The 509,809-nt window shown below is 37.5% G+C and overlaps 1 protein-coding gene and 1 long non-coding RNA gene across 9 annotated transcripts; one reads left to right on the forward strand and one right to left on the reverse strand.

Annotated features, from left to right (window-relative positions):
- The first annotated feature begins 29,770 nt into the window (after positions 1–29,770).
- Positions 29,771–403,447, forward strand: SOX6 (SRY-box transcription factor 6). 8 transcript variants are annotated; one of them, XM_048307281.1, is made up of 17 exons: positions 29,771–29,890; positions 30,382–30,561; positions 85,506–85,561; positions 171,828–172,071; positions 186,158–186,368; positions 229,758–229,847; positions 256,364–256,536; positions 260,035–260,103; positions 303,510–303,633; positions 311,895–311,974; positions 335,867–336,016; positions 339,899–340,079; positions 342,622–342,812; positions 369,409–369,517; positions 386,302–386,535; positions 389,097–389,313; positions 396,488–403,447. In XM_048307281.1, the coding sequence occupies exons 4-17, from the start codon at positions 171,832–171,834 to the stop codon at positions 396,789–396,791; spliced, it is 2,373 nt and encodes a 790-aa protein (XP_048163238.1). In that variant the 5' UTR covers positions 29,771–29,890; positions 30,382–30,561; positions 85,506–85,561; positions 171,828–171,831; the 3' UTR covers positions 396,792–403,447. The 8 variants fall into 8 exon arrangements, with proteins under 8 accessions (XP_048163238.1, XP_048163239.1, XP_048163237.1 ...); XM_048307282.1 differs by lacking the exons at positions 29,771–29,890; positions 30,382–30,561 and adding an exon at positions 34,974–35,068; XM_048307280.1 differs by lacking the exons at positions 29,771–29,890; positions 30,382–30,561; positions 85,506–85,561 and adding exons at positions 139,903–140,041; positions 140,357–140,425.
- Positions 32,655–34,527, reverse strand: LOC125327601. The gene is made up of 2 exons (XR_007204328.1): positions 34,317–34,527; positions 32,655–33,057 (listed from the first exon to the last, which is right to left on the reverse strand). It is a non-coding gene; the product is annotated as an uncharacterized LOC125327601 (long non-coding RNA).
- Positions 403,448–509,809: the final 106,362 nt, after the last annotated feature.

Consider the following 509,809-nt stretch of genomic DNA (forward strand, 5'->3'; position numbering starts at 1 on the left):
GGAACTATCTGGTCTAGTGAAAGGTGTCTCTGCCCATGGCAGGGGGCTGGAATGAGATGGTCTTTAAGGTCCATTCCAACACAAACTGTGGTGTGATATGATAAATGGTATGGAATGATATAATGTTATATGTAGAATATAATTATTTTCAGCTGCTGTTTATACAGAATAGCACTAGGATAGTGATGTTTTCTTTCATGTTTGCATATATTGCACTGCTCAAGTGTGCAAAACCAAACAGAAAGATACAGTTGTTACATCTGCTTTCTACAGCTTCTGTGGTTCTTGTTTCTTGTTTAACAATGACAAAAGAGCAGAAATGATAATTAATCTGAGACAATCTTATGTTTGCATCTTTAGTCTCATTTCAAGTATTTAAATGTACAGACTATTATATAGAGAATGTAGTAATGGATTAATTTAAATTTTAGCATTTAAAATTATTTCTAACAAAAGGAGGGACTTGCAAAAAAACCCTGAAAATGATGTTGCTTTATAAATTAAAACACTCGATTTTCTTAGTAGTATCTATCAGCATTTTTAGTCTGTTAACTTAATAGGAATTGGGGTAATCTAATACCAGTGAAACTGTACTTTTTCAATTTTTTTCAGTTAAGCTGTTATTAGAGTTTCTGCACTATTATGCTTAAAGACCTGTATGTCAATAAAAACAAGTGTGAAATTTTAACTTCATGGCTACATTTCCCTTATGGGACAAACAGAGAAGGTTTGTCTTTGGGAAAAAAGGTCCAAAAAATAAGGCTGTTTAAATCTGCTATTATAATTTTGTCTTAGATGTGGCTTGTTGTTAAGTTCAGGTCTTTTTCAGGACAACTGAAATTAACTAATGTTTATGTGTCTGACTAATGGTTTGTTAATTTTGTTTTTGTTTACATTTTGAATAATGGTGTGGTGCTGATATTTTAGTGAGTGGCTTTGACAAATTTTTTTCCCCTTAGTTTATTGATCCCTTGTTTAAAATGCTCTGTTTTTGCAGAGAAGAGGTAACTTTACTAAATAAAGACATACTAAACATTAAGTGGCAGCCATCAACCTATGGGATAACTTAAAAATGGAGTGATCTGACTGCTAACAAAAATGTGGATTCTCTCAGTAGCAGAATGGTTATGTAAAGGTTTTGCTTATCTTTATGGAGACATTACAGATAAGTCTGAGGATGTGTGACTCATGAGCTTTATATAATTCCAGTAACAGTGATAAATGGTAAGGGAGTTCTGAAAATCCTGTCATGCTGGGATTCAATGTTATATTTGCTGTATTCTTTTGAGCAACAGAGAAATGTCATTATTCACAGGAGAATAAGAGGCACCGAGTTACTAAAAAGAAACCTGTCTTCTCCAATCTCTGAGGCTGTTTTAGAATACAAACAAAACAATAGGTATGGATTCTGGGCAATACTTGAGTGAGTTTTCCACATTTTTTTGACATGGTCTCTCTGAAGACACTGTCTTGGAGTTAACATCCAATTCACAGGAGCTGAGATTTTGTCATGAAGCACAACTGGCTACAATGCAGAAACAGAACCTCAAGTAAGTGGCTGCCAGCGTAGCAAAAACACAAGAGGGAGGAAGGCTGAGCTTTCTTGTTGGACATTAACAGAGGCAATGAGGTAAGAGTGAGATGATTCTTTTAAATTTTTCAATATATTGCTGCTCCTGTAGTGAGCTGCAGTCCGTGGATGGTTCCTGTCTCTGTGGGTGCAGGGTAGGTGTTCAGCAGCTCTGTTACAGGACATGTCAGAAGAACCACTTGAATGAGGATTTTCCCAGGCCAGTTCCAAGTTTTGAAGCTCGACAGTCTGCATTATAAAAACTTTCAGGCAGACAAAAGTTTGTCAAGGCAACAAAAGAAAATTCTGAAATGAAGTGAAAACAATTAAATGGAATGGCATGAGGTGAAGTGCAGTGAAATGAATGGAATCTCTCTGAAATGATACTCATTGAAATAATGAGATTTCATTTCCTTTTGTGGAAAGGAATGGGAGTGTGAAAGTTCAGGCCTATCTTGTGGAAGCAGTTTCATGAGTGAAGATCTTGACATAAATCTTCACAGTTATTTTTTGCTTGATATTTTTTTTTGCTTTTTTTTGTAGAGCTAGAGTAGATTAAAGTAGAACCAGATCTGACAGCCAGTATAATTTCTCATACTATAATTTGATAAGGATGTCTTTGCCGTGCAGTGATTGACTAAGCTGTAATAAAACTGTCACATAGTGACCAAGATAGTGGTCAGCCCTGGCTTGGAAGGCATGGATACAGGGTTGAATCTTCCCCTGTTTAGTCCTGGCTGCACTCAAGACTAAGTGGCTTTTGGCAAATGATCTCACTTTTCTGCTTTATCTGTGAAATTAGGATAATATATCTACATGCCAGCGTTAAGAATTAATTATCAGTTGCAGAGTGTGTGTTCAAAGCAAAGTATAAGTGCTAAATATTAGCTGTAGAGTAATTGGACTACTGTAATTTATAATATGCTCACTGACATTGGCTTATAAAACAGGATCAACCTCTTCTCAAGTGCTGTAGAATGTTTAATTGTTACTAATGAACTTCTGATACTCCAAGTAGCTATCACCATGAGGCAGGGAATGCTGCCAGTACCTGTCTGTAAGAAAGCTTAACAAGGAAACTAATGCCTTTTTTTTCAGCCTGAAGCAAAAAAAATGTGTATGTACACATACACCTACTTTATGTGCACAGTTTAAATTACATCTGGTTTAGGCAAAAAGCTTTATTTCATATCAAATAAGAAACATGACTTTACCCTACCTTTTCATCTCTTTCAACCTATTTAAGCTGAAAATGCTTCCTGTTTTCTGAGCAGCTTTGCTCAGTAGTTGTCACTGCAATATATGCGGGGTGCTGCAGAGAAGAGTGGAAAATATTCTGTATATCACTGAAAGAGAGGAAAGAAACTCTTTTACTGAAATCTGACTTGCCCAACAAACTTATTCAATGTGTTTTAGTGGCCCCATGTCTGCTGAAAGTTCAATTCCAAGCTCTTGCTAAGTTTTCTTTTAAGAGGTTGGGAAGAAGGAGAGACAAGCTAAGAGCAAACAAAGAGATGTCAACAGAAGGATTGCTGAGAAGAGAGCATCAGTTGAGAGAAGGCAGTCGTAGCTGTTAACATTTAAAAAGCCCTTTCAAGGACTAACAAAATAAAGGATAGAGAGGCCCTCATCCTGAAATGGCTTTTATATTTCTGAACCTGTTGTAAAAGCTTTTTTAGAACACTTCCCATCTAAAACCAAAATAGTTTCTATCATAAACAAGACAGCACATCAATACAAAGACTATTTTCACTTACTTTTATTTCTGGACTAGCAGAAAAGGCCATTATTCAATACCACAGAAAAAAACAATTGTTGCCCCAGTTTAACAAAGAAGGAAAGCAAAGAATGGAGAGATTATGTCCTTGAACCTAGCTCTGTGCAGGCTTCTAGGAACACTGCATGTATTAGGCTTCTACAAAGATTTTTTTTAAATTCCCATTTTTTAACGTCATAAAAGGTATTTTAAGAATCTTTGTTTTGGTACAGTCCCAGTGCAGGCAGGCTCCAGGTAGTTTTTATATCAGTGTAGCCAGTCAAGGCCAACAATGTATCTCCTACTTGGAGCTGATGTGAATCAGCTACCCCAAAATAAGGAAATACAGTGTTTTGCTTTCTTAAGATTTTACATCATATTAAACTGACTAGGCCTCTTCACTTACCACAGCACAGGGAGCAGTGCTAGAATATTGTACCTGAGTAAAAATCATTTTTATTGCAATGAAGATACAGCTTTATGTATCTCACTTTTTTCCCTTCTTTTTCTTTTGTGCTTGCTAGCACATAAAAGCCCCAATAAAGACAAGACATTTCACAGAAAGTATCTGCCAAGTTCAATTATTCTACTGTGAGTCTGAATGAGGAGAAAAAGTCTTCAGTATTATCAAAATGAATTGTGTTTGTTTAGAGTGAAAACTCTGTAGATCCTTCCTTGGGTGTATCTTCTGTTTCCTTTGGTATACTGTTTCATCCATCTGTAGTAAATCAGAATGCTTTAGGGAAAAGAGACTCTTAACATTTCCATCTGTCTCTCTTGGTGAATTTAACTTATGAGTTATTTGAAATTGGTGTGGACAAATCACTGCTTAACATACTCTACTGAGTAACCACTGGGAAAGGTTGAACAAAATTAATATAACCCTTTTTTTGAGTCACACAGTGCTGTGAAAGCCAGAGTCTTTGAAGTCTGCTGAAAATTGTCTGTAAACAGAATTTGTCTCTTCATATAACTGTTTCTGTTCCTAACACCTTTGAATCTTTTATTGGATGAACAAAGAGAAATTAGAAGGAAATGTAAATGATATGGGAAAAACTGTGACTCTCTCTGTTCTCCTTCCTAACCTGTATGATTGTAGTAGTTTCTTCTCCCCAGGGACTTCTGTAACATTTGTGGAAGTGGTCAGTGGAAAGGAATAAGAAATAGCACCAGGTATCTTTATCCTGCTGGTTTCACTTGATCCTTAGAGAAATATTCTGAAGGTGTGAAAAAAATGGGTGTGCTAAAGCTCTGATATATCTGCACACCTCCCAAGCCAGGGTCCTTTTTGAAAAGACATGTTTCTCCTCAACTTTCATCATAAGTAGAGCACATAGACTTTTCATATGTACCCAATGTCCTAATAACCTTTGAAGACTACAGAAGATTCTTTTCCTGTCAGTATCTGCACCTCCCTGATAGAGCCATATCACAATACTGTCTGCTGCCACTGCATCAGAAAGACTTTTCCTGCTGCAAAAACGGTTTCATTAATTTGTGTCCTGATAGTATATGTTTAAAATGTGAGATCACTCATTTCCCCTCTTATTTAGCCAGTTTGGATGTGTTCTGTGACTTGTGTTCCTTAAAACGCAGGCAGAGTGTCACCTTGGCAGTGCTGATTTTTACTCCTCTTAGCTACTGGAAAATCTCTACAAAGGACATACAAATACATATTTTCTTTGTCCCTGTACTGGGCTCATGGGTTATTAATTGTGTTTCAGTCACAGCCTATTGGCTTTGAGTGACTGCAAGAAGCACAAAAATAAAAGGGAAATTCATTATCATCTTTACCTGTTTTACACCAACATCTTATTTCTTACATCAAGTCTTTAAAATTAATGCAGTGATCTTTTCAAGATCTACACTCTATTAATAAACTGTAAACTATCTGGCAGCATTGCCAACAGCCTGCTGTACACTCTGCCTGTACTAAAGTAGAGTTTACCATTTTGGTATTCATACTCTTATAATAAATGACAGTAAATTGCAGGGGCAATACTGCAGCAATTTATGTACATTTTGACTTTGAGCACGGAAATTTGCAGCCCAAGCATCAGGATATTTTTAATAATCTGAAATAATACATTTTAAATAAATTAACCTAGGCATGAAAGAGCATGTCCACTTAATATGGTGATATTTATGATAGGCCCAAGACTGTAATGAAACTGTGGGCAGGACAATCTCCTTTACATTAGGACAGTGGTTGTGACATACAGGCACAGTGTGCCAGGAAAAAAAATATGCTGTTCTACTGACTTTATGTTACCTTCCTTGTTTTGCTGGGGGCATAACAGGAGCCTGTTTCTATGTTAAGTAGTGCATCATTTCCAAAGCATTCGGGATCTAAAGTGGGAAGGCATAGTATAAATGCCTTGTCCAATGCTGTTAATTTACTAGAAATAAGTTCTGTACAAAAGACCAAAGACTTTGTTTGAAAGAAAAGACAAGAAAAGCAAATGTAAGGCTGGCTGCTGTCCCTGAATAGTTTAGTGACTGCCTGGAGTGTGATACACTGAAATGTTCCTGTACATTGTTAAAACTGGGATGTACATCATACAGAGTGCTAGCAGATATTTCACAGAAATATGTAGATGGGAAAGCACCACCCGGGGGCCATCCAGGCCTACCTCTTGCTCAGTGCAGGTCCAATTAGAGCAGGTTACACGGGGCCCTGTCCAGTCAAGCTGGACTATTTCCAAGGATGCTGATGCCACAGTGTTTCTTGGCAACCCAGCCCAGTGTTTGACTGCCCTCAAGGTAATTTTTTTTTCCTGTATTGAATTGGAATAGTTCAGCTTGTGTCCATTGCCTTTTGTCGTGTCCCTGTGCACCTCTGCAAGGAGCCTTTTCCCATCTTCCCTACACCCTCTTATTAGGCTGTTGCAAGCAGCAATAAGCTCTCACCTTCAGCTGCTCTGCAAGCCCAGCTTTCTCAACTTCTTGTCTATCTTGTATATCACACTGCAGCTTCCCAGTTGTCTTGCTTCATTGTTTCAGTATCTGTCTTGTCCTGGGAAGACCAGAGCTGGACCATTGCTCCTGATGCAGTCTCTCAAATGCCAGGAAGAGGGAAATTACCAGGTCCCTCAAGCTGCCGGCAGTGCTTCTCTTAAAACAGCCCGGGATGCTGTTGGCTGCCCTTGCTGCCAGGGCGCACTGCTGGCTCATGATCAGTTTGTCCACAGGGACCTCCAGTTTTTTTCCCTGCAAATAGGCTTTCTAGCCAGTTGGCCCCCAGCCTGTACTGTTTCATGGGGTTATTCCATCTCAGATGCAGGACTTTGCATCTTAGTGTATTGAATTGTAATTACAGAATTCAATGTATTGAGTTATAATTTTGTGCTTGTAAGAATTAATAGCTTTGGGTTTGTCATTTGGGAATAGCAGTGACGTGCCTTCTGAATAGTCTAAATAATGAAGAATTATGCATAATATGACTCATTTTTGGATAGCCAGTTAAACAAAACCACCTAAAGCTGATGATATATCAGGGGCATCCTGGGATAAATAAATTACAGGAATCATAGTAAATTACCAAAGAAAGGATGGAGAATTGTTTCCTGAAAGCTGGTAATTTTTTCAGACTAGCAATGCTTCATTTTTCTTTTGTACATTTATAAATGAAGTAGGCTGTTCTAATTTGGAGGCAAAACCAACACTACTTTGTGGCTATTCTGTTTATTGATCAACTGAATGTTTAACTTTTCTTGTTAGGTTACTACAGCGTGGAATATTTTTATTAATGAAAGGGTTCAAACTATACTTCATTCTCTGGATATTGAAATACCATTTAATATTATCCAGTGTTGTCATTGCATGTTGAATGATTTTTGTATAATGGCTGTTCATGACTTTCATGTTTACATAAATTCTCAAACTAGAAACGAATGACTTTTTATGTTGTATGTCAATCTTTATAAAAGAATATTTCATAGACTTTAAGAATTTTAGAATTATACAAGCAATTTGGTTGATAACAGTTAATTTTAGGTTAGTTTTTTTGACAGTCATAATGAAGGTGGTTTTCTTTGTGGTGTTAGAAACCCCCTTAGAGGAAACACAAATCTTTATTTATGCTTTCCCCCCACTGTTAATTCATTTGCCTGTTTTAAGAACCTTGGAATTTGTCAAAAATGAGTCTGGGAGGACAAATTCAACAGATCTCTGTCCATGGTCTGCTGCATCTTGCTCCAAAGGGCTGTATGGCTGCAATGTTAGGAAAATTTGGCGTATTGTGAATTAAACCTCAGTGCTGCAGGCTCTCAGCTAGGAGACGTTATCCAGAAAGCCAGCATTTCTGGTTCTGCCTGTGATTTTCAGCTGATGACCCCCTTTGCTAATGAAGCATGCCATCCTAATTTGGCATGGGCCACAGGTAGGATGGTCCTCTTGCAGGTGAAATGTCATTTGCCACATTTTGCAGAGTATTAGTCCAAACCTATATTTGGTTGGCACCTGTGCTCCAGAACTGGCATCCCACCTTGTGAAAAGGCAGCATGCCACTCTGACAGATGGGGAGGAATGTGAGCATGCCAGCAAACCAGTGTATGCATCAAGGGGTCACATTTCTCTCCAGGAATGTTGAAATACCGGTACACGCAGAGCTTCTGTATCTGAGGCACACGTGTTTCTTGGCAACGACCAAAGTTCCTGCTGAATATCTTGGCACGAGACGTAAGGAAGCTTAGTGAATTTTCATGGCTTTCATAGAGTTTCTACACCATGGGAGCCTACATATAATTTCTGCTAAGAATGGCCCTGTGAATGTAAACAGAAGAGGGAATATATTTTGCAAATTATTCTTTCTTATTAATAGATTAAGAACTGTTAAAATGCCATCATAGCTTTCATGGATAATGATTCTTTTGATTAGTTAATGGTTGGTTTATCCTGGTCTGAGAGCAATAGAACGTGTGGTTTGGCAATCAACCCAAAATGCGAATGTCATGGCTTAAACTTCTACCATTTCTTTCTTGTACTTTATTTTAGTTTTAACTTAAAAGTAAATCCTGGAATCCCATCACACTTTTGTGTTCATCAAGAAATTAGCTTTTTTCTGTGTTCCCCCAAATGACATAATGTATTAAAATTAACTCTGGGATGCTCCTTTCTTTTCCTGAAGGTAATTCTGAATGGTTTATTTCAGTGTTTGTACTTTTTTCCTCCAGAATTACTGTAAAGCTTTTCTATTTCATCCATTACGGCACAGTGTTTTTCACATTTGAATAGCTGCATCAACATGAATCCTTTATAAGGACCTTAAAAACAAACTTTGCCAAGTCCCAGAATACAGAAGCTGATTCACATCCCAATACTCAGCTGCCACATGAATAAAGGAGAGTCTGTGCCTGACACTTTGAAGCTGTAGCTGTTAAACCATACAGACTATTTACCTCAATAAATCATTATAAGAAACTAAGGTACAATTATACCCACAGAGAAATAGAATTCAAAACACTGATTTATGTGGTTCAGTGCCTGTTCCTTTTTCCATCATGTTTTGAATTTTATGCATGTTTGTCATCTTTGGCTGCTTCCATGTATCTTTAAACTAATGGGTCTTGCTTTTTTAACATTCCTCATTAGGTTTGTTATTTTACTTTGACATACAGACATGATTTGCACGCTGTACAAAGTTTTGCATTCAAAATTAACTATCTAATTTCTTATGCTATAGACCAAAAATGGAAAATGTGAGTAATTTGTTTAAAATAACACACACCCTTCTCTGGTTAATTTGTGACCATCTAAGCTGAAATTCCATATTAGCTGAGAATTTTTTTGTTGCTTATTTGTGAGATCTGCAGAGAAATCACTATACAAAGGAATCTATCATTGTGCCTTTCAGAAAGTGCCTGCTAATCACAAAGAGATGGAAGCATAGAGAGTTACATTTGGAATCATTTCTTCAATCTGTTTACCCCTTGAAGAAGCAAAAGGAATCTAAAAGATAAAAATTCAGTAAGATGAAAGTGCAGCCTCAGAGGAAGGAATGGCACAGAAACCAACAAATAATTCCATATGAAATGGTGGGAGTAAGGTAAATATATCTAGGAAGGGAAGTCCGAGAGCAGCCACAGACTGTTGGGCCACCCAAGCCTTCAAGAGAGTTCAGTGTTGTTCTATAGAGCAACGGAGTGGGGGAGCAATTTAATAACCAACAAATGTTCCTCAATAAAACTTCAGAAAGTCACCAAATATTTAAAGCAACATTTCAAACATGAACAATAGTAAATATGCTACAGTTCCAAATGCTTTATGCCTTGCTGGTAACTTTCAGTGCTGATGCTTGGGTGGATCCAAACGGTCTGGAGTGAGGGTGTATCAGGCCACCTGCCTGATCCCAAGGGTTTGGATCAGACTAGTGCTTGTCTGCACTTTTGAGAGGGAGCTATAAATCCATCGTTATTTCTGGAGTGATTTATAACATGAAAGTTTTTGGGCCATGTGTATCTTTCATTTATCCAGTTTAAAAAGCTGTGTCTGTTGTAGACAGGTTTGGCCATTTCAGACAATTTTTGCTTTATGGACGATAACAAGAATTGAGAGAGAAGCCTAAATGCTCCATCTGTATTTTCACTATCTTATACCGAATTTCATAAGATATTCAATTTGTAAGGGAATATGCATCTATAATCTTTATATAATACATGAGTAAGAGAACATAGTCTTTTTCATGCACGCTGTGATTTGTGTATATATGTGTGTGTATATGTATATATATGTACAAAAATCTTACTTTTTGTTGTGTTTTTGTCTCTGAATCTACAGGAATGTTGTGAGGAAATAATATTATACCTAAAAATTCCCACATGCAAATGATGTTATTTATCCAGCACTGAAAACTCACATAGGATATTCCATAACCTTGTCCCCAGGTAATCCAAGAGTCTATAACATACTGCTTTTACAGTCTGCTAGCATGTAAATGTTTCTGTCATTATGTCCATGGAGTTAATAATGTTTTTATACTATTAAAGTAGAGGATTGCTTTGCAGAAAATCACATGGTAGCCACACTATGAACATTTCCACTGCTTACAGAGCAATCTGTTTATTAAAACATTTTCTACCTGTTGAAGTTCCATTAATGAAGCTACGTATTCCAGGGCTTTATAATAGCTGACCACCACAATACTTAAATGCTATTTTTCCTCAGTTCCTAGTGCCCTAGAATAGAGATTCTGTTTAATTACAAAAATAACAATGTTGTCAATGATTAAGTATTCTGATTAGGTATTTCCATTAATAAGATTTAAAATTATTAATGTTTCACATTGGTTTATAGTTCAGTGTTACCATGAAACAAAGAGCCATTGCATTTTGCAATCTGCTGAAAAGAATATCATCCTAAATTGAAAAAAATTCTGAAATATTTTCAGCACTTTTTAAAATTTCAAATATTTACTACGTTATGTTGACTCAGGTGACTTTGCAACTTCAGTTTTTCAGTTTTCTAAGCAACAAATAGAAATGCATCCTGAGTGCTATTTAAAAGCATCCAAAGTTAGGGATTGTTCACAGTGGAAACTGCAACACCTTCTCAGCTATCTGGATGCTACAGAAGCTCAGGAAGTTGGTTCTGCCAGAATTCAGACTAGGGACTGACTATTATATCTGAAACTTTCCATCAGCTCTCAAATAATGCACATCAAAAAAGAGTATTTCAATTCCTAGTAAAATTCCTCTTACCAAAATTTCTAAGGGCCGTGCACTCTTTCAGAAATGTGTTGTGTTCAAAATACAGGTTCTAGAGCAGTGTAAATACTTTGGCTGTAAATGTTTTATTGAAGTACTGTGCAGGTGTAGCCAGCATGTGGATGCAACTTTAGTAGTGTAGAAGGGTCGTGTCCGTCTTCCCCACTGAGGAACTTCACATGTAGAAAGCAACCTTATGATCTCATCACAGTACAGGGCTTGAGCTGATTAAATTAAATCAGTGTAATTAGGCATAACTTTTGTATGTAGACAAATCTTCAGCATTACATGAACACAGACCAAGCATAAACTTGCTCAGTTTACAAAACAGCCTGTTAGCTGCAGCCTACCACACAAATAGGGAGTTGGGTTTTTAAATAAACTTAATGAGTTAATGATGCAGCACTGGATGTGTTAAGGAGGGCAAGATATGTCCCAGGAAAACACTGCGAATATTAACCTTAGGCACCTGAACCAATTTGTTGAGGTTACCTAGGATGATATTTTTGTGGCTAGTTTGCAAAAATAGTAGCAGTAAGGAAATACAGTTTTCTCCAGGTTTTTCCCAAGCTTGTCTTCTATTAGCAGATACCTTTCACTCACCAAAACTTTAAGTTCAAACAAAGGTTCTATAATTCTAGCAATGATTCTTCAGAATATCCGGGGATTACATATAATAGATTGTGAGAATAGCATGAGCAAACAAGGCATCAATAATAACCTTCTAGCATGGTTTTATCTGGATGTACTGAATTACAAGAAAAACAGTTTAGGATTTTTTCCTAAGTCTCGTGGATCACAGGTTGCGTGTTTAAAAGTGGAAAGGGAGTAGCCAGACAAAGGAAAAGAAACAACATAAAAAGCCTTAAGTTTGCATGAGTTTCATTATGCTGAAATCCTGACCTCAAATCAATAAGAAATCCTTTATCTGACACATATTGAGGGATTATAGACTCAACATTTTAGAGGATGTGTTTGAACAGCATTGACATCAAAACCTTCTGAAAACTGCAGGTGGATTATGAGCTGTGTACTGTTTATATCTGTAAGTACAAGCAGCTGAAGAATTATTTCAGTCTATCTATGCTACAGTTTTGCAACTGAGCTACGTTTATTTCTTAGGAAATAATTACTAAGGAGGGTATGTGGGTGGCTGTGTTGGTCAAGTGGTTAAGGCATAGGGACTAGAGAGGTCAGAGTTTTCCTTGCAGTTATGTGAAAGATGGTTTTTGTGTGTGGGGTAAATCAAGACCTCGTTTTGTATCTCTGTTTCTCTGTAGGTACAGCACATGTAGATACAGCAAGGGCATATTGGCAGCACTCGGTGGGCTGCTACAAGATGTGTTTTAATATCTTTGAAAGGTGCATGTAGTTACCTTTAAAGGTACAGTATGGCTCCACTAAGTGTTGAGATTTGAAAGACATTTCATAGTGGGCAATGCTGCTCTTCCAAAAAAGTGGTGTCTCCCAGGAATCTCTGCTTAGTGAATCTGGAAACCACAGTGAAGACATGCTGCTTAAGCAGTTGTGTTTGAGATGGACCAATATAGGCTGCTCTCTGCATTTTCAACTATTCAAACAACTTTGGTTTGCTGTGGACAGTGTTAAAGATGCTGAGTGCTTCAATGCAATAACCATTTATTTGGGTGCTTTGTGATCTGTGTAACTTATCTTAGGACATTTTAAAAAGTGTTTATTGGATCATCTCTTACCATGAAGTGTTTCTTGGATAAGCTCTTACCATATATTCTGTGTTATAAGAACAGGAATAGACACAAATGTGTACCAAATAGAAAAAAGGAACTTGAAAACAGAAGAGAAGGGAAATTACTGCAATGAACAAGCCATTGGGCTATACTGCATGTTATAAACTCAGGGAAATGCTCTAATATTTGATTTAGGAGACACCCATTCCAGAAAGCCTTTTAACAATTTCATTTTAATTTTAACAATTTCAATTTAATTTTAAGAATTTCAGCCCTCTGTTCAGTATTGATGGCCAGCTGTCCCAAAACCGAGAAATGTGGGGGAATTAGACTTTTAAAGAGGAACTTAGAAAATGAATGAATATTTATATGCATGAAGGTTTTCTCCTTGGTATTCAGGAGGAAAAGGTTTTGCATATTGAAAAAACCCTGTGATATACTTCTAGAAGTATGTTTATAATATTCCTAAAATTAGTCTTCTGTTAATTTTCATGTCAAATGCAAAGAGACTTACCAGTGGCAGCAGTCTTGTTAATGCAAATCAGGAGAACTGTGGACTAGTGAAAGTAAAAAAGGAACAGGCCTGGATCTGCTGTTATAATATTCCTTCTGTTTGACAAGTCTATGCATTATATTTCATGTATATATTTCATATATACTTTCTGTTTTAAATGAGCATTCAGAGTGTTCTCCTTGACTGCCACTGAGAAATACATTTAATTCTGTGTTTAAGTGATGTGTCTTATTTTTCTTTTTTTTAATAAATTTTTCAATCTATATTTTCTCGTGTTTCTGTCAGGAAAAATGAAAACTTTCTGCTTTAAGGACTGACAAAGTTCAAACACAATTCATGTGTGATCAGACTTTAAGAGGTAAGTTTTTAGCATGTCCAAGGCTGTGTAAGGGGAACTTATTTGGAGCTGTTTATTGTTCTGGCAACAATAAGAATGACAAAATCTCTACCGGACAGAACAACAAAACGTATAATTTGGTGATAGTTAAAGTAAAATGGTGGGCAAGTATGCTTGCAGAAATACAGCAGAAGAAAAAAGATAGATTACACCTAAAATAAAATCTTACCTTTTGTTGGAAGATTTTTCTGAATTTAGGCAGGTGCAGAATTCTTTCAGGATGTTCGTGGCTCTAGTACATCTCTGTGGAGCTCAGCAGAATAAATCATTTATCTCATCTAGCATCCCTGCTAAACAGTATTGCCTTTATTTAAAACTATCACTTTGTGGTCTCTGCAGCAGCTTGGTGACTCTAATGGTGATACCTGTGCGAGTTTGAAATGGGACAGAGATGTTGGTCAAAGATTACAACACTGAGGTAAGCAGGGGAACTTTGTCTGAAGTCATGTTGAAGGGTGGTGCTAGATCTTGGAAATCTTTGATTTTCCTTTTTCCATGAGTGTTTTGCCCTTCTCTGAGCATACATCTTGTACTAGTGATCAGTTTTGCTTTGACTGCCACAAAACTCGTGTCTTCTTGCATGGAGGCAAGGATTAGGATTAGACAAACAGCCAATGAAAGAGAGCGTTGCACAGACTGGCATAGCAAGAGGTGTGTGAGAAAGACCATGAAGAAACCCAGTTGTATTTTTTTTCTGTGCTGGCCCCTATTAGCTTCTCTTTTAATAGGCACTAATTTCACTTGTGTTAGAAAGCTGAGCATTGTTTTTGCTTTCTGGTTATAAATGTTAAGACACTTACACAAAAAGATATATCTATTATTCAGATAGAACAAAAATATTTAGTTTGTATGATAGGAAATCTGAACAAAGGTTTTGCTTGGGAAAAAAGTTTATAGTAAAATTTATGACCATGCATTATGAGTGTGGTTGAGCAAGGTGTTTTTCTTTTTTTCCAAAGTGTTTGGATTTCTTCAGGAAGTAAAATCATCAGTGTGTATATTCTATGTATGTATTTGTCTTCTTGTGTCTTCATGCATATAAATATACATATATCTATATATCTCTGTAGGAATGCAAATGTATGTGTGTGTAATGTAATGGCTGTGACCATATAGCCATTTTCTTACCTTCTCTTTTCCCCACATTCCACACCTTTATTTAGACATTACATCCTTTCCTCATGCCTTCTGTTTCTCTTGTCTGTTAAACTTTGGACTTTTCAGGATAGAATCTGTCTTTTATTGTGTATCTTTTGTCTATGAGTAGTGCCTGGTAGAATGGGATGCAGTTGTGAGTTGGGCTTGTCTAGTCTTTGGTCATTTTGTATCACAGCTAAAAGGGACTGAATTTATTTTGTTGGGCTGATAAAAATGAATTCTGACTGTTGAACAGTTGAGCAAATGAACAGAGACAACAATCTTTTACATATGTAATGAAATTAACATGCAGACAATGGCTATTTTTTTCTTTGATGGTGGTTTTGTTGTTCTGGGAAAACAATATAATTAATTTTTATCAATAAAATTAATATTTATCATATTAAAAGAACAATGACTTTTAAAGTTATTTATATTTTTTTTGTTGGTGAAAAAAAGTAATGAATTCTAAATTTAAGATTACTTATTTTGAAGCGTGTGATAACATACTGAAGTAAATTAAGTTGCAACATGAAAGGCAAATATGTTGCACAATTTTTTTTTTTTTTTGCAAGCTGCTTTAATGAAGTCTCTGTGTGCAATAGATCCTTGGAAGCAAGGGAGAAATTCATTGATAGTGAAATTGTTTACTTGGCTTATAGAACCACCTTTCCAACTTTAGTTCATAAACTTCTGGTCAGAAAAACCTGCCTGAAAATGTTTTTCTTGGTAAAGGCTAAAATATTAAATTACAGTGCCTACTGGAATTATGTATATCTGTTATTTTTGTATGTTGTGAGTAGCAGATTGGAACCATAACTGTTTCCATTTTAAAGTACAACTTTTCAATGTGTAAATAGGTAAGTACTGTGTTTTAAAATAACTTTGAAATTTTAAGAAAGACACCAAAAGATAGTATGTAACTATATATAATTTAATTGAGAATTCTTAACTTCAAATGCTCATATCTGTAATTCCGGAGAAACATGCAGAGTGTATGTACACTTGCAGGACTTCTAACAGTTGTGCAGGAAAAGAGGTTCTAGTCCAGGACAGTGTGAATAAAAAAATAACCTTCACTGTAGAGCAGTTCTAAATTTGCACATTGCCTATAAACAACTCAGTTCATATTCTTGCATTGTAATTATTTGATTTGTAATCCTGGTGACAATTTAGGATGAAAGAATTTGTTTGGATTACTCTTTGTTTCTCTAATGATTTAACCTTTTATCTGTCTTTCCGCTGGAGAGCTAGGATTTTGGATGAGTTGAAGATGGCTCCAGTCTGTTTAAAAAAAAAAGGCAACCTTGATTTCCAGGGCCCTTTAACTACTTTAAAGTTTTTATAATACTAAAATAAGGCAATTAATACAGTAAGGCAATTTATATTTGCTGTACTGATATGCATTTGCAGATCTTTAATTCACTGTGTTTTGGGGGGGTTTATTGCTTCCTTTTTATGGTACAAAAGCATCTACTCAGGCAAGGACATATTTCTTAAGGTATTACAGGAGATGAGTGACAAGCCAGCAGATTTTAAAAGACTCCTGATCACCCATGAATTTTCCCAGTAACTAACATTCAATAAAGAGGACATTTGATATCATGAACTCATTACAAAAGGAGACCAGTGATTTCTGCCCACTTGTAACAACATTTTAAGGTAAGAAATGTGTTCCTGTTTTGTGATACTATATGTGCTCCATTAAATTAAAGTGGTTGGTTCATAACTGTATTATAGTAAAGTTTCCTGTATGTATATCATAATTTGTTGTGATGGCAGGACTGTGAGGAAGCATGCTGGATTGAACAGCCCTGTGGCACACAGCATGGGATAATTGACGAACATTGCCTGGATCATCTGCTCTGACGACAGCAGTTCCAGGCTGCCCTCAAAGGTACACAGTTGTCTTACCTACACCTACTGATTAAAGAAAGTATTGGTTAAAATCCCCACTCTGTGGAGACTGGCTTAGGCAAGAGTTGTAGTTTCTAGGTTAAACTAATGTACATGGGAAAGACATTCTGTGGTCCTTATATTCTTATTCATGTATCTACTGTTAAGAAAAAACTTGTGCCTCATTGCTTTTTGTTTTGTTTCTTGGGTTTTGTTTTTTTTGTTTTTATAACAATTAAAAAATGCCTTGTTTCTGACAAATTCCCTAAGGATATATATAGAATCTAATGAATCAGATGTTGATTCTAATTAAGTCCATCCACTAAGAGCGGTTGAATCCTTCAGCTGTGCTCCTACAGTTTGAGTTCAATGGACTTGATCTGCTTGACTAACAAAAATCCACTTTTGAGGACTTCTACCAAATATGTATAAACAAAGCTGAGTGGAAAGACATGGGATTTACAGGTGTTTTTGTAGCTGTATCATCAAAGCCCATTTTCCCATCCTCAGGGATGCCATCCTATTCTTCTTCCCCATGCCATGCATTTCTCCCTTCCCAGGTTTCTTTCTGCTTGCTCAAGAAGGCAGAAAGTACAGCAGAGCAATGCTGCTAACAACAACAACAAATCAATATACATCCAAATTGGATTAACCAAACTTTGCTTTTATTATCTCAGCCAGGGCAGGCCAGTAATCAAAGCTTTAAAAGTTGAGTTCCTTACCTTCCCTCTCCTCAATAACTGTACATAGGACCAGAGGACATAACACATGAAACTTTTATTTTTGAGAAACTTTTATTTCTAAAAATCTGTTATCCAATAATTCTCCGAATCTGAAAGTGTATTGATTGCGTGTGAATGACTTTTGCTCTTTTTTCTCTTCTTTGAATTCATCTGATAGCTGATTTCCAGCGTTTTCTCCTTGAAGTATCCTTTACACTGCTCTCCAGTGCTGTCCTCCAGAATGTGGTTGTGTTAACCTTTAACATACCTTGAGTACACTACTTACCTTTAGGACATCTCTTTTTGTGTCTGCAAATAATTTATACTGATTTCCTAAGTTATCAGCAGAAGACAGGGAGTGGGAGCACAAAAGTATGTGTAAATACTGATTTATCCTAGTTAGATTCAAAGACCTGCCTGCTAGTCAATGTATATCTGGGAACAATCCATGTGTCACCTTGTTGTCTGCTAGAATTCTTCATTCTGGGCCTTTTTGGCAAGTATATGGTCAATATAAACTTCTCTAAAGTTTTTTAGGTATTTTCTCCTAAATCAGTGATAGATTTTATCTTTCCTTCCAACTAGTACAATCTTCAATAGGAAAGCTAAACCTACTGACTAATACCTGTTTATTTATGTACTTCCAAATAGCCTATTCTCTTTTAGGAATTAACACACCAATCATTTGTAGCTTCCCTGCAGCTTTTGTCTGCAATTACCAAATTTAGCTTTTACAGAGATTTTTTTCTTAATAATGTTACTGTAGTGAACATATTAGACTTTGTCTGTTTTATTTATAGTGTGAGTGTAATATTAGAAATCTTGTTCTTGACTTTATATTTCCTAAGTATTCTTCTCCTTTCTTTTAAATTTGGTTTTCCAACACTTCATCATGTGTATGTACTTACCCTTACAAAGTTAGTTAGCCAGATAAATCTGTTTGTTCTAAAAACTTACATACCCTCAAGCAAGAAAATATTCATATTTTGTGGGTGTGGAATGGCAGAATTTAGATATTTGCACAGAGAAAAAACGTGCTGTCTTCCACACTATTAATTTTCCAAATGCTAGCTCCTACTATTTTTGGTTTCAGTCTTTTTTCAATCCTTCTCAAACGGTCTCTACCTTGTCTTCTCATCGTCGCAATGAAGGCTTAGAAAGGAGAAATTTGCTCACATGTATGATCTGTGTAGCTCAGGAAGGATTTTTCCTGGCCTGTCACACCCTACAGAAACTCTGCTAGATATCTTTAAGACCATGGGGGCTTTTTCTTGCTTCTTGACCTGTTCAGTGTTTAAGTAAGAATCCTGATTTTATTTCTCTGGTATCTTGGTAATTTAAACTCCATGTACTTACTCATTCTATCTCGGTGTTTTTAGGGGAAGTGCAGAGGTTTTAGGAAGCTTCTAAGCGGTCAGGCTGGCTCCGGCTCTGGGTCCATCACAGCTGGAGTTGATCTAAGTTTGGGCTGCCTTGTCCTCTTCTCTATTGGCTGTGGCTCTGTGTTTCCACCTTCTGCACTGTGCTGGCACTGGCTCTTGTCTGATCCTTCTGTGAGTTGCGCCTTGGAGCAGATCTGGCTGAAAAGTTTTTTTGTTTCTTAGTTATTTTCTTTTTTTTTTTTTTTTTTCCCTTTGTGGAGTTAGCTTACAGACGAGCAGCCTCCCTGGGCTGGCTCCTGCAAACTTACGTGGGTGTTAGTGCTGAGGCAAGGGAAAGAATAGAAAGCCTTGGTTGCTAGACGAAGCTCTGACGACCTGAACTCTTTGTAGATTTAAGGTGCCATCGGATGCCACCCGCAGGTTGCAGTTCCACCTTTTCTCTGGGTTGATCTCCACACCAGCACCCATTCCCTACCGCTGTTCCCCCTGGGGCCAGCACTAGTATTTGTGTGGCTGCACTACTCCAAATCACACCAGACTCCCCTCTCCCTGCCTCCCAAACCCACAGCAGTTGCTTCAGCTGACAGAACATGGAGCCATGTTATGTTACTGCTGGCAGTGAGGATGGAGCAAGAAAAGTAAATATTTTTTTAAAAAAGTAAAAAGTAAAAAAAATAAATGCCAGCCATTAAGCCATGTAAAGTAACCGTGGAATTGCAGCTTGTGAAGTACATATGTAGCGTATAACATTTTACCAATGAACCAACCTGTTTAGCCTTGACATGGCTTTTAAGAAGACTCTTCTTGATTGGAAGATTGTTCTCCCCCACCTCCTCCTCCCACACATAGCTCCCAGTTTGAGTCTTTTTGTAGCCACCTGTAAGCCCTTGTCAATATAAAGTCCAGGTCTGGCATCTTTCATATTCCAGAAATCTGTTACGTGTTTTTACTCATATATGCATGTAATTCCATTTGTATTTACAGAGAAAATCAATAAAGCAATAGGGTTATGAAAAAAAATTACAACTTTAACAGATTTTCATTGAAAAATAATTTCATATGGTTCCCTTAAGTGTGCTGCTAAATTCATAGGGAAGGAATAGGCTGATCTTATTGGCATATGGTGTAAATGATGACTGTCCCTTTAGCCTTTTACACAGGTGATGATCTGCCCCGAGACACCCATTCTGGAGTAGCACACAGCAGGGAATGACTAAAGGTAAACAGTAAGACTAGACAAGAGTCGCAATTATTGTGCAAGTTGGAAGGCATCTCACTTGCCTCAGTCTTTAAAATACTGATATCTAGCCTAAGTGAATTGTTTCTACATCCTTTTTAAGGTGGGAAAAAGGGACAGACTTTTCCAGTGCCAGTTTCTCTTCTCCTTCATGGGCAAACCAGGCAATATTGAAATCTGCTATGGTGATACCTCTCTGTGTGTATGTATTCGATTATAAAGGAATTCTTTATTGAGCACAATTAGCTTAAACTAGACAGCTACTTTTAATTTCCTGAACTTTTATGAGCTATAAACTAAGATTGAGGCTCAATTATCATATGCACAAATTTTTATTCCCTTCAAGTGTGGAAAATCTTTATATGACTGTCAGCTTTTTTGTATTAGCTAACTGCAAATATTTCACCAACTTATTACTTACTCTTTACATAGACAGAACTACACCCATTTTTAAGAAGTTCTGAATTTCTAAGAAATGTAGTGATTTGAACCAGAATGAAATTTTAAGCAAACATCTGACAAAATATATAATCTTTTGGTTTTACATTAAAGAAAAGTCTAAAATAAAATAATGATGGAAACTCTACTGTGTTTTGGCAATAGCTTGCTTATTGAACATAGAGCTATTTATTTAGTCCACTGAATATGTTCATGAAACCTCAGTAAATTTTTGAAGTAAAATTTGCAAGTAGCATAAAACTCTAGCTGGCTAGTAACAGGATATTCTCTGCATAAGTGTGTTTAAAAATAATAATTTAAAAAAAAATCCAGATTTTAAGGAGTAGTATCTCTGCATCAAAAGGGCAGGAGTCGAAATCTAACTGTAAGTGTAAAAGCTGGAAAAGATTGAACATATGTTATTTCCCACCAGCACAATATTAAATGCAATTATTTTCTTTCTGCTAAAGTCTTGAATATATCTTGCAACACAACCTCAAAGAGTCCCCTGCTGCTGTTGATTATAGTGAATCCCACTTCCTGCCACCCAGTAAGTCTTTGCAATTTTCTCTTTTTCGCCACCCTGTGGAGATAAATAATGTATATTAATGTGGAAATATCAACAGTAAAATCTCTTAATATTCTCCAAAAAAAAAAAGCTTCTCTGTAAATCAAAGGATTTGTATCGTTCATTAATTTTTTGAATAAAAAGAAGCAAGTTCCTTATGTAAGGGCTTTGAAAAGTTTGAATCTCACTCTTGGAAAACAAGTGTGCCAAATACTGTTTTAGGAGAGGGATGAATTTTTTCGAATTGAAAAAAGGATTTGGTATAGTTTATTACATTTAAACCACAGATTTTAGTGTTTTCCTTCCTCAGACTCATTAAATAGGCCTCGACAAATCCCTCTTTCACTTCCTTTGACCCAGAACTTTAGGAAGTGTGTCAGAATTTTGTGTCATTTTTCAGGAACTGCTCCCTGTGCTGAACACGACTGTGGAGGATGTTCTATAAAAGGTTTGTCATGTGTGAATGTGATAAAGGTGTGCATTCAAATCTAATACGCTGCTACACCGCACTCAGCTCTCCCCACTTTTGTACATTAAAAAAACCATAAGATAACAAATTTCCTTTGCAACTCTAAGCTCTAGAAAGGACAAGAAAAGCAAAGGCAGAAGCTATGACCCCCTGAATACTGCTTTACAATCGAGGTTGAGGTTTCAGTGCTTAAGTGGAAAATTGCCATACTAAAGAAATGATTGCTTGCTGACTATACAAGTTGGGGATCTGGGGTGTGTGTGACCATACTGATTATAAAGTGCTCTCTTTTTGCTTAACATGTTTTTCCTTTTAATTCCAACTTCCAGGAACATGAGCTCCTTTGATGAACACCGTAAACATTTCCTAAGTTAATTGAAAAAAAACCCCAACCCTATAATGCTAACTTTGGGCATACCTTTCTATTGCTTAAATGAGAAAGCTAATTGAAAGAAATGTTCAAACCAGAAGAGAAGAAAAATTTTTGAAAAAAGGAAAGAAAGAACCTCCCCAGAACAGAATTCTTAGTCACCAACATTTCAGATGGCTGTCTGAGGAGTCTAACCGCTCCATATTATTAAAATACCATCAAATTAAAATAACGGCAAAATACTGAGACAGAGTCAGATTGTATCCCCTCCTCTGTGGTTGTGGCAGGCCAGCAGTCAAGGATCCAGCCAGGAGTGTGATTTCTGTGGGAAGGAGGGGAGGGAGAAGGGAGGATACCTTTTGTGTTTTCTGGGCTGGGGTATGTGGTACTAGAAAAAGTGGGCAGTTGTGAGCTGTGTTTTATTAGCCAGTTTGGTACTTGGCAGTAGTGCAGCACCAGCACAGGCTGTTACTGACTGAGGGAGAAGCTGTTTCCTTCTTTTGTCCCATTCTGCCTTACCAATAACAGCTGCTGGGAAGGTATTTTCCTCATGGTGTTTTGTTGAAAGGTAGACAAAATATTTTCAATTACCCCTTACTGTTAGATTTCTGTGTAAATAATTTGTGTTACGGTAAAAAACCTTCCAAGGCGGGAAGACTGTTTGCTACTTTCAGCCCCAATTCTGTAAACATTTCTATGCATGTTTAGTTTTCACCATGTGAGCAGTATCCATTTGGGTGAAGTTAAGGAGGGCTGTAGCTGCACATTGGAAACTTGACCTACTTTGCATATCATTATGCATGTAGCACAATTTTAGTCCAAGAGAGTGTCCCGGAGTGGGGAAGTCTGAGTTGCGGAAGAGTCCATCGAGGAAATGAAATCTGGCCAACTAATATGAATTAAATATTTTTGTACTTTAGTGTAATATATTCATTCACAACTGGAGAAGTAGTAGGAATAACATAAGCATTAACAAAAATTAGAATTTATTCAGTAGCTGAGGCAGACACCAAAAGCAGCTTGGATGGTGGCAAAACACAGGTGATTTATGAGGGCCTTTTATGATTAGAACTGCAGATTTTGGAATTATTTGACACTTTGCAAAGACAGCTTTGTTTGTTTTGAGAATGTAAATATGATAATAATTCAAAAATTTAAAATGTCAAGTCAGCTATGCATTGTCTTACTTGTACCTGAACATTGTAATAGTAATATTTAAAAATCCTTCTATCAAATGTGATGCAGGATTGTAAGTGTGAAGGCTGAAGCACATTACTAACTTTGAGTATTTCTACACGTTATCTGTTCCATTAACTTAGTTCCTGATACTGCAGAAGTTTAGACGCCCAGAATTATAGAGAGTGAATAATCCTATTAGAGTAAACAGGACTCCTACAAATGTGTGAAGTGAAATGTATGCGTGAAGCAAGTGGGGCTGGGGCTTTTAGTGGGAATCTTGTTATGCATAAATATAATTGGTGTGTGAGGAGTCTCTCATGAATTAAGTCCCCCAACAGGCTCCCTCCATGCAGAGAAACAGGCTAAGATGCAAAGTCCAAAAAGGGTAGGCCCCAGGTTTTTAGGGAAATATGCCCACATTCGCACGCATCTGATAGAAGCAGATATGGATCTGTCTAAATTGAGCTCGACGCAGGCATTCTTAGCATTTTTTCTACTCAAGTGACTTGGTGTAAGTGACTTGTTCAGAAACACTCTGTAGGTTTGTAGCACAGCCAGGAATAGAGCCCACATCTCCTGACTCACAGTTATAGACCAGACTTCTGCTCAAATTTGCGTGAAAACTTAATTGGCCATGTCTCTGTATGAGGAGGAATTTATTAATCTTGCTGCTACCTTACGTTGTTTTGTAATTTTCTTGATATGATCCCATTCAATAAAGGTGTAGAACTGAACGTGAGCTTTCTCTGAGTAGATGCAGAGCATCTGGTTTATACAAATGGTTTCCCACCAAAAAGGAAAACTTGGAACTGTAGATTTTTAATGCACAGATCTTGTGCTGTTGCAATGTTAAGAAGTCCTTGTTGTTATGAATGTGCATTATGAGTATATTGTACACAGTCCTGGTATGCAAATGTGTAGCATTCAGAGAAGTGAAATAATTCTGTGTTATTATTATCTTTGTAAATTGCATCTTAAGAGTTTGTTGAGGACTTTACGACGGCAGTTTTCTATAGTCACAGCTATACAGCACAAAGTGTTTCTTTCATTATTAACAATAACTGAGCCAATGAAAATGCTTTTAAATATACACCAGACAAGCAGTTATCCAGCTCTTCCTTCTTACCATCCACAAACCATCTTTTAGCATCTTATAAACGAGCATGTAAAATAGCTTTGTAAACATCTGCTTTTCATTGTTAATTGTCAGGGAAAACTAGAGATTTAAATGCTTCTTTTGTAGCATTCCTTAATCCTATCAGAAAGGAGGGCTCTAGATGCTTCTCCTTTCTCACTGCAGATAGCTTCCGTAGGCTAGGGGCTTTCTTCTTTTTTCTTTTTAATTTTTTTTTTTTAATATGGGTAGTTTTTATTTACTTACAAACAGCTTGTTTCACATCTCGGTTTGAAAGGTCTTGCACATTCTAGTCTCTGTGGCAACTCAGTAAATTTAAACAAAATATACTATGTAATTATTGATTGCTGTATAAAATGTGTTGAAAATCTAATTTTTTTTTCTCATTACGGTCTGCTCAGTGTTTTCTTTCATATATCAACTATCAGGTTAGGTATTGTATCATACAAATGCAATAAGAAAACAGGAGTATATGTTTCTGCTGCCCTATAACATAAAAAATAATAAGTAAAAAATTCACACTACTACAATACAATTATTATTTTTTTAGAAACACTGCCTTTATTTTGGTTAGCTTTTCTGTTCTAGTAATCAAGTCATTAATGTTGAGTGTGTCTGGCAATGATTTACTTAAGGTAGCATTCATAACACACAGTAGCTGCATTATACAGGAAAAATAAATCTATTCATGTTACATTTCCTACCTTTAAAGCTTTTTTTAAAATCTTGTATTATGGTCCTGAATTTGTAACATTTGACTTTTTGGTTCTCACACACACAAAAGGAACATTGATGATTTAAAACTATTTCATGTTTTATATTTCTTGATCAGGAATAAATCTTTTTTTACATTTTTTTTTCCAAATCTGCTTCATTTGGGAAAAGATACATTTTCACTTAAAGTTTGGATGTTTCCATAGCTTTTGTCTTTAATTTTGGTGTTTTGAAGTCAAAGTCTGCTTAACTAATTCCCCCAGCGCCGTCATTATTTTAGAATAATTTAGATTTCTCCCTGTTTTGTTAATTAAGTAATAATTGAAGAGTACAATTACCTATTAATGTTTTTATTCCTGCTATTCAATATTTACTTCTAGAACTTCCTAAAAGAATTGTTACACGGACCTCAGCATCACTGCATGTAAAATTAATTGAAATGACATATTGTTGCAGTTTCTATGACAACCATATCATGATGCTGATGCTCTCAAAAATTTATAAACTACTATTTCAACTATGCTAATAGCACTGAGTAGAGTTAACATTTATTTACTTAATATTCTTATTAGAATGAAGCTTTCAATACTTCATTTAAAAAAATCAGAAAAAGGTGTATGTCAGTATTTTTCGTTTGTCTGATGTTGGTTTTTTGTGAAGGAATTCTGGTTTTCTATGAGAACCTTTTTAAAATCTAACTCTGCTATGTAACGTTGATGATGAGCTTATTCACTCAAAACAGATAGAATGTATAACACCACTCACAAACTTTTAAATACAACATTCCAAAATAACTCCTACAGTGCAATCCACTGCAAAAACCAGTCTTGGTTTGCTAGTGGAATATTTAAAGGCAATTTATTCCTATTTCTATTGTCCTAGATGTTAAACCTCAAATGCTTGTGACATGAGAGCACTTATTCACTGGCATGACTTACATAAATAAAGTCACAAGCTTAAGTGTCTTCAGGACCAGGCACAGAGTTATAAACCCCTTAAAAATATTTACTTATATTACTGCCTTGTTTTATTGTAAATGTGAAATGTAACTTGAATATTTTTTTCCGTATTAAATACATACCTTTAGTATAATCACGTTATTCCATCAATCTGCAGGCTTTTAGAAGTTAGCTGATTTTAACAGTTTGACAGGGAACTCTATTACTCAGGCAACACTCACGTTGGAATCAATGAGTGTTTTACTTGAGTAAAAAATTTAGGACCAATGTAAGATGCCTTGTTCAAGTTACTTCATAATTATATAGATTGCAACGACTTAAAAAACAGTGAGCTTTGCTCTCCAAACATAGTCATTTTATTCAGTCTAACTTGCACTTATTAAAAAAGTGTGTTTTCTATTCAAAATGCGTGATTCTCATGTATAAGACTTATTGATCATTGATCCAAATAGGAAATAAAACACCTTGATGTTTCAGTCATTTGTCTTAGGAAGATTCCAAAACAGTCGAATCGCATTTACTTCACTTCAGTCTTAAATCTGATATTACACTGGAAAAACGTTTCATATAATCGAATGTTGGAGTACGTTGAGATCATGTCACATTTCAGTTTTACCGGTATGAATGCTTTCAGCAGTTTCTGCCCAACCTTCCTGGTTTACTAAGCTATATTTAAACATGTTTTGAAAGATTTATACAGTGATCTGCTTCTTAGTCAATTTTGTTGCAAGAAGTTACTACTGCATATTTGGGTAAGAAAATGTGAAGTGCCTGAAGAGGAGAGGAGGGAGGACATGGCCATACTACCCATGTGGGATATGCCATGATACTTATAAGCTCCAAATGAAATTGGACAGCTTGAAACAACTCTGTACCCCAACATTTCTTTGCAGACATTTTAACCTCTTGTTATTTTCTAAACTGTTAATCCTTTCTGGCATCATCATTCAGATTCTAAGAAGCATGCACTTTACATGCACAGGACTTGAGCTTCTGGATGAAAAAACTGGCAGTGACATGAGCTTACAGGATAAGGCCATATTGTCACAAACCCAAAGGAACATCTTAAATGCAATTTATGGGTGCACAGTGGTAGTAATATAAAATACAAAATCATTGGCCTATCTTGAGGATTCTTTTATTTCTGTTCATGTGGCATGTATATGTGGCTAAGTGGTAATACATTTATTTGCAGTGTGGGCCAGCCTTCAGGTCAAAGACAGCTTTGTTTATTTATTCTATCCTTCATGGTTGTTTTTCGATATTTTTGTTTGGTTTTATTTGGGTCTTTTTGTTTGTTTGTTTTTATTTTTTTTACTCAGTATTTTGTTTGTAGTGCAATAGCTCAGTCAGGGACTTTGAAAATTGTGCTTTGCTGTGGGGTTATTTTTTATTTGAGGGGGGTGGGTGTATGAAACAAAAATAAACTGATGGAATAATTGCAGTGTTACAATAGAAAATCTGTCCATGCTCTGTTGAATTCCAGCATGTGCTGTCAGAATGGGACGTTGCCAGTGAGAAAATAAAAGCACCGTGGTGTGCTGATAGGGGATTGCAGTCATCATGTTTTAGCAAGGGCTTTTCTGCCCTTGCATCTGTCACTGAGATCCTCAGCAACCTTCATGTTCACCACTGGCCTAGAGCTTACTCTGGGCTGGAATATAAAATAGGGCTGCTGTGGGCTGTAAGGGGGTCCTGTAGCACGAGTCCCCTCCCAGCCCCTCAAACGTGCGTGTGGGTATAGCTCTACCTGACATAGATCTTCCTGTCCTTCCATTCACAAGACAAGTTCTGCTATTCCCAGCTGAAGCTGGGAAAATTGGTATAATATGTGAGGCTACGCAGGTGCACGCTCAAGGAAGAGATGCCTTAGTATGAGTGATGATTGCTTTAAACATCTCTTGCTTGGCTTTGGGTTGCTCCTGAAAGAGTACATTTAAAATCACTGTTAATCTCGAGCTGCTTTTTTTTGTATGTTAGCGGTGTTTTATGGTCATTCTGTTGTACAGAGATGGGAGTAGAAAAATGATTAAGATGACAAACAGGCAAATCCAGCTGTTAGGTGAAATTCCCAGATTAGGAGCAGCAGATGCATTTCAGTGGAAATGTTTGCACCATCCACAGTCATACTACTGTTTTTCTACTCTTAAGCTATACATGAAAAGCATGTATAGCTTAAGAGCAGGTATCCAATCTTGAGGTGATTCCTAATCATAGCTGAATATAATTGCCATTTTTTGGAGCCTGTTATTAGTGTTCTCATGGTTCATCTGCAGAGCTTACTCCGCCAGTGCAACTAGTAGCTAGGAGTTAAGTGACTTCAACCTTGCCGGTGCAGTCAGTGCTTTTCTGGGTGCCAGGATGCCCTGACATGATGGATGCTTTCCAGTAGCTAGGATGCTTTCCACCAGCTGCTAAAAGCCTCCTGAGAGGAACCCCCTTCTGGGTTAAATCTTTTTGTGAGAGGTAAGTGATGTGTTGTGCCCCTATATAAATGGATCTGTCTCCTACAGTAGATCCATTCCCATAGCGTTTGCATGCCTGGAGCGTGCGTAAGAAACACATTGTGCTGAGCCTTGTCCACAACTTTTAGCAGTGTCACCCCAGGTGCTGTCCGTGGGTGGTGACAGCCTAGTCTTCTTTTCTTTTTTCCCATTCCCCTTCCATTAATATAAAACTAACCAAAACCCCAGCCTCAAACTTGAAATCAACCAAAAGACTGGAGAAGGAAAATCTTCCAGGAAAACCCGGGCAGTGCAACTGGCCTGATTTTGGCCGGGGAAGGAGGCTGGGCAGAGGAGCCAGCAGTGCTCCCTGGCACACGCTCCGAGGGGACACTGCCTTCCAGCAGGGGGGTCGGAGGGGTTTTACTGGAGTGGTGCCGGCGGGACGAGCGGGCCGAGATACACTCTGCCCTACTCACCCCGCTCCCCTGGGGAGCGTCCAGCGACGCCGAGACAGGCGAAGGAGGGAGAAAGTCTCGGGGCAGGGGGTTAAAGAAAACACCAGTGCGGGCTTTCTTTTTGTGTATTCCCATCTCCCTCAATTCTCCTTAAATTCTCTCCGTCTTTCTCCGGCCCGTGAGAGCGGGCGGGAGGCAGCGGCGTACCCTGACCCGGAGCCCCGGGGGCTGCGGGCTGCCCGCCCCCCGTCCGCCCTCGGCGGGGTCCCCGCGGCCGCGGCGCGTTCGGCTGCCCCGGGAGCGCAGCGGGCGCTCGGTGCGGGGCCCGCGCCCGCCTCACGGTGGCGCGGTAAGCACATGGACAGGCCCGGGCGCGGGCAGCCGAGAGCGCGCTCCGCTCTGCCTTCATCGGAATCACAGTCCCGCTGATGTTTCGGATAAATCAAACCGCTGCTACAGCGGCGCAGGGACGGGAGGTGCGCGATGCTCCGCGCCGGCGGAAGGTGTTTCAGCCTCCCCGGTCGGCGCAGAGCCCAGCGGCATCGGAGCGAGGGTCTGCGGCATCTGAAGAGCACGGTCTCACCTGGGGTTAGTGTTCCCCTCCCCCTCTCAGTCTCACTCCTCCCCCAGCCCCCCAGGAGAAGTTTGCAAAGAATGTGATGGAGAGTGTAAAGCAGCAGATGACGACGTTAAGCTCCGGCTCGGTTCGGGCACAAGGAGCTGAGCCATAGCCCCGAGCCACCGCCCTCGTTCGCAGAGCAGCGCACCCCTGTCACCCGGGGGTACCCGTGGGGGGACAAACACAATGTAGAGTCATCTTACCTCTGAGCCGAGGGAGCAGCCTGCGAGGCAGGAGCAGGAGCGGCGCGGCTCCTGCCTCCCGCCCCGGCCGGTCCGTCACCGCGCTCCGGCAGCGCCGCCTCGCCCGCCCCGCCGGGCTCCGCTCTCGCCGGGCTCCCCCCGCCCCCGGCGGGCAGTCCCCCGCCTCAGCCCCGCACACATCCGCGACTCAGGGGCAGCGTTTCGAGGCAATCCTTGCCGGTGCAAATCCCCCGAGGCTTCTCTTCGCCAGAGCGTGGAACAAAATTGCCGGTTCCCCTGAGTTTTTGTCAGGCTGTGCTGGCGCTCGGGAGCAGGTAAGGCGGCTGCTGGCTGCCAGCGATCCCCGCTGCACTTGCAGCGAGCAGCAGGAGCCGGTGGAAGTGGGAGTGTGGTCTGCTCTTCATTAGGGAGGGGGGAACGGACCCTGGAGGTGATGCAGTGAAACACTTCTACTCCCTTGCATTGTGTTTGTCACAGATCACGGGCGCTCTGCTTTTATAACATTCACTTCAAGCATTCTCAAACCCAACCGGAATAAGTTCTGATCCTCCCCTTTAGTTTACATTGGGGTTGTCAAAGGATTAAATAAATGAAACTTTATTTGACCGTGGAGTTTACAGACCCTGGGATCCCTGCGCGCTCTGGCCTTATTCTAATTCTATAGCGGTAATTACCCTTCGTTTCTTTAAGTGCAATAGATTTATTGCCTTAGAGACTATGCACAGTTTGATTGAATTATTCATTTTTTTTCTTTGGTGTAGACTGCATCTGGGGACTGATGTGACGTGTAGATTTTTTTTTTCAGGAACAAAGGGAATGTGGAAATGAAAGAGAGAGGGAGAGAGAGGCTGGCAGATGTGATGAGATGCGGTGAAGGTGTATCCAGCTTGGCACTCCCACTCCTCTCTTCTCCTCTCATTGCAGCCCTGGGTGACTCTCAGGCTAACACAAACAGCTTTTCTTCTGCAGCCTGCCCTCTGTCACTGTAAGTACAACAGCCTTCTCTTATCAGCATGCAAATTCCAGCCACTCACTACCTTAGCCTGGTGTTTGCACTTTAGATTTACAGAGGGGACCTTTAAAATGAACTTTCCGAGACAGGAAGGGGTTTTCATGTCGAACTTGCTTTTATTTTCTTTGTAAAAGTTTATGTGGTTTTTCCAGTTCTCTCTTCACCCCCCCCCCCTTTTTTTTTTTTTTAATTTTTTTTTTTTTTTAAACGGCGGGGGCGTGGAGAGGGGAGATTGTTGCTGCGGCATTTCCCTTCACTATCAAGATGATACACAGTTTAAAATGAAATTAAAATCTCCTTGATCCTCTTTCTGCCAAGACAATACATTCTTGTTGGCAGATGACGCTGTAAGGAATTCAGAGTTTTTGTTTTCAGGCAGATCTTTAGCTTTGAGTGTTACAAAATGCAAACGTCCCCTAAATTTGGAGGAGTTCGCCAGAGGTTCTTGTTCTAGGGGAACTCATATCAGGTGATGGGTTTGCTTTTGAAGAAACGTGCAGTCATATGATTCTATCCAGTCTAACAAAACTTTTTCCCAATCGGACGATCAGGCTTTAACTTCTTTTCCTTTAGCTTTCTCTCAGATGCTGTTGATTATTTTGCAAAAGTTTATCCGAACATCTTTAGCAAGCCTATAACAAGCCTTCATTGTCGGACAGTGTCCGCAGAGGGAATTTATAAACGTGCCTTTTAATTGTCCGGCATTAACTGGGGAGAGAGGGCCGTTTAGAAGTGGCTGAATGACTTTTAAAGTGAAATTCCTTGCCCTTTGAATCCAAAACTTCTGAGGCTGTTCCGCCAACTCTCCAGGAGTTGCAGGTTTGCTGCTCAGGTTAAAGATGCGGTACGTACAACTTAGCACACAGACAGGTTGCCTCGCTTGTTGAATATTGCTTTACTTCCACACATTTAATGAGACACACGGCGCAAAATGCCATGACAGCTGTGCACAGGTAAGTGCCCCGACGTGATGTGAGCGCCTGCGGTCCCTTCCCTGTGCAGGGACCCCCAGCAGGTCAGCATCCCTCCTCAACATCTGCCTGCGCTGCCTGCCTTTAGCCTTCATGAAGCCAAAGCAAGGACAGTAATTCCAAACGCGGTTTCTAAACGTGGGGTGACACTACAAGTGAAAGCGTTTTCTTGTTTCTCGGCACGTGTATACGGATCCTCACGGCGGGTGTTCACTTACGCAAACAAAGAGGGAAGCACAATTGTCCCCGTGCAGCGCACACACGCACATTTGCATACAATGCCCAAGGAATCCTCTTCTCCTGCCGCCGAGAAGTTGCCGCTCCCCGGCACTGTGAGTTACATCTGTAACTTAATTGATCACACAGGGGAAGCAACAAGCTGGAGAGCGTTCCTTGCGCTCCGCGTGGGAGCGTGGCCGCATCCCTGCCGTGTCCTGCCCCAACCCAGTGTCATTCCCTGCACTGGAATTTCGGGAGTGCAGCGGGATGCTCCCCCGATTTGGAGCTAGGTGGGCGGTTGGATTTATCTGCTGCCTTAATTATCTCTTGTCCCATTCCCGCTTCGTATTTAATAAGGAAGATGCTACATTTGAGGAGTGGTTGGGATTTTTTTCCCCCTTTCTGTTTCTTGGAAGAAAAAAACTTTCAGTAACAAATTACTGGAGTTGCAGACTGAGGCAGACTATTCGTCCTTGTATTCTGATTTACATCTCTTTTCTTACATAGCTCATTTTAATTTTTTTTCTTTTTGCGCGCCAAAGCTACACTAGTTGCGCAAAAAGTCAAGGTGTTTGCTTTACTTGCAGCAGGTTTAAATGTGTTACAAGGAAAGCGTTAGTGGTCAATCACGGGAATTCTTATAATTAAAGATTAAAAAGGACAGAGAAATATCTCGAAAGACAGCTATATACTGCTGTTAATTCCATACACCGGGTAGCTGCAGCAAGGTGAATACTTTGAATTAGCCGAACGCAGGTGAATGCAAACTCAGTATTTACAATCATACAGTTCCCCCCGTCTCTGAATTTCACTTTTCAGTGTCTTTATTAAAAATGAAAGAGTGCATGGAAATTAGCTACTATACTCTCATCTAGCTAATTTGATTATAAAGCTTTATTAGATGATTATAAAGTTCTATTTCAAGGTGTTTGCTGCTTGCCGAATACGACTTGGTTACTCCTTTTATTGTAGTGGGATTGCCAAAAATATTGTCTAAAACAGGTCCACTATTCCAAGAGGTTCTGACTTACAACTCATTTTCTCTGAACTCGCCTCGAGCGGGGCGATAGCACCTCGGATAGCAAAGGCAGAGGATGCAACGTGCACGACTCCAGCAGTGTGTCGAGTTTTACAGCTTGTTAACAAAATGAAACAGAGCCAGGTCAGATCTGTCCTGTGCCATCGCGTTAATGCTCAATTTTCATCACGTCCTGCTGAAGCCAGGTTCATTCGCAGTGGGGCTGAGTGTGCTTCTGGGTCTAACCTAGTCTGCAAATTTCTACTTGAGAGAGAAGGAAAGCGAAATCAGGCTCTCTCCTCGTCTTTTTGGCCTCTATAAGTTATGAAGCTATTTTAAAATTAAAAAGTTTGTCTGTTACTAACTGTTCCAGGCGCCTTCTGGAAAATGGGGAGAAAGTGCCAAAAATACAGAGATGAATCAACAACTTCTCTCTCTCTCTCATTTTGTGGGCTTGAGGTTGCTTTCCGCACTCCCATCTTAACAACAGTTTAGCCTAGGTGTGAATAATATCAAAAGAGGGAGACGTTCGCTCTGCAGCGCTGTTTGCCCACCTGATCTGTGGGCCCCTGACAGTTTGAAAGACTCTTTTATGTTTACCTTTGGAATGCAAAAATACAGCAGGGAGACTTTCTTAGGTTTGCAGTATTCTGCCACTGGTTGATTTTCTCCTTAGCTCCTTATAGTTTTCCCTTCTTTCTCCCAGATTTTTCTTCCCCCCCCCCCCCCCCCCCGCCCCCAATTAGCACTTCCAAGAGAGCGTGAGTTCCTAAATTGGTATTCAAGCTGATATTCCAATCCTTATCTGTTGCCTTTTGGTAGGCAGAGAGAGGGATATTTATATATTGCCGCTGCTAAAATTTCTCGTCGTCGCCACGAGAATCCCAACTTCAGCTCGAGTCCGTCCTAAATCAGTTTTTCCTCTCCGGCCATACCTGTCTTTCCCCTTTCACTGCACTCACTCGTCACCTTTGTGTTGAATCCATCACTAAATAGTTTGTGGACTCTGAGTGCATTCTCTCCCCTTCCTCTTCCCCGGGTCCCTGTAGCTGGACTCCCATCTCTGGTGTAATTTATACTTCCCATTTCATCTCCCTTTTATTCCCCTCCCCCGGCCGTGCTGTGGGATCGGGCTCTTCAGAGACCCATTTATCAGCTGTCAGTAAGCGCTTGCTGAGTGCTTCCCTCTCGTAGTCCCCGCTCCCTCCCCACGCCGCCAGCCCTTCCCTCCTCCTGCACATCGTCTTTCTCCAGATTTTTTTTTTTTTTTTTTTTTTTTTGTAATTTTATTTTCCTGGTGTGTCCCGTGAGCCGGCGGGACTCTCCGGCGTGTGTGTCCCCACGCAGCGCGGCGGGCGGAGGGAGGGCGGAGGGCGGGCCGGCCCCGTGTGACTCGGCCCCCCCGGCCCCGCGCCGCCCCGGCCCCGCGAACCGGCTCCCCCGGGACCCCCCCGCTCCCCCTCCTCCTTTTCCGGCCCCCGCCCCGCCCTCGCACCCCCTCCCCGGTAACTTTCTAGTACCTTTCCTCACCACTCCGGGCAATCAGTGGTCATTAGCGAGAGCAAGCGGTGTAGGGTTTCATGTGTCTAATGGCCCTGTGAGTGGTGATAGCTGCGCGGGGATGCGGCTGGCAGCCCGCGCCGATTTCACTTTCTGTTTTGTGCTCACTTTCTCCGCAGTTGTTGCTTTCCCCGCTCGCTCCCAGCCTCTCTCTCTCTCTCTCTCTCTCTCTCTCCCTCTCTCTCCCTCCCTTCCCTTCTCCCTCCTCTCTCTCCCTGTGTTGTCTCATCTTGCCTGTGCTGTCTGGGCGGGGGAGCCCTGCCTCCTTTTGCCTTCCTCAGATCAATGCCCTGGCCACTCACTTTCTGATGTTGCACGACGGGAAATGCTTTGAATACTTACGACATGGCCGCTCACATTGATTGCCAAGATTGACAGCAGTAACCATCGCCTTCACTTGTTTCAGGAGGAAAAAAAAAAAAATGAACCTGATTGTAACCAAATCTCCAGGCAACCCATCCGCAAACTTCTAACGATCGGGATCCTGCACATCCATGGCCCGGAGAAACACCAGCAGACTCTAGTTCATTTATTTTATTTTATTTTATTTTACCGAATTACTACCCATTTATTCCTCTCCCCTCCCTCCTCCCCCCCCCTCCCCACCTCCTTCCCTCTATTTTTTTTTTAATGAAAATTACCGAAGCGCGTTGCAAAAAAAAAAAAAAAGGAGGCTCTCCCAGTGCTTTGTGCCACACTGGATCCCGAGGAGGTAACCAGGAAAACCAGCCCTATTGTGTTGTATACCTGTTGTTTGCTGTGGTGTGTAGTGCTGCGTGGCTTGGTGGCGGTGGCGGTGGTTTAATGGGTTTTCGCTGGATTTATGTCGCTTTGCAGGAGAGAATCCGGTTCCCCCTGCGCTGTCTTTAATGGGTTATTAGTTGCAATTGAGTGAAGCAGCAGCGTCCGGAGATAGATCTGTTGTTTAGCTTTTAACATTGCTGAATTCACCCCTTCCCCCCGCCTCCCCCTGCACGATTATTTACTTTTATATCACGAGGGTGTTGTGTTTCTTTTTTCTTCTTCTTCTTCTTTTTTTTTTTTTTTTTCCTTTTCTTTAGGGAAAAGTAGTTATAGTCTCGTCCCCGTGCGAGTTTCCGGGGCTGTTTGAATCCCGAGGTTTCCGAGACGTTAAGGGACCCCAGTACCTTGAAATCACAACACTTTCTCATCCTTCCCGAGTAGAGTTTATTTTAAAATGTAGTGACAGATCAGCGTTGTATTTTAAGATCACCCACGGCAGGCGAACACATGGTGCGGGAAGATATTGTACGTAAGGAACTAACACGAGAGGGAGAAAGAGAGAAAGAGAGGAAAAATAAAATCCGAAATAAATCTTTGAGAGCGGAGCGCTGCTGTCATTGCTCCGAAGTGCTCGCGTGGGTTTCTCCTGGCGGATAACCCCGAGAGACGCGGGATGGAGAAAGGCGAAGGGAGTTTAGTGGTGCTTGTGGGTTCTGCGCTAAGTTTGAGGTGGGTGAGTGCTTTGAAGTTGGCCGGGGACGGCTGCGGGGAGCACACAAAGCTGCGGGAGCGGCGGCGGCCGTGCCGCGCTCGGCCACGGCGCGGCGCTGTCCCGAGGAGCCGCCGCGCTGCGCCGCCGCCTTATCCCTCCCAGCAGAGCCTTTGGATAAAGTTATACAGAAAACTTTAAAATTGATACCGCACCCTAATTTGTGATACACAAGGAGGGGGGAAGAAGGCAGTCCATCATCAGAGAGCTCTGTTTACACCCGGGGAAGGGGAAATGCGTGCCGCTTTGTGGCAACAGTCGACTTGGGATTTCTTGCTGCCTTAGCTCTTTGCCGGAGGTCATGCAAATCGACCTTAAAAGAATGCATAAGCCATAAATTAAAATAAACCCTTAGCCAGAGGCTGATCCATAAGTAGACAATACCTAACCTGGACAAAACGGCTTCCTTTGCGAGCTGAAAAAAAGAATAGTGCCTAAACTAAATGCAAAGTAAGTTTTCAGGAAGTATTTCACTTACTATTATTACTGTTATTCTTCTTTTAAAATAAAATAGTGGCAGTTGCAACAAGCTAGAGCAGCTGTTTACAGGCGGTGCTGCAGGATACGAATGAGGCAAGGTGTGTCTGGTGGAGAGCTTATTCTTTTCCTGGGTTCCACTACCTTCGAAGCTGTTTATTTTTTTGGATTGGGGATAAGAAGCCTCTTTTACCGTACAAGCAATTTGATGTTTTATCTCGGATAATGCTGAAGAGTTTATGGCCAAATCTGGGTTGCCTGCAACTGTCACATGCGCGCACACAAGCTGTGTCTGTATATAATAGTCTCGGGGCTTGTTTTTTTTCCCGCAGTTTTTGACAATTGTTCCATTCATGATCCTGAAAGGAATCATCAGTGGGAGCTAATGAGTGTGCCTCTGCGGCTTGCCCTGCTCCGGGGAGGAGCGGGCACCGGCGCTGCCCGCTCGTGTAATGCATGCACGCGTGTACTGGCGGCGGGGTCGCGGCTGGGTGTAGATACGGGAGAGGGAGAGCAGATAGGCGTGATGCGAGCAGGTACTTCCACGCGTGCAGCGCCAGCCGGGCCGCCAGAGCGTGTCCCCGGGCCGGCACCCCCGGCCGCGGCCCGAGCCGTGCGGGGCGGCGAGCCCGGCCAGGGCCCGGAGGTCACTCGCAGGCACCGCTCCTGTCCAGCCGAGCGCTGTCTCCGCTTCCTGCGGGCCGTCTCACCGTGGGGTTTGCTGCGGTTTTGTTATTTGTGAAAGGACGGGAAGGAGTGAAAGTGGCACCGTGAAAGGACAATTAGTGTTGTGTCTGAGTGGCCGGGGTGGGGGGAAGGGGGGCCGCAGGGAAAGGCAGCCCGGTGGGAGCCTGAGGACGGCAGATTAGTGCTGTCCTAGGGGTGTTTCCCAAAAACAGAGAGGTGAAACTTTTTGTGATAAAGTGATATATCTTCGCCTGCTGTTTGTAGATAAGGTATATGTTTATTAAGCAAATTTAAATAGCCTTCGGCACACGAGCGGCACTTTGTTCCTACTGCTTTCTTTTACCATCACTTTAACATTTTTTGCCATTTCCATACTCAGTGCTGATCCTGAGGACTGGAGAACAGTTCTATCCAGTTCTCAAACAGAGTTTGAAGTCCAAAAATTAACGAATTTCCCTTTCTGTATTCGTGTAATGGAGCAATTTTGAAACCTGTTTTGAGACTTCGACTTGACTTGACTTGACTTGTTTTATTGACGTGCTTGTGCCCACTCATTTAATTAAGCCATTATAATACCATAAAGTAAATAATAAGAATGAATGTGAGATATGTGCATGTAGCCTGCCATTATATACAAATATTTCCCTGGAAAAGACCCTTTAAAAAACTTTTTTTCAGCACCCCATGGTTCTTTGGCAAGATCTTATTGCAGGTTTTTGTTTTGAGCCAGGATATTTCGTGGGTTTCTGTGCTCATGACGTTACATGCACACTACGCTTGGAATATAAACAGCAAGCGTACCTAGCAGCTCATTCTAGTAAAACTAAGGAATAATTATTTATAGTGAGTACATTTAAAAGAAAATAATGAGGTCATTTGGAGTATGCTGCAGTTTGAAGTAGCTCGACACCTGGCAGAAACTACATACGCATTTTCTTCAGACTCTGCACTATCCATAACTTTTCTTATAATACATTCTTGTGTTAAGTGAGAAAAGCTGTTTGTAAAACAATCCCCTGGCTGGTTCCAGTATTGGGTGAAGCTGATCCTGTAATGGCATTTTGTTTTGAACAGTTGCTGTAGTTGAAGTTCCCTCATAAGGTAAGGTGGCACTGGGTCTGAAAGGAGGTCCAAATGCCACATTTATAATTAGACTGCCAATTCAGCACATTGTATCTATTGCTATACAGGGATATACTGCTGTGTCTGGTCTCTCAATAGACTGTATTCAGAATTAGCCAATTCAACTGCTTAAACTTTGGAGTCAAATTTAGAATAGGCAATGAGAGAAGGAAAGAAAGAAAACAATAATGCTTTCTTTTTTTCCCTCAGCTAGCTATTAAAAGCCAAAGAATATAGGGAAACCAACCCAGGCACTGCTCTTGGAAGCCCTGCACTGAGCGCAGCCTGGCCAGCCTCGCCTGCAAAACCATTTTGAAGCGCGCTTCTCCGGGGGGAGGGGAAGGTGAGCCCTGGGCATCGCTCCCAGCGCCGCTCTCCAGGCCGCTTCCCGGGCCGCGCCGGGCGCCCGCAGCCGGCGGAGGGGGCGCGGGGCCGGGCCCGGAGGGGCAGCTCGGCCCGGCCCGGCCCTGCCCCGGCCGGGGACCCCGGGCTGCAGCGCCCGGCCCCGCAGAGACCCCCGGGGCGGGCCGGCCCCCGGAGCCTCCGAGCCCCGCGGGGCGGGAGCGGCCGCGCCGGGGACCCCGCGCCCCCTTAGGGCCGGGCCGGGCTCCGGCCGCCGGCGTGTGCCCGCCTTGGCCCCGGCTGGCGGCTCCCGGCCCCTTGCCTCCTTTCACACTTCTCGTGTCGCTCGCCCCAGCTCCCCCGGCCTCCTCCCCGCGAACTTTAATTCATTCAGCGATGAGCGCGTAAGAGGCCCTTTGGTCGGCAGCCTCTCATCCTCTGCTAAACGCATTATTTTGTCCCTCCTCCCTGCAGCGCAGTGCTCCGTCTCGGTACTGCTGGGAGGCTGAGCTGGGCTGCCTCAGCGCTCCCTCGGTTTCCTTCTCTGCTAGATCGCAGGGTGCAAGCCAGTGCCATGTGTATAACACAGCATAAAGGGAGCGAGACAGATGGCTGTCTCTCCCTGCACGTTCCCGACTCTCCGCTCAACTTATGTAACTGCTGCGTTTTTTCCTTTTTGCGTTTACACACCGGGGAAAGCGACAAGAGAAACAAAGTGGAGCCCATCAGTTTCACTGGTAAGGCCACAAGTGCCTGACTTGTAGAAAATAATAGCTGATGTCCAAAGTTAGTTGCCTTCACTTGTCAGCTTGATTTTGTTCACAAGTGGGAACTGCCAGTGCTTGTTCCCTCGCCAGTGGTTTTTAATATGTGGCCAACAACTGTTTGTGGTCACTTCCCGCTGAACTTCTTCTGCTCAACAGGAAAAAAAAATCTCTTTGGACATGTTTTTTGCATCTTTGATTGTATTTTTAGTCCAAAATATCCACATATCCCTGCAGTTCTTGGAGGCCTTGAAATATCTTGTGGCAATAAAGGCCAAAGCTTTGCATGATGACAGCAATAACAAAGACTTTTTTTTCCTCAGTTGGCATTAGAAAGTTTCTTTAGTCCTCTTTTATCTGCTAAACACTGTGATCACCTTGGGAGATACCACTTCAGGAAGCATATCCATTAATCTTTTACACTTGGGTTGATTTCCCCCTTGGACGTGTATAGATCACACTCCAAAGGCTTCAGTGTATTTATTTATTAATTTATTTATTTTCCAGAACAAAAATTACTTCGGTAAGAGAAGCCAGGATGCACTTTCCTTTCCACCCCATACAATGGGATGTTGTATATTTCCTTTTTTCCACAGCGTCACCTTAGAAATCAGTGGGCTGGTTTGGCAGGCCTTGCGTGTCGTGGCTAAAGTTTTCAGAAGTTATGCAAATAGGGGTGTTTGTGTACATGTGAACTATGTCAACTGCAGTGATACAGTGACATATTTTTAAAACATTTCAGTTCATACAGTAAATCACAGAGGCAGAGCCTTGGAACATTTCTGCATGGTGTCAGAACCTGGGAGAGAAGTGCTGCTGTGTGATGTGTTCGGTAGTTCACATAGAACTAACTCGTCAAGTAGCAGCAAGAAACACAGAGGTGCATGTTTCAGGTTTGTACTGTAGCAAGCTGATTTCTGTTCATCCCTTTCAGTGTCTTCTTGTGTAATTTTTATTTACACAATTTTCTCAGTTTTTCCTCAGGTAGAACAGCAAGAATGGGAAATTTTAGGGGACTTATTACCAAATCACAGAAACTGAATTTTCTTTTCTTTTCTATGAGCCATTTGGAATTTTTTAGACACGTGATTCTCTCACAGTATGTATCTGTACATGTGTCATTGCAGGCCATTACATCATATTATGAAAACAACAAAATACCCCAAATCCTGTCATTAGTAAGGTTGTGGACTGGACTGGTGTGATGCCTGTGTGAAATACGCGCCTATTTATTTAGATGTAGTTCTGCACAGAAGAGGGAGATCTGATAGATGTATTTGCTGGAAAGCAGCCGATTTCTACAGTGATAAAACTGGATAATTACATGTTCCCAAAGCCTTTTCAGCACAGAAGTAGGTGTTCTTTTAAAACATTATTCTGTGGCAACAACAAATATTTGTGACATCATTGTAAGAGATTTCCTGCCAATTTTTAGTTTACTGTCTTTCACAAAGTCTAGAGTTCTTTGGAACTCGTGAAACTGCTACAGATAGCCATTGTATATTCAAGTATTCGGTGAAGTTTTAAATAATTCTCTTTCAATTAGTAGAACAGGAACCTGAAAAATGAATTTTCTCTTAAAGAAACAAGAATCAGTACACAGACATTTCTCTCCGCCTCTTGTATATTTTAAAACACCCATATCAGTTTTGTGTTTACTGTTTTGTCTTCTTAAATTAAGAAGAAAAAAACCAGTGTCCCAAGTCTGAAAATCATCGCTTGGAAATTAGTTCAATCAAATATTTCTTGAACCTTGTGAATTGGAAAGAGTAAGATAAAATTAGGTATATTGTTAAACTAGGTTAATCAGAGTAATTCATTTATAGTGCAGAATGAATCAATCGATATCTTTTTGAAGTCCGGCAAAACATTCCATCAAGTTAATGTGTTTAAGGGTATCATATCAGGGACAGACAGGTACTAGCAGTGATAAAAAACAGATAACCCGCAGCAAAATGATTTACAGATGGGTCATTATCATCTATAGAGAGCTCACGCAGATCATATTCTTTAGAAAAAGAGAATGCAATTCTACAGAGCTAGGAGAATTACCTAAATAGGTCTGAATATTTAATGTTTTTTTCTGAATGACTAGTAGAATTTGCAAAGCAAAATTTTTAGCCTTCTTACGGGCAGGATATTAATATAAGACACAGGAAAGTACTGGGTATTTTAAGTATTTTTGTGTTTATTTTACCTGTTCGTTGAAGTAAAGCTTGGGAAATATTTTGCTTCTTCTTGTGTGAACTTTGTAGTGCTTATCTTTAAAATATGTTCAAGAATGTAACATCCAAATTAAAAAAAAAAAAAAGGTGAAAAGTTTGATGTTAGTGATTTATTAGATTTCAGAACCTATTCCGTACAGCAAGTGGCGGAGTTGCATCTCTTCCATCCGTGGTAAGACAGGATGTCATTTAAATATTTTTTCTTTCTTCTTGAGCTAGACAGAAAGGTGTAGTCAATTGTGTCTCCAGTCACTGGTAGACTGACATAAGGCAATAGGAAACTCTAAAACCTCAGAGGTGCAGTATTGATTTGATTCCTAACTGCAAATCCTTCATATCATTGCTCCAAATATCTAACTTTACATCAATATTACCCATTCTTTTTATAGTGACACCATGCTTAGTAAAAAACTTCTAAGCACTGAGGTCAGGTGTTGAGATTGGATTCTAGTTTATTTTTTATGAATCAGATAAAGATTTCTGTGCATGAGACCGTATGTGAAGATGAGAGAACAAGAACATTTCCATATCAAAGGCAATATATCTGAGGCTGCATAGTAATTAAAATGCAGTGGTTTGGACTCTGTGCACTAGCACTTACACAGAGCGTTGTTGGGACCTTGTGCAGCATGCAGGCGGTTGTCTCTCGCATACTTCTAGAAATATACTTATAATTTTGTACAAACATTTATGCCAGTCCACACTTTTCTGTGGATAATTTGTATTTCATCCAAACCATTCAAAGTAGAAGTTATTTTTTGAGCAACCCCCTCATTATGGCTTTTGTGCATCAACTATTTTTATTCTGGTTGTTTGTATTTCCTCTTACCAGAATGATGGCTTGTTTATAGTCATATTTTTTTGTGTATTTCTCCAAGACCCCTTCCATATACCACTGAAATTTTATGACTTGCATAAAATATCTTGTATTAGAAACAAAAATGCTAATATCTTTTCAGATTTATTGAAAATGGTGTGATTTCTTACATACCATACTTTATGGCAAATTAAATGCATGTGCTGGAACATAATATTTTTAATGGAACAATATGTGTTTACTAATTCCAACTAACTGTTACACAGCATAAGGAGAATTTATATATTACTCCAAGGACCTGCCATTGTGGAAAAATTGACATAAAATACTGCATGGTGCTCCCAATCTGGAAACTCTGTTCTGGAATAAATGTAACTGTAGTTCCTGAGTGGATCACCCTGAGCTGTTCCGGAAGGGCTGCTGTTGAATTGTTTACTTCATAAACTGTGTTGGTCAGTGTCCCAGTGCGGAGGAGGCAGAGAGTTCTGCGAGTTTCCTCATTACTCAGAGATGCTCGTTCCACAGAGGCTCTATCCATTAATGCTCCAGAACTACTGAGGTGAAGCTTTTAGGAAGACTTTGTGCTCAAACAGATGTTTGCACTGTGATTGCATTGCAGCGGTCTTGCAGCCTCGCTTAGTTCTGTCCAGTTTTAGGTGATGATTGATGGATGTATCCATGGGTACTTTGAGCTGGAATATCACCCTTTCAGAGACTGTTCTGCTTTTTACATCTGTGATGTTGCTGTGCATGGGCTCGTTCCACTGAGCTCCTGACCATTTGTGGTTAGTGAAAACCCGTGGTATTTTTGCACAAGTAGGGGGGGTTAACCTCAGTGTCGTGGTGTAATTCCAGCTACGATAGGATGGAGTTGCTCATCCACATTCTTGTAGTTTTAACTGGCTCAGTGAATCCTCACTTCCTTTCCTCAGTGCCGTGGTTGTGCTAAGGACACTCACAGCGTTCTACCTCAGAAGGACCAAATCCACCTGTTGAAGTAATAGGTAGAACTAGATGAGGACTCAGATTTTGGGAGCTTTCTGAATAAGAGGGGTGCCATATGTCTGACTGGCTTATTGTTATTAGAATGAGCATTTTGAAGGATTTGATATATATTGAATTTGAATGTTGAGCTATTTCAGAGGAATATTTCAGAGGAATATTTTGATATAATTTGGTATTTGACAGATTCTCAGCTGGTATAAGCCAGTGTAACTCTGTTTACTTAAGCAGAAGGGTGCCTTTTTACTCTCGCCACAATCACATTCCTTAGACCAGGATGCAGTTCTTTTAGGGTTCAATGGAAAGGACTTTTTGTGACTGTGTGGGGAGGAGGCTTGCAAGTCAAGGTAACGTTTGCATTGGATTAACTGTAGAGAATAATTTGGTATCAATCAGGGTGGAATCAGGTTTGCCTACATGATGTTTCTTATGGCTTTGGGATGATATTAACAGGAATTCATCTCATATAAACTACATGTTAGACCAACTGTCCCTCCATATCTATCTTCCAGCAGGTCTTCTGGTACAGTATATTATGCAACATGTGGGGATTCTGACTGCTGGCTTGCTGGCTTCCTGCAATTGTGGGGACTGTGGCTGTGTGTTTTTCTTTTTTCTGTTTTTCTTTCATTCATACCTGATCTGCTGAGGGCAGATTATCTTCTTGCAGGTCCTTTCATATTTTTCTTCTGCTAAGGGATTCGTGTAGGCCACCGCAGTGGGAATATACTTTATTTAACCTTTAGTGCAAACATATGTAGATATGCAATGAAATTTTTTTTAATGTCCCTAAGTAGTTGTGTTTCAGCATATTTTTAGTAGTGATTTTGTTGTGGTAGTCCCTATGAGTGAAATTTAGTATTGACCTCTGGTTTACATGCACATATTCTTACATTCTGCTGTCTGTATCTACTCTCCTTGCTTAACCAAAAGGTCAAAGATGAATTCCAGGAAAACGCTTTCATGCTTTCTGGTTGCCTTCTATAGGCCCTAGCTCCCATTACGCTACTCGTTCTTTCCACGTGGAAATTATGGTGCCCACGGTGTTTCTCTTTGGAAGTAACAATGGAATCTTAATTTACTTCAAACCAAGTTAGATATGATCAGCTTTTCAGCTTGATTTCATGAGCTAGAAGATAGTAGACTGGTGTTGGGATGAGATGATAGCTACACAGATTGTGGGGAGTCAGTTTAGAGAAGAGTAGTGATATGGAAAAATGTGAAACAGAAGAGACCAAGAAAGAAAGATATTGCCACCTAATGCTCTAGAAAAAGAAGTAAGACAAAGCATATTCTCATTCTCATGTGTCTCTGTGCTTACCCTCAACACTCAGCCTGGACTTTAAGAAGCCAGGTCTGCTGCGTATTCAAGCAGTTCAGTGAGCCCCTGTTCCCTGCTTCAAAGATCTTCCCTCAACCTTTCGTGAAAGCCAGAAGCCTTTTCTCTCCTTGCTGGTCTACACAGTCTTTCCTCCTGGTTTGTGTTGTTCTTCAGTCAGTGAAAATTCTCATTATTTTTAACTTTGCTGCCTCCACTACACAAGAATGGTTCTATCTGTGATGTTTAAGACTGTAACAAAAGCTCTGACTAGCAGGGGCAGTGCAGCTACACCGGTGTGTATTTTAGTGCCATGTGTTTTATGGGCTGCATGGGTGTGCCCACTAACAGTTGATTTGAAAACATCATTGCACAACTCTCTGTGATGGAATGGGATCAAATTACGAACACAGAGTCATCACAATGGTGTAAAAATGAAAGACTTTGAATGCTGTGTTACGTAGTCTTTTCAGGGAAAGATAAAATGTGGATGAGAGAGTTAAAATGTACCTAAAGAGTGATTACGGAGGATTAGCTGGAGTGTTTCTAAATATGAAGTCTTCCCTTGGACAGACTGAATTAAATTTTTCACAGTATGAGTGTAACATAACCAAACCCAAAAGGAACAGAAGGAGACTGTTTTGCTGAATTGTTTGTATGGGTGATTTCCATTAGAAGTGCAAACGTCAAGGTTTAAGCTGTAGCTGTTCCTGCTTCTGATGAATCCTCCTCTCCATCCCAGTCAAAGTGGCACAGAAATCCCTAGGATAACCTATAAACCAGTAAGAGTCAAATGCATCCCCAAACTGGTTTTGATTGCTGTGTTTCTGTTGTGGAAGAGTTTTCTATTTCAGTAATTCAGCTTGGGATGATTAGATAAAGAAGGTGAAGGCTTGTTTCCCCTCACACTGGTGAAGTGTGGCTCCCACATGATACTTCCTGTCTTTCACATATTGTCCCTTTAGTATCAATAGCAACTGGATGCAAATCAGGGTGGCATCTGCTAGTTTGTTTTCAGCTGACCGGGCTAAGCAGCACATACGGAATTTACCGCCAGGAGGCTGTGACCTCATCACAGACAAGTGACATTCCCACAAGTAGGTAATGAAACACCCCTATTGAGTGTAGCTAAAGTCCAAATCCTCCATAGAGTTATTACATATTCAGTTTAAACAGCTCTCCCAAACTTTAAAGCTGTCCCTCAATTTTTTTAAAATCCACTCACTGTTGTAGCTGGAACGGCAGCTGTCGCTGGTCTCTGCTGATGCCACTCTGTGCTGAATTGGGCCTTCTTGAAAGTGTGTGGGAGAAAAGAAGGGATGAAAAAACAAAGGGAGAGGAAGAGGAGGGGAAGGGATATGAAAGGACAAAGATGGGAGGGAAGAGTGAGTGAATGCATAGTATGATTGAACTGAATAGCCACTGTAATGCTTGTGTTGCTGTTGAACATGCACAGAGAATTTCTGTAGTCACATAGTATTTGGATATAGCTTGATGTATGTCAACTTTTAAAACTTCTCTATATAGATGGTGTGATGATGTCTCCTAAGAAGATAACATGCAGTGGTTGAAGAAGTCCCTTTAGGGCTCACTGCATTCAAGACTCAACTATGTACTCCTTTTCTGTTGCTCATCAAGTTATTCACAGCAAATTCTTTGGGACACAAGTTATCTGCCCTTGCTGTCTGAGAAAATGTAGGTTTCTAGGAAAGGTTTGAGTGGACCACTTCGGTCATTTTGGTCTTTTTTAGCAAGCATACATAAATATTATTTATATGATCAGCCCATGAATGGTTAGCACGAATCATAAACATTTTTGTGTTTTACTGATCATTCTAACAGCTGATTGTTAACAAACATTTTTGAGAGGATTAGCAGATTCTAGATGATCAGTGTAAATTAGTAATCCCAATATACATACACACCAGCTTATGATCTGAATTTTGGATGTGAAATGAGATTTTATTTTATGTCCTTTTGATCTTGTAGGTGATGAAGTTTTGAGACTAGCTACAGCAAAGCAGAAACGAAATAGGTACTTTAGAATCTGAAGTAGTTTCTGGGAATGTGGAGGGAGGGAGACGACTTGAATGAGAGGAAACAAGGGGAAAAAGGAAGAAAGGGGATAGGATGAGAAGCAGACAGACAGGAAAAAACCCTAGGATGTGTGGGGGCAAATCAGCATTAGTGGTTGCAGCCTTTCAAGGCATACCTAATTACTTTATTCTCCTCCTTCACTTAGGCTCTTCCACTTTCCAAGAACTGAGGATGAGATATCAAAATCAGCACTTTTGTCACTCACAATCAAATGGGATATTAATTGAGGTTAGAGGGGGAGTAATGATTGAACAGCTGTTGATAACTGGGATGTACAACCTCCAGAACTGCAAATATTTTGTTATGTAAAAGGGAAAAGTAGTTTTTCTATCTTTGCAGCTTTCTGGAAAATAGTGCCGTTCTTGTACTTTTAGCAAGAAGGTTTTTTGGACTTCCTGTGACAGTTCTTTTAGAAGAACTGGACCATGGCCTGCAGCCTTCCAGCTGTGCGTGGTAGGCTGGGCTGGGCTCATGTTTCAATAACTGAGATGCAGAGGTAACAAATGTGGAGCCACTCCAAAAACACAAGAAATGTGAAGCTTTATCATAAAATACATTGAGCCACTGAAACTTCCAGAGAAGGATCTGTAGATCCTCAATGTTTCTTCTGAGAGTGCCCAGGGTTAGTGGGATCATTCATTACTGTGGCTTCATCAGAATTCTTAAGCATGTAAAAAAAAAAAGCCAAGGAGCATATTAATGCTTTTTCTTGGTGAATGCTGTGGACCAGCAAATGGATCCCCACAGCAATGTTCCATCTAGTTAAAGCTGCTAGATTGTGGCAGCCAACTGTCTGATTATTTTAGGATCACTGTATGACTGGTTATGCATGTTCACTATTTCATTTCTATGCCACAGTGTAATACAGTAGTCCAAATGAGGCACAGCAGCCACTGCACAAAATAGCCTTCCACAATTTATTTCAAATCTTGTTTCTGACATAAAGGTGCATGTGGTTCATTCTATTCCCTCTAAGTTTCTCTGTGCAAGTATTCACTTGATTAATGTGTCAAGATCTTATGAAGCTTTTTAAAAGTTCAGATTCTAATGAAATGACTTTACTTGTGTTTAAAAATACTTAGTATTTCAGAGCTTTTTTTTTTTTTTTTGCAATGAATAGGGCCCTGAAATTAAAAAAAAAGGCAGAACATTAAACAAACAACCCCTTTTGCATGCAGATAAAAGGCTGTTTAATATTAGCCATGATTTGTTTGATGTGCAAAATGAATTTATTTGCATTTTGCTCTTCTGCTATTTTGCTTGTCCGAAAGCATAATCAGTGTGACACTCGGGCCTCCCTCTCCTCCTGGTGAATTCCAGAGCTGTGGTAAAGGCAATTGCTGGGTAAAGAGATTCTCATTTGCCAGAAGCCATTGACAGCCACAGGCTGCCTGTTCTCTGGTGTTGGAGCCATAACGACTATGATCAGAGGTATGAAGAGCAGTTTGCCTCTTCTCACCATTTTTGTATATAAAATAAATAGCAATGATGAATTAGAGAGCTGGCATTTATTCCCAATATTGATTCTTACAACTGAACTCAGCAGCACGTGTGTTTTCTCAGCCAGAGGAGTTGATGGGTTTTGGTTCTTTGTCTAGATGTAGTGGAAAATATTTATTTATTTATTTATTTATTTGGGTGTCAAAAATTTGAACATGTAATTTATGTGTGGTTCATATCCTTAGAATGAAATTCAGAGTTATTGACTAGGACAGGTAGAAAATTCATATGCTTGAGCTCTTCCAGGTCCAGCCCCTAACACTCAAGGTTCAAGTCCTCGAAGATACCAAGTTCTCTGGTCCTAGTTCAAAAGACTATATAAGCACATGGTGAGCTTTAAAGCCCAGGAATAATCTCAGTGGGAATGAGACTATGTATGTGCTTAAAATTCAGCATGTAGTTAAGTACTTCATTGGATTGGGGCCAACATGCTTAGCACTTTGGAGGGCTGAATCCTTATTCACTGGTGGTGGTTTATATATTTTTTTGGCTTATGAATTTCCTCACTGACCTGCTCCTTTGTTTAATGATCAGCCCACAACATGGTCAGGATTAAAAACTTCTGGGGCTTGTTTTGTCTAGAAGGCTATGGATAATCTCCAGAGGGAATGGCTCATTTTACATAATTACTGATGCTAAATAAATATGTTCTTTATAATCAACTTATGTTTAATGTGAAATTGCTAAGATTTTTGATCAGGAGACCGACATTTGACCCAGATTTTATTTCTTCCTTGTTTGAACTATGTTGTTTATCTGCAGAAATTAATAATGGCTGTCTACAGCTAGTATATAAAATCCTGAAAATAAATTATATTTTTTTATATTGACTTTTCTGTTTCCAAGGTCTCTCTGCTTCCTACCACCTTCTTTGTATTTTTTTTTTAACTTGTTCCAAATGATCATTCTTCAGACAATTATTAGCAGTGATCTTTATCTAAACTGAAATCTCTAGGCAGTACTGTCAGATATTTGGTCTTGACTCAAAATGTCTTTGCCATGTAAGGTAATGGTTCTAATTGTTTTCCTTCTCCTCCTCTCACCTGTTCTGTTAAGAAGCAAAATCCTGGCACTACGTCAGTAGTGTTTCAGAAACCAGAGAATCTTTTTCTGCTACTGTGTGGTTGCTGTCAATTATATAGGAATTTTAAATAAATATTTGTCCATTAATCTCTAAATTCTTGACGAAGCATCACAACTGAATAAACTGAATTAAAAAAAAAAAAAAAAAAAAAGGAAGCTGGGGGAAAAATCCTAGATGTCTCCAGGAAAGGTAATGGATGCCATTTCTCCTCAGCAGGAACAAACCTTGAGCTTTTCAAACCTCTGAGGGAAGAGACTTTCACTGTCTGTGTAAGAGTTTTTGCTTGCTCCCACCAGGATGGAATAGGGGTACAGTTAAGTGCTAGCTTAAATCTTGACTGTTTGTCTTTCTTTTTATGCTCTGTCTTTAAAATAGCTGAGGTAAAGTATTTATATAGCCTAGATTAGAGTGTAGACAGGCATGTTGTTGCACGTCTAGCTGGAGGGACAGAAGAAATCATACGTTTAGCTCCTCTTTCCTGCCTCTCGGCTGAGGTGCAGTAAATGACTGTGTGATTGCTTCGAATGCAATGTCACTGCGTGGTGAAGGGAGGTAGCTGAAACCACAGCTCAGACCATGCAGTGTCTGAGTGGAGGGACAGCCAGTTCTAGCAGGGAGAGCAGTTCTGTTGCGCTCCTACGAGGAGGAGCAGCACACGCCTCTGATGCAGCCCGGGGAGCAGTGGGCGCCAGCACTCAGGGCGAGGGAGGAGAACTTGGCGTTATCGATTGTTTTGATGCTGCCACAGACCGTGATTACGGACACGTTACTTTACTCACAGTACCCTTCTTTCCTCTTGTGCAATCTGCTGAGACTACAAGGTATAAAGAATGTCTCTAACTCAGTGTTTGCGCTGTGGTTAGTGTGTTTAAGTGTGTTCTGGGTGCAAATGCTAAGAGTTGCAAATGTATGAGCAGATAAATTTAATGCTGCTGTATGGACATGTGCTCTGAATCCACCACAAGAATCTAATTTCCAATTCAGTGTCAGTAAGGTCCTACATGCTTAAACCACTATGACTTTTTTTTTGCCAGTTACCAGAGATTCATTGAAGGAGGAGGGTTTAAAAACATTTATCACCTTAAGACGTTTAAAATCAGATAGCTCAAGAATGCTTTTAAGAAATTTAAATGGTAAAAGTGTTCCCAGTTCTATGAGTAGTGCCAAATGTGTCAAAAACTTGTGCCACTGACATTTTTATCTCAATCTGAGTTCAATTTTCTGTTAGTGATGACTATTTTTTTTAATATTTTTACTATTAGTCTAAAGGTTTATTCAGCTTGACAGTTGTAGGATTAGGCTTTACAAACAAAAGGGTAATATATCCTATGTTTACAAGTTAGCCAGAGGCCAGGTTTTATAAACTTTAAAAATACAGCTATTGCTAGTTTATAAAATAGACTAGTCAGCTTTCCAAGAGAGAAAATAAATCCAGCAATGGAACTGATTTCCATAGGAGTCCGGTACTCTCATGTATAGAAATACATTTTGACCTAAAGCAATGTTACATGTGAATCTTAAAAATGTTTTAAAAGAGGTAAAAATATGGAGCACAAAGCAGAGACATATGGGACTCAATTCTGTGAGTATCTCATCCCCCCTCTGGGACCCTTTAGCTCTGTGGAAAGGGGAACTGAGCACGAGACATTCAGTGCCATTCAGAACAGGGGGCATGCAAGATTTTGGAACCTGATCTTTCCACTGCTTTCTGACAAGGGGTGCAATGGTTTTCATTAGTCAAAATCTGATAATAAGTTCATAGGTGGACCTGTAAGCACCTGTGTTATTGACAGACGAAAGTATCTTATGTTTTCTGCTGAAGGCCAGCTAGCAATATTTTTATTCTTAGAACTTCTACTCCAAACCTAAAGAGCTCCAATGGTCATAGCAAGCAAAATAAAAAATTCTAGAAAATAATTTAAGATACATAGGGCAGCACGAGGATCTTTATTTACAAGCATGAAATATAAAGAAATTCCACATAAACACAGATTCCTGTTTTATTATTTGCAGCATGGAAATAATTAATCTTTGCATCAACTGTATTTACAAGAGATGAAGAGAACATCTCTGGCTGCAGTGCTGGACATTTTTATTTAGAGTGTTCTTCTGTTTGTTTGTTATTTAGTAATGTTGCTCTGTGGGATTTGCCAGTGACTCTGGTGCACGGGTCTCCTGTAGCACCGAGGAGGTGCTGCCCTGTTCTCAATCTTGTCACTTCTGGGGAACAGCAGTGAAACTGTTTGTTCCTGACAGCAGACAGCCCCACTGCAGGGCCCTGGTTTCATGTTACATTAAGTATTAGTGCTGTTCTTTCAGGAGCTATTATGCTGTGACATCAAAGATTTTCTGACAGGGCAGTTGTAGGTTAGCACTGAAGTTGTCTACTGAAATTTTTAAGAATGGAATTAAATATATATGATCAGATTTAATATGAGAGATCGGAAACTGCATATAAAATGGAGTTAGTGGTTAAAGAAAGCTGCAAGAATAATTATTTGGTTTGGCCTATTTGTCCTTTCTTGTCCAAGGCAATTTTTATTGCCTTTAATTTCTACAGCAGTTCCAAAAATACTGCCATATGTTAACATTTTTGTGTAACTGCTTATTTTCTGAAAAATGTTGTGTGAAGCAGGAGGAAAAGGTCTTTTATAAAATAAGTGTTCAGTACAGCCCCTGCAGTGCTTATATGAATTAACCCTTGAACAATAATTGTAATAGCCCAAATTCTTTTTTTTACTGATTGCCTAATTACTTAAAAGGATCGAGATATACACTTTAAATAGTAAGAAAGTGATTTAAATGGTGAGCAAATGCTCAATAGTTATCACTTAGACTTGCATCTTTTCGTAAGAGAGAAGCTGTAGCTGTGCATAGATTGCAATTTAAACTATTGCCCTTTGGAAATTCTGAATCCAGTTTCTGTGTGACTTACTGGGGAGATGATAGGAATTTGAAACTTACTGTCTGTGTAGCTGTTCAGGACAAAAAATAAATTCTTTTACATGCGCAACTTCAAATGTTCCTGTAGATTCTTATGTGGTGAAATCAGCGTTGCTACAACTATAAAATTACTATTATGCTCTGATGAGGCAAGTTCAGTGACAGGAAATATCAAAATTAATTTTGGAAACACATGCCTGCATATTTCTGATTACGTTACTAAGGCATTTGTTCCATTTAGTATCAAGCAAGTGAATCATCCATTAAAAATGAAAATGTGTACAATAGAGTAGTACTTTCCCAGTCAAAAAAAAAAATCACTACAACTAAGAAGTAGAACAATAGTGTTTAGTCATAAGACACAAGACACCAGTGTAATTTTTGCTATATATTTAATACTTTCAGGCATGAGAAAAATTACATCAAGAATGTACCTTTTTTTTGCACTGGGATCTTTCTTTCTTTCTTTCTGATTCTGAGGTCTTTGTGTATGATTATGAAGTCCTTGCTCAGGTAATTTAATTATTTTGGGACTGTTCTGTTCACTGAAAGCTTGCAGGGTGAATCCTGAAGTTTATCTTGCAGTAGAATATGCTATTTGTGCTATGCTGATTGAACAAAACTGGCTGTATGGTAGCTTAGATCAGGCATAATGATTTTAGTTTATTTAGATAACATTGCTTGACTTCTCCTTTGGTTTTGCTGCATTGCAACACTCTTATCAGCAAATCAAAATCTTTATGGCTGAACATTCAGAGCCAGATAGTTTAGAATGAAAACTCAACCCTTTATATGGAGGTTTATATGGAGGTGTGAAGCTCTGGGAATAGTGGCACTACCCTTAGGAAATACTCACTGACAGGTGGCAACAGTGGAATACAAAATTGTCCTTTAGCTCTATAATCTCGAATCACAAAATTTAAAGTATATATATATATATATATATATATATGTAAAGAAAATGTGGATAGTAGAGCTGGGTCTTGCAGAGAATTTTTTAAGTGATTATAAAGGTACATGACAAAAACTGGTTAGCTACTGTGGCTAAAGTATTTGTTGAGTAGTTCTAATGCCCTCCAAGAGTGTGAGATTGTAGGTAGAAGTCTTTATGATATAAAGCTGTGTTTTAAAACAAATTTTTAGTGAACAGTGTGTGCTATCAGGAATCCATTTGGCTTTTACGATTTTGGATAGAGTATCCTTTCACTTAGGCTGTAATTGCAGAGCCTAAGGACTGTTACCCTGGCAAGCATCATTACGTGAATGTGTCTGCACTGTGTCTGCCCTGGCTACATTTTTCTTCTTTCAGCTTTGTTATGTTGTTTTTTTTCCCCCCCCTTGACTATTAGAGATGTTACTGTACTTCAGAATAGGAAACTGTTTAGGGAAGGCTTGTCAAAAATTCTCTCTCTATAGCAAGGTCTAGAGTCCTCTCAATTTCCTGCACAGAATGCCTGGAGTTTGTTGAACAGCTAATATTTCAATTTCTATTTAAATAAACAGCAGTAGAACTGACTTGATAAGTGTGCCACTAAATAGATCATGTTACCACTTAACTTGGAGCTAATGCTTAACAGTCTGTTTTGCTCCATTTTGGTGGCAATAGTCATGTAATTCCAGGCAGCTCTAGGAAAGAAACAAACAGTAGTATTTTATTGTGTTACAGCAGTAATTATGTTTGGTTATCTGCATGTGAAAAGTTGAAAAAATGTCTAGTGTGTGAATGGACATTAAGCAATTTTTAAATTATCTAGAGGAAACAAAGGCTAATTCTGTTCTAAATCTGAAAGATATTTTAAAATCTGTGGCTGTACAGAGCCCATATAACAAAACCTAGGAAATCTGACCTTCTGATAGGTCACTCTAGCAGTAGCTTTTTTTGTTATAGAATGAAAGACAATTGCCAAGTCATTAAAGGTATAGGATGTGCACACACAGACAAGACAGTATCCCTTGGCAGCTTCAGATAGATAGCTCTAGATTTCCCTGGCTTTTGTTAGACTCCAGAGCACTTAAAACACTTCTGAGAAGTTGTCTTTGTCTCTTCTTGCATGTTTAAAATGTATAAATACTATCAGGGGAGTATCAGTAGAAGGTGATAAAGTTTCTTCTCTCAGCCATTCAGTTTTGCTTTGGTAAATAGATAATGAATCAGGATGTTAAACCTGTATTATATTTTCAGGGGTCACTTGGGCTTTGAGTGTAAACAGAATCAAATTCCTTGAGCCCGATTCTGTAGCTGCAAAGTGTTTGAATGTCTGTCGTGCATGAGCTGGACCTGTGTGCTTGGACAGTTCAGAAGGTGGCTTTTGGAGGACAAATAAATCTCATGAGTTACAATTAAAATACCAATGGGGAGGTATTTTTATCCTTCAAATGAAAGATAACAGCTTTTTTCCCTTTTCCTCTTTTTTTTAGTGTCACAATGGTCATTTAGATGCAACAGAAGTCTTAGATGTCTTTGCTTCTCATTCTTTTTGAGCATCTTACCTGTGTTCACAAAGTCAGGACTCACTTCCTTTCTCACAGTTCTGTTTCAGAGCTGTTTGCCAGAAATAAAAAGTCAGTAGAGAACAGCCCATTTTGCAGATGCCAGCAGAGCTGGAGATACTATAGGCAGGTCCTGGAAGGAAGTTGTGAAAGCCTGTGCACACCATCCTTCATTACTGAGGCTGAACAGAACCTTTCTCTGTGTCCTGGTATGGGAGAAACTGTGGGTGATTCAGGTCTTAGACTTTGAATGGCTGCTGAGTGAACCTGAATAGTTCAGCACTGATGGAATCATGATAGGTCAAAAGTTGGCATCTGATAGTATATTATTTTTATAATGGAGCAGAACTTTGCCTCTTCCAGCTGATTTAAAAGCCCAAAGAACTGGGGAAAGTTTTTTTAAAAGTCCAAAGCCCTGCTTACTATATATGTTAGACAAGAAGGCACCACTGTCACCTTTGGGCTAGCATGGCTTGCCTTGCAATCTACAAGAACAAAAAGCAGAGACAGTAAAAACGTGGCTTATGTCACTGTGTTGGGAGAGAAACAAACTGTTTCATGCTCCCTTGGTATCCAGTTCCAGGTTACTTGTCTTTTGCTGGCTTTGGTGAGACAAACCTGAGGGTTTCTGATGACAGGCATTTTCCTCCAGGTTTAGAAGAAGATTAGCGCTATTATAAGAGTAAGACTCAAAGGAAAGTAAATATGGACCTTGGAGGAGCTTTACTTTTGATTCTGCATGCCTTTTTCATGCAGTTTTCTTTCAGTCTGTCTTTTCCTCTGAGCAGCCTAAATAACCTACGTAACCATGATTAAGCTCTCTTGCATGTTAGAAAGTGAATGTATGCAGGAGGGAAGATGCACAATTGCAATCTGTCTTTTACATTTGTTTAGAGGTGATAAGGCACGTTGGAGCTTCCAAATAGACAAGATACTAGCGCCCTGTGTTTAATTATTCCTCCACTCTTGAGAGAGAAATACCGTAGGCAAGTATGTTTATTCTCACTTTTCCAGTTGGGAAACTGAAGCAGGAAGGTTTCAAGATGGTTTGGGTCCTAGCCAAAATTCGAACTTGGAAGATATGGCTCATTTCCAGGCCCATGCTTAAATTGCAGACCATCTCTCCTTCTTATGCCAAATTTTTTAATAAAGATAAGACTTTATGTACCCTTACATATGTGGCTAGAAGTGGTTCTTTAATGTACTTGGAGATGCCTTTTCTCCATGGCTTTTAGATGGACCACAAGTCTGCTTGATCTGTGCTCTAGCGAGGATGCAGACTGTTCATGACAAATCTGTCATTTATTCCTGTTTTCTTCCTGCCTGAAGGGGTCTGTTCCCTTACGCAGTGGACCATTCAACTTTAGGGTCTCAGTAGTTCTGTTACAGTGAATTCAAGGTTGCAGCAGGCTCTGGCAGGCCGTGGAGCTCACTCATCTTGCTCTTAGTTAAGCAGCCATGAGCTCCCACCCTAGGTATGACTGAACATCTGTATCTCTCCTATTTGTGGCTATGCAAGTGGGGCCTGAAACACCAACCTGCTCCTTCAGAGCACGCTGAAGAAAGAAGCTAAGTTAAATCTCCAGCAACTTCCTTTCAATTAATTTTGTCCTTGCATTCTCTTCTCGCATGTGTTTCATCCCGTCTTTCTGTTTTACAACTCAGCAATATATTCCTTCTTGAAAACAACATTAAGTGTAGTTACATGCACACACACTGAGAGGAGAATATCCCCCCACAGTGTTTACAGCAACACCTCTAGGTGACGGCAGGCAGTAAGCTTTCTTTTTATAGAGCTCCAGACTACAGATCATTAGCTTGATATGGTAGCTCAGTGGTGCAAAGTCATTTGAATATTTATTACCCTTCTTAAGACTTTCGCTTTTCAAGTGGGAAATAAATGTGATAAGACCCCCTTTCTGTCCTCTTGCCTGACATGCTAAAGCACAAATATGTGAAATGGATTTTAATTGTATTTCCTTGAACTTCTGTATTAGAGAGCAGCAACTTGGATGCTTTTGAGCAAAAACATGTGTTGAACAACTGCAAAGTTTGTTAGGTCTTTTTACAACCTTCCCTCAAAGTTAGATAGGAAGTTCAGCTCCAAAAATGAGTTGAATTTTCAAAATTTAATATATAAATATTCATGTATAATATACAAAAAGGCAGCTTTATAAACTTATATTTGAATGGGGCACTGTGTCTTAAGTGAAGCACAAATTTAAAGGCCCCTTAAAAATGGACTTTGCCAACAGTCATAGATTTTTGAGAAATAGTAACAAACCAGACATTGTGTAAAGGAACGCTTGTGGGGGGAAAAAAGCCAACCCTATTACAATACGATCAGCAAAACATGAAAGCCAGCAGCAGGCAACAGAAAGGCAGAGGCAGGCTCCTGAATATATTTTAAAGGTAGAATGTTGTCAGTGTGTTTTCATTTAGCTATTTTAAGATGTCTATGTTTCACTTGCTGCAGTCACAAATTTTAACTGTGAATAATAGGAATCATTATATGGGTGTAAATGGTATATTGACTACATTTTTCAGGCTCAAACACACCTTCCTTGTTGGCACTGGAAGGCAATGAATGAGGCATTTTATTAAAACTGGTGCTTGTGGTTCTAATCAAAGGTCACTGGTTAGCTCTCACTTTTCAGTCTCAGATTTGTCTAGGTGTTTGATCAGGGGGCTGCAATGAAATTATTATGACAAAGACTTTGTACTAGGCGGTATCTGTCTGCTGAAACTTGAAAGTCTTTGCCACAGTGATGCTGACAGCATGTGAATGCTGAAAGAATGTGCAAGAAATGTTATGTCTTAAAGAAACCTTTACTAAGTATCATCTTCCCTTTGTGTTACGTTTGAAATCATTTCAGTTGCTATTAAGGTACGAATGAAAAGGTGTTTCATTGATTAAAGGTGGCGTTTTTTTTTAAAGTGTACTGTATGCTTTAAGACAGTCTTCCCATTACTTACTGTTCAGTCCCTGCTGCACACAGCAAGTTCATTAACATGCAGATATGCAGTGATTGAAGTCGGTTTGCCTTTTACATTGGAGTTGTCTTGATATAATGAGTTTCTCTTTAATGTTCAAAAATCTGTTGTTACTTTCTAAATGGGGTTTGTTTGTGAATTTCATTTAATGTAATTCTGCCTTCAAACAATTTCAGCATTGTTCATTTTACCGCCATTAACACGCTTGCTGATATTAAAAACTAATTTTTTCTTTTTTTTAAAGAGATTCATTTTAACTTTCAGGCTATGTGTGGTGTGGGGTTGTCATTGATGTTGAATGAGACACCTCCTGTTTAACTCACGGATTCAATATTTTAATTGGTGCCCATGTGCAAAAGTAGTAGAGAAAAGTAGGTTAGGGTTACTCCAACTGCTTTTTCTCTGGGACTGGGATAGACAGCATTCAGTCAAGGAGCGTGAAAAAACACTCACTGTGCCAACTTTATTTTCTTTGTTAGAATAGGCTGGACAAATGGAGAAGGAAACTTGTCAGTCAGGTATTCTGTGTTTGGTAAAGAGAGCAGATTCCAGGGTGCGAACTTGATAAGGATGGTTGTAATTTTCTGCTCAGTATTTCTAATCTGAAAAGATTTGTTCACTCAGGAAGCTTAAGGTAGAATCTTCCTCGCTGTGAGGTCAGCAGACAGCGAACATCCTGTTGCTGAGATGTTGAGTCTGAGTCCTCAGTGTGGTTTCACAGCTCATTCGATGCCAGGGACTCTTGGAAACTGCCTGGAAAAGAGAATGAGGCATAGCATTTAAGAAGTGTTTGTCTGAAAGAACAAATGAAGGTGATATCAGACTGAAGGTGGGGTGGGAAGCAAAATTATGCTGGAAATACTTTTTTTTTCAATAAATGCAAGTCCAGCTCTGTAAGATGCACTACTGCTGCCCTGGAAGTGTCTCATGGGTTAGAAAACTTGTGATATTATGTATTATAAGGAGGGATTATGGTAGGGAACAGAAGCAAAGTCTTTAACTTGAACAAATATATCAGGGGAAAAAGGGAGTAAGTTTACATTTTGCCACATTAACATCTTTTTATTATAAACTGTACAATTCCTAAGGCTGTGATTCTGAGACGGTTTTGAGTGAATGGTGTCCACTTATAAAGGTGGTAGCATTGACAATTGGCCTTGATATGAAGGTAGTATTACCACCTTAATTTTAATATTCACAACTACATAAAGATGGATTATTTACAGATATCCCAGGTTACTGTGGGGTGGTTTTGTGGTCCTGAGAAGAATGCAGAGATATAGGTGTCAAATGGCTCCAATACTCCCTTCAGTGCTACCAGCTCTGAAATTTTAGATTAATTTCTAGACATAGCTAGCAGAAAGTCTGGTACAGATTAAAAATGATGGCGTTTTGTATGCGTATGAAATTAAAAGTAGCTTGTATGTCCAATAAGAGAGAATACTGCTTTGTTACTTCTTGGATACTATTACGATACTATTGTTAAAGAAACATATTTTTCCTGTTTATAGTACCATAGCAAATGGAAGCTAGTAAAACACTCTACAGCTAATAGTATAAATATTTCTTCATTGTTGCCACCCCTATATATTTTTTTTTAATCACATTTAGTATATTATTAAATGATTCACAGTCTTAGACTTTTACTGCTATCTCTGGGAAAACATTCCTTGCGTTGATGGTTTTATTATCAGAATCTGTTTAATCAGTATTGAATTAATTTCCTTTACCTAACTTTTTTCTCCAGTGATGAATCTTCAGTATTAATCAGAACATCCTGTGATGAAAATCTGCATTTAAAACTTACTGAAACTGCCAAGTCTAACTTCTCTCGAAGTGTAATTCCTAGACACCTCCTGAATTCTGTTCATTTGTTGGATTTTGTTTTTGTATAAATATTCCATTCATTTAACCTGAGATAATTTTTTTCCTGGAGAAGCTTTGTTGTCTTCCAAATGAAAATGTTCTCTGTGTAGTATGCAGAGTTTATCTAACTTCTCTTTTATGCAGAGTAGAGAAAGGCCTCTTATTCATGTTGCTTTTATGGTTCTGGGAACATTGGTAGTTGTATGGAAAGCCTTAGTTTCTCATTTAGGCATTTTCACTAGATATCTGAAGTGATGTGGTGTGAATATTCCCTGAGAAGATTTATCATTTTATCTGATTTATCAGTTTCTTGGTAATGATAGAGTGTGAGAGTAGATTTTTACTGCTGCCAATGAAGTTGATGCTAGTGAAAATTTCTAGGCAAGTAGGAGTAGCAAATTTGGCATCTTGGTCATAGAAATTTAATTCCAATGAAGACATCTGTTGCAAATGAAGAATTCAATCATAATGAATGTCCTGCTCATAGTTACAGTCTCAGGCACATGATGAAGTCCCATTAAAGTCAAATAATAACACTTTTTTGCGGGCTCAATTGTAATATAGCTCCAGTTGTAAAATCAGACTGTTAATTGACCTTACCCCCCACCGATTTCTGGTTTTCTGTCTTTATTTTCTTCCCCATCCCTCTTTTTCTTTCTTTTTTCTCTCTTTTCATCCCTTGAAAACAGTTGTTAATACATTTCTCAGATCAGTTTTGTTTTGCCTTTCTAGATTATCAGCTTACTGTTTAAGTATTCTTTTTTTAAGTAATAAAAATGTTTAAATGTTTTAATGCTTGCATATGAAAATTTTGTAGAAATAAACTAGAGACTCCAAGTAGACCGGTAGCAGCAAGGATATACAGTGTCTGCCTGAAATGACTTTAGAGTTTGTTAAAATCAAATGACATTCAGTACGGATACTATGAAGAGAAAAATCAAAATAGACACCTAATTATAATTACTTTTTTTCCTGTCATTATATCCGTACGTGCAGAACAACTGATTTGAAATCACAACAGCTCAATTCGGTAGGTACAAAGGTTTTTCCTTCCTTTTTTTCATCATCCACAGGATGTAGTATAATTTCTTATACTGACCAAAGTCTGAAATTTCCTCAAGTCGATGGGTATGCTACCTGAATTAGAGGAATTAATTAATAGCATATGACTGCTATCAAGGTTATAGACACTACATGTTAATCAAACAAGTAAAATTAAAAGGTTAAGCTGCTGATTTGGTCTCGTAGGTGGCTTTTCCAGCTGGACAAGGTTGTTGTGTTAGCATACACTTTCACTGCTTTTGAAGAAATGTATTGGAGACCTAAGAACAACTCTTAAGTGAGAGGGAGGAGGATACATTTGTTAGACAGGCTTTTCAATTTTGGAGTGTGGAATGTGTTGGCTTTCTTCCAGACTTTCATGACCCTTTGGAAATTTTAGTCTAAACTGCCAGTTCCCTTTGTTAGGTGAAAAATAATGTTTATTTCTGAAACTAACCATTCATGCCTGTAGCTTTCAGAGTGATGTGGGCAGACAAATACGAGCAATACAGAAGCACTTCAGTCTGTATCTTATATGCTACAGAAGGACTGAATGCAACAGGTGCCTGTCATCTGTTTTCATATATTTTTGGAGGGAGCTTGCCTTTCTCCCTACAAAGGGGTATATATACATCAAAAATATCTGCATGGGTGCATGCATGTTTGCTTGATCCTGAAGGAAGGAAGTGCTAGGTTTTTTGTTAGGCAATAGTTTGATTCAAAGCTGAGCCAAAAAAGTCAATTAGTGTCAGACCAGAAACATGCTAAATACAGGGATGTGTAAACTCCTGTATGAAATTAGGGGAGGTTGGAATGCTGGCAGAAATGAGACTGCCATGATATGTATTGATCAGGGATGGTCTTGTGGGTGGGGGGGAGAACAATCATATGCTGCAAATTCTGGTTAGGAAAGTCTTACTGAAATCATAGAATCGCTAAAGTTGGAAAAGACCTGCAAGATCAAGTCCAACCTTTGACCAAATGCATGATCCCATGGACACTGGGATAATGTTTTCAGAGTGGGAATGTCTAAAGTTAGAGTTATGATTCACTCCAACACTTCAAAGTGTAGGTGTGACAGTCTTCTGAAAGTTGCCTGCTGCTGGAATCAGAGATGTTTGCCAAGCGCCTCCAAAATCAGGCCACCTTTGACTTGGTGGCTACAATATGAATTTAGGATTAGGAATCTTGCTTTAGGTTCTCCTGTTTCAGCTGCTTCACGGGTTATGTTTTAGATATGTCTCCCACGGGTGTCAGTCTTACCATAGCAGAATCTTTAATTCTCGGTACACTTGTAACAAAGCTGGTCACTCATGGATTCCCAGAGGAATGCTCCATGTGCAGGTGGGACAATCCCTGATTATAAATTAATCCCCATTTTAGCTATAATGTAGATGATGCTTTGATATGAGCCCTGATTAAGCTAAATTTTCGATTTAGTGTGCAGATACCATGAAAGATGTAGGAATAACTGAATTATAAATATTGTAAATCTTTCAATAGACTGTCAAGAAATGATTGACTTTTTGTAAATTATATAAATCATGTTATTGACGTGGAAAAATTTCCTCCAATATTTATTTTTTACAGTAAACTTTTGTTATGTAAAGTCAGCTACATAGAAGATTTTAGATTAGGTTCCTTTAGCTTCACAACTTTCTCGGATATGGGAGGCAGAAAGTCTTTTTACCACTTTATCAGTTTTGGCTTTAGATGACTTGTCAAAAAGTAGTAATTTTTTCTAAAATTCAGAGATACAATCAGAGGAATTTTTTTGTTTTATTTTGAATTATATTTCTTTTTGAAAACTGCTTTCAGTACACTGTACACAGAAATGCAAGCAAAAAATTAAATAAAAATTTGGCTATCTAAATAAATTGGAAAAATTCCAATAACTCCTTGGAATTTTCAGCTTGAGCAGAAAGATAATAAAACACATTCTGTTTGGACAAACTATGCTTTCAAGATGCATTTTTTTCACCTCTAAATTATTTACCTACCACTACTTTTAAAAGATAAAGATTTTGGCATAGCCTGTACACTGGAGAATACCACACAGCGTGTGTCTGTATCAGATAGACTGTAACTGAGGAGACTTTTTTCCCCTGACCTAAAATGCTTGAGATGCTCTGCACCCTTGCCTCACCCGACATGGAAATATACTTACTGATTTATGTTCTAGGATTTTTAATATTAGCACATCAAGCTGTGAGGGGGGAGGAGGAAAGGCATGAAATAGCGTGAAGTTGCGACTCCGTATTTTCGAATCGTGAGAAAGATTTTGAAAACCTCTTAAGGAAGCACGTGACGGAATAGTTGGTCAGAAGTGGCAGCAGGTGTGGCTCTGAAAAGAAAGGCATTGTTCTCCAACTGGTAGGACTGGGGGCTGCGGGGAGGGAGGCCCTGTGCTGCTGGAATGCTGGGCACTCTGCAGACACAACATGCCCCAGGATGAGCTTTGTACAGTTGGGTGACAGACTGATAAGCTTTTTTGGAACCGGACTCTAAAGTCATTCTCCCAGGGGTATTTTGTGTGTGCAGATATCCATACATTGTTCCATACATTTGCTGTTTCCGATAACACGTGTTGCTCTCTGATAACAAGTTGCTGCTTTCAGGAGCAGGACATCTCTTTGTTGCTGCATTATCAGCAGGGAGGCACTGGACTGTTAATATTGATGCCTATATCCTATTTTATTTTGGGAAATAATGTTTTAGGCAAATACAAGTGTTTCGTTTTTTTTTTTTTTTGTTTCAATTCTACGTAATATCCAGGTATATTTGTCATGAGGTGGGGATGCACAGCAGCAAAAGAGGGCATCGGAGAATAGTCTAATTAGAAAAAAGCAGGAGAGAAAAGCCAGTGTACTGATTATTGTTCAGCCTAGAAATATTTAGTCATCATTTAGAAAGACATAAAAGTAAAATTTAAATAAAAAAAAATATATAAACAGAAAACATAAACCATTTTCTCTGATATAGATGCTAAATGTGACTAACTGCTGTTGTTTTAAACACAGGCCTTCTAGAATTTGAACCAAAATATATTTAAGATGGATGATATCCATATGAGATACCTAAGTGACAAAAATAAAATATGCTTTCAGTAGGTGCAGCAATATGTTACATTGATTTTGAGCTGTAAACCTTTGCTGTCCATGCTGGTGCACTGATGTGTTTTTGTACATCAATGTGTGTCACAAGCAGAACAGAGCTGTTAAATCCATTTGTCCTGAAGACTGTTGTGAAAGGATCTAATATGTTCTGACTTTTTTACACCATGTCTGAGTTATGAGTCTACCATAACTTACCATCAGGGTTTAAACAAGGTGCCTGACTACCTCTAGGAGCCATGATTTGCTATTACACTAATGACAGGAATTACTAAAAATCTTTGCTGCCTTATTGACTGTTTAGGCTACTTAATATTTCTAAGCAAGCTCATGCTTTGAGGAGTTTTGTCCAGAAAAACATTTCAAAAAGCAGTTCAAAAGAACAGTGTGGAAATTTGCAAGTCAAACTATGATTTATAATATTATTTTTCTGAGTAGCAACCGCAAAAATAATCATGCTGCTGGAGCCAACAACAGTATTTTGAAATGGTAGGACCCAGTGTATGAGGTTATTGCATATGAATGGAGAGATATGTTATTGCAATGATATATTTTATTACTTGCTTCTGTTTTTATTAAGGATAATGAAAACCTTCTGTTTGGCCCTGTGAACAAAACTAATGTGACCTTTCATGTGACCCACCTGTTGTGCTTTCATAATCGATAATAGTTACCTCATGTTAGGGCGATCTGGAAAATAGCAGTGTGCCAGCACCACAGAAAACAACATTTGTATTTCTCTGCTTTGAATTTGCATTTGCCTCAGAACTGAAATTAAGGAAAATATAGGTTATCTAACAAAATGCTTAAAAGGGAAAATATTATTGTAAGAGCATTGTCTGTGTTACTAGCAGATATATTTTCAAAGGCATTCAGCTGCTGAATTATAGCTGTAAATCTGCAGAATTGGCTTAAAATCTGTGATTTTTAATAGTATCAAAGATGGTGAGAAAGTCCAATTAGCTCTTTTGAAAGTTAGGAGAGTATATAAATTTTAAAAAGTCAGTATATACAGATGCATGTTTTCCCACTTTTTGAATTTAAAAAAATGACATTTTTTTCCTGTTTCATGTAGTATGTAGTATTTATTTATTTGGAGTGGAAAACCTTAAAAGGCTGAGTTATTCTAGAAATTTTTTTTCTGATTGTATTTGGTTCTCGATTCTGGATACAAACATTAAAGGTGTAGCACAGTGTTCTTTTTCTAGGGGTGCATGACAAATGTATCAGAGTCTCATTGGGATGACTTCTAGGTTATGGGATAAGGGTGTGCAGGATCAGGACCCTAATTTCAAAGGGGTTTTCACATGTGGGGTTTGAAGTACTTGTGCTACTGCTGAATTTGCTCGACAGACCAGAAAGGCTCTTTCCCTTTGGAGCCCTTATGGTTTATCTGGTCAATGGCTTGCAAGCTAAGAAGGATTTACACATTGGATCAATGATCCATGAAATAAGGGGGATTTCCACAATGTATGTCACTGACAAGTTACAGTGTGGCCACGCAGTATGCATTTTCAGAATTAATATGTATGTAGAAATATGGAACTGTATAAATGATTATTATGTGATACTGCCTAATGGTCAGGGAAGGATATAAATAATGTATTATGTGTATTAGAGGGAACTTGGTGATTCCTCCATTCCTTTTGTTTGGATTGAGAGATGTGTGTTTACATTCTGTGGCAATAGTCTCTGTGGCTGTACATTCTGTGGCAATATTCTTGTGGCTGTACATCAAGAAAAATTAGACCCAGTGAACACAGGAGGTCTCTCAGTGCTACCCCTTCCCTCAAGCCAATGATTTTTTCTGTTCTTACCCTGTAAATGTCCCAGGTACTGAAGATCAGCAGTTGGATGAAGTTACAAAATGGGCTCAAATGTCTTTAAATGAAAGTGTCCTCTCAGCAGCACCTCTGTGTTGCACCATGAGCCTGTCAGTTTGAGTTCTCCCTGATGGCAACTGCTAAGTTGTGACATAGGGAGAGAGGTATCCTACTAAGTAGGCAGGGCTTGATCAAAAGCCTCTTTGAAGTCAATAGAAAGATTCCTATTGACTTAAACAGGCTTTGGAACAAGCCCTTGATTATGAAGGCACGTAATAAGCTGCTTATTGCCTAATTATGTACAATGGTAACTTTAGACCTGTGACCCTTATGTAGGTTGGACTCCTTATCTTCCAAAATCTCCATATCTCAAAGTGACCCACTTGTAAGAGCAACATCCCAGGTCCTTTTCCTCAGTTCCTTCTCTTAAGGGTCTAAAAGCTTAAGCTGCAGCTCAGCTCTTCTGCTCTGAATCTGCCAGCAGGCTCATGTCCTGCATTCCCCATTATCCTACTGCAATGAAGATGACACTGTGTATTAAACCTCAAATCTTGTCCATAAACCTGGCAAAGTCCTTGGGATCAGCAGCAGATTGAGCATGGCCGTGCAGAAACTGTGTGTGTGTGGATCTGATCTCTCAGTGTGCCTGTTGCAACTCCAATAGCAGGAACGGTTTGGTTTCAGTGAGACTTCTTCATTTCAGAGGAGGCTAAAAGTTCAAATGGTGCAGCCTGGAGCTGCATTGGCTTTTGTAAAGAGTCGCCATGGAAACATCCTCCATGGAGGTGAAATGAGCCTCTCTTGGCCTTCTCCTTCTTCTTCAGTCCATTTGTTGACTGCTTGGTGTGTACAAGAAGCCTCCAGGAGGTACATTGCTACAGAAGGCAAATGTCCTTAAGGAAGACAAATGATTCTTGCAGTAGACACTTGACAAACAGAGCTTTACTACAGTTCATCTTGAGCAATATGTAAAGGATCACTGGGTATTTCTTGGAAATAAGTGTTAGCAGCAGGATGATTAAGTTATAATCTTATAATCTTATCATTATTAAAAATAATGATTAAGATTATAGGGTATCTTTTAAGATAAGCTTTTAAATTACCTGGATTTCAGTATTCCTGGTTATTCTTTTGAGATTTCTCTTATAAAAACATTTGGTGTTGAGATAATTAAAGTCATGAACTGGCAAGCATGTCATATACTACAAAAAAGCCCTCAAATATGTAGTAGGATGTCTTTCACCTGTGTTTCAGTAATGGTGTAGTTTTGTGACTTCGTATTAGAATTTTCCATGTCTGCTGGCAGTACTGTTCTTAATCATACTGTTAAACATGTATGAGTGTAGAGACAGCCTGGAAGAGAGGAGTATATGAAACAATTCTTTCCACAAGTGTTTTTCAGTATCTACTTGGTTATGTTTCCTCTGTCTGTGAGGTTTGAGGTTAGGGTCAGAATAAACAGAGAATGCCGTATATTGTGTTTTTAACATCTTTCTTTGCTTTTTGTCACTACTTGTCTTATCAAAATCTAATTTAGATTCTGAATTGCATAAATTCTAAGCAGTCTGTAGCAGGACTTATGTCTTAGATTGTTAACAAACAAGTCATTTTTGGTCTGCCCTATGTCTGGTTACTTAAGGTCAAAACAACCAAAAAGGCCTCATTTTTACACGGTGAATGGCCAGGGTTTTCTGAGACTGGTATCTGGAAGGTGTCTTTGTATCACTGGTGGGATTTTTTGAATGCTGAAAAGACCTGTATATTTAATTTTTCTTTGATATGCTCACTACAATTTGAAGAAAATTGAAGAGGAGAGTGCAAATTGGCATTTTTATTTAGGACAGATAAACAGGATTACTTTTTGTGCTTTGAAAAAATAATACTGTTATTTGGTTAAAAAAACACCAGTGGTTTTCATATACCAGAAATATTTCTGTCAGCCATTCATCTAACACGTGTTATTCTCTTCCCAGATCTTTTCCCTGTTGTGTCCTTATTGCAGCAATCATCAAAACCATTTGAAGAGTTTAATTTAGACTGAAATGATTCTCCATAGAATAAACAGAATATCTCACCTGTGAAGGATGATTACATTTTCTAAATTTGTTTAAAAAGGAAGGACCTTCATAATTCACAAGTGTTCTACTTGCAGTTTTTATGGTAGAGAAGTCTTGCATACTTTAAGTCTGAAAATAAAGCACTTCTGTGTTTGACTGCTATCAGCAATTTTATCTTTCATTTTATTGGCACTGAAAGAGTGAGGATCAGTGTTTTGATTTGAGACATCACCTGGCTTGATATCACTGGTCTTTTATTGTGAAAATACTTTTTTTCCTGCTTAATTGAGTAGTCATGATGTGCTGTGTAAATTAAGGATGTTTCAGATGTCTTTCAAATTAGGCATTAAAAGACAGTTGTGGAACAGCTTTAGGTAACGCCAGACAAAACCAGAGGTGCCTTGTGAAAGTATTAGGTTAGAGTTCTGATGCATCTTCCACATGTGTGGGTACCACTCATCTGTTTTTATAGGGGTGAGGTGACTGACTTGCTCTCTAAGCTTGGTTTGGTGAGTAATTTGTTCAGGCACCTCACTGGCACGAGTCATAGTCGAATGCATTTTAGGATGGAAAGTCAAATTCTTCACCTGCGCATAATTCCGACTCTTCCCAGCAGCAACGCTGGGACAGATTTGTTTTGCAAATAATAGTAGGCTTGCCAGGAACTGCATAAATGAAGTTCTGTGGCATTCCTGGCAAGAACAGAACCAGAGGATGGACTGTGGTGTGTCTCTGTCTCTTGCAGCCTATACAGAAGCTTTGCTAGCTACCAAAGCTGCAGGTCCTCAGCGGTGGCCTCTCATCAGGTCTGTGGCCCTACCAGCCCTGATACTCTGCCAGACCATCCCCAACGTGTAGCATACACAAACAGCTAATCCATTTATGCAGCAGCATCTGGCTAGTCCAGATTTCCACTAAGAACAGGGTCTTTCAATAAGATTTCGATCTCTGATTTGTTAAGTACCCTTTGCTCTCTCCTCCATAATTAAACAGATATTTAGATACTGTATTCCATATTTCTGCATCTGTGAAAGCATATATAGAGTAGATTTTATCTGTGCCTGAATTTGTGAATTTCCATTCATTTTTCAGAGGTGAAAACTTTTGCTGTGGGCCTAAAGCAGGCCAAATATGCTACTATACGTTGTTATTTCTTAGGCTTATTACACAACCCAGCTTTTCAGTGTCAGTTATATGTGGGTTTTTTTCTCCCTTTGTAAGAGGTTACACTTTCTCTCTTTAAAGCTGTGTTAAAATTACTTGAATTCATTTGATAATGGTTGACTGTTCCTTATACCTATTACCTGGCTTACAAGTTCAAGGAATTTGTTCAATATATTTCCAGTAGCTCGCAAGATATGGAATGTCAACATTTTCAATGCAAAAGCAGCTGTGTGTGCTTTTGTTTTTAGAGTTGAACTTGAGACTCTGTTGAACCATTTTTTGGCATCATCTTTAGAAAAATCAGGGTCATCTCAAGATGGAGTCTTACAAAATTAGTAACTACTTTAAGAACAGATTCATTTTAAGTACCCTTAAATAGCTGCTGCAGTTTGGTTAAGTTATGTATAATTTGATTTCAGCTTTCTCTTCCTTGAAAGACTTGGCTATCTTTTCCTTTTGCATATTCAGGATTCCCTATGTCCCTGTTTCTCTACATTGTCTTCTACTGTTTCACAGGAAGAGACTTCTGTTCATCTGGTCATATTTGTTCTGTATTAGAAACAGTATCTCAAAGCCAAAGGGGAATTTCGAATGCAGTAGAATGGCTAAAAACATATTGGTATGGCAGGATTTCTGCAAATAAAAAGGAGGGGGGAAAAAAAAGAAGGAGACAATCCCCCTTTAAAGACACCTTCCTCCCCCCCAAGTTTATAGATCCTGTAGGATTTTAAATGTTGAAGAAAGGTAAACAGTAATGTTCTCATTTTTCTTGAATATCTCTCAATTCAGGAGTATTCTGTGTGCATCTGGCTAGCTGTGAATGTAAATATATGTATATAAACATGTTTTATAATTTGAAGTTATACTGTCTGTTAACTAAAATAATAGCCCCAAAAGCAGTTGGCCTGTCATAGATGATATAGCTCAGCTTTTATATCTGCTGTTCATCAAAAGAACCAATGAAAATTTCATTCCAACTGACAGCCAAGTAGCTAGAAAAATAAAGTAAAGACTGCTGATGCCAGAGGATGAGCAACACAATAATTTGCTAAGACTAATATGCCTGGCTGTAACCTGATCATATATGGATCAATTGATGATATTTTAAATTAATTTGTCATGTGACTGACTCACAGTTCTAAATTCCAGGAAAATATCACCACTGAGCTCAGTGAAAAATAGCATTGTTTGTTCAATACAGACGTTTTTCAGCCAGACAGTGATGAAAGTGCTTGCTAATAAGTACACAGGAAGTTGAGAAACACATATTAGAATTGGATAAATATATTTTTTGCTGGCAGACTTCTGCTTTTTTTTTTTTTTTTGATCTAGAAAAGGTATTATTTTGCCCCACACAATTTTGTATTATAATTAATTATTAGACAAGGAGGAACTTAAAATGCTTTCAGAATTAAACAAGATGGAATAATTTTTGACCTGACTGAAAAAAAAAATCATTGCAGGTTATACTGTTAAGGATTTATTTCCTTACCCTTCATTCCTTATTTCCTCTATGCTCCTTCCCTGTTCCTTGCCATTAAATGGAAGGATTGTTTTAATTGTTTAAAGGAGAGGGGATTGTGGAGGCTGCTGGAGTGTCAGCTTCTCTACCTAAGCCTTGCTGGCTTACTGATCTTTTCCAGTTCACTGGTGCAAGTGCAAGCATCGAATGGTTCATATACAGCTCTAATTCCAACTTACTTGGCAGTTATTTCTTGAATGGCCCAATTTTACATGTGATTAGTTTTTAATTCTTAAATCACAACATAAACTGTGTGTATTGTATTACTATAAAAATGTGTTAATACATAGGAGACGATTAACTGGAAGTGCAAGTTCTGTTTTTCCTGGTACATCGGTGTGCAACCACTGTGGCTTCTGTGGGGACTCCTGGTTTGCAGATGAAGGCAGAATTCATCCTGAAGCGAAAAAAAAAGTGATGCAGATTTTTAGGATGTGACAAGAATAAGATATTACAAGATAGATAACTATAGCAAGGCATAACAAGAAAACTGTGTTTCTGTGAAAAGCAGACTGCAGTTATTTCTGGTCTGATCCCGGTTTCTGATTCACAGTTTTGAAGGCCAAAACATATAGAAATGAATATATTTGTGCATGGGAAGGACTTGGGAAATCTCTGCTGCTCTTGTTCCTATTTGGGTAGGCAAGAATAGGGCCAGATGAAATATCTTGCTCTGTTTATATCTTCCAGCTTCTCAGTTGCATTAGAACATAATTGTAGGAAAAACCATGCACTGGGCTCATGATGAGCTCATCTGCTTAGCAAAAAATGTCCATTTTTCAAAGCTGGCAACTCAGTCTTGATATGTTCAATGGAATTAGGTCTACTACTATCTCATGTCACTGCTTGTACAGAATTTGCATCAAAAAATATGCCAGAACATGTCACTTTTATGAATGGTAAACTCCTAGTTTTATTAGAATAAGTAAAGTAAGGACCTATCACATATATATATATATATATATATATATATTTAAAATGAGATGGAGATATTAGGTTGTCTCTTTTTTAATGTAGACTTTATATCTAATTACTGTGTATCAAAGCAAATGAGGCTCCACTGTTTCTGAGAAGTAATAAAACTGAAATAACACATTAGTGAATCTGATCCATTGGGTTTGGCCTTTTTGAGATGCTGTGAAATTTAAACCAAAATATTAATTCCACTGGCCTGAAAGCACCAACATCTTTCCCCTCCAAAGCTTTTCTGGTGGTGTAGAGGTTGCTCAAGATTCTAAGGTATAAGTTGAATTATTTCTGTCTTAATTCTTATGCATTTTGATTTATCCCTTTGGGTTTGGCGCTTTATCAACACATTGTGGTTGTTACATGTCACTGTGATGAAATAGTTGAAATAACAAGGACGCCCTGTAATGCTTTTGTAAGGTGACAGTAATCTGATTAGTCTTCCTGAAAGTAAATACTTTTGATCTTTTCACTTGTTGGTAGAGACTTAAGAAATCATGCTGGCACTCAAAAAATAAGGGCCTATGACTTGATGGCAATTTGCTACTTTTTACAATACTGTTGGCTGTGATAAAATTAAAAGAGAAAAAGCTGTGAGAATAAGTAAGCTGTATTTGTTTTTTTAAATCTCTGATGTTAGGAAATCTGCTCCGAGATCCCCTATAAAAATAAGGATGTAATGTGCAGTTTGTTTTTGCCAACAAGGAGATACAGACTCTTTGGATTGTCACCCAATGAAGATGACACTCTATGTAGTCAAATGTTTATTTACTTGCTCATATATTACATTTGCCTGTCTGATGGCTTGTCTAATAGGGATGAATGTGATTGTGATGCCTCAGATTGCCATGTGCACCCATAGATCTCTTCACCAAATTGACTGTTTCTAATTTCTCACTTTCGTTAGTTCCATGCCTTATACTCTTGTGCAGAAATATTTTTATGTGATTACATATTTTATACATCCCTTTGTTGCACTTTGCTATTATAATTTCATGAAACTTGTTTCTTCAGAATGTTGTTTGTTGAGGGACTATCCCCTCTATGTTACTTGCAATAATAGCTTCTTTAATTTCCATCCAAATTTCTTATGTAACTTTCTTACTAACTTTTTCATAAATTTTTGTTCAGTTGTCTGTGTGTACAATTATTCGATCTTTTATTATTTTACCTGTCAATTATCCATCTTTTGTCTGTTATTTCTAATGTTTTAGTGATCCATTTTATATATATGAAAATTTTGATGGGGGCAAATCCATGTTCTGGTATGACCATTGGGTTTGAAAACCTGTGTTTTTTGGTCTATATATTTTTGTGGCTTCCATGCTGTATACAGTGCAACAATTATTTATTTGCTCTGGAACTTGCAGTTGTCATTTGGAATGTATTTCTATGCTTCACTATTTAAAAAAATTTTTTTGCTTGTTTCTTTTTTTCATATATTTTCACTAATTGGGGAGCAGTTGGCCCATTTTGATGCCAACCAGGTTAATAATTTGTATGTTCAATAAACAGAAGCCTTTGTGAGAAACATTATTTCCACCAGGGATAATATATAAAGTAAATTCCTTAGAGTATATGTTCCAAAATGTTTGCATCATTTTGTGTCCTTGCTTACGGGGTGCTTATAGGTGAGGGACATTAAATGTAGACCTATCCTCAGAATTCCTAAAAGTAACTCAAATGTCTTGATTTGAGAAATCACTTCAACTGAGTTCTCTTATTTTTGTTTTTTCCTGTTCTTGATACTGTCCTGAGAAAGCTGAGAATAACATCCTTACTGCATAGGAATTTTCAACTTCTGATACAAATTTTTCTGGCAGAGATGACTAAAACAAGTGAATTAAAGGCAATCTGGAAATGACTCCTATTAATGCTTTTGGAAGTATGTTCCATGTTCTCATCATGTTTTCTTTTTTGTAGAAAATCTTGGAAACTAAGAGCCAAAAAAGAAGTCAAGTATCATTCAAGATTAGTCCATATTCCCTACTTCTCCCATTGTTTTTCAGGCTTTCCTACATTTGGGGCTGTGCTCACACTATTGCACTATGTGCAGACACTGAAAAAAAATGTGGTGGGAGAGTCCAAGGTGAAATATTCTCCATATTCATCTTCAGAGTAGCATTGTGAAATGCCTTTGGTTCCTTTTACTGCTAATAATTTGATTTCTGGCGGATCATTAGCTTGATTTCAGAGGCAGGCTTCTTCAAAGAAAATGATTTTCAGAATTGAGGCTCTTCACTTTACCCCTAATATGCTAGATAATGCTTTGAATAATCAACATATAGAGGTAACACAGAGAAATGAATTTGGTAAGAGGTATCTTGTATGTGAAGGTGAGCACATTACCGAAGGCGAAGACATTCCTTCTTTCTACCCTGGTAGAACTTCCTGGGATAGAAGTCAGATTCTGGTGTGTTGAAATTTCCTTTTGAGGCCGTGCTTTGGCAAGATGCTGCCTTGTTGCTTATAAAATGACTAAAGTGTCTACCAAATGCAAGTGCCAAGTCAAAATATGTTCTGTATTTTGGTAATTGTGCAGAAAGAGCACCAGATGGTTCTGATGATGAAGCGCTTTGGGTGGGATCATCAAGTTTTAATGGATGGCAAACTCCAAAAGCTTAATTATCAACCTCTCTAGCAGCAGACTTTCTATTGGAGTGGACAAGTTATTTTCAGACACAGAAAAGAAATAACTATATTTCTTTGCATGTAGCTGAATAAAACCCACTTTGCTGCTCTGTAGGAGTATCTGAAGCTCAGAATACTTGGGCCTAATAGAGAGTGTGCCAAGTTATGTTTCCAAAGTGGAAAAACTACGTTATGAATAATACTGTTTTTGTTCAAATAGCTTGATATTTTCCCAGCATGCCCAGTTTTCATAGTGTGCTGCTAATGTGTAACTCTCCCACAGTATGAATATATCCTACATTTTGGGTTCAGGTGTATAGCAGTGTTGTTTATTTTCCACATCTAGACTGAAATGGCTCAAAAGTGGTCTGTTCTTTTAGAAAATTTTCCTATTGGAGGAATTTGGACAGGCCACATTTAGAGCAAAGAAATGAAAAGATTAAATAGCAGATCACATAGCACACTTTTTAACTCCTGCAATGTTGCTTGATTTCATAAAGTGAGTCCATTCAAGCTGAAAGTGTTGATTGATTTGTTTCTGCAGTGTTAAAATTTGGCTTTTAATTTTAATACCTTCCAGTCAAGGCTGGTAACAGCATAGCAGTAATTTGTGTGCTGTAATCACAGAGGGCTTTGTATGTATTTGAATGAAAAGTTCTGCGTGTGACTTTTTTTTCTTTTTGCATTTCTACATGTTTGCTAAATCCTAGTGATGGTAGTATTTGCTTCCAGTTTTTACACAGGAATACTATTACCCTTGCCTGAAACTCTGGTTGTTATTGTCACTGAAATAATGAAAAGCATCACCATTGACTGCCGCGTGATTGCAGGGTTGGCTTGTTGAAATACATCTTGGATGAGGCATATTTGAGCTAATGAGGCCAAATACAGCCATCACTCACACCATGCAAGTACTTTGGCTTCTGTAGGATTGGACTGGATCTTTGAAATGGTGTGAAATTTGAGTTCACTAAAATGTGAGAATCCTGCAACTTGTGTTGCCACATAAGAACAAGTAAAACCAGAAGGGTCTAACTGGTTTTGTTTTCAGACCATCTTATTTTGTCTCCAGGAGTCAGGTTTTAAAAATTGTTGGGACTTGCTACACAGCACAGCTGCTTCTCTGCATAGGGAGAGATATCAAGAAAAGTATAATATGTGATTGATGGGAGACTCTTGTTGGCATTGAGCCATCTTGCAAATTTTTTTATATAATTATCTGTTAATTTTTGTACATGCACTTAAGCAACTTGTGATGAGTTCATCTCAGAATCCAAGTCAGCATGCCTACACAGAGGATTCATCTGACTTATGAGAGTAATGTAATTTTTTTAAAGTTAAAAGTTTAAAAATGTTTTAATAGTATTTTTACTGAGTTTTGTGGCACTCTACATGGCTTAGACTGGGATTCTGCTCTTTCTGATCTCATTAAGTAGAATCTTATTCTCTGATTTTCAAGGAGGTGACTTCTTATTTCACCCAGTATAGGGCACCGGTATTTGAAATGTGTGTTCCTAGATCTTCAAATTATGGCTTGAAAGTTCCAAAAACTTTATGTTGGCACTCTGTGCAGAGGAAAATGTCATCCAACTCTAGTATTTTCAAATATTTGTCTTCTTGTAAGGTAATTTAAAATTACTTTAGGAAGTGTTGTATAGGTGCAAAATATATTCTTGTGGTGATTAACAATAGTAATTTCTGACTTTGCAGTGAATTGTCAGGTTATTATAATTCAGTCAAGTTCTGGAAATATCTGAAAGGTTCGTTACATCTTTGGGATGACAGAACAAAGGGCAAAATCCTAGATCCATTAAACTATTCATTGTTCTGTGATAAAACAAGTACAGGAACGTTTTAACCCTGTGTCCCCAAAATAGCCATGCTTTCCTGTGGATTCAGAGGAATCCCTAGGGTTTGCTATATTTCTTTGAAGGACCATATTTATCCACACTGAATACTCTGTCTGCTGATATTTTGAAAATTCCTGTCCTCTGAGAACTGTAGACTTTTCAGTCTCTCTGTGACAATTTACACAGCAATGAGAACAATGGGATTTTGGAAAGAACCGTGACCTGCAGCACCACCCTGACACCCTTAGTTGCAAAGAAAGTGGATTAAGTTATTTGGAATCAAGGAGTAGTTTGCAATAAAATAATTGAAAGTATAAATGTTACCATTGGAACTATAACTAACATTTCACAGTTTCTTAAATGAAGGAAAGGGAGAATAAGGAAGAATAAGAAAAGTCAGAGAGATTTTCTAAGAACATGATCTTGGTTTTTGAAAGTGGAATATCAACATTTTCTCTTTTCTTAATTTCCCAGAAATTCTTCTTATAAGTTTACTTATACATAAGTAGTTAACTTTGCACTGCATTCCAAAGGGTTCATATGCCAGAAAAAGAGGGCAGGGTCACCTGGAAAAAGGGAAATTTCTAGCTCAAAGAAGCAAAGTGTGTTGAGTTAAAGTAAAATAGAGGAATTGGAAAATTTTGCAATAATAATAAAAAATAAAAAAGAAGAAAACCTACATATTTTATGGGTACCAGGGAATAGTTATAACTTGTGCTCTAATGATTTCTGATGGATGTTGCTGTGATGTTCACTCTGGTGTTCATTAAAAAGAAAACGGGTAAAACACCACCCTAAAATTCCACAGCAGGACCTGCTTCATTTAGCACAAGACAGAAACACATTTGAAGTACTTCCTATAGAACTTTCTTTTTAGAGAAATAGAAGTTATTCTCTGCATATTTTTCTTTTCTTCCTTCCTTTCTTTTGTTCAGTTAAAGCAGTGATAAGATCTTGTAAAGAGACGTCAGGCTGATGAGTTAATTTGGTGAAACTTTTAGGTTTGCCAACTTCTTGAGTGTGATTTAAAAAATTTTTTTTTCTTTAGTAAGATCAGTATTCCACTTACATTTTTGAAATATTGCATGCAAAGCGCCTAGTAACCACCCCTCTAGCCATCAGCTTTTCATTGCAGCCTGTCAGTACCTTGCTGAGGGCAGGTGCAGATAGCCTGGGGCTCATAGATGTCAAGCAATGCTGGTAAGTGCCTGGAGATATGGTTTTATATGACTGTCTAAAGAGGCTGTGACTATCTAAATAATTTTCAGCACATGAGAAACTGAACACTTCCCCCAAACTCGCCTTTAAATTTGTAGCTTGGGACATTCTGTCCTAAAGTGTAGGGTAACTGACTCTGAGTTTACTGATATGTGATTCCTACAACCAGTATAAAAACCAGGCTATGAACATAAAACTGATTTTTTTTGGCTGATACAAAGTAGTGCTTTAGCATTTTAACCTGCTTGACTTTAGTACCCAGGACTGTGCTTAACATAAATTGGAGTAAAGGGTCATCATATCATTTTTTTGATGGGCAGTATTGCCTGAAAGAATTTCTGTCTTTGATGAACATATTTCAGTTCTGGTTTCAAAATATCTGGCAGAGGCGAATGTCACAGAAAAAATAGGAGGTCCAAACCTTTAGATGATAGGCAACAAGTATTTGTCAAAATCTCAGTTCAGATTTTGACAGAGATGTCATAGGTGAAAAATCCAAAAAAACTAGGGCTACACTTGATAAAGTCTCCAAAGGGTAAAACCTTATCAAACTGATAGCTTTGCCATTGAAGGCAAATTTCTGTTTCAAGGTGCACTCTTTCCTTAATTAACACAATTTTTTTCTTCCTTTTTTAACTAATGAAGTAGCCATGCTTTAGGAGACACTGAAAGAAGGCCAAAAGGTTTTTATTTTGAGGGCTTGATGAGATAATGTGGTTATTTATTTTTTTTTTTTTTGACTGATTTATTTGTCCAGCAGGTGAGAGTTAATTATCTTTAGGACTGATAATTGTAGATAATCACAAATAGAGGGGTCCTTTGGGCAGAATATAAAGCAATATCCTTTCTGGGGCACTCTGTGCCATGTACTTGGAAACAGTTCTCACCGAGGATCCACATGTAAGGTGGGATCCTAATTGAATGGGTCTTGGAAGAAAGAAATTTTACTGACTTATTTTTCTAAAGTGAAATGAAAAATAGAGCACCTGGACCTCCTTTTCTCTGATTATAGTGTCAGGATAAATGAATTACAAAAATGGGAGCTGAGAGGGGATGTTAGTACACGACTAACGGAAAAAAAAAGGATTTTAGCTGTAATTATTATGTTTCAGGGTTTCAGGGAAAGAAAACTCCAAGATATGGAGTAAGGAGGTTTTGTCCCTCAGGGAATCCAGGGAAGTAGACCTGAAGGCAGACATTCTTAAGGCCTTCTAATTGATTTTTATGTCCTACTTAACTAGCTTTGAAAAATCTTAGCTTCTGTTACATGGGACTCTCCAATACAGAATCCCAATATTTTGTCTGGATTAATACTAATTTCAATGGGAACAAATGGCACACTTATAATATTACAAAATAGATGGGTCAGAAAAATTGTTAGTTTGTGTGCAGCTGACTTAGCTTCTTTTCCCCTTTTCCCTTTTTCTCTTTTTCTATTCTTTTTTGTTTTTCTCCTCCTTGTTTTTTTGAATTTAATCAAAACCATCAATCTCTATGGTTTTTTTGTTGTTTAAGTGCATTGCAGTTGTGTCAGGTTGAATCTCCAGTTGTCAGGGAACCATCAAATCCACATGCTATATGGGATAATTATGCTGGAATTTTAAATATGGTGATGTGTTACCATGCACTAGTATCATTGTTGATATCTCTAAAATATCAGCTAAACATTTCAGCTGTCTTACCATTTTTAACTCTTGGAAATAGTGGTAGAATGGTAAAACTGGGCTTTCAGAATTACCACTCCCCCTGCCCCCCATATATATAGATATATATAATATATCTTTGCTCAAGGGCTTTAGCTTTCTGTTACTATTCCAAGCCTTGTCTATGCATATGTAGGTGTTACACTATAAAAAAAAATGTACCAAGGAGTTTGCATCTGGTAAATGTAGCACAAGTACAGTTGAGTAGGTGTTTAAGTCAAAGTGCAGTGAAAGAACCTGATGAAGATGTATCCTAAACCCTTTCTGTGGCCTGAGTGTGACAGCATCAGGCACTGAGGGATGTTCAGTGACTCAAAGCCTCCCAAGTTATCTAAGTGTTCTCAACTCTACATAATTCTTGATGCTTTGTCAGGCCAGGAAATTACAGACATGTAATTTGTTTTCATTTTTCTTTCCAGAAAGACCTTTTTTTTTTGCTCAGAGCAGGTCATCACTTATATCTAAATATAAAAATATATATAGGTAATAGATATTAAAAAATTGAGGATAAATAGGCACCCATAGATATAGATAGTTGATTTGAATAAAAAATCAATGCAATTCCATTCTGTCGTGTAAGAGAATTTCAGTTTGGTCCAATCCAGACCTCAAGAAGTTCATTAAAGAGACTTAACTGCATGGTGAATTCCAGTTCGAATAATATTTTATATTTTTTATACTGTTGTTTTCAGTCATATGACTGAGCTGAAAGAATATACCCTCTTTTAAACACAGTAAGACAATTCTTCAGCAAAATTATTTTAAACATTGGTCTGCATATGAAAGGCAAGGGAACCTGACACATTATGTATTCAAAAGATAAAGGGAGCCAAAAACGACTGAAAGTATTGTTAATTTTAGTACAATTTGGCAAGAAAAATTACATCCAAGTGGTAAGCTAACAGCTCCTGGTATGTGTATTGTTGCATAAAGATAGTATTATATAATGAACAAAAATGTTATTATTTTGTGTTAAAGTTGCATGTGGAGAACCCTTATGAGACTGTATTACAGTCATGCCAGGAGACTCTGCTATAGTTGCAAGTACACCCATAGGAAGAGATTAAAAAGCTATCATTCCACATGGTGAGAGTATAGTTGAGACCCAGAGAGAGAGAAGAGAAAAAAAATGGCCAAGTATTATAATGCAGGTCAATGCCAACGCCGCCCTTTCGGTCTTTGTGTGGTTGATTTCCACAGGGGCCTGACAAAAGTGAGTCTCTGCAGAGTGACCCTGGATGTCACTTCCAAGCCACATCCTCTGCAGCCCCCACAGCTTCTCCAGGTGTAGAGAGTAACTCTGGAGCGCAGTTTGGATTAGCTGTAAAGCTCTCTCTGTACTTGCTACATCCTTCCAACAGCACAGTACTGCAAGGGTTTCTTGTGTTTGAAATCCCGGCCATACTTCTTGGGGCTTGTAATGCTGTAAATTTTCATTCAGGGCTTAATTTACCTTGTAGTGCCTTCAGCACACGGATCTGCACATGTAAATGCTACAGAAACAGCCCTGTTGTGAAAGCTTTCTCTGTTTTCTTTAATTCAGTCGTTTTGATCAGGAACGCCCGAGCCTGTGGCTGTGAAAATGCCGTGTAGCTCACCAGAAGTTCAGAGGTGTTTTTTGTGTCCCAGCACACCATGTGAGTGACAGTGGGCTGGTGCAGGAACTCCAGGGAAATTTGAGTCCCTTGATGTGGGAGCAAGGAGCCAGCAGCATTTACCACCTTTCCCCGGGCAACAGAGGAGGCTTTTGCTGTCTGCAGCCGATGAGTTATAACTGGAGCTCCTCCTCTCCCTTCAGCCTTCCAAGCAGCGTGGTGTATGTCTTGTGGTTCTTATCTGCTCAAAAGTATGCACACAAAGCTTATCAGATCTGGAATGCTAGCACCCTGCCTTTTAAATGAAGGAATAAATGCATATTTAGGTATTTCTTTCATCTGCACAGTGAATTAGATGTTTTTGGTGTTTTCAAGTGTAATTTTAGTGGTAGATGTAGTAATATATTTAAATTAGTTGTTGGAGATATGCAATACTTTTTTTCATCAAAATCCTTTTTAGACTTAAGTTGATGCTACGCTATGAAGTGATACTACATACATTTTTTATTCTATGCTCACGTCCTGTAATGATTGGATGCTTTACAGATCTGCAAGCAGACAGCAGAGGAACCTTCCTGAATTGCCTGTTGGAGACCTTTACACAATAACACAATTATTTGTTAGAGAGGAGATGATAAGGAGCTTTTACAGCCAGTTATATAATGTAACACTGCCAGGTAATGTGCCACTACCGAGTGACACCCTTTTGGGAAAGACGGGGAACCACTGTCTGTGGAGCTTGGCAAAAGTGGTGATGTTTATGGGGCTCCTTTTCTTTAAGAGGTAGTTTACAGAAACACCATCATTGTATGTGTATGTTGACATGTTTTTTGTAGGCAGATGTGAGGTTGCTCTAAACTGGAAGTCATGTAGTTTACGTAAGTGCTAACCAGAGCTAAACTGGATTAGAGTGGGTTTGTGGCCAGTCATCTCCAAGTGTGGGCAGAGTGAGCTCATATCTCCCTGCAAAACTGTGGAGATGTAGCCTATTTTAGGTACTTCTTTTGAGCCTCGTTTCTGTAATAACGACATCACAGCTTCTGGGGTGTAGAATTGTAAAGCATCACTGCTACAGAGGGAAGAAATAGTAGCTCCTTTTTGTGTATGAGGAACTAAGAAGCACAAAGCAACTTCTGCTAAAGGTTGAGCAGAAAATCTGTAACAAAAGCAGCAACTGAGTACAGAGCTTTGGAGACCAATTTTACACTCTATGCACTGTGGTGTGGTTCTTAACTCACTGTGATGCAATGTGTTTTAAAATTACCACTTGTGGAACAGGTGGCATGCCCTGATTCCTTCTTTGATGGATCACTTGACTGCAATCTCTGTTAAGGAGTACAAAAATCCAAATGAAGATTACTGCAGAAGGACTATTCTAAAATGAAAAGCGAGAGGGAAACAATGTGGTAGTTAATTTGGATTGATTGGATTTTTTGTTTGTTTATTTGTTTGGGGATTTTGGGTTTTTTTTGGCTATGCTTAGAACCAAGAATAATAAAGATTTCAAGAAACAAGCCAGCAAAGGTGGTAAAATACAATCCTTGAGTGTTTGAGCAGGAGTGAAACAAAGGGAAGATACCAGAAATTTGCTCATAGTGGTTAACTACTGCGTTTGCTTTCCTGTTTTAAAATGATCATGTATGAAGAATTTTCTGCGTGTAAGTAAAACATTTTTCATTAACCATCTTGAAACTGTGCCCTTTATCTGAATTAAGGAAGATTTTTAGAAATCTGGTTCAAAGGTTCTCCTTACAATCAGCCTACTCCTTCTTTAATTTTTGTGATTCTGTCTAGACATTTACAGGCCATTAATGATGCTTTAATTGTGAAATGTTGCACGTTTAAGGGTGTGAAATTGCTATGTGATTCAGGCCCTAAATGTGTAGTTTCATTTCTGTATTATTCCTTTTTCTCATTTCACATCATGCTATAATTCTGAAAATAGTTTTTTAACAGTTTTTAAATGATACATATTTTAGTCCCAGCAGCCCACAATGATAGGCCACATTCTCAAATGATATAACATGATGCCATGCTTTTTACTAAATAGCTGCTTCCATTTTTTGCTTCCAGGCTTCCTTCATGCTCACTGGTGACTGTGCACAGAAAATACAGGCTACCTGTAGAGGCTCTATCTTAGAAACATCAGGATATTTTAATTAAGGATTTTTTAAAATTAGTAAATATTTTTTCTGCTTTCCAAAACCATTTAAATTTTTTTTTCTGAAAACTGATACCTATTGGAATTATTAAGAGCTGACTGGGTGAAAAGATGGCTATTTGATAACTGACATTTGGCTTTTCATGGAATTTTCTTTTGTTCATAACACATATGGTAAACAAGGTCCTACCATCATTTAGTGATGTCCATAATCTGTTTTATGTCCAGTGTTCTCTTGGTGTCAATATGTGCTCGCAAGGCAAGCAAAAGCTTAGCTTTTTGAAAATTGAGTTATTTTGAGGGATTCTGTTAAATTGTTGGATGACTGTGTAATATTCTTAGGTCAATGAGGAGTGCTTACCTTTACTAACTCTTTAGCAAAGGTACCTGAAATCAGAGCGTAAGCTGCTCTAACAGATTTATTTCCCCCCTTTCATAGTGGCACTGGGAGAGCAAATCTTTGATAAGGATGGTAGCAACCTTCCAAACATGCAGAAATTGCAGGTATTCAGAATGGTTTGAGAGCACTTAAACTGCAAAATATCGGAGTGAAATTTCTGGTGGGATTTGTACCAATTAAAACAACAGAATACTTTAAAGACAGCTTTGTTCTTTTATATATTTATGCAACAGCTGGTCACCTGTGTGGTCACCTGGAGTTCAACTCTAGACATCTAAAGTGAAAATGTAGATGGTTTGAGCTAACAGAATAATTTGTTATTAATGTTGTGATGTCAGTGTTTGATGGATGGAAAGTTTTCTATGTAGGTAAGAAACTAGGGTTTATTTTCAGTTTAAGGAAAAGTACTTGGGCATCTAAAAATAATAAAAGTGATGGAGGCTATAGAATATAGGACTACAGGTGTAAGAGAAGAAAAAATAGATAACAACTACTCCATCTAATCAGGTCATGTGGCTTACTTTTGTGTGTCTATGTGTTAGCTATGTTGTCTTTCTTTTGGGCAGAGAACCGTGCAAAGTAAGATGAGTCCAGGCAGTAAGACAAAGGTATTTTCTTCCATGTAAAGTCTAGATACCTCATACTTGAATTGTCACTATGAATAGCTGTTTCTGGTCGATTAGACTGTTTTCAGCATTTTCCTTGCACTCTGCTTGTGTTGGTAGACTATGGGTATTACTGAACCCTTCCTTGATTGCACTATTTTATTAAATTTGCTAAGGGAAAGTGGTTGAAAGAAAGGCCAGTTTTGTACAGTCTGCTGAATGCAACAGCCACCCCCACACTGATGAGTCCATTTTGAATAGATCAGGCTCTTTAGGGTTGGGATTTTTTCCCCCACACTGACCAGCTCCATAATGGATAAGCTTGCAGCTGATTCACAGTTCTGAGGTGTTATCTGGGCAACAAGCTCGGGATCACTGGGTACAGTTACCCTTGTTCTTCTCCCTCACTTGCACTGTTGCTGTAAGAATCAAGGCTTCACGTACCTATTGTTCTGCAGGATTTTTTACCAAACGGAACTTTTCCCCTGGTAGATCTCCAGAGTGCTAAAGCTAAGTTTAAAATTTTGTATATTTAACCTTTCCCCCTAATTGCTTGGCCAGAATAAAGGTTTGGTGCTTTGTTCCTAAATTCTCTACATGAGGTGGTGTGCATTAAAGTGTATTTATACTTTCAGATTAATTAACTGTGACCTCATGAACCACTGTCCTTGTTTAATTGGTGGCTCCAAAGCACACTAATGGCATAAATCAGCTGATAACGAGATTCAGACTTGCTTTTAAAATATATAATAATAACACTGCATTGATAGAGCAAATGAGATTTGTTGACTCTCTGTTGGTATTACAGGAGAGAAGACAATTAAATGTGTACTTTCAGGATGGGGGAGGGCTTGGTTGGAATGAATAATATGCACTTCAGGGTGGGTGTATGAAATAAGGAGGATATTCTGCATCAAGATAAGTTTGGTATTCTCTCCTTGTCTCTAGGCACTGTGCAGTACTGGCTGGTGCACTTTAGGATACAGAAATGTTGTGGGAAGGTGTTTCTTAAAGATTACTGGGGGCTAACAAAAATGACGATTTCATCTTTAAATATAGTTACATGTTTTTAAACTGAGCTTACACCCACTGTTTTATGAACTGCAAATTAATCAGATAGCTCACAGAGAACAAAAAGGTTTTGACCTAAACTAGTTGCCCAGGCTCTGTTACTATTTTCAGTTTAATGTTACCCATATCCATCCTCACATTTTGGAAAGAAAACAAGGGCTGTGCAACAAAGTTTCTTTGTTTTCCTAAGAACTAAAAATGTGCTGTATGTAGACCAAACAATAAAAATAAACTACTGAACTACCTTCTAATGCATGGGGGTTCTGGAGAGAGGAAACCATGGATATTTAGAGGCATAAAGTGAGTCATTGTGCTAGTTAAAGAATTTTATAAGGCGAGCTCTGTGGGTTTGAGTTGCATCTGTTACCTTTCCAACTAGAACTGAGGGGTATGCAGGAAAAAGAATGTTGGATTTAATCATGCCTTATAGTGACTGCATTGTACTTAGGCTAAGCTTCTAACTGGGATCTAGACCATAAGAGAACAAAATCGTTAGTCTTTCTTCTTTGTATAAATTTTGCCTTAGATAGGTTCCAATTAAACGACCTAAACGATAATTTTACACCAGGTAAGCGGCAAAATGCTGTTAACAAACTACTTAAATAAAAAAAAGTAATAAATGTTCTGTAACACTTGAGAACATAAAAAAAAAAAAAGCAAAAACTCCAAGCCAAAACCCCCCTCACAGCTATTTTCCTTATTAAAAGATAACCATGCTTGCATTTATGACAGTTCTTAGAAGCCATAATGGACTGGGTTGCTATGGTGTGAGATGCAGAACAACGAAATAATTGTTTCTCTTGGTATTGGCTTCCTGGAAACAAATTCTGTGTAAATTACTTGGCTGAAAGCATGACAACAGTCTTGTATTCTGTTTTATTCAGTTCATGGTAAAAACTTGTAACTATTTTATAATAATAAAAAAGTAACTTTTATCAGTTCTGGGCTTTCTTTTGTTTCAACTTTTTTTTTTCTTTTATATTTTCAGGTCAGTTTCATGAATTCATGATTTCTGGGAGCTGGGGCTGATTTTCTTGTGTATTTGTAAGTATTTATTATTTTCTCTGTTATGTGCATCTTTCTACTGCTCTTTTGACATGGGGAATAGAAGAAATTTTAAAATGTCACTGTTGTATCACAGTTTTAACATGTTCATTTAGCAAGAATTTGACCTCACTACTTTTAAACTTTTGGTAGGTTTTTTGCTACCAACTTATGCTTCTGCTATTCAGAGGAGCTACAAATTCTGAATTAACAGTAAATATTATTATTCCAAGCTTTATTTTTGTTTTTATAATAATAACAATGATGGGAGAACAGCTCACAGTAACACATCAATGGTGGCACTTGCTAATGACACCACTGCATCATGTTTTTGCAATGAAAATAATTTCTAGAAAAGAACTGGGGCTGTGACTCAAGATAGCACTTTTAGAGGAAGTGCTGTATGGTGTTATTGAGGAAACACTAGGATGATCAACATCTGCTGAACTAGAAATACATTTTTGTATCCCTTGGAGGAAGCTGACCTCTATGGTTGCAGAAAAACCTTGGTCATTCAGGCCACAGCTCAAGAACATGTTTCAGAGTATGCCCAAGTTCAAACACATCAAATGGACTACACTTAAAGAGAAATGCTTTGAGAAAGGGAAAGCCAGAGGAGAGCACCTGGGAGGAAGATAGTTATTCATGCAACAAATAGAAAGCTTTCGGAATTGCTGTTTAGCTTTAGTCAAGTATAATAAGGAAAATCTAATGGGCCTTAGACTTGGCATGATATAAATTATTGCAACACCTCTTGTATGATGTAGTATAAATGAAACCAATCTATGCAGCTTGTTCTCTTAAGTCACAAATACAGTTTATGAAAAAATATTTATTCAATCATTTGTGGAAAAGGATGTTCACAAAACTGCATTCATCAGGGAAAAAATATGGCTGGTTCTCCTCTCAATATGGAAATATGTTCAATTTGTACTAACTCTTCCTCTTTACAAATGTTCATTTTCACATATGGTTTTGCTATGCTATTTGCACTTTCCTTCACTTACAGGTCAGCATTTTTTTAATGAGCATTGTCAGTCAGAGATAAGAAAAATATTATCAAATAAGATAAACAGTTTAAAACCAAGTATTACCATTGAAAAATAGTTCTGAGAAGGAAATATAAAGTGATTACTGAATTGAGAGTGAGGAATTTGTTATATTCTTTCTGGCTTTGTTACTGCATTTTTTTTTTAAGCCATCATTTTCTTTTCATCATTTTTCTCTTCTAAAAATGGAAATTGTAACATAAGTCTATACAAAGAGCACCTCTTTATACCTCAATATGGAGCACACTTTCCAAGGAAAGCAATGCAGTAAATTCAATGGTAGTTTCATGGTGAACTTTTTGTGTACCAAGCTAGTTGGGTGAGAAGTTGTAAGTATTGTTTAGTTCATGTTCATCTAGTATTACAAACATAAAAAGGGCTTTAGTAATTATATTGTGGACTGCTGATCTGAGTGCTGCTCTTCTTGGCTGACATCAACAAAGAGCTGTGGTAAACAAAAGTGGCATAAAAAAGTACTTGGACAACAATTCTTGTATTTAGATCAATCAAGTAAGTATTTAAACTCCCATGAGAAGTATGGACTGTTAATATCACACAACTGCACACTGGCTGTTGCAGGGCAAGTTGTTAGTACAGCTGAGACACCTGACATATTGTGGCCATGAGAGCTGGGATGTGGTTCAGCAGCCTGAGCAATGAAGCTGAGTAAATGACTGTATGAAATGATGAGCCACAGCCTGGCTTGTGATAGGTGTCCTCTGCAACCCAGACTTCAATTACAGTGACATGAATATCTGGGGAAGCCAACACTATGCTGACTGTTCTTCTCTGCTTAAAGGACTTATTTTAGTGTTTAGCACTATATGTCTAGAAACATATGCAAACCTTAAGTTCACATAAACTGAAAATAAAATAAAATGTAGGAGGTACAACCGATGGATTCAGCCCTGTGTTTCCTCACATACTGAGAACAGCACTAAAGTATAGCTTCTACAGTAATATAGGATTAGATCTTCTTAAATCATCTCTATTTTACCTCTCCAAACTTACAAATATTCTGTACATGAGTCAGGCAGATACAGACTCTTACTATGCACTAACAGGACTAGGTACAGTATCATAAATGGAGACAAATAAAATAGACCAACAGGACAGCTTGTGACCTGAGATACCTTTCCATTTAAAGACTTGATTTCTGCAAATACTTATGCATGTGAGCTGACCATTGAAGCTGATGGACTGAGGATCAGGGCCTGAGGCTGAACAAATAGGCCCTAAGCAAAGGAGAAGATGGGAGCTTTGGGGGTCGGTGTGGAAGTCAAAAAGTTTGCACGTATCAGGACTTTTGAGAAGATTCAATTCGAAGCAGTATTTAAAAAATGCTAATGAGACGTGTATACCTTTTTCATGTTATGCTATAATATTTGGGCATGTTTTTATAGCGTGTTTGTTTGATCTGTACTCCAAAGGGAAGCAGTGCAGATCAGTGCTAGGAAGATTGATCTTTGAAACTGTGCATATTTTTATATCGGAATACAGCAAGATCAGCTAAATACTGCTATAGGTCTATACCAAAGCTATTTCAACCAGGGGCTATAATAACTTTTTCCTCAAATTTTTGAAAGTTTTGTCATAGATGCATTCTGCTGTAACATGTAATTACTTGGATCATCCAGTTCAGGCAACTTTGGGATTTTTTTGTCATATTTGGCTAGTCTAGTTCAGGAGAAAACAGGATTGATGATTCATACAAAAGTAAATTTCATGGAAAATATGACATTTGTGCTTTTGTTTTACGCCCACAGAGTAATTGTCCTAACTAAAGGTTACTTTTTTTTTTCAAGAATGTGGTTTTAACATGGTTTAATTTATTTAATTGTTCTTTCAAGTAGGTTTGTCCAGTAGTAAACTGCAATAGTTATTTAAAGATATGGATGACAAAATAAGCGTCCTCTAATAACAGAGCATTTAGACCAAATTTTGCTTGTACATCAGCAATTAGATATATCTATTTACTAGCAGTTCAGTTTCTGTGTAAACATTTTATTGTGACTTGGCTACCATGTGAAAACACTGACAGACAGAGAAAAATAAAACCTGAAATGAGAGGTGTTGAAGCCCATGAAACTTCAGTGTCTTGAAACACCTGTATTGAAAACATGGTGAAAATAATATAATTGTATTTGGGAATAAAATAAAATTTCTTTAAAAATGAACACTAGTATTTTTTTCCAAAGAAGGTTTGAGAACAAAGCCAGAAAACTTAGGGAGCACACACATGCACACACATTATGACACAACAAAACTGACATAGTGGGTAGGTAAATTTTGTCTTTTCAAACACTCTAATCAGCATATCAACAGAATCATGCTTTGCTTAAAATTCAATATTTAATATTTTTTCCCAATCTTATTTTTAAGGCAACTTTTATACTCTTTTTGTTTTTCTGTTTTGGACTGTTTCTATTTACACCACAGAGCATCTGGCCAAACAGATTTTTTTCTTTGTATTTCTACCAGCTTATTTAAAAGGAGAAAATTATTTAATTTTGAATATTTGTATAACAAAGTCAAAGAAAGCCCAGCTTATTTGGAGCAAAGGAAGGCATATATGTCTTTGGTGCTATTTACCTTATGGGTTTAATTGATAACATGTGATGTTCTACTGAATTACTGAATTGAGTTCATACATTTGGGAAAATATACAGTCTCTACTTTCTAGAAAAGCAATATACTGAACCGAAGTCTTAAAAAGTTGATCTCCATTTTTCTCTTCGTAAGACAGGATTGTTAATCACCATTTTGATCAAGGAGATGTTTGCTAGCTTATCACATACCTCTTTCTATAAAGAGATGAGTCTTTAAAAGCTCCTATAAATAAAGCAAAGTGATGCCTAACTAGAATCTCTGTTTGCTGCAACACCCATACCTTTTTTGGCGTGTATGTGCTGCAGGTATCCGAGGCCTTTATCCTCTTATGCCTCCCCTCCTGCTAGCATTGTGACATGCTAATGTAAAATGATCTGGTTGAACCATCATTTAACTAGACCCTCAGCAATTTGAAGCTCTGTTTTCCTGGGTTTATTTTATAAATTGTGGCTATAAAATCAATTTCTAGTGGAACCCTATCTTGCTGTTTTTGTGTAAGGCTTGTAACACACAAATTTTCTGGTAAGAAACAAATTTCCAATATATAACATGGGGGACAAATAAATAGAAAAGAAGACACCTGCCTTGAAGAGTTTTTTTGTCTGAGAAAACTTTCCTAAATATGCGTATTTTAGATGTTTTTAAGAGAGAGTAGGTTGAGTAGAAAGATAATGAAAGCGGGAAAAGCATTTCTTTACACTCAGCTAAAATCTGATGCCCAAACACATTTGCTGGTGAGGATCTGATAGCTGCATAGCTGCATTCATCCAGAGCTTTATACTTGTACCTGAAGAGAGGAAGGTGTGGGAAAAGGACTCAAGGGGAGGGAAAGGTTGCTGGGCCACCCCTCTGCTAAGAACAGGACAGAACTCGAATACGAAAAATTCCGCTTGTTTTTCAGCATCCGATTCTCTCTCTAGCCCGTGCTTCCAGCTGGGATGTCTGATGGACTCCCCTGTGTGATTTTATCTAAAGCTGTGTCGTTGTGGGAGGTCACCTGGGGACTTCTAGTTCTAATAGAAGGAAAGTCTGTTGCCTGATGCTGGCCCAGAAACCTACTCCTATCTGAGTTCCCATTTACCTTCTGGGTGCAGCAGACATTTTTTGGCTGCTTCTCTATCAACTATACAGTCTGTGTCTTGGTAATAAGTAAAAAAATTAATAGGTACACAGAATGCTTGCATTGTGAAAGCGTTGTATTCATTTTAGACAGTTTTTCTTATAATAAACAAATAGTGCATTTAAACTACATTTGGGATTTTGATATTTAGCATAGCACAGCAGTCTCCTTCAATTCTTTGTGAAGAATGAAATGTATGGCACAAGAGAAAATACACAAAATAACAGTCTTAATTCACATAAACCCAAGGGGTTTCAGGCTGTAGACTCTTTAGCAGTTACTGGAACGAGGACACCAGTGTGGGCAAGAGCACCATCCAACCAGCTCCTGGCACATTGCACAAAGACAGGGGCCACACATGTGGTCTCTGCTTACTTTCTGATGAAGTTGAATCATTTAGTGAAACTGCTGCTAGAAATGCTTTTTCTTTTTCAAAGGACTGCCATGCTCTGTATATAAGCAAGGGCTTCCTTGCTCTGCTGCTGCTCCATATGTGTGCTGGATGAGATCTGTGCAATGCACTAGATCCATCTGCTGTCTAAAAACTCCTTTGAAAAAGTGCTAAGAAATAAATTGCAAATCCTCATCCAAACAATTCTATATGTTATTGCAGTTGTGTGCAATGCTTGGGAGAGAGGAATAGGAAATACTTGTGTTAAGAAGCCCAATTAAGAATGTAGAAGCAAAGTACTTGCACAAGTCCGTACCTGGACAGGTTTTCAGCGAGGGATTGACATTTGCAGAGCCCAGGTACTTGTAGAAGAAATGGTTGTTTATCACAAACCCAAAGCTTCAGGTAATTTAATAACTACAATGCAGTATCTTAGGAAAGCTGTAAAGAGAATTTTCTTTAAGCTATGCTGTGAGTAATAAATAAAGTAGGGTATTTCTCATTTTATGTAAATAACACAAAGAATGTCATATTCTATAGTATGGATGAGCAATACCAGCATTTGATGTCAGCATTAACTTTTTAAATCATATTACTTAAAAGGGTGAGGGTTATAGAGTGTCTACAGACAGCTTCATTTTCTCTCTGCCTTCCTAATGCCCATATACCAACGACTGTTTGATTAATTTATTGACATAAACCAGAATTGCTTAGAACTAACCACTCATTCATCATAATCAGAGTTACAAGAGAGAGCAGACTAAGAGGTTAACTGCTTTCTAGATGGATCAAGATCTTTGCTATATACCAAAGCCTGACTCAATAGAAATCTGATAATGCTCTGCTGAAGGTAAAACATAAGTGTTAATAGCTAAATAAAAAAATTGATAAAGACTGTGCTGTAAAACACTCCCATTTTTAAAGTTAATTAAAAAGAGCTGATCAAAGTGAAGCCTGCATTAAAAGTGTTACTTTAAGATATTAAAGATAAGATAAAGGTCAGCTTTAAAAATAAGTGCATTTAAAAAAAAATTAATTTTCTATCAATTTTTTTTTCTTCTTGGCAATGTTTTCATTAATAATTAAAATACAAATAATGTGGAAATGTTAATTTTTAACTTTTAATAATTTAAGTTATGCACAGTGATGAGGAATCGATATTTTTGTGTGTCTACATTAAGAAGACATTGAAAAAAATCAATTTGAAGTAAGTGGGAGCAGCTTCTGTTCTTAATACATGCGTGTGATGGATTCAGTAGTGTGCATCATAAAATATTCAAAGACTACACTTAATTGTGTAAATATAATCCTGGCCCTGAAACTTGGTCTCAAAGATGCTCCCTGCAGGATCCAAAAAGCCCCAGGGAGTAATTAATCCAATTCTCCAAAGCTAAAACAAAACAAGTTACATGAGTTTAATCACTCACTTCAGCCTTTCCCAATGAAACCGTTCACAAAGTGTAAAACTTCACTCAAAGTTCTTGTTTTCAGGAGCTGAGACACATGGTCTTGCAGAAAATCTAAAGTCTTGTATGGCAGCAGAGTGAAGAGGAATGAGTAGCTAGCAAACTGGCTGTGTATATGAAATTCCTTCTTTAGTGTATCTTTTCTACTCAAATGCTTTACTAGTTTGGAATATAACATGTTCTAAAAAAGAATTGGTGACTTGTACAACACAACTACAGTTAGATCTGCTGAATTGATCAGAGTAAAGCTCAGGAATCTGAAGCCAAGCTTGGGAAGATGAAAGCGAAGTAAAAAATTTCCCGCCTCAACCCTCATAATTAACAACCTAAAACTTGAGTGCTGGTTCTACAGCAGGCATAAGGGATCAGAAGTGTGGTTAACTTCAGAGTCTATGTTATTAATTCTTGATTCTATTTCAGCCACAGTTTTATGAACACCACATCAGGCAGCACTTTGCCTTTTAGAGACAAGTAAAAATGTTCCAGAATTTACCTGATTTACTAAAAATTTGTGATGTCCATTATTTCATTCTTACTTCTCCTGTATTTCTGAGATATACCCTACCTTAATGGAACACACCCTGTCAATTTATTTGAAATAGGACATTTTCTCTTTTCTTTGTATGTCTTTAGGGTTTGTTTGTACTCTTGACATTGTACTTCTTTGTTCCATCTTTACCAAGTGATTATAGTTTGTGTAAAATCCAGCAGTGACATTAAATAGCTGAAATTATTCTTTCTAAGATGCAAGTTCTCACTTGTCAACACAAGTTTTATGTCACTTTGCATCTTCTTAACCCAGTATTTTTAAAGTATGGTTAGAAAGTCTTAATTTTCTTAATTTGGAAGAGGAACATTTCCTCCTCCAAATCAGGATAGTGATTTTAATATAAATTTTTGAATAGCTGTTTACCCTACAACCATATTATATCTTCCCCACAAAAGAAAAGTCATTAGAAATCTCTTATCCTATCTTGCTTGGACAACTTTTTATCACTGCCAGGTTATTGGCCGCTTCAATTGATTATACTTTAAGGTAGCATCCCATCCTAGTAAATGGTCCATATATTTCCTTACTGTGTTCACTAAAGCCTGACTATATATCTGTGTTGGTAAGAAGTGGGAATAGGTTTGAAAGGAATCTTCTGCCCAAAGATTTGCTTGATTCAAACTCTAGTATATTCGCTCACCTCTGAAATATCAGATATCGGCGGCTGTCCACTCCAAGATTTTTTTGATCCATTATGGGAACCTAATATGTTCTTGAATTTTTGGGTCTTGAAATGTGATAAAGAAACAAACCAGCTGCATTTCTGATCCTTGGCAGCCCCATTCCTAGATAATCCCATCTGGGAGGTGGCTATTACCGTCATGCCTGTGTATAATTTCTCTGTTAGTCACTTGCTTTTTGATCTCTTGCTATTAAAGATGCTTTTCTAGGGACATAATTGTAACTTTTAGAGGACAATGAGGGAAGCATAACCGTACACATTCAGTTATCTTTTTTTGCTGGATTCATCAAAACAGTTGCAAGACCTGTATGCTCTTACTCCAGATTCCAGATTTGTACATCAGGTAACATATATGCATCCTGCTTGCAGGTCAACTTGAATAATTATGTAATTCTGGAAAAAGAAAACTTTCTCTTCATGTAATTATTTTAACTGAATTTATACATTCTGATTGTCACAGTTTGCATTATGGTTTTGTTTCATATTGTGCAACATTGAGTAGTAAGTTATAACAATAATCAATGTTATGTCCTGTCTAAAGCATTTAGGCAGAGTTCATGCATTCAAAGAGAGTTGATTTTTCAAGACCTCATAGATTCTTGTACTTTACCCCAGAAACATGCTAACCTAGCTTTTTATAATATATTTTCCTCCCTTCTCTTTTTAATTCTGGTGTTTTGTTTCTGCGTGTGAATAAATTCCTTCATTTCTCCAAAACAGCCATCCCTTTGAGATGCCTGTTGTTCATGGGTTTTCCCCACCCACCCACCTGCCATTAACTATTTGGTTACCACTTGAAATACTTCATCATCGAGATTCAAACTCATTGTCCCATGGCCATTGTTGCTTAGCAGAACACCCATGCTTGCTTTCTACACAAACACACACACAAATTATTAACTGAGTGGAACTCCTCCTCCTCTGTGCTCCAGAAGGAGCTGCTCCAAAAAGAAGCCATTTATAGTATCAATAAGCTGCTTCTCCAAACCATGTACAGATGTGTTATTCAACCAGTTAATATTGGGGTAGTTAAAATCACCCATTATTATTTTTCTGGCAGATTTTGCCACTTCATTAATATCTTTCAACATACTGAGTTGCTTGGCTGTTCCTTCTTTTACATGGCTTATATCATATCATGCCATCACAGCATATTCTGTAGTTTCGAGTTAATTGCCCAATTAACAGTGGTATTCATGAAGTGCTAGGAAAATTCCACAACTAATGATTTGGACAATTTCAAAATAGGTTGGTATTTCATAGTTTAAAATGTCAAACATGCCAATAGCTGCAAGCTTAAGACTGTGCAGGCTTAGAACCCAATAGCTTGAAAATTCTGTATCTCAAAAATCATAATCCAGCCCTCAGAATCATGTATTTCACTGTAGGGAAGTTCTGCACTACATTAATTTCTTCCTAGACCAGTTAGGTGGAAGCTTGAAATGGGACCTCCTTGGCTTCTCCGGATTTTGTGAAAATATGGGATAAATACTTGTGGCAGCAGTGAATGCACTCTAACCCCCAACCTGGCCCCAGATGAGGTTTATGGCAGCACTGGGGACGCTGCTATTACAGTAGTTGTTTATATGCTTATCAGATTCAGGAAAATGAAGATGAGTGAGTTGGAAGGTTGTAGGATTTGCTGGGGCATTTTGTACTTTTCTTTCCCGTTGCCTGGATTAGGTAGGGATATTAACAATGCGTAGTTAGCTCTGATGGGTCATTGTTCCCAGATGCAACTGAGAGTTGCCAATAGACTCTCTAGGCAGTGATCTGATTTTTTTTGTTTTGTCTCACCAGCTGCCATGCAGAGATGCCAGGGGATACAGTGCCTCTCCTTTCTGCCTTTTCTGCGTACCTCCTGTGCCATTTGTGAGTTGTAGGACTGAGGTTATGCCATGGAATTAGTTTACAGAGTCTGGGGAAGGGCTGGGGCTGTAAAATAATTTCATTATCACCACTGAAGAAAGACAGTATTCATTCTCAGTCTTGAAATTCAGGGTCAGAGACATGGGTGTGATAAAGGAGACAAGCCACTGCCTCAAAGCTAAAGGATCACAGGCTCAGGGGGCATCTCTAACTTTTCACATAGAATCATAGAATATCCTGAGTTGGAAGGGACCCACAAAGGTCATTGAGTCTTACTCCTGGCCCTGCACAGAACAAATCACCCCATGTGCCTGAGAACATTGTCCAAATGCTTGTTGAGCTCTGTCAGGCTTGGTGCTGTGACCATTGCCCTGAGGAGCCTGTTCCAGTGCCCAGCCACCCTCTGGGTGAAGAACCCTTTCCTGATATCCAGCCTAATCCTCCCCTGACACTATTAGAGCATTTTAAATTTCCCTACTTATCCAGTCTATTGAGACTGTATTGGTGATCTAATGCAAACTGCTCAGAGGTACATACATATGTGATTAAAGCCTTAATTCAGCAAGGTGCCTTCAGTACTTTGAGGTACTTCATTGCAATAGACAGGACTTTGCAGGAGTTAAAATCCTGTGAATACTGAGGTCTTTGCTGTGATTTTACTGATTATGTAAGTATGGCTGCTGGATAGCTCTTTTTAAAAATTAAATTACTGAAATACTGTGATGTTTAGATCTTCCTTTTAGTCCTTCTTGGAGTTGTGGCAGATTCTTTAGGATGTTATAATTTACATTTTATAACAAAAATATAGTGAATTGTCTTGTCTCATTTCTCTTGGCAACTCAGCAAACTATCATTAACATTTTTCATCAGTATTCTGTTTAGAGTTTTCTAAACTGAACAGTATAGTGGCAACAGCTCATTTTTAGATGCTGTTACAGTTCTTTCACATCTTTATAGTACTGTAGTAAAGCTGAATTTACTGGCTACCTTGAAAGCGGAGTAAGGCAGCATTAGAATCTACATTAAAGTGATTCAATACTCTTTAGAGAAAAGCCTTCTTAACATGAGATCAGATACAGTATGTGTTTTGGGGGTAGTTTTATAAGGATTGCCAATAAACTTGAACGCTACCAACAACAGCTGCTTTTTGAAATATTGCTCTGTCCAGCCCAATGAAATTTAGGGGAATTTTCTTTGCTTTGTAAGCACATGTGATCGACATTAGCATTCAGGGGAGCTGCACCTGCAAATGGAAGGAAGGCTATATCCTGGAGACTAATTTGGTGGTTTAACTTGGTAAAGATGGGAGGGATGAGCTTCCATGCACTTGTTTCTCCTTGAGAGTTAGTGCCAATCTCCTGTTTCTGGGGTAAGTACCATGCTCTGATATATTTTTCCTAAACATTCTTCTTGGTGGCCATTTAGATTTTTTTCCGGTTTGGGTGTAGAGAGAGGATATTTGTTTTCATAAGTTTTCATGAGCTAAGGAAATGCAAACCCTTCAAGGTCATTCAGTGTTTGTGTCCAGGCAGGTTCACCTGTGGTTATTGTTCCTGGTTTTATGGCTCTGAGCATCTCACTTCATCTTTATTTCCTTTCTTAATCTTTGATAATTTTATTTATTTATTTATTTTTAAAGCTATAGTAGAAGGGATGGCAAAGTCTGGTGCCCAAAAGAGGGATTAGCCACAGATGGCTAACACTGCTTTCCATTATTACAATTATAAATACAGTAGTAGTAGTAACAACTGCTACTACTTGTATTACCATTCAGAAGGGACAGTTTTAAACTACTGGCATATTGATAACTCTAAAGCTACCCATGCTCACTAGGAAATATCTTACTGCTTTTAAATGGTACATGGTTCTCCATGTTCTAGTTAATACAGAAGCTATACACGTTTCTTCCCTTTTTACCATTTTTCAATAAATATGCACCAGGGATTATTTTCAGATTAAGCTTCAGTTGTAGAAATAACCTCTTCAGCCAATCATATTTCAGAGAACTTTGCATCTATATAGCTATGGAAAAAATTTGGGTTTTTTTTTTGTGTAAGATATGTTCATACGTTTCCCATGTAGCACAATAGAGCATTTACTGTTCATCGAAGAAATGCTTTTACTACCTTGAATGCAGTAGTTTGGTGTTATTTCTTTCAAAATGTGACAGGTTTTATATTTTTTTTTTTAGGTCAGATTCATCAAGGTAATTACATTGGAGCCTTAATAAATTTTGAGAATATGACCAATGAATGTCATCATCAAACAGAAAAATATTAAAAAGAAGATTAAGATATATTTTTTAAATGGTTGTCTCTGATTCAATTGAAGTTTTTGTTTTACTCCAAAGTAGAAACTATAAAATTAAGTGAACACCAAAAGAATTTCCTTCTGCTATTAATTAGTTGCACTTATTCTACAAACTGAAAAACAGCAGGGATGTAAAAAGTGATTGACCATTCATTGTTAATATAATCACAATATTACCATTAATTACTATAGTGAAAAATGCAGTATTACAGACTGAACAGAATGAAAGAGAATTATTTTTGCAGTTAAAAAATAGAAATGGCAATTAAGAGTTAACTTATTAACTTAAAATGCAATGGTGACAGAACATAGATATAATTAGTATAATGTAAATTCCAAGATCTAGAAATATTTTGTGTTTACTCCAGCTGCAAACTAAAACTTTATTTTGTGGAAAATGGTATTTCTAATAAATATAATAAACTTTGTCTTTACAATTTAATATTCATTGTTGGTAACACTCAAAAATTTTGAGAACTGGTGTTCAACCTTCAGGTTAGGAGTTCCCAAATAATTGGCTACAGCTATTAAAACAGGTATTTTTTACCCTTCTAGTAATGCATATGAAAAGTCACTGAAATGTGTTATAAATATGTAATTCTGTCCAGGGAAGGTATAAGTGATATTACTAAAGGGAACAGTTTTAGCCTTTAGCTCTTTGCACTGAAAACTAGATTACTTAACTGAGTCAAACTTGCTTTCTAATTTCTCTGCCAAATTTGACCAAGGATCTCCTTGGTGGTGTTGCAAAAGTCTGTTTGCAGAACCACTTTCTAAGCCTGAAAAATCTGAAAGAATGTTGAATTCTACTGTCCTAAAGTGTTCTTTCTCTCTTCAAAGATGTAGAATTACAATTTTTGGTATTTTTGTGAGTAGAAGGGAGAAGTTATGTGGTGTTAGGAAAAGTAGCATATTTTTTGAGACCTTTTTTTTAAGAAAGCAAATACTTGTCTCACCAGAACAATCTCATGGAATAGCCCCTTATGCAGTGTTTAAGGCCAGTACATTTGAAACAACAGTCCTACAAACAGGGAGAAAAGAAAGAAAAGGATGATTCCTAATTACAGATATGTCCTGGACTGTTTCTCTGTTTTGCTGTCAAGATTCTAAAAAACCTGAGTTTACAAACTTTAAAGGTGATCCCAGACACATCCTGTTCTTGGTTAAAGGTTCTGCTATATCACTGCTAGGACAAAAAAGTGAAGTGCCTCTCCACCAGCTGCAGAGAAAGAAGGTGATTTGAATGTTAATGAAGGACAGAAGTTTCATAGTAACAGAAAAACAGAGGCTCTATAGATAAGAGAATATTTTCCCAGGACGTCTCAGTCTGCAGTTGTTGTAACCGGAGGAAGTAATATTACTAAGGAAGTATTTAAATGTCTTTAACAGATATTAGATGATGAAGTGGAGTAGTCATTATATTCCTATCCAAGCTCCAGTGCATGAGAGGTCTATTGAAACACAGTCTTTTGAGAATATCCACTTAGTCCTGTTTCTAGACTCCCAGATTAGTTTGGGCATCCTATTAATCTACGGAATTCTAACACAAAAGATTTCTCAGAGAAGTTATTGAAGTTCCCATTTAATATGGCAATACAGATCATAAGCCTCAATGTTTTTATAAATTTAAATACCCACACTCTGCTCTTGCCCTTCTGTCTTGTCTGGAAAAAAATCCCTGATCCAACAGCATTGAAATTCTTTCCTGATATTTCCACATGAGTTCTTTTAACATGTATTGTACCGGACAATGCACTTAAATTGTTCATAGCTCTTGCTGCAAACATAAGAATTCCTTATTACTCCTGCTTTCTCTTTAGTTCTGGTCATTCATTGTTTCAGGAGCCCCATGACACAATCCATTCTTTTTAACTCTCTGATCCATTCATGTCCTACAAACACAAACTGGCATTCAGGGCCTTCTGTGCCATTCGCTTTTTAGCATTTGAGTCAACCTACTTATGCTTTAAGGTATTCAAATCACAGAAGGGCTTGGAAGGGACCTTAAAGATCATTTCATTCCAACCCCCTGCCATGGGCAGGGACACCTTCCATGAAACCAGGTTGCTCAGAGCCCCATCCAACCTGGCCATGACCACTTCCAGGATGGGGCATCCACAACTTCTCTGGGCAACCTCTGCCAGTGCCTCACCAGCCTCATGGTAGAATTTCTTCCTAACATTTAATCTACACCTCACCTACTTCAGTTTAACGCCATTCCCCTTTGTCCTATCACTACATGCCCCTGCAAAAAGTCCCCATCAGCTTTCTTGTAGCCCCCATTTAGATACTGGAAAGCTGCTCTAAGGTGCATAATGTTTGGCTATTATTGAAAGCATTATTATTGTCGGTGTCCTCAGCAGTTGTTGGGGTTTTTTTTAAAGCAGATTAACAGGAAAGCAGCAGTGAGCTCAAAACAGCACCAATGAATTGCTCAGAGAATGGCTGTGAGCCTATAAAGGTACTGCATTTGTCATTCTGATGGATGACTTTTCCTGCCCATGAAATAAGGGAAGTAATCCGTCCTCATTCTGTTTGGTTCCCTCTAAGCAGAGGCATATATTTGGTTGCCAAACTCTCCTTTCCATTCTTCAACTAATCCCAGGGAAAGATGGAAATATGTTGAAAAGCCCATGACACATGGTGGATGAGTAGTTCTTTGCTCCCAGAACACTCATCTGTAGTGCTTGACAACCCTATGCTTTTCCTTGCTCTTATTTAGTATCTTGATGGAATTGCTGTGGGATCCATTAAGATTAAATTTCTGCCATACATAGGAGATGTGTGGCTTTCTGGAATAATAAAGCCGAATTCTGGCTCTCCGAATACCCAGTAGAGAGCAGAATGAAGATCAACTGGCTTAAGCTAAAACCAAGGAACATACAACAAGTGGTGTCCCTCCAAAATGTCTTTCTCTGTTGAATGTATCTCACATTGACCTGATAGATTTCAGATAAATATGAATAATACTCACTTTGCAGGAGAAAAAATGGGAGCTCTATACCCAAGTGTTATTTCAAAATGTTGATTTGTGAGGACAATGGAACAATGAGCTCTCTTTTCCCCTTAGATTCTGGTTTTTTTGCTTTTTTTCCCACATCCCCACCCTGTAATTTCTTCTGTGTGAGATGACAGACTCTGAAAAGCACTTATGTAATAGTCCACAAGCCTACTTAACTTTCTTGCTAACTATCCTTGAGTACTTAGTGTTGCCATCATTACCATGATATCTGAGTATTTTCCAATTTTTTTTTTTTTTTTTTTAAATAATGCTAACTTTAAATGATTTAAAAAGTGGGGAAGTGATAGCTTTGCTCACAGTTCCCATTCAGGAATTGAAACTCATATACAGAGTTTTGAGAATCCTCTCTTGCATCTTATATTGACACTGGTCAAAGATATAGAAATTATAAGTTAGGTTGCTTTGTTTTTCCTTTTTTTCTTTTATTTCATCAGCATACATCTGCATTCAACAAACAGGGTGAATTAGCCACTGCTGAGGAGGTTCAGTGTCACCAGTACAAGTTCAATAGAATTATTTTGATTCGCCTAATCTAAGTTTAGCTTTATACCTCTAAACTATATCAAAGTGACTTTTGTGAATCACCCTTTTCATTTATTCATCTCATAAAATTGGTAAAATGTCAGTGGTGTCATGGGATTAAATATGCAGATGCTCCTTCTTTTCCCTATTTTTACACTTGTACAGGGAGATGCTTAAGGTTAATTCCAGATGGATATTAGAAGCTAAGTGAGAAAGTAACATGAAGAGCTCTGGAAGCTTAGACATGTCATCCTAGTTCTTTAAATATAATGCAGTCTGTTGTCATGTGCTGGTAACGTCAAATATCATCTGAGCATTCTTTGGACTATTTGTCTCCACGTGCTACTGGCACATGCACATACTTCTGTCTGTTTTTTAACAGTCCATGCTGGACTTTTCCTGTGTTAACGTTGCTTCCTGAATGCAAACCTACTCTGCCAGCAGGAGAAATTTGTATCTGCTCCATGCATTAGTACAATCATGACTTAAAAGGCTACTCCTTAATTCCCTCCAGCTAAAGTTCCTTCTTATTCTATATTACAGTGTGAGGGTGTCTTCTTTTGAGGCAATGAGTTTCAAGCTGTTTTACATCTTTAATTTGTTCTATCAAGAAGTGCTGGACGCACGAAAGTCAGAATGTTCCCTGGTACAGCCTTTAGCAGTGCTTCTGTACAATTACCAAGGTAGGGGAAAAAAAGGGAAAGGGTAATAATTCTCAATGCTTGTTTTCTTACAATAGAAGGTAGGTGTGTAAATCAGATATGGAATATAAATCAGACTTATTTTCATTAATTTTCTGGTTAATGTTTTGTTCATATTTACATCTTGGAAAGATGATTCTGGAGAACAGCTGAGTAGGAGGATTCTTCTCTGTAGTCAGCCCTGACTGATAGCTTTGAAGCGATCTCCTTTCCTGTCTGTGAGAACATATCATTCTACAGTAGATGGGATCTGCTGGGCATGCTCTTGAAGAAACAGACAAGTTAGCAACATTTTCCACTGGCAAATCTCCAGGGAAAAATATTTCTTATAGTTCTTGTATATCTTTATGCTTCATCTGCATGCTTTAATTTTTGTGTCTCAGTAATCTGCTTACAGGGTAGAAGTAGCTGCAGAGTTAAAAGTGGTCTCAGCTTTTGACCACAGAAGTATATTATTCCAGAGCACTTCTAAAGTATCTGAAGACTTAATAACCACAGTATCAGTTACAAAATGCCAGTTTCACTGTGCATATCTAGGGAATGCTTCAGATATCTGCCTCAGACAAACTTGACAATAGACTCTACCAGGACCTCTGTGACCAGTCATTTCTGCCAGAAATCCCAGCAGATTTCTGTCAGAGTTTTGCTTTAGGTTTGGCAAAAGTTTGAAGCCAGCATGGTAGTTGTAAGGAGGTTTATAGAATGCTGGAATATGTGAAAAATTCCTCTCAGTTCAATTCAGGAGTCTAAATCATTCTGCAAGTTTATAGTAGCAATGTGTAATAAATGTCCAAGTCACTTGTTTTAAAACCCGAGTGAGAATTCTCATTTGTTGCTGAATCTAAATTTTCTTCTTCAGGATCCTTTAAAATACATTACAAGAGGTTTTCTGTTGAAAACAGGATGAACAGAGCTGTGCTGACCGACTAATTAAAAGTTTAATCAGCTAACTGTACGTTTTGTGTAGTATTCCTGAAGCCTAAAGCTTCAGTGAAGATCAGATTGCTCTTTAAAAACCCGTTTGTGCAATGATTCCGTTTCCTCCTTTTAACTGTTTTGAGTACAGCTTCAGTGTGCTATGGTGACAGGGTGAGGAGTGGAGCTGCCTCACCCTCTGAGCAAATAGCTGAATCCAGGAAATGTAGTCCTTAGTGGTAAACTTATGGAAAGGGATCAAAAGTGTTCTGTCAGGTAAAAAAGTTAGAGAAAGCTAATACATTCTTTCATTTTTGAGTTTTTTGAGAGTTACCTTTTCAATGCTTGTTCCTTTGCACTCTGAGCTGGATGGCAAGTTGCCACTTGTTTGTTTGTCCCATCCTTTGGTGTGATCTTAAAACCTTTGGGATATTAGTTTCTGAAAATTTTATGTGCTATTCTGTATTATTGCATCTAAACACTAAGTTTCTTTCAGTAGAGTACATTAAATGCATATGACAGAGAAGCACAAAAAACACATGGAAAAAGTGAACTGGATAATGAAATTCATTGTGGTTAGACAACTTTCTAATAAGTAAGAACATGTGTTTGCTATCTGCTATCAAATTTTAACCTACTGTGAGATTTTTTTTTTTACTGAATATCAAAGATAGAAAAACACCCACAACCTACCTTGTGCCACTACCACGGATTTGCCATTGACTTGCATTTATCGGCTCCAGCAAAGCCATTTTATTTGACTGTAAACTTATTTTTTCACTTGAAGAAAATGAAACTTTTTATCGTGACTACTTCCAGCATGTCATGAACTCAATTTTTTTCAGTTCATACTTTGTTGCTTCTTGTTTGTTCTGCAGTATGGTGAGATTTTTATATCAGGAGTGTGTTCAGAGTGTGATGTAATTGACCCAGACTGGAACAGGAGAGCACAGATGTTTCAGCACTTTGGAAGTTGAATGTAAAACAGACCAATTCATTAACTTACAAGTAAAATTCGCTACATTTTAGTAATTTCATGCCTTTAATTGACTGCTACTTGCTACATTACAAAGCCAGGCCATGGTTAATAAAATAAGCAGTGTCTTCTGAAGGAAAGCCAGAGAGCCTGGCAGACAGCACTAAATGCATAGGTGAGGTAGAGTTGGTTAGCAAACGACAGGAATCTGTTCTAAGAATTAATTATCACATTGCATGCACAATAAGGATTATTATTTATTTTTTAATAAAGATACTTTCAATTATATTACCCCAGTAGTTGTATATGAAAAGCTTAAACTTAATTAGAAGACAGAACAGAAAGACTGATTCTATGGTTGCAGGACAGCCCTGACCCTAAATGACACAATCAGTATCCATCTTTAATAAATCAGATGAGGCTTGTAGTCCTAGAGCAGCAAATAGGATCTTGGAGCATCACTCTGCACAGAATAAGTAGGAACTGGCAGTCTTGGTGTTCTGAATGATATACTGATGTGCATCAGTCCAGCTGAAGGTTGATAATTAACTTTTGCTGAAGTGTTATAGTGAATCAGTAAGAAGTCAAAGTATTCAAAGTATGTGCTCTGCTGTAGAACTCTAAATAAAGGCATTGTACTTCTGTTGGTACACATGCTCAGGTAAAAATGAGCAGACATTAGTGATCTGAAGTTAATATTTTTCGTGAGCAATTTGTGCTGTATGGACCTTTTTGGCTCTTGTTTTCTCTGAATTTTTTTGCTAGACCTTTGATATTTTGAAGTTATGATGTAGATTGAAAGGACACAGCTAGGACAACGAAATGGGTTCTTATACAAATTTTAAAAATAAGAATGGGATGGTTTAAAAGTAGCCAGCCACCTCAGGTGAGCCTGCAGGAATCATTTGATGCAGTAGACGAGGAAAGTTTTACAAATGACATAAACATACAGATAGGTCAGTAGTTTCAGTTTCAGCATCCTGTACAGAGCAAAGCACATCTGGATGAGTGATCTGATTTGCTTTCGCCTTGCAAAGCCATAAGGTTCAACTTGGCTTTCTGATGCAGACTAAGACGGGTGGATTAGGTATAGATGTTCTTAAAAGTGGAAAAATGGGCACTTGGCAAACCTAGCAGATATTTTGACATGCTCTTGGAGCTGATAAGAATAATCATAAATTTAAATTTTACCTTGCCTTGCACAGAAACCAGACTTAATAAATGGCTTTGAATTTTTCATGAATCATGGAGCACCCTGTTTTACTAGTAAGACCAAAGTTTTTTGGCAGGGGAATTGGGAGGAACAGGACTATGAAAGATGTTATAAGGCTACTGATGGAGTGTCGTATAATTTTACTAGTTGCATAACTGCTTTTAACTACTAAATTCTCTCTGATTAAAATAACAATCGAGCTTGTAATTTTTCTGAACAGCTGCTGCTACAGGGGGTCATTACCTTGGAGAGCTTTGAAATAATCGTACTCCTAATACATGAGTTATGTAGTCTCATGTTTTACAGCAATGCACAAAGTTTAAAGTCTATAGTAGAATGTTATTTGAAAGCTGTCAAACCATGTTAAAAAAGACTGCATCGTCAAAGGCCCTTGTGGCCAGGATTCAACATGTAGCCTTGTCTTACTCATTATAAAATGCATGTTTATAAAGTTCCACAGAGCATCCAATTCCCAATTCACTTATATCAGCAAGACTTAACTTGCTCATTAATCTAAATTCTTTTGCAACTTTAATCTACATGTTTAATTAATCATAAAATGAGGCGGTAAGTAATTTCAGCAATGTGTGGCTTGTTATCAGATGCATTTAATCACTCTTCTGTGAGCTCATTTGGAAACACCTGAAGATGTCGAGAGCAGTTTGAATAAGCATAAATTATTCTTTGTCAGTGTACTTCACTCAACTAATAAGACATTAATTTAAAAGGCACTGTTCGTCATTTTTAGATCTTCACCAATATTTTTAGCTTAGCAGTATAAATCTAATTGTACATACTGTATGATTCCCAACATAGTGCCCAACATTGAAAAGGGTAAGAGTTATATTGAATTCATTTTTCTTATTTACATGTAATTATATCATGTAATCGTAATTTTAATGAGGATTAACCATAGGTATCAAATCTGTTAACTGTTCAAATGTTTTTGGAATAAGCTGCTAATTACTTGAAATGCTAAAGAATATTAGATGGTACAAAGAGTTGTAGATTTGTTTTTTTTCTTTACAGTTAATAGCTCTTGTCATATTTGGAACAGTTGTCACATAGTAACTTGCTGTAGATATGTCTAAGTAGCTCAAATGTAGGTAGGATTAGCTTTTGAAAATACAGAAACAAAGACTGCAATATTGCTGGGCCCATTACATGAATAGCTGCTCTTTCATATGCTTATGCAGGATTATAGTGAATGGAAAATAATATTCCCATTTTTCCTAGTCACTTAACTATTATGTAGTTGGTGATGGCATTCTGAAAAATAAAAGACATGACCTCAGAGCATGTATTTCAAGGGAACTGAGTAAGTCATACATCTTTTCATGTCAAGAAAATGGGAATAAAAATCACATTTTACTGAATGTCATCACCTGTCTCTCTCTGCTGTAAGAGAGGATGACATTCTATAAGAATAATTATTCCACTGGAAACAAATTTATTTGCTTGCCATGGAGCATCTCAGTTAATCTTGCGTTTGAACAGTGGACTACATTCAATAGTTGACTGGTATGTTCCAGTACGGATCAAAACAGGAAAGGGGAGGATATACCATTTTGCCATGAAGCACAAATCACTTCCCCACATTTTTTTTCTGCTGTGTTTAATGTCTGTGAATGAACTCTTGTTTTCTCTGACAGAGCAGTGCTCTAACAAGAATAATATTGCTGTAAGTGCCCTGCCATGTTAAAGTTGCCGCACCATTTATACTATAGCAATAAATTGTGGCAGTTGATCCTTTTCCCCTGCTGTCTACGTGTTCCTTTCTACTACAATTTAGGTTTTATTTTTATTCAGCTGCCTTTTGCAGATGGAACTGATTGTTTGTTTCGAGAGCGCTAAGAGTTTGAGAACAGTAAACCTTTTGCAGCATCATATAGTACCTATCACCAGGCTGGACAGTTTAACAACGTTTTATGAAACCACAAAAAACTGTGTACAGATTACATTTAGGGTCTGACTAAAACACATACAAACAAGGAAATATGAGCTCCTTCTAGGTCTTGCTCCATGTAAACGTTTATTCCAACTTATTTACTCTATAGACCATAATGAATCCTTCACACGTGTTACTTGGCCTTTTTTTGTCTGCAAAATGTTTCTCGAAACATCTGTGGTTGAGTTCCAAGATAAAAAAGAAAAGGTCTTAGTTCAGTAAACTGGAAAATAACCAGTTCAATTTTTCTGTAGTTGCTCCTAAGTTAGACAGTGTTATCAATGCCTAACTGTAAATATTTCAGTGTGTGTGTAGATGGAAGATTTTTAGGAGCCTCTCTGCCTGTTGCTGTGGTTGAACCAGAATTTGAACCATTCTTACCTATATTCAAGTAGTTAATTTTTTTCTGTGGGTAGCCCAAGATGAAGACTTATTCTTGTTTGTTTCCCTCTTTTAAAAATTTTTTTAAAATTTTCCTGGATCATAGATAACCAGAGCTAAAACGTGAGAATGTTGTAAGAGATCCTAGAACAAAAGTCATCATTACAATCACTGCTTTAGATTAGATAGCTAACATCCAACTTGTGATAACTCTAGGGAAAAAAAGTATGTACTTCACAAATTCACCTACTGCCTAATGAAGTTTTTCTGCTAATCACATTGGCCTTTGAAGGGAACCTTCTAATCACTTGTTTATATAGAAATTGCAGAGAGTTCACGCTAAATACATCCAATTTGCATAATATATTTTGGTCTTTTCTAATTGTCTGGATGTATCTGTTATCTGCTTCAAGCCAAAAATATTTATTGACTTTATGGACTCACATGGGATGTTGTAAATGGAAATTCTTCATAAAGATGTAGCTTTTAAATTTGCAAAAGCCCATATTTTTCTTTTGCATGTAAGAATCCTGTCTTTGACAAGAAAAACTTGCATTAAATTCTAGGGTTAAAAACTTGAATGAACAGTCCTCCCTCAAAGAAGTAAAACAAAGCAAGGGAATAATTTTTGCCTTGTTAAATTTGTGCCTTTAACATTTGTGTTTCCAAATGTTTCTGTTTCTATGACTCTTAGATGTAAGACTCTTTGAAAATGTACAGAAGGTGATATTCTTCTGCTTACATTACTCTGTCATGGCTTGAGCAAAAAATCCCACCCCAAACCCCAAAAATCCTACGTTTGTAAGAGGTCTGTAAGAGGTGGCATCATGGTGTTTTGCCATAAAGCTAAACTTCTAGAAATAGTGAGACACTGTAACAGTAGAGGTGCTTATATTAGAGCACCTGGTTAATTGTACTTCAATATTCCAAGGTAGAGAACAAAGTTCTTGCAGAAAAAGATAAAATTGCTCAGCCCTGGTTACTTAATATCATTTTAGCTCATTGTACAAATTCAAGTAGCTACGTGGAAGAATCCTGTCTGAAAGCCATATATGCCAGCAAACAAGTGAAGTAGCGAAATTTTTCCCAGAAATGTGGAAATAGTCAGTAGGTGCCATAGAAATTAGACTGAACCTGTGGAATGGTATGCTACAACACCACACCTACAATGGACAAAGAATTGAAAAGCTAGCAATGGCTTGAAAAAACAAGTATGTTTATTAGCTGAACACTTTCCTAAAAGGGAGGAAACACAGTAACAATTCTCTCAAAACTTTATTTGCTCTTATAAACATGACTTTGAAATATTTCATTTTGAAAATGTCCAGCTGGAGGGAAGTGCTAATCTATGGTTTCCAGAAAGGTACTTGCAGTTTTTTAGCTACCTTTGAGTGGCTCGGCCTCATCACTGTTAGAAAGCAAAGGATCTGACAGCCAAGCACAGCCTCAGTTTTGAAACAAAATTTCCAAAGGTAAATCTCTTAGCTGGGGGCTGTGAATTTTACACTTTTTTACTAGTTATGTGTGTTTGAGAGACTGCTCCCTATTTTACGAAAAAGTGAATCTGACTCTTCTGCTTGCGTGAAAATATTGATTTGAATTAATGACCTTTTCCTGTTTCTACAGAAAGTGCCCCACTTCGTGCTTCAACTTCATTCTTTGTGGGGTGTGAAACTTCTGCCTGTTGGATGAAAAACAGATCTTGTGCTAATTCAATTTTATGCGAATTTATGAGATCTTAATGCTTGAAATTGGTCACTTGTGCCAAAATGCAAGTGCAGTAATGGTGGTGTGCTACATCTTGTCCTGGTCTCTTATTTAGTGTACATATATCTATTAATTTACACTTGTTGAAGATTCTCATGTTGCAAAGGATCCACATAAATGAGAAATACAGTAAGACACAAGGAGAGCCCTGAGTTACTTGAGACTTGAATTCGGCCAGTAGTTGCTCTTTCTTGGCAAGAAATTAGTTTAGTGTAAGATTAATTTTTGCATCACAAAATGCAGCTTGTGAACACTGCATTTTGCAGGATGTCCCGAGAAGGGAAATACAGCAGATGATCAAAGGAAATTATAAACTTCCTGCAATTTCCTAGACATTAAACAGGAGAATTCTTAGTACTATCACACCAGGCTTTATTACATTTAGGTGATTGAAAAGCTCAAAGTTTGCACAGAGAAAGTAAAAAAACAAAAAAAGAAAAGATATTTAATTATTTTTAGATGCATAAAGGAAACTCCAGAGACATTTATTTAGCTGTGGGAGTTCTGAAACTGGCAGTATCTTTCTAAAAAACATGTGACAGCCCTCGAGTTTGCTTCAGAGACTATGTCTGACAAAAAGAAATCATTGAGAGTAGTAAACTTTTAAAATACTTACTATTTACCCTTGAGGGCATAATTAGTCACCAGCAATGTGGCTACTTTGGAAAGAAAGAAATCTTGAAAAGCCCAGGGAAATATTTTTGTGAATTTTGGACCAGCCTCTTTGGAGTAGTGCAGCACTTTAAAGTTGATTTACATGCTTCCCCATAAATAAACTCTATACAAGACCCATTGCTTTATTCAGTCAGGCCTGTGTTTTGGAGAAACTTGACATGATAAGTAAAAACCTCCCGTTGTACCAAAGAACATTTTGATCCCATGAAAAATTAAAAGATTAATAGAATTCTTTTTATTATAGGTGTAATTAATTTTAGAAGTGCCTATAAAATATAAGAACAAAATATTAAAAACACCCCCACAAATATCACAAGCCCCAAAACACAATATGGAATGGTAAAAAAAGGAGGGAGAAATCCGTTTTTGGAAGAAATAGCCTGCACTTGTATTATGAATTGCAGGTCAATTTTGTAACGATAGTAAACTTTTTAATATAATTACTTTTTTGAAAGCAGACTCTTCCCTGAAGTAAAAGAAATCTTTTCACTTCATGGCTTATTTTTCCACTTAAAACTCAGTTTGGCAAACTTTTCAATAAGCCTATGGTAGAACACATTTAAAAGCCTCTCAAAGAGAAGGTGGGTGTTATTTTACATCTTTATAAGTAGCCTGCTGAGTAGTGGGACCCTAATACCTCATATACCAGTGAATGATCTATTAATGATTTAGTTGTGCTGTAGTTATTAACAAGCTTTTAATAGTAGGTATGACCTGTCAAATGCAGACTTTGGGAGGTCTGAAACCCACTGGTAAGGGTACAGGGTTTGTTTTTCATGGGCCACAGGTATCTGTAGTGGAACCCTGGCACAACAAGGAGTTTGCTGCTGGAGGACAGATCAGCAGGGCTGGAGGGCCCTCCCATGCTGGTGTTCTTGACCAGCTGGATGAATGCCTTGGCAGTTTTCCCTGGTTATTTTTCTTAGGAGTTGAAAATGAATGCAAATTTTCATCTCTGTTTTGCTGATGTGTTCTATATTGCTGATATTCTTACTGCTTGGACAACTGGCTACTCACCATTACATTCTGTGAATAAAAGAGCCATGGAGAAGTAGGTATTTTTTTTCTGAGCAGTCTTTGTTAAAGTTGTCCTTTCATCTCCATGCTATCAAAAGGGCACTTTGTAACAAATAAGAAAGGCATCACCTTTAAAATTATCTTGACTTTTAATTAACCAAATGTATCCATTGTGGCATTTATGCCTTTATTTCTGAGTTCTGCGGTGACCAAGAGCCTTTTTTCTGTGACACAGATTTTTTTTTTGCTGTTGTGCCTTAATGAAACGTGCCAGATGATAATGTGTCTTATTTGAAGTGGAAATTGCATTCTGAGTTTCATCATGTCCTTCATATCATCCGCATTTTGTAAGGAAGAGAGCCTGCTTGGCCTAAGACTTTCCCATAGGGTAAACTTCAGACCCAAAGGCTGAGAGTGGTTCATAGAACTGCCTATATGTTAATTTACATAATGCTGAGAGAAAGCAAAGTCTATTTAAGAATAAGATTGTGAAGATCCATTGGTGCTGTGAGTATTAAATGTAAAACCATATGAGATGTAAGAAAAATGGAGAATATAAAGAAGACATGAGAACTTGTGGGAGGAACTTTGTTTTACTGAATAAGATTAAGGTCCAGCAGTAATTTCTGGATTTTTTATTAAATATTGCTATATTTTTGCTATAAAATATATTCTAAAATTGTCACCCGTTGTAGGAAAGATACTAAACACTGCTCTAAAGTAATAAACCCAACAAAATTGGTGAGGTCTATTTAAAATCAAAGCAAAGCCATGACAGAAAGCTCCCTTCCCCTCATTTCTCTAAACTTTCATGGAGTAGAGTACAATTTTGATCCTCAGGAGAGATTCAAAAGACCTTGATGGGAGTAAGGAAGATAAGTTTCTGAACTAGCTTTGCTGTATAGGCGCTCATTTAGAGCTGAGCATAGGGAATGGGAAACAGTAATCCTTGAAGCTTGATGACAACACCCAAACCTGTAGGAGACTGTATGTGAAAGGCATGTAAGTTTGTTCTAATGGTAGAATGTTTGAGGGTAGTGTGCTGACTGAATAAGATATACGTTAAATGCCTTTGGAAAATTGCTATCGGTTTCTCAAGAAAGAAAATTGGCAAACATTTGTGATCCATACTGGAATGGGAAGTGTCATCTCCCAGTCCCTTAAGGCTGTTGCAATTCAGCTGAATTTCTCATCTGTCAAGAGGGAAGATGCACGAGCGAAGATCTGTGGTAGGGGCTCCAACCAGCAAAGAGAGAGGGCGGGTGGTAAGTGAGAGATTCCTCTTCAGCTTTGCCAGCACTAGGCCTTCCCAATATCTCTGGCAGTTCAGCTATTTAATTTGGAGCCGTGCTCATACTTACAGGAGCTGGAACATCTGGACACTTACACAGCCAATCAGTGAGTCAATTGTAAAGCACAGTGAACCATTTCTTCATGTTGTTTTTCCTCGTCTGCTATGGACTTCCAGCTAAGGAGGGAGCCAGAATTTGAGTTCAAATACTGAAATACCTGCCCTTTTGTCCCTGAAGGCTGTAGTTTGAAACTGTACTTGCACTTTAGATTTTAAGAGAGTCATCTGAGTTGGCAGGAATTCTGGTTGAATAGCACATTACTTTCCAAGATGGTTGAGATCCCCACCAATGCCTGCTTATCTTTAGGCTTCAAGTTCCTTAATTCTCTCCAGGGATGATTAGGAAAGCAGCAGTGCTCACTGTTGTTTCAGGAAAGAGCAATCTAGGTTTTTGGAAAACAGTAAGTATAAGAACTGCTCACTTCTGCTTGGATTTAAAACTGTCATAAGGCTGCATAGATATGGATTTGAGTCAGACCAAAATAGAGTTACTCATGTTCAAATATATTCAAAATAGAATAACTCATGTTCAAATATATACTCAATGTTTTTAATAGGGCCCTGAGAGATGATCTGATGAGTACTTAGCAATGGATTCACAACATTACCATTCCATATGAATCAACAAAAGGGTATCTGATTCACATAATATTTTCTACTCCCTATTCTCCTTCGAGCCTGTTAGGTAGTATGTTTAGAAAGTGATTTCTTGATAAAAGGAAAAGGAAGAAGGGGATGTAGGTTAAATAACTTAATAATTGCTCTAAAGTTATTGATACCCTATGGTCTGCTGAAAATTTTGAAAACGTGTCCAATAAAAACAAAAGATATAAATGTATACACATGATTTAATGTGTTAAATCGGGTTCCAGATCCTAAACATGAAAACTTAAAAATAAGTTCTTAATGATGGTAGCTTAAGCTGAAGGCAAGTACAAAACTTATTTTTAAAAATTTTAGTTATAATTCTCAGCATTAAAAGAAATTATATTTATTAATATCTAATTATTCCTTACTCTTCTGAAAATACTTCATTTTTGTTTAGTGTGTTTAGGATAAATTAAGTTCCTACGATGATTGAAGAAATGGGTTTTATTTTGTGTATAGGATCATGAATTAGAAACTAATCAATCTAAATTCTGAAACATAATTTGTGGCATTTGTCAAACTTATAGGAGGCGAAGCAATATTTTGGAAAATTGGTTTCACCTGCTACAAAGAATATTTATTTTCTTTTAAAAATGCTACTTACTATATTGTTTAAAATCACATATCCTCTTCCTGTTGTTGGAAAATATGTAAATGATGATATTGAAATGAAAGATGGGCTGAACTGGTTTAGCAAACTTGGAAGCAGGACTTCGAAATTAGCCCTGTGTTGCCATTTGTATGTCGTTGGGTGAGCTGTTCAGTACATCTTGTCTTAGTTTCCAGATCAGTAAACGTGCATGAAGTGTCCATTTTGCTGTTATAATATAGGAGTGAAGACCTTTCCCCAAAGGAGCCAGAGATTACTGAAATGGGCATTATTGGATTCCTATTCTTCCTATTTTATTTGTATCGCTGTATGTAAAGCCCTCAACTGAAAATAGAGCTCCCTTGAACTGAAGGTTTCGCTGCTGCTAAGTTTACTTTCTAAATAGATAATGCAGGTAAACGTTAGAGGACGGAAAATATTTCATCCTTGTGCACTGATAGTAAATTTAGATCATAACCATCCAAACTGATTCCTAAGTTGAATGAGTCTCTGCAGTTATTCCAAACTGTGGGCTTTTAAAGGTTTAGATGTCTGTCCTTCAGGACAAACTAATCAAAGGAGCTTTGAGCATCTGAATATGGGCCAGAGATTAGTTGCGGTGTTTCCCTGAGTGCTTGCATGAAAGTCTAGTGGTGAAAGTCCACATGCATGTTTGAAAAACTCCAGCTTTAAGAGGTTGATAACTTTTAAGACTATAGGTCCATAGTAATTATTTAGTGTGACTTGCATAATGCAGGCATAGAACTGTCCCTGAAGTTCCCTAGCTATGGCTAGAGGGATGTAGCCTGACTGGAAAAATTTACAGTGACAGCAGATGTACCAGAATCTTTTGTTAATTTGTTTCAGTGTTTAATTTATCTCACTTATTAAGCTGTGTGCCATAATTCTAGTTTGAATTGGTTTAATCTATGTTTACAGCCATGCTTGTCTGTATGGTTGAAAAATCTTCTGTTATCATGTTTTCTTTCCCCTGTGCATACTGCTAGTTTCTGATCTAAAGATTTTTTTTTTTTCCTTCAACAAATCTGATGGAGTAAGCCACTTGGCTGTCTCACTGCAGAATGTGTTTTCCATTATTTTAATCTTTCTCATGATTCTGTATTAGTCTTTCATAATTGTAAGGGAATTCTGTGGAGAGGTAGTAGTACTTCTGCTGTCACCAAGTTGATTTTACTGAAAACTTCCCCTCTTTGCAAATGCTTCTCTTCCTGTAAAGTTGATGTATTTCACATGTAAGTGCTTCTGCTTTCTTTTGTATTGCTTATTAGCAAAGTTAGAAGTAAGAAAATTCAATAATATGAGTCAATCATTTGAGGTCCTGGTTGTGTCTGTTTTTCTGTAAAACATATTTGATCCTCTTTTAAATATAATTATCTTTATTTTCTGTTAAGTCCAAAGAAATATAGGTTACTACATGATACCTGGTGTTGCAAAGTTTATTCTTCCTCACAGTATCTGAGTTTTTCTTCTTGCATTAAAATTGTATCTAATAATATTGAGCATTTTGAGTTTAAAATAGTTATAAAAGGTTGTGAAAGTAATATGCTTCACAAACTGAAAGTTTTCCACCAAGTAGAGAAAATTGTCAGAGAAACAACTAATTGATCTCTGCTCCTTTACAGCTGTGTAATGCTATGCATTACTAAAAGCTCCTGTTAAATTAATTAATGATTTCAATTATGAACTTTTCTCCAAAATGTTATGATTCATATCAAGCTGATAATGCAGTGACCTGGGAGTGTGAAATCTGTGTTATGTAGAGAGTCGCCAGTTAATTGATTCACAAATTATTTAAAGTTTGTTACACCCAGGGGAGTGCTCAGATCCATGACAGCTATTTCTTAAAGTGTGCAAACTCTCTTTTCTTTTAAGATTGTGTTGAGCTAACAAGCATGATAAAATGGTTGCAAGCTGGATATTGGCAGCTTGTAGTGCACCAGTTAATGTATTCAAAGGATTTCTCTAGGGTTTTTTCCTGTATCACAGCAAGTACCTATATGAAAAAGAAACTTTGCAGGTATCAACAAGAAAAGGTTAATGTCTTGTCCAGAAATTAACTTTTGTCTATCTTTTAATACCAATTCCTTTTGTCATCTGTAATGTTTTTGTTAACTTTCTTTATCACCTGTTATCACACCTGTAATTTCTGATAATTACAGAGTAACTAGTTTCCTGTTAAGGGAAATACTATGAGTGCTCCTACAAAATCTTCTGAGGTTTAAATATAGATTATTTCATACAATATTGTGGTAGGCTTCAGTTTCATAATACAGATGAGTAAGAATTACACCAACCAGGATTCCAGAATTTAATGACATCAAGTCCTGTATTTCACTGACTTTTTCATGTCTTTGTATGTACAGAAGCTTGAAGAGAAATCTTCTTACTCCCTGCAGATGCATAGAGACAGGAGGGGATGTTCAGTGTAATTCTGTCTGATTTTAACATCCTAGTTCGTGAGTTTCACAACAATTAAAAATTGAAATGTACAAAGAATAATATAGACGGAGGTATTGAAATAAGTTAAAGTAGTGTTAATATTTTATAAACCTTTATTAAATTTTTATAAATGTTAAAGCGCAGTTGGGTTGACTTCAGCGCTGTATAAAATGACCGGTTTCACAAATCCTTCTGTGAGTGCCAGTTCTTTGCTGAAGGGACAAAAGGACTTCGTAGGACTCCCTGGGTCCAAGGAGAGACCTAGGAGTTTGGGGTGGGTTAGGAGGGGTATGTCTTGCTCTGGAGTTCATGTGAATGGAATATTAACAAACATAATTTTGCTCTGATTTTCTTTTCTTTTGTACTATCAAAACTTTTGGGCTTATGTGAAAATAGAAAATTATTTTAGATACTGGCAGTTAAACAGCAAAAAATTTCATGGTGGTAACTGGCTATTCTCATTATCTTTCTCACTCTTGGAATATTCTGTTGGCCCAAAGATTTAGTTCTCTCAATTACCAGTCACTTCTTTTTTTCTTGTGTTGTTTCTCCATTACTAAGACCAAATAAAACAATTCTAAATGAAAGTGCATCTTGTGTTATGAAGTTGCACATTGCTGCAGGGCCATAAGAAGCTGCCTTGAAAGGGAGCAACTTAAAACTAATATCTGTATTGTAGGAAAAAACTACCATTTCAAATACTGAGTGACTGCTTCTGTTTCCTAAAATTAAGGAGCCTATAATCTCAGCACCATTAACAAGTGCTGTCATTCAGATACACAGTGTCTGCCTGATTTAAATAAAATGAAATGAAGATAGTTGTTTCTGGTCCCTTGGCTTCACTCATTGCCATAAACATATGCTCTGCGTCCCGCTTCTTTCCATCTTATTTATGACTTTAATTTGTTGTGTGGGCTGCGCTAGAAATTAAATTTAATACAATTCTCCAAGGGACCCTGTCATATAATAACATGGTAATTTCTGTGTATCCTTTTGAAAAATGAGGAAATTAATTCTTCCTGACATGTTCTAATTATTCCAGTGTGAACGGCAAATCCGTTTTTCCCAGCCCCTGAAGTGTTATAGGCAAATGGCTGCTGTTCAAAGCTGAGGTGCTAATGCTGACCAGCAGTGCGTTTAATTTGAAACATGAGCAGACACCTTTCAACACACCTTTGTAATATTGGAGTACTTTACAGAAATTAATTCACTACTTATTTGGCAGCTTAGCCTGGGGGTTATAGTTTTTATTCATCAATACTATAGTCATGTTAGCACAATGTTTCCTGCTTCCTCCGGTGCTCTGTGGCTGTGAAGCAAAATGCAGGCTGAGAAAGGAGCAATGGTTCGTTTTAATGTACGTGTTTTTAATGTGGGGACACGGGTACCATGGAAGTGACAATTCTGTGTTGCGGTGTATTTACAGTTTGGAGAGAGGTACTATGAGGTCTTCAGCGGTTAACACTTTCAACTGAAATTGCAGGGAAGAAATGATTTTAACCAACTTCCTGTGATAGAGTTCTTCCACTCAAATGCTGGCCTCTGTTGTGACAATCCAGTGCCTGCTTCCATTTCTACTACATTATTGAGATCTAACTCAAACCAGAATGCATATGCTGTAAATTTAGGATTCCATAATATACTTGGCATAGGTAGATTTTTGCCAAGGAGAAGGCAACAAATTATCAGTATAGGCGCTGAAACTCGCACAAGTGATTCTGGGCATTTATGACTTTTGATATATTGCCTTTGGGAATTTCTATTTTAGAGTGTTCATTTTGTGCAGGACTGCCAAGTGAAGTCCTTCAAGAGTCCCAGATTTGTAATACACAGATGTTGTCTTTGTTAAGTGTTCTTTCAGAATTCAGATGCGTGGAAGTATAAAAGAAATATCAACTATTCCAAGAAACAGAATTTGACAGAAGGCACCAAGTGGAAGAGTCTGGAATAGTTAAGACTTCATTTACAGCTTTTCAGCCATAGATGTAAAGAAGAAAGGATAGTTTTCAGACATGTTGTTGAAGAATAGGAATGAGGAATTGTCTTAAAAACTTTGCTGACTGCAAAGTGTGGAGGGTTCAGTTAAGGCAGTAAGGACATGAGATCCATGAGGCTCAGCCAAATCTGAAATCTGAGTTTCTCACAAAAGAGGGGAGTGGATAGAAATAGTAGGTCTACGAGAGGTGAAAGGGAGCAGTGGTTGCCTGAAATGGGGTGGAGGGCTGTGAGCAAAGGGTGTTAGCTAAGGCCAGAGAAGATCAGATCAGGCTGAAGGTCATTACTTGTTTGAGTGGAGCCATTGCGGTAAATGAAAAGGGCAGAGATGACACTTGAGGGGATCTTAGAATATAGAAGAGAGACCAAAGTTGGAGTTATTGAGAAACCTTGTAAGTATGAAGAAGATTGAGTTAATTGGTTATTGAGTCAGAGGAAACATACAGGAACAAGGGAGATTTATTTTATGACAATGCAACCAAATGCTAAAGTAAAAAATTAATCTTTTCACACATGGGAGTAGTTTTTGCTAACAAGACAAGGAGTCAGTGTTAGAGCAATGATTAGAATTACTAGACCACACCTCAGTATGAAATTCTTCGTATAAAGTTCTTTCTGTAATAAGTAATTAACTGAAAAATATGTTCTCACTGAGTAGTTATTTACATTAAAATATTTGAATACAGAATGAGAAGAAGGAAATTTGGATACTACTTTCATAAAGAGAGGTTTTAAAGCATAGTTGAGATTTCCTTCTGACCAATTCATAAGAAGTTTGAATTTCTTGAGGAGATCTGTAAGTGATATACTGTCATAAATACTCCATGTGTTCTTGCTCAACAGACTTTATTCAAGGTGGTTCAGAATGCAATCTAAATAGTTTGACTACTGGATCTAGTTTTAATTTGAAAAAGTAAATTTTGGCATTAGGGCTTTCCCTGTAAAGGCTAAGTTCTCCCTGTGGAACTCTGCAGTGGAAGGAGAAATTACTTCCAAAAGGCTGGCAATCTTGTGAATAACTCCAGTGGTAAAATAGTAAAATATGTAAGATGGTGGTCTGAGTGCCTGAATTACAAAATGTCAGGAGGGTATGGCCCCACCAAAAAAAAAAAAAAAAAAAAGAATGAGTACATAAATTTGGGTGTTGTTTCTGGTCACTCAGCACTCAGTCAAGCCTGTGACTCACTGAGATTTATTCTGTTACCTAAAAATTAGTAGGTAAAGGGCAGAAAACATAAGGTGAAACAAACTACGGATGTAAAAGCATCAGAGGAGTGTTCCTGACTCAGCAGAGCCAGTGTGTGCACAGCCGCCACAGGTACCGGCAGGGACACTGGCTGAGTTTCCAGGATTGTCGCTGCTTTGTCCTTTCTGTGTGCCTAAAGGAGCTGAACGTGAAGGTGCCTTCTTTTTCCCAGAACTGGAGAGATCTCCTGGATACTTGGAGATCTTGAAATGCCACCTAGATCTGCTCTTTCCCCAGCCTGCCTGTGTCTAGCTGCTGCAAGCACGGCAGTGGAAGCTGTGGCCAGCTGTCTGAGATCTAACATCTGCTGCTGCCTGAAAGCCTAGTTCAGATTCCAGTCTATACACCAGGATTAGCCACATTACTCATCATTCACTGTACTCTCCTGTGTTATTCTCTACATCTTCACTGAGGCTTCAAGGCTTTATACACTAATGGTTCTGCAATAGTAGGTTTACTAGAGACTAGAGAGCATGGTAAGAGGAATAATATAAACAAATTTATTTTTTCTTTGTCCACTGTCCCAGCAGTAATATCCATCAATGTGCAGAACTTCAGAATAAAAAGCTTCATAATTAAGGTAGCATTTAGTGCCTTGTCTGCTCTGTGTTTATATCCATCACTCAGTCATAATGTTTTTCAGTCACGTTTTTCTGATATTTCCCTTAAGATGAAGTTCATAGGACAAATCAGATTGAAAGGGATCTCTGGAAGTCTCTTGTCCAACCTCCTGCTCACAGCAGGGTTGGATGTGAGGTCTGACAGGTTACTCAGGGCTTTATCCAGATGGGTTTGCCAAACCTCCAAAGGTAGAGTCAGCACATCTGTGGGCATCCTGTCCCACTGCTCATCTCCCCTAAGGTTTTCTCGTCTGCTTTGAAGAGGCACAAAACCGGTTATCTAGGTGGTAATGTATAATAGGTCTTTTAAAAATGGGTTGCCTTAGTGACCAACAATATGCAGCAACTTCTCTGCTGTCCTTTCTGCCTTAGGTTTTTTGTTTGATACCTGTAGGCAAAATTGATACCCGTAGGTAAAATCTCTCTCTCTTTAACTGAGATCTCTTTTCAGGGGGGAAACCCCTCAGCTTGAATTCTGCAGTAACCATTTTGGCTCCACTTAAAGTTCATGCTACTAAATGACAAACTAAGTTCCAACAGTGGGCAACAGATATTTAGCAACAAAACTAAGCTTGTGAGTGTGGTGCAGTTGAAAGTTAGCCCCTGAAGGGTGATTTTCTTCCTACTACACTTAATGATAAGGCTTTCAGCATTGGATTACAAACAAAAATAAGTGTTTGTCTTTGGCCGGGGCTCATGACCTTCGGTTTTTGAGCCCTCTTCTCTCCCTGTACTAGTAAATGTTGATTTCACAATTTGTTAGGGTTTTGGTCTTCCCCCCCCCGCCCCACCCCACTCCTGGGATTGGATTACAAAAGAAAGATTTAATTAGAAATACAACCTGTCATCCCAAAGGTCTCTGATTTGAACCCAGCCAAGTAAATAATAGCATATATTTGTTACAGTTTTGCAATTAGATTCTCTGTGTTGTGCTAACTGATGGTTCAGGTCCACAAAGGTGTCCACAGGACCCTTGGACACCAGCACTGTCTGATGTCTTTTTGGCAGCTTCAGGGATCGTATGAGGCTTGGAATGGAAATGGACCTTGATCTGTCTGCCCACTGCTGACACTGGCTCCTTCTGGGTCAGGGTCAATGCAGACTGGTGGGGCAATGTGAAGAGGCCAGTGTGGCCAGTGGAGTGTCTGTTCTCAGGATAAATGGAGCCTTTCAGTTTCGGAGGCTGTCAACCTGGCGTGAACAATAAATTTACTTGTGGGCAGAAAACTGAAAAGAAAGCAAGACTACCACATCTGTGTTGAAAGGTCTCTTGTTCATCAGAAGAAGGAAGCAATGTAGGAAATAGAGGAGGCAAGGTCTGAATAATTGCTTTTTCTGGGCTAGAAATGCAGTAACTTCTCTAGCAGATGAATGAAGAGTTGTTTGTCGCTTTTTCCCCCCTAATTATCTTGAGTTCATTGTAGATATTTTCTGTGGCAAACCTTTTTTCTGTTTATCCAAGAGACATCACTGACTGAATAATCAGTAAGCCTTTTTCTCCTTCATCTATTCAAGCATAAGACTGGGAGTATTGAGTGAAAGAAGAGGGGGTTACCATCACAAATACTTTAAAACAATTTACAGTCTTTCCCTACTAGGTAGTTGAGGGGAAAAATTCTGGAAGATTTTCTGATTTTCTCTTAATGATTAATACTTTTGATGATATAGGTTTATAAAAATGTATGCTTTATAGAATTAAGGCACCCAAAACATAAGTACTGAAGTACCAGCATTAAAACTCAAGTATGCACTTACCTCTTGCTTTTTTCCTCTGTTCCTTAATTATGTCCCTTTTTCTTTATTCTACCATGGTCTAGATTCCTCCTGTCTTCTTACTTGATTTGTTTCATCCCTGAAATGGATACAAGGGATTTATAAAAAAAAAATGGACAAAAAAGTCCAATAGCACTTTGAATCCATGAGTCTTCTTTTCCTTAAAAATAAATTGACAAACTGTAACAATGTTAAAATTCTATATCTGCTCTTATTCCTAAGTCCGACCTTACATTATGTTGGCAGATATTACAAGAAGAGAAACTAAAATGTAGAAAACTTAAACAGAAAATTTTTTGGGTTTTTTGAGAGACCATTGAGACCATTTTTAAGCAGCTATCATTTTTCCTATCACTTCAGTCATTGCAGCTTTTTTTTTTAAAGCATTATTTAAAGTAATACTGACATTTTATTCCGTGAAAAACTATGCATGTTTTGCACATTTTCTGTATAAAAGTGTCTTACATACAAAATTAAAAAAATCAGATGGAAGTTGAAACATTACTTGGTACTTGGCAAGCTGCTTTTTCTCTTGCAGCAAGATGCAGAAGTGGATGCACTGGAATTTATGATGGATTGCTCTTACCAACTTCTGTCTTGGTTCTGAGAGCTTCAGTTACCCCATTTTCATGGCCCCTGTGATGCCCAGTCTGACACTGCTATTAACAGGCTTGTGCTGTACTTGCTGGAACACTTTATTGCCCAGTCCCCTGCCTCTGGATGCCCAAGTGCCCTTTCTCACCATGTAGGCTTGATGTCCCCAACTCACCTGTCACTAAATTTATACTGCTTTTGCATTATTTCACTTTGGTCACTGAGCCATACTTTCCCGAGTCTGAATGGGCATGGCCTTTCTCTTAATTCTGTATCATAACATTGTGTTATTTCTCTGCAACCCTGGCCTCACTGATGATTGAATATGCTGAAGATGTTTTTCAAACCCTCTGAAATAGGACAAACAGAAAAAAACCTCTCTGAAATTATGCAGTAGAAATATGAGCTGCAGAATACATTACTTTTGGATCATATTTATTTGCTGAATGGATAGTGCAGAAGTGACTTCACATTTTGCATTGTTGATTTAAAAGCACAGTCCTCTTGCAAATACCTAAATAGTCACATGGAGTTCATTTAGTTACTGTGGCAAGAGATATAAAGTAGGCAGAATAGATGTAAAACTGTTAGGCAAGGGTTCATAATATTATGGCAAAGCCCTGTGGATATTAATCTTCCACATACCTTGTTCTTAGAGAATAGCTCCTTCCACCATTTCTGAGAGAATTTTATCTTGCTGAAATAATTTTATGGTGTACTAAAATTATCCTAACAGAAATGATTGTCAGAATACATTGGACGAATGCTTATGGTTATTAGTGTTTATTGTTACTGATAAAAAAGAAGTTAATATAGAAACTGGTAGAATACCATGAGAAATTCAGGGAAAATCAGCTTGGTCCTGACCCAAGCTAGGATTGGATAAGGCTGGAGCTAGGGAAGGCCCTGCAGTGTGTGTTTATTGGCCTCTGCCTGGTCAGTCTGCCCTTGAGGAACATGGCACAAAGGGAAAGTCAGGGAGAGAAAACCGTCCTTGTCTCTTTTTGCCACAAGCTGCTCCAGCCTGAGTGCCCTTTCTGCCTGTCAGCTACAGTGTGGGATATAAATGGTGCTGATCCCACATGAGTTAGAGCCTGAGATCACATTTTAAATCAATAATCTACAGGAAATTGGATGCTCTTTAAAATCTAATGGAGACATAGATAGCAATGCTTTTGATAAACATTACTGAATTGTGGCCAATTTACATTTGTGTGCACATATGCACACACACCCAAGAATGTGCCTTGAATCAAATTGTGAGCTCTTGGAAATGTGTTAGTAGTACCAAGGTCACAGTAAAACAATTTGCTTTGTTAGTAACAACAAGGTCATGGTAAAGCAAGTTGCTTAAACAACCCAACAGTGAGATATGAGGATGTGAGTAGTATACACCTGTAGTGAGACTGCTCACACAGATGTGGGAACTTGAATTAAACATCGTGTACATAAAGAAGGAGTAACTCTAGGGAGAGTATATGTGACACTGTTACAGTATTTGTTTAGCTATGGAAACGTCTATATTTGAATTGGCAGAAATTGTGCAGAAATCTCCCAAACAAGTAACCTAGTCAAGAGCAACAACCTAAAAGTAAGTAGGAGGACTGTAGAATAACATGATTGTTTAGTTAATGTAGTTTTTAGTATAAATAGAGTTTCAAGTCAGCATGACTTTAATGCTGACCCTCCCAGCACATGAAAAAAAAAAATTAACACTTGAAACTAACAGCATGTTAGCAGCTAATTCGTGCATTATTTCAGTATCATTCATAAATTGCTTTTGAATCCTTTGACTTAAGAAAAAGAAAATCCTGCAAATCCTACTTTTGGTCAAAGCATAAGATCATAATTAACTCGGCATGTGCTTTTGAATTAAGAACACAGTGTTCTGAGCTTTCTTAAAAAGCTTTTAAAAATGTTGGGGGAATACTTTCATAGAGCCTTATTGACTGAGCAGTGTTTAAAATTTGTCACATATGAAGTGATGTTAATTAAATATTGTTATTCCTTTCTGTCAATCAAGGAAGGTTAAGCTTTTTTTTGTTACTTGAACAAAAAGGGAAGTGAAACAGGTGAAAATATATAAAACAGCTGTGAGGAAAACAGGAGGAATAACATAGTAGGAATTTAATTAGAATTTATGGGGGATGCAGGAGGTTTAGGTGCTAATTTCAAAGCATTGCATTTTTTGCAGTACTAATAACATTTGAATATTTTTGGACTTTGACTTTTTGGCTATCATTTACTTAATGAATGTAGAAAATAAATACAGCAGCAGAAGGCCAGTTTTTGACACAATCATATGCTTTACTTAAAGTCATATTTGCGAACTGATGTTTAATATGGTTGTCACTGAAACCTTCTTTTTATTAAACCAGAATGTTGTTAATCAGAATCCCATTCAATGATACCTCAGCTCTTTCAGATGCTCTAGGCATATTTTTAAGCCCTTGTTTTTATTAGGTATTTAAATATTGCTGATAATGTCTCCCCGCACCCTGAATTTTAAAAAGATTTTTGTTTATATCCTTTAATTTCTGTTAATGTGCCTAAGCCTAGGAGTGTGTAATATATGGAAGAAATCTTCAGGACAAAGCTTTCTAGAACTTTCCTCTCTGGAAAAAATGAAAATTGAAGCCTAATTACACAACTTGAAATGCTGGCAATTAAAATCCATCAAACGTCATATGTTCTTCTATATAACTATTGCAATTGACAGTTTTAAGGACAAAATTAAGCAGCAGCTATGGGCCTATATAATAATATATAAGTTATATTGTTTCATCAATGTATTAGGCTTGGACAGTGTATTATTGCTGTCAGTGTTCAAACCTTTGAAGGCATGAAAAGCACACAGGAAGAAATGTGGAGCTTGTTCTTCTTGTTTTCTGATTAATGGGGGAGAAACTTCTGTGTGAACAGAGTTAAATTAATGTGGGAAATTCTGCCTCTAAGTCTTTTGTTTCAAGGCTCGTCATGTTTTCTTGTGGGCCTTTGGAAACTGTGTGGCTCATGATAACCTAGAATCATGAAAGGCTGCTTCAAGAATTTTAGTGCTTTTGAAATTGTGTAGGTACTGTTTCATGAAATTAATCTCTTCTTTGGACTATTGGGAAGTCTGTGGCAAAATCATGCTTGTAGTTAGTTTTTTAACTTCATTCTGGATAACTGAGGAAATAAAGGTGCTTTGAACTAGAATTCCAGTTACTAAAAAAAAAAAACCCAAACAAGTATAAAATCCCCCCCAGTTTTAATATTATGTGTTTTAAAGCAGCTTAATTTGCACTAGACGTGGCATGCTTTAAATATTCAGTATGGGTTTTTTTATTATTTAGGTATAATTTTTTTTTCCTAGTACAGTGTTTAAGTTTTCTTTACCTGAGCAATGTGAGCTGCTGTGAGCTGGAGGCCTCCAGAGGCCTCTGCCAACTTACCTTATTCTGTGGAGCTTTATCTCCCTACCAAACCTTGTAGGCTGAACTGTTGGGCATAACTGAACAAATGTCTACAGGTTGAATAAAAGAGCCAGGCTTTTCAGGTGAAGAGTTCTGATGGACTGGGTAGAAAGGGACATATAGTATGTACTGAGCATTGGCACTTCACTTTGACTTGATTTTCCTTCAAATCAGGTTTTTTTTGTTTATAGTAAGCTTCACTTTCTGCATCTTGTACACATATAAAATTGTGAGGTATTCTAGCTTCATTATTTTATTAAAGAAACATAACCAAAATTTCACTATCCTTGAGTCACTTTTAAGGGCTCTGAGTTTTTGAACAAGGATTTCTGCATGTCCCTTTTGGATTGGAAATATCACAGTGTTAAGTGCAGCATCTCTAGCGCTTCAGAAAATCTGGGAGAGGAGAAAGCTACTCAAACCTGAAGCTGTTTTTTTTATCACAGTACAAGATATCACCAATTAGCAACTAAATTAATTGATTTGCCCTGTATTAGCTATTAGTCTTGATACTGACTGGTAAGTAATGTATTACGCATCTTTGAAAAAGTCTGTTATACTTTGATCTGCAAATATTTTATTAACAGAGGCTATAAACCACAATGAGTGGCTCAGTTGTGGGTGGTTTTTTCATGCTTATTTTGATGATATAGCAGTATCTTGGGATGACATACTGTAGTGAGTGAGGATAAATATGTGTTGCCAAGGTCTAAACAGCAGCAATATGGAAGTAATTCAGCAGTCAGTTTCACTCAGAGTTTGAAATCTGTGCTGTATTAGAGGTATGCATAGAAGCTGTGTTAATTGCTAGCTTGTTTTCCATATGGTTCTGTTTTAATGGAGCACATTTGTTGCAGATGGTTGGAAAGTGGGTTGGACAGTGCCTAAACTGGCTATGACTAATTCACACAGTGATTATACTATACTTTAATGTTTAACAGTCCCCTTTGTGAACTTCTTTCATTCACAGTTCCCTTGCCATTGAAATGTGGTCCAAGATAACTGAAAAGTATTCTTCTTTATTTAAACTTGGCCTTAGATAAGAGCAAGAACATGGAGTGTGTAGTCATCTTTTCCCTGATTCAAATTCAAAACCACACCCCAAACTGGATTCTTCAGATGGGTTATCTCCATTATTATTATGGTTTGGTGTGCATATTTAGCTGAGGTAATGGTCTCTAAGAAGAGCCACTTGAGGAACTGAAGTGACCTTAACAAATGCTAAAACTGGCTTTGTTCACACCACAGTGCTTTTACCTCTTCACTGGTTTGCAAGTAGGTGTAGACATTTTGGATACCAACAGCTATTTCTTGTTTGAAAGTTTTAAAATTGCTAACTTGGACTTGAGGACACAGAAAATTTGCATTTTGTTCAGGTGAAACTGAAGGAACAACTGCAGCAATAGGATCATGGAATCATTAAGGATGATGTTGTGGATCAGCTTAGTGATGACACGTGTGACAGGAATCTTTCATAAACCAACCTGGCGTTTTAATGGCTCTTCTAAGAAGACATGCTACATCCAGAGAGGAAATTAAAATACAGAAAGCTGCCCAGCATTGTTGGAGTTGATTCTTACAATAGGTAATTTGGATCTCTTGTGACAAAGGTTGTACAACTGACTTTCCCTTTGCTGAGGACTACAGTGAATGTCACAGTCAAACTCCAGTCAACAGTTCTTTGTAAAGAAAAAAAGAGCTCTACGGTTCAGTGGATTTCTCTACCATTTTTACTGTTGTTTTCTCACATTGTCACTAAAATATTCTCTTTGTTATCTGAATGGGACATCTGCTGACTGGCTTAGCTCTCTTTACCTGATTGTGTGAAAAGTCTTGGTTAAATCTGTGAGGCCTTGGAGGCCCAGTAACCTGCTAAGTGCTATAGAGCCTGAAAGACATTATGTCCTTGGACTAACTTGTCTCTTCTACTTACAGCTGTATGTGATAGATAAAAACAAACTAACATATAAAAGACTGGGGTGAATGTAATTTTAATGCACTTGTGGACATGTTAATGAGTAGCTGGTTTTTCTTACCTGAAAGTATATAAAATCCATACAAATAAGGTGTATTTTACAGTAGGGCAGAAAAATAGAGCAGGCAAGCTTTAAAAGAAAGCTTTTTTCTCTGGCTCTATCACAAACCTGCTCAATTGGAATTGATAATTTGTTTGAAGTGGTTGGAAATCCACTTAGTATGGCTAACAACATAGAATAATGCAACCAGTTTGGCAGTTAGCACTAGGATGTCTAAACCACAGCTTTGATGCAGTAATACTATAACTTGAAGATTTACCTAATTTATAGTTTTTCCCAAAGCTCTCACCCACTCTGCGCCGCTGCTTGGCACGGTGATTTGTCTGCGCTATCCGGAGTTTAGTTTGAAACACGTTTGCATTTGATTGGTGTTTTTAGGTTTTGATAGCTGCTAGTTCCTCTCCACAGAAGTAACCTTTTAAAATGTCAGTTTTAATGTACAAATTTTATGAGAATAAAAAGACTTTTAAAAATACTAATTTTAGGCTTCTCACTGCTGAGCTTGTAGTCAGCTGCTGTTGTCTCAGGCTGAGTCTTGGAAAATTAAGTCAGTGCTCACTATAATTAAATGTGTACTCTGGACTTCATGGGAGAAAAAAACCACTTTTCTTTTAAATTCTTTTTCTGTAACTGTTGCACAACAGCCAAAGTAATCTGTCCTCTTACTTGTTGATATTTACCCTCTTTCCATCCGTCCTTCTGTCTGGCTGTGTCTACCATGTGCTGGATTTCCTGCAAGTGGGAATTCCTTTCCTCTTAGCCAATAGTCTTTCCTGAGAGGAGAAACATCAGGTGCACAGAATTTCATCTTGTGGTCTGTAACACAAAAGCCTTAGAAATTAGGGTGTCTGGCTTACCAAGTATGTTGTGTAAAATGTGATTTAAAGCATTTTCCCTCTGAAGATGACACAATATTTAATTGCCACTAAAAGATCTGATAATTTCTGTAATCTTAATTGCTGCAGCTATTCTTGTAATTTGTCATATTGCCTATGTTGCTGTGTCATATGCTCCATTGGAGAGGTGACACTGAAATACAAAAGGAAGGGAAGCTTAAGCTTTTCCCCCCTACTTCCAATGTCCCTTGCTCTAAATCAGAAAAGCAGCATTTGCTCTGGCTTCAGGGAGCTGTCTGTTCAAGCTCACAGCTGGAGGTGTGGTGCTGCAGTGATGGTCACCAGTGATGGGAAGGGAGAGTATAATGATTTAAAAAAACCCAACAAAAACAACCCCATCTAAAACCCCCTTGGGATTAAAGGAGAACATTTCATTCTTTCCCTTCTCAAAGCTCCTGTATAAATTGTGCACACAGATGAAAGAATTACAGAAGGGAATATGTTCAGATTTTAAATATCAACAAGATATATTTGGTTGTGATATTGCCTCATATGGAAATAGTGAGATTTTCTTTATCATCTTCCAGGTACGTGTCCTAAAATTGTCTTTTTTGGTCATGATTCTTTTCAAAGAAGTACCAGAGCAAAGCCTTTCCATTTAATTGTACCAAATGCCCTGCAGTGGAATAAAATATGATTTTTTTACTAGTTGATAAAGAAAAACACATAAACATGAGAATATTTTAACCATAGATCTGGCCCATTTAAACACTATGAAAATCTTCCCCACTGCAGGGCAGACAACTGCGAGATTGTAATGTGTTGTGTAACAGGCATGCACCATAAATTTGATAATCATACTTGTGAGTCCTTCATATTTTATATAAAGAATCGAGGAGAATAAAAATAGAAGAAAAAGAGCACTGAATGGAGTTATGGATATCCATGTGTAAAAGAAATAAAGAAAGATTACCTTGGTCTTCTGTACCTGCCTGTGCTAAAACTGTGATGCTGAATGCTGATCAGATGCTGTGGGTTATAGTGGAATGTGGGAATATTAAGAAATCAGGATTCCTTTCAGACGTACTCCATTATTTTTGAAGTCCTATTGGTTCCCCATGTGTTCTGGCTAATGAAATAATGAAAGAACCCTTTTAATGGGGGCAAGAGGAGACTTAACTGCTCAGCTTGTACATGTTATGCAGCTGGACTGATGGACCACTGTTTAGAGAATCATGGGTGGGAGGTTATTTTAAAAGAAAATGAAAAAACATTTGTTTAACTGCATGGCAACACAAATATTTTACCAAGTGAAGGCTGACTGTGCATTTCATTATGACAAAAGGTGCTGGCTTGAACAGAAAAAAATAAAGCAAAATGCTATATTTCTAGGATTTAAGATATTTGCTCTATATGGGAGTTATTTTACACCTTGCAATAAATTTATGCATCTAACTCTTTAAATTCTCACATCCCTTTTCTAATCTGAAGAAGTCTGTTGGAAGGAAGTGCTTGCTAATGTTTCCCATCAAATACAGATGCTAGGCAGAAGTTCCTGAAGTTTTGTAGGGAGTTCCTGGGCTCACCCAAGCTGTTGCCATTCTCATTCTCCTCTCCTTATTTCTGCTCCTTCCTCTTTTGCTGAAGCATCTGTTCTCTGAGGCTGCTCACCTGCAGCCCTTGCTCTGTCCTGCACCTTGTGGTGTCCTCTTTTAGGTATCAGAGCAGAGAAATGCCTCTGCATTTCCATCTGCTCTAAGTGGTGAGTTTTGAAAAAAAGGCTGAAAACACGACCTAATGATTTTGTTTAAATGTAACTGTACATGTGGGTGTATATACCTACATATATATGTTTGCACACACATGCAAGGTGTGCATACATATATATAAATATAAAAATCATAGAAACTCAGTCGGGATAATAATTTCAAAACTCATTTGGGATAATCATATTTTTCACAAATGTTGGAGAAACCAGGTAGTTGTACAGTTCATTCTCTCTGGTTACCAGCAAAACTTTTATAGATATGTTAAATTATCTTGGTGGAATTTGAAATTGATTACAGTAATTAAAAATGTAGGTGGTTTTACTTATTTGCATTACTTTGCTTACTGAATTACTTTAGTTTCCATGAGTATGATAGTTTTCAGCTGTGTTGCAATAGACATTTCATAAAAATTTAGATATACCCCAAAATATTAATATGTACCAAAACCGACACTTTTTCAAAACCTATTACCCTAAGCTCTTTGAGAGTGAGCTATAAATGAGTCTCTGTGCTGTGGTTTACAGTATCCTCTTTCTAGATAGGTTATATTTTAGTTGCCACTCTTTAGAAAGGAAAGATTTTAAATCCTGATAATTATATGGGCAGAAAAAAAAGAGTTCTCAAAGACTGGAAGGTGCATATCATTAAACTGCAACAGGTGTACCTTTTGAGGGATGTTAATGTGTGAAACTTTGATATATGGGGCTTTGAGAAGTGTAGTGAAAGTGCCTGTTTGCAGCACTTTCCAGGTCTGAAACACTGTGTGGCACAGCTTCAGAAAGATTTGTCAGCCTGAAAGCTGATGCAGCTGGAGCAGGACTTTGGTCTGAATCTAAGACAGATATGGACAGGATATATTGTGTAAACAAAGTGCAGTCACTGTCCTGGCTTGATTAAATTGTCTGTTCAGATCCACTTTTTAATAAAACAATGCAGAGGTATGACTGGCTGATTGGGTATTGAAAATGCCAACATTAGAGAAAGAAAATTAAAACCAAGCGACTCCCCAAACTTTTCTCTCTCTTTGTTTGGTTTCATTTTGAAGTGATCCCTGTTTCATACTGCTTAGAGATTCAGATTCTCTCATTCCTCCTTTTTAGCAGGAGATCTCAAAGCAGTCTAGAAAGGTGATTTATAGAGATGTTGTTTCCCTTGTTTTACACAGAGGTAAACCCAGGCATAAAGAGGTAAATAGCATGTCAGATGCTGAGTCAAAACTAGGCCTTGCACTTTTGTGTGCTTCCTTCACTAGAGAATACTGATTGAAAAATTTTGACTAGTGGGAAAATTGTAGGTCAAATGCTAAATGTTACCTAGTGAATCATTTTATGAGGAGATATCGAAGTTCACCACATGGTTATCTTGTGGGTGTAAGTCTGACACTGTAATTGTATATGCATGGTGGTTTCTCTCTCTGAGTTATGGTGGCTTCAACAGCAAACTGAAATCCCTTAACAGGTTCTTTTTGCATTATATATATGTGTGTGTGTGTGTATATATATATATATGTAAATATGAAATAGTTTATCAAATTAATTTCTGACACTCATTATAAAAGAAGTGATAAATTGCATAGATCAGTATTCTCTTGCAAAAGAGAGTTTGGAATATAATAACCTTATCATTTATTGACATCAAGTGATAATAACCAGAAGGTTGGAGTTGACTGTGTGATATTTTTTCTTCCATAATTTATCTAGTTTATCCTCAGGACTTAAAAAATTAGCAGGTATAAAAATATGAAGGTTCTAATTGTGAGGAGAGTTTAACATGTTGGGTGAGAAGTTAAATGGTAATTCATAGGGGTAAAAAAACCAATTCGTAGGGTACCAAAACCAAATAAGAAATTTATAAAGGATTTGAGCACCATTTTGTACATTGTCTCACAAATTAGATGGGAATGGAGTTCTGGAGTGAGATGGGATATCTAGGACTGCAAAAGAGTTAAATAGTTAAAAGAATTTCTAGGGGTGAATGTGGCAATCTGACTTGAATTCAAATATCTAAGTTGCTTGGTCCTGTAGTTCTTAGGGCTGAGAGAGAGTTTGTATGGCCCAAATGCAGTATTTTGGAAACCCAAGGAGCAGACAGTTCTGCTTTCTCTCAGCTGACAGACATACAAAGCTGTGCATACAGTGATGCCAATATGGACTGACCAGGTATGCAGAGAACCTGTAGAGAAGGAAACAAGGAAAAAACTGAGAGAGGTTGTGCATAATGGGGCAAACCCAGAGAGCAGCTGCTGGTGCTCAGAGATAAGAACCATTCTTCATGGTATATGAAGATAGAGAAAATTGCTGTTCTGTGCAAGCTGTTAATTTGGACAAGAGAATTTGGTTCCATTGTATGACTGTTGTGTGGGTTCTATTATGTATATGTATTCCCATACTATACAGGTTCAATTATATAGATACATATACATACATATAACCACACACTGATCCAGGGGGCTACTTGAGTAAAGAAACATAGCAGGAACTCACTTCCCTTTTCTTCATGTCTTTGGGTCAAATCTCCTTACTTATTATGCATGAAATTTCAACAACTTGATGATGTTTTTTTTCCTGGAAATACATTTTATTCTGCTGTCCATCAGTGCAGAGCATGTTGTGACTTTTGCTCCACTGTATGAAAGTGAGGAAGCAGATTGTCTTTGCTCAGTGTTGGCCACCAGAGCTCCCAGGGTCAATGTGACAGAGCACTGTAGTCCCTCAGAGGTATAGCTTAATGGACCCAGTTGAATTTGTGATGTGTCCAAGGCCAATCAGTGCCTTGCTCTGCAGACCACAGCAGCAGGATTGTGTAGTATTTGAGTGCTTTACCAGTATATCTACCGTGCCATGCCACTAGCTGCTGCTCTGACAGCCTGGCTCTTGTCAGGCTTCTGCACCGAATTCTTAGATTACTGCTGTTCTTTTACATGTTTTTCTACATAATACATGGATACTCAGCAATAACCACAGGACATGAAGTACCATATTCATGGAGGCACAGACTGTACCTGGACAGCTCTCTAGCTGCTAAATGGGAAATGATGCAGATAATTTGCTATCTAAGCAGCTCTGATCTTAAAGCATGAATTCATATTCTGTGTAGGATACTAATGCAGATTTTATTACTTGTTCACTAAAAGAGCATTGGCATACTTAATATATTTTAAGGAATAAATAGATCTTTTGGGAAACAGTGTATTTGCATTGTGCATATCAATGCAGTAGCCATACCAAGATGCCTCTAAAGCACACTGTTAGGATGAATTCTACAAAGGAACATAATGAAAATTTCCTGACTCTGAGTTGTAAAGGACAGAGCCACCTATCACTATGCACAAAGTCTGTTTTTCATTAGATGCTAGCTCTTTTTTTGTCCTTTATAAATAAACTTAGCAGTGTGTTTTCTGTCTCACAGAGGTGGTTTTATTCAAGAAAAAATAACAACTAATAGGCAGCCAAAGAATACTGGTCGATGATACATGTGTCTGTGAAAACAGGTTCATGTATCTTAAGATGTGATTATCTTGGCTGAACAGAAGTTTAAAAAAATAAATAAATGGTACTACTGGCTGATGACAGTGATATCTTAAAGTTGTAGAAGACTACTGTGAAGTTCAGACTATTTCTAACCAGACTGAATACTACTATATGGTTTTATTATTATTTTATTAATGCTTTGTTTGCTACTTTTTAAGCAGCTCAGGTATTTGAGTGTTAAGTGAATTGAATTTGCTATCTTTGCAAATAAGAGTAGTTTCCTTTTCTGTGTAGGTCATTTAAGTGGCATACATGTAATCATGTCAATATTTTCAAAGGCAGGTTGTCGATTTGTTCTTCAGGATTGGGACTATATGGTGAGGGAATATGGTGGCAGCAATGTGGCAGAATCTGTGTATAAAGGAGACAAACAATACAGAGCGTGGACGTATGGGTTTGAGATTATGATATATAAAGGACCATGCATATGGTTTAATTTGCTTAACCTGGCCACTCTAATTTATCTGGAGAGCAACTGGATCACGTTTTTCATTGAGCAGCAGTTTTGGGGACACTGGGAATTGAATTCCCACAGTACCTTCCCTCCAGACTGATGAACTTGTATGTAAAATATAATGCTACAAAGGATTAAAAGTGACTGAAAAGACACTTTGCAGTCATTTTTGTCCCTTAACGATCAATTAGGGATCACATGAGAAAGGCAGGAGACCTCTGGGAATGAGCAGACACCAAGGCCAGCATAGCTGTTCAACATCTTATCCGACTTCCTACTACTGTGACCTCTGAGGAGCGCTGTCAACGCTGTGCTGGTATGTCTGGAAGGCTGCGATCTTTGTGGTGAAGATGTCAAGTTACAGAGAAAGTAGTTTTTCCCTCAACTGTTGGTAAAAAACAAGTCAAGTGGGGTTAATCTTGACTACTAATGATTTTGGCCTTTTTAGGATGGTATTATTTGCGGTGCTGAACAGCTGCCTCTACTGCTGCTGTTTGGACCCAGTGTTGGCACTGATGGCAAAGCTTTGCTTCTTTGTTGGTATCAGGTTGTGTCCCTCTGGGTGCTGGGTGACATTTCAGCCTGCCAGAGATGTGGACTGTGTGGCAGGAGGAGGATTGGGTCTGTGTACAATTTTGGTGGTGCAGAAGACTGATGAATGTTTCTACAGTTTCAAAAAAGGAAGTTACTGAAAGCTTCTTTTTGTCACCGGAACGTGAGAGTTCTTTTCTTTTGAAATTTTGTGTGAAGCAAGTTTGCTAAAAATCCAATATTCAAAAACCTAGAGCCTCAAGTACCATGAGGTTTAAGGAAATGTTTTCTATTTGGTTTGAGTTTTTGAAGACGCATTACCAGACTTTCTCCTATTGCATATTTTAAGGAAATATCATGATTTAACTTAATTTTGTGTGTTCAATGACCTTGCTGCGATGAATGGTAAACTGGGAGAGGGCAAAAATATACCTGTATTTGGGGTGTTTTTGTGCATTGCTGCCCTTTTGTGAACAAAGAACAGAAGCAGAATTTATCACAGCAATTTGGGGCTGTCTCCTTTGAGATATACAGAAGTGTATCTGTAGCTTCTGCCCAAAAGGGGAAGAATTTTCCATCCTGTGCTTTTCTCTGTGCCTGGCCCAAGTATCACCTGGCCCATGGTGATTTCAAATGTTTTTCTCATGCCTTACAGTGTCTGAATGGACACAGATTTCTTCCCAGTTAAAATACAACAATCTCTTGTGCTGACTACTGAACTCTGATCTTTGGCTGGATGCACGCTTGTTTCTTTAAGCACATGTGGTGCAGAGCTGACCTGGAGCTGGGTAATTCATAAGAGCTGGGTGTTATTGGTATTACTACTACTTGAATGAGTCTGTATTATTTTGCACAGCAGTGTGGTCACCTGGCAGCAGGTCATTAGCATTTTAGGTTTCTTTCCCTCACAACAACGCACAACATGCTAATTAGAGGGTTTTGAAAGCTAAGCAACCTGGTTTAAAATCAGACATTTTAATTTGCAGCTTTAATGGCTGTATTATAATAACTGGCTTGGCTCGGGGGAGAAGGGGAGAGAAGCACTTCTCATGTTCCAGTAGAAAGGTCCAATATAACAGAGGCTGAAAAAATTAAAAACCTCATAATTTGACCTTTGCCTGGGATAAAAGGCTGTTTCATAACAATTTCCTTTTGTTCTTTGTTTAAGCCATTACTCCAAAAGGAGCCTCCGATTAATCTAAGTAAATGCATCATTACAGTCCTAATCCATGTCCTTCTGTCAGTGTCTGTTTTAATTAAATAAGAAACACTAGCAGAAAGATATCACGCACAAAGCTGTGATTGGAGAAAGAGGGTTGTTTGATCAGGGTGAGATTAAAAAAGGCTTTACTGTTTTGTCCTTTTACTCTAGATGCCATAATGTAGGTTAAAGGAAGAAAACTTGCCTAATAGTTTAGCACATTGCTCCCCATTACAATATCTAAATAACCAGATTTACCAATGAAACTGTCCCAGACACTCAATTAATTATATACAGAACATTCACAAACAGATGATATGGCAGCTTGGTTTGAGTAATTTGACACAATAATATTTGAGACTGTATACACAGTTGGCCAGTAATTGTATTCAAGTTGCAGGTTTTTTATATTAAATAAAACATTGATTAAAGCTATTTATGTAGTTTCTTTCTTTTTAGTACTTGTGGCTCCCAAATTGTAAACGTGTTCTATTGCAAGCCCCTGATTTTTTGAAAAATATTTTTGTTTCTCATAAAATCAGAACAGTTATTTTACAGCGGTGAAGGGTTGAAGAATCCATTTAATAAATGTCATAACATCCAGGTAGTTAATATTGCTAAAGCAATGCATATATAAGAGACTCTTCCTCAAGCTAGCATTTCAAGATCCCTGTGGTGAGGGTTTTCTCCCATATCCAGGCCATTATTTGATGTAATGAAAAGAGAAAGTGTGCAACACAGAGATTGTTAATTAATTTAGCCTAACAAGATGAAGATAAATGAAGCAAAGCATGGATTGAATGAAGCAAGAGGTCTTATTTACAATTTAATACTACTTTATATTAGGCATTTTTCAATTTACAAAAGAAAGGAATTTAAAGAAAAGGTATTCTGCAAATGCATGCAAGAAAACTTTACATTTTATGAGTGGTTCCTAGAACTGCTGAAAATAACTTTTGGGTTAATCTTTAAGTTTTCCTCTCTCTTTTTTTTTTTTTTTTTTTGTTTCCCTGTTCACAATTATTTTTCTCAATTTGATTTACAATATGTTGATAGGAATGAGAAAAATTAAACCCTAAACTTTTTCCCCATTGAAATCAATAGAATACTACCAGTGGAAACTCTTGCAAGGCCAAATAGTACAGTTTTTCATTGTTTATATTAATCTAGAGTCATAGCTTATTTTTTGAGCAATTTGTGTGTAGAAAGACACATTAAGAGGCGTAACTACAAAAATACAATAAGATGTGATTTTAGTTTCCATTCCAAAGTGTAAATCTATTGTCGCTTATGTGTTTTCAACTGTCCTATTGAAGTGAAAGCTAAGAGAGGAATCCAGGATAGGTTTAATTAACAGCGATTTTATGTAATAAAACTATGATTTTTGATTTCGGAAAATATTTTTTCTCAAGACCATGTTTGTTTTAAACATTTTGTGAGAAGTTGTAGTTTCTAATTTCTTAACAACTAAAAAAATCCCAAGATTAAAAGGCATGTCAGAGATTTTAGATGTCTCTTCTTCCCAGTCCCAAATTTAAATAAAGACTATACAAAGCTAACAGTAAGCTACAATTTGCATCAGTTCAGTCACTGCATATCAAGGTGTACATTATTCAGTTTCCCAATGACAAAATTTATGGTATAATTCTTTAGATGTGAAGAAAAAAAGTCTGTCATTTTTAACATCCAACAAACTAATCAACAAAAAAAAGTCTTGTGCTGTGACTGATTAAAGATGCCTTTATCAGTTTGTCCTAAACCCTGAATTGTAAATGATGACCAAACATACTAGGCCATTTTTTTTTTTTTTGATAAAACATCCTCATTTTACAGATGAATTGGGTCTGTCCACTATTTGACCTTCTGCCATGGTTTCTGTCTGCAAAGGAAATGCCTTCCTTCCTTTTACAGTAGCTAGACAGGACAGCGTTATCTACAAGCAGTGTCACTACAAGCAGTGGTCGCCACAAATAGCATTATTATGGTCTCTATGTTTTTATCTTGGGGGTCATGAACAAATCCATGCAACTGCTTCTAAAGATTTCAATAAATAGGACTTTTTATGCAGACAATTGGCTTTTATATTACTTTTAAACAAAACTACTAGTCCATCAAGAGTTTCAAAAGGAAAACAATTCTACAGAGTGCTGGTATGGCAGCACAGACCAATCATTATGGCACCCATTCTCCAGTCCTTTATTTTTCAAGTCCACAACAATAGGTTGTTGATTCAATGGACAAGACTAGAACAATTAAGTTCTCTGTTTAGCAGCAGTGCAGCATTTTAATGCCCTCCTCTAATAATGGTCTCATTATTGTTATTCTAAGACTGGGCCTCAGGAGGAGGAATATTTGCTGGAGGTACGTCATTATTTTGCAAATTTCGATTAGCTCATCATGTTGTCTGTACTGTGAAAATCGTAGCTAATTAGGGCAGTCAGTTAGACTACCAGCTTTTGAGCTTATGAGTTAAAAGGTAGCACACTTGATAGGCCAATGATGTGAAAAAGGTGGTAAAAAGAGGGATTAGAGCTGTTGCCTTAGTAACTCTAACTTCCATCTGTGCGGGAACAATGGACCTGTGTTTCTCCTCCACCTTGGTGTAAAAATTGGTTTTGTTTCGAAAGGAAGGGGCTTTTTATGACAATCTGGAATTCAGCCTAACGGGGTGTAGTTTTAGTTGTTAGAAGAGACCATTGGAGGATAGGAAAGATGAAAGGTCATGGTGAGCTCCAAGGACATGAAAGGTCATTGTCTCTTGTAACAATAGTGGATTGTTTGGTCCCATTATTTCCAGCCAACTACTCAGTCAGGTGATAGAAAAGATACTACCAGTTTAGTCAGGTGGAACAGGAGAGAAAGATAATGCACCTACTAAAGAACAAAAGATAACTATAATTCGCCTTTATTAAACAAAGTTGCACTTACTTGTGGCCATCCTCTGAAAAGGGTTGTTTACTGACTTACTATTCCAGCCTGCTTTGTTCAGCACTGCCTCTGTAGGCCATCACATCTCTGGGAAGCAATCCAATGTGTTAGAAAATGTTGTTTAAGCTTTCTTCCTATGAAGAGGAGCCCCCAGGAGTACCACTGATGTGATACTTAACAATAAATGTAGTTGTTGTAGCTTTCTCACATTATTGGCATTCTTAAAAGGTTTTCCTTCAAACACAGAATAAAATTAGCTATAAATATGAAATAAATTTGCTTCAAAACTTTCTAGCATTTTATCATAAATTCTACAGCACATACTGCAGAAAGTTTACAGCAAACTGTATTAGGCACTACTGAATAGAGAGCAGAGACCTATAGTTGTGTAAAAAGAGATTAGCTATAGGACTACTCTTATGCAAAGGGAAATAGATAAAGTCTATCAGTGCTTTGCAGAAGCTTTAGGAGACTCTGTGCCTTTGTTTTAAGGAAAAATCCAGAACTACTGTCGTATTATTTAATAAAACAGCTATAGTGGAGTTCATGAGGAAAGCATTTCTGTTAGTGAATAGAGCTGTCACCTCTTATATTTTTCCAAGAGCATCCAAAAACCCCAATTCACTGTTTTTCAGAAAGACTTTTTCCCCCCTTTATTATTTCCCTATTTTTATAGCATTATGCCTTAGTCATCCATGCAACAAGTGTATTTTTCCTTTTCCTCTTACCTCTGTCCACAATCAAAGCACATCCTGAGGTCTATCACATATCCCCCAAAGATTAGTTTCTTTAGGTGAACATTTCCAGAATGTTCCACATTCTTATATGAGCTCTCTGAACCCTTTTAACAGGTTTGTTTTATAATCTTTTTACTCATATCACAACAGAGCTGCCAGAGCTGTATTGAATTTTTATGAAATTGATAACATATATGTAATTTACTACTATTACACTTGAAAAATAAAATTACATATAATTTTTAGGTATCCCATCCTAAACTGTTCTGACCTCATTTGAACTCCCCTTTTTTAGCTTTTCTGGGCCTCTCTTATCTCATTTTTACTCCTGGCCACTCTTGCTTTCTGACAACACAGATGGGTGGCCTTGCACAAACTGATAACTGTGGCAATTTCTCAGCACACTAGTCACTAATAAAAGATGTTATTTTCAGAATTAGGCAGGCATGTGTCATACTTACTCGCTGGCTGAAGATGAGAGGTCGAACTGTGGCTTCCTGGGAGTGCACGATCGTATGAGCCATTGGACTTTACAGCTCCCAGGTTGTTGATGCATTGTTTTACCAGCAACTAGGTTTAGTAATTAGAGTCTTTCAGAAAAAGAAAGTCTTGCTTTAAGTATTTGTAAGCTTTTAGTTTTTTAAGATAACCTATTCTTAATTTTCTCTTTAGCTTGTTGTTTAGTTTTCATTTATGTGATAGCCTATGTTTTGTTATTTTTGTATTACAATGAGCCGAACAGTGTAGACTGCTTAGTTCAAAATGGGAGCCCTGCAAAGGGTTAACCAGCAGAGAATTGCAAATGAACTATCAGGAAAGTTGATTATTAATCCAGCAAGAGAGAAAATATCCTTCCAGTTAGCAAGAATTAGTACCTGAAGAGCTGATAATATTGTTCGGGCTGTCGGTGTGGAATGGCAAAACCAGGTAAGCTAATCATCTTAAAAGAGCAAAATCTTTTCTTTCTGTTTTTCATTATAAGAGAGTTTAGTTTTTAAAAGAATCCTTGTTGTTTTACTTAAAGTATCAGCATGTGAAACAGTGTATGTTGATCCTCAGTTTCCTCAAATGAATGAAAGAAATTAAACTTGTGTTTAACTTTGGTAAGAAGATACGTTTCTAAGCCATATTTCTAAGCTACACTATGCATGTAACTGTGAAATATCATAACAATTCTTTCCTGGCTTGCGGTTAAGTGTGAGAACTGATTACAAAACCTGGAGAGTCCTTTGCAATTGCAAGCTAATATATTACATAAGTCTGTCTTTAGTTGTGCTTGGACATATTGTGGAGGTTTAAAGGAACTTTTATGTTGCAGAGCACTTTCATCCAGATTTATTAGATTTTAGTTTTCACACTGTAAGAATAATTTATTTAAATTTGTTTGGATATTGTGAACACATTTCTGTTCATTAAGAAACTTTTGTTTTTGGGGGGGTTTTCAAAAATCTATGATCTGGGGTTAGAAGGAAATGAATGTTTGGTAAATATACCGCTGTGTTTATACAGAGAAATGCAAATGAAACCACTAGATCAGTTGAATATAATCTCATAGTTTGGTAATTTTTAAAAACTAAAAGTCCTATCTTGGGAAAACTTTCAAATCTGTGCCCCTGACATTAAGAAGTAGGTATGATAAACGTTTCTTTTTTTCAATGTAGTCTTTACTATTTAGCTTATTATAAGAGTTGTGCAAAATCTTTTAAATGATAGTTTAGTACTGTGGAAACTAGAAAGTCTGTATTCAGCATTTAATAACTTTTGCTAGGTTGTGTGCTGTTACTTAAATTGGTAGTACTTAAAAAAATTCTGATTTGCTTGTAGAATGGAATTCAGTATTCACATGATGTGACTACAGTATCTGTCTCGATGAAAGAGTTTACCAAGTCCAGATTTTAGCCTGTTGTGCATGAAATAGCCTGAAAGCTATATGAAAGGATTTGTGGTGATACAAGAATGAAAATACAGATAAAATCTGCAAGTATTCCAAATTTAAAGGCTGAGCCCCTGTAGCAATGTAGTTCTATGGGGTAACATTTAATGAGCCATAGAGAAAGGAAGAAACCTTTTAATTTTGGGAATGGGATTAGGATATGGCCTCAGGCAAAGGAGAAAGAGAAAGGAAGAAGAGGAAGTGGGGAAAGTGAAAGGGAGAAGTGGTGTTTATCTGACAGCGTCATTGTTTTGCGTGTGACTTTGGCCTCCCCGAGCAGAGGAACAGCTGGTGGCCAAGTTCTCTGAAGGGCGTCTCACCATGTTAGAGTAAATTAAAAACCCCGAATTTGCTTTGGATGGATCTATCAGGGCAACAAATGGTGGCATTTTGGAAGCTATGCTAAATATTCTGATATACATAGAGGCAAATAACTTCTTGAGGCACATTTTAGCTGAGTATTTTGAGGAGAACAGGGACAATGTAAATAAGCTGCATTTTCTGAGTTTGAACACCAGCATCTAGGAAATATATAAAGAGCAAGAAACCCAATGATGAAAAAATTATCACACAGGAAATGATATATGTAGAAAAAACAAGATTGTAATTAGTGGAGGAAAGTAAGAAACTGATTAGAGAAATGAAGTTTCCCAGATGTTTAAGGGAAAAATGAAAGTTACATTAGATAAGCTCTTTTAACTAGTATTGGAGAAGAATGCTTGCTTCAGAATGGGAAAGCTAGACTTAAAATTAGAAAAGAGCTGGCAACTTGAGTTTAGCTCAACTGCTTTCCTGCACGAGTGACTCTTTGGAATGCTCTGCTTGGAACATCATTGGGAACAACTAGTGTAGTGCTGTTGGGGAAAAAGTAAAACACAAAATGAAACTCGCTGTATGCTTATTTGGAATGATTCAGGTGCTTATTTACTTATGTGTGTACTAACCCACAAATTAGACAAATTGGTTGGATTTTGAAGTAATACTTCAGGATTTATTGTATTTCACGTATATATGTAGTTGACACTTGAGCTCTAGCACAGTACTGGTTCAACTGGTTCATTTTAAAATTAATTGTAAGCATTATCTTATTGACAGAATCCTAAATCATCAAACACTACCTGCAAATGAACAGAAATAGTCTTGATCCCCCACAGCTATAAAACCATGTAAATAAGCTGTTATTTAATTATTATTATTTATATCAACTGGGATAAAAGTAATATTCTCAAGTAAAAGATAGAAACAAAAGATATCAAGCAGAAACTGTGGGGTTTTTGTGGCCATTCCAGTGACTTGTTTCAAATTCAACAACATGATAGTGTAACCTTTGAAAAATGTCCCCCTACAATTCAGTTTAGCTGGCACCACTGCTTTTGTGCCAGTTCCTGTTCTCAGTTGTGTATTACAGGAAAAAAAATGCAGAAAAAAATTCCAACCAAAAAAGTTAGACGTGTCTGGAATAGGTTGATAAGAACATCATCTGATTTACTGGAACTAGCTTGACTGAGCAGGGTGTTCATGTTAAGTAAAACTGTATTTTCTTCAACGCAGATTATGTAGATCCCAACTTGTTTAAAGGCTTAATGTCTAGGAAAGATGAAGTTCCAGAGGTCTCTGACTGACTAGACACACATCTGGAAACACAGCTGCACTCAGGGGAGGCTGCTGAAGCAGTTAGCCTGCAGCAAGCAAGCCATTCTTGTCACTACATGGTCAGGGCAGTAAGATGAGATGATGTGGAGGGTGGAGCATAAATATCTATATGTTGCTTGATCCTCTACTTTATAAAAACCTGTTAGTAGCCAGAAAGAAGCTTGTCTACAGAAACAGATGGCCAAAGCAAAGTTTGGGCCAGGTTATTTTTGTTTCTTGGACCACACCTTGTCTGTGGTGACAGTACTGGAGAGAGAATGTGTTTCAGTTCATTAGGAGCTCGGTGAAGCTGTATGGATAACACTGAAGTGTTTTATAAGATTCAGTGTAAAGCTGCATAGTTCAAGGAAGGTCATGTCTTATTAGCTATGGCTAAGGTCAGTTATCCACACAATGAGGGGGAAACTCTTTCATAAACAAGTAGATAAATATGGGGCAGGTGGTGCTTAGCCTGGCTTCAGGCTGTAGTATTACCAAAAGAGCTCACAAACAACTCCAGCTTTACTGAGTCCTTATGGAGCCTCAGCAGCATAGAGTGGTCAGATATAAAATTACAAGGTTATTTCATGAAAAAAGGACAAATTCAGGGCAATTTCTACAAGATACTAAAGAGAGAATATAAAATCATTTGAACACTTCTTCTGGAAGAAAATAAATTATAAAATGCTAGAGCTGAAAAAAACCAAATTAAACTTACCTCATCTAAATACAATAATAAAATAGACCTAGTGTCTTGTGTGTTTTGCTTTCTGCAAACTCTGTAGTGTTCCATGTGTTTCAAAAAAGCTGGTTAGATACATAGGTGTTTATTAGCACTTGATCCGTGTCTGACAACAGAGAGAAATTGTATGAGATTTCATTTTGCCTTTGGGGCTAGCTTTTTTACTGTCTTATAGAAAATAATTATATCTTAAACAGCTGCAAAAAGAGAAGAGCTTGAAGAGTTAATTGAATCACATGCTGCTAAAGGAAAACATTTTTTCATTCCTTTTTTTTTTCCTCATCTGAAGTAGGAGTTACATGTGTTCCTTATTACACCCAACATGTTCCAGTAGTTTTTTTAAAAGACATACCCATGAAGCAGCATATTCTCAAAGACACATTATTTTCAGCTATTAAATCCTGGAACAATCAAATGTGTCGTTTTTCACCTTCTGAATACAGTTCTGCGGCTGTAGTGGATGATAGCACATAACATCCATAGAACTGTAAAATGTATTCCCCTGCCTGTCTTTACTATACAGGTTTTGGGTGTATTTTTGTAGCTGCCAGAGGAAAATCTGCTGGCATTCTTTCAAAGATAGTACAAATCAGTGTTGGTGTAGTTATTAATTATTCTGTGGTTTTTAGACCAAATGTTTTAATTGTAGTAAAAACACACACAAAAACAACCACCCGAGACAAAACCCACAGCAAATTTACTTAAACTGTAATCACCCAAGTTTGTGAGAGCCAAAGGACAGCAGACTGAGTGTTTTCCTACAAATGGGTCTCTTGTACAGACTGCACTGATGAGGTTGTGATGTGCAGGTGTTCAGTATCGTAGGCAAACAGGGGTGTTCAGAACAAAGTGGAGATTTTTCAGGGCACTTTCTGCTTCAGTAGGTCAAACAACTGAACTCCATGGTGCTGGGAGAAGGCCAAAGCTGGGCACTTCAGCAGCAGCTATCATGCACATCCTTTTGGCCTTTCTACCTCTGAACAGGAATGGATGAAGTAAAAATATATACAACAGTTTGTCTGCTGTCTAATATTTTATGTTTGTGTGCAAGTTTCCTGGCATTTTACAGTAGGAGAATCACGTGTTTAAACCTCAGTGAGAATTGCAGTAGCCAGATCCTAATTATTTATGCTGTTTATTTGGATTTTTTTTTTTTTTCCAAAGCAAAGTTTTCATCAGGACTGTGCTTGTTTAGTTCCAATTTAAAGAATTGTTCTACCTCCCTATGAATTTGGATTTTAAGAGCCACGTGTATAAGCATGCATCCCAATTTTTGCATGAAAAATATGAGCTAAATCACAAATGCCCTTGTTCTTGCTTTACCAGAGTAGGCTTTTAGCATTTACTGAGGTAATATATGTGGTTTACTAGTGTTTATAATAATCTTATCTGTGATTTTTCAAAAAGACTGCTTTTCCTTTGAGAAAAGTATTTTTAGGACGTTGTTGATTCATCTTTCTACTTTTCCCATCAGTTGTATTCCGTTTAACACTATCACCACCTTAGAGAGCACAGTGTTGAGGGAAAACAGAGTAGCTGCTGGTGACCTTGTGACAACTGTCTGGTAAACCTGATTACTAACCTAGAGTGTTGTTTAATCTATAGGCCAAATAAAACCCTGCAGGAGAGAAACATTGTTTTGTTCTAAATGCCTATTAGGAAGGGAGCTGCTGTGTTATAAGCAGCAGAATAATAAGCCTCCCTGGCTTGTTGGGGTTCAGATCTGGGCATTCAGTGCATACTTGCCTAGACTTCCTATTGCAAAGAAAGAGCTAAGTTTTGGAACTGATGTCGAAGTCAACTAAAACAATAATCAGTAATAGCAGCTTTGTGTTTCAGGGAGGATCAGAGTCTGCTTTTTAACTGTACTGATATAGTTCTAAAGGTAGTATGTGGACTTCATTAAGGTTATTCTCTTCTGCACCCTACAGCTGTGACATGGGATCCAGAGTTAACTGGGTCCTCTGTCTCCTGCTATCTGCTTTTAGCTGTTTTGTCTCTGCAAGCAAAGAAAGAAACAAATAAAAGTGACTACTTCATCTACTAGTATCAATAATAATTTCTGCATTGTATGAGAAATGTCCCTTTCCTGTTTTCCTTAAACTGATGTTTTCAGGGAATAAATTAGAAAGAAAGCTTGGTGCCAGCAAATAAATTTTTCAGCCTTCTTATAAATGTTTTTTTCCCTATCATACCATTCATTATCCTTCAAGGGTACAATCAGCATGCCTTAGGTCATAGAAGTTGTAGAAATTTTAATTCATCAGTGGTGATCTGATTTTACTTCCACAGCTCCAGCAGTGAAGCAACAATTTCAGTATAAAAAATATACCAGTATGTTAAAATACCTCTTCAAAAGTACTAGAACTACACAAAATGGGTTGACTGATATCATCCAAATCTATAGAGACTCAATAATACAGTAGGCAATTGAAAGAAAAAATATTTTAAAAATATATTGCTTTGTGACCCTGTAATGTGGTTCTCAGAACCAGAGTGGGAAGAGATCTGCACTTTAGAAAATTTGTGAGCAAGCAATATATCAATTACTGTAGTTCTCACTGGTAACAATTAGCATAGTGAATTCCACCTATATTATGTATAGGTGTGTCAGTCTAAACAACATATAATTATATGCAGGTTAGAGAACTTTGATCTACATATTTGTGTATCTGTGTATACAAGCATGCACACACATACATACACATATGGATACGAGTCCATTTTGTCCACTACTTACATGTATTTATACATATGCAAATATATAGGTGAACATATATATGCATCTAGTGGTCATGTGCACAGTAATATTAGTATGTAATTTTCATACTAATATTTGGCACAAAGCTTCACACTTCCTTAGAAGTACTGTCTGTCTTCCATATAATCCTACTTTCTGAGGAGACAATCTATAATTTAGAGGACAAATACAGGAAAAATTATTGAGAATTACTTGATAAAATCAGGAGTAGATGAGAGTGCTTATGATTCTTCCAGGCCATTGGTAGCAGTTTTATTTGTGTAATGCATGTGTCAGTTCTAGCATAGCAGTGGGCCTGTGGCCATCCCTGTGTTCTACCTTGCACTTGAAGGATTTCTATTATTAAACAAATAGAGACTTGGACATTGTATGTGTTTAATTATTAGCTAAGATATTATTAAAATTGTGGTTAGAGATTATAGAGATATTATCAATATTTTTGCCATTTTTAAAAAAAATATTTTTTGTCTTTTTTTTAGAAAGATTTCAGAGGAAAAATCTTTAAAAAAATAACTTCCTGGCAATATCTGTAGTAGTCCATGAAGGGCTGGTGTCTTCTAATTTATGTAGTAGTCTGGACCATAATTCCTTTTCTCATTGTTTCTGTTACTGTCTTCTGTAGAATATCATCATCTTCTAATGTGATATTATGTTGTGAAAACTGAAGATTAACCTAATCAAAATAGCTTTGAGATGCTTAATTAGATTTTTTGTGTTTGCTAGAAAATAGATTTTTTTTTAATAGCTTTTATCTGTAAATGTTTCTTACAACAATAAGTGAGTCTTTCTAGTATTCATCCTACTTTGCTGATCAGACTTAATTATAAGAAGTGTCTATCCCTTTTCTGTCCAATAAAAGATAATAAAGTACACATACTTTTCAGCTTGAACACATAGGAAATGTCTTCTTACATCCTTGAAGTCAGTGGACAAGTAATTAACCCCAAAAGTTACAATATTTTTAATAACATTACCACTGATGGCTTTATTTTAGTGATAATTCAGGGATTTTTAACCTACAATTTAAGAAAGCACTGCTTCTCATTATATGATGTTACAGAATTTTTGTGGAACTACTGGGATTCGTGTGTGATTGGTAGAGATTTGCTATTGGCCTGAGAGTATCAAATTTGAACTACTCAACACTTGTACATTTGTGTTCAATGGTGACCTGAGAATCACGGACTAGTAATAAGGGGGCAAAAAAAGAGGGCTTGTGTTACATTTTGGTTTCAACAGCTTAATTCCCACCTAAAACAGTTTTGAAAACTGTTCCCTATACTCAGTCATTTACTCTTCCTGCCAGGTAATTGTGGACTCACTGGTAATGCTTTGCTGGCTTTAACATTTCAGCTTGCAGATAATACTTTTTTCTTCTCTTCAGTGTTATTTGATACCATTGTCATAGCTGAAGACCCAAGTCTCTCTCTCTAGTCCTCGGAGTGGTATTACTCTAATTTCATGAAACCCCATAAAGACCATTAAGCTCCATACAGGCACCTGCACTTTGCTTATAAATTACAGATATCAGACTAAGAGGTCAGGCATGTAATTTTCATAATTTAGAAATAATACTGGATCAAGATTTTTAATACATTGGTCTGTTGCCTTACAGCTTTTGATAGTGCCAATTTTTCTCTGTGTAGCAAACATGGCATAGTTACCTGACCTTTGTTATCCCATTGTGTTGGTTTATAGGTTGATAACCATTCTGTGAGCTATGAGGTGTGGACCTGCCCCTGCTGCATTCTCTGAACTAAAGAGAAAAAGTAAAACAAGAAAGAGAGGAAAAAAGAAACCCCTCTCCACTAACCATTAAATTGTAGGGTGATCTGGAGATAAAAGCAGAATCTCTTTTTTGCTTTTCAAATATTTGCTTGGCCTTCAAAAGGTATTTGCCTTTTGTGTTTACATTGGATTTATTTTTTTGGCCTACATGCAGAAAGAGAATGATACATTAAAGAATAATGGACAATAGTGAGGAAAATGCTCTCAGTTTCCACATCTAGCCTGCATTTTCTACTTTAGGTTTATTTTTTTAATCTTGTCTACTTTTATTTAAATAGAAACTGCTGAGTATTGTAAAGGGCTGTAAATGTGAAAGTATCAGATGAAGTACAGTACAAGAAGATTATCTACAGGTTGGCAGGCAGTAATGAGAGTTGGCAAAGTGCCATTTTCCTCTATGAGCCTTTGGGACCTCAAGTTATTTCTGTGTGTGGCAGAACAATGTAAGGCTTTAAAAGCCAGTGTTCTGTCACTTGCAGGAGTGCTTCTGCTGTTCCTGAGAGAGGCAGGTGAGGTTTGTCTCTGTAAAGTTGTATAAATCTTCACCAAGGCAAAAGGAAAGATGTTTTGGCTGAGAGTTGACATCTGCACCATACCATCTTCGATTCTTTCCTTATGGATGGCACTGGAGCTTCCTTGGAACCTGCATTGTTCCTTGTGGATTTGCTTTCATTGAAAGAGCAGGGTTTAAGCAAGTTTATATAAAATATAATTTAATTTAAAACCCCATATTTAAAGGAAGTACCCCTTTATGAAAATTGCCTGTCCCAAGGTTATCTTTTCTGTTGCTCAGGTCAGTCCTTTTGTTGTGTTACACACAACTACTGCATCATCAAAAGCTTGTGATTTTGTTAGAGTGGAGTCATGAGACGGAGATATTTCCCAATTCTTACTGTAATGTTTAATATTTTTGATGCTACTAACTTAAAAACAAACGTGGCCTAAAAATGATTTATTTGAAGCATCTTGATTAACGTGCTTTCAAAACATGGACATTTATATTAGATAAAAATATATTTCACCACATGTACATCATAAAGGTCTTAGTATGTTACAGTTTGTGAAAATTACAGTCAGTTAATAATGTGTCAGCTCCCCACTGTGTGCTTTGTAGGGTACTGAATGGGTGTTACAAGATTTATTTGCTGGATTTTGCAGGTTTTCTGTAGCGTGTCAGATGCCTTGCTGATTGCTTGGTGAAGCCTAGAGCATGAGCTCCCTCCTGCAATGTTTACTTTAAGTCAATCTACATTTGCTTAAAAGTATGACAGGATTAAATTCAGATCACCTCCTTGGAATTCTCTTAAAAGCCTGGATACTCCTTAGTGAGACTATTGTGCATAATTTAGACAAACACTTACGTGGGAATCACAATTTACTTCATAGTTCTTACAATTACAGAGAATGGATTGTTAATAAAATGTGTATTGTAGTGTTGCTAAAGTGAAAATAATATTGCAAATAATTTATATTTTACTCTGGAATTTGGAAGGGGGATAGGAGGCTATTTAATGTTTATTGACTTTTTTCATAATGTAATTAGAAGGAATCTCTCTCCTTTTAAGGCTTTCATTCTTATGTATTTCCTTGACCTGCTTATGTCTTCTAATTCTTTCATTCATAGAGAGAATTATTTGGCCTTGTTGATATAATGTTATTTTCCAACTAAAGTCTTAGAAAGTGGGAATGCTCAGTTAAGTTTTGAGTTCTTTTTAGTCATTATCTTGCTGGCAATTTTTTTTCTTGCTGGGATTACATTGGAGCATTTCTGTTTAAATGTTTCCATCCACGTCCTGCAGTGCAGGCAGACTTGAAGTTTAGTTAGAAGGTGCAGAAACACCTGTTTTCAAAAAGTATAAAATCCTGAAGACAATTGATGACTGGGATTAAAACTGTAGGAGTGTCAAGATGGCAGGCAATTTGGGCAATGCAGAGGTGGTCTCTGTGGTGTTCCATCGAACTGCCATATGGAATGTTATATCAGGATAATATGGTTTAAACTGGATGGGTAAATTTCTGTGTGACTTCAGGAGCATCTAGCACCAACTTGTATAGCAATTGGATTTAATAGGCAAAAAAATCAAAGGGAGTTTAGAAAAAGAGAAATTGTGTGAGTTGATTTAGGATTTGAGGCTCTTGTCTGATGCTAATAAAGGTTTCTGATGTCATTCTTTTTGTAGCTATAATGTACACTACAGAAATAATTTGTATAATGTGTGCTTGCGTGTACTATCTTGAATGAGGTATATGTTTATAATTTCTGGCTTTCAGATTTAAATCTGTGAACATAACAAGAGCTCAATGAGTTCTGATAATAATAGTCCTATAATGCAGAGATCCTGAGAACTTCCTTGCAAATGGAAGGAGTCATTCATCTCACAAAAGTGGTAGAGAAAGAAACTTGCCAGAGCTGCAAAGAATCATTTCTGCAAGGGTCACATAGAACAGATTAGACCATAATCAAAATATTTTTGGGACATTTTAGGATTTTGAGCGAGGTAGTTAAAAAGAAGCTTTGAGAATGGGTGTTTTGAGATGTATATTTCAGATCTACTGCTTTGTCCACGTTTCTATCTCATGTGCCCTAAACCCATGCATACTATGAATTATAGGCTTTAATTCCCTGTCTGGTTTCTATTGAGACCAAATATCAGGAGAGTAAGGCTCTTTTCCAGGTAATTATTGGGGGAATTATAGCCCTGGTTGCCTTTCTGCTTCTTTTTCCCATTTTGTGTGTAACTATGTATGCAAAGTAGGAGTGGTAGAAATTTCTAGAATCAATATGGAACAAAAATTTATTTTTTAAACTTTTTCTTCTAATTTGCAACTTCTCCAAGCTTTCTTCTTCATTTAAAAATTGCCTTTCTTCCCTGCCTTGTAAAAACACATTCATTTTGTGTTGGTTTATTTAGAAATATTAGAGCACTGTGGGCAGAGGTTATGGAGATATCTTATTGAATGTTTCTTGCAAGCAGAATGAAATGGTAATTTTCTTTCTGTCTTGTATTTTCCCATTTTTTTATATATTTGGTTGTAATTGTGTTTCATTGTGGAAGGTGCTTTCCACAAACAGGCTGGACTGGCACACTGCTGGGGCACCTTCGGGGAGCCCTGTGGCTCTGCAGACAGTGATACAAGCTGATAACATATTTCTATCTTTCTAGCTCAAGACTTGGAGTGTTTAAAATACTAAGTTTCCGTCTGGTCATTTTCATAAGGTTTCTGGCAAGTCTAACGGAGGTGTTCCTAAAATCTTCTCAGAGTATAGCACCATGCTGGAACAATTCCTCTGCAACCTTTCAGTTGGTGTCAGGTGACAACTTTCTGGTTGGTGCTGGACGGAAATTTGGTCCATCAGGCATGCTAATCACTGGTTTAAGCTTAACCTGGTCTCTGGGCTTGTTTTAAAGTACCTCCATCTCTGCTTTCCTCCCCATGCCCCAAAACCCAGTGCCTGGTAAAGCTGCCTAGGAGAGCCCCAGGCTTCTCTTGACCCTGTTATTAACCGTTCAGAAGGAGGATGAGTGGGAAGCACCCCATAGCCTCAGGTCCCCTTTAGAAAAGTCTGGTGCAAGGGCTGTTAGAGCTGGTGGTGATTGCAGTGGGAACTAGGGGGAAGTGTGTACCCCTTCCCACTGGTGATCCACGAGGTCTGCCTAGTAAAGCTGCACCTTAAAATATCTTGAGTGAAATCCTGATTCTGCTGAAGTCGCTGGGTACTTAGGCATTAATTTTATGTCAGCAAGGATTTCACCAGTATTTTTATTTTGCAGCTGTGGAGGGGGGGAAGCCTGAACCAAGATGAATGTGACTTCACGTTGTGAAATAGATTCTCTGCTAGTTTCATCCTTGCCTTCCTCCCATCTGAATAACTGTAAATGATGTTCTCTGTTAATAAGTGTGTACTTTGTCTAAATTGCATTTATTTTTCTTTTGACATATATACCATTTTACTATTAATCATCCCCTTCTGCTCTTTACTATACAAAGACTCTGTTGTGCTGATGGAACATATTTAATCTTTGCTATGTTGTATTTTATTTCTATTGTTGCTTTCCCATTTCTTTATAGAAAATCTTTCTTTATTGGCTCTTAAATCATGGGTTAAGCTCTTATTGAAAACATGTTCTGTATGTACTTCTTGCGAGTGAAACGAGTTCTTTTGAGGTTATAGGCTAGGCTTATACAAATACTTCGCTATACAGTAAAAATTCAGAGGTCTCCTATATGTTATCTAAAGCTAGAAACATACCCATTTACTCAGCAGCACATCATAAAAGAGTTGCATACTATGTTCATGTCTGTCAGTGCCTTAAGTCATCACTCTACAGCCTTTTTTAAATTCTCTTTTTATTGAAACCAAGAAACAAAACAAAGACAAAAAAAAAGCAAAACCAACATCAATTACATGTCAACATGACATCAAACAGCATAATATATCAGAAAAATAAATGTATGATCTGGTGACTCAATGATTTCTGTCCCTATGGCATTTATGGAGAGGTAAAGAAAAGGCAAATAGCTACACATCTGTGTTGGGAAAAATGTCCAATATAAAATTGGCCATCATGACAGCATTAGAAAGCTCTCAGCTGAGATTACCTGGAAATAAATAACACACGGAAGGGAAAGTGAGGTTCCAACAGTCTTGCTCTTATATGTGTTTAGAGTTTTGTGCCATGAGCATTGTGCATGTATAAATCTTCTTATACAAAGATTACTTTAAGGATGGAGATATTCTACTTGCTGATGCTAGGTCCAGGTTTATAGATGGATGTGAAGTACAGCTGCATGCAGAGCGATGCAAAAGTGCAATGAGAAAAAAAATAAATCTCTGAAAATAAATGTGACTATCTGGTGGAACTATTAAAATGAATACTGACTCCAAGCCTATTTGTATATTTGCTGAAAGACATATGAAAAAGCCTCTTTGTATAAGTGCTAAACACATGAAAACCACTGAGAATCAGTTAAGCCCCTAAAATAATAATCTGGGAATTCCATTCATTATTATAGCAAAGGGCATCATAACTTTATGGTAAGTAGGGAAGGGTAGGAGAGAGGTGAGACTGTGGGGGTGGGAACTAGAGAAAGAAAACCCAGAAAGATCCAGAATCAAACACAGCCTCTGTTATTTGAATTTGTTGTTCGTTTTCAATGGAGTGATAACTGGAACGGCTCAGCCTGAACTGCCTGGCTCGACACTCCCCGTTCTAAGGAACTTGGATGTGTTTCACAGCTTACATCTGGACAACAGGGCACAGGGAAAAAAGCCACCAGGATGGATCACGTTCTCTTTGCACAGTTAGGACTTGAACCTAACATATAATAAACGTATGACCAAGAAACCTATGTACACATAGACACATACATTTATGTATCTACACACACACGTTCACGTGTGTATAAATCCAGATTCACATGGAATTTCTCCTCATTTTGCTGTTAGGTTCAGTTCACAGATCTATGTTCTGTCTCTCCAGAGTCACAAGAAATTACCTTCTGGAATTTATTTCTTTTTTCTTACCCAAGCTGGCTATTTATTCAGCGCTATCTGAGATGTCTTTTTGTTAATCTTATTACAAGTACCTCTATAGGCCTCAAAGGAGGTGATAAGTGACCCACTGGACCAGGAAACGGTGCTTTCTGTGAGAGCAGGGGATACATAATGAACTCCTTATCTTATCTTTTAGATCAGCGATAACTGCAGTGAGATCACTTGGTCAATATTGTGCATCTCACTCTACGGCCACGTCTCCCCAAAGCAGTGACAAAATACCTAGTACCCAGTACATGCAACTGGCTGCTATGCATGGCAGAGCAGAGCCTTAGCCCAGCACAGAGCCTGGGGGAGAAGCAGCTCCTGAGGGGGGAAAAGAGCAGTACATGGAAACCTCAAAGGAAATTTAAGAAGGGACGGTGTGAGTGTGTGCGCGTGTGTGCGTTGAAGTCTGAAGGTAGAGAACTATGAGGGCTATGTGGAACATTTCCTGGGGCTTACCGCTCATAAACGTGGCAGGATCGTCAGCCCTGCAGTGTCCATACCTTCCTGCGGGGCCCCTGCCAGCGCCCCTGCGCCCAGCAGGCGCTGCATCCCAGCCCCAGGGTGGGAGCTCCTCACTGCATCCTCCTGCTTGTGTGTTAGCACTCTCCCACCCCACGCTCTCTCCAGGCAAGGAAGGACTTTTCAGTATCCCTGTACATTGCTCCCAGATGCTTGGATGTCAAAGTGCAGAGGATGAGGGGAATTCCATTTCTGTTCCATTTTGTCCTTGTTGCTTCAAATTGTGAAATGTAGGGAGTGGAAATTAACTTAATCTTTTATTTGTACACTCGTTTGTTTTGGGTGAGCTAACAGTAAACCACCAACTGTCATATCCCACAATCTATTAAAATGGCATATATAGAATACAACTGCAAATAACAACCAATTCCTTTGTTTCCCTGCTCTATCATGACTTCATTGTAAAATATTTCTTATTTTTCACAACTGCGCTCACCCCATTCTCCTACACAGAAAATCCCTGCTGCCACCAAAACACTTTGGCACAGTATATGTCATGTTTTAAAACCTTTGCTATCAGCTGGTAACATTTGCTTCATCTAGACATAGATCAGTTCCTCTCTGTAGCCAGCACAAGTGAAATGCAGCCTTTTCTGGAGCAGATTGGCAGCACTGATGTATAGAAATTATTCCAGTGGAATATATAGAAGCAGCACCGCAACCTGTAAAGATGGACTTGTCCTGGAGGACTGACAGGACATCAAACTTTAACATTTCTTTCTGAACTCCTCCAAAATCTCTTTAGCGTGAAAATGTCTCTCTTGGAAGCATAAAAGATTTAGGTCTTTTGCTCCAGGCAGGACTTTTAAGCCTAATACTTATATAAGTAAACTGTCCCCTCTAGTTCTCACATTAACTTAAAATGGCACACTGGCAAGCTTATTGGTTATATTCTGGGTGTGTGAAACCGGCAGCTGCTAGAGATGGGCTGGCAGGCTAACATGGGCTGAGGCAACATCAGCGACAAGATGGATTTTGGTTTTGACTGCTGCCTTAAGGGAAATTCCTGAAAATGTTTCTTTTATATATTTACTGCAATTAGTCTGTTTTTTATGTGTTTGGGTATCAGCATGATGTTTCTGCATTTCATTGTGTTTCATGTTTTCGTACAATGAGACGAAGTAACATGTTGCTGACAATATTTAAATAAATGCCTGGGTGGCATCTTGCAATGAAAATGAGAAGGTTTTTTTTTTCAGTTTAAGTTAGCCTGAGACAATAACACAAGTCTCTACTCTTTCAAGGAATTTATAAAGTTGGCAGTGATGTGGTTGTAGTACTATGCCACAGTTACCTTTTGACAGCTTCCTTAGCATTATGCAAATATTTCTGTCAATTTTTGAACAAGCTGCATTTGAGATGAAAAACCTTACAGTGTGGACAGGAAAACTTTATACAAGGTGTAGATTTAACACCCTCCTGACTACAAACTTTTAAAAATAATTGTCTTTTTATTTTGCTTTGTAAACATACACATTTCAACATAAAATCTATAATAAGAGGAAACTTGTAATAAGGGAGAACTTGTGGCAAATACTGTGACCTTCAGTAAACTGAGGAAAGATACCACTTCTAATCAAAGGCAAAAGCCATGATCTTCCTTGTTGTAGCTGACTGTTGACACAAGAAAGGCCAGGCAGATTGACATCCATCTCTATAGAAACCATTAACCAGTGCTGGGTAAATCCAGAGCATTGAATCCATATGCATGCTTGCTTTTATTATTCCCGACCTATTGGCAAACTTCTGCACTTTGTGGGCTTTGTTTTAAAGGACGCTTTAAATTGCAGATAGTTATTATGTGATTTCATTGGTGAAATAAATAGTTTTGGTTGTCTAAATAAAGAAATCAGTATTATTTTGCATCTACTAAGCAATATTTGCTTAGGTGTGGCTTGGTTTGGGTCCAGATTAGCACACAATGAAGACTGTTACTTTAGCTGGGTGTAGCAAAACCAAGTAGTTTTGTTCATGTTTTCCAAATGATGTGCAAGTAATGTGTCATTTGAGTCTAACCGGGCTTTTACTGGTCTACGGTCCCTTTCTACTCTGCAAAGCATTAACAATTACTTTGTTGGCTGCAAAAACATGTGCTTTTAAGAGTCCCAACGATGCTTGAAACTCACGTCAGTCATAACTTTGGAACAATTGCCAGTCCTGTAGCAAGACCAGGCGCTGTTAATCAAAGCTGTGGTGTATTGGACACCGTTGCCTTAACTTTCCCTTGCTGAAATCTTATTAGTAGTTGTGGAGTGCAAGGAAACAAAAATGCTTTTCATTTCACTCTCTGCTGTACATTTTCCAGTTTGGGTGACTAAAGCTGGCGAGGATGCCTATTTTTGGAAAGAGGAATTAAGATACTTTGGAGAAAGTAGTGCACTGTGTGCTGACATTCCAGATGTCCAAACTATAGTAGTACCAGCCCAAGTTTTTGAGCCTTTTATGCCAATGATGACCTCATGAGGTCCAGCCTGGAGAAATAGAGACATAGTTCTTCAACAATGTTCAAGAATGGCTCCTTCCTTTCATATTTCTATTCACTGATCTCCAGTGTCCTTCTCTTTTCCTGTCTCTGACAAAATTAGCTCTTTATAATTAACAATTGTTAGTTTTTTGGCTTGTCTTTTAGACTTTTCTTAGAGTCTCTTTCACCCAATCTATGCATTGTATCCTTGCTCCCAAACAGAAAAACTTGTGATATTTTTCTCTTTGGCATTCCTGTCCTTTCCTAGCTGGCTGTTTTAATGTGGACTGTGGGAGATTTTACACTTGATTTGTTGAATCTGAACTCTTTGCTGTAAACTCTCACCACACAGAAGAAACTATCTTTATAAATGACAGAATGGACCTGGCCTGAATGGTGCTTTGTTTACTGTTTTCCTAAAAGGGGCCCCTCTATATTTCATCTGTCAAAGTTGCTTTTCTTTCTTTCAACAATGCTTGATTGTTTTCACAAAAATTCAGGTTCCATAGACAGGAGAATTCTGTATTATATTTTCCTGCCAAATTCCGATCTCTGTTTTCCTTCCCCTGTGCTCACAAAGGGCTCATAACTTACTGTCAACTGTGAGGCAAACCACAAAGCTCCACTGTTGCTCAGCAAATAGGCTCTGTTGGATGATGGCTTGACTGGCTGTAAAGTTTGCTTAACTGTAGCAGCAGTGGCAGAAGGCATGTGGGGCACTGGATCTCCCAACAGGCCCAAATGCCCTCACTCCTCGCGGTTGCTTTTATGTTTTTAATGACTTTAATTGTTGAACAAAGTTGACAGTGCTTTGTACAACAAATTAGACGTTGCTTATACGTATGGATGGATGTGTCTGCCAGCCTGGGAGCTGGCAGAGATAGCTCGGTGTGATTTCCTGACAGTGGCAGTGGTTCCTTGTGATTTGGGAAGGTGTCAGAGGTGTTATGCCATCAAACTCTGAAGTGCTGCCTGGTGTGGTAGGAGAAAGCAGGACAGAAGAGTGGAAGAGCAGCTATTATATGTGAGTGATATGTGCAACTAGTAGTTGTGCTTTTTTTTTTTTTTTTTTGTCCTATCACTTTAGATTTTCTAACTACAATTTTAAAATGAATTATAGACTTTGAGCTAAGAATAACCTTATCTGTTATGTTTATAGTCATGTATACTTTTAGATGACGATGCAGAAATTTTATTTAGGGCATTGGTTTAATTTTCAAAAGTCAGTGATATCACTTACTATCCAAACCATGTAATTTCTCCTTCCATGCAGCCTAAGACATTTGCAATAGGTACTGAATAAATGATTGCTTTAATTGAATCTAAGCAAGCTGTGAAGGGAATTTTTCTTCATCGGTTTATAAATGAAAAATAAAAGTCTTCAGTTAGATGTATCTCTTGGGTTGATTTTCTACAACAGATGCAGAATGTTTTGTGTTTTTCAAGTGAAAAACATTTCACTGCTTAACATATGTGTAATGTTAGCAAATACTCCATGGAGGTTGTATTGATAAGCTGTTCGCTGGGTTTATCTTTTCACTGTATTTACAGAAAGGTCCTTGAAAATACTAAAATGAATCATTTTGCTGCCTTGAGATTTATTAATTTAGTATTTTAATTGGGATTTGAAGTGATGACATGCATTAAAACTGCAGTAAATTTAAGTGCTTTTTGGAAGGATTAAATGTAGTACTAGTGATAATATATTTTGTTTGATGTTTTGCCCCTTGTTTGAGAAAAATCAAAAGCGATGTATAGAGCACACAAGTGAGTTGACAGTTTCCATCCCAGAAGTTGTGCCTATTGGTTAAAAATATATGTTCCTTTTTTATTTTATTATCCAGTTTGTATTTTTTGAACTGGCTTTTCATCCCCAGCCTCTTTCTGAACTTGTACTTAATGTGGTGTTCATCCTGGTGTGGGAGCTTTCAGTTTCATATCACTTTGATCAGCACTTGCCAGTGCAGAAGTGCAGTCAGGTTTTGTAGGAATTCACTACTCAGTGTCAACAAACATTTCTCCCAGCATTTACTGGCTGATTTAAGTAAACTGTAACTTGTGACATGGTATAGTAAATTGATAATGACAAAGCCACAGAAATAAATACAACTCTACACTTCTATTCATTGAAATAAATGATTGTAAGGAAAGATTTCTTTGTCTGCTAGTGAGAGGAGACTTCTTTGGTTGTGAACATGTTACGAACCTGATTTGAGATTCGTCTTTTGCTGCAAGTTATGCCTTTCATTGGGAGCTGGGAAGGGCTGTTAGTTCAGTCCTGTGTCCTTTTGATTTTCTTTTTTTTTCCTTGGGTTAATTCATTAAACTCTCCATGTCTCAGTTTCTTCTGTAAAAGGGAGAGTGCTGAGAGAGTTGCATAGTAAAGGTGGAGATATTTTGAGATTTCTGGAACATGAGAAGCCGTGCTGATTGCCAAATATTAGACTGCTTCATTACCTTCTATGAAGAAACAACCAGGGTACAGTCTCAGAGTAAGAGAACCTGTTTGTAGAGGTGCCTTCTCTTGGAGATTGACCCTCTGCTGAAAAGATGAGAGGGCTCACCCCAAACCTGCCTCCTTCTAGGGTGGCTCTGTGCCTCCCTGTGAGCTCCAGTTTCTGCTCAGGTAGGGCTTTTCCCTGCCTGAATCAGCTTCCAAAACCTCAATGACCAAAAATGACTCAGCAAAAAGAAACTGAAAGGGTCTTTGCTGTCTCCCTTTTCACACTTTATTTTTGTCCGCCCAAATGTGTGCCTCCTGATGGGCTGATGGGCACCTGCCCTGGTCCTGTCACCTCAGCCCTGTTCTGCATGATGCCAATGCCACGTGGAGGCTGCCAGAGTGGTTGTGTGCTGGGGACTGAAGTGACCTCAAATAATTAGTGCAGAGTTTGTGCCTGCTGTGCTGGGGGTCTTACATATTTGGATGACCCCCCTGTCTCTTTTGTGACCTTGCTCCACAGGAGCTGCTGAACTGCAGTGCTTTGCCAAGCAGCAGCCTAAGAATTCATGTTCAAATTAAAACATAAATTATTTTTGTTTTAGTAGTTTGTGTTTGATTCCTCCCCAAATTATGATCTGCTATAAGCTCTTATGCCAGTTAGAGAAGTAATTTTTGGGTTTTTTTTTGAAAGTGCTTGTCTGTGTGAGTGAAGAGATCTTGTTATTTTGAATCAGTTCAAGAGCAATACACTTTAAAACTCCTGAGAGCAATGGGTACAGTCCGCTACTATTCCTAACCTACCTTGCTATTTTTTGCATTTCTCTGCGATGAGTGTTTGGAGGAATATTATCGTGTCACATGATTCCTGCCAATATTGTAATGGGAGTCAGTTTTTCACGGAAAACACAGAAATTCCACACTGCAAAAAGACCCAATGTAAATTTTCAATGCCAAGAAGTTGTTAAGGATATATCTTTAGATTAATGAATGGGATTGTGTTAACCTCAATACAACTACTCTGATTTAGAGCGTCTGAGGATCCGACCCATTCTCAAAAGTCCGTAACGATTCTATGTCTGTGTCATAATTCCTGGATTAAAAGATTTCTTTTCAGTTCTATTCATATTTGGATTGGAACCACAGGCAATGGACTGTCTTGTTTTTGGTTTGTGGTAGTGAGGATAACTGTACCAGCTAAACCTGCCTGCAAAGCTGTGTGTATGCAGTGTATGTGTTATGTTCTGTAGACAATGCTTTTGAAATTGTTAACAGAGCCCTCAACAAATGTCCATGAGAAAACGAAACTGTTCAAATCTGGGTTTAGAAGCAATAGGCTGCACATATTATGCACTGTTTACTTGTCTATTATAAATTACTATCAATAAACATAAGTGGGAAACTGTTATAAAATATAGCTCTGAGCAAAAATTGATATTGTTTGAGAAGACAAGACTTCCTTACAAAGGCAGATCGTATGTTTTATCCTTAATATATAGGAAAAAATAGGTCAGAAATCAAAACCACAATAAGGCCCTGTATATTTCAATGGTACACATACTGTACCGCAAGTTATAAAAGAATATCTCAATATTTTAGTTAAAATCATTTGCAGGGGATCTAACTGGATGTGCAGATTAGTGGTAAAAATATTTAAAATCACTGTCAACATTTTAAGTCTGCATTTTAGACCTTCGGTCTTTTTACTTTCTGATTATTTGGAAACAACTTCATCTGAGCTTTTGGTTCGTGTGCCTGCTTGTGTTTTCTTTTGTATTCTTATAGTTGTTCTTCATTATGTTCTTTGACACATTTAAAATTACTAACACTGAACTTTGAGCACTCAGAAATGTGGAGCAATTCCGAGCTTGGCACTCTTCACCTTTACTCTTATGATTGATTTTGATATGCATGCTTCCTTCTCCTTGTTAGAGAGCAGATGCTGTATTCTGTAACCTTCCATGGAAGCGGGATAGCCGAGGGTCCTCAGTTATTGCAGATTATTTCTTTTCAACAATTTTGTGGTGCTTTAGAGAACTGAAACCAAAAGATGGAGAGTCTGTAGTTTGCTTTGCAACTGATGCAGTTTCAGAGTTCTGCATGCAGGGACTGCTGCTGCTTGATCTCTCCAAGCTGAGTGATGAAGTGGTGTAAGTTTCACCTGTGACAATGACTTTTTAATGTTCTCTGATTCTTTTTAGTGCCCAGTCCAGATACCTTAGTGAATTTCTTAAAAAATACAAAACTTTATCTGGGAAACTGGTTAGTATTAAACAATTTATTCTTGTAACTAAATAACAGTTAAAATGCTTGATGTTAAATATGTCATACTAAGAATTTGAATAACAACGTCTTATTATTTCAGGCTTTTTTAAAGGAAGTTAAAATTGGTAGATATTTCACCTGTGGAGCTTGTGAAAGGATAGGAGGTTCAAAGTCTCAAGAAATTGAACTTTAAATTGTTTGCACTTAATAGCACCTGATTAATTAATAGAGGAGAAAATATTTTGTTTTACTTTATTTGAATTCTTAGAGTGTTGTAATTATTTATCTTCTTTCTTCATATTTTCATAGTGATGATAATTAAAATAAAAAGAAAAGGGTCCCATGCTGTTGCCCAGCCCAAGCAGTGGAGAGTTTAGGGGGAGAAAAAAAGATGTTACCACACTTGTTCTTGGCCACATTGCCCATCTAATAGGGGTATTTCTCAAATGTTTCATGGGTAGGCATGTAATCTTTTTCTGAACAGAGTGCTGCTTCAGACTGCCCTCTCCTTTCTCCCAGTAGTAGCTACAACTCACTGGTGAATGAGGTGATTCCTGTAGGGGTCTGTAAACACATTTTAGGGTTCCCATTGTGCGCACAGGTAATGATGATATTGTGTAGATGTTAGTTCAAAACAAATAAATATTGTACACAATGCTGCCTTCTAAAAGCCTTTTTGTAAGGACCCTGAACAAAAATCAGAACTTCCCAAAGTTGTAGAAAAATGGGCATTGTGTCTAGTTATGTTTTATCTGACCAAAATACTTGAGCTTTTAAAATTGTTTTGGGTTTTTGCTACCTCCCTTTCTTCCTCTGTTCCCACTGGTGCTGTGTTGTGTGAGTCAGTGCAGTGCACAAGAGCAGCCATCAAAGGCCAAAGCCTGGGAGCAGGTTGCAGTTGGAAATCCAGCCTTTCTGTGTTGCACTTGAGCTCCTGTGGATGCGGCACCTGAGACAAGGCACAGCAGGAATTCCCAGTTGGATACGTGGAGCTGCATCTTATCCTCTTCTGCAAGGCTAACAACACATAAGTAGCCCTTGTGTCTGCTTTATCCAAAGGGTTAGGATTATATCTGACTCTGGTGCAGCTGTGCAGGGTGGAAAAAAGCTCCTTGACCATTACTGCCATTCTTTAATAGTTCTTCAGAGAAAAGCTGATGTCAAAGACTGATTCTTGGCTTTGCATAGTTTGCTCTTTTCTCTTCTTTTCTAACTTGCCCGTAGCTGGTGAAACCTTAAAGAATATGTGAAGGTGATGTGTTTACATCAATAAATGTACAGGGACTTTATGTGTGTGTTAGTAGTGAATGGAATATCAACACAGAAAAGATAATCCATGATATCACTCTACAGTGCAAATTTTTCAAGAAGGGTTTCAGTTTAGTTTCATTTCTGTGAACCAGATGAAAATAGTTTTCCGTGTATATATCCTACCTAGGACACTCTTTTGTAGTTTATAGGATGCCCAGAGCTACTGTAGATATAAAACAATTTCTGGTTATTAGATCTCTGCATCACCAAAATGCAAATTTCACTCCTGAATATGTAGGCCACTTGCTGAATAACCTCAAGAAATATATGGTGAAAATGCTGTTTTTCATGTATTCAGATTACCTCCTTCAAAGGTTTTCCTCAGGTTTTTAATATCCTGAAAGTCCCAGTTCTGAGGCAGACTGCAGTTCAAACTTCATTTTCACTTCTCAGAGTGAAGTCATTTAAATAAACAAATAAAAGTGGCACGTCATGTGTAGCTTGTGCCAAAGTACGCCGTGTGCCAGTTAGAATTAATTTTTATGAAACCTCACATATATGAGTTTATAATAACAACAGTACAGATACATATACTCGTCCCTAGCAACATTGTTGACCCTTGCAGTACTTTAAATGTGCACACGTAAAATCCCAGCACAGTTCTGACCTGTGTTTATTTTTAGTGTTTCGTGAATCACCTCCTCTAGCTGTTTTTTCTGTTTTTTCTATTTTTTCTATTTTACAAATAAATCTTATTGCTAAATAACACTAGGATATTTGATAGTGAGAATAAAATCTCTCATCTAAATATCTTTTTCTTTTTTTTTTTTTTTTTTTGGTGTGTGTGTGTGTGAGTAGCCAGATGGAAATGTTTACCCTTTAGAGAATTTTAGATCTGATGTTTTTGTTACGTTTTGTTTCTCCCTGGTAATTGTGTTGGCACTTTGCTGATCTCAAATTGTGTATTATTACAATGGAGGGTGACAATTTGATTGTCTTCAGTTGGAGAAACAAGCAATTTTATATTCACTGAACTGTCAGGTAGCAGTACCTCACAATACTAAGAGCTCCTGGCAATGTGGTTTGGCACCTATATTTAAGTGCTTCGATGCTTGCATAACCTCTACTGAATCAGAAATGTTTTGCCTGCTAGAAATATTTTTAGGCTTATAGTGTAAGGTTTTTATTAAAAAGACAAATCTGTAACTAAGCTGCAGAGCTATTGTTTTGTGTTACATGGAGGTGCTAATTAGGTGCTTTACTGCAACAGGCTACAGGTGACCCTGCAACTAATGCTTCATTTCTCTGTCTATTGAGGTGCTTGGTTTGACTTAGAGATGAGAACCAAAAGTATGGAAAGGTGGGAGTAGAAGGCAGGAGAAGGGGAGAGAAGTCTGACTGTATCGATATTTTTGTTCTGAAATGCAGAGAGATGGCATGTGACCCCTCACACCTGTAGGATTGAAAATGAATTGTTTCGCTCATTACATGGAATCTTAAGCAACTTCTGAAAATGTAGGAGGGAAAAAATGTAAGAATGCTGTATCTTGCCATTGTTTCTCATGGAGCATTGAAAGGATTTAATGAACCTTTCAGGAACTTATGCTCACCAGGTTTAAGTGTGGTCAGGAAGATTTTTTGTTATTAAAACAGCTTCTTAACTGGCTTTTTAAGGGGAAAAAAAAAAGTATTGTCTTCTGTGTAAAGTCTCAAAGTCTAAACTTGTTAAAATAAATTTTTCTTAGTATTTTTAGGCATCCTTTATCAAAACCATTTGTATAATCATCCAGATAAACAATTAAATCATTCTGATCCATAAAAAAATGTGGATTAATGCTTATTTATAGCAAGCATTGTTTTAAAATTTTATCTTTAAGAATTGCTTTTATTTATATTGTGTATTCTCTTACTTGCTGCCTAGAGAAACAAATCCTAATAAGTTGCTGATGGATAAATTCTTGGCACGCTCACTCTTGTTCCCATAATTATTGGTAAAGATAGCTGGGAGTCAGTACTGCTTTTTTTTTTTTTTTTTTTTCTTTTTCTTTTTCCAACAGTAAGAAATTGGATATCCAGAGACACATGGCCCAGTCACAGGACTTTAAAGGCAGCCATCACTGAGAAGCTAATACCAACCAATTAAACAGAGGTGGTTACGTGATGTAACATTATCAGGAGAAACAATTCATGAGTCAAAGCATTCCAGGGCATATGAGCTCCAGTCCAAAGAACAGTCTCAAGCTGTTTAAATAAAGTGACAGCAATATTGTCAGCTAAATATAAACTATAGAAAATATTAACTACAGTGACCGAAGATGAGCACATCCCAGGTGCTAAATGACTATTCTTTCCCTGCCCTTTACTGCATTCAACGTGGGTTCATTCACCCTAGGCGTTTTCAGAGAGAGCTTCTGTTAGTGGATAAAGAGGATGGAGTATTTAGCCTGCTGAAAAGATAGGTTGTAATTTTGGCATTTTATGAATCCAAACAGACAGTTTTGGATTTTCACTGAAAAGTTCTGAGGGGCTGTGAGGCTGTTTTGCTACATCCATTTTGATGTTTTCAACAACTAGGTGAATAGACAAGAGCTCATTCCCTAACCCTAACTGTTCACTGTGGCTGCATGGTTGGGAAGGTCACTCTAATGGCAGAACATAAGAAAAAGACTTTCCAAAAAGTTCCAAGGAGCTGGGGTTTTTTTCCTCACTTTTTTTTTTTTTTTTTCAAATGAGAATAAATTCCATAAAAGTTGCTCCCAACTCTCTGAACTCTGAGGAAGTCTGAATCTGAAGTCAAACTTTGTGATTTGGATTAATATCTATTAGCAGAAATGTAATTTGCCTGGATTGGAAAAACAAATGCAAGAATAGCTGAGTGTGTATCTTGGGAGCCGTGGGTGTATTGCTTAGTTCGATGCTTATTTCAGCCAGAGATTTGGGTGCTCAGTTAACATTATAGCTGTCATTTCTTGGATCACATTTGCTTCCACTCCCCCTCCCGCCCTTTTATTTCCAAGGTGGTTCCTGCGATTACCATAAACTCTCTAATCTTGCAATGCTGTTTATGATCTACATGTAACTAATTCTTGTAGAATTCCTGCAGAATGAAGCCGAGGAAGAGCTTGAGGGAGTAGATTTGATTGGCCTGAGGGCTTGCTGTGACTCAGAGCCAGGAACAGAAACCGAGAAATTCTCTCCCATTGCTGCCTTCTCAAGCTATTTGGGCTTTATGCACAGGGATTTATGTTGGGGTGTGGAGCCCCAGGAGAACAAAATCTTTTACTAACTGTTCTATTGTGTTCCTCACTCTCCTTGAAAAGAGAGATGAGATTTCATAATTTTAGAAAATAGCTGTTTATTCTAAACTGGCAGAAAAATTACAGCATTAGCTTTACAGTGAGTTACGTTACTGGGTTCTGCCTAGAAAACATTGTTTTACAGGGGCCGAGCTGCAAAATATTTTGTCTATTGCCAAAGCACATTCATTTTTCTTTAAGTCTATCTGAACTGTAATGCATCTAGTGTACCCCAGAGCTGAGCGCTGATTTGTGAGGGAGGGTCCTGCAATGATGTTTAATGTTATGAGAGGAGTATGCACATTTTAAAAGGTGGGAAGGGATAAGATGCTGTGGCTGATTTTTTTTTTACTTATGAACACCAGGTCAGCATAAAAGTTTAGAAGGAAATGCTTAAAAGATTATGAGTACTTTTAAAAATGCTTGCTTTTAATTTATTTAGTTCTGGAGTCACCAAAGCACTTAGACATGTGCTTTTTGAAACTGAGTAGTCCAATTTGAAATTAGTGGACTGCTTGCATACTTACAGTTAATCATGCACTTAAGTACTTTAATCTGGCACTTTGGGGGAAAGGAATGGAGACTGTTCATAAAAGCTCTGTAAGCGAATATATTTCTAATCTAATCTGATTCCAATCTACTGTTGGAGCTGTAGACCTGGGTTATGTCTCTGCTGCAGTCACTAAAGCAGGATGAATTAGTCCATCTGAGCACCATGCTACTGTAGTTGGAGAGCTATCAGAAGCAAGCTTGTTTAAAATTAGTTTGGATATCTGAGCATTACAAAGCAGTCATTTATGTGGCTGCAGTGTAGACATGCCTTTAGGTTTATGAATGCTTTTTGAGGGTGGAGCAGAGCAGAAGAGAGAGTCCCTGGCCAACTACAAGTCTGCTTTGTCATATATCTCGTTGTATTGCTCAGTTTATATGTTTTTGAAACAGTGTCTGGGCCATTGCATTGTTGTTATCTGTTGTTATACCTCATGGCTTGATTCTGAAATGTCTGGCAGCTGAAACTCCTGGTCTCGCCTTAATTTCTACTGTAACATTTAATCATTTGAACAGTCAACAGGGATGGAAGACTTTTCAGGCTTTGGAGACTTCTCATGTCAGGACTATCAGCTAATTGTTTTGAAAAAGAGGGTATGAATTTTTTGAAGAGTTTGAGACTGTGGAAAAACCTTAGACAAAAAAGTATTAATATTTCTATTTAGAAAGGTATAACACATGCTGGCTGTAGGAAATAAGGAAAATCAATGTTTTGTGAATCTGACTGGCAGTCTTCATTAGGGCAGAGAGAATTTCTTCTCTGGTTTAAAATAAAAAATCAGGTCATATCTATGGCAAATGAAGCCATAGATACTGTGTTTAGTTTTTTGTAGGTAAAAAAACCCTTAGCAGTTTGATTTTAGCTTTACTACCTCGGTATTGAGGCTGATTGAGGTTGAGGTCCAATCCCTCAGCTTTACTGACCTTTTGATAAATCATCACATTTTGTTTATGTCTCAAGTTCAAAATGAGATAGAATTTATTCTAGTGTGGGAAAATACGAATCAAGATTTTTTTAAAATCTCAAATTTGAGTAGGTGATAGGACTTCAGTTAATTAGGGCCTTTTCCAACCTTTTCTCATCCCCATTAGATGTATTTTCCACCTTTAGTGATTGCTGTGTTCAGCTAATCTGTCAATTTAACCAAAGCAACAATTTCACAATGTAGTTTTCTTTCTGATTGTGTGCTGTGTAATCAATATACTGATATAATGTGAGTGTAATTTCCTCTCTTATTTTATCTCCACTGCACAGTATTATAAATAAACAGCTAAAAAAGAAAAAAGAAAGAAAAGCACCAAACAAATCTGTTGCATCTTCTTTTAAGATTGTACCACTGTAGACACTTGTTCTAGTAAAGTAGAATTGGACCCACTTGATTGCATTTAAATTTTTCATGCTTCAGCAGTTTGTCTGGGAGCACAGTAAAGAAAACCCCCCGAGCGAGGATAGTTTAGAATAATAGAACTTGATTTTGTGTATTATAGCGGCACCATTTGCGCTGCTGTAGTTAGGGTTGTGTCAGCACTTCCATTATAAACCCCTGTTTGCAGGGGTTATAACTAGGGAGATATTTTTTATCAGAAACTTTTTTTTTTAAAATCATTCCAGTGAGTTTAATTGATAATAGCAGAAAAAAAAAAAGTAAAATAAATCATAATAGAAATTAGTAAATTTCTGATACCTTTTACAAGCCTTATTTATTATGAATATTGATTTTTTTTTCCCCTCTCAGCAGGGATTTTAGCAAATGCATTTTGAATATTTTAAACATAAAATTGGGAAGTTGTTATGGCTTAAAATTTAACTGCTATTCATGCTCATATTTTAACATTGAAATATTTTAACACAACACGCTGTTCTATGGCTTAATTTTATCATAAACATAAACTACTCAAATGGGCCAGAGTCTTCTCCACTGGAATTGAACAAGGCCTTGGAGTTATTGGCTGAACTCTGCCTTTTGACCTTGATGGAATCATGTGTTCAGAATTCTCCCAAATTGCTGGATAACACCCATCAGCAGAGTTTAAATTGCTCTACTTTACTGATTGCAAACCCAGGCATAAGTGGACACCCTCAGAAGCCATGTACAAATGAAGTATATTCATCGAAGTATATTCATGTGCTGGGAAAAGAAGGTGGAGGGCTTAACCTAACAGGCCTCTACACCTCTGTCCCTTTAAACCCAATGTTTTAAAACTAACAGCCAAAAAGTTACCATTCAATCTAGTTATTTTAACAAGGCTTTGGAGAAAATAGAAGCCAAACACACACCTAAAAATTATGCCACGAGGAGAACAAGTGTCTGGGAGGCCTGCCTGAGCCTGTCTTCCCAGCTCCAAGACTATAGGTGACTGACTAAAGTGCATCATGGAAGGTGTCTGTCCATAATGCAGCAGTGAGGAAAAGGGGTAGGTGGAGCTAGGAAGCATTTGAACCCTGCTCTTGGTCTGTCCTCTTACTCCAGTACAGAAGAAAGTTGCTGGCCTTGGCTTGAGATTATTAGTCAATGAGAATTTGTTGATATAATTTTATTTTTGGTGTTAACAAAATCCCTCTTCTCTATGTAATAAGCTTAACAGAACTTGAATGGAGATTTTTATTGAATTTTGTTTAAAACATCATGAATAAGAGGAAAGTATATTAGTGTACATGTCAAGGAAAAAATGTTTCCCCTGTAGTGCATTACCAGTAGATAGCTTTGCTGAATGGTCACTTGAGGAAACACCAAAAGCCTGTTTATGAAATAGAGGTGAAGCCTTTCTAGACTAATTATATTCAGCATGTAATTTCTAAACTTCAGTCTGAATTTTGATTTTCAATTAACATTCCCAATTTGAAGATAATTTTCTATTTAATGTAATTGCAGGAAATAATTTATTGGCTGATTAAGACTGAGGGCCCAGCCTTCCTTAAGAAAACAGTCCCTAACAAACCAGCCTTTAAAGCCAACTCGTAGCTTTGGACAGATTCAGCCTATTTTTGCAGCTGCAGAGTTGTGTTTAATTAGGATTGTGCAGTATTATTCATTGGTGCAGTTTGTAGTTGAAATTATTCTTAAGAGACATTTTCATTTCTAGTTTTGTGTCATGATTAATTTATGGTGAAGAAACAGCCATAGCTCTTGCTTTACACAGAAGCTTGTTCAGTATGAAACAGGAATGAGATCTGTTGAGAAGGTGAAAGAAAGGAAAAACCTTTACTGTGACTTCCGGTTTTCATGTCGGGTTTTCAAATTACATAAAGCATGACTTATATTTTTACGCGAGTGATTACATTAACGTTTCTCATTTTAATGAGAAAAGGGAAAGCAGCCCTTTTATTTTATCTTGGATCATAGCAATTATGAGCCAGAACCTTTTGAAGTACACACGATAATGCCGGGTGCTGAACTCTTGGCATGTTGTCTGTAGCATCAAGACAAATTCTTTAGCATAAGAAGAATGTAATGCACGGTTTAAATTCCTCAGTTCTGCTTATTGGCAACACTCATGTTAGACTCCCACTTACACTTAGGCTTCCCTAAAGAAAACACAAACCTTTTTTCCCCCACCAGTATCGAGTTTAAGAGGCAGGATTATCTCTATTTACAGAATAGTTATTCTAAATAGGTATCAGTGTTTTAATATGTTTCAAAGCACTTCAAAGCTTGTAATACTTTCATATTGAACTGTACATAATTAGATTAGTTGATCCTATATTAATTTTTTTTTCCACTGTAGGATACTAAATCTGAACTCCCTCATTAATTGTGAGAAATTTAGCATTAGCTGTTAAATCCTATGTGAAACACAGGCTGCTACATAAAAACTACTGTTTAAATTGGAATTAACTTAATTATTTTTCTTTGCACTTGATATTTCCTTCACTGTAATATTCATGAAAGCATGTGACAGATTTGTAAATTTAACTGTTAGTCTCAGATTTCCAGACCCTTTAATCAGTATTTATTTGTCTGTAGAAACAGTACTAGCAAGTTAATGATTTGCTAATTTGAAAAATGCTCATGTGGTTTCCTATGTTAACTGATTTGTGCATTTTTAAAGAAATGGTATGAAATCAATTATTGTTAAAAAGTAATTAAAGTGAAGATCTTATTCCTTAGTTTCTCAGCAATTTCAGTGTCAAGGATATTCTAAAGTTACTAAAACCTGGGAAAATAGCTAATATATTTTAGCTGTCCCTTTTCAGGTTTATTAATGATTGTTTTAACAGTTGCAGTTAATCTTACTAGAAATTTTAAATGACAGCGTTTTCAGATTTTGAGTTGAAGTCAGTAATATTTTCATCTAAGTGCAGAAACTGTGGCGAAAGCTGTGTTTGCATATGAGATGGTAGTAAGAGGCCATTATTAGGAAAAGGCATTTAACATAAATCAATGCATTTATTCATTGCACTTTTAAGTAATTTAAAGTATTTTGTTGAGCTATATCCCGTACTTCATGCCCAATATGAAAGGAAACATAATTATTTTAGATATTTAGTTTGAACTGTAAAATGTTTCTAAGGTATTATCCATCCATTCAATAAACCTTTCAGGTTCAGAACACTTCTCATGTGAGCTCCTCGAAACACTTTCTGAAAGGTAAATCCAGGCAAAATTTTAAACAGTTTAAAAGCAATACAGCTTTAAACAAACAGCAAAAGTAATTAGTAAGCAGAATTTAAATGGATTTAAAAATTATTCTCATCTGAGTAGAAAACATCTTCTGCTTGCAAGGAATGAGGTCAGGTGAGCATTATGAACTCTCTCCTTTAAACGTTTGCTTACAAGCTTCAGGTTGCTCATGGGAGTAAGAGTTTAAAAAATTGAACTCTTATAGAAAATCAACATGAAAATACCAATAAAATCACTATTTTCTTATGGCTGGAGAAAATGATATTGTTTGACAAGTCTAAATTAATAGAATGATGTCATACAACTTAACCCTAACCTTGTCTTGATGTCAAGGAATACTTTTCCTCAGAGTTTGGGATCCAGATCCCCAAACCTGTGCTTTTTCGGGTACTTGTGTTGACTGCACATGATTAATTTGTGACTGTTCTAGGCAGGTGTGATGCACTTAGAGGATTGTTTTGAGCTTGACTGTTTTCACTGAGCACCAATGTTTCCTTTTTGTCTCGTTTTCTTGTTTCGTAGAAGAATGTCTTCCAAGCAGGCTACCTCTCCATTTGCATGTGCAGCTGATGGAGAGGAAACAATGACCCAGGACTTAGCATCACGAGACAAGGAAGAGGGCAACAGTGATCAGCATGCAGCCTCTCATCTGCCTCTACATAATGTAATGCACAACAAACCTCACTCTGAGGAGCTACCGACTCTGGTCACGACCATCCAACAGGATCCCGAGTGGGATGGAGTAATCTCAGCCCAACACAGAATGGTGAGTTTCCCAGTCCTCACAGGGGCTTTCTAAATTTACTGTTGTAAGAGACTGTTCACTCGTGTTTGGAAAGACGTGTTCAGGTGTGAAGCTTTTTAAATGTTAAAGTGTTAGCAGTAGATCAACATCATACGGTGTAACTGTAAATTACAATTGTATAATCTACTTAAGTATACAGGTCTCTTTGAATGAGGTCATTTGATGGGTTCACCTTCTGAAAGGAAATGCATCTATTTATCATGTTTTCATTCATACCTTGATTTATGTCGTAACCTTTCTAGCTCGTATATTCAAGCATTAATTTCTGACAGGAGGATGTAGCTCACAACTGTTTGTCATCTGCAAAGTGTTGTGCTGAAGGAAGAAACTTTAATGTATTTTTTTTACTTGTCTCTCAGAAACAGGACCTACCAAACCTAGAATATTATATCTTTACACAGCAACAAAGAATCTGGCATTTTAGGTGACACAAACATCCTACTGTGTCTATAGGAAATTGCAACTTTTTGTGGAGGGGAAAGGTGTTTGTGAGTAGCTAGATCACCACTTTGTATACAGGTGATGTTAGAAATGATCAGAATTATTATCCCTATGCTCTTCAGTAGCCTAGATATAATTACTTAGTGGTTGGAATGGGCAGGCTGAATGAAGGCTGAATGGGCATAGCATCTCAGTCAATTTATTTTCCTTGCATGTGTTCCTCAGAAACAGACTTAAGGTATGTGAAGCAGCCAGGTGTTCTGTAAATTTAGAACATTGTAATCCCAGACTCTTTAGAAAGTGACTTTCAAAAATCTTAAATTTAAACAGCTTAAAAAGAATAATCTGCCTTTTCAAAAAAATTATTCCCTATTTCTATTAAATATATATGAGCAGATTTTTTTCAGCAAATCTTTTTTTTTCCCAGTACAAATCAGCAGATTTCAATATTGTTAAGCACAATTGAAGAATTTTTTTAATACCACCAGTTAAATAATAGCACTACAATAAGATTATTTTATTAATATAGTGTTGAATTTTTTTTCCTAAAATCCAGTTGATTCGAAAGATCAAGCCAAACCAGAAAAATGCTGTATAATCTGTAATGCACAGTTTAACCCAGTGCAGAACTTTCTGTCAGGCAGGTATTTGGGTGATTTTTATGAAGATGGCAAAATTTTAACTGCAAAATTGCTTTAAAGAAAAATGATTACAGTTTAGCAATTTGGCAAGGTAGGTTGTAAGTTGTATTGATGGCTTATATTCAGAATTTTGGACAGAGAGTCACTCTTTTGTCCAAGTTACGCAATAAGCACATTAGAATAATTTTAACTTCTGTGTAATCGGGAGGACAATCTGCATGCAAACTAGAAAGGACTGATCCTGTTTGTTGATGGAAAAAGTTAATCTGTGAATTCATCAGCTACTTCTCCATTCATTCAGAGAGGCAGGGGCACTCTTGGAATTTCAGTATTAGGACACCAATATCACTGACAAAATTACTCCATGTCCTAGGGAGAAAGGAACTCTTAGCTTCCAGCAGTCCCTCAATGCATTTTTTTTTGGTTCAGCCTGTTCCTTGGAACTGGAGTGAGCTGAAATGGCCCTTGTGCAGTGTGATCAGTTGTGCTCATATTGCTCTGAAGGGGTTTGCAGTCCCAGTGACAGAGAGCAATGTCTGTTTGCTTTCCTAATGCTGCACTGTCATGTCAACACTCGCTGTACCTCTGGACAGGCACGAATCAGTGAACAGCTTATCATGTTTCAGAACAGGTGCATAAACTTTGCTTGAGAGACTTAGCACTCTGGTTTTCCTATCTCCTTTTTCCAGTAAATATTCCATTATATATGTAGATGAATGTCCTGAAAATCATTAGCAGTTTCCACAAGTCCCTTGGCTTAAATCTGGTGGTGGATATATGTCAACCTTATTTCAGGACCTCTCAGCTAAACCAAATGATTTTTTTTTTTTTTCCCAGCTTGAAGCTGGGTATGGTTTACAAGGCTTGGCTACCAGTGCAGGCTGAAATTCTAAGACATGTTTTTTGGTTGCACTTAAAAGAGCTCTAAAACTTACAGAGCAAGATCCAAGTGTATTTACAGTTAGGTGACTTAGATGGCTAGTGAGGTCACAACAGTGAAGTGGGGAAAAAAATGTTTTTCTCCTTGGGGGACTGTAATTTAAGTACCTTGTTCGATTTTTAATGATTTTTTTTTTTTTCCTCACCTAAATATGTTCTTCATGAGCAAACATTTAAGCCTCTATTAATTGCATAAAGTTTCTCTGAAGTATCTCAGTCAAGCAGGCGTTTGTATTGTTAAGAAAGAATTCAGAGGTGCCTGCAACTATCCTGATGAAAACATGTTCATACTCCTCAGAGGGAGGATAGATGTTTCTTTCCAGAAAGTCAGATTCCAGAAGGTGGGTTGGGCAATTCTGAGATAGGTGCTGTGGCAGTGGGCACTTTTTTACTTAATAAACCCGAATTCCCAGAAAGTAAGCACCTTTCTGACCTTTCCCAGACGGATCCTTTAGAAGCAGATTTGAAAAAGCACCTGTTCATAGCATTTACTCTGAAAGTAAAGACAGTAGCGCTTTCATTAAAATGCATCAATAATGTGTGTTGTCTGGTTAAAAGATAGTAAATTCAAAGAATGCTGTGTCGACATATGGGAAGGAAAAATTTCTCTTTTATCTGGTATCTAATTAAGGGCACAATCCTGCATCCTTTCTGTCCTTAAAACTAAGGAGTTCACTGGAATTTGAGAGAGCACACAGTATGCATCATAATTTGCTACGAGGGCTGTACAGATCTTAAGCTTAGAAAAGATACTGTAGGAGGGCAAGTTTAGTGAAAAAAATTTGCATTTTTACCCAACATTTATGGTATGCAGCACTTTCTGTAATGTAAGATACCTTTAAACTACAATGTGCATTATCAGAAAAAAACCACACTGGCTAGAAATGTTTTCAAACTTTCACTCCCTTTTGATATCAGGCATTGCTTTCCACTGAGTCCTTTGTGTATTCTGAATGTCTGGAAGCCAAAATATTTTGTTTTAACTCCCACTCTATAGTATTTCCCAGCTGTGTACTTATATGGTGTAATAAAAGGATTTAACAAATGGGAAATAGCAGCTGCATTTGGAAATTCCCTTTGTGCTCCCTTTTCATTTGACAGATTCAGCAATGTGTAACAACTGTAACGTCAGACCTGTAATGACTTATACTGCCAGTATCATTTCACCAGCCAGTTTGATGTTACAGTGGGGAGAAGATAAAGCAACCCAAAGATTTCTGTAAACTCATATTATGGAGCTGAAAAGATTATACTTATGTTTCTAACTGTTACTTAGTATAAAAATACCTGTACATATGGGTATTTATTGCTGACTGTAGCCCTACTAGAAAATAAAATCTGTTTTAGGCTAAGGCCATATCTATTTGTTGTGGTAAACTGTAGGGAAGAGGGCAAAGTGGTACCAAGATAATGGTGAAAGTATTGTGCCTTCTCCAATGGACAGTTAGAAGCAGGCAAGAAAAATTTTTAGATTGCATACAAAATCTGTCTCTGTTAAGGTAACAGAGAGAACGAGTGGGAAAGGCCAAAACCACTTAATTTTGCTAAATTTAATAATAATTGAATTGTTGTATCCTAATAATATATTTATTGGTCAGTATGTAAAGAAATGGAAAATATTAATGTGTTTGTTCACTGGGGAACCAGGAATGGTCCCCATCTTCATATAGAGTTCTGCACAGCCTGTGAGATAAATTACAAAGATCTTTTATTTTTGCTCTGAAAGTATCAGGAGAAAGCAGGGCCAACAAGAAAATGCAGATTTAGATGGAAAAGTGACTTTACCTTCTTTGAGGAATGGGGTGACATATTCCCATACTATTAAGGCTGGACTTGGGACTTGTGAATAATAAATTTTAGCAACTTTAATCTAAAGAAATCTGGACTCTCTCCAAAATGTACAATTTCTCATCTGTTCCCAAAAGCAAATAAGCTACAGAGAGGTAAGTTCTCTTCCCATCCTCAATCCTGATGTAGCAGTCCTGTAACAAACAGGGCTTGTAAGGAATGTGCAAGGGACTGTGGCAATCACTGTAGGTGGTGATGTGTCATTGACACGGTCACTGGACTCTTCTCTTCCCACTGCTGTTCCCTGCTGCCCACAACCCCAGGGCAGTGAGTTAGCAGCGTGTTAGTGAGAGTGTGTGCATGCACTGAATGAGAGCAGGCACATCTTTTTTGCTCTGCTGTTATTTGGATGTGAGTGACTCTCACAGGGAACCCCTGCAGCAAATCCAGTCTAAAGGATGGGTGTTATTTCCCTGTGACAGAGGGAAACCAAACATAGATACATACACAAATAAAATTAATTGTCTCCAAATTTATGCTGGGTTTCCCTATATATTTTGTAACATCATTCAGAGGCCCCTTGGATTTAGAAACTAATTGTATCTGGTTGGATTTTATCTCAAATGGCAGCATTGACATATATGTCATAATTACGTCAAGACTCTGTCTTTTGTTGACTTCTTGCCAAAGGAGTGAAAGGCTTCCTACCTTTCCACCGTGGCTGTGTGTACATCTCTGCAGGACTGAGAACAGATTTATATATGCAGCAGAAAAATTGAAGATCTCTTCATACCACATATATTTGTTCCTTTTAAATTAATTTTGAATTGCCAAGTATCAAATTTAACTTTATATAGCTTTAGCAAAGCTACTGGCATCAGAAAGACAGAAATAGGTGGCATCCCAAAGGTCTTAATATTTTGGTGCTTCTGTCTCTACATAAAACAGGCACAATCCTGTTGCTCCCCCCCACCTCCTGCTCCTTGTTATTAACTTCTCATGTTGAAGGTTCTTCCCTTTAAGGAAAATAAACTCAGGTGTTTAGGGAAGATCACTGAAAAACATTTACACATGCTAAACACTGTGAGTTTGTTGTTATATAAATTCATGGCTTCAAATTCTGGAAAGTTATAGATACAATTACATGTTTTGAGATTTTATTTTTGGTTCCTTTACGGACTGAATATGAACATATAAAATGCATCAAACATAAATGCCCTAAACTCTGGCAATTCTGTTTCTGCTAAATTGCTCATGCAGCTGTTATTTACATGTACAAATCTGAGTTTTGTGATGATGGAAAGCAATTCTACTCTGCTTGTGATATTATTTCTGCATGTCAGGTAGTGCATTAGAATTTTTATCTAACTAAAGAGGTAAATACCTACATACATAATTGCATGGGTATGAAGTTTTGGCTGAAATTAAAGGGTGTGAAAAAGCAGAGGATATGCTATTTTATATTTCCATAAAAACAAATTCCTTTGAGAAATATATTGCAGAAAAGATAGAATTAATTTTTTTTCAAGCATGTTGTTTTGATTCAGAAGGCATTCAGGTATGTGCTTAACTTGACTTTATTAGGACTACCAGCAACTATAATGTTAAGCAGATGTCTAAAGGTTTGAAATATCAAGGACTTAGTTTTACTAGCTTTAGCATAAAAAGATGTTAACATTTCATATTAAAAACAATAAAACAATTCCCTAGAAGTGTGCAGGATAATGTGCTTAATGGAGGTGGTGAAATACAAAATTGAACTTTATTTGAAGAAGAATTAAATAATTGTTCCTGTTGGCATGCTTGTTATATTTGTTTTATTTTCCTTTTGACATTGTATAATTTTTCTTTTCCAAATACACGGTCTGTTTTAAACCTTTCCCTATATTCTAGGGTGAACTGTGTTTAAACAGAATTAATCATCACCTGAGTTCTTCGCAAAAGACCTGTGGTTTATGTTCATCTAAATCTGTAGCAATTTTATTCCTTTCTCCTATTTTAACATTTCCTATTTTTATGAAGCAATTTTTGAAAACTTTTTAATTCACTTCTGTATATTGACATGAATTTTTTCAAAAGTAGGAGCATTAACACATTCTAAATTGTTAATTTTTTTTTTTCCTTGGGCAAGAAGGAATCAGGTATGCATGCTGATTAACACACTCCAGTCATTAACATGTGATTATGTGGGCTGCATATTGAGCACCTGCCAAAAGATAAAATCCAGCACTTTACTACATCTGTGCAAGGACTTTTTGCATTTCTTTTGTACTTTGACAGCTCAAGAAAAAACAGACTTTGGTATCTTTGTTCAGCATAATAAAACTGTGTACATAAAATATCTTCATGGAGGAAGGAAAGATACTACATATATTTATTTTAATCTTTGAGCCCATGAAAAACCCAGGGACTGAGACTTACACAGCACCAAGTGTAATATGAATCTCCTAATGTACTGTATCACTGACATTCATATACAGTTTACAACATTCCTGCATGTTTATAAGGATTATCTGTTCTGGGATTCAGCCAATGTTATTGTAATTCACGGCAATTTTATGTGATACCTTTATGTCTCATAAACGTCTTGTTTTTATTTCAATCCTCCAAATGTTTCATCAGTGTTTACCTTAAAGAAATACAAGTACTCTATGCAGCAGGCTGGTTTCCTGCATGCATTCCTCTGCAAATACTAAAAGGGGCACATAAAGCATGTTATACATGTCATGAAACTATATACAGAGGAGGATTTTCATGTGCATTTGATATTGCTAAAAACATAAAGACAAATTTTATTTTTATATTTACAACAGACATACTTATAAGTTGGACAATTAAGATGACCTAATAGGGGGAAGTTGGATATATACAAAGTGGTCTGGAATATCCAAGCCACACAATCCTTGTTTTATTTGGCAGCTTCTGACAAGCATGCATCACAAAATATGTGTCTTTATTTACCCAAGAGGTAAACAGTGCTGATCAGCTGGGACTGATCACAATGCTTCCTCAGTTTCAGTTTAGATGAAAATGTAAGTCTAAATACTCATTTTGTAAATGGCTGTCCATTACTTTTTCCTTAATATGAGCATTTAACCAAAGTACAGGGCATAAAGTCTCAATATTGTTGTGATTTATTACCAAACCTAAACATTGGGAGTTTGGACATATGGTATCTGGATAATTAAGGAAATCCTTAGCATCTAACTCTTACAAAAGCCCACATGAGTTTATGCATATCTTTTGTGGGTGAGTTGATTGCCGTATAGAAGTGATTTGTCATTGTATTTTAAAATTTTGGGGTGATTTTCCATTGTGGAAAGGAGCAAAGTGCCTGTCAAGGTGTTTCAAATCGCTGCTCATTTGTAAAGAGGAGGGTTTAAATCACAAGGCCTAAAAATTGTAACCTTCTGAAATCTCTGTACCCAAAGTTGGTTTACCTGGTTTGCTCCAACGCCTGAGTAGGAAGGGATTGCTGCAATTAAGTGGTCGTATTTTACATGAGACAAAAAGCCCCTGCCTATTCCTTCCAAACAGACAGCTGGTTTTGCAGTGGCCTCTTCATAATACCATACTTGGATTATATATGCCAGATTATTATGACATCTCGTTTTTAAACCTTTCATCTAAAGTTATTTTCTTTTTTTTTTAATTCTAAATTCAGCATATTATTTCTTGGCTTGGACCTTACTGTTGTGTTGTTCCTTCTTGAGGTTTTTAAATGTGTATAAAAGATGAAATACAAACCCTTTACAGATTGTATTCAGCCTATACTTTGGCAGTGAAATCAGTATAAGTTTTATCGGAGTAAATGCTGAGTTAGAGACTTGAGGCTTTATTCCACTACTTGCCATTTGCCCTCCCACTAGCATAATTTGCTGAGACTTAACAAATTATGTTCTCTCAATAGCTCATAGCAGTCATTCTCAAGGCTTGGATTTAAATAAATCTTTCTTAATAAAACTTTTGTGTTTCTTTCTTAATCAGATGAGAATTGGAAATGATCACTTAGATTTTTAATTTATTTTAATTCTGTTTAATTAAATTCCTCAAAAAGGGAAACCATATTTAATGTAGTGATTGGAAATGATTTTGTAAACATTTGCTTTCATTATATGTTAACTCCAGACTAGTTCCAAGTGCCAGCATGCCTCTAGTACTTGGAATCAAAACCACTCTGGATATCCAACTTTCCTGGGGTGTTTACATGTGTCCCATTCAATGCAGAGACAGATAAATATCCCTTTATAACAGAAAAGCCTCATCCACATGGAAATAAGCAATTCAGCTAACACATTTTATGTTAGTAATATTTGCTTTCTACTTCTTGGCCATTCATGCTGTGATTTCAGTTGAACTCTTACAGAAACAGTTTTCTCTCTGGCTATTAAGTGGGATTGCAGTCGTCAACTTTCAATCAAAGTTGATCATAGTTATTATTAAATTGCTAACTAACACTGTGACCCCGATTTTGTACAGCCCTCAGTTTCATTTCCCAAGGTTTCCTATTTTCTTACCTTCAGAGAGCTCCAGAGGATCCATCCTCCCTATGTGAAACACAAATAGTGCCATTAAAATCCGCAGCCCTGTGCACTTCCCCCCGTTTAAGACTGCTGAGCAGAGAATCTGGTTCACCCAAGCTGTTGGTCTGTCCCTAACCCTTATGAGGATACCAAAGAGAGGTCTGTCCCAAGGCAGATCTCCACTCGTCGTTGTGGTGTCCCCAAACCAAGATGTTGCACCTCAACCCTCAAATACAGACCTCCATATTTTGTGCTTTGGCCGTTTGGAGGAAGGAGCAAGAATATTGAATTTTCTTTTTAGCCTGTAATCTTTCACCAACAAAACTCTAATTTTGTGTCTGTTTGCTCTATTTTGGAAGTGAAAAGACTTCATAAAAGGTGACCAAGTTGGCTCATGATTCAGCTTGCAGGTGTTGCTATAAATATTACCTTCCCAGTATGAGAAGTACTGGGGTCAACTACCAATACCTTTATTTTCATCACTTCCGGCAGTACTTCCTCATTTATCCTGTTAAAACCAGTGGGAGTTCTGATGGAAAATGAGTTAATTAAGCTGTTAGAATCTAAATGCACAAGAAAATTTTTTTTTACACTAACAGGAAAATTATTATTATTTGCTCAATCCCTTTTCAGTAGAAACATTTAAGAAACTATAAGGATTTTCCTTTCTTTGTACAGAAACCATTAGCTATCTTTTTGAAGAATGTAACTTGTGAAATTTAATGAATGTACTTGCTAAAAAATAATTTTCTCAGAGCAAGAGGCCTCATGAACTACCTTTACATATTATCTTAGTGTAGCAGTTTTAAAGGAATTGTGTGAAGAAAATACCATGTGTGTAGTCGCAGAGTCCCTGTCTTTATTTTTACCAAGCTGTTTGTAATTGTCAGAATTGTTCCTGCCATTACCAAAGCTTTACTTGAGCCATTCGAAACAACTCTGAAAGAAATGGCCAACAGGTCACTTGTTTACACCAGGCAGCCTGGAAAGCTGATAAGACTAAGGAAACTGTTGTCAGACCACATATATTCCAAGAAAATTTGAGGTTGGTTCAAGTATAATTTCCCTCCAACATGAAAAATGCCAAGGATAGACTTAGGAAAGCTTTTCCCATATTGTGCTGGAACTCTTCATGTTGTTTTACAATTGACATATGAGTAAGGTGGAAGTTTTAGTGAAAGTCAAGTATGATTTCATGCATGGGCTATCTATCCCTGAATGAGTCATCCATAGTGTTTTAGTGTCCATGCCCCACTAATTTCTGGTTTTTGGTCTTTTGTGCATTTATTTATTTTTCTCTGTTTTTTTCAGCTTGGAACTTAATCCTTAAATTTTAGTGTCTGTATATAGGTATTTAAGCTGTTATAATAATAGCATTTTGTCAAAACACTAACTGCTGTGGGTTGAATGATCAGTAATAAAATTTGGTCTGTGCTAATGGGCTGGCAAGAAAATGTAGACAGGAAAAATGCCATTTATTTACCTTGATATGAAACCCCAGCATTTCAAAAATAGACTCAGTTTTGCCCCTGCTGAATAGTAAGCAGCTTTAATAGTGGTTCTAGACTGAGTTTCTCTCTTCAGGTGTTGGGCAGTAAGAGTTTCTGGCTTAGTCATCTCTGCAAATAGATACCTTTACAACTTAAAGCATTTTTTTCTGACACAGGAAAAGAGGAAAAATTAAGAGACAAAATCATTGTACATGTTGTTTAAACATTCAGATTTGTTCTCTTTTTCTTTAATGTGCTGTCTTCAAATTTTATGGTTTGCCAAATGTTGGAAGCCTATCTGGAAATGCCTCCATTGTGGTGGACAGATATCCCCTTGAGCATTTTGGTGCAGACATAAACAGTTCTATGTTTATCCAGTACTAGTGTGTAAGTGGGAGGATAGTTTTATAAATCCAGCAAAGACAGAGTGGGATCCTGAAGAAGCATGCCCTGTGTTAAATCTTTTATCCATAGGCTAAATGTTTGCTATTTATCTGCTTATATTTTCCGTATTTTCCCCCTCCTTACCTGGAAATCACTGAAATTGGTAAGAATAGCACACCTTGAAAAATGCGCCTTTCAAAGGGAAATGTCACGTGTTGAAGACATTATTTCAAGTTTAGACTTAAATACTTTACAGAAATATATCAATTTTAAACCTGAGAATTCAGGGATGTGTCACTTGTCTAGTGTATTATGGAGCTACTGGGTGAATTTGGGGACCAGATTGTGTCCACATACATGAAGTGGATACTCATATCAGTCATACTCTATTATTCGTTTTCTTTTTTTTAATCAGAGATGCTGAGAAATTTGACTTTCATGGAGAATTTTCATCAGTGCTGATGGACTTCTCATTTGGATTTTGCGAAATGAAAACATTTGAATTGATCTTGGCTAGGCACTTGTCTCTACCTCCTCTTCCATGGTCTTGGAAAATACATGAGAAAAACCCTTAATAGCATCCTTTCTTTTCTCTCTTCAGGTCAAACAAAGTGGGAATTTCTCATTCTGTAAAAGGTGGCTTCAAAAACTTATTAAGGATAAGAGATGTCTTTATTGAATTGTTCCATATTCAAAAGGACCAGCTTCTCCTTTCCTAACCATGAATTCAGAGGCTTGTACTAGTTTAGTGGTGGTCCTTTTCCCTCTGAACTCCAGACTTTCTAGGGAGAGTACTTTATGCATTAGAGCAAGAGGACTAACAAACAACTTGCAGAGGTGATATCCCTAGTTTCAGACAACACACAAGATCCACTAGACTATTTTCAGAGGATGCCTGGGCCACAAGGATGTATTAGGAGGGTCTTTGTGTGCTGCTTGTGCATGTCAATGCAAACTAATTTTTGATAGCCAGGTCTGCATCAGATGTATGTGATAATTGCACTTTTGGTCTTGCAGGGGGTGAGGCGCTGGGACAAACCTGACATGCCATGACAAATGGTCTGCAAAAGGTTATAGGGTCCATCATGAAAATTAAAATCCTTCATAAATGTGCTGCACCATTTATTTCATTTTCAACAAGCTGAATGCTGCAGTAGCAACTTCTCTTCAAATAAAGTTGAATCAACATTCTAGAGAAAAAAATAACAGGAATACTCCACTTGTGTTTTGGTCTATCTAGTTAGCCATTACTGTGAGGTCAATAAAACCTGCTCTACCTGCTGTAGGCCTTAACAAAACTAGAAATATTGCAAATGCATTTTTTATTTTATTTTTTTTCTAGATTTTAATTGTCCACAAAACTGGCAATATAAAATAGTTTATTAATTGGAAAAACCTGCAAAGGCAGTCATTCTGCCTCCATTCTTTAAATCTGCATCATTTTTGTGGAGTTTAAACTTGTCTCATCTCCGTTGTGGCTATTGCAGTCTTTTGGGCAAGAAAAGGAAGGGTGAATGTGCTGCATGATGGAGGCAGGACTAGGGGAGTCTTTCATTACAGCAAGGGAACATTGTGCTGGACCATGTAGATGTCCAGACGAGGAACAGGAGAGGTTATCAGGAGGAAGAACATTCCGTTATTCCTACTTGCTCCACAGATTTGCCTTATCTTCTTGTTTCCGGCCTAAACAATAGATTTAGTGTTCCTTGCTGGGAGCATGAAAACCCCTGCATTGAGCCTGATGGGTGTGCTTCATGTACCGTAAGAGGATATTGCTCTCTGGAGAAAAAACTCCTTTAAAATTACTAAGTTGCTCTTATACTGTCACCCTCAAGGGTGAAAGTGCCGAAGTATGTAGTATTAATTCTTCACTGGGAAAGGGATTATAGAAATTCAGGCTTTACATTTGAAAAATATTAGAAGATGCTCTTTTAATCGCAATTGTAAGACCTAGTTTTAAGAAAAATACAAAGTAGTTTTCAGAAACAATAAAATACATGAAAGCTTTCCATTTTAAAGGCAGCTAAATAAGTTCATCCCTATACCTGGTCTAAGATATTGTTCTCTGTGATGTTTGATTCTTCAGTGAATACAAATGGATGGAATGAAAAATTCGTTAACGTTTGTTTGCTGAAAAAACAAAGATAAAATTTTTATTCCACGTCACCTCTCTTTCTGTTTGTGCCTGCAAAGCCTCTGTCGCTCCTTCTGTGTTGATGATGGTCTGCTGGCACTGGGATGAGATAGTGTCTCCTAATTTCCTGTCTTAGTGAATAAATACATTTGCAACATCCCTAGCAAGTGTTGCCTCCTTCTCCAGTGACTGTAACAGTGCTGTGCTGATCACAGACTGCTGTGCTTGAAGATGTGTCACCTCCTCCTCCTGCACTGTCCCCAGCCCCAAGTCACCCGGCTTGCTCACTGTTGGTATTGCTCCTCCTGCTACATTGCACAGATACTTCTTAATCTCTTCCAGTGTTGTTGCTGATGGCTAATGCTTCCTAGCCTTTCTTCAGAACACAAGTTTCTTCAGTGCTCTGAAAATGGGTATTTTCAGTTCATAAAGTAGCAGGAATACCATTGTTATGGGGAACACTGCATTGTGAGAATAGTTTTTGAAAAGACTATTAATTCATCTCTTAATTTTTAAATGTATTGTCACTATTATTGCTTTTTAATTTTAAACAGAGTATGTTTCATGAAATCTAATATACACACTAACATTTCTAGGCAAACTGTAAAGAAACAAACAAAAAAATCAGTACTTTTTAACCCCAAATGTTCAGCAGTCCTAGCCTGGCATTATTAAAAATTAAAATAAAAGAGTAATTTTGGAAAGGGAAGTGTGCGAGAAATTCTTGTGGTTGAGTTTTTGAGGACAAATCCAAGACCTTCTTCTCTTTTTAGCTGAAATTGTGAAAGCAGAGATGCCGTGAATGTTGCAAGTATGACTGGGGGAATGACAAGTCTGAGCCAGAGAAGTTCAGGAAAGGCTCCACTGTTGGGTGATATCACAAAATTGAGGAGAATCGTCATTACTCATTGCTTTGTGATGCCTTTTTTTTTTTTTTAATTTTTGCTCAAATAAGCTCTATCAATTGACAGAGGAGAATGAACCCTTTTTTATTTCTATGTTTTTGACTGTATAACACCTCTGATACATGTCTTCCTACATATGTGTTGGCACATGACTTGTTCTGTCATAACCCCATTTCCTTGCTCATTCTTGCCTATGTTGGCCTGAAAATAACATTTCATTTTCTTTATTAGAGGCATTGTAACCTTCATTCCTTAAGAAAAATTTAAATTTAATTTACAGGGCAGTATGGATAGACTGGATAAAGAGCATGGATAGACACATACCATAAGCCTTATTTAACTGTGAAGTAGATTCCTTGCTCCTCAGTCATTGTTGGCCTAACGCTTTCTCTGGTTTTAAAGTTATGTTGTTTTCCATTAGCTGAGGCTTTATCCAGGAATAATTTGTCCTTGCCTGTACTTTCTTCCTGAGTGCTACATGTATTGTCCTTAGTTAAGGAGCTAAAGAGAACTGTAAAAGCTTAACACATTATTAGTTAAAAATTGTTGAAGTGGCTTGTTCCTGACAAGGGAAATCCTTGATGAAGATTATCTCAGGCATGAAGTATGAATGTTAGAAACATGGAGAGAACTGGACTTAAGGACAAAAGTGCCCATGTAAAACACTGGCATGAAGAAATTCAAATCATGATTCTCATTTTAGAAACTGGAGGATACATGTAGGGTTGTTAGTATTACAGACTAAGAAATAATGCTTTCAGCTTTTACCTGCCTGTTTTGACATTGTTTTGTTTCTTTGCAGGAGTCAGAGAGTAATAAGTTATGTTCCCTATATTCCTTCCGAAATACCTCTACCTCACCAAACAAGCCCGACGAAGGAGGTCGTGACCGCAGCGAGCTAATGACCAGTGTTAATTTTGGAACGCCGGAGCGCCGCAAAGGAAGCCTAGCAGATGTGGTGGACACACTGAAGCAGAAGAAACTAGAAGAAATGACCAGGACTGAGCAAGAAGGTATGCATTGGATAAGAGTGATACAGTTACCCCTACCCCTCAATCCTGTAATTTTTATGGCATAAAGGATGTGTGGGGTATCAAGAGCCATAAAACTGAGTAACTGGCAAAGGCTAGGATAAAGTTTCCATGGCAATGGTAGTTTGAGATCCATTAGGGATTTTTGACAAATATGCCAGTTTTTAAAACTTTTAAAATTGTCTTGGTTGTGAGTCAAAGCAAGAATGTTGGATTTGGTGAAAACTCAACTCTTACATCTTAGGTTATGATGAATTCTTAACTGGCTTTAGAGTTGTGAGGGATATTCTTCAATTGTATTTGTTTTTCTTTTAAAAGATAAATGTTTATTTTTAACAATAAGAATGGATAAAACATGAGCTGGTTTGTTTTGCCTTAGAAATTCTCATCTTGAATGACCCAGCATCTGTAACTAGGAGAATGGGAAACAGTTTTAAGTGTAAAAGTACATAGTTCTGACCTATTTAGATAGAATTACAGAGGAAGAAATGCCTTTTGTTTTTTCAACAGTCTCCTCAGATATTGTTACAAGTATTAAAACAGAGATAAAAATGAGGACAAATCTTTGAGTGCTGAGGCAGTTTATGTGGCTAGTCCTTACTCAGATACTTTCATCGATTTTGCTAAGATTTTGGCCATGGTAGGAAACAAAAAGTATTGGAGAGTGAGTTTGTCGGTGTATGTGTGCACACAGTCAGGGCCCACCATGAAAATTTCTCCCCATGCTAAGTAGAATGAAGTCTCACTTGGTTCTGCAACAATACCTTCTAGTCTGTGAGCTCATACATGAGTTTGAATCAGGGAAGTTGTGAGAGCAGGAGGCTCTGAAATAGAAAAACAGGTGTGGAGGCATCTGTGTAGATTCTCTTAGATATTTTACCAGTTCTGTTTTGTGGCATTAAAAATAACCCAGGAAGAATATTTATAATGTAGCAGACCCACAAGGCAGTAGAACTTTGTGATTCATTTTTTTCTTTGAAATATGAATGAGTTCAGAATTATTTTGACTCCTCTATTTCATGGTGTGGTCACAGTGCACTTCAAACAGTGCACTTTAAGTTCCTTTGGCTCCATGTAGCAATGCAGATTCCAATTAAAATTGAAGCTGATACAATAATATGTTTAAATATGGGATAAAATCATGTTGTAATGGAAGTAGGCTTCCAAATTTCTTGGCATAATTGTTAAATGCCAGTATGTTCTATAGGTGTCCTTTCTGAAGCTGGTGAAACATCTCTAAAGAGAGAATGTCCCAGATTCTTTACTACCATCTGTCTGTTTTCAGCTGTAAAGATCACTCTTTTAAAAATTGCTTTCTTAGATTTGGTGGTTAGGCTAGGAAAACTATTTTAAATATTACTTTGGCAAAGTTGTTTTCTGCAGTCAGTAGCAGTCGTTCGACACCCCATACTAATCAAAGGTCTTGGCTCGTACTTTGCTGCGGGAGTGCACAAGTTGCTGTTGATTATATTGACACCACAGCAAAGGCTTTTCCATGAGTGTCCTGGATGGTGAGCTAATAAAAATGTGCATCAAAAAGTTTAAATATTGTATCTATCTGTAGGGATTCAAGCATTTCATAGCTTATTTTTGTATGGATTCTCAAGAATTTTCTGCACTTCCCCTGTGTTAGTATACACTGGTTGTTTTAAGAGTGCAGAGCAGAGAGATCCCTCTCTCTGAGTCAGAGCCTTCCACACCATGTGTTCTCACCAGCTGTGAAATAAAGGTCATTTTTGATCTATAAAATAATCTTGCCTTTTATGGACCACATTATACTGGAAAGCTATTCTAAAGTCTGCGTGTAAGTTCAAAGGTATTTGACTGTATCTTCGTGTTTAGGTTAGGTTTAGATTAGATACTAGGAGACAATTCTTTGCTGTGAGGGTGGTGAGGCTCTGGCACAGGTTGCCCAGAGAAGTTGTGGACACGCCTCCCTGGAAGTGTTTAAGGTCAGGTTGGATGGAGATCTGAGCAACGTGGTCTGAAGAAAAGTGTCTCTTCCTGCAGCAGTGGGGTGGGAATTAGATGATCTTTAAGGTCTCTTCCAACCCAGGCCATTCTGTGATGATTTTAACAGTTCTGTGTTCTTTTCAATTCATCCAGCAGGTTCTGTAGGAAAAAAAACTACTTAAGTTTAACAGAAAATAATTAATGGATATCTGGCTGATACAATATAAACTAACATAGAAAAATTATTAATAGAAGGATTGGAAATGCTTCAGGATGTTACATTTAGGAATGTCAATCTTTCTAAACTTCTGTGTAGACCAGGAATATCAAAATTCTTAGAAGAGATTAGAATACTTATTTTAGTATTCAGAGGTTTCTCTGAATTAAAAAAAAAAAGTAAACTCTCCATGCTTGTTTGATTAAAATAAAATGTTTTAAAAATAATTACTATTTTAAGACTGTTTTAACAGTGTGCAGTCAGTTGGAGAAATGAGGTCGGAGATTATGAAATTGTATTGCCCTCTTAAAATGTCTTTTAAACAACCTAATTAAAAGCCTGATCACACACATACTATACATGATGCTCTTTAATATAAATCCTTTAAAATATATTTCTCTGCAGTTCTTTTCTTAAAATGATATGCAACCAATACAATTGAGGAGCTCATTGTGTACTAAGTCCTGCCCTGCCACAAAATTGCTTACCCAAATTGAAAAATACCTGCTATGTTTTTAAGAAATAGAGAGAATAATATAATTGGTTTAATGAATGACGTGGGGAAAAGACCTGTGTTTCTACTGTATACTGTGGTGTGGGGCTTTAAGTCTTGAATGCCTCCTTTAAAAGAATGTAATAGTTCATGTTAGCCTCTTTTATAGGGATGACCTCCATGACCATTGATGTAGCTGTGGGATTTGGGCTAACACACTGTCATATGTCAAGTTAATTGTAGAGTTAAAAGTGGAGTAAAGAGCTCAAGAATTCCAGTCATCAGATCTAACCCCCACACCAGCACAGTGAAAAGTCTCTCTTAATTTTGTTACATAGTAACTTTCTGGTCCATCTATAGCATCTGAATTTGAGAAATACGGGCTGTTGGGGTCAAATACTTAAATACTTTGTGCTGTATACTCAGATATCAGGTGTCATGCTTGTATATACTGCTTGTGGTCTCTGTTGTACCTCATGGCATTGGAAAAGAAATATATACTGGAAGACTTTATCGTGTCTAAATAGATATATTTAATCAGAGTCCTTTGGCTCCTGAAAATAAGTTGTCTAATGAGAATTTCATCTGAGCAGCTGTGGCTGAGGAGGTCAACAGGCATTGCCTAAGAGAATATGGCCCAGCTGGTTAAATCTGGTTGTTGTAGTGATTTAAATGGTCAAGTGCTGCTTGTAATCCAGGACCGTCTGTTTGTAAAGGGAAGAGTGAGTGCTTCAGCATAATGTACAGCTGTTTTAATCTCTCTTTAATAATAGTGCTTCAGCCAGTGTCATGTCTTGTGTATGATGTGGGAACACGGCTGCCTCACACAGGAATATACCTTAGGTATATTTTTAGCTTTATTTGTAGTCTGAACAAAGATTACCAACATTACAGGATAAACAACATTTTTTTTATTGACTTCGTGGTCCAGTATTTGCATTTTTTGTACATTACAGCACTCCTGTGTCTTAATTTGTAATGATTTGGAAATGAGAAAACTGATGAGAAAATTGTAATTGAAAAAGAAAAGAATGCTAGAAATATTTAGAGTTAATTTGAGTATGTAAAGACTTTGCTGACATGTGTTCTCATAAGACAGAGGAGGTCAGAAATGAACAGGTGTCTAATTTAATCAACAACATTATACTCTAGGGCCTCTTGGATGACTTCAGTATATTCATCTTAGTTATTCTATGAGCCAAAGGATTGTTTTACTGGCTTTTTTCTTTGGAAGTATCCTCCAGTAAAATCAAGTATTAAAGCTCTTCAAAGCTCAAAACGAAGAGTTTATATTAGACAGTATGGTCCAACTGCTTCTTTCCTTTTCTATCCCCTTTAAGTAAAAGACTTTTCTTTCTGAATATTGCTTATGTTACTTTTGCGAGACAGATTTACAGCCTGGGCTGCCTGAATTCTATGCTGAGAATTGGCTTCCAGACAACTATCCTACTGTACTTCATCATAAGCCTCTAGGAGCAATAATTAGTAGTACACATCTTGTCTGTAGCGAGGAGAGCAGATTTCCCCCTTTCAGATCTGGAATGCTAGGTTGGCAGGTCAGCTGGCACTTCTGAGCTGGAAACTGGGCATGTCATTTCTGCTGAGTGCTAAGCCCTCATTACTCAGGGCCTGGATTCCTAATTCACTTTTGACCTTGATTCTGAGCAATGTATACAGTATCATTTTTCAACCAAGCTTGGTTCACAATTCTAGCACAAGCTTTTTATAAAGTGCTTCCCATTCTTGTTTCCTCCTTGAAGACCATAGTTGAACATTCAGAGATCAAAGATTTCTGTGTATGCATGGTGGATTATAATGAACATCTATATAAAGGGTAGTATATTCACAAATTTCCATCTATTCTCTGTCATGTGCACCTGTTTGTACTCTCTGTCTATGGGTGGATATGTGGGTGGATATCTAAATTAAAAATGAAGGGTTCACATGTATTATTAATTCTATATGCAGTAGGGAAAAATCTTACTACATTAGTCAGTAGTGGTGGTTTTTCTGATTTTGTGTTTTGTTATTTTTTTCTCCAGCTTCATGTGTTAATAATAATTGAACACTTTCTGTTATTTTGACTTAAAATAGATTAACACTTCCCTAATAAAATTTGCTATCATTCCAGTAAGGACAGTCTACTGAAATATTTCACACACAAATCTACAAATTTCCTCCTAATTTCATTGGGAAGTAAAAAAACTTAAACTTTCACATACTGTGTTTTAGAAGTCCACATTGGCAAAACCATTTTGGTTGCAATTTTTTCTTTTTCAGGTTTTGTTTGGGTTTTTTTTGTTATGGTTGTTTTGGGTTCTTTTTTTGAGAGTCTGTCTGTATTATATTGTATTAAATGAATGGAGAGCTTCCATTTTGTATTCTTTGTTTTAAGCCTGCCACAGCTGAGAACGGAGAGATTTCAGACGTGTATACTTGTTTTTTAGTATAGTTTTAAGCATAACCTTTGAGGCCATTACATGTCAGGAGCTCTCTTTGGTGGATGAGTCCTAGAAGTGAGCTGCTGACCATTTGTGGTCAGTGAATATTTTTAAATGCTTTTCAGATTTTTTGCAGAGATTTAATTCAAGTTATCTGTCTTGTGGTGTGCTGGATACCCACATTTTCCACTGCTGAAGGCATGATCCCTGGCTATCCTCATACACTCGGTATTTACAGACCCTTGTTCTTCTTTTTCTTTTATGGATCCAGATATTTTGTCCTGTTTCAAGGCTTCAAAAATGTTACTGGGTTTTGGTATTAAGATTACCCAAAGCAATCAATAAAAATGACTTATTACTGCTGTTCTATTCTTTGTGATATCTATGAAATTTTCAAATGGTCACTGGCTTTTCTTTTTGGATATGAAAAAGCCCATCTTCCTCAAAATCCTTTCATCACCTTTGAAAAACCCTATCATATCTGCTTGGTACCACCCTCATTGTATTTCCCTTTTTTTTCTTAGAAATCACTTTTGCTAAGAAAATTCAGAATCAGTTATACATATTGTTATTTGAATACTTATCTTTTATTTGCTTTTTGTAGGAAGCCGTATATAGTGGCATCTAAGAAAGAGAATTTCTGTTCTAAACTCTACACTTGCTTCCAAAATAAAAACACAAAATCCCAAATGTCCAGAAAATAAATAGATGACTCAGACCAAGTTAAAGGAGAGATATGAAGCACATTTTCCTAAATTGCTGCTTTCTTCAATTATTTACCTCCCTACCATGTAATTAAATGCAACTTATTAGCAACTTATTATTTCTCTCTTTTTGACTGTGGTTTTTCTTTTTTTTGTTTTGTGTTTGTTTTTTAAATTCCAATTATCTTGGTAAAATAATTTTGGTCACTCTTTTCCATTGCAATATATTCTTTTCCATTGCAATATATTTTGGAAAAAACATTCTTCTATTTATGGAAGTTTCATAGATCATAAAATTTCAAAGGATTCATTTGTTGAAGTCTACAGTGAATTCCTATGTCTTAATGTGTTAAAGTAATTTTGGACCTTTTTTTTGGAACATTACTACAAAGGAAGTGTTTTCTAGGATAATTTTCCAGGTAACTAAAAGAAGATGCAACCCATTTTCCTTCTCTCTGTTGTATTTGATTTTTCTTTTAGAAATTCATTCCATTCATATACTTTCATTTAATGAAATTTATATTTTTGCAAGAGAGACTCAGTCTGTGTAACTGTACTGTGTCTTGCCATTAATATTTTGTTTTGTGTTTTTATTTATCATTCTGAGTCAGAATTTAGGCATTTTTGATTATTCACTTTCTTGTATACTTTGAATCTTTCAGAGTAGTATTTTGTGATTAAATTCTATCTCAATTTTTTTTTTAGAAAACTGGCACAAATCATCATCTTTCCACATCATCTTTGTATTTATCTGGCTGCCTACACTACAGTCTTACCCAGTGTTGTAGCATTTGAGAATCTAATCATTACTCACAGGTTCTGTGTGGATATAGGAATTTTTCAGCACTTTTCAGTATGTCTCATGCTACATTTGAAAGCTTCTCTTCACTTTTCTTGGTTCTGGAATTAATTCATGGCACACAAATGGAGAATAGTCCAGACTTTTACATAGGTATCATGGAGAATGAGATCTACATGAATAACTTGATAGATTAGTTAGACCATCTCTTTTGCTAAGAGGTTTTCATGTCCCCTCTTAGTTCTTATTCAGGATCATCAACAAGAAACTGGTGAGTCTGATGGTAGTCACTTGAGAACCTGTCAGGAAAAAATACACTTTGGTTGCTATCAGACAGTTCCCTAGGTGTAGGATCCATGGGATTTTATGGAGCTTCTATTTTTCTGAAGGTTCAGTTTCCCAGTGCAGGTTGTTCTCTTTTCGAAGCTTTGTACCTGTGCACCTCTACAAGATTGTTGCTTTTGCTGACACAAACAGAGTTGATCCTGATAGGGGAAGAGTCTGAAATTCAGGATTCAATTCTGAAGGCTGGAAAATCCATTCTAGCCGTGACAATTTTTTTATTTTTGAGCCAGTATTTTCTTTCATCATTTTGAGATTCTTATATTATGTTGAAGAAACTTCTTTATTCAATCTAAAATATGTGAGATGAGTAAAATCCTTTTCATTGGAACAAACGTGCCTTGAACCTGTTCTCATTATCTCTGAACTTAAGCTGTAGACCAGGACAGATTGTAATGATAAAGGCTGAAATCTTCTCTTTGCCATCATCTGACCATTCCAGTCAGTTCCTCCCCAGAGATGTGTTTTCCAATGTCTCACCTTCAGGGATAATCTCATTTTTACTTTTTCGTTCGTCCCACTGTGCCCCTCAATTCTAAAGTTCTCCATTGTTAGAAACAATTTATCTCTTATTGTGTGATAAATTGTCCCAGTGCTTCCATCCTATATAATTTTCTGCACTATGTTCCTCTACACTTTTATCTCCTTTTAAGACATGGTTAAACACCTGCTATCTTTACACTATTTTTATGTTATTAGTATTGTGAAAGCATGATTAAAAAAACACATCTTAAAAGCCAGCTTTTTTCTAGGGGCAGTAAAAAAGGCAAGATCAGTACGAATAGGTACAACTGACAGTGAGCTCTGGTGTAGGGAGTATAAGTGAGTAAATAGCTGTAAAAATATGGAGAGTTGCTTCAGTTGCACAATCTTGGCAACAGAAAAATAAATTCAAACTCCAGTAGTTTCTGATGTTCTGTGACACAAACAACGTTATGATCAGATCATGCTTTGAAATGGCAATTGAAATGCCTTTTGTAGTCATCAGGTTAATAGTAGGGACTAGACTGGGATACTTCCCTTCCTAAAATTGCTAATGTAAATGTAAGGTTACAAGCGAAAAGTAGGGCTCAAACATGGCAGATCTCATACGCCATTGTATTTTCCAAGATCTGGAGGGTGAATGGCCTCAGATTTCTTTGGTGATGGACTTTAGTTTTAGTTGGTCTTACTATCTTTTCCATTCCTGCTGGTTTGCAACAGGGCCTAAAAGTGCTTTAAGTGCTTGTGACTGGGGTAATGAATGAAAATATCTTCCCAGCACTGAGAATATTGCATTAGACTGAATAGTCACCTTACTTGTAAAAGCACTATTAGAGAGGGGCAGCTGTAAGTAAGGATAACGATTTGTGTCCAGTGCTTATTTACTGAAAATTGTAAATGTATTATTTATTGAGAGCTCTCCAGACAGTCCTTGTCAGAATAAAAATGTCAACTCTAAGCAAAATGTTATAATACATAATAAAAATGCTAGGTACACACTTTGGAGATACAGCTAATTAGATCTGCTTTTCTTAAAGAAATGACAGTAAAAATGCTCAGCAGCATATACATTTTAAATGCTGATATATTCCTTATTTTTCTATACAGTATTTGGTTTAGATACTTTGTCATTATTTAAAAATAATTTTGACAACTTTATTTGGTTGCCACAGGAGAGACAGAGGCACTTGCTGCCTGGCTGCACGAGGCAGCTGCATGCTCAGGCTGTCTTGTTCATCCAGTGGAGAGAGTAGCTACTCTCACCTCTGTGTTTCAGTCTGAAACTCCAAGATGCCACTTCGTTTGTGAGGGAAACCTGCCTCCAGTGGAAGCAACAAACAATTATTAAGATTAGTCTTCAGCCATGCTAATTAACCCCAAACAAATATTCTTAACAGGGAGCCTAAATCCATTCAATGTCAGTGTTGCTTTTGCGTGTTATTAAATATAAGTAGGAATTAGAGAGGAAAAAAAAAACTAGCTAATTTTTTTTCTATTTAAAATATTGCTTCATTTAAGTTTTTTCTTTTACAATTTTATTTTCACTGAAATTTGCAATGGGAAGAATTGGAGCTTAAAAAATTTGGAAATCTTTCTAGAGTGTAAGGGTCTAAGTGTAAAATCTTTTTGCAGTGTAAGGGAGGAAATTGGCTTTTGAATTTATTGTTTTTTACAAAGACCTGCTCAGTTCAGCATCATAAAATTTAGGATGTCATCATTAAAAGCAGCTTTCTTGTTTTGAGTGTATCAGCCAATCTGAGAAAGAGCCTTACTGTGTTTATTTTAGTGGCAGTCGATCTGTGCTCTCGTGCACTCGGTTTGCTGTTGGTTCCATGGGATCATGGAGTGGCTGATGAGGGTAGGTTTCTCCATACAGGGCAGGATCACCTACAACAGATTGTTCAGAACCATGTCCTGTCAATTTCTGAGTATCTCCAAGGCTGTAAAATCCTCGGCCTGTTCAGTGTTTGGTCATCTTTACAATAAGCAAGGATTTTCTTACGTTTCAAGGGACTTTTCTGTTTTCCCTTTTGTTCCCTTTGCCTCTGGGTCTGTCACTGGGCACCACTGAGAAGAGCATGAATCTGTCTTGTTTACTCCTGCCATAAGATATTTATGTATTATCCCCTGGAAGCTGCTCTTTTCCAGCCTAAACACTCACAGTGCTCTCAGCCCCTCTTCATGTGCAAGATGCTCCAGTCACTTGGTTGCCGTGTGACCCATTCCTGGACTTCCTCCAGTCCCACATCTTTCTTGTACTGGGGAGCCCAGAACTGGGCACAGAACCCTAAGTGTCGTCTCAAACATGTTTTATTTTAAGGCCAGTAGCTCTGCACTGTAGGACTGAGCTGGTACCTTTAAAGCCAAGAGGGAATTAATTTTGATAAAGTCTGATACTTCCTGAACTTCTGCTCAGGCCCTGGCTGAGCCCTGTTCATCGCCATAATTTGAATTTTAGCCCTGTGCCTGTGCTCTCACTTCCTCGTGCATAGCTGATGAGCACAAAGCAAAAACCAAGAATAAAAGCACAATTCAGTGTTCTGGACTACATATTTCTGTGCTTCACAAGTGTATTTTGGACTGTGAGGAATCCTTCTAATTCGTATTTCTAGCCAGGCTTCTTCCTTATTTGCTCATTGGCACACTGATCTCCAAAACGAAGCAGTTGTTAATGTGTCAAAATCCACCCTCTTCTGTCCTGCTTTAATAACATAAAGAAGTGCTGGTGTTTTTGTAAAGTTCAGATTGTGATATTCCTCAAAAAAAAGCCAATAGTCCTTGTTAAATATAGTCTTGAGGGCAAGTACTATGTAAACATCTGCAGAGAGCTCCTGTTAGCATTGCTCTGTCCTGACTAGCAGCGCTCACTCTGTTGCAGTCTTGGGTTGGTCTTTAACATGGGCTGCCAATCAGTAAAGCTGTGCCAAAATGTCTTGTTCTACAGCCTAGCATTTTGGAATGTATCTAATAGCTGTTTTCTTTTATTAATCATAATATATTTTTAGTTTTACTTACATAGGTGCCCAGAGTTCCTGGGCACAGTGCCCTATGTATGAATGGCTGTTTATTTTCATCTTCCTTTTTGTTAACTGCTTTACTTAATGCTTTACATAACCATTTGCCATATTTTGACATGAAGCTGTAATGCAGTGCTGCCTGCTCACATTTCTTAAAGAACTTGATGTGACATCACCCTCTATGGTAAATCATGATCTTCACTGAACCTAAAAAACCCCATCTTGAATACTCTTCTGTCTTTTATTTGTTTGAAAATGTTGAAGCAAGCAGGCTCTTTCACCCATCTGGAAGAAGTCTGAACACTACAGCTTAGAGAGCCTGCAGTGGCACCAAAACCATTACGGGCTCTGTACTGAATTTCTTAGTGTAACACCACCTTAAGAATGAATTCTGCTTGCATTTATAGCTATGCTGTGTGTGTGTTACAGGATATGCATGAGGACAGGATTCGCCTCTTTCTACTCTATCTTAAAATTTACCTGCATATTCAATATTTAAAACAGCTCTGCTTCTCAGGGCAGGTCTTAGCAGTCCTTATCGTATCTTAAATATGTAACAAGCAGATTACTTTTAAATATTTACAGTGAAACAAAAACTAACACATCGGGCAGAGGTTTGTTAAAATGTCAGAAGAACTTGCCGTAGTGAAAAATAAATATTGAACCAAGTTTATTCCTGAGGTGACTCTATTAATTTCAATAGAATTACTGCAGGAGTAGTTCTGGAAAAAATCTGTCAAGATTTTGTATCATAATTTAAATATTTTTTACAGAATTTTGAATAGCCCAGAAATAATTTTGTATGTTTGGCATATGCACATGCATCACTAAGTAAGATAAGCTTCTTTTGCCTCAGCCTCTGTTCCCTCTGTAGTCTGTTTGTGTTTTTAGCTGTTTAAATGGGCTTGTTGCAGCTTTGTTAATAGGTTTTGTTACATCTGCAGCTATACTTGTAATTAAAAATTTAGTTGGAGCATTGGTTCCACTAGGTTTCAGCGTATCTGGTGTTTCTGTGATATAATAACTAGACAAAGAATCATGCCTGTTGCCCTTTTGTGTCTGTGTATCAGGTAACACAACAGACAGTGGCCAGACATATGACCTCAAAAATCAAACCAATTTGTTAATGAACTAACAAGGCAATGTAATAAGCATCTCTATTCAGTCATTTTCCCCAGCTTTCGGTTGTTCCTTAGAGCAAGGGTAGCCAGTGCTGTATCAACAAATTATTTGATGACAATAATTTGGCTGATGAGAATACAAGGAAAAAAGCCACAATCTAATTAGAAAACACTGTATATTAGGTGGCAAAATGTGGCTAATGTTATATATCCAATTGTAAAACTGCAATTTGCAACTTTCACTAGTGAACGATTTTTACACCCCCCTTCCACCTCTCCGCACAGAAAATCATTAAAAAAAAGGCCAAAAAGAGACTACAGGATTTGAAACACAGTGGCCCTGAAGTGATGGGAAAATGGCCAAGGTGTCACAGCTAATTTCTGACCCTGCTTTATGAGTTCTGCTGTTCCTTATTCCCCTTGTCAGTCTGTGAATCCCTGAGGCTGTACACACTGGCCTAACATCACTCAACTCCAGTTTTATATCCTCTTTTAATAATGTTGAGTCTATTCTGTCCAACTTTGATTCAGACAACCTGCTTGTCTTGAAAAAGTGATATATTTAATCAGTGGCTCTGACTCCAGCATAGCTCCCACTGCGTGAGACTAGAGCCAAAGAGTAGTGCAGTGGCCTGTCACTTCTGTTTGAATAGGTAATGTGGAGCCGCTCAGCCGAAGAGACAGGAGCTGGAACTGCTTGTTAGGACACATGATCAAAAGCCACTCTCTGCTTGCTGCCAATCAAGCCTCATGTCGCCTTGTGGGGCAGACATTAAATAGATTTTTCTGCCGTACACTGTGGGCACTTTGCCAGTCTGACATGTGAACTGTTACAAAAGATACCAGAGTTTCCACTTCTTGCTGACTGCTTTTAAATATTACCAAGCCCTTGCTGTCCAAAGTAGAATATTTTAAATAATGGATTATGATAAATTTCCACTACAGTTAGGCAGCCTCATTCCTGCTCCCAACTCTTCAAAGATATTTTGAAAAGCAAAACTGTGACTTGGTTTCTGAAAACAAACAAGCAAACAAAAAAACTGTTGAACAACCCTATGGCACATAGATTTGAAAATGATTATTGTCTGAGCATTATGGTGAGTTGTTGGTTTCGCTTGTATGATTTTGAATATTGTTTCTGTTTTTGGTCTTTTTACATTATTTAATTAGATTTTCCTAGTTGAGATCATAGCACTATTTTATTACTATGTTTATGGGGAGGGATATTAAAATTGGCTTTTTTTTTTGTAAATGAGGTTGAATTTATTTATTGTGTTTATTGGCTGCTGTTGCAAATATAAATGTCTTAAAATGGCTCTGTAGTTGGTTTTAGTTACACTTTCCCTTGGTTTTTTCCTCTTTGTCTATTACCCTCCATAACCACCTCAGCTCTTGTGCCCATGGCAACAACGCTCAGTGGTTGAGGCTAACAAAGATGACATTTAAGCTTTGCCTAAGTAATGAATATTCTTTTGTAACTTCCAGGGCCACTGAATTTATGTCATTTTTTGGAGGTCCCCAGTACCTAGAGAACTACTTCTATTTATGTACTTGTGGTCGTGATACACAGATATTTACTCCCTTGTATTTGCCCTTCCTGATATATCTTTTCCTTTTCTTTTTTTTTCTTTTTTGAGTAAAACTTTTTTTTCTTAACCAAAACATACCATGGCAATCTAGTGGAATTCATTTAAACAGTGAGCTACACATAAACAGCTGCTCCTTCAATAAGCCATTCTTTATAATACCCTTATTACCTTCTAGTGTCTCAAATTCTGATTAGTCAACAGTGCTGATTACTGTATGGCATTCCACTGCCCATCTTCCTTCTGCTCAGCTGCTCATGTCTTAGCTGTTCTGTGATTACAACACAACTTGTGCATTGTTTCTCCAAGTTGTTCTTCATATTGTATATCTTTTATAAAAACTCTAAACCCTCTTGAGGAGATGGAAAAAAAATATTTTGAGTCACCATGAATTCCCTGGAACTCTGTGAATCGTTTTTGTACCACTGTGATCTTCACAGTCTGTGTGCTCTGCAACTTTCTAGTGGGATGAATAAGTTCTTTAGATTTACAAGGGTAATTGATAAATAATGTCCAGTTAAAAGAACTTTGGAGAAATGATGGTTACTTATTGCAGTATTTGTAATAGAGCAGGAGAGACCAAGGACTGTGGGTTTTTTTAAAAAAATCCACCAAACCCAAAAACCACACAGTGCTTTGGCCTGGTTATGCTTTCACAAAAACCAGTGGGTTCAAAAGTCTTTAAGAGCAGAGCTTTGTCATGAGAAAGCAGTTTGGAAAACATCCCCCCAGTAATACATGCTGAGTTTCAGAAAGGTGTGTGGTGGCAGAAGGAATGCACAGAGTGAAAATGGGAGGGGAAGGAATTGTATCCCTGGTGCTCTGGATCTCCAATTTCTGGTCAAAGCAGCAGATGCAGGGGTTTGTTAAGGACATAAAACTTTGCCAGCTGGTTTGTAGGTAAATAGCACGGTAGTGAGAAGAACACCCTTTCTGTGGCTCCATAAACCCCCGCAGCTTCTTTTGGTGCAGCCCCTTAGAATCAAGTCCTGGTGAGTCTGAAACGCTGACACACTCAAAACGCAACCCCATTAAAGGCCTTAAATCTGTCATTGTGCTCTGGAGCCTGTTCTGAAAATAGCAAAGCTCTTTTTGTAAATTAAAATCGGTGTGAATGGGAACAGATGTTGACATGCTTTACTTTATCTGCAGGGATCCCCGTCAGGGGGGAGAGGGTCACTGAGGTTAGATGGCAGGAATTACTGCAAATGTGCAAAGGACAGGAGAGCCTGATGCAGACATTGTCTCTTATTTTACTAGAGCAGGAATAGCATCCAGTGGGTGCTTGCTGAGAAGTCTGTATGCAAGGAAAGATGGTTGTGTAACAACCTTCTTTAATTCCTTGGAGAATGCTGTCCCCTTGTATGTCTGTTTACAAGATAAAGGGGAGGGATGCTTGGCTTGTTTTACAGAGTTGGTGAGTTCAGTCAAATCTGGATTCCAAGGGACTCTGGGTGATCCCAAAATTCCCAATTCCCATTTACTTCCATGTTACTTGAGCTCACTCAGGACCTTGTGGAAGATGCTTGGCATACCCTCGGCTCAAACTACAAAAAATTTGCATTCAGTCTGACATTGGGTAGCTCGTTTGGTATTTCAGCATTACTTTTTAAGGTTTTGGGTGAACTCTCATGTCGCATTAGAGTCATCATCAACTTTTAATAGTTTTTGAAATAAAAAAGCAGTTCTGTTCTGAAATGTGCAATTTATTAAATAGCTTTGCTAGTCAATCTCAATAAATTCTTGCTGAAGATTTTTCCTGATTTAAAAAAAGATAGCAAAGGATGAATTTATTTATAAGAACTGTAATAGTTTCCCTCAATTCCTTTTATATTTTAGATTACCTTATAATTTTCTAAATCTACATGAACAATAATGATCAATTTTGTCAGTATTATTCACACCTTTTATTAATTTAGCATAGATGAATAAATGTGAATGTTGTGAAGAGTTGATTGGGAATAGATTTTAAATCTGACAGTTAGATTACAGGGTACCTAAGAAAAAATGGCTCTTTCACTAGGTACCTAGTAATTTAATTCTTGTTTGAAATTATTATAATTTATTACAGTGTGTGGGTCCTAATGAATGTCTACTATTAAATGAAAAGGAGAAATTGAAATTATGAAATTCTTTTAACTTGTATCTTAAAAATCCTCTTAAACAATTCAGTAGATATTAATAAGCAATGTGCTTTTCTTTCCCTTTTATATGAATGTAAACAAAAACATTTTCCCCACTACATAATGATATCAGATCAGTGCTGCTGGAGATTCTTACTTGGAATCAAGACGACCTTAAAATAGAGTGGAATAATTTTATGTGATGAAAAATATCCAAGATTTGCTATCTTAATTAGACATATAGACCTTCACATAAGAGTCCTTCTTCAAGGAGAGCTCAGAATCATTCCTAGAAGTTTTGCTGTTGTTAAAAATGCACGCGTGTGTGTCTGAGAAATTAAAATTTCTCAGCTTTTTTCCTAGTGAAGGAGTCAGTCATCAGGACATTAGAATATACCACACATTATACTTTCACTCTCATTATATAAAATTATTTTTCCACTTGGCTTATTGGTGTTCGTTTGAGCAGTGGTTAGGAAAAATTGGTAAAAATGGGCAGGTATTTCCAAATAAATGGAAAATGGGTAGGCAATGACAAATGTAATGAATAGGTTATAGTGACGTTCGAAATAAATGATGGAACACAAATTGTGAATTATCTTTGTTAAGAGGATGAAAACACATTAGAAATTTCTTAAATACAAGCTATATCCATTCATACCACTGCAGGTCACTTAAAATTAGGCCACCAATGGACTTAGAATGAAATATGTTTAAAGAATAGAAGGCCTCTAGTTTTTTCTGTAACATATCATGGTATCTAATATTATGTGACTATCATAGCAGCACCTGATAAATAAAAAAAGGTTAGAGGTTTTAGTGGAAATTTAATTTGTAATTCCACTGTTCACAAGTAACAATTGTGGCCTTTGACACTCACTGGTTTTAAACTGGCTCAAGTTTCTCACCTGTACTGGAGGTTCTTTTGTAGCTCTTCTGTATCTCTTACAGTAAAGGATTTCCATTATTATTAAAATATGAACAAACATCCTTCTACAAGTCAGAAAAATGTAGTTCTAACCCAAACAAGTCAGTAGGTTTGCTTGCCGTTTCTTGATTCTTTTCTTCAAGAAGAAAGCTGTACATTTATCCTCCTAAGTGAAGTCAACTTAGTATGAGTAATAAAATATTGCCTCTGGTTACCTGTTGCTGTCTTGCAGCTGACAGATGGAACACCAGTTGGATATTCCATTTTAAGGTACCAAGGTAGCATTGCATGCTTGCATCCTTTGAGATGCATGTGTCTTTTCCTCTGGGAAGAGAGTGTGGGATATTATTCCACTGCATGTTTCCTGATATGCTGCCAGAAAGAAAGGAAAAAGAACAGAAAAAGAGAAAAGGAAAGATAACAGTAGTAAAAGGAAAATAAAAAAGTGAAAAGGTGACAAGACTGTTTTGGGGTGTGGTTGTGATTTTTCACTTCAATAATTTTTGCATTTTCATCAGGGAAATATTTTAAGTTCGAGTGAACAGAGCTGAAGCCAGTATTTTAGAAAGTGACCTGGATTTGGGACTGTATTTTTTTCCCTTATATTCCCTAAGCAAAGTAAAAGGCACCCAAAATCACCATTTTTGAAAATGACATTAGGCACAGGACAAAATGGGTTATGTTAACCCTTTGTTCTCTCTCTCTCTCCAGAGTTGTGGTGTAGTTTGGTTTCGCATGAACTTTGCCATTTAGCTGATAGGATTTGCTCGAAGCTACTAGTAGAAAAATGGAAATGGAACAGAATTTGTTCTTTTCAAACTTCTAAAAATACTCAGACCTTTCTCATGAGTTAGGAATTTTTATATGTTTACTGTTCTTCACTATAACCAATTCCAACAACTGCCCTGTTACAGAAAAAAATAGGAGTATGCTAAGACGTGAGCTGAAAAACCCTTAAGAACTAACATTTCAAAATATAAACATGAATTAATGCTAGTGTCAAATTTTCCCCCATTTTCCAAATTTCTTTGGCATATTCTAGCTATGCATGCTGTTTATTAAAATTAGTTTTCAGTAAAATATGAAAGTCCTATGAAATCAAATTATTTTATTAAACTCGCAGTTTTGGTATTATTTGAACCTTGAATGTGGAAATCTGAATGAGATGAGATTAAAAGGTTTAAATAGCTTTAAAATTATATGTACATTAGTGCAATCTGTCCTTTTTAATACTAATCTGCTTTTTTAGTTGAGATTGTATTATAAAAAACCCACCCAGAGAGCATTAAAATAATCCAAAATATTTACATTATGAAGCTTGTTTCTTCGTTTCTTAAGCAGCCAGAGTTCTCAAGAAAAAGTTCAGTTCAGATATTAGCTATACTTCTTAGAAATGACCTTGTGGGGTAGAGAAGCATGGCACAGTGGCACTTTCCAGCTGTACACATGGTATCCGTCGGGGTACAATCATGCTCAGTCCCAGCACCGCAGGCTTGGACATATGTTGAGTTTTATTTCTTTCTTCTGACATTAATCCTATTCACCAGCTGTTCTGCCAGCTGCCATTCTTCAGCTTGGAGATTACATTTTGGGGGATACCAACAATCGCCTAGTTGACCGGTGTTCTCCCCACTTACTTTAAAAATGATTCGAGTTTTGGGTTAGCATGGCTCAGTCTTTTTTACTGCCTATGTCCTTAATTGTCTTTGAATTCTAGACTTGATTTATGATCACTTTGAATACACTGCAGAAAAAAACCTCAAAAGAGCTCTGATTTCTACCATACTGGTAAATCTGTGCTCACAGAAGGGAAAAAAAAAAAAAAAAAAAGGTTTGCAGTTAACATTCTGAAAGCTGTAATTAATGTTACATGCACTATTATGTAAACAGCATTAATTAGTGACAAATTCTTCTGATAAAAATCATTTTTAATCAAAAGAATATCTTAATTTTTCATTTTTACATGAGTCTATTTTAAGAAGTTGCAGTTTTGTAAGAAACTGTTTCACTAATCTAGTTTGAACAGGCTATTAAATCTCTGCTCCACTCATAACATATACTAATAAGTCGTATAGATTTCTTAGTTCATATTCCAGATGATCTGTCCATAAGCAGGATGTTAAACATCTGTAGTTTAAGCCTTCTGGGACTAACAAATGCATTAATGCTGGAAAGAAATGTGGCCTGAACAATAAGGTTACAGACCATGTGGTAAAGAAACAACCCCGATATCATCAACTCAGCACATACGGTGCACTGTGCCCGAGTTCTAATACAGCAGTGAAAGAACAATGTCAGTTTGAAACTGTATCCATTTATAGCGTGTATTTATCACATCATATCAGTAAAGACAGAGAATCCCATGTTCAACATAATTATTTCGTGTAGCAATTTAAAGATCTTTGTTGCACATTCTTCACAATTGAGCAAAATTGGCTATTAGCTGGATAAGGTTAAGCTAGATTAAAACGGTAAATATTTATTACAGGAATATTCAATTAATAACACATATTCTGCATTTCTTTGCACAGCCAGTGATTACATTCTGGTCACATAAAGCAGACATTTGAATTGTCCAACTCAGATCCCACTTTAAGGAAACAGGAGCTCCATTAATGAAACCCACCCACCTTGATTCTTTTTGTCCCCTGTTCCCTTTCGCATATTTCACACAATGTTCCTTTAATACAGTCAGATAATCAAGCTTTCGAGAGTTAACACAGATTAAATATTTTTTGAATCGGAGTTACTCTTGACTTCCATCATAGTCAAGAAAAGTTCTTGGGAGAAATGGGGGTGGGGGAGCATCCTAAGAAATATTCCCAATGAGATGATATTCCAGACTCACCAGTAGTGAACCCCCTTTACTAAATATGGCCATTCTATTTATAGAAATATTCATATTTTCATTGGTGGCCAAAGCACTGCTTATAGGAAAACCTACAGGTGACTAATAGGAGTTGCTCACTAAGTGGAATAATGAATAGTATTAGGTGTCAATTAAATCAAGCTTCCCCGAGGTGCAGGTGCTCCACAATGTACTGACACATTTCAAGTAGCAGCGCCACTTCACCCATGCATATGAACAAGCACATTTGCATATTAAAAAGCTGAAAATTATTTAACTGAAGCAAAAGTCTTTTAGAGATGATGGAGGTTATTAAAACTGTTGACAAGAAAGAAGGTAATTGCCTGAAAATGAGAGATGACATTCTGCTATACACAGGGAACGTTGTTTTTGTTGTATTGTGCAGCAGTGCCTGGGTGTATAACCTATTACATTGAGATTGCTCCTATGCAATTAGACCCTTTTTGTCCTCACTTCAATAAGGCTATGATTATGAAGGATTGAAGAACACTTGGCATATTGAATGTCTGTTGTTTTTATAACTTCGTCAGAAATGACAAAACACGTTTTGTGTCCTGTTTTTTCTTTGTAGGCTTATTGATTCTGTGATTATAATATTCATAAAAGACAATGTGTTCATGGTTGAACACTGTCATTTATACAGGTTTTATTTTTTTTATTTTTGAGCATAGTACTTGTTTGAATGCCAAGGTGTTAGTCAGAAAGATGGGCATATAGAAAGTAAAAGATGAATAGGTGAGAAATTTAGCACTCTAATAATGCCAAATATTTCTATTAAAAGTCAAATAAAAAGCCCGTATATTTCGGAAGTGTCTGCTCAGAAACACTCACCAACTTGCGGTTAATTTACTTTTTATCTCTCAGCAGTGATTGTTTTCCTATGTGTTTTCTTTGTCCTGTCTCTCCCAGTGATAGCCTAAAGAAACCGGTTGAATTACACCTTGCAAGGGGCAGGAAAAAAATGTTTCTGTGTAAACCATGAGTGAGAAACTTCATTTAGCTCTCACACTATTCTGCAAGGAGGAAAACAATGAAGCTTCACTTTACGAAGCTCTCTTAAGATAAAGGTGCCTGGCAGGCAATACCATTTAATGCTTACCACCTAAATGGTCATTTGTGGTGGGATTTGCAAAACTTCCTAAGAGATTTAGATGCCCAGTTCCCATTAAAGTTAATGAGAATTGGCGGCATCCAAATTCCCTTTGCAGCTTTGAAAATGTCAACCAGCCTTTCAGGGTTTGTGATCATGCTGTATGTTGAGAGAATGTTTCCTACAAGCTCTGTTTTTGTTAGGATTTCTATTATGTTCCAGGAGTTGGCTCAGAATCTGGTGAGAAGCACAACTACTGCAATGACTTGCTTTGAGTTTGGGCAAAGATGTTAACCTTTCTGCTTCACATACCCTGTCTGGAAATTAGACACCCCAGCACTTGATTTTGCATTATTCTTTGGCATATTTTGAATTTGTACAGAAAAGTACTAAGACTTATTAATAAGGTTTTCAGTCTTCGTGTCCTGGTTAGTTGAGGTGTGTGAGACATGTAGACCCTCATCTGTCTGAAACAGTTTTAAATGCATTAAACCACAGAACATTGTAATGATATAAATTATTTATGATATAATTGATGTACTCAAACACATAATGAGTCATGAGGATAGATGATCCAAACTCAAGTAAAAGTATGTCATCTATTAGTATTAAGTATCTTTTCAAGAATGCATGATTTCTTTCACGTTGTGGCTTTTTTGTATGTGATTGCATTTTAATCTTTTGTCAACCACTGCATGCTATACACTTTCAGCTGACCCTTTCATGAAAACATTTATTTACTTTGATCTCTGTGATGCTGAAATTAGCTGGTTTCTTAAAATTGCATTGGTCACAAATTGAAAAGTAAAATTTACATTTTATGGGACCAATCTTGCGGTTCTTGCTTAGATAATACAGTGTAATGCTCCATATGTAAAGAATTGTTATATCAAAGATGCTAGTTAGACGTTCTCTCATTGTGAGATGCCCCTGCTGGACCAGATTTTTCAAATGGTCATAGTGTTCAACAGCTCTTATTTAGTCACAAAAAAAAAAGTTTCATTCATTAAAACTTTCAGTGCTGAGGACAGTGGGAACACTTCAGAGAAATTCTTCACATTTTTTGAGTGCTTGAAAGAGAGTTGAACTTTCTGGAAAACCTAACTTCTTGGTTCTTGGTGTAAATGTATGAGAAAAATGGAAGCTCAGCAGCTGTCACAGGGTTCTGGTATCCTGTTTGGTGTGATACACAGAATGTGTGTGTGTATTTCAGCAGTTATATATTGAATATTTGATATTTTGTTGCCTTAGCATCTAGTATTCTTTTCAAACAAAGGAAACACAAAATCCAAGAAAACACTGATCTATTTGTTTCAAGGGAGAGCGCCATTTACCAGCTGTAGAGAACACCATGGGCTTGATAAAATAAGCTGTAACTTCAAACACAGTAGCTCTCATATTGTACTATAATATACTGTGGGAAGGTTTCTTAGCCAGGAGAAATGATAGATGACTGTTAGGGGCCAAGAAATAGAATTTGATAGGTCTTGTGTAGAAACCATTATGGAAGTCTTTTAAAACTAAAAGTAATCTCAGAGATTTTAGTGGAAAATGAATCAGTTTGCATGCTATAGAAAATTAATGTTTCTAAAATAAATCTTGTTTTAGCCAACAAATATTTGGCTCCAACCGAAAGGCAATCAGGGAATGTTCTTTATGCCATTAGTGAAGCAGAGCATATGTTTCTGCTTTATTGGCTGCTGACATTAAGCACACTGATTTACTGGTTTGAAACTGATAGTTGGGCCGCTAGGATTCATTTAATTTGTATTAAGAATTAAGTTTAAATTTTCTGATGCACTTCTAAATTTTAGAAAGTTTTGTAATTTTAAAAATTTTATTACAGAGAGAGTGAGGAATATTCTCAATACAGGATCTTTTATGAAGCCAGGCAATCTCCCGTGCTTTGAGCCATGGAAAAGACAAGAGTTGTAGCTGTTGTTTTGCAGGACTGTCAGTCAGTGGGCAAGAAGGGAAAGAAAAATGAAAGTCTGCTGAATCCCTGTGCTTATAACCACTCTGAAAGCAGAACCATGTTCATTTTGAAGTGAGTAGCCACATGGAGCTTGGTGAGCTCTGCAGACTTTGCTGCTGATTATTGTATGGTTGCCTGCACTTACCAAGGACAGGACTCATGGGCCCAAGAGGTCCCTTCTTGGCTGGGGTTCCTAATGTATGGAGTGACTACTGACGCTTCTGACAACTCCTTATTAGCTTTTATTGTGTCCCAGGCTTCCAAGATAGGAGGTACAGCATAGGTTTTGTGAGTTGTGGTAGAAGGACCTGCAAAAGGGCTGTCAGGGGTACAATGAGAAAGGGTTATGGTCTCCAATAGAAGCAGCTGACTCCCCCCAGGGAGGCTGTGAATTCTCAAAACATATTTGCAGCTGGTGGCTCCTGTATTGCTTTGTCTGAAAAGTATTATATAACATCCCTTTTTCCGTTGGGAGTGATATTCAGCTCACAGAGCCTTGCCTGTATAGCTGTGTACACTGTGACCATACTTTCCAGTGACCCAGTGATCAGTTGTGGTTACTGACTTCAGATGCCCAACTCATAACGCAGGGGCAAATATGCATAACATATTTGAGATATGTTCAGCACTTAAAACTTCAACCTACTGGTCCCACCAGCTTTGAAAATGAGATGCAATTTGATTCAACCACCATTCCTAAAACTGCTGTCCATTTTTTAATGCTGCAGTTGTGTACGTATCTGTTTCTAGCTGTAAGCACACAGATGTATAAATAAGTTACATAAGCATTCAATGTACATAAAATACTTGGGTTCTACATATTCCAAATCATTTGGACAGTAAAACCCAGCTGTCATTAAACATTATTTTTCCTTTTTTTCAAATGACAGTTATGAAATAGCAGATTAGTCATTCTTCCAAAGACCCAGACCTTGGTTATTGAGATGCTCAGAAGCATCTGTTGATTTTGCTGTGTCTCTATTATTCCAGCCTGAAGGTGCTGTTGATAAAGCCTTCTGAAAAACCTTCCCTTTTAACAGGGATCAAATTCTCTTTATTAGCATGAAAAAAGAGAAATATATATCATTCGAACTAGATTACAGCTTCTCCAATTCTTGCTAAATGTTTCTGGAATCACAGTGGGTCAATAAACTCTTCGTTTTTTTTCTGATTTTTGGAGGTACTTGTCTTGTCTGTTAACAGCTAACCTGACGACTAAAAATCGATATGTATTTCAGTGAAAATTACATATTTTTTTCTGCCTATATTTATGCAGGCAGAATCTTTTTTCCCCTTTTAATTCTTTTGTCTTTAACTTAAGAATGGAATGGTTGAGGACTCTTCAACTATTTTTTTTTAGCAATAATGCTGGGACTTTCATTAACAGAAAAGCTTACATCTCAGTGGAATACAGACACCCAAATTATTGTTTAGCTACCTAACTCCCAATTACCCAATGACAATTAGGCACTTAAATCGCATTTAGATATCTGAATAACTTCAGGTATTTGAACTAATAGATCTTTCTATATGACACATTTCTTATGTGGAAAGGAGAATGAGGGAGGGCAGTATGAAGACAAAAGTACAAAATCTGATGAACTGATTCCTGGGTGACTTGCCTAGCTGACTATACACAGCATTTATAAGCACCTCAATGAAATGTTTAGGAAATTAGCCTCAGTCCTGCTTATCAAATTTTGGTATTTCAGAGATCCACTTGACTCTTTTGATTTCTCAAAACAATAAATTAAAAAGACAGCAAGCTCTTTTGTGCTGTCAGATTCTTATTTGGTTTCTAAACACAATATTTTTTTGCATCTTTTTCACTATATGGCTTAAAAGAATGTAATTTTTTTATGACGTGGGCAAATTTGACCTCTGATGGATAAACCTAATTGAAGTTTGAATAACTGCTTGAAGAAATGTTGAGATCCAGATTGCACTAGGTTTTTTTTTTTTTTTTTCAGCTGCAGATTGCACAAAAGCTAGGACGGAACTTGGTGAACAAGATCTTTTGGCTACTTTTGGGTGATGATAATAACTGAAAGGGAATTCTGAGCCCCACTTGGAATAATTATTTATAACTTTTTCCATGAGTATTTGGGACAGCTCTTTTCTGTCACATGTGATCATTTAATACTCATTTTGAAATGATGGTCAGAATGAGCTTAACAACTTTGCATTGTTATGTTTTCAATTCAGTTGCCTCTATTACGCAATGTTATTTTTCAAGTAGATTTTTTTTAAATTGTGCTTTGCCAAATTTTCCTGTTTATGAACTATTCAAAGATAATTGAAATTGCCTGTTTCTCACATGTATCCTATTCATGCCATCTGCTACCTGAAATTTAGTTTGGATGCTTGCCATGCTGTTGTAAAGTGTTTTCAGTTTTATTTATTTCTAGTTGACCATATGTTGTACTTATAGTTGTGTGTGTTTATATCATATACATATAAAGGGAAAGCATTCATTTATCTTGACTTAGCCAGTTTACAGCAGATATTATTGCCTCATCATGTCTCAAGTTCAAAATTAATTTCTTTCAGAGTTAGTGACATTTGGTCTTCATTCATGACAAAAACTAAGAATTACTGAGTACGGCATAATTCTGACAAAATGTCAAGTAAACTTTGAAAATACGTAAAAGTTAAGATAGTGTAATTGAAAAAAGGTACTATTGTGCTTAAAACTGCTTATATTACCATTTTGCAAAAGAATTAAATTCTTCAGTACTTGCATGAGATAGAAAAATCATCTTTCTATCTGAGAAATTGAGTCATGAAAGAATCGAAGGGTTGATTTTTATTCAACCAGCAGTGTTTTTGAAACCAGCATGTTTTGCAGGAGTGTGATGATCATTTTCCTTATTCCTACATTCCAGCTTCACCCCAATGGGGTGAACCAGCTAGATTAGTCTGTGTGGCCATCCATCAGAGCAGCTCCTGCACCCTCTTCATGCTTGCATAGCAGTTTTACGGTGCAGAGGGATTTTTTGGATATAGCAGGAGAATTGTTGTATTTTCCTTAATACTAGTTTGAGCAACAGCACTATGTGAATATAGGTGTGCAGCACAGCTGAGAGTTGATTTTTTACAATATTTGTCTCCTTTGTGCAGTGAGATGGTATCATTTACTCCTGGCTGTATCACTCAGGAGTAATTCTTTCTCTATTTGCTCTTGGAAATAAATTTTGTGGCAGGTCTGCCATCATATATCTTTTGAATAATTTCAGAAATGCATGTTTATATATATATATATCTGTGTATATAATATGCATTGTGCCTGTGTCAAGGGCTGATAAAAATGCCCTGCAGCAGTGCAGCCTGCACAGGCCTTCACCAGCACCATCACTGTACCTAGTCATGCATGCTGGCTGTCTGCTTCTGCTCCTTTAAAGTTCCTGGAGTAAAGGATTTGAAGTAGGCTCAGAGAAGTCTCGTAGCTTCACTTCTGCATCTGAGCATGTATAAAGATCTGGCTGGTTAGAGGGAAGTGTTAGTCTGTCTGCAGCCTTGCTGAGGCAGAGCTACTCTGAAGGTCCTGCTGGGCTGATGTGGCTGTACTGTTGTCCTGAAGGGCGTGGCATGTGTTTCACTCCGTGCTGGTGAACATTGCTGCCAGACTTCTCCACAGAGAGAGAATGCAAAAGAGTTCGTGAAGGTACAGAGGTAAATCTTAGTACTCCATTCTCCTAAGTATTTGTGGCTCTCATGTGCATATACTCTGCAAATAAGCTTTTGAAGCCCTATGTAAAACAGTATTTAATTCACCGAAAGCTGTTTAATTCTCCATGAGAGTCTTTAACATCATTTCTGAGAAGAGAGTCTTGCCTGCTGTGTACTCATTGGCCCAAGTCCTCATGTTCACCAAATCCAGACTGGCCCCGAGGTGTTACCTGTGGAGCCTGTCTGAACATCTTTCAAGAGATACAGGAAGAAAGAATATGTGTTAACATAAAGAGTAGATGATTCTAGGCAAAGGAAAAAGAAAACACAAGAAGCCAAAGAAGAGAATGGAAACATTAAAGAAGGAGGATAGATTTGTCCTAGTAGAGTCCAGAGTGCAATAAGTGAGTGTTTGCAGGTGGGGTACAATGATTTAACTGAACAGCCTGTTTCACTGTTAGAGACAACTTTGTTGTATGCACGGGATCCAGTTTTCCTCTTTCATGAAGAACTCAGTTCCCTAAAACTTTTGTCTTAGATGGAGAGATTAGAATTATTTTAACTTTGCTCACTGGTATTTAGCTTGTGGTCACCTGACAAGTGCAGCATTTTTAGGGTAAGTGCTATTATTTTTCCAGGCTCAGGGTTTAGAGTTGTCATCTGATTTGGAAAATGTGGACAGGATGAATGGGTTTGTTCCTTTTGTAGGGGATTACAATAATACACGGAAGCTTGTGAGTGCTTCTGACAGATGTGCTGGCGGCCTGCCACTGCGTGAAGGGTGCGGCTCTGACTGACAACTTGCAATTATGTGATGATGAATGGTTCTGATGTGTGTTCAAGAGAAAACCACTTTCTAGAAAGTGAAAGTTGTACATACGGTTCCTATAAAGTAAGTCTTAAGAAAGGCCCTAACTTCTATTTTTTGTTGGGATAACCAACTTGGATCCCCTTTTCTGTCAAACTTTTTCTGGTTTTGATAAATAAGGGCCAAACCAAAGTTTATATGGGGAAAATTAGCTTTGGCCCATTTTGGCTTGAGAAATGCTTTATCTGCGTTTTTATTCAAACTGACATCATCACTGCAGAGATGTACAAATGCCTACACACAGAGAAATACTTAAATATATACACATGACTGTTCAGTAGCCAACAAGTTCATCAAAGTAAATCCGTCGAGCAAAAAACCACTTTTCTGTTAGGGGTATAATTCACCCATCAGTAGGGCTGTGTAGCTCATGTTAGTGTTAATGGGAGTTTCAGCCACACACCAAAGACAAAATGTACCCACAGAGGACTTATAAACGATCACTTTCTTTGCTAGATTTGATCCAGATTTTTTGCAATATGGTTCTGTCAAAGTCACAGCCTCTGAGCAACAAGACATAGAGAAGGTCAAGTATAGGACCTTGCACTTGGTTCCTTGGCCCTGGAAAGTAGTTACAGAATCTAATAGATGTTGGTTTGCTCAGTGCTGTTTTCTGATGTATGTGCTACATCTAGTAGCCGATATGAATTGAGTGATTTTGGCGAGATTTTATGGGTAACTTTGCCAGTGATACTCTGAATTGAAACCAGAACACCATCCAAAAAAAGAGGAATTGGGCTTTAAGATTAGGATGACCCCCATCTGGAATATTGTAAAGTGTTCTGTTGTCCGCAACATAAGAAGGACATGGACCTGTTGGAGCAAGTCCAGCAGAGGGTCATGAAGTTGGTAAGAGGACTGGAGCACTCTCCCTACAAAGATGGGCTGAGGAAGTCAAGGCTCTTCAGCCTGGAGGAGAAAAGCTTGTGTAGAGACCTCATAGCAACCTTCCAGTATCTGAAGGAGCTACAGGGAAGCTGGAGAAGGGCTCTCTTTCAGGGACTCTAGTGATAGGACAAAGAGGAATGGGTACAAACTGAAAGAGGCGAATTTAGATTAGTTATTAGGAAGAAATGCTTAATTGTGAGGGTGGTTAATCACTGGCACGCGTTGCCCAGGGAGGTTGTGGGTGCCCCAGTCCTGGCAGTGTTCAAAGCCAGTTTGGATAAGGCCTTGACAAGCCTGGTCTAGTGGGAGATGTCTCTGCCCGTGGCAGGGGGGTTGGGACTAGATGAACTTTAAGATCCATTGCAACCCCTTAACATTCTGTTAGTCTATGATTCTATGTGCTGTCTAAGCAAGGTCGTAAAAGCAGTGCTTAAAAAATAAAGAATTGAGCAAACATAAGAAAGTGTGTATCTGTCCAGGTAGAAAACATATCCTTTTGGGTGCAAAATTAGTGGCTTAAGAGTAATTTTTTGTTGTTTTCTGTTTGGCCAAACTACTGACCCTTTTTTTGGACTACTGGTCCTTCTTGTTTCTGGTATAAAGGTATGGAAGCTTCTTCAAAGGAAAAAAAGCAGTCTTGAGTACAGGTGAAACATGCTCATGGTATTCAAATTTTTAATCTAGTCTTTGCAAAAGTTGCCATTGTTACAGAAGAGTTGTTGAGCAGCCTGATTCAACATGGTGACTCCTGCATGGCTTTGCAGCACACTATTATCCTGGTTTTCCAATACATTTGTTGGCAATATTTGTTCTTATTCTCTGATCGGCTATTTAATACAGCATAAGGTTCCACTATTAGGGCCTGCATCTTGGTCAGTATCCATATTTTGAAATTATTTCACTAGTGTAAAAAGAGAAAAAAAAAGTAATGAAAACAAATGAGCAAATTTAATACTAATTTTGTAAATAACTGAAAAAAGTAACAGAATGTGGCAATTTAATTTCTTTAACATATGTTCTAGGGCTAATTTCCAGTAGTCTTAGGTATTGAGGAGGTCCTGTTAAGAGTTTACAGAAGAAAGGAGATGTTTTTGTCTTCGTATCAAAGTTCACATTTACACCATAGTTTATAGGCTAATAAACTCATTAGGGAGTTTCATTTTGCTGAAGTAGGAAACAGTTTATTTCCCGTCAGCTAAAAGGCTTTTGGACAATTCTGGAAAATATCTGGATGTGGCGTAATTCACAGAAAGGAATTGTTGTCCCTAAATGCAAGATGATGTCCCTAAATGTAAGATCACAATTCTTACGTGCCTAGAATTGGAAAATCTCTTGAGTTTCTTGAGAAACTTGAGCAATATCACTGTAGAATTAAAAAAAAAAAATCAGTGTGACTTTCAGCATTCATGGACTGTACCAGCAGCTCTGGGACCTGCAGTACCCACTTCGCCTTGGGAAAGCCTATGCCTGTGCACAAAGCCTTCATGTCTTTGTGCAGGCCAAGGTTCAGGGTTCATTGACCTCTAGCTTAGGCTGAGCAGTTGTTCCTTTCACACAATAAGTTATATAACATATATAGCTTTGAAAGGAAAAAAAGAACAAAAAAGCCTGATTTTTTTTCATGCAGCTTAGGCCACTAAGTTGTGAAGAGTCCCTGAGTTTACTAGAAGCAATTAAGATGTTTCCTTATAATTTTTTTCCAGGGCCTTCTCTGAGTAAGTCCACTAGGTGCTGTACATGTAGCAGTAGTAAAACCAAACAACAGCTCTTGCCCCAGAGAGATCTCAGTCAAATCTTGTAATAAGAGAGAACAGGTGAAAATCTGATCGGTGTGGAAAAGTGGGCACCACTGACATTGATGTTAATATTGATATAAGGAGCAGCAGTCACTGTGTGCCACCTGCCCAGCCATACATAAGGTGCTGTAAATTATACCTTGCCCATAAATAAGTGTTTAAAAAAAGCTTAAGGAACCAGAGACGTGTAACTTGCAATGTTTGAGATTCTGCCTTCCTAGTGCTCATGATTATATTAATAGTGTGAGGGCAAATGCAGGAGGAGAGTTCAGGCAGGTTTGCAGCCTGGAGATTAGAGAAGTGTTTAGTTGACAAAAAAGACTGTTGAGTTGTGTAAATACAGTTAAGTTTTGTGGGTAATGTCAAGATAAAAGCCACAGTCAGATAATTTTCACGTGGAGTAAAGACAGTGAAAATGCAACCAAAGAGTAAGAGATTGATCTCAATTTTAATGTATGTAAACATAAATTAGGTGGACCAAACAGTTACCACGCAGAGAACCTGGCAGCAGCCCAAACTTCTGCCTTTGGCTTGATAGTAACAAGCCTTCGCATTGCACGTTCAAACATTTGCAGCTACGTTACTTTTTCTCTACGAAGTCCACACATCCATCCTTTGTACTTAAAAGACTTAGGAATCATGTAGTGTCCTTGCTAAAGATGCTTTAAGAGGAAGTATGATATAAATATAGTGTAAGGATTCTTTTTACAATTAAGAAACATATGGTTGCTATTGTGAATTCTGTTATTCCTAGAGCACAAGTGCATGAAGTGCATTAGTCTGTGATTATAGAATGCAAAAGGGATCAGATCTTTGCCTGTTACTCATGCACTGAATTTGGTAATATATTTAAATGAATAAGGACATATTAGACCTCATCACAGTCTGCAGCTTTCTCATGAGGGGAACAGGAGAGGCATGCACTGATCTTCTCTCTGTGGTGACCAGTGGCAAGACCCAAGGGAATGGCCTGAAGCTGTGTCAGGGGAGGTTTATGTTCGATATTAGGAAGAGGTTCTTCACCCAGAGGGTGATTGGCACTGGAAGAGGCTCCCCAGGGCAGTGGTCACAGCACCAGCCTGACAGAGCTCAAGAAGTGTTTGGACAATGCTCTCAGGCACATGGTGTGACTCTTGGGGTGTCTTGTGCAAGGCCAGGAGTTGGACTCTATGAGTCCTTTCCTACTCTGAAGATTTTTTGAATATAATGATTTTTCAATATATGATGTCATTCAGCATTCAAAGAAAGACATTTCCTGCCTGTCCCATTCCTTGGAATAAATATATCTAAGATCCTAAACCAGAACTTATAACTGAGTAATCTTTTGGTCTGATAATCTGGAATTTTCTACTGGTCCTAAAATATGAAGAAAACCCAACAAAACAACTAAACAACTAAGTCTGTGTTAGATTCTTTTGCATTTGTGTAAAGGGTATATCATAAACCAACATTAATCTATGATTTCAAAATGGGTGTGTAGAATTTCACGCATGCTTAAATTTTTCTGGGGAGTTATGCAGCTAAAATTCACCTCATAAATTTAAACTGTTTGTAACTATGGAGTCTGGATTAAATCAACAAAAGCAAGAAGACTAAATGTTTAACACAGAAATTGTGTAAATTATCTTTTTTATCTGCTATATAACTTTTAGTGAAGGTTGTGGCATAACTGAGCTCCATTGACTGTTTCTAGTTTTCTAGTCAGGAGGATTCTGGAAAAGAAAGAATGTTTAGTAACAAATAGCTTGAAATAGGTAGTGTGAACTTAACTGTACTTTCCCTTCTATGTAGTTGTAAAGATTTAATTGTACTGAATAAGTTTTTGCCTTTTGGGTAGCAGATTATTTAAGTATTATTAAATCTCTCAGATGTTTACAAGTGACCCCCATTTTGTCAGCTTTGATATTTATTGTATTACTATGTGACAAATTTGGGGAAGATGTTTAGGCTGATTAATTTTTGCACCAGCGTTGGGGGCAAAAATTATTTTCTGCTGTGGAATATAGGGTCAGTTAGTGCACAGAAGTGTGACAGCACTTGCTCTAAGAAAGGAGGGGGCCTTGTAGAAATCTGTCAGGCTGTACATGGGGATGTCAAAATTTACTCTGTTGGGAGAGCAAGAGGGGGTTATTCTGTTTTGCTGCTCTAGGACAAGGTGCAGCATGCACTGCTTTGTTATCATTAGAGCTTTTAGTTGCCGAAGTCCAGTGTGCAGGAACTATTTTATGTTCACTCTGTCTTTAATTTGACATGATCAGTACCCTTCAAATTGGTGTTGTTTCCAAATCTGGCTACTAAACCTAATTTATAAAACCTTTTTCTATACCTGTATATATAGCCACAGGTTTAAACAGGTTTCAAGTCTTTAATTTTACACTACGTCTGCACAACTGGTGAAAGCTTTCTTCAGCTGCCCAACAGAACTTAAAACATATTAAAATGAAACCAATTTTTGTTTCCATGTAGAGAAGTATAATATTCTTACACGAAAAAGCAATAGTTTTTCCCGAAGAAGAATTCTGATTCGTCCAGTTCACTAACAGGGTGATCCTCCATGAATATGAAACTATCCAATAGCTTATGTCCTTACTGGTCAGCCTGAAACTGTAGTGTCTATTAATTGCTTATTATTCAAGCTGTGCTCAGAAAGCATAGATATTACACAATTGGCTAGGATTTTTTTTTTCCCAGAATATTCAGTAAATGTACTACAAACAAATTATCTTCTCAAAACCTTTGTTAAGAGGAAAAAAATGTAGTCAGAATGCCAACTTCACAGGTGTGAAACTAAGAATACAACTTGAAAAATATCATTGATTTCTTGGTTGTTCAGCTTGAGGTGCTTAGGCCCTGATTCTTTTCCAGGGGACCTAACTTTGTGCAGCAGTTTATATATAGTTATATATATTATAGCCTCAATCTTTACACTGACTTTACATTGACACAGCTGCAGCTGTGAATGTTCAGCAGTTCCTCAAATAAAGCCCCAAGTTTTTTTAAATTGAGCTCCCAGAAAATGAAACTGCGACCCATCATTTCTCCTTTTGCAGTTCTCTCCCTCATTCATTTAGCTTCTTTGAACTTTTGCAATGAAACGTAGCCAATGACTGCATGGGCAGCAGCCTCATTTGCTCTGCAGTTCCAGTTTCTGCTTTCATCTGGGATTATCCCCTATGCTGAATATAGCAAGAATACCATACAGAAATTGTGTACCTTTAAAAAAAAATTTAAAGAATATACCATAATGTACACAGGGGCTGAATTAGGATTTCCTGGGGAACGTTAATTCTAAGATTTCCACGTTTCCATTACTTGACTTTAAAAAATTAATAATGTTCTTTTATAGGAATAAAAATGATGGTTAATTTTATCCTCTATGTATATAGGGAAATGAAAATGCGAGAGCATTATTCTTGAAGTTATTAGTGCCATCTTTTCTAAAATCTTTTCATAGCTATTATTCCAGAAATATATATCCATACTAAGTACTAAGTTAATGCTTGGACTCCATGATCTTAGAATTCTTTTCCAACCTAAATGATTCTTTCAATCTATGGCATGTAGACTGCTGCATGTAAAATTTGTAAACCTTTTAAAGCTCTGTTTGCTGGAATTAGGAATCAGGAAATTCTTGCTTGATCTGTATTTATGTTTATATAGGATATGATAATTTGTTTAAGTCAAAATTTTAGTAATAAAAAAGGGGCTAGAGAACAGATTTTGTCAGTGTATTTTAGCGTCCTGATAAAGACTGCATCATGTGCCATAGAGACCTTCAGAAATGGTAAATAGAGAGGAGATTCTAGCTATTGTTTTCACTCCTTTACATCCTTGTTTGAAGTAATTTCAAATCAAGAGCATATTATTTTGCTTTCTTTGTATTATACTTTTACGTACAAAAACGCTTAAGGATTTCTCATGAAAAATTTTTTGTTATACAATTGTTTTAATTTCAGAATATTTTATGTACGAGCTGAGTTAAGATTTTTATACACAATATTAAGAAGCCTTCAAATTATTAAACAGATGTTTATTACTGCATTATTAGGGTAATGAGTAGAACACAATTTGGGGGAACAAAATAGAGGTCCTTTGAATCATTCAGGTTTTGTTCATAAGTCATCTGGTGTCACAAATCTTGCAAGGAACATTAATCAGTTTAATAGAAACGGATTTTTCTTGCTTTTCGGGAAGTCCCCTCACTCCCATTCCCCCAATTCCCTGAAACTAACCTGGTGTGAAGGAGCCTCCACCCTTTTGTGTTTTTTTGTACTAGCTTTTGTTTAAGATATTTTTAGTCCTCAAAACTTTGCCTAATATTTTCATATTAATTTTTCAGAACTTCTACCTTGTTAAAAGATACAATAATTGGCATGGCACTTGATAGGAGAAGGAGCAATAACATAAATGTCTATTTGTGCTACCAGAGAATTTCTTGAGTTGAGTTGATCCTTTGCTTGCTTCAGCTTGGTACAAGAAGGGTTGTGCAATATTAAGAGAAAATAAAATCTGCCCCCACGTCTTTAAAAAGTGAGTCCAGTGGCTGGGTTTAGTACATAGCTGGACACAGGCTGACATTCCATCTGCAACTTCTTGAGCTACTAGGGAAATTAATTTTTAAAAGAAAGATGGTCCGTGTCCAGGAACCATATGATACACAATATGTTCTGGAGCAGTTTAACAAAGAAACATTTAAAGATTACATTCTTAAAATTTGTTTGGGTAATAAGGAGAAGAATGTCACTTCAGCTCGGAAGTGTTTGAGAAGAGTGGATGCCAAAGATGAGAGTGAATTGTTTAGGGTTATAAAAAGGCTGTAACAAGGTACAGAGGTATGAGAATATGACAAAGAATAATTGGGCCAAATATTGGGAGAAATTTCAAATCTGTTGAAGACTAAGCAGGCTGTGATGGAGCTATGCTGAGGAGTTCTAGCTAAGATCTTGGCTCAGTCTGTTCTTTCCCACTCAGAGAAAAAAATCAGAGAGAAAACTCAGAGCTGTTCAGTAAAGAAAGGTGTGAGGATGTGGAGGCAAAGAAAATAACGAAAATGGAGATCTGCTTCCATTAGCACAACTTTCTCCTTTCACAAAATAACAAATGATGAAAATCCTATTGATTTTTTTACTTTGCTAATATGTACATAGCAAGAGACAGGAAAATAAGTGTATCATTCTCCTTTTTTATATCAGCTTATACAATCTTTTTGCCATGGATTGCAAGCAAATTGTGCTCTGCTTTTCCTGTCTATCCCTGATTGCTGTTGTTTAAAGCCTAAAGAGACTTTCTCTTGCCAATATTATACGTTCACTTGGGAAGTAAATAGAGGTGCTGATACTTAGAGAATAGGTGAATACATATAATATACTGTATACTATCATTGTAATGCAAATAAGGCAATAACTTCAATGAATACAGCCAATCTAACAGTAAAATATAGCTTATCATAGAGTGGAAACTTTAAGTGGAGGAATGAAATGTACATGTAATTTTGATAGACTTAAAAGATATTTCTCTTGTACTGATATGCCAAAACATTGCATCCAAGCAATTACACTGACACTTAAGAAAGCTCCTTTTGACATACAAAGTGTATTGTCTAGTGCAGTGTTCATGAAATTAACATTTTCCTGAAGTAATCATATACAATTAAGTGACCAAATAGTTCTGAGGCAATACAACTGTATTTCACAGGAACTAAATATATTTCTTCACACTGATCCTGCATGTTTTAGTTGAGCAGTCATTAGCATGTTTATAATGGTTCTAATTTAGCACAACATTTTCTGAATTTTATCCTTGAGTCATTTACAAATTGTTCATATTGAGTAAACAAAGGAAACAGATTGCATTTTATACTTAGTAATTTATCTGAAAGAAGAGGGGAGGGTTAATTGTCTGAAAGTTTTGCTCTGTTTGGGGAAGTGATTCTAGTCTTGCCTTGCTTGGCACACAATGCATTTTTCCCTCTGTTCTAGGGGGAAAAGAAAAAAAAAAAGAATGGAGGAGTGAGTAAAATGAAAAATTAGGAGCAGGACAAGATTTGCCACTCCCAAAGGGGAGTGTAGAGCAGAATTGGAGCTGGCATGAGATTATCTAAAACAGTTGGTGCATTTCTTAATGATCAAGTGCTTGAGAAGTCCAGCTCTCTCTCACAGAGCATCTGTGTTGATGTTTATATCAGTGCCCTGCTGTATGGGAAAAGCATGCTTTCTCTTGTTGCTTTTCTAAAAATAGTGTGGCATATAGCATTGTATGAGTTATTTTAAGAGAACAAAAACATTTGCGAGGTTAAAGGTCCTGCTTTTTAATAAATAAATAAAAATAAAGGTCAGGACTGTATCTTGGGTTGTTCTTTCCATGAAATACAAACTCCTTTTTATCTAGAGTTTTGCACTGAGCAGAATTTCACTCTTTGCACTAGAGAATTCCTGCTGAAGCAAACCATTTTAGGCAGAATTGGTAGAAGTTCAGACTCTACAGTTTTTCCCACTAGCCACATCATAAAAAGCAGGTCTGGAAATCACCCCCAGCTAAATTCCAGTGTTTCTGTTTAGAATGTCTGTTGTTTCATGCAAGATCTAGACCATTCAAGTAGTGCAAATGAATTCAGAGGAAAACCAGAACATTTTAATGCCTAATTATTTTTAGTGATCTTGGAGAGTTTTAATTAAAAGTTAAGAGAGCTCTCCAAGCTCTTACAGTTCTAATTTTATCATATTGTGGAAATCTTGTCACTATGAAAAAATGTACAGCAATTGGCAGATCTGCCTGGTTCCCTGTCCTAAACAAAACTGTGTTTGGTAGTCAGATCTCAGTTGCATTTCCATCATTGCTCTTGCAAGAAAACATCTACTCTGAGCTGACTGCCTTTTGCATGTAATTAGAAAGGTTTTTTTGCCTTTTTTTTTTTTTGGTTGGTTGGGTTTTGTTTGTTTGTTGTTCTGTTTTTTTCTCTCTCTCCCCTTTTTTTTTTTTTTTTTTTTTTAAAGTTTTACAGACTTGGATAGAAAAGAATCAATATGAGAGGAGGAATTAAGAGACTGGCCAGGACTATTTGCCTCCTTAACATCCCAAGCAAGATATAGAATTTAGGAAATATTTTATTTTATTTTATTTTATTTGTATTTTACGATAAATCAAGCAAAAGGAATTAGCAGCTTTTCCTGTTCTAAATGTCATGTTGCTCATTTTTGTGTTGTGACTGCAGTTCTTGCTTTTCAAGAACTTGAATTTGGAGAGCTTATTAAATTGAGAAATTCTTGAGAAGTTGGCCAAAGAGATCAGTTCACTGGCTAACAACGTGTCGAAATGCGTTATATTTTAATTTTCTGTTAGACCATGACAATTAATTATGGTACAAGAACAGTATGGAAATTGAGAAGGATGAGATGAGATTCCCCTGACCTGCTGCTCCACTGACAGCAAGATTGAAGCCAAGCTGCTTATGAGCAAGAGGCAGTGGCAGTATATTGCAAATATGGATGTTAAGCCTTCAGGCTGATTTTTGATTAGTTTTGCATTGTTGCTTTCTCTTTTTCTTTTGTATAAAGTTTATTGAAACTGAGAAGGATAATTTGTGTTTGAAAGAAGAAAAAAAGGAACTATCACAACAAAAAATCTATTTTAGCAACGTTACACAAACTTTGCATCTTTGGATTAAAACAGACTATATATACAACCCAGCAGTTTAGTTTCTAATAGTCGTGGTTAAATTATATTTTATTTTTTGAATAGTGAATGAAAACATGAAGTCCTTAATTTAATTTTGAATTGTTAGAAGATTATAAAATTGTCTTCTTTCAAAGTGAATTAAATTAACCTTATGCCTTTCTCTTTGATACTCAAATGTTAGAGTTTGCATCTAATTTTAAAACACATGACATGAAGTGTGAAAATTAGGAAATATTTTTATGATTTCTTCCTATACTAGATTGTTCTTTACCTCAAGGAAATCTGATTGGCAGTGAACTCACAAAAGACACATAAGCAAGCTGTTGTCATGTACTCAGAGAGGGATCTGTTAAACAAAGCTCCTAATGCAGGTGTATTAAAACTCATCACAGGATTTAAAAAAAAAATACTCAGTTTTCTGTATTTTCATATTTCACAATTTTAATGACTGGATCTAATAACAGCAACAATGGACTTGCTGTTTTAGTTTAATTGTAAGTAACAAAGATTGACTAGAGTAAATCTAAATTCTGCTTGCCTATTATTCAGAAATATTTGTACTGATTTAATTAAAATTTTTCTACTCAGAAGAGGATTTATTATTCTGTGAAAAATACTGAAACAAATCTTCCTCTTTCAGATCTGTGGTGTATTGCATTGTTATTATTTTAGGTGTCATGTCCTTAGCTTCACCTACTTGAAAAAAACACATTTGCAATTGAAGCGTGGGTTGAGATGTGCAAAGGTACAACAGGAAGCAGGCCAAAAAATGGAAGTCACTGTAATGTTTATTTGCAGCTCAGTTGGTTTGGGGGGGGAAAAGCAGCTCTTCTGTAGAAGGAATCCAGTGCAATAGGCCTAGTAAGCATACAAATGTCTGTCATAAGGAGTTCGTAAGCTTGTTTAACATTCTTTCAAAGAAAAAAACCCACACAATACTTTTTCTCAAACAGATATTTCATAGATGCTGACAGGCTAATTCCACTTGTGCTGTTTTTCTTATATAGACTTGAATGAGGCATGTGAACTCATTTGACAAAGGCTGATCTGAGGGACACCTTTTCTCCCATGGAGCTGAAGGCAAATAAATGGAATGAGAGTAGTTTGGGTAATATAGAACATTAGAGATGAAGGAACTTGCAAATTGATATGTAGTCCCAAACCCTGCTCAAATGTGATATTTTTATGTTTAACAATATCTACTAAATTATAATAAGATATAACTCTAGACTGAGTCCTGAAATAGAGACAATGATGCCTTTAGTTCTGTTGTATCATTCTTCCAAAATGCAGAAAAGAACTTTATCCTTCTCTGCTGTGGATCTGAACATGGTTTAGAACAATTTCTCTTGCAGCATTCCTGATTTCTCTTCTAAATCCACTACCTTGTCTTCCCCAGTGCCTCTTTCCTTGAGATGTAACAATTCTGATGCACGTAGAAATATGTCACCTATACCTTTATACCTTTGATTGAATTATATTTCTGTATTGTTTATGAACCTGCTGTGCATTTGCAATCATTATTAATAAATCAATGTGCTTTTGTCTTCTGTCACAAAGTAATGTGTGTATTCAAGAAGAATTGTATGCAAAACAAGTCATGTTTTAGAACTCATATCATTAATAATTATCAGTTTGCAGTATTGTTACAACATGTTTTGAGGGAAGCTTATTATAAAAGAAATAACAAGGCACTGCACAGTAGAAAGAATAAGACAGTTCAGTTGATCACTGGTATAGGTGTTATAAATATGCCAGTCTGTACTATAGTGTTTTATTAAATCTCAAAAAGTCAAAGCTGATTTGAAATAATAATGTCTGACAGTCAGTGCTTTGAAGTTTTGCTGCTGCACTCTCACATTTAGGTTTTCTTTTATGTATGACTTTACCATAAAAAAACAAAAATTCACACATGGCATGAACGTCTTTTTTTTTTTTTTTTATCTGTATTTCAAAGAAAGTAATAGGAGGCTACTTCAGTGAATTAAGAGGGGAAAAAAAAAAAGGAACCCCCCCAAATCAATGAGGATAGGTGCAGGCCACTGTAAGGTCATACAGTATTCGTGTAAGCTATAGCTGGGGTGAGTAACTTGTTGAAGAATGTAAAAGTGAAATTAAAAGGAAAAAAAAACCCTGAAAAAAGGGGAGAATAAGGATGAGACAAGAGGCAAAAGCTAGTCCTGATTCAAGCAAGATGACTTTCATTCAGTCAGAAGAACTTGAGAGCTTGGCTGTGATAGCTAACACGCTCGTTCTTCATCACTGGCTGTGCAACAAAGAGCTGGATTCCATCCATTCCGTGACTGATTAATTACCCAACGGACAAATGTTAATTCTTTTCATCGATGCTTTGTCATTGTGAAGAGATCCTTTTCATCTAACACCTAGGCTTTTTTTCCTTCAGCTGTTTTTTATCCTGATTATATATCTTTTAACATCCTCTTCTCACTCACCTTTGCAAAACTGTCATGTCTAACAAGATTCTCAGAGTACTTTAAGCTCCTTTAGTTTACAATTAAAATTGCTAACTAAGTATGTAACAAACCGTGATATTAAATAATACTCAATGATTTAATTTAGTCATCATAATTATACTTAACCTGTTTGCTGTCCTTGAAGGAAATTTTTTCCTAGTTCACAAGAGAAGAATATAAAGGAAGAGAAGCTGTGTGTTTTTTAATAGAATAAATTGCTCCAGCGCAACTTCACGAGTTTGATCTTACATGTGCCAGTAGAAAATATGCTACTTTGCGGCATAAGCCTAACTGTGGTTTATAAAGTCAGTGAGAAGAGCTAAAAATGTATAAATGCTAATTTCTTTCATTGCTTCTTTTATAATTGTCTTTAGCAAGAATACCCCTGAATTTTGAAAATGTCGGGATCCACAAGGTTTGGAATGGTGCTGAGGCAGTGCAGGGAGAGTGATGCAGTGCAGATGTGAATTCGGGCTCCTTTCTTCGGTGTTCAGTGCTGGATTCCAAGTCGATGTTTTGTTTCTATAATGAATCAAATCAGAAAATGTATCAGTATGGATGAAGATGTTTTACTGATGTCAGAAGATCTCTCTGTAGAATTTATGTGTCTGTAAAAATTAATTTTCAGTACAGAAAGAAGAAAAATCCCTTTCTGATTCACAAACCTTTCAAGACGTGTGTTTGTGAACACAGAATACAGAACTTGAAGGGAGATGTGCCTTTCAAGTATAAGCCTTTATATTTAGTTTTGGGTCTAATGTGGAGAACCTCCAGAGGGCTTTAATCACATATCATTATTTTAAATTTGAAAAATTATGCAGAATAAACATTGTAATTGAAAATTTACAGGAATTCTAGAGAGCTACTTTTACAATGTTATAAAAAAAATTATTAAAATGCTCATTGTGTAATCATTTTTGTAATCCTCCCAATAGCAAAATACAGTAGCTATAAATTGTGTGGTCAGATCTAGAACACAGAATTTGAATGAGATAGGGGTGTTAAAACAACTCTTTCTTACGGAATTTTTCAGTCATTTGTAGAGCAAAATTCTAACTAGCAATGTGATTATATCAAAAAGGCACACAAATAGACCTGTTTTCCAATCTAGTTCTTTCCAAGTCTGTCTTTAGAAATACATTTTTTGCCCTTACATAATATAAGAACACTACAGATAAGCATGGGTGTTCTTAGGAACAGTGAGAAAAGAAATAAAACAAGCGCTTTTGAGGAAAGTATTTTATCAACTCCAGTAATATGCTAGTTATTTCTTTTTTGTCCTTTTTTAATTGAAATCTTTTTTTTTCTTTGTGTGAATTGAGGAAAATATCTTCGTTAAAAGCAGTGGAATACATAACTTATAGCAAAACAAAATTCTAAAGCCTTTTTTCAGGGATGAGGGGTCTGAAATTTTGGCAGGGGAGAAACACAGAAACCTCTTTTTAAACTAATCATGATATCACAAAAAAGAACAAATTATAATGTTCTATTGATAATTGATGGTTATTTCATGATTCTCCTATTATCAGGCCAGAACTCATAAAAGTAATAAGTGCTTGTTATTGTTAAAAGTAAATTGTTATTATATAACTAGTATTTTAACACTGCCTATTGCAACTTACAGCTCCTTAATTTTGCCTCTTTCATAGAAAGATATAATTAGTAAATAAATTAGCTTTTTTGCCGAAATATTACTTCAAAAATATTTATGAGCTGTGTTGTCTTTCCATGGAGGCTTGCACGGTGAAAATGTGTTGCAATTAAAACCTGATCTTTGATCTCTTGGTAGTTACAGTTTGGTTTGCTTTCAACTGGTTTTTGTTTTGTTTGGGGTTTTTGTTTGTTTGTTTATGTCAAATGAGTCATGCTAATGAATTTTTAGGCTGAAATGACTTGTACCCTAACGTATGATTGGCCATATGACCATTTTCTTCCTTAAACTTCTCCATAAATCTTTAACTCCTCCTTTTGCGACCCCTTTGAATGCCTCTCCTCCCTCTGAGTATTTTTGGAATTCTCTGAAGTGGAACAAACTGTTACTCGTTGCAATGATATGATCTCTGTTGCCATTCTTAAATCTGGGCTTTTTGCTTTTGCTTTTGCTTTCACATGTGTGAGTGCTTCTGCTGGGACTGCTGAAATGAGAATTTCAGCTGCGATTTGACCTTAATCTGCCAGTAATTTAGTGGAATTTAAGTTAAGACTGAATGCTGCGTTCTCATACAATCCACTGTTAATTCGTGACTGGAGTAGGACCGGTATAAAAATAATCAAAATTTGGAGTATTATTAGCTACTTAGAAATCATTGTGTAAATTGATCTTCTAAAACAAGTGGCCCCTTGCTACGAGAGCTTCTAGGAAGAGAAGGTGTGTGGTTGTTCCCAGTGTGTGCACTAAGGACCAGCAACGCCCAGAGTGATGTGTGGTCTTACAACGAAGGCCGTTTGCAAAGATTTGTTTTGGGAGCAGAGTTACGTGTAGGTAATGGTTTTGATATCTCGCAAACTCAGCTTAAGGGTTTCCAAGGAGTTTAGCACAGACATTGTAGGTGAGTCTGCCTAGAGGTGAAAGTAAATACATGTAGTTTAACAGAGATTCTATTATTACTAACTGGGAAGGAATAGTGTTCAGTTGTTTGTAAAGTTTTCTTGGTAATTGTTTAGAAATCCGAATTGTGCTTCTTAAAAGTCATAAAAACCCATATCACATCCACGACAGGGTCATGGAATGGCCATGGGCAAGGACACTTCCACTAGACCAGCTTGCTCAGAGCCCCGTCCAACCTGGCCTTGAACACTTCCAGGATGGGGCATCCACAGCTTTTCTGGGCAACCTGTACCAGTGCCTCATTGCCCTCAAAGTAAATAATTTTCTCCTAATATCTACTCTAAACCTACTCTTTTTCAGTTTGAAGCCATTCTCCCTTGACATGTCACTACATTCTTTTGTAAATAGTCTCTTTCCATCTTTCTTGTAGGCTCCCTCCAGGAGAATTTGTAGTCTTGCAGGCTCTCCTCATAATAATTTCTATCTTAAAAATCACCTTTTGTATGTATCTGCAAGGTTATCTATAATTTAGACTTCAGAGCCAATTAGTTTAATTCAGAAACTGAAAAAAACCGTTAGAATTTATTGAAGTCTGTTATGCTCAATATAAAATTTTGTAGTGGAATGGGGGTCTGATCATAGGAAACTTACTGGGCCCAATCTTTTACTTTCTCCAAAGTGTAATGACTTCAGTGACAGTTTTGCCTACAGAAGGCCTCCCAGACTGGGGCAAAGACTTGAAATGTATTCTGAAGTTCATATGACGAAAGCCTATCTTCTAATCATTACATGTTGTTTATGGTGTACTGAGAAAATTTCTGATACTGTGAACATCGAATATGTAGAGTGCTTTCATGAATTCCATGGAGACATTATATGAATAACTTTTGCATTGACATGGGTATAAAAATGGGTTTCAGATGTCACTGTGTGCCAAATTTCCAAAAAAAGCTACTAAATCTTCATGTATAATTTCGAGTGTACAATCATTCTCAAATGAAAAAGACAGAATTCGTATATACATTGGCAATCTATGCATGTAAATTGGCAGTTAGCATGCATAAATCCTCAACGAAGTTTTTCTTTCAATTAGACCCTTGTTAAATCCATAGTAAGTCCATTAACCTCAGGGGAATTACTTTGGATTTAAAATGCAGTTAAATAAGAACTCTCTTTGGCTGCAAGTTCATTTCCTTTCTAAACTATGATTCGACTGGTACAGGGAGAACAGTTTTAAAATGAAGGTGGCACCTGTTTTCCTGTAAGAATATGTTTGATAATTCCTTTTTTTTTTTTTTTTTTTTTTTAAATAGATTCATCCTGTATGGAAAAGCTTCTTTCTAAAGACTGGAAGGAGAAGATGGAAAAATTAAACACAAGTGATCTCCTTGGAGAAATTAAAGGTATCTCACTAGATCAAATTTTAAATGTTTGCATATATTTTAGGAAGGGGATTGAGGATTTTTGAAAGTTCAGAAAAAATAATAGAAATAGCTGTAGAGGGTGGCGTTCTTTCCAGTCAACTCACCCTGCTTTTTAAGGTTTATCTTGACATGATGGATGAGTGTGCCAAAAAAATGGAGTATGTCACAATCAGTTATAGGCACTATCAGGGATGTTATCACAAAACACCAGGTTACTTACATTAGTTCACTGACATCAGCTATATATCTCTGAGCAGAGGAAGAGGAAGAAATGTGGAGTTACCAGTACTTGGTACCGCTTCTTCCCAGTTGCACAAACTGTGTGTAGAAACAGCTTTCAGATCATAAAAGGGGGTAATTGTGTCATTGCTGTTCTAAATCTTTGATTCAAAATGGGAAAATATATTAAAAAATAGTATTTCTATTAATCCTATTATGTAGAGAAAGAGCAGGTCTGGATAAAATTTGGGACTTACCAAAATCAGTGCAAGATTTGTTGTATATGTGGACAATAATTTCCAGTATTTTCATGATTTCTTTAGCCAGCATCCTAGGAAAAGGGGAATTCTCTTGACAATCAAGTACTATGTAAAAAACTTTGAGTGGTTTTTCCCCCCCCATCAATTCTTCCATGCGTTTTCTTAGTGAGAAGAAATTCAGTGTTATTGATTAAGAAACAAATTTAAAATGTGCTTTTATTTTGTGCTGTGAGAAGGGGTCATAAGGCAGGTTTAAGGAGTACACAAAGTACCCAAGATTTATTTCTCTTCATTTGTATAATTTTATTAAACTGCAACTACAAAGCTGTGGAAACAAAGAGTCATGTTCATCCTATTAATAAATATTTTCTGTAAAATTCTTTAATGTAAAAAAAATATATATTCTATTTGATGAAAATTGATGCTTAGGGATTTAAATTTCCACTGAGGAAATTCAAGATAGTGCAATTTTTTTTTTTTTTTTTTATTATACAAGTAGATGAAAGATTGGGTCTTTTTAATAAGTAAGTTATAATTGGTTCCTTCAGGACCAAAAATCTGTTGGATTCTCCTGATTTTTCTGGTAGAATTATGACAATGCATATATGTTAGGCAGGAAAGAAATCCCATAGTAATATCAGTGACAGAAACATAGCATACAATTTTGCAGGAACATGTTAAAATTGACTGAAATAAAATCCAAAAAAATTATGTCTTGAAATCACAATCTATTTAAAGCTATATTGTCTCTTAATAGTGTGGAAAACATTGAATGCTAGTTGAATTATTATTGTCCATTAATTGCAAAATATAGCTACTTAGTCTTTAAATGGAAACTACTTGAATGCTATTAGCGAATCAAATGTAAAAGAGGTGGCATCTCTAACAATGCAGAATAATGTTCTTTCTTATTTTATATGGGAAAAAATGCTTTCTAATGGCATCTCATTTATTGAAAAAGAAAGGTTTGTTTTTTCTGGATTTACGTTGTTCCTCCTATTTTCTTAGCATATCTGTTTATCTGCAGAGTGAGTGGGTAGAGCTCTTGCCTCTCATCTTTTTCTCATCTACCTACAAAGCTCTCTCACTCCGATTTGGAAGAATTTTCAGCTACCTTTTCCAGGGGAATAGCCTATTAGCTGTATAAAAAGGATCATCAGATTAGGCTCAGCAGATTTATATGTTGCTAGTCCCTCAGTCAGTTTCCACAGCCCATTTCCTGTATAACTGGTCCGTAAATGGTTATAATAGCTGCAGTATTCATCCATGCTGCTAGTTGGCTTCCAGCAAGACTAGATGCTGAATCTTTGCTACTGCAGCTGCATTTAATTTTTTTTAAAATAGAACCAGCATGGAAGACAAATAATGGTTGCTGTTATGTTGTGCTTTACACTTCAAACCTCTTGACAAAGACATTAGTGTTGTTTTATAGAAGAAGAAAACTAGGTGCAGAGTTACATAGCTTGAGTAAGGGCAGGTCTGAAGTTGGAATCCTTTCCTTTGGGCTCCCAAAACCATGGCCCAACCATTGTCTCCAGGCTGGTTACCTCTGAGCCAATAAAACCACTATTAACACAATAGTCTGGTATTAACTCCTATTAGCATTTTTTTACCTTAAATCAGCTCTGAAAGGAAAAAGAAAACCACAAACAAATAACAACCTAATCCATGGCAGCATGAAAACCTGATTACATGAAGGAAACAAAACCAAGTAGGGGAAGCATACTTTAAAATAAATCCTTTCATTGTTCAAGGTGGTAAATTTCATAACCATGAAGGTCATTTTCATAGTGCTGGTTGAATTTCCAGCAAGGTAACTGGCAGGGCATTCTGAGATCTGAAAGAACTACATTTGAAAATGTGTTGTCTTTGTGAGGTCAAATATATTTTTCCTTAATTTCCATTAGATCCTAAATAATTTTATTTAATTGCCCTTGTGCAGAATTTTTGTTCATATTACTGAGAGCCTAACATAAAGACATCAAGGGATGCAGTAAAAATAAATAAATGTGTTCATTAGGGGAAAAAAGTCCTGATTATAAGGAAGCAAGGTGTTGTCCTGTGAGGAACCACAGCTACTGCTTTTTGCACTGACTGTTTCTGGGAGTTGTTTATTTTAGAGAGAAGGCGTTGTTCTCACTAAGGATAACCTGAGCACATATTCTTCCTCTGTGTCTGCACAACCACAGCCCTCCCCCTTCAGTGAAAGACTAGCATCTTGGTTGTGGGAAGGCAGTTCACTAAGAATCAGTGCCAGAAAAAAGGATGAAAGCAGGAAAAAAAAAATGTACCACTGACACAAACTGTTTCTATTCATGTTTGGGAAGCACACAGACAAGAAGAAAAGATAATTGGCTGAGAGAAACAAATAAAAACGGTATTTTCTTGCTTTACCTTCTATATTTAGAACACAATAGTGTTAATCAAGATATAATTATAAACTATATCTATTAATTCAAACAATAGAGGCCAATACAAAAGTAACAAACAGTGAATAATTCATTTTTTCTCAGTGTGGGATTGTTCCTGCTCACAATTACTCTTGCACAGTGTGCTTCACTTGTAAAATTGCTTTTTCTGAGTTTCTTTATTAGGATTTCAGTTATTGATAATGGTCCAGATTCTTCCTTGAATTCCAGCCAAACAAGCCATTGACTTCAGGGAGGTTGCATGGAACTGAGGAGAATCTGGCAGAATGCTTTGTAGCCAAATTCCAGTGGTTAAATAAGTCTGCTTGTTCATTTGATATGTTTATAAATGAAACACATAGGTCAAATTTTCAAAGGTCTCTGAAGCAGTTGACCTGAGTTAAATGCCTTGCTCACCTGGAGAAAAAACCCCAGAGCACTCTGTGCAAATCATTTGATTGTACGCTGTTTGCCAGGGGGTGCATGCAAATAGATTTATCTAAGGTATACAAGCAATTTGTTAGGCTTACATCTGGCTTTTTCAGCATTTGGTTTCTTTCGTATATAAATTAAGATCAGGAAATACTTTTCATCCTGATTTTTCTTATTACGTATTTGAATAAACAAAGTGAGGCAGGGTTCTTTTCTTTATTTCCAGATATTTGGGTGCACAGAGTTCTGTCCTCACTCTCCCTCACTGCATGTATTTCTGTTGCTTGGTTATCTAGTTTTTCTTCAGCAGCCACAGCTAGGCAGAGTAGCATCATTTATCACTATACAGAGTCTGTTTTAAGTTTTCTGTTTCTGTTCCAAATATAAATCTCTGGAATAGCACGGTCTTGCATGCATCAGGCAGTTGTCCTACTGAAATAGCCAGCAATGGTCTTTCTCAGCATGCAGAGTCTTTGAAGATCAAATAAGAAAGGTCAGTCTTTAAGTAACTTAAGCAATGATGTTATTGTGAAAGGGTCAGAATTGGTCTAGCAACCTCAGAGGAGAGTGACTCCTGGGTCACCAGCTACTGTGCTGCAGGTTAGTCCTCTGCCTTCCATTGGTGGTGGTTGCAACTGGAACTCTCTATATTTATAGGCATTGTGACTTGAATGTCACATGCTGTCTTTTTGTACAGTAGACTCTATTTTGGGGAGGTGAGTGATTGATGTCCATGGCTTTATCCAACACAGAAGGCTGCTTCCATTATGCTTCCCATGCTTATCCCTTCTCCTTTTGTATTTGCTGCTTTATTAATAAGACTCTAAACTCCCTGTTTTGTGTGATGTGCACATTTAATAGCCTCATATTATTTGGGTAGGTGGGAGGCAGCATTCCTGTTTCCCAGGAAATGTTGAATTTAGTAAAATGAAGCAACTTCACCCATTTGATAGTCTACTTGCAAGATATCCACAGACAATTTTGGAAAGGATATTTTTCCCTGGTATAAGAACAGGAGAGATGCGAGAAAGTGTTTTCTAGGAGCATTTTTTTGTGTGTATTAATGACTGGAAGAGGACAGTGAGGCACAACTGTTTGAATCTAGTAATTTAACACCCTCCATTTCTGGAATAGTCTTGGAAAGAGTTGTGCATGAATGAATCCTCGAGAAAGTTGTGGTTTTTACAGTGAATTAATTTTTTTAAAACATGCATGATTTACAAAACATTTTAAAATGTTATTTTTGCTTCTATTTTATAAAATTTGTCTTCACAGATAAGCTTTCAGGTGTTTCTTGCTGCACTATATCAAATGTGAAGTCCATTTTGAGGAAAATAAATCTGTTTTCCTTTAGCCCTGATCAACACCGTAGTCTGAATTTGCAGTAATTATTTTTCAGTATAATTGCTGAAAATTCTTTCTCATGAAGTCTAAGGGTATATAACAGTCTGCCTCATAAATATGTATAAATAAATATATATAAGTCTTATATCACAGAGGCACTCAGAGGTTTTTAATTATATCACTTTGTATGGCTGTAGACATTTCAAAGCTCTCCTTTGTGCTCTCTGTTAAAAACATATTTTATTTCTTTTGAAGTCTGTGTGATATACATACTAGCAATTAAAAACTCAGCTCAGGCTTTGAGACACAAGGTCTTCTTAATTAAAACTCAAACAAAAGCTACAAGCAGAAGCCCCACTATATGATTAAGGTCTAAAGTGTTATGATACATTAGAATCATTGTTAACTGCTAGGATTTAAAAAATCAATACACAGGAAAAAGAATCAACTGGTTCCAATTAGTGAAACCAATGAAAACATCCAACAAAACAGCACAGCCCAGAACCCCTACACCCAAATCCTCAAGAAATTGGTCCTGATTAGGAATATACCACAGGCTATAAAGGTTTCTCGTAGTGAATTTATTGCCATGATCCAATGAAGTGATATATTTAGCTTTGTGTTGCAGCTCTCCAGATCAGAGCAATACTTTTGTTTTGCCATTACTTCAGCATTTTGTGTAACATGGTGCAAGGGCTATGCTTCCAGGTCTAACCTGACCTTCTAAATTAAAACATTTGAATGCCTGAATATTTCATAAGCACTTCCAACAGTTAATGTTTGCACGCCCTTTAGTTGTATTTGCTTGAAGAAAGTAATGGATTCCAAAACCGAAAATATTTTGGTTAAGCTTACCAAGCCCCATAGTATCTATTTGTTATGGTCAAGATACCAACACTCTTAGACTAACCAGCAGTGTGAAATAGACTAAACTATATTTTCTTATGTCTTTTTTTTTTTGATATGAAGTATGTTCCTTCAGATTCTGGATTTAGACATATCCCCAGCTGTATAGACAGAGGGTAGCTCTGTGGAAGAGATTGGACTGCTCACGGTACATAGTGCTAGTATTTAAATTATGTACATGTAAGTCTTGGCAGGATTGAAATTGTGTTTATCACATTAAAAAAAGCCAAATATTTTTTGTTGCTATAGTCTTTTGGTGAGAGGGTTGTATTTCAGTAGCACCTCTCACAATCATGCCTGCTTCTTATATTGACAGTGAATGGCAATTGCCATTTCTAGTTCTTAAAACTCCAGAACTATAAATTACACTGTAATCAACCTTTCACGTAAATCAAGTTTTCCATATTGTTGAATATATTTTATAAAAATCATCAAGCAGGATGCATGTCCTTTAGTTCCAGGCACACAATGAATTTTTTACTTACCACAATCACAGATATCTGTGTTTTTTACCTTATCAGTGTATATTTCCAAGCTTAGAAAGATTCAGAGGTCAATGTATGAACTCTGTACTACACTGAAATCAATATGACAGCTCACTTGAATTCTGGGTTCTGTGAAATGTGTCCCAAATAATGTAGTAAGAAATAGTATCAACTGTTCATGAGAAAAAGCAACAAGATGGATAATGATGCTAATGATAAGGAACTGAAACGGCAATACATTTCTTTTGCACATCAGAACAGACTGCCTTCTGGAATATGATCTATTCTTTATTTTTACAATTAGTGACAAGAAAATGTATCATATTAAAATGTGCTTATTTTCAACTGCCATCTAATTTTTTTTTCTGCAGAAAAGAGGTTGCCTATAAACTAAAAATTACTGGCTGGTTTTCTCCACTTATTCCTCAAAAATTTACCATTTTCCTCTGTTGGGAGGTTGTTTTGGTGGCATATACATATATATATGTATTGATTTTCAGTATAACAGTCATTGCTTTCTGCACTAAATACAGAGCCTTTAACTGCAGTAGAAAGGCTTCTATACTGAAGAATGTATCACTACTAGGAACTTAGCACCTTCTCTTCTGAAAGTGGATGTCAGTGGCAAATTTCCATTTGACTCCAGTCCCAGCTTAGTCGCCAATGAAGTTTCTTACCTTTAGCAAAATAAAACTCCTGCTGAAGACACATATACAATCTCTTATGGAAAAGAAAATGCATATGTAGGAGTTTGCACTGCTAAAACAAAAGTGGAATCTCCATTTCTTGCTTCATCACGCTTCAGTGCTTTCGGCTTTTTGTCGCTGTAGACTTACAAAGTCAAATTCTAACAAATAGATGAATGTTAGCATTTATCTAGAAAAATACATATAGGCACTGTACTGAAAGGACTGAATTTGGTCAATTTGGATTATGTGGAAACCTCTACATGTACTTTTATCAGTCCTTTGTTATGGATGTTTTGTATTCAGGGAACTTTAAGTGTCAGATATAAAGAACACACTGTTCTGCAGCATCCTGTCCCTGGACACTGTTCAACCTGTGGAAGGGTGTAAGGAAAGGGCAAACATACACTAATATTTCCTCAGTATACTCTTCCAATTTCCCATGAAATATGATTAATGGGCTGCTTGATTCAGAGGTGGTAATTCGGGTTTAATGACCCTTGATAGAATTATCATCTATGAACATGTCCAATCACTTTTGAACCCTTTAACAGCCAGCTGCAGGGTCTATGGGGATAAGCTCAGCAGTTAGCAATATGCTGTATATTTGCACCTAGTAGCTTGTAGGTGTCCCCTAGATCTTAGAATGGACATTTTTAGAATGAACTGTTCCGTGTTCATGTTCTCTGTTACTCTGTCTCTTTTCCAGGTTGAAAAGTGAAAATATATTTATTTATTCTTTGTGTGAAAGCTGTTCTGCACTTTGACCACTCTTCTCAGCCTTCTCTGCAGTTAAATTGGAAAGAAACCTCTTGCATAAAATATGACTTTCTGAGCAGCATCAAACTTTGGCACTGATTAATGAGAACCTTTGTGGTAATTCTTTTCACTTCAGTTGGTTTTAAACTCCATTTCTGAATAGGGAGTTTTGTCTTGAAGTGGGATCTTGATGTGTAGATACTGTGTAGTAGTGAGGATATCCAGATGATATCAAAGATATCAGATTTTTTTTTCCTGAAGAGATACGTAAAAATACCTTACTGGGAACTCAACAAACTGTGGACCCTGAGGCAAGTCAGAAATGTAATCTGTAAAACTCAAGGCACATAGATAGAATTAGTACTAAGAAAAAAATGAAGTAGGAGCACGTTTAGTAACTCCCCTGCAACTGAGAATAGCAAGAACATAATATGCAACCTGACACAGCCACTGCCTCAAAAGCCTAAGCTCAATGAGGAATAGAAGAAGAAATACAAGAAGGGTTGTCCCTGTCCCCTCTAAACAAGTTGACCTTTCAGAAGAGGTTAATTATCAGTGTTTCTTTCAAGATATCTTGATTTGTTTAACTGTGTCACCTCACTTTGGATCTCACCAATGACATCTGACAGTTTTCTGCCAAAGGGCAAATCTAGCAAAACTGGGCTCATTTTCCTCGTTTTCACCTCCTCCTGCTAACATTAAAGTGATTTCAGGTTAATGATGATCTCCTTGCTCTAATCAGGTCATTGACAATAGGGTCCCCTTTCTTGGTGTGTGAATTGATATCAATTCACTATGTCTCTTCTGTTTCTCCCTCAAATATTTATGTTGGATTAAAGTAAATAACCAATTTTGTTTGTTTGTTTTCCTTTGTTCTTGCATGATTTGTGAATAGAGAAAGCTTTCAAACAGTATAAATGTGAAGTCCCATCAATCAATATCAACATATGAATTTTAAAGGAAATAGGTGTATTGAAATATTTTCCATAAAAATTTGTCTGAACAGAGGAAACAGAAACCTATTAAGGATGTAGCCTGCCCTGGTCCCATGAATTCATCATATGTATTACCCTCTGTGATAATAATATTAATAGATTTATAGCCAGGCAGCTTGATCAGATCTGGTTCTTTGTCATTAGCTCTCACCCTAGAACCATGTTATTATGGACATATCTTTCTTATCCTTTTTTCTTTAAATTGCTGTTAGCTTAACCCACATATCCTAATATTTACCTTAGCCTGTACTGATGTAATTTAACAAAGTTTAATATTAGACATATTATCATAAATGTTGAAGAGTTATCCAAGATTAAGCTGAGACCTGTTCAATAGCTGCTTAAAATTTGTTGCCCCATAGATGGTAATGAGAGGCTAACACACTCATGTTGGGAATGAATCCTCATGTCTATTAAGATTTGTTTGAACAGGTTTCCATCACAACAGGTGCACAATTACTTTATGAGTAAAATATTATCAGCCTTCCAAATTAGCCAGGGCAAAATGCAAGTTGTCTGATTAAATAATCAAACCCAATACTTAAAATGCACTTGATTTCCACAGGAATTTTAAGATGCTAAGTCCCAGTCTATCAGTGAAACTGTGATTGTTTGCAGCATGCAAGTAGCAGCTTGTAGAGTATCCTGTTTGGTATGTTTTACATAATTCACCCTACATTATACAACACAAAACCACGAAAAAAGCATATAATAATGGGTTTTACTTCTAGTAAAACAATTTTAGTCTTCCAATGAAGATATTATATTGTGCATTAAAATCAGAAAAAAAAGTGGGCCTCTAATGGAAAATAGTTTGAAAGTGTTCTGCATTCAATTAGGAGGCACACCAGTTTGGAAATACAAACCCCAATGTTCTTTTAAAATAATTTAGTTTATGAAGAGGGAGGAACTAGAGGAAAATCCTCTGAGTCTTAAGTGCGGCTTACAGTATAGACATCACATATGTCACCAGATACTGAATAGCTTAGCAAACACAGTAACTCAGAGACCCAAGAAATGCGTCAAATCTGAAACAGTAGGTTCACCAGGAAGGGAAAACTTAGCATTGCAGCTGTCAGGCACAGATTATGTACAGGTAACTGTTTGTTTTCGTATCTGAACCTGTTTGTCAGTCAAAGAATGCTATGAATCAGGAGATGGGATCTCAAATACAAAACCACAAAGTCAGAGACAGCATCTGGAGGAACTCCAAGCCACAAAAATTAGGGAAGAAACACAGAGGGAACAAAAACTGTAAATGCTTGCATGGATTCTGCCTCTATATACATTGAATTTAAATAATTGTGTTGATACATCAGTAATAATAATTGCTGATAAAAATTATAGTCCTTATTTTGGGCAGCAATATGTTTTACTAAATGTGAAATTAAATGCAATTTGTATTAATTAGGGATAATATGAAAGTATGTAAGCGGTTGACATTTCCGATATTTTTAAACACACTACTATGTGTGAAGATAGATCTTTTGCATTTGTTTTGACTTGGAAATACTGTAGATTGATATATGCCCCCAAAGTGTTCTGTTGACATAAGATCCCCATTCTAAACCCTGAGATCAGAAAATTATTTATGGTTCACTGTAGTTTGAAATTTAATTATGGGATTTGATCTTTGATGTAACTGTTTAGTAGACAATTGTAGTTCTCCCTAAGAGATGGAATACACCCTTAGTATAGACACTAAACCAAAATCTGATGTTAAATTGCAGGTGGCATGCTCAGGTTGCAAGATTTAAGAAGTCAGTATAGTGTATACAGATATTTTATGCAGGCTTATACAAATAAGTTGTTCCAAATGTCGGGAAATTTACAGATGTCAAATCTTGATTGATAACACCAAAAGAACAGATTTATTAAGGAAGGTAAAGAAAACGAAATGGGCATAGCTGTTCTGTGGATTTGTTTTTCCAGATTCCTTAAGAATCATAAAGTGTCTTTTAACTTGTAATTGAAAGTTTTACCTTCACTGCCTTCCTCTGGTGCCAGGACACATTTGCTTATGGATTGTTGGAATTCTGCAAGAGTTGCAGGATGACTGTGGATGTTCTTTTAGGGGCTGTATAGAACAGAGGTTTTCTACTTCAGGATACATTAATAAATTAATTGACCCTCTTATCTGTCTTTATTTTGTTGTTGTTGTTTTCTTCCCTTCCCAGGGGTTCTATAGTGTAATTTTGGGTCTCTTTGGCTCAACGGCCAAACACAGGGTGCCCATTTCTGAAGGATAAGGGTTTCTCTAAAAAGAAATACTTAATCCTATCAGGTTAAGGTCTGCCATTTTTCAAGATAGCAATGATTGACAAAGGCACTTTGTGTCTCTGCATACTCTCAGGAAACATATCCCACCATCAGACAGATATCAGCCCTGGGTGCTGAGTGGGACATAGTGAAAATTTTCCCTCTGCTGACCTGGAAAAAACCATAGTCATCTCCACACATAGCTAAAGTTCAGTTAACTTAATAGATAGGTGAGGTTCTTCTCCCACTTTGCCTTTTCCTGTTCCCTTCCATGTGTATTGTGCTCAAAACCACTGAGAAAAAACTCTTTTCTGAATTATAGTTGCAAATACTGAAAACAGCTATGGTGATCAGCAGCAAATAACCCATGACAGAATACATGTGTTAATTGCTCATCAGCTGAATCTGCCATAAAAAATTCACATGATGATATCTATGTCTGTGTAAAATATTCAAATATATTAAAAACATAGAAATTAATACAAAGTTCAAGTTTGGAAGTGAGGGAAAAACTGAAGATTGATGTATTGAAAGTGAGTGGTTTTAACTAGTTTTTATGGAATAGTTTTCGCTAAGGACAAAAGTGTTCCTTCCAATAGGCTCACTCCAACACCTACAGAATGATTGGATGAGGCCCTGAGCAACCTGGTCTAGTGGAAGTTGTCCCTGCCCACGGCAGAGGTGCTGGAATGGGATGATCTTTGAGGTCCCTTCCAACCCAAGCCATTCCATGTTTCTATGGTCTCTTAAAGGAGAGCACTGCTCTTATCAAAGTCAGATCATGCAGATCAGCTGGCATCACCACTTCCAAGGCTGAGACGGTGGCTCCTGTTCAAAATGATAACATTCACAGACTCAGTTTTGAAAGAGTTCATTTTCTGCAGTTCAAGAACTCAAGGTGTGTTATATTTGTTTAATGATGATCTTGACTGACCGCTAAAAGAAGGGAAATGGTTAAAAGATACTGTGAGAATTAGAAGGTTAGCTGGTAAACTAGGTAATGCTTTTGCCATCTGTACCTATTCAGGCTTTTAGAGGCTTAGTAATGCTATTTTTTGTCAGTGTTAGCTATGTCATAGCAGGTGTAGAGTTGTCGAGTTGGTTAAGCAACTGAGGGTTACTCCTTCCTAAGCTAAATTAATAACTAAAGCAATAATGAGTTCTTGACCTTTTTTTTCGCAAAGGGAAAGAAATGTGAAAGAGTGTGTATGAGTGTTGCCTTTTAAATGCATTTAAATGTGTTGTCTTGTATTCATTCATCCACTTATGCAAGCTGGCTGTCTTATGCAGACTTCTGTCTATATATGTTGAGTCCATGATAGAGCTGAAGCTGTGGGTTTAGCTTTACTGCAGGCTGCTGATGTCTCCTAAATGCAGGACATTTAGGGTACACAAGAGCAGGGAAACCTCATCTTTCCTATGGCATATCCAGCCAAGGCTCCAAGGAGGAATTTGAAAATTTCCACGTGAATGAACTCCATGCCACTTGGAAGTTCCTAAAGTGCTACTGAGTTCTAGAAAGTGATATCTAAATATCCCAAGTCCTCCAGCAGTCTTTCAACAATATTTCTATTTATTTTTCTGTTTATTTTAATACCCTGAAACAGCACAATGTATTGATGGTTATACTTTAGAAGTTACTTTACGGATGCGGTTGAAAACATTTGCTGTCCTAAGTTTATTACCTGTGTGAAACTCAAAGTGAGCAACTTTAGGTTTTCACCAAAACCTGTCAGCCCTAAGCCTAAGGTATAGACTATCACACAGATCCAGGTTCTCATGTCCACTAGTTGGTGTTGCACATCAGAAAAGTAAATGAAACTACTTCTGTGTTAAGGAAAGACAGTTGGCTGACCCATAGGTATGAATTTCCATACAGGAAAAACAAGTCTTAAAAAAAAATCATCAAGTACTGTATTTGAAGGGCTAAAGTTGCTACAAAAGAACTCAGAGAAAAAATAGAAGGGAGGTCTGTGGCATAAAGGGGAAAAACCAGCATAATAGCCATTTGACTTCAGGAGTAATCTTAAATTCAGACACAGGAATGAGGAAGAACGGGGAAAAGTTGTACCTTCGCACTAATAGTATCTCTCCCTCTGATTATTTTCTGTTCTGGGGCTTTCCAGATCCTGGTGGGGTTTGTGTATTTTGAAATAGTCAAATAGATTCCTCTTCCCTTTTCCAAGTACCTGTCCAGTCTGCCCTTGAACCTATATAAAACTCTGAGCCAGCATCATTTAGAAAGACATTCCACAGTGCTAGTGTCCATTGTGTGAAGAACATCAGGATCAAATTATCTGAAAACTTTAAAGGTGATGTTATGTGATTCACACACATTTATCTCATTTTTAAAAAATAGTTTAAAATGTCATCTGAGTCAATGGGTCTTATGGCTTCAAATGTTTTTGAAAACATGACCGTAGGGATATTTGCAATAGTAAGAAGCCCAAATCTCTTAAAAGACCTGGCCCAGAGACACCTAAATCTGAGAAACCCCTGGGAAAAATAACTGAGATTTTTGTGAGTGCAAAGAGATTGAAATTTTGATTTAAAATTTCTTTAAAATTCATAGGTAGAAGATAACCACAAAATACACTGCTTGAGTTCAAAATGTTTTTGCAGTCACAATTAGCCCTCATCTAAGACATTATTTCAGCATCACAGTTACTCTGAAGTAACTTCTAAGAAACACTTCAGAAACATTGTGTCGAAGTGCAATAGGTGTGTTCTTCCAGGCAAAACTCTTTTTTTTTTTTTAATAGGACACTTAAAGGGAAGATGATTAACTTTCAAAAGCAACTGAGAGTAGCCTCAGTAGAAATGTGTTTTCCCTGCTTCTGCTTGTTCTTTGTGTTTTTAGTTTGAGTGCCTTGTTAGGAAGGAAAAATAGTGCTGCAATTGTGGCTGCTGTAGAAATAAAATAATGAAAATGTAACCTGGACAGTATTAAGTTGTCTTAAGGAGAGAGAAACAATTAGAGGATCCTGATTTCTTAAATATACCCCAGATCTATTTATAATATATTGAATTAGAATGCTGTTATAGCAGAATTTAAAACTTCTTGGTATGTTTTCTGCATATTCCCAGTGCTTCAAGTTTTATTGTGAATTGTTGTAACACTGTGCTTAAGGTTCTGCTAAATTTATGCCTTTGAGTATTGGATTATATCAAGACTTTTGAGCAGGCAGTGTTTACATTTTCTTTCTGCGTGATCCTATTTGAGTGGTAGAATACCTATGAAAGCACAAAAAATAACCTGATACCACTCTGGGTTGGGACTGTGAAGAACTTAATTAGCAAAGACTGTAGCAAAGGGCTGTGCTAAATATTTTGGTTTGTGATCAACTAGGTATGCAAATAAATTGAATTAAGAAAAGTTCTAACTGCCCTTTAGTTGCTTCTGAGAACCATCTGGCTAAACACACTCATGCTTGTGGTTAGAGTATAATTATTTCAGAACACTCTTGGAATATGTGTGGAACTTCAGCCTGCACATGTAGACCACCCCCTTTATGCTCTGGTTAATGTGATTTAGGAGGTTTTTCTCTAGGTAGAAAACTTGTCTGATAATTTTGTATTGTATTTACAGGAGCACAACAAGGTGGTCATAGAATTCTAATTTGCTCTGGATTGCATTATTTTCATTTAATTATTTATTTATAAAATAAACCTGGAGCGTACAAGAGCATAGTTTAATTGTTTGGTTTTTGTTTCTCATACCCAAGCAGTGCGCTTGTGGTTATTTCAAAAGACACAAGACCACTCTTATTTGTAGAATAAACAGGCTCTGCTGAATTGGTTTTACAGATTGTTAGGTTGCATGCAGCAGATAAGTAGCACTTTCAATTTATAACTCTTTGATTATGAACTAAATTTAAAATAATATTCACATTCACGAGCCTGAAGCTGCCAATTTTGACCACCTAATGCCATTATTAATGAACATATCAATGGACCTCTTTCAAAGCCCACTGAAATGAGAGTAAATCCTTCAACTCACTTCTCTGGGCACATTCTAAATGTATAAAATGTTGCTGCTTTTCCATACATATCAAAGGCTTTCAACTAAATTGTCTCTTCTCAGATGAGGTAGGAAGTTTCTTCTTTACAGCTTCTATGATAGACAGGCTATGCTAATGTCCTTGTTTTGCAATAAACTTTGCTTCTTCATTACTTATCACCAGAGGCAATAAAAATCTTCAGAGGCAAATATAAGTTTTTCATTGATATACTTGTTTGTATTTGTAAGACATGAAAGATGAACATGTAATTAAGATCAAAATTAAAATTTATATTTTAAGTATATAAATCTTGCAGTACTAATACTCCTCATATTTATATTTAGACATTTCTGAGTTGTGTAGCTAATAATTACTAACTAAAAACTCATGGAAGTAACTTATTTAACAAGATATAAAAAGTAACTGCAAGACATCAGAAGTCAGGGTACATTTCACAGGGGCACATCTCCTCTCTTGTGTATATTGTGCATTCTGGATGCAGCAGAAGAAATGCATTTGGGTTACAATTTTCAGTATAGGAAAAGAGGCAAGATTGCTGGAGTGTTCTGGAGTGTGATCCTCAGTGTCAGCTTTAAGGCAAATGAGCCCAAATAATTGAATCCTGATATGTAAATCAATTAGCCTTTTGATAGAAAAGCTGCAGTGGCACCTATGGAAAGGATCTCTACCCTTCTTGCACCCACAGAGAAAAATTCTAATTCCTATCCTTGTTCTCGTAGCCCTCCCTGGCACACAGGTGGGTCAGCTTCACTGCTCCTTAAAACTAGATTAGGCCCACAGGAAGGCATAGTGATGAGATGTGGATTTTTCACCTGATTTGCATGTGTCCAGCTGCAGAATTACACACAAAAGCTGCCTGAAGTTCAACTGTCCCCTTTTCTTTCCATCACCCCATGGATGTATTTGTAGACATTAAAGTAAAGTGCTCCTCACTATTTAAAGAGAAGAATCACATTATTTCTTCAATACTGTGACAAAGAACAGAAAAAAATTTTAAACTCTCCTTTTCTGTAGCTTGCTCTTTAAAATTGAAAACTCAATTAAAACATATAATTTTTTTTACCTTTCATTATTAATCCATAGTTTAGACAATGGAGAAGAGTGAAAAAATCCAAACAAAAGCTTCTTTTACATCATGGGCCTTTTTAATGAAAGATAAATAATCAGCTAAAGAAATCACAAGTAACTAGCTCCTGTTAGGTAAGGAAATTAATGTCATCTAATTCATATGAGCTGTACTCATCAAATGAGACATTAAGCAAACTTCCTCTAAACTCAGCTTCCTTCCAGCTACTTTTATACATGTACATATACAATTCTCTTTCCAGAATAAGATTAGATAGCACAGATATTCACTTTATCCCTGTGATTGAAAATACAAGTTTTAATTGGGGGGCTCTTCCTTCTAAATAAGTGCTTTTTTGCACTTGCATGGGAAGAAATACTAGTATTAAAAGAATGAAAAATCGTGTATTTCTTGAAATTCTATCATGTTTACAAAATGTAAAAATAAGATTAATAGCACCCAGAAATCACTTGTTAAAGTTTAAATTGAATATGGAAACAAAATTACTTTTATCCAGCTCCGTGCTGTTAGGAAAGAACAATCAATGAAATGGGGCAATTTCAAAATCAGTATTGAATTCTCCATTTAAATTTCTTTCTTCAGCAGACTCCCAATCTTTTTGTGTTACTTGATAAGGTCCTACTTATTCCAGACTGTCATCCATTATGACTCTCAACACTGTAATTCCAAAGAAGACACTACCTATGATTGTATATAAGCAAAAGAAAATCTCATTTCACATCTAAAAGAGGATGTCACAAAAATTGTCTTACCATACATTTTACTGCAATGTTTTATATGAATATTAGAGACGGGTTAGCAGTCATATATCCAATCCTCCCCATCAAGGCACAGGGGCAAATATTAGAAATAAAATATTTTTTCTTCTTTTCTGGAAATGAAATTTAGGGATTTTCTATTGAATTCAAACATCTAAAACATTGCTTAATTTAATTACGATGCAGTGAGACTACTAGTGCAGCAGAACTTCATTCAGCAAATATTAGGAATCAGAAGAGAAAAATAAAAATTGAAAAAATTATCCATAAAACAAAATAATGTTTAGGAAAAAATGCCATTGTGTTGGAATTTCTCGGAAGCTGGTGTAAAAGGTTGGGCAGTATTTCTCTGTGTAAGCACTTCACTCTCAGTTTTACATTTGTAGTTTCACATTAAGCTGTAAACAACTCACGGAGAGAGTTTGATAAGAAAGTGCATTTAAAATGTCTAATACTAAGTACACAGTTTTTTATGCCAAATGATGTTGTCAGGAAAAAGCAGTTTCAGACCTAAACCCGGGATTTTAGTAAGGTTTCTACATGGCCAATATAGTGAGTTTTCTAGAACCTGAGGTGAGGTTTTTTTGACATCTCTTTGACAAGTCTGCTATTGGTTCTTCTATAATTACAAAATTCAGCCAAAGCTGTTGAAAGTATTCCTGTGTTTTGGGCCAGGTTCAGAGATAAAATAATAGGAAAGGTGAACAACTGGCTTCCCTTAGTGTTTATGGGAACATGGGGATCAGCTCTCATGCCATTGTAAATACTGGGTGTTTCTATTGAAGTTTTTGATCTACATGTATGTGTAGATAATCTGAAGGGAGAGTTACACCTGCTGAGTTTTTAATCCCAGTGTAATGAAGAAGCAACAGGCATTGTGAACATAATTACTGAGGGACTTGATTTTTCTGCTATTTAGTATTTGTGTCCCATTATCAGAAGGAAAACTTTTGGATATCTCCATTTCCCCATGAGACTTCCCCTCTTTTGCTACATGACAACTTAAATCCTTGTAGAACTATTGGGTTGAAGTTAGTTTTACATCCCTTGCAAATGGGAAAAGTTAAAGCATTTAACTTTCAAACCATGTTTATGAAGTTCATCTTCTTAAGGAAGACATTATTTTGACCTGCTATTTTTGCTTGTGCTTAATGTGTGTTCTCTGATAGGGAAAACAAAACCAATCTTGTGCTTTTTTCACTCACAATATTAATGTCCACAAGAAAAGATGGCAAACATCATCTGTGTGGGGATGTTTTCACAGAGAAGGTTCTGATCCTGAAAATTTATTCCTACTATGACATTTGAGTATTTTTGCTATCCTTATTAGCACAGTTCCTGAAATCTCAGTGTGGATTCTTCTCCAGAAGAGGAACTGTTCTATCAGTAAATGATGTTTAGATTTTGTTTGTTGGTTTTTTTTTTTGTCATTTCACTTTCAATACCTCTTTTATCTTGATTTTTTTTCTAATATGCTATTTCTGTCTATTATATGGCCCAAAAATGTGGTTTGTAGTCTCTACTGTTATCGTCAGCATAGCATCCTCCTCCCCTTCCCCTCCATGATCCAGGGAAGTACTGTCATCTGTATTTAAATGGGAAAATCTGAAACTGAAGGTCAGGATATTTTTTCAGCTCCCAAGTCCTGAGTGAGTGCCTTAAATAGGGACTGTCTTTATTTTAATTTGTACTTTTTTTTCTTTAAAAACATTGGAATTGAGCATTAGAGTCAATAACAATATTAATAATGTGAATTTTCTCTCTATATAATGCCACTGTGTTATTTTGATGTGCTATGCCCTGGGCTACAGTCTACTCAGTTAAGAAAACAAAACTACTCATTTTTCTCTTTATCTCATATTTTAGTGTTTGTATTGCTGTACAGATTACTCACAGCCTGTGGCCTCTGCTATATCATTATATTCTAACTCAACAAGAACAGGTTGGCTATGAGATGTAGTTGAAATGTATAATATGCATTTCTCTGTTTATATCCAGCAATATCACATTTTTGCTACATAGACTCTGAACAGCTTGTTTTGATTACGTATGAAGCTTTACTAAACCTAATGAAAACACTAAAGTATTCACAACCAAATCTCTACTTGCTGCTGAAAAACCCTACAAATAATTTATTCAAAAAATCATTGTCTTCCTTCCATGTGCACATGTATGAATTAACACTTAGTGTGTACTTTTAATATCATTTAGAGTGTAAATCTGCAAGTTCTTCTGGATTTAAGAGAAATTCTAAGAAATGAGCTGAAGTGAGTTTTATTTTTTTTTTAATTTATTTTTTAAAATAGAAGACAATAGTAAAATAGAATGGTATCTGTGAGATAGTAACAAAATCACTAAACATATTTAAAGTCCTCCAAGGCTTATAGATAGAGTTCTTCTTTTCATGTGTGTGAAAGGAAGTAAGGAGTCCAAGAGATTTGCTGGAATTCTGCTTTTTGCTGGGCACTGGTTTGGAGGAGGGGGAGGTTGAAGCTCTGGCTAACATCACATTCTTTCCTGCATTCCTGACGTGGATTACATTTTAGGACTCAACTGCAGATTCATCACATTGCTAAAATCGGTGCAACGTTTCACTGTGCTGCTCCATGAGCTGACCAGGCACTTCTCAATCCAAACCTTTGCCTAGCACCTTGCTTTGACAGCTATGGAGCTGTTTGGGAGTAACTTGGGAGCAGTTTCTGTTGGTTCAGTCACTGCAATATTTTTATTTTGAATGTATTGGTTCACTTTGATTGGAACTGTTGTGAAAAGCAGTCAAGGAAGAAAACCTCTGAATATAAGGCATCACTCAGGAAACACTTGAGAATTGCTAAGAAACAATGCAAGAGCAAGAAGTCCAATGAACATGTGAGAAAAAAAATTGTTATTTGGAGGAGCAAAGCTAAGGTACGAGCATTTGCTGGACATACTGATGCCTCAGTTGCCAGCAGGTGATGGCAAATCTTTAGGGGAAATGTTCAACTGGATTACTATAGACATTCTTGTGACTTGTTCTTAATGCAGTGTAAATGTTTTGGCGATTCATGATGTCTGAAGAAAGGGATAAATCCATCAAATTCTTTTTAGAAGGGAAAAAACATCAGAGCAGGACACTTTAGGTGGTCAGATAGGGCTCAGTTGAACCTGAACACTCAGAGGTGCCTGTGAGGGCACTTCTGGGCAGGGCCTGCTGACTCTATTCCAGCTCAGTGTCAGGCAGAGATCTGGGTGTGTGGACGGGATGAAAGCCTTGGGAGGAGCCAAACTGAAAGGCAATGGGTGCAGGATCCCAGAGCCTGGGAGATGTATGTGGGTATGGAGGGTCCCTGTCCTCGCCTGTCTGTGGCCACAGCAACATGGGACAATGAAGGGTTGGTATGTTCTCACTGAGCTGATTTCATATTCACTCAGCTATTCAGATGTTTTCTGACTAAACAAAGACAGGACCATGATAAGTATAGAATTGTTTTAAAAGTCTGCTGTTTTGCAAATGATACATGTTTCAAATTGCTCCCACCTAAGAACTTGCTGCAACGTTTGAGGTTTAGTATGTATGGAATTAGGAGAAAACTTGTGGACTATCAGTAAAGCATTTTCATCCTTCTCATAAAGTATAACTAATTTAAACTCTTTTTTGTTTTTAAAATCTGACATTTTTCTCTACAGAAAATTTTCAGTAGTTCTTAATATTAATTCCCATTACTGTCTGTGGACATATGGTAATAAAATTTCTTGCTCAAAGCTGAAAATGCAGAATCATTTTGAGACATAAAGGGAGAGGAGGGATCTTACACCTTCCCAAGAGAAGCTATCTGGTGTGTTTTGCATGCTGGACATGTTTGCTGTGCTGCTTTCTGCACTGGGATGCTACAAAGCACAATGGGAGCATTTATAAAACTTTTTATTGACTAAGAACAGGACAGTAGCATATGGGAACACCAACAATTGCTAACTGATCATGAAATAAAGAAATTCCAGTATTCTAGTGTTATAAAAAGAAGGGGGGGGGGGGGGAAAGTCATTCAGAACTTAGTCATATTGGTTCAGCTGTTGTAACCAAAGACTGATAAGATAATAGGGGTCTTTGTGGCTGTTTTCTACTGAAATGCTTTATCTTTATGATACACTTGGGGCCCTTTAGAGTGGAAGCTTTTTAAACTGCTGCTGGAGTTAGAACTCAAATTAGATGCTGTTGCAATGGCAAGGGGGCTCCTTAGTCAGGCAGCCCTCACAAAGTGACTTTTATCTCTGAAGCCCTTCCATTAGATTGTTACTTTCTTCTGTTTTTTCTGTTTATTTTTGTTGACTTTTGCTGCCCTATTTTGTGGCATTTAGAAGGTGACCCAATCAAAAAAGGGTAAATGCTAAATGCTGGACAGAGCCTGTGAAGTGGAAACATCACAGCCCATCTGATGTGTGCTGCAGACTTCAGTGTTAGACAGAATGGTTTAACCAGGTTATCTCTGGGAAGCTAAGATCAAATACACTTTCTTTTATGTCTAGCATTGTGTTTTTGCTTTCTTTTCAAACAATGTCCATAAAGTAATAAAATCCCCTCCAATCTAACAGAGGAATTGAGTCACAAAGGCTTTTTTTTTAAGAAAAAAAAAAGCTGAAATTTCTTAACTCAATTCAAAATAATTTTTGATCGTTGGTTGAACTGCTTTGGCTGATGATACTTTGGAACTGCAGTTATGTGATTTAAAGCCCTACTTTAGCGTTTGGCAAAGTCCACACTTCTTTCTTGCATTACCGTCTCCTGATTTCATAAAAGTCACACTATGTGTTTGTTCTAGAAACATAACAGGAGTAATAATTTGTGATTTATTAATTTGTATTTCCTGTAAGCGTATGGAGCAAAAGTTAGTTTAGATGCAGTGCATAAACAAGGATGTTATTTGTCATGCTTTACACTAATCACAGAATTCAAGAGAACCAATAATACTTTGCAGCTGTGTAGAGATTCCATGCAAAGGTCTCAAAGCACTTCAGAAACATTAACTAACCAGGCATAAAAACCTCTGATTGGTAGTGTTTTACTTCGTGTACATGTTGGGAAACTAAGGCAAGCACATTCAAGAACCCACAGTAATTTAATGTCACAGCTAAGAACCCTGCTTTAGCAAGCTATGGATCATGCCTATAAAATTTTTGGTTTATTTATGACTCCAGTATTTTGTCTTTTATTCACTTGATAGAATATGTGGTTTTATCTAGTTTTCTTTTCCTGAGTGTCAGAGAGATTAGTTTAAATTACGCTGTGTAAGCCTAGAAGTCTATTTTTTGTTATGCCTGTTTCTTTTTTTCCCCCTTACCAGCAGCTATTGCTCTGCCTCCACCTCATGACAGCTTGCCACAAGGACAGTAAAAAATTTAACATTGAAAAGCCTCCAGTGTTTTCTGACATGCAGTTACATTGGTATATAGACTGAATAGGTAGTAAAAGGTAACAGGAGTGTTGTAAGGTAGCAAACCAGTGGTTGATACAGGAACTATCATTGTATTGTATATCTAAGCTTACAGGATACTTGTTTTTTTTTTTTTTTTTTTTTTTTTTTGCACTACTTAAAGAAATCTAGGTAGATAAAATGAAGGATGAGGTTTATGATTTTTATAAAATGCACTGTAAGATACATGATGCTCTTTCTATTACTTTATGTAACAGAAATCACGTAGCATTGTAATTGGCTTTAAAAGATAGAGTTTTGCCACAAGCAGAATTTTTTCTAAATGTAATTTTAGACCACAAGTTGAACTCTTCTCTCTTTTTCAGCAGATTTATAGCTACTTTTTATTTTCCCTCTCCTGGTTAGATTGACCTATGACCAGAATTTCTCAAAAGTTCTCTTTGATGCCTTAGTTCTCTTCAATCTGAGTATTTTATCTCAATTTGTGCTGAAATGCAAAATAAAGAGTAAAATAATAAGCACACAAGGAAAAATTAAAATATTACTATGACCAGATTATCATCACAAAGGTGAGGATATACAACTGAAGTACTATCAAAAATAATAACAATTTTTTTCTGAACTTTTGATGAGACTGTCACATTTTCATTTTAAAAAGAAGTCCTTAAACACTATCAGCTTCCCACCAACACTCAAAATTTTAAATACTGCTGGTAAAGGGAGTCAATGGATCAAATTCAGTATATCTGTCGTCACTGAAATAAAGGCCCCTAAGAAAAATGTGTCAATTTTAAAGGTCTTTCCTAACTGAAGACCATTTTGTGATAGAGCCAAAGGTTAATAAAATCAGTAGTGAATGTAGCAATTTTACAGATAAGCTATTCACAACAAGTGTAGTTACTTGAATAAAAAGCTAATTCAGTTCTAAAATGCCACATGCAGTAGCAGTGAATAGCTGCTTTTAGGTGCTTTCTGGAGGAGGATAAAATACAGAATCACAGCACTCTTCTTTTCCAGCATCCCTAGCTGCCTGTAAATTGCTGTGAATGAGACTGTGGGCTGACAGGCTCTATTAAGACAAACTGCCTTTCTCATCGGAGAGATAAAATAAATCAGGTGTTTAGTCAAATTAAAATACTTCAGATGGAGCAGGCCCTGGGGAGCACTGATCCACCTGACAAATCTGAGAGAAACTCAAGACAGATGTGTTTTGGGGATAAGGAAGACCCCATGGAAAAAAATGCACTGCTGTCTTTGGAGTAAGAGAATAGGATTAGAACAGAGAGAGCTGTGGTATATAATATTTTATGGAAGCTGGCATATTTACTGTTTATTTTTTACTAAGTTTTTTGTTTTATCTGTTTTTATGGCAAATACATTTTACAGATAGCTGTATTTTTGTTTTATTTATAGATATTTTCAGTCAGCAGCAGAAGTTTATTTACTGGTAATGAGTTTAGGAATCTCATTGCTTGCTGCAGTAAGTGGATGCAAAACAGATGATGATGGCACACAGCTACTGATGACCTCTCTTGTCCCAGCCAGATCAGCTCAATCTGGTCTGCATTCTAAGCAAGTTGGTTTTTATTGGTATTTAAACTGTAAAATAGTGGTTGGGATTTTCCACTCTAAAATTAAATTATACCTCCTCCCCCTCCACACACACACACACTGTTCATACAACACCATTCTCATCTTATGCTTGTTCTCGTCTCGAGCATTGCTTGGTTAGGTGTCCTGCAGCTTCATGGAGGTCTCGTGATTTTCCAGGAGCACAGTGTACATTTTGTGGTCATCAGTTCTATTCTGTTGTTGGATTACATAGCAGGGTACAAATTAAAGAGCAGAGTACTTTAAATGGAGTCATTTATTTCAGATGTGTTTCTTGGGGGGGAAAAAAGGAAAGAAAAACAATTGCTGTGAATTCCTGAATAAGAGCAGTAACTTCTGCCTGCTATTGTAAAAAAATCAGGGAAAGAAAAAAAGAAGAAGAAAAAAAAAAGATTATAAATTTGTGGCAACTTTATAAAATGGTTCTAAGAAACCCTAACAATTATATTTTGTAGCCTTAGCAGGCAGTCTTTGTGGTGGTTTTCTACTCATGTTATGAAGCAAGTACAACTACACAGGACAATATGGAAGTGGAGTGAGAGATTAATATCTGCTTTGGGCATGTAAAATATTTTATGACTGTAAGCTCAGGGGCTTGCATTATGACGCCAAAGCTGCTTGATGGATGTGAAAGTCTCAAGCTCCTCTCTCCTGGGTGGCAGTGGAGGACAATAAGTATCATTTGAGACAGCAGGTTGTTTCCCATTGGCTTTTAAAATAGGTGGGTGGAGTGGTTGATCTCTTCAAGTCACAATGGGCAACGGAGTTTTTCTTTGGCAGAAGAATCTTTTATCCATGGAAATGGATTCAAAACCACCTAAATAACCTTTGAACCATAGTGAAAAATTTTCAGTTTAGGAGAGTTAAGGTGGGTCTATACTGAAGTTGCAGGTAATTGAACAGATGTCAGCATGGAGCTTGGTACATGCTAAAGGCTCCTGGCTAGGCAGTACTTTCAGTGCAGGCACTTTCCTGGCCACATGCCTGCCTAAGCTTACTTTCAAAAATTAATTTGTTGTTGTTTTTGTCTTGAAACAGGTTTTTGCACAGAGCTCTTTTATTGCTTCAGTCACGCATAGCACACTAAGGATTTGCAATAGCTCGGTCTGGGTAGTAGAGTGTCCTTCAGCTTCATGCATCCATCATACCTCTTGTGACTAAAGAAATCACTAAAAACCCTTTCTAGAATTTCTACTACAACAGAAGTTACACAATTTTCCTCTTCTGGAGACCTGTGTCACATGTACACTGAATGAAGATTAGGCATTGGAGGGTAGGGAAATGTCATGTTGTTGGAAACTCTTTTAAAACTAAGATACTTAATAACAAATAAGAAATTGAATATTTTTAGTGCTTCATGTTGCTAAATGCAACATGAAAATCAGGTACCCTTTGCTTCTGGGTGTTTGCTTTGTTTAGAGTGAATGACTTAAGCCATGCAGTTTCTTTTTTTCCATATAAAGCAATCACAGACTGAGGTTTTCTTGTATGCTGCATTTGCAAATGAAATTCTGTGTTAAGAATCATACTGGTCCTATCATAGCACAATGTAAGTAGTAGAGAATTTTGGCTTTGTCACCTTCTTGGCAGATGCCTGTTTTGTCTCCCTTCTCCTTATGAAACCTGTCAGCCTCTTTCTTCTCTTCCCTAGGAGGTATCCATCTTACTCCTGGGAAGAAGGTGAAGTCATAATTTTGTGACAGTTTCTCCACTCTCTCCCAGGTCCTGTTCCTCACACATTTTCTTCCTCTTGGAAAGTGCTGTAACTTCGTTATCACAGTCCTCCATTGTGAGCAGAGGAAAGGAAGTTTGTGAATACCCTCTTTTGTACCGCTTCTCTTATCATTGTGGCAGACTACAGACCTGAATAATTCTTGATTTGGTTTTCTTCTTTAATTTTCAGTTCTGCTGTACAACATACAGTTGTTTAATTTATCCCACTTCCAACTCTAAACATCTTTCAGATCCTCTTCCAATATTCCTGAGCTTCTACCTTGCTGTACTTATACAATCTCTCACAGAACTGTGGGTCTGAAGTGCTCACACAAGGAAATGTATTGTATGGTTCAAATACAGGAACTGACATTGCTGTTTCTGACAGAGTAATGTATTCCTACATAAAATGGGATATTTTCAGATTGATTTGGAAAAGGACCCTGTACTCTCCACTTATGAGACCCATGCAATTTACCCATAAACAGTCCATTAAGCATCATTAGTGCAAAGAATAAATGTACCGTAGTTTCATATTAATTAAGTGCTCTCTGTAGAGTAAACTTTGAAAGTTAAATGAAAATTCTTAAGCTATTTTCTCAGGTTAGCCATTTCTCTTGGGGACAAGTAAAGCTCATTTTTAGTACACGTTCCACAACCAAAACTTGCATTTACCTAAATGACCTAGCAGGTATGTGGGTATTTTGGAGAAATGATAAAAAAATTCTTAAACTGCTTCTTGCACCAAACAGCATCTTTTCAATTCTTTTTTATCATTTGTACATACTTGGGGTGAAAAAACAACAAAATATATAAAGTGAGGGAAAATAATAAACTCTGAATGTATTTATCACAGTGGGTAGATTTAGATGGAGAGGATACAGGGATTCATCCAGAAAAAATCCCTGTCAGAAAAAAGGAAATGTTCTACACCTTTTTTACTCCCATTTCTGCTCCTCCCCTGCTTAGAGCACAGCAAATCTATGTGTTACATTCTTTTGAGATTTGTTAGTAGAAAACATATCCAAGCTGCTGTTTGACAAAAAGCACATTGGTGATGCAGCCATTTTTTGGGGGGAGTAAATATTGCTTTGTAACTCTTGTCTACCTCATATTTACAGTACATCTTTCCTGCACGTTTAGGTACACCAGAAAGCCTGGCAGAAAAAGAGCGACAGCTCTCTACTATGATCACCCAGCTGATCAGCTTACGGGAGCAGCTCCTGGCTGCCCATGATGAGCAGAAAAAGCTGGCAGCCTCACAAATTGAAAAACAACGGCAGCAAATGGACCTTGCTCGCCAACAGCAAGAACAGGTGAGGCTCCAAGAAAGAAACCTGTGAAAATGGTTCACACAGAATGCTTAGCACAAACACTGTTCTGCCTGGTGTTGCTTCCTTTCATGTTTTTTGTTAAAAGAGCTTAAATATCCACAGAAGTTACATATTTTTTCCAGAAAGAGGAAATATTATAGGACCCTGAAAAAAAAAAAAAAAAAACCAAGGGAGGAGTGGATGACAGATTTGACAGTTGTTTCATGCACTGAGATGCAATTTTGAGAGTTATGAACAAGCCAGACTGTAACCACTATTTAACTCTTTCTCTTTTCGACAAGAAAATAACTAAACAAAAACCGCTTAAGCGTACTCAAACCTTCAAATATCTTGTACAAGTAGGGTTTGATTTGTTTGTTCAGGCTGTGGAGGGTTTTTCTTGTATTGTTTTTTTTTGTTGTTGTTGTTGCTTTTTTCTTGATTATTTGTTTGTTTTAAAGATGCAGTTGTCCAAAGAGTTGTCCTCTTCTCATTGAACAAAAGTGCAACAACAATGATCCCATGCACTAGTCCCCCAGGCATTAGATCAGACAGATCCAAATTAATGTGTGGTTTTTAGGAATCTGACATTATTACTTGAATTATCTTTTCAGTTAAATATATTTTATAGGATATATACAGCAATGTATGCTCTGTTGATTTTAATGAGTTGTGACGTCTGGTATTTTATGTGCTTGGGTATTTGCCCACATGTAGGAATATGGACTCATCCCCTAATGGAAAATAACATAAAGGAACACTGTAAAAAATCAGAAGTTAGAATGTCATTTAGCCATCTAGAGATGACACAGTAATTAACTATTGACACTTGTGAATAAGCTAGCACAAATTAATCTTGACACATTTGCAGACGAGTGATATCTTACAGTGAACACTTTGTAATTATATTTCAAAATGAAAATTAAATGACACTTAAAACTAGGTTGTCATGCTCAATGAAGCGAGCATGTAGCTCAACCGATAGGCAAATAAAATTCAGAATTTGAGCCACATGGTGCTTGTGTACCCTACTTTACTGTGTCAAGCCTATACATCAAGACAGTGCTATGGTAATTGCATTGCAGGGTCTTGGGTACATTTCCTATCACAGTGCTGCTCCAGCTAAGAGGAAGCTTTGAGATTAGATGCTCCCTGGTATATTTCTTGTTTTCATCAGGAAATGCCTATTCAAATGGTGCTGTGTTGTACAGGCAGGTACAAAAAGCTGTTCACAAGCAGTCAGAACCCTGGCAGATCAGTTACTTTGCACATGTAAACAAAAATCTCCTCTTTGTCTTGGCTATAGTTTACCATGTTAAGCTGCAGCCAGGTCACCAGCAGCTCCAAACAATACTGGTTGCAGAGTACTGTGTACCTGTGAAAGAATGATAGAGCACTGATACAGAATGGCCCATGATGTAGCTCCATGATCTGCCTCATTTCACTGTGAAGCTGCAAATCGGGATCATCTTTTACCTTTGCTGAGACTTTAGCAGTAGGGGAAATGTGGACATAAACCTAACAGACCTCATCTTTAGTTACAAACACTGCACTTCTAGGATGGAGTCACACAATTGGTGTGTTACTCATTAAAAATGGTAACTCCAGCTCTCATACAGGTTTTAAATATTCCATATAACACTGTCCCCATCAGGGCTGTTTCACCAAGCACAAACACCACATCTGGCCACTGTGCTGACAACAGATACCTGAGGCCCTAGGACCTGCCCCTGGGCTACCTGGGCACATGCACTGCCAACTCTCTTTGAATTCCCCTTTTCACTCACACACAAGGGTCTGCTCTTTCAGTCTTCACTCACTGTATTTTATTGACTTGCTTGGGAGGTTCATCCAGAAATATTTGAACACCAGGCTCCTAAAAGGAGTTTGAGCTCTGTTACAGGCATTGGTTTGCTTGACTCCATTTTCTTGTAGCCCTTTGCCTTCATCCAGCCCCAGAATCTTGTGGACCTTAATTTGTCTCCTTGAGGCCTTGTACAAGACTTAAAATATGTATGAATTTTGTGTTGATTTCTCTTACAAAAGTGAATTTTAACTGAAAAAAATTACAGAGTTATTTCCATGTGACAGTGAGAGAGAAAAGAAATGACAGCCTTAGTCTCTGTGTGTGCACAATTACAAGCTGTTAATATGTGACTGCAAATTCCTTATGAGTTAATCTGGACAGTTTTCACTAAAACGATGTGATTGTTTATTTCCAAACCAACCTTGATACATTCCTACCATTTTTTTATCATAAAAATATTTTACTTAACTTTCTCTGTTTATAACTGAGTAAGTGTGCTCAGAAGATGTTGGGGAAGGACACCAGGAGGGTTTTTGCTAAAACCAAAACAGTGGATTTGAGTGACCAAAATACCTTTGTCACCAACTCCTTGCTGTTTTATGTGATTCCTCTGCTCTAGATAAATATTTATAGGAGGGGAAATTACACTTAAGAAATGAAGGTAGCAGAAGTGCTGAGGCTGGGATTTCCAGGAAACACAAATCTTGTCCTCATTTTAGTCTGCTGCACAGTTACCCTTCCAAAGCAGAAGTCCAGTTGTTCCCCCAGCTCACTGTGGCTTCTTCCCTGTGGCTGCCATCCACATCACTCATTGCAAGAAGCAACTCTGTGGTCTGAGGGCTAGAGCCTATTTCCCTTCTGCTCTAGCATGCTGATTTTGTTGGAATCAGGGAGGTAGATAGGGTATCTGTAGCAAATTCTCAACAGCGTCTTTGTGTTCCCTACCCTGAATATTTGCTTTTCTCCATCTATGTTAGAGAAGGGATAGAGTGAATTTTACCCTTCAGATCCCTTAATGAATCTACCAAATGAGGGTGAGAATACCTACATATTTCATAGGGCTGTGTGGAGGATCAGTTACTGAGCACCAGGTACTGCTTTTACACAGAATAAGGCTCTGCTTCCCTAAGCGGCTCCAAGGATGATTTTTGAGATTTGCAAGAGAAATAATATGCTGCTCATTTTGAAGGGAGTCAGAGAAGCTTACCCTAGGAGCTTGTGCTGAATAGTGAAGCATCTATAAACACTAGCTAAGGCTCCAGTTCAGCAAAGCAGGAAAATGTATGTTTAACCTTAAGCACCTGCGTAATCCCATCCCCATTCAGAAAAGCACTTAATTTTAAGCATGTGTTTCATTCCCATTGTAACTAACAGTAATGCATCATAGTTAAAGATCACCACAGGCTTAAATGCTTTGTTGAATAGTGATGAGATTATTCACAGGCACACAAATAAACTTATGTTTCTGTGCTTTTCAGAGTCAAGGCCTCAGTGCTTAAAATACATATTTCTTACTCGCTAACTAGATTTTTATGTTGCATTTAAATTTACCTCTAAAAGACGCCCCATTTAAAAAAAAGTTAATATGCTTAATAAAAATATAATAAAGAATAACAAATATTATGGGTTTTGGTCAATAGTGTTGACATTTTAATATTGCTGCTTTAATTTAATAGAAATTTTATTTGTAACAGATTGCAAGACAACAGCAGCAACTCCTGCAACAGCAGCACAAGATCAATCTACTGCAGCAGCAAATTCAGGTCAGTGTATTTTATTGCTCTCTTCTGATTATACTTAAGTTCCATTTATGGAGAGGGAAGGGTCTAAAATAAAGCAGCCACATGCTTTACTAACAAGCCTCAGTAAAGATGCTCTTTATGGGAGTTCCTTGCGTCCCAGAAAATTATTGTCAGACATCTTTTTTGGTGCAAAGAACTTTAATAGGCAAAGTTTTCTTCTGAAAGTTATGGACTATTTTTAAATCTCACCATCTTGTCATAATTCTGAAATCTGCAATCAGTTTGACTTGTATTGTGTGAAGTAAAAGCAGATTCTCAATCATTGTTGGAGGAATTCTGTGTTTTACAAAGACAAAATTGAGACATCAAAGCAGTACTAAGTCCCTGGCACCAGTGTGCTCATGTACAAAGACCCACAGGTGTATGTGTTCCAGGTGCCTTTGGAGTAATTATACCCTTGTGGATCTGGTAGTATTCTGGAGATATTTAATTATCTGTACTTGTATGCAGAACATGGTTCAATTTTGTGCAAGTATACATGGGTAGGGACTGACATGGATGTAGAGGCATTGTTGGCGTGTCACTGTAATACCTTCTCTGCTTCCCACTTTGAAAGCATTTCCATGGGCCTATTCACTGATTGAAATATTTCAATTTGGTCTGACAGATGATTGTGCTGCCAATCACTTATAAGCTTGGGCTACCCATTTCTTTTCCTTAATTAGCTGATTGCTATGTTACTAGATGCCAAAACTGAAGTTTTTCTTTCCCTCATCCCAAAGGAATGCTTGTAAATGCTTTTGAAAATGTTGTAATGCAGTTTCAGTTACACTTTTAAGGAGTTTATTTAACAGATATAGATGTGTTAATACCTCGTATGAGAGACACAGTTGAATTGTAGAGCACTGTTATTGTTGTTGCCTATTAGAAGACTGTATTCGTATTAGGTGTGCATCAAGGATGGAAGAGATATTAAGAATAGTGAAAGGAAGAAATGCACCATATTCTCTAAGTATTATTTGCAAGTCTGACTTCAGAGAGCAAAGAATAATGTAAAAAAATCTTGGCATAAAATCTAAGACTGAAACCTAGCTAAGGGTACAAAACAGAAGAGTTATCTGCATGAGAAATTTCTAATTTTAAAAATTCCTTTAAAGAATTATGAAAGAAGAATTACAACTAAGTATTTTTTGTTTCTGCTTGGAGAATTGTAGGTATGTTTGGCTGGAGAGTATCTGCTCTGTAGTAAAAAGTTCAAAGGTACTTCATGTTTCACTTCAGTCAATACTTTCCAGTAGCTTTACCCTTCCACTGTCTCCAGGGAAATGTGGTCTTAGAATTCATTCGAGCATAGATTGCAGTTTCATTTTCTCATTCACTTCCATCTTTCCTCTTACATAGTGCTGAACCCTCCACAGGTTCTTTCCCATCCTTTCTTAGATGTATATGCAAGGAAGTGTTTTGATGATTATTCTATTCATCTGAGCTAAACTAGTTCTTGTTGACCCTTCCTTGTATTTGCTTCCAAATTCTTGCCAATATATAGTACTCTTATGCCATAGTTCCTCAGTGGTTTGGCCTCTTTATTTATTTTTGATTGTTACATTTACATGAGTCTAATCAGTGTATTTGAGGATTGAGGACTGTTTCTTCTCCCAGTTGGTCAACCAGATTGGTAGTGGGCATCTCATGGCCCGAGGAACACTGTAGGCTCCAATGAGAAGCTCTAGGCATGTTGGGCAGATGCCAACTCAAACATCCAATGGTCTTATGGGGAGATTACTAAAAGAAAGTTTGCTGGAAGATTGTCTTCTAAACACCAGCTTACATAGTCCATTTGCTTGGAAGCCAAGTGGTTCTGCTTTGTTTATTTGTTCTGTCTTAATTTTGTGGCAGATTTGGCAGCCAGAAGTTGCTTGAGAGAGAAGTTAGTTGCTAAGTTGCCTCTGCAGTCCATAGTGTTCTTTTGCTGCTGTAGAATTGGTTATGAATGTTACAGTTTGAGATATGTTGTTCCTTAAGGGCTGGAGCTGGGATGGAAGCAAAACAGGAGACAGAAATAGTGCTGGGCTGTTTCTCCCAGGTCCTCTCCCACCATCTTCCCAAGAAACCTCAATATTAGTACTGAAGTCACACTGGTGATTCTGGGTGGGATTCATCATATCAAAAATAGGTAACTGCAGTACAGACTCTGTCTCAATTAATTATCCAGATTTTTCTTGTAGTGAGCAGTGAGAAGCAAAGTGAATAGTTTTAGGATGCAATTTGTCTTGTACTAAAGTAGGTATTTAAAATATATCAGATACATTGTTCCCTAAAATGGCTGCTTATCTCCATTAATAAGAAGGATATGCATCCCAGTGGCTTTAGTATAGAGGTCTGATGCGAGGTCAGGTGAATTGTGCTCTCTGTGGCTTGAAGGGGAAACAAAATTTCTATTAAATATTTACATTCTCAGTTTAGTTTTTGGGCCCGGTAGAATTTGCAGCTCTGTCCCCGATAACTTGATTTTGTTTAGAAGGCTTGTTCAAAGACACTCTTGAGCAACCATTTTCAGGAAACAGTGATTACCTACACAGAATGGTGTGGGCTCTTATCTGTACTTTGTATGCGTGGGAAAACAATAGTACCCTTCCCTGCCACTCCCCTTTTGAAGAACAGGTGCCAGTTCCACCTGGGCAGGGGCCTACTCATGGCACAGATACTTGAGGCAAGTACAGCGTGTTCTCCAGGATGCAGGAGAGGGGCATTGCTGATGCAACGTTTTCAGCATGAGACACAGAGTGTGTCAGCTGTCCTCTCCTGAGGTGCAGTGTTAATTCCTGAACAAGAGTTGCTGTGAATAAGTGCACCCAGTGTAACTGTTTAAACAATTAGAAATTGCTTTAGAAGGGGCTTAAAAGATTTATGTCAACCGCATACAAAAGTTAAAATTATTTATATTAAATAAAACATGTTTCCCCTGGACAACTACTGGGTTAATTTACTGAGAATCTACATTACTTAGTATTTATTACTTATATAGTGCATGTAGTATTTAATAATTTTAACACCTTATTTCATTTAATTGGTGAAAGGGTTTTTTTGTTTGTTTTATTTCACTTTTGAGACCATTTACTGGAACACCTTACTCCAGACTTGTTATGCATCCAAAACTTTGTCAATAATCTATGAGCAAAGAGTGCTTTAGCTAGGCTTAGTGTATGAAAAAAGACAGGTATTTCAAGAGTACAGAGGTAATTAAATGTTCTGCATAATCATCTCATGTTTTCTATGTGAGGCTAATGTTTCTTTCAGGGTGTATGAGTTGGGGAAAGCAGTTTTGTTGGCTGAAGGGAGTGGGAATCTGGACTTCTCCTCAGTCCTGCTTCTGATTACCAGAAATTTGGCAAATTGTTTCCTTTTCCTCAATTCAGCTGTAATGTTTTGAGAATCTTAAATGAAAATTTTTCAAATAACTGCAGTGTATTATTACTTTTCAGCTCAAATGTTCACAATCTTCATAAACACTCTTCTACAAAGGAGTCCACAGAGATGGGTGGAAATCTAGTATGCCAAATTAAGTTCTTTGTTCTGCAGAGCTGTGCAGAGAAATCATTGCTTTCAGTGTAAATTAAAGTTGAGAAGGTAATGTGGGGCAAATAAGAGCTCACAGATCAGCCTTCAGGTTGATTAAGATTTTTTAAAAGATTTTTTTTTAAATAAAAAATATTCATTCTGAAGCCAAGGGCTCAAAATTGGACTATTTCAAGAACATCTCTTAGCCTGTGCTATGAAAGCGAAAATCTCTAGCAATAAGTGAAAAAGCTGTTTAAAGGAGGAATTTGGTAGTACATCATGAAGATAAGACTAGATTGGAAGAAGAGAAGACATGCATTTCCTAAATGGTTCCAAACTAGTGGTCCTGAAATCCCTGTGAATTCTGTGCCTCATTACCAGAATTCAGTCCTTTCAGAATAAGGCTTAGAGACTTCTTTTGAGCCCCTTCATCCCCAGCTGAGGAAAAGAGGTGGATCCCACTGATGCTTTGAGCCTGTTGCTCCAGGATTTCCCTCTGAGAATGGGCGTTTGTGTGGATTTAAGGGATGAAAGTTTGTAGGGCTTCCCTCCTCTTGTGAGTAGGTTTCGTTCAAGCAAGTCCTAAATTGTGGCCAAAATCTTTAAAAAGGACAGTGATGGTTGAGGTTTTCTGCAGAAATCTGTGATGAGGATAACTGTGAAAGATGATCCAAGCTGCTTTTGTCCATTTCCCTTCACCTTATTCCTCTTTACTGTGCTTATTGCCATTGCAAAGCATTTAGTTTTCTGTTTGAATCAGTACAATTTCCATTGCATAGAAAAACTGGTTTCCTCTGCTCTCATAAGTATTCTGTTTAAATTCAGCCACTAGAAATTACTCCTAATAGTAATTTTTTCTAGTTTTAATCTCTACATTCATGCTGTTCTACTTCCATGTAAATGGTCTTATATTTTCTGTTTTCCTCAAATAGGGTGTACGTGACCACTGTGATAGTAAACAGACAAAAGAATAGTAACATAAAATTGCAATTATTTAAACTGTCTTTGAATAGGAATCATTTGAATCATAAGTAAAACTTAAGAGACTGAACCAACGAGTCTCTCTTCTTATCCATGATTAACTACTGACAATTGAGGTACCTGGTGAGCTGAATAAGGACTATCTCTTTATGTGAAGTACATGTCTAAAGATCAGGAATAATTACATTCCACATTAGCCTTCATAGCCTCCCTGACCTGGTTAATTAATTTTTTGCTAGGATAATAATAGTAGAAATAGATTTAAAGATACGCTTCATCATTAAGTATGTAACTGACCTCCAATTTTAAGAGCTGAACCTTTCATGTATTGCCTTTTGGAGACAGGGTAAAGCTCCTTGCAGAGAGATTGCTGAAAATGCACAAACTGGAATCCAGTTATTGTCAGCTCAGTTACACTCTCTGAGGTTGTCTCTCTTTGTAAACTCTATTTAGTGTTGACAAGCAAAAGCAATGGTAGTGCTACTGTTCCAGCGCCAGGGAATATTCTCCCCTACCTTTTTTTTTTTATTGATCATATAACTGATCCCTTTCTAGCAAACTCTGCACAGGACCAAATAAAGCCATTGAAAGCAATTTGATACTTCTATTGGCAGGGTACGCAGATCAGATACTCCCTTGAAAGAGAGAGAGAGTTATAAACAAAGCTTAGAAGTCTAGGAATAGCCCCCAGCTTCAGCAAACCCTTAAAATATTTTGTAATTGTATCTTCAATCATGAATTAGCCAGGAAAAACAGACCTTTTTTGCCTTTATATTTCACTGCTGTATGCTGTTTTTAATTGCCCACAGGCACACTGTTGTGATCTTCTTTGGAAGTTTAAAACCAGGATAAAAATGCAAATCTAATTATTTCTTTTATCTAATCTAATTAACTTTTACAAGTAATGATAGATGCACTGCAGCCTCCCTCAAACATTTTAATAATGATGTTTCTGGATTAAAGAATAGGTAAAAGTACTGTAATTTATAAGCAGGCAAGATTATAGCAGGAGAAAATGTAAAATATTGTGGTGGCTTAATAAACTATAGCTAGAGTTTATTAATTTACAGTAGAAAGGATGCATTTCCCTTAAAACCCAGTTTGCTTGTGAGTTGATTCCCAGACATCATTGGTATATATTTTAACTGTTTTTTTAAGCAGCTCAGTATTAAAAATAATATATATCCAACTCCCTTCTGCAATGTAGTTGTGTGCAGTTGGAAGAGAGAAATGCTGTTATGTGCCTGTAACTTGTAGCTGGCTGCTAAATTGCTGATTCCACTTCACGGGGCTCTGCCGTAGGTGTGGCACCACGGCTCCTGTCCAGCTCCTATGTTGCTCGGTGTAAATTGAAACTGATCCAATGGAGGAAAGACAAATATGCTAAACATCAAAGTCAAATGTTTCATATTTTATTTATTATCACATACTGGCTTATTAATGAGTTCTAAAGTCTTTATGTGATAATTACTCAAGCAAAAGATCTATTGTAGGCCGGCTTTTCCCAGTAAAAGGCATCTTCTTCATGGCTGGCTGGCTTGGAATTTTCTCTGTCAGCTGTGAGGGAAGAGAAGTGATGTAGGATCCTTGCCTTCTCTGAGTAGCACATGCTATAATAAGTATTCTGGTGATGCTCTCTATTCTTTATTCAACCTCTTCCGAACTACAAATGCTTTGACATAACAAAGTGGTGGTGGCAAAAAAGACACAGTGTGTGCAAGATTCATACTCCTCTGCTACTTGTAAGCTTCTGATCTTACCCCTTGGTCCCCCATTTGCAAGGATCCTGCTAGCTGTCCTGCCCCTGAGGCCCTCAGTCCCTGGAAAGTTTTATCCTGGCAGAGCAGAATATAGTTCTGGATTTGCCTCTTAAAACTGCATGCAGTCATGAGGGAGGTGGGGAGGATGTGTTTTAAAAAAATTTTTCTGTGACCTTTTAAGAGTTAAATTAGCTGTCTTGCAGTTTTCTAATTCATTATATGACTTTTTTTTTCTTATTTTGCCTACCCAAGTCTAAACAAATTGTATTTAATGCAAAAATTAAGCCTTGTGTATCTCTTTCATATGACTTCTCTAATTATAGAGCAGTAAATGGTAGAATAGCATATGTTAGCAACATGAGCAGCAGTCTATGAAATGAGCTACAAGTTAATAAAATGATCTTGTGGTGATGTTGGCCAAATGTTAGCACACATGTTTCGAAAAGTGGTATTTCAACAGACTTGAAGAATAGGACTTTGGCACACGGGTGACGAACATGATCTGATGTGTGGAAATTAGTTAAACCAAAGTAAATGTCATTGTTTCTTGGGCTCATGTTGGTGCAGAAAATGATAGAAGTTGTCCTCCCACTTTCCCTCTCCCACATGCGTTTTAAAATTGGAAATGAAGACATAGACATCGCCAGTTCAAGTCCTGCTGCTTCATTTGTTGGGGCGTGCTGTGCTGCGTCCTCACCAGTGGCTTAAGGACTTGTTCTCAGCTGTGCCTCTGCCAAAGCCAGGGGCTAAAATCCCATTGATTCTATTCAGCCCAGACACTTCCACAGGCTTCGCTTACAGAAGAGCCTATGATTTGAGCCCTTTTAATTTAGAGGCAGATTATAACCAGCTCCTGAATAACAGCAGAGGATCAAGCAAATATTTGCTGCCCACCTGTGCTGCTGCCTGGGGGTCACTCTTGGCTGGTGCTCTGCCTGTTCCAACCCGGTGTGGAGCGACTGCCATGGCTGAGCCAGACACCCTGGTCTAGCTCTCAAGGAGTTTGGCTGAGGTGATGCCCCTCTGAACCTCTCTGATGCTATTCCTCTGGCATCACCCCCTCTGTCAGTCTCATGATGTACTCTTTTCAATATTGCAATATTTGGGATAATGCAATAGTAATGCAATAGTAACACAAAACCAGTTTCGTTCCGTAGTGGCATGTGCACAAAGTAAAATGGATAGCTGGGAGTGGAAATGGTGCCAACTGGCAGCCTATCTAGCAGGACTGATCCTCTGAAGTCTTACTTGCTTGAGTAACACCCGCTCAGCCAGTGTTTGATGATTTGTGCACTAAGTGTTACTCAAATAACTGGGCTTTGCAGAAGCAAGCACCTCTTGCAAGGAAGGACTTAGGATATTGGTATTGTGGTTGGAATATCAAAGGTATAAATGCGGCAGGGATTTCAGGGAATGTAATTTGTTTTATTAGACAAACAGATGTAGCTGGAAAAAACAGGCAACCATTTGGGCAAGCCAGCTTTTTTCATGTCTTACATCAGTGTTACATTGAAACATACTCCTGGACTCATAGAAACTGCTTGAGATATTGGCCTTTCATTTCTAATTAGGTACTTTTTCTGTGATAATTTCTATGATTGACAACCATGTGATGGCCAAGAGGGAAAACAATCAGGTTTTGCATTGCTTTTTCTTTTTTTTTACCCCCTTCACCTCCACTATTTGACACACTCATCAGGAGATACTGAAAAAAGAAAATAGTTAATAAATGTTAGTATTGAAATGACTTGATTTATGGAGATATTCAGATATACAGGCAAGATATAAGGCTGGAATGTGGTGATATCAGAGGTCAAAATTTCTGTCTGCAGAAGCAGGTATTTGGAGGAAAATGATGAAGTACAGCTCCCCATAAAGAAGGCCAAAAGCGTATAGCAAATAAATTGTAAAGTACTTCTTGAAATCTTACAGTAAAAAGTTAAATTTATCAGATGAACTAAATCCTGGCCTAAGGAATCAAAGCGTTTTTTAGTTGTAATTGTGGGAATATTCCAGAATGTAAACGTATTACTGAATCAATTTGAGCATAAAAACTTATTTTTAATATATTTAACATCATGACAGCAAGAAAGAAGTAAGTGCATTGCTCTCTGAATGCATTAAGGAATTATGAATTCACATAAAGAAAGTAGTAGTATGCGCAATCCAGCAAATGAGCGAACTAGATGCTGTTTAACATTTGGTATACACTTGATGGCATGTAAGTAAAAGTAAAGTGAATGAATATTTCTAATATTTTCTGTCTTATGCAACCAGCTAATCCTGGCACTCGCAAAAATGTCAAAGCATAGTTCTCAAGGAAGATAAATGGCCTTGCCTGGGTATTTACCTATCTAATCTTAAGGTTGTTAAAGTAGGAAAAATTGGTTTATGACTGCAGTTTGCATGCTATTTCCCTTTGTCTGTAACATTAAAAAAGCCCTCTCCCCAAATAATTAGATAATATACTGGCTTGTGTAGTATGCAAGGCTTTTGCTTCCTTGAAAGAACTAGTCTTTTATATAAATCTTGCATATATCATCTTCAGCAAGTTGGGCATTTGCACAGCTTGGGTAAATTATGTCTATATTGAGAATCTAGAAGTTACACAGTGTGCATTCCATACTTGAGGGATGGGAAATAAAAGTTGATATACTGTGCAGCACATGATATAACACAGTGAAATATCTTTTAAATTCCAGAGGGATGCACTGACATCACCACGGTTAATTCACATGCAGTAACTCCCACAAAATGCTATTAACTTTAAATCGAAATTTGTAATCATTCAGTAAAAAGAAAATAAATGATGTAAACAGTATACAATGGAGCATTATGAAATGCTGAATTAATCTTATTCACCCACCCAAAATGACAGTGTAAGAAACCATTGAAGTTGTAACACCAAATAAGAAAAGCAAAGAACTTCAGAGTTGAGGGTGAAGTGTGAAATCCATCTTGAGACACATCACCGTCACACAGTGTGGAAGGGCACTTCTGAGTATTTATTTTAAAGTAATGTATTAGGCATTTTTATTCTCTAAATGAGAGATTAACCAGTTGGAGGAATATATATCTGGCTTAAAATCTCGATCAGGTAGATAAATGAGTTGCGTGGCTACTTGCTACAGGTAACAAAATAGGGCAATACATACCTAATAGCCTAAGCGTAGACTGAGATCCTGTACTTGACAAAGCAATGTATATAATCTATAATACATCGAGCTAAACCTTGCTCAAAAGAGGGGGTATGGCACTTGTTTTTGCTCTGACAAGGAGTGATTGGTATGACGAGCGCTACTATCACATTTCTAGCTTTGCCTTTTCCATCTCATTGAATTTTATTGGTGATATATTTTCAGGATACTCATCTCCTCTATAACTGCATATCTGAGTGTCTCATAAGCTGAAGTGTATTATCCTCACAACACTCTTTTGAGGCTGAATAAAAAGCATATAGATATTTGGGGGCATCTAATTTTAGATATCTAATTTAGGTGACTGAATTAGGACTTTTGGCTCCATATATAAAGCAGTCCAGGTGCTGTGAATTACCTTCTGTTGATTAGACAACGAGGTTCCTAATTTAAGCACCTTAGTTAAATTTCCGAAGTGATTCAATCCAGTTCTTATATGAAATTTGACAGAGTTGAAATCTGTGGTTTCAGTATCTGTAGGGTGGTTCTCTACCATCTTGATCATATTTTTCCTATGATGACTTTCTATCAATTTCTCACTTGCCTTAATTTACTCTGTTGGAGCTTTTAGCCAGAGTGAATCCACTTCAGCCACACAGAGAAATATTTATGTGTTCCTCTCACCCGCTGCCCGCCCGCAAGTGAAAACCAGTTTGGGTAGCTTGAATCTCCCATGTGGCTGAGCTGCTGACCAGAAGTACAGCCATTGTCACACAGAAACAGGCAAGTGGAGAGGCTGCTCTCACTGAAGTCTGTAGTTTCCCAAATCCACATATTTTCCTTACAGATGTGGAGCAAATTCCGTGGCTGTGAAACATCCTTTGAACAGTGGCTTTATTGTGGAGAGAAAAATACGTTTTTATTCGAAGAATGCCTACATTTCTTGGCCGTCCCTCACACATTTTGTAGAGCATTACTTGAAACAGACTTAAATAATGTTTTTTATTTAATCAAAATGGCTGTTTCTAAATGGAGATCTTAAATGCCACATTTTAGGCCAGAATATATTTTTACAGCCAAGTTATAAACCTCTGAAAAAGGGGGCTTATAATGGAAAGGTTGACACAACGTTAATTTTAGTGTTGTAAATGCAATGGTATAATTTTGGAAAAAAGCCTTTATAGCTCTGCTAAGATATTAATTGCAGGAAATTACAGCATATCCTATTAAAGTATTATGTCAGTGGCATACATAGCATATAACACCTTTGCATATTCTCCCTTGTTTTCACGGCAACGTTTTGCATTTTGATCTGTAAAGAGTAGGTGGATGAAGTGGCTCAGAGTTTCTGATCACTTTTGCTCAAGGGGAAAAATCCACCCTGGGGTAATGCTTTCTTATGGCCTACTCTAGAAACTGATCTTCTGTTACCAGGTAAATCTGATCTGGGCATTGAGGAATGAATCAAATTCTGCTCAAACGAAAGCCTTTACTTTGTTTTTTGTCTTGTGAACCGAGGTTTTTAATTTGAACCTGACTCTTACACAAATCAGGTTTAGCCAGGTTCTTTCCAGAACGAAAACTACTTTTATGACACTCTTTTTTTTTGCTGATAATGGTTTACTTTTCATTTACTTACACTTTCAGAATCATTCCTGACTGTTACTGCAGCTGCATAGTAGGCACAGTCACTTTCCTTTTTGGTGTCTGTTCAGTCAATTATTCAGAAAAGCGTTTTATGTGTGTGTGGGGAAGGTGTAGATCTCTATTAAGATGAACAATGTAAATACATACACTGCATTGTACAGTTTTTATTACTAAGAAATAGGTTATTTACTACAGGTCTGTCACTTTTAGGACTGCATGGGCATGGTATAATAGTATCATGTTTTCTTTATAGAGATTTGTTTTCATAAAGTTATTATTTGTTAATACCTCGATTTTAATACACACTGAATTGTAGCCTTTGATGACAGTCCAAGGTTGGATGGTTTTTAACTGTGGTTGCTATTTTTAACAAAAATGAGCCAGTACTACATCAGTTTTTTTCTGACTGTCAGATCCTTCAGGACAAGTGGGCCACGTCTCCATATTTGTAAAGCTCCTCATGTCGAAGTCCTGCCTGGTGCTTTTCATTGCTACTGTGGCACGAATTTGTAGTGAAGAGTATCAATAATAACATGCACAGGGGTTTGTTTAATGTACAAATGGGATCTGGAGTCTTGATATTTTATGTCTTCCCCTTTGACAACAGTGGAACATGCACAAATCTTTGCACAAAAGAATAAAAATCCTGACTTGAATAGTTGATGAGTTTTTAACAAGATGGGAGAAAAGGCCTTCTTAAAGACCCCACTGATATGCAAGCTCATTGGACCATTGATGTTTCCCATTAATTGCAGGGCTTTAGCATATAACCATCAACTATATCTGGTTTTACTTATCAAATCCAGAACTGCTTTTTCTCTGCCTGCTGAGCAGGGAAAACGCCATGCTGTACCAGTTTCTTTTTACTTGGGTCTCCGAGTATCATCAGGATTAAAGCTGTCAGAATAGTCAGCCCTCTTTATTTTGTGGTTTTCAATACAAAGCCTAATATTGTTGCTTGAGAAATGGAAGGCTTTCAATGTGTTAGCTAAAAACTGCGGAGTGGACAAAATAAAAAAAAAGGCCCCTGTTAACAGCAGGCATTGAAATATTGCTTTCACCATTTCAGGGAAAGAAGACACAACTCTGCACTTTAATTTGTTTTTATTCTACACCAGTAATTTTTCTGTATTGGCTTAATCCTACACTCAAGTATAAGGAAAACTCACTCTCAACTTAGTGAGAGTTTTGCTTCATTGAATGCAGTGCAGGGTACCATTTCCTCAGCTAGTGTTGTTCATGTACTTTCCACTTATGTCGGTCTAATACTAGAAGTCCAGAATTAGGCCCTCTTTTTAAATACAAAAAGAGCTCACATGGAAATGACAGCATTTCATTTTACTTTTTTTTTTAAATTCCCTGTAAAATATTCCTCTGCTCTGTGTGTGAGTCCATCCACCACAGAGAGCTTGGAGGCAGCTAATATATTGCATATGAATATTTTTTGTCTTCCATGTATTTACTTCAGTTATCATTTTGTGCAATTAAGTTTTTTTTTGTAATCATCAGAGTCCTTTTTATTTTGTTTTATCCAGGACAATATAGATGTGTCTTCGCGATAACGCTTTGTAAAGAGCAAAACTAAAATGGTATCTTTATTAATTTCCTTTTGGTTTGTTTTAATTAGGAAAAGAGTCTCTTCCTGTGCAAAGCTACAAATCTGTAATTTTATTTACCCTGTTTTTTGCTATCATTTGAAATATGCATGCATTTTAGGCATAACTTTAGGAGGAGCAGAATATACTAGTAATTTATACAATAGACACTGATGATTATTGACCATTAAAGAGTCGTAAAACATTTCCCGTGTGAAATAGATGCAGCATCAAATGTCTTTATTTCTGACAGTAAATGTTTCAGGTTTACTTCACAGACATTGATGTTATTACATAAAGGTAAAAACCTGGCTAAACTCTGGAAAAGAAAGGTCACTTCTTAATAAATGTGAGGAGTTGCAAGCAAAAGGAAAAAAAATACTTTGAAGAAAGTCCCAGGCTCATGTGTATATTAACCAGAGCAGATGAAATGATTTATTGGGTTTTATACACAATCTGTAAAGGGTAAGCATTGCTAACAGAATGAGTGGCAGCCTCAGGGAGCTGAGTAGCCCCCAGGGACCAGCCTTTGTTCCTCTGGACTTGACAGACATGTGTCCCTGCTAAATGAGGGCTTAATTTCTCTCATATGTGCACAATTTCCAAGCTCAACAAAGGCAGCCAGGACCGGAGCTATTTAAAAGGGTCAGCTCAGGAGGAAGCATTCCTGGAGAAAGGGGATGCTAAGGGCCTAATTACTCACCATAGTTCAGCAACTGATTTTTTTTTCTTTTTTTTTCCTAAACAGGGTTTATTAACATGGAACTGCCACTTTCATTTTACATAAACATACATTAAAAGTACAAAGGTGTTATTTCTCTTTGCAAAATTGCCCTTTTAAAAGTCCTGCTTGCTAAAAAAAAAAAAAGGTGCACTCATTTCAAGTCTGCAACGAAAACCACCATGTCTTTAAGACCTTGGAAAGATTTTTTTTCAAAATGTGCAGAGAAATTGCATCTCCAAATTCTTCCTCTTATTTCTCAGTCTCTCCTTTTCTCACATATAGTAGTAGGAGCTGTCATTAGTGCTTATTGCTTTTATATAACTATGATAATTAATATTGTCCAGATAAATGGTTCAGCATATGTAAAGCATTTTAATATTTACTTAATTACATGTCTAGTGTGGTATGCTTTTTATAAGCCTTTCAATGCATATTTAAATATGTCTGAATATGTGTTTAAATATGTAAGAAGACCTTTATGGTGCCTTCGGAGTAGTCTTGTGGTGCTACCCCTTACAAGTAGGTCTTTTACACCCTTTTTCCAATGTGGGGCTCAGGTGCCTCCTGTGTTACTGGTAGTTGGCATTCTCTGTGGAGAACAGGCCCGTAGTTTGACAGACTGATGTAATTTTTTTTTTTTTTTTTAATGTGGAAAACACTGTTATTTTCTTTGGATAGTGTTAGCAAACTCTGTTGTTACCTTGAGAGAAAGATGACCCACTCCAGTGCAACAGGTTTGAAAATGTTGTGGTCACCACTGGCAAAGCACTTTGTCAAGAAATACTATGTGGTTTCAGGCTTATTTCCTACTCCGAAACAAACAGGAAACTCCCTTGTGAAACAGGCAGCCCCTTTGATTCTTCTCAATCAGAACATACTGATCCTCTTAAAATCAGAACTCAAACAGGTGGAAAAAAGTGTTTTCCCATAGCTCTGTGAAGTCATCAGCTGAACAGGCTTCAACATGGCATAGGAGAAGGCTTTGGGATGAGTGGCATCAAACCTTGTAGCCCATGCTCAGGACATGGCACATGTACACTTGTGAAAGCTGAGACAACAGCAGAAATTATAGAGTGACCTTGGTAGAAGCAACTTGCTTGTTGGATCAAGTTTGTCATGTGATTTTTGTGTTATATCCGTATTTTAAATTTCAAGTTTGAATGCCCTCCCCCTTCAGAGCCAATATATTACTTTATTTACAATATAATGATAATACTTATCAGAATTGTTTATGAAATTAGTTGAGAATCTTACAGTCTCTCAGATCTACATAAAAGAATTGTAATTCAAAAAGCATTAGAGAAATAATTTTTTCCTAATTTCATTATTTTTTTTCAGTATATCCATTACATAATCTAGGTAACACAAGTAGGTATCCTAATAGAATTAACTGAGCAGCTTTTATTCTTTGAGCTTCTGTTGTATATATAGGAAGATGGTAAATGCACAAAAACAGGTTGAAAAATGCTAAGAATTAAATTAGTTGCAAAATTTTAAATGCTTTCAATCTTTTTCTGAGTAGACATTCCTCTAGCAATAAGAAGAATTAAAGATTTTAGAGGTAGCATTTTAAATGGAAAATATCCATTTCTGAGAAGAATGGAATGCATGATGGATCACTGGAACAGGATGTAGGACTCTTGGCTTATCTGCTCCTTCCAGGCTTTGCTTTTTCATGCTGAAGAAGAGAAAAAGAGTAGTAGGGAGGAGCACAGAGTTCCTTAGCACTTTTTGAGAGGGTTTGCTCTTTTAAAGTCATTATTAAGTAAATAATCTTCTATTTCTTTTCCCTAAATAAATGAATTCTGACAGGATGGAAGCCACAAACCTGTCCCAGATCCTACTTACCTTGGCAAATCAGAAATACCTCCACAGAATAGAAACAGTACCTCTGCCTTCTTCATCCTGGTAACAGATTTACAGCTGTCAAGACTTAGAGTCACCCATTTATTTCCTTTCTCCCTAGAGATGACAAAGTACATAACACTTGATGAGCTGCAGCATCCAGGACCATTAAGATATTAATGCTACAAAGGCCTATATTGCAGGTTGAAATCTTGCCTGGATTAAAACATTGCTTCAGAAGAAGTTAAGGAGCTACATATATGCAGGGATATTTGGTAGTTATAAGGCCCAGGGAAAATGGTTTAACCTGGATTCCATGTGGATTCTGACTAAGCCTTTCTCTAAAGATTTGTTTTCATTTTCTGGAGGAGGAGGGGTTTCTTACCAAGAGACTTTCTTTCCATCTGATTAAGAGAAAGCACCTTCTAATCTAAAAGGAAGGTCCCACACAGATTATCTTCTTGTCATGCTATGACAGGACCCAGATTTCATTGAGGCTTTTGTGAAGAGCTGGGGAGAGTATTAAAGCTCTGGCTCCACTGTACTTAACTTAGCTTTTTTTACAATAGAAAAAAAGAAGATGAACTAATGCTTACTGTTACCAGCTAAGAATGAACTTTTATTCCTTTGCTGCATTGTTGTCTGGTTACCAGAATGAAATGTTAATCATGTAAAAGTAGGGTAACTCTCTACTGAAGAAAGAAGGAATAATCAACACGTCTCACATTTTTGCTACCTGACATTTTGACTCAGTGTTGCAATTCGCCCCACTTCTTAGATATTTTTCTGTATTTACCAATGTCCACCTTTGTTGTATGGGAGGTTTATTACTATTTTGCAGCTTACTTTCATAAAATGCTCATAATGAGTGCAAATTTTAGAGTCAATCTGCCTGTTTGTTTCCTGTATTTATCAGACCATTTAGTTTAAAGAAAAAAAATTTACACAAACCCTTAAACCAAAGCATTTTTTACCTTGATTTCCTAAGGAAAGAACTTTCAAATAGCTGTGCTGTGTGTCTGTCTGTCAGAGTTCCAGCTGAAGAGTTTTTGGACACAATAGATAATTAGGTAACAGCATTTGCGATATAGGAAAAAGCCTAAAAAGTATGGCATTCAGTTAAGTCTCATGAAACTTAGTGCCCTGATAAAGCCTTTTAGCTTGTCCTCGAAGTAATGGCTTTAGACTAAGCTCTCCTCATATTAGAGCTTGAATAATATAATTGGGAAAGAGATGTTAAAGTGCCCTGAGTTCAGGCAAAGTTTTGATCTGGGTTTATACTTTAATAGGCAGTAGAGAAACAAAACTCTGTGTTTGCATCTCATGCAAAACCATGGGAAACAAGCATTCACAAATCACATTTCTCACTAAACTACTTGTTCTAGATAGGTGCATGCTTCCCATGGAAACAGAGCCTTGGGTACTGAGCAAAGTAATGCTCTCTTTCCTTCTTTGCAGAAGGTCTGCACATGTCCGGGAAAAGAGAATGAAAAAGATTTCATTTGTGGTGATACATTTCATCTCAGCCTACATATTTTCTGCAAATCTACCAGTTAGCATTTTGTTTGGAGTTTCAGTGATTTGCTTGGTATATGCTGCACGATTTGAAAAAAGATCTTACTGGGAGATTTTGCTCTAAAGAAACAGTCAATCTGTCACCTGCTGTAGCTCTCAGGTTCTTCCCTTTGTTATGCTGGCATTGCTGAGGCATAGTTAAAATGTTTTCCATTTTATGCACATGAGCTTTTGTGAAACTAATGCTTTCTGAATGTTCGGTGGCAGTACTGTGAATTTGCTGACAATAGTCCTATCTAAATTAGATTTATGGAACCAACTGAAATAATTAAGGTCTTGGTGCATTGGGGACATAAATTATATTTTTGGAAATAAGCTTCACTTCATTTATTCCTTGTTGTAATACTCCATACTCAGGGATCAAGTGCTCTATCTAACATACCATCAAGAGAAGTGCTTTAATTTCATTAGGGTATCACTATAGTTAGGGGGTTTCAGACAGATCTGTAGCTTCCACATTTAATCCATAAATTTTAAATTATTTTTCAGTAATTTTCTGCTAGAAACTATTTGCCTTAAAATATACTGAGCTGTTTTTTGTGTATCTTAGGAAGGAGGTACAACCATGCCTGGACAAAGTCTGGCACTGTGTCAAGTACTTCACTATTAATTTTTATCTCTGGTCCATAATTTTCTCCTGACAGTTTGTACTTTTTTCCCCATGTGTTCATTGATAGGTTTATGATCAACTCTGTTTCTAATGTAACAGGCTTCCTCATTTTATAACCACAGCAGTCCAGTTCCTCATAATGGCTCACCTGCATTCAGTGATCTTGTGCTAGGGAAGCTGGGCAAACTTCCTAACCAGGAAAAGTGTGGTGTATTTGAGGAATGACTGGGGGATCTATCTGTTTTATTTTTCATGATGCTTAAAATGACGCAGTATCGTGAAAGATCTTAAAAACTATATCGTAACACTCAGAGGAAGCCACTTGCTTCTTCTCTTGGGCCAATAGTTCTAAACTCTTTGTTGGCTGAGTTTATGAACTTCCTAGCTCCTTTCCAGGGTTTATATCCCATCCATGTGACTGTACTGCAAGAGTCCCCCACAGCTTTGTGGTGGTGTTACCCCCACGAGGGAAGTGTGTTGGTGTGCACCGCAGAATACACCCTGCTCAGCTCCTTTGGCTTCTCTTGGAAGGAAGACCTAGATGTGAGAGGAGTGGAGCAGTGTCCACCTGACATGGGATCCAGACTTTGCTTGGATTCAGCCTGAATCCAGGGCTGTGTAAGAAACACGTGAGCACAGGCTCAGTCTTACAGAGGCACAGCAGGACGTTTTAACCCTCATGTTTAAACGAGGCCTGACTTAAATTAGTGGGTTACTCTTTTACCCAGCACTCACTCATTTATCACATCTTACATCTGTGGTTCTTGGACTGGTACTCAAGATCAGAAACACCTTTCTGGGAAAAGGAAGCCCTAAAACTCCTGAAATCTCTGTTCATCTCAGCAGAAAGTGCAGACATCAGTAGCTATGTGATCTGATTCACTCTCAGTTTAGTGAGTAAAATAGCTTCACAGAAAGAGAGGCACCAGGGCTGGCAGGACAGCAAGCATGGGAGCAAGTGTCTGGGAAAGGAGAGGCATTGCAGAGAGACCACTGGGGTGGGAAGACTTTCCACTTTGAGGAGAGAGGTGTTGCATCCTGCAAGCAGAACTATGGAGTTTAATTGCAGGAGTTTTAATCTTTTTCCTTCTGAAATTTGCTGTTACAGGTGTTGTCTGTGGCATTATAGTCAGTTCTGTGAAGACCTTGCTGTAATACATGGCCACAAGAGCAAAAGGAGCTTCACTTTTTAGAGCTGTCAGGTGTGCAATTTGAGTAGATAAGGAAGATACCAGATTTGTATTGTTAGCCTGATTGCCTCTGGGAATGAGCTCTCTGCAACTCTGCCATGTGCATTGAAGTGCATGTGCTACTAACTTTTCAGCCTGTTGGTGGATTTCAGTGGAATTCGATAGCAAAACAGATGCTTCAAAGAGAACTAAGTTCCCACAATCTTGGTGAAAGCAGACAGCTAGACTGATGTGAGGGACTTTTTACCATACTCCTTCAGAGAGGTTGGGTTTCTTAAATGTACATTTACATGAAAAGTACCTGTGTGAAAACTTGTTGTTGAATGAGAGAATCCAAAAGGGCAGAGTCTTTATTAACACCAAAATCACAGGAAAACCTTCACTTGAAGCTTTCACCTCAGCAGACAGCGGAGTGAAAGGCTTGAAAGTCGCAAATCCATTGGCTGTGTTTGCCCTTGAACTTGTGAAACCTCTTGTGAAAAGAAAAGTGTTCCTTTTTATTTTAACAGTTTGCATTCCAGAAGCAAACAGGGAATGGAGATATTCACTGTTGTCAGTTGATCTATGACCTGTGGCCTGATAGCACTTCCAAATAAAATCTGCCTACTTGGAATAAATATTACTATGGAAAACAGCTCAAGACTGGAAGACAAGAGAAATTGCTGTCAAATTATGATCTCAGAGTGCTTCCTGTCGTGCGAGAAAAGTCATGAACTAAAAATGTCTGATCTTTTGGTTTCCATTCAGTACTTCAAAGAGGGATTATTGGTGTGTTAGAGAAGTATTTAAAATGCATATGCCAATACACAGGGGTATAAGTGAAAATATGGAGTAGCAGAAGAAAAAAGTTATAACACCCTTGAGTTTGGGATAGCTTCTTTAACTGAAAAATCACAAGTGGATTATACACACATCATAGCATCAAAGATATTGAATTTGTTTTGGCAAAAAACATGCAGAAATATTAAGTAGAGTGGTGGGAAAAAGTGGAAAAAATGAAGAAAGTTCTGAATAATAAAAAATACAGTATTTATATAGGTCATTCCTTTATGCTGACAGAAATTTTTACTGGGGAGTAGTTCTAGTCTTATATGGTTACAAGAACATGAGTTTCTTCAGACGAATTTCATAATTAATAGGAGGAGAATTTTAGGTAAAGTGTGTGAGAACTTTACTGTGATGCATAGAGACAATACAAAGGTGGGAAATAGATGTGTATGCATGACAAGTCTGTGTTGGGCATCTTTGAGAAATCCTCTTTCCTCTGTCTATTAGTCTGTTCGGCCATTTTTCCTTTTTTTTTTTTTTCTTTAATATTCATAGCCACAGTTATGGAAAAGGTGGTTAGTGCACTGTTGTTTGATTCATTCACTGTTTAAAAGTGCTTTGAAAATCAAAAGAATAATCAAAGGTCTAAGAATATTGAAGAAACTGAAATCTCTGCACAGTGATGTTTCAAAAAGATTTGTCGTTAATGGTCTTTCATTTTAAAATAGCCTTTTTGTATAATTTATTTCTTGAATGAAAGAAAAAAAAAATAGCTACATCTAATTCATACAATCATCCCCCAATTCAAGCATTTAGTTCTACCTTGTACCTAAAGTATCCTGACTGGTCAAACAGCACATCTAATCTTACTTCTTGCATACACATACACTGCATAAATTTTGCCCAGCTGTACTCTATCAAACCATGCTTTTATCAGGGCTAACTGGTGACAATATAAACCATGAGAAAGAGAGCGATTCATAAGGTTCCTACATGTCACCAGAAAAACAAGATTAAAAATACAGTTTAATAGTGTGTGTAGTTCTGTACATATAAATGTAGCAAGTGGGTACCAGTGAAAGAATGTAGAAATAAAAAGCAAAAGTTTGAGATTCTTTTCAATATACTTAAAAATCTGAGCAATTGGTTAGGAAATGTGGAAGAAAGAGCTCAGTTCACTGCTGAAATTAGCAACTGAATTGCTTTAAAAATACATAATCCTTTCGTTTAAAACTTAGCAAAAATCCATTTATTCTCTCTAGGATTTATCTTTTTCCTCTTGAAATATCAGATACTGAAGTCTACAATAAATTGCAAGTAACTGGTACAGCTGAACTGAGGCTATTGGAATGGCACTGGAGTAGAGTCAATCCTGTTCAAATGTCTTGCATGTTTTGTCATGGTATGGATTATCTTAGACTCTTCAGTCACTATTGCTTCTAAGAAGCAAGAGATGTTCCTCTCCCTAAAGAACTGCAAAATCTTGCTAGATAAGACTCAAAAGAAGGGTTATAAAAAGGAAATTTTATTTATCCTCTTTTACAGGCAAGAAACTCAGACACTTAAGTGAGTTGCTCAGGGTCTCACAGGAAGCCTGGGTGGAGCTGGGAATTGAACGCAGATAACCTGAGTCTGAGTGCTTGGCTCAGAAGACCACTTAAAAATATTTTAGAATGTGGCTTTATTATCTATTAAGTAGGGACTGAGTAACATGGGAGATATGAACTGGGGAACATGCTAGGTGCATAATATATCTTCAGTGGATATGCATGGTATTTTCTAGGAGAGTATAAACTTGGTTGCTGTTTCAGGCATAGGTTAATATCACTTCTGGTGTGTCTCAGTACACTGAGCAAACAATGGAAAACACTAAAGAAAGGGAGTTTTTAGATTGCTAATGATTTCCTTTTAAGGAACATGTGACTAAGGGCTGAGAGAATTTGCTGCTGAAACTGCTTACTACAAGCCTTTGAAAATTCCCTGTCTAGTTATTCACATAGGAAATATCTGGTTGCAGGCATACTTGGCTGTGCAGGCTTCCATGAGTACCCCATATTTATAAAGCCTGTTCATTCAGGCCTTTGAATGGGAGCAGTCACCAGAAAGAGAGTAATTTTTGTGAATTCTTTTTAAGTGTAGAGTGAACTTGACTTTTGCATTTGATGCTTCATTGTGATTCATGCAAAGTACAAAATCCATATGCTACAGAGACAGATAAAGACAAAGATGAAATATCATCACTTCATTTAAGTTTTACTATCACTGATCCATTCTTTTCTTTGTTTTTTTCTTTTTTTTTTTCCCACTAGTGATAGTATTTTTACTCTGTACCTGCATATAAGTTTTCCAGCTCTTAGGCTGTCTGTTTGTTATCCTTCATGAAAAACTATACTCACTTAAGGCTGTATTCTCAGAGGCTTTTGGAAAGTGGCCTGGAAAAATTGTTTGCATGCCTGTTAGCACTAGCAAAATCCCAAATTGTGTCTGTTAGTGAGTGTGTCTAAGCCTTCAGTTCTTTCCTATGATTTTCTGTAGTAGCTGAGAAATATTTTATCACTACTACTCTTTCAACCAGTAATACTAATCTGTTACTGGAATTATTTTAATTTCACCCTTATCAAGATTAATTTACATGCTTCAAACTTAACTAGAATGTGTTTAAATGTCCAGAAAGTGATTTTTGTGTGAGCCTGGCATGACTTCTGCCTTTGGATCAGCTAGCTGTTGCTTCACTTTGAGTAATTCAACACAAAAATAAAGAAGTGGTTGTACAAATCCTTGAAAAATGAAATCATCCTAGTTTCCTAGAGCTCCGCTTTTTAATTATCCTTCTTTTTGCTCAGGGAATGGATGAAAAGAAATTTCATGTATGATAACTGTTATGTATATTTCAGAAAGATGTATATTCAACTTGCCACAGAAATCCAATGTGATTATTGCTTCCTAAATTTCATAAAATATCTTGAGCATCTTACTGACGTATTTTAATGTCCTGATACTCCTCAGACTAGCCTGGTTTTACTCTACCAACTTCCTGGGCACAGCTTGTGGCAGGAGCAATTAATTCCAACAACTTCTTTTCAGATGAAGTGGAAAACATTTAGACATATAATCCCAAAGTACACCTGCAAATGAGGCACCAAAGTGTTTGGGTTAAAAATTTGAACCCCCACTTCATTGCACCAAAAACATGTGGATCCCAAAAGTTTGTTCATTTTTAACTAATCATAAAATACTGTGTTTATTAAAGTTGTGGAGAAAAGGTAATAGATGCACACAAATATATAGATAGGCAGAATTTAAAATACAAATTCCAAAGGAGTGAAGAGATAAAGATAGTCTGTCCTTTTGCTTCAACAATTTTGAATGTAGCATCAGTTTGGAAATTTGCGTGTAGGCTAGTTGTGTCTGTATATGTAGGCATCCAAGAGCTCTCATTTAGAGAAAATCATAAGCAAAAATTTGCCAAGATAAACCATAAAAATGTCCATAAATAGTTCATCTTTCTTACCACATTTTCTCTGCCTTTCTTCATGCAGTATATTAGATGCTTTCTGAAATTGTTGTGCTAGCTCTGGAGTACAGAGAACACTGTATTGGTCTTGAGCATTTCAGCTTGATTGTTATCTGTATAGCTCAGAGCAAGAGAACCACAAGCATCTAATGCAAAGAACAGGGGGAAAAAAATGTCATGAAAAGGAAGGTCTAGTACCAGAAAACTGACAGAAACACGAGCAGCTAATTGCTGTAGGCTCCATACAACTTGGAATGACCTAAGGGGATATCAACAAATAACTTTCCACTGGAGTATAGTAACAGCAATGGCATAACAGTGAAATCACTGGCAAAAACTAGGGGAAAAATTCTTTTAAAGTATTGGCATTAACATGTTAGTGAGCAATTCTTTTTCCATTTTAATGGTTATTAATGTCTGTGCTTGCATTTAACATCTGCAAACCCTCCCTTCCCACTTTTCTCCCCAAAACCCAACTGGTGGTGTGTTAACTGGATTTTATGTGTCTATCTCCAACTCCCTTATGAATCCTGAATAACTTTTTCTAATACTGACACCCATAATGTAAGTTATTTGGCACTAGTATTTATACATTTTTCCTCCAGAAACTGAAGAGATCAGATAAAAAGGAGTGATTTTGTTTTAAACCATGAGAAATTAAATTTCTTTCTTAATCACATCTTCCAGCTTACTAATTTCTAAAAATAAAAGAAAAATTATCAGAGTTTAAATAAATTAATTAGATCATTTTACAATCATTGGTGAAAGCATGTAAAAGAATTTGGAAATATCTGTAGTAAGGGCCATTCTTTTTTAGGTTTTGCAGAACTCTCCAAACCCGTAAGCTAAACCAATTTTTGAATGTGATGACAGATAAGTTTCCCAGCAATACTATTTGGCCACTACTAAATATTTAGTGGTTGATTTTACATTGTTCACATGTTTTGTTTTCTCATGGGCAGTACTGAGCCTCAAATATATCATCAAGATCTTTGCTAGGTAGCCTAGCTGAAGAAACAGATTTCTCTGTGATTTAACTATAATATTGGTTGGACAACATTAACTGGATGATGTGCAGTGAACCATTTGCCTTTGGAAAACAATACTTTCTTCTCCTCCTCCTCTGTTACCCACATGTTTTCCAACAGTTGCCGTTGTAACTGACGAGAACTTGAACCTTTCCTGAATCAAACTTCTCTTTTTGTTTCAACTCTGTTGTCCCATTTTTAAATGCCAATGGTGCAGCAGTTACAGCCTGATTTTTGGAATACTATGAATGGATTTTGTTACAGTTGTCTATCTTAAAGCACTTATTTCCAGTGCATCTCCAGCATCATGCCTGCAATTTGTTTTCAGTGAACTCAGGCAGCAACATAAGTCTGCAACACAATTCTGAAACATTCTTTACACGAAATTCCCTCTGTGTTTGCACAGAAACTGTGGCTGACAGAGTTGTAGCACCATTGTGTTTTATGTCTCCCTTTAAGGGCATTAGTCTTTATTTCTACCAAAGACATGAATACTTGTGTAGAACTTTCCCATTTTCATCAAAAGATATTTTTTTCCTGAGCCATCTGAGAAAAAAAAAAAATTCTCGATATATTCAACGACCAGTCATGTATCCCATTAATCTAACCATGAGACAGAGTCTCTATAGCTCCAAGTGTTTTATATATTTGAAAAAAACCCTTACATTAGAGAAGAATAAAGACTACAGAATATATATATTGAGGCAGTCCATATTTAATAAATATTTGTAGGTGCAAATGTCTCACCATTACAAAATCCACTTTTGAAATGATCTTTTATTTTTAAATGATCTCATGCCAGCCACAGGTACAGCCATATTTGTGGTTTCCCCCAGACACTGAATGATGTTCTGTAGTGGGGTCAAGCGCTCTCATGACATTTAACCATTGGAAACGAAAGAAAACATTTGTGGTGTGGAACAACAGCACATACTTGACCCTCCAAAGTATATCCATTTATAAATGGATAAAAGTGACTATTTAAAGTTGTTTTATAAGGCAACCACTGTGCAGCCGAAAACCCCTAATTTACTGTTTGAAAAAGCAAATGATGTGCTGGTACAAGAACATGCATTTTTAAAAAAGATCTGTGTTCCTTGTGTTGCATTTGATCTTAGTGGCAAAACACCTGAGCTTTAGGAGGACTTTGCTGCCATCCTATTTTTAATTCACCATTATGTGTTAAAATAACCATTAGTTTCAAGTGAACAATCACAGCCTTGCTCTCAATGGTTGGTCAGGTATTTATTTGAAACCAGTTTATAATTTCTTCGTTTGTTTTGTGTAAGGGGTGCAGCCATAGATGTAGATTGGGGAGCTGGTGGTGCCTCAGTCACATTCCTTTCAGGGTCCTATTTGCTGTAGGGAAAAGGATGAATGAATGAGAGAAACTTTTCTGATCTCCTTATGCATATGGGAGGCTGTATCAAAAATTTAGTTGTTTAGGCTGCTACAAGACGGTGTATTGTCACCCATCTTTGCTTCCCCACTCAAACAAATATGGCAATGGCACCCAGCCTGGTTTTGTTTGACTTTTTCCTTTCTTTTTAATGCCCTTTGACTTCAAGCCTAATTATAGCTAATAAATAGCTTATAAATATTAGTAGAGAGTCAAAGTGCACTTGCTGTTTCCACACAGGTGAACTCTTCAAAGGTTATAAAATAAGAGAAATTGATTGGTTCTCAAGCAAAACAAGTAGGCGCTAAAACGTGGTTTTGAGGCATGGGAGGTTTTCAGAATGTCTTTTTAAACAATCTGGATGTAAACAGATTGGTTGAAGACAACTTCAGTAAAGATAGCTCTTGAACCATCTACATGCCTTTTGTCAAAGAAAGCTGAACTATGACAAAATCTGTGAGTGCTATGAATTATTAGGTGATGAATTTTAAAAGTAGTGTCCAGATGTAAATAGTGAAAGCATCCAAAATATTACTCAGCAGCTGCAAGAGCTAAAGGAAAAGCTGACATGACAAATTTAGTCATTTCTTAATCACTTTCGTTAGGCGGTATTGTCAGTTCCAAGAGGCAAATTTTCATCTTGATTTACGCCTATAATAGAAATGGCTGAAAACTGAAAAGTTCTCAAAACTGTTTACTTACAGAACACCTTTTAAGTCATTTTGGAAGCTTCTTATGACCTCGAAGTAATGCTCCTTACACACGGGAGTTCAAAAAATATGCTTTTAGACAGTTTATATCAACAAAGCATTTTTTTCTTCCTAAAAGATTGAGCTTAACACGTGTGCAAGTGGTAAAAACAGGCTTAAATGTATTATTTACAGCTATATCAAAATTTATTAATTAGTTACCTTTGGTTAAAATAAAATTGACTGTTAAAGCAGAAAGTAGAGGTTGGTATGAATTCTATTCTGCAGTAGCTTTCAGATAAAAGAAGCAGTGACCCTACTCATTAGCCCTTTGATTTAATATATTGACACTTGGATACGAATAATTCCGTTTAGTGGCTTCTGCTTCCCAGGGATCAATTTAATTAGTTATAAAATGTGACTTCATGTCAGCAGCTAGAAGAAATGCTGACGTTAAATAAAGTCATACGCAATTTAAACAATAAAGCTATGGATGCCTGGTTAAAAGTTAATGATGCACAAAAAATGGCTTAATAGAGACAACCTCAGCAATGAAAGTGATGGTAGGAAAATTAAGCTAAGTGGATGAATGAGAAATGGTGATGTTGTTGGATTGTTAAAACAAATTCATGGATGGCCTGATGGTTCATTTCATAGTACTGTATATTTCTGATTTAAATACATGTTTGAGGCTAAGCCTGTACTTTCATATTAGGAGTGACAAGAAGTGGTCTGAAGCCCTTCTCCTTTAGATTCTACAAAAGGACAAGACAATTTACCTGTGCACATTCATCTTTGATGCACCCCCCTGGGATATCTCAGCATAACCCAATATTAACCATAATGGTCTCCTATTATAATATTACAAGTACTAATATTTGCACAGTTGGTTGAGACCCCAGTCAGGATCACTGTCATATTCTGGTAGGTGCTGCTTATACACTGTACAAATAAGGAAGGACAGTTCATGCCCTGAAGAAGGGAAGAATTTAATGTTAAACCACTATATCCTTTCCAAACCCATTTAATGCTGTAGATGTAATCTACTTATGTTATCTAGAGTAAGAGGGTTTAGTGAAGAAAATAGCAACCCAGAAAATTGTGGGAGTTGCAATTTGCCCTTCATTTTTCCTTCTGTCACTCCTTACAAACATACAGATGCACTAGAGCCCTTCAGAATTATGGTTCCATTGTTTTCTCATTTCCTGGCCTGCTTTGAGCATGGCAAGGTAGAATCCATGCTAAGTGTCTTAAATAATAACCTGAAAATCCATATCCAGAAACTGGGCCAAATTCATAAAAAATAATTCTTTTTTTATGGATAGCACACAAGGATTTTCCAAGGCACTGTGGGTTGTTTCTATTTCTGTAAAACATTGCTCCAATGTAGTACTGAATTGGTATGGTCACCTCTTTTAAAGATGTACCAACACTTAGTTGAATATGCTGAGTAGATGCTAGATCAAAAAATATTGACAAATGTGATTCCATAGCTTAAAAATATACATTAGACAAATTGTGTCTGTCACAGAAATTATTATTAGAAAGAGCACAAAAAGCTTTTCGTTTGCTTATAATTTATCATTCTTCAGATGAGACTGGAGTTAGTCCACCTGTGAGGAAAAAAAATTGATATCAAAATGACCTGATGTTGATCTAAGCCATGTTATGTTTCCGTTTCTGTGAATCCTTCCAGGGGCAGAAGCATTCTGTTTAGGAAGACCAAATGTGCAAACAGACAGTAGCAAAAGAGGCAATTAGATGATAGTGTTTAACAATTGCACACAATTTGATTCATCCATAGACTTCTGGAAAGCTCGAAGGGGAGCAGCAGGCAGCGGTTATTACCTGCTAAAAGCATTAACAGTAGCTACGGTAACTCGCCGAAGGATAGAGGGGATATGCCTTAGAATAAAACCTCTGTGTGTCAGAGGGATTTTCAGACTGCACAAGAGTTATGTTTTTTTTACTAATGTTAGGCAAACTGTTTTGTCTTTGCATTGACTTTACATTGGCCGCAGCCTACACAGAGGGAACTGCTGGAAAAAAGGGGGACATTAATACTTTTTACTGTGTGCGGGCCAGCCAGTAGTTAGAGAGGGGGCCCATGTTTTCTTAGGGCTCAGATGGCAAAGCTAAGTATTCAGCCTACGGCAGGAAAAAAGTGCCTTTTTTGTTTTCTGGCTGGAGAGTCCAAGCATTCCCAAAGGAACACAATGAATGGCCCATTTTGTCTGACACTGTTTCGTAGACATAGAATTCTTGTTTTTTCATAATTATTCTTGCCCGTCACTGGGTGTGCACATGACATTTGAGCGTGTTTTAAAGTCTTAACACACTCATGTGCCTGCAATAAAGTTACTCATAACAATCCAGGCTTTCTGCAGACAACAGAGCAGGGTCTGTTGTTTTCACAAGTCACAGCAGCTGGGAGGCAATTGTGAAGACAACAGCTTAATCTAGCTGGAAAATACAGGAAGAAGAGAATATACACTCAATTTCCTTCCATATTATTGCAAACAATGCAGAGGGCTTTTTTTTTTGTTGTGGCTTTTTCTTTTCTTTGCTCTGGGTGGTCTGACTGAAAATGTGAGTGGCATAAAATACACTAGTAAATGTACTTTGAATTTTCAACTTGTTGCATTTCTGTGTTCATGCTGATGTGTCTAAAGCTGTTAAGGGGTGAGAATATTAATCTACATGAGCACTCTAAAAGTCATACAATAACAGCCTTATTTTGACCTCATCTACACAGTGTTTACACTGGTGTTGGTTTACAGCATATGTTGCAGTTGCTTCTGAGTTACACTAGTATAAATGAAACTGGAACCAGGAACTTAGTAAAAATTTGGTTGCTGAAAACTTCCATTTTAAACAACTTTATTGAAAGAAAAAATAAAGCTAGGCAGTCTTAGACATTTGAAAGTTGTATTTTAGCTTCTGTGTAAAAGGACAAGGGCACTCAGCAATTTGTTTCTTTATTGCGTGCTTCTGAATCTGTAGATTAATCATATTTGTAAATGCTTCATTTATTTCAGAAGCACATTTACAAACAAAGCATGCAATAAATTAACATGCAAACTCAGTTAAAAAGCATCATAAGTAGGCAGTGATAAGATAGTTTTTACCCTAGCTATATTTTCTGGAGAAATTTTGTGAAATGTTAGAGAAATTGTCTTTTTTTCTTAATGCAAGGGATGAAAAGTGAAAAGGAGCATATACTCCAGTTATTATGTCAACACCAGAAGGAGTAAAATGCAAATTAACAGGAATTCTATTGCAGAGGTGGGGGTAGCTTAGCAGTCACCATTAGATGTGGTTTCAGTGCGGGTAAACGTCCCTTTTAAAGAAAAGGTGATATTTATCCAATTGCAGTAAAGGTACCTTCCATTTCCTGCTCTTGGGAATGCTGCATACAGCAGATTTCCAGTAACCATGGCAGACAACTCAGATGGGAAAGATTTTTATTATGCATAGCACAGAGGTTATAGCAGTGAGTAGTAACAGCAAAAGGCAGTCAGACAGTGAGTATGGAAAACGAATGAGTGATTTGAACATGGTCCAGACTTCCAGGAGGGAGAATCGAGATGTACACTGAAAAAATACAATGTGAATACTGAGATGAGTTGGGTGTACACTGCTGTTTGTAACAGAGCCACAAACAGCACAGTCCCATGTGCACCAGCCACCTGTGGGGCAGCTATACCAGGGATGCACGTAGAAATGCAGGGTGGAAATGCAGTGGGTATTGCTCTATTCAGCTGCAAAATAAAGCAGACATATAGGAATAATATCACAGATCTATTCTAAAAAGCATGGATGGGCATTTCTGGGTCTAAGCATTAAATAATTTCTACACATTACTGACAAACAGTAAGCAAAACCCCTTCCTCTGTTTTCCTTAAAATACATTACCCCACCTCTCCCCTTCATGTCCCTTAAAAAGGCAATATGAGTGTGGTCAAAAATAAGCACATGGATTAGCTGGTCTGTGCACCTCCCATTAATCCTGTTCAGCCCATTTGCCCTCACATCTCAGAAATCCTACAGTGGTATCCTATTTTCTTGTATTTTCTTCTGTTGCAGTTTTGGAGTTAGACTGATTTACAGTGAGAAAAAAACAACAACCTCCAAACCCCAACAACCTAAAAAGTATTTTCAAAGGAGTACCTAAACTGAAATAGAAAATTAAATGCTGAAAAGTCTTATTTACATGAAAAGACAGTGGAGAAAAACATCTGGTAACAAAACAGGGAGTTTGGGTAAGAGAATTGTTTACTCTGAAGATGCTTGAATGCAGTAGGAGGGTTTTAAAAAAGCACAAATTTAATTTGTTTCAGCTGCATGTGTCTATCTTAAAAACCACATGTTCATAGGTGTCCTCATTTCCTTGATGTGGTGCTACTTTTATGTCTAAGCTTTTCCTGAATTCATGACAATGACCATCCTAAAGACAAGAAAGCCAAATGTACTTCAGTATGGTCTCCTTCCTTATAATGGAAATTTATTGATAACATTTGGGCGCTGCTTTCTTGGTATCACTGGCCTAAAAAGGAGAATTTACTGCTGGATAGCTACCTTGCATACACAAAACCTACCCCCCAAAAGAGACAAAGTGAGAGTTAATGCTAAGAGTTTTGTAAAGAGACTGAAGGTGAGGAGTGAAGAGATTAAGGGAAGGAGAAAAAAAATTATTTGATAAATAGAAGAGACAGAAAGAAATCCAGCGATAATAGATGTGAGTGATAGAATGATTTTAGAAAGATTTTCTTTTTGTTACTCAAGTAACTATGATTAGCCCAGCTGGCTTGCTGACTTCTTCACTCAGCAGCAAGCTTGTTAGATGTATCATGCTCAAAGTGCATCTCCTGATAAAGATGCTCTGCCCAGAGTAAGCTTTGCAGAAACACAGGTTTTATGTGTCCCAGGAAGTAATTTAAATGGAGACTATCCAGGAGTACGGCAGGCGAATTGGATAGACAAATGGATCTTAGAACACAGAAATCCCGAGAGAGGGATTTGGGAAACAAAAGGAAAGCATGTTTTACATACATACATGTATATATATATATATATATGCATATTTAAGATTATTTGTAAAAAAAAATATGTATAGAAATGTGTTATAGATATATATATAGAATCTATTCTATAGGTACTCATGTGTATATATAGAATCTGCTTTTATATTTTTGACATGAAATATATAAACATAGCTATACACTTATGAATCCATATACAGAGAGAAAGAGATATTCACTTTCATTTTAAGAAAATGTCTAATAGGAAAGCTTCTGCTTGTTAAGATGTGTGACTTTATCATGGCACATGCTACACACATACTTCCACAGTGCACTTTTTAGGAGAAAAAAAATTTCCCTAAAGTCATCTTCAGTGTACATAAACATGGTTCACCTGTGGACATGGTGCTGGAGAACTAAGGTGCTACAGGTACACACTCTGAAATATTTTGCAGTTGTTTCCTCTGTAGCTTAACACCAAAACACAGATTCAAAATGGAGCACAGTAGTCTACAGGTAAACCCAGATGTAAGAACTGGAACAGAACTATTAAAAGAAGCTTTTTGTCTTCTGCTCTGATTTTGGAAGTCTATTTGGGTGGGCATCTTTGCACAGTTCCTTCTCTTGTTTCCTTATTACCTGACTCAATGATCAAAATTACAACAAGGGTAACTTTCTGGATCTGGCTGTCACGAGGACATGCCATTGCAGCTCACAGTTTTGCAAGGTTTTATTATGTTTGTTAGACTGATCTGTTGGCCTCTCTACCATCAAGTCAGCCCTCATCCTTACTCTCAATTTTTTTTCTTTCTCTATCTCTCTTTCATGCATCTTCCAATGAGTAAAAAGTGTCAGCACTAACTAGTTCCTACTTTGGGAAAAAAGTAGCACTTCAGCTGCTCCTGCAAATTCTTTCGCCCTCTGAGCAGTGATTAATATACAGGTTTAAGAAGAATATTTAAACAAAACCTGGAAAAAAGGAAAAGAGCAAATATGCAAGCTAATGGTGTACCCCGAGGTGAGCAAAATGCATTTTTTTAACAAGCCAAGCATAGCAAAAAAGCTATTCTACAGTGAAATTGATAATTACCAAGAAGATTTGCTAGCATTATTGTTGTATCCTTTATGAGAATATGAGTAACATGTTTTAAAAACATGGGAAGTGTGAATCAAAGCCCAAAGATTCAAAACGGTCTCTAATTTTTAATGTGAATTCTATTCATATGCCCCTGGTGCACAGACTGAAATACAGTCTGTGGATAACAACTGCCTTTAGAGTGGTGCCACTTAATCTGAAAATTGTATCTGTTCCTCTGGTAGTGCGGATCTCTCATTTCCTTTACCATCCTGCTTTAAGAAAGCTTTAAGGTAGGAGGGCATCTTAGTGCCACATGTAGTAGGTGCCTGGCTATAATACATGATTTCAGCTCCAAATATTTTCTGAAGTCAAGGTTTGTTTATTAACTGAACCCCATGCTGAGATTCAATCAATCTAATACAGGCTTAGTTTGAACATTCAAACATATGCCCATACATCTTGGGCATATATCTTACATAATGATGTTGGCCCCAGACATCTTTCTGGGTTTGTTTATGTCTGTTATGGATTCCCCTCATTATCCATGCTGTTTGAGGGATTCCCTATGGATTCAGCCAGTTTATTGCGTACTTTTTTAATTTTATGCCAAACGGAATGTTCTGAGTGGCAGCTTGTAGGGTAGCTCCGTTACAGCTTCCTCTCAAACCCAGAGATGAATGCCATGATTAAGGTTAAATAAAATAATATGGAAACCAACATGTTGCAAAAGGGTATGGAAAAGAATGCCCCAGGAGAGGCAGGAAGGTTATAGAAGTAAAGCAAATGGTAAAAGATTAAGGTGTTGACTACTCTTCCTATTTCTTTTCCTTTTAATTATGATTAACCATTAGAGCAACAATTTGGTGCTTTACAAGATCTTCCTTATTGAGCATCTGTATTAATAACACTGGGAAAGCTCATTTATTGAATTTCACTAGAGTGAAGGGATGTTTTAGTATGCCAGTCGCTGAGCACATCTGTGTGTGTACAGAACTCCCAGTAACATTAACTGGGGTGCATATGCAGATCAGCAGAGAATGGAGCCTTAAATACAGAAAGACAAGAATGCTGTGGGCCATCGTGTTCTTGGGACCAGTCCTGCTCCCCTGGAGTAAGAGCTTCTGAGGCTTCTCCTTCTGAGAGGCAAACACTGCCCTTCTCATATTCAGTATATAGCACTCATTTAGTTCTTGTAGCAGAGTTTACTAGGAGTAATATATGGCCAGAAGAAACTAGGGCTAAAGGACAGGTTTTACTTATAAAGCCTTTGCATTATGGAAAAGGTTGTTTTCAATCTGAAAACTCAGATTTATAAACACTTAATTCATCAGTTCCCTGTGCCTTTCATTTGAAATAAACAGCCAGCAATATTATTTTAAAATAAGGCAGAAGGTGTAACAAAAATGAAGTAATGTTTTGAGAAATAGGTGATTGATGATTAAAAAACAGAGAGAGAAGGGGTGGGGGGTGTCAGTCCAGCATTCATTAGTCAGGCAAAACTTTGGTTTGAGCATGCATTAAGTCAGGAAGACCAGACAGTGTGTCTGGAAAATGATTCTTTCTTTGAGAACTAGTCTCTCAAAAATATCCCCTTGTTTCTTAAAACTAAAGGCATCCTTTGACTGACTTAGTTGTTTTATAGCTATTGATGCTAGAGAAAACAAAAGAAACTTTAAAACCTGGAACATAAACATCATTGAACCATCCCCTTTAAAAGAAAAAAAAAAGGGGGCGGGTTAGTGTGGAGGGGAGAGTGAAAAAGAAAAGAAAGAAATCACAGTGGATGTTTTCCAGGAGGGCACATGTTATGCTGTGTAAAGGGGGCTAGTGTAACAAGAAGTCATCTATTCTTGGTTTCTTGAGACAGCTAGAGCTTTGTGCCTTGTGTAGTTTCTACGTTTTAAGAGCTTGTTCTGTGTAGCAGAAATAATACAATAAATGGGTTTAACCACATTTGTCTCAGCTAGACAGTCTGCTTTGTCAAAGATTGCTGGTACAACATAAACAAATTATGTGTTTGTAGTGCTTTTCAATGAAAGCCTATCTAACAGAGCGGAGATTGTGTTTCGGCAGCTGTAGATTTAATCTCCTACCTGTCAGTTAAAGCAGGCATTTCCTGAGCAGATAAGGCCTGGCTGCAGCGGGGGAAGCGGCCACAGCTGGACAAAGGGCCATTGTTATTGCCCCGGAGCGCTGCGCGGCTCTGAGCCCGCATTGATCGCACCAGCCCCATCCAGCGCGCCGGGGCTGCGGAGGAGCCGGCCCTCGGCGGCGGCGTCGGGAGAACGGGAGAACGGGAGAACGGGACTTGCGGCTCCGCTCTGTGCTGCGGGCTCCCGCCGGCTGCCATGGGGAGCCGAAGGAATTTTACCCCGGCTTGGGAGGCGGCGTCGCTCTAACCTGAGTGCGATCATAGGATTCACGGCGAGGGTCTGTTCGCGAGCCGAAAGCGCGCCCTAAGTGACGCTGGAGTTCTGACAAATTGGGGAAAGCCAGAAAATGGGAAGATTGGCATTCCTGCTCGAGTGTCAGGATCCTCTGCAGAAAAGGCAGCACAGCAGTGTGGTTTTATATCTGAGCTATAGCTGTTGCTGGAATTTTAATACCTAAAGTTGGATAAGGAATACCCAGTGCTCATTTTAAACATTTCCTGATTTTCTGCCTTATTTTACCTTTCTAATGATTTTGTTCTTTCACAATGTTTTGTAGATAAATCGTAAATGCTGTAGAAGGTTGAGAAGCCCATAAAATCGACCTGAGCGAGACAGTTGGTGTAGGAAGCACGCAGGCTGTATGAATGTCGCTGGAAGTTTACAAACTCTGATGCTTGCTCCCAAATTTGCAATAATTACCATGTACCAGCAGTGGCAATCACCTCAGTCATACTGTGCAAACACACCTTGGATCCTTTTCTGAGTAAAGATGGTCAGATCATGTCAAAATCTGAGGAATCCTAGGAAGAGATGGAACAAATTAATTTTTGCATGCAATCAGTATTCTGATTTGACTTTGATCTCTAGACTCAGAAGTTTTCTGCATTAAGCTAGTTCTCCACATAATTGCCTTTGATAACCCTTTGTGTTTCGATCTAAACACTCCATAAACATCATATGATTTCTGGAAGTTATCTAGGTTACTATTCTGCATTAAATATCTTTCAAAAATATACAGGAGCAGGAATATTCTCACTGGATATGAATAACTCCTTTGACCTAGTCTCTTGAATATTATGCATTTAGGCTTGAGGAAAAATAGCAACACTTGCCTCTCCTTCTCTTTGAATTAATTCTTCTTTATAATAAATAACAGTAGAAACCAGCCACAGGACTGGGTGGGATGGGAAAGGCATCTCCTTTCACACCTGTGCCTCACCTCTGCCCTTGTATCCTGCCATTATGAGAGTGTTGGAGGGCTAAACTGTGAAGTGCTGGCATGGGTCTGCTCAAAACTGCCTCCTGATTTTCCAGCAGAGCATGTGCCTTGTTAGCCATAGCTCTGCACCTCGGGTGGCTCTCGGTACAACTGTGTGGTGAGATGTAAAAGTTGCAAGCAGCAGATTGAATGGAATTGGTTCATCTCCACCATGCATCATTACTTCTGCCACTGGAAAAGAAATCTGGGCCTCTTTGAGAGTCCTCCTGTGTAAACTGTAGGTGTAATACTCTCTCCTGAATGGGTCTTTGAGCTTGAATTAATTAATACTTGTATGTAGTAGATCTAAGTCCTTATGTAGTGATATTATAATGTAGTTACAAATCTTGGAACATCAGTGAAAATATAGAAAGCTTTAAAAACAGTATGCTGCTCAGGACAAAATTCTTCCCACAGTGAAGAAAATGCCAGAACTCCTATGTTTTCATTGGTGCCCTCCCCAGTTTCAGTTATATTCTGTATTTGTTTAAATATGTTCTATTTTGTTGCACCTTTATTTACCTCTACAGTGCAGAAGGATTTTTGATCGGAGGCATTGAAAGACTTTTTTTTTTATTCCTACCTCTGCTGGAGCTTCTCTTTAAAGTGAAAGACAATTATTCCTTTAGTAACCATCAGTTTTGTGGTCTGACATGGCTTTTTTATACTGTACATTGAGGAAATTAGTTTCATGTTAATAACTAGTGATGGTTAGTATTAAAAAAAAAAGAACTCTGTCTCGAAAAATGTGTGCGGAGAAACTGCTCAAAAACACCAGTAGCAAACACAAATTTTAAAGCATCTCTTGCTCTAAATATTTCCACAAACAGGAAATTTCAATGTACTCCAAAAATCTTGCACATTTTGATATCACCATAAAAACATAGCTAATAAGGGATTTCTAAAATAATTTATATTTAGATTTGAGCTGAAGTAATGGAGCTTTCGTGTATAAAAAATATCAACAAGTATCATTAGGCTGCAATATTTTTCTTATTTTGGCATGAATAAGACAAGGTGCAAATGAGAAACATACATCTTCACTAGTCTTCGGAAACATCTCAAATAATTGACTTGCTCAGTCTTCTGTGATGGCTTGGTGACCACTAACTGTGACAATTTGCATAATAGTCAACTCTTCACTTCTGTAGAGATAACTGTTTGTATCTGATTAAAATTAGGACTGTTTTAGTTCTCTTGACTTTTCCAGAAGTTGCAGTAATAGAGATTTGCTGTTATGCTTTAACCAAACAAATGCACACATGGGGATAACAATATGCTGAGTTTATGCAGATTTTACAACACAAATCTGAATAAAATACCCACTAATAGACCCTTAAGGAGTAATAAACACACATGAATTTTCCTTAGTTGCACTTTAAAGTGATTTTAACATACTACTAGACCTTAACAATAATATTTAATTGACAAGATTATGCATTTGTATGGATTGAAAAGGTGGTAGATCTCTAATTCCAAATGAACTATAAATTCACTTTTGCATAACATGTTTTATTTATTTCTCTATAGCAGAGATGTTCTCCATCCCTCCTAGTGAGAGTTTCTTAAAATACAGACAATTTAAATAGATTTAATTACCATTTATCATACTCCTAACTTCATGAGATCATCTTTAGTTGAATTCTATATTTCCAGATAGTTAAGGAGCTAGATAAAAACAGGGCAACATAATGAGAAGCTAATAGGAATGAAATTATATCTAGTGTTTGAAACTATTCTGTTTTCAGTGATGTTGGCAGTATTTTTCTGTTGCTTCCTTCTTGATTTCCCAAGTAATGGGAATGGAATTTAAGTTTATTTCATTTAAAGTTTCAAAGTGGTGAGGAAAAAACATAATAAAAAATAAGAATTCTCTGTTTTACTGTATGGTCATGGTTGCAATTTTCACATTAATGTTGTGGTCACTGCCATAGACTTAAATCTCCAAATCATGCTGATGCTTTGGACAAATGGAAAAAAATGATAGGGGAAAAGAAAGAAAATAGCAGTTATGTCCCTTTACAAAGTCAATAGTGGGCTACATATTTTTTCCATAGTATTTCCAGTCTGAAATATTCTCACTTTGTTAGTCTATGGTATCTTCTTTAGAGTCTATTTGCCAACACTTCCCCTGGGATCCCATTGGCAGACATTTTCTTTGTGGCTCTCGTACCTTCACTGAGAGGAAACATTTTTCAATTAGACTGTAGATAATTAGGCAGCAGATAAATTAGAACATAATATACACCCCTATACAGAGAGATCTCCAGTGGTTCTGTATTGTTAGCAGGAGCAGAAAGTAGACGCTGAATGATTTTCAATGTGGGAGCTATATTGACATGATTTCCAGTGTCCTAGCTATGACACAGTGACTGGGGGATCACTTTGGGTCTGCTGGAGACCATCTTTCTCCTATTGCCTTTCCTCCTCATGCAGAGTCACAGGTGCTTCCCTGGGATTATTCACTAGAGGAGATTTCTCACTTAATTGTTTGGGTCCACTCTCACATATTTTCTTTACATTAGGGAATGTTGGGCATTGATGGCCATTAATTCAAAGCCTGGGGACTTTATCAGTTACATTTCTGAGCCCAAAGCAAAAGGCTGAGCCACACTTGCACACAAAGTAGCCAGATCCTTCATGACTGAACTGGACAGCTAACCCAGCCTTATGGTCACTTTGCTTCACCAGAACAGCACAAATAAAACAGCCACACCATTCAACTGTAACCAAAGATACTTCCAAAAAAAAAATTATAGTACAATCCTTCTGCAGCTATTCTAAATAGATAATTTCTGGGACCATGATGGGGCTCAGTGATGGCATGAGTTCATTATGATGTTGACAGAGTTGGGGAGGAGATTTAAGCTCAAGCCTGCAGAAATCTTAGCATGTAGTGGCTTTTAAACATTTACAAAGTTCCTTTGACTTTCACATATGAAGTTTTCATAAAAGAAGTCCCTACTTCTTTATGCAACATGTTTGTGTTCTTGCAGCACCCCCCAATTGACTTAGTCAAAATAAAATTTAAATTATTAAAGCTTCTGATATTTCTTCTCTTACAAAAAACAACAAAGCCCAACAGTAGTTATTGAAATAAACAAAAATCTAACTGTGATATCAAAGTAACAGTGCCACGTATTGCATAGAGACTATTTAAAATGCAGCTGATGTAAATACATATCATATACAGGATATTTAAAATCTTGCACTAGTAGTTCTGGGAGCACAAACACTTCTCTCAGTGCCATTAAGACTTATTTTAAAATGAATCAACCTAAAATATAACCTGTTGAGCTATCAGTTACGGCCACTATGTTCTATCATATATTTTGAGCAGTCTGAAAATGCCCATCCTTACAAGTTATACTGCCATTACCTGGAAATCTATTACAATGTAGTTTCTAAATGAGAGACTAGAAAATTTCCAACGCAGTTTTACTATGGAAATTCAAAGCTCAGTGAGGACTTAGGTTAAAGTAGTCTGCGTGTACCAATTACTCAGGAAGTTAAAAAGTCTTAGGTAGAAATTAAAATTTAAACTATGAAAAGTCCAAAGCTCCCTGTGAGCAACTTAGGTTCCCACAGAGGCTGCAACTTCACAACAACAAAAGGTTCTGTTCATCCTGTACTAAAGAAAAAAAGTCAATTCAAAATTCAAAGATTGGTTTCTCAGCTAACTTGTGTTGGAGTAGTCTGTTAGATTCAAAACCAATCTCAAGATTTCCACAGTTTGAGAACAGGGTCCAGAGATTTAATTGGTTGAAGAAGGGGATGGCAATGGTTTTAAATAGCCATGCTGAATTATTGTAGGCAATTAGAGGATATTTAGCCACTTACATTGCTTTATACTAGTGCTGGATGTAAGAAAAAAGAAAAAAAGCTTTAAAGAAGGGATAAAATATATAAAGGTTGTGCTTTCTCTCAAAAAGATGGCACTTTTTACTGAAGTAGATTGTGCAGAGAGAGGCAACTTGCAAAGTTTGATCTTCTAAAGGGAGAGGAATTCATCTCCCATTATAGGGTGGGATTACTTCTGCTCTCAAAACCTGTGATCCTCACAGCTAAGCAGAAATGTGTGAGCTGCGTCTTTGCTTGCAGTGCTGCCACCCTTTTCTCTGAATGCTTTTATTCTCTACTTGCAATGTTAGTTGTTGTAGAGGCAGCTTTGGTTTTTAAAGACATAACTCTTCTTCCTTCTCAGTCTCACTAAATATGCTGTGCTCTTTATCCAAAAGAGGCAGATCGTTTTAATTCAAAGCATTATTTTTGCACAACGTATCACTTTGGCTTACATTTTCCATGCACAACACTAACTATCAATGATTCTTTAACAAGGAGGATTGTTCAGCCAACTTCTGACATTATCACTCACAGGACTGTGGGACAAAGCACTGCAGATTTGCCCAGCTTATCAAACAGGCCACCAGCTTTTATTATTTCAGGGAGAATCAAATTGGAAGTTGCTTCTTGAACTAATCAGGGCTGATTTGCTCTAAAGTTGCTTCCTGACTTAGATCTCAGGCAAGGAAGTGCTGTAATCAGTTCCCAAGGGCCGTCAGAGTTGTGATGGGATATTAAAGGAATGGTACACTACCTTTCAAGTGTTCCCTAATCTCGGCAGATTTCTGTGTTTAACACAGTTAAACCTGAACTTGCTCTATAGAAACAAAGATTAATTTTATGAGGTAGCTTTAGATAAGAGTTGAATTTACTTGGTGTAACAGAACTGAATTGTGGAGAGAATATATTCAGGTTTCCTCCAGGGTTTATATAATCAGTTAAAAATATAGACTGGCAGAATTGTTCAAAATCAAACATACGCTACCCATAAAAAAAAACAAAAAACAAAAACCAAACAACCCAACCCCTCCAAAAAACCCCTCCAAAAAAACCCCCCAAAAAATCCAACTTCATGAAAGAGAAAATGAGTCCCCCTGAGTGTCTCTGCATATTAGCCCATAGCATGGGCTCTGCCAAGTTACTCTCTGACTGACTGCTGCAGATGCTCTTTCTCAAGTATTCTGAGTGAGATCTTTAGTGCAAGTCTTTGGGGACAAACAATAGCACCTGTTCCTCACAAGATAGCAGCCCAGTTAGTCCATTCATGTATCTTTAATGAAGCTCTGGGGCAGATGGCAAAAAATGGCATCATCAACGACAGCACAGAGGAGACAAAAGGGGAAAGTGCCAATCCAACAATACGCTATTTTTACGAATGGGAAGAGACAGAGTCAGAGTGTTTCTTGGGCATCTGCTCCCGTCTTGGTTTTCAGAAAGACCTGAGGAACATCTCAGCAATTAAAATTTCTGGGCATGTAGCCGATTTTATGAAGTACACCAATCAACCCCTCCTCCCAATTCCTCCCCCCTCAGTAAAATCAAACCCATCACTTTCATAATAATAAAACTCTGAGGAATAGAAATTGTCAAAAATTAAGGAGTTAACTGGATTTTTTGCATTCATTTTATATATTTAATAATTCTGTGATCAGTGGTACTTTTACATTCTCTTCCTTTTCAGTGCTTATTCATGCTTTTCAATTGACCTGTGCTCAAAATGGACACCCATGTGTATAATAATTCTGTGTGAAACCAACACTTACATAAGAATACTATTTCATATGTGCCAGAGGGAAGACCTGTGGTAGGGAATGGTGGCCATTCAGCATGAACTTTTTTCAGTCTGTAAAAGTCTCTTAATTGTAAATCCAAACTTACAGCCTAAATGTAACCTTTAGTCAAAGTTATGTTGATTATACAGACTGAAGACCTGCTCCTGAATTCAGTAGGAAGAATAGCAGATAGCCAGAACCTGAAATGGTAATTCCCCACACTCACAGAAGTGCTTTTATTTGAGACTTTAAACAAAATCTATATGGCTGAGTAGATCAAAATCTACAGGAATGTATCATAGGATTTGGTTGTGATATGTTTCAAATTATCTTTATGACACAACAGAGTGAAATATTGCTGTGGGTATGTTTGCACCTTCACTTAAACCATAGCACTCTGATCTCTTCTGTGTCTTGTGAGATTGTGTTGGAGTCTTGCACCTTTGCAGCCCCATGTAAATACTTTATGTGGGGGATATTTCTTAAGATTTTGGCTCCATTTGAATAGATGTTAATTAGGAACTACTGCAAATTTTTGCAAGTTGTATTGCACTGAATCTCTTCCCGTACAGTTGCTTCTATCAGACAAAGCCTATGGTTTTCCTTTGCTGTACTCCTGTAGAACCAATGTATAGAAACGCCATGCAGCAAAACCAGAATCATTTTATCAGAGCTAAATGCCTGTTCTGGGCACATGGGGATCAACTACAGTCTGACCAAGTTTAATGCATAACCTAAAACACACAGCCAGGCTTACCTCAGCTAAAATGAGAGAAATAGCTGCGTAAAGCTAGTTTCCTTCACGCCCCAGTGCCATAGCAGTAATTGCACAAAGACCTTTTTATTATAAGTTGATTTTCCTGAGGAATGGATTCAAAAAATACTGTAAAGTGTTTATTTTTTGCTTGACCTTTATTAACCTCCATCTTAGGGCTTTCCCAAGAGAAGAGTTGTTGGTAAATTAACCCTCATAGATACACACAGTAGCATTTCTGCACTGCATCAATGGTTGTGAAAGTAATGGGGATATGACAAGAAAATTTAGTGCTATTTAAACAATGTCATAGGTCAACATATGGGATTTGACCAAAAAAGTTTTTTAGGAATTAAATGCGAAAAATTGCTTGAAGTGTACTTTAGGTTTTTAATAGTATTTAATTCCACCAATTTATGGTAGGATGAGGGAAAATTATTTTTTTTCTGCCTAAACCCCCAATTTTTTCCTACATTTACCAGCTTTGATGTATAAAGCATTATATGTTTGCTTAACTGCTAATCAGAAAAATCATAGTCAAACCCTTGGGTACTTCTGGGGTTGAGGAATGATAGATAAAAACTCTTTGAGATCTTAGCCACAGTCTCTGAAACACAGGTACTGTAACTTAAGGAAATTACTATGTGGATTTAACAGGCATCATGCTATCACATAATTCTCTATCTGTTGACTACAAATGCTAGTATAAGGTGAAGAATTTTTTTCCTTGTGGAAGTTTGTGGTTTTTTTATACATCTATTACAGTCAAATTAAATTTGATATAGGAGGTTTTGTTCTGAAATGGTCTCTGAATGCAGCTCTATGATTACCAAGCTTCATGATAGTGCATAAAGCTATAAAACTGCTAAGACAGACAAGCAATTTATATCTTATAGTGAGGTATGTGTGGCAGAGTATGTTAGTTTATTTAGGAGCCAAGATGTTGGAGCCTTAAATCTTAAGAGTTGTGGTGTTGACTAGAAGACTCTTTAGTACAGTGGTGAGATTTTGAAATAACATACCTGAGCTGTTGGTATTTATGTGAACAATACCCTGTTGTAAGATCTCAGAATTAAAATTACCCTAAGGTTACTAAAATTTGAACATCAAAGTAGATACTGCAGCGTTAGGTTGCTTCTAAATGCTTGTCACTGTGCTGTCTGTGACCAATGATGAGAAAACTTGTGAAAAATTAATAGAAACACATACCACACTACTTCTAAAAAAAAACTTGGTATGTTTTGTACCTTTTTTACCTTGTGCCAGAACAGGGAATATTAAAAAAAAAAGTGATAGAGAGCCAGGAAGAAGTAGGGAAATGTGCAGTTCACTGAGACTGTTACACCTTTGACACTGAGGGAAAACAATGTTTGTGAGGTCTTTGATGTGATAATGTGAATTTGGCAGGGATTGCATTAAGGCAAAGGTTCTGTGGGACTGTGTGAACGCAAGAACACTATCAGTGCTGGAGAAATACCTGTCAAGACAAATTTGTGCTATTTCTGATCAGAGGCTCTCTTCTGTTTAGCAGGTTCAGGGTCACATGCCTCCGCTCATGATCCCAATTTTTCCACACGACCAGCGGACACTGGCAGCGGCTGCTGCAGCACAGCAGGGATTCCTCTTCCCCCCAGGAATAACTTACAAGCCAGGTAAGCTCACAGGGATATGAGGCTAATGCACATTTTAAGACATTAATGGGAGCTTCTCGTGTGATCTGTCTCATACAGATGATACACAACAGGCATAGCTGGTTGGAAATCAGCTTTCACAACTCCACTTGGAAAAAAATTTCTGGGTTGAAGGAGGTGGATGGACTATTGGTTATTGAACATCATGATTTTTTTAAACTTCATTTCCACAAAGTCATTTGCTTTAAATATAGTGGCCCACTTACCTAGCAATTTGCATCTTGTCTGCCCTGTACAAAAGCTACATGTCTTTAATTAATTCTGGTATCCTCAGTATATTTGTGTTTTGTGTCAAAATTCTTACTCTTTTGTTTGATTTCAATCTAGTTAATAAAAGGTTTCAGTAGTTCAGTTCCAGTCATCATTCAGACTCTTAACAGGTCACATAACCTTGCAGTGAAATATGTTTCGAGATGATTTAGCAAATGTTATGATTTCTTTCTTTTTTTCCTCTGAGTTTACAGGACTCTTGGGGAATTCAATTAGGGATATAATGGTTTGAAGCTACTTTCAGAGCCTCCTTGTAAACAGGGCTTTAAATGTTTAAAGACACTTTGCCAAAGGAATTCAATGTAGGAAGATAGTTAAGTAAATAAAAGTCAACCTTATTTTCATTTGTACATTCTTTGTAAGTGACCTCAGTCCAGAAGCAGCAACCTTATTTTGCTCATTAATAGCATTCTCTGTCAAGCTGCCTTTAGCATATTAACCTGATAACTAATAACTACAAGACATAAATACCAGTTTATTTTTTTTATTCATTAAATATGAAACGTACAAAGTAAAGCATTGATCCTATTCCCACTGATGTTAGTGGTGCTTTTGCTGTTGACTGCAACAGGAACGGGGTCAAATCCAAAGTAAAGCCTCATAATAGATGATGTAAACAGCATGCTAATTAAAAGCCAGGTTGAACCTAGAATCTTTTCTAGCAAGTTTACTTAATATTGGATGAAGTGAGGCCAAGCAGGATTTCAGCAAGTATTTCCGTTTGTCCCACTCCCTTCTGTCTCTTTAGTCCAGAGACGTTCCCCTTTAAACACAGATTCTTTGTCTAATTATCTTATTTTCAGATTTTAAAATCCTAAAGTTGTTTTCCGATTTGACAAACTGGTGCACTGTATGCTGGAAGCAGTTACTGGTGTTCTGAAAGGCAGATAGCTCTAGATGGCACAGGATGAGGATTATTCACACATGTCACTACCTCACAACAACTAGGGGCCAAAGACAAAGGGTTGCCAGTTTTGGAAATTGCCTACAAAACCCTGGCTATATCTTAGTTCTCACAGACAGGAGAAAGCACATGCTTTCCTTGCTTTTCCAATTTTAATCTGAGATGTTTTCTGAGTAGTGACTGTTAGTGACTAAGCTGTTGGTTGTGCTGCCCCCTGAAAGGCGTTATGTTCAATCATGTTGTTTTAATTTTGGCTCTGTAGACTTCTTGGTACAAAAAGGACTTAGGAAGAAGAGTACCAGTATGTTTTCCTGAACATGACCAAATTTCTGCACTTATTCCAAAGAGTTCCTCAAGGTACCTCTCTAACTTGATCCTATTGGCCTCCTAACAGGAGCTGATGTGGTCTTAGGGCATTTTCTTACTTTCCAGAATGGAGAAAGAGAGATGTGTAACAAAAGTTAGAAGAATGAAATGCAAGAAGAAACCTAGGCCTAGATATCTTGCTACACAGTGAAGCCATTGGCTGGTATGTTAGTGGTGTAATTCCAGAAGATGTTAGTAAAGACCAGAAGTTACAATAATCTTATTACCATCAGTGGATTTAAAGAAATTATAATATTTATATCTTTAATATAGCTATTAAATTCTACTGTATGTGTGGCAAAGGTAGCCGGGCAGGTCAGTAGCTTCTGTCAGAGACACATCATGATAAAAAAAAGTGCTGTAACTACACTTGGTATTGATTAATTCCTATTTTTGGCACTCTTGGCACGGTAGTTAAGGAATTAATGAAACTGGAGATTAAGCTATACTCTTTCATAGAGAGGGTTCTTCAAAGTCATTTCTGAGGAATATTTATGAACTCGACTGCTACTACCTGTACTCCTCTACTTTTGTGAGAAATGAAACTTTTGCCTGCAGAACTGTCAGTTTAGACTTGCTCGTACCTCTGAGGGAAGACAGGAGATAGATTAACCCTTCAGACACTTAAAATTTTCTTTTAGGTTGCCTGTTTATCTTCTATTTCATTTCACTGCAGTTCGATGTTGGCAAGACTGAGTTTTGACCCTGCCAGTTTCCCTTGACATTCAGAAAACACAGTGAGAGGCATTTCAATAATAGGAGCAGTGGGGACTAAGTACTTTTGAAACTGACTGTGTCATTTAGGGAATGTCAAATATTGTGTGTGCAGTCACTTAATTTGCTTTGCCTGCAAAATGGGCTAGATATAAGCCGGCCCCAAAGTGGGAGCAGTGCATCAGTGTTAGTGACAGGACAGTGACAGGACAACCAAGATGAGAAGTCCTGCCTTGATGTACAAGCAGGGGTGTGATTATGTGTCCATGCAGAAATGTCTTCCTGGGCTAAATTGGGAAACAATATCATGGCTGTTTAGTTCAATGCCAAGGTAGCAGTTACTGAATCCTGTTGCAAATTTGCACACAAACACCAGGCCTTGCAGGAATAAAATGGTATTCTTTAACAAAATACACTAATTCATACCCTCAACTGAAGGTCCTGTAGAAGAGAAGAAAATTTATTAGGTTCTGAGGCCCTTCCAGTACACGTCTTGCTGCTCATGAACTTCTGAGCTCAGCAAATCATTATGAACAGAAAACTCAAGGACTTACAGATATACAGCTATGATAAAGCCTGACAGGAGAAAGTTTCCTACTGCCTGGCAGAATCTATAAGACTGAGATGGCTCCCTCCCCCCCAATATTTGCAGCTTTAGGAGGTGAAACACGCCAAAGTTAGCAAGTGCTGATGACAAGTAATAATTGCATTAGAAAAAAAATCCCCAAAGTCCCATGCTTCCTTATGTATCTCAAAGTCATGTAATATAATTTTCCGGCATGGTAAGTACTAATTGAGAAATCAGAGCTGCATAGACCACCTAATTAATTTTTTATACATATTTCAGTATTTATACTGTATACCGGATTAATTAAACTTTAGGGCACTGTGCATCTCAAATGACTGTTGTGACTATTGACCTGCAGGCGCTTGACGAGCCTCGTAGAGTACCTGGTTGTGGGGGTTGCCACTTATTCCAGTGGGAAGCTGAGAGTGGCAGCTGTTAGGAAGCTAATACTTGCCCAGAGATGCTAAGCAGTTAATAGAATTATTTTGCATTCCGAGTACAGCAAAGCAACTACGCTGGCTTTCTGAGTGTGACCACTACACTTACTGCTTGGAACTGGTGGGCAGCATGGGTACCATTATACCTCCTCTCACACTGCAAATTTCCCTTCATTTAGCCAACCACACGCATCCGGAAAAGCTTAGTGGGCTGCAGTATCCTTGAATGAGATTAGTACGTCCCCTTTAGTGCCCTGGGTCAAGAGGACAAGACAGTGAGTAGGATGAGGAAGATAAGGATTAGGAGGGACAGCTCCCTCCTCCATCTTGCAGTGACTAAAGTATTACTTCCATCAAGTTTTGTGACTAAGAGGTAATAGGAAAGTAGGAGGATGATGGAGTAAAGATATAAATCAATGCTAGGTAGGAGCCAGACCATAAGTTAAGCAGAGTTCAAACAGCAGAGCTATGGTTTCCTCTAAGCAGAGAGTGAGAGGGTCTTATGCCAGGTGCATAATGGCAGCTCGTGAGATTTGAAAATACTGGAGAGTATCTCTGGAAAAGATTATTGCAAATAGAGACATTGAGTAGAGTAAAACTCAATTTAGACAGGCTTGTTGAGTGATATGCTGCAGTGTATTTTCAAAGCTTTTTTTTGTATTTCACACAAGAATGATATATAGCCCATAATTAGAATGGCTAGTTCTTGGAATGTCCCTTATCGACCTATCTAGGTCATTTGGCTTTATACACAAAAATAATTACAGGAGATTTTGCTATGCTGCAATGCAACATGAAAGTGGAAACTGTTTTCCTAGGCTGGTGGCAGAAACAGAGTCAACATTTTGTCCTGTTGCTAGTTGCGCTAGAGAAAGTAATATTATTAGGGAAAGCATGACAAACAAAACTGTCAGGCTTATTGTCATCAGGCTGGACTTCAGAACGTTCCAATACTGTGAAATATTTGTCATCAAACTAATTAAACTCCTTGATTACTGTAGCTAATCCACATAACTCACATAATCTTAGATGTGCTGGATTTCTCTGATATCTGACATTGCAATTTCCATTTGGAACAGGTCTTTCAGAAATTTTTCCTAAAGCTGTAAGGTGGCTTAGATTTTCCATATCCAAGTATTCTTTTTTTCAGTAGGCTGCTCTTCCTCCTGGCAGGTGAAAACAGGAAGCACACACCAAATCCACTGTGTACTGGGTTGGCTGTCTTTGCATGGCTTCATGAGTCCTGTTTCTAATGGAAATTCCCCAGCACTGAGTTAAAACCTGTCATGTGTCCCCTGTTGGAACAAGGAGTTTATAACCTCAGGATTTGCTGTAGCAATCGTATGTGCCTCAGTCCTAAACATTGATGTAAAAGCTGGAAGTGGTGGTAGGCAGCTGGATATTTGTCAGGTGGGACTTTGCACCGAAATGTGCAAATTTCATAATTTTGCAAATATTACATGCAGACAGACAATTGTAGGGGAAACTGGTTTGGCTGCAACATGAGAATGGCAACAAGGCAGAGTTGCAGCAAACCCTGCTCAGGACAAAGGCATAACTGAGGCAGTGCCATCACCCACAGGAGATGCTCCAAAGTATTCCCTTAGCCAGTGACCTCTGTTAACAACTTCCTCAATCCTGATGGCTCTGGACAAGCAAAATTCATGCGCTGTATGGGAATACCGCAGGAGTGGCCATCTCTATCCCTGCAGTATCCTGACAGCAGCTGAGGTATTCTTTCCTCAGCCTGTTCATTATGCCTAGAAGGATAGGGCCCTGGAACTGCTGATCTCTTGCAGCTCTTCCAACTCCATTTCCTCTCATTCTGTGAGTGAAGAGACAGATTTTAAGTCACAACCCCAAAATGGGGGAAACATCATCAAGCCAAAAGCTTTGTAACTCACACGAGGAGATTCAGCTTATGTCTTACAACTGTGTTTCAGGAAAGATGGGTAATAAAGCACCACCTTTCCCCTACTCTGGGTCTCACAAAAACCAGACATCCTTCTTTCCTTACAGCTCACAAAGCCTTGATCTGGAAGGTGAGTCTATACACCCTATAAATAAAGTCTGCTAAGCTTCATCTCTTCATCCAAGACAAAAAGAAACATTTACATTACTTCTGTGTAGAATAACACAGCACAATTGTTCACTGCTTTTATTCATTTGGAAATGTTGCTCAACCTGACAAACGAAACAGAAGTCTGGCATAATTTTCCATGGCTTGTAAACACCAATTTATATATAAACAACAGCAGCCAAATGTAAATAGACAATCAGCACAGCAAGGAGATTGAAAAGATCAGTTTGCAAAACATGACAGATTTTCTTCTTCCAGCATTCTTCTCACTCCTGGTTATCAAAGGCCAGCACACACCAGTACCTAAGGCAGACCTGTTTGAACATGTTCTCTTGCCTTTTGTACAAATTTAAAAGAATGGATCCTCACGCAAGCATTTCAAATCAAGAAACAAATTTGAAAAAAATTGCTACAATACATTGACTGATTTCTTGCCAAGATGGCTATGGAGGAGCTTCTTGATCCATTCTTGCACTGAGAAAATGAGAGGGGGAATTATGTACCTGTGTAATTAAAAATTAAAACCAGAGCATTCTTTGCATGCTCAGTTTGCTCAAGGGAGAAAGACATACCTTTGCTCTGCTTTTACTCCTCAGTGTCAACAAAGTACTCCAGAGCTGAAGGAGTATTAATTTTTCTTCCCAGCACAAAGATGCTGCTGACATACCAGGACTTAGTCATAATTTAACACATTAAAATGAGGGTGTAAAGGGACAGTATTTGGTTTTAATAACAGATAAATGGCATAACTATAAAATTATTCTTCTTCCTGCAACAAAACACAGTGCTGTAGCCAGCAGGTGAGCAAGAGAACACTACAGGGTGTGGTGAAGATACTATTAAATTAACTGTGAAGCCAAAAACTCTGTGTGTGCGTGTGTGCGCGTGTGGGTATAAAATATCTGGCTATTTCAAACCATAGGAGCATGACAGCTGTGAAAAAGGAGTGCCGCAGGGAATTCTTTTAGAGTTTGGTTTTTTTTAAAATATGTTTGACATGGAAAATGTTTTAGTACAAATAAAGCAACTGGTATTGAACTTAAAAAGTGTATGCGGAGGGGGAGGGAGAAAGAAGAGATTGCTGTGTGGAACAGGGATGAATAATTCATGATATTTAAAGAAAGAATGCCTCCGAAATGTTCTGCAAGGCAGTCCATGCTGATAAGTCAGATGGTTATTCCCTCCCCCCCCCCATTTAAAGCATCATTAATTCAACATCTTTGTGATTTTTTTTTTTTAAAAACCTTGTAAGATATGTCTGAAAGAAATGTTATTTAACTTAGATTAGGATCTTATTTATTCAGATAATTTCATATAACTATCAAAGAGATGAGTGGAATCATTTAACCATAAAGAGACAGCTTTAGTACTGTAAGAAAATAATCTAGAAGTTTCTTTTGGTTTTGTTTTTTAAAGAAAAAGAAACCCCAACATCGTTGCACACTAAAATCAGCCTCATGGAATGGGGAAAATAAGAGGAGATATTTTGAACATTACTCCATAGGACACCAGTACAATATAGTGTTAGTGAATGCATTGTAGCAGAGCTCCATATGCAATCAGAATCCAATTGTTACTGGACTGTGTACAAGCACATACTGTGCTCAATGGCCTGATGAGGTATTATGGATATGATGCAAAGAGACCTTGTGGATTAGACATGTACAATTTATTAAAAAAGTGAAACAACTGAACATTTTAACTGAGCTGGAGACAATAGAACTTCAGGTGGTAAAAAGAAAGAGTTTTGAGGAATCTGGTGACTGCAAAGACTTTAGCTATTGCTATATATCTGAGGGGGTTGACAAAAAAAATCTAGTTCTTGGAATGTCCTGATTATATTATATTGGATTTCAGTATTTTCCCTCACTGCTACATTCTGCTTTCAGCATGGAAGAGTTTGTGTAAAGTAGACCGATTATTGTAAAAATATAAAAAAAACGTACAGCCTCTTAAAATGTAGTTTACAGATTGTATATAAAACTGATTTTAAATAAGTAGCTGAAGCCAAAGTGATATTGCATTAAATCACCATTACTTATCCATCACTGTATTAATTTTTATATTACAGATTACACTGCTAAGTTATTTCAGCCTTCTTTCATTCCTTACGTTGACTGAGTCCAAATGGCACTGTGTGATGCACATCTATGGGAACACCCATAGATGCTATAAGACATGATGTTACAATACTTTGGAAATTTTAGTACCTGAATCTTCATGTAGCCAAGCACCTGTCTAATCTGTCGACTTCAGTAGGCCCTCAGACCTAAGAGAAAATTAAAATTGTATTTCAAGCTATATTAAAAGGTGATTTAATTTTGTTTTTTTCTATGACTACCTTAAAGGAGTTGTCCCAAGATAGGGAACCCCAAAGAAAAACAAGAAACGTCAACCAGTGTTGAGCCAGCTGGGTACCTTTCCCAGGAGCCACTCGACGCTGAAAAGACGTCACCTTGCATTAAACAGGACTGATATTTCTTAAGTTATAACAGATTTCTTTTTTGTTAAGAAACACGTCGTGAAAACTACTTTTTTCTCTGGGAGCCACTGGGGTTTTCTGGGGTATCTTATCTGTGTGTCTGTGGCTGTGAGGTCTATTTTGTGCCCAGGCTTCCATGCTTGATTTGAACATTCACTTTTGAAAATGAAAATCACGAGTATCATATTTATGTTTTGCCAGTTTGCCTACCAGCTATCTGCTAACAAAAAAAGTTCCAAGGGAGCATGGCAAGTCTCTGCCCAGCGAAGCCTTTTGTTTTTGCAGATGTTTAGGCTTAGAGGAGTTCTGTGGAGCACAGGCAATCCTAGGGCCTTGTTTGCACTTGTCTGCTGCTATTCTCTGCTCACTGTCTGAACCTGCACGCATTGTTCTCCCGACAGGTGATAACTACCCTGTGCAGTTCATTCCATCAACAATGGCAGCTGCTGCTGCTTCTGGACTCAGCCCTTTACAGCTCCAGGTATGTGCCAGAACAAAAAAATGTGGGATCGAAGCCAGCATTTTAGGGGAAAACTGCTAACCAGCTGTATGCTAAATAATAGCCTGAATGTTAAATAATTTTTGAGCACAGCCCAGGAGGATTAACACCTTATGTACATACAGTACAGCAACATGCAGCCAACCTTGATACTGTGAGTGAAAGACATTGTCTGTGTGTTTTATACTGGCAGTTAATGGTATTTTTCCAATTTACTTGAACAGTTGATGGGAGATAAGTTCAAAGATCTTTTTGTACTTTATTTTCATGTGGTCTCTCCTCTGTAGCTGCAATGCACTACCTATAATTGGAGCACTCAGTGTATCCAAACAAAAGTGCATTATTGGGTTTTTCTATTTTTTCCTTTTTTTTTTCAGGCAGTGTGGTGCTGACAATACAATAAATTGCAAACTCTTTTAGCTTCTGTATTTAGGTAATCTCATCCTTTCTGTGCATTAAGCTGGTCAGATGCCAAGCATGGTTAGGAGACTTAGTTTGGCCATTTATTTATTTTTGGCACATATAGAATGAAATGTTGTGAAGGAAAGATTTATGTGCCATATTATTAGCTAGCTTCTTGTGGCAAGAAGTTTTTAATTTCAGAAGAAAAGACACAACAATGTCATAAATAATGAAGAAACAGTCAAAAGCTTTCAGAGTTAAAATGTGTGGAAAGAAAGTGACAGTGAACATGAGAGGAAAAGCCATTAAAGATGCATGTAACTATTTGCAAGTAAACCTTTGAAACCCCTATTTGAGTTAGGTTAGATTTGGATTCAGAAGCAAAGTAGGAATAAATTGTGCCTGGAGTAGCAAAGTATTGCCATGCTAATAGCCAGATATCTACTTTCCTTACCTTTCTGTGATTATATTATTTTCCAGAGGGACCAAAGCATATTAAAAATCCTTTCCTCTTTACCTGTTATGATATTCTTGCCAGATTAACTTAGCGTAAGCAAAAATGGGGCCAGAACTTGCTGTTCATTGGTGGTCCAGAGCTGACAAGAAAGACTGCTTGATCTTAGGTCTGACCTAACCTACAATCAGAAATTGAAGAGAGGACATCCTGACTCTGCAGGCAAAGATCTGCAATAAATAGTTTTGGGTCATGATAATGTGATGTTAAGACTGTACCTTGGACAGGATTGAAACCAAAGGGAAGTTTCTCAAAAGGAAAAGTAGCAGGTATCCTTTGAAAACCAGTATTTGACTATTTATCGAAGCAAAAGTCTCATTAGCTTTAGTTGGGAAAATACTGCAGAAATCAGCTTTGTGAATAGAGAGACTATTTTTGCTGCCTTTGAAATGCACTAAAACAAATAGTGAACCTACTCAAGACGGCAAGGCAGGAAAGGATGAAAACTGTACCACTCTCAAAGAAATGGGATCTAAACCACAGACATTCCTGCTTCTTTTCTTTTACATGATCCATTTGTAACTTGACCCACATATTTGCACATCAGACTTGGTCTGAATCTACAGCAATAATGCGTTTTCATTAATTTGCAGACATGATAGACTGAGTTGTTAAACATGACGAGAACAATTAGAGAGAAAACAACCAGCAAAAATGTGGTGCTAGTAAATTCAGAAATATTAAGGCTTGGGGGTGTGAATTTCCATTTAGATATATTTGCTGTAAAAGACTTTTTTGTTTGTTTGGTTCCCCATCCCCCTTTTCTATTTTGTTTGAATTTCATCTCCATGGGATTTCAAAACCTTTAATGTTTCATGGTTATAAGAGCTTAAATAACAGAGCACTTAAATGTCCGCTGATAGCTGCTCATCAGATTGTTAAAGTGCCTGAACTAAATTTTATTTACTTCTACTAGTAATATTCTCTTTGTGTCAATTCTCTGTGTTCCCTAAATGAGCACTTATTTGGGTGTGTTTGTTGGAGGGAATTGTTATACCTGATGCATCATGAAGACTGTTAGGGGTGTAGCATTTCAGCTCGTTTTTCCATCTTTGCTTCCCTTCCCCCTTCTTTCTCTGTTCTGCTTCCTTTCTTCCACGCACCCCACCCACTTATTTATTTACGTGAATACTGTGACCATGGTATCTGAGTATTTCCCAAGTGCTTAAAAATACTGATCACACAACTAATCTCTGCTTCTTTCAGCTAGTGGGAGAAATAGCTAATTCATTTGCAGGTTTGGCTTTGTTTCTACATGTGAGTGTGTGTGTAATATCCATGTTTGGAGAACCTGGGGAAGGAAAGCCATGTCAAGTAAAAGAGTTTTGCAGTAGCTCTAACATTTCAAATTTACCAGGGCATTATTATTAATTCCATTCTATAATCTGTATCCAGCTAAGGAAATTCTGCTAGCTTCAAGCTTTCTCCCCTTTTTTTCTACTTATGCTTATTTTTTTATTTTGGATGATCATGCTCCAGGTAGGAGGTAGCAGCAAATTTGTCTTCTCATCTTCCTGTGTGTTAGGGCAACTTCTATGCAAGCTCTGAATCTAATAGCACAGAGAACCATTTTTTACCAGGTACATCATGTGATAATAGCAATTATTCCACAGAGGATGTTTCTCCAGGGGGCAATTTCCAGTTAATGATTTGCCTGTCTTATTCAAGCTATCAGCACATTGTTATCAAAATGTACTTTCTCTGAATTCTATATTTGTGTTCACCAGTGGATTATGTATCTCCATGAGTTAAAAAAACTTTACAGAAATCATATACAGGAGTTTCTCAAGTAACTAGTCTGACTTTCATGAGTGCTGCATTAAAAAAAAAAGAAAAAAAGTGTTCTCCTTCAGCAACAGACCAGTTGGACCCATCTTCTCTTTAGATTTCTGATCACATTGATCAGTTAATGGTAAATACCATTAACATTCACTTGTAGCTTTGAGTATCTTGCAGTAAAATAGTAACTACCACACTTTTATGCCAGCCCATGCTCCTGAATTGGTGGCTTGCTCTGCACTGGATTGGTATCACATAGCTTCTTTTGATCCGTATTCTGACCTCATGAAAGTGTCATTGACGATGTTGACAAAAAGACTTAAAACTCTCTGTTCCACACCTCCCATTGACATCTCAGCCCCATCTCAGCAGTTTCCTCAACAAATCAACCAGAGATTTAAATAATGTGCATGGTAGGACCAAGCCTTGTTAGGACTCTTGGCATGAGAGGGGATCTTGTTGATGAGGGAACCATTCTCTAGGTATACTCTGATCAGAAAAACCAAGATAACTCTGTTCACCCCTCCAGTCTCAAACAACTGTGAGTGAATAGTTTGCAGGTTTATTATCAAACACACCTGTGGCATAGTGGTGTAGGAAACAGTTCTGATACCTGTGTGTAACAGAAGTGAGATGCTTTAATTAACCAGTGTGAGCTGTAAAATCTTTTAATAATTTTCCTTTTGCTCTTCTTTACATACATCTTCTCTGGAGTTTCTCCCCTTTCCCATTTTCCTGAACTTTTTCACAAGTTGTCGAATGGTTGCACTGATACAAACTGATTCTAGAGATGCGTGGCCAGCAATCTTGTTAAATGAGTGGACTTGATCACGAAATGGGTTTTTCCAGCTCTCATGCTGCTGGTAGCAGTAACCTAGTTACTGAGAAGTCACAGTGGTGGCAGAGGTGGCACCTCTGTCATTACTTTCAAACAAGGAATGTTACTATATGCCCTTTAGTGTTTAAAAATCCCCCCTGCCTTCATTCTTACATATTTCTACAAAGCTGTCTAGGAGATGAATAAGGAAGTGTCGCAACTCTCTCAACCACGACTGATAAACTGTTGATAAAAGTGGAAGCACTACAATGATGCTGGCTGGAGTTATTCCTAAACAAAGTGAGCTCTAGGAAAAAAAGCAAAACAAAAAAGCTTTCGTTCATAACTCTTTCCCCAAACTATTTGTGTAATTTGTCCTTCAGAATTTATCGCTTATAACACTAATGAACCTTGGCAAGTCTTAACTATAGTTGCAGCTGTGTTCTTGAAACCTGAAGTTTTTATAATCCAGTGAAAAAAAGAGGAAAATTTTAACTAAACACATATTTGTCTATTTCTTTTCTGCCCTCCCATCTTATCCTGCTCCTCCATACTCTCCTAATTGCAAACAAAGTAAATGACCTTTTTTTATACTGCTGGGTGCAGATCCAGCGTACTGCTGAAGCATTGCATAGCCTGCCTCAGGGGCACAATATTAGTAGAGGGAAGGCCAAAGAATGCTATTTTTAGTTGAACAGTTCAGCAGATGGAGGCATGAATACTCATATATCTGAAGGTTGAGGGGTTTGAACCATTAATTTTGATAATGTATTTAACCCTGGGAACAATCAGAAACTGTAACTCCAAGGTTACAATGCTTTTGACCTTTAGAGAACAGAGGGCACGTGGTACAGTAAACAATATATTACATTTCTACTTATTCCAATTCTCTCACACGTATAAATTTCAGGACATAGTTGACATTTGCTTTCCTCAGCTATTTTAGTGCTGGTCCTCAAAGTAAGTCAAGAAGAATGTGCAGGAAAGAGGCCAATGTAATGCGACAGTCATGTAAATATGGCCTTTAAATAGCTAAGTCGTTAAATGTGGCCCTTTACGAAGAAATATTATTCTCAGGAACCAGAATCTGAGTGACTTATTATTGCAATGAAAAAGTTGTTTTAGTGGACGGCTGCTCCTACGGAGTCTCCTCTGTATGTTGTAACCTTAACACCATTTTTCAGCAGGGCTAAAGTGATCTGATAGTGAGAGCTCGCACTGGAGGTGATTTGGTCCCACTCTGGTAACACATCATGCAAAGTGATGTACCTGCCTTATGTCTTACTAAATGATGCATGCTCCTCTTCAACAAATATAGCAGTTAAATATCACGCAGCTTAAGTATTTCTAATTAAAATATCTCCATGTGTCAGCATATTGGTAATGTATTATTTTAATCCATTTATTTTGTTTATGAAACAGTGACATATGTTTAGATTGTGAAATATATGAGCCTTAAAAATCACTTTATTGAAGAAAATTAATTTCTACAATGCTGTCTCAGTAATGTGTTCACTCACCCAGTCAGTCACTGGCAGGGCTGCCAGTCTTAATGTTGGTTAGACACAGTTTAACAGTTTTATCTGACATAACACTCTCGGATGTAGGCAATAATAATTTTTTCAAATGCAAAAACCATGGGGTTTTCCATTCTCTTTCTTTCTTTCTTTATTTTTTTTTCTTTTTTAACACAGTGAAGAATGGGGATTGGGTAAATATGAGAGAGATTTGGTAAGACCAATCAAAATTAAAAACAGCTAGTTACCTTTTCAAAGTTAGACACTGCAATTTGTTTGTCAGCGGGTAGATGTTTGGGTCAGCACTGTGAGTGAGTGACTGTCAGCGGGAATTCCTACAAGACAAGTAATTTCCCTCAATGTATTACTGACAGATTGCTCACTTCTTCGAATCACTAGAGAAAACAAACTTAATATTGTTACGGGCAGAGTTTCTGTCTTCATTAGCCTTATAGAATGATTTTATCTAGCATTCAAAGACTACTGAGCTCTAGGTGGACATATTTTAACAGAATGTTCCTTATTATGATACAGTGAATAGTGGTCTAAATTAAGGAGATGGTGTGTGCAAATTTCAGCATATGGAAGTAGTAAATTACATATTTTGGTCCTTTTCTTATGTAGAAATTTAGGTTGTAGCAGAGAAAGGAGAGAGGTCAAAAGAAGATTTTATTAAGGCTCTGAGAGACCAAGCACACCCTTTAATGGAAATAAAATTAAAAATATGCCAACCTTGCAATACTCAGGAAAATTTAATTAAAATCAATGAAATAGTTATACTTGTGCCTTTCCCTACTTGAATGTTTATGTCTCTGTATGTAATATCTGTGTTATCAAGTTGAATTATATCAGTGGCAGTATCAATGAAAATGATGTCATGGAGTCAATATTTTACCATATGACCTCCTTTCTTTGCAGAATTTCTTAGTGCTCCATCTTCTCCTACTCCTTCTCATCTTCAGCCCTGAATTATCTGGCAAAGTGATTTTCATCAGGAAAGGACACCCCATTAAAAATTGAGACTTTTTGCAGTAAAATATCACTTAGGATGAATTTTTTTCCCAGGAGGATTTTCCTAGCTTCCCCAGTCACAGGGAGAAGGAGTCTCCTTCTTCTCTTCTAGTTGGTAAAAGTGGACAGACAAACAGAGCTATTAGCTAATCAGTCTGGTACAGCAGCACTGCAGCTGCAAGAGCCTTTTCTCACCCATTTCATGCCCTGCGCCTCCAATAACTGCTTTGAACAGCATGTCTTTGTTACACTCCTTCTTGCTTACTGGAAGAGTGTCATGTTATTTAATAAAAAATTTAGAGCAACGTTTAAGAAAGAGACTGTTCCTATAGTCTGTAGCAGTTCTAGCACTTGTCTCGGCAGTGGCAAACCCAGGTCATTCCTGGGCTGGTGTTTCCTCTCACTCCAGGAAGGTCAGTAGCCTCCAGACTGCCACCCAGCCTGGCACAGCTCTCTTTCTGTTCCCTTCAGCTGCCCAACCCCTCCTCCACCTTGAGAAGGGCTCCTGTCCTTCTCCTGCTCTCGTCTCCCGAGAGGGAAGACTTTTCAATCTGGCAGCTAGGGATCAGGCCCCTGGCATGATTCCCACCTTTTGCACCCTTAGATTGCACCAAGCAGGACAGCTGCCTTCCAGGCCCATATGCTGTTCCAGAGAGAATTTACCATTGAGATCCTAAGTGGCACAGACATCAACTCACTTATCAGGAAACTTGTATGTTTAGAAGGATATCATCCTTATGGCCTGGATGGCAGGCGGTTTCCAGCATCTCTTCAGTCTATATCAAGGCAGAAGCTGGAGCCCAAGTGACTGGGAGAGGCTGAGCCCCCAGCGTCAACAAGATGTTCCTGCTGCCTTAACCACTGGCTGCCCCTTGCTGAAAGCCCAGGCTCTATTTTAAAATCATTGTGCTTTGCAAAGCTGCCTCCCTGGGGTATGTATTCACTCAGAAGCCAGTAAGAAGCAAATAAGTTACTGCTGCATTTACTGACAGAGCACCAGAGGCACCAGTACTACAGAATACCATCAGGGGATGAGCAGGTTTTTTAAAGCTCTTTTAAAACTGTGGCATCCCTTTGGGGAATAGGCTGACTGTGAGGCATACTCTGAGCTGGCAGTTGGATTCCTTCAAGCTTTCTAGAAATGTATATGGTGTGTGCCTTAAAGGAATTAGCTGCAAGTGAATATGTTTCTGGAATTTTATTATGCTTCTATACTCTATAACCATAGAGCAAGCTGCTTAATTTGGCTACAAATTACAAACATGAAGGATTTTTTCCTGTGAAGGTGTTAATATGTTTGGTTGTTTAGGAACTAAGCAGGAACCAGATTAAAGACAAAAATATCTTTTAAGTTAGGTCTACGCACAAAGGAAAATAATACATGCCAGTATTATCATTCCTCCCTGACTAATTGCTACAGAAAAAGAAAACTTAATAGCTCCCCTTTCATCTGAACTAAAAGTTCTAAGAACAAGGGTGGTTAGATTCGAGCTTCTAGGTGTAAACTAACACACATGTGCTCAAAGGAAGCAGAAGAATTCTCTTAGAGATGCATGGACTGGAAAGATATCATCACCTGCCCCATTTCCGAGGGTCTTGGATTAGAAGACCATGTGCCCTCCCACTGACCCAGTTCAGAAAATGAGGAAAATTCATGGAAGACGAGATAAAACTCCTCAAACCAGTGTATAGATAATGCTATCACCAAGCTGAAGAAGCTTTACGGATGGTGAAATAGGAATGGTGTACGGCCTTCAGCGCCTTGCTCGTCTAAAATATGTTTGGTCTGTGATGTTTTTAGAATCCATATGATTGAGGAACTAGAACAGTGTCCTAACTAGAAAGTATTGGATTCATCTGTCTATTCCTAAGGCTCAGCATGAAGGCTACATATGGCTGGAGGAACACCAGAAGGTTTGCATGTCAGTCCCGAAAAAGAGACTGCAGGGAGAAGCGTCTTCAGGCGTACAAGAAGAAAACACATCATGCTTAAATTTCAGTATTAAGGAATTATTTGAGACTTAAAGGAATCCTTCACAAAATCTAGTGAAGTAGACATAATAGGGCACATATTTTGGTGTTGGGCATGAATTATAGCAAAGCATGAAAACAAACGAAAAAGTATTTCAGGTGTAGGAACAGTGAGAGGGTGCTGTCAGGTCCACTGGCATTTTTGGAAGTGAAGTGAGAAATCAAAGAGGCAAAGTCCTTTCAGTGCAGTTGAATCATTTGTGCTACACTCTAGACACAGAACAAGTCACCAGATTTAACCAGTTTACAGCATTATTTAATAACACCTCTGTGAACTATCCAGAGTAGTTCATCCAGTACAGGCCCTCTCTTCTGCTGCTGTCTTCCAACACCTAGAAGGCTATTCACTCCTCATAACCTATTTAAGCTGGTCCCATCACACCCACTGCAGTTTAGAAAGCACAGCAATCTTACGTCAAATTCACATTTACTGGTGTAAAACACATTGGCTTCCAATGAATTTATAATAGTAAGTTCCCAGTTACCTGGTTTTGAGGTGCAAATGTGATTTTTTTTCTTAGATGTAATTTTTATAAGCCCATTTGAATACGTTTTGCATAATGTTTTGTGTGCTTCCTATAAGGAAATTATTTAATTTTCCTTGAAGGTGCATGAAAGTTCAAAATATACAGTAAAAGATCAGTGTGAGCGATCTGCTAAGCAACCTGTAAAGGACAATTATTTCCAATGCTTTAAAATACCTGTGAGTTGGGCTTGTTTTCTGCTTCACAAAGAAAACATTTCACTGTCTTCTGCATTTAAATATACATTTTAACTATGTTGACTTATCAGGTAACGCAGCAGGCTGAACAGGGATGAACCATTTTTAATGGTATGTTAATTGAATGGGATGCTAGAGATGCACCTGAGTGACTTTTTTTCCCAGATGTGCCCCAGCTGACTGATAAAGCTTCTCCTGATCAGTAGAGCCAGTATATATTTATTATATCCCCGTCTTCTGTCCATTTTGCTAGTGAAAATTGTAGAATGGCTGCGAGCTACCACATGAACTGTCTCCCTTATAAAAGTAAGAAAACATTGCCGTTTCAAATCCCAAGCAGCACTTTCAAATATTCAGCTTTTAAACGTAGGGTTGCCTCGGCATCTTCTCACAAGATGGGGATTCAGATGTGGGAATTGAGAGAGGTTGTTTAAATGGGATTCTTCCTTTTTCCTCACTTGCACCCGTTTACTGCGGCGATGGTGTCTCGTTCCTCTGTCATGGGAGCGCGTAGGAATTTAGTCATAGAGCTTTTGCCCCTCAGTGTGCTTAGCAGGGGTAAGTGAGCGTTCAGTTTTCTTGTTCTGTCTGTACAGTTCTGCACAGGAAATACTGCAATCGTCATGTTAGACAAGTTCTCCATCTGGATGGTCAGAGAATGAATGAACCCACCAATCTATGCCAGATTTTATGAGATATTTCTAGGGAAGGTTTATTGCCACTTATTTTTTTTCCCCATGTCCTGATTTCCTTTTCTCTTGCTTATGCCTCAGCTTTGCTGTGTGCCATCAGGGCGACAGACCTAGAATGCATACACTAGAAGCAGCAATTGCACAACCATCTCCTATAGGATTAGGAGAATAATTATGTTTTTAGACCCCTTCAGCTGAGAGTGTCTGCATTACTGGCAGTCATACCGGTGACATGGACATGTGCTCACTAGGAAACTCATTCACCAACTCATTTCACACAGCTCAACAAGCGGTTACTCATAATTGCTTGTAATCCTGCTGACATGAGACTGAATGAAACTCCTGACTTTTCTCACAAAGCCCATCTATGTGTTAACGTTTTTTGAAAGAAATATCTGAAATTCTGAAATGCAAAATTTGATAAGCTTTGATAGCTATCATCCCTTCAGCAAACTTACTGTAATTAATTGCTTTTCAATCATATCATTTTTCTCCCTTTATCATGGAGATGCTCCTTCTTTTTACTCTAGCTTTAGTGCAGAAGACATTTCTATAGATAAAGTGTGTGAAACTATCCTAATTTGTAAGGTAGCTGCTTTTCATATAGACCTCTCACATTTATTGTTTAAAATATTTAGTATTAGCAGTAAGGAATAAATCCCAGATTTTTAAGGAAGAGCTTCTGAAAGAATACCAGAAAACATCTTAAATTCTTTTTATGAATAATCTGATTTACAGCATCACCAGAGAAGGTAATACTAAGATAGCATAAAGTGAATGAAAAAATCTGCACTCTGATGCAACCATCTGGTCATATTTTTGTATTTTTCTGCTTGATCTGGTTATATTTTCACTTTAAGGAAGCACTGCTTATTTGTTTTCTTTGGATAGAAGAGAAGGAGTTTAAAACATCAGAGCCTTTGTTTGCAGGTATCTTTGGAGGCATGCTGCCTGATCCTTGCTTGCTTTCCTAAGTGAGCTAGCTGCCTTTAGTGCCATCCTCAATTTTCATAAGGAGGAATTTATGCTAGGAAAATGCCAATAGCAAATTCTAATAGTGGCAAACATAGGAAAATCACATACAGATTTATCTTTAACATTTCACATTTTTTCTCAAAGAACATCATCTACTGGAAACTTGAAATTACTTTTTCAAGCAAATGCTGTTGTCCTGTTCTGTGACTGGCTTTCTGCCAGAAACTTAAGCAGAGCATCTCACAGTTACTTTATAAAATAATAATAAAAAATGTTGAAGATTTTTTACAAATTTTCAAGATATGTAGCACAATATATAATCTGGGAGAACCACAAAGATAAGGCTATTTTGTTCTTTCCTGTGCATGGTAAATAACAGGAGAATTGTGATCAAAAAGTAGCATATCAGGCACCTGACAGCATTAAATGAAGGAATGCAAATCTTTGTGCCTAAGAGAAAGGTTTTACTGACATTTCTGCTATCCTCCCGCAGAGGAAATGGCTATAGACAAAGTATGTTTTTCTTGATATTTACAATATTTTATTAGAATAGTGGTTTTATTAATGGTCACATTCTATCTTTACTGGGAATACCTGATGGTTGTATTCAGATGTACCTAGTTCAGGTGCTGTGGTATTGCAGCAGCAGTGGATACATTTCAGGAGGAGCACAGGGAAAATAGCAACTTGTTCAGGTGCACAGAGGGTGGGAGTGTTTAAATGGAAGGTCTGAGGGATGAGTCCTCCTTCCTGGAGCCAGGTGCTCGCCCCATGCCGAGGTGGGACACAGGAGTATTCTGTGCCTCCTGCTCTCTGTGTTCCTGTCTCCTGGCACACAGAGGTGAGCTGTGTCCCCAGCCTGGACGGGAAAAGGGTGAGCTGGGAGGTTGCACTGTGAGACTGCTCCTGCTCTGTAAGTGCAGAGCAAGACTCCTGGTTTAACAGCCTCTCATTAGGTCCTCCTCTTGAGAAAAAAATACAGCAGGAAAAAAGAGGCACTCTCAGTTTGGGCTTTGATCTTGCTTTCATAAACAACTCAAAGAATTTGCATGGGAGCAGGTAACTATTCCATTATTGCTGCTAGTGAAAATACAAGAGAATAGATACACAAAGTGGAAGAGATGAGAACAGTTAGCACTCCTTTATTCCTTGTCAGAACTTAATCTAGATGAACTAAAATGTTTGCTGTTTTTGTCATGCCTCAAGATAAAATGTCAATGTTTACATTGTTACAATGTTCTTTTAGACAAAAGATGCTTATTGTTTTTGAGCCCCTGAGGTACTATCTCTAGGAAATTATAAATATGTAGGAGATGCCTAAGGTTGTCTCATTTTTAAGTTGTGTTTTTGGCTGGTGTTTTTTTTTTTTTATAAGGAGCAGTTGCTATAACCACAACAAGAATTTTGTGTTATGTGCTTCTGTGCTTTTCCTTATTTTTGTCCTTTCCTTGCACCACAAAGAATGAAACCAGAGTTAAGTTAGTAAGATGAGAAGCTAATGTGTTATGGGCTGTTGCACCTCTAGGACAAAAAATGCTAAGCATATGCCATGTAGAAAGTGGCTTTTTTTTTTTTTTTAATTGTCCTTCCTGATATTTGCTTGATACAGAGATTTTAGTGATATGTACAGTGAGCTGTGCAACTGCAGCATTTCACTCCCAGCCTCCCTCCGTCCCCTGCTTTGTGCGGCGGCCTCCGTGTATCCGGCAGGTTGTACGCCAGCAGATGAAACAGATGTTGGGGCCATACTGGAATGGAGCGGCATGCTGCATCAGGACTTGGATATTCCTCTTGACATCTGGATGCTGCTGGCCTGGGAAGCCTGCCTTAGGCCGGGAGGCTGGAGGAGCCTTGTGGCAGTAAACATAGGGTCCTCACTGCTCTTTAAGTGATTAGTGCACTGGAGCAGCAATAATGCTGAATTATCGCTTGGTTGCATTCTTCCAAGGAATCTTGGGACAAAGGGATAGTCAAGGAGGAGTCTTTACGGTAAAGTCATGTTCAGAAAGACAAGACTAATTGCCATGTGTAAAAAAGCTTACTTTCAACTGATGGTAAAATTATTATGAATGCTTTAGGAAACTTTTTACAAAGCAGCGAACAAATAGCTTGCACAAAAGCCTCCCTTTTTAATTTAAAATGACGAAGATGAAAAAACGACAATTTCAACTACTTTCCAATTTCATGCTCTAGTCAAATTGTAGGGAACAGACAACAAAATGTGACTGAATACTTGAAATTGTAGGTAAACTATTGCGCATGCCTACTAGAGACAAAAATGTGAACTTCTAATAGCTGCAGGGAAGAATATTAGGTATGGAAGCTGTCTGACTTATGCATTGACTCTTTATAGTTTCACTTTATCAAGTTGAAAATTCTGCTGTATATGCGGCTACAGCCTAAATTGTCTGCTCCAGCACTTTCCTTTATGATGTGTGTTATTTAAACACAATGGACATGGTATATTGCATGGAAATAGGTGTTTAATGTTTAGTGATTACTGTTGGATAAAATAGCACTTAGCATGGTTTTCCTCCTCTCTGCTCCCAGTAAATTTTTATTGTTAAGACCAATGTGTTTAAACAAGGGCCCTCCCAAACAGAATACAGCTTTTTGGAGAGCATGAGGTAATATTTTGAAGATGACCAGTTTGTTGCTCTCATTTAACCTCCAGTATTCTGAAGGGGTTATATTTAATTAACACTGGCTAAAGGCCTGACTTAAGAGGCAACCAAAAGTGATTGAACTGCATTTTCAGGTCCAGGCTGTAATCTGTTGGATAAAGGAATAATAATAATAATAATAATAATAATAATAATAATAAAAATTAGAAAGCACCATTTACTGAAATTCTTTCTAACTAAACTGTATTTCAATGGGCCATTTAATGCTCAGATGGACAAAGGTATTACTTCAGTCATTGAATTGTATCAAGCCCTTTCTCAGAGGCCCAGTTTAAGAACTCTACAGGAAAAGTGGCTTAGCATCATATTCTCAGAAGACCAGCACTCAGTCTGTTTGGAAAGGGGGAAAAAAAAATAAAAAGAGTGAAATGAGGTGTGACATGGCCGCCGAGTCAGTGAGGATTTTTGCCTCTCCTTCCAGTCAGTGGCTTCACAAGGGAATTGTTTTTCAGAAAGTAAGAGCTCCATATTGACACAGAAGGCCTTCAATTCTGTCTATATGTTTTACATTTTTTTGGTTTTGTTTTGTTTATTTGTATGTTTTGGTAGCTGTTACTCTGTTCCCCCTGTTAGCTTTTGGTCAACCCTTTGCTCTTTTCTGACATAGCAGAAATTTAGTTTTCTCTCTGGGGGACTGAGGATCAGTACCTATACTTTACAGGGTTAGATTTTTGAATCAGAGACATTAGAAAAATTGGAATTCTCATTTAAGTATCACACTCTGTGAGCTGAGTAGTCATTTTCTTTCAATAGACACAATGTTGTATATATTCTGTGGTGATATATCTAATGTACTGTGTGAACTTTAGTTGTATAAAAATTTCAGGATATATTTTTGAATTATCGTTTTTTTGCAGAGAGTAAACTTTTCTTTTTGCTATTTTCATGCTGTCTTGAAAAATTCCCAGCAGCCTCATAGGGTGATGGGTTGACATTTTATCTTGAAAACTTGTCAAGGTTTGCTGTAAAACTAATAAACCATCAGCTTTACTTTCAAAGGGGAAACAAACAGAATATTACAGAGACAACTGCCAGGTGCCAAATTATGTACATTGTGTTAGCCACTTGCAGTGATTGATAATTTATTTGAGCTCTAAGCATTCTTTCTTGGCTTTTTCCACAGCTTTACAGTAAATAGGCTGTGAACAGGCAGTTGCTGAGAGATTGTATTTAATTGTCATAATTCAATGAAATCAAAGCCATTTGATTTCCGAGGGGCACGATCTCAGGGATGCAGCCTACATGAGAGTTCCTGCATTCAGGCTGCAAAGCAGAGAGAGCTGTTTTGATGGCCGCTTCTAATTCATTGTGTCAAAGCAGGAGGAGGTCAAAAGAACAAGAAATACAGTTTGCAAACGAAACAGAAGTGATCTTGAGAGCACCTTAATGCACATGTGCCTGAAGGCAAGTTAGCTCTTTATTGCACTGGTGCATGTGTTTTAAGTCTGTAGCTTTTCTCCAAATTTAAATGACTGTAACTGAGAGAGACTTTGGGGTTGGATGTCTGTGCTGTCAGGCCCTGATGAGAAAAAGATGGGGAGAGGAAAAAGTGAGTAAGGCTCTAAACATGGATATTGCTGCAGGTGTCTTCTCAGTGCACATTCTCTCCCTGTGTTTTTGGGTGTTTTTTTGGCTTGGGTTTTTTTTTTTTTCTTTTTGGTGTTTTTTTTTTTTTGGTTTTTTTTTTGGTTTTTTTTTGGTTTTTTTTTTTTTGGTGAGGATTTTTGTTGTTTTTTTTGGTTTGTTTTGGCTTTTTGTTTGTTTGTTTTTTCCCCCCAGAACATCAGCATGACCCTTGGGGATGAAAACTACTGTCTATAATCCCTTTATTTTAGAAAAGACAATGTTAATAACTTTAAACAAAAAACTAGTAAAATGGTAATTTTATCTTCAGTTTACATTTCCCATTAGGTCATAAATTTAAGTAGATATTTTATAGCTGATAGCACCTATTCAGGCTCTCCCCATAATATGATGAATGAACTCAAAATAATAGTGCAGGAACCACAGCATGCAGGAATAGGTCATGGACAATAAGATCTATCATTTCTTCAGAACACATGCCAGTGTGTTTTGTTAGTCCATTCATATTTTGAGCTGGACCTATTGTACGTGCTGAGGAACTCCTCTGTGGAGTAAGGAAAATTTTCTTCTCCAAAAGATGAAGCAAGAAATGAAAAACTATGAAGAATAGATATGTCTTTGCTAATTGTTTTCCTCAGAAGAAATCTGGATCTTTGTCACTGACTTATTATATAGATCCTCTTAACATCTGTCCAGCAGACTGTGGACTTTATTAACAGACAAGAGACCCACCAGATTTAGAGCCTGCTGGGTGCGTCTTCATCTTCACAGCTGTGGATTAACTCAGACTTTCCAGAAGAGGACAACCATATGGGATAATTGGTGTCATTGGGTAGCTAAAAAAAATATGAAGAAACAAATGTCGTCCAAACACAATCCACTGTTTTTACAGCCACAATTACTAGTCTGTTTAAGAAATAAGAAAGGCAGCATTACACTAAAAAAAGAAAATCTATTCATATCTGTGTGGGAACCTAATCAGGCTCTTGTTTCCAATGACGATGGCTCCACAGTCACACCAGGTCTGCAACAAGAATGCTCCTTTTGTGTGCCGATAATGTGGAAGCGATAAAATTTCCTATAAGAGACATATGTGTTTACATCATGAGATGTGTTATTTGACAAAATGCTTTGTTCTCTGCATATTTTCCACGCAGAGTTTCATGCTGGGTTGTTTTGCTGGAAAGCTTTGATTAGCTAGAATTAGTTGCTGAAGTAAAATAGATACTTTTGTTTTATGAGTCCTCTTGCTGAGCTGTAAATTATAGTAAAACATATAAGGAGTGACAGAAAGAAGTGCTGATTTGAACCTCTGACCCATGATCGGCATAAAAACATAAGATAACTCTTTCAAAGGACTACTGAGAGCCATAAATATTCCATGGTCCACTAAAAGTTAGGCCCTTTTAACAAAATAAAGCTGTTATTTTGCAGTACTGCAACAATACAGGCTGCAGTATCTGAAATGTGGAGAGATTCTTTTATTTTCAGTATGGGCTGGCCATTAGCCACAGCAGGGCAGCAGAAGAGATGGGAGTGATTTTTCTTTTTCTGAACCAGTACAATGAATTTGTGGTCTGTGAAAGGAGTTGGGACCGGCAGACACTCAGTGGTGAAATTAGGTAACTGTTATTTTGCTGCTTGAGAGTGAAGCAATACAGGCATGTATTGCATGGAATACAACAGGAACTGAGGGGAATTGAGGGCCACATAAAAATTCCCCTTGACATTATATATAATAGCAACTGACAGACACTGAAATTACTGGTTCTAATAGTTAAAAAAACCAAACCAAAACAACAACAAACTAACCAAAAGCTCTGTAGTGAAGGAATTTGAATAACTGGTAAAATAATTTTTTGGCTAAGAAAGAATGTTTTTCAGTAGACACACAGATGAATGTAAAGGGAAAACTGAACGCCTCTAACTTTGCCTGTGACTACAAAATGTATTATTTGTATTTTCACAAATACAGTTAGTTTGTTTGCACATATTGGGTTTTAATAAATCGGAGAGCACATTAGTCAGCAAGCACATAAATAATCACAGCAACAATCTTTGTTATTATGACATTAGTTATGATAATTCATTAGCTGCTGTTTGTGCACCTTAACGCCTTTTTGCAGAGGTATTTGGTGTATTAGGTGAATATTCTCTACATCTTCACACTCTAATGCTGAGCAGACTGCAGCAGAGTGATCTATGGGTGTTTAAAATCAGAACGTTATGTCCACTATGGATACATTAGACATGAGAAAACAGGGAGAGAAAAATATGATGCTGTTACAGGAAAACTATGCACATCTACTATGACACTTGGATTCTGTAGAGGAAAAGAAGTATTTTCAATAATTATTACTTTTTATTTATTGTGATTCTAAATTAGACACTTTTTCCCTAATTTTTATTCCAATTTCATGTAGCTGTGCTTGATCAATGCACTTTCAGATACACCCATGTAGAGCCGAATAAGTCTCAGTTATTTAGCATAAAATTCTGAGTTAAGATGATATTGCAAACTTGATTCTTAAATAGTAAGATATTTATCATCTGTGTGGTGGCACATGTGAAAATGAGAATCTGACCCACAATCCTAAAAGGTCTGTAAAACTCACCTTATTTTCATTTGTTAGCATTTTCTTGGAAAAACTGGGAAAATGCTTCTGTGACATCGAAATTTCATCATCATAAATTTATAAAATACACTCTCTTAACAGGTAGCAGAAAAAAAAGGAAACATGCACTTTCAGCATACAATATTCAATCTTGAAGGGATCTTGGTTTTTTTCAGCTAATCTTTGATTTTCCAGGTTTTAGATTATTAAATTATACTAAGTGTTGCTTTCATGTGTATGTGCAATTCCTTAATAATTATATGTTCACCTTTCCATCTCTTCCTCCTCCTCCTCCTCCTCCTCCTCCTTTTGTGTGGAGAGCTCTGCTAGGACACAGATGCTGTGCCTCAGAAGGTGTTTTTCTGGGGATGGCACCTGGCTCCTTGGCAGACTCCACAGGCCGGGAGTTTGTCACACGGTTAAGCTGGTGTTAGGCTGTCTTGTGGTTCTGGATATTGTTTTCTGTCAACCCACCTTTCACTCCAAGGATCTATATAAGAAGAACCTTAAAGAGAAAATCAGCCCTTTAGGGTTTTTGTTTTATTTTTCCTTGATATATATACATAAGTCTATAATTCCATTTCTTACCTTGGTGCTGCAGCAGAGCACTCAACTGCAGTGTTAGTCACTGAACATATTTGGTGCAGAAGATGTGCCAATACAAAAAAAAAGATATTTATAGACAAAAGTGGGAAAGAATGAGTACAATTAATGTTAGTTTAGAAGCAGTTCTTGCACTTAGATTACAATATGTCTAAAATTTTGGAGTAGGATATTTATGCTTCTACACTGCTTTCTGAAAAGGATCGCCTTTCCTGAACTGCTGAGGGTTATACCAGTGATACTGGACTCAGCACTTAAACTTTATTTCCATAGTTATTATCTGTGACACCCAAAACATGGGTGTGACCACTAATCTGCTCTTCCTCCAAAGAGAAGAAAAACTTTTTCAAACTGAGACTCTCTTTCCTTTAATCTGTTTGACATCAAGTTTATTTCAAACATTACTACACCAATAATTAAAAACAAGCAGTCCCACTGAAGGTGTGATTTTTTTTGCTTTCAGTAGCTTCCTTTCAGAAATATGTGCTGGAAATAGTAAAGATGTTGCTGGTTTTGGTGAGCTTGTAAAAACCCTTTGTCATCAGATAGTTCTAAGTATTATTATTGCATGTTATGTTCTCAGAAGGAAAATGCTGGTATTATGGCTTTGCAACACTACTTACTAAATATACTATGGAAAAAATAACTGCATTACCTCTTGTAGTGCAGGATTTCAACAGCACTTGCAGTCACTCCTTAGAGTTTTTCATCTTTAGAAACCAAATTACTCATTGTCTAAATAGCTGAACTTTCATCTCTATAAATACGATATTTCAGCTTTGCACAATTCATTTAAAATGCTGACAAATAAGGATTCTTACTTGATTCTCAGTAGCTTTATTGTTCAGTTTCATTTACTGTAGCAAATGTATTTGTTGAAGATGTAACATAGGACTTCCATTTTTAGTAATGGAAGACTTCAGAATTAATCAGGGTTCATGAAATTTAGCATTTTTCCTTTGAAAAGAAAATAAAAGGGTGAAAGTTTCTAGAACAGATCCTTTTTTCTACTTCAAGCAAGGCACCTTCTGCTGAAATTCTTGGAGATGCATCTTCCAAGTACACCCATTGCATTTTATCGGGCTGGGCCAGCCCTCATCACCCACAGTTTGATTATCTGCTACACTGAGTATTGCAACCACTCTTTTTCTTATCTCCATGTTTCACACATGGCTTTCCTACAGTTTCTTCAGAATTCTGCTGCAAAAATAACATCTGAATTATATCCCCACAGCTGTGACCAAGTGCTCCCTCACCACACAGTCAGTTGAAATGTCTCTAGCCCTTGCCTTTTTGTTCCTATACAAGCGTAACTGGTCCCTCCATTTCCTCCCTGGGAGGCTCCCTCTCTTCTGTGCACCAGTTGATTACTTCCTCTGGATTGAAGTATCTTCTCAAAACCAGCTTTTTGCCTAGGAGCTGTCCTTGACAAGCCCCTGGTAAGAGGGTTTCGATGTAGATGTGGCATTTGGGGACATGGTTTAGTGGGTCAACATGGCAGTGCAAGGCTAATGGTTGGACTTGATGATCTTAGGTTATTTCATCTTTAGTGATTCTATGATTCTATGGCCCATTCTGTTTTCCTCACCATGTGCCACTTCTGTAGCATTTAATTCTCAAAATTCTTCACTTTTATTCATTCTGTTAGACACAGATGCTGCAGTCTAAGAGATAAGTATGAATATTCCTGCTGCAAAAAAAAGGGAAAACATCTGGTGCACAGAAGGCTTTGCTCTGTTCTTATTTGCCGTGCTCAGTGTCATTCAGCAGAGAATGTGTCCAGGAACGTCACAGACCTGTGTGCAAGACAAATGTCATGGGGAAAGGGGCTTGAGCTAATGAAAGAGTTTTGATTATTGAAAGCTAGCTGAAAAAACTAGATGAAAAAATGTTGAAACTTGTGAGAGCAGCGTGTGAGCCTAAGGCCTTTGTCTTCTGGCAAGGCATGAATGAATACTGGCAGTGAAGGCAATTATGTTTCTGTGTCATGAAAATATCTCACAAAGGCATTTTGAAACTTAGATGGAATTAGGAAAGGTATTAACATTTGCATCAGTCAAGATGGTCTATTATTAGTTCATAGCTTGTTAGATAAATTCTAGATTGTGGATGATACTTTTTATAAGAAAAGTGAAATCGAAATAATTCATCAAATTCTGTAGGCAATTTCTGAAGCAGAAAACACAGGATTATTATTCTTGTTTGCTATTCAATTTCTCTTGAATTGTTATAGCTCTAAGCTCTAACAAAGGCTTAGTGTGAACTCTGCTGTTTCCAGGGAAAAAAATCAGTGTGCACTTGTGCTGTTCTGTACACATGCTGAGTACAGCACTCTCCTACCTGTTTGAAAATTTTTTTAAGTAAATGAACATAATTCAAACTTATAGTGACCTCCAACTTTCATAAATTCCCCTCGGATTTTTAGTTGATTACAGCTGGAATAGAGTTTCAGTAACAAGTGCTTAAGTCCGTGAGCCTGTAAGTTCATAGGTGCTTAAATGTGGGACTTGCCATTGCCCTGAGACTTGTGGCATTTCAAAATCCCACTCTTCAGTGTCAAATTTGACATCAGAAGAAGCCTGGTTCTGAAAACTGCAAAGATGCCTCCTTTTTCATATACCTTAAGTAAGCTTGGCTTGAAAATTGTTAGCTATTGAGGAGCACTGAAGAACTCAAAATCAGCATTACTTATATATAGATGCTGGGAAGTGGATTGTAAGAATCTAAGTTTGTGACCTCTGAGAAAAAAATAAAAACCAGACTATACATTTTTAAGGCTTCTTAAAACAATCATGAATACTTGATGTTTTTGAATATCTAATTTGTAATCAAGAGCCCTCTGAATCAGTGGTTAGCATAAGGATTATAAAATACTCTTCTCTTTATGGGATAGGCATAGATCAAAATTTTTTTTGCTTAGTTGTCAAGCACTCACTGGTTAGAATTTCATTTGAAAAAAATCCATTGAAACTTTTGCTTTTGAGCTTTAAAAGCCAACAGTCAACATTCATTCAATGTTTGGGTTTTATTCCTCTCCTCAATCTTGCAAATAAAAGCTTCACAATCTGACCATCTCAATGTGAGGTCCTAAATTGCCATTTTGAGCCATAGCAGTGGTATTTGCAAAAATATCCATTTTTTTCACTGCAATGGTGGCATGCCCATATTTTTCCAGACTGGCTAGCTCCCCATACAAACTGGTATTTAAAACTTATGCTGCCTTCCAGTCCACACAGCAATGTTGCTAGTGCTGGTGTGAATTCTTGCAGTATTTGTACTTGCTTGTAGAACAGCTTTGCTTTAAGCAAAGCAGAAAGCCAATTACTGTTACTTATTTATACATTTGCTTTTATGTTGTAAAATGAATTTATAGAAATGCTAGGATAAAGCCAGTGCTAAGACCTCGGAATAAGCCAGTCATGAATTATTATAAAATTTCTTTTATTCTGTCATCCCTTAGAAACATTTCTTCCTGACAGGACTTGCAGTATAGCCCTCAACACCCTGGGAAGGGAGTAGTGAAAAATTCTAATTTTATTCCTCTTTTCCTGTTTGCATTTCCAAAATCAAACAGTTTCCTAGATAGTCACTAGAAAAGCCCACTTTTCTTGATGTTAACCCTTAATGTGCTGTGGGTGTTTCTGTTGCCAGTCCTGGTGGGACTCAGGTGACCAGCAAGTCCTGCTCTGACTGGTGCCATGTGCATCTATCTTTGCATTTATCTTGAAATATCTGGTCAAGAAATTTTCAAGGGGAAATGGCAGGGATGGGGTCCTTAGTATTTATCTCTGTTTCTCACCAGGCAACTCTATTGTAAATTAGAAAAAAGAAGTTCTTCCCAAGCCTAGGTTGTTTTTTTTTTTTTTTTTCCCCTGCCTGTGATGGTAAGAGGTAAGAGTTTTCCCTGTCTTTATCTCGACCCATGAGCTTTTCCATCTTATTTTCTCCCCATCCTGTTGAAGTGGGGAAGGAAGAGACTGGCTGGCTGGGCAGCTGGCAGCCAGCCTAGGTCAACCCACCACACTATTTTAGTTGCCATAAATGACAATAAAGTTTTATCTTCTGTGAAAAATGGAATACTGTAGAAAGAATAACTTACACCCCACATTTTTGTGCCCTGCTGGCTTACCTGAGAAGAAAATTCCTTTGAAATTTAGTTGATAAATCTGAGTATATTTATACACAGAATTCCTTTCACACTCTTGAAAGTGCAATGCATAGTACTGTAAGTACAAAAGTTTTTGTCTTTTTTTAGTAAAATATAAGTTACCTTTTTCAGATAGTTGAAGAAGATGTTAAATTAGTTAAAAAAAAAAAAAGGAAAAGTACTTATAGACAAACCACAGAATACTGAGAAAGCCTTGTAATTGTTGGGTTTTGTCTTTAAATTGTATTCAAGTTTATTGTGTTATCTCTTTCATAGTGCAGTGCCTGATTATTCCTGAGCTGAGAATGTCCAGGATTTCAAAATTTGTGAAATGTGTTTTTTACTCTCATTTAAGCAGAGCATCCTATTAAGCAAGCAAAGGTTGACCTCAAGAACATTCTAAAAGGGATAAGATCCCAGAAGTAGGGGGAAAAAACACCCACTTTTGTATGAAAGCCTTCCTTTTCACTCCAGGACATCACCAATAGCTGGGAACTTTTTCTATTTTCAATCTTTTTCCTTTAGCGTAGGAAAAAACTTGGTACCTTAGCCAAAATATTTAAACACCACTAATTTCAAAACATTAATCTGTGATCCTTTTGTAGTCTCTGTGTGGTACTGAAAAGTAGGGGAAGGAAACAAACAAACAATAGTTTTCATTTGTCACCCTGAGCTGTGACTCTGCCCCTCCCTCCTGCATTTGTCTCGCCACTGAGTAACTGAACTTACAGCATTGTGTAACTTTCATTTCTGTGGAGGCTTGTTATATTAGAAAAATTGTTCCAAAGAAAGCAACAATTATGACATAAGCACATCTGGCTCTTGCAAATTATTCTTTATTAAGCTTTCATTTAATTACATGTGCTGAAAGGTCTGCTTTTGATTACTGTAATTTTTTTTATTTGTCCATCTGAATGATAGTAATGTTGGAAATTACATACAAACCACCTGGCTTTTTTCTCACTAATAAGGCAAAGTTTATGTAGATCTATGTGTAGAAGAGGGATTAAGATCTTCCCTGTTTATGGCAGAAGAATTATTCATGATGCTAATTCAAGGTGAGGGTTTAAGTTTGGTCAATGGAAAGAAATTGAACCAATACAGTTTTGTTCAGTAAACACTTTTTATTGGTTGGAATTGTTTATTTTAATATAAAAGTATTTTATTATATTTCAGTTAAACTTTTTGAAAAGCTCCACTAGAGTTTTTTGTACTTCCATCACTATTTACAGGAATTTTTAAGGCCTAGATTCATTATTGGCATTCATAGAAGATTTATCACTGTACACACAGATGAAGACATACCTTGTTAGCCATTTTAACTTTGCCTTTTGGTAGGAAACCATTCCTATTGCAGCTCCCAGTAAAGTTTCTGGAGTTAGTGGTTAATTTCTAGGTAAGAATAGAAAGACCTGGATTACTGTTGTTTCTGACAAGAGCTTATACCTCCTTTTCATAAACAGCCATATAATTTTACCAATTTTGATTTTAACATTCAGGCACAGTGTAACTTTTTGCTCAATACCACGACCATCATTATGAAGGAAAAAAAAAATCAAGAAAAATCAGCAAAAGTCAAATGAAGAAAAAAGATATTGGTGTTTGGGAGTTTTCCAGTCTTTCTTTATTTTTTGTCTTTTTGCAAATAGCAGGAAGGGAAGCCACAAACAAGAGCTGAAAAAGATCCTTTAAGAGAAGAAACACCAGAAAAAAAAAAGTACATTTACAGCTTCTTTTTTTAGGAGTATTGCAGGAATATATGTATATCTTCTTGTCTTCCAGCAACTGTATGCAGCTCAGCTGGCAAGCATGCAAGTTTCTCCTGGAGCCAAAATGCCATCTACTCCACAGCCACCAAATACAACAGGGGCACTTTCACCCACTGGGATGAAAAATGAGAAGAGAGGGACCAGCCCGGTAACTCAAGTTAAGGTATTTCTCAGTAAAGAAAAGAGTCGGTGTTTGAGAAGGACAGTGAAATCAAATGGTCTCTGTAATTGTTTCACAGTTGGAAGTTGAGCCACGTTACAGTTCTTCAATATTCAAATAAAAAGTTCCATTTCAATGCTGTATTATCAGTATAGAGAAGGGAAGAGAATGCATTCACTTCTTGTTTCCAAAAATACCAGGCGTCCCTCTTCCTACCACAGGCAGCACAACAGATTCATCAGTAAAATGTGATATTTTCAAGATTTCAGTTTGTAATCTGGTAACACGCATAAATGGCATCCATTTCATGAATTGTTTCACATTGAACTCTTGAGTATCTCAAAATGTGGTGCTGGCTTATATTGTTAGGGTAAGAGAGAGACTGTAGAGCTTCTAATTATTTTACCAATCTCTAGCTGTACTTAATTCCACAATTTTGGAAAAGCCTCCCATAAAAAGAATATGTAAGTCAGGGCTCCGGGGAAAACATTGTGTTCCTGCAGATTGATTTGACTTTTGCTGATTTCACACAGCTGCTGACAACCGTGCTGCTCCTCGCTGGTTTTGCGCCATCGCCGAGTGCTTGTGCCTGCTTATTCTCACTTGCTTGGAACCAGGCAGCTACAACATGGCATTTGCCAGGAGCCTGGAATGAGTGTTGTGCTCCCTGTGAAACCCGTGCAGCAGCCAGTGCCTTTGGGTGGGACTGCCTGGCTTCTCCTGCTGGGTTCTCCCAGGGTGGTTCCGGATTTCATGAGACCAAACAGGCTCAGAAGGAATTTACTCCAAACTGTACAAAAAAATCAGCATTCAGCTATTTTACCAATTTGAATGATAGAGATATAAATGCAGAACTGTTAAAATAGATCTAAAGGTGGCAGGTAGTGACTTTGTGGGTAGAGAGAGGGAATATGTTTGGTTTTTTTGCTGGCTGCTAGCACCTTACAGGCAAACAGTCCTTAGCTTCAAACCAGCCTGAGAAAATTTTACTCACTTGGGGTGGTGGTTTCTTTTTTTTTTTTTTTCACATTTTTTGACATGAGAGTAAAATATCATTTGTTTTTTTCATTATCATCAATCATCGTGGTAAAGTGTGGGTGAGTAGATATTTCTGCCTGGGCTGATAAATTTCCATGACACTTTTTTGCTAGGCTGAGAGTACTAATAAATAAAAACTATTCCATTATGGCCAGATCTAACATTTATTTAGCAAAGCATTCACTTTATTTAGCTGTAGATGTGTATTAGTCTAATATTTTACCTCTTGTAATCCAATGCCAGGCTTGAGAGCAGTCAGGGAAATTTACCACATATGCAGAGTTTGCTACAGTCAATACAGAAGCCACCAAAAGCAAAGCCCAACTATTCCAGCAAAGTTGCCATAGTATAGTGATACCTAACACCAGTGATTCATGGCATTGAGAATATACTACTGACTACTTTAATGTGAAAAAGTAATTTTGGGAGTGAGCGAGCCAAATGGACCTACACCAAACCAAACCTTTACTGTATGAGTCAAATTTTCCCTGGTTAAACTCAAGCACATATCTTCTTGAACCAAGGCCAATACCATTCCAGGTTTGTAGCCAGCTGAGTCCTGTTACAAAATTGACCACATGCAAATTCTTGGGGGTTTCCCTACATAATGTAACTTGAATGGACTAAAGTATATGTTAATAAAATTGAAGTCTTTTTATGGTTATTTTTACTAAGCACACTACTGCATTCAGAATATTAAAGATGAACTACAAGTGCTTTGTGTGGACAAATACCAATAGCTAATGAAGAAATTATTAATAGGGTATTAATAGCAGTACCTATATTCAGTCTTTGCAGATTCTTACCTTTGTTAGACATGACAGTTTTGATGATCATGCATTGCTTAACAAATCCTCTATATTTTCTCTGTTTTTAAGCAGTTTGTATAAACTACATGCATTATTTACAGAACTAATGGAATTATTTTGCAGAAGTCAGACCTTTCAAAAAGTAATGATAGGTTTTCCCTAAGTCAGTGACCAGAGTGTTTTCTGGCTTTTTGGTTGCCTTGCAGAAATGAGAATGCTGTCCATGTAGTACACACAAACAGGTTCTGGTGGTGTTTAGAGTTCTTTCACGACTGGATCAGTACTAGACGGAAAACTATTTAAAAATTGAACTCTGTAGCATAGATTTGTATGTGCTCATGTTCACAGTACCTAGCCTGGTCTGAATGGGGCTCTGAACTCTTGGAAAAGTTTAGGGAAGCCACTTTCTGTCTGTGCAAGGAAAGAGGTTGCACGTAAGCATGGCCACAAAGCACCAGGCTGGACTCTGTCCCTTGTACCTTCGAGCTTCTGCTCTTACCTGGACACTGAAAGGGTGTGGACGTTTGTGCACACTCCGAGGCCAGGAAGAATTGAAATGTCATGCAGTTTTCTGGGGAAAGTTTAAAGCTGAAGATACAATGGCATTATAAATACCTGTTTGTTATGTTTTCCTGTTTAATGCATTTTGTGTGACCAGATGTACTTTGCTAAATCACTGCTTGACAGTAAGGAGAATGGAAAAGATGAGATAATGTGATGTATTATTGTGTTTCGGCATAATTCTAAGCTTCAAAGTGATCAGTGCAGTGTTCTAAAATATGAACAATATTCTCTTACATCCAGCATAATTCTGCTCTGGGCATATTTTAAATGAGAGATCTGTCTTACTGGGCTCTTTTACTACAGAAAATCACCATTTCACAGATTTTCAAGTGCTCTGTCTTGCTTAATGTATTAAGTGGAAGGAACAAGCTCAAAGAATGGGAAGAAGGTTGCACTGCAAATGTTTATACTTATCAAAGAAATTAATTGCTTGAATAAGTCTTCTTCAAAAAGTGGAGATATTTTTAAATGGACCTACTCTACTTGTTTCTACAGAAACAAGACATATGTGAGAAAGATTTTCTTCCACATTGCATATGAAAAGTATCAAAACATATAAAAGTGCTGATACTAGATTTACACACCCTTAAAAAAGGTTCCTTGTCTTAATACAAATAAAACACACAGATATACTAAAGGTTGAATGCAGCAGAAATAACTACAGAATATGGGAATAATACAGAAGTATCAAACAAGGAGCAGAGTAGCAGTTATGCGGAAAATATTTTTGATTTTACATAAATCTGTCAAAAACATGACATTTGAATATTAAAATATCGTAAAATATGCAAAATTAAATAATAGAAAATAAGATACATTTTGAAATGCCTATAGCATGTAGTCATCACCCTAGTAAGTAAAGGAATTTGAATTCAATGACATTCTTATCTCCTATTATGGGGGACCAGCATAGATTGTTTCACTAAACAAAACATGCACTCTGAATTAGATGCATGGAGTGTATAAGCTAGCAGCAGCTGTAAATGTGGGCCAAAGAGCTGTCAGGGTTTTCAAATGATTCTTTCATAGTAGTACTTCTGATTCCTTAGTTTCTAATACATTTAAAAATAAGCTACATAACTTATTTTTATAGTGCCAGGAACTTTTCAAATAGAACCAGTGCAAAAGCATTACTGAGCTGCTGGAAATTTTAAATAATTCTTTGTAAATGCCCTAGGTTAATTTAGATCTCTGAAAACACATTAGGAAATTAAGCTGTAATGTGAGCTAATTCAAATTTTAATTTGGCAAAAAGAATGATCCAGTCACATAGTTAATGTAAATAAGAAGCATAACACAGAGAAATTAATGAGGTTTCCTTTGGTTGAATCTTAAAGGAGGCAGATAATTAGCTTCTTTTGTTATTATTGCTGTGGAATGTGGTATTGTCTTCGAGGTGTAAAGTAACTGCTGCTTGCAAAATGATGAGTTCATTTGTCTTTTCCTAATAGTTATTTACATTAAACTCTTGCAGGATGAAGCAGCTCAGCCTCTGAATCTCTCAGCCCGACCCAAAACAGCTGAACCTGTCAAATCCCCAACATCTCCAACACAGAATCTCTTCCCAGCCAGCAAAAGCAGTCCTGTGACAGTGACGAACAAGAGTGGCATCCCCAGCCCGCTCAGTGGGTCTCTGGGAAGAGGATCCTCTTTAGGTAACTAATCTGTCCTAGGGAAAGGAGAAAATAGGCAAGTTTTCAGCATGAAATCCCAGCCTGAGCACACTTAGTTTTGAATTAAGTAGACACTTGGGCCTATATTTCTCTTTAAAATGGAAAAAAAATATATAGTGAAGATTTTCAAAGAATGCTCAAAAGCAAAAGTTTTACAACAGTACCCAAAAATATGTGGCAGAGTGTGAGAAATACAGGAAAGAAATAAATAATGTAGGATATACATACAAATATACATACATAAGTAAATAAAGATAGGTATATCAAACTTGTAAAACAGGTTTGTATGAATATCTCTCCTAAAGGTGTCTACTGGGTGTATACACACAAAGTTAACTTTTAAATTTTGACTTCTGGATCAAAAAAGAAACCCCTATCTTAGAATGCTCATAGAGCCTCACTAGATAATAGATAGATTTTTTTATTTAAATAAATACAGAAAGGCATCAGTCCAGCCAGTTTATGTTATTATTTGATCATGTTTTTATTATTTGACCATATTTTTATTATTTGTTTGCCCATCTGTCAGGATTTTATTAATTCATATGGGTTTGACCTGTGTTCAAGATTCTTTAAGCTTATTAAGTGATGAAACAAAATTGGTCTGAAAACTATGTATGAAGACTACTTTAACCAGTCAAGAAACAGAATCAAGAGCTGCAAAATGTAGATGATCAGCCCTAAAGTTCAAACAGTAAATTTTAACAGTGACTAAATACTTACTACAGACCACTTATTCACAATCTGTAGCTCAAGTGTACTTGTAAAATATATAGAAACACTTATGAATAATGAATAGATATGTTAAATACATATATCAAATATATAAAAATTATGGGTTTTTTTCCATTCCCAAACACTTGGGAACATCATGATCTCTGAAAGACATTTTCTGCAACTAGCTAGATACTCTACCTGTCAATTTATTTGCAACTATCACTGCATTATCTTACATTATAAAGCGAAGTATCAATCTGAAATCCTAGACCATTCAAGAGAAAGGACCACAGAAGACAAATAGTGCCTAAGGCTAAAATATTTTTCGTATAAAGTCATAAAAAATTTTTGTCTCAATCCTTAAGCATAAAAAAAGATAGGAAGACATTACCAGAAATCAGCAAGCCATGTAAGAGCTTTAGCTACCTTTCTTTACAATAAATTCAGATGATTACAAATCTAAATCTCTTTAAAAATCATGCACATATGGTTCCCAACTTCTTTACCATCCAGAATGGAACTTGCTGAAACAGTTCAGAGCATTGGAAACTTTCCTTTTCCTCTAATTCATTATTTTTATTTTGGAGAGGCGTGTTTCATTCAGACAGAAAACATCACCAGTCCCTCTAAAACATCAAAATTTGCATCTCTTCTTACTTAGGCCACAGTATTAAATTAACCATCTGGTTCACAGGATAAAGTGTGAGAAACACCTAATCATTTTTATGTTAGAATAATTCAGGGTCTGTCGAGGTTGAATTTTCTGTGTTTTGCTCAGCTGAACTTCAGTGAGAGAATAAAAGAATATAAAAATTATTTTTGAAGGTTAATTCAAAATCTTAGCCTTTTTTGGTTGTTGTTTTGGATTTAGTTTTTGGTGTTGTGGTTTTTTTTTTTTTAATAGTAGACAGTCAGTAAGTCAGTAAGCACACAAAACTAACAAATTCAGAACTTTTATAAAAGACATTTGCTGGTCAGGCAGATGCACAGGGCACACAAAAACTGTGTGATTGCTCAAAATTCCCTAGCTAGAATATATATGCACAAACCTATCCATGTGCAGTCTAGAGAATACTTCCATGTAGGAAAAGGTTGATTAGAGTTTTATCACAGCAACAAAAAACAAACAGTCACAAAATAATTGCTGTCTTTTTCTCTCAGATCCAAAACTGTATCTGGGGTACTCATCTTCATGAATGCATTGTAAGATGTAACAGGAATGCTTGCCTGCATTTCATGCTTGTTTAAAAGTTTCTTTGTGTTCAGAGTGATAGAAAGAAAACTGGTTTTTTCTCTACTGATTTAGAGATTTATAACCATTTTATCATGATAATGAACTTTGTCCCCAAAAAGTAAATGTGAGAGCTGTTTCTGAAATAGAAATGGAAATCTTAACACCTGGAGTGATGGTTCTCTCTTTAAAGAAATTCTAAGAATTGACTTAGAGTGTCATTGCCAAGTAAACATTGTTTTCTCCTTTGTTAATTTCATTAATTATTTTCAATACCTCAAAAGGCTTCCAGTTTAAGCTTCAGAATACTGTTTTAAACACATATTTGAGTCCATGAGTATGCTCAGATAGCTCCATCTCAGGGTGTGTCAAGACCTCAATGGTTGTATTTCTAACAGAGAAATAAATGCCTGGGCTTATCAATTACTTCAGTAGAGTAATTCAGCCTTCAGACAATTGCCACTCCTCCTTCTGCAGATCTTGGTTGGGAGCAGTTCTAAGAGTGTGAGAGCAGAGTTCTTACCCCAGATTCCAAGTTGGATAATTACCTGAATAAAATGTGTTCTCTGTTTATAGATATCCTTTCCAGTCTTAATTCACCTGCCCTATTTGGGGACCAGGACACAGTAATGAAAGCCATTCAGGAGGCTCGAAAAATGAGAGAGCAAATCCAAAGGGAACAGCAGCAGCAACAGCAGCCTCATGGTGTTGATGGAAAATTGCCCTCCATGAATAACATGGGTCTAAACAACTGCAGGATTGAAAAGGTAATGCCTCCCCTTTCCCCACAGTCTGTCACTCACTCTTCTCTTCCCTGCAAAACAGATTCTTATTTTTATATGAGATTTCTTTTTAGAGCTTTTAGCCATCTCTGATTTCATGTTAAATACACCTTGTCATTTTGCAGTGCTGTGCTACAAACTTCTCTAGGTTTACATCACAGCATTCAAACCCACAGTCCTGTGCACTCATGTGATGAAGCTGTAAGCATGCACATAGAAACATGGAAAAGGGGCTGGTTTTGAAGCTTGTGGTCACCAGATTTTGAATTGTGCTCTTGAGAATAGCTGGATTGATAAATACAGCTCAAAGGGCAGTTCTGTATTAGCATGGTTGAGTATTACAATGCCAGCATATGAATTTGAGTGTGCTCACATCTGTGGTTCAGGTGCAACAAAGTACTCAAGCTGAAAGTGGTTGCATTTGGCTCTCAGTTGTAGTTGGAAGTTAGAGACCAAAATTCTTTGTTGAATCTCCGGTGTTGAATCACTGAAATGAGATGGCACACTAGAGTAAAAGGTAGAAAATATTAGGATAATGGGACCAGCGCTGGACTGAGCAGGACGTGATCCAGCTTACAAAATAGCAACCTGGGATCATGTTCAAAAGGTGAGGAGCAGTTTCTATCGCACTTGCTTTAAGGACCAGTCAGAGGACAAGGAAGACTCTTTTAAAATTCCTTGTACCTGTGTTCTGTTCTATGGCCTTTCTGAGATCTTCAGGATCTGCTCCAGCAGCAGGTCTCTGCATATACACCAGGGCAAGAGAGCAGGGGATCTGGTAACTGGCTGAGAAAAAAGGCAGCCCTTTGGATGGAGAATGCTTCTCTGTTAGCTTCTCTAGAGGGGCCATGGGCTGCAACAAATACAGCACACAAGTTATTCTTCACCACTGACACAAAACCAGTTACATACCACAGTATTTATTCCCATTAACTAGAAAGGTAAAAGCACTATCCCAGTAATCACTAAAGCTTTGGCAAATAGAATGGTTATGATGCAATTTAGTAAGCAATGGAAAGAAAACTGACACATGAATTAGCCTATACAGCAACTAGTGTTTCAGACTAATTTTTAAAATACTCCAAAACAACAGGTAGTTCCAATGCCTGTAAAAATTCCGCGATTCTCTCTATCAGAGGGTAGATTCTTTGTTTCTTGGGTGAGGGAGGGAAGATCATATTTTAGCCCAAAGACTAACAGGAATTTTGTGTCCAGGTTGAGTATAAGACTCAGCAGAATATTAACTATAACTTAAATGATGAATTTGACGATATGCTGAACTTTTCTCAACCCACAAGGGAATGCTTGGTAAGTGTTTTGTAGCAAGGCACAGAAAGGTAAAGAAATGTCATAAACAGACCCATTAAAGATTGATACACACCTTTTAATTGCATTTTATATTTTTGCTTGATAGTTTCTTTACTGCACTCAAAACAAGAGAAAGGCTTAGCATCTGTTAAAAAAGATTTGTTAAAATGTTTCCATACAAGATAAAAAATTCTTTTCCAAGTCAGATTCAGTGTCTAATAAATACTTATTTCTGCTAGTATTAGTTGAAATGTCATAATTGAAAACCCCATTTAATACAAGTTGATACTATGAAAAAATATAGAAATGAATAACTGATCAAGCAGGCTGTATTCAGACAACACTCTAATTGTAAACTCAGTGTTTGTCTTAACTAATCAAGAGGCAGGATACTAAAGCCCAGGTTATAAAAATAAAATGAATGTCACATATATGATCAGTACTAAGAGTTTATAAAATTATGCTTATTTTAAAATTTATGAGTTTCAGTGGCTTGATATTTAAAAATATCTAATATGCTATAAGGGCTATTAAAAGAATTCTTAACATTTGATTTCACTTTGAAAAATAAGTATAAAAATGGCATCCACTTACTTATTGACTCTCTTCCCTGCGTATTTTCAGTATCATGTTTGTGTCTTATATTCGATATAACAAGTTTCTATTTCATCTTTCACCCTTTAAAGCAGAGTCAGTAAATATTTCAGTGAATAATCTGAAATTTCTACTTTGTGCCGGTTACTAGCAATACACAGATTGATGCACAGCTTCCAGATTGAGGTTATACATCAGGCAGTCTGAGCAAAAAAATATTTTCTTTTGCTTGCAAATATAGCAGAGTGAATGGGAACTCTTTAACAGATACAAACAACATCATTCTCAAATGCCATCTTTTATGAGGAGGCTTTTCACTGTAGCACTTGCAACTTTTAAAACCTCAGAATAAAACAGCAGCAGGGAAATCTGTTGTTAAGTCTCTCAGTGACCTTATGTAGTCCTGCTGGGTTTATTTATTGTAGCAGGTACTACAGAACAATTAAGGCAGGAAAAGGTTGTAGTATGTGCTCTGGTTTTACCTTTGGTTCGCTGGCCTGTTGTCCTTGCTCTGCAGATGTGAGAAAAGGCAGGGGTTGCAAAAGAACAGGATATAAATCAGTCATTTTCAATGATGGTATATCCCCACTCCTATCCTAAAGAAAATAAAAGTATTAATTTGGTCATGAATACTAAGAAAATGTATTTATATTTTATAGCAAGCATAAAAATGCATTAAAACCAGAAGCATCCTTCACACAAAGAAGAATTCTAGAACACTCTTCTTTCCCCCTTCATCTTCTGCCTTTCAATTTTTACATTATGACTATACTTTTTTACTCTAAAAATGATGGGCAGGATGGTCAAAATGGAGGTGGGGGAGCAGGAATGCTAGATCACTTCAATTAGAGAAACATAATTTTGAAATAATTGTATGCCAAGAAAACTGCGTATAGTTTTTGTCATAATCCCAGTGAAGCTTTGATAACAGTTGCAATTTTGGATTGGTTTCTTTTGAAGAATCAGAACCCTGTGTTTTCAGGACCAAATTTTCAGATATTGGCTTCAGGTAATTAGACTTGTAGAAATGAGTAGCTGGAAGCTGGCACCAGAAAAAGATGACAAATTAATTGCCTGCAGCTGGTTTAAAAAAGCTATTGAGTTCTGGTCAGTTACTGGTCTTCAAGTTCAGATAGTTGGTAATAGTTTGTTGTGCAAATGATTGCGCTCACAAAATTATGTACATAACTTCAAAGCCTGGGCTTAGGCCTTTTAGAAAATGTGTCATTTAAATCTCAGAAAGCTTTGTACTTGGTTACAGACACAGAATTGAAAATTGCGTGTGTTCATATTCTGCTGTTCAAAAAAAAAATCTACAAAGCTTTAAAAGTGCTCACAGAGATTCACTCATCAAAAAGACCAAAACAAAAACATGCAGCACTCTGGGACAGCCTAACTTTGTCATTTGGCAAAGTATTAAGGTTAGTTTATACTTCTGAAATGATACCATTCTGTGGAGTTATTTGAGTTTGTGTGCTGTTGTGGGTCAGGACAGGCAGGTAAGCACCATGCAGCCACTCACACACTCCCATCAGTGGGATGGGGAGGAGAGTCAGAAGGGTAAAAGAGAAAATTTGTGGGTTGATTAGTATAGTTTAATAAGTATAGCAAAAGCTGTGCATGTAAGTAAAGTAAACCAAGGAATTAATTGATTATTTCCCACTGCCAGGCAGATGTTTAGCCATTCCCAGGAAAGCAGGGCTTCAGCACAAATAAGTGACATGGGAAGACAAATGCCAAAACTTCAAACATTTTCCCCTTCCTTGTTCTTCCCCCAGATTTTATTGTTGAGCATGATGTCATATGGTGTGGAATATCCCTTGGGTCAGTTGGGGTTAGCTGGCCTGGCTCTGCCCCCTCTCAAAGCTTGGCACACCCCCAGCCTCCTCTCTGGCAGAGCAGCATCAAAACCAGAAAAGGTCTTGCTGTAGAAGCCCAGTTCAGCAATAGGTGAAACATCCCTGTGTTATCCAGCACTGTTTCAGTCACAAATCCAAAACTCAGCACGGTGAGAACTAAATTTAACCCTGAGCCTAAACCAGTACAATGCACATGAGGCAAAAAAAGTCACTATAACAGAGTTGAATTTTTCTGCTCCACCTCAGGTGGAGCAAAAAACTCAGGTGTGGTCTGACTGAGGAAAGGGAAGAGTAATGGTGTCAGTCATTTAACAGAGTAAACAGAAACACTGGGGAAGGCGAGAGAGGAAAATGGAGAAAATAATCTACAGAGCTTTTACCATGCGATAGAAGCAAAAGTAAAATCATACCAAAAAGTCATCTTTGTTTAGAGGATATGACTTCTTTCCAGACAAGCCATGTTCACCTTCAACAAAAAGAGTACTTAAACAAAATCTGCATTCCTTCAGCTACTTGTATTTATTTTAGTATTTCAAACTACCATCGTTGCCTAGAAGATTTGCTTTGATTTAAGGCTTTAAATGAATCTGAAAATGTTATATAATTTATAAGATAACTGACATTATTTTAAAAATAATCAGATCCTATCTTTTTATACATAAAGCAGGAAAACGCTGACAAAGATGCTTCAGAAAAACTTTGTATTAAAAATATAGGTAGAACTGTGATTGGAGGAAAATATATGAAGTCAAGACTGAATAAATACAAAATCAATAATCACAATATATTTGTATCTCCGCATCCCCATTTACCTTACCATGAAGCATATTCACTGAGATCTGAGAGTAAGCAGAATGTAATATAACATTTTTATGTTTATATTCCATTTTTACTCTTTTGTAGATTTTCAGACAACTGTGTATTTGCAGTAGGAAAGCAGAATTAAACCCCAAAATAAATGACATGAGTCATTGCCTACTTCCTGGGAGTTATGGTACTTTAGCACCTCTTCTAATGAGCCTTTTATTCCTTTCTTATCTCTAAATCAAAGTTTTGCAAGTTGAATCCATGTAATTTATCCTAATATAGACCCCAGTTTGTATGCAAAATGTGTACATTCTTAAAAATGTGTATTATTCACCCCTGGAGATATTACAGTCTATTGATCAAATCCATATTTAGGCCCTTGGATTTGACTTGATAAGCCATAACGACCCCTTTGGAGGTGCTACGCTCTGCTGTATTTAGGGACTGTTAAGTATGTGGATTATTGAGACAATAGGGTGTAACAGCTCCTCTGGAGCTGTTACACTTCATCATCTATATGAAGCTCCTGCACATATGTACAAACTTGGCCTGATAAAAACCCTTCAGGAAGTCTTTGTAGGAAAAGTCACCAGTCATGCATAATCTCCTTTTGACTGCCTACAGCCCTGCCATGGCTCCAGCGTTGTATTGCTTTTTTTTCTAAAGGCAAGCAATGCTGCCTTATGCTGCCATCAGGTTTTTGCCAGCTTTTTTTCTCCCCATACATTCAGCATCAGAGACAGAACAACTGCAGTGGCAGGAGTCACACTGTCTGTTCTGCATGTACAGGAGATTTGCCAGACAATCACAGAGAGAATCACCTTGTTACAAGCATCCTTGCTATTCGTCATTTCTCAACTCTGTTAAAAAACCCCAAACACACAGTTAAGAAAATACTTTTCCAGTTCATTCTGCATGCAATTCTCTTTTTGCTTTTACTGAAAGCAGTCCTGACCACCCTTAAATTTAGAACATAAATTAATTGGTCATAAGGGCCTTGTGGATTTCTTATAAAGCTTTATGAATATGTGTTTTAGATTTGCAGGTAGTGATCTCTTCTCTTTTCCTTTTTTTCTTTTAAGAAAAACTTGGATTTTCTTTTTTTTCCCCTTTAGTTTCTTTTAGCAGACTATTTGTACCTAGTATATAAGAGGTCAATGCTTATATTTCAGTCTGCTGTAAGACATGATGGAAACTGTATTTTCCATTAGTTCCTTATTTCTATTGGTTCAGTCTTAGTTCTACTTGTAATTAAAGGGTGAGTAGCTAATTAGGCAAAAAAAAAAAAGATAGCAGTAACAACAGCAGATGACTAGTTTTGCAAAGTTATTACTTTTTTATGGTATTGTCTCCACAGTCATTGTAGCAAGTTTTACACTCACTGTAACTTAATAAAGGTCCTGCCCACCACAGCTTAAACTTAGGTATAATGTAATTTAAGTATTTAGATTTGATAATAGAAAATCTAGAACTGCATAGAAAGGAAAAAAAGACATTGATTTACTTGAGGAACTGTTAGTGTGGTCTCACTTTCTTGCAAGAGTATAGGCAATTTATTCAACTCAGTGGGAGTGTATTCCATCTGTCTAATGAAGACTCTGATTTCTACAAAGAGACACTGCAAAGTGTTTTTTCCTGAGTACGTCATCCCGCTCAGCCGACAAACCTTTCCCTGGGGACTTTCTGGGATGTAGAAGGACATGTTGCATAGAGACAACCTCTTTGCAGATCCATCATTTTAGAACAGATAAGTGACAGGTCTAAGTTAAACGCCTTGGAATAGGGAAAAGTTTCAAATACAAATCCCAGCAGTCCTCATACTTCTTACAAAACAAATGTCCTTTATGCTTGACTGTGAATCTGCTCAATTTAGTAATCTACTTGTGGCTGTACATAATATATGTAAACTAGGACTTTTTTTTTACATTGGGTGCTCAAAGTTAATTTCCTAAAGCCATATTTGGACACCAGTATTTTAATCTGAAAAATCTTTATTTAAAAAAAAAACCTAAACCAAAAAGAAAAAAAAAATTGTTCCAAAATTTTTTGAAACTGCAATAATTTTGCAATTTCCTTTTTAGGCTTAGGGCTTATCCTAGCTACATGAAACATATGTCTTCATTTTATACCCATTGTAATATTTCCTTAATAATTTTGAAAGGAAAATAGTGACTCAAGTAAAAATTTTTTGAAGTGGCTGTAATGTAGGAGCCTAAGTCTCACCGAACTAGCTCTGAAAATTTTACCCCAAGGCAGACAAGCAGATTTGTGGCTGCGTACACAGTAACAGTCTATTTTCAGTGGAATTCAGCAGTTTTGTATCCTTCTCTAGCTCTTTTTATGATAATTTGGACAATTCAGAATTTCAGCTGATGTAATACTGCCCCCTTTTATTAGAACTGGAAAACATGCTGGACCTCAAACATTCAGTTTTGTAGCTGGAGAAATTCAGTTTATTTATGCTGTTGCTTCCAAAATTTGAATTTTCATGCCAATATAAGGTAAAGCATGACATCCATATGCGTTTATAACCATGAATGGGGGGAAAATAATAATGAGTCCAAGAAACATATTTTTTCAGGGTGTATTGTGTTTGTTATGATTGGACTTCCTAGGCAGCATCTCCCTTCAGGGAATTCCCGGCTATTTTTTAAAGAATCTCAAGGTGTAGATGATTTCTGCTTTTGTATGAATGTCATATGTTTGTATTGGTTTTCTAAATCAGTGTATTTAGGGGCACAGTGAGCATTGTCAGTTTTGTTTTTCTATTGTGAGTTCTCCTCAGGAATTAGATGCATCTTTGAACAGCTGAATGGTTTTAATATCTCTCAGATACAGGTAAGTATTGCAATGGGTTTATGCTTTACAACTAGAACTTTCAGAGTAATTTGAAATTAAATTCGAAGCAGAGCACCTTGGAAAAACAAAAATTAATGGCTCAATCTCCAACCATATCTTTTAAGGAGAAATGTTTCAATTATAAACTAAGAAGGAAAACAACTAATCTGACTTTGGATATAACCCTGAAGCCTGTAATGTATTACTAGCTTTTGTAGGTATCACAGGAAATAAAAACAGGTCAGAAATTGTTCCCATACTTAGAGAAATGTTTTATCTGATCTCTATCTATGTAGTGAGAAAGGTGATGGAAGCTGTAACTGCTCATGCACAGAGGGGGTCAAACACAGCCGTAACACTGGTACTCGGGTTCTAAGAGTTATGGGAGGAAAATACCAGTGCTAACATTAGCCCCTGCAGAAGAACACAGCCCCATTATCAAGGCCAGGTTTGTAATGCGAACCAGGTGCAGAAGGCTGTGGGTATGAAATCTTGTCAAGTCTGTTCCTCCAAGCCCAGAGATAGAAATATTAAAGCTGCTCATGAATCGTTAACTTTCTGTCTGTACGTAACGTGTGATGCAGCCTTTAATTGATCACATGCTCTTTCTCAAATGCTATTTACACCTATGTAGTCACACTCATGCCTATCAATACACCTACTAAATTTTTTTTTCAGGTTTACTTTGTATGCTGTGTGTAGAAAGACATACAAATAATGTATTTGAAATTTGCACATTAAAAATACATGTTCACTGAAACTGTGGAGCTGACAGGGAAAAGACAAAAAGAAACAGTGCAAAATCTCTGGCATATGTAGGTCATCTAAATTTGCAGATAATTTAGCTTTGGTGACAGCTTAGGGATCCAGTTTACACCTATAGAAGAATTTGCTGTGAGGATGTTTGTTTTTAAACATTTTCTCAATTACCTTACTTTCCAAAATTGTCTGTATAAAATTGGTAATTTGTACAGTTCAGTTCCAATGCATTAGAGGTACAGTTAAATGCTTACTCCCTCGAGTCATGTGGAGGCTGATTACAATAAAATCAAAATTATTTTTTCTATTGATTAAATTATCAAAATTAATTGAGTGAAAAATTTGCAGTCTTTGCGAATTATAAATCACAGAAATTTTACTGGACCATAAATTTAAAAAAAGTTAGACCAGCCCAACAGTGATGTACATATGTCAGAAAATAAAAGAAATATACCTAGAGATAACCTACATGAAACATTATTATCTGAATAACTACATACGCATATACAGAGAGGCATACATAAACATACACACACACACTGCAGAGGATAGGAACTTCCCATGTTAGGTGAACTTTTAAAGTTTTTTATGCCTTCAGTTCAATGCCAAGAGCAGTTGGCAACAAAATACTCTTTTCAGGAAAGAAATCAGCACAAAAATTTTGGTCTCAAGAGCTATTTTTGCACTTGAATATTGACTGCTAGAGGTTTTGCCACTACCTGTGCTTAACAGTATTCTTGCTGAACATAGTTATGATTTCTTATTTTTGTTGTCAGGGCTAATTGAAGCGGTTGCCTAACTTCAGGTTTTAGACCAAATTAATAATAATGTTAATTATAATGATGATGATGATGATAATAATAATAATGGGGACTTGGCCCCTTTCTTCTATTGCCTTTGTAGGTCAAGAAAAAAAAGCCAAATACAATGCTTTTTCCCTTGCATAGGGTATTTCATGTGAAAAGGATACAAACTTTGCCCCATTTTGGTCTTCTCCCTTAAATTTTGGAGCAACTGAAAATTCAAAAGGAACAGAATTAGATTGAAACATATCTCAAGGATGTGTTGAAAAATTTGCACAAACCAACAAGGATATTTTTTTCCAAAAGATGATGTTCTGCCATAAAGGATAGTGTCTTTCTGATGACTGTAACAGCATAATGATTCTTATACACAATGCATTTCCCAAACTACTCAGGAGAATTTACAGATATATACCAAAATTTATTCCGTGTTTTTATTATGCTTCTCCACAAAACAATAAAGATAGGTTGAAAATTATTGTTCAAGCATAAATTTGCTAGGACAGGAATATATTCATTGATTTAAATTGTGGGTCAGAATGGCAGCTGCACAATCCTATCATATCACTTCCTCAATTGTCCTGAGAACTACAGAATACATTTGCATATTATTTCACACTTAGATACAAGCAAAGACACCCGCAAAAGTTACTGCCATTTTTTTTCCAGGCTCTGTGTGTTCCTCTAAGCAAATTTGCTACACCAAAAGCATTGCCAATATAACTCTCTACTGCAGCAGATAAAGTACAGCAAGGATAAATTTGGATTGCTTTCCCTGATACTTCATTACTTTCTAAAATTAAAAATGTCTCCCGTTTCTCAAGTGTCATTAGGCTGCATCAATAGGTATGATAAATTCAAATACACTCCCCGTTGTTTAAGGATATTTACTTAGCTGCTTGTTTCTGGGATTATATGCTACTTTTTGCTGGCTTAAGTGTTCTGCTTCAATCAAAAGAATAAGCATGCTAACAGGTAAAATTGTCTTCTTTTATCTTGTGAACAGACTTGAGCCAATAATGTGAAACAGTATTTGCAAGTGTTTGTTTGAAATCTGATTAATGGAGTTTAACCATGCCTAGTCCTTCCTTTGTTTCTTTTCACAAATATTCATGCAAACGGGGTTTTATTTCTATGACTGTATTTACATATGAACATGGACATTTGTGCACAATTAGGCATTTGCAATTTATACCCAAATTGCTCAACCCCTCTTAATAAGAAATGGAGGCTTCGATGCAGCACCCACTGACCAAATGAGGAATGCAGTATCAGGGAGATCTTCCAGCCCCTGATAAAGTGTCAATGCTAATTATAGATCTTTACAGCAGCTCCCTGAACTCTGCAGCAATTTAATCTAGGGCTCTTGAAGGCCTTGCTGCACTATCCCTTACCACTGCCATCTTTTTCCTACCAGTGGTATGCCAGAGGCAGATTCATTGGTTTTTCTATGGCGTTGAGGCTTTTGGGTGCAGGAGCTGATAGACTGAAGTAAAAGCTTTTCATTACCTAGGAGGTCTTTGAGCTGACAGAATTCCCAGGTGCCTTTTTTTTTTTTTTCAGGTAATTTAAATCAAAGTTGCAATGCTTATCATTGAGTCAGGCATTGAAAACAATGTCATTTGTCTTAGGTGACCAACTATAGCATAAATCAGAAGCAGAAAACTGTTGAGCATTTAAGTGCACAGTTCATGCAGAGCTTTAAAAAGTTGAATTGTTAAAACACTGACGCTCATACATGTATAGAAATTGCTGAACCTCCAGGGGTAGTTTGAAAAGATAAGATATACTCTAATTTCTGGATAAAATGTTCACTGCATATAGCTTGTTCGTCTCTAGTCAAATAATACTAACTCCACAAACAGGTCTATCTCAATTGGAAATGTGTAACAGGGTAATAAATGATACTCAGCATCAGATTGCTCACATTAAAATCTTGTTCAAGTCATAGTAAGCTGTTATAACACTACTTAAAACCTAAAGTATCCCTAACCCACAAGCTGAAATTGCCCAGCTTACATCCTGAAAATCTACAGACAACATTAATTTCCCACTATTTCACTTCTATGCCTGTGGCCTCTAACATGTTGCAAATGCTTCTATAAGAAAGGCTAGAAAAACATATCAAGTGTCTGTTCTATTCCACTTGCTGACATTCATTAACTGAGGGAGAACATTGAGACAAGGTTTTGGAAAGATCTCCCCTCTACCTCCACCCGTTCCAAAGCAATTTATTAAACAGCCAGTAAGAGAAGTGGACACTTGTGGTTTAATGTCAGACCTGTGTTGATCAGTAGCTGGGTGCATGATTTCACTGTTATCTTGCCAAGGGCTTCTTGAGACAGCAGGCAGTGTGAGCATTCCTATCTCCCTGCCATTTTCTTTGCATCCTTGAGTTCAATTGTGAAGTAACAATTTCATTATATGCCTCCTATTTGGATGAACTGTCTTTTTACATACATAGAGATTCTTGCTTTGTGCATCCCACTTTTGTCTCCTTGTTCGCTTTCCATTTCTGAAGCTCAGGAACACTCTTTGCTGTATTTTGGATGCTGGTACATTTGTTTTACATTCTGTTTAGAAGCCTTCACTGGAAGGATGTGCATTAGAGCTGTATACAAAGTGAGTCATTGACACATCATGTACTGTAAAACTTCTTGGTCTGTCAGAGGTTCAGCAGTTTGCCAAAATGTATTCAGCTGCCAGCTCCCTGCCAGAATTCTGTTCCTCAAGCTCTTTGAATACTCATGAATAAGATTAGGTTGTATGGCTGCACTCTTCCTCCCAAGGGATTCCCCTTTATCGAGGGATTACCTTCATGACCTTTGCATAACTCCTGTGTTTTATTCTTCAGCGTCATGCTACAGATCACACTATATCATTGCAATGTCTCATTGATGAAGTGTATGTCAACTCTTAGTGCTTCCATTCAGAAATAACAAAACTTAGAAATACAAGGAAGACATTTTCCTGTAGGTCTGCTCCCACCCTCTTTCATGCAAGGTTTATTTTTTCCTCTTTCACGGCAAGGAACGGTCTGAATTAGAATATTCACAGTTACAAACTGACCCTATATAGACTGGGATGCCTATCAGTGTTTGCAATAGCCACCACACTCTGCTATACAGGATATCCATTCCATTTGGTCCAAAAGCCATCTATAGTTTATCAGGATGTACTCATTAGCATGGACAGGCAAAAGTAATGAATGGCAGTACAGGAAATTTGTGGTGCATGTGTGAGCTATCCCACAAGGGAAGGTGATGAAGTGTACTACTTTCTCGGTTTATCAAGTGACTTCCCTTTCTCCCCACCCATGCCATGTTACTGTAGTTACCATATGTGTTACAAGGACATAAAGAATCCGGTTAAAAGGGCAAAGAGCACCCAATTTCCTGTTTTTGACCCCACATAAGTTCTCTTAATGTAAAGCTTTTGATATATTGAGGATGCATCTCAGCACATGTCCCTCTGAATCAGGGACTGCATTACTTAATCATCCTTCAACAGTTATGAGATTCCAGTGCTGCAGTAATAGGAATGCTCTAGTCCAGTGTGGTGCAGACTATGCTTTAGGTAGTGGAAGTCTCTATCATTCTCTTATCACAAGGGAGAGGGGGAAATGTTCTTGCAGTTATTGCAATGATCTACTAGTTTGGGTCTCCTTTCCTTTTTTCCCTGCTGCTGGTCTTCCCTCTTGCTTAACCTCACTCTGCTTTTGCTGGGGCTCTTGTAATGTCGCATGAAAACAACATCTTCATTGGTGCTGTGTGTCACATCTTAATTAACTAATAGGATAGCACACAACTTCCACATTAGAATTTCCACTAACATCTCATGCTGTGAAGAGATAGGATTATTTCACCTCTTTTTGTTATTTTGTGGGTATGTCCTCTATACAGCTGCATTCTTGTTGGTAAATCTGCCTTGGCTTTGACTTCACAGCTAAGCTAAATGCTGACCATTTTCTATAAGCAAAATACACAATATATCACATTTTTGATTGCTTGGAGTAGCAAAGGAATAGAGATAAAATTGAAAACTTCATTGTGAGTTATCAGTCACATTTTTTTTCTTTACTAATTCTATTTTGTAACTGATGACAGAACCCGTTTAGGATCAGACCATTTTAGGCTGTGCTTTGATACAAACCATAGAATTTATAGCTCCTGAGATGAAGATCTTTAATAGATTTGAAAGGCAAGAACTATCTCAGTTCAGCACATTGTCTCTCCAGTGCAAAGAGGTTCTCAGCAACTTTAGCTGCAGCTCACTGCCTGCTCAAGGATGTAACTATTTGAGCAATTCTTCTGTAAAAGCTGCAAAGGCTTTGAAAACAAAAGCTTTCCCTTTTATTACACTGAAACCTTTCAGTGTCTTATTTTTCAGCATGACCCCACAAATAGCTGAATCAGAAGTTCTAAAGTATTGTGGACTGTTTGTGGGGACCATAGGTTGGAAGGTGAGCGATGGGACAGAATTCACTGCTGCATACCATGCCACTGAAAATGCACTTTGAATGTATTGCAGGGTAGGAAATGAGAGTGAGGGAGAGCACAGATAGGAATGTGAAGATCCTATAGTTTAAATGGTGGATTTACAACCAGATAGCTCCAGAGTATATAGCTCTTTCCTTCCTTTTGGCATCATCCCTTTCAGTTCTCCCAATATATAATCATTTGAAATTCCTCTTAAGTCTCTCTTTCTAAACCCTAAGAAGCAGCAAACCTGAGCCTTGCTGTTTGCATTCTTCTGATATCAAAGCCTCCTATCCCAGTGGGGCCCTTAGCCATAGGAGAGGTTTGAGGGAGGAGGAAGAGATGTTTTTCCTTCTCAGCTGCTGCACCAGATTGGAGGGTGGGGAGGGGAGAGGGAGCAGACATAATTTTTGATATTCAAAATGGAGGCTGGGATGTGACTGATGTCTGAGCCTGATGTGCTGCTTCCCTTATCACTGTTTCCCTTAGCTGATGTGACAGTGGGCTTGGAGCTGGGCGGAAGTTGGTAGCTGGTGATGAAGAGTGCCCATCTTCTCAGGGAGTCAGGGAGAGCCTTGGTTAGCCTGTTTTTTCAGAAGCTCATACCCCAGAGGTATCTTGTACTACAAAGCAAGCAGTACAAAGATATTTTTCTTTACATTTAAAACCTGTGTTACAGATTTTCAGGAAGTATTTATTTATTCTTCAAATTAGCTGAGCAGGAGAATTAGTTAAACAGAGATGGATTTAGAGATCAGCACAATGCAGCAAGATTAAAAAACCCTTTCCATCTGAATTAATGAATTTCAGACTGCTTCTCATAAACTAGTTTTTCAGAAGTCATCTGTGAAGCCTTGTATAAAGAATTTTTAAAGGTAACTTAATGGGATAGAGAAAAGGTTTAAAATTATCTACAGGGGCTGTTGCAGGAGATATTAAATATTGATTTATCTTGGAGTAAGAATCATACTAAAGAGTGAGGCTTGTAGTCAGATCAATTTATCTAGAATATAAACTATATGGCCATATTTAGTACAATGTCAACATGAATCTTAAACAAGTAGATGTGCAAGGTTGATAATTTCATCTAAATCAATTGGCTTTCCAAATCTTCAATTAAAAAAGAAATCTTCACAGTTCAAACTGAGCTGCTCCTAAATGCTTCAGGTGGTTTATCTTAAAAAATGCTTGATTTAGTCAGTCATGCTATATCATAATGCTCCTCTGTGCATCTTGTTGTAACTAGGAACAAAAATACACAGTCTAAGACTTTTCCAAATCTTGAGTTTTTAATACTTCAAACTCTCTTGAAATCCCAATGTAAATAGTTCAAGTAATCTGGCAAATAACACTGCAAGCAATTTTCTGCTACTTGCCACTGCTACTGCACTGCCAAGCTTTTGGTCATAATATAAAAGTTGGCTCAGATTGTTCTTAACCACCTAAAACTGATTATGCTCCATTTTCAGGCATAAATAGATACCAGTATGCCAGCTAGTGGTACTGGCTAAAACATTTTACAGTATGTATAAGAGTACATATGTCTCCAGTAGGAAATCCTTTATCCAAGTGTGACATCAAAGCAGGATGTCTCAGATAATTTAAGTGTTACATTTGCTTTTGTTTGTACTGTTTTCTTTAAACATATTCATTAGACAAGAGCAGAGCCTTTAATGTTCCATGACTGAAAAATCCATCAAGCAGATTTATGGCAGGGGCAGTGTGGCATAACAGCCAGTGGACTGGCCTAATGTTCAGAAGTCCTGGGTTCAGCTCTCAGCTTAATCATTGACTTTCTGGGTAACCAGAAGATAATAATTTCCCCTCTCTGTGCCTGAAGATTCCGTTACTGACCTCCATTTTAAAATTATTTGGTTACTACTAATGAGCAGTGGTAGGTACTGCAATTGTCTACATATACCATGGTAAAAAGCTCCAAAATACTGATTGCTTCCCCAGAACAGTATTGTTCTCTTTCAGTGAGACAGAGCTATAAAACATGATCACAGTTATAAAGTATACAAGTATACAAAGGAGTAAGGAAAGTATGAGACAGGAAATTCCCTCTTACTCACAGATTGTATTTGTCCACAGAACAGCAAAGAATCTTCAACTGGAATGAGGTGCTGGAATGTTCCTTCAGCGAATTGCATGAAATTTTCCATATATGTCAGCTAGAGTGGGTGAATAAGGATAGGGGGAAAGAGAGAAAAAGTGCATTTTAAATGCAGAGAGATGTAGTAGGACCCAGTTTATGCTTATCCTGAGGATGAGGTCAAAAATAGGTCTTAAGTGGGACATAAGTGGCTAATTTGTGAGTGAAACCACTACTTTTGAAACACCCATTCAAGGCTGGTTGTTAAGGTATAAATGCATTTTCTAAATTGTAGTTGTTGCCTGGAACTGAAGAGTACTTAATGGATATCTTATCTGGGAAACTTGAGACAAATTTTTCATGATAAAAACAAAAGGTTTATAAAATCATTCTACTTTAGATGAAAAGCTAGGGAATGGATTTGTGCCAGTGGCATTGGCTATAGATTAGATGTTTTCTCTTTGTATACTGCAGCAGTAAAAACAGATTATTTTTTTCCACTCACACATAGGTAGTCATTTTGCATTTAGGATGGTTTCAGGTGCAAGGGTTCTGGGATTCTGGATGGAAAAAACACATAGCCTTCAGTTATCCTTTTAAAGTATTCTGTTATTGTTTTGGTTCATACTTCCTTCATGGAAGAGCCACTCCTTTCAAGACATGTAAATCTCTCCCAGTTTCCAGGACATACATATTTGCCAGCATTTGCATGTCAGATATCCCAAATGGAGCCTTTATCCTACTTTACCAGTTGCCTATTGGTTTTTGGGGTTTTTTTTTGGTTTGGTGAATGAGCAACTTGGTCTAATGGACAGTAGCCCTGCCCATGGCAGGGTGTCACATCTAGAACTAGGGAATCTTTACGGCCCCTTCCAACCCAAACCATTCTGACTGTGAATTCATAGTGTTGATAAACCCAGTTTGGGCTGCTTTTGCCTTGAGTATAACTTTTAAAAACATAAATTATGAACAACTTAGTTTTGATTGTATTAGAAAGATCAGTAAGTAAATATAGCAATTTCATAGATGCAGAGCTATTCTTTCACTTCAGTCGGGACACTGCTAATGAGAGGTTTTGTCTGCTCACACAGATCCTTACAGGATCTTTGCTTTATGGTTTTATTCCTAAACAAAAAATAATCCTCTGTACCAGAAGGTCTTCAACCTACCTGTTTCAAAGGGAAAAAAGAATAATCAGTAAGAAGGAGAAAGCATCTTTTTTGAGCCTGGAAAAAAATGGTTTAATTTTTGTTCTCAGATTCCATGTAAACATAAGAACTCCACACTTTGGCCCTGATTCAGTCAAGTGCATTTAGCCAATTCTTTATATATTCCCCTGGAGTTAAGTAGTGATTATCCATGTCCCTGAGGCCTTTGTTGGACTGGAGTGAAAGTATTTGGCACCTTAAAAGATTAAGGCCTATACGAGGCTGCAAGAATTTGCAACTCACTATTTTGTTTTCTTTGTTTTTTGTTTTTGTTTTTTTTTCTTTTCCCAGTTGCATGAAGATTAAAGACAGGAGATAGTTGAGGGGTACATTTATATTATCACAGGCATTACGTGCATCATACTTGATATTGTAATCATGCAAACAGTAATCTTGCCTTCCTGACATAAACAGTAAGCAGCACTTTTTCCTGAGGCTGAAATAATCAGAGAAAAACATGGCAGTGATGGAGGTACAAGAGACAAAACACTGCATAATGATGTTATTATCATTGTTCCATTGTCACCCATCCTTATGCCTTAGTGATATGTTCCTTTTCTCTCTGAAGATAACAAAAGAGGCTTGAGTATAAACAGAGCAATGTATAAGCAGCAATCATAAAACGCAACCTTGAGAAAGAGTGCTTAAAATGCTACCAAAAAAATCATCTCGATAAATACAGAAAAAGCCTACTTAATCTTTATATGCATGGTATGCAATTATATATTTACATCCAGCACAAGGCAAGGCATATACTTGAAAACAGTAGCATTTGGTGGGATTTTGTTAACTGCCTTGATTGCATTTCTAATTCTAAATATGAATATGAACATTTAAGCCCAAGTGTCTTTTGCATCACCAATTTAAACTACTTCAGGTGTCTTCCTGAACACAGGATGGAAGAGGCATGTCTAGAGGCTTGTGTTGTTTATAGAGGTAAACAAAAGGGGTAGGTGCCCAGTGACTCATTTGGGGTGTCTGGGTTAGATATCTGTACCCGCAAAGTCCTGGAGGATTTACCCTAATGGAGCTACTCAAACCTACACTTACAAAATACGATGCTATTCACGCTCAAAGATTGCTGTAATAAAAAGCACAAAACTCATATTCAGATTTTCCCTGAAGTCTAGTTCCTTAAATGTAAAAATACTGGCAAATAGAACATTTGCTTTCATACCTTTATAACTACTACCCATGTAGGAAAAGTTGCATTTATTGCGATTTGATAATTGATTATTGCATCACGTAGTCGATGTTTATCAAACTTTCTCCAGCATTATCTGATAGTGTCCAAAACTCTGACATGTGCTTGTCCTAAGGAACAGTTGAAACAATAGAATGGAAGTATTTATGAGAATATCATCTGTCTTTCTCTTAGCTTTTATAGGTTTAAAATTAAACTTATATACATCTGTTTATGTGTGCTTAAATTTGCATACTGTTCACAAAGGAACATCGGATTTCTTCTAAAGATGTTTGACCAGTGACATGTGTGCATGTTTGTCTGGATGTGTGTCTTCTGGATTTCTTTAAAGACCTTTCTTTTCCCAACTGTCTGTGTGGATAGCAGCTGAAAGCAACAGCTTTGTGCTGTTGAGGTTTGCAGAACACCGCAATGAAATTGAAATTGGTGACTTCTTTTCTGCCTTTTTTTTCCATTCCAAAAAAATTGTTGTGCTGAACCTAGAATAGTTTTGCTGGTTGTTACACTGCTGTGGCTTCTTGCTAAAACTGAGTTTTCAGCCTGGAATATATGACTAGGTGATTAAGAGAGAATGAGATTCACAGTTTTGATGCTAGTAACGAAATTCTGTTTTGATTCTAATGTATGACAATATTTTTAATGAAATTTAGTCACAAGCATAAAAATCTGGGGTAACATGCAGATATATGTACAGAATCATGACATTGTCTAAATTTAGTAAAAGCATTTTTGTTCACTTTTATGGCATTTAAATGGCTCAATTTTTAAATACTTGGTGAAAATGAGGCCATAACCGACAAGGTCCAACCACCTGCTAAATTAAACTTAAATATATATATATATTTATTCCTTTGAAATATTTAGCCTAGGAAAAACTCCTTTGTTTTGCCATATCCTTGCGCATTTATTCTTGTAAATCTAATGTTAGAAATTCAAATGAACATTCCAAAGGTCCACGAGTAGCTATTGAATTGCTTCTATTAGTCACTTTACAGCACAGAAAAAAAACAAACCGCAGTCCTGCTATTTCCTAGTAGGAGTGGATGTCAATTGTAATTTGTGTTTATTTTTGTCTGTCTCTCAAAAATGCACATGTATGTGTTTAATTAGAAGAAAACGTTGGGGTTTTTTTAATGGTTGCATTCAGATTCCTTCTAATTACAAGGTAGATTACAGATTTGATCTATACCATTTACCAGTTCTTCCTTAAATCTAGTGATGTTATAAAAGAAAATTAACTTCTCTCCCTAGAAGGCTCCCAGTTAATCATCTGTGGAGTTGGTCAGGAGGGAAGGGAGCAGCAGAGAGGATGAGGGAATTTCTCTTTTACTCAACAGTTGAACAGCTTACACTCTGGAACACGAGATCTGATTATCTTAGCATGTGTTACGACAAATGTTATTAACAGTCATAAAATTATCCAGCTTTTTTAGAAACAAGCGACAAGCCAAGCTTTGGACTCTTTCTGACCTCTGACAAATTCTACACCCGTGTTATGCAGAGTGTAAAGTAGTAACTCCTTTTGTTTGCTTTTCATTTACCAGCTTACCAGCTGCTAACTTAATTGATTGTCCCTTTGTTTTTCAAGGACTAGCTTCTCCTCAGTCTGTGGTGGAATTTCACAGTTTGCATGATTTTTTTTTTTTTTCTTTTAATCTTTACCTTTTAGTCCATGTGTAGTTTTACTGTAGGCTGCTGCCTGAGCTTGCTGCTGAAACAAAGAGTTAGTGAGAAAGGTCTCAGATACTGCCATGCATCATGCCTTTGTACATGAATAAAAAGTTGGAAACCGCATGAAAGCAGTAGTTGGGTTACCACACAACTGGATATGCTTAAGTCTGAACGCTTCATAACTCTAACTACTGGGGAGTTGCAAACTTATAAATAACCTTGCAATTGGTTAAAACCATATTAAAACCATATGAACAAAGACATAAAGCATTTGGTTAAGGGGGCTCAGTAAATGCAGTAATCCTGTTGAAAGTAATCTAACCAGGGCAGATCCATAGCTTAGGAGTGCCTGCAAGCATGGCAATAGTTATGGAGATGGCAATATTTCATGTTTAGGAGGGCATAATATCCTTCTTAGGTGGAAATATTTGCTCTTAGTCCTTTTATTTTTCTTTTAAAAAATAGTTTTGAATTGATACATTTCCTATTAAAAGCAGGCTTCAATGCACTGAAGTCTATAAACACCTTAGTATCTGCAGAATGCTCCTGATAGTCAGAGAATTAATTTAAATCCTTCTCATTTATGTTCGAGATCAAGATGGCCACTGTTCACACTAACTAAGAAGCAGCTCTTGGAATTCTGATCCTTAAGATCAGGCTTCCACAATAATTAGCTGAAGACAGTGTTTACAAGTAGGCTACGTGCATTGGCCATTTACTAATCTGGGGATTTTTTTTTTTTTTGCTTTAGCCCATTGGTGTCTAGGCTAGACTTTTTTTCTAGATACTTTAAATTTTGATGAAATTGCAATTGTCAATTTTGAATCCAGAACCTGGGTCTTAAAAGAAGTCTCATAATGTGACAATAGCTGTGAAATTCTGTTTCTGAACAACTTTGGAGTATTTTCTGCTTGTGATGGTCTTGCATATGTCACATTGTCACATGGAAGCCAGCTGAGGCTTGCCAGGCAGGCAAAGAAATTTTAGTGTAAATTCCCTCTTATCTGCTTTTAACCTCTTACTTTTCAGTTATGTTTTACGATGGAAAAATATATTTGAAAGAGGACCTAGTGGCTTCTCTCTCCCCACATCTTTTCAAGCAAGCTGTTTCCTTTGAGGCACTGCAATGTGATGCAAATCTGTAGTCTGTGGCAGGGATGCTGGTCCATGCTGTATGTTCAGCATGCAGAGATATTACTGGAACAGTTTAGGAACAGCATAGGAGCCTGCAAAACCTGGAAGCAGCAGTATTTCAGGGTGAAAAGTCACTCACTGTGCCTCTCTTGGTCCCTGAGATCATTGAATTCAGGTGTTTCACTTACAGAAAAGAAAAAGAAAGGGCAGGTTGTGTCAACATCGTAGATGTCAGCATATCCTTCACTCCTAAAACCTGTAAATCCTTGGAAAAGGTACACCTTGTATCTTGTAATATCTTAAAATAACAACATTCCTACAATAAGTTTGTCTGCTTTGCTAATTTGGTTTCTCTGTTTTCTTGGAGCAGCTCCCAGTGCTATGATATTAAAAATGAGTCCTAGGCATTCACCATAGTTCTGCAAAACCAAGGGCCATTTTTAATTGTAACAATAATGCCAGTATTGTGTTTATCTCCTCTGCCATCCAAAGAATTCCAGCAGTTGCATGCCTGCACACCAGTAGGATGATTGACATTGTTGTAATAAGGTTAATGTTTAAACTTCCCACCCGTAATAACTAAAATATCCAGAGATAAGGCTGAAAGTCAATTTGTAATTATCCCTGCTGTGCCAAGACATTGCAAAAGATCCTAAGTGGAGGGTAATTTAACTTTTCAGTCCTAGCTGTTAAAAAGTAGTAAAAAGAAGGTGAAAAGCTTGGGGCATTTGTATCTCGACTTTCCAGGGAGGGGAAAAAAGGAGCTGTAATTCCTCCTCATTCAAACTGGGAATAATTTTCTCTGTGTTCTACTGAAAATGTCCTTTTTATGTTTTGAATACATTAAGTTGTTTGCTGGTTGTTTACTGTCCATGGTACATGAAGGCAATAGATCACAGTTAGCAAATAAGCTACTAGAACATTTAGTATGGAATAATTCAATTGAAATACATTTCATACATAAAGGCAACATGTGATAATTATTTGTAGTCATTCTAACTAAAGCACTGTCCTCAGAAGAAATAATATCCCTTCAGTCATATGTTCTGTGGCTTCTGTGAATGACCCATATTAATTCGATTTCTAGAAACTGGCTCTTTAGATTGGTGTTGGATAACTGCTTCCATGCTAGACTATTGAAATAAAGGTATTACGTCATTGTCCAAACATGTCTACTTAAATAAAAGTATTTGTTTGCAAAAAAGATATATATTTTAAATCTTTTACACAACGATCAGCATGCATGCCATTTTCCATTTCAGGCTAAGCATACATTTCAGATGTGGAAAATGCAAGCATGTTGAAATAATTTGAGGCATGGGTATAGTCAGATCAGTCTTGGTAATCCAGAAGGGAGGGGTGCCCAGTGTATTATTACATTTCGTGTATTATTTTTCAGGAGATGGATGCAATCAGTCATCTTCTCGCATATGGTTTGAAAAAAAAATGTCTCGCTGGCAAGTAAACTGTTATTTAAGTACACAATCCATGGTACTACAGAAACAGTTTTGCCAAACTTGTCCAAGTATTCTCACATCCTTAAAGATGGTATAAATATCATTTATGGCAAGCCGTTTACTTCAGACTATATGGAATGCCTTCCTGCTCCCCTGATCTAAGTGTCCCAGTTTGCATTATGGCCTTTATTGCTTCTGTTTGATGGAGTGATCAGTAAAAATTTAATGACACTATAAAATAATAAAAATGTCATTAATTTACCACGGATCCTGGATGCAGTGGTTGTAAAGTTACATTAATAAACAGAATATTTTTTACAACAAAAAGCATTGTTACGTGGGAACATATAAATAACACACATAAATTTAAGAGCAATTTTACTGTTAGCACACACATTATTATGGAATAGCCAATAAGTGTATAAAACATAGTATATAAAATTTTATGAAAATATACTGTGCACATCAAAAATTCAGCTTTTATCTAAGTGCAGAGAAAAGCCATTATTGTGTGCTTACTGTTTCATTGCTGTTCTTTCACAAGATCACAATTTTATATTTGTTTCTAGTCATTTGAAGTTTGCAGCCTTTTCCGAGGCAGGGGCTAAGGCTTCCTTTTGCTTTACTCCTTGCTCCACTGAATCATTCTTTTACCTTCCACACGTGAAGAAAGAATTGATACTTTCTGGCAGAACGTGACGGAAAAGTTGCTAATTTAATGCAAAGCTAAAAATAATGCCAAAGGGGTTGAAAGGCTTGCTTGGCGACGCTGGAAATAAGGGATAACTATCTAGCAGTCTATCTGTCATCACTGGGGCTGCTCCATCACTGACTGTGATAATATGTGAATATGATGGATGCCACAGCCTTGTGGCTCATAACATTTAACATTCATCAGCTCTCACTAACAGGGGTTTTATAATTTAAATATCTTTATTTAATATGCAACATCTACCTCATACATCATAATTTCAAAGCACTTAGAGAACCAAAAGTCCTGCAAGACAGTTGAGCAGACTTTAATTTTTTCAATAACTTTTACGTTTTCTGCATGTTTGTGACTGACAACGCATAAATAAGTGCCTAATCATATCACAGAATGGAAAATTAAGATTTGGCTGTTAAAAAGGTTCTTTTTTCTCATTTTTCTCATCTTGAAGAAAGGATTATTTTTACTATGTGTTCAAAGTAATAAAGAAGCACAAAGGATCTGATTTGTGTTGGGGAGTGCTTTCAGTTTCCTAATGCAAACTCCAACTGACTGTGTTGTTCTTGTCATGAGAAAGGGTTGTCAGTGTCATGGCCTAAAAATTTTTTGCTACGATTTAAAAGGAAAAACTTAAAGTAACTATAAAATATAAGCTCCACAGCCAGCATGAATATAAGAAAAAAACCTGTTCAAAATAGGGGTCAAAAATGCTTTTCACAGGGGAGAAAACACCTGCATTGTCCATAGCAGTGCACTTTATTACAAACTCATCAACATTTTCTACTAATGGAGGTTAGGGAGGCAGCAATAGATCCAGCAGTCGATGTGTATGTGTGCAAATGTAATGCATGTGTAGGTAATATATTTGTTAGTGCAGCTATGAATAACCATTTATTTTTAATGACGGTATGTCTTTTTTTTTTTAATATCGGAATATGAAGTAGAGAATCAATCCTCCTCTCAGTCATACTAGGGGAAACATGTACTTTTAAAAGATTTTTAGTCTATTTTCTCTAGGATGAGTTCAAGATGGGAGCAAAAACAAATCGCACTAAAAAGGATTTGAGCTTAGTGGGACAAATTTCCTCTCAGAATAAACATCGTATGAATATGTTGTATTTCATGGAATTGTAAAGGCATCTACCAGATAAAAGTGGTTTTAGTACTGAGGAAGATTTTCCTGTTTTTTACAGTTCTCTGAATTTGTTTAAAACCAATGCAAATATTGACCATTTTTTTCTATCACTGTAATGATGATTTTCAGTAAAAAAAAAGCAAGCAAAGGAATTACTTTAAAAGGCATTTCAAAGACTTAAATATAGCGAGCTTTGTTAAAGCTTCTCATGAATTAGGAAGGGGTTATAAAATAACTATAAATACATCTCCTTTGTTTGACAAGAGCAGGTATTTTTATGGTATAAGTGCTTTCATTTTAGTGTTTCTGAACCTTATCATGTAATTTTCCCTTTTCTCCTTCTGTGTCAAAATATTGATATTCTTGCAGAAACTTTTTCTTTTCCTTTTCTTTTTATTTTTTTGGTAACAGAATATTTTCTGGTAAAATCAAAGAGAATGAATGACTAGAAAGATATTCCAAATGTGCATATTGATATGTAGCAGGGTCTGTTGATTTTTACAGCAGAAAGGTATTTCTCCTTTTTCTGAATCTCACTCAAAGGCTGTTCTTCCAAGAACACTGCAGGTGCTGTATTAACATCCTTAAGAAAAAATCTTTTAGTGCAAATATTTTGGAAGAGAAAATAAATGTGCCAAAAGCTGTTTTCTTAGCACTGATCTTTGTTTTTATCTCAACTGCAAATCAGCCCTTTGCAATGGAACACAGTATCCTTGATAAACTTATTTTTCATTCTCTCTACCAGTCAGACAGATCCCATCCTGATGATTCAGGTATATTGTTACATTGCACAATATTTTTCAGTAAAATATTGGGCCTCTAGTATTGTACAGCCTTTCTGCAGTCAAATTTCATTTGTAACTCTTTCTTTTCGTGTGAGTTCCTTTGTGTATGTAAGCTCCTTCATCAACCATGGATTTTACAGAAGAAAACAAGTGAAGTAATTAACCAAATATAAAATGCAGAATTATTTTGTCTGCCAACTGGGAGATTCTGAGGAACTTTTAGAAATTCATTTAGTACCTGAAATACCTCAGCTGCATGTTGTGGCAAATCCAATGTCAGACTGAGCTTTCTTTTCCTCTGCAAATTAAACAGAGAATAATTTAGAAAATACATGGCTGAAGGAGCTGAAAACATGAGGAATCAAAACAATTCCTCACTTGTCCTGATGGGGTTTTGTGACTGAAACACAATGATAATAGGAAAATAATAATATTGGAAAGCAGAAGTAGTTGGAGGTGGAGCAAATGAGCAGTCAAGGCCATGTTTCATCCTGAAGAACATTTTCAAGTTTCCACCCTCTTTTAGGAGAGAATCTCCCCATGTTTTCTCCTCGTGTCTGGTATGCACAGCACAGAACTAGGTCATTGAACAATAGACTGAACAGCAGTCAGCACTCTACTTCTGCATAATGCATTAAGTATAACATGGAGAAACTGTTTGTAGAGCTGAAAGCTGGTGTTTCACGTCTGTAAATTCCAGCTGACATGACATTTAATATTGTTTCATAGTAATGAACAACAAGGTTTCATTCATTCACAAGTACAACGTAATGCCAAGTTTAATCTGAAGAGGTAACAACAAGGCAAGAGGGAAAACATGCTATGTTCCCTCAAATGAGAATGCTAAATTAATGATAACCATTGAACACTTTGCTACTGATACACAGCACTACAGAGACCACTATTGAGAGACAATATTACACTGCCTTTATAGTGCCCTTGTCCAGTAGCTGAGTGAGGAACTGGGTTAACATATAAAATACCTTTCAGTTTCCACTTTCTAGTTCCAGATTTCCTATGGAGGTCTCCAGCTCTCAAAAGCTTTCTGTTTTTCTAGGAGTGGGCATTCTTTTTAGGTTTTTTCTTTTTTTTTCCTTTTTTTGTCTTCTTAAGTTCCCTTTTCACTGAGGTACAACTTAGATTTCTAGACAAAATAATATTGGTTCTGTCCTCTATTATTCCTTATTTCAAATATTTGTCTTTGAAAACCTCTGCATAGAATTCAGACTTGTGTTTTCATAGAGGTATGAACACAAACTTAAATCTCAGAGTGGGGAAAATGTGCTTTTTTTTCATTAAAAAACCAGTGCATTTTAATACAAACTCTTCTTTCAGCTTCTGAATTTTCATGTTTCCCAAATGTTGATTGTCTTTTTCAGTTTAAGTTGGAAAATAAGTGGAAAGGCAAAGTGAGCAGCACCGATCAGCACTGTGTGCTGCCAAGAGTGTTTTGTATTTGCATGTACAATCGTTTATGCATTATGGCACTGCAGATCAAAATAATCTCAAAGTTTCTGTATATGTTTCACATTTAAAACTGATTTTCATAAATGCAAACATTCAGAATCTGTAAAAAAAAAAAAAAAAATTGTCCCTGAGCTAAAATTCTAATTAGATGCATTCATTATTTGTTCAGATTTAAAAAATAAGGCATGTATCAATGCATACCCATATGCACTGGCATATAATGAGAACTATCCTATATGGAGCATTAAGACTCCTTCTGTTCTTTTCCAGGAAAGAACAAGGTTTGAAAATTTAGGCCCGCAATTAACAGGGAAACCCAATGAAGATGGAAAAATTGGCCCCGGTGTCATCGATCTTACAAGGCCAGAAGATGCAGAAGGTGAGTTGCAATTTTGACCATGGGTTATTAACACTGCACCACAGGATGATATGGCTGAAATACTGCCAGTGTCATAAGTACTGTCTATGTTACCTTCCAGGGTAACATTTGATTGATTTCTGTCTGGATTTTTGAGGTTTCAGTAAGTCCATAACAAAGTGTGGAGGCCTGAAAAGGACTGTGTAGCCCTTTTAGCCCTTTGCAACACAACTGTTTTTCCCCCAAGCAGCTGCCAAATAAGTGTGTACATTTTATACTCTTAATATAACTTTAGGAGGTATTGAGAAAATTATCTCAGGAAGGATATATATTCCCCATTTTTTTAGTATTTAGCAGCTGTGAAGAAGGTTAGAGCATTTTCAGAAATCTGCCCATCGTGCACCAACTATTCAAGGTATAACAAGCACAATTCTATTCATAGGCAGCCATCAAATCATAATGAAAATATACTTCACATTTTCTGTATGAAAAGGCCTTTTTCATGATATAAAACTTCAGTGCACCCATTTCAGTGAGAGTTATATATAAACATATATAGATATAGATATATGTTTCAAGCCCCAGGTGGAAGTCAGTGTGTAACAGGACTGAGTTGAGTCTTGAGCAGGATTACCATGCATGCTCTGGAAGTGGATGTCACTGGGAACTTCTCTACCCTGTGATATATTAGAAGAGCACACGTACATATGTAGGAACCCTACCTGTAGGAAGTTTAATGTACTATTCAGATAAAATATTATGCAAGATTCTGCCCCCTCAATTTAGTTCTGTTTGAGAATAATTTTACTCTTTTTAAACTGGGGAAATTCTAGTTATGGCTTGAGAAGGTTAAAACACCTCTGAATTTTTCCATTAACATCCAAACATCTGACAGATCCAAAGTCTGCTTTTTTTCTTGGATCAAAAGAACAGGACCAGTAAACTTTAGGGATAAACTTTATTATTTATGAGCTTCATTTATTCATCCTTAATTGAATTTGATTGACCACTGTTGTATCATCTGTAAACAGAAAAATAACAAACAGAATGTAGGTAAAAAAATAACTTTCAGACAGATGTTTTGCAATGACTCTTTCTTCTAGAAAAAAGGAATCAAGAGATACATGGACTTTCCGAAGCACTTTTTGGCCAATCAGTTATTTATAAAGTGCTTTATAAAGAAATGTCCATCCAGCAGCAATATTTCATATTTCAACATGTTGAAGAATTTTGGTTTTTTTTGTCGGTTTGGGTGAAAAGTTGCAAGGGAATACTTACAGATACACAGTGACTGGTTTAGATGACATCAGGCCTCTGCCCCCACTGCTGGTTTAGGTAATTTCCTTCAATTCATCCATTCTCTTCCTAGTGTTCTTAATTTAGTATCTTGATACCCCTTGTGGCACTGACAGCCCCCTCTGTTACTGGATAGTGCAGAGAGAAGCTTTGCCATACGTAACCCAATCTACAGTGATGCTTTGCCAGTTTAAGGACAGTGTGCATGTCTTTCTAGAGCTACTGGGGCACTCTGAGGCATGGTGCCTTGCCACATTAGAAATCCGAGTTCATGAATGGATTCAGATTTCCAGAATTTGTTCAGCAGCCAAGAGATATCTCCGGAAAAGAGATGCTGGGTACATAGCACTGCTGATCTGAAAAAAAACATTGGCAGGAGTTCTAAACTGAGCTGCTTATTCGTCCTTCTCATAGACAAGGTGAATTTAGATATTAGCTGGATGTAAGAAAAAGACATTAAAAATATAACCTGAGTTTTGCCCCTTATATTTGGCAAGCTGGCTAAGAGATAACATTTCTCGCCTAACATAATTTACAGTGGAAGTCCATAGCAAACAGTGCTGCTGAAATATCCGCAGTTAAACTGTGGTCTCTGAGATACTGTACCATGCTACACTCTGTCCAGCTTCTAATTATCATGAAACTATTACAGATTTTTCTAGGCTTGTCAATGTTTTTTATACGTGTTCCTATTATTTTGTGCTTCCAAACTTGTCTGTTTCAGCCCTGGCCTACTAAGAAACTTGACAGCTTATTCTTCAGAATCATAGAATCATTTAGGTTGGAAAAGATCCTTAGGATCATCAAGTCCAACCCAGCACTGCCAAGTCCACCACTAATCCATGTCCCAAAGTGCCACAACTGCATCTTTTAAATACCTTCAGGGATGGTGACTCAGCCACTTCCCCGGACAGCCTGTTCCAGTGCTCTACAACTCTTTCAGTGAAGAAATTTTACCTTTATATCAAATCTAAACCTCCCCTGGCACGTGAGGCCATTTCCTCTTGTTCTATCACTTCTTCCTTGCAAAAAAATTCTGACCCCCATCTCTCTGCAGACTCCTTTCATGTTGTTGTAGAGAGTGATAAGATCCCCCTGAGCCTCCTTTTCTCCAGGCTAAACACCCTCAGCTCCCTCAGCCACTCTTCATCAGACCTGAGCTCCAGACCTTTCACCAGCTTTGTTTCTCTTCTTTCACCTCCTGTAAGAATTCCTTGTTGCATTTCATTGTTGCCACGGTCACAATCTTAGCTGAATGTCAAAGGTTCCTAATAGGCACAGTCATGTTCTTCAAAGACTTCATGCGTTTCACACCTTCCTTTCTGTATTGTCATTTTTATTTTAAATCTTTTTTTTTTTCATTTTTTTTTATACTTTTTGAATGCAGGTTGCTGTAGAACTCTTTAGACAACATTTCTGTGGTTTATGTGTGATTTTACGCATATAACACAATCAAACAGGGAATAAAGATTTCTGAAGTGACTTATTGATGGCCAAATTTTGACGCCCTATCTTTTCTTGTCAGAAATACCTCCAGATCTCTGAGGCCCAGGTGCAGTTGTGACAGAGTGAGTGGATGGCTGTTAGATCTGCCAGGTGGCTTTACTCTCATCACCAGAATTTTAGGACTTCAGAATTAAGAAATTAACTATATTTAGAGAAGATGTTAACAATTTGTAGAGGGTTCTTTAAAAGTGGTAGTGGGGGCAGGTGTAAGAGTGGGGCAGTGGTGTAGCAGATTCTTTCCTGAGCTAAGGATTCCAAATTTAGTCCCGCTGCTGGCCATAAATGGGGGAAATGCAGTTTGGGTTGTAGTCCGATCCCCCCACTGGAGTAGAGGAAAGGGGCTGTGGAAGTGCACTTTCACTCCCTACCTACCTGCACATTTGCATTTCCATAGGAAACTAAAGTGTGCAGAGATATGGTGCATGTCTGTCCATCCCAACAGGCATTTGAGATGGATCAGATCTGGGAAGTGCTCCTGATTCCCATAGTTTTGACACAATGTTTAAGGTTCATGTAATTTGTTAGAAGACATATCAGCAGACTTCTGCTTTACAGAATGCCTTTGTAACAGTATCTAGCAATGATTTCTCTCTGCTCCTTACATCTTTTCTATAACATATGGCGGTGATCTGAGTATGACAGGATCAGAGTCATGTTTTCCTGTAATTTTAGGAGTGCTTGTGGTACTGGCTCATTGATCAGAAGTTGAAGCTACAGATTTTTTTTTTTTTGAGTCATGAATTGTAAGTATTGAAATTCTTTAAACTTAGAAATTAGACAAATATGAAGTCGTATAGAATGATTTTTTTTAACTTGTATTAACTGCCCTATTGAAACCTTTTTAAGATTAATTAAAGGTAAAATGTAATTAATGGTAGCTAGTTCTACTTTCAGAGATAAGTTGTCTTCAAAGTTTGTTTTGCTCATAATGAGCTAACAGTCATCTGAATAGAGGCCTGAAAATCATTAGCAAGAGTTTTCTATTAAATATGACATAAACCAATATTTCTATTACTTCCTTAGCCACCAGCAGGATGGAGCTAACTATGTTAAAAATCATGCTCAGACTGTATTTAAAACATTGCTACTGACTGTGACACCATTGATGAATAATCCACAGCTGTTAGACTTGTATCATTACCTGAAATCCCAGTTGCCATGTTAAAATATATGATACATTTGTAGTTAGAAAATTCAAAAACATGATTTGAAAGCCTCATAAACATTTGGCGACTAGTATCCAAAATTATAAAGAAGACCCAATTAGAGAACTAAACAAGGATTTTTTTCCCCTGAAACATTAACATTATAAAGGAAACATAATTCTTTCTGTAGGTGGCTTCATAATTCTGAACATTTGAGATTGTTAGTATTGAAATATAGGTAACAGGGATGGACACACCCAGACATCTTTAAATGCAGCTATAGCCAAACACTCTCTTGAACATGACTGACAAACATCAGCTGACCAGAGTGTGCAGAGTGTAGTCAGGACTCATAGGTAAGCCCTGTTTAAATTTCAGGTCAGAAAACCTAAGTAATACTAAAGTATTTAGCATACAAAATACTGAAGTATTTAGTTCTCAGTTATTGAGGATATTGGATCATGTGAACAATTTTTTTTTTGTTCAAGTTCTAGAAAAAGATTTTCCTTTCACAGATACTCAGATTTGGGTGATAGTGCTGTTCCTTTTGAATTGTAAAATGTACACAATGTTTATGGATCCTTCTGGTTTTGTGGTTGTGGTCACATTCTTTGGAAATTTGAAGGAAGTGTATTAAGATTTTGTTTTCTACTAGATAGAAATCTGCGGGGGAGACCTAACCTTCCTGTTGACGATTACTGATTTTACCTTAGCTCAGGTTGCAGTATGGTTTCCTTCAGCAGTCATATTCAGAGATTCAAATCCCATCAAGACTTGATCCTCATTCCTGCCAAAGAATTGAATCTATTAAAGTGTAATTTTCTTGATTGGATCCTAGGCTCAGGGTAAAAACATCTGAATGTTATTGTTTTGCCACTATCTCACAGTGGGATTTTATAAAAGAGAAACAACTTATCTGTGTCTGGTTTTCCTTAGTGAAAATAAGATGCATTGCAAAGCTGAATTAATTTTCAGAAAGCAAATAGAAATAGATGGAAATGCCTTATTAGTGCTTAACATTTAGTTCCATGTTCATTCATGCTGATATTTTAGAATCAGAGGCTTGTGAGTTAAATATTTGGCCTCACAGTTTGCCATTTGGGACAATGTACAAAAAGAGTTCTGGGTCCTCATTTGATGTTTTCATTCAAAATTTTCACACTGCAGTTTTCTTGCTTCAGTAAAACTTGTGTTCAGCACTTGCTGCTTCTTTCTTGGACACTATTCTACCAGTGTGTGTTAAGCATGGACCTGAAGGGTAGGTACATGTCTGCTAGTTAGAAACAGTTTTAAATAATATGGTGGGATCTGTCTACCTACTTCATCTGTCTGTGTATTTATTTGTCCTTGTATTAGACTAATAAGATTTTTCAAAGTCTCCCAGAGGATAACTTTTGCTATGAAACCTGGCTGTCAAGTTAGTTCTTAGAGTCCTCAGCATGGGATTGGCACCAGCCCATCTCCTTAAATTCATTGATTTAGTGCCTGTGTCCTCCCTTGTACTGCTTGCTGTCTCATACTTCAACTTGTAAATTCCTTGGGTTAAAGTTGTTTTCTATATTTCAAATCACGGTTTGAGACTGCACAGCTTTAAGCCTTATCTGTGTGCTCCTGGTGTCTTTGAACCATGCTCCAAGTAAACTAAATGCAAGCCAGTTGCAAGCTGGATAACCACTGGTAATTGTCTGGTTCCAGTAGTAAGGCCTAGCTTGATCTTATTAATTCTAGTTCAGTTTTCAGTCTGAACCTGGTTTTGGACTTGAATCCAGGCTTGGAGGAGCACAAGCTCACCTTATCTTTTAGAAGTATTTATTTCAATTCATTAGTAAGCCTAAGAACCCAGTTCTGCAGCATTTCAGAGGGTGGACTTGTTGTCCAGTGTACAAAGTCAATGATCAAGATTTCCTGCAATTAACAGTGTGTCTTTTTATGTCCATAGAATTAGGCCTTCCCATTCATATTTGGCTTGGGCTAGTCACATTGCAAGGAATGTTGTAGCACAATGGGATATTCCACCTGTCCAAAAGTAAGGGAAATTAAATGGCAAAGAAAGAAATGGTGTTAGGCCTTATCACAGACTTAACTGGTTACATCATAAAAAATGAGTGGTTGAAGTGGCATCATCGGCAGTGAATGTGGAAACATGCAAAGGAGAGGAATGAGTTAAGTGACGAAAGACAGGGAGTCTGCAGTGTAGAAAGAATCTGGAAGAAATATGAGAAAACTGAGATACAAGGGGTTCTCTGAGGCTGAGGAGAAACTGCCACCAGTTTCTGTCCATCTGTCAAAGTGTCATTTTCTCCCTCCCTGGCAAGAAGAGAGCAGGCATCATGAAATGGGTTTTGCACATCTATTAGGTGTATTATTAAAGAACTTCTACCATATGCTCAAAGCCTCAACAACCTCATATATGCCCAATAGCAAATAATTGCTTGTACGAAAGGGTGAGGGTTCCTTCTCTACTTCAAAAAAGTTGGCTTTGAGCAGCTGAAGAGGCAGGTGAAAGGGAACCATACATTTGAAGGCAGATCAACCTTGGCAGGCTGCCAACACAATCCAAACTTGTGAGGTAACTTGTTTAACACCCTCCTGGGCAGAGGTGTAAACATCAGGTAGCAGAGGTAGGGTAAAAGCATCACCTACTTTTGTGACAGTGCTTCGTAAATACCGGAGGAAAGAATTCCTCTCCATGCCAGAATTTGTCGCACATAAATATTTGTAATAGTTGCTATGGCAGTTGAGAGGAGAAAGATGAAAATCAGAAAACAGTGAAAGCTGACTGAAAACAAAGAAATGTATCCAGAGACTAAGCTCGACTACTGGAATTTTTATTGCCCTGAGTTCTTATTATAGGCCTTTGATTGCAAAAACACCCCCCAAACAAAAAACGCCCCAACCAAAATCCAATAATTGTATCTTTATTATTTAAAGATAAAATAGCTTATTATCTTAATTAGCCCAGATGCTGAAAGGTGGCCTTCATTAGCTGTAGTTGCCATTTTTAACATCCATGAATCTGACTGTGCCTGACACTTGGGTGATATGCTTAAATTTTCCAGAATAACTCAAAACAGATAGGAATCTGGGATAAAGTACTTAGGCACAGCATTTCAGTTGTCTGGGATGAGATTCAGTGCTTCAGCCCTGGAGTAACTCAACACCTACAAATGGGTTAGGAATAAGATCTCTTTAAGAATCACCCCATCACTTTTCTGATGGCAACCACTTCGCGCATCTCATTGTTGCCAGCATCCCCATATTATTTTGGAGGGGGAACTGAAAAACCTGTGCTGGGAGTGTGTGGACTGATCTTTCCATAGCATTGAAACTTATTCCTCTCAAGACACTAACATTTAACATATAGTATGCTTCTCATTTTCAGAATAACAAATCTGGGTATCCTCCACAACTGCTAACTTTTGATTTTCAACTGTCTTAGGTATTTTTTTTCCCTGCTGTTAAATATGAGGCTTTCTTGTCTGACATTTCCAAGCTGCATTAATTGATTCTTATAGAATAGTATCTTGTTGCTGCCTGCTCCAAGCTGCCCTTCTCCTCCCTGGTCAAACAAGCCAGGATTTGCCCCTGCCATGTGCTCTGAACTCCTTTGTTCCAAGGTGCGCAAAACTGAAAGTAACTCAAACTCTGTAGCAGTGTCTGATTGGCCGGTCACCCCGGGTCCGCCCCCAGTCCTCCCCTTTCCTTTCTCCTGAATAAAAGAGGACCTCAGAGCGGGCCTGCCCTCTTTGGCTCTGCACCCCTTTCTGCCAACACTGTCTGTGTGTCTCTGTCTCTTATTGAAAGCAGCACTATAGCATAAGCCAAGAGCTGTATTTCTCCCTCTTTGCTTCTGCTGGTGGTATTGGCTTTGCAGCTGCCCTTTGCCGTTCTTGCTGAAGGGCCAGGTTGCTTGTGCCGTCCCTCTAGACGACTCAGGCTTCCCAAGGCGCTGAGACTGAGCGCTAGCCGGTAAAAGCTGTGAGTATAACCACAGTATCTTTATTTTCAAAAATTCCACTTAGAATTTCTGATGTTGTACAATCAAGCACTCTTACAATGCCCTGAGTTTTACATAGGGGTGCCTATTAACACAGTTATGACTAAGAGCTTTTCACAATTTCCATTATATAGTAAAACATTATTTTCAGGAATTTAGAAGGCAGCTGTAAAAAGCAACTGTGGACTGCAGTTTTACACAGAAAATCTTCGCCCATGAGAAAATTATTGTCACAAATGCTGAAAGCATCAGTCAGTTTGCGTTGCTATTTTTAGGTGGACTGACTGAAAAATTAAATATAGTAACTCAGTGGTTTAAAACATTTTTTCACACTCATGTACAGCCACCAGGTGTAAAACGCCCCATGATCCTGATTCTCTGAGGGTTTCTAGCTATGACAAAAGGAGCTTGAAGCTCCATAAAATAGGTTAAAATTTCCAGGCACGATTGAATTTTCAGTTGATGGAGAAAGTCACCATTATATCATACTGCAAGAAGGAGAGAGGAACCTTGCCCATCTTCCTTAAATCCTTGAGCACAGGGAGTGGAGCAGAAACATGAATACACTAAGGAAAGAGCATCATACATTCTGGCTAAGCATGAGCAATTGGTCCAGATTCAAACAAGCCCTCTTTGTACAACTGTCTATTTTTCTAAGTCTAAAATGCGTACCATTTTCTCCTTCAGGAACCTCAGTATCTCAGCAGTAGAAAAATGTTTAGGATCATTTGCCTTTCTTCCATGTAGATATGCAAAGTGTCTAAGCAAGTGCCTAGCGAATAACTTCGTAGCAAGGGGAAAATATTTCCTTAATTTGTACTTTGATTTGATTTCACAGGACCAGTGCTCCAAAGTGTGTGTAGTGTGAGCATTACAGTGTCTTCACAGAGTCTTCAAATAAAGAATGGTTGTGTTTTCAATTTGGAAGGGGTAGTTTCACAGGAATTAAAAAAAGAATGATCTGTAAATTTCTGTCTAAGCCCCTATTTCATGGCAAATGCTTTATTTTTTATCCAGCCAGGTAAATGTCATAGCATATTGAGACATGCCATTGCCATATTTGCAAAAACATCTTCCTGGTTTTGCTTACAAATCCCAAAAACACAGGGGTACCTTATTTGAAAAATTAACCTGAAGAACAGCTCCTGTTATCATGCTGCTTTTGTTTCTCTCTCTTCATGTTATATTATTTACTAATTATATTATCAGTTATTGTAGTACCAGCACACCATGTGAAAGGCAAGAAGAAATGGCATATACCTATCCTAGCCCCAGATCCTTGCTAATTACTGATGTGATATGACAAGTGAAAAAAGCTAACGCTGGATGGAAGGAATTAGTTATATTGCTACAAAGAATGACATTGCATCATTCAGAAAGTGACAAATTATTGAAGATTGAATGCAGGAAATGGGTCACTCAAGCAGTGACTGCAACACATTTTAAAATCTTTTGCTAAGTATTCTGCATTTCTTAATACCACGTAATTTGAGGGAGGTGGTTTTGTAAAACCCTGTTCCATTGTTAAACATAATTCCCTTTTACAAACTACATTGTACTTAAGCTTTTAAAAATCATTGTTTTGCTAAAGAACATGTGCGCCAGCAAAGAACAGTGTTCAGCTACACCTTGAACAATGCATCCATCAAATATGAAGTCAGACTGCCTTCTTTCTCTGTCCTTAATTCCCGTCTGTCATTTCTCCATCTTAAAACAAAACAAAGCATTGACTGAAGTATGAATGGATCACTATGGCCCTTGTTCAAACAGGACTTTTTCAACAAAAAAGCTTTTTGGGATGACTGAAGACTGCAGAATTAGCCCCTGTGTTTTAAATTAATGTTGTGTTTTCTGGATGTTCTAGGTGACACTCATGTCATGAGAAATTTGAAATGATGTGAATAACAGCTACACTGGCAGTAAGGCTGTTACTTTTATGGAAACATTTTTATGTTAAATAGATTAGTGAATTCCTCTTTGTATTGCTTTGACTTTGAATATGATTAATATAGTAACAATAATTGCTTAGCTGGTAGACAGCTGCTTTTTCTGAAAAATCAAATCAAATCCATAGATCTTGTCAGGTACCTGACAATAATTGTTAGTATTGTTTCTCTTGGGCTGGGCTGTTTCATCCACAATTTTCCTTTCTGTGGGCCTCTATTTTCCCCAACTGAATATGAAATAAAATATCAAAGGGAAACAACAATAATGTTTGTAGGAATGTAGATGGTTGTTAGGTCTGATGACTGGCAATTCCTTACTTCTGGCATCATTACTTAGGCTGAAAAACTTTCAACTTAAATATGATTCATATTTCTGTTCTATCAATAACATTAATGTCAGAATGGGGTTGTTAGCATTTAATTAATTATCTGTGAAGGATCTTGAAGTCTGCAAGTGGCACAAGATTGAAAAATATGATGACACTTAAACACCTCCCCAAATTTATAGTAGAGGCTAATTCTTCATCACAATTTCTGTATAGATGTTTCATGGATCTTCACTGAGTAACTATTACGTTAGACCATATGTGTGACTATGTCAGCCACCAAGAGCTAAAGTCAGGCCTCAAGCTCTAATTAATTCAGTTAATATCCCATGTAATTTAAAGCATTATTGTATTGTTTTAGCTATATTCCATGCCAAGTTTCCATGAGGGTTAGCATTTTTTAGAATGTGGTCAAGAAATCTAAATTGTTTGTGTAAGCCATCAAGCAAGTAGCTACATTTAGCATTTTTAATTCATTTAAATAGTACAGATTTGGACTGTGGAGCATGGATGTGCTAGTGGCTTATTTAGAATTATTGTTTTGGTGTTTATTAGGACACAGCTAACAATTCAGCTTTAAACACTGGTGAGTGAACTGGTGGAGCTGAGAACAGTTGCTTTGATTTCACACGCAGCAGATATTCCACTCAATTTTAGCTTTAGACTTTCAAATGGGGAAAGATGTATATGCAGGTTGTGAGTATGGCTGTGAAAACTGGTGCTGTGTTTTAATTGAGATTAAGTATTTGCTTGCATATGTAAAACAAATGTACTAAAAAAAGTAAACTCGCTGCCACCAAAACTGAAAGCAAGGCACTCTGGAAAATATATGCTGATATATAACTGGCTAGAATTTCCTTCATTTTGCAAAGCCACGAGCCACATGCATCAGCTCACCACAAAGTCATTAGGTCTTTTTAAACTCAGATGAAAAACATTAACAAATACCACAAAAGGCTTTAGTATGGCCCCTTTGTTCATTCACATATGGCAGTTTATAACTCCTGCACCACTTGGGTCGTGTGTTTGTTTAAGCTGCCTCCATCAGGCCAGCCCTGAAAGAACAAAAGACATCTTGAGCGATCCTAAGCAGGAAATGGGCTAATCTAAACATGGCTTGTGACACTATAAGTAGAATAGAAAGGGGAGGGATTGATTAGTCATTAATGTCCAATTGACTCCATATGGATGTTGCAATAATAAGGCCTTTTTCAGTGCAGTAGCAGAGTTATTGAATTAGAGGTTTATGTTTCCTCAGAGCTGACCTTAGGGAATTCCCGGTTGGTTCTTCTTGTTGATGTTTTAAAGAGAATGGAGTCTCTTAGCAGCAAAAAGAGAAGTCTTATCATGACCAAGTGTTGCTTGGATGTAGCTAACCTGTGCTACAATATATTCCCACCTCTTAGTATTTACTTAGCACATTTCAGAATCCTTGCAGGTGAAAAAATTTAGAGGCCATTTAAATATTCCAATATTTAACAAATTGCTTGTGGCTTTCCTAGTTTTTCTTCCCATTCATTCACTGACATGCAGCCTGTAGGAAATGCTCAATGCTCAAATTGCAGCTGAATAATATTTGTGTAGCATTTGGAACAAAAGCAGCCTGACAAACAGAACATTTGTGTCACCCTTGTTCCAAACCTAGCTGTGTTTCCAAGTGGGTTTTTTGTCAGTGATGACAAGACATGCCAGTAAAGACAATAGTTCATGTGGTACCCATTTATGTTGCCTCTCTTGCTGATAATAAAAAATGAGAAAGTCTGAATGGTGTTGGGGATGAAGAAATAAGAGACAGGAAAGGGGCAAAACAGATAAATGTTACTCTACAACTGCTACATGTTGCTTAGATTACAGTGAAGTAGTAGTAGTAGTAATTCTTGTAACTTTCTCTAAAACTGATAACCCAGAATATTAGTTAAATGGCTACTCTTGTGTTCTAAGCTTCCCAAAGCTTCTCTTTTCATACTAATTTTTCCATATTTGTCTTTTTCTATTTGATTTTAAATACTGCTACATTTTTCACAAAGGCTGCATTTGTCTGTACACAGGTTAAGAGCAGCTCAGGGGACAGCCAAGCTGGTTTTTCATGCTCCCTGTTTTTATGGCATGTCCATGTTTATGAGTAACCCATCTCTTGCGGTAAAAGAGTGACTCCTTTTTGCATGTTTATCAGGATCTGGTCTCTGCAGTGCTAGTTGTGTTGCCACAGACAGGGACAGATATTTTGGAGGTCAGAATCAGTCTTTTCCAAACTAGGCAAATATGTCACCTCAGCTTAATGAATAACTGATGATCGGAGCTTTACTACTAACCAGTCTTTTCATGCCAGGAACCTAGAAAGATTGTCTTTATTTCTATGTATCCCATCTTGGTGTGTGTCCATGGAAGACGATCTGCAGTATATTCCCTAGATTAGCCAGATTCATTATCTGGGGGAAGTCAGGGGAAATGTATCACTTCAAACATGAATCAATGGCCATAGTGTGAAGAGTAATTAAGGAATAACAGGGTGACTGATAAAAATCTCTTTCTTTTTGCTATCACGTCTTTTCTCTCTCTTTTCCTCATCTTTTTCTTAGCCTTTTTTTGCTCCTTTCTATTACATCTACTATTGTTTGTTTTCTGGTAACATGTAAAGCCCCATATCGGGTTTTGTTGTAGATGATGTGCAAGATGGAAGGTAAACTCATATCCCAATAAAGACAGTAGGATTAACCCTACTATGGCCAAGATTTCAGAAAACGTGCTGAGAGATGGTGCCTGCTGTAGAATTCTTTTCATCAGTAAATGTAAGAAAATTAGATAAAGGCATGAACGAATAAATAAATAAATAAACAATGTAACAATTGTTATTTTATGTTTCTTAACATTTATTTCACATTAGGATATTTGTCTTTCCTGTTGATGATCAGATTCTTTTATCTTTCTATTTTTCTCTGACTAGAGATCTCTTTAGAAATGAAAATAGTGTTTGAAATTATTTTCATGAAGCTGCAGCATTTTTAGATTTATTGTGGTGTTCTTTGCCTCAGTATTTCCCCTAGAGTAGTGTGGAATCCAGCTTTCACAGAGAGGTTATATCCATACATCCACAAAAAAAGATCATTCTTCTTTAATCTGCTTTTAGTTTTAAATCATCAAAGTTGTAACAAGTTGAGCAAATGAAAAGGATCTAGGAAGTAAGGCAGTGAACACGTCCAGAAGCTAAAAGTGTCACTTTGAGGACAGCCCCTGTCTTTAGGCCAAAGTATAGACTTTGCCAACTAAGCCACTAGGAAAGCCAAACTGTACTGCTTTTGCAATAATTGTAAATTCTGACCAAGCTCTTAATTCTGAAAATCCCTCCTCCTGTGATTGCTGTATGAACAGTAACTGGCAGGTAGAGCACTAGTTGCCATAGAGAGAAAATTACCAAATTCCTTCTCTCATCTTGTCCTTCACTGGTGGTACATTTCCATTTTATCTGTTATTTTAGTTATTAGAATTTCCTGAAAATATTTTCAGAAAGACGTAAAACACCTACTTCTTTGCACTTGCTTATTTTTTTTCTTTATATATTTCAGGTGTCTCTTTCAGCCTCCGTCAGTATGAACTATAATTATCACAATAGGAAAAAACCCCTTACTTTGTTAGATCTGTTGAAATTGTTTCTATAGGGCACAATAATGTCAAAATATCTGCTTGACAGGATGAAGTACCTAAGAACAACCAGTTTGAAAGCTTGTTCTTATGTGTTTCAACTTGTAAAACCTCACTGAGCGTGTGTCTTTCTATCATTAGCACCTCATTTCTAATCTGAAAAGGTACCAAGACCTTCTGGCTCCCCCCGTAGAATCCCATGCTACAAGAACTATTTTACTGTAATGCTTTATATGCTGAATATAATTCTGTGGTTCTGAGACAGAAGAGCATGAAGATTATATTGCTTTAGTTATTTGCAGAAATTCATTTTGCAAATGCTTTTGTGATGGCCTATAGGTCAACTTGCAAATATTTCCCCAGAGATCAAGCTCAAAGAACGTCAACTCTTTGGCTGTTTTTTCAAGTCCTTCAAGTATGGACTTGCATAAAGCGGGTGCAGCCAGAGTTGACCTTCTTGGGATGGTTGTAATTTATTACTCCACGTAAGAATTGTTTTCTGACATAACCTTTCTCTGAAAACAGATTATTTATGGTCATTTTCTGCCTTCTTTTTATTTTTTGCCTTTGGTTTATTTTCTCTGTTGGTTCATTTTCATTCTATCTAAATTAGATATTAGAATTAAATTCATTCTATCTAAATTACAGATTTAAAAGCCACCTATAATCTTTCTCTCAGTAAAACTACTTTTTACCTGCATTAGGATTGAAAAGTCCAAAATCATGTTAGAAAGGGCTAAAGACAAACTTCCTTAGCTGTATTGAATAAGTACCTTTGTGAAAGTAAGAGATGGAAAGACATCCTATGGATTCAAATATGTCTTTCCTTTGTTGTGGGTAAAGCAGCTGAATAAGAAATTATAACTTTTGCATAAATAATAATTTAATTTTTTTTTCACCGGCTTCCTGAGTGCCCACATACTAGTAACATATTTTTATTATGTTATCTTAAAGGATAGAACAACATGTTACATGCTGTGTTTGACTTTTCTCGAATTATATATCTGTCTCAACAAATATTTCAGTGTTGACTTACTATGTTTGCAACTTATTGAAGTTTCTAAATAAATACATCCTCTCTCAAAAAACACCTTTGCCATGTTTGTGGTCCAAGGCTTCTGGCATCAATGGACAGAGCCTCATCAACCATTCACCCCTCTAAACTGGCCCTACCTGCAGGTCCCTCTGCAAAAGTGCCCTTTGCTTTTGCAGTAAAAAGCTGACTGCAGCCTCCTGTAAATGCAGAACACCTGTAGCATGGTGCTTAACTTAGAACAGTGTTAAAACAGTTTTGCAGCTCACATTTGCCGCAAACCTGTCCTCTTTTATGTGCACGCATGTTAGTATACAAATTGCCAAATTGGTGTCAGTTGTAAAGTAATGGCATTGGAGGCATCATAAATTACCCCGGTGATCCTCAGGAGAAGACACTGCTGTATGCGAATGAGTGTTTTGCTCTCAGAGTAATGTATGTCTTCATCTGGCCCAGTAGTCAGCATATTGCCCTGTGTTGATGGATACAGTCAGCTTGAAACTACACTACATTTCACTGCACAATAAACATGGCTGTCAACACCATATAAAGCAAAATCAATTTATCCTGTATGGTCAGTGCGTTTTAAATGAAATTAATGTACTGTGGACCTGGTGGCAAAAAGGTAGTGTATTAGTTATGCATCCTCTATTTTAGGGGCCTTTTTTCATGTAAATGTGTTTCTTATATAGAATTTTTAAAAAGGTATGCCTATATAATGCTTTCACTCTGAATTAGGAAAATTGGTTTTTGCACAACTAAAACTTGTGCCTGTATTCAGTAAATGGCAGTGTTTTGTTTTACTTACTGTAAAGAATTAATCTTATATTATTTGGCAAATAAATTCATGTTAGTAGCTGTAATAGTTTATAAAAAAAGGAGACCTATTGCTGTACTAATTTGTTGTCAAGTATCTTGTTTTTTCAAGGTATTAAATTATATGATCGGTTTGATGAGGTCTAAGTATGTGAGTCTCCCACTGTAAACCCTTTTTGCCTTTTTTATAGCTAAGATATAACTCTAAAAACATATATTATCATTACAATTGCAGAAGTTTTTTCCAGTAAAGGCATGCCTTGGTAATCTGTTTCTCCCATAGTAACTAGTTCTGCACTTCAGCTCTGTGAACTCTAAACCCCCATGAGGCTTTACTGTTTGTGGTCAAGAAACAGGGCTGGATGCATTCAAAAACCCAGTTAAGGCTGGCATTAGGTGAATTAATGGCAGATAAAAACCAGGACATTGGGATACACTAAAGCACAGCAGGCATGGAGCTGGAGTTCTCGTCTCCCACTCCGGAGGCTCCAGGATTCTGTGCAGGTACCTGTTGGAGGCAGACAGTTATATTAGATATATGTGGTCAAATGCTCCAAAGCACATCTAAAATTCAACCAAAGCAGATGCAACTTTAAAATATTCAGCTCCAAATGTTATCAGATCCATTCAAAAGGCAGCATGTACCTGGTGCACTGTATAATCCATTTTATGAAATATTTGGCTTCACTGCTGAAGCAGCAAAGTCATTGTCAACGGCTTGTGTCAACAGGCCTACATAAGTTTGGATTCTCAAATGTAACTTTCATGTGAGTTTTTTTGAGCATTCAGATCATGTGTTTTATGTTAAAGTCCCAAATGGAAACTTTATCAAATCTCCATGTCTTAATTGGAGAAATACCAGTGCAATTCGTTTCTTCAATTTGATGTTGGGTCATCTCAGATGGGCAAGCCTGGCCAGTTACACTGAGACCACTGGTTGTCCCTTCTCTCTCTCTCTCTCTCTCTCTCATAAATCTGGCAGCAGAGAGAGAGAGACAGAGAGCAAAAGAGGCTAAAATAAGCACAGCACTTAAAGCACTTTCCTAATTCACGTAATAATGCTTTGCATCCATCTTGTTTCTTCCTGCCCTGACATTACAGGGAGTAAAGCAGTGAATGGCTCTGCCGCTAAACTACAGCAGTATTATTGTTGGCCAACAGGAGGGGCCACGGTGGCTGAAGCCCGGGTCTACCGGGACTCGCGGGGCCGTGCCAGCAGTGAGCCCCACATCAAGCGGCCGATGAACGCCTTCATGGTCTGGGCCAAGGATGAGCGCCGGAAAATCCTCCAGGCCTTCCCCGACATGCACAACTCCAACATCAGCAAAATCCTAGGTAAGTGCAAGGCAACGGGCAACAGGTTGTGCTGGCAGGTTTAGATTCGATATTAGGAAGAAATTCTGTACTGTGAGGGTGGTGAGGCACAGGCACAGGCTGCCCAGAGATGTTGTGGGTGCCCCCTCCCTGGAAGTGTTCGAGGCCAGGTAGGATGGAGCTCTGAGCAACCTGGTCAAGTGAAAGGTGTCCCTGCCCATGGCAGGGGGTTAGAACTGTATGATCTTTATGGTCCTTTCCAACCCAAACCATTCTACAGTTCTATGAACTTCTCTAATTTTAGGCCTTTTTTCTGGGAGATGTTCATCGAAATTGATGTTACTGAAACTTATACAAATGAAGATTCATGGACTATATTAATTTTCATTCCCTTCCTTTTCCCTTTCTGCCCCTTCTCTAATGCGTTATAGTCTCAACAGCACTCACGACATGCTTTAAAGCTTAGCAGCATTGAAAAGGAATGTTTTGTGAAATCTGTTGCAAGAGTGTGTCCCCATAAAGGGTTTAATTGCTAGATCCCATTAGAATGCACCTGAACTACAAATCACATGAATGCAAAATGGAACTTGATAGAATAAATACTGGGATAAAGTTAAAAAAGTTCAAAATCAAAGGTTTATGTCAGACAGTGCAACGTCAAGGAAAGCCGGCATAGTTCAAAAGACCTGTACATGCAAACCTCACATCCAAAATGATGTTTGGTTCAAAATGTTGCAATATTCAAAAAACTAACCACTAGAAGCATGCAGTTAAAATATTGCTTAGGTAAAAGACACCTTAGTTAATATTTAATTTGTATAGATTGGGACAATTGGGGAATATTCCATGGATTATATTTTGCCACTGTGCAAATAAATGGACTCATTTTTGAGAAATTTTGATTTGCTTTTTAAGGCCCCTTGAGAGAATTAGAAACATACGTGCGAATGAGTGGTGAAATGTTAAAACCTATATTTGCTTTTTGAGTCTTTGAAGTGAAAGACAGATTCCAAATGTAGCTCATAATAAATAAAAGTAAAAATCAAGTTTCCTCTGTAATCATTTTATTGTAAACTCTGAGTTCAAATACATTCTTAGCAAAGTTTGTTGCATGTTAGTTCAATCAGAGGCAAGAATACATAGAAATAAATGTTACTTTGTCCTAAAACTTCCAAAATCTTTCTTAGTAGTTCTCATATTTTTGTCTACCATATAAGTGAGTTGTATGAATAGCCTTTCAGTTTTGTATAAAACCTTCACTGTTTCAGTGTTGGCAGCTGTAGGGAATCTATATTATTTGTGTGCATTCTGTGAAAAAAACTATTAGGAGCATAGTAACTGTATTCATTAAAATGTAAACTTCCAGCATAAATATTTCAGAAGTGCCAGCAATTGAGTGTTTGTTAACCATGGAATTAACCTGTCAGTATCTGCTCTGCCACAAATAAGTCTATGTCCGTATAATATCTGTGCAACTTTTCCAGGACAATGAGAAAAGAGACTGAAATATTAGAACTGACACAGAATATTGCTGGCTACAGATAATATTTATACAACTTTTCCATTTGTTGATGTATGAAAAATGTTGGTAAAAGAATAGCTTCCACCCACGTTTACCACAGCTGTAATCGTTTTATTCATCTAAAAGACACCAAAAAGCTATTTTCTGCATTTCTTATTCCTGTCTCTATTCAAGTGTTTAGATAGCTCCTTACAAACAATACAAGAGATCTGAATACTTTTGCCTCTTCCTGTGTACACTGTGTTAATTTTTTAAACTTTTTTTTTGGTGCAGCTTTCAATGAGAGTTTACAGGACCTGAAGAGGTGTATATAGTTACAATGTGCTTTCTCTTTTACTTTTTATCTTTCCAGTGTGAGTTTGTGAAATGTAACTTTCTCTATTCAGTTCTGTGTGCTTATTACATCTGGCCAGAAAATAATATGCATAATAGGATTTAAAATAAGTATCAGTATTATGCCAAGCTTATATCAGAAGTTCAGTAAATTTAAAACACGCAGACAGCAAGGGATTGTTCATAACTTTGCTGAATCTAGAAGGTTTGATCCTTTTTTCCTGCCACATAACAAGTTGTTAGTATCTATTAGCTGGAGTGTATAAACTAAATTCTCATAAAAATATCAAAGACGCCTGTGTCCCTAGGCAATGTATTAGGCTTTTAACAGTGAAAGTATGGCTGCAGACTTTCCTTAACCATCATACTGTGCGTGGTATTACAGAGGTATGGAATTACTCACAGATTAATGCTCTTGTTGTAAAAAAATTAAGTAGTCTGTTTTGCAGCACGAGGCTGAGATTTTGAGACATAACTATTGATTTTAAGTGCACCTATTTAATTGAGATTTACATATGCTTGGTCTGCAGCAATATCTGAAAGTCAGGGTTCCTTTAAGGTGTCTCAGGTTGTGCAAGCCAACATATGTGCAGAGTGATGTAAATTTAAATCAATTTATTTAACTAACTTAATTAAAATTTATTATGGCGAGAAGGCATGTTGAATGGTGTATGTGTAAGGCTAAACCTGCTTTACTTGAGCACTCACTAACATTTTGTGTCATTAGGATCTCGCTGGAAGTCCATGTCAAATCAAGAGAAACAACCTTATTACGAAGAGCAGGCACGACTAAGTAAAATCCACCTAGAAAAGTATCCTAATTACAAATACAAACCTCGACCAAAACGTACCTGCATTGTGGATGGGAAGAAACTGCGTATTGGCGAATACAAGCAACTGATGAGGTCTCGAAGACAGGAGATGAGGCAGTTTTTTACTGTAGGGTGAGTACAATCGCTGTAATTGTTTTCCAAGACAGAGCACGTTGTTTGAAACCAAATAGACTTATCTGTTTAAGTCACTGACTAATGTCATTTAGAAGGAAAGGATTTGAACCGGTAAGACCTTATTAAAAACATAAGATGGAATATGGAGCTATCAGCTTGCCACTGAATGCTGATTATGAGACTGATCATGGAATTCTTTACAGTCAAAAGAAGTTGTTTCTCATTAGCCTGAAAGGTTTGAATCATGTCTTTTGTGAGTTTTTAGTAAGCTAATCCATTCTGGGTTAGTAATGACTCCAGCATCGTTTCCTAAATTAAGAGAAGAACAAAGACAAAACCACAAAGGATTATTCCTCTGTAGAATAAGGAATCAGGAGAGGGGGAAAAGGCAGAGGAATAATAGCAGTTGTGTGAGGAACTCACATGAATGAATGATATCATGGTACGAAGCTACTAGGAATTTTGTTATATATAGAAGTGTGGAAAAAAATATTTTTTAAAAAGTAAGTTTTAGAAAGAGTCTTTCAAGTAGTGCATAGATAGACTGGGTAGATTTATAACCCAAAATATATGGCTCAAAAAGATCCTGGCACAGTTTTAAGAACATTGTGTGTGTTTTTAGCGGTATTTCCTCTAATGTTCAGCAGAGAAAGCAGCACTATGAAACATCAACAGGCTAAAGATAACAAAAGTCCAGTGAAACAACTGCACCATAACTGATTTCTCTCTCCTGTTTTTTTTTCTTTTTATGAATTAATCTGTGATGCTCAGTGCTCTAACACAATGTTTCTGGTGATTTACAAAGAGTCTAAAAGCTGTCTCCAGTGCCAGCCTTTCCAAATTCCCAATGTTCTGCTTATTTCTCTAATCACAATAGTCTCCTTTTGTTGGTTACTTCACTACCAGATAATTGACCTTGACGTCGATTATGTGCCCTCATTTTTGGCTTGGGATGCAGAACTCCTGTTGCAGTCAATTATTTTGTGGTACAGCCTGCAACAATGTGGGCTCTTTCTTCAATCAGTAAATAGAAGTGGTTTTGATATCTTGAAATATCTTTCCAGTCTATAGTTATGACATTGTTTTTTTATTCTTCAGTCTAAGGGAAATTGTTTACTAATAGTCTTCCATCAAAATTGCACATAAGACTCTAAATAGAAATGTGAGTTTATACTGCACATCACAAATTATATTCAGATTAAGGGAATGAAATTCTAGTTTATGTCTTCCAAAGCAGATTGACAGACCAAATCACATCTAGACAAGAAATGCAAAAGAAATGCCAAAACAGCAGTCTGAACAATTTGAGAATTGTTTGCTAATTCAAAACAGTATTAAGCAGTAGCATTTTACACATTCAAACTCGTGGCTAAATAGGGGAGCGAACATGGAGGACAGATTTAAGAAACTTCTAAAAGTGCCTACCTAAAGAGTGATATTTCTATTAAAAATATGTATACTAAAAGCTATTCAAAACTACACTGGCACAACCTAAATGTAACTCATATATCCAACAGTATGATCACAAAGACAGTGAGAACGTCACCATTTTTCTAAAGGATTGGTTCCAATTCCTATTTATGCTAAGTCCACTTCACCATGTTCTATCAATATTGAAGAAGTTTAAAGTAAACTACCTCTGTGCAGTTATATGATGATGCACTGGACATTACCAAAACTGATGACTTTTAGTTGTGCAAGTGATGGAAAAGGGAATATGAAGTCTAATGGATGCATTCACTAAACGTGAAATGAGATCCATGTTGCTGTTCAATGTGAATAGAGATTTTGGTCCTGAGGAATCACAGGCTGGGATTTAAAAAAAATTATTTCATACTTCCCTGTGACTTCCCACTGTTGTCTCAAATTCCCCTTTTCGCTCAAGAATAATTTAAAACAAACTTATTGGAAGACACCAAGTAAAATTAGTGAAAAAAACCAGACTAGAACATCTTTTTTGAACTGAAACATAAAACATGGAATCGTTTGTCTCAGCAGAATAGTTTACTAAGTAATGAAAAGCAACATTTCTTTCAAATCATACTATAACTAAGTGAAACACAGTAACTGAGCCCATCAACTTCTTAAGCTTACTCTTCCCTGTATTTAACGTAAATATTACATAAAGCTTTAGGTGGAATAGTTTTCCTAACTGACCTCACACCCCCATTATTTTTCCACTGTTTTGATGGAACAACATAAATCGTCCTTCAGAACTGCAGACGTGAGAGTTGAGATGCTGTTTCCTTTTCACAGTGAAATAAGAGACAAATGTGGTTTTTCAGACTGAATATGTTCTGTGTTTACAGTAAATATTTCAGTGGAAGATAGAGAATAAAAGTACAAAATAGACTCCAGTGAAATGTGCCAAGTGCTTCATATTGCTTGAAGTACCGCTAGGGTTTTTTGTTGCCTTTTTTTTTTTTAAAGAACAAACCAATTAAGTTGGGAATGGGGGATGCCAAAATGGCAACAAAATATCATCACAGAATAAAAAGATGAGTAGGAGACGTGTGAAGAGTCAGATACACATTCAAAACAGGTGGCTAGAGAAAACAGCAAAAAGCCAGAAAAGGTATATTTCTTCATAATTGTGTTTGCATTTTTCTTATACCAAATGTACATTTATGTTTTAGTCAATCCAGTAAAGGCTAGTTCCTGTCAGACTCCCTTAGGTGAACCACGGCCTAACATAGGATAATTCTGTTATGGGTACAACCCCCGACCACAAATACAGAGTTCTCCCCTGGCTCAAACTTTTTTGGTGCAAAAGGCTCACACTGCTCACTTCCATGAGCCACAATCTTTGATAAACTTTGGTAAGATGCACAAAGGGAGTTTAAAGAATCTCAGTATACAAACTAGCCAGGATTTAAAATAAAATAGAGAAATAAGCTAATGAATGGCCAGGTTCTGTTCTGATTTTTGAAGAAAAGCCTCCAAAGAATGAGAGTGAAGATTTCTTGGAATAAATTGGGCAGGAAATTAATGTTTTCAGATAAATGTTATTTATTTGATAGACAAAATCTAGGAACTGCCAAGTATTTTAAAGAACAGAGTGGAACTTACAATGTGCGTAGTGTATTGCACCCCTACATGAATGAATTTTGTTCCAAATGAGGCAAATAATATACAGAAATAATTCATGTTTAATGCAGAGTATATTCAAAAATTGCTGGCTTCAGTCTAGTGGAAGTTGAATCTGAAGCCAGCTAAGTCTTTAATTGAGTTATTTTTAATAGTAAAATTATTAATGGAACTTGTGAATGATATCTTCAGCATAAATTAATCCCAAACAGACTTCAAGCGATTTACAATTTATCCTCCATAGTAGTTTTTTGTAATGCATAAATAAATGTGAGCTAACAAATGGATCATATATAAACCATAAATTCAGACATTTTAAGTTAAGAGTCTGCCTTTTGTTGCCTTGTCTTACAAAGATAATTCATTGCTCAGTCATTTTTACAGTCTAATACACTCTAAATACAAGTATATGCTATATACATTTCTCTGCAAAATGATGTAAGCAGTAATTTTTTTCTGTGCTTTACCAGCGTAAGATGTTTAGAATAAAGCCTTTATAGTGTTTATAACTACTGTACACACATAGTCTGAATGTTGCTAGGCTATGGTTTTGAATAAGTCTGTAATATTATACTCCTGTAGCTTGAACTTAAAGGAAGTACACAATGGGTGCTTTTGTGAGATTTACTGTTATTTCATTCCTTATGGGAATGTAAGTTTCAGGGCTGTGCAGCATATGAGCATTTTCCTTAATGCAATCAATTTTTGCTTCAGTCATTTAAAGAGCTGTCAGAAAATGGCTGGGAAGGGATCAGAAAACAATGGTAATTTGCCAATTTAAATGTTTAGCTGGTTTGGCAAAAGTCAAAAGTGGAACATTCTCCAGAAAAATCCTAATATTAATGCCACAAACTTGTGAGCAGGTCAGTCTGTCTAAGAATTTTCATGTTACTTCTATTTTTATATTTATTTAAACATTTTGGGCCAAATCTTTTGCCCCAGAGCGGACAGACATGTTGTCTGTCAGTGCTGGCAGAGCAGAGGAGAGTGACCCCTAGTAATTGTCCACATAAGGATTTCTTTGTCAAAGAGAAGATGGTGGAGACAGGAGTGGTTTGAAGCCAGGGTACTTAGCCACGTGCCACCATTCCCCACGGATCTGAAGAGATCAGAAGATTAATGTTGCTTTCTGGAAATTTTAACAGGCAGAAAACTTCCATGTGCAACTGAGCTGAATTGTAACCTGTAGCTTGCAGGTAAAGTATGTTTTTATGTCCCCCCTCCAAGGTTCTATGATTGGTAAAACTCTAGCTAGAGGCAATGATTAAATGCGTGGAATTTAATGTTGTAAAAGACTCCATTAACATGAATGCCTCTAAGACCTATAAATAAAAGAAAACATAATGGCCAGAGTTGTAGGTTAGAAACTCCAACTCTTCCTTTCAGGGATAGTAGTGGTAATCTAAAATGCTCTGTTTTCTTCCCCCCAAGAACTTAATTACTCAGGAAATGGTAACACTCATCTCCAGCAACCCATGCCATCCACATAGTTTGTGATATTTTAAAATAAGGCTTTCTGGGACGTAATGCAGCAACTAGAGCAGAATTTACAGTGACAACCTGATCAGCTCTAAATAATAACAGGTATTAAATCAGAGGTAGGTTTCCAGTTACTGGGGGTGTGTAGGTGCCCATGTTTAAGCGCTAGCAAATTTTTTGCTAGCAAATGGGTAGCAATTTGAGACCCTTTCCAATTAGGTGGTACAGTTACCACATGTTTACAGTTCCACAGTGAGATATAGGTAATTTAAAGTTATTACCCAGCCAGCAGCAGGCATGCACAGCATGTCTGACTTTTGTTTAACATGTAAAAAAGGATTGCATTTATGAATGACAAATTCGGTAAGCCTTTAACTTTCCTGTTACACCAATCAAGATCTTTGACAATTAGATTCATTCTGTAGTTTGTCATGCATTTGTTTGGTGTGTTCTTAAGTAAAAAGTACCTCTGTAAATTTGGCTTCTTTAGGCTCAGATGACCTCCTTGCTTTATATTTTGAAATGGGTTGTACTTGGGCAGCTGTACCCCATCCCACAAAAATGTGGATGTGCAAAAGAGTTCTGCTGACTTGATAAGCATTTGCAAGAATACCAGGATTTCTTAGTCTGTCCTTTAGGCCTGAACACTGATAACCACCAACATATGTCACAGCATTGTCGTTAGCAGACTTTTAAAATTGTTCTTTCTGCTTGTAAAAAGGCAATTTGCTTCTGAAAAAATACAAACTTTTTTTGTAGGGGGAGGTGTAGAGGTGGATATTAGTGTTCTGATACTTAATGTCATCTGTAACACAGCAGCTTGGGCTCAGTCATTCCTTGAGTAGGTTCTACAACTTCTGTTACTGGAGTTGTGAAAACTTTTCTCAAAGCATCATTTGGCATTGGTATTATGGTGTTCTTTGATGAGCAATTGGTGGTGTTTTGTTTTGTGAATTTATTTATTTTAAGAAATGCCGGTGAAAGATTAGTACCAGCAGTTTTAGAAAGAATTAAGTGTGTATGGCCTGGTGACAACTATGTAAATTTTTTCTGTTGACCATGTGCATGTTTCTTTTTCCTCTGCTTTGTGGAAACATTAATTAATGTGAACATTTTCTGCATCTAAAAGTTGTGGAGGAGATACATGTGGGTTTTTAGCAGTAATAGTTTATACTCCTGAAAACATGCAATCCTAAACCAGAAATGTTCCCATGTGAGGTAGGTGTTCAATTTTATGGTTAAAGTATTGAAAGATGTTTGCAGAAAATCACTTGCAAGCAAATACATTGGCTGAAATTGTTTTCACAGAACATTTATCAGACCATTTAAAAAGTGAAAATTTAGTGAAAAATCCCAAGCTGTTTGTAAATCATCTGCAAATCATCATTTGCAAACAGGAGTATAATGACTGTGTCAAATGAATTACTGCGTTTTTGCTCGCTGCTAGCCAGGTGTACGAGACTTACACAACAGATGTTTGAATTTCTCAAGCTGTGCAGAGGCTGTAAGAGTCAGGCTAGCAGTACCAGCCATGGCAGGACTACAAGCTATTTTAATGGTATGTTACACACAGTGTTCATGATTTCACTGTATCGGTACCCAAACTTGAAGGACTTCAGGGTCCCAGTAACTCTCTAGTGTGATATTTGTCATAATTAGAGTTTGACCAATGAACAATAAAGACTCGACATTTAAGGTTTTGTAAATAAGCTTGACATTATTTTGCGTATTGATATAGCCAATGATTAGGAATTTGTGAGACTGGTGTATGAAATGTCTTTCTGAATTTAGTATAGAATGACGCAGTGGTCAAAAAGTTGCAGATTAATAAGACCATTCAAACACATCTGACAGTTTCTGCTGCTAAAATTCTATAATAGTTTGCTGCTATTGCTCTGAAGAAGGTTGGGAACACATTGAAATGTATGATTCTTTAAATAGATTATGCAAGTAGGTATATATGTTCAATAACTAGTCAATACAAATCAGCATCTTCCAGAGCAGATTTGTTCTTTTTTATCAAGTACTTTACTTCAAAACCCCAGTTTTATACATAAAATCCTAAAAAGCAAATGGCATTCTGATCATGGATCCAAATAAAAGTCAAAAGCCAGCAATAAAATATCAGGAGAATGTCTAAGTGATGTAGGAATCTACCTTGCACTTACATAGTAAATTAGATGCTTACGGTTTGTCTGCCATTTTAGGTACTTGCAGGTAATCTCGAGGTCTCTCATTAACAGAAGCTCTTGCCATGAGTTTAGAGGGTTTAGATTTTGGATACATGTTGTATCAGCAGCAGGCAGGTATCACACAGGTGCGTGAAGCCTTTTGATGGTCTCTCTCCAAGTGCTAGTTCATATTATGGTTTCAACAGACACATAAAATACATGCAAGAATGTCTGGTAGTGAAAACACTTCACTTCCCAGTTGTCCTTTGGGGGAGATGAGACGAACCAATACCATAGAGGACTGGCCTATGAGCCCAGCGGAATACATACAGTCTGTCTAGGAAACCGCCAGCTTTTCTTTCCTTTGGACTTGCAGAAGGTCTTCCCTCCTCTAAACACATGAAAAGACGTTTCCTTCTTATTTTTCCTTCCAGGCAACAGCCTCAGATTCCAATCACCACGGGAACAGGAGTTGTCTATCCCGGTGCTATTACCATGGCAACCACCACGCCGTCCCCTCAGATGACATCAGATTGCTCCAGCACCTCTGCCAGCCCTGAGCCCAGCATCCCTGTCATCCAGAGCACTTATGGTATGAAGACGGACAGCGGAAGCCTTCCTGGAAACGAAATGATAAATGGAGAGGATGAAATAGAAATGTACGAGGACTATGAGGATGATCCCAAATCAGACTATAGTAGTGAAAACGAAGCCCATGAGACAGTCAGTGCCAACTGAGGAGTGTTCACAGAATTAAAGTACTCAGACTCATTTGGGTTTTTTTGGGGTTTTTTTGAACAAAAGTTCTTAAAGAGCCTGCATGCATGTGTGGCTCCTACAGTTACATCAGCAGAATGGTCTTAAATGTTTCTTATCGTGTGAGACAGATTGTTTCCCTAATTTTTCATGAACTTGGGGTTGTTTTTTTTTTGTTTTGTTTTTGTTTTGTTTTGTTTTTTTAATTTAGATGAAGACATAAATATCAGACATCAGGACTTGAAAACCTATATGAATCAATAGCTGTCTTACAAGTCTTACCTTTTGTCTTTTTCCGTTTGGATGCTGATAAAGGTTTAAGTTACTGTTTTAGATGGGGGTTATACATTCTCACTCAGGTATGCTGTGCCAGCCTACAGGTTGTGAATGTGTTTTTATTCTGGATTATTTTAGAAAACAAAAACTGCAGATTTCATATTGTGAAACAGAACAAGTCCGCAAGTGTGCACACCTGTGCATCATAGCTCGTCTTTAAAAAATAGTCTCTGAATTCCATTTTTTTCCATATGTATAGCTGAACTTCTGATGTGCCAAACTTTTCATAACTTTTGAATCTTAACATTTAAACAAAAAGTCTTAAAGGAGACACTATAAAGTCTTAGACAATCCTTTGGCATCTTAAAAAAGAAAAAATTATATATGAAACCTAATTTTTTTCCAGAATATGGTAAAGTACTCAGGAATCTGGAGACAGGATATTCTTAATTAGTGAACATGGTTGCCATAGTGCATGTGCCCAATTGCTTTTGCCTCTTGATGTGCCATTAGTGTGAAATTTTAAGTAAGCACAAAAGAGCAATCACCAGCTATGGACGGGCCTGTCTTAGCAGTGTGAGGCCACCTCTGATTACATTCTCTACCCTTTTGCTTTTAACCCTTGCATTCAGTCTTAACACATTTTCTCTTAAATAATTTATTCATTCCAGAATGTCAAGGGTCCAAATACTTAATATTTATTTTTAAAAGTACAGTTGGTGGCATTACACTTGCAATTCCTCATTGATATTTTAAAGAGCCTCTTCTTTCCCCTTCCCTAAATCACACAGGTATATGAAAATAAAAGTGCACCTGCTACTAAAATGAACATGACTTTTATGAATGAGAGATTCACTTGTTCCTCTAACACTGTATGTTCAAGGAGCACTTGGAAACACTCTGCTATATGTATTGCAAAATAAAGTGAGTACTTTTATATGTACATAGCGTACAAATATCCCTAAAAATGTGTTTATAGTTATAAACCTCTATACTTAGACAGCAAGGGCAGATGTAAAATCCAAACTGCATTTAGAGTCCACCACGCTGAATTTTTAGGGCCTGAGGAGTCCTGTGGCAAATCATGGCTCTGTACATCACGTTCCTATTGCCACCTGAAGGAACTGGGCTACCTTAAGTATTCATGCAGTGATTTATTTGTGAGACTCCAAGTGGGGGAGGGAAGGCCACTCAAATATCTAATTGCAAAGGTGGGAAAATGGGTCATCAAAAATATTGTATATTAGTTGTGTGGGAATGTGACTTGTCAAGCATTTTGGGATCTTTGGACGTAAGGTGCTATAGAAACAAAAATTTCTGTTTGTATTACTTCTAGAAACAATGCAATTACTGGAGAAAATTCTGGGAAATACAGGAGAAAGGCATTCAAAGATTGTGAATCCATTAGATTTTAAAGACGAAGGAGAAACTGCCTTCATTTTTTCCCTCATACTCCACTCCTGTTCACAAATAGATCACTGTATATATATATGTATATACAGTTCCAAGAGGCCTGATGAATAAGTGTGCTGAAGCTCCTCAACTCCCTCAACTTTTATTTGGAATTGGATGTGTTCAGCACACTGGTGATAAATTCAGGCTCGGGCTGACAGGTACCAGTGGGCCTAGAGCAGCTCCTCTGGAAGTTTGGGAGCATCTTCCCAGAGAGCTGTGCAGGTTTTGCTTCAGGCCCAGATGACACAAGGAGCCTGGTGTTAGTCTGGCTGTCCTCGTGCATCCTGTCCCGCAGACGCTCTCCTGAGCTGCAATGACACGAAGCTCTCTGGAGGAGCAGTCCTCTTCCTCACAGCCCCACTAACACCTGTTCTGTCAGAAATGGCCATTTTTGCCACTGTAGGAATCACGTTTCTATGTGAGAGAACGACCCCCAAGACAAAGAAGATTGTTCAATTTACAGGACAATTTATTAAGATAATGGCATAGAAACACAATGGTCAAATTTCTCTGACCATTTTGTAATTTGGAACAAAAAAAAGCTATATTTTTAATATTTATTTAAATGTGTTCTGAGTCCATGTCTAATAAGCAATAAACTGGTCTAGCCAAGTCTTTAAAGGCATATGCTGTGTCATTAGCTGGTGAGCGTCCTCTTTAAGCTGGCTAAGGTACTGATAGAAAGTGGTTTTTGTTCTTAAAATAGCTTGGGAAGTTGAACTGGTTTTAATACATTCAGCTCAGATTGGGGGGAGGACATCATTATTTCCTAAAAAAAAAAAAAAAAAAAAAAGACTATTTATTAATGTCTTACATAATTCTCCGGTTAAAAGTATCTCTCCCTCCCCCCATGTCACTTTCTTTCTCTCTTGCCTCTTTTTTTTTCTGGTTTTGTTGCATAGGTAGAATGCTGTATTGCTAGCATTGTATTTTATGTAATTATTTTTTTGCACAAAGGCAAACATTTAGATTAGTTGATTAATTTTTTTTTTTTTTTTTTTAATTTTATGACCATGCCAAAATAATATTCTGCAGGCTTGTGGAGAACAAAGGTCTGTTCTTTAGGACTGAAACTTGATTTTGCTTGTAGTACAAAAAAAACACACACTCACAGATGTTGTTTCGTAAGTGTTATAAGCACTGGATATAAATGGTATTTTTTATCACTTCTGACTAATGTGAAACTGTTGTACGAAAACTACATGAACAAAAGTCATCTGTTTCGACTCGTGTGGGCCTGCCTCACAGTTGCCGGATTTGAGTCATTTTTATGTCTTGTTATTTCATTTATTTATGCAAAATACATGTATGTATGAACACTTTGTTTTAGCTCCAGCCCTGCCTCAATGCTGACGCTCTGTATGTTAAAGCCACATTCTTGAAAATGACTGGCTGTTCAGGAATTGCCAGCTGGTGAAAATTGCATTTACTGGCTAGGGGAATGGGAGGAACATATTTGAATCTGAATTGTGCCTATGAGCGTGTTATTCTATTTATTAGCCGACATTGGCTCTAAAATGTCAGTAGAAATCAAGGAAGGACAATCATAAGGATAAAACCCAACATTTTTACTTTATTAATCGGAGCTCAAAACAAAGTTTTTGATGAATTTACCATCTCATTTTAGATTTTTTTTAAATTGTGTAAATATAACATAGGAAATAGAATTTTATTTTTTGTTCATGGATACTTAGTGAAGTATAAGTTATGTATTTACTTTTGTTCTATATCAGTGTATGTTGGTCCATATTAAATGCTGACAAGTCACTGTACCTCATGTAGATGCTGAATTTACACCCGCAGTGTGAGTGCAGTATTGTGGACCTGTAGCTGGGACAGCAAGATGCCTCACTTGTGCTCTCTCTGATTTTTAATAGCATATTCCACAAATAGGGAATACTTCTTTTTTAGAAAGTTGATGCATGAAACATGCCAAATTTTGGCTACATTTGATGGGAAACACAGTCTTCTGAATCCAAGTAAAACCAATGAGATATTTTACTCAACAAGAACGGCATTTGGAAGTCAAAAGCATATCCCTGAAAGATTAAAATGACTGAAATGGCCCTTGCAATGCAGGCAAGACTCAATAATATGAAACTTTTATGTTGTACATTCATTTAATCTTGTTATTGTTATATTAGGCTATAATACCAGGGAAATTGTTCACACAATACGCAAAGAGGATTCATGGATTTGCTTCTTAAGCTTTGTGTTTGAGGCCCCTTAGAAACTATCTGAAAAAAATAACTCCATTCAGGAGCACTAATATAGTAATACTATTTTCTCTGTGAACAATTTATTTAATTAACAGATACAATATATTTTCTTTTCAGAAATTATTAAATACTTATATTCAAGAGAAGAAGACTCCCCAAACAGTCTGACACCCCAACTAGAATAGTCCACATCTTATTTTATAAAAATGGAAGAGAAAGGTCCCAATGGAAACCATACTGCTTTCCAGGGTTCAGGTTTACATGCAGAAACAAGTCTGAAGAATTGGCCAGATTCTGGTCTGCCTGTATGTTTGGGCATCACCATTTCGCTTGTGAAACCACCTGCTGAGCATTCACAGGACCTCAATATGCTCCTAAATCAGTGTACTCAGGTGCAGCGTGAGGCAGGGGGAGGGAAAAGATGGGATGGCTCTGGGGTGGAAATGCAAACCCAACAGCAGCATTAGTCCAAACAAACACACTACCCTGTGCAAAGCGTACAACAGCCAGCTGTGGGCAGTTTCTGCTTTGGAAAAACACAACACAGCCACCTCCCAGTGCCATCTAATCTCTGGGTTGGCTTTCTGGATTTTGTTTTTTGGTCACATCAAAGGCATGGCATTTCAAAAAGATCTCCTAGCAAAATGTTCTACAGCATTAAGACCCCATCCTCCTCCAGCAAAACACTTACATGCCTGCTTAACATGAAGCATATTAGTACTTCCACAGTGGTCATGAGGACCAGTGCAGTGTTGGTGTTAAGTGGGGTGAACTTTGCTGAGCCAGGGCCACAGTAAGAACAACTGCACTGGAGATGCAGCCAGCAGGATGTATGATAGAGTTCTTCATGTTTTTATGAGAAGTTAATGGATGGGCTTGGACCCCTTGGTGTTTTGCATGCTTTTTTAAGATTCAAGATGGCACTTAAGCATGTTCTTTTAAAAGAATAATACTATATGACCTCATTTGATCTTTACAAAACACTTTTTCCTTGAAAAAACCCTTCTTCTAAACTTTTTTGGTACAACCCATTAAAATCTGTGTTTTTTCTCAGATCAAGCTACATTTTTGATATACTGCAACGTCCTGCAGAAGGGAAAAAAACCAGTGTATATGCAAAACTATTTCATTTTAATCCAACACCCTTTTTTAACTACCAGAATTGTTGGAAATGGTGACAAAGAAGTATTCTGAGATTTCACACGCTGGGTAAAAAGGGGTAGGGTGGGGTGAACTGGGCTAAAGGAAAACTTATCAAATTGGTATTTATGGCAATATGAAAGCTATAAAGCAACTTAGTGACGTGGCTTGCTTTGTAATTTCCGCTTTCTAAAAACCACAAGTGAGGTCCTTGGTGCTCTTGGAGTATGGGGAATGTGCAAATATTTAACTGTTTGTATGCTGCACATTGCAGACCTGCTAGTGTGCATTCTCCGTTTGTCTTCCTTTGTCATTTGTGTTTTGCTTTCCAGAAAGCAATGTTGTTTTTTTTTTTTTTCTTGTACCCTTCTTCAGCCTGTAGCAAACTAGAATGCTTAGCATTTATGTTCATTCATTATTGTATTTCCCATGTAAAAATTTTTTTATTACATTAAGACAAGCTTATAAGCTGTTACTACATAACTTATCTTACTGTAACTCTTATTTCCTGACATTGTAATTTGTTTGTGATGTATATTGTGAGATTGTACTCTATGTTAATTTAATCAGCACAATTCACTGACATGCTGGACTGACATGCTAGCTGCTGTTTCAAATTGTAAAGTTTGTGTAGAGCTGTTGGGACAACTGAGACTCTCTTGTCAAGGTACTATGCTTTGATTCCTATAGCAACACCGTGGGTGCAGCTCTTACTGGCGAGGGCTGCTTGTTTAACACCCACTGGCTACTTAATGGGCAGGTTTTCTTTGTAGAAATTCTATATACAGTGCAGGTACCTACCTGGGCCCATGGCCGGTAATTATTTGGGCGTTTAGAGGAAAAACTAGTGTCTATTGCTGCTTTGAATATGTTTTAAAGTCTGAAAATGTAAATAGTTTATCAAAAAAATCTTGTACAGTCCAGTGTAAAGTTTTTAAATGAACTTAAAGGTTGCCATCACATCTCACACTCTCCTCTTGATACAGTGAAGAAAAAAAAAAGAAAGAAAAAAGTTTGCTAAGGATATTGATTTAAGAAAAAAATCTGTTCTCAGATTAAAAAAGAGAATAGTTATTCTTAGCTCTGCTTCATTGCATAAACAGACTTCTTGGATTTTGTTGTGCAGTATTGACGTGAGGTAAATTAAATATTAAATAATCTTTCAGTGGTACTTTTAAGAGTCTTCTCCTCCTCTGCCTCAGTTATTGATGGAAAAGACAAAATTGAAAGACACTGTCCATATACAGTATGTTCTGGTGTACGTTGGCACCTTACCTACATGTTTCGGGTGGGAGGGATTTTTTAAATTTTTTTTTTTTTTTTTTTTTTTTTGCACAAGGTGCTTTCCTGATATGTTAAACATGTCATCCTTGGGTGATACAGTATATGCCATGATAGGGGTTTAGACCCCTCAGGGGAGTGTCTATAAGACTGCCTATTTATGCTCATTTACCTCAAGACTGTCCTCTCTACCCTTAATCTATTCACCATCACTCCATCTTTTGTACTGCTGTTGACACTTACAAATTAAAGATAAATTTTGTTTTATGAGATGTGTGTGTGACTTCTTCTATGCATCCCTTATTCCTTTGAATTTAGTATTAAAGACTGACTATGATGAGTTGATGGGAAAATGCAACGAGGCCTGTTTAGCTGGCCTCCTGTAAATTTGGTGACTGAATTTTCCAGATCTTATGTTTTCCGCATGCCTTTCTAGTCTATGAAGGCATTTATCAGCCTCTGAAATCCATTAACACCGTATGCTGTAAAAGACACGTGTGATAACCAACCTAATTTGACAATACGCACTGACTGCTGTCAATTTTGTGTGCAGGAAGTGCTGTTGGTAGCAACATAATCACAGAAGGATATTTAGTGAGTAGAAAAGAGACAAAACAGTTCTCAAGTTTTTTCTTTCTTTGCCTTCCCCTTTTCTGCTGCATATAACTTTAAACAAACTAACCAAAGTTAAACAACAAAAAGCCTATAGTTGCCATATTGCCATGTCTGTAAACTGCTGCCCTTGGTGTGTTGTGATTGGTTTCTGACTTAGTCATTAGTCATGGTTCTCATAGGGAAATAATAAATTACATTGAAGCGTTCTGTACTGTAGCAGAAATGTACCAGAGCATTTTGGTTGTACATTACATCAGATTCCAGTCAAGTTCCAGTTAGTGCACAAACCAACTTGAAACATCCAAGTGGGACGGAATCCTTTCTTCCTTGGAGAGAGCATCATACATGAACTTCCTGAAAATTACATTCTGCACTACGAATCTGTGTGATGGAATACTTCAAAGTCAGAAGTGGATGGTAATGAAGAGTCTGACCAACGTGTTATAATGGATAAATACATAAATATTGACATGTGCAATTTAATCAAATTTTTTTTCTCTGCTCCCCACACATACCCATTTACCATGTGATTTTTCTCCTTTTTGTACTGGATTCTGCAGCTGTGAGCACTGATCAGTAATCTGAAACACACTGATGGTGTCAGCTGGGTTGTTACACAAATACAATGAGAAGCAAGCTGAGCAATGGCTACAAAAAGTCACTGCTTCCTGCAGCAGTAAGATACAAAATGTTCATGTGACATCTCTAGGTGTCAATTAGAAAAAAAAATAGCACTAATTGCCACTCAGGACAGGGGGCTATCTCCACATGTACAGCAATCTTCTGGACAAGGCAGCATGCTGGGGCATAACCCATATAGCAAGAGCAGCACATTTGTTGTTGCTGGTGCTGAGGACCACGTGCCCAGGATAGATGGGTGGCATCACCTGGTGTCCTTCCCTGGAGAGCAGCACCTCTGACCAACTTGCTGCCTTCCCTGTGCTGGTCTGGTTGTCACTCTAAATGGCCATCTTAGCCTTCAGAAATCTGGCTAATAATACAAAGTGTGCACCAGGTCACCACAAGGGAAAGGTAGCAGAGTGCTGGATGAGCAATAAATAAACTTCTAAGTTACCATGGTCATTCCAATCATCACAGGAGGGCTCTACTGCACTGGAAGCACCAAACAAGTGACAGAGCGCAACAAATATGAAAACTGAGGTGCCCCTGCCTCTCTGGCCCATTCTCCTTCTCCCAGATGTTTCTCCCTCCGGCTGAGCACAAACTCTGCTCACCAGTGCAGGTTCCTTGGGAGCCCTCAGGACTGCTGCAGTTAGGGGTTTTCGAGACTCCAAGGTACAGCACGAGTCTGTCTCCCCACTGGGGTTTTCCCATGGCGATTAATTGCTACCATGGTAGCCCAACAGAAGCAGCTCATACAGATTGGGAGGAGGGGGAAAAAGTAGTTGTTGATTTATATCTTTAATAAACAGTTTATAATAGAAAATATGAGCTCCAGGTTGTGTCTCTGAGCAGTTAATGACCAGCTGGGTTAAGGGCCTTCAAATACTGCCATCAGTCATTAATTGCCAGGAAATATCCTTCCTGTCATCTATTATTCCTTAATTGTATCAAGACCCACTACAGTGGAGGACTGTTAAATCTGTGGATTAATTGGAATCTGACCCTCAGTAGTTCTAATAATATCAAGGCCACTGCAGGTTAGCACTGGGGTTCTTGATATGACAGTTCATAACAAACTTCTTCAGAGCTGTTCTGCTTTATATTATGGCCTGCTGGATGACTGACACAATAAACCATAATTGCCCTGTAGAAATCACTGTGGTCAGTTGTATTAAGAACTACTTAGGGACAATTTAATTTGCTTTGACACCACAAACTTTAAAAGCTTCTATAGTTGTATTAAAACCTCTTGGACATTTGGTTGCTGTTGTATTTCATCAGCAAGGGATCACTGGATAAGAAGGTTATTATTAGAGCTTTAAACAATGCTCCTCAATCAAATTACAAAAGAAAAGCATATTGATTATTTGGGTCTTTTTTTTGCCACTCTTCTGGATTATCAAGATGTGTGAAGAAACCAGGTAGGCGTTTTAAATTAAGTTTCAAAAATGGTATGTAAGCTCAAAACTTGCAAACATAAAGTATAAAACCCCCTGACTCTTGCATTATTTCCACAACTTCCAGGTTTAGTTTTATGAACAATGTACCTCACACTTCAGATGCATGACCAAGCTTCATTTTAAGTCAGGCCACAAGGACTATATTTGGAAATCAGAAAATAGAAATACTTTGCTATGATCCAGAGCCCTGCTGCAAACCCTAACCTGCAAGACCCCGCAGTCACTGAGTAGAAAGGTATCTCTGCAACTAAGTCCCCATAACGGCTAATAATTTCTTTCTAGCTACTGTATGTTCACAACTAATTAATCACAAATAGGCTACAAAATTGAAAACACAGTAACTGTCTTACTGGATTAGACTCCTAGTCCTCCTGGCCCACTAGGTTTATGTTCAACAGTTGCAACAGGAGATAACAGCTAATGAGAGCATCTGAGCCTGGCCGACATCTGCATCTCATTCTCATGTTCCTCAGCACTTACAGTAATTGTGTTGGGCTATTAATGGGTACAACCCTTTCCTGGTCAGGATCACAGGCTGGTATTTTGGTGGATGAAATGACTGAGGGCAAATTAACAGTTAAGTTTGCATCCCAGTGAAGAGCCTTGGTAAGGAGTTTTGCAACAGCCCTATTTATTCTTTTTAGTGGAAGAAAATCAGGGAAAACAGTCAGTTTATGTTCAACTGAATGGCAAAGTCTATCATATGATCCAAAATACTTAGGATGATAAACTTCTCTCAATTTTTGCAGGATCTGGTTAAAACTTTATAGACTTAATTCAGAAAATCTGGAGATCATAGATTTTAATGATCAAATTACTCAATCACAATGAAATATCTTTTATTCAAACATCAGGAAATCCACACTTGATTGCAGACTTAGTTAATTCCACTAGAATAGCTGCAGCTGCTGTAAAACCAAAGGCTAAGTGCTAGAGAGGGAAAAAGAAATCCCCCCAAATCCATCCACCCACCCAAAAAGAAATGCAAGTCTTTTGCCACATGTTGAGAGATCATGCAGGAAAAAGGGTTTTTGGAAAAAAGTTTAGGTACAAGCTACCTATTTTGTGGAGTGTTACTGTAGAGACTAGAAAGTTCTTCTGGTTTTGACAACTACAATATGGGTTGGAGGAAAAAGTGAGGGACAGTCAGTTTATATATCTTATTTGTATCAGCTTCTGTGAACAGGACCTGCAAAAGCCCCCTAACACTGCTGTGATTTTATATAACACCAGCTACAGGAGGGAAGCACTAGATGTCCTAGCAGCTTTAGATTATTTTAAGGAAAAAATGTCTTATTTCAAGGAAAATGAAAAAAAATGAAGAGTCACATATTGTGCTGAGCAGCAATCATCTGCACTAAGAATGGCACCATTTCCCTTCTTCTGTGTGTACGAGTATGTGAATGTGTAAGAGTTCCTAAAAGATTAATGGCTCTTTTATTCTATGATAAATGGTTTAATGTTCATTTTCTGTACTTGCAATTTATCAGTTATTTAAGGTAGCCCTCTAAAATTACAAAATTATGGGGAAATTAATGTAACTCTTAGACATCACCAGCTGCTCCCACCCCTCCGCGGGGAAGACTGTTAAGTTGGTCATTATGCCGAGTTCTTAGTCCAGCCTATGCCAGCAGGGCTGAGGGCAGGGGCTGCTGGCATCCCCCATGTGCTGGGAGAGGGCTGCCAGCCCTCCAGACCCTCAGCTTCCGTGTGGACTCCCTACCCACTACTATTCCCTCTCTCCTCTTCGCCTTGTCCTCCCACAGGGCAGCAACAGCAGAGCAGCAAGGGGCATTCCATCCCCTCACAGCACCTCCAGTCCCCCTCATATGGATTATTTTGGGTTTGTCGTGACCTGAGGGGAAGCAGGGGGGGTTTACAGCATTTACTCCATCACATCTGCTGCGGGTGTTGGCAGTGGGTGGCCTGAGCTGTGGGCAGCCCGTGGGAGAGGCTGCAGAGGGATTGTGTCACTGGGACGGCATGTGAGGAGTGCAGAGCAAACGCTGTGAGTCTCATGGTGCTGCTGGAAGCAAAAGTGCCTTCAAAAGGACCTCAGAATGGGGACAGGAAAACGTAGTTTCTCTTCCTCCTGTAATGCAGTAGTCAGAAGATATGAGCAGTCAGAGAAAATGTGGTGATTCAACTTACAGCTTTAAATTTTAACCCAGTCTCCATTTTTCCCCAATTCAACCTTTGCTGCTAAGATAATTGTTTTGAACATATCTGTGCACCCTCAGTAGGACCCCTTTGTTACCAATGCTGCTGTGTGAACAGAATAGCTGTGGGTCCTGCCCTTTAGGCTCTACCACACAATTGGTTCTTGTTGGACTGTGAGCTGATGCAAAGGACCTGATGGGCTAAGTGCCCCCAGCTGACAAGGATTTCTGATTTTTCTGGGATAAACCTGCCCCAGCTGAGGGGAGGTTAGAGCTATTTGGGAATGTGTACTGGGTTTTTTCTGTCTTTCTTACAGTAGAAACAGAAGACAGAGGTTTTGAGCATATTCTTATGCTTTCTTCACAGTTTTCTGTAATGTTTAATGGAGGAAAAAATGTAAATAGAAAGAAGATCTCTGGTGTAACTGAGCAACCTTGGTCGGCACAGGGTGTTTGGGGAATGATGAAGAATGTAGAACTCGCCAGCACTGTCTTTTGATAATTTTGGTGAGTGGAGCTAAAAAAAATATATTGTTTGGTCAATGCTTTGTGGTATAAGAGACAGTGAATGATTTTATATTACCTTTTAAATTACTTTTTTTTTTGAGATAACTTCTCTGAAGTTCTGAGTATGTCCTGCTCCCACTGGTGTCATGGGAAGAGAGCAGTTAATTCAGCACTTGGCAGAAAGTGCACAGGATTTTTCTAGACCCAGTCTAGGATCCATATTAGATGCTATGTGCCTCAGACAATGATTCATGAAGCTACCTTCCTTCATTAATCCCTCCCTGAAAATCCTTAGACTGATCATACTTAGAGGCAGTTCTTTTGCAATGTTTTGATTTCTGTACTGCAAGGAGTTTGTGATTGAACTGCAAACAGGATAGATCAGACAATATACAGCCTTAAGATGACCGTAAAAATCACAGGTATTGGGGAGCTTCAAATTGGTTCGGTTATTTATTCATTTTTAATGGGGTAAAATAGTGGATTTCCACAACAATAAGACCAGGCATGGAAACAGTCTGTGTTCCCTTATTCCCCAAACTTCAAAGACAATGGGGTTCTGAAATGAACATAAAGCATTCTGAAATAATGAGAAGAAAAATAATGTTCTTTTTCTTTTCTGAAAATGTAAGTCCCAAGTGAGGGATAAAAGTAAGCATTAAATAATTCATATAGACAACCACCAAATTTCCTACCTTTTCTTAAATCTTTGTGCAAAACATGCTGCATTTGGAATTTCAGAGTAATCACTAAATCTTCTTAAAGTTTTCAAATTTTCTGACTAGATATTTGCTTATCTTCTCTCTCTCACTTGCTTTTAATGTCTGAACACTTAAAATTCAGGCATGCTTTCCACCTCTCCTCATTTACCTCCAACAGCTTAACCTGCAATTTATTGTGAGGATTGCACCTATAAGTAAAACAGGATCAGACCTTAATTTGATCTGCTATTTATCCGTTGTGTTAATTGTAGCCACAGGGTTGTATTAAGAAAGTCAAAAAGTACCACTTGTAACTACAGAGTGGCTCTCACCTTTTAAATGGAAAACCACTCATTTTCTAGAAAAAATAGGAAAAAAGTGGTTATGAGATAAATGAAGAAGGCAGAAGGGTTTCTGTTTTTCCATTTTTAATGTAATTAATATAATATTGGCACCCAAAATGTAGCTATCTGGGTGCAAGCCTGCTCCTAGCTTTTACTGCTGCTGGTGGGAACAGATGTGTAATTTCTCACACTTTTGTTTGTTTGTTTTTTTTAAGCTGCAAATGGGGTTCTTGTTAGGCTAATGGATCTTGGGATTTTTACTTCATATTAATCAGGAATTTCATCTGCTTGTATTTCTGAATGATGGGTTCTTCTTATGCCTGGGTTTTTTTGGATTTTTTTCCAAGAAAGACGACAATAATTTACAGTATGAATGACTGAAAAAAGATTGAAAACTTGCTAAGAGACATTTTAGTCCTACTGAGCCACCACAGTGGTAAATTCCTGGTGCCCAGAAAGGCTTTGACTGAGGAATCTGTGTTATGTATATAGTGCCCACTGAAAATAAGGCACCAAGCCCGAGAATAGTAAATTAAAGGGAAAAATCCCACCTTAAATATCTTTCAGAGCAGACATAAAGATGGAGGTATAAAAATACCACCGAAATGCAATAGATTTAGAAGTACCTGATTCTCTTAGGCCCCTTTGAAAGTCCGAGCCTTAAGATGCTTGAAGTTTTTGGAAAATGAACAATAAACACTTTCAGTTCTCAGCTTTGGGGAGCATTTTTCTCAGCTGGCGATGTTTCTGCTTCCTCTCACCCAGAACAAAATTGTCTTGCATGCTGAAGTCTAGGACTTCTTGATGACTTCAGAGAGTCAGCTTTAAGCCTCATACTTTTATATTGCAAAAGGAAAAAATTTCTGGTAAATTATTAGTCTATAAATAATGAGTTGATGATGCACACTTCATTAAGGTGTGACAGAATACCTGATATGGGGAGCTCATTCCCACTTTCTTCTTCTCTATAAAATATCATTTTTTTGTCTGTTTTTCCTTTTTCAGTTTCTTTAAGAATAAACATGCCAGCTAATCAGTGGGTAGTGGGACTGATAGAGATGCACTGGAATGAGAACTGTTGCTGCACTTGCCTTTCCACCCCGTTAGACATTGGTTTAGTAGGGTTTCCCCTCACGTTAGTGCAAAGGTGGGAATTATTAGCTTTGGTTTGTTTTTGTGTTGTTTATTTTTCTCACTTAGTCTTGCTACTCTTCCAGACCTAAATTTTCAAGACGACAATCTGACTGGAAAGTTCTGGAAAACGAGTGAAGAAACCAGCTGTACCACCAGTGGCTTGGGAGCTGAAACCAGCTGCCACAGTAAGTCCAAGATAGAACTCAAACACCTTCCTAGTTCTCAAACAATGGAGAATGGCAAGTTTTGCATCCAAATTGATTGCCAGTGGCACAGTCCTTGACTTTATCTTGCTGTTTCTGGGGTTTTTTTCTTGCTGCTGAGATAGACACACAGACCCAGTGTGTGAAAGTACAGCTGAGCTCAAGCTGTCTGTGCCCTGTTAACACTGACAGAGAGCTTTTCAGGAAGGATAAAACCCCCTCAGTTTGTCTTTGTATTGTCCAGGGAGATGTGAGTGAGGAAAAAGACACCTGAGGAACCACAATGTTACCACAGGTGTCTCAAATTTCTGTTTAGTGAAGAACCTCCTTCCTGGAAAGGCTCCCTAATCCACATCAATGTCTCCTTTACACAAACATGTTAAGAAGGAATTACACCTTTTTATGCAGCACAAAGGCCAGTGGCAGACAGAGTTTGGTGAGAAACGGCCTTTGAAAATTTCCTTCATTTTTGTTTATGAGCTAAAAAATTATGCATGTAATACTAGTTGGGATAAGAATTTGTTTTGTTTATGTGAGTTGGGAATAGTTTCAAGAAAACCTGCGGTTTGCATTCTTAATTTTTCCCAGCTTCCTGCAGATACTGATGAATTTCTCTTTCCTGAATAGAAATTAAGGCTCAGGCCAACAATTTCAGCCATGACAAAATCTCTGTGAGGTCTGTAGTAGAGCTCCTGGAGGGGGAAATATTGCCCTAAAATGCTTTGTGAAGGTGTTTGCTGGTGCTCAGGATCTTCCACCCATTTATTTTCCCTCTCTCGTGGTCTGGTTGAGTTTTGACAATACTACAGAGGCAAGACATGTACACTCTAGAGAGGCATAAGTGCAGCCAGATTTCCTTTTGTCAGTGCCATGGGAAGGCAGTTTTCCTGGTCCTTGTGTTGCACCATCCATTAAGGAGAAAATGGGTTGAGAACGGATACGGTGGCAGTCTATAGAAAAGAAGGGTGGAAAACTTGGAGCTTATCTCAGTTTGCCTGCTTTGGCTTGTGTGATGTGAATACATTGGGTACTTAATATAATTACGCCCTCCTTACCATGTCTTGTGGTAAATCAGTAGCTCTCAAAGGTCTCTGATGGCAGCTCAAGGGAATTTTCCTGGGTGTGGAAGTTCTGCTCCTCAAGTATAATGTGATGTTTTCTTAAGTTGAGAAATAAGTGGAGAAGAGGGTTGCAGTTACCATTAGCTGTCATATCAAACTGGGTAAAGATACACCTGAAGAAAATGCATTTCCAGCCCCTTCCTGTCAAAGGACAGATGTTAATGGCCATTTTAAATAACACTGAGTTCCATACCCCTTCCTGCTGGCCCAAGAAGGCGCTGACATCAAGGATGTGCTACGTCTAGTACTTGTTTTTGAACCTAAGTGCTGAGAAGCCTGTCTGGCACTGCATTATATAACGTGCCATTCCAGACTAGAGGCCACACAATGCTTATGTTGTACTAAAGGCCCTCGAAAGCAAACGTGTGGGTTTTCCTTTTAAAAATCGCCCACAGGTAAGTGCTGTTTCTGGAGCCATGCTTCTGTGTCGGCACGGAGAACAGTGTGGTGCTCTACAACACCAGGTTGTTCTCTGCATGACAGTTATAGGATCACTCTTGCTACCCTGCAGGTGGTTGAGCTGATTCTTGATTAGAGATCAGAAGGGGATTTTTGGCAAGGGTGTAATAGAAGAAATCTGAAGAAAGCTTGTATTTTGGAGACTTAGCTTTATTGTGGACTCTAACTGTGCTTTACCTGTCTTTTTTGGACCTTGTTCTCTCTCTGCGTTTAGCTAACAACAATACAAGCTTTTGTGATGTCCTGTATTCTGAGTCAGTCAACAGAACGAGGGAGTCTCCATCTGCTGTTGTTCATATATAGAGTTTATGGTCACATTGCCATACAATTACAGGGTGCTAATAAATTGAGTGACAATTAAGAGACATGTGACTACAAAGAGGAGACAGACAAAAATTAATGGTTATTCCTTTACTCTGCCTACTCTTTCTATTCTGCATTCTGGTTTGCTGGATGGTTTAATTTGGAATGCTGTTTTTTAATGCTTATACCCCAAAGGTGTGGTTTTGTTTTGGTTTGTTTGTTTTTGTTTGGGGTTTTTTAAAATTTTTTTTATTCCTTAAGGAAGAAAATTGATTCCTTATGTTCTGTACATTAAGTTTCCTTAACATTTTTTTCAACATGCATAAAATTACAGATCTCTGAAGAGAATGAAATACCACATTGCACAATGTAATACTGCACCCAATCTCTTTATTTCTCCCCTCTGCTGCCAAACCTTCAAAAAATCATAACATAGCATTAATACATTTATGGGTACTGGTTTTCCATGTTTGATACAAAGTAAAAATATGATGATTGACCAGGCACAAAAATATGTGATGTCAGTTTGTGGGGGACAAATACAATTCTGGGGAATAAAGCCTTGAATCTGCTGCCTACTAAGAGTCAGAGTGGAGAGATTTGGTGTGTGAGGACTAATTTTAACAGTGCCATCCCGTGTGTGGCTAAGGAACTACACCGTAGGTTCTAGACAGTGAACTAGCACCCTTGAGAAAATTGAAAAGATGACATCAAATTTTATAGTTGAAGCAGATTTTATGAGAGTAGTAAACAGTACCTAATATAAACCAAAAGACAGGAAAAGGTATTATGCCCAGGTCATCACTCTGTACTGTAAACTTGAGGCATCATACTGTGTTTGGATATATGAATCTTTCAAACCAATGAGAAGGAATATCAGGTTTGTGGACTATTTTGTATTTTTCACTGTTTGCTTGATTTGCTTCATTAAAGCAAAATGCCTTTTCTGAGTGCCAGTTGTGGAGCAGACTGTGTAAAGAAGGTCCTCCTGACAAGCTGTTCCCAAGGAAGCGAGGAAGTGGCAGTGGAGTTTCTCTCCAGCTGCATATCTGAGAGGAGGTGCTCAGTGTATTAAAATGATGTTTTGCTTTGTGGTTCAGAAAGACAGATACCAGTTCTACTCTGAATAAGTCATTTAGTCTCTTGTTGCACCCTCCACCTCTATTATTCAAACTGTTTTTTCCACTCCCACTTAAAATTTTTTCTTTCTATCCATCCCTGCTAACCTCTCATATCCTGCATGAATCTCTTGCTGGCAGTTCTGAGCTCTGTAGTCTCACTTCTTTTCTCTCTTCCAGGATTTTGCTTTTTCTTGTTGTGTTGGTTCTGTTTTTATCTTCTCATTTTTTTCCTTCCAGTATTTCCTCTCTCTACCTTCACTTTGCATGGACTATATACCAAGTCATCTAGCTGGATGTGTGTGTGGAACATTTGAGAAAGCCAGAATAAAGTAGAGGAAGGTAAGGGAAAGAAGTCTATGGGTAGTTGTTTAAAGAGGGACTTGTGCTTCCAGCACCTATGAGGGGGGGAAAAAAGGAAAAAGAGAGAAAAAGAAAAAAGGGTGGGGGAAGTAAAATACCGAGAACAATTCTGGTGAGCTCCTGTTCATTTTGAATCCTGTCAGCAGGGGATCCAGCTACAGTAACAATAAGTTATTAGTTGCCTTGTTTTATATCCATTGAATATGACATAATTTTTGCAGGTAAATCTGTTGTGACTTCTCCCTTCCCTCTCACAAAACAATTTGTAGAAGGAACGGGATACCAAATATTTAAGAAGCCACTTAAAAAGTCTTCTTTTTTTTCCTCTTTTCATCAACTTTCTCCATGCCAGTGTGGGCAGTAAGTTCCTATCCCTGAGAGTTTGCACCAAAGCCACAGTTTGAACCAGGCTGTACATAATAGGCGCCTCTGTTAGTTCCCTCCAACTGAAGCTCCCAGCAGTGGATGGAAAATCAGACATCCAGCACTGCACAATAAATCTTATTGTAATTCACTCACTTAGCATCACCGCGAACAGGCCTTGAAAAATGTGTCGTGTGTGCTTGAAATCATACTTGTGCTCCTGCCATTAAAGAGCAGAAAGAAAAAAAAAAACCCTCGTAAAAAAGTTTCATTTACTTTTTTGTTATAAAATACTTTTTACTGGTGCCAGCTGGAAGGAAAATGACCCAGTTAGATCTCAAAATTATGATGTAGCTTTAAGTGCTATGTTTAGATTAACTGCCAAAATGTTAGTATAAAGTGGTAGGTGTTTGTGCTGCAGATAATAACTAATGTACTGTTGGTCAAGATAGGCCACTGTTCTGTTATTATTGTATGGATCTTATGACTAAACATTGGAGCAAGCCTAGTGGAACAACAATATTTTACTGTGTCTGGAATACTAGCTTGTCAGAACTTAATTGGGGTGCCAAAAATCTAATGAATCAGATGGGGAAAATGTCTTTTTTTTTTTTTTTTTTTTTTTTTCTGTGTGCTGATAGTTCTGATTTGTATTCCTTTCTGTGTAAAGTGAACTGTATTTATCTCATGTATTTCCTGGCAAGTGCTGTCTCAAATACAGTCAGATCCCTCTGATTATCAAATGATTATGGTCTTCCAAAGACAGTGAAAACATCTTTGGTTTCTTTTTTTTTTCCCCTTTGCTTGTGAGACTGGGTTAAATGTGTTGTATATTTTAAAGGACCTGGCATACAAGGAAAAATCAAGGTTAAAAGCACTTCAGAACTCAAGTTGTGCTGATGTGTATGACCTTTGGGCCCAGAATTAGCTATTTTTACTCTGTTGATATAAAACATTAACCTCAGTCAAATGCTTCTTGCAAGAAATGAAAACAAAACTGTGATGTTTAAATACACAATCTAGATGTACCTACACCAGTTGCCATGAAAAAGTCAACATTTGCTAACAGACACCACATGGTGGATTCTGTGGTACTGCAGCTTTTCCCTTGAAAAGGAAGAGAAGTACCTGTGGGAGAGGAAAAATCTTGAATCCACATGAGCTCCTAACCAAGCTTCTGTTGTCATCAGCCCTTGCTTCTGGTTTTCCCTGCTCCCTTCTCTCCCGTGTTCTGCTGTATCCAGGCAATAATCATGGCTAGATGATGTTCAGTAATGTTAGGTACTTGTCTTGTTGTCCCTGCTCGTGACTCCTGTGTTGGAGTAAGGAAAGATTTGGTAAAATATAACAAATGTTTTATTGGGGTTTTTGTGTGTGTTTGGGTGGTTTTGTTTGTTTGTAGTTTGAGGTTGTTTGTTTGTTTTTTTAATGAGGGAGAGGTCAGGTTCAAGCAAACCAAGAAATACTTGTAGATGTTTCTTGGTCTAGTTCTGCCTTAGAACAGAGCTGATCTTAGTGTTGTGTTTGGTCTTCATTTTCATAGCTGATAGGGCTTCCAAATATCACTTGGGACTATTTTCAGAGAAAGGGTGTTCAGAATAACCTCTAATTCTTGATTAGTCCTGGGCTAATGGATGGCAATGCCATCTGCACCTTGCTTACACAAGCTGCAGATTTCCAGTTGCTATATAAATAGCAACTTGCTGAAATTTGCCACATTTTCCAAAGCTTCATCTTGGACACTAGGTTAAAAAAAAAATATATTGCCAAACAACATAATCAAGATAAATTTCATATTCAGAATGTGCACTAAATGAGATTAACTTTCAAATTATTTTTCTGGTGTCTATAAAAAATCCAGTAAAAAAGTTCTGCAGCTATAGTAAACAATAGAGAGAAGTGATTAATGGATTAATATTTATGCTTTATTTCAACAAAAGTTAATAAGATACTTTCTGTTTTAATGCCTATTATTTCAGGAATGGATGGAGAATAACTGGTGACAGTTCAAATAGGAGAAGTACTGTGCTTCAAATAATGCTATTACATTGATCTTTTTACAACAATGCTTTCCTTAACATTCAGAATAACCAAAAATTTATGCAAGCTCCTCTGGCTACCAAATTAAAAGAACAGTGGGACTCTTCACTGAGTCATAATACAATGAAGAAAGCATGGTGTAAAATGGGTATGATTAAAAATACAGGTTAAAACTTCACATCTATAGTCATAGCTACTAAGACAGCTCTCCTGTGGTTTACTTTGCTTTGTTAGGGTACTAACATTTTTGACTAAGTTTTGAGTCTTTTGAATTGGGAATGCTGTAGACAGTAGTGTTTTGAATTCAGTAGGAACATATATCTAATGAGTTTTCCTTCTCTGCTCAATCTAATATTAAACACACTTGAAGTTTTATTGCAAGTTCTCCTTCTTGAATTCCTAGATTGAAAACTTAACATCTCAGCCTTTACCGTACCAGGAAGTGATCAGTGGAATGCTTTAGAAAGTGAACACTGTTTATTTTAATTTGCTGCTCCAATTAGAGTGTTCAATAAGAAAATACTTTTAATTAAAGTATGGTTACTAAAAATACGACATTACTCTTTTTTGAGCTAAGATGTCTAAAATAGACAGCACTTTGGAAATATAGAAGTTTCTACCACTTTTTCTGAGAGCTGTGGCTGAAATATTTGCATAGACGTCCAGCAATGAACAACAGGTAGAGTACCACCAGCTGGCACAGGGTTAGAGTGAAATGGTGTGAGGATACTGAAGCTTTTTCCTACAGAATTTCATAGCAGAAGTGGGCCTAATGTAGTGACTAATGGACAAACACAGGGCTTCTATATACGCCTTTGAACTTCTTCCAGAAACAGGATAAAATGTGAATCCCAGTCTAGCAAGCTGTGATAGAAAGGATGCAGCCGGAAAATCAACCTTTGGATTTTTGTGTTGGCTGCTGAAGTCTTGATTTCCCAACTGTGAGGCCTTTATCTCCCTTGTTTCTACTGGTGTCACCTTTCAGAAGCACGTCTGAACTGATGCTGGCACTCTTCCATCACTGAGCTGGGTTTTCAGGTGTGTGGTTAAGTTTGGTGGAGATTTTCTTCAGTCTTACCTGAGGGTTGGCTTTTTAATTGAAGGACTGAGGTTTTTGTGTGTTTATATTTGCTATCTGGGAGCTATAGGAGAAAACCTCAACAATCAAAGTTTGATGCTGTTTGGTATTTATTTGTTTTTCTTAGTAACGTGAAACTTTCAGAGGAATTAGAAATAATATATTTTGGGTTTGGTTTGTTTGTTTGTTTTCGGTTTTTTTCTTGGTTTGGTTTTTAGCTTTTGTTTGTTCATTTGTTTTTGGTTTTCATTTTGGTTTGGTGTTTTTTGGTACAAAGGGTATATAAGTGCGAATATCTGTACTTTATTTGCCTGACAATTGTTGTAGTTTGATACTGTATTTTTTCTAAGTGTTGCAGAAGTTGCCAGGTCAAAACCTTACTTATTAATAGCTCTAGGTTTGTTGGGATGGGAATGGCATCCAGTTCTGCTAAGAAACAGCTGAGCATCTGAGAGTTTGAGACATGTATGTGTTCTTATTTTTCTTAGTGAATGTGTAGTAACCGAAAGGAAGGGTGTGTGTTAAGACTTATATGAGCACAGGTACCCTTGTTGGTAAGATTTATGCTCTGTTAAATGCCATATATTTTGCAAAACTCCTTTGTAGACAACACGCAATGTTTCCATTAACTGCAGCAATCTTAGAATCTGCGCCATAAATAACAACACTGTGAATTCATCTCGTGTTCACAGCATATAGGACAACCACAGGAAGGGGGGAAAATCATTAAGGAACTGTGTAGAGTGATAGCTACAGCTATGATTGCATTCCTTATAGCCTAGGGACAGAACATATATTCTACCAAAAGTAAAGGTACTTCTTAATTATGTCAGTTTATTTCTGGACAGCAAAGCAGTCCAAGCCAAAACACTGTGCCTGAACAATCTTCAACTTTAGTATTGTTTAAAAATCCCAGCTTTGCTCCTGTCTGAAATGTCTCCAGATCCTATGTGTGCACAGTTGAAACCCATTCCAGCTTTAATGTTTATCTAGATAGTGTGAAAATTGTGATGATAATTTACCGCAACAGCTGACATGCTTGCTATCTTCAAGTATTCCACATAATTTTCCTGGGATAATGAAATCTTATTTTGGATGGCTGATGACACTCTGTCGGGTGTCCTTACAGTTAAATACTGAAAATTGGATTTGGCTGTGTATCGCTATGGATGCGTAAAGGGGCCTATGGTCACAGGGAGCAGCATTGCTGATGAGGCTGCTGCTTGGTTTTATGGCGAAAGAAGCTGTCTGCTGCCTGACCGCTCCAGTCTCTGGACAGCTGAAACTTTACAGCCTGAATCCTACACCTCACAAAGCCACGAGGCTGCTGAAAGAACGGAACATCTAATTGTTCATTTACAGACCTAGGAGCCTGCTCTGAATCTTCTGCCTTACGTGTTTTACACAGAGACATGTGCTGGGGATTCTGTTGCGTCCTACCAACAGTTTCAGTTTTAGGAGGTGCATGTTGTCATGAGTTCCATGCTGTGCTGATTAAGCCACATACTTCACTAATCAAGCTGCAAAGTTAAGTAGGTGAAATTTAATAGACTCTACTAATCAAGGTGCATTCTTTGTTGAGCAAGCTGAATATTTTAAATGTAGAGGGTTTTTATGTACTCTGTTAACTGGCTTGGAGGCCTCTTATTGCCTACATACATGGCTAGCAAAAAGCCACCAGGAGCTGTTCCATTACTGACAATGGAAGGAATGTGAGCTTTCACTTTGATACTTGTTCCAGTGGAGCTTAGGGAAGGAGTAATCAAAATTAGCCCTAGTGAGCAAATGACTATTTCGCTTTGATAAATCTCAGTGGATTACACTGGAACACATTCCTAACATAGCAGTTCCCACCAACAGCAAGGGTACATGTGCTCCACATGACCCTTGCACCTCAACTTGTCTGTAGGTTTCTCATAGACCATAACTGATCTTTAAGGCCCTCTAATGATGATTTTTGTCCTTGTTCAGACAATCTTAATTCAGTTTTAGTTCTGAACACTTTCTTCAGCACACCTCAGTCACACCTCTGAAGTGATTGGAAAAGGCAGAAGAATGGTGGGTTTGTGTCTTCCTCTCTTGCCAGGAGCCGACAGGACATACTGGAAAATATGTGAAGCAATGGACGCAAAAAGCTGTTGCTGCAGAAAGTTGAGTAACAGCATCATTCAACACTAGACTGTGCAAGTTACACAGAGCCAACGTAACAAGAAACAAGGCATTCTAACTAGCTTAGGGAAAGTAAGCGTGTAATTAAGAGGGCAGAATGAAGCATATAGATGGGGTGAAGTTGAAGCTGAAAGAGAGGGGAAGAGAATAAATATTGAGAGCAAAAGTAATTTCACAAAGTTCTACCCTGGATTCACGTGTGATGATAAGCACCCACAGATACACTGTTTGTGTTGTAAGTTCACATGTTATAGCTTTGGTGCTCTTCTGGGTCTAACCTAGGGGCGAATTCTTTCTCTTTGCAAAATGCTGATGGATTCATTGCACCTATTTCAAGGAAGAGCAGATTTCTTTGGTCTGAGTTAAGCTTTCTTCTGCCATTTTGTTTGCTTCACCCTGTGAGTTTTAACACAGTAATGCTTGTAGCTAACAGGATTCAGTGGCATCCTTCTCTGAGGGAAGACTTTGGTCTGCGTGTTTCAGCAGCCTAAATAGTGGCATATGAGAAATATTGGTGGTTTTAAAAAATTGCTTGTTCTTCCCAGCATCCATATGGTAGTAAAATAAGTAAAATTCCCAGTCAATAAAGGCTCTCTGACCTTAAAAAAAGAAAAAGAAAACTAAGATGGGTATACAAACACACCTCCTTATGGGTGACTTTGATGTGGAATGCAGAAATGGTAAAGGTTTAGTTTCAATTACTTTGAAAATGTCTTTTGCTTTGTTCAGTCTACATGGAGTGCAATGCACTCAGCTTCAATTCACCAACTTGTTTTATATTATTATGCTTACGCCTGTTAGTTTTTGATTTGTATGCTTTGGATCTAACCACTGGAATAATTTGATCATAACACCATCAGTAATTGAGTAAATGACTGGTTTTTTTCTGGTTGCTTATTGTCTCAAGAGCCATAGCACTGTCATGCTTTTTGGCTCAGAGTGATTACAGAACATTGTCTTGTCATATTTTATCTAATCTTTATCCTTCTGGTGGGGTATATGCAGGGAGAGATGAGGGATGTGTGATTGTATGGAAGGTATAACTACAGCTTCTTGGTTAATGTCTGTTGTCAATGTATATACTTGGTTAATGTCTGTTGTCAAGTTGGTGGCTTTGCACGCTATCGACATAATGGTTTCCAGACACAGAAATATTGTAGTTTGTTTGTCAACTGAATTATTGAGACGTCCTCTAGCTTTACAGTGAATCAGTAAAATACTGTATTACACTTAGTAGGAACAACCAAGTGACATAAATTATTAAAATTAAATTGTATTTCTCAACATTAGCAAGCAGAATACAATACAAACTGTGGTGTATTGGGTTCTTGGGGGAGGGGTTGAGGAGGGTTGGGGCCTCTTTTGTTTGTTTTTCTTTGTCCACCAACTTGCTCAAACTAGGATTCCACATCAGTGAGAAATAATTAGTTCTATCGTAATTTTAAAATTTTGATTGGTGACCCCAGTAGAGCAGGGACTTCTTTTTTTGGTATGTACAGCCTAGGGGTGCACGGTGTACACAATAGAGATCTGGTCCAAAACTGAACTGAGTTTGATTGCTCAACAGGTATTAGATACAAGTGGATCAGTTGCATAAGACAACTAAACACAGATTTAACTTGCTCTTTTTCTTGTAGGCTTTCACAGCAGAAGTTTCTGCTCTGTGAATTTTATTTTTTTAAAAAGACCAAATGCCTATGAGAATTTTGCTTCAAAACTGTTGGAAGTAAAGTTTGATTGCTAGGATGCTTCATGAGTTCAAACTGCAAAGGACAAATATGTCCATTGTGTGCCATACAGTGTCAGTGTAAAGCCTCAAAGAGTGCGTAAATTCCACAAGATGTAAATTCCACTCAGTAGTGTGCAGGTTGATTACGGCTCAACATCTACATAGGCTCTTTAATTAAGAGTAAAGGTCAATAGGTTAAATAAGTAACTTAATCAGAAAATTATGCAGAAGTGCCACAAATCAAATGCATTAGTCAACCCTTGAGATCGATAGGGTATGCAAATCGATCAGTAGAGTATATACTGTGGGGCTTCAAGTACCGAAACATGCAGCGTGATACTGCAAACACAATAGTTTATAGAGTTTGTCTCAGCTGACAGCTCAGCTATTATTTATTTATTTCTCAGTTGGAGCTTTACTGTGCCATGCACAGCGTTTGATTCCCAGGTCTCAGCTCATCTTGAGCGTGGTGCAAAGCTATGAGCAAAGCTGGGGTTTGGATTAGTAAGGGAGAGATTTCAAAGCATGCACAATGTTGTATAACCACCAAGGTTGGGTAAGGGGCAGGAAAAGCAACAAGGCTTCTTTAACTAGGACGACAGGGTGTAGGCCCTCTAGAATATCTGAGGAGCAAGGTCCAAACTTTCTTCTCTGCTGTGGTTTGCTTGGCGCAAGGAAGAGGAGACTGATTTATGGCTCCCTCATTCTCCCCGTGCCAGCCCTGACCTCAGCATAGGATAGGGAACTGCTTTTCTTGTGACAGCTGGGACAAGCCAAAGTGCAGGATGTTCCAGCCACAAACCTTCCCCTGTCCCTGTTTATTTGACAGGACATGGGGAGTTAGGACCAGATGTTCAGCATGTGCAGGTTAACTCCTGGCACTTTCATGGACCTATGCCCAGATCCAGTCACTTTCTCTTGGACTTTCTTTGCTATTTGCTAGAGTCTTGTTCTGTCCCTGTTAAAGAGCAGGTGACTGTTGTATGTAAGAGCCCAGATCATTATTATCGATGCCTTTTTGCAGGAGGCAGCCATTACACAACTGTATAGAGGAATGTCCAGGTTTGGTAAAACCTATGCTGTTCTGAAGAATTTTTGGTTGGAATCAATCACTGAATGATGGGAAATGAATCCATAACCAGATGTTTGTAAGTGATAGATTTCCAACCAGTGGGAGCAATTTTTATCACCTGGTGGGATGCAGTATGGTTTCAGAGTGTAGAAATCTGTTATCAAGTCAGAAATACACTGAGATCAGATGTTCAGCACCTCTTCAGAACAGCAGGAAACAGAGGGACAGCACATCTGAAAAGAAACCACCAACAAACCAACCTCAGGAAGGGAAATGATCTGGCTGTTCTCACAGCAAATGTGCAGACTGATTGTGTTTGGGTGGAACCATGTCCACTCAGCGTAGTCTTTTTTAACTCTTCCACATAGTTTCTGGAAGTAAACAGAGTTGTTATGGAAATAAGGCAGATGGAAATCCTCTCCTCCTGTAATCATAGTGTGATGGACTCCTTGGCAAAGGAGCTGAGATTTCCTGCCCATTAGCACAAACATAAAACTCATTGGTGTCAGGCAGTGGAAGTGCCAAGTGGAAATCTATTGTGTCTCTCTTTATCCTTTGCACTTCTTTTGATTGTCTGAAAGAGTCATGGCTGAATGTATTCTGAGCTGATGCATTGTTGCTAAGGCACATTGTGGGAGGCTCCAACTCAGCAATACAATATTACTGAGAAAAGACGGTGTTGGAACTACTTTTTTTTTAAAGTTTTCTCCCTGATTTAAAGAAATAATATTTCTTTCTTTTTGCCTCTTTCTGTTCTTTCAGTGCTTTAATTGTGTTTGTTTTCAGGTTATGTGGTATGGTGTATATAGCTGCTATTTTGTCTATCTTTTGTTTAAATTATAGGTAGTTTAACCAGGTGGAATAATTTATGAGACTATTTTGGCAAGTTCTCACCTAACTTTGTTTCTAGAAATCTGAGCTTAAAATTCTGTTTCAAGTTGTAGGCTACTTCTGTATTTATAGTAAGATTGCTGCTTAATAAGTTAATCATGTTATCACACTTTACCAACATTATTCATATTATCACATTTTACCAATATTATTGTTATTTCTGGTGTAAGGAGAAGCTGTGCTGTTACTGAACTTTTAGGATGTTTTCAAGACATAAGTGTCAGACTGTGGTTTGTACTGACACTTTCTAATTTTTATGCAAAGGGTCAAAATTCCAACCACATTTCTCCTTGGAAGCGTCTTCCAGAGCAGTGGGTGGCTTCAGAATGAGGGAAACTTTGCAACTCTTTACTAGATTTCAACAGCTGTCTTTTACAACTGTATTATGTTTTGTTAGTGTTGTGCCTGCCAGCACCACTTGTGATTTAGTTTTGTTACCTTGGGTGTCTTCCCTATACCTGACTTAAAAAAAAAAACCCTAAATGAAACTAGCAGGAAAAGTAAAACATCATCCTGGGAAGTTTCCTGTGATCAAAAAGGTGGAAGTAAAGAAACAAAGAAAAAGGGACTATTTCAAATTAGATAAGGAGCTGAAATCTTACTACTTTATTTCAGTTCTCTAATCCTGGAGGCAAGAGCCTTTCTTTCCCCCCTCTGTGTTTCTTTCCCTTTCTTCATTTTTTGTTGTTGCCTGTGAATATCTTAAAATGAGATCTGAATGTGATGTAAATCTTAGAAATGAGAGTCATTAAGAGAAAAGCATATTGTGTATATTTCAAATCTCACAATTTCTAGTTCAACCTCATGATTTGATAATGGTCTGGCTTGAGCTTTCTAAATGTTTGTGTTTGGCAATGCTCAATTCCATTGATAGTATATTAAAATTCATAGCAGAATTTCTGAGCATCTGGGGAGATGGATCTTCCTCCAACATCTATCCACCTGCACATCAGACACTGGCAAAACCTGTAAGATCTTTTGTAGTAGCACCCACTTATCACTCCCCACTCAGTCTTGACATACCAAAAACTTGGGTGTGTGTTGCTCATGTGTCTCCTGGCAAATCTTTTCGTAAAGAAACAATGATTTTTCAAGCTTGGAAGAAAATCCAAAACTAGGAAATGTTTCCATTTTTCTGTGGTTTTGCTGCATAGGTTTGGTGGAGCTCAAGTAGTGTTAGGAGTTGAGCAGAATGACTTACATGTATCTGATCAATGTATAGAGGCATTCATCCAAACCTTCTCGCAGCAGTCACCTTCAGAATCTCTCTATAAAAGATTCTAAATTCTTTAGTAAGCTTGACCCTATTTTTGTCAGAAATGTGCTGTCTATTGGCCTTGCCAATCAACAGAAACAGAGTTGAAGTAGAGCATCACTTTGCTGTCTTAGCAGATGATTCTTGCTGCTCTGTGGGCCTCAAGAGTGACAAATGAAGGAGCTTTTCTAGGCTCCTCCTCCATGCATGTGCACACATTCAAACAGCTATAGAGTCTGTGCTTGTGTGATGCTTTATTCCTGTTAAATGCTTTCATTCTCTCTATGGTCCCATTTTTCATTTCAGTTTCTACATTTGATTCTCAACATACGAATCTTCCATGTTTATTGCATAGCCCCATTTTAAAGTCATAATATTCTTGCTTTGCTGTCATTTCCATACAATGAATTGCTTTGGTTTTCATTACCAGTAGAAGGTGGAATCAATAAACCTCTATGTCATTCAGTCTATATATAATTTTATTAGAAAGGTCTGTGTGGAAGGAACTTCATCTCCAGGCTGAAAATGTACTATTTAAAAGGTTGCACCGGGACAATGAGTAAAACTAATATTTTAATGGATGACATCTATATTGTTTAACCAGTCTAACTGATGTTTCTGTTACTAATCTTAATTCTGAAGCCCAGCAGAAGAATGCAAGTGTGTTGCATTATGTAAATGATGTATAGGGTTCACATTGTCGAGAAAAAAGCCCCTGAAATAGATATTGAATTGCTAACCCCAAGGCAAGGATCACCAGCTGTCTTTCAGCTCTATAAAGGAGTTGCTAACAGGAGCAGTTCATATGACTCTCAGCACTACTATAACTTCTTAACTCTTCCAGTGCATGAATCCCCTATTGAACAGAAATAAAAATACTTAAGTTAGTATTTCAAAGCCTCTGTTTCTTTTAGAAAGAAAAGAAAAGTAGCATATTTTTGTAAATCTGTGGGGGTTTTATGGTTGTTAAGCTAATACACTTTAGGCTATTTGGTCACATTAGTAACTGAAAAATGCAGTAAGAACATGAATGTGTTATCATAGCTGATCTGCAATATTTCAGGTGTGTGAGACATGGTATATCTCATTATGATTTAGCCCCCTGAGTTATACTAGGGTCTTCACAGAAGACACAGCCCTTGATAAATAGCAAGTGATTATCATCTCAAGCTCTGGTCCCGCAATTTACTACAGGAGCAGTACTTCCATCTGTAGAGAGCCTTATCTGCTTCAAGGTTTCAGTCACATAAAGAGCTGTCTGCAGGAGGATGCCTGGCTTCAATAGTTCCTTGTTCTCTCGTAGATCGCTATCCGCATAGAGCTTCTTCTGCGCTCAGGGCCCCGACTAAACCAGGATACAATTGGCAAACATTGTTCTGCAAAGAGATCTGGGAGTTGCTGTGGGGAGGTGGGTGCATCTGTGTCCTGGTACTTGTGTTTGTGCATCCTCCCTCACTGCAAAAAGGAAGAGTGGAGGCTTTTTGTCACACTCAGCCTGAGTTCCATTTTTGAAGAAATAGTGTACTGTATTTAATGAGGACCCATGTAATCAGGACACCTGCATTCCTGGTATGTTGCCCAGGGAACCAATTTACCCTAATGACAGTGAATGACATTTACTGCTGCTTAGACTAGTGCTTAATTTAAACAATAGTGCACTAGCAATATTTAACTTAATGGGGATGTATTGGGTCCATGCCAGTGGGTTAAGTAATGTTTAACTAGGTGTTAAATGGGTAATAATAGAATAATACTTTGACTTATGTAAGGCCAATATATTCTACCTGGGAACCTCTAAGTGTTAAAGAAATATTAAGGCACCATAACTCAGAGTATCTGTTTTGAAAGGGAAATAAATTTTTTTCTCATTTTTCAGAGATGCACAGAGAAACTGAGTCTGTCTAGTCTGCCCTCAGTTTGACATCCAGTAATATATTGGTACTAGCTGTGGATGGACTCGTGAGAGAATTAGTTCAATCATTCACAGTTTGTGCCTGGGATTGATTTTGGCCCCATACTTGAATTTTGTATCTCTCTTCACATGTCTTAGTTATGCAACAAACCTCCCTTTTTTCTATTAAATTGAAAGCTCTTGAAATGGTGCAAATCTACAACATGACATTGTTCTCCACAAACAGTGAGGACCAGCTGAACATTGAAAAATATTGGTGTAATAAGCAGTTATAGAATGAGTCTTTTGGCTTTGCTCGACTTCCAACATCATTAAGATGTCAGAGCCCAGAGATAGTGGGCCCCTGGTCAATAAAGGAAAGATGGTTTAGAAGTCAGAAACATGATTTTTCATTGTGTTATTTCATTATATTTCCTGGATTTAACTGTACCATACACTCCATTGTGAGAGCTGCTGTACAACAAGAAGCTAATTTCACAATGTTGGTATCTAGATCCCTGTAAAATTCTAGACTCTTTTATATCGGAGACTTGGACTTGTCAGAGACATGGGTCATGCTCTGCCTGCAACTCCAGCTGTAAGCTTCCCAGCTCGTGTGGTTTCAATTGCCTGCATATCAAGGAATCGAGGCCCAGATCTTGCAGTCCAGCTGCTTAATCTGGACTGCAGCTGCTAAAGCAGACCAGTGATAAACATCTGCAAAGAGATGAGAAAGGTAAAAATACAGGCAGAAACATGATTGTTGAGAGAGGGTCATTAGTAGCTCAAGTGTTCTAGAAGAGAATAAACCAGTGTAGAAAGGGATAGAATCTTAAAAGGGAAGGGGGAGATAGGAAACTGGGGTCAAAGTCTATTGGCCAGCAAATAATTGCATTACACTTCTCAGATAAGTATATCCTGCTTGCTGTGTCTCTTTGTGCTTGGCTAATGGTGCTCAAACAAGTGATATTTGGCTTCAAAACATCAGCACCTTTAAGGCACCTCCAGTTCATCTCTGTTCTGTTTAGATAACACTACCCTCGTTGTGTTGAATTGACTGGAAAATTTGTGGGAAAAAGGCTTGTGGTTAAACCTGATTTCATTCAGATTTGTTCCTTCATGCCTCCATAAATGCTACAGTTCTTCTATTACTATGGCAGTGCTGTATTTTACTGGAATTTGCGATTTCTCTGTAGTGGTCTTAGAATCACAGAATCGTAAAGGTTGGAAAAGACCTCCAAGATCATGGAGTACAACCTCTGACTGAACACCACCAGGTCCACTAGGCCCTGGCACTGAATGCCATCTTCAGCTACTTCTTGAACACTTGCACGGATGATTATCCCACCACCTTGCAGGGCAGAACATTCCAATATTTAACCACCTTGTCAGTGAGCAAATTCTTTCTGATAGCCAATCTGAACCTCCCCTGGGACAACTTGAAGCCATCCTTTTGCCTTTATTCTGATATTAATTAATTTGATTAAAAGCCAGTATCCTGCCTAAACCAGGCCCAGAAGGGACTTGGATATTGCATTTTCTTTGTGTATAACCAACATATAAATGATGTGCATATATATATTTATATTCACATAAATATTATGTACATATATAATACCAATGACATATAAAAGTTACACATTTATGTATAAATACATTAAAATTATTATATTTATACATATGTATACATATGTACGTATATGAATATGTAACATTCACATAAATATTTTTAAATACACCTAAATGTACAGAAATACAAAGGAAAAGTTAGAGATACTTAAAACTTCACGTTTACACCAAGATTATGGGCATGTCAACCTCTTGCAATGTTAAAATATTGCCAGATTGCAACATTGGAGAAAGTATTTTATGTCTTGATGTTTTGCTTTCTAAATGATAAATTATCTGATTATACTCTGCCCTAACTTTGGAAAACAGACTCCTCAACTTTTAGATTGGCAGGGGGTTTGTGGCATTTCAAATGGAAATAAAGCCTCTTGCAGGTAGTTGCAGTGAGACAGTTTTGAACTATTAGTGTATCTCAGAAAATTACTTATTTTTCATAGTTGTTATTAAAAGTTTTTGCAGAGTGAATATTGATTATAATGTAGGTACAGCTAACAAAAACATACTGTCTTATGAAGAAATCTTTGGGAAGATAAGCAATAGAATTTTGTACCTTTAGTGGCAGCAAAGAGCACCAAAAAACTTAGTTTTAGTATGTTTGTCAGATTTTTATGTGGTTTGTTTAGTTTGGGGGTTTTTTTCTCCTCACCATGTGAGGATGGGAGATGTTGCATCATCTGTCTTCTGCAGATTTTATGTGTATTATTTGTTTGGTTGGGATTTTTTTTGTTGGTTAGTTGGTTTTTTGATGGGTTTTTTTGCTTGTTTGTTTTTTTTTGCTTGTTTGATTTTAGGGAGGGTTTCTGTCTTCAGAAACATCTTTAGGCAATGTACTTACAGGTAGTTCATATTTTGCAAATGGTGACTTGTTATTTCAGCTCATGTATTTTGTTTTGGTTTGGAGTGTGAATTGATAAGGAATTTTGCCAGGCTTAGCTGCTTTCTTGCACTAAAACAAACCCTCTTGGACTGGGTGCAAGAATAGCCTCAAAGTGAAAAGAATTAACTTCTCCTGGGCAAGAATCCTGTTGACTTTAGTGAGTGGAAGATGAATCACCAGATTTGGAAAAGGTATTTACTTTACATTGAGTTCTGTCTATGCCCAGCAAATAGGGGGTCCATATAGGGGAACATGGAAGAACTCAGCTGTAAGGGAATTCTTCCTTCTGCAAGAGGAAACCAGCACAGCCTGTCAAAAGACGAGGTAGTTAAACAATCTATGATCTGGGATATCATTTTCCTTACATGACAGGATAACAATGAGAACCGTATTTCCTTGCAGTGATGGATCCAAGACTGCTTCCTCGGTGCCTTCTGTCATATATCAATTCCCTTGCATCAACCAGTGATTACCAGAGTCCTTACTCTTTCATGGAAAGCAGAGTAGAAGCTTGTGCTGTGATGCTTATCCACGATTAAAACCAGAAATTTGTGTGGAAACAGTTATTGCACCTTAATAAGACTGCTTCAAATGCAAAAGAAGCAGATTTTAATCCATGTGGATCACTAGCACAGCAATAACTATTTTACATAAATGTACGAAACATATATATCAGTTAGGGCTAGTGGGGATGAGGTTTGGTAGTCAAACAAGTTATGACGATGTTGGTTACACCTTTTAAACAAAGTGATACATCTGCCTCTAGATGAAAATAGGATGAATTAAGGTCCTGAATGAAACAGACATAAGCATCTCTAGTCTGCTTTGTTCCATGACATTATATCTGTAGGTAAATGTCCCCCATGTTTAATAGTAAATGTAAATATTATATAAATATGCATGATATAATATATTGTTAATTTACTGTATTTTTAAATAATATATTGCTATATAATATAAAATATAATAATATTTTATATAAATATATATAATGTATTAAACATTGTGTATAAACAAACAAGAGAAGTCATTTTGAGGATGACTTTTTATTCAAATTGGCTTTGTTGAAAACAATAGTTGAAACAATATTTGTAGCTGTACCAGGAAACAACTTTGCAATCTGTTTGAATCAATATACTAGCACTGAATGTGGCTATTCCCTTACTCCTTAAAAGGATTTCTTAATTTGTCCACAAATAGCACTTCATAGCTTCCCCCAGAAGTTATATTAATATCCCGCCTTAAGGCTTGACGTATGAGGGGTTTACTGGGAAGACATTTGCTCTATTAAATTGTACATCACATCCCAGGAGGTTAAGAGAGTGTGGGATCAGTCACTATTCTACTGATTGACAGGATAGGTCTGGCAATGATGTAATGAAATCTCTCTATTCCTTTGGGTGAAAAAGCTTAAAGGAGTGTTATGGCTCACATTGCTGATTAGTAGGTTTTTTCTGAGGGACAGAAGTCAGTGATCAGTGCTATAGAGGGCTGCAGGTGAACTGGAATTTGCTTTTCCACAAACTGTGAAAAAATTGTATTTGTGGATGAAAAGAATGGAAAACCCCTTTGTATTACAGAACAAAATTTAACAAGTCGTAGCACACCTTTGGTTCACGAGAATGGCGGTTCTGCCAAGACCAACAGCAAGGTGCCCGTTGCCAGCACAAAGTATCATGTGCTGTTTTATAATAGGGAGAGGAGTTGACAAGTGTTAGCCTGTGGTTCTAACGAATTAGAATGGTCCCCACAAGGGAACTGTGTGACAGGTTCAGGGTTTCTGCTAATAACAGGAACAAGTGGAAAGAGTAGGTGGTGGAGGGGGTGGAAATAAACATATGACTAAGCAGTGAGATCCTGTTCTTTCATCTGTTTCTTGAGGCAGAGTCAAGGGAGAAAAGACAAAAGTGAGTAAGAGGATGATGTTTGCTCTGTTTATACTAAGTGTATTTCTCACACATGAGTGGTAATCCTGAGTCCTGGCAAGGAGCAAGGCTGTTTTCCTTCTGTCTCCACTTAGTGAGGTCCTAGGAAATGCCTTCCTCCTGGCATCTGTTTCTTTATGGTGGTACATGCTAGCACACAACTTTTCCAACAATTTATAGGCAAGTTAAGGCAGAAAATGTAACACTTTTTCACCATGACAGGGAATAGGGATTCCTTTGGCTGTGCTGTGCCACAGATAATCTCCTGGTGTTTTACTTGGATTTCTGGAGCTCATTCAGCTCTACAGAGCTCATCTGTAGACTTGGGTAGAAGCACTGCTTGCTGTCTCTGCTTTGCAGTATCTCCTTCAGAAATATATTTTTGTTTGAAATAAATTAAAAAAAAATAAGAATTCTTTGCAAAGATTAAGAAAGGAAAAGACCCCTAATGCTTATGACAAATATTAAGAACACAAGCCTATAACTTCAAGGAACAGTGAGGAAATTTACAATTACAAATCCAGGTAGTTATTTCGAGTTTGAGGCATATGTAATTGAAGATAATTTAAAGAAGCACAATTGAACTAATGTCTAAGTCTAAGATCAGTCTGAAATTTAAGATGGAATCCTTCTTCTTTCCAAATGTGGTGAAAAGAGTAGTATTATTCTGAGACTTCATGCCAGAATTTAATGCAGTTTGATTTCTGGGGTCATTTTGGTCTAGAGTGAGACTGCCCTGTTTGCCCTTCCTGCCCAGCTAACATTCCAAGTTTCTGAGAGGAACAGAGGGATGTCTCCAATTGTACCACATCCATTCCTTTTTCATTGGCAGAATTACTTTATTTATTGATTGATTTTTAAATATTGGATGGTTTTCCTCAATGTTTTTTCAAAAAGAACTGTTTTGAGGGGTAAGAACATATCCTGGTTATTCTTGTCAGGTTGATTCCTGTTCAGCCTTTTTCCTTGCACTTTTTGAGAATGGAGTTGTGGAATGGAAGCACCCATGACAATAAAGCAATGCAGTTAATTTCAAATATGGCCCTGATCCACATTTTTCTGAAGCAAAGCTATTCTTTTCATTGAATCTGGTGAGTCTTGGACTGAGCTGAAAAGGAAGAAAGAAAAGTCATGAAACTTTAAAGATTATTTATAAGGTTTTTTTTCAGCTGTTTTAGTGTAAGGAACTCGGAGACCTTCCTGATAGTGCAGAGGGAAGGGGGGAACAGTAATCTAACAATCATATGAAGACCATTTATTCTATAAGAAAACCCCAACACAAGAGATGGGAGAAAAAAGTCAGAGTAGGAAAAGGAATAAAGCTCCATGTATGGCATGAGGAAAAATAATTTTCTTCATGAAAAGCTGAACATAAAGGAACTTGCAGCTCGTATTCATGGTAGAGAATTTTTGGTTAAAAAGATTGACATTTTAATAAACTGATCTTAATTAACACTACTTTGAAATTCTGAGTTGTACGCTCCCTATCTCAAAACACTAGAACGAGTGGCTTTTTAAATAATTTGCTGCTTGTGGGTGATCTCTTTTTGAAACAAACCCAGACCCTCCAGTCACAATTTATTTTTTATTTCAAAAATGATTTTTACTAGCAAATTTTGCTTTGGTTCAAGAGAATTATAAATCATTATTACACAGCCAGACACTTCAAACATTTTGTAAGAGCTTTGTGACCAATGAAGCATCAAAGGCAATGCTGAAACCCATGATTACAGCATGGGTGCACGTCCATTCATTAATACATTAAAGTTCAGGGCTCTAATGTTATTAATAGGATTTCCAGCTTGTGGTGTATTTCTCTCTTAGAAAAGGTGGCTCTTCCTGTCACACAAAGCAAGAAGATTGTTCTTCATTAATGCCAATTTATGGAAACTTTTTTTTTGTAGGCAATTTAGGGCTGAAGGACTGAGATTTCTTAGCAGCTGTTGGCTATTATTTAGTCACCAAAGACAGATTTTTATTTCCCCTTCTATCTCCACCATGCTGCATTATTGGTAATGTGCGTCGGGAAGGAGGGAAGACAGGCAATTATCTATAGATACTTTTCTTGACCCCTTCGTTTCTGACACTAAATTACACTCGGTGACCATGAATCTTTATTGAGCTCTCTCTGTAATAAGCTCTTGGAGACATATTTAGCATGGAACAGTGTATTTTGGAATGTACTTCAAACACAAGATAGGCCTTAAAGGCCCTGCTGTGTTCAGATCTCTATTGTATTAGCTATTACACGGATCCATAATAAGTGATGGCCTCTGCCCTTCAGCATTCACAACCCATGTAAATGAGTAAAAGAACAGAATAAATGAATTGTTGCCTGGATTTTACTGCTGGGAAACAAAGACTCAGAAAGACTGAATGCCTTGTTTTAAATGGTGCATCAGGTCTGTGGTAGAACTGGGAAGTGGCTCCCTTTCTCTTGAGATCCCACCTAGTTATTTCTTTCTTCTCGGATGTGAATGTGAAAAAAAAGGACTGACATGCACCAAAATCCAAAGAATGCAATTCTCCTGTTTTGAGTTTTGTGAAATTCCTGGCTAGTTGTTGGAATTTTTGGTGGTGTGTGATATTTGAGTAGATATAGTAAGAGACGCACTAGTTTTGTGCCAACACAAAACTGCTGGTATCAGTTGTTTTTCCAAGGACCTGGGCAGGTTTTGAAAGTTGGGCAGTGCTCTCTCAACAGAATTCAGTGCTCTGTTCTCCTTTTGCAGTAATTGTTTAATGGGTGTAGGTGTTTTTCAGAACGAACTTCTTCCTTCCTACCAGCAGAAATTCCCCTCCTTTTAAGCAGAGGAAATTTCTTCAGTCTCAGTTACTTACCTTCTTTCATCTTCATTCCCTTCTTGCTTCTGAAAAACAAGACCCATAGATGTCAATGGAAGCCGCCAAATAGTGACCTACTGAAGTCAATGGGGGCCGCCAAATAGTGATTCCCACCCCCCCGCCAAATAGTGACCCTTAAGAATCAATGGGGGCCGCCAGTGATCCCAGCACCCCTGCCAAATAGTGACACATAGGAATCAATGGGGGCCGCCAAATAGTGAGCTGTTCAATTCAATGGGAACCGCCAAATAGTGATCCCTCGTCAAATAGTGATCCCAAGAAGTCAATGGGCCCCCCAAATAGTGACCCAAATAGTAACCCGGACCACTGACTCCAGGAGCTGTTTCCAAGGGCATCTTAGCGATGACGCCCTGAAGTTCCAGCCCCTCACACCTTCATCCATCGTCTGTTTGAGAAACAGAACCTGAATAGTAACCAAAGGCTTGGTACATTCAGTGGAGAATAAAGGCTGCGTGTTCAAATAGGCACTAACGTGCGTGGGTTGGTCAAATTTCCCCTACAGTTGTTTTATTCTGGGAACCTCACAATGGAGAAAAGAATTCTTTTGATATCCACATTTCAAAGAACACACTTTTGTGAATATTTTCAACAGAAGATGATAGCGGTACTGATTTATATAGACTCTGTATAAATCTACACATGCATATGCACAAACATACATGCACAGCATATACATATGTATATGTAGATCTATCTGTAGCAGAGGAGGAGATCTTTTCATTTTGCCTTTTGTTCCGCTCACTCCAGGAATCTACCCTTGATCTTGGCAGAACTGATAGTTTATAATTAATACTTCTCCAGCTTTCATGGCTGGCATCAAGGAAACACCTGGGAGTAAGATTTGTTCACAGCAGTTTTGTACATTTCCTTTTTAAACGTAGTTACTGTTCTGTTTGCCTCTAATAAACATTTTTATTGTGTTTAAATATTTTATTGGTTTGGGAAAAACCAAAACAAATGAAAACTCATAAGTAAACAAGAGAGACTGCTGTGCTTCTGCAAGTGGAAAGAGATACTGAAAGGGTAAAGAAACTGGGCCAAAGGCAGGAGTTGTGCCATTGACTGAACTGCGGATTAGCTGATATTTATCAGTGCCTCATTTTCCCTTTAACTGCCTACGTAGAAGAGAGATGTGGGAAAATGGTGATGACTCTCAAGAAAGCCCTGACTCCTATTTACAGTGCATACGTGGTCGTCAGAAGCATGGCATTTACTTTATATTGTATTCATCTCAACAACAACACTGTGAGACCCAGAATGTGATATTCTCACCTAACAGAAGGGAGCCAATGCAGTAAGAGGCCAAATCATCTACAGAGGGCGACACCGGAAATTTCTGGTGAAGTTCTACGAATCTGACATAGAAGATTTAAAGTACAGCCTGCTTTGTTGCATCGGTTTAATACAACAGATATTAATCCCAGAAATAATATTTTAAGCAGGATAAAATGCCAGATGTAGAGCAGAGTAAACAGAATATTTGAAGTAGAGATTTAGAGACACAATACCCCATTCATTCTATTTTAAGGAACCAAGTCAGCACAGTCAGATAACATTCACATTCTACATTGATGTGGTCAGACTTCCTTTGTCATTATGACATTTCTTACTCCTTCCTTTCTCTGCAATTTTCTGCTTGAGGTTTGAAACACCCTTGACTCTAGGTAGTAGACTTAAAACTGCCTATTCTGAGATTTGAATTATTTCCAGTAACAACTTCTGTTCTAAGCAAGTTACAGAGATTAAATAGAGCTAGCTGAAAAGATGTGGTGCATTTTAGGGGATCTCTTTCCAAAGGTTTTGACTAGCTCTGTAAACTGAATAGGAATAAAACAAAATTGAAAAATCAGATATCTCAGAAAACCAAGAATATCTGCTTTGTTATTCAATTTAAATAGCAAACTTAGAACCTAAAGGCATACATGCAAGAAATACAATCCGTGAACAGGGTCTTATTCTATCACCTCTTTGATAAAGTTTTGGGGTAGAAACCAGTGAAGAGTCAGTCCTTTTTCCACATGCAGGTTAGCAGGAAGAGGCTACTTCATGGACTCTGAAATGCTTACATGAAAGCCCTAGTACTTATGTAGGTAGTCTAAGAAAGCAACTGTGGAGTCTGTAAATCTCAATATTCCCCCATACTCTACTGCTCCAGCTGAGCATGGAGAGGAATAGCACTCTGTGGGATATTTTTCCTTCCTGTGATACCCTGCATTTTAGTCTAGCCCATCTCTGGAAAGAAGCTTCACTGGAAGTTCAATCAATTCCACAGTGTTTCAAAATGTGTTCCAATGTGTTTCAAAACCAGCAGATATGAAAAGGGGAATAAAGGGGAGCTTCTAATTCTGTATCTTTATGAATACTTATGAAAATATGTGGCTCAAAGCCTCTTCCTCTGCAAGTAAATTTCAAGCCTCCTGTAGGACTCAAAGGAAAAGTATTAGAACTCATTTTATATTTCAGTTAGCGTAAAGCATGTATTCTTGCAATAGGCTTTCCCCTAATTTGCAGGGAACTGCTTCAGAAATGGAGCAGAACAGCCTAAGCCAGGCCTTTCTTCTGCTTCTCTTTTCAGGGATATAACTAGAATGCAAGCTATCTGTGTCATTACCTTCACAACCAGCTCTAGCCTACCTTACACATGTGAAAAGTACATCTAAAGAGAGAAATGATTCCAGGTTAGACATAAGATCCTGAGCTCTCTCCCTGTTGAAACAAACATCAGCCAAGCTGGCACCTGCCAAGGCCCTTTTGGCTTCAGAGTCATCGATCAAACCGAACACTTGTTCCAACAACTTCAGGTCACAGCTCTTCCCTGTCACTGCCATTTCTCCTGGAGGAGCAAGTCAGTTGTTAAGGGACCAGCCACAATGGAGAAGTTCTACTTTCAATACTCAGCTGTAAAAAGGAGCTGTGAACACAAATTATTCTGACCTGAGATCTCCTCCCAAGCCCAGAGTTGCCCAGAACCCAAGCAGTAATGTTAGCACAGGGCAGCACATTTGCTGCCATGGACGTTCACCTGAGGGGGAGTGAGCTCCTCCACAGGCTCCCCTACACCATCCTTTAGCTTTCCTACTCCCAAAGCTGTTGAGAAATTCAGGAGCAAAAGGAGTTATGTGTCCAATGTTTGTTCCGTACAGCGGCTACTGAGGCTTGAGCTTTCTGGTGAAGTTCTATTTCCAGAGATAGAAGTGGTACCACAACACAACAACCAGCAGAGGAACAACTACCAAAAAAAACCCTTTTGAAAATACGGTGGCCCCCTCTGACTTCTATGGATCACTATTTGGTGGGGGGGGTCAAGGGGTCACAATTTGGTGGCTTCCATTGACGTTAATGGGTCACTATTTGGCGGCCCCCCCAGGTCATTATTTATATACATAAGTACTTGGTTATGAGGGTGCTCAGTTTTATACCTTTCAGTTCTGACCACATGGTCTTCAATCTTCATTCCAAGACTGAGCAAAGCAGGAATTCAGTAGAGGAGGCAGGGCAATATTTTCTGCTTTCATTAGCATATGGGCTCTTTGTCTTTAAGAGCCAAAGCGACTGCCTGGACTCTTGGAAGACTAGCCTGGGTAGCAATCTTATATCAGACTACCTCATTTTGGCTGTCCCGAAAAAGAATAAACTAGCTTGTATTTACCTCTAGATAATATGATACAATTCCTTGTATATGTGCTGGAAGGGACCTTAAAGATCATACAGTTTCTGCCATGGGCAGGGATACCTTTCACTAAACCAGATTGTTCAGGGTCCCATCCAGCCTGGCCTTGAACACTGCCAGGGGTGGGGCATCCACAACTTCTCTGGTCAGCCTGTTGCAGTGCCTCATCACCCTCGTGGTAAATAATTTCTTCCTAATATCTGACTAAACCTTCCCTCTCTCAGCTTAAAGCCATTCCTCCTTGTCCTATGACTACACGCCCCTCTCAAAAGTAATTTTTTCTAGGCTCCCTTTAGGTGCTGGAAGCCTTCTGCAAGGTCATCCTGGGGCCTTCCTCTTACCCAGGCTGAACAGCTCATCTTCGTGTAATCTTCAAACTTGCTGAGGGTGCCCTCAATCCCACTCTCTTTCATTGAAAAAGATCATTAAGAGCACCACTCCCAGGACAAAGCCCTGGGAGATAGCATTTGTCACTGGCCTCCACCTAACCACAGAGCCACTGACCACACCTCTCTGTCTGCATCCATCCCACCAATTCCTTATCCAATATATAATCTGTCTTCAAAATCCATCTCTCTCCAATTTGGAGATAAGGATGTTGTGTGAGACTGTGTCAAAGGCCTTTCAGAAGTCTAGGTAGATGATGTTGGTCGGTCTTCCTTTGTCATCTGTTTTCATCAACCCATCACAGGTGCCTGCCAGACTGGTCAGGAAGGATTTGCCCTTAGTGAAGCTGTGTCAATGCATCTTTGTGTGGCCATGCTGCACATTGGGTTGGTCCTCAGTGAAAGAAGCAAACAAAGTAACTGTCCTACCTCCATCTCAATCCAGCTGTTTTAAGCATGATCTACTCTACTAAGCAGTTGTAATGGCACCACAGACAAGGTGGTGGCTGGTAACCGAGGGTGGTGGAGGTGGAATTTAAGTGTGGGGGTGGTTTTTTGGGGGTTTGGCTTTTGATTTTTTTGTTATGGTTGTCTGTTTTTTTTTTTTTTCCCCTGGGCCTTTTTTTTTTGTCAGCTCTGAAACAAATGTGATACAGAACTACTTAGTGCTACATAGGCGGTGTGATCTCCCTATTAGCACATTTTAGTACCAGACTTGCTCCAGATGCTTTTGTTGATGAGAATGGTGTGCAAAAAGCGGGAAGACTGATTTCTCTGTGCCTTGCTTAATGCTTTCACATTGGCCACAAAGAGGTTGCGCAGCAGTGCCATTCTTATCTGAGCTAATAAAAGAGTTGGCTTACCCTTAAGTGTTACAGAGCATCATGCCTCTAAAACTTTCATATATTTAAAAAGGCAGCAGCCATTCTGAATGTAAAATGAGGAAAATATTTGTGACAACCCGACTAATTCTTCAGTGTGTATTGTTTAGCTTACACTGTTTGCCTTATGATATGTTGTAGAGTATCTGCCTCATTTACTTACTATGATGCTACCCAGTTTAATAATTCATAACCACTTGTTCCTATTTAGAGTTTGGTGGTTTCAGTCCAAGTCAAGACAGGACAGCCCTTTGACTCAGTCAGGATGAGTTTTCACATAGGGGAGTAGGATCCTCAGTAACTTTTTGCTGGTGATGGTGAACATTTGACAGCTTGTGCAGAATCACGAGCTTCTCAGAAGAGTCTTTTGCATAATGGCTTTCAGGGCAGAAACCAGCATTTGAAAACATGGAAGGATAAACAGCAAGTGAGGGCAGAATGAATGAGTTTGTCCTGCCACTGTCCACAGGCATGTTCAAACATGATTTCAAGCTGCTGTACGTTTTTGAATTGCTATCAAGAAACTTCTTCCCATACAAGTATGTTAAGAACATGTTTCTAAAGAAGTCCCTGGACAATAATATCTGTGTTTCAAAATATGGTAAAAGCATGATCAATTGGTTGAACTCTGATCTGAGATAAGGAAAATGCCATGGGAGGTAAGAATTTGTAAAAATTATCCTGAGTGAAGAGTGGACAACAGGTTAAAAAAAAAAGTAAATGTGGCCTTCCAGTACCTGAAGTGAGCCTCCAGGAAAGATGGAAAGGGACTTTTTACAAGGGCATGTAGTGACAAGACAAGGGGAGAATGGCTTCAAACTGAAAGAAAGTAGGTTTAGATTAGGTATTAGGAATAAAGTCTTTGCTGTGAGGGTAGTGAGACACTGGAAGAGATTGCCCAGAGAAGCTGTGGATGCCCCATCCCTGGAGGTGTTCAAGGCCAGGCTGGATGGGGCTCTGAGCATTCTGATCTAGTGAAAAGTGTCCCTGTTCATGGCAGGGGGGTTGGAACTATAGGGTTTTCAAGGTCCCTTCCAACCTAAATCATTCTGTGATACTATGTGTTAATTTTCATCCTGAGCTGGCAGTCGCTCATATTTGTTAAGAAACCTCAAAACCTTGAATACACTGCCTAGTTTTTTTCAAGATACTGCTGTCTATGTTGGTGTTCCTGAAGGCTCAGTCCCCTCATGCACCTGGATTTTCTTTGCAAAGGGAATTTGGTGCACAAGGAGGGAGGAAGCTCTGGTTGGTCCCTGGGGATAAATAGGTCTGGACAGCTGGGGAGACTGGGCTTGAGCACAGACACAGGATTGTGCCCCTTAGTCTCATCAAGCAGAAACTGCTGTTGACCTAGTCCCAGTGAGTGCTGTGGATGCCAACTTAGAGTCGGAAATTTGATGTTATATTACTGTTTATTTGTGTAAAGAGCATAGGAGAGCTGTCAGTGCTTTTAGGATAGTGGAAATTATGATCCAGCACTGGTTGCAATGAATGGTGCAGAAATTTAGGGAACAGGAAGAGGCAAGCAACAGCTTTCACAGCTTAAGGAATTGATGCTAATTGCTCTTGTGTGTGCTTCTAATTGTGATTTCCAAGGTAAGGGGTATTCCATACTGGAATATCTTGATTCAAGCTAGCAACCTGGTCAAAATAATCTAGTTTTCTTTGCAGTAGCAGTGAATCAAAAGTGTGCTGTGATCCATTAATGCAAGTCAGCTTGTAAGTGGGGAAATTGCTGAGCTGTGTTAACTGTAGTTTGCAATTGTCTGTTCATACCCTAATTTACCACTTTTTTGGGCATTTATTCTTTCCATCATGTTTCCTCTCATTGAATTTTGGGAATAATCACTCCCTATGAAGCAATATTTAAGAAACATTTTAAGAAAGGAGATTCTAGGCTTGATTTCAGGCAGCATCGGACATCTCAGTGTAGAAGAGCTGGCTGGTAGTGTAGTGTAGTAACAGCACAACTCCAACATGATTATTACAGTTAAAGTGTGATGATAGCATCTGTGAAAATGTAACCAGCCCGTCAAGGAGCACGCAGAATTGAAGTGAACAGTTGCACTGGCAATAGAGGCCAGTCATAAATCATCTAGAAGACTAAGTATAGACAAAGCTGAGGATCTGAAAAGTATCCCAAGTGCATGTGGGAGTCTTCATTTTCTCTTTCTGCTCTCCTGTCACCTTCTCCATTATTGGCTGCCGAGGAAGTAAAATTTTTCCTCTGGGTTTGTTGTGACAACATCTCTGAGAGTTTACAAAATGATTTTTGGTGTGAATCTTGTCACCTTGCTTGACAATTTTCTTGCCTCTTTTATAGTGTTCTGTGGGGTAATGTAAACTATATTTGAGTGGTTCTCACTTTTGAGAACATGTGCCTCAAGGGATATGTAAAGGCAGGAGATGAAAAACAAAATTTAAATGAAAGGCACAGCAGCCTGACCAGGAGCTGCGGAGCAAGGGGGGAGGCTGCATTACTTTCTTAAATTCTTTGGATATAAATGTGGCCTGGGAGCTGCTGAACAGTCAAATGCATCATTAATGGCAGCATGTGATAGAAAACTAACTTTTTTCTCCAAAACGAATTCTTGCAATTGTTCCATCTAATTTTACTACACCGCACTGGCAGAAAGATGCAATGATCTGCATTACAGAAAACTGCAGGGCAATACAAGTTTTCTCAGTGATAGTACTTATTAGGAATGGGGGCAATGCCATGCATTTGAGTTGTTCATGGTTAAACCTATAGCTCGACTCTCCCTGTGCCACAGTTCTTCTTCACAGAGAGAATTTTTTTCCCATTTCTTGCTATGCTAGAGCCATTAGCATTGCTTGAGGTTGCTCTACCATGGAGGCAAACTACATGAACTAAAGGAGGTGGATACCCAAGCTCATGTCCTGACTCCATGCTGTCCTAGGTGCAAATTACTTTGTATGGTGGTTTTCCTTCATAGCAAAGAAGTGGGGTGGAGGAGGAATTTGTATCTCCTTATTTCAGCCAAAAGAGGTGAGGAAGGTGTTTGAGAGGTGGAGGTTTTAGAAAGGAGTTACTTTACGAAGAGGCATGGATGTTCTGCAAGAAGGACCAATGAATACAGACTATAAATCTACTTGAGTAAAAGTGACTTGTGAGCATATTTTAAGTAGACAAATTACGAAAAAAATAATTGATCCTGAATTGTGGGTTTTTTATTCTCAGGATATTAGTTAACAAAATTTGAAAATATGCATTTTTGTGATGGTTTAAATAAAATTATGAAAATCTAAATTCTGGAGTTCACTAGCACAGACCATCTCCTCATATTCTGACTAGCCCAAGAGAAAGATGACTTTTACTCTAATACAGAACTCAAATGAAGTAGATGAAAGGTACTGGATAAATAAACCCTTTGAATGAAATGAGAATTCATAGCCATATAAATGGATGATCTGCAATGTATCTAAAATCAACACCATCTGTGAAGCTCTGTTTACCAGTGTATCTTTGAAGAAATTTAAAGAAATACCTAAAATCTCATTTATTCTGAACTTAAGAATGTTGTATTTGGCTGCACTCCACAATTCTGCATAGGAGCTGAGGACCTCCACCTGTTAGACATGGATACCATTTTTTCTAAATGTTGTGAGTTACTGACTGCTTCCCAAGGGCTGGGACTCTCAACATCCTTCTTACATAAATTTACAAGCAACATAGATTTAAGATAACTAGTACTTTTATTATTTAATTTTAACTTTAATATTTAAGTACTAGTAACAACTAAATTGTTACTAGTACTTCTGCACTTTTTAAAATTCTTGTTCACCTATCTAGTGTATTAAGAAGGTGGTCTCAGCCATTGTTTTATGTCCATTTGAAGTCTCTTTCCCCTTTTGTCTTAATTTTCTTTGCTTCAGCCCATCTAAAGTCATACAGCCAGGGTCTTCCTAGCAGTCAGCACAATGTTCTGGGAGCAGCATGAAATGGAAAACATTGGTTAGTCCCTGTGGATGGAGCAACTGTATGGAAGCTGAGATGCACATCTTGGAGCACAAGAGTTTATCTGAAACATTTTTCATCCCTATACCATTTCTTTTCAATATAAGTTCTAAGTAAATTTAGAATACCCTCAATAAATGGCCCATTTTTAAGAAAAGAACTGTCTTATTAGTTTCAGTATAGTTCAACCTGTATTCTTTAAGAGAAGGAGAGGGAGAATCTCTGGAGGAACATAATGCATTCTGAGCCCTAGCCTTTGCCTGTGAAAATCCCAGCAAAACTCGGTTTTGGGGGAGCTGGCAGCTCTCTGTAGGGCTCTCTGCACCCTTCAAGTTTGTTGATACAGCTGTGCCAGATTTAGAGTTGTCTAGTGGAGGAGATGTACCCCAGTGGAGAAGAGAGAGGTAAATCAAATGTGGTGGTGCACTGTTCCACTTCAGAAGAAATTTCCTCGCTGTAGTTCACATCATCCAAAAATCTCACTGCAGAACGCTGTCTCTGTCTTGCCTGAATACACGGATTTCTCAGAAGACATTTACAGAGGTGTAGAGACACTATAATTTTGTGTTGCTGTCCTGCAATGTTTTGGTGGCTCTCAGGATACACATTAAGTTTTAAAATACTGAAATTTACCTTCAATATTAGGGCATGTAGGACATAGGGTTACTCTGAAAGAACTGAAGGATGTAAAAGTATTTTTTTTTTCCTGTGTATTTCATATGGAAATATGTGGGAGTGGTCATCTACTCTGTACTTTTTTTTTTCAGAGGGGAACATATTTCTCAATACCCAGTTTTTGTTTTTTTTTTTCTTTTAAACAGCTGGTTTAATGAACAAGGGCACAGACTTTGCTATTTTATCTCTCAGATAAGGAAACACACTCATTTTGTTGTTACTAAGAAATAGAGCTAAAGATACACAAGTAAGTGGGTAAAAATGAAATACCTCCTGGGAAACAAAATGCATAGTTAAAAATAAATTCATTGTGGAAAGTTCTCCAAAAGGATCTTTTCAAGTTTATGGCAGAGAATGAATCTGTATCCTAAAAAAGAATAAAGTCAGCAACTGTATGCACTTTTCACGACTCTCATGTAAAACCTGGCAAACAGATTATTTGTTGGCTTAGTAGATTAGACATGAGGGCTTCTGTAAATTAAAAACAAAAGCAGCTTTGGAATGCATTTCACTGTCTCAGTTGGAAAACAAAGATCTGTTTCCCTCCACCCCTTCTTTTCCTTAGGATAATTAAAAATAAAAAGTGTGCAGAGCCATATAAATAAAACAAGGGCTGGGATGAAAAAAAAAAAAGAAAATCTTCCTTCAAAGAGATGTCAGCAATCACAGTTTTCATTTCTCTGTGCCAAGAAATGTGCTTATATGTAGGTCTGAATGTAGTTTATTCTTGACTATTTATGGAAGTTATGCTCTTAGAGACCTTAATATGTAATAAAAAAGGAAAATCCTTAATTAAAATCTGTTTTAAATGATGCTTAACTTAAAACCTTTCAAATACTCCTCTAAGCATTACACAATGTTCTACTGTCTTCCTTTTCCAGAATTTCTCACCGGTACAAATACATTATAGGTTATACTCTAATTATATAGAATTTTACTGTAATTTACTCCAGCAAAGTGTGAATACATTCTTCATGGGCAAAATGTGTTACTTTGAAATTCTGAGAAAACCCTTTGGCTATACAACTTCTCCTGAAGTTTGTAACCTAAAAGAGAGCAGAGTCTTTAGTACAGAACATAGAAAACATTTAAAATACAGCTCACTGTTAAAAATCATTCAAGAAAGAGTAAAAGCACACAGTCCAGGAGTGTGAGTGCCTGAGGACAGCCCAGAACTGTGCCTTGGCATATTATGCAATTACTTCTTTATTAAGTGAGAAATTTAGAAATTGCCATAACTCACAAAATATGTATTCTGACCAGGAGCTGCAAGAATAACTTGTAAGAGATGCTTGCCTGACATACACATTTCTGACTGTACAGAACTCTTTTGTCAATGCTTATTCTTTCCCTTTGATTTTATTTCTCTTCTCATATTTAATTTTGGGCTGAGTCTTGTCAGACTACGATGGTGGGAGCATGACAAGTCAAAATATGAGGTTCCCAGGGATCAGTCTTTGCTGAGTCACAGAAGCAGCTCAAAACTACCTTCCTTTTCCAGGGATGGCAAAATTTCCTCTGGTGCCCTATTCTGCAGGGCTGCATGCTGCTTGAGAAGAGGACGTGGAGGAAAGAAGAATAAGTTAAATGACATTTTCCCCCTGGAAGGCACGTGTTACAGGCACATCCCAGCCCATGTTTCCATCTTGTAGCCAGTGATGACTGAACATGTGTGTTTTCCTTGCTAGTCTTTGACAGGATGCTTCTGAGGGACATCAGAAGGCCTGGTCATTTGCAGAATTTACTCATACCTCTCAAGATAATCCAAATTAGTTTGAAACTTGTTTACTGCTTGTAGAAAAGTGGAACACCGAGCATGGAAAATCAAGTCCTCTTAAGTCCTGTGGAAATGTAATGGACACAAATTAACAGTTTGTTGGCACTTGTGCAGGTTTCATGTGTGGCACCATTTTTTTCTCCCACTTTTTCAGGACTTTATAGATGGAGGAAAAAAAAAAATCAATCCTTCAGGATGTATGAGGAATGCAGAATCAGTTTTTGAATCAGTAGTTGGGAAATATCTGAGGCAGTTTTGTTTAATAGAATTATCTGGCCAGTTATCAGGAGTGTTCCATTCAAGACAGTAATTCTCAAGGATATTCTTGATTTTGATTGAATGTTTTTTATCTGCGAACACTACAGCCTTTATGTCAAAACTAATACTCATTTTCACTTATGGGCCAACTGGCAGATCCAAATACAAATATTACTAATTGGCTGCTCATAAGACTTTCTAGCAATTAATTCAGTTATAAATGATTCAGACCTTTCTGTAACCCAAATAAGATTCATGCCTGCTTTATTTTTCACAGAATTATTTCATGCTAGAAAAGGATGTGTAACAAACCATTATTGAGAATGGGGGAAATCAGATGGTTAATTTGACAGTCCTCATTACTCCTTCTGCCGTGTGGCAGACAGATAAAAAGTAACATTTATTGTGAAGCTGTTTCATGTTATTATAAAAACACAAAAAAAAGTGGTTCTGTAATTTCCAACCTCTACACAGAATATTGTGTCAGCAACTTTGGAACTCAAAGAAAGCATAAGGAAAGGTTACCTAGGAAAGAGGTAAGATTTTAACCCCGACCACTATACAACAATGAACCAAATCTTCAGTAAAAGTTATTTGTTTAGTGTAAGAAAAGGCACCTTTACGTTTGAGGGTCATTATTAGTTTTCCAGGTAAGTATTTTCTCATCTAAATCACTGAATTTTGTGGCTGCAAGTGATGATGTGTGCATTTCTTCACTGCATTTCTATGTGGTGACGAACACACATGAAACATGGCCCCTAAAGGAACTCTGTCCCTGTGGATCCTGTGGCATTCTTTGCAAACACGGGAGCACTTCATCCCTGTATTCCAGCCAGATTTACAAGCGACTACATTTGCTTCTCTAAACTGCCTTGCAGTCACTGTTAGCACACTGGTCCTTCTCTTTTACTAGTTTAAAACTGTTCTCTGCTGAACTAGACAGCTGCATTCCAGCTCTGTGACATCTACATTCTGGGGATGGTTTAGCCCTTATCCATCCAGGGTCCACCACTCCCTTTTTGGACAAAGGATATTTGGCATCAATTTGGCTTCTATTTCTGAATTCCTCTAGTCTCTGTAGCATTCCATTGCTGGTTGCTATTTGTTCCTACTCTTATTTGTTATGAATGAAATTCAGAGCCCATTTATGCTGGGATCACAACAAATACACATTTGTCCACTTTTAAATTTTTTAATGATTGTCAGAAATTGCAGAGCTGGCTGGACATACCATGAACTGCACAGAGTCACTATGAGATCAGATGAAAGTAAAAAGAAGTAGGCTAGGAAAAGACTCAGAACAGCAAGCCCACATGTGAACCAGTAGAAGTCACCCAGGCCTCTGCCCTGTCCTCTCATGCAGAAAGGCACAGAACAATGACACAAAAGCAAAGATTCCTGTTTACTTTAGCCATTCTTCTTGCTGTAATTTTGATAAAGATGCAACAGGGTCTTTTCTAGCACCTCTTAGAAAGTTCAAAGAACGTAGAGGATTTTGCATAGTGTTTTATTTCATCGTGGTTTATTTCTCCTATGGGATAACCTGGAGAATAAAAGGGCATTGGAGAAGCAGAGTTGGCTACACAAGGCCATAGCAGCTATGTTGCAATGCCTAGTTCCACTCAAACTAGGGTGGAAACCAAACCAAGACAACATGTAGTAAGTAGAAAGTTAAATCCTTGCCATGTGCTTCCTCGTATTTACTTTTTTTCAGGGATATTTACAGGACCAACTTTTTCAATTAATATCTGGCTGAGAACTTATGCCGTTATTCACATTAAGACAAACCTTACCTGATTTACTAAAATCTAAGAAAACACATAGGTTTGATAGAGAGGATATGAGAGTTCATGAACATCTCTGCACAGGCGGTCTAAAAGACAAAAAAAAGGAAAAAAAAGAGTCTTTTAGTCTTTTTTGCGATTAATAAATTTCTATGTCTATCCTGGGTTGTGAATTCCCCTTGGAAGATTTGAGAAGAAAATGTTACTGTGATTATAGAAATCTCAGTAGCTTAAGTAGACTGCTGGCTTCTCTTTGGAAATGCTAACAGATAGTAGAGCAGACTATGAGCTTGTCTTTTGCCAAGAGCCTTTTTTCATGCCAGAACTGTATTTTTTTTTTTTCCCAAGATAAAAGTCTTTAAAAACTTTTCAGTGCAAAAAGCTTCTTTTCAGACATGCATAACTGACCAGTTTGGTACCTGGTTATCCAGAAATGCTGAAAGAGATAGGACCCAAAGATAGAGCTTAGTCTCAGGTTGGAGAAAATATTTATGGCTCTATTGTAATTCTCTGGCTTGTGAGTGTCTGAAAAATAAGTGCTGGCATAACCATAGCTACCATATAACAACAGCAAAGAATCATTCCCTGTTTAACTCCCAACTGTGCCTGTGTTGTCACTCCTTTAACAGATAAAGTAAAGGCGTTTCCAGACTTATGATTGATTTTCAGTAGCAGCTTTTGCTCACTTAAAGTGGAACAGTGAACATCTGGACAAGTTTTTAATACTTTTTTTTTTCCTGCAAAGCACAAGCATTGCCTCCCTGACTCATATATAAAAGATCTGTGGCACGATTTTGCACCTCTCACTTAAACATTTTTTTCTATGGGCGGGACTCTAAATCTTCATTGTCTGAATTGTCTGGATAGTTAAGGTGATTGGGAAGATTCTTAAATTGAAAATGGCCCATTTTAGATACACTTGTTCTCTTTTGCTCTTGTTACATTTTTCCCCCCCTGTCCTTCCTTATTTACAGTCATAGAATCATAGAATTGTTTGGGTTGAAAGGGACCTTAAATGTCATCTCCTTCCAACCCCTTGCCATGGGCAAGAACACCTTTGACTAGACTGGGCTGCTCAGAGTCCCATCCAATCGGGCCCAAATCTTTGGAATTGATTATTAATAGAGTTTTGGAACAGATAAAACTGAGTTAATTACTGCATCTTTAATTGATGATGATTAGCTCTATTTATCTATAACAAACAACATCATCTGATCACTTTACAGTGTAAAATAATAGCAATAGTTGTAGATTAACACAGCTGACATGAGCTTTGTTCTTGCATACATCAAGTACTCGGTGTGATCATTTTGACTTGCTTCACGTGTTTAATCATCTGTTTATCTACAAGGTTTGTAGGGCACACACTCTATTGTGATTTTTCCTGCTGTGGCAATATATATGTCAGTGCTGGGTTTATTGATCTAAATTGTGGCTCAGAGAGATATCTCTGTTTCATATAAATCAGCATATCTCTGTCGAGCTTATTCATGTGACTGCACCTTCTGGTGTTTCACATTTCCTACATATTTCTGCTATATAAAAATATTTATGTAAATAAAGTATATAGTCTGATATCAAAGAACATGGAATGAAAATGCTGCTTGTCTCAGGTTCTTTGTGAGAGATCCAGCTGCCATTCATGTGTATGCATTACTGGAATCCCCCACAAAGACAATCCTTTCTAGTGATGGCTAAAACTCAGAAGTTACAGAGCTGTGTTTGGATGGCCAGGACAGGGTTAGGAACCTTGTAGGACATTATCATAACAATGATAGCACTGGTAAAAGCCAAGGGTCTATCCAGCCTTCATTCAGCTGTGGTAACAAGCTGCAGCACAGAATAAGAACAGGAAAAACATCTATGAGATTTCTAACCCATCTTTCTCCTAGTCTCAGTTTTTCAGCTCAGTATTCCTGAGCCTCATGTTGTATGCTTGTTTAATAACTTTCAGTGTAATTACTTTTTTTAGGTGTAAGGTGCTGGTGTGCCCTTGTTTGGAAAATATTCAACTGGTCTACTACTTGTTGCATGAAGAACCGCCATTTGTTTTGGTTCTGGTTTTTAAAATTAGTTTTTCTGGCTTTTTTTTGGTAGTTTCTCATGCTCATATTAGGAAAAAGTGAGCATATTATTCCTATCTGCTTTTTCGTTCCGCTCATGGTGATGTAACCTCATACTATCTTGTGAGCACTATGTCTTTCAAGCTTGATAGTTCTAATACAATCAGTTACTTTTTATATGGAAGGCACTATTTTAAAATATATATATAAATACCCCCTCTTGAGACTTGGAGGAAAATGGCTCATTGTAATGAGGAATAAGTAAATGAATTAATAATGGTGGAGTAATAATATTTTTAATGTGGTCACTTGTCTTTTCCTGATAGTTCATGTAATTGCAGAAAAACTTCTGTTGGAAGGGACACCTGGAGTCATCCAAACCAACTTCCTGCTCAAGGCTGGGCTGACTTCAAAGTTAGATCAGACTATTCAGGACTTTCTCCATCTGGTTTATCAAAATTTCCTGGGATAAAGATTCCAAAGGCACTCTGGGTGCCTATTCCAGTGCTTAACAGCAGGATACAGTGCTCCAGGTGTAGCCTCTCAAGTGCTGAATTCCTCCCCTTTGCCTGCCAGCTACATCCCTGCTAATGCAGACCAGTAGATGGTTGAGCTCATGTAAAATTGACCCCTAAATCCATTTCTGCAGAGCTGATTTCTAAGTCACACGTTTCCCAGGCTGCGTTTTCGCATGGGGTCTTTCAACGTTGTGGGGCTCAAGTTGGCCCCATTCTTTGAGGTTTCTGATGTGACCCTGAATGGCAGGGACAATGTCCCCTGCCCTCCAGCACAGCACACAGCTGCTCCCCACAGTGTGGTGTCACCTGTGGGGCTGGCAAGAGCACACTCTGTGTGTGTCAGCGACTGACGAGGATCCTAAACATCATAGCCCAGGCAGTAGCCCCTGAGGAGTATCCCTTGCACCCAGCTGCCATTTGTCTTTCAGGTATTGACCACTACCTTTTCAGCTCCAATATTCCTAACCTTTCATTTTCTTTTGTTGTGGTTTTTTTTTTTTTTTCACTATTACTGAGCTAATGTTTAAACAACTCTGTTCACTGTAACTTCTCAGACTTTTACTTGAGGACTTGGAGCAAGCTCTCAGTCCTGTGTTTTACATTTGGCTGCCAGTCTAAACTTGACTGGCATTGACTCTTTAATTTTTGAATTTTTAACATGTTAGAACTTTGAAAACGTCTACATTGAGTCTGTGAACACTTTTTTTGATATTTTTCAATATGAAAAATTTCTGAGCAACTGAAAAGGAAAGCTGGTTTATATGGGGATTTTTGGGTTTTTGTGGCTTAAATGTTATATCAGATTTGATACTGGATATATTTGTGAACTTTTGAATCCTTGTGGGATCACCCATTTTTATACATATTCCTAAAATTCAGCTGTTGTAAACAAGTATAGAACCAGTCTTGGATGCTTCTGCGTTTTCTAGTGGGACTGCTACTGAGCAATGTCCACAGCATCCCAGTGTGCAACATCAGCTATTCCTGGCTTTCAGTCAGCTACCAGATGAGTACGCCTTGAACTGATGTGCAACTGAAAAACATTCCTAATTGGTTAACTACCTGCCTATTTGCTTGGTTTTGTTGTTATTTTCTTTAAATTGTATTGGGGAGATGCCAAAACATCTGTAAAGCTTTATTTTAAATTTAAAAGCCTTATTACCCTGGTGTCAAGGACCTTCTGTGCTTGCTTTTCTCCAACACTCAAGCCACTGAGCCCTGGTCACGTGAATCCTGATAGAAAGCAAATGTTAACTTTTCATGCTTGAGTACCTACTGACAGCTAACATTAAACTTGTAAGCACATGTATTTGCACTGGAAGTGGTATCTGCTGTACGAAAGGGAACACTGCTTAACATTGTAAGGTAATGTTCCTCAGATGTCCTTGCCAGAACATGAGAATGGAGACTATTAAATAAGATCTGAAATACCCCTTCTTAGCCATGGCTACTCACATACATAGTGTGATGACCATGATTGTGACAGAAAATTACAGGCTAATACATGCAGCGCTCTCTGTGTGTATATGCAACATATATAAAATATGAATGAAAGCAAAGAGACAGTTTCCCTGAAGCCTTTTGCCAGACTCCCAGCACAGAAGCTGTTAACATAAGCTGTCAACCAGAACAGCCTTTCACCAGCCTGAGAATTGAGCCCTGTTATTCCTGTGTTCTCTTCCAAGCAGAGCCCATTCTGGAGTCATGAATCAGACCAGATCATATTATTTATTCCAGTCCAGTTTATGGGAATTCAGTTCAACACCCCTTGAAACAGCAAAACCAGTATCTTACAAAAAAGTTTAGACATTTGGTCATGGTAAACACTGTGATTCTTTCTGAACAGGACACCATCTCCCAGAAATTTAGTCTGACAACTTTAAAGTGTAGCAGCAAACTATCAAAATATCCACTAGGGTAAGATTTTTCTTTTTCTCTGTGAGATATTTTTATATCTGTTTTACTAGCAGGGCAGTAGAGTTACTGCCAAGCCAAATCCCTTTCTCATCAGTTTATTTACTGGATTTTTAGTTCAGCTTGAGGGTTAACATAGATTGTTTTACAAAATACTTTAAGTCTTGGCAGTCAATCCTGTTCCATGGAAAATCCTACGAACCTTCTTAGACAGCTTGATGACATCACACTCTTTTTGGCATGGTGCTTGCTATTGTTTTTCTCCTTGTCCATACTCTACCTTTTTGAAGAACAGGATGTTCATCTCTGACTTCTGACTTCAAATCTTAATGACAAAAATCCACAGATTTAACAAATTTCTGCATTTTCTGTTTTGCTTGTCCAGGGGCCAATGCTTAGACTGTCAGGTACACAACTCTATTCTCAGTTAAGAACACACTTCTTTTTCAAGAACATCCTCGAAATAAAGGAAGTGGATCTTTTCTTTTGTGAAAGGAGTAATTTTCCTAGATTTCAGGGGATTTTTCAGTCAAGTATTGGTATTCTTTTTTTAGTCAGTTACTAAACGTTTTTGTGTGACCTGGTATTTCTTTCCTTGGTACACTTAGTGGGATTTACTTACAAGATAAACTTTTGTACAGATGAGTCCTCTGAGGTTATCAGCTCTGTAATGAAATATAATATAGCTGATTTTACTAATCCTCTCTATTGGAACACAAGCTAGCATATCAAACCTTGTAAATGTGTGCTGAAAAAGTGTTGTGAAAGGAGGTCGTGGATGACACACAAAAGGTTTTCAGTTTTCGACACAGGTAAAGAACAGAGGATCTTTGTTAATTCTCTAATTTGGCAATGGCATAAGATACTATGCAAATCACAGGATTAATGTGCTGACATCACATTAAGCATTTAACTCTATGAATATACTTATTTTAACCAAGCTAGAAACAATGAAGTTATTAAATTGGGAGTAATAACAATAAGAAGGAAGCTGCTTAATAGAGGGGGAAAATGCAAAATAACTAGGGTTAATAGTATGGAAATGGAAATTAACCAAGGTTGAACTAAAATTGGAAGAGCTGAATATGTCTATTTTGGTAAAACTAGATATTCTTCAGAGTAGAACACTGAAAGAATTAAAGCTGCAGGTCTTGTTTCAAGGGCTTTTAGCATACCTTTGGATGGCACCAGATGGCTGGAAAATGAGAAACACAGTATTTAAGATGGTGGTGAAAGTCTTCGGAGCATCTACAGATCTCTAAGACTTCTATGCTGGTATCCACAAATATTTAAGGAAAGATAACAATATTAATAAAAAATTGGACAGAATCAGGCAAATCTTCCATCTTTCTTAGTGAGGCGGATGGATCAACAGTCTGTCTTTGCTCTGGTTTGGTACCCCAAAGGGCATAAAAAACAAATTCCAGTTTTCTTTGGCTGTCACTCTGTAGCTGAAGGGTCTTCACAGGGAACAAAACTGAGTGGCTGGCAAGGCTGATTTCCTCAGTTCTACCACCCCTGTTCCCCTGAGTGCTGAGTGAGAGGCAAAGGGAAGGACAGATCTCCAGACACCTGAGCTTTCTGGGCACATGTGAATTCCTGTCCACTGTGCCTTAGATGCCAGGGAAAGGAAAGTCAGGCACGCAAGTCACAAATAATCCTGCCTCTGGGACCTGTGTCTCAACATAATCCTGATGTTCATTTCTGGGGCAGTCTTTATTCTTGGTCCAGATGCATTATTCCTGGTGTACCCTGAGAAAATTAACCTTCTTACTAAGCTACATATTAGCCATTTTCTGTTCTTGGATTGCTAGCATGGAAAATATGGAGAGTTTATCTCTGATTCTGGTGTATCAGCAGATCATTTATCTTTGTTACATGGCTATCTGTTGCCTCATAGAGTACCTTAGTAGTCTTTTATGTCACCGGAATGGTGAAAAGGCCAACAGTGTGAGCCCAAGACTTCCTGTTTTAATTTGTTTTTTCTTCCTCTGGTGCACAAAGGCACCTTGCATACGTTTTGCTCTTGCAGTAAAGATGGATACTTTCATGGATAATTGTATAGAATTTGCTCTGGTGTCTCTAAAAACTTGGTTACCAAAGGCTTTTCCAGCTGTCACTCAACTGACACAGGGACCATGTGTCAGTGGCTTCATAAATGCAACTGTTCTGGACAGAGCTGCCCTCACTGGACCCGCCGAGTCACAACCTGATTATCTGGCCATTTTCTGAATACTGACAAATGTCATTTGCTACTTTCACATTGGCTCTCAGTTTGATGGGATAATTTCTTGATGGAGTACAGCCCCATCCCTGGATTTGAAACTGGAAAAAAATCTACTGCTGCATGTAAAATGCAAGTGCAGCCAAGTGCACTGTTAAGATATTTAGAAGGTTTTAAAATTACGTACACTTTAAAAATACTTTTGTGTATTCTATTTTCTTAACTTCACAGGTTAATAAAAAATTGCTTTCCTGGCTTGACATTGGCATAAATGTTCTCTTTTACCCCTCTCTACAGAGGACAGTTAATTTTGTTGCTTGATACTTAGAACAGATACTAACTTTGAATAGAACATTGTTTCCCAGCCAGATCAGTAGCTACCTCTTAGATTTTTTTTAGTATTAGTTCAGGACTGGCAAAAAAAACCCCAGTAGTAAAAGAGGTAAAAGTTTGAGTGTTCTCAGAGAATGTTTAGCTTTAATCCAATAAGAGATGTTAAATTCTTCTTTGTCAGATTTCTCCCCCCTTTTCTTACAGCTATTTGTAGCTCTCAGCCCCTAGCCTTATTTTAATGAGAATGGCAGCTCTAAATTCCTTCTGATCACTTTTATTTCTTACTGGTTCTAAATAAAGAAATTCCCAGAGTGTATTAATCTCACTTGGAGATGTTTAATCAACTGATCTCAAAGAGGCTGAGTCCTCTTAGGCTGTCTGCTATCACTTTGGCTCTTCTGCATTGCTAGGGTCAACTGTGTTAGAATATTCACTGTTTGCATCAATTCAAACTAAGAACATTTTTAATTTGGGCTTTATACCATAAGAATAGTAAGCTTCCATCATTTCATTTTGTTACAGCCTACCCAAAAGGGGAAAAAAGGAGCAAATATGTAGTTTATGTATTTATTTGCTACAAATGAGATAAGCACCTTGATTTCTCTCTTCCCTTCCATTCTTTTCTTTCTCAAGATGTTTGCCATTTTCTCCTCTCCTTTCTCTTCTCCTTTTCCCTCTCCTTTCTTTTTTTTCCCCCTTGTCTTTCTTCCTTCTCTTTTCTTATTTAAGCTGCCAGTCTGAATGAGGAAACAATTACAGGATGTTGGCTTTAAAAGTGTCTGGCTTTGCCAAATAAGTTTATCTTTTTTTTCATTGTGGCTTAAAACATGCTAAACTCAAAGCCAAGTTACTAACCTAAAACTCATGGTAATTTTTTGCATTAGGCTTACAATAAACTTAGATAGTTTTTCCACAGTCCCTTTGCCAGTGATTAGTTTGGAAGATAGTATGTTTTGAATTTGCTGAGAGATCTACTGCTCTTAGCTTAGTTTTAGTACTTTTAAAAAGCAATCAATAATGCCCATTTTGTAATAAGCAAAATTTATGAACTGACAAGCAAAATGTAATTATAGTGGGTATTCCATGCAAGAAAAAAGAGGTGATCTTAAAGCCATCTCAGCATTCTGTTTGCACTCATTTTCATTCATATAAATGATTAAGTGGTTCTGTGCTGAAACGTTTCTCTCTCAAGGCTTAACATGAGTCTGGAAAAGTTGTTGCCAAAGAGTTCTATAATGAAGTCAGTGACCATTTGTATTAACTTCTCATTGTTACCCACAGACTAAATTTTTTACATTATTATTTTTATGAGTAAGGCCCTAACTCAGCAGCAACTTAGACACCTTTTTATTTTGTTCTCTGGGGGACATACTTTGTAAATGTGTAAATTCATAACAAAAGTGAATCCTCCATCAAATGCTTAGGTTGACTTTGCAGTAAATGAAACTGTTTCCCTTGTCCTGCCCTCTGCAGAAAAATGGCTCCTTCTTGAATGAGCCACAAAAAGATCATTCAAAAACTATGATAAAGGGCCTGATCCAAAACTCAGGTTTGTGAAAAATCACCTACTGAATTCAGTAGGCTTTGAGTCAAACTAAAAAATGGAGATGTTAATTTCCATTTAGAGCTGGGTCAAATATGTTTTGTCCATGCTGTTTAGTAATGTGTTGAAATAATATGAAGTTAAATAAACATTCTGTCTTTTAATAATCAGAAACTGCCATGGATTTTAGTACGACCTAAGCAGTTCAGGCAGTTTAGGTAAGGCCTACCTAGTTGTGAAATTTGCACATTTTAACACACTTTAGCTGCCCTTGGAAATAAGTTTATGAGTTGGTTTTTCTACTTCCTTTCTGATCGTTTTTCTTCCTGCGTCACCAGTTTCAGCTGCACAAACTCTTGCCAAAGGATCCCTCCTACTAGGTATCAAAAAGAAACAAACCAAAAGCCTTCAAGTCTGTGAGTCTTAATGTCTCCATGTATTTAGAGAAATATACATCTAACTGCAGCAGATAGATCATCAGATGGGGTCTCCAGCTGGGCCCAATACATAATGTTAAACTTGTAATGGACTATTGCTGCAGCAGCAGCAGCTCTGTAATGCATCCTGTCAACTCTGCAAAAACAGACAGAGGGCATTTCCTGGGGGGCTGATTGCTTTATACCTGGCATCTAAGAATAGTTTCTGCCAGACATGGAGTTGTGAAAAATTAAAACTTGCAAGTGTGACACCTAAACTTACTGGAAAACATGAACCAACACTGGTAGAGGAGAAAAACCTTCACAGCGGGCTTGTTCAGTAATAAACTGGGAGATCTCTGCACATAAAGCTCTGTGGACCTCTGTGGGACTTTATATGAATAGATCACTCAGCATAAATCTTTCTCAGGATGGAGGCCTAAGACTTACAGTTGGAGAGGATGCAAGAAGATGAAAGGGAACGCTAAGCCTCACTCAGATACACTTCTCAGTGCAGCAGAGCAACACAATGACAGCTATTGTTTTGCTAGACACAAATTCCAGCTGCAAACATTACACTGGTTTTCCTGCAGATTTAAAAAAAAAGAAATGTTTCAGATACCCGTATTTCATTTGTGGGAAGCAGAATAACGATGCTGTCAGCTACTGGGCAGGAGATAATTTATATACTGTGTGTGAAACTTACTTTTCATTCAATTTGGCCTAGAGACCTAATGCTTATGTGGATTTAACTCGTGAGATTAGCAAGAAGCATATACTGCACAGGCTTGTATCAAAGAACAATATAATTTTTTTATTATTATTTTACAACCAAGTAGATAATCTGTAATTGGTACTATTCACTCATTTTAAGTTTATTTAGTTTTTATTGTGTAGAGGAAAAATAAAATGTTGGAACCAAATCCTGACCTAGTGAGATTTCAGCAGATTCATCCTAAGTTCCTTGATGAAATTTTGAGATACCTGCATTTAAGGCAGACTGATTGGCAATTTTGCAAACCTTATTTCCTTGTCACAAAAATTACCAACATTTGGAATCCTAATTATCTTAAAACCCCAGGAACAATGCTTGTGCTTGTTATCTCCTCCCAGTCTCAAGGTCCTTGCAGGGATATGAACATCCTACAGTGAATCTCTGAGGATTTTGAAGGCATCGCTCTCTCCTGCTGGCATTGGCTCATGTTAATGTGATGTTAAAGCAGAAAGATTTCAGCTCATGAGACTTATCCTGAGAACCTCCTGCAACTTCAGCCTCTTCTCAGGCTGTGTAGTTTATTTTTGTCTGTGCTAGAGGAGAGATAGTAGTAGTAATAATAGTAATGACCACTTTAGAAATGCAAGACAGATCCACAAATAAGCATTCATGCTAGAAATTACTCAGTCTGGTGGAAAAGGGAGGGTAAGTAGTGTTTCCAATGAGCCCAATTTCCACTTTGAAAATCTGAATTTCACTCTATGTGTCTTGAAGGCCATGTTTTCTGTTAGAAACCTCTGTTTGGTTCTGTGTTATTGAACTTTGTGACATGATAGCAATTAGAAGACACTTAACTGCGAGAGAGGAAACAGTATGTTATAGAAACCTTTCCTTAAAAAAAAGAAAGAAAGAAAAAGGACAATTTTCAATATTGAAGTGATTAGAACCTGTCATTTCATGTTGTTGTTTGCAAGTTGACATAAATGACAGGACAAAGGAGCATACATGGAAAGAAGATGAAAATTCAGAGCAGATGTCAGGAAGCATTTTTCATGCTGAATGTGCACAGTGGCCAGCCAGGTAAGGCAAAAGCATTTTCCCATTTAGGAAAGAATTAGATGGCCCTTCATGGACAAAATGGCTTTCCAAATTTCACTTTTCTTTAATTTCCTTACATCCTTATTATACTCTGACTGCTATTGAGTTTTCTCAAAAGGATGTTTCATCCTCTGGACGTGAGCTTAGTTCTCACAACAATGGATGAATTATTAACTGCTAAGTGACTGGGTACTTAGCTAGAGATTATCCTGTTGATATTATATTGTCTTGTTATGTTGAAGGTCTAGCAATGCACACATTTTGAAATTCAGAGTTTCTGAACGTTTTCATCAGCTACAAGAATAAGACTTGGAGAAAGTCAGAGGGACAGAAAATATGCTGTTATTATCTTATGGACTCTGATTATTTTAAGTGATAAAGATGCTACAAAGAAAATGAATCTGAGACATAACTTGGGAAAAAAAAATTAAATGGACAAATGCACCTCCCCCTAGGTGAATGTGTTTCTGGAATCTTTGCTTTAGTTCAAGCTTTACTTACAAATCTGATACAGGCTCCCTGTGTAATCTTGCTGCCAATCTTTTGTACCCTCCTGCCACATCTTTCATGTTCATAGATTAGGACAGTTTTATTTTCTCAGATGAATACGAATGTGAAGCTGTAATTATTTCGAGCATTGACGTTAGACATCTCCAAGTATCAGTGAGAACTATGTTAATTTTTTATGCTTGTGATTCTCATTTTGGTAAAGTGTTGGCCAATTAAAAGTTTGTAAATTAAACACATTTGAGTGTGATGGATAGATAATGCCCACTGAGGACACTATTGAGACCCAGATCTAGAAATCTGAGGTCTTTGGTTTGCAAAAAACTTTTCCAGGAACTACACAGTGAGACTATTAAAAGTTGTAACTATTGGTTCTGTTTCCAAGCTAATGATTTCCCTCATGTAAAATGTAGAGTTTTCTGCCCCACCCCAAGTCCCCATAGTTTCAGTGCTAAATGGTGTCACCAATGTTCTCAATTTAAAGCCATTTATCTGATAAATAAATAAAAGACCTTGATTTTCATATTTGTGGAAATAGCTCAGCGAAGTTGCTTCTGGCTTGCTTTTAAAATATGAATTCCAGCATTAGAAATATAAATTGAAATGTCTTAATTAACAATGACCAATTTAGACATATAATTATGAATATTTTAAATAAGTCAATGATGCTGCTCTGAGAAGAATTCTGCACTGTAAATGTTGTCCTGAAGAGAATGATCATGTCTAGTTTTCAGTAGATATGTCTATTATTTTTCCTTCCTTCCTTCCTATAGGTATAACAGGGAAAAGAAAGGACAAGAAGGAAGTCTTCATACTACATACAATCATATTAATTTAAAAATTGCTGCTCCCTAACATAAAACTTTTAATTCTTTCACCTCTGCACCACCAAAAATATCAATTTCCTACCTTACTTTTCAACACTTTTTATCCTTTTCTGTCATACTCGAGGCTATTCTTCACTTCCTTTGCACAGCTTTGACGTTATTAGAAAGCAACAGATTTGAAATCAGATTTATTATTTTGATTCAAATAGCAGAAGTCATAGCATGAGCTTCGAATTATGCATTTTGATTTAGATGAATTATTTGTATTCCTTCCTACATGCTTTCTTCTTTCTGTGCTGGTTAGTTGACTTTTGGTTGTATTTTCAAGGTGGGTTTTTTTCAGAAATATGAAACTATGAACTATATGTTAAAAAAATAGAAAAAAAGGATTCTTGTAAAATGATTTGATCAAGACACTGCTTTTTAAAGGAAAAGATTGGTAAAGTTAATTTTATTTAATATGAATTAAGTTAAATAACTAATTTATTTGAACTCTGCAGTTGACAGAGGCAGAAGCATCACTAATAGGTGAAATATTCCATAGCAGTGTGGGCTGAATTGACCATGAGCAGGATTTAGGCAGTCTCCTTTCCTACATCTACACCTAGGCCACAGAATCTCTCTTCAGAATCAGTGAAGTTGCACCTAAAATTGATATTTGGCCATGTTGTGTAATGAAATTACCTGAAAATTAATTTACACTTGCTGCCTTCAATCTACAGTTTATATTTTCTAGGTTAGAAATTACTAGTGTTTTAACTTTTCTGATTCAGTTAGGGAGAAGACCTTAAACTAAAATACTATGTTCAAATATTCCCTCTTGTCCTTACAATTCACAGTGCTATAGTACAATGTAAAAAGTTTCTGCTTAGTGGTCATCTTGGCATGAATATTTTGCAATAAATCAGTCTGACAAGAGTCTGAAAATGTCATGGACCAACTCGACGACTGAACCATATTAGTATTTTAGTTAATAGAATATGGCATATGAAGTATACCATGTGCACCAAGATCCTGTAAAATTAAGGGACAAATAAAAAAACCCTTATCAAACCAAGTACTAAAAATACTTAGTACTATAATTCAACTTGCAGTCAGCAAGCAACCATTTTCAAAGCAATATTTTCAGTAATATCAGGGGAGATGAAATATCCCCTTAATATGCCTGGGTTTACCTCTAAGATACAAAGTGTGTGGACTTTCTCATATAGTTAAGGTTAACCTTCCAGATATCTGTAAAACAGAGATATTAATTTGCTAAGAATATGTACTGCAGAAGGAAAGCCATTGTGGGGGAGATGGGGTTTGGATAAAATGCATTTTGTGCTGCATGCAATTACAGGACCAATTGTTGACTCTTTAAGACCTTTCTTAGAAGAGATTGTGGACTGCAAATGAGAGCTGAATGAAAATCCAGGCTCTGCCATAGATAATTTCGTGGTGTCACAGGGAATCCAGCGTTTCTGTACATGGGTTTTTTCCCTTCAAGGGAACGATAAGGTTAAATTTGAAAATATATTTTCAAATACTGAGAGGAAATGGCTACGCATATACAAAGTATTATTGCTAACAAGATCATTACATTGTGTCAATTGGCACAGTTGTGTTCTGGAAAATAGTTCCCATATCATTATTAGCCATGACTATTCCAAGAGGAAGTTTTAAGTACAATACTACCAAATGGAGCTCTTTTGAGCATATTTTCTTTATGTTTATGTCCCACAGAAAGCAATAACTGGCCCTTTTGAAATATAAAGCGTTATTTCCTTTTCAGTTTCCAGTGCTGAAAGCACTGAATAAAGAAAAAAAATTAAAAAATTATGTGGATCATTCATCTTTTCTTCCACATGCTTTGTTAATATATACAGCAATGGAGAATTTTAAGAGATTCTTTTGATGCGATGTTAAGAGCAAATTATCTTAATTCAGTCCAATTTATACATGAGAATAACTGGCTCAAAGCAGTCCTATGATCAATGTGTCTATGACTACCTTAAATACATTCACTGAGCATTATGGCTACAGATAATAGCCTTGTAGGTTAAATTGTTATACAGGTTTGGGTTTTTAAAATTGATTTTAAAAGGTCAGAATTTTAAAATGATACTGTTATTTAAATGTAGGGTGAAGGTTTAAGTACAAATCACTCTAAGGTAACTTTTTTTAAGAGCAGGCTAATGCAGTATTATGTTTTATGGTGCAATAAAATTATGTGCTAAAATTATGCTCATAAATGCAGGCAAATGTAAACCAAGCTATTAGTTATGTTTTCTCAGATAAAAGTGATTAGCATAGCTATCAAACTCTTCTCCCATTTGAATAACAGAATTATGTCTGAAATCTAAGGCGTGTTTGCTAAAGCTGAGTCTTAAAAAGAAATGTAAATCCAGCTATCAATGTTGTATTTGAAAGCGAATGCAATGGTCTGCCCATCATTCTGCTAACAACTGAGAGCAGAGGAACATGACCCAAATTGCAGTGAAACACATCAATATGAAATGTGCCTGAAACACTATTTTGGAAGTCATTCTTAGCACTTTATCATAATCCCCCTACTACTGATCAGACTTATTTAAAAACCATTGTGGTTTGTTTAAACATAAGAGTGATGAAAGAGTCTTTTAGCAACAGTCACTGCGAGACAAAGTTTCATGTATAATTCATGAAGTATGTGGTCATCTACTAGCAAATTAATTTCCATTTGACAGCTATACTTCTGGTAGTGTCCTCTCAGGAAGGCACATGCTATATAATTAAATTCTGAACAGGACAAATTAAATGCTGATTACTTCATAAACAATTTCAAGGCTTGAATATTGTTACCTGTCTTTATAGGATCAAAACATGATATTCTGACAATGATGAATGAATATATTTTCTCAACCCTGTATCCAATTTTTTTTCTAATGCCTAAGAGTTAAAATTTCTACTGGAAAATCCAACTGTGGAAAAAAAAAATCCCAACTAAAAAGCCAGCTCCCACTTCAAACCTGCAAGGAGCTTTCTCTACCTGTGGCTTTCCTGTAATGTTAATGTTGATTGCTCACAGGCAACATTTAGTATTTTAGATACAAACCACTGCCTAGATACATGCACTCTTTCTTTTGCATCTTATTTGCCTCCCTCCTTTATCCCCTTAAATTTGGTTAATCCAAGTAACTTGATGGATATTTGCTACACTAATGAGAGGAAAGAATACAGATGACTGACTGACCATAAGAATTTCTTCTTCTTGTTTGCAATAAAAACTCTTACAATAAAAGATAAACTACTAAATAAAATGTTACAAAGGTCTTCAAGCAGTCATGGAATGAAGAACACTGCAGAGAAGTTTTGAACATGATCTTGCTGAACAGGAATTTTGTTAAGGTTTCTACCATGTTCCCCATCCCTGGCAGTGTTCAAGGCCAGGTTGGATGGAGCTCTGAGCAACTGGTCTGGTGGAAGGTGTCCCTACTCACAGCAGGGTGTTGGACCTAGATGATCTTTAAGGTACCTTCCAACCCTTTTATGTTTCGTACCTGTAATGCAATGTGAGGTTTAGCTTGTGCTGGCAACTGCAGTGCAAATTCTTAAAGACATACTTGCATATACTTGGGTCTCTTACTGCCTTCACTCTCCTTTACCTATCCTACTCACATTAAGTTAGCAGAGAGGCACTACCATGCCCTAAAATTCAGCTTTCTAGGTATGGGATTTTTGCCTGTTTTTGAAATACTGGATAAACACCTACACTTCTGTTTACAATACAAGGACGTTTTTCTGCAGGTTGACACACAACCATTTATCAATCAAATGTATTTCAATTTATGCTATGCCTTGATTTTTTTTTTTTTTCTGGAAAGACTGAGGTATAACATACAGAAAAAGTGCATCAAGAGATTCCTGGACAATGTAGTGATAGAAATAGCCTTTCAGTAATGCAGACCAAGAAAATTTATTGAGAAAGGAAATTTGCTTAATTCATAGATAATTTGAAAAGATGACGGGAGTAAACCTAAAAGTATTCCGATGATAAATATGTGCCTAGGCACGGGTGGTGTATACAATGTTATAATATTGATGCATATTAGTATTTCACAAAAATAAGGGTTCACCCCACATTCAGTTTTGTAAGACCACTGGTCAGGAAGTCTGCACCCTCTCTCCCTTCCCACTCAAAGCAGGAGTGGCTGGAGTTGGATCATGGTGGTGCAGGTCATACCCAGTCAAGTGCTGAAGGAAGAAGTATAAGGAAACTGTTAGTAGATGCTGCCTGCCATTGGATTTGTTTGGTTTTGTGCCAATGACAAAAGTATCTAAAATTAGCTGATGTGGAATACTGGATTTGATAGCTCACATGATTCCTCTGGTTTGAATGGCGTGAAGAGGAAAATGGTTTTGTATTATTAGTGCTGGGATGTATGGAACACTGTTTTGCATGACATTCTTTCTCCACAGTTGTGTCAGTGAGAAGCTGTTTGATGGTCTCAAAGGAGAGACAGTGATGAGCCAGGGAAGAAGAACTGAGTTCTGAAAATGCAGGGAAATATACAAAAAGGATATCAGAGCTGGCCAGAAATGACTAAAGAAATAAACTAAGAAATAACTAAGAAGTTAACTAAGCTGTAAGCTAAAGAAATAGGGAATTTACAGATAGGGGGAAAATAATAAATCCAGGTTTAACAAGAGCAAAAGATGAGTGAAACTGCTTGAGGGTGAGAACATCAGCACAAAGATTAATGGTGAGCAGTGGTAGCAACTGCCACGTCAATACCATACTAAGTTTGAAAAAGTTATAATATTAAAATCTAAAAGAGAGCACATTCCGTGAGGTAAATCTGAGTTCACACCATACTCAATTTTTTAAGACCCACTGGACAACAACTATATCTAGGAAATACCATCAGGTGGCCAAAAAGTGAGGCATGATGTTACATGTGCTGCAAAAGCTGTCATGCTGCAGTGTCTGTTAAACACAAGCTGAAAGAACAGTATAAACTGCCAGTAAATATAAAGCGAAATGAAAACAAACACTGCAGTGCATGACTTCCTGTGGGATTTGATATTAATCCCCACTTATGAGGAGTAGTCTGTACAACATATTTTCCCTAGGGGACTTGTGAGTTATCCAGCTAATCCTTATTCAAGGCATATGATTTGTATCCGGCAAGAAATCACACAGAATTTTTTCAATTAGCTCCAAATAGTCAGTATTGATAATAAAGTCTGTGTGATTAGATTAAAAAAAAAAAAAAAAATCCTTGGAAAACAAGCTTAATGTGCACATTCCATTATGCAGTGATCAGTGCTATAACTTAGGAAGTGTAAGTTTAAACATCTGATTATCTTGTTATAAGGTCTGTTTGGACTCAGTTAATCGCCTTTATGTTTCCAGTCATTTCTTATCCTCTTATTACCTACACTTTTAAAATACAAATTACAGATTAATTGTCTTCATCAGTTCTCTAGTTGAGTCCCTAGTGATTGTTGTGTTGTCTGTGCTGCTTTTGAACTCTCCTTTGTTTACCATTTTGAACACAGCTTTTCCAGATTCAGTTTCCTCTGCCTGATATGTTCTTCCCTCCCTGCTGACAGCATCTGTACCTTCCCCATCCTATGGAAGAGAAAAATTAAAAAGCTTAGAGCAAGATATTTTGCTGGTTGTCATATAAAAGACACTGGCATAGAATCTTAGGTCACGACTAGATACTTTAATGTGTGTTTATTCCTTTCCTCTTTGAATAGAACAATGTTTAATGGCAACTAAATCTAACTTAATTCTGATAATTTGAATACTGGAACTGTTGAATAGACCTTTCAGAAGAGAGATATTTCAGTTCCCTGTGAACAAAAAGAAGTGAAGTCCACTCTTTTAAAGACCACAGAGAATATCAGACAGGCTTTGCTGAAATGTTAGTTGGGCTTCAGTGCTTTCAAAAAAGCCTTGTGAGATGGGAGAATGGTCTGTGTTAGCAATTAGATCCTTTTCTAAGCTAAGCCTGGATGTACATTTAGGCATTGTACATTTTTAATTTGTGCAAAAATACCTCATTTACTTTTCATGTTTCAAGACTGACTGGAAGACAAAAATGCCAGATGTTACATATTTGTAACTTCTTGTAGTAACATGCATGTGGTACGTATGCAGCAAATATTCCAAAGACTGAATCTTGGCGTGGGACTACTAGCATGCTAAATATAGAAATTACATTGTTCAGACTTTTATTTCAAAAGTTCAAATTTGGTATGTTGCTGCTCATTTAAATACACATAAGGAGGTGGAAAGGATATAGGATATTTTAAGTTTTCCCAAATTTTCTTTAAGCAACATTTTCTATGCAGCTGGCAGCTCTTTATTTCCACTGAGATGAGAAAATCTGCCAGAAATTCCTTCCTTGCTAATGAAACATAGACTGCGTTTGTCCATTTATTTAAAATACGCGGATTATCAATTTACATTTTTTCCTGACCCGTTTTAACACAGTAAGGGTGAATGATTTCAGAAAGGATGAAGAGATTGGCTCTCTCAGAATCACACAGGACCTTTCATAAATCTCTTGGGACTGCAACAGGGAATTTAAGAGTGTATTGCAGTTAGGTGCTGAGAGTTCCAGACACAGCTCTGAGAATATCTTATTGGGAGTTTGGTTGACTTGATCTGCATACCTGCTAGTTTGCACATGTGGGTTAAGATTAATACCAGTTTTATGTCTGTGATTTATTGTGTAGGAGCATGGGTTTCTGCTGTGCGGGAAAGAGAATATTTAGACTTTGTAGTCTATGATTTTCCCATATTTGTTTAAAATGTGGGCTTGTTCTTTTCATATCTCCTACAAGTGGTAGAATTTTAAACCCTGAAGCCAGGAATTTCCCCAGTTAATTTTGGGAAGGTGCCACAGAAGCTATTGAGCCCATAAAATTCACTTTCTAACTGTTCCCATGACTGAACAACTACAATGGCTTTGCTGTTAGAACTGTGTTTCAGATTCAGCTCAATATTTGCTGAGTCAGAAGGAGAATTTCTATCTGATTGGCCTTTCTGCTGCTTCATATAACAGTCAATTCATAGTGATCCCAGTTTCTTACTGTTCACAACTTCCAACAGAAATGTGCCCAGGCATTGAGATGATCCTGGCTTCTTATTGTTAAATAGGTCAAGTTCTTGTTGTGTAGTAAAATCTGCTTATTTTATGCATCAGAATTTTATTCACTTGGGTAAAATATCAATTCAGTGTTAGGTCTGTAAAATATTCCAAGCCTTTAGCAGTTCTGTAAACATAAAATTCTTAGTTGGCTCAGGAAGCCCATAAATTCAGTAAAAAGCAGGAAAGTCTGTGTGTGTCTTACCAGTTGGGTTACTATTACTTGATGGGTTTGTTCCCTGAGAGCTGGAAATAGAGTGTCATGAAATGATCTTTTTCTCTGTCCAGACACTCAACTTGTAATTACACTTTGTTGTAGAAACATCTCACTGTCCATAGGTCAACTTTACATGTTTGATGAAGGTAGAAGGACAAGGTGAGGAAGTGGAAAGGTGTTTTCCGTCAATTCCAACTAGTAAACTGCTACCTGGGGTCTTGTTCCAAAACTGGAAACTTTGTTGCAGATAACGATGCAATGGCATCAGCAATGTCATTTCCTTTTCCAAGTAAATACAGTACTTAGGTAAGAAATGACTCTTGTACATTATGTACCACAGTCTTAGTTCTAAATACTTTTAAAACTCTTAAATCCTTGGATGATTTCACAACCTATACAACGGTCTGGATGTCTAAAAAGAGAACCCATTTGTTCTCTACACACCGTCTCTCTAATGAAATAGAAACTAGTAGATGGAAATTCTGAGGACATGAGATTCTTGCCAATACGAGGTTGGACTCATGCTGATGGTTAACTTGCTGAACACCAGGAACATAAGAAGAGCCAAGACTATTTCCTCTCTTTTACTGCATAGTAAAACTCCATCACAAAATTCAAGGAGTACCTTTTGAATACTTAAACTTAGTTTGCGATCAACAGATTATCTTACATGACCCAAAGGACTTTTCATCCTTATAGGTGCCAGATATACACTGAAAACCAATGGTCTCCATGACATTGCCGTCCCATATATGAAATTTAAATTACTGAGAAACAAGCATAAATACTGTCATGTGAATTTTTCTTTTTGGCACTTACTGATTTGACTACTAATGGGCAAGGTCAGTCTAATGTAACTTTCCAGAACCTGAACTGTACTTAAAAATTAACTCAATTTATGGTTCCCTGAGGAACAGCTATTGTCATAATCTCTCTTTATTCCATCAGTAGAAACTTGAGCTCAGTAAAGTGTTTATTGTGCATGAGCCACGTACTAAACTCTTGTATATATGGGAGCTACCTAATGGACTGAATTTTAAGAAACCATATGGGTAGTTGTAAAGCTAAAATCTCTGTACCTCTGCCTAGTCCCAGTGTGTACCGAAATCCTTAAGGCTGCAGAAAGCGTTGTCTGTTGGCACAGTTTTGTCAAACTAATGCTGACCACTCAAGTGGAATCCTAACAAATTGAAATCATCTGGATGCACTGACAGAAGCCAAAAAACTGACTTTATATTGCTTTTTCCAACAGAGCAACCAGACCACAACACTGGACCATGTGGGTGGCCTCACCCACTTACATATATGACACTTCTGGAAGCGAAATGGCTATGAAATCACTGACTTGCCCTATGTATAAAACAGCTCATTTGTCTTGGTGCCTTAACAGGCTGTGATGAGCCATCTTTATGGCCAAGGTTCTCAAATTCAAGACAAGGAAAATTTGACAATTGCACAATTACTTTTCTTCATGTGCAGAGCTAAGTATTGGAGGACTTCACTTACCAAGCACAGCTGTGTAAAGAGAGGTTGATGTGTATCCTTCTAAATGGCAAACTAGTGTACTTGAACCGTGCTTTCCAGGAGAGACATTTTTACTTGTTCTAGGTACAAGGTATTTGAAGAATTAGGGCAATCAAGTAGATAAACTGAGTAAAGTTTGCTTTGCAGCTTTTCAGGCTATGTACGTATCCCTGTTGCAAAGACAGGAATAAAGCCACAGATCTAATTTTTCATTTGTAGAAAGATTACTGGAAATAGAATTTGTCCTATTGTCTTAATTTAATGCTTACAATCTAAAGAATACATTAAAGAATACCTGAGAGCTAAGTGAGCATGATTCTGTAGATGACCAAGAGGTACACAGATTGCTCTCGGAATTCATTAGGGAGCTGAATTTCCCTGTTCCCTGAGCTATGATGGTTTGGATAGAATAGAAACTAGATCTTGCCAAACAAAAGCTTTTGGTTTCTGTATACATCTAGTGGGAAAGAATTAAATAATTCACTGAATTCAGTAACAAAATTCTCATCAGCTTCAACAGGACATTGAGCGGGGGTGAGCAGAGACAAGGTTTCGCTATGAGCAGTTAGTATATCCTTTGAAGAATATATGATGAATAAGAGTATCAATTCATACTGGATTCTTTTAAAGGGCAATCATTCAAGCAGAAAAAAATTTTTTGAGTGTTAAAAGCAGTAGATAAAATTAAAAAGAGTTTCCTTCTTCCTGAGAAATTTAATTTTCTATTTATATTACAATGGGAGGGAATAGCTCCAGTGTGGTAAAGCAACCTGAAATGCACTGAGCAGTCAGGAATACACAATGAAATCTTGTTTCTTGCTCCTCAGACCATCATAATATAAGCTGTCAAATCTATGTGCTATCATTTCTGATCAAATGATCATCTGATGAACATGGATTTTACTGAAATTTCTGTTAAGGCTTTGTTAGAGTTTCTAATGATTTTATTTTTTGCATTTTTTTGGCCCCTAAGAATGGATGTTTTCATGCATTTGTCCTGCAGCTGCAACACAATGCTTCTATCTATTGGTATTTGCGTGCAAAATGTGCAGCAAGAAATTGATGGATGCCACGTGTGCCCAATAACAGCAAAACAGGAGGGAAAAAAGGAGTATAAAACAAACTTCTCCACCCTAGTAAGAGGTTTAAATCATAACTGCCTCAGGAGAGAATTGTTTCCTCCTTCAGTAGCAGTCTAAACTCTTGAACACAGCACAGCCAAGACATATCCCCTGAAACAGTGACTGAGCGTTAAACAGTGCTACATCTCTTTTATGAAAAACATTCTCTGAAAAGCTTGCATAAACAAGAAGCCCACATGTTCAGCTAAACTATTTTTTGGCGCTCTTGCAGTATTTGTTGACTCATTTGGATTTTTGCATGTGTAACTCTTTAACTTCCATGCTCCCTGCACTGTAGGCAAGTGTTGATTTTTCTTTCTCAATCATCCGTGGTTCATGCATTTCTAGAATGAACCTATACAAAAGTCATTGTGTCAGTGGTTGCCATTAAAATTTTAATGCACGATAGCTGTTCTTACAGTATTTTTATAACTTTGTTAAAAGCTAAAATTTACCAGTATTTATGTTAATATACAGCAAAATATTATAAGTAATAGCAATGATAAAAGTATTTGTTGTATCAGGGTTAAGATTATGACTAGGGTTAACATTGCAGCCCTTTATACGTTTAGAGCAGGAATTAAATTTCCAAAATGCATCCCCTCCCAAAACCCCAGACAGTGTTTGCCAGATGTCAACAACAGCAGCAGACAAGGTTTCAGGAAACCTAGAGCCTGTTCTCAGAAGTGTTGGTCTAATGCACAGCTTCGTCCAGCTCCTTCTCTTGCTTTTGGTTGCCTCAACATCTTTTGCTTTCTCTGCCTTGTCAGTGACATTTTTTCAGTGCAGAGTTTGTTTACAGGACGTGTTCAGACACTATTTATTGCAGCTGGGTCCCAACCTTCATTTGGGCCTCTAAGCTCTACCCCTTCATCTTTGTTTCTCTAATGCCTCTGTGCATGTATAGAACAGTAGAGGCAAGACTGTTGCCTCTCCATCCTTTTTTTTTTGTTGTTTTTTTACCATAGTGTTTTCATCAAATCTCAATTAAGCTACGCTTTTAAGAAGTCATTATTTGTCTTTCTTCTTTTTTTTGATATCTAACTTGAGATATGGTACTTTCATCTGCTGAAGAATGCACAATTGCAAATGATTGAGTGATATATAGCACTAAATAGTCTAAATCTAAACTTTGAAGCTCATATCTAGAAGTGGAGTCAGTAGCTTTAATCTTTGTTTCCCACCTTTAAGGGCTGATAATATTCCTTCAAATCATGGAGGTGTATTTATGTGAAATCCTGGCATACTGTTATAATGAATTTCGCCTAAAATTACATAGAGCAATTAATATATTTTTTTCAAAACACAGCTTGGACAATACACTGTGTAGTCAGAGGCAGTACCTTGAACAACAAGTAGAAAAGAAATTTGGCTGTACCAGTAAACCTTTGTAGCTTTTGATACAGGATCTTGCAGAAAATTGCCAAGCTGAGTTGTAAGTAAAAGATTGAATTAAGCTCATGCAGGCAACTTTCCTTCTGTGATTTATAGCATTCCGGCCTTGAATCTTGACCCCTAGTAACATTCTTCTAACAGTTATTTAGAATACAAACCTCAAACAATATGAAATTCTCTGCTTCTGATCATTATGTTCAGAAAGCAGTTAAACATTTGTGTTCCTGAAGAAAGAGGCCAAGTATATTTGCAATATTTTAGATTATGTGTTTTTAAATATTTCTGTTCCTGCTGCTATTTTTGTGCTCAGTTTTTCAGGAGTATGTGTATACAAGTAGAACAGAATGTCAGAGCCTGAAGTGGCAACTCCAAGTAATAATAGCTTTTTCAACTGCACTGTTGTGGATACATCTGAACGGCTGTCCAAGTCTCTATGGATTCCGTGATGCCTTAGGCAATCTTGTATCTCAAATGCACCAATCTGCCACACGTGCAGACAAAGCATTTGAGTACCTGCTCTAAACATTTCTTAGGCTGCCAGTTCATGATCCAGCGCCACACACTGCTGTGAGAGTTGTCACGCTGAGAGTGAGAAGAGCTCAGAGCTAAACATCCCACACCTCACGGGTAGTAAATGCTACAGAAGGAGTGGCCTGGCTTTGTGTCTGGGTGTCCCAGTCACACAGTCCTACAGAGGAGGTGATGGTCTTCCTACCTCCTTTCCCTGTTTCATGGTCCTGGAGTCATGCCAGCAGTGGTCAGCAGAGAAAAGTTCCGTTTTGATGACTTGTCAGTCCTAAATGCGTTCAAACAGGCTGTTTATTGACATTAAGGTAAATGAGATGACGAATATGAAAGTTCTGTGCAATATGAAATTGATATAAATTAGTTATGAATACATTTACTCAAAGTTCTGAAAGAGCTTTCAGCAGGCAGGCAGCAGAGCTGTTTGAAAATTATGGGAGAGGTTTTGTGAGAGAGAACAACTTTTATCAAAAGTATTTTGTTCTCTTGTTGCATTTAAAACCTGTAATTTATAGTCATTCTTTGGCTTGGTTTGCGTTATTTTATATAACTAGCTCACTGATATTCTTTTTTTTTTGTATATAAATGTCTGTGTGGGAAATATGAAGAATGTGACTTGTGTATGGCTGTCACTATAGTCCAGAATGACTTGTCATTTGTGTACAGGTATGTTTTGACATCCTGCATAAAGAAATCAGGAACAAGTATTTGGCAGATTTTCTATACAAGCTAATATCTTGCTGGTTCCTGCTTTTTTGACCAGCCTAAAGACATTTTAGGGGTAAGAACAAATACCTAAAACAGTTTTTAAAATAATTCTCCACTTGTTCAATTCGAAAATAGAAATAGCACAGTTTTGTTGGGTTGTTACTGGAGAAAGCTTTTCCTTTGCTGTCACACACCAAAGCAAACATTTTTCATAGAGTTTTGAAAGAACACTACAAATAGATATTCTAGCACTGATCCACATTTCATGCTGGTGACTTCATATCATTTAGTTGTAACTAATGTCACTAGAGCTATTTCCAACTGATTTACACTGACAGAAAAACAGAAGCAATGGAGTTATAACTAATACCTATGAAAATGAATTCTGCTCTACTCCATCTAATAAAGTGATATTAGGTTTAGGTTTCAAAATTAAAGTCCTCTTCCTGAAAGCTCTTCTTTCCCCTTTTTTCTCACCTCTTCAGCAGCTCCCCAGAACAAGGACTGCATCCTAAGTGTCCATATGTGTTCTTGAAATGTTCAACACAGCTACCAAGAATGGGTCAATGACTCCTTTGATTCTTTCAACAGAGTGCCCTAGGGATGCAACTTTTTATTAGCTACAGGCAGCTTTCTTAAAAACTTTGATTAAAATATGACTAAAGAGGTATACTGGCAATTTTGCTTTTGTTTCTATTTAACCAGATTAAAAAAAAAAAAAAAGGAAGGGAAAGAAATGTTCTGCTGAATTGCATGACTTCATGGACCATATTTCACGTTCCTCATTGAAATGTGGTTAAAATAATCTTGTACTTAACCGGTTCCAAACCTTCAAACAGCAATGTGTTTGGCTTTTTTTTTTTTTTTCATATGTCAGCTTAAAAGATGGGTTATTTTTTTTCTTGGTCTGTATTTATCAAATACTTACATATACAAACTATTCATTAATTAATATGAGCACTGTAATTCATATAAAACAATTATAGCATTTAGAGTTTTCTGAAAAGCTACTATTGCTGCCTTAGCCCTTTTAAAATATATACTCCCCAAAGGACAAAATGTGATCTATTAATATGTATGCATTATTACTTTTTTTGTAACTCTGACTGCTGATGTCTCTGAATATGGAAGCATTTAGAGGTTATAGACGGTCCGTTAGTTGACTTGCAATTCTGAGTGCAATATTTTCTAAAACCTAAAAAAGCATTATTAATTACCCTCTGTCTGTATTAGAGAGTATAATATATTTTCTTCTGGAGATTTCACATTTCCTGTGATCCTGCAACAGCAATACTTGAACTTGTTAGGTTATTTAGAATAATTGGCAACACAGGGATAAAAATTTCTGGTTGACTGCTAATTGCACAAATTAATAAAAATAATTCATCTTACATCACTCTAGACTTTAAGCAGCTTTCTTACTTTTTTAGGATCCAGCAATTCTGAGATAATGCATTCCCAGCAGAAGGAGTTTACCTCCTTGCAACTGAAGGGTAGAATATTTATGTGCAAAGGCTTGTAAAAGGAAAAATTGAGCTGATTCAATAATGTATACATTCCTCCCAAAATAGAATGAGGTATTTTTAATTTATTTTATATTTTCTACTTTATTCAAAAGTATCTTGTGTCCTCACTGCTTAATTGGCTTGATAAAAAACGTTTGTTACGCAGGTCTGGAACTGCAGGGAAGTGATTGGCTCCTTTTAAATGTATTAAGTGTAGTCAGTTTGCTTTTTATAAATGAAATAAAAGAACTACTTAAAAAATTTTCAATTCTTCTCCATGATCAGTCTATTGTCACATGCATTTGGCATTCATTATATGTTAGCCCCAGGCGCCTCCAGTCTTGTACTCAGGCCAGCAGTAATTTGGTTTATAGAGATCATATGGCAGGGAAACAGACCTTGAAAGACAGAACTCTAAGAAGCATATTTGATGAATTTCCTATGATTTGAGTCTGGGTTTATTCTTTCCTGTTGTGGAGCAGACACCCTACAGCACACGCGCTGAGGCCCGATGCGCCTGAGCAAGGGGCCAATTAAATGACAATATGCGCACTGTTTTTTTGCACATCTCGGGTTGCGTTTCCTATCAGAGAAAGGGAAGGGATGATGGGAGGGGGAGGAGAGGAAGAAAAAAGGGGGGCCTTGTAAAGGATCCAAATATGGGCAGGAAACCACACAGAGTGAAGGTTGCCTTTGTCATTAACAATTAATGTAACCACGAATGCTGGAAAAAAAAATATGCTGCGGCTGCGAGCGGCAGTGGCGCAGCCAGTGCAGCACGTCTCCCGTCTGCCCTCCTTCCCAGCAAGCCTGGCATCCTGAAGCAGCCAGCTCCAAGGCCTCTGCTGCTCTAGCAGATCAACCAGCAGCTATTTAACTCTTATACCCAGACAGATCCCAATCATTCTTTGAGTGTGCCTAACAGGTATTGGAAGTAGCAGAAATGGATCTCAGAAATTTCCATAGTCAAATGGTTTTTTTGCCATTAGCTCTTACCCTCTTGATCTGGCATATAGGCTGACCTAATGGTCTTGGATGACATGGGAGGTGTTTTCATATAGGCCACTGAATGCCAAGTTAGGCCTGAGCTAAGTGGTGAGGCTGGGTTTTGATACACTTATATTCTGTACAACTCTGGTCGCTGGAGTTGATGGGATGCCATAAGTAGGAAGCTATTAACCACCAGGAGTGAACAGATATAAATGTAAACCTAAACAGGCGGTTATACTTCCTCCTTGGGTCCTTGGGCACAACCTTTACACCTAAACAGCACAAACACATGCACATGTGCACTCATGTAGGGAAAATTCCGCTCTGGGTTTTATTTCATTTAAAGGTCTTAATTTCTTTGATGATGTCCAGAGGCTGTCCATGTCCCTTTGGGGTTTGGGTTTTTTTGATTGATTTTAATTCCTTTTCCCCTCCTCACTTCTCCTTTCCTCTCTCTTTCTCTTCTCTTCCCCCAGCCCCCAACTTTTTCTAGTAGTTTATAAATGCCACTTTTCATTAACGTGACCAAAATGTCATCAAGTAGTTTAATGCTCTTTAATGTCCTTGTATCGTTTACGTTTTTTGAACAGTGTGGAAATGAATCCCATCTGTGGATTTGCTAACATCAAAAAAGTTTGACAGGCTATTTAGACGTGCTACTTCACGTTGCATTAGCATGTACAATGTCAGAGAGGCAGGAGCCAGAGTGAGGCCATACCACGCCACCTCACTCTTGACCCCTCCTATAACTGCTCTGAAAGTGGCAGATCACTTACCTCAGAAAATGAAAGTCAATTGTGAAGTATCTTGGCCTGGACAGGAGCCCAGAGGCCCCAGGAAAAGTGTGAAGCCTAAATAAAAAGAGGCAAAAATCTTTCTGTAAGAAAAAACCCAAGAAAACAAAATCAAACCCATCCTCTCTTCCTTGCTGGTGCCAAGAGAGCCGTATATCATCAGCTGGGCAAGTGTACATGTCCTAATACTGTCTGATGTTTCGTTTTTTACTTGTAATGGGATTTTTTTGCTTTTCTTATGGGTGTTTAAATGCTTCCAAAGTCATCTGGTTACATTTTGCAGGCTACTTTTTTTATTTGTTTCTTCTTGCATATTGGCCAACCAAAAAAATATTGTTTCTGAAATAGGTGATGCTTAGCCATCTTGTCAAGGCCGTCCTCACCCTTGAAAGGACTTATCATGTTCTTTTTTCAGGATTGAGAATTTCTGAGGTGATTATTAAAGTACCCCCTCTGCAATATCATCTGCAAGTTAGTACATATCAGAAAAGTGTAATTTTTCATTTTTTTAACCTTTATTGCTGCAAATGTCTCATAAACAAGGCTCATGGATTTAACTAACTGTTTAATATGTGATGGGTGCATTTTAAATTTCTTTGGCTTTTTGCCATGAGAGTGACATGCCCGCCCCTCCCCCCCTCCCCCTTTTTAAGGCATTACTGTAAAAAGAGATGTGGCTTTTTATTTCAGGAAAACAAAAGCTTCTGTTCTTCCTGAGACACAGGGAACAGCAGAGTGCATTTTAACTGTTAATCATTATGGATAAATGGATAATAATTTCCACCTCTGAGTGCACTAGGATTTCTTGCCAGTTTTTTTAACCCTCCCCCATACTGCATTTTCACATGCAAATATAATTTAATTTTAAGTAAGAATGTAAATAAATAACCTTGTATAGTGGCACCAAGTTTCCAAAGCCGAGGTAATCTTTTATAAGCATGAAATAAAAATGCCTTTAAGGCAATTATTATAAGTGCACAAGTTCTTTAGTCTTTAGCAATCAGGTTTGTGTGAGATAACACACAATTGTGCTGTTAGTTGTGTCGCACTGAAAGAGTAAAACGCAGAGTAGGCAAACAATAAACAATGCACCTTATTTTACTCTTTGAATTGGTAGGGTTGTGATAATTTCACTAAAGGCAGGATGAAACTGGCACATTTCATGCCCTGATAGAAGCACTACTTACACAGAGTCAGGATCCAAACACCAAGGAGGAGACAATCAGGTTACATTTATATTCATTTAGCAAACACATGCATTTGGCATTCCATTCTAATCGTTTGATCCCGTGGTTCTTATGCTAAACGTGGATAAGCAGGATGGACTCTTTAAGATTTTTCAAATGAATTTCAGGCAAAAGAAGCTCATAGGTTTTCCTTTTGCATTTTATAGGAGACATGGAAACAACACCGAAGTTTACTTTGGAAGCATTTACCAAGTAGGAAAATCCAATCTTTTCACTCACGATGGCTCACATTCTCTCAGTTCTGACATCTGAAACAAAGCTTTGAGTCTGTTCAATGCAGGAAGAATAAACCAAGCGGTCACAAAGCTCTAGTTCTAGAAGAAAGCTGTGAGGCTTCACTGAAAATGTACTGAACTAATTATGGGTCTGCTGTTAGAATGAGAATTTATGTTTTTTAAAAGCACACACACAAAACTTGTGTATAGAGAGCAGAGAGAGTCCCCTGAATAACTGATGCAAGCAGGAAAAAATCTCAAAAATTACCATTGGGCAAAAAATTTATCAACGCTTCAATGCAAGAGAAGCTGTTGTCAATCAGATTTAGATGTTCATGTCTTTCTGAACGTGCTTTCGGGACTTTTGGAATAATTGGTAGCTGGAGCTGAGTGGGGCCCTGAATGCAGGGCCTGAAAGAGCACGCTGCTCACTTCAGGCTATTTCTGATATCACACTGGGCCTTGCTTTCTGTTGTTAATTACACCCCAGCCAGTGGATATGAAATTATAGCCCCTTGAATACCGGGGAGTGAGGAGTGTGTGTGCAGCCATTAATACTCATTAAAAGTAAGATCAGAAAGGGACCTTAACTATGTCCTTTGCTATGGGCTAGATGACGGGTCCAGCCTCAGCTGGGTTGATTATATTTTGGGCAGCAAGTTAGCAGAAGTGACATGCAAGTTATCAGGCCATAGTAACAGTGAAAAGAAAAGCTGAGATGATCACAGGTAGACAAATATAAAAATTTTGTCTATAAATTTAAAATTAAATCAGAATACACTGGTCCTAACACAGATGAAGACAAGCTATTTGTAAGGAATAAACTGGGCAACAAATCCAGGAGATAGACTATTTGACTGCATATCTCCTTAAATATGTAAAATCAAATTGCAATTGCCAACCATTACCAGCTATCTAGACTATATGAAGAAAAAAAAAACCAGAAAAAGCTTCTACCAGAGTTGGAAAAAATTCCTTTAACTCTCATGTAAAACTTTTATGGAAATGAAGAAAAATAGTAATGTTTATAGCATTTTTAGATGATAACTTGAATTTCTGTGATGAATGGGCTTGCTGACAGTTGAATGTTATAGAGAAAAAAAAATTACAAATAAAAACATTTTTCTCATTCGAAAGTTCCTATTAGAAGTATTCAATAGGATGGTTATTTATTGAAAAGCATTCATTTTTAAACAGAATATTTGTTTAATCAAAAGCTTCTCATTAGATTCCATAGAGCACTTGTTTTTAAGCTCAGCTATATTCTATCAAAAATGAAAATGTGAAAAATGGAAATTCTTTTTAGGCTGCTGACAGTAGTTTGGTATGTAACACAAACTAGAGTCACTTCAGAATAGTTTGTAGAGCCAAATTCATCTGTACTGGATTAAAGGGCCGGTAGGGAAGAAGGTTCAGCAGCACTCTGCCTGTACCTCTGATATATTGCAAATTTTGAGACTTCTGTGGAAGACAAAGAGGGACAGATGAATAATTTTGAGACCAGTTTTAATGTTATCTCCTAACAATATTGGAGATAGTAGGAGGAGGTGGCAGGAAAAATGGACATGGTGCCCTCTCTATGGGTTTTATTTCTGAGAATACAAACTATCATCCTTGTATCAACTGATGGGGTTTTAGGTGGTTTCTGCTGCTGCAGGGTACAGTTTATATACCTAAAGTGAATATTTTAAAGGAATATTTTGTTGAACATAAAGTGAAACACATCCAAAGAGCTTTTTGATTCCTTTTGGGAAACCTGTAACAGGTATCTTGTTACAGAAAACTGTTGAGGAAAAATAATTATATTTATTGTTTTCACTGCATTAATAATGAATGTTTTTTGATAGGTCTACAATTGTCATCTCCATTTTCCACTCCTCTCTTTTCTCTCTCTTCTCCTCTCCTCTCCTCTTCTTCTCTTCTCTTCTCTTCTCTTCTCTTCTCTTCTCTTCTCTTCTCTTCTCTTCTCTTCTCTTCTCTTCTCTTCTCTTCCTCTTCCTCTTCCTCTTCCTCTTCCTCTTCCTCTTCCTCTTCCTCTTCCTCTTCTCGTCCTCTTCTCTCTTCTCTTCTCTTCTCTTCTCTTCTCTTCTCTTCTCTTCTCTTCTCTTCTCTTCTCTTCTCTTCTCTTCTCTTCTCTTCTCTTCTCTTCTCTTCTCTTCTCTTCTCTTCTCTTTTTTCATTGTAGAAGAACAGGACATGGAGGGCTTAGAGGGTGTAATAAAGAGATGTTTTTGTAATTGCTGAGCAGGGCTTACACAGAGCCACAGCCTTTTCTGCTTTTTCAGTGCCACACTGGTGAGGAATTTCGGGTACATGGGAGCGTGGGAGGAGCCACAGCTGGGACATGTGATCCAAACTGACCAAAGGGGTATTCCAGACCATATGACATCATGCTCAATCTATAAAGTGTGGGGAAGAAGGGGGGATGGGGGGTGTTTGGAGTAATGGCATTTGTCTTCCCAAGTCAGTGTTACCTTGATGGGGCCCTGCCTCCTGGAGATGCCTGCCCACCCATGGGAAACTAGGAATAATTCCTTGTTTTGCTTTGCTTGTGTGAGCAACTTTTGCTTTCCCCATTAAACTGTCTTTACCTCAACCCATGAGTTTTGCAGCTTTTACCCTTCCAGTTCTGTCCTCGGTGTCACTGGTGGGGGACCGAGCGAGTGGCTGGGAGGGCCTTGGTTGATAGCTGGAATTAAACCACAGCAAGGTCTCACAACATCAAGTTATCATAACTCCTTAGACTCTTAGATGATCCTGAACACTTTATTACCAAGGCTTATAACACTTCTGGCTGGACAAAAAGGTGTTGGAACTCAGCTGAAATTGCTGGAAAACTTATTGAAGAGGTATCTTTTAGCCCAGCTGGCAAAATACCTTTCTGGTGAAAACATAAACCCTCTGACATTTTAGCAAGATGTAGTACTTTTTAAGAACTGCAACAGTATCTTAAAGGGAATTGGATTCATATTGAAAGGTACCCTTGAAGACTTAAAATGAATTGGATCTTATTTTGATTTACACACTCTAATAAAGCTGTCAGCATTTTGGCTTCCCTTTTTAGAAAAACTTTAAGGATCCCTGTGAACTGGTTTGAATTCGTTTTGGATTAGAGATTCTCTCTCAATCCCAGTAGGGGTAGTAGTCTTTGATTCATAACATGAACCAAGTCAGAGTCTCCTATTCCTATTTGGACTTGTCAGTTTACCTGAATAGTTCTCTTTCTTTTAAAATGCCGTAAAAAGTCACTTGATTTACTGAATCCCTGACAGGATTCCATGGTTAGTATTAGATTTCCTCTCTAAAACACAACTGAAGTTGTAAAATTGACTAAAGAAGAAGTTGGTTATTGTGGACAGAAATGCCTAACGCGTGACGAGAGCATCAGGAAATACACCACTGAAGCATTTGATCTGAACTCTACTTTAGGTGAGAGGGAGTGTGCCTTTTCTGTCATGTCTGCTTGGGACCCACTGGCTATTCATCTTGAAATCCATGCCAAAAATCCCAATGACTTCAACCAGAACCAGGCTGGCCCATATTTTATAAAAGCTGAAATGCTTAGCAGAAAGTTGGCTAAATTCTCTATGCTTTATTAAGGTAAAATTTCCACTAATGAACTGGTCATTCTTCCTGAAGACCGATAAATCCGAACAGCATTGCAGATCTCTGCACTTTCAATGTCTGAAATGTCTGTTTGTCTTCACCTTCATTTGTGGCTTTTTCTAGTGGATGGGAGGATCTCAGAGATGCAGTGATTTACTTCATTTTAGACACAGCATTTCTCTTTGCCTTAGAACTGTGACTATACAATGTGACAGCATTTCAATAGCCTTTCTTCTTCCCGTGGTTTCTTTTTTTAAGATGTTAACAAGGAAGAGAATATGCATCCTTGTATTACAGAAATAATTACAGCTGCATCAGTGAAACTGTAATTTTACTAGCCTTGTGCAACCAGAATGTTAACACTACTCTAAAAATGTGCAGATATCTACATCCCTGTCTGAGTTTAACTGCTTGGAAAACTTTGGAATAAATACGAGGGTTCTCTCACCCCTCCAATAGCATGATGTGAGAGCTGCTACAGTACTACTTTTGTTTCAATACAAGACCTGCACTGTAAACCTTTGGTGGCTGAAAGGTAAATTACATTCATGCAAAACAAAACTGATGAACTACTGAAAGCTGTAGCTGCTGAAATAAATTCCTGTGTGCTAAATTTATGGGAACTATGCACTGTGTACACCACAGTACACTCACTTGCAGGTTCAACTTTCAAATGAACTTTCATTACCACAATAAGTAGCAATATTGTGAGAACAAGGTCCACCAGTGATGAGTATAAAGCCATAATTTTGTTGTTGGAAATATATACTAATCAGCATATATTAAACCTTGTGTGGATCAAGGAACACTGCTTGTATATTTATTTTCATTTACTATTCATTACTGACATAGAAGTAATAGCAGGGCCTGAAGGCTCAGTTTAAGAGGTACCTTACTGTATTAACACTGTTAACAGATTTCATCTTGCCGTTTAGGGCCTCCAGTGCCAAGATTTCCTCCTAGATTCTGTGTTTGTCCTTTACAAATGTGCTTGTTTCCTCCACAGCAGCATCTCCTGTTTATATTCTATATGATTCTGCCTTACTACAGTGATCAGCTACTGAGGAAGATTGAAAAAAAGGAGACTAAAGAATGGGTAATGTCTGTTTTTCTCTGCATTATAGAAAATTTTGGTGTTTGGATTTCAGACCAGGAAGATGGCAATTCTGTCTTCTGGAGGTTTTTGCTGAATTTTGGGTCACTGTCTCACCTAAAATTTTTCAGTGTGATGTTAAATGTGCTTCTTGTACTTCTCCCATCAAATAATAGAAAAGACAGCAATTATATGTCTTTCAGATCACATCAATTTAGTGCAGTTTTCTCACATGACATTTTTTATTTCATATTCTAAAACCAGTGAGTCCTTAAGAGCTTGCACACATACTAATAGTTGAGATATAATTGTTAAAGTGCAGATACTTCAGACACGACATTCTGCACACTTGATTGGAAAAATAAAGTTTACTGAACAGACAAGACAAACTTAAATTTGAATTTAACCCCTGTTACACAGAAGAAAGTTCTCCTTACCAATGGACACCCATTAAGTGAACACAATCGTGCTTAGTAGCACTGTCAGCCCACAAAAACAAAAAGGATTTTTATTTTGATTATTTTTAAAGATTAATGACAAATCCTTTCCCTTCTTCACATTAAAAAATAAAGGCTGTGCTGGAATCCCATTAAGGGACTGCTTTAGAGCCTGGTTCTCTGAGGCACTTAGATTGTTTAAATTTTAATTTCTAGTCTGAAATTTTTATTTAAAACAGTACTTACAAACAAAAAAAAAGTTTCTCATAGTCTATGGCTTCTACTCTTGCAAACTGTTCTAAGCTTTTACCTGTCCCAGTGTATTCTTTGCCAACTCCCAAAGGCGTGTTTTCCCTTCCTCTGGCCTCCCCTAGTCAGTGCTGCAGTGCTGTGGGAAGCACTCTGCTTAATGCCTTCCCATGGTATTTTGACAAGGAATAGAATATATGAAAAGACAGAAGACTACATTCACCTTTGGTGTAATGACATGGAAGGCAATTCAAATGGCAGTCAATGAGGCAACAGCACAGATAAATTAATTTCATGCAACATACTGGTTTAGGAAATTTCTGACATGGATATAATGTTGGGAGAAGGGACTATAAACAATACTTTATTCTGTGAATATTTATTCTCTCTTGTGCTGTGAAGTATTATTTTCTTCATAATTAGAAATTATTTGTAGAGTAACTTTCTGTTCTGCTATTTATTCATTGCAATTATCTGGCCTGTGCAAATCAATATTTAAGCTGTTTTCAGTAAAGAAATGGGTCAGATGTTACAACTCTCTTTCCTAAAAAATCTCAGAATTAAGATCTGTTACATATGGAGCACTGTCCAGAGGATCCCCATACTAGGTTTCAGCATCTCATGGTTACTGTCCTGTCTCTCATTTTTCAATAGAAACGCTGTAAGCAGATCTCTGTAACCAGACATTTCCCTTACTCTCTGCTTGCACACCTCTTGCTTATTCCTAGTGCCCAGTGGGGTGCTGATACTGAGAGAAATAGATCAAATAGTTTAAAAATCTTCCAAATGGAACATGAACCTGAATTGTTTCCCTCTGATCTTACTCTGGAGATTCTCTAGGTTTAGAATTTTTAAAACTCCCTTACTTAAGAAATAAACATTTCTCTGAAAGGTCTTGCTAATTACTTTTTCTTTTTTTTTTTTTTTTGTTTGTTTTTTTGTTTTTGTTGTTGTTTGTTAGTTTGAATGTCCTCTAGAGTTTTGATATATTTATGTGATTTTCTCCTCATTTATACAGGAGAAATTCTTTTCTGTGAGGGTGGTGAGATACTGGAAAAAGTTTCCCAGGGAAGCTGTGGACACCTCATCCTTGGGAATGTTCAAGGCCAGGTTGGATGGGGCTCTGAGCAACCTGGTCTAGTGGAAGGTGCCCCTGCCCATGGCAGAGGGGTTGGAGCTCTATGATCCTTAAAGTCCCTTCCAACACAAACCATTCTATGATTCTCTCATTTTTGCAGGGAGCCTTTAGAGAGCCTGCAGTAAAAGGGATAGATTCCTGTCCAACAGATACCCATATGGATGCCTAACACTTGAAAAAAAAAGCCAAAAACCAAGCCACCAACACAAAAAATAATGCCTGCTTTAGAAACATCAGGTTAGATTTGAAGACTGCAGATGGATTTTCTACATATCTCTTATTCTATTCTGTGACTTTGCTGAATACAGCTGGGATAAGAGTTGTTAGTGTATTGGTCTTGCTCTACAAGTTTAATGCAGTCTATATAGGCTACATTTGTGTAATGCTTAGAAAATAGATTATATTCCACAGGCACTGTGCTGTTCAGAAAAAAGGCTGTAAGAAATACTGAAGTCATACAGTTATATAAATGTCAACAAGAGGGAAAATTTCCAAATTAATACAGATATTCCCAGAGAAACCTGTTTGTCATTTCTCTTTCATATTTTGAGATCTGTTTTGTGGCTCAGCACAAACATGCTGCTGTCACTGAGCTCAGAAGTTGTAATGCAGGGATATAATTCCTTGTATTTATTCAAGGATCCCTGAGTTGGCCAACAACAGGTATGTCCTTGAGCTGGGCATTTGAAAGGTGAGTAGGGTCAGTGGAAGACTGAGTGGAATCACTCAATGAGTAGGATCAGTGGAACTGTCTGAGAATAGGTTGAGCACACAGGCAAGGCACTGCTTTCATCCTGTTCACTGACTCATTATGACACCAAGTATCTATCCCTTGGTAATATTTCCATCACTTCCTCTCTGTAATGCAACACTTCCAAATTAATGGAATTATTTTGAAATTAGTCATGTATTGTTTCTGCTCTAAATCAAAACATGGCTGTATCTCCAAACCCATGAAATCTAGGGATGAACTGAAGATGCTCATAAAAAAAGGATTGACACAAATCTTTACCTTAAAAAATTACTTGGAAGTAATGATGTGTCTTTATAGGATTCTTCACACTCTTCTCCTGTCCTGGTGTAAATGACAGCATCATCAATAATTCCCTAATCACCTCAGTAGTTAGAATATCCCACCTGCCTCCTGCTGAAACAGTTGTGATGCTTGAGCTTTACATGGAATACAAGAGAAATTTGTCCTCCTACCTTCTCCTTTCTTAACTTTCTAGAAGAAAGGGCCAGCAGAGGAAGCTGTTGAAGGTTAAGGGCCTTGTGCTGCTCTGAAAAATTGAAACAGCCTAGATTTCCCCAATGCCTTTCCCATATGGCATAATATATTTTCTCTCCCAGTATTTGTTCTTTCAAAGACGGGCATATCATGAAAGTTGTATGGATTTTACTCTGTAATAAGTCTCTCAAAAATAATCATGATAGGTGTAGCTGTTTCTAAAAAACACTATGTTTGTCTGATGAGGTACAGTTCAACTATTCACTGATTTCTGGCAAGACATTCCATGAGTTAATATGCCATCCATACTTAGGTGAAAGATATTGATAATTAAGAAACTGTGCTAATGTAAGGCCACTAATACAGAACATCTATTTGAAATTAATAGAAATGCAAACAGATATAATATTACATCCTGTTGATATCCTAGGACTATACTGTTGTATATTTTCAGCACATACATTTTCTGAAAAAAATAATTTGTGGTACTCTGCTCTTCACTGACCTGTATCCTCTACTTCTGCTCACTCTAATTGGCACTTACAGGTCTGGGCCCTTAAAACTGGCACAAAAATGAATTAATGTGATGTGTTTTAAGCTTCTGGTCTTATCATGGTTTAATTACAAGAATAAATTAATTTTGAATATTTTTTATATACTTAAAAAACCCTCTTACTTTAAGAACCAAAAAGGGGTGATCATTCCATTCTCATTACATCCCCAAAATTGCCATGAGAAATAAAATAATTAATATCTGGGCTTATTCTTTATCATTAGTCTTTGTCCTAAGAATGGATTAATGAGAATATTCAATGAAAGTCAGAACATCCTGGCATTCAGTTCTGTGAAAACTCATCCTTGTGTCAAAGACTGTAATGAGGACTGAAAGAAGCACACAATTAATTCACAGCAACCTTAAGGTTGTAGTGAGAAAATAGTACATCATTCCAGACTGATGACCAAGGTCAGCATATGAGAAAATGAAGAATGAATATGAGAAGACTGTAGCAAGAGCATTTTAAGTCTGGATTATAAAGCCTTTGTTTGATGGTGTATCATTTTAAAATCCACATTAGTTTTTACTGGCTGCAGTTTTCACTCCATTCACTTTATTTTCACCTCTCCTTCCCAGAAGGAAGTCCTTTCAGAACTAAGCAATTATGTAGCAAACTGATTTTCTTCACCTCTCCCATGCAAGAGGCTGTAAAGATACAAAAGAAGATGGAACTTTCTGTATTCCACAGGGAAGGCTCAGAAATAAGACCTCTATTAAACCAAATTACCTTTGGAGAAATTTCCTTGATATCTGTGGTTTTGAAACAAACATAATCTACTTTTGGGCCCAAATATATATTTTTCAATAGTCTTTGCTGCAGTGATTAAACTATATTTTACTGTCAGTGCCATGGTGATGCTTGGTCAAAGGTTGGACTCCATGATGTGGGAGGTCTTTTCCAACCTTAGTGATTCTGGGATTCTGTTCGAGGTGCTCGTTTTCAGAACTATTCACAGCCACAAGGAGGAAGAGACACTGATTAGTTCAATGATTTCCCAAGGCCTTGTGTTGTGTGGGTTGTGGGTGTTATTTCTGATCATTGTCCTCACAGTGGTGTGAGTGCTGCTGGCTTTGAGTGACAGGCACTGATATAAAATAATATATAGCAGCAAGAAATTAAATGAGCACATCTCCTTGAAAAATGTTTAAAAATGGGTGCTTTGCTTTTGATTAATAATTAACATTGCTTAGTTTCTCTAGGCCTAAAGGAATTATTGCAGCAGCAGCCTGTTCCATTATACTTCAGGTAGTACCAGGATTTTCATTATTAAGCCCTGTATTTTTAGTTTGTTTGGTAATGTGGCTATAATAATTGATTCCAGCTGTGAACTTGCCAGGAAAAGATCTCAGCTTAGCAGAGACTTAAAAAAAAATTATTTTAATTTTTAAATAGTTCAGCTACTTGATAGTTAGCAGGGGGAATGGAAGCCTGGGATAACTCTTCACAGAGAGAGCTAGTGATCAGAGCATGGCCTTCTCACTGAATGTTATGCTTTATGTTGTTTATTTCCTGTCACAAAAAAATGCTGTTGGAAGATAAGCAGAGAAAGTTGGAGTGAGAAGCATGACAAAGAAGAAGCTACTTCATAACTTTAATGAATATCTGGTTCAGTATTAGAATAAGGCAATTCTTACTGTAGTTCTTCTTTATGGCTCCTGATATGGGGGTCAGAGATGAATTTAAATTGAGAGAGAAAAAATACTGGCCGGGGCTGGGGAGAAGAATTTTTAGTTATGGACCATCACTAAGAAATGTGGCATCCAGTGAGAATATAAGAGGCAGTGAGCACAAACTGAAAATACAAAAAATTCTAATTAAATATAAGAAAAATGCTCTGACTCTGAGGGTGGTCAGACACTGACACAGGTTGTCTAGGGAGGCTGTGGAGTCTCTATGCATGGAGAAATTTAAAGCCCAGCTGGGTATGGCCCTGGTCAACCTGCTGTAGCTGACCCTGCTTTGAGCAGAGGGGTTGGATTAAAGAGTCTGCAGAGGTGCTTTTCAACCTCGGCTCTTCTATGCCTTTTTTTAATAGTAATACTACTATTGATGAATGGATCTGGAACAAGATTAAGACTTTGATGCTTTCTTAACTTTGCATTGCTTTCTATCTAGTGGAACAGCCTGAGTGAGGGTCGAGGTGGTGAATCATCTCTGTGGATATTATGCTTCTGAACCTTATTGTGATGATAACCCTCTTGTTATCTGTGTGAACTACTCAAGTAATACAGAGCCACTTTTTAGTTTCATATGGCAAGCTGTCTTTGAAAATCCTTTGAGAGCCTTAACCTTGCTGCTTTTTGTTTTCTTCTTTTTTCATTCTCAATGATTTCTTGTGGGATCTATCATTGAAGTGAGAAGGAGGGTGGAAGAGGAGGCAAGCATTTCACAAAGTTACTGGTGAGGTAGTTTGGAGATTTTCTGCACTTTTTTTCCTGTAACAAATCCCAAAGGGCTACAGAGTACCAGAGATGTAACAAACAAGCGAGACAGGACAGATTTTGAATCCTACTGCTAGAATTGTTCATGCATTGAACATTGCCCTATCAATGGCTCAAAGGTAGAAATAACCCTAAGAACGGAGGCCAGCTGTGAGCTGAGAAAGGTTTAATGCAGCCTTTACTGAAGCAGTGTTCTTCATACTATTGACTGCAGAAGTTCTTATTCTTTCTTATCAGTCCAGGGACCGAGGAGCTGACATCACACACAGCCACCATTCGATGTGAACAGCAGCTACTGAAGAGCATTTTCTTTTCCAAGCATTAAAGACCTCCACAAGGACTACTTAGCCAGTGATGTTAGAGAGGCTTATATCTTCCCATTTGACCAGCAGCTTCATATTCTGACCCAGTAATTTTACAGAGATCTCTACCTTGACAGAAGCCTAGCATGGGAACCTGAAGCAGAACACAATCTGACATAGCATGCAAAAATACTACTATGCTAGAGAAAATTAAGAAACCAAACTCTTCACTAAGGATATCAGCAAGGAAAATGTGTAGTGATGAATTAGTTACCACATATAGGTTTATTCTTTGACAACAGTCCCTTCTTTTTCTTCCCCTCTGAGCCTCTCTCTAGTGCAAAACCATGAGACTTTGAAAGCTGGACCCCAGTCCTTGCAGGAATTAACCCAAACCACAGCTCAAGATGACCTTTGAAAACTGAAATTTCCTTAGACCACAATAGAACTGGTGAGTACATTTTGACACAACCTCTCTTTGATTTCTTCACTTACATTTTAAAAATAAGACTACTGTAAAACCTAACTTTCCTCTCTCCTCCCACTTTCTCCTTTTTTCAATTCTGGAGTAACACACACAGAGACAGCAGTGTTCCAAGTAAGGTTTTGTGTGTGTGTGTGTACGTGTGTATTAAAATGATACATTTGTTTAATGAAGACACCTTGGGGCTCCAGCCTCATCTTGAAATCACAGTATAAAAAATTAAACACATGTATAATGTGTGTGAATGGTTGCCACTGAAATGGAAGGAGAAAGTGAAATATCAACTGCATGCATACCTAAGAAATAATTTTTAAATTGCTGTGATGATACAGTGTCTTAGCATGCTGGTAAAAAAATAGGGAGTTTTGTACAGGGACTTTTAATAGTGAAATATTCAGTACAAACTTCGCTTCATGGTTTTGCTTGTTTGCCTGCATGGTTTGTTAAAGTGAGAACTGCTTCCTTGTGTGTTTGTGCAGTGTTTAGCACAAAAAAACACAGACAAAATATTTGGGGGACGTTTGCTCTACTTTGGAGCACGTGAAATTGTAAATAGTAATTGACAAGCCTAAAACCAAGTTACATTTAATAAGGTAAATCACAAAGAGAATCACAAAGTTAATTTAGGATTGTAACTTCTCATTGTATGGTAACCCAATTCTTGCAGGTACTTTGCCAGCTTGGAGAATTCAGATCACATTTAGAATCCACATTCTCTGTGCAATGCAAGGACCGAGTTAAGTACCAAAGAGAAAAAAAATCATAAAGAGGGTCATTCACTTGTGGGGATAAGGAGAGAACGGTGGACCAAACTGCCAAACCAGTTAATGTAAAATAACAAGGAAGGATCATGATTTTAGTCCTGCCCCTCGAACAGACGTTCCAAACTCTACAGTTAGGTGCTTTGACTGGAATAGAATTTTCCCAGAAAGGCAATAAGGGAACAGTGTAGGGAACCTGCCTACTCAATTTTGCAGAATTATTTATTAAGGTGAAGAGGAGCCTGGATTAAATGCCCTAAATCAATGGGCAGAATCCCCGTTTGATATTTTCTTTGGCTCTTTTGTTGGATAGTACATAGTAAAAACCATGTGTTCTTTGAGCTGTTGCAAGATACCTTGTTCTGTGGAGAACAAAACTTGGATGTCAAAATATGGAACACCACCTACCCTGAGTAGGTTGATGATAAAACACCTTTCAGCTACCATGCTACTCTCTGGCGGAGAAAACCAAGCCCCCCTGAGTGTAATTTTGGGATGGTGAGACTGTGTATTTGTCAAGGGAAAGACCTTTACCGTACTTTCCTTCCTCCACAGTATTGTAGCAGATTCTTCTGTTGTATGTATGTAGTTGCTCTTCAAATGGAATGAAGTCACTCACCTTAACAGAAATTAGTTTTCAACTTTACTGGCATTGAAATCTAATCTTTGTCTGGAAGCAGAAACCTTTATTGAGCAGTACTTTGCAGCTAAGGAGCAGAAATCCACTTGTGTGGCTCTCAGTATAGAGCTGGAACACATTTAACTGTGTGCACTAAGAGAGACTCTCATCTTAAAGTCTGGTTCCAAGGAAGGAAATACACCTTTTGTGCAATCTTCTGAAGGCAAAGAACTGATTTCAGGACTCAGTTACCCATATGGATGCTATTCAACACTGTTCTAGTGCTGCCATGGAAGTGAGCACAAAGATGTGCTCTGCTAAAAAAAAGAAATCTCGTGCATCCCTGCTCTATAAAGTGTCTTTGTGAGAGACAATTTTTTTGGATGTAACAATAAATTCTATGAATGGGAGCTGTGAGTCTGCATGCATGTGTTAGTTTCACATAGTACTAAACACAAATATCTCTTCCAGAGCCCTTCTGGGGACAGATTTATTAAACAAAAAGAATAACTCATTTTGTGGAAGGAAAAACATTGTCTACTGTCAATGTTATTACAAATAAAGCCTGAATTGTTTCTTTTCAGTTTTTATTTCAGTTTATTGCATTTCCTTCAGTTAGTGGCATTCTGGTGAACGTGATGAAAATCTTGCCTCCTGCAAGAGTACGTGTGTGAACCATAACCGAAATCCAGTTTTTGTCAAAGTTTTTGGAAGTGTGAATGTTCATAGAACATTCAGAATAGTTTGGCACAATCTCCAGTGTGAACACACATGAAAATACTAGTTAATACTATCAAAATGTGACATTTTGTTGTTTCTGTTTTCATTTATAGATCCTGCCTGTTCTGCAGCTGTTCCTTGTTATACAAGCTGACTAGAAACTGAAGAATAAACATGAGTAAGAACAGAACAGTAGTACTATCTTAACCTGTTCTTTTGATTTTCCAAGTTCCATATATCAACCCTTGCAGTAAAGGTATGTCTGTCTAGTACAAATCCAGTCCAAGAGCACTTTCAGGTAACATTAGTCCTATTAATAGACCCAGCAGACTGATGTTCCCCACAGAAGTCAAAATCCACCAAGCGTCTGTTATTCCTGACTGGTCTTATTGTATGTTAAAACCAACCAAAACCCTTAAATCTAAATATTTTCAAATCTACAAATATGATATTGCTGGAGGTAGGTAAAGGGGAGAAGAGGTGATTGGTTTGGCACAAATGTGCTTAGAGAAAAAAAAGTTTCTAATGAGAAGTTATTACATGCCAACTTCTCTTGTTAAGTTTTTTGCATGGGATTTTAAAAGGGCAGAACTTCCCACCTGTCTTATCTTGTGCTATAAAACACCATAACTGTAGATGGGAGGTAGGGGGTTTGTCCACAGTCCTGTTAGGTGAGCTGTGCAAGTGTTGATCTTTATAAAAAAATATGAGAAATGTTACCCATAAAGTGTCAGTATTTCTTATGACACTCATTGTACATCGGCATCAATTCCTAAGGTAATCACTCCATGCCACCTGAATGGGAACCATCCTGTTCTTCACATGCACCTGCTCAACACCCACACTACACAGAAATTATTGGAGCCTTTCAAGCAAACTATTAGAAAATCTGGCATGGGAGCAGTGGTGGAAGGGATGAGATTGACTGGGGCATCTTGAATTGTTCAGCACAGTCTGAAATGTGCAACTCTGTGGTCTTCAGGACAGTACCTAGTTCAGTTCAATTCTCTAAATGGCTTGATGGGGAATCATTTCCTTTTCCTTCACTAAATTTGGGTCCTCTTGGACTCGTGGTTTATGAAATATTGAGGAAAATGCCTGTACCTTCACAGCTACCACTTGAGCTTGGGGTGGGGTTCTCCAAGTGAACTGTTTCTAAAAGGACACAATTTGGTTCTTAGTAAATCCACTTCAAAACCACTATCAGAGACAATCAAAGAGCGCTCAAATCAAACTGAAAGCGATCGTAGCTTGTGCTTCTGAGATGTCCATTGGAATTCCAAGTACTGGATTGTTTGGTGGTTTTTTTTTCAGGCAGGGAGTGCCATGGTGTTTGGAAAGGCAATCTAGGAAGCGTTTCACTGTGCTGTGTCAGTCTGTATGAGGCAGAATCAATTTCTTACATTGGGCAAAATGTCTTGCTAAGGAGACACTAAAACTCTAGAATTCCTGTTCTCCTTTTTTGGAAATATAGCATCAAGCTGTGGACTCAAAAACTGTTGGATTGGTGGGGCATGGATGGAAGTTTCTTTTCATTCTGGAAAAAAAAAAATTAGGCATGGCTAATAACACTTGTAGAAGTACCTAGAAATTCAACTGGGAGTGAGAGACCATAATTTTATACCATGTACATATAGTAAGAGTCTGTTCCTGCTCAGATACAGTAGCATAAGCAGAGAGTAACACAAAGTAGGATAGTTATTGAGTTATTATCCCAAATTTTAGGACTAGAAATCTCTCTACAGATGACAAGTGTGTCAGACCTGGGTACCAGAGCCAACACAGTGCATCAATCACAAGGTCAATTGTTCTGATTTTAAAAGAAGGAATTGTTGGGCAGCCTTCTAGAGCTTCAAATAAGTATCAGATTTTAATTCCAGCTTTAAATTTCTTATTTAAATCAAACCCCAAATCCAAACCTCCTGAGGGTCTCTCAACACTGCTAATGCACCCGTCAGTGCACATTCCAAACAGCATGTGTATTCAGCAGACAATAGGGATTGTTGTGGTGGGAGGAAAAATATGCAGTGGGTTGCAGTAGCAGGGATCATATCCTGTATATTTTTAATATAATGTATGGCTCATGTTTCAAAAACTGATTATAATTAAAATTAGGGTATAAAATTTGACTTTGATTAATATTTGCATCCAATCTAATGCCTTCATTCGTTCTGTAGTTTCATTTGAAACAATTCTACGTACAAAATGTTATGTCAGCTGAAGCTTAGCAACTGTTATTTATCTCTTATAGTTTTGCTGGAAACTTCTCAGCAGTTTACAATATTTAGTTAGGATATTTGAAGAGACCTAAAGGATTATTATAAAGAAGCAAAGCTAGGTTTGGCAAGGAGCCCTTCTTTTGTCTCTGAAACTTTCTGCAGTAAATTTAGAACAGAAGAGCATTTCTCTGGAGTAAAAATATATGTATTGCTGGCTACAAGTGTGTGTTTGCTGCTTCACAATTTTAGAATTAGATGATGGACTTATTTAGTAGACATTGGATAGTAAAAAGTAAAACCCCTAATTTAGAACATTCCACATTACCACATTCCAAGAAAAACATGGACCGGTGAACAAAACCAGCAGTATTGTAATAAGAAAACAACTAGGTGCATTTTTTCCAAAACCTAAACCCAGAAATCTAAATGTATGAGTTACTGGCTAAAAAAATATCCCATTTTCATGTCTCAGTTTCTTCGTGAACTGAAAAAAAACAACCCAGACTTCAGAAAATTAAAAAATAAGATCTAAGACTCCAGGTCAAGGTTTAGAGCAGAGTTCTGTTATTATGAAAATATTTTTTTGAATCTTAATGTTGCTTTTTAAATTTAAAAATGAGCTTTTTTTTTTTTCTTTATCTCTGATTTAACATGACAGCATTTTTTTTAATGTAAAGGTAGGATACTTTTGGTGTTTTAAAAAAAGAATTGTAATCCTTGACTGTTCAGTTAGATGCTCATCAGTCAGCTTTAAGCACATGGTAACATTCCAGCCCAGCTTTCTACAGCAGCAGCTTAATTTGAGTTTTACTGAATCATAACTGCAATAGCGCATGGAAGTGAGAATGGAAGATTGTGGGAAGATCAAAGGGAGAGAAAACTTGAGCCAGATTCTTGAATCCCTGCTCTTATGAAGAGTGCTAAAGCTGCTTTGCTTTGACTTTCTTAAGGGATTTGCAGAACAAGAGTATCTGTACCTGTGCAAGCAGGTAGAGATGAGAGAAAAGCAGGTACAGATTCTGGTACACAACTGCAGAGATACTTGTTTGTATTAAAGGAAGGCCCTGAATACGGATAAAAACCACTGTGAGGCAGGCAGGGCATGTATATACAAGACACTGGAAATCTGAGGTATGATCCCCTCCGCCTGGACATCAGTGTGCTGCTTGGTGTAATTCACCCTCTCCTGAATATTTAAGAAAACACTTGTGATCAGAGAGAAGATGGATCAAAGCAGTCAATAGCTGTGTGAATGACACAGATGTTGATAGAAGAAAGGATGTAGCACTCAGGGATGGTTTTGAATCAACAAGTCTCTACACTACTGCTGTGACTTTGGCAGGGGAATATTCTCTTCTAAACTTATAAGGACTTTCCTCCTATAGTAGTCCATGTCTCCAAATAAGTATCAGCTGCTTTCTAACAGGCAATTTCTCTTATGCCTGATCTTTCTTGCTTTATCCACATGGAAGAAACAGAAGAGGATTGGACTACTACCCACTGGTTGGTACATCTGTATGATTCTACTGGTATGTGCTGATCTCTAATATTTTACAGTCAGTCACTTCCCTGTGGCAGATTTCATAGATCCCTGTTCCTGATTTCACATTTAGCTATCTTCCTGTAGCCCAGAGTATCTCATGAGGGCAGAAGATTATTTTTAAATGTAATTACCTTTGAAAGGGTGATGGGGCAAAGGGTCTTGGATCCAGGCTTGCTCAGCTGTTTGAGCTCTTGCTGTTTATGGATAGATCAATAATAATCAGAAGGACACCGCATGTAAAATATAATCATCTTTGTGATTACATCTTTTATATCCCTCTTGAAATCTAGGCAAAAGGCAGCCTCTTAACTGTGCTCAGTGCTTTGTACAACTCCATGACGGACCAGAAAATAGCACCAAAATGTGGTGTGTCAAATGCAGCTCCCTTGGGAGGGTCAGTGTGACTACTCCATTATGTGCCCTGACCTTCATTGCCTGAAGGACGAGGAGTTTTGTTCTTGAATCTATTTCTTTCAACCCCTGCCTTCCTATTTTGATATACAAGTTCCATAAACATCTGTTTAAATAACTAGCATGTATTGTTTTATTGCACTTGCTGTGATGTGCAGGGAGAAGATACATCTTTAACACATGATTAGAAGTACATGAATTAAACTATAGCCCTTCAAGGTAAGAAATATGATTTGATGAATAATATCTTCAGATTTAAAAAAATTGGAATCCAATTCCAAGTTTGCCATAGATTTTAAGTGTAATATTAGGATGAACCACTTAACAGTTAAGACTTCACCTGATAAAATGGTGGTATGAGTTAAGCTGATGCTCCCAAACTGCTTGGGAATGCACACAGCATGTTGCCTCTATTTGAAGTAGCCCTGACTGAAAAACTTCCACCCCAAAATCTACAGAGGCACATTGTTTACTGTGCCATAGTGCCAGTACTGTGAGCTTTTCCATGTTGGACCTTACTTTTGGGAATGTGTACCATTAGTTCAACGAGGCAGTGGACCTTAAAGAAAGTAGGTCACAACTACTGGGATGGATAACAGGGATACTTCTTGGGGTCCAAGTTTCTGAGCTGGGTGTCTAAAGCCTTGAGGGTTTTAAACAAGTTTGTAGCCAAAGAAATTCCATATATGCACTGGGGTTGTTTTCACTGCAGTACCCCAGACTGGCATGCAAAAACAGCGTCAATTCGTGCTTACAGGTTTACTGAATTACTGTCTTTATTCAAAGTGTTCTCTTCTAGCCTTTAGCCTCTTCTCATTTTTCTTCTCTTCTGTTTTCACCTCAGTTTATATGTGCTCTATTTTCCTTCCCTTTCTTTTCCTTTCACTGGCCTCTAAGTAGGAGATGGAACAGGTTAGGTTGTTTAGATTTGGACCGATTTTTTAATAGCTGATGTTCAGTTCTATTAAAGTAGGCAAAACTTATTACAACTGAGAAGCTGAAGCATCTTTAAATCAGCTGACACACAGGTTATTGTTATAAGAACTGCATCTGTGGTTGATATCCTAAGTGATGCAATTATTCCACATGAAGTTGCTGGGAAAATTGGAGTGCAAAACACACCCACCATAAGGCATAAGGCATTGTGCAGTATAGAACCATTTTGAAATATGTACCACACTAAAAGTCTAACATCTAAAGAGAAAAAGAAATTCAGTCCATGGAGTCCAAATGAGAAGAAAGTCTACATAAGAAAATTGTAAAAAAAAGTAGTGTGTGAAGCCAATAAAATATATTTTTGGTTGTGACCCTTATAAGAAACCATCATGCTTACTGCATTACAATTAAATAAAATGAGAAGCTGGGTTATTGTCTGAATGATAAATCTTTTGTGAGGCATTGAAGTTCACTGCAGATTATTCCTGTGTTTTCCCTCACATAACTGTGCTCTGATTTTGAGTTGCAAGCAAAATGTGCACCTCAAGTCACGCACTCTTAAAAAAACCAGCAATATAATCTATTTAGAGAAGGCCTGAAGCATTTTCAGAACAAGTGCATCATTTTTAAAGTTTTTCCATGGGGAATTACTTATAAAAATATGTATCTTTTGGGATTTGTACCAGGATATTTCTTAATTATTGCTGACATGCCCCCTATAACACCATAAGCTCCCTCAAAGGGCAGGAAAAGAGAATCGGTCTCCCTTAATCACCAAGTATAAACCAAATAAATTTAGCAGCTACCTCATGCTATGGAGGCAACAAATTGATACATTCAGAGTTCCCTAATGACTTAAATGTATAAAAACTAACAGGAAAAAATAGTGCTGCATGTTGTCAGGATGAAACCTCAACTTTTTTTTGGGGAGCACTTTTTAGAGCTACCTACTGGTTCAGGAAGCTGCAAATGGAGAGTAATCAAAGGTTGCCTAGTCAGTCAGTGGGATCATTCGTGTCACAGAGGCAGCTAAAGTGACTTTCAGGTGTAGTGAATGAGGCCTTCAAGGAATCAGGATAGGGGGCAAGTCCTGCATGTATTTAATATTCACAATAGCATTTTAAAAGCATGAGTTATCTTGCTATTTTGGGCATTTTAAAAATAATGACTAAAACCCAAGGACTTCCACAAAGAATTGATGTAGAGTACCCATCCAGGGTGCTATAAGTCATCTTCAACTTTGCACAACTCCCCTGAGCAGCCAATCTCTGTTAAATCAAGTATAACATGGAATTTTGGTCTATATTAGTATTTTTCTTCTGTTTATCCCCATCCATTGATTTGTGTTGAGTTCTTCAGGTATGAATAAACTCAATACTTAAAAGAAGTTTCCTAGCATGATTCTATATTTTTATACACTGGTAGAATGACAGCTTTGTAGAGTCCCAGTGGGCACTGAGGTTACATTGCGCTATTTGCTTTATAAATTTTTAAAAGAGACAAAGCCACTCCAGATTGTCCCTTGCTATTAAAACTGTACTTGGCTATGAGAGAGATGAAACATAACCATGTGCTTTACACGTAATATATCAAAGCCATCCATCAACACCAGCTCACTTGAATCTTGTCTAAGTTTGAAGTCTTGTGTTTTGCAGAAAAGGGCTTGAAACCAGATGAGTTTTATGACAAATGTTTCTCACAATGTGAGATGCAATCCTTGTGGATTTATTTATATTTTTATCCTGGAGAACGTTTAGATTCTTACAGGAATGGGAACTCATTTCCGACTGACTTTATTTAAAATTATGAGGCCTGTATCTGCGTAGGGTTCAATGATCCTTGCACCACGGTTTTAGTACAGAAAGAGACACTTAAAATCACTGTTAAATTACACACAGGCCTTCACACTTGCACATGCTAGAAGAAAAGAAATTTGTTTTGTGCTTTTACTTTTGTGATTATTTTCTAGTGGAAATAATGAAAATTTAAAGTAATAAAAAAATTGATGTTCTTTATCTATACAGAGACATGTAAATTGTTTTTAAATCAGTGTGGCTATCATCCAGGATTCAATCAGGATTATTTAATCGAGTGATTTGATCTAAATAATGTATTTTAAAATTTTAATTATCCAGTGCTTCAGCAAAGAGATAAGGGGGGCTGAACAAGAGCCTTGGTCTGCTGCAATCTCTAACTTTTGCAGTTCAAATTTATCAATCTGTTATACTGTTATAAGTATCATAATTTTCCTCTGTACGCGTTTGGTTCTTCGACTTTTGTCTTACCAGCCTTTAGGAGTTGTCTAAATAGCCGAGTTTTTTTCAGGTGCATTTAAGTGTTCTTTGGAATAGACTTGAAAGACATTTAATGCTTTATCCACAGGAAAAATTCTATCTAATTTACGGTTTCCGTTTCAAAACTCTTCTAAATCCCTGTTTAGTTGTCTGCTCACCCTAGAGCCAGCGAAGGTTCACAGCTACTAGATTGTTGCCCAATAAAGTTCCTAAAAATGTATTGTTAAAAAGTTTTTAAGTAAGATTGCACAATAGGTTGATTTCATGTCTGGGGCTTGAATTTCGGAAGCTTGACTTCTGGTTTTCTTATTCAACCAGTGTGTCTACTGTTTCACGTATAAATATTTTATATATATGTGAGGGAACAATACATAATAAAGACAGACCAAAAGAGTATTTTAAAGTTCTTTACCAAAAAAAGAACCCTTCTCAACACTGAAAAAATCTTTTGTTGCTTTCTTGCTCTGAATTGAAGAGGAAACAACTTGATTTTTTTTTAAAAATTGTTCCTTATATAAAGATAGCATACAGATCTTCTTACTCAAGATTTTTAGGAACTTTTAAAACTTTCTCAAAATATTGTTATGACAGACATCCCTGATGTCAAAAGCTGCACCATCAGCAGAGTAATTTGAATAAAGACAACTGATATCACTGAATGCATACTTCTGTAGTATATATATAAAGGCTCCTGGGCTCTGATTAAACAGCAGCTGCTCTACAACCAGACCCAAAATCAGCTGGATCACCTTTGCAATCATATCTTGACTTGTTTTAGCAGACAAGTACAACAGTCCCCCACAAAAACAGTGCAGCAACATAAATGAACCATGCTTGCAAAACACCTACATCTAATATTATGCTTAAAAGTTCTTCAGGTAGGAGAGAATAGTTAGTGCTATTCACTATTTATGGGCTTATTTACAAGTTAAAACATCCAGTCTAACAAACTCAGTTGCTTATTTTTCTGGAGTCTCCCTGCATGTTCTTCAGAGCTATGATTGTTTAATCATTTTGTATATTCACTTTCCTAAAAATTTAATCTCATACTCTATACTTTTATTTCATAAACTCAGTGTTCACTCCAGTTATATCTCACTTTTCATTTAAGTACATTTTTTTTTTGACTGAACAACCTTGTTACCTGATATCACCAAACAGACCAAAGTCTCCCCAAGGGGGAAGACTGTTCTGGGAATTGCAAGCAGCAGTCTTAGTCAGGAATTCCCATTTCTTTAAGGGTTTTTATTCTTTTTAATTTTTCCTTTTTTTTTTTTTTTTTTTAAGAAAACCCTATGTAAATGCACTTCAGTAAACAAATAATCTTACAATCCCCCAAAAGTCCCAGGGTTTATGCTACTGTTTCATATCACACGAGGGTGTTAGGCCCACTGCCAGTGTTAATCCATTCCATATTAGAAACCTAAAACCTCTCAGATGTATTAGGCAGCCTACCAACACTCAGCCGTTGTGTGCTGGAATTTGGCTTAATTCCTGATAGTCATCCCTTTGCACTTCTTCAGCGGGGAGAAGTCTGGGGTTCTTAAGAACTTGTCATTGGTACCTGCTGAGATTTTTGGTGACAGTGGAGTTTCACTAAAGCTGTTACTGGAGCCATATTCTTTGCCATCCAAACTGTAGTGGTCACTACTGAAAAACTGAAGGTCTCATGCCACAGAGTCAGAACATGCTATATATGCCAGCATATACCACAGTTATTTCCTTTCCCAAGCCTGTGGAAATAGACACAAATGATAATTGTTAGCAAATGTTGTATGCGGTCCTATTTCCAGAGAGGTTTACATAATTAATGAGCAGTGCAGAGATATTGGTGTTCACTGCATTATTGTTAGCTTGAAACACCTCAGCACCTGTTTGCTTTTTTTAATCAATCTATCTTTGTGAGGCTTTGAAAATGATGTTGCAATGCCACCAACATACAAAGCAAGCAATGATTTTTGTTTTCTGGATTTCAGAGACTCCAGGGGAAAAGTAGTGTCTACTGATTTATATAGATGAAGAGAACATTCCATTTTAAAATGGGTGTTAACAAACAAACATTAGCCAGTCCCTAGCCTGATAACCCTACCATGTTCCTGCTTTAAATTGTATCAGGATATCATGGTCCTAAATTGTGAGGACACAAAAAGAATCCATTCCAATGGCTAGATGCAATTTCAGGGCTTTTTTTCCCCTTAAATTCTCTTCATGCCAGAGGTGAATATAAGCTAACAAAATTACTTCACCCTCTACATCCTCAGCCAAACAACTTGAAGAGCAGTTGCCATTTTTAGATAATTAATACTCTAAGTCAATTCATGTTTGTTTTTATCTGGGTGTCCATTACGCAGTCTGTTGCTGTTATCCAACACAACAGCTGGGTATAATTTATTTCTGGCTTATCTGGCAGCTTACAGGCATAGAATTTAAACTTACATATTCTTCAAATGTGTTGGAAAAGAGTTACCATGAAAGTACCCCCTTTCAGCAGAGAGTTCTGTTTTGTCTGTTGTGTGTCGGACATTTTGCACCTTTTCTTACTCAATCTAAGGGCTTCTAAATACCTGTATAATTTGTAGCACAGCAAAATGCCATCAGATGATATTCCCAGTATTTATCCAGCTAGCAGTTTAATAGGATAGAGCTGAGATTTTGGGAACACGAATATGTGTGCTTAAGAAAGGGATTTAGCTGACAGAGGTGTGGACCCGTAAACCACAAAGTCACAAGTGTGACTTCAGTTGATGATGAGGATGCTGTTCTGCTCAGTGGAATTAAAGACTGGGCTGAGAAGTGGCAAACGGGGAGCTGACTGGGGAATAGATATCAAAGTCTGCTAAGACCTTCTGCAAATCTGTTCTGAAGATGTTGTGCTATAAGTGGAAGGCACAGCAAAGCTCTTTGACAGCCTCGACAGCGGCGCCACTTGAAGAGGAGTGTGTCAGGAGTGATGAAAAGCAGGTGCTTCACATTTGTGGTCATACACCTTATCCCACGTGAGCGTGCTCCAAGTTTCTGTACATCCTACCAGTGACCAATGGCATGGATCCATCTGCATGATGCCATTAACAGCTTCAAAACACATGGAATCCAACATCCTCTTCTGGTTGGCCCATCCGTGTCTGACAGGATGTGCAGCACTGCTGGCCAGAAAGCCTGATTGACATTTGATGATTTGGGGGCCAAGGCTCAAAAGGCAAAGAGCCCAAAATTTCTACTCAGCAATGACAAAAAGATCTGTCTCATTCAAGAGAAAAGTTAATTTGAAATAAATACTCTGTATTTATGAATATTATTAAACAAATATACCAAACTATTAGTAAAGCTCATTTTTCAAAAGAAACTTATGTGCTTGGAATGAAAAGTGTTTGTATTTAAAAGTTGCTGTAGAAGATTTTTGTTTTGTAAAACACATTTCTTAAAGAAAAGAACATGGCATATAAACACAAACATAGATACACACACATCTGCACACACATACTTCCCAAACCCGTGAGATGTCTGTTTGAAAGATGTCAGTTCTTTCAGTGACTTAAAGTTTCTTCAAGGCAGAAAACTATGGAAGATACAGTATAGCTGAACATCTGTCTTGTCATGTAGGCAGATATTAGGATTAAATTAACTAGAAATGAATAGAATGATATATGACAGGGTGCAGATGTCCCAGCCACAGTGTGATAATTTCATTGCAAAACTATGTAATGAATTCCATACATTACAGAAACACAAATATACCACTTTAGGTAATTGTGATGAAAAGGTATAATATGGAATGGATAAACAGATGGTGTACCCAAAGGCATTTTTCGTTTACTGTTGCTCTCTAGTCATTTTGAAATTACTTTATTTGGTTTACTGTACATCTATTATTACATCCTTTTTCTTCTTTCTATTTTTTTTGCTTCTTAGCTCTCCTGAATCTGGATTCCATGAGGAGCTTTAAGGACCATTTTGCATGTCTGCTCTTGATAGATTGGTTAGCTCCTATTTTCTTCTGTAAACTGTACATAACTGTGCTGCATCTAAAGCCAACATTTCCGTGACTTCAGCACAAATTGGATTGATTCTGGTAGCCTTTTAGCTTCACATATTTTCCAAATTGGCACATGCTGCATCTGTGCTACTTGAATTAGCAGTACAGTTCATATTTTACCCCAGATTATTGGCAAATTTTCCTTTATTACCTGCAAATGGGTACTTTGGATAGCGTGAGAGATTCAGTTGAGGCCTAACCATTTCCAACTGGTATATTAAAATGTGATTACATGAAGATATATTTTATGATATGATTATTTGACCATCCCGAAAAATAAAACCTCTTTTTACATCTGTCAACAGGTGCTTTTAAGTGCTACAAATAGTTAAATCTGCAGCATGGCTTTCAGTCACTGGCCTCATTTGGAGCATATAGCCAGCTCTTGAGTTTTTTAATGTTCAAAGATGAACTTCAGGGAGATCAGTAACTGAGGTGCACCGTGTAGAAACTTAAAATCTATTAACTGCACCCATATTTGCCTGTGCTTGTAGGCTGGACTGAGGCCCATTTGAAAACACAAAATTTTAGTTCTGCTGTTAACTGCAGATTAATTAGCTAAAGGGCTCATCAACCCAAAAAGTAATATAAAAATATTTTCAAATGCAGTTGAGATTAGGAAAAAACCCATCTGAAATAAATTATTGTATCTTTGTTGCTTTTATCATCTTGATTTATATTCCAGTATCACAGCAATAGTATCTGAAGCCTTGGTGTTCACCTGCAATAAAGAGATTTTGAGGTTATCAACAGCTTCAGTTTCAATTCAGCATTTAATCACCTGCCAAAGATGTTTATTGCCACGTATTCTCCAATCCCATGGATTTTCCCTCTTAATTATTAACCATGTCTCTAATTTTAGATCTATTTTTTAAGAGAAAAATCTTTAGTAATTGAAACAAAACAGGCAAGTGTTGTCAGCTGATTTCTATCTTAAAGCAAATCAATAAACTAAATATGGCAGCATTTTTATTACCACCAGTACAAACACATGCAAGCACCCTACATATTTCAATCATTTCTGCAGTGGTTGGTTTTATTGCTGGGTTTAATCGCTTTAATTCAATGCAGTTTATATAGTGGTTTGATGGAGGTGCTAGTACCAAATTCCAGTTCCAGTACATTAAAATGTTAACACACTGGTTACTAAATTTTTACTTCATACCTGCTTGTTTCAGTTTCAGATTCAATGTTACTATTTTCTATTTCTTAAACTTTCAAAGGAAGGGAATCTATTTAGAAGCATATGTTTTTAAATATGGAGATAGCACAGTTCATTTTCTCAAGATGAAAGCATATTTTAGATAATCATTTTTTCCAAACAGATGCCCAGTTTATCTCACTTAAATCAACTGTTTCTGACTGGACCAATTCCTGGATGAGTTAATTGAGCATGGCTAAGCCCAAAATGCTGGACTAATCCAAGGAAATAGGAAGAGGTGATGACTATGAAGATTCTCAGCTTTCAGTAAAGGTGTTTAGTTGTTTACTTATATTCTCACAACAGAAGGAATGTAACAAACTCAGCCCACTGGAAATAATTCTGGATAATCTCACTCCATTACTTTCAGTGAAATTGAGTCTGCTCACTCTACCCTTGTGAACCAACATCTCAGGGAAAAAAGAAGGTAATAGCTCATTCAGGCAGTACAAAATAAGTGACAGAAGGAAAGGCAGACTGAAAGCTGTATGTCTTTAGTTTTTAATTTATATTACTAGTCCACCATTAATGTATTAGCTTCTCAATAGCTACACTGAGCACAGGAAATCAGTGTAATGCTGTCAGTGTTGTTGGCAACGTTGTTCGTTAGTAACAGGCTGTCTTGCACACATCACAGCTGTTCATTCATGCTCACTTTTCAGACTTGGAAATTGTAGTTTGGTGAATACTGAGATCTTGTTTGATTCCACCCCCCCCAACCCCTGCACCTCCCATGGAATCCTATTCTGAGAAACACATACTAAAAGAAAATCAGATTCTTGAATGTCTTTGCTATAAAGAGGCTTTCTATTCTAGGTGCTTTGTATAAACTCATCTATCATTTTCTGTAATACAGTTCATAGGCAGGCAGCCCATGGGACCAAGCACAGAAACCTATCATCACTGTAGCACGAAGCTGAGGCAGGGGAGGGGTAGGCTGAATATCAGGAAAAAGGTTCCTCACCCAAAAGGTGGTTGGACACTGAAACAGGATCCCCAGGGAAGTGGTCACAGCACCAACCTGACAGAGTTCAAGTGTTTGGACAATGCTCTCAGGCCCGTGGTGTGACTCTTGGGATGTCCTGTGCAGGGCCATGAGCTGACTCCATGATCCTGATGGGTCCCATCCAGCTGAGCATATTCTATGATTCTATGATAAAAAAATTAGCAAGATGGCCTCTAGATCCAAGGGTCAGAATTTTATGGGTCAGAGACATCATTATGAATATTTTGGCTAATTATTAATTTTGAATTTGTATAGTAATACTAATTTTGATAAGTATAACTATGATAATAACTGATGCAGTTACCAGTTGTTCACTGTTTCTGAAGTCTTTCTTCACATGAATTTGGCCTTAACCTGAAACCATGGCAAAATGTTTCTTGTTCCAGATCTTTTGCCAGATTATCACTTACCAGAATCCTGAACAGCTATTCACCTTCAAACTGATAATCTCAGGTGAAATTACCTAGTGTCATTACTGATGTGGCATAATGATGCAGCTGTAATTAATTGGCACAGCATCAGGGAAGAATTTGGTTCCTCTCTCTAATGCAATAACCAGGTAAAGACTTTTGCATCCATTCTGATGCCAGTGAACAAAATGGGATGATGACAAACTGCTAGCTGTTTTAACAGATTCAAACACATTTATGACCTTTGAATGGATCCTTTTGCTCTCCTGACAGAGGGCACAGTATCTGCTAGATGGCATGTAATGTTCTTCCTAGGGCTCTTCCCTATTGGCTTTGGATTTGAAACGCAGTCATGGAGAGATTTGCCTGAAAAGTTCACACCTTTTCTGTGCAGTAGCAGGCCAGTGGTCAAAAACTTCACTTAGGCTATGGGAACCAAGAAATGTGCTCAAGGAACCTGACAGTTACTATAGGTACAACTTAATATACCTGAAATTATAATTCTACCTCTCATTTTTCCATCTGTCAAAGGGTGCATTCCAACCCTTTGAAGTGTTAATTTTCAGTTCAAAACAACTCCAACAAACCTTGGGTTTTTCTTCTAGAAAATAAAAATTACTTAAAGGATACCAGTCTACTACTTGTAGGCAAGTTTTAAGAGACAATGAGGTTTGTTTGCTTAGAAGAGAATTTCTCAAAACCTTTCACATATATTTCACAGGCCTACTACAGAGTGAGTGCTTCCACTGTGGAATGGTTCTGCTGATAGAAATGTATTGCCTGTAGCAAGCACTCCTTGCAGGATGGCTTTGAATTTCACAGAAATGTATTCTTCTTTCTACTAACCTCTGTTTGTAATTTCTTACATTTCAACAGGTTCTTTTTTCCAAACTACTGTTGATAAGTCCTTATTAGAAAAGCAGACACAAAAATCCTTAACACTTCAATCTGACCCCAAGCCATCCCCCCTCAGCAAAAAACCCTACAATAATTTTCCAGTACTTTGTTAAGCAGATGTGCAAGTAATAGGCTTACAGTTGACACAGTCTGTTTTTTTGAACAAGGCAGCTCTACTGGAGAAGGAATCAGGAAATCACTGGCATAGAGGAGGAAGAAAAAAAAATAGCCAGGGAGTCATTCTGTGATGGCTTCTTGGGTCATATGAAGTTATCAACCAAACAAGTTAAGGGGATCACACCCTGCATGAAAAACAGACAAGAGTATGCTTAAGAATGAGCAAATGCAAACCCCATTTTTTTCCTGTTTGTTATTGTTTGTGAACACTGAAACACTTGAGCAGACTTCTGAGGCTATTAATAAAAACCTAGAAGAAATCTAGAGATTTTGGGTTTTAATTTTATCTGTTTCCCATGTGGCTATTTGCTGTCAGTACTTACTTTTCTGATGTTAACAAACATGAGCTGCAAAGTGGATTTGTGACCATGAATGAGACTGGCACAGCTTGGCCTTTAAAAGTGACCTTCTTCCTGACTATTCATAAACTAGACTGGTTATGTTAGCTTTTCTGTCTATTTATTCCTGTTGTGGATGTCTTAAACAAGGATCTTCACCCTAATAACCATTTTGACTCATAAATGCAAAAAAACTGGGCAGCAACCACCAAAATCATGGAATATTATCTCATTTTTATCATAGTGAGGTGTGTTCAAGAATCAAGACCCAGGACATACACTACTGACTGCAATATGAGATATTATGACTGATTACAGAAGAACACAAAATCTTTTTGCTATTCTGAGGCAAATGGAGTACTACTTACCACATTTCTTCATTTCTTCTCTTTCCTCCCCCCTCACCACTGCTAGAAAGCCAGCAATAGACATTTCAGTGAAAATGTGAGCTATCTTTCATGAATTTTAACCTAAAAACTGGGGTTTAATGCATCTACAGTCACCAACAGGGCCTGTTAGCTGAAGCAAGGCTATACAAATTGCTAATGTCTAATATTTGTAAGCTCTGTTGAGTTTGTGTCTCATCTGAGGCATTGTTGCATAAAATGCATTTTGTGTTTTGAAAAAAAAAAGATGACTACAGCCTTTTTAATGCAGATGAGGGGGACCATAGGGAATATTGTGATTTCCTAGATTTCTGATAAGAATGCTTCTCTACATATGTGCTGGAATACATTTCTATAAGTCTTTATTCATTTATTTATCATGCTGCAATACTCTATAAAGGAAAATATTTATTCTATAGTGACATCACTGCTCATATGGAAAACTAATCACAGATTAAATTTAAATAATTTATATGTAAGATTAATTTGCCTAATGGTATAGGAGTTCAATTAGCTATACAGCAGCTTTACTGCTTTTCTGAAGCCCTTACTCTGCTGAAAAAAAACCCCCAAAAACAAATGCAAAACAGCAGTGAACACAATCTGAGCTTTGTGTAAGGACATTTTCCACATTCAGGATATGCTCTTGGTGTAGGAGCCCTTGTTTGGAGTGCAGAATTGTGTTGCAGTAGGTGTGTTTTATCTTTTCTAGGTACCGAGCCTGACAGAGGCATAAAAGATCAGAATCTCATGCATTAGGTAATTAGGCCTGATCCACACTGGTGTTCTCAAAAATAGTCCTTCAACTCAGTTTTGGGAGACATGGATGAGGATATTAGGATCAGAATCTGAGCTATGTGTGTACAGCAGCCTTCATGTGGTGTCTTTGGTGAAGGGCCTGGCATGCTTCTGGGCACTGCAGAAATAGTAATCTATGCATGCCAGCTGAGAGAGTGCCTGATTGTGTGCACTCAGAGTTTGTGCGTGGCTGAATAAAGTGGGAAAAATGGCTGGTGCCGAAGGACAGCAATTCCTAGAGGACAAGGGAGGAACTGGAGGAAACCCGTTCCCAAACTTGTGCTACTCCTCTCTTCTGAGTGTGGCACTTGACAGCACTGCCTGCTGGGATTTCAGCCTGGAAACCTTGGTGTCAGTGATGAACTCTGTAAAATGTGCAGGCTTTAATGAATGAAAGAGTGGGTTGGACTAGTGGGGTTATCATAGGTTCAGTGATCAAAATATTACTGTAAAAATATTGATATCCTATTGCTGTTCAATTTAACCTCCCTCTGAGATTAAATGAAGGTCTTTTTTAATTGTCCAAACTGGTATTAACAGTTTACTGAAAAAAATCAATGAGGTCCAACATGCTAGGAGCTGGATTTCTTTTAAAACACTGTCTTGGAAACAAAAGCTTTTTTTCTGTAGTGAATTATATGTATCTAATAAACCACTGCTTTTGTAACTTAGGAATTATGGCTACCCTTCCTGGGACATGGTTACTTTTACTGGATTCTTCACTTTTTTTGGCCTTCAGCTTAAAAAGTTGAAACAACTCCTTCTCTCAGAAATCATAAAATCCCTACAAATACATTAGGGAATGGGATAATGATTAAATTGAAAGTAGAACTCTAGACTTTGGAGGTAGCAAATGAGTACTTATAGGGAAAAAAAAAAAACCCTACAAAAAATGCCCCATCCAAACCCCACAGTCTTGAAAAGGTGTAGATTTGCATACCATTTTTCTTCTCTTTAATGTTGTGGCACAATCTTACTGTAATGATTCTGTGGAATGGAGACAGGGAAGAGATGACATAAAGGCTCTTCTCCCTGTATTAGAAGTCCAGTGTTTAGCCATTCATATTATATTACCAGGACAGAATAGGAACCCCCCCCCCAAACCTTTTTTTTTTTCTTTTTTTTTAACTCAGTGGGGCTGAGATTTTTTTCTGAAAGTACAAAATCTGTACATCGACAGGCTGTTGACTTGCATGTGGCTGAGCACAAATTCTTCTCTAAGTAAAGGACAAAAATGGAAGGTACCATGGGACAACAGTACAGTTACCATCAACTTGAGATGTCCTTTTCATATTACATTAATATTCTTAAAATATGGTTTGTTCTGTTTGGCTTTCTCCATAATCAGGGACTGATGAAATCTGAACAAACCTTCATACTGCTCCATCAACACACATTCCCAGGCTAAGGGAATGAAGGAAACAACCTACCTTGTACACACTCACATTTCCCTCACTTAGTCAGAATCAGCTATATACAAACATTTCGACTCTTGAACGATAAGGAGACAACAGAAGCCCAGACATAATTAGATGATACATTAAATTAGATAATAATTTACAATAAGAGGAAAAGGAAATAGATGAAAGGATCACAATGCTTTTCTACAGGAAGATGGCAATAAAGAACAAAAAGGTAATACAAACAATAACATCCAGAAGGTAGACATGTGGTAGTCAGTAAAACATCCCCTTTAGAACAATGAAACTGAGAAGCAAAAAATGTCAAAAACCCCTGTAGGAGTGGAGCATGGAAGCTGGAGAGAGAGGGACAGTGCAAAGAGAGGTTGTGTAGATTAACTTTCCAGTGATCCTGTAAATTCTGAACATGGGAATGAGTTACCTAGTTCCCTCCTTTCTGGTTTTTTTTTTTTCCCCTCTTTTTTTTCTCTTAACAGATTTTAGGTTAGCAGAATTTTTACAGAGACATGAAGGCAAGACTCACCCTGTTTCCAGCTTCCCCTGAGTGCCCAAGACAATCTGTGTTTCTACATTTCCAATGTGCAGGCTCTTTTTGGCTCTGCAGATCTATCTATTCCTGTGCAGCAGGAGCTGGCTATACGCTCTCTCCAGGGCACCAGGAATTGGAAGCCCTTGCTGCTCTTACACGACCCTATCAGGATCCTGCTCAGGCTTCAAAGAACCACCATCACCACTGCTAGCTTTTCTCCTGAGAGCAAAGAAAAGAATCCAGGAACAGAGGCCTAAAAATCAGCTTAAGAAGGTGTCACCTTGTCCACCCTAGCAGGGACAACATCCCTTTCCTGCTGACCCTCATCTAGGTGTAAGGCCTTTGCTCTCAGGATCCTCGTAAATGAAATGGCAAGGACTTGTTAGCTCAAAGTTTTCCCATGCCAACCCTGGAAGTGAAGAGAGCAGTAGAGATAAGAAAACTACCAAAAATAAAAGAATAAAAGGTTCTCTCTCTTTTTGTTTGTTTTTTTTTGTGTGTGTGTTTGTGATGGATTATATTAGGGAAGGTGAGAAAAAGACTGTATTAATTATGATGAAAACA

The sequence above is a fragment of the Corvus hawaiiensis genome, chromosome 6 (assembly GCF_020740725.1).
Source record: "Corvus hawaiiensis isolate bCorHaw1 chromosome 6, bCorHaw1.pri.cur, whole genome shotgun sequence".
Taxonomy (NCBI): Eukaryota; Metazoa; Chordata; class Aves; order Passeriformes; family Corvidae; genus Corvus; species Corvus hawaiiensis.

Excerpts from the sequence above, each read along its gene's own strand:
- SOX6 (XM_048307276.1), top strand. The coding sequence starts at position 157,830 with ATGCCATCAAACTCTGAAGTGCTGCCTGGTGTGGTAGGAGAAAGCAGG. Across the intron at positions 303,634-311,894 it reads AGGAATAACTTACAAGCCAG|GTGATAACTACCCTGTGCAG; the intron begins GTAAGCTCACAG and ends TTCTCCCGACAG. Across the intron at positions 311,975-335,866 it reads TCAGCCCTTTACAGCTCCAG|CAACTGTATGCAGCTCAGCT; the intron begins GTATGTGCCAGA and ends CTTGTCTTCCAG.